Raw genomic sequence first — 487,587 nt, 5'->3', positions numbered from 1 at the left:
CCTCAGCTCACCCTAGATAGCTTCTTCATCTGTAGCTTGGTGTCTGTCCTTACTTCTGAGTGCTGCCATGAGGTCTTAGTGTCCTTTTGGGGTGGCTGGGCTGCAGGTCCCAGGTGGACAAACTCAATAATTCATCAACAAAGCACAAGAGGCTGGGACTGTAGGAGAAAAGGGATGGGGAACCAGCTTTGGCTGTAAAATTCAGCACTGTGCTCATTTTTGGTGGGTGTTTTTGTTTTTTTTTTATTCGATACGGTGGAAAACACATTGTAAAATAAACAGAAAAGAGGGAAAATTGAAAGCAGGCACATGCTGACAACACAGGAGCACAAGGGAAGGTACAGGGTGCTACATGGGCCATCCATGGCACTGGTTCGCAGCCAGTCGGGAGCTGCAAAAGGGCTGGCTGGAGGATGTTCGGAGAGGGCATCTCACCTACCTAAAGGCCTGCACACTTAGCTCTGCATGCTCATCCAGCATTGAGTCTCCTCTGTGGCATTCTTCAAATAAACTTCAAAGAGTCCAAATGTAATTTTAAGACAAAAACTGTGAGAGTTTGGGAACCCTCCAGCAGCCTGCAAAACACTCCTTCTTCTCTTCATAGAATGGTTTGGGTTGGAAGGGACCTTAAACATCTAATTCCAATCCCCCTGCAGGGACACCTCCCACCAGACAAGGCTGCTCGAGACCCCATCCAACCTGGCCTTGAACCCTTCCAGAGATGGGGTATTGAGGTTCTGGAGCATGTCCAGAGAAGAGTAACAAAGCTGGTGAAGGGGGTGGAGAACAGGCCTTATGAAGAGCGGCTGAGGGAACTGGACAAGAGGCTGGGGGCGGCGGGGGGGGGGGGGGGAGGGGGAAGGGGGGAGACCTTATCACTGCCTACAACTACCTGAAAGGAGGTTGTAGAGAGGTGGGTGTTAGTCTCTTCTGGCAAGTGACAGACGACAGGAGAGGGAATGGCCTCAAGCTGTGCCAGGGGAGGTTTCAGATTGGACATTAGGAAAGGGACGTCAGGCATTGGCAGAGGCTGCCCAGGGAGGTGATTGAGTCCCCATCCCTAGAGGAATTTAAAAGATGGGTAGATGAGGTACTTAAGGATATGGTTTAGTGGCAGATATGTATGGTTGGACTCTATGACCTCAGAGGTGTTTTCCAACCTGGTGATTCTATGATCGACAACCTCCCTGGGCAACCTGTGCCTGTGTGTGTCTCACCACCATTATCGCAAAGAATTTTTTCCTAATGTCTAATCTAAATCTTCCTCCCTCCAATTCAAAGCCGTTCCCCCTAGCCCTATCGCTACAAGCCTTTGTGAACAGTCCCTCGCCAGCTTTCCTGTAGCCCCTTTCAGTGCTGGAAGGTCGCTATAAGGTCTCCCCGGAGCCTCCTCTTCTCCAGGCTGAACAAGCAAGCTCTCTCAGCCTGCCCTCGTATGGGAGCTGCTCCAGCCCTCCCATCACCCCAGCAGCCCTCCTCTGGACCCGTTCCAGCAGCTCCACATCCTTCTTACGCTGGTGATGCATGGGTTTGGTGGTTTTTTTAATTTTCCCCCTCGCGCTGCAGACAGCAGGCCTGGCTCCGGGGGGCACGCAGGGAATTTCCCCCCCTTCATCCATCCATCGCCCCCTCCCGCCGCGCGCTGCCGGGGTTGGGGGGGGTGGGGGGGGCCGGGGGCGCGGAGCTCCGCCCGCGCGCGCCGTGCAGCGGCCCCGCCGCCCACTTGCCATGCGCTGCCCGCGGCTCCGCGCGGCGGCGGGTCCCCCCCCCTTCCCCGCCGCGTTTCTCCGCGCTGCGGGGCTTGAGGCGGGCGCGGCGGCGGCGGCGGAGGAGGAGGAGGGCAGGGAAGGCGGGGGGAGAAGGAGGAGCCGCTGCGAGGCGGGCGGGTCGCATCCACACACACACACATACACACGGAGTGTGCGGAGGAGGAGGAGGAAGGCGAGGAGGCTGCCGCCTCGGCGCAGCGCGGCGGGGCCGGCGGCGGCGCCCGCCCCGTGCCCGAGGTAAAGGCGCGGGGAGGTAGGTGGGGGTGGGGGGAGGAGGAGGGCGGGCAGCGCGTCCTCGCCGGGCTCCGCGCGCCCCTCGGCTCCGCGCTCCGGCCTCGGCGCGGAGGGACGGACAGACGGACCCGCGCGGCGCTCAGCCTCGGCGGCCGGCCGGGCGGCGTCCCGCCCCCGCGGTCCGAGGCGGCCGGGTTGTGCCGGGGCTGGGCGCGGTGACACATCTCGCTGTCTACTTCACTACAACTTTCTTGCGCTGACGGCTTATGTGTCTATTTTTTTTTTCTTGTCCCTTTTTTCCTTCTTTCCTCCGCACCCCCCCACCCCGAAGACTTCTTTTTATTTATTTATTTATTTTGCTTGCTTTCTTTTCAGCCGTATTGAAAGGTCTGTCGGTTTACAAGGGCTTGTGTTGCCCCTCTGTGTGTGTCTGTGTCATTTACGCAGCTGGTTTAAATCATTTGCTGGTCATTTTCAAAGCGAGGTGCAAAAACAACGTTTCCATTTTGCCAGCGAGGCTCTGCACCGTGTTTGATGCATGACTTTGAATTATGTACAGTCAGACACCTGTTACTTAATCCTGTTTATCCTTTCCTGTTACGCTCATCCAGTCTTGGACTTCTTTTCTGGAATATCTGAAAATAAGTTCTGGGTACTCTTTTTGTGCCGGCATCTGCTAGGGACTCGGGAAGCTAGTGCATTTGTGAGGTATATAGTGTGTGTTTGCTAGGTAAAACCTTCTCAAAGGGAGGTGATCTGGGAAAGTTATAGAATAATCTTTATCTCTGGGAGACTTTATGTAATGTTAAAGGGTCCATGGGGATGCTTCAGTAAGAAAAGCGGCGGTAGGGGCTACGCAAAATCCAAGTCCTTTACAGTATAAATCTTCAGAAGAGTGTGCATCGTATTCTCTTCATATGTATGTAATATTTGTGCCTTCCAAACTTCACTTGATGTTACGCCACAGAATTTTCTGTTCAATAATTGCAGTTAATGAGGATCCTAGAGAAAATGTGGTATTTCTGATTCTGCAAGAGGATGGGGCAGATTCTTTCGTAACACATTTGTGTTGATGGTTATATTCTGTACTTTACTTGAGCTGTTCTAGCAACCTAATGGTACTACTCGCTTTAGGTTATTTTCCCTAACTTATGAAAGTGTGATGTTGACAGTATTTGCAGGCTTTCTGTGGATCAAGGGTACCCAATAGTGTTGTTTACCACAAAATAATTATTGTTATATAGACCTGAGCACTTTCGTATCGTACAGAGACAATATCTAAATGCGAGTTGGAAAGATTTTTATTCCTCTCTGCAACTGATAACTTTGTGAAGTAATTAAAGATAAATTACAGATTTCAGGGATGAGAATTCTCTTCCACAGCTGTTAATACCACTCTGTCTTCAAACGTCAGTTTTGATTAATCTCTTGCTGATATTGCTAAAAACCAGGTATTAGTGTGAAAGTCAAACCTCTGGTGAAAACGTAACTGCACGTAGCTGTCAAAATAAAATCTTAAGATCTGATTTGATTGCTGCATGTGGATACGTTCTTGGTAGAGTAACAATGCCTTTTATTTTATAGGCATGCACCCACGCACAGGAGCTTTGTTCTAAAACAGTATTTTCTGTCGTGAATTTATGCATAACCTACACTCTCTGCTTTTTCTTAGTATACAGGGAAGAAAGAACCTTGAGGGGGAAGAGAGAATACGTATGAATTTCCCTTACTGACAGAGGAAATACCTCTTTGTTATATATCACCCAAAGAAGTGATTGTATTCTGCTTTCACCTTTTCTAAAATAATGGCAAGTTGTTTGGGCGTGATAGATGCTGCTGACTTCTGTTGCAGACTTTGGCCATTTGCTCCAGTAATATCTGGCTCTGATGATGAACTTGGGACTATGCCATGAGTCTGTCAGGTATTTGTTACAGCTTTGTAGGAACTGATGGCTTTAGTTTTTACCAGGTTTGTGTATACTGCTTTGAAAACTTGTAGGGTTATAATTTCCCTGCATACTGAGTTGACTTATTTTGTAATTTTTTTTAACTTGTCATTTTTTGTGGTCTCTTTGTGATGTTCAGTGGTTTACTTTCTTTGGTGATTTTAACAGCTCAATTGCAGTTGCTTGCTGTTTGGAATTTGCCAAAGACTGAAGTCTGAAACTACTGTTTTAATGTTTTCCTTAAAATTGAATTAATCCCTTTCCCAGGGGGAAGGGAGAAAGGAACGGAGGAATACTTAGGAAAATTCTTAAAGTGAAAACAAAGACTTACTGCAGACGTCTTACCTAAGAGTAGGTAGTAACGAAAACTGATACCTTATCGATTTCAGAGAAGACTGGTTTCCTCTGTAGTTCCAATCATCTGTCCCATTAGATTCGAGGAATTGTTGTAAATTAGTTTAGAAATTAAATTTCTAAATCGTAAAACCTCTGGTTGATTGTTAGTGGAAATGATTATTAAAGGTTGCATAAGCATTATTTGCAGGATGGCTGATCAGTAGGTTGGGCTTAGTTCCATTCTCTTAATAAATAGATGCATTGTGCTACTTCAAAAACTGCAAAATTGATGGCTTGGGTTCATTTACTAATTTTGCAAGATATGTAATGCTTCCAGTTTTGGGAAGATTCTTTGATGTCTGCAGAAGTTGCACACAGTGCAGACATTTATGACCCAGACTGTTAACTCTTCAGAAGTTTTTTTGATTGTACTGTTTAGGGCATCTTTTTCTTATGAAAGATGCATTTTTTTTGAACTTACCACATCAAAATTACCTACGTGCATGCATCAAAGGCTCAAATAAATTTTATTCAGGGGGACTTTCTAGGATCAGGCTTTGTGATCCTGTTGGTGCTACAGGAAAAGTGTGTATTGACTTAACTCTGTTGTGTGATTTTTGGACTTTGTACTCCCAAACATCTGATCTGTAGAGGATTTGAATATATGGGATGGCAATACCAAAAATACTGTGCTTTGACATTAACCAGCCTGTTTTGCTTATGTTCTCACCCTGTGAGCACTAAGCCTGTGACAATCTGTCTTATTGGTACTCACACATCTTATGGTAGTGGTTTCTGGCAATATTGTAAATATATATATAGAGGCTTGTGAAACTCCAAAGACAACAGATTCCCAGCCATTCTGCAATGAAGTAATTAATTAATTGCACACAGTAGTAACTTCCACGTACCAGGAAGACATGCTTATGTATGCGAGTGCTGTACTAGGGTCGCAACATGGGGAAGAGTATCTGAAAAGCCCTTTCACATCTGTCCTTGCAGTGCTAATGCTGGCGCTCTAGTTTTGGTGTGACACAATTGTGGCTTTAGAGAGTCCTCTGCAGCAGACTTCTGGATTGATGACTTGTTGATCTTTTCCCTGAGAGGTTGCCACTGCTGGGATCTTGGAGGAAAATGAATACTTATATCCCCTCCTTTTGAAGACCTACATCATCTTATGTAGGCCAGTGAAGTGCTGTGGTTACTTTTGTCAGTTTGGCTGTACAAGTCATTCTAGATACTTATCCACTCAATGAAGAACTCATTAAAGCCGTACTTGTGCAACAGCGAAACAGTCTTGGTATTTAGAGAAGAATGAAACAAAACTCTCCCTTACCACTGAAGAGCCCAGCCCTTAGGCAGAATGTTAGTAAGTCATGCTGTCCTGTTTGCATTGTTAGTAGACATGGATGAATGGTATTTGTGAGTGGTAATATTTCATTCCACCTTTGGAGGTCTAGGAAGTACCAGTCACTCTTTGTTTGGGAGGGAACTTGTTCTTGGGGAGCAGTGCAGGTGTCATCAAGAGGTTAGGTTGCTTTAATGTAGTGTATTTATTCCTTACGAGGTCTCCAGCTTTTAAGGCCACTTGCCTTTTTCATGGTTTAGGCTTCTTTTGCAGATGAGGCTGTTACTTTGACCTGTCTGTGGCTTCCTGTTGTCTTCTGTTGTCGGTTACTGCTGTTGAGCTCAGTTTTGATCCTGTCCCTCCAATGGCTAATCGCTTATCATGTGACAGATCACAAAGACCATGGATATTGGCATGGAGCAGTCTCACTTGTCCTCCCCCGTTTAATGGCCAACTCATTAAATGAGTAGGTGAATCCATAATCTGACTTTCTGCATGCTGTCTGATAGGAAATCTATTTTATGACCAGGAAGTGCTTTTAGTTCCTGATGTTATGTGTCTCATCTTTCTTTTTATGATAGCAAGAGATCAAAACTTGAGATAAGTAGGTGATTGGCAGCTGTCATACATCTGAAGTTAGGGCCTTGCTTTCCATGTTATATGGAAGCTGTTATCTTACCACCATGCGGCCCTACGCTTCGACAGGTCTGTGTCACTTGCTTGATCTTTTCTCAAAAATAAGAGTTTATTTCTTTAACCAGTAACAATAACTGGGAGCTTTAGGCAAATGAGGTGAGGCAGTCTGTTTGGAATATAGTCTGTAGAGTCTGTTTATGGAATTCTTGAAATTGGTATTGCTGAAAGAAACACCTGTCTCTGCCCCTTCCTTTCTGAAGAAGTTGGCTCTATATAGTTGACTTTGGGGCTCTCAGATTGTAATTTTCTTTGAGTTAACCTTGCAGCTGGCAATTTTAGAAGGCCATGAGGAACTGTATAACGTTATAGATGATAGGTTCAAGAGTGATTCTTCAAATTGAATACTCTACATTGTTCCTTTCTTAGGCTTGGTGTTTGTATTCTGCTGGTTTTATGTGTAATAACATCTGAAAATATGAAGAGAAAAATTTTACAGATGTCATCACCAATAAAATAATTATGTAAAAACATTTTATATCTGCAAGTGGTCTAGCAATATGCCATCTGAGACAATATATATTCAATTTCAGAAATGTTTACGTGCACTTTGGTAAGGAGACAATGGGCATGAAAAGGTTATTAACAAGCAGACTATTTGTTCTTGAAGCAACAGATACAAACTGTTAGAAAAGGAAGTCTGTATTGAACGTGAGCACACATGTTCCTGCAGACTGAAAGTAATCAGTTGGGATGTTAGTGACTAATAAAGGGGGAGAAAAGAGTTAAAAGGTTAATAAGAAGCATCTCTTGGATTGCAGTGATCTAGAATTTCCATGATCCTATGAGCAGTGTGGTTTGGAAAATAACAAGTAACGTCTTGTGAGATGTAAGCTGTGGTTTTGAACAGGATGGGTTGGATGAAAGAGCTTCTCCTAACAAAGTGGTAATTTTCCCTCCTTCATCTTTTGGGCCATTCCAGAACTCTACGGGGTTTTCTGTTCCATTTTTCTTCTTCCTGAACATGTTTATTTCCCATGCCTGAAATTGCCATGTCTCTCATGTTTGCTTTTTGGTTTTCCTTCTGAAGCTTGTGGAGATACTATTGATGCTGCTGTATATGCTATACTTATTGCACGTACAGATGTTCTCTACCCTCCTTATAGCTCAGGCTGCGTTCTGGATTCAGGGTGCTTGCCCCTATCTGGCTTTAGACATCTGTACTGCTGCTGCAGCTGCTAAGAGGAAGCATGGTGAAGAAAGGAGTTGATAATTGTAGTAAGAGCCTGTTTCTTCTGAAATACGCAAATCGGGATAAAAGGTTGTTCTTTAAAAAAAAACTGGATTTTTAATACAGGTACCTTTATGCAAGTTGCTTTTCTTGTTATGTAGACATGGTGAGGACATGTTACTCAAATTCTTACAGAATTCCTCTCATAAAAGAGTGAGTGGGAATGGAGGATGAATGCCTTATTGGGAAGGAGGAAATGGATCCATGGCGTAGTTACTCTAGCTGGGCTAATGTGATCTATTTAGCTAAACAGAATTGGTATAGTCTTTTTTTATGAGGGACCCGGATCAGGGAAGGAAAAGCATTTTGAAGAAAGAGGGTGAGAGACTGATAAATTCATGGTAGATTTCTTTGCAGAGGTGACAGTGAAGCATAACTCTGTTAAAGAAGAGGTTGGGTGGCACAGTGTGATGATGAAATGGACTGTGTATTGGTCCTAAATCTTGACTGCAAGACAGGTGGGAGCTGTTGGAAGATTTTATTTGATTCCATCTCCCCCCCTACCCCCCCCCGCCCCGATACAGATTTTAAGGATTGATGCAGATTAATTTGCCTCTCTGCTGGATTCAGAGATTTGTACTGCATGGCTGACATTAGCAAAGAATAGACTGAGTAATTATTGCTTTCTGGTCTTTCAGTCTGTGTTATTTGTGTGCTGCTTCCCTACAAAATATGCCTATGAATAATTGTCATAGAGTAAATGACAAGTGGAGATGGAATGTGATTGCAGGTATGTCAGAGCAGATTGCAAATTAGGTGCTGCAGTCTGGCATGAGAGCTGTTAGTTGCGGGTAATGTGAATACTTGGGCTTTGCTGCTCTGCTTGTAATTTTCACACTGGAAATCTCCTGAATCCCTGAATGCTGCAGGTGCAGGGAAGCTCTTGGAAATTCCCCTCAGTGTGTCTGCCGTGCCTCACATGATGTGCTTGTCTGCTTTGATTGGTGAATTCCCATGCTGAAGCAGAAGGCAAGGGTTTCGGGGGGGGGTGGGGGGGTGGTGAGGAGGAGAAGAGGGGAGAGATGTGACCTGGAGAATAATTGAGGACACAAACAGGGCGATCTGAGTGGGGAGGAAATTCAAGTGCTGCTTGCCGTCCTGGGTGGGTGGCTCTCCCAGGCATTAGAGCTGGGGCTATGAGACCCTGGCAGGCTCTTCTGCTTGCTGTAAAGCTGGAAGTACCCCTGCTGTACATCGACATTCACACTGTGGAGGAACTGGCAGTCTTGTAATGTCTGCTGCAACTGAACAGATAACAGTGACTGTTTCCAAATCCTGCAAATTTGGCAATATCTAGCAGAGCCTGGCTGTTCCTTCACTGATGCTCTGGTTTTCAGCTATGAAATACCTAGTGGTTTTTCATTGACCCGCGTCTATAGTAGGTATCAGGGAAGAGAAATAACTTCTAATAAGACTGGCCCAGTTCAGAAAAAAGCAGACATAGTTTATTAGTTGTGCAGGTTGCTGCTTCCCTGCATTCGGATATTATTGGTATAATTTTGCTAACCTCAAGCAGATCCTTGTCTACTTGGATGCATCCTAAAGCATTAAGTATGTTTAGTACTGCATGTTTAATTGCTTTTTTCTTCCCCGTCTGAGAAAGTACTGGAATCAGCATATGTGCCTACTGTGGCCAACAGGTATTGATAAGATGGTCTCCTTTGAGGTATCTTAATGAGAGCGTAAGGTTACCTAGTAGAAGTCATATAAAAATGGTTCGTAACTGTGTGCGATTTCCTGTGTCTTTATACAGGAAAATATCTCACAAATAAATTAGCCTTTGCATCAGGTAGTGGAAATATTTCCTGTGCTTTTATAAGAGTGATTGCCATCTCCTCCTGTGTTGAATTAATGAAGACTGACACCTTCGTAGAAGCATCTTCTTAACTGGGCTTGCCCCAGAGAGTTAAGAGGTTGGTGTAGTGCTGGCAAACCCGGTAACTTGTATCAGTACTTGTGTGAATGGGTGTATGGATTGCATGCGTAGTAAGTGAGTACCCAAATGTTTCTTTTGTTAACTTGACTGTTTGTTACCTTTACATTGAGAAGGACAGACAGCTGATGATCACTTAGTTTTCTGGACTGAGCTGGTAGTAAATATGTATGGGTGTTTTGGTGGACAGGAAAAAGAAAAAAACAGTTATCAGTCTTCTGCATTGTACTATTACCTTTCTAGAGAGCTGTGTGGCCATTACTATGGAGAAATGTTAAGTGCTATTGTTCCTATTGCATATTTTTGTTTGGTTGATGTGGAAGGTATAAATCCTCATTTCTGCTACTCTGAGTTCATTGAGAAGTATTCTTACTAATGAAGTCTGTACTGAAAAACTGTGGTCCGTATGTGAATATGTGAATCACAGCTCACTTTATCAGGTAGTCCACATCACATATCAAAACTTAATCACCATTTCTTTGCTGCATATTCTTTTACTGAATTGCAGCCTTGAAAAAAAGAAAAAGTGTTGGTTTTTGTCTATGGTGACAGCCTACCAATTGATTATTCAGATTTTTGTTTGGATTTGTGGGATTTTTTTTTGTGATTGTTGTTTTGGTTTGTGGTTTTGGTTGGGTTTTTTTGTTTGTTTGTTTGTTTTTCAAAGGTACATAAGTGGTGTTACTTTGTAGCAGCTTTACCCTGGTGACCAAAAACGGTTGTGTAACATAACTGCATTTCCAGATGTGGAGGAAATTAAAAGTATATGTTTGCAGTAATTCTTCGCTTTACAAACAGGTATTTCTTTTGTAAATGCTTCTTGTATCTTAAAACACATGAGCTGAAATACTTACATGAGCAGCTGTGAACTGGCATGAACTAGACTACTTTTAAAAAACCATAAGCTTTATTGCTGGAGATTTTTTTTTTTTACAATGATCTTTGTGATATTTCAATTTTCTGAACTAAATCAACTGAATCAGTATGTCAAGAAATACATGCTCAGATTTATATATCTTTGATTTAGTTATGCTTAGTTAAATACAGTACCCTGTAATCTTCACTGATCTCATCCTGCTTTAATTTCTAATTTATCCTTGAAAAGATATTGCTCGCTTTATTATAGGATGAACACCTTCCCTCCCTTCAGCAGAACAACTGAAGATGAATATTGTGACAACGGAGATTATAATCGCAGTTCTCAAATGTTTGATATGTTAAAAACATCTGTTGAATTGATCTGAAATTATGTAGAAAGATATACAAGTAGTTCTTCAGGTAATTTTGAATCACTAGTTAATTGATACAGTTAGTCGTTTTCCATGATTCAGGTGCTGAGCAATGTGGCAATTTACTTTATGGCTTTTGAAAACTGGAAAACAGATTTTGAAATTCACAGGGAGAAATGGGTGTGTTAACTGTTATGTTATGTGGTTTTAAGAAGTTGGCTTCATCTCACTGTAATTTAGTGTCAGAATGTTCTCTGTGTATTTTCATTTAACTTTTTTTTTTTCCAATTGTTTTTCTTTACAGAACACAGTCTTAGTACAGCAAAATATGAGGGATTTTTCTGGTCATGTAAAATTACATTAGCCTTGTTGTGGGCTTAGTTTTTGAATTATTTAATACTAAGGCCTTAGTAAAGGCTGATGATATCTAGTCCAATAATCTCTTCCTCTAGTGGCATTTAAATACTTGTGAACGCCTTCATGAGTAATTTGAAATTTTAACTAAAACTTGGATTGTGAAGGTGTTGCTTTGCCTGGTTCATCTGAAAGATCTGTGGAAGTATTTCTGCAAAGCATTAAAAGTAGTAATTATGAGAGCAAGTTGTCAGTTTTGTCAAAAGCTGTATAACTATATATCTAAAGGCCTAAAACTGCAGACCTGTGGTATTTGTTAGGTGAGGTTCATTTCTGCCTTTAAAAAGCAATTGATAATTTAAATGAAAATTACTTTTCTGGTAATATTGCGTAATTTTGTAAGGCATTACATGGCATCTGTCAATTACTAAGAAGTGCACTCATCCTTTCAGTTAAAAAGTAGGTTCTTCTGTATACATACTACTTTTTGCAGAAGCTGAAGAAAAGGTTATACTTCTCAGCAATTTTAAAGCATGTAAAGGGATTCTTATTTAAAGGTGACTGCAAGTGGATGAATCTTTTTTTTTTGCTTCCACCTCTTCATGCTATCATCATGTCTTGGGTTTTAGAAACTAAAGAATATTGTCTTAAATGCTTCTGCAGGGCATATTTTGCTTAACAGACTAGTCTCCAGTTCAGCTGGTAATTAGCACGTTTCTTAATAATGGAAACATAATTTTAACAAAAGGTGGCTCTTCATGTTCAGCAATGTCTATTGACAAAGTGTGGGTGTTACAAGCGTGTAACCTAAGTCCGTTTGAGCCTTGTATCCCACTCAGAATCTCTTTGTGCCTCATCTAAGGCACCTTTTGGAAGGTGGTTGTAACTTATCCATTTCCTTTTACTGTAATACTATTGTGACTGGGTCTATGCATCTGTAGTTTTATCAAGCTAGATTTATAAGCCAGAATTTTGTGTCCACTTACTAGTATATTCCTTTCATTGTTAAAAGGGATAATAATAATAGAAATGTGAGGAACGCATCACTGGAGATGTGATTTGTTCTGCTTTCAGGGCAGCTCATTCTAAGCAAAGCCCTTAAGATAAGGGTTGGTGAGATGGTGTTCTTTGAAGAATGATGAGAAGCAGGGTATATGAACTTGACTGTTTCTTTCGGTATTTATCTTTTGTTCTTATTTGGGCTTGATATTGTAAGTAGCTTTTATAGATCATATCTAGCTCTGTGCTGCTAGAATTGCTTTCTGATTTTGGCCATGTTTTGGCCTTGCAAAAGCTAGAGCAAGTCACTTAATTTTTCCTTTCCTTGTGGCTTCCCCTCTTTAGAAAGAGTTTTTATTGTCAGCTTCCAAGGTATTAGTAATGCCTGGGTGATGCTTGTCTGCAGTGTATTTTGATATCCTTTATGAGTGGCACTATAGTTGTTGATTACTATTATTTTGTACCAGTCTATTCACTGCCTCTAAGAAGTTGGAAGTTGTTTAATAATGCTCATAAGCAAAACAGAAGATATGGAGGGAGGAGGAAAGAAAATGGCTATTCTGTCTGATAGATGATGGAACAGCTTCTGTTTCATTGGGGTTCTTTAATCTTGGAATTTGACCTGACAAAAGAAAGGTAACGAGAGTCTAAATAGCATAAGGAGTTACTTGGCAGGAGGTATGCCATCTATGAGAAATAAAAATTACGTGATTACAGTGTGTTGCAAGTGCACAAACCCAGCCCTTTAGAGTTTGAGATCTGATTAAACTGATCTGTAGGTTTTGCAGGTGAAATACTTACTTTGGCTTCAGAACTGTGTTTGACAGAATCCTACTGGCTGTACACCCAAGGTGGCTCCAATTATTCCTTCCAAAGTGACGCGTATATCCACAAAGTTGTCTCAAGATGCAAATCTTTCTGACTGTTTCACTAAGTTAACATGTACTTGCTAAAAATGCTCTTTCTCAGGAACAGAAAAAAGCCCTCTGATTTGCTAGATCAGCTGTCTAGGACAATGCTTCTTCAGAATGGAGAGTTGTTTGAATCGTAGATGACTGTATTGAGGCTGATACAATTTCTTGAAAATTAATTTTTAGCTCAGTTTCAGAGGAGCCAGGAGTGGCTGTCAGGAAACATTTGATCCTGTAGTAGGTGTGGTAGTGTTTCTGGGTTAGAATATGTAACCTTTTGTGATATAGCGGGGGGATAGGGGCCCAGCCTGAAAGCTTTCTCTGCTCTTTGATATTGGTTTGGTAATTCCACCATCTAGCCCCCTTCAGCCCTCACTGTATCTTTTGAGCATAAGCATACCTGGCTGTAGTGGACTCTTAAAATTAGATTTCTTTGTTCTAAACCAGGACTCAGATTAAATACAGTAAGACACCCCACCTCCCCCCACCCCATGTTACGCTTACAGTATTTTTTTCAATACCTTTCTTAAACATTATGATAATGCCTGACAGGAAGGCTCATTGTCTAGTGAACAATGAGGTACACAACATCAGAATGATGTGAATACTTCTAGCTTAGCCCTTAAAATATGAACTGACATACAGCACAATGTAAATGTCAGTTCAGGAACGTTAGGTAGGTTCAGTATGATCCCTTAAGGATTCTTTCTTCATGTCCTAAATTGCAAGGTTTCTGGGGCAGGAATTATCCTTGCATTATTTATTTTATTGCTTTTATGACAATGCAGCTTTTTTTTTTTTTTTTTAACCTCCTTGGTGCCCATTTGCTGATACATGGCATGAGAGAATACACCCCAACACAGTGTTTTTAACTAGACTATATACACAACGCTATTTTATGCAAGTTAAAAAGAAATGACATCCATGTTGTTCATTCCACCATGCTGAAGTGTCTAAAGGTATAAAGCAGCTTTCAGAATAATTATGACAACTTTATATCTTTTTATATTCCAATTCTTGAGACCTTTTCTTTTATCCTGATAAGAGGGCTTACAGAAGCCTGCAGCGTATGTGTTAGCAACAGGGATTCTGGTAAATTACTTCTTGACCTTGACTTGCAAATCAAAATGTAACAAATCAGGGGCATGAACATACTATACCAGGACAAAATCCCAGGAGTGCAGCTTAACATATGGAGCAAGGCATTGCTCATACTGCTTAGATTGACATGTCATGCAATATTAGAGGCTCTTGTCTTTAATACATTTGTTAAGGAGCAGGTCCAGTTTTTATTTATAGCGCAGCAGTAGTAAAATTCCCGTCACTTCAGTTTTAGAAGTATAGGCTGATACAGGGTATTTATCAAGCAGTCTTTTTCGTATAATCTTTGACATCCATCTTCCAGAAAAAATGTAAATGTGCTTCTTAGTGTTATTTCTAGGCATGAGGATTCCCTGTGTAAACCTTTAAGTTAGAGCAGAACTTAGGAGTGTGGGATTTTTTTGGCAACTGTGTGGAGATAGTCTGAATCAGCAAAGCTTGTTTAGAGGAACACTCTTGAGTCAAAACCATTTGTATGTATAAAAATTTTTTTCTCAATGAACTGAAGTAGCTGCAGAAGCCAAGCCTACTACTGAACATCCCTGTCAATTTAAAAAGTACTTTATATGGCTTGTGTTGTGTCTGTTTCCTTCCTCTTCTAGTTCTGTGAAAGGCAAGAACAAAATCTGAACAAATCTGACTCCATAGTTGGATGAGAAAAAAAAAAGAAGAGACTGGGCAGGAATTGCAATCTTATATACAGAGCATAGATCTAGAAAAATGTTTGAGCTATGCTAGAAATTGTTTGACACTTTGCAGTCTTAAAACACTCAGATCTAATAGTGGTACTGGAATCTTTTTTTAGGTGTTGTATATACTTATTAAAAATGCTCCTTCCCCCAGGGAATTCATAACATTAGTACAGGAAGAGCTTAGAGCTGAGCAAATAGTATATAGGCAACAGAATGCAAGTGTGAAACCATGCTAATTACATGGCGTAAAGATCAGCCTAAAAAATTCAAGCTACATCTTTTAATAGTTTTTGGTCAAGTGGGCCTTCAAATCATTGATTTCCCTTTGAAGTGTAGGCTTTTATATTAGGCAGCCTAGCACAGACTAGTACTGGCTGCCATCATAAGCGATTTGTTTCAATAAAGCCTGTAGCATTGGACCCAGGATGTTTGCACAATGAAGCTCTGTAAACCTCTTGCAGATGTGTAATGCTTTGATCTGTTTCCTGGACAAATAAAAAGTTAAACCAATGTCTCCCATTTTTTTTGTTTGGGAGAAACTAGTGGACAGGAAATATGGCTAGCCGTATCAGATTTTGCCCCAAGAAATTGCATCAGTTTTGAAAAAGAGGCATTGTACTTGCAGTTTAATGTTTAAACTCATTGTCAAAATGTTATGGCAGAGTAATGCAAACCGATAATGCAAATGGTTTTCTTGGGTGGATTTCAACTCCTGTGCTGGTATCTGGTAGAATATATTTACTTTCTTGCATTGAAAGACCATGCTATTTCCATCACAATGCCACTTTTAGCTAGCTGGTTGCAGCCGGATTCAGAGATATACTTTAAAACAATTTTGATTACTATCTGTTTATTACAGTGCACATTTTCCTTTTATACTTCATATTATTCGATGACTAAACATGTTTACTTTGAATAGTGTGTATGTTCTAGGCGGGTAGAAGCAAAATACAATTGTTTAAGCCAGTTGTAATTTAATTTCAGCTCTGTACATTTTGTTGAGACAAAAAAAGCTGTTGGCATTTAGGCCTTGCCATGCATTATGGAGTGACTACCCGTGAGATTCTCCTATGGAACTAAAATAAATTGGAAAGCAGTGTGAGAAAGAGGAAGAGAGATTTGTATGAATTAAATGTCTATGGCCTGTGGTTTGCCATCCTCTGTTGCTTTTGTTGATAATGTCTGCTTATGTAAACTTCTTCCCACCACTTTCTTCTTGAACTTGCAGCAAAGCAGTTTTGTGGTGGTGTAGCATCTGCTGGTGTAAAAATGGTTGTAAATACACTGCTGCATTTTCACTGTGCAGCCCAGTAGGAAGGAAAAAAAGGTTGGAAGGGAGTCTTCTCTAGAAGCACAGATGGCTTTAGTAATTAATAATGTTTTGTAAAATGTTTTAAAAACCCAAAAGTATAACTTAATATGACTGCCCAAGAAGGGACTGTATAAAAAAACTAGGGTGCATCTATTTGTTACATTTGGAAGAGTTTGCTCTTATTAAACATCACTGGAAGAACATACCTAGTATGATCAGCTATGTACTCTTCTGTGTGTTGCGGGACAAAGAGATTTGGATTAAATGGTATGCCCATTATGTGTTATTTTGTACTATTCAGTGTATGTTGTACTATAACCGATATATAATTATCTGAGTAATTATTCAAGGGGAAAAATAATGTTGCTTAATCCATTTCTCTTGCTGTTACAGAGGATTTGGACAATAAGTGTAGATCAGAACATGCTATGTTGGAGTTGCTGATCTGTGCTTCAAAATGTGAATGACAAGAAGCTAGCTCCCAGTTTCTGGAACATGGGACACATCGCAAAAAGAATGACTGAGCTGTACTAGGATTTCGGTGGTGATGCTGAGAAACCTTGGATGATTGCATTTTATCTTAGTGATTTAAAGTGCTGGCAGCTGGTTGATGCTTGCTCGCCTGAAAGGAGTATCTGTTGTCTTCCCGTATTCGAACTTGTTGCATGTTTCCCAGTGCCTCTTCTAGCTTCTCAGCCTGCTCATTGGAGTCTGGAATTTCCCCTTCACTTGTGCTTTCTTTGGTGATGTGCCCTTAAACATCACTTTTAGTTGGAGTGCAGTTTTTAAAGAAAATAATTCATTTCATTGGCCCAAGCAGAGTAAAAGCATTTACTCATAATTGAGCTGGATTCTTCGTAATGCCATAAGTAAAGTCTTGGACTGTTAATGCTTTCATCAGCTGTGAGTGATATCATAGGTTGAAAAACTATTAAACTGCAGAACAATAATCTTGGTTCCAGAGAATTACTTACTATAGGTGAGGAAAAATTGAGCGCTTTTTCCTGAAAAAAAAAAAAAATCTTAAAACATAGGTAAAGCTATCTGTAGGAAATTTTAGGATAGTATGTAGTTGTTACATCCAAAATACCCTGGAATTCTGCAGCTCAAATTGCAGCTTATGCAATAATAATTATTATTATTATTATTAGGCCTATCATACTTGCATGCTGATCAGAGTTTGTGGTACTGTTTTATATTGCAGAAATGCTTCTACTGTTTATGGCTTGGCTTATGTTATGTGTTTTTATCATAAATATAATTTTTTGATATAGGCAGACATCTGAAAGATTTCATTATTTTAAAATAATTTTGGGAAGTGTACTGTACTGATGGATGTGCTTTTCATAAAGTATAGTTTTGGGGTTCTAAATTATTTGCAGTGTCTGGAAATAGTCTGCCTGTTTGAGGAATTCGTACCAAGAAGTACTTCTACTTTTCAGTACAGCTGTGTGAATCCTGATACTGAGTTGAGAACTCTCTTGACTGGTGATTGCGTGTCTGCAGTCAGATGTAGGACTAGTACTTAAGTGTTTATCGTGTGTGGCACTAGCAGCAGGTTGTATACTTTCTTTGTTTAATAAGTTTCTGACTAAATTCAGTGAAGCTAAATGCAACAGTCCTTAATAAACTCATGTGGTTTATGAATGTGATTTCCATCATGGGATTCCTTTGTCAGAAAAGGATGAAATGTTTGGGGTTTTTTTTTTACTGTTTCTGAACTTATTTACCAGCAATTGTGTTTAACTGTGTATTTAGCTACTTCTTCTGTCTCTGTGAATCATGCTGTCCAGTTTTGATTTGCCTGGGAACAGCCAGCCATATGCCCCCATAGTCAGTGCCATCCAGGTCAGTATCATTGGAGAAAAGGTGCCGAGCTATCTGGTAACTGAAGAGGCTGCTGATCTTGTATGTGAAATGTTCCAGAAAGCTATGCCAGAGGCTCAAATTATGTAATGCTTTGAGCAGGAAGCCACTGAATTGTATGTGGAATGTGTCACCAGCAACAGACTGATGTCCCTGGCAGGGCTCCACACCAGGAAGGAGCTGAGGTTTCTCAAAGGCTTCACATGTGAATGAACAATTTGACAGCGTGGCCCTTGCTAGAACAGCTTGCCCCGTTGAAGGCAGGACCTGGCAGCACACAGCCCTGCTGCCTGCTGTTAGGAGGCAGGGGCCTGACACAGCATTGTTTTGGTAAGTGTGGTTTCCTGCCTATGAGTGTATGCCAGCTGGCATCATTTTATCAAAGACCAAGCCTTAGAATGAGAGCAACTTTTTCAGGTTTTTTGGTTTTTTGTATTGGTGGAGGGGGGTTGGAGGTTCGGTTGTCTTTTTTTTTTTTCTGTTTCCTCAGATCCTGAAAAAAATTTACAAAGAAAGAACCTTTTTAGAAACTACCTGTCCAGATCTCTGTATAGGGATCTTTAGGTCTGCAAAATGTTAAAATTGTGTGTCTAAAAATAATAACCAGGTGAACTGTTTCATATTCCTTTTTGGCATGAGATGAGTGAAGGTTTGCTAGGTGAAGACTATTTCAGGATAGGATATATCACTGGTCTAAAATTGTCATGTTTAAATTAAGATTCTGATGGTCTTTCCTAAATTGGATAATTGTACTTCATGTCTAATTAGAATCAGGCAGAAGATCCTTATTGGAATTCTAAAGTTTCAGTCTCCTAGTGGGTAACTCAAGGAAGGGCTCTTCGTCCCTAGCGAAGTGCCAATAGATGGAAAAGCTCTAGAAGCATGTTCCTGTCAGACGATTCTCCCTAGACATTTCAAAGGTGAAGAAGAAACTTGCATGTTAGGCTTATTAGAGGGTTAAGTCACATGAAGAGAGAGAGAGTGGGGGAAGCGAGTAATTTGATATATTTAAGGTGAAAGGAAAGTCCAGGTGACTAGTCTAGACACAAGCCTTGCCTTACTGAACAGTAGTTAAGAAATCTGTGTTGTGGCCAGTGATAAACACTGGACACTTCGGAATTCAGTGCCTCAAGACCTGGGTAGGGGTTCAGTTGCAACTGAGATCCTGTGGTATCTATCTGGTTATCTGTTCAGGAAGTGATGAAGATAAAATCAATTATTCTCTGCAAAAAGTAGATACCAATGCACTTAAGACCAGCATGTTTACCTCTCTTTAAAACTTTTTTTTTTCTTTTGGAGCAGGAGAAAAATTAAAATTGTAGGCTTTTTCTGTTAGTGGTCAAACAGTGGATAAACCTGAGGCTCCAACTGCTGTCTGTTCAGTGTCAGTAGTTATGTTACTGTGACTTACAGATTACTCAGTGTTTCTGCCTCTGTAGCTGAGACTTGACTATGGCTCTGTTTCCTTCAAAGAATTTACAGTCTTAGTAAAAGGGCCATTGGAGATTTGAACATAAATAAGATTCTGAAGAAATACTTAACTGGTGAAAAGAAAAAGATCTGTGGTATTTGCATAAGTAAAAAGGAACTGATTTTTTTTTCATTTTATTTATGAGATTGTACTCATCTGTTTACATGGAACATGAGAAATTTCAGAGCCCAGTGGCAGTTTTACCCAGAAAGCTGTAAATTATTAAAACCAGTGGAGAAACAGATTCTGTTTGTTATGTGTATTAAGTATGATACAATGCTACTGATTTCAGTGGAGCTGTGCTGGAGTGTACACTGATGTAACTATATTGAAATTTGACCACAATCTGCAAGAGAACAAAAATATCTGAGGTGTATCTCTCATTGCAGACTAAGAGTAGCTTGTGTGCTTGAAAATGTTTTTGTAATGCCTTTGGTTTTCCAACAGAAACATGTTTTGAATAGTGAGTTTATTATAGCATTAAGTTGGCTTTAGTTGACTCCAGAAGTAAGTGTAAGGACAATTTTGCTTGCAGCTATGAGGTGATGGAGATGGTGGAGACCCAGTGATATCCTGTCATGTAATTATGAGTTACTTGAGACCAGCCTGAAAATGCAGTAGCAAAATGAGAGAGTTTGAGGCACTAAAAAAACCCTCAAGACGTGAAAACCAGCCAAAGGCATTGTGTAGTCTTTTACTAGAAGAGCATTCTGTCAATATTTAATGAAAACAAAGTACCTAGCCATAATCCTCTCAGAGTTGCTATTTATGTTTTGGAAAAACTTCTATTTTAATGGAAGGTTTTGACAACTTTGGGAGAATCCAACAGAACAGTAAACTACTTTCTTTAACTGCTCTCATGACTGTAATTGTGATTGCCATGGTTCTCAGTCCCTCTAGTATATTAGTTGGGATGTTTTATGTATCTTGAGTTTTCAAGGCGAATGCTAGACTCAGAACGTGCTCTGTCCTCTCTTGGCTGAGACACTTGTTTTCTAGAACGTCTCTCTTTCTAATTTTGCTGAGGCTTTTTCCTTCCTTCTCCCCCTCCCATTCACTTCTGTACTTCATAAAACTTAAAAGGTATTGGGTCAGATTTAATCCTGATTGTGTGCCTAGTGGATGCTCTCAATTTTAGGCTTCAGTTTATTTTACTTTAAAGGGAAAAAGATAAAGCTTAATGAAAGAGAGAAAATACAGTTCCTGTCCTAATGTGCAGGAGCTCTTCATAGAGGTTCATTTGAAAGGACTACAATATTTTTTTTTTTTTCAGTGCTGAATACACTTAGGGTTTTTTTTTACTTTAAAACATCTTCTCTTATAATACATCAATTTCTAATCTAAATTTGGATTTCACTTCATTTTTGAACACACTTTTTTCCTTTTCATTCTGGTTTCTGTACATCTGCTGCTTTGCTTGCTGAATGGCTGTTGTGTTCATGTCCGTTTTAAGCTCTCATACAAATAACTTGGATATAGAAATCAATTGGGTTTGTGCACTTTAAAAAATAAGGGAAAAAAGTAGAAACAGCAAAGCAGTTGGTATTATCGATAGAGGTGTGATAGCCACAGGATCCGTACAAGTGTCCTTGGGAAGAGGTCAGATTTTCCTTGAAGCACTCAACTTTATGATGCACAGAGTATATTGCAGAAAATGAAAATACTAGAATGTCACCAGGAGTCTGCCGTGACCCTGTTGCTGCCTAAAGTTGTCTGCCACTGAGGGGATAGTATGAACCCCTTTCGCCACATGTGCTGCCCAGAAGCACAGAAGTATCGAGTGCTCCTGTGCTGCCAACCACTTCTCAGCACAAATAGAATGGAAAAAGGCAGAAGTGGACATCAGAGAATTAGTTGATGCTTTTGTCTTTCTAAAGTGTTGGCAAAGCACTGGGGGAAGTATATTTTACCACTAATAATGATGGCGTAATCTACTTTTTACCCAGAACTGGGATGAGAAAGAGACCTGATTATGTACTTCATTATAAACTGCATTTTTTTGCTTTGCTCCTGATGCCATGATCCATTCTTGGTCTCTATTATTGAGGGTTACTTTCTAGTTTAAGTACTTAGAAAATGGATACCACATGCTAGTTTCACCTGCAGCTGTGATGCTTTTGCTTAGATAACAAACAGAATTTCAAAATAAAATTAACTTCAAACAAAAACTCTCGAGTGTGCAATATTTATGCTTGCTGTACTGTATATATTCTGGTCCATAAGGAGAAATAATTTCTGGGGGAAAAATAAGATCTTGGAGTAGTTCACTGTATTTTTATTAGATACTTAAATATTAGTATGCACAATTAATTAAGGTGGGTTTTTTTTTTTGTTTGTTTGTTTTAGGGAAAGAAAGACATTCTCTACAATGCAAGCTTCTACAGAGTAATTTCTGATTTTCAAAAGGTACGTGTGTTTCTGTTAACATTTTTTTTTTCTTGATTATTTACTTTAGGCTTAAAATGTTTCAATGCTGCACTGCCTGTACTGGTAGAATGAGAAATATACTCTGAAAAAGTAACTGCTGGGAATCACAAGAAGAGGGACTTTATTTGAAATTTAGGTCGTAAATCTGCAAATTCTGAGTATGCTGCGCTCTGCTGAAAACCAGATCCCCTGACTCTAAGAAAGAAGTGTCTGTGTGAGGATGATCAGTGACACAGGCAGACGGGGTTATTCTAGGTCCTCACAGCCTAAAGTTCTGGGAAGTATGGGTGAGTAATAAACTGATCTTTTGTTTGACCCCCTTAGGCCTGACTAAACTGCAGCAATAATGTAGAGCCATTCTTAAACATCTGTAAAGACAATTTAAGTTCTTTAGTCTCTGTGATTCCAGCAGATTCTTCTCACCTCAAATTGTGGAAAACAATGTGTTGGGTTTTTTTAGTATGCTGGATTGGGTCACTTGCACAGCAACTTAGTTCACTTCATACGTACTCCTGGTCTGAGTGTACTTTTATATATTCCACTGGCATCAAGGGTTTTCACCTTATTGGCTTTTCCTGTGTGAAAGCTACTTTTCCTCCAGGGACACCAAATTGCCACAAAATTCCACTTGCTTTAGCATTCAGGCCTTGAGGAGGCTCAAAAGGGTTGTTGATGCACATGCTAGTTTCTTGCTAATACTGAGTGAGACCACAACCTTGCCCTGTTGGACATGCCCTTCAGTTTAGCTGAAGTGAGTTCTTTGATGACTGTATAGGAGCAGAGCACTGCATGTGTGCATATAGTGCAGAACTTCATTCACTATCTTTTCTACTGTAATTTTTGTAAAGAGCCATGATGAGAGGTTATATATACTTTCTTGGTTTTGTTCATATGTACAATGTATCTAAAGTCACAACAGAATTCTCTGATATAATCTGAAATAATTTCTCATCTGAGGATTCCAATTGCAGATAGATCTGCTACGGAGGGACCTTTTGCAGGGAAGTTTCAGTGCAGAAAGTCATTGAAACCGAACCGTATGGTTGCATTGATCTCCTAGAACTTTAGAATTAGAAGTAATGGTACAGTGGTTGTAGGCAGTGTTTTATGTATGTGTAATTTTGGTATTGGTCAATAAAATGTTCTTCTGTTTTCCTTGGTTTTGACTTCTTGATGGTTGGCTTATCTGTATGCTGTGCACCACAAGGATGTGGGATTTTCTTGTACTTTGACCTGGTGTTATATCACAATGGTTTGTTTATTTGTAACTGAAAATGTAATTCTCCTGTAGGCATAAGGGTGGATCGCTAAAACTAAAAAGGAAAAAATTAAACCTACGTTGTCCAGAAAGAGCTTTCTTGGAAAATAGGAAGTACTGTAAATATTTTCATAGAGGAAGAGTCTGAAAATACAGATAGTGCTAACTTCTTATCCAGGTGTAAGCAGTAGACCTCTTAATAAAGATTTAGAGTGAAATAACATCCATGACAGAACTGCTGGGGTAATTGGCTTATTTGTTAAAATTGATAAAGACATAGGGGATGAATTATTTTACCTTGAGTAGCTGTTGAATTTGAGCATTTTGCGTGCTTTCAAAACAAAATTCTATGTGATAGAGGAAAAAGCCACTACAGATGGAGTTAGGTGAAGGAAATTGAGGACGTTGCTTTTCATTTTCTACTTGGACCCATTTTTAACCATTTAAACATAGCATACATAAGGTTTTAGACAACATTTTGGAAATCGGAGACTTTAAAAAACTTTTGGAACAAAGGAAAATAAATTCCTGAACTTCTGAATTTCTATCAAGTAAATATGAAGAGAATTTGGCTCGATAACAAAACAAAACAGAAATAGCCCGAGGCAGTCACAATTTGTACCGTCCGTTTTAGGGCCTGTGAGCAGAGTACGGGTTATACTGAGGATGTCTGGGTTTTTTAGGTAGCAAGCATGCTGAAATATCACATTATTAGAGGTTAAGTGGGACCATCATGCATTATTGTCTATCATTACAGTGTGATTCTAGTCAGTATTTTTTTCAGGAGATGAGGTCAGCCACTGTCTTTACAGGTTTATTCTGTTTACGTTGTGGTGGGAGGACAATGGTGTGTAGATGGGAGATATTGCCTTTTTTATAACACATCATTACCTATAATCAGACTCCCTTTAATGCCATCAGGATCTGCAGGAACTTAGACCTCTTTCCTACCCTGAAAGAGATTAAGCTGAAAAGAGAACTAGTTAAAGAATTTTATTATTAATAAACTGTATTTTCCAACACTGTTGGAAAGAAGGAGCGCTGAATCCATTTCAAAGTCTATAAATGTGAAGCCAAGCATAATGTTCACAGCGTAATCCTGACCAGAATAATAATTAAATAATGGACTGATCATCACAGTTACCTCATTGATTTTATTCATCACCACTTTTAGTTGTTTTTTTTATGGAGGTGAAATAAGATCCCTGCAGTAATTTTGCAGGTTAGAATTGCAGATTTTTTTTTTTTTTTAGATTAAAGGACAGAGTGAGATTACTCGGCATGTGTATTTTTGTTGAAGTTATCTGTGCTCTTGAGTGTCACTATTTGTGTGTCACTACATCTCTCAGATGGGTAACTAGAAGCAGCATTCACTTCAACCTCATTATCAACCCCAGAGCGATTCTTGGTTATCACTGTATCTTATGTTTAATAAAAGCCAGTTATGTGTTGCCTGCGTTAATCCTATTTATATGATTGCATACTTTGTCATTAAAAAAAAAAAGTATGTTTTCATGGAAAACATGAGGAAAGATCTTAGTCTCTGGTTTGGGTACAGCTCAGCCTTGTGGAAAAGAGCTGCTAATAATTCTGTTCAGGATTTAGCAGCACACTGGAGTAGTTACCAGTTGACTTGGTTTATCCTGTAGGCAGATAATAGGTGAATTGTATTATGGTGAAGGAACATCAGCGTTTTTCTCAGGCTGCTGTCTGCCTCGCCGTCTGTTTTGAAAAAGTTGAAATGCCTTCCTGACTGCAGGTGAAGGGAGAAATTGAAGTTAGAGCAATCACCAAAGTTCAGTTGGACTCTAAAAGAAGGTAAGGATTTTCACTAATAAAACATTGTCCATTAACTTGGTTTAAAGGTGTCTTTGAATAACTGAATCCCCAGCCTGTAGCTTCTGAGCACCTAATGGTACTGGCTAGAATCACAGAAGAAGGCCAGGAATATTAGGAGATAATGTGTTAGTTATATTTAGCTCTGTGTATGACTTTCTTTTGTTTCTATTACCTGTTTATGTATGTTCTGCAGCTGTGCAGTCTGTAGTCTTCATTTAAAAAAAGTATTTATCTTAATCTTATGGTTACGTTAAGGATAATATCAGAATACTGGCAGATTCATTCAGGGTAGCAATTCTTGTGGCACAGGTAATGAAGCAGACTTGAAGAGAGAGACTCTCTCAACTGTGTTGTCCTTCTAGGGCACATAAATCATGTTTGTCAACCCTGCTGTATATTCCAGCTTGAAACTGGTTTACCCAAGGGTTCTGTGTGCTCTGATGGAGCCTGGCAGGGTGGGGGCGAAGGGCAGAGCAGCTGAAGCTCAGGATTGGTAGAGGGTGGGGATGAAATAATGTAACTTTGTCTTTTATTCAAGATCATTAACTGATGATTTAATCATACCATTGCTGAAGTTATCCTTTCTCTTTGTAATCAGAAAATAGAAGGCTGGCTACCGGCTTTTCTAAAACCTAGGTTCTTAAGAGTATTGAAGTTTAACAGAATGTCTGCTGTGACCATTATAGCTGAACCAACCACTGGTGTTGCGTTAACAGTTGAGAGTACTTGATAAATTTGCATGACTGACTAGTTATATTTCTGGGGCCTCCGAAATAGGGCCATATAGCCACAGATGACATCTTGTAGCTGTGAAAGTACTGCAAGTGCAAGCACAAATGCTGCAAATGTGGTGCTGCTTACAGCAACATACTTGTAAAAATTTTCTAATGTTACTCGGCTTACTTCCTTGACCTGAAAAGACCAGACCCTGATGACCGTCTCTCTATGTGGATATATATGCTACAATCACAGTAGTATTTTGCACTTGTTTTCCTTATGGTAATGTGCATCAGCACTAACTCTATTGTCGTGTGTACTGACCATATTCATGTAAGCACTGACATAACTAAGGATGTGTTTTAGTCCTAAAGTATTTGCTTCCTGGCCATTATATGGGGCATGGTAATGGCTCCCAATATGCAAGTGATGCTTTGTAAGGGAGAATAAAGAAAAGTTGCTTTCTTGTTAGAGATCAGTGCAATTTGCTGGGACTGCTATTCTCAAAGAGGTTAGTAGTCTAGCTCTAGACTGTCTCCACTGGATATTTAATTCATGTTCCTGATAAGCACAGCAATTAAGATACTTTGTGTGAGCATCTTCCATGTGAGCTGATTTGCCCTGTAGCATCTATTTTGGCTATGAATCCTACTACTGTTCTCTTAATCAGGTCCGTTGTATCCTACAGCCTACTTGGTTCTTTATATGTGTTATCTCTGGCTTCTGGAAATTGGGTACTTTTAGGCCTGAAAATGTCTGCTGTTCGTAAGCAACATGCATAACTTACTTAAGTGGAGTATACACTGAGTTTCCCTTCAGATGGGATGATGTTTTCTTTATAAAAATTCTCTTATTCTTAGCACATTTCTAGGTTAGGAACGCTTGAAATATCTTCTGCCATTAGAACTTGGAGTCAACAGTATAAAACAAAAATAGAGAGGCAAAAGAAAAATAAATGAAGCTTAGTACATCCAGATGAAGCCTTGTTTTCCAAACATTCCCTGCTGTTTGTGATCATATAGTTTTGTACTTTGAAAGACTGTTCTGTTTAATTACAGCAAAATCTAGCAATGGGGTAGACGGTTTGTTGAGAAAAGTGAGCATAGAAGGAGCAGAAAGTATATACTGGTGAAGGCCTTGGACTGAGAAGGGTTAGTGGTTCAGAGAGGAGGTAGAGATCTGGGAGATGAAAAGCGAGTGATGACAAAAGCATACAGATAACCTATGGCAGTAGTTACTGTCTCACTTGTCAGGTTCTCTGTAGTTTCACATGCATTTAACTGACACTTCTGATACAGAAAGTAGTCCCCAGTCTCGCTCCCAACCTGTTCTTGTCCTTAGATGCTTGTTCACACCAAAGTCCTGTTTAAGTAACTAGTGAATCAGGGAACTGATCTGGATGAAAAGTAGACCAGCTAAGTAAAATTCTAAATGGTTCATTTCAGTTTGAATCTGTTTTCATTTGGTAGAGCAAAAATTAGTGGGGAAAGGAGTGACTGGTGGACTTCTGGAGAGGTCTTTTGATATTTACCAGACTGTTGTCTCAAAATGTTCGTGTCTTTCTGAGCTGAATGCAGTCCGTCATTTCTGTGGTTTTAAAATATGCCTGAATCTTAAGACATTCTAATGCAGAAAAGGGGAGGAAACAAATCCTGGGTTTTTGGTTGTTTGATATGAGTTGTCTTGGGCTGAGAGAGGTTCTTTTCTTTTATCTGGGTATTTCTTTAAGTGACTGCCTTGTAGATCTTTCCCCACTGCCACTGAAATCAACTGAGGGCAAGCTAATGAAAAGAGAATTGAAGAGTGAAACAATAAGCAGAACAGTCTGGGAGGTATGGGGAGAGCTGCAAAATAAATGAAGCAAGATAGAAAAAGTGGGAAATGTAATAATAAAACTGTCAGGTATAGGCAATAGAAATGTGGTGGGGGAGAAAACAAGAGGTCGCGTTCAGCTGCGTTTGGAGAAAATGTTTTCATCTGACTCTCTTCTCCTGTTGAAACTATCTACAAAGCCTTGCAATTGATACACCATGATTATTTGCCCAGTAGTTCTTTTCTTTTAAACTGATGCGTCGTCTTATGCCACATGAAAATTACTAAATTATTGCCAGAAAATACATTGTATTTGGAAGGGATTTTTTTCTTTCCTTCCAGAATTTTCAGCTTCTCTAAACCCCAGAATTATGGGAAATTTTAGAGGGATTTTTTCTCTAATTACATTTGTGGTCTGATTTAGAGGAGCAATGCTTGGTTGAATGTTTAAGTAAACAGATTATAATCAAAGGCAAACCTCCGCATCATTCTGTGGCTTTCCCAGAACCTGCTTTTCTTTTAGTATTTAAATCTTATCTTATTATATAATTTTGTTGCTTTTAAAGTGAATACTGCATTAGAGAACAGATAGCGTGTATATGCGAGATAGTTATTGAGTCATCACTATAGGCAGCTGTTTACCTAAACAAATCCTTTTTGATCGCAGTACATGTGAAAACTGGAATTTGAGAAGATGGCATGTACTATTCATATCAGAAAGCCTTCTTGCAGGCAATGGAAATATCTGTGCCAAATCAAATTCACATTCAAAACTTCATTTATAATTATTGTAGTGGCTATGTTTCCTCTTTATCTATGTACATCCTCTTAATCTACCAAGTGTGTATTTTCCAAACTCTACAAATTGCATAAGCCAGAAAAGTAGGAAATAACTCCCAAACTGCTGCCAGGTCTTAGAAGCATGTATTAAGTTATTGGATCTGAAACGCTGTGTGTAAGAGTTGCCTTGCCAAGTTTTGAAAGTTACAGTATGTGGAGTGATGAGCCTGCTGTCTAGTTATTTTCTGTAAAACAAAGGGAAAAAATGGAAAAATAGGGAATGGTGTTTATTGCTTAATGAAACACATTCCACTTTTCGTTTGTATATATTTTTAACTGTGGTTTGTTCTTTTCAAAATTAATAAGACTTGTTAAACATTAAAATGAAAAGTACCAAATAAATCTACTTAGGTTTCAAAACTTTATTTTTTGCTGTTTGATTTGTACTAGACTGAAAATCTGGAGTGTAAACAAGATCATTATGATATCTTTTGCAGTCTGGGTTTGCAGTTGTGAGCACATCTTTGGAGAAGCTCTAGATGTTACAAGTAATTCTTGGGCTGATATATAGACTGCTTTTTCCAAGATCTGCAGAGTCCTTTTCTCAGGCGTTTGTACATTTGGAAGACTTTGGCTATTGATACTTGTTCTGCAGTGAGTGTTTTTATAAGCAGCTTGATCATCAGTCTTCTCATACAAAGGATGCAGTGCTTCACTTACCTCATTAAATCAGGTCTTTATGGTCAGATGTGTATATCCAGTTTCTGTTTGTGAGCAAGCAAGTTGCTCAGTTAACAAAAATTTGTTCAGTCATTTTTTTTTCTTGCTGAGCTGTATTTTAGCCTTCAGAAAGCAACCTCGTTTTCATTTCTTTAGAGGCTTTAGGGGAGGTGAAAAGCTGGTTAATCTAGCTATTAAAATATTCGTCACTTGCATTTGGTTTGCGTTCACCTAGGCTGAGCAGTTGGCTTTATGAATTCAGTTGGTCCTTTCCAGCAAGATAGTCTGTTATATCTGCCTCATGTTAATACTTGGCTACTCTATACAACTTATTTCTGTAAGCCAACAGGATGCTGGGTTGTATCAACAAGGCCATCACCAGCAGAGATAAAGAAGTTATTGTTCCATTCTAATCACTACTTGTGAGGGAACACCTGGAATACTGTGTTCAGTTTTGGGCCCTGCTATATAGAAGAGGTGGACAGGCTGGAGAGCATCCAGAGAATGGCCACAAAGATGATGAAAGAACTGGGAAGGCTGCCATATGAGGAAAGACTGAGAGAACTGGCTTTGTTCAACCTTGAGAAAAGAAGGCTTAGGGTACTTACGATGACCTTTTCACCATGTTCCAATACATGAAGTACTACAAAGAAGATGGAGACTCCATTTTTACAAGGAGTCACATGGAAAAGATCAGGGGTAATAGGTACAGGTTACTCCTGGAAAGATTCTGAACAGACATACAAGGAAATTTTTTTGTGATGGGGCCAAGCTGGTGCCTGTTTTTTCCTTTTAAAAAGCAATTCTGTTTGCGTTACATCTGAAAGATTCATATCAAACATTGGCATGGTGTTTGGCTGTGACTATGTTGGAACTAAGCAAGGTGAAATCTTTATTAGATGTAGTGTCTTTTCTCAGACCAGATAACTTAGGTGTATCTTGTGGGGGCAAAAATAAAAAAATGCTTAGGTGTACAAGCTTGTATTCAAGTTACTTGGGTCTATCTGCCTGAAAACATCTTCTTTCTAATTTTTCTATAGTGTTTTCTGTTGTGACATAAAATTTGGAATCAGATTTGTCATTATTGTACTCTACTTTCCTGTGTTAATCTACAGATGTTGTGAAAGTGTAGTCAAATACGTTTGCATTTACTTTAATGTCCATTTCATCTTGTGAAGATTTGCAAATTGGCAGGAGCATAAATGGAAGTCAGGCTCTAAGAATTCAAAAATTATTATGACTAAAGCGAATACATTACAGTTAATGTCTTTTAAATATGAGGTAATATTGCTAAAGTGGCACTATGCATAATAATAATAATAATATAATCATAAGATAATAATAATAATAATATAATCAGAGTCGGAGCCTTTTCTGTGATGTGGGAGCACGTGGTTGTTTCGTGAGTATTCCTTAATGGAGTTTACTTTACTCTTCTGCTCTCTAGTACGATTCTATAGCCTGCCAACTCTTATCTGTTCATCCAGTGAGATCCAGGGAGAGCTTTAAAAAGCCACTGCTACCTGTGAAGAGATGGAATTTACCTTATCTCCCAAGATCGCAGTTTCTAGAAAGCTTCCCTGTTTCTATGTGATATAGTTCATTGCTGTAAAAGATGCTTTGCAAACTAGATGCTTGAGGCTTGTGTTGCTAAAATAGCTCCTACTCTGACATGCCTAATGCACGTGTAGTGCTGCGCACACTGAGTAGTTGAGAGTGTGTAAGAAGGTGGTTGTCTTGTCCTCTGTCAGGTTAACATGTTCAGGAATTCTGGCAGGCTGTTATCCTCTCTGTCCCTTCTTTTCTTAGTGGTGCACATTAGCTAATGAGCCTTGGCAGCAAGTTATACATGACAGTAGGTGACCGAGGAGCAGGAAATGATGATATTGAATCTGCTACTTGTTGCACCTTGTGACCTCAGCAGAATATACTGGAGTCAATATTATAAAACTGAAACACACACTGATTCATAGTTTATTGCTAATCCCTATATGTGATCTTTACTGTGCCTTTTTTTTTTCTTTTTTTTTTTTTTTTTCAAGTCTTGCGTCCAAAATACAAAGGGTTTGTTTCTGGATCTGAGTAGTTTTGCTGACACTTGATGTGGGTTGATGTAGACAGTATGAGCTTAAGTAAAGTGGTTAAATTTTAAAACAGCTTTCCATGTGTTGATTTGCTCCCAAGGATAGGTGAATGTTCAGCATAAATGCTGTATTTAAACACTAATCAGACATACAGTGTCGAATGAATGACTGGGCAAGGATGCAATTGAACTAAAATGTAAAGGTTATATTTCATGGAAGAGAAAAGCTTTATTAATATTTGAAGAATGGCTTTAATTAGTCTGACTGTTGGTAGGTGTGTTCATTTTCTCAGTGTACATCCGGTATAGCATTTTTCACTAACTCTTAATTGGCAGTTTCCCATAGGGAATAATCATTATTGGTATTATAAAAGCACTTTGTATCTATCACATTTGGGAAATGAAAGTTTTGCAAAGGTCAGAATAAAGAGTGCCCCCAATTATGCTAATAACTCATACCACAAATGATCCACTGAAGGTTTAATAGCTTGGTAGTCCTCTTTAGATTTTCTTAGAACAGGAAGAATTAATATTACATTTTGACACTTTACAGAAAGGTGAAGAAAGAAATCTGCCTTCTTTCCAGCTTTTGAAGTTTGTACCTGAATTCTCTTAGTTACTTGAGGATCTTGAAGAATGTTGGGTGGGTTTTTGTTTTGTTTTGGTGGGGGCTTTTTGTGTGTTTTTTTTAAGAATTCTTTTAAAAATAATTTTGTTCCACTGCACTGTAAAGTCAGTATCCTTTTTTAAGGAGCCCAGGTTTGCAAAAGAGACCAGGCTTTAGCATCTGGAAATTTCTGTACCTTTTATTTGGAGTTTAGGGCATAGCCTAATAGACTCTGATTGTTTTGCTCAGTGGAATGTGCTGAAGAAATTTAAAATTATAACCTGTACAAAAAAAATATTAAGTTATTTAAAAAATGTGAACCTAGAATTCTAAAGCAAACTAAATTTTAATTTTGCTTTTTATCTGTCGAACAAAACTTCCCTTGTTTCCTTTGGAGAATATTGCTTATCTGCTCTTCACTGCAAATACTTGGAGTAACTAAACCACCTAGAACTTTTCCAAACACTAGAACAAATCATCAGTATATAATTACTTAGAAATTATTGGGTACTGGATTTTCTCACTTATCTAACATGTCTACCAGACAGATTCCCTTTGAATCAGAACATCTGTGTTTCATAAAATGGCTCTTTCTTTTTGTAATTTTGAGGTTAAAACATTAGTAGAAGGCTAGATGGGATAATTTACTCCTGGAACTGATTATCCTAATATACTCACAGTAACTGTACATCTACTGAGTTGTTAAAGAACCCATTAAGCGGGGAGTCTGAAAGGTAACATTTGCAAATGTCTCTAAATTGGATTATAAATGTCTCTGATAAACAAAATGTTTGCTGCACTCTGTCAGTTCCACTTAAAGATCCGGCCATATCAGGTACATGTATTTTGTAACATAGTTTGAAAAGACAGAAAAGGAAATGAAATAGCTCAGATTTACTCATCTCTTTTAAGTATATAAACATTTTTAACTATACATATTTTAATTTAAAATATTCCATTTTTTTTTAGTGAGGTGTTTTCTGTAAGCTTTACTTCTCAAAGAATGCAGATGGTTTATTAGTCTTTGGATGAGCTGTAAATGAACAATATTGGCATAGATGGAAATTGAAATAGAGGGTTGTTAGAAATTTGCGTACACTGATTTTATGAGCTGCACTAGGAAAGCTACTGGCTTCTGCTTTACTGAAGGTATTGTTTTGCTTCATGCAGCCACCAGGGTTACAGCAAGTGTACCTTCATAAAAGGTATGTTGTAGAACATTTGTTTATGAAAAATATACAAAAAGCAGTACTAGCAAGGCCTTTGCAAGGTCTCCGTTAACTGCTTTCTGGTGCAATTGACCACAGTGTGAATAAAGAGCAGAATGGTAGCAACCTCTTTGTAGGCTTAAAATTGAATCTTGATTGTGTCCTGCTATAAATATTTTTCTGGTTTGGTGTTTCTTGATTTTGTCATTGTCAGTTGTGATACAGGCTTAATACTAAGTGCAGAGACAATTCATCTCTGTTTGCTCTTTATACTGAAGTTCTCTCCCTAGGCAAATTCCTCTTCTTCAGCACAAACACCTCAGTTCTCTGAGGGGACATTATTCACTCCAGTCAGGCCAATCCTGTTTTCACCCAGAAGATTATTTCTATGCAAATACGCATAAACTTGTGGGTAAAGGCAAATTTGTCAAACTTACCTTGTAAAATGCTTACCAACATGATTTGATAAAAGGTTCTGTTTTCTGTAGTCTTAACTATAAATGGTGGTGTACAGTCCAAAACAAATGCCAGGTTTTGAATATTAGACACACAATGGAAGATAAAGTTAGAGTCCAAAAGTAGGTTTATTTAGCATATGTAGTAAAATACATTGCAGTATTTACAGTTGCCTAGACACGGTACTTCTTACTTGAGTATCATTTTCATTGAACTTCCAAAACTTTGTGGATTTTATTTCATAGCTATGTGAACAATTAAATCCTCTGTAATTTTTCGGACTGTCCTAATTATTTTTTTTCATGTGATTCTTGCTAATGCAGGTCTCATCACTGCTCACTCTGCCAATGAGCCAGGTATGTCTCTTGACGGTACTTGTGCTTTTAGACCAATGGGGACAAAGTGATCCAGTTTTTCCTTCCTTCCAGGTGCAATTATGGGTCTCAATATAATAAAAATAAAATGATTTAATATCTGCAGAGGCTCATATGGCATATTTTTCATTTATTTTAAGTTTGGAAACTAAAATATCTTAATTGATATTCCCCATAGGTTTATTTTTTCATGAGCTCTCTTTTCTCTCAGAGGTTCTGTATTTTCAGGGTATTGCTAGTTCTGTAAATTTAGCTATCAGACTATTGTGATTTAAGGCCAAATCCTTCTCAGTTGAAAGAAAAAAAAATCCAATGGTTTTACTGGAGTAGAATAAGATTAAAGGGGTAGAACCTGAATAGTCTTTAATTGTTTTAATCCCTGGACAGCTTTCCAGCCAGGATGCTTCACAGCACTGTAATGTTTTGTGTTGGTTGAATTGTCCCTAATGTGAAATAGAAAGATTTGTTATTCATGAGTTTGCCATATAGTGCACTAAAACCAGTGGGAACAGTTTTTCTAGTTGCATTAATAGGCTTTAAGAGAGAAATATAGATTTTTGTTGTGGCGATTTTGTTGCTTATGTATTTGACCCTCCTCTCATGTTTCACTTCAGTGTATTTAGTTTGGTTGGCAAAAATGTTGGTATGATGGGGTCTTTTCACAAAGTCTTGCAGCTCCTGTGGCAGATTGTGTAACTTGTACAGCTTTTGAAAGCATCAGTGTTTTGGTGGTTGTTCTACAAGTAATACTTATATTTTGGTGCTTAGATATCTCATATATGCGTGTCTCTATCATGCAAGAGACAAACAGGCTTATGTGCTTTTGCTCTCATTTTGCAGATCTAGTGGAGACAGTGTTGACCTGCCATGCAGGAATAGTTCAGTTGGGTTCAGTGACTGATTTTGGATTGTTCATATCACTTTATTATGCCATTTTTCCACTGCTTAAGAACTCTTCAAAGAAATGTGCCCCTCCATGTGTCAGCAGAGCAGTTAGCACAGTGAAGTTAGGATCTTTGCATGATGTGCATGATGTGCTTTTGCATCCTGATATTTCTTGTTGCAGGAACTGCCCTGTTTGAAGTATTCTTGCTCTTAGCTTTCCTGTTTGCATGCCAGTTGCATTAAAAGAAAGCTAGGAAAACAGGGCATTGTAAGAATATTCTGGTGTGATGATCTGTCAGTCAGTTGGTGATTCTCATTGACCAAACAATTAATTTTTTAGGCAAGTAGGAGCTGGTGCTCTCTCTGTAATGGTTATCCTGAACAATTTTCAAGAAGTGGAAAAGATGTGTTTATTGATCAGCAAGCTAATATAAAAGTAAAAAGTATGGTAGAGCATGGTCATAGGCAGAAGACAAATGGGTCAAGGGTTTGTGAATTTTAACATCCCAAATTAATATTTCTCTTTCTCAGGTGATGGGAAGAAATTTATTTCAATCTTATTCTGAATTTAGTGTGGTTGCTGCTAGTCTTGCTGTTTTCTCCGTGTGGGCTGTATGATAAGAAATATTTATAGTCATCTTTTGTTTGACAGCACTCTGGATCTTCTCTGTAACAGAAAACGCTAAAAATTGAGGAGGCTGCATCAGGCCCTTTCATTAGGCAGAAGCTTATGGGCAAAGAGACTGTTGCTTTCTGTGCATGTTCAAGGCAAAGACAAAAAGTTCCTTCCCTGTGGTTTCTTTAATGATTCCTAATACAAAACCTAAGCACGTTAGAAGTTTCTACATGCTATTGAACTAAGCAAACAACATGGCTGCTTATTTTTTCCATATTCTGCTATTACTGAGAGCATGTTTAGAGCGAAGAAGCAAATACCATATTTATTTGCTGCTGCGGCAACGGATGAAAATCTTGATCTTCTTATCGTGAATGGGGACATTGCTCTTCTGGTTTGGGATGCCAGGATTTCACCAGCTTTGCCTATCCTAAGCATACAGGCTGCGGAAATGAAAACTAATTAAAAGTTAATTCTAACCTACCGTTAGGCTAGTGCTACTGGAACTAGTTCCTGGTGTTGTCGTGAATAGTGGGCTTTTCATCACGAATGGGTTCTTTTCTCTTGTTTTCCTGATGACGTGCAATCCATTGTTGCTACGTAAATGATTGTTCAGCCCTTTCTCATTACGCTGCTTTCCCATCGTGTATTTCAAGTGTATAAATTTGCATTCTGCCTGCAAAATGATGGGAAGTGTTAAAAACAGATCCCAGGGGTTCGCTAAACGTTTTTTGGAGTTGATGGGGTAGATATGTTGGACCACAGTAGTCACTGTTCAGAGCTATATTAAAGGACAGCGAAACACAGAATTAGTTCAAAAGTCCAAAGCATCACATAGGTTTGATTCTGGTTTTGTTTCTGAAGACATGAACTATGTATTACAGCCAGAAAAGCATAACAGCAAATGCCAGCTAAATAGTGTAAAAAGGAAACCTGTGTTTCTTACTACTCTTAATTATTTTTGTGTTTATATTAAACGTACAAATGGCTTTAATGTAAAATCTAAAAACTGGCATGTACAATTTTGTATGGTGGGGGGAAATATCACTGTGGGGTGGTTTCTTTTGTGCTAATTACTCATTTATCTTAAAAAAACCTCAAACCCCGAACACATCAAATATAAAATTCAGAGCTTTTTAATCTCAGAGTGATCTAAAGTTCAGTTTTTGTCTTACGGGTAGAACTGCATATATTGATTATGACATGTAAGGGCTGAAAATGAAACTCAAGCATCCTCATTGACAGGAGGAATAAACGCTGGTCTGCGAAGACACTGTCTATCATATGAAGAAAATGTTTTTTGTTTTGTTTTTTTAATGTTAGTTCTCTCTTGTCTGCAGGCTTTTAGAGGCGGTATTAAGGAGAATTTGGGGAACCAGAAGTCATAGTGCTGAATAATTAAAAGCAGAAATCTGTGAAAATTGTAAATAAAGATATTTGAGAAGACCAACAGCGATGCCCCATTGGACAAGAAAACCTTTCTCAGACAAGTAGTGTTCAGGAGTACTATATGGGGAAAATTAAGGTGAGTGGCATGGGCGAGTGAGGAGTTTAGGACAAGTCTGAGACAAAGGTGCTGAGGGGAGAGGGCAGCATGTGAAACTTCAGTCTTCCATTTCAGTGGAAGTGCAGACCAGGTGATTTAGCAGGAGGCAGGAATTATCGTAAAAATGTGTGTTGTTTTGTGTACAGGTGTGCCCTGTGATACACTCTGTGCTTCTGACCAGTAATCTCCTTTCCCGCCCCCCCCCCCCCAAGTCCACAGCATCACAGATGTGTACCGTGTGCTTTTGTATGTGGATAAGAGCCCTGGGGATTATTGTGATGCTCTTACCATCTCCTTTGCCCTTCCTTTCTCTTTGATTCTAACACCAGGGGAAGAATGTCAACTGTTCCTTCTTTCCTCAGTTTCCTCTTTTTCTTTTACAGCAGCAGGAAAGAATAGGATAGACTTTTTTTTGTGGAGGCTCCTCGGATACTGGGAGGCTGAAGGATATTTAGTTATCACAGAGAAAAAGCTGAAAAATTATTCAAAATCATCCTTGGCTAGTGTAAGATAGTTGGTCAGTTGTTACTGTAAAGGGAATTTGAGTAAGTGACTGTTTCTGTAGTATTTCAGTAGTTTCAAGTCTCAAAGGTTTAATTTGGCGTCACTTAAAGTACTCCCTTATAATGCAGGAGAAGGCAAAAGCTTCTTGGACTGTGGCCATAAGGTTAGTTGTACAAATTTAGTTCAGAAAGAAAAGTGAATTTGTCTGACACTATAAAATCAGCTTTGTGTCCTGTATGCCATTTCCTATTTAGTGTATGGAAAATTCTCAATCAGTGGAAGGTAAGGTCAGCATAAACATAGCCCATTCCCTAAATAATTTAATAATGACATGTTGTTTAATTTTGTACTAAACAATGAACAGAGATGGTCCTCTTTTTTGTTTACATAGAGATTTAAAACTAATTATATTGACCTTCATTCTTCTGGGTTTTATTAGAAAAGACAATGAAAACAAATGGAACTGTGACAAAGCTAATCATAGGTCTTTTATGGAATATGATTTTTTTAAAATTTATTTTGCCAAACTACAGCATTTTTATATCCTTGTGGTTTTAGATTGAGTCTTTAAAAGTGGGGAAAAAGGAGGTGCAAAGAATTAATTTAGATTTTGTTTCACTGCATTGATTCAGAGTGGCTCATTGTTTTCTGTGAGCTCCATATATAGTTCTTATTCTATTTATTTATTTAAGAATTGAACTACTACATCTGCTTTCTTATAGTCATGAAATGTATCTAGAGATATGCTGTCCAGCTTACATATTTGCTTTCCTGGTAGCTGTACATGAGTATGTATATGTGCTTCCATGCAATTACTGTTCTAATGTCAGTCATAAAAATGGACTTGGGCTTCCTGTAAATCACAAGACAAAATTAATAGAGACTCAGGAGCAAGAAATGGGTCGCATTGTGCATGCTACTTTAAGCTACCAAGACTGGCTTATTTCCTAGTGGGCGTAATGCTCACACTGCTGTGTATGTTTCTAGATATTTCATATACAAGTACTTGTCTAAGTAATTTTTAAGACAAAGTACTTCTAAGTGCAGGATCGCCACTCTTCTTTTCAAAGCCCCTGCAGTTTTTCTGGCACAAAATGAACATATAGCTCTGTATGAATAATTGAATGCAGCAATTAGAATTGTTATTAGAATAGGAAGCTACTGTGGTTGTATTTCCTGCTCATTGTCTCTGTTCTGTCTGCTCCTCTTATAAGTAGTATGCTTGGCTGACAAAGCTGTGTGTTTCTTGCTTCGTTTTGATTGTTTTATTTTGTCTCACATAGTAGTGACATTTCACAAATTATATTTACTGTAGGTAGAAGTATAGTCTGCAGCAATTCTGTGTTACTCTCGCCACCAAGCAAGCCCTCTGGCCTTGCAGAAGTGGGAATGACAAAGTATTTGTATTCCTTCAGTGCACTGGGGAAATTCTCCACGTGGTGCTTGTTCTTCCCCAGTACACACACCCTTTCTTATTCTAGTCTTCTGTGCTGCTGGTGTGCAGCATTGGGAAGGGGCTGAGGTTTCTGCATGGGCTCTGGGTGGAAAATTCAGTCTTGAAGCTGAGACTAGCAAGGAACTGTGTGCCCTATTGTGTGCAGTTCTCCTGTGCTGGGTGAAAGCATAGCGGGACCATTGTCACAGGCTGGGTTTTGGGCAGTTCTGAGCAGGGGCAAGGAAAAAGTCAGTATTGCCGTGGGGTATTTCAGCTGCTCTCCCTCTATGGGAGAAGACCGTAGTGGAAGAGTACAGGTAGGGCTGTTTGAGACTTTGGCTTCATTGGTCCTTCTCTGCTCACCCCAACTGCCTGACACCTTCCCTAAATTTGGATGGATTTTACCTGTAAAGAAAAGGCACAAGCACTAGTACATCCATCCCCGACAGCTGCAGCTGTTTGGAAACTGGCAGCTCAATCTCCACTGCAGTATGGTTCTGGATTTCCTTGCCTTCCTCCTCTAACGAAGAAGGGATTCACCTTTTCAAATATAGAGCAGTAACCTTCTTCTCCCTCCTCCTACTTTTCTCAATTATCAGGTGTGCACTATATCTAGGAATCTAATTTTAAATTAACTTGTCACCCTTCATCCCATCTGTAGGGGTTTACAATTTTAAACCAATTGCCTTTGAGGTGACTTTATATACTGCTCCATTAACATATACATATCAATTCTAGGGCACCTACAGACTGCAGAACAAAATCCCTTCTTGAGCAAGGCATCTTCAGGGAAAAGAAGTAGTTTGCATTTGATTTGCCGTAGAATGAGAGCTGTGAGATGTCAAAACCTCATGTTGAGTGGGACTGTTGAATGAGTGTACTAATACAAGACGTTTGGGGGCAGTTTTACTCTAGATACCAAGTGTCAGATGGACCTTGTCCTGGTTGTGTTCTGTCATCTGTGGATCTTCTATTACAATGTAGGAGAGAGTGAAACTATTCTTGCCTGCCTTTCTGAATATTTGCATGTTGATCCAAGGTATTGACTTCCTCTTGGAAGGATTTTAACATGAAGTTTATTAGAGAATTACATAAATAAAATGATTGGAGCTTAGATTGTGTGTCTGACTTAAATCAGTGGTTATTGCTGTTATATATCACACTGTTATTAATGATATGATGAAGCGCGAGACTCCTTTGTAATGCTGTCATGCTTACACACTGTCAACTACAGGAAGGGCAACAGTCACACTTAGGCCAGCAGCCAGCTTATGGTCCAGAGCTGCACTCACCTGGGGCAAGAAACAATTTTCTGTGGTTGGAAACAGCAATATTTAGTTTTACGAAGTAATACGTAGTTTGAGCTTTGTTCTTTATCCTGTGGTAAACAGCATTAGGATCATGACACAGAAAAGTAATTTTCCTTTGGAAAAGAGTTTTTTCTTTCCCTTTTATGTCCCTACAGTTGTGTCCCTGCCAGCAAAGATGAAATGATTTGGATTTCCATAGGCTGTGACATAACCAGTAGTTTCTTTTAAAGCAAAAGCGAGACTACCTTGCGCTTCTGTGTCAGAAGAACCGAGACATGAATAACTGGAATACCAAAAATTGGTAGGTCTCTGTCCTTTTCCCATTACCCTGCAGGCATCTAACTCTGCCAGGCTCCCTTTTGAAGAAAAGGCAAGTTAGTGCTGAAGGGTCGCTTGGAAACGGCAGCCTGGGAGTCAGGAGCAGGAACAAAGGCAAAGAGAAGGTGTTTGTAAGGGAAGGCACAGAAGAGATGAAAGAGTGGCAGAGCTGTAGTGTAGAGGCAAGGGAGGATGGCAGCTGTGTTAAATACCTGGATTAGTGAGGTACTAAATTTTTAAAGAGCTTTTAAGTGCAAGGGCAAGGTTTTATTGTTCCATTAAGAAAACAAAACCAAACCTTGAACTGGTCGTGCTTTGGCAGGTGCTAAACAAATCTTACAATGACGACGTAAAAATTCAGTAGGCTCTTTGTCTCTGCTTGTTTTTGCGTACTAGATTGCATATTGTTTATATAGTACACTTGTGATGCATCAGTAGAAAAATACAATTATGTTTTGGAATTGTAGACGGTCAGTTCAGTGTCAGCAAATAAACAAATCAATTGGTAGAATTAAAATGCAAGTTTATATTTGAGTAGCAAGAAAACTGAGGGTAACATACCCTAAAATAGCAACAAGGAACCATGCGCTTAGGATTGCTATTAGGCCACTAATTTGAACATAATTTTCTGGAATTTATTATGCAGGTCTTATTTTCAAAGACAGATGTGCACAAATGCCCTAGTACCGGGTAACAGTAGGTTGTCTCTAAACAGAGTGAAGTATTCTCTCTAAAGAGAGAATGTGCCTCTAATGGAGGACTTGGAGGTGGACGGATGTCCAACTGTGCAATGTACCCAGAGGCAAAATGGCTGAATGAATTAGAGGAAGCTGTTTTGTTCAGTGATGGTGGAATATTTTCCACAGCTGTGCCTTAACAGCTCCTGTGTAGACCTGGTTTTATTTTGTGGAGGAGTAAAAAGACAGTTGAGTGATCATGAGAAGGAACATGGGCTGTGGAAATGAAGCTGAACCGTTTTGTGACTTTCAATATTCTTTTTTTCCCTTTTCTTTCTTTCTTTTTTCTAAATTTCAATATATAAATCCTTTTTTTTTTTTTTCAGTTAATTGCTAACTCTTCTTACAACGTGTATCACACAGCTCTGCATAGTTGCCTATATAATGGCACATGGGTGTAGGTCTAGTAGTCTAGTAAAACTTTGGACCACAGTCGAGCTCTCCTCCCTGCTGTTTCCTACGTGACTAGTGTTCCACAGTCAATAAGGCTTTGTCTGAAAATCCTTCCTTATGCTATTTCTTTGCTTATGGCTTAAGGAAAGTAAAATCTCTAACAAGATGTGCTTCAGATTAATGCTGTGTGTATAGTAAAGGCTACTCAGTGAGTTGGAAGTCTTATATTCTTGATATTTACTTATTTTTAAGTAAACGCATCTATTGAACTGGCATTCACCTCTGTGCTGTGTGTATACAATAAAAAATGTCAACTCTTCCATGACACAAGTGTCCATAATACTCTTTCTTAAAAACAGCCTCCAGAGTTGGTGCTGATCTTTATCCTTAATGTCAACTCTGTTTCAAAAGCATTCTTTAACAATGAAGCACACACTGTACATAGGAAAAAAGTGTCTAGAAAATAAGACCTAAGTTAGACACGTAGTATGCTGTCCTGCTAGACTACAAATTCCTCCTGGAATTCTAGGAGGGGGAAGAAAAAAATACTGTGAATTTTGTATCTTTTTGTATCTGTCTGTCTATGTCTTACCTGTAAATACGCATCTATCCATATGCATACATACAATGTGTAATGTAAATAACACTTGCATCCAAAATATTTATAAAATAGACTTTTAAAAATGCTCTGTAGAAAGAGGAAGAAAACATAAATGAGAGGAACTTGTATGTTGTTATATGCATGCAAATGTAGAGGTACCCCTCTAGAATATATGAAAACCCAGTCTTCAGGGTAGGCGGACTACACCCCACATCCTCCCACTATGGGAGGGCGAGAGGGGAATAAACACAAACAAACAAACCCCAAAAAACCAACCAACCAGCCAGCAAAAAACCCCAAACAAAACGGAAAATAAGTTGTTATTCAGTTTTAGAACAGAACTAGTCTGAGGAGAATGTCATGAAAATAATTCCAGTGTTTATTTTTGGTAGTTTGAAGATCAGATTCTTCAAAGATTCTCAGGGGCTGAGGCGATCTCTCAGCTGTGGCTTCTTTTGAATCCAGCTCCTTTGGGATCCGCAAGATCTGCCTGTCCTAGCCTGAATGGGGCTACTGGAACCAATTAGTGGCTGCTGGAGGACACCAAGCATGTTTGCTTCCTGGGAAATTTGCTAGGCACATAAAGACTATGCCTGAGGGAGCGTTTCCTGACATTGACTTTTTTTCTGTAAAACACTTTAGTTTTTCAGGAATTGTCACATGTCATTGGAAAAACAGGACCTGGTCAGAACATTCTGTGTGATTTCTATTTGTAGTCTTGGTGGCTGGTTTGGCTAAGTGAAGTGTGACCTGGAGAGGGCTTTGCTCAGCTTCAGGAAAACTGTGAAACCTAGAAAGCCAATAATGTTTCACAGGAAACTGTTGAAACACTTCCATTTCTCCTCAGTAATATTTATCGAGTTGTAAGTCACCTTATAACTGGTAGATTTCAGCCTTTATATTTATCCAAAGGTGACCACAAGATAAACAGTTCTTTTTTTTTTCTTCGTTCTTTCCCCAGCTTGTTTTCTTTGTGCATTAGACAGTGCTCTGTAAATTATAGCTCCACTTTTGCTCTTGAATAGTTAATCTGTCAGGTGTGTTCTGTGGAGATCCATCTAAACGTTATTCAGTCCTAGGAGAGATAAGTATGTTTAAAAACCCAGTAAAATGAAATAGTAAAATGAAAGAAATTGTTGGGGGGATCTAAGGAGAGCAGGGTAAATTGGAGTTTCTTGTCTTTGTTTTGTTTAACACACTTGCTTTCAGATTCCTCGTGTTCTTGTTTTGCTCGTGTTCTTGTTTTGCTTGTGTCACTCGCAGCTTCATGTAATGAAAACAACATTTGTGCTGTGTCTAAATGTAAGGAAAATTACTCCTTTACTCACTAAAATAGCAGTTTGGTTGGAAGTGAAAGTCTTCAGTTATTGGGGTGTGAGGTTAATTAAATTGGATATTTGAAACACAATGCCCTCCTGTCTTCGTGTGGTGCATTTTTGTGCCCTATTTTTAAGAGCTTGTTGCTTTCTTGTTCTATCCCTTCTATTCTGTCAGGATATGGAAACAGGAAAGCGATTGAACTGAACCAAGTTTATCTGTGAATACATCTTAGTTTGGCTAGCAAATTGAAAACAAAAGGCCAGAATGGAGGAGTGTCATCTCAGGGTAATGCAAAAAGTTCTATTTATAAAGGTGGGCTTCTCTAGATCATAGAATCATAGAATAACCAGGTTGAAAGAGACCCACCGGATCGTCGAGTCCAACCATAATGCTGGGATGATTATTTGGGCAGATGCCTGAAGTAGCTCAGAGCAAGGAACCAGTAATGCTGTGTATTCTGCATGGCTAAAACATGTTACTCCTCTTGGTGCCAGCTGAAAACTTCAAACTTGTACTGCATTGCAGCTGGGTGATAGGAACTGTCTTAGCATAAGATGATATTGGATACACTCGTAATATGCCCTAAGCACTTCTTTTTTTTTTTTTTTTTTTTCCCCTGTAAGCATAGTTTAAAGCTTTGTAAAGAACAGAAAGTAGGTATGGAAAGAGGAGGGGCATATTCCAGCACAGGAAGATGTTTTGAGGTGTTAGTGGTTATGGAACTACTTACTTCTGGTGCTGCCCTACAGCTATCTGTAATGAGTAGCTGTTTTCGATTTTTCACTATTCAAGTGAAATATAATTCAGGCTTTAAAGGATTTTTTTTCCATTACCTACAACATCTTTTGCTATAAAATGAAAGATTAATCTTGTTTTATTATTTTTTCTTTCCATATTAGTACGTTTAAGTTTTGGAAAGTGGCAAGGCATGGAAGTTTGCCAGTCTTAAAGAGCTACAGATTTTTTTTTATTTTAGTTTGGGAACTTAGCAAAGGCAATTATTGGAAAAATTGTGTTTTGTAAGTATGAATAGTGGCTGTTCTACATTATTTAGATGCTCATTCATTCTATGCAGCTCAAGTAAGTGCTCAAATAACAGAAGTATCAGTAAACTTACAGAGGAAAAATGCTACTTCTAAACATTAATTTTCAATTTTTCATACTGTGTTATAGATTTCTGAGCGTTGCTTAGTATGTATTGGACAAGAAGATCAAGCTTAACATTATATTTACGTGTTTGCATTAATTATACCTTGAGATTTGTGCGAGTTTTTTGTACTAAGTTGTTTCTCTTAAATGTGTCGGCTCTTTTTGTCCTTCTTGAGGAAAAGGTTACCTTTTTTTGATAGCACACTGATAAGTGATTATCTTTTCAATTCATTAAATGTAGTAATGTACACCTTAAATATCTGATAATTTAGGGTTTGAGAGAATATATTTCATTGTTTATGACTGGTATATGCAGATGCTTTTGCTTCTTAAAAACTCTGATTGTATTGTGGTACAAATATTTTATGAATAGTTATTAGGGCATTGGTGAAGTTTGCCCAGCCATATTCCCACACTTCATTTATTTGTAGGCTATATGAAAAGAGTACAAAAAGATCTTTCTCACTACATCAGTATGTGATTAGTGGAGGTATTTCGCTTCACTTGATAAATATTTAGTTTTCAGCTGTTCTGGAAGCAGGATTCTTCTTCCTAGATAAATATTCTCAGTAGTTTGCATGTTTTTCACAATTGGAAAAAAACCAATAAAAATAATAGAAACTAGTAATTAATCTCAATAACAGCAAAAAAAATGAAGCGTTTTTTTTCCACTCAAGTTTTGTAATAAGCCTTTTAATGTGCTTTATTCAACCTGTGCTTTCATAAGGAGAAAATTTGATTTGTTGAATGTCATGTAATGTTATTTGTGGATTGGTTTCATTAATGGCAGTGTGAATAATTGCTTTCCTGAATTTATTTATCAAATTTTAATACGCTTAATAAATGGAAAACTGTCATAAGTCTCATTTTTGTGGCTTCCAGGGGCTGTGTTAAAGAGTCTGTGCTAAAGAGGACAGAGATAAGTCAGTGAGCATTTGGGAGAGGGAGGAATATGTAACAATTTTCAGCTGTTCTTTTAACTATTATCTAAAAGAAGTAGAATAGCTTTTTAAAAGGTTAAAAGCTTTTTCAAAGAATTACTGCAGAGTATGTTTTGTAGACTGTTTTTGTTTTCTCTTGCAGGTATGATTCAATTCCTATTCTGCTTTGTCCTTTATTGTAAGCTTGAATTCCCTGCATTTTTCCACAGGGCAAGCTATTCATTTGTTTTCTTTGGATTGCCCTTGGTGATGAGAGCATAGCTCATCGATAGGGTTTGTTCATCTAAGCTTCCCTGGATATTAGTATGTGAAGCCTGTTTGTATTCCCCTGCTTTTACTGCACTTGAATGTGTTTTGCTTTTGTTTTTTAATATAAAATGCCGTGTGTGGTAGGTTGTGGTTTTTACTTCTACCTCTTTACTTCCTGAAGTGAAGGGATATTCTATTATTTTTTTTAACTTAAGTGATTTTTGTAATTTAAATTCCACCTTAGTTTTTAAAAATAAGCCTATTTCAAGATGTAAGCCTAATGATAACCTGGTAACATATAAATAAACGTGTGTTTGTTAGAAACTGTAAATGCAGTTAGCTTTCTCCAAAATGGGAATAACCACTGGAGAACTGTCACAATCTCTGAGAAACTCGCGCAGCTTTCGACAGTAGGCTTTTCTGAAGGTAAAGAGTGCGTTTTCTGTGACTCGGGTCATTCAGCTGTTCCATTTCAGTGATTAGCTCAGTTCAGTCACTGTTGAGGAAGCAGACTGAGAACTGGAAAAAGTATCTTATTTCGCCTGGTATTAGGAGCCGGTATTAGGAGAGAGTGCTAACACATCTGAAGTTTTGAAGAACATTGTAAACAAGACAGTCTTGTTCTGTTGCGTCACTTAAAATGGTACCTTTTTTCTCAGTGAAATCAGATGAACCAAAAATACAAATTAGAATGTCTGCTGCAAATTCAGATGATCTACCTAAATCAGTGCTTTTGTACACCCTACCCCAAAATAGAGAAGCAAAACCAGAAAAAGTCTTTTTCAGTCTATTCTCAACTTGGGCTTTTTGGGGATGTTCTTACATGTCTGCTTAAGAGGAGGAAGCTCTGTGCAAGGCCCAGGCAAATTTGCTTTTGGTTAATCAGACTGTCCTTGGTGTCGGGACAGCAGCTGTGCAGTGGAACCAACAGAAGGAATTTTTTAAATGCTTTCCTCAAGAATCTCAGTACTGTGAAAAGGAAGGTTACTTCAGCTGTTTTGTGCATGTTTAGTGACAGCAATACTCAAGGAAATATTGTGTGACCAGCCAGGTAGTAGCAGGAGAACACTGTACTATTCTCTTGTTTTTAATGTAGTTGCAAGTCCACAGGTGCTCAACTAGACTGCTGTCATTCCAGAGTAGGTCACTACATAAACCTAAACTGCTTAATTTAATGTAAAATTACAGCCTTCTTGGTCTAAAATAATAATAAAAAATTATTTGCATGATAAGGAGTGCATTCTTTAACATCTGTACTTTTTCCCCCTCTAAAACCAAAAATGGTAGTCCACGTCTTCAGATGCCAGTAACTTCAATAAAATTTCTATATTTCATCAGGCATGCATTTGTTCCCTCCCTTTTTCATAGTTAATAGTATTTACAGGTATTTATTCTAAAAATAAATAGGTAAATTTATAAAAAAATATATTTATTATAAAAATAAATACGTATTTATTCTAAATGTGCTCTCATATAATTACTTTTTCCTGGTATTCACTGGATAGCAACAGCTGGCAGTGTTCTGATCACTTATAATCATAAAACGTTCCACATGAGTTAAATTCTGTAGTTAACTTACATGGTGATTTTGAAGTAGTTTTAAGGCCTTGTGCTGTTTGCCAATTTTGTTTTCATTTGACTTAAGAAATTGTCTTTTCATCTCTAGTACCTTTGGTTGAATTGAAGAATTAGCATATCAAGCCAGTGATGAACATGGTCCTAAGTGCTTAAAAAACCTTGTTCCTGTGCTCTCCTGCCCCTTCTGTATTTCTCTACCCATGTTTTCATACTGAGTCTTCAGAAAAAAAGCTGCCAATGCTCTTCTTTGATGCGAAGGAAGTTCTGAAGTTATTTCATTGCAGAAAGGGAACTTAGGATGCAGTGGATGTTTCCAGATGTTTTAAAAATACTTTTCAGTTAAAGTGAGGTCTCCACAATTTTAAAACCCAAAGCAACCCCTCCACAATTTTAAAACCCAGACTTTCCTGTTTGCAGGAGAAAGCATAAAATTAAAGGTTAGACGGGGCATGAGTTAAGCAGAAAGGAATTGTTAAGTTGCCATACAGAAGAAAGGGCACATAAATTATGATTTTTACATGCACTGAGAAGTGTAGATATAGTATTATGAGATATGTTGTCTAGCTGTTACAGGTAGGATTTATCTCACCCTGCTTTGGCTGCATGAAGCTAGGTATCTATTTAAGCTGTTGTTTTGGCTCCTACTAAAGCTGCTGGAGAGCATAAGGTGCTTTTGGGGGCATGATTCATCTGTCTTACTTTAGACAAATATCCTAGGATGGTATGACTTGTCCTCTAGATGTGTCTAACATTTTGCATTGATTAGAGAGAGCTAGACAGATAATATAGCTTAGGTGCATAGCTCTGAGGCTCCTGAGGTAGTGGGGAGAGATTTCAGCTGTGTTAAGTCATGTTCCAGCCTCTAATTTTCTCTGTAAAGCAAACTCTCCAGTTAAGGTGATCTGTAGTCCTTCATTTTTATAGTTACCACATGTACTGTTGTCCAAGGCCAGTCATTTCTTCCTTGTGTTATTGTTTTAGTTCAAGTAGTTGCTTTTGCAATTGTCAAGTGTGCTAAAAAATTACTCATTTTGAAGTGATGCAGTGTATGATCTGTAACCGATTTCTTTTTCAACATTTTATTATCATGTAAATTAATGCTTTGTCGTTTGTATAATTAACAAAGGGAAATAGTAGGCATTTGTTTTAATGTTAGATTAGCTGAAAAAGGCTGTATTTGGTTTTTTCCAAACAAGCAGATAAAACTTTCACTGAAAACTAAACGGAAGGTACATAATAACACAGCTTTTTTCCCTGCTGACACTACCTTTGAAAATGTCCATTTGGTCTTTATCTTCACACATCAGAATATAATGTGAAAGTACTCACTTGCCTGTGGCCTGCATAAATATTGTAACAATGTGGGGGGATGAGATCTCAGTCATGTTCTTCATAATGCATTAAGAATTTGATCTCACTTTTCTTTTTTTTATGAGAAAGGTTGTGATTACTCACTGTTAAACAGAAAGTCATTCTAAAGGTTACAGAAAAACAACCAACTTTCAGCAATGACACAATCTCTGGCCTTTATATAGTTTGTAATCGTGCATTGCTTATTGACCTTTGCAGATTACATTTTTTTAAGCCTTAAAAATTAGTACATTTGTTATTATGTAAAACTTTCATAAATAGAAGACAGCACAAACATTCTGTTTCTCACATACATCTCTGCCACTGGAGGAAGCTTTCTTTTCACTTCATCTTGCTAGTCAGATGCCAGTTTGTTCTGGTGGGTCTACTGATATCTTTCTCTCTGCCTCAGATGCTGTAGGAAATGGGGCAGAGGGACCTCAGCTCTGCTCCACTCTTAAGTGCTAGACCGAGACTAAACAGCACCTTCATTTCCATCCCATCTTCCTTGCCCTCCTGTCTGCCCTGCCTTATTCCTTCTATTTAGGGTAGCACAATAGAACTGGGAACAGAAAAGGGAAAGCTATCTTCTTCAGTTCTTGCTTATTTTCTCTCCTTGCACCACTTTGAAGAGCTTGGTCCATCTTCTTGATAGGATGACCATAGGTACTAGTGGAGCAGCTGTTGAGTGTGTCCTAAAAGCATTCTTTCTCCGGGGTACACGAGCCCTGGTCCTACGCACTAGTACTTTAGGCCCTGGCGGTCTCCTGGCTTCTGCTGGACTTACTGCAGTTAGGCTTTCCTGTATTAGGGATCCCAAACCTGGATGCTATTCTGGATGTGGTCTAACATGCTGAGTAGAAGGGGACAGTCAGCTCACTTAACCTCTTAGCTGTGCCTAGGATGCCATGTCCTGCCAGGGCATGTTGCTAGCTCATGCTCTTCTTGCTCTTTGCTGCCAGGACCACCAGATCTTTTCTGTGGAGCTGCTGAGCCCAACCACCTATTTGTTTACCCACTCAGTTGACCACCTCTCCAGGCTATAACATCCCAACTGGGATACAACAAGTAGGCCACAACATGTCAGTTAGCTGATCAGTTTTCCATTGTTGTCTCTTACCAGCATTAAATTTGTGCAAGCCTTCTTGTCTAATGGTGCAACCTCATTCTTGGTTATTCATCATTACATTGTAAATGACTGAAGTAAACCTAAGTTATAGGCAATTTGCTGATATTTGTACAACCTTCTGATTACTCTGAGAATACAGTACGTGTGTATGTCCTTTCCATGCCTGTATCCACAGCCTGCTGCAGAGACAGGATCTCCTCTTACTCTTCTGCCAAAGGCAGTTCAACAGCCTTGGTTTTAAGAAAGGAGCTTAGTCTCAGTGTATTCTGGTCATCATATTCCTGTGCAAGAACAGAGTGAAATCAATAAGAATCCTTATCCATTTTGATGATTCTCACTTATTTCTTAAAGGCAATTTTAAAATTAACTAATCTTTCATTCTTTTGTATTTGAGACTTGAAGTGGAAAAGCAGTTGTTTGCATATTGATAGGGTGCAGTATTTAACTATAAATGCACATGGGAAAGAATGAATTGCTGATGATCGCAGCTAACATTTTTAGTTGTGTTCTTGTGTTGAAGGCAGACTATACTTGTAACAAAAAAGCTGAACTGAAAGTAGTTCACTTTCTCCTGAAATATAATACTGAATCGTAAGATCAGCATTTTTTTTTAGTCTTGACATTCTCATTTGGTTTTCTGAAACTTGAGGGACATTTTCAGAACTGGGGGAATTTATTAAACAGAGCATTCTGTACTGAGGTTTTTAGCTGCAGTGCATTTGGAGTGAATTTTCTAATCCATGCATATAGCATATGTATACTCATCTGTGCAAATAAGCAGAGCAGTACCTGAACCATGTGAAGGATTCACTCTATACTGGCTTTGGGCAGGATTTCCCCTGCTAGCCCCACATTTTGAGTTATGGAGAAACAATACTTTAGATGTTCAAGTTGTATAGAGTTGAATGAGGAACGAAAGCAGTGTGCTCTGCAGAGGTATAGTGGAGCCCTATATGTTCTAGAAGCAAAAATATTTTGAGTTCTGTACTTGTATTTACAAATCTTTACCAACAATATTTTTTAGGCAAGAGCTTTGTCAAGAGTATTGAAAGCTCTTAAAATTCTGTCCAGTGCTTTATACAAAAATATTCCTGTTAGCTTTATTGCAGCATTTAGAAGGGGGACTTTATCTGTGTGGGTAAGTCAAATAGACTCCTTTGTCATGGAGTCTGAGGTTTCATTTAAATAATTTGAACAGTCTTTTGTGTGTTTGTATGCAATGGCAGCACAAGTTTTACATAATACAGTCTGGCTTTATTAGCTAGATTTGACTGCTAAGGCCTTATGTTACGAGTATCTACATTATGGATGATACTAACAGATAAATAAGTGCCTTACAGCTGAGAAAATTCAAGTCCTTTGTGAGCATTATTAATTAAACCTCAGAACAGTCCCGTGGGATGGTATTTATCCCTATTTTACAGATGGTAGAAGACAAACGCTAAGTGTAGTGTTCAAGGATAGGTACTCTGGCATTGCCAGATCAGAGATTAAAACCCAGACCTCCTTTTTATAGGGTTATGTTCTAATCCACTTGGTGTTTCTAGTGCAGTGAAATTTGCTGATACTTACTCTGTAAGGCAGCTTTTCCATCTCATTTGATCTTTGCTGCGTGAGATCATCCTTGGGGGAAAACCAGGGCATTGCACCAATATGCTTGCATTGTAAACCTCCAAAAGGGAGTAGATAATAAATTTTGTCCCTTTTGTACTGTCCAGACTAACTTAAGATGTAAGCATATAATTTACTTTCAGAATAAAACATATTACTACTTTGCCTGTAGATAGTAAGAATGAGATTATAGTGCAATGTTTTTTTTCTTTACCATAGTCAGTATGGAGAGAGTGGGAATGGGTATTGCTGATATTCATAAAAAAGATAGCATTAATGGGAGAAGACAGGAAGAGAAGAAGTTTAAGGCAATTCATGAGCTATTCACATAAGTATCACTTTAAGAAACTGTGCTACTTAAAGCTACTACTTATGGTTGTATAAAGAGTTTCTCCTGTTTGAGGTTGAATGATGTTGAAGACTTTGTCTGTTTTGGCACGTGATGTCATACAGCAGCTGAGGCTGTTTTGCTTGTGAGATTTTTCCAAGTGAAGAGGGGAGCACATGTTGCAGTAGGAATTTCAACACTGGCATGTGTTTCCTCTCGGGGTGATGAGGATGTCATGTTGCGTCCGGAAGGCAGTCTGGAATGCTGCCCTTATTGAGTTTCTTTGCAAGACACAGTGAATGAAATCATCTGCTTTCTGTCAAAGGATCTTAAGGGAAGGAAGAAGATTTTTGAGTAACAAAGTACTGCGTGGTAACTGTGTAGTAAACTCATTGACTAAATCCTTATTTCATTTGATGCTTGTTTTAGAAACCTTTCTAAAAACCTTGTCTCTGAAGTAGTCTATGATAGCTTAAAGTGTGAAACTGAACTTGCTGACAACTTCTAGTTTAGTGTATCTACAGAAATATAAATAACACCACCCTTGAGAATTCTGTGGAGTGTGATAAGCAAGTAAGGTCATCTGTGTTTTGATTTTATTTGGAAATAAAAGAAATAAAAGGAATTTGGCAAGTTTCCTTAAGCCTTTGCATTCGATTATTAGCAAATAACCGATAGACTAGTTGAGCTGGTATTTTCTGTTTTAATGTAATAAATAACATTTTGTTATGCATGTCAGTTTTTGCAGTATCTAAAGGAGGCAAACTGGAAAACAGCTGTGGTGAGACTTCACAAAAGCTTTCATATTTCTGTGTGTCGTGTTTGAGATGCCAAGCACACAAAGCAAAGTTCTAAGCAGAAATGTGTGGAGCTACAGCTGATCACAATTTGTTTTCTCTTCAGAAAAAAAAACATTGGGTGGTAGTATCAGTTTGACTGTTCAGCAACTGAATCTCCGAAGAGAATGAGGGTCAGGCAAAATTTAATGTAATCAGTGCATGTTTTGCATAAAATCTCAGTATTGAGTGGAAAAATTTAAACTAGCCCTATTAATAATCTGGGTCAAACTAAGACAAGATAAAGTCAGAAGGACACTATTCGAACAGGAAGTGAATTTAGTTCAGACTTAGTACTGGCTGCTGCCTTTTGTCAGTTTATTACCATTTCAAGGTAGTATTGTGAATGCTGTTGTTTTGAGGAGTGAATAAGTGAAAAAGGTGAACAGCAGAGAAAGAAAGTGCATCAGAGTGTATGATACTAAAATGCTGATGGGATAACACGGACAGATAATGAGATAACAAGGACTTCCTTGAAATATATACAGCTTCCTGGTAGGAACAGGCATGAAACCTGGATTGCTTGCTCTCCCGTGCAAAATTAAAGCAGAGAGAGTTTAGCAGGACATTTCCCATATTGCTGGAAGTGAAAGGTAAACAGCCTGTGTTTACCATTACTTTAATGTTGGTCCCTGCCCTCTCCTTTCTCCTTATTGTAATAATTCTTTTCCTGCGGTAAATCTTTTCCTATGCCAAGACAGGGTGGAAAGCTGGATACAGTAAGTTTTTTTGTCTGGGTCCTGTGCTGTGGAATAGCTTTGTTAGTTCAATTACACACTCCTGTGCTTCAGTGAATTATCTTCCTCTATTTTTAGGTCACAGGTTCTCTTCTACCAGGGAAGGTAGAAGGAGGCATTTCCTCTTACAGAGCAGACTTTAACGGAGGTGGTGAACGAGAGCCTCTGCTGCTGACTGCTTGGGCATCCTAATGGTCCTAACTGCTTGTCACCTATCCTTGCTTATTTTAGAAGATAGCTATTGTATGCTTCCCCCTGTCTCAAGGTGCTCCACAATCTTTTCAGTGTGAGTCTTTCCTGCATGCTGGAATTCTCTACAACCTGCTCCAGCAGAGGTTTCCGTGGGCCACAGCCTCCTGGTCACTCCACCTGGGGTGCTCCATGGGCTGCAGGTGGATATCTGTCAGGACTCCTCGTGGGCTGAGAGGGACAGCCTACTTGACCGCAGTCTGTTCCAGGGGCTGCAAGGGAATCTCTGCTCTGGTATCTGGAGCACCTTTTCCTCCTCCTTCCTCTCTGACATTAGTATTCTCTGCTATGCTGTTTCCTTTGTATCTGATGTCTGCACACTTGCTTCTCATGTCTGCATACTTGCTTTATGTGTGCAGGGCTGTTTCTGCCCTATCTTACTTCTCTCTCGACTGCGAATCTGGACCTTAATGTACTCTGGGAGCCACAAGCAGGGGAATCGGGGGTCATCCCTCCTTCTCTCTGCTGCAGCTTTCTTGCAGTTTTTTTCCCTTCTTAAATATCTTGTCACAGAGGCATTGCCACCATTGCTGATTAGCTTGCAGTTCTGCCCCAGAGTCAGCTGACCCTGGCGTCTGACAGCTTCCCACAGAAGCTGCCCTGTGGCCCTGTCTGCTGCCAAAATCTTGCCACGCAAACCCAGCATCCTCAGGAATTACTGTGGATGTCAGCAGCAGCTTCAGCTTTGCAGGTTGCAAGGTTGCATGTATGTTGTTGCATCTCCCCTACTTTCACTCTCCCACTGCGCTTCCATAACTTCATGTTCTTTATTTCCCCCATCCAACTGTGAGATCTTTCTGCTCTGATCCTGCTCTTTGTGTGCTCTACCTCCTTCACCTTTATACTACACATCTTCCCCCATGTAGCTAGGATCTTACACCCTTAATCTCAATTTTTCCTACTTTACAGTTGCATATTCCTACAGCCTACAGAGTATGGTTCCTGCCTTGAACCAGCACAGTGCCTGGAGCAGAGACAACTGGCTTCACAGAGTTGCAGCTGCCAGCATCCATTTTTGCATAAGGTTGTAGCAAGGGGAGCAGCAGCTCTAGGATTTTGCTTATGTGCAGAATCTAGCAAGAGGCAAGATGTGCTTCGTGATTCCCTGTGAAAGTTTGTATATGGAAAAATCTGGAACATTGCATGTTATCAATGTATCACTTCAAGGAGATTTATATACCAGACTTTACCAAATCACTGTTTGTTAGTCTTAAAAAATAACCTTTTGCTTAAACCTGTCTTAAATGAGCAGCAGAATTAACAGATTTCAAACAGATTGTAATCCTTTTTCTCTTTCATTGTTTTTTGTTTTCAAATGAGTGGGCTTGGTTTTCATGAAGAGGTAAAATTATTGAAATGTTTCAAATCATTGATGCAGGGACTATCATATTGGCCTGACAACAGGGGAAAGCCAATAGTTCACCCTCCAAAACTGCTAATGAATATCCAAGGACACACTAAGAATCCATTTAGTATTACACTTTAAAGTCATGTTCAGTAGAAGATAACTGCTTGCAGTGATTCCTCACGTAAAAAGACTTAGCTATCTGAGACTCTCTGCTGTATGCTTGACTGCCTGTTAAATAACTTGGTTACTTAAAAAAAATGAATTATTATTAATTTCTACCTTTTGTGATACTATATGATAATAAAACCCAGCCATTACCTTTCTGCATTCCCACTAAGAGGACTTAGCATTTTAATCAATAAGCTAATTCTTGTATGACTCGGGCTTTAGAAGCCAAGACATTAGATTTGTCAAAAGTTCTTAACATTTCCCTCATAAATAATTGAGATTTTGAGAAAGTATCAATTCCTGGTTAAACAAGTCCTGTTTGTAGAACCATTCAGTGTCAAACAGCTCAGTCACGTTATTGAATGGTGTGGCAGTGATTTTAACAATTGAGTCATTTAGTTGCTAGCATTCCACAATAGGTATTTAATTCTCTTAACTATTAACAGTCAATGCCTTGTTGTGAAACCAGCCTTTCCTTTTTGTTGTGTAGAATACTTTCTGGAAACAATATATGCAAAACTTCCTGCTTTTTAGCTTAAACATTAATTGCACGTGTTATGAAAGGTAAATAGAATTATCTGTTGCTCTTTTACCTTCTACAGCAAATGGTTTCTTCATATTTTTGCACTTTATTACTAGAATATATTATTATTAAATAAGCAGTTGAGTAGATCGAGTAATAAACACTTTTATATATCTGAAGAAAAACAGTTTTTCCCTAATGCATGTGTGTGCATCAGACTACACAGAATGAACAATGGTTTATTTTGTTATGCTCGGAATATGCATAGTTTCTAAAATTTCATGGATTGTTTTTTTAACCCCATTACACTACTACTCAAATGAAAGTTTCTTGCTCTGTGACAAGTGATAACTTGTATGCGGACAGAAGCAGTAACTTGAGTACAGATAACACTGGATTGTGTAGCTAACAAGACCTGGGGTGGGCTGCATAACCATTTGTCTATTGAGATCTGCAAATCCCAATGAGCAACTTGAATTAGTGATGAAGACCTGAAGAAAAACCCTGTTATTGCAATAATTATGGCTGAAGAGAAACTGTGAAGCTACCCTGAAGCTTGAAATAGTAATAAGCCCAAGCTCCAAAACTCTTCGCTTATGTTAGGTCCTGTTCTACCAGTCAGTTCTTTAAGTTTTCCCCTGGACACTTTCATGGTTAGAAAGCAGGAGGAGAGGTTCCTCTCAAGGTGTTGCTGTTACAGTTGCTGCTGACACCCTGTTCTGCAAAAATATGCATTTGTGCTTCATGTAGGAAAGCCTGCTGCTTTCCCCAGCAGTCTCCAGAATTAATTGTGATTTCAGCCTCTGCTAAAATCTGTGGCAAAATGCCAATCTAGTTTAAGTAAAACCAGGAATTCAAAAGCCATTGTTTTCTACCCTGTTACTCCCTCTTTTCATTCAGTTTAATGAAGTGTTCATTTAGCTGTGGAGAGCCAGACTGAAATGTTGATAGTATCCATTTCTAGTGCCTGTATGTTATTCAGAGGGACTGACTGGTAACAGTCTGAACTGTATTAATGATTCCTATGGATGAGCATGAAAAGTTTGTGAAAGATTAAATGGGTTATTAGTTAACGTGAGGGTTGGTCTGGTTTTTTTCCATTAGTCAAGAGTAGTATATGTAGATCTCTTTATACAAAAATGAATGTGTTCTGTTTACAGACATCCAATAAAGATTTGTATTAAGAAGAAAAAATTGTGTTCTGAGAAGCCAGAAAGATTTAATTAAAAAAGGCTGTGTAAAATTAACATAGTCAGTCTTCAGTTTCTTTGTGGTCTGAATACCTATAAACAAGGGGCTCTGGTTCATTATGTGTGTGGATTCAGGGAATTGGTGTGTTCTGGATGCTTTCTAACTATTGACTTTTTTTTTTTTGATTATGTGTTCAAATACTCTCATGAGAGCTGTTCCCATGCCTGAGGGCTATAAGACTGGATTTTCTTTTTTCTTCTGCTTGCAGTGCCCATTTGGGGTCAAACACACACTTGTTGATAGCATTGAGGGTTTTTTTCAAATTGAGCTTATCTATAAGCACAGCAGTAGACAGAAACATCTCAACTATTTTCAAGGGGGGCTGGTAGTACCCCTTCTCCTCAGTATTGGGGGAGTGGCGTGGTGGGGTGTCACAACTCCAGTTTCCTTGCTATTAGCCTGTGAAAACACTGGGTGACCACAGTTTTATTTATTTTAGTTCAGGACCAGGTCTTCACTTTCCCTGTCAGGGTTTTCATCAATGGGATTTGTGTGATAATGAGTTTTATTATATACTGAGGAAGGTACTTCCAGACTTTTACTAGGAGAACACAGTTGCAACTTCCAAATATATTTGCAAGGCTGTCTGATAGCTTTTATTGCTTTGTTCCTATTTAAAAACTGCGTGTCATTCTGTTTGACAACTCTTTAGTTTCTGCTTGTCACCGAGTACTGTTTGAATGATAAGTGATAGTTCCAAATGTAAGCCTTTCAAATTAATTAGTAGTGTGAAGCAGCAGAATGATTTCTAATATGAATGAAAGTATATCTTGTATTGTCAAGGAGTGATTGAATAAGTAACCTAAACTGTGACTAAAGGTTAAAGTAAGGGGGAGAATTTGTTATGGTCAGTTCACTGTTCAAAAACGAAACTTATCTCAGCCTAATGAACGAATAATACCTTGGATACACCAGCTTCAGTAGCTTTACCTTGCTGATATGCACAGATTACTCCTGATTTAGTTTGTTTTAGGTAATATTTAGAGCTGGTTGAATATATGCGGACAGTATGAAAATTATTTTCACTTTCACCCTCACCCCCCCCAAGCTTAGCTGTCAGTCATGTTCTGTGGTAAATGTCAACTTTTCAGCAGGACAGTGCACTTTAATCTTGGGTTTGCTGTCACCAGAACCTGTTCTTCTGAAAATCTTCTGGTGAACATGAAGTTTATGTACAGTGTGTGCTGATCACCTGTGAAAACTGGGGATTTCTGAGGTGTCTTGTTAGACACATTGATACAAGTCTGCATAGGAAGTTGAATATCTTTTAATTACTGCCTAAAAAAATTGGTCATCTTTAACCATATAATTTCTGGTTTTTTTATGGGATAGGGCTTTTCTTGTACAACTCTCGTCTCATCCCCTTGCCTCACTTTTGTATTATAGCTATTACAAATCCTTTCAAATTGAATTACTGTCCTGATTTTAAACAAATGAAAGCATGTTTTAATATTTGAGTATGATTTATTGAAGTAGATGATTGTCAGCAAGAAATGGAAGTTTGGGGCTTAAGTTAGTGGAAGTTGGCAGACACTACACTCCATTGCAGAACCCGAAAGCTGCAGTAGAGCTAAATATCTGTAGAAAATGTAAATTGATTGTTTGTTACTCTTCCATTACATCAGTAAATATTTAATTATCTTCAGATGAGATTTTATCCATTGGAGTTTTTTAGCAGTGGTTTAAGTAATCAGTCGGGGCTGAAAATAAGATTTTAAACCATTGATGCTATAAGATATTCTAGCCTTCCAGGCACAACATTTAATTATAGCAACCAGAGTTTGCTTTAGCTTTAATGAACAGTTGTGTCTGTGTAGACCAGTTCAGATTAAAGAAGAGAAAAATCACACAACTGCCCCAAACTTGAAGCATACCTTCCATGGAAAAACTCATCAGTCTCTGTGGGCTCCAACTCAATCTGTGACTGAAAAATCAAAGGAATAAGATAGTTCTGTTGTATTGTGAGATGCAACTAGGGATGAGGGCTTGGGAAACAACAACGCTGCTGCTGTCTGCCAGGTGCCATTTAGGACCAGAGCCTTTTGGTGACCTTTGGCAAATCACGTAAACTGGCTGCACCTTGTTGGCTTTGCAAAGAGAATATGCCTTCTTCATGTTTGTGTTTTGAGACCTAATTAAGATTTTTCCAGGCAATTCTAGAACCTCAGATGAAAGTTATGCACGGAAAGCTTTATAATTAACAGGAGCTTATCGGCTGAGTATTGCATTAATAGTTTTATAAATATAAAACTGAAAGCTTTTTTAGAGGCTTTTAACTGCATCCCATCCTTAAAAAGCATTATTTGTAGATATGATATTTTAAGAGTAGCAAGAAAAAATGTGGTTTTTTTCTTGTATTGGGATATTCTTCTGTGTGCATATCAACTTGCATGCCTTATTGTGTTAGGGATCTGGAGGTTTGGGAGTGTGTACATTGCTCTAGGCTATATCCACATAAGGGAAAAAAATGATTAGACTGTGTCTGCAGATACTTTCTCATTTCTCCTATAAACATATGAGTGTTTTTAAATTATTTTCTGTTTTGCAAAGACAAAAAAATGCTGTTAAAAATTAATTGGCTTGACTGCCTTTTCCTGTGCATTTTCCTTCTCTGCGTTTAGCACATTCATGTGTAGCTACTACTGGAAAGTGATTGGACTGATGACCTTTTTCCTTACTCCATTTACATGGCAATCGTAGTAGTGACTGGATCTAAATTAGAGTCAGGAGGGTTGCGTGACCTTTATTGGATCAAAGTTGTGGCTGGCTTGTATTGTACCAAGAGGCTGTTGCCAGTATGTGGTTGTTACAGTTACATAAAAAAAATGGCAAGTAGCACAAGTACCATAGTGCACACTAATGAGTAGTGAATGTTTGTGGAAGAGATGGTCAGCCCTTAGTTACACATGCACTTACTTTAAAAACAGCCGAAGGCCCAGCTCCGGCTCTAGACAGCCTAGAGTTTCATAGGTTGGGGCAAATATTTGATGTCTCTGGAATTTAAACCACAAAAATACTGCTTACAAAGTCGATCTGATCTGCACGTATATTGAGGGAAGGTATAACAGAATTGTGTTTCATAATCTGGGTGGTCTGCTGGGTGAGGCTGTCTTCTATTTGACTATAGAATCTGTGACCAGGCATTCTTCACAGTACTTTGCTGTCTGGTAGGAAATGTATGTCAAGCAGAAACGATATTATCATTCCTTTTGACTTGCCTGTGCTTTTAGTCATAACTTGAAAACAGTCTGTATGGTAGGGCGCTGAAATTGTCACAATGCTTTTATTGTCTTGTCCAGCTACAGCATAGCGTGTGTTCAGATTACTTCCATTTGCAATACAGCACAGGGGATATCTTATTTCATTTCCTAGAAGATGATTTGTGGCAAAATAGAAGGCAAGTAATTAATCATTGCCGTATTTGAGAGGGTAGGGTGTTATTTGTTTTGGGGTTTTTTTTCATCAACCAAATGGGCAAATAATTGCAGAGACGGCATGAGTTAACTTGCATTTTAGGTTAGGTGATGTTACAAAGCAATAGGTAGTGATGATCTAGTGTCATATGATGTCACACTAATGTTCGCAAAATACTTCTGATATAGGATCTCTGCCCTAAACTTAGCACTTTGCATGCAGACTTTATCATAGAATCACCAGGTTGGAAAAGACCTCTTGGATCATTGAGTCCAACCGTTTCTGTCTGCCACTAAACCATGTCCCTGAGCAACTAGTCTACCCGTCTTTTAACCACCTCTAGGGATGGTGACTCAACCACTTCCCTGGGAAGCCTGTTCTATTGCCCGATGACCCGTTCTGTGAAAAATTATTTCCTAATGTCCAGTCTGAACCTCCCCTGGTGGAGCTTGAGGCCATTCCCTCTTGTCCTGTCCCCTGTCACTTGGGAGAAGAGGCCAGCACCCTCCTCTCCACAACCTCCTTTCAGGTAGTTGTAGAGAGCAATGAGGTCTCTCCTCAGCCTCCTCTTCTCCAGGCTAAACAACCCCAGCTTCCTCAGCCGTTCCTCATAAGGCCTGTTCTCTAGCCCCTTCACCAGCTTCGTTGCTCTTCTCTGGACTCGCTCCAGAGCCTCAACATCCTTCTTGTGGTGAGGGGCCCAGAACTGAACACAGGATTCGAGGAGCGGTCTCACCAGTGCCGAGTACAGGGGCAGAATAACCTCCCTGGACCTGCTGGTCACGCTGTTTTTGATAGAAGCCAAGATGCCATTGGCCTTCTTGGCCACCTGGGCACACTGCTGGCTCATGTTCAGTCGGCTATCAACCAACGTCCCCAGGTCCCTCTCCTCCAGGCAGCTTTCTAGACAGATTTCTCCTAGTCTGTAGCACTGCATAGGGTTGTTATGCCCCAAATGCAGGCACTGCTTAGCCTGTCTTTAATGCAGAAACTGTGTCTTGTTAAAGCACTATTAGCTAGCTTAAAAATCTAGAGAGATGTGGAAGGAAGAGGGCTAGCATGATAGAATGGAATGTGTTAACATATCATTTCACAGGTTTGCAGTAAGGGATAAATAGGTGGCAACATGGCAAATATGATGGATAATGAATGCTCTTTGTCTCTGAGGGTCAGCCTCAGCCAAACCACTGACAGGCACTGGATCAATTGGTAGAGTTTCTTCGTAAGAGAGGATAAAGTACTACAGCTGCCTGCATTTGTGCGCGTGGGTGGAAGTATCTGGCTTTAGGGAGGCAGGGAGTAATTAATTTCCCCTCTTTTGCTTCTTTCCTTTCCTCTGTGCTCTGTACAAGTCATTCTGGCTTAATGATTTTGTTATGCCCTGCAGTTCAGTGTGAGACGATTCATTCCTTAGGAGAAGGAATAGGTTTTTCACAGGGAGAAGGGCTGACAGAATAGCACTGTCAGAGTTCAGTTCTTACTGTGGTGATGCTGTGTCTGTCCTGCAGCTAGCTGTGCGAGTGCAGCATCAGGAGTCACCTTTGAAGTGTCTGCCTTGCTTGGATGGGTGCCAGCAGCGATGCAGCAGTGCTAAGAGAGATGTTAGCATCACTGGCTGTGTCTGGGTACCCACGCCAAGAGGCAGCCCTCAGCAGCATATCACGCTGGTGTTGGCAGGCTGAGCACAGGCTGGGCATGGCTGTGCAGGCAGCAATCCCACCTCCACCAGCAGTGTTAGATGTGCCTAGCATTAAAGATTGACAGATCTAACACTGACACATTTTCAGGCTTGTTCTTGCGCCATTTATTTTTCACAGAGAAATTGATGTGTAAAGGGATGGTTAGCAATGGGGTAAACAAACAGATTGACCTTTACTTGTTTAAAGATAAATATGTGTCGATGGATCTGTACTATTACTTTGTGTGATTCAGACTTGTTTGGATAAGAAAAAAATTTTGAATTTTAGTTTCTGTTTTGTTTTGATCAAAGTAATTGAACTCTCACCTGAATTTAAATTATAGGGATTATGGTTTTGCCAGTTAATATTTTAATTTTTTGTTTATTTTTTTCACTGGCTAATGCCCAAGCATGAAAGAAGTCATCTTAGTAAAAATATCTACCCTACAAGAGGATACATATTTCTATTTTAATGGTACAAAACTGATAGAGTTAACATATATTAATCTACCAATGTAGGTTAGGCCTCACTCAGTGGTAAGTACTGTAATGTCTGAGAAATAGAAATGACAAAGGAATATTTAATTTCTTCAAATAAATTCTTTAACTGTTACAAAACCTTTTATTCCTAACACCTGTTGTCAGATACTTTTTGCTTTTTCCAGAATATCTGAAGTATCTTAAAGGTTACTAGTCTTTTCCAATCACTTCTGGACTTATATTAATATGCTGTAATTGAAAGACAGTAAAATACAGATGATTTTTAGCTTGACACCAATTAACACTCTCTTTAACGTTTCCTTTACCCATTTGGTCTGTTAGGGCCTGTGGACATGCCCTTCATGAGCAGTTCCACTGGGTGAAGTCATGCACTTGGTCACTTTCTTTGTTATTTGTAATTTTTTGGTTTATTTGCCTGATTTACTTCTAACTAGAGTTTATTGATGAGAGTGCTAGAGAGTGGAATTATCTTTCACTCGCACAATAGTATGGGAAGAAAAGCATAAGATGCTGGAAAATACTATTATAAAATCACAAAAATTGGCCAGTGGTCTGATAGATTGAAGCTGTAGTGGGGGAACTGTTATTGTTTTATTAGAAATGCATCAGCTTTTAAGTCAATGATATCTTCCTGAATTAACAACACTTCTAATTAAGGGAGAAGTGTTGAATTGTAATCTTCTAGGGGCACGAAGTCAAAAACTTTTTTATGGATGAGTGGAAGATTTGTCTAGTGCGTGGGGAAATGGGTGGTAGGAGTGGATGGCATGGAGCTCCTAGTAGAGAACCGCAGTGGATTACAAATCGATGAAAAGCAAAGGTTCATCGACTTGGAGGCTGCTTGGATACATTACTGTTAAATTATGGTGAGTGTAGTTGGGGCACGCATAAGATGTTTTTCTTTTTTAAAAATAAATCAAATAAACTATGTATCAGTTGAGTTATATTAATCAATTATGAACCATTTGTTTATTCAGTTTTGTTATATGGAACTGAAAATCAGATGGGTACATATACACAATTAAATACAGAACTAGCATAATACACAGTGATTCATATAAAGCACCATTTTAATTCGAAGTTGAAATTGGAAGAAATCTTACACATCAGAAAGCAGCCCATATTTTCTTTTTAACTGGTTGTGCACGTAACTGATTCTGACTTTTGGCAGAGGAACTGTTGGCTTTTTTTTGCCATAGACATGTGCCTATTAGAGCATAGAAAAGTTAGCAATTTAAAATACCAAAGGGTTTAAGAGGCTTTTTAAAATTCCTATTGAAAAAATGCAATAAAACTTTGCAGAGATTCTTGTATGTATTGTAAAATGTACAGAAATATCATTTATTTACTTCAACTTAACCTACAGAATTACACAAATAAAGCAGTCCTCTTAAAGTAAGAAAAAATACCTGTAGAAATGTTATGAAGCATTGCAAGAACAGAAACTTTACATGCAAAATGTGAAGCAGGATTTGCAACAGAATCTGGTAAGGCATATGCCCTTCAAAATTCACTGTTTGTCTGGCTAGACACAAAATTCACAGGTAGTTTTCTGAGAATGGGAACAGATAGCCTAATTACACCTAGTAGGGAGTTAGTTGCATGCAGAAGTTCCATTGACAATCATGATTTTTGACCGTGGTGTAGTTAAGACTATCCCATGTAATCTGTAAATTCAGTTAGGCTACATCTTTTTGGCTGCTAATAGCTCTAGGCTTAAATCTGCAGCTGAACCTAAACAAGCAACAAAGCTGGTGAAGGGGCTGGAGGACAAGTCTTACGAGGAGCGACTGAGAGAGCTGGAGTTGTTTAGCCTGGAGAAGAGGAGGCTGAGGGGAGACCTCATTGCTCTCTACAACTACCTGAAAGGAGGTTGTGGAGAGGAGGGAGCTGGCCTCTTCTCCCAAGTGACAGGGGACAGGACAAGAGGGAATGGCCTCAAGCTCTGCCAGGGGAGGTTCAGGCTGGGCATCAGAAAAACATTTTCACGGAAAGGGTCATTGAGCACTGGAACAGGCTGCTGAGGGAGGTGGTTGAGTCACTTTCCCTGGGTGCGAGAGGTGCTGAGGGGCATGGTTTTGTGATTGATAGGAATGGTTGGACTCAATGATCCAGGAGGTCTTTTCAAACCTGGTGATTCTATGATTCTATGATTCTAAACACTTTGGTGATCTAAGCTACTTATGTGAGGTCTGGTGCAGTAGTTTGTGCCTGCAGTGAGCTAGCTGACTTCCCAGGCGTGGAGAGCCTGGATGTCTGATAGGGGGTGCTCTCATAATGCTGAGGCTCACACCTTGCTCAGTGTACGGCATGGGTGCAGGATCTCTGCAGGCCAGTTTCAAGTACTCTGGCACCTTTGTGGTGTGGTGTTTGATCAAGGAGGCTGTCAGATGAAAGTGTAGTCTCCTTTATTTGGTGTACAGTGCTTGTTATACCTTGTTTCTTTCCAGCCACAAATCTCTTGTATTGATAAAACCCTTAATCTAGTTCTGTCGGCAATTCTCTTTTCTTCTATATTAAAACACTTCTAAATGAATCTTTCATCTCACCAGCCTTGTAGCTAGAAGGGTCTGCCTCTTTCTGTGTGGGTCACTTTAATTATGATCAGATACTTCGAGTCAAGAAGTTCTGTCTTTAAAGTGTCAAGAATTCTCCTCTTTCTATAATTTCCTATCACTCCTTTTCAAGGCAATCAATTAATTTGATAACTTGAAATGAGTCAACTACTGTACTGGTGAAAATCTATACTTGGGAACGTTCCTGTCTTGTGTGTTAGCCTTTTATGCCTTTTAATTATTTTTTTGAAATAAAAGTTTTTTTTGTAGAGACTGGAAAACAAGAAGCTTGAGTCTTTAGTGGACACGTTTTGCAGATATGATGAACCAGGAAGTTCCTTCTGGTTGTTTTAACACTCAGACTATATTTCACATCACAGTATGCATTACAGATAAAGTTAAATAGCATATGGTGACATTCTTTGGGTGAAATCCTAGCTATTCTTAAGTCAGTGGCAGAATCCACATTGATTTCAATATGATGCTTATAGTCTGATTCATAAGCAAAATTCATCAAAAAACTGTATCCTTGGAAGAAATTGTAGTCTGCAAAAGCCAGGAATGCACTGGCTTTGTTACTGTTGTAGAGTCTTGATGAGTCTAGGGGGAAGGAGAGAGTGAACAACTATTGTAAACTGTATTATATGGGGCCATTTTAGAATGGCTAGGAAAAGCTCACAGAACAGTTCTAAAAAGCTGATTTTAGTTCTGCAGCTCATCTGTGATTTTTACAGCGCTCATAATACAGCTTTTTTAGTTAGTAACAAATACGAATTGATTTTCTTTCTGTATTCTTTATGTGTGCCAAATATAAGAGATCAGAGAGAGATTTAGTTGACTTTAAAAAATGAATCTGCTGCAGCTTCATTTGTGATCCTCTTAAACCACGAAGTAACTGTATTGTAAAATATTTCATGCATTTTCTGTATGCTCATTCCATACGGCTTTGTAATTAGGACTGTAAGGGCCAAATGCAGTCCAGATGAAATCACTTGCATTCCACCTGCCTGCAGTGAAGCAGACTTTGGACTATATATAATATGCGGGAGTAAGCGATAAGATCACAATGAATAGTCCTTCTGTTCAGTAATGATCCTGGGGAATTCTAAGAATGCCTAAAGAAAAGCATCTTTCTTTTTGGAAGAATTTATTTGTAGCTTTAGGAGATTCAGGTTGCAAGGAAATTATATAGTGACTATGCAGAGTGTTGCCTGTATTTTTATAAGTAAAGTAAGACCTCAAGCACTTTCAAGTTCAAGTGGAGAATCTCATCAAAATGATAGCAAATGTATTTTGAAAAGTATGTAAGTAAATAGACATAGAAATACTTTAAAACATCATATAAGGGAAAAATAGTCTTTTGCATTTGTCCTTTGGGTCATTTGTACTTTTATTGCTCTTGGGTTTGCTTATTGTTTGATTTTTCTGAAGCACTGCAAAAAACCTTGAATATTGCTCTATACAAGAGCTCCTCTGAATGCACCTCTGTTTCTTGTTCTTGCTTTCATTCAGTTTTCCCATACAATAGATTAACTGATGATTTTGTTCTTTTTGCAAAGAATTCTTTTTAACCTTACTTTTTGCCATGGCAAGCTTCATTGAAGTACGTACATTTATAGGCTTAAATATGTGCAAGATTAAAAGATCAAGGTTGTTCTATATTGGAGTGCAACTTTATACAATTTCCACGCAGTCTTTCTAGAAGCCGTAAGTGATATTACTGTATAAGGCTTTTCTTTGTTGCCTGTTCAGTGTGTTCTTATAAATTCGATACAGGATACCTTGGACCGATATTTTTTTTTTTTTTTTTTTTTCTAATAAGGTAACAGAAGTACTTCACAGTCTAATCTTCATTATTATTTTATTTACTGAGATTGGTAATCATACATGCCAAATGCAGTAGTGGTTTCACGATATTTTCTTCAATATAAAACTTTATGACAAACAGTAATAAACAGCAGTGTTCCATGAAGTTTTTTGTGGTGTTTAACTCGTAACCATTACAAAATGAAACACGGTTAGCATAACATTTGAGTAGGATTTAATTCATACTTTGAAATTTATTGGAGCATTTAGGTGACAAATGACAGTTAATCATTTTAATAGTGAAATTGGGGTCAAAATCTTAGCCAAAATTGCATTATTAAATTAAATGCAAATTTCAACTGTTTACATCATATAGTCCAACCATTTGAATGCTCTTTGCAAGTTTGCGTATTTCCTTTATGCATTTTCCTTTACACCTGTTTGTTTCATCGATATTATAATTTATTCATATCTCTACGGACATCAAACTGAATTTGTCATCATAGCTTAGTTTTTATTGTTGTTCTGGAAATGGTTAACTTAATGTTCTTAGGCATGGAACTTTTTTATTCCAGTCATATATTAAATGTCTGTATATGTGTTTATTTAGTTCTAAACAGGATCACTTGACCATAGTGAGATCATGTATATTTGTGCATATTCATCATTTTTTATTTGGATAAGAAGCTTCCACTGCTGAAATATGACCATTCAAATGATGTGAAAATATTCAGAGCTTATTTGTCGTGTCCTTCTAAAAGGAATGGTTTTTTAAATGGGAAACATAGCAGAAAGCTTAGTGAAATCCACAAGTACCGTGTTGTTGGATGAATCTTGTACTGGCTGACTTAAAAAGAAAACATTACACAGCATTATGTGCTCATACTTGCACAAGTGTGACTAATCCTGGGACTGATGACCCATTAGCTGTTGGGCCAGTTGCAGGCTTGAGTTGACTTCAGTAGTGAAGAAATAGTGTTGTGAATAAACCACTACCATAGCAGTTTCCAGTCTCTGAGCCTCATTCATATGAATAAATCTAGAAATGTAAATACCCAACAACGTCATTGGAATCTTCTGGTATTTCCTTAAGAAATCGACATTTTGTTGCATTAGGAAAGTCTTATTTTCTTCTAATGATTGATATCTGTTGGACTGCTCGTTTCGAAAACTCCTCTCATTGAGACAGCAACATTGTCAGCTCTGCCGCTAGATTTTCCCTGTCACCAAGCAAGGCATAGGAATTGCAAACAAAATTTTGTCACTGTTGTTCATATTTGATGTGAGATTTTTCCAGGAGCCATCACATAATTCCTTGTGCTGATTTGCCAAAGTTTTTTTCATATGTGGGGACAGTAGTGGTGAAAACTACTGTTAACAGACTTTATGTGGTCTTCTTGGGGAGAGAGGTCCTGCTACAGAGCCCAGAGAATGACATTTGAGGTCCATTTCTAAGTGACCTCCATGAACCAACTGTCCAGTCATTGTCAGTGCCCCTGCCTTGTCTCAAGAGGAATGAGTGCATGTAAATGAAGTGCACTTCTCATGTGCTTAATCTTACCACTCCTGATCAAAATAATAGCTCCCCTGTTATTTCTGGTTGAATGGTAAAGAGTGTAATTACTACAGATTCAATTTCAAGAGGGAGTATACATTACAGAGGTAAAATCAGTATCCCTACTTGTGAGCTATGTCCAGGTGACATGCTTGATTAAGACATGGAACATGACATGCAGGATTGAATTCATTCAGGTTAAATGAGCAGAGTCAGAGAAAGGAAAAGATAGAGTAGTAATAGACTTCATTATTAGATGTTAAAATAAAAACTTAGAAAACAATATTGTTACCTTGATGGATGCAGCAGACCGTGTAAAACCTAAAATCTTGATTTTGAGAATGTTTTTATACCTTTGTGAGTATTCACTAAATAAACACTTGAGGCTTTCTGTATTACAGCTGACTTGCTCCACAGCATGGTATACTAGATAGCCAATTATAGATGGCATTGTTGTAGCACACATGTAAATTCCCCTGGGAATCTAGGTCTTGAATAGACAACTAATTACGGAAGGTACATTGTTCACTTGTCAAGGCATTGGCCACAAGGAAGTCAGCGTATGGCCTAACTGTGAAACATTAGTTGAGTGCCATTTGGGATTGAAAATCAGGATATGGCTGCATTGAGGAGAGCTTTGACAATTAGCTCATGTTTCAGATCATTTGATTTCAGACCAGTTGAGTCCCTGTTGAACAAGTGCTGTTCTGTACTGAAGAAATCTGCGTAGTTTGTAAAATGCATATGCTAACGAGCAAAACCAGTGTTCTGGTAAGAGTTTCTATTCAGATGTTGTAAATATTAAGCTAATTTGTTGGGGTTTTGTTGTATATGTTTTCTTTTTTCTTAAAACAACTTTTGTCACTGAACACTATGGTCAGTATCTAGAAAGGAAAAAAATAGCATTATGTAAATATGAAACTGGACCTAAAACTGAAAGTTTAAATATAACACCATTGTGGAAATGTTTCTGGTCAAAAATAGCTCAAATCTCACTTGTGTAAATGATATGTGGGAAATTAACATAGTAATTTAATTTAATGCCTTGGAGACAAACCAAAAGCAAAGAGAGAATAGAAATAATGAAGATAGTATTCCACTGGAAAAAATAAAAATAGTTACTCTGTTATTTCTTTATTTTTCACATAAGAACAACTAGCATTTATAACAATGTTTCTTCACTAAGTAAGTCTCCCTTTATTTCTTTTGGAAAATAAGAAATAACACTAAGCAGAGAGAGAGCGTGTGTGTGTGTACATAAAGTCATGATAGATTCTCTATTTCCATCACCATGAGCTGAGAATGGACACTTAGAACTCTCCAAAATAGCTTTATTATGCTCCAAGCAAGTCATAATGAGAATCACTGTTTTCTTTTTTTTTTTATTCCAACCAGCAGCTAAAGGATATGTAGGAGAAAATGTGGTTTTTACTGAGTTATGTAGAAAAGGAAATAAAATAGACAGAAATACTGAATGTAAAATGTGCTGCTTATTTTATTGAGTTTATATTATTTTGATGTGACTTTATTATGTTGTCACAAGCTTTTTATGCTGTCAAACCGCCACCATATAAAAAACTTTATGAATTATTTTGCAGCCACACTGAGCCTCCTTTTTCTATTTTCAGGTTTAAACTTGAAGAGCATGAAGCAAAAGTTTTGGGAATAGTCCCTTGGTATTTCTGCTTAATTTTTTTCTTTGCAGTCCTTCACAGCATTGTGCTACTCAGAGCACCCAGATCATCGCTAAGTATAAAAAAATTTTTACAGTTGTTTCATTTTCACTGGTTGCAGACTAGCTGAGGAATTTCTATTCCATGTGTATGTTTTCTGCCTTTAAACACAAAATTTGGGTCCATTTACAAGAAATCTTCACCTATTTTGCTGTTTTACCACTTGTTTTTGCCTGGGACTCTGGGAAGGATGTCTCTTGAACATTGCTGCACTTGGGAAACATGGAAGAGGTCTGAGAACCTTATTACTTGCATCTTCTGAGCGTGGAGAAAGAGATGGTCATGTTTTAATCCCTTAGAGTTGGCTGATAGTTTTGGCACAATGATTTCAATGTGGCTGCTATGCAGTGGCAGTTTTGTATCACTCCTGAGTTATTGGTGTAGGAATCGAAGATATCTGTAGTAACAAACAATGGGTTTCATCAAGCTGAATGAGACAGCTAGTGTCACAATCAAAGCATATTTTTTTTTTTTTTTTTAGCTTTTTCTTTCTGTTCCAGCCACAGTCTGTCTTACAGCAGGTTCTTATTTATTTTCTGTGGCAACAGTGGCCTTCTGTTTGACCATTCTGCAAATCCTTGCTGTTGGGGAATGAGTATGTCTTGCTGTTGTTCTTAAAACGGCCTTGTGGTTTTAGTTTATTATTTTATATTTTAAATGTTCTGAAGTGAACAGAGAAAATATAAAAGATTGAGATCAATGCTGAAGGAAAGAGGAGTGATGTGCAACCCTTTATCATTTCAAGACAGAATGAGTTCCTATGCTCCTAAGACTTAACGCTACAGAACAAACTTGTTGCTGGATACTTTGAGTAGGCATATAGATTTAAAACTTGAGTCTTTATGAGGAGTCTTATGATGTGAGGATTTTTATGCCAAAACCATATACTAGAACACTCTCAGAATCCAAGGATCTTCCATGGAATAGTGGGATGTGGCTTGTGGCCCATAGCATTAGTGTTGTGCCAGTCACTGCAGAAAGTAGCTGTAAGAGAAAGATGTAAGCCTCTCCTAACTGCTCCAGGCTCATGCAATTGAAATTCCTTAAGTAAAACAGTAATTTTGAGACTGTGTTTGCTCAGAAAATACTGGTAGCAGACAGTTGGGCAAGTGACTTTGCTGGTACTCACAGCAACATCTGTGTACATATGGGTGCTTACTATGTTCAGATGAGAAGGCTGCATGAAGGTGGATGCCCTGGGACTGCAGCTGAATTCAGTGTGACAGGAGAGTAAGCTAAAACCAGAGCTTTTCCTCTGTTCAGGAAGAGCTGTCTCTCCCTGCCCTTTAAAGGTGTTTTCCTTTGTCCCAGTTGTAGAACCTCTGCTATAGTTTATTGGCATTGGTGCAAGTATCCCCATTGACAAATATGAATCTAGGATTTCAAACTGGGGGTGTTATGGTGGACAGGTCATTGATTGCAATGTGTATGTACACCAGAACTAGCAGGAAGGTAACTGAGTCAAAAGAGAAGCAGCAATTGCATAGTCCAGCGGATACTTGAAGTTTTTGATTCTCCATTTTCCATGTATTGCTCTAGATGTGACATTACTACATGCTGATTCTTACAATTTCATAATTTTGAAAGCTTACTTTCTTCCTCACATCCATCTGGACGTGACTTTTACGGCTCCTGTTATGACCCTCTGTAGAAGTCAGTTTCCTACAGTTGTAAAGCAGCTTGAAATCACAGCCTTTAAATCCTTTAAAACATTAATCCCTAGCTCTAGAATTTTGTAGAATGCCAGCTGGTGTTAGCATGCTGCAATTAAAGCACCTATAAGGCAATGCTGAGGAAAAAGTTGAATGTATTTGGCCTGCAGGAAAAAAAAAAGTAAGAGTGCAGGTCCATGTTATATTGCCCTCAGTGTAAGGCTTTTTCAGTAGTTCCCTGTCCTAACTCAATTTGCTTTTTCTCCTTATTCAACCATTATTTGCTATTTCCTTGATGATGCTCATGCATCAGTTTGTAAATCCAAACCTTAACCCTCATCAGTGAACTGAGTTTAGAAAATAAGGCAGAGAAGGAAAGAGGTATGATTTGGTTGTTTTTTTTTCTCCTAAAATCATTTGAGTTTCACAAACAACTGCACAGGTGCAACCATGAGTAGGATAGCAGCAAAAGCCAGTTTACTCAGTTATGCACAAAAGTTGTATAAAATGTCTTTACCGCTAGGAAATTGTGGTGGTCAGCTTAGGCTGCACCTGGTGAAGTAGTCTCTCCAAAATAAGTACCAATATTCCATATTTAATTCCTATGTTCCTTATGTAATTCGTGTATGTGTTTTGGAGGGCCTTCATAGGAAATTCACATCTGGCTAAAGCAGATCTTTGAACTTGGATGGACAAACTCTCCACTTTTCCTATTTGCTTGCTACAGAGGGGTTATGAATTTTTTTAAAAAATGTGGCTTCTACTAGGAGCCAAAATAAGGCAGATTTGATCAACTTAATCTGGCCAGAAGTACTTTGCTCTCATAAAAGCTATGAAGACCAGTTTTTTTCAAGAGAATAGGACTGCCATTGCTCGCTGTGTTGTTGTGAATGCTGGCCACCTTAATTACCTTCAAATGGTCTAGCAGTCTTTGTATTATGGCAGAAATTACTGCTCTACCTCTAATTCTACTGCAGTGCTTCCAGTCAAAAACTTTTCACTTCAGCAGCAATAAAATATTTCAGCTTTTAGCATACTGTACGGATGACTAGCTACACTGGCAACCAGAAAGATTTTGTATTGTTGGCTTCAGCAGTTGTTAGATCTAAATGTTGCTCCATTATTTTTATTGTGTTACCTTATAGCAATTGAATGTTTGAGTTTTGAGAAACAAATAGCTGAGGCAGCAACCAATGCTCAGGCTGAAGTGAGGAGCTGGGTTGTTAGTGCCATTTGTACCTTTGCTATGGTGCTGATGTGAAAAAGAGATAACATGTAAAAGTGTTTTTAATAACAAAGGGCTTAACCAACCCTACCATGTTGCAATTTACCTCCAACTATTAAGTAGCAAATAATGACCATGTATGTCAGTAGTGAGAACAGTTTGAAGGCTCCCACTGGGTGTGGAAATTTTTGTTGAGTATTGGCATGGGTAGTATGATCAGCAGGTTTCAACGTGGTGACTTATAAATTACACAATGTGATTTAAAGCCTAGCTTCACAAAATAAGAGAAATGGATTGCTTGATGTACAACAGGCCAGCTGTGTGATTGTGGGCCCATTTATGTAATTACAAACTGAAACTTACCCTGTACTTTGTCTGTTATTGTTGATAGAATTAATATGTTTTCATTTATTATCCTGTAGTTATGCACATAATTCCCATTTGACAGTCCATTTGATAGCCTTGGTATGACCCAGACTGCAATTAGTACCATGTGATCTAGTTAGGATCCAGTGCCACCTCCTGTGAATTGTTAGTAAATATTGCCAACCAGGTGCTTATATAGAAAGTATTTGTTTCTTTTTTACCTTGAGAGAAACAAGATAGTTTTTATGAGGCTAACTGATGAGACCAGCAAACAAGCTTTTGGGCACGGACTCTTTTCCAGGTCTCTGAAAAATACCTCTGATAATACTGATAGATCATTTGTGTGTTCTGTCCTCCACACAGATTTGCAGGGATGGTAGTTGCAATTCTACTTTTCTCAAAAAAGGCTGAATGGAGATTACTTGTAAAGTTGGGGGAGGAGTGGGGTTTCCTCATGGAAATAGGGATTAAAGATTATATAAAATTTCCCTTTTGTTGCTATTTCTCACAGGAGCGTTACTGGGATCTGTCTTCAGGGAACACGACTAGAAGCAATTCCACTTTTGTGCCTTAATTTCATATAAGCATGAACTTGCTTCTTCTGTTCACAGAAGAATCAGCTGTCAAAATCTGTCCTAGGAACTGTTGCTGGATACCTGACTAATAAAGCTGTACTTAATGCTTATCAGGCTCACTGTATGTTGCCTAATATAGGAATCCATTTTATGCAGAACCAGGATTGTTGGTTTTTTTCAGGAAAGTTTCACATAAAATTCATGGTTTCATCTGGAATTATTAGAGTTGTCCAACCTTAGTTTGAATCTGATTATGAAGTAGATCCTGTGTTTAAGTCCATTTATAAACCTCCTTATGGTGATAGAATGATACCAGCTGTCTCTGCAGATCTTGTTATGTGTCACTAGTGTTTATTAGCCCTACCTCAAAGTATTACTTCTTCCTTTCCAGAGATTAACAGACTTCTCAAACAGTTCCTTTATTTTTGAGAGAAAATACTTCAAAATTCTTGTCTGTGCTTGTGTGAAAAATTGCAGGTGGTATTGGTATGTAGTGTAGACTGCAGAGCAGGAAGAATGTGAGCAACCCCTCAATATGATTGTTAAATCAGGTCAAGTTTGTGTTTGGCAAGTGCTTGGCTGATCTTGGCGCTTGGTTGACAGCAAGCTGCCTGGGATTTAACCTGCATTAGGCAGGGGCGATGTTTGCTTATCTAAGGGCAGGAAAAAGCATTGACAGATCATTTCAGCTCCTTCTAACATGGTATGGCTGTCATACTCAAACTCAGCTCTTGTGGATTGTGTTTCACGATTTAACGTGAAGGTAGAGTTTTTATGCCTTCATTTTCAGATTTGCTATTTTAAAAGTTCGGGGTTTTTTTTTACTCTTACCTTGCAGCTCCATCTACTGTTGGTGCACTTGGCCATATTTGGTCTCCATCTTCAGTTTTCTCTTAAACTCTCTCAGAAAGCTAAAAGCTGCTTTCACATTTAATGTGCTCTTGCTGTTTGATAACTCCTTTGTCCTCCTTGGTCTCCCCCAGATTTCTCTGCTATTGCCTTCTTGCCCCTGATTTACTTTAAGTGCCGTGAGCATCGCCATAGCACTTCTCTGACTGACAATTTTAGGTGTTACTCAGATCTCTGTGGATCACAGACTGAAGACTGTTGCATGAGGGGATTGCACGCCAGATGCTTAACATTTGTTGGAAAATGGTTTCTTATCTGTGCACACATCTAATTGTTTTCCCAAATTTTTGCTGTGTCACATTCTTCTTACTGTAACAAACTCACCCTCATAGTTGCAGTCTTGCCTCACTTCTAATAATATGAGGTGATTCCACAGGTTTTAGCATATTCCTTTGGTGTCATTGCCCTGCTTGCTTCTATCTCTCCTGGCTTCTTGTACATCAAACATCAAATGCCCTTTTGTACTTTCAAAGTTCTTCACCATGATTCCCAGCGACTGTCACCTCTACTCTGTTTCCCTCAGTAATAAGAAAAATATTCTCACCCTTGATCAGTCCAGGACCCAAGCCTTTGTTGTTCATTTTTTCCATTCTCAACTCAAGACCTTTGTACTTTAATTTTTGCGGCCTCTTGCAGCAAAAGATGCACCATAAAATCTTACAAGCTGCCTTGTTATCCTTCTTCAGTTCCTTATATAAAGTTTATTTTCTATAAAGAAACCACTGTTTTGGGACACTGGTGTAGAAAGAGCTATCTTGTTATTTCCAAGGCCCCTTATACCACTCCAGTTTAGCTATGTGTATTTCTGGCAGCTTTTCCCATGAGCTGTTGGGGACACACAATAACTTTGGTTCTGTTTTGGTACAATGCCAGACAAAACAGCGTGTGGCCTGTGACTGCAGTTCTGAGGTGGTGTGGAAATATGGATGATACTAATATCGCCTTGCTGAACATTTTAGTTGAAATAACTTGTGAGTGAAACCTAGCCAAATGGCAGGTCTGATGTTTAGAAATCTTAGGAATGGATGTGCAGTAGGGTCTTTTTCCTCCTATTCTGTAATTCTTGTGCTCTGCTCCTGTCTTACTAGGCCTGGGTTATTGGAGCTTGTTTGTTACTTGTTCTGAAGTGAAATCTTCCCAACTTTGTTGCTCATCTAAGGAATACATGAAACACAAACAATTAAAATCAGCTAGCATTTATTCTGGGAATATATAAATGTGGCAGCACTGCTCAGCTGCTCCTTTGTGATGGTTATTAATCATTCAGGATGCTTTATGAATGTGAAAAACTGTCCTGGCATGGCACAGTGGGGAATGGCATGCTTTATCCAGAGTTTCTAACACTACCAAACTTTTTAAATGCAAGGTTATATAGCACAATGTTTCCCATTAGCAGTGACTAAATCCTGTTCATCTTGATACTGTACTTTATGGTCTATGGGAGATAGCTTTGCCAATAGGGAGATTTAGCAGATAATACCAGGTTTACACTGATGGTCTTTGTTTTTTCCTTCACAGAAGGAAGAGTTCCTCAGCACATCAGTCTAATTAGACCACTGTTTATCCGTCCAGATCAGAACTGCTTTGTAAGTTACTTGCTCATAAACTAGAAATTACAGTTTAGTAGAATTTAAAAATGTGATGCTAGTGGATTCTATCCCTCTCTCAATATATTCAGTTTAAACTTTTGATCTCCTGTTGTATGACTCAATCAATTTTGTGTGTGTGTATGTATATATATGTATATAGGTATATGACTTGGCCTCACATATATTACCCTGTAATTAGTAAAATGGAACTGAATATCAGAGAACAAAGAGGTTGTTACTTTGGCAAGTAATTTCCAGGTCTTGAATGTTTTACAGCAGTATTGGCTTATGATATTTTAAAATCTCAGCCTCCCACCATCTTTCGCAGGTTTCTGTGAAAATGTCAGACTATGAACCTTACCAGGAGTCAATTCTGTTCTTAACGAACAAAGGAAAGCACACACACACATTTTTTTTTTTTTGTATTGTGGTATAATCACTGCTGGAGTAGCATGTGTATTACAGAGGCGTGAAGAACTCGCTGATATTGGAAGAAAATCAAGGAGCTGGTAGTGTCACTGAAGTCTTTCTTACCTCATCCAGTAGCATAGGATATCCAAGACCCAAAAGAGACAGCTTTATTAATTGAGGAGGCAGCTTGGGAAACAGTGTGGAGCAACTGTAGCATGGAGAGGCACAAGTTGTTGCCACTGGAAGACTAGTGACTGGTAAATTCTGGCATAACTATTAGTAGCATTATTTCCACAATTAGGGCCTGCTCAGTTTATAAGGGAATAGTTGGGGATTATGACATGCAGATGACTATCTTGTGAAGAGAAACTTGTGAAGTAGCATGTAGAAACACAATTCTGTACGGCAGGACTGCCTAGGCAGCTCTCGGGATTCCAGAAACAATCCCAAACTGCAGCCTAATAAAACCATAACAGCTTTTTTGCACTTGCCTAGCTCTTCTTTGGTTCATACTAACCTCAGTAATTGTCATGACAGAACCAAGCCAACAAAAAGATCAGCCCAATATTCCATCTAGTTATTGCTTTCACTAAATGTGAGACATCTTCATGACTGAGTTTTGAACTCTGTTGCCATGAGTGAGTGTCATGCAACTCCAGCAACAGATGAAACTGCTGAGGTGCAAAGCCTGCAGACTAATAGGAAATATTGGATTAGTGGCCTACATTTAGAAGTACTTTTTTTCATCCAGAAAATCCAAAATTTCAAGCCCAAAAGAAAGTAACTATTCCTCCAAACAATTCCTTGTGGTTCAGCTGAATATCTTGATCCTTAACGCATATCTGTGTATTATGGGAGCCCTTTTGCTATGGTCTCTGATTAATCTATTAAATCTTCTGGAGAAATTAGGATGAAGTTCAGTGATAAATTGCATAACAGTCGCTATGGAGTGGCCATTCTGCTTAAATGCTCTCACCTGCTGGACCAGTATCACCAGGGGCTCTGGATCACCCAAATGAAACTCGTAGTGGGCCATGGAGAACGTTTCAGTTTCTTTCTCTGCAATCTGTACTGCGCAGAAAAGTATACACATACCCAGCAGTGAGGGCACAGAGAGTGCTACCTGGTACAAGCATTTTCTGGAATAGCCTTTTTCACCCATGGAATAGGGTTAGGTCCGACCCAAGTGTAACAGAATCATAGAATAACCAGGTTGGAAAAGATCCACTGGATCATCAAGTCCAACCATGCCCCCAGCACCTCATCCACCCACACCTTAAACACCTCCAGGGAAGGTGAATCAACCACCTCCCTGGGGAGCCTGTTCCAGGGCCCAATGACCCTTTCTGTGAAAAATATTTTCCTAATGTCCAGCCTAAACCTCCCCTGGCAGAGCTTGAGGCCATTCCCTCTTGTCCTGTCCCCTGTCACTTGGGAGAAGAGGCCAGCACCCTCCTCTCTACAACCTCCTTTCAGGTAGTTGTAGAGAGCAATGAGGTCTCCCCTCAGCCTCCTCTTCTCCAGGCTAAACAACCCCAGCTCTCTCAGCCGTTCCTCATAAGGCCTGTCCTCCAGCCCCTTCACCAGCTTTGTTGCTCTTCTCTGGACTCGCTCCGGAGCCTCAACATCCTTCTTGTGGTGAGGGGCCCAGAACTGAACACAGGATTCGAGGAGCGGTCTCACCAGTGCCGAGTACAGGGGCAGAATAACCTCCCTGGACCTGCTGGCCACACTGTTTCTGATACAAGCCAAGATGCCATTGGCCTTCTTGGCCACCTGGGCACACTGCTGGCTCATGTTCAGTTGGCTGTCAACCAACACCCCCAGGTCCCTCTCCTCCAGGCAGCTTTCTAGACAGACTTCTCCTAGTCTGTAGCACTGCACAGGGTTGTTGTGCCCCAAGTGCAGGACGCGGCACTTGGCTTTGTTAAACCTCATGCCATTGGACTCTGCCCAGCGGTCCAGCCTGTTCAGGTCCCTTTGCAGAGCCTCCCTGCCCTCCAGCAGATCAACACTTCCACCCAGCTTAGTGTCATCTGCAAACTTGCTAAGGGTGCACTCGATGCCTTCATCCAGGTCATTGATGAAGACATTGAACAGGGCTGGACCCAGCACTGAGCCCTGGGGAACCCCACTTGTCACTGGCCTCCAGCTGGATTTCACACCATTTCACACCACTCTCTGGGCCCGGCCATCCAACCAGTTTTCCACCCAGGAGAGTGTGCGCCTGTCCAGGCCAGAGGCTGACAGTTTCTCAAGCAGAATGCTGTGAGAAACTGTGTCAAAGACTTTACTGAAGTCCAGGAAGACCACATCCACAGCCTTTCCCTCATCCAGCAGCCGAGTCACTTTGTCATAGAAGGCGATCAGATTAGTTTGGCAAGACCTGCCTTCTGTGAACCCGTGTCTTGGCAGTCTCTCGTCTTATATTCTCTGTGCGTATACAAGAGGAGTACTCTGTTTTGGTTTTCCCCTTTGTCATTGCCTGTGATTCAAGTGTTAGCAATAATGCCTAAACTGAATCTGTTTGTTACTATTAAAGCTTAAATTGGTGATAAGAACAGTTGAAAAATGTTACAGTTTTCTTGGAAATACAGCTAGTGCTTGGCAGAGCTTACTGATACAAACTTGAAAAATGGTGGGTGGATGTTGTATTCTCAAGGGGTGAAATAGTTGACAGTAGCATGGCAACTGACAAACAGCAACAGAAGTCTTTTTTGGCGTTCATATGGGGCCAAAGAGAATGCATGCTGTTCAGAAATCAAGTGGATAATGAAGATTTTGACTATGGTGGAACAACAATATCCCAGGTCTGCTGGAGTTCAGAAAACATTTGTATTGTTACTGAGCTGTAGTGGTTGTTTGGTGCATATGGTGCATGCGATTCTGTATATCCTAAATAAAAATGTCTTCAGTGCTTCAAACTTCAAAATTATGGAAGCGATTAAGTTACATTTGGTCTTACATTTAAATTAAAGTGCTCTTTAAGAAGCGTAAAGAAGTATTATTTAAAACTAAAACAGACTTCAGCAGTCCAGTGCTAAGCCTGCAGCAAGATTCTGTGACCCATAAAGGCTCATGTTAACCACGTTGGCATATTGTGATTAAGTCTTATGATGATCTTGCTGCCTTGGAATATTTTATGTGTAGCTTGGAAGGCTGTTTGAACCTTTCTCAGTCAAATAGGTTTTTTGCAGCAATCCTGAAAACAGAATCTTGCACATGAGGTCAGATATTAGAGAAATTCCTTTTATTTAAGTACACAAGACTGCACAGTGGATGGAGATCTGTTTAGCACAGCAGCTTGCTGGCAATACTGGGAATGAGAGGTTAAATTCATTAAGCAATTTTTTAAAAATACAGAGTTTAAAACATTTCACTAGTGCTATTTGTATAATAAAATGACACAGTGACTGCAGCAATTAACAAACTCCTTGATTTGATACACTCTTGGTGCTTCGGTGTGAGTTGCCTAGCGATGTTAGGCTACTGATACAGCCAGAGCTTTTCCTTGAAAGGATATGTATGTTACCTTTCGATCAGATATTACCTCTTTTGTTCCTCAATCTTTCCTAAATGCTTGGAGGCTCAGTTGTCTTTTGTGGATTTTCTTCTTTTCTTTTTCTTTCTGCTGTTTCTTTTTGATACAGTTAATGGTTATAGGACCAGAATGAGACACTTTATTGTGGTGAGGATGAATAGCAAAAGCAACGGGTATGTGTTGTTCCAAAGGCCTTAGTACCCAACTTGTGAAATTTAACATCAGTTGCTACAAAAAATATTACTTGCCCTTTGTTTCTGTTATTCAAGGATGTCATACCCTGATGTTCTATGCTACAGGCAGTGTTTTGTATTCTGTTCACTGAGCTGGTGAAGTCTAAATGTTTGATAAAGGCCTCTTTGGGAGAAGGAAACAAACAATTTCTCCTTCATGTTAGCAGCAGGGTTATTAAGGCTTCATAAGTACTTTCTCTGGCTCGTACCTCAGAGTAAAAGAAGGTGGGCCAAACTTTCAGAATTGGAGAAGAAAAACCCACAAGCAGCAATTTATTGCTGTAGTTCTGATCTAATTTACTGAGTCATTCTTCTGGTTGAAAGATTTTGTATATTCCTGTTGCACTATGGTTCCGTAGTTTTGAGACTGTCATGAAAATTAAGGGAGATCTGGGAGAAAAGATACAGAGGGAGGTGTAGGCGGACGTCCCACTGCTTTATGTCCTTGGACGTCTGTGCCTGGGTTCCAAGGGTGGAATTTCAGTCAGAGTTAGCTGATCAGATTATCTATCTGTTAACTTGGTTCCATTGTTATTTAGAGCTTGTTCTTAGGAATTTAATAAGTTGATTATTCAGACTTGTGAAAGGAGACCTCATCAAGAAAACTGTTTAGCACAAAAATATGGCTCAAAGTTTCTGAGCACCAACTGCAGAAGAATGCTCTGAGAAAAGTGTAGTTACATACTTGGTCTGATCAGGTATGGACCTCTAGGTATCACCTCATGACCATCACTAGCGGTAGAAGCTTTGATCAGGCCCTGTATGTTTATCGTGTTATTGGATGGATACTTCTTTAAGAGTTAAAATCCAGTGCTTTGTTGCTTCTCTTCTTTTTGGGCAGAACTCAAAACTGCTCAGGTGACATTACATTGCTAGCAAGCGTAAGGCACAGCATACACGAAACTACAAAAAGCTCCCAGAGGGAGCAAAAGACATTACTAAGATTCACTTTCCTCTTTTCTCATATTAGACAAGCTCTGCTTGTTGCTGTCCTATTGACTCTATCCCTGTAATCAGTAGTGAGCACGAAGACAGGGAAGTGTATTTGGTTCCTCCACAGTGAGAAAAATGTGAGAGCCTGCTGTTCCCCCTAAAGACACGTGCTTGTAAAACTGGCATCATTCAGTCTCTTTCCCCAGCACTTCAGTAACAGGGGTGCCACCACACAGCTGCCGTATTATTTCTGATTGTTATTTGGAGAATGGACAAAATTAGCGTGTGTAGCTTTGAACACCTCAGTTACTGCCTGAAGGTACCAGTCCAGCATCTTATTAATCGTTATATCTCCTATCTTCTTTTCCCTTTCCCTCATTAAAGAATAGGTATGCAAAGGGCCTGACACTTAGGAAGCAGGGAGAGGGCTTGTCTGGAGACCAGTGCTAGCAAAAACCTAACCAGCCATTCAAAGATGTAGGCTTAAGGCCTGTGATGTATCGGGTTGATTTCTCAAAATACAGCAAAGCTGCTGTTCAGAGGCATGTTTATATCCCCGTATGTATTGATGTAGATTTCTCTACACAGGCACTGTGGGTCTCTAGTGTTTCACTTAGCAGCTTAGTCATTAACAAATGAACTTATAAATTCAACGTAGATGTTAAAGGCATCAAGTCATCAGCCAGTTCTGTATAGTCCACATCTACATGCTGCTGAGATAAAACAAACAAACAAAACCCCAAGACTTGACAGTGTACCTTGGATGTTAGCAATAAGCAGTGTTAGTTGTTAGTGAGCCTGTTAACAACCAGATATTAAGATACTTCTGTTTTACCATAATACCATAGTATCTTAAAAAAACCCAACACAGCCATACAAAGAGCCCCAGGACTTTATTTGGTTTGAAAGTAGATGAATACACTACAAAATCACTTTTCTGCCCAGAATATAAATAAACTGTGATCGGGGAATGACTTGAAAGAGTTAAAGTTGGCAAGATCTAGACTTAAGGAAATAATGTAGGATTGTCGGTTGTTCATTTTTTGAAATGTCAAAGTACTTGAAGCTGTAAGTGGAGGTAACTCCTTTTAGGACTACTGAAAAGAAATAAAATAAGTACAAATGCTTATATACTATTTTTTTCCCCCCTTGATTTCTTTTACCCGTCTTGGCTTTTTTTTTCTTGCATATGTCTCAGAAAAAAATATTATGTGGCGATTTCTGTTAATTATCTCTGGAAATCCATAACAATGACTGACATATTCAAGAAATCAAGTTGTAGTTCAGTGTGATTTGCAACTATGCAAGTCTCAAATCTCCTTAGAATACTTTCTCACTTTTGGTCTATAACAGGTCTAGTATTTTATATATATAATAATATAAAATATAGATAAAATAAAACCGCATATTATGCATATGTATACACCCAGGCAGGATATTTTCCTTGTAGAAACACATTGTGCACATGGCTTCTTGCCGAACAGCCTTCCTGATATTTAGAATATCTCTATGTCTGAGTCTGTCAGTTCAACTCAGCACAAAACTCATTTGCAGAGGACCTGTTTGCTAGGTAAAATGACTGAGTAACTGTTTTGATTCTGTGCTGGGGACATTGGTCATGGAGAGTGGCTGCGTTGGTATGGAGAAGGAGAAAGAAAACCCAACATACAGCAGATTTTTAGGAGCCTGGTCTCCTAACGTTAATCATATTCAGGCATATCTTTGGGGATTTTTTTCAAGTCTAGATCTTACTCTAGAGGTCAATATCTTTGAATCTCTGTATTTTAGCCTCAACTGGAGAAATAATTCACCTTAGTTCTGATTGTTAGGAATGGAAGCTCTATTTCATAGCAGCCATGGGAATTTTGTTTAGCCGTGTCCGTTGGTAAAAGCGTACAGCCAAAAGACGCAAGATAGACGATCTTTTGCTGTACTAATTCTGAGTTTATCTGGGATGACAGAACCTATTCCAGGCCAACAGTGATCCTAAGGTTTCCATGGAGATTAATAATATCAGAGGAGCAACATCTGAGTGAAGTTTGCTAGAAAGCAAGGCTATAATGTTATCATGGAGAAGTGAAGTCTTTGCATTTTTGTTAACTCATAGAATAGTGAAGCACGTTTTTTCAGTGGATTGAAATTTGCTTTTGATTTCTGCTGAACGTGAGGTGAATTAATGCTTTTGCAGTGTGGTGGTTTTCTTGTGGTTTACCTCAGCGCTGTAAGTGATGATTTCAGTACCATTTCATATACCATCTGTTTTAGCTTTGTTGCTGTTCTCTTTACTTGCATATTTTGTGTATTCTTATGTTACCTTACTAAACTCTCTGGCACTTTCTGTCTGCAATCAATTGCCTTATCTTAAAGGTGATGCCCAGGTTTCACTGTGAGTATGTTCACTATGTATGAGCATCAAACTTAGAGTAAGCTGCAGCTCCACTGAGTTTTTTGAAACTTAGGAGCTGCTAGGAAGGGCAGGACACATAAGAGCGGGAAGAAGTGGCAAAGTGAAAAAATATTGAAGCTTAGCAGAGGCATAATTTAAAGCTAAAATTTGACCCTTGAGAATTTGAAAAATGTTAGTATTGCTTGCAGTTTTATAAAGATTAAAATGCCACTCCACTGTAGAGGAATTATCATAGAATCATTTGGTTGGAAAATACCTTTGAGATCATCAAGTCCAATCATACCTATCCACTACTAAACCATATCCCTGAGCACCCCATCTGCCTGTCTTTTAAATACCTCCAGGGATGGTGACTCAACTGCTTCCCTGGGCAGCCTATTCCAGCACCTGATAACCCTTTCGGTGAAGAAATTTTTCCTCATGTCTAATCTGAACCTCCTTTGGTGCAACTTGAAGGTGTTTCCTCCCATCCTGTCACCTGTCACTTGGGAGAAGAGACCAACTCCCAACTCACTCCACCTTCCTTTCAGGGAGTTCCCCAGTTCCCTCAGATGCTCCTTATAAGACTTGTTCTCCAGCCCCTTCACCAGCTTTTTTGCTCTTCTCTGGACACACCCCAGCCACCTCAATGTCCTTCTTGTAGTGAGGTACCCAAAACTGAACACAGTATTTGAGGTGCGACCTCACCAATGCAGAATACAGGGGTGTGATCACTTCCCTGGTTCTGCTGGCCATGCTGTTTCTGATACAAACCAAGATGCTATAGGCCTTCTTGGCCACTTGGGCACACTGCTGGCTCATATTCAGTCAGCTGTGAACCAACATCCCCAGATCCTTCCCTACCAGGAGGTTTTCCAGCCACCCTTCCCCAGGCCTGTAGTGCTGCATGGGGTTGTTTTGTCCTAAGTGCAGGACCCGGCACTTGGCCTTGTTAAACCTCATCCTGTTGGCCTCAGCCCGTCGATCCAGCCTGTTCAGATCATTCTGTAGAACCTCCTACCCTCAAGCAGATTGATACTTTCACCCTGTTTAGTGTTATCCATGAGCTTACCAAGGGTGCACTCAATCCCTTCATCCAGATCATTGATAAAGATATTGAACAGAACTGGACCCAGCACTGAGCCCTGGGGGGCACCACTTGTGACCAGCTTCCAATTGGATTTAACTCCATGTACCATGACTCTTTGGGTCTGGCCATCCAGCCAGTTTTTAACCCAGCAGAGGGTGCGCCTGTCCAGGCCAGCGGCAGCCTGTTTCTCAGGCAGAATGCTGTGGGAAATGGTTTCAAAGGCTTTACAGTACGCTATATCCACAGCCTTTCCCTTGTCCCTTAAGATTACTAATAAGAAGCTGAATGTATTAGAATAAGGTTTTTTTTGCAAAGGAGGCAAGATTAGGAGATTGGAAGGTGTTTTGATTCCACTGAAATTTTGTAGTTATTTTGCGATTGCAAAATGGGAAGCAGGTTCTGCAAGCAGTGCCGTTTCCTATTTTTACCTAATTTTTTTTTTTTTTTCAGTTCAACAGCTGCAATTTTCCAATGCATTATTTGAGGGATTCTTGTAAAGTTAAGTTTACCAAAATAGAAGTCAAGAAGCAGTACTTAAATTTGGCCAGTTTTTCAGGTTTGAACAGAAAGTGAGGAAAAGAAAAAGACTTGTTCAAGGGAAGAAAAGTGCAGAAAGAAGTCTTAAGTTTTTATGCTTAACTTCAGTTTGGTTTTATTACTAAGCCACTTGTTGCTTCTATAACACTGCCTTTAGAAAGGTGCTCATGCCTATATGCACGTATACTGAAGACCAGTCAGAATAGCAATACTGAAGATAAACCAAGTCAAATTTCTGCTTTGCCTGTTTCTCTTAGAAAATTATTAAACAGAGAACAGTCTTTTCTGGAGTACCAACCCTTCTTCAGTCACTGTACTTGGCTCTTGTTTCTTAACTGTAATTGTAACAGAAACATCTTTTGTGTAGAGGGAAGCACCAGACTATGTAAACTTGCTTATGTTACTTGTACAAATTATCAAAATGTACTCATATTTTAGAGAATTTATTTTTTAGAGAGCAAGATGCCAAAACACTTCTGAGCTCAGATCCTTTTATGTCTGAGTTCAGCATAAAAGGGATCCTTTTTACCCCAGGCCAATTTCTAAATTCCTGAAATGCAAAGCTTACACGGCAAGAGAATGGCCTACTCTTGTACAAATCAACTGACAGTTCCTCCTGAAAATCAGTACAAGTTAATACATTCCACATGTTCTCTGCCCCAGTTTCTCAAACTGATTGTTTTGAAAATCTAAGTAAGCCTATCTCTATTTTGCAGGAAATATTTGGTGCCATTAGGCAGCAATGCTGTTGAAAAGAACAAAGCTGGAACAGCTTTTGAGAATATCCTCTGAGAAATGTCCAATTGCTATACAAGAGATATGAACAGGACTGTTTGTTCTCACTGGGTGCTGAGCACTTGAAAATTCATGCACTTCACTAATGAGCCTAAAAACGAATGTAATTCTCTTGAAGTCTTAAATATTGAGCCATTTTGAAAATCTGTCTCTGTATGTGTAATAAAATCTATCTCCATATGTGTAATACAAATATATCCTATATGGCTCTTCTACATAAATGCAGTTGTATGTGTCTGACCATTACCTGGAGGGCTGAAACCTTTCAGTATTAATTAACAAAAGGGTAAAATCTGTTATGGTATTATGTTCTGTCAAGCATTACAGTCTTTATTGCGGGTATGGGCTTAGCAGGTTAGCAAGTTTCGTACTTGGATAGCAGGAGTTATCTCAATGTGGGAAGTTAAGCCTGGGTGAAACAGCTACGGGCTGCAGTCTGATTATTTCCTGTGAGATATTAAGGTTCAATTAAATGTTCTGTATTCCCTCAGAGTGTTGAGGCACCTTTGTGTCCATTAAATGGATGGCAGAAGTGCAAAGTAGAGGAAAATTATGGGGAAATAATATTGTTACATATGTTTTCAAGCACACTCCTTCAGGAGAATAGTTTTTCACATCTACTGAGTTATGTAGATGACTGCATAGTAGATTGACGTTTTATATGCAAGCATCCTCCCATCCATGTAAATTTCTCCCTTCAAACCGTGCCTTTTGACTTGGTTCTGTTACTAGCATACCATGTTTGGCAATGTTTTGATATGCTGAGTTTATTCAACCAAATATAAAGTTTACTTAACCAAATATAAAGTAATGGCCTGACTAATACAGAGATAGGAATCACTAAGCTTGCAGCAGAGCATAGAATATTTTAAAATATTGTTTCTTTTGATGTTTTGCTGTAAAAAAGAACTGTCAGATGTCTGTTTCTACCCTATCTTCTGACCTTTCACCGTTTCTCTTCTCCTTTCCTATCACGCTAGTGGCTTTGGCAATGACAGAGCCTTTTGTACATACTGACCTCTACTGATGGACCATTAGCTAGTGGGCGGCACCACACCTGTTGGGAACAACTGATCTCGGAGAGAAAAAGAAAAGGGGAGAGACCCTCTGCCTTGGCCATACTTAGCAAATCCTTCAATGTTTCTTGTTGGTTTTGAAAACTGATTTACCTTGTCCCCCTAGAAGCAAGAGAAAGCTTGTTGGGTACAGTAACTTCACAAAACTGGTACTGTAAAGGCAGATGCATGAAATGCAAACTAAACAGGAGCATCAGGCCTTAAACTGTAGCTGTGCCAGACCGTGGTTGGCAGGAATAAGGAACAGCTCTTAATTGTATAAGAACGGGAGCTAGAACTTACTGTTGGGTGTCTCACAGTCTGCGGTATAAGGCTCATAATTCATCTTTTACTTTAGAGGCATGAATGTTGTGCCCTTCAAGTCCAGCATTTATACATGGAATTGGATGTTTGTAAGTGCACACTCTGCAAATAGCTGCATGGCTGACTCCTTGTTTACCCTCAGCATGACTTTTGCAGGTGCAGCCAACACACAAACATTTTTTCCCACGCTCCTCAGCCATCCCATCATTTTAGAACAGGACCCTGTAAGCTTATATCTGAGACTCCAAGGGTTTGGGGTTTTTTTAATCAGCTTTGCTATACCACCATAATACTCTGTTATGCTTTTGCAGGGGTAAACCACCAAGAAATAAGTTAAAAAGTTATCTTTTATAGTTTGTTCTGTATTAAGAGCCTTGATGGTGCTCTAAAGTGTGCAGAATGAAAATTTCTGACTCTTACAGTTTGTACTCAATACGGTAGTCAGAGTGGTGTTGAGTCAGTGAAGTCCAGTTCTGCATAGAAAATCATCCAAGTCTGACAAAGTTTTAGACTTTAAAAGACAGCTCCTTGTCATCTTAGAATTTTACACCTAAATTCTCTGAAGATTTTGAATCAGTGAGTGGTGAGCATGCTATGACCTCTCCCTCTGTTTCTTTATGCCCATTGTGCTAATATCGAGGAACGAAAATGATAACCCCGTATTTCAGTTATAGAACTGCCTGGGTCGGCACAGAACCTGCAGTCAAATGGGAAATCGAACCAGGGGTTGACCTGAATCTTGGTAGGCATTGCCTTGTGAAAGCAGCCTCCCTGCCCAATAAGCAGGTTTTAAATGGCTCCTGAAAGATTAAAGAGTGGGAGCAGAAACTGCAGAAAGGAGATAGGGAATGAAAGTACAATAATAAATGAGAGGAATTAGTGAGAGAGGGGTATGAGTCTGGAAAGGGAGGCAAAATGGCTCAAATAACAGTAGATGATCCTCCTGATTCAGTGAAAGAGGGAGCCTGTGCAGAGCTGGGATATGCTGGAACATAGGAGAGAACAAGCAGAAGAGGGAGAGCGTGGAAGGTGCAGAGAGAGCACCAGGAGTTTGTACATGCAGAGAGTGGGAACAGGAGAGGAAACCTGCCTTATCTAGCAGTGTTTGATAATAAGGAATGAAAGCTAGTTTCAGTCAAGTCAAAATTGTGGTTTATCATAGAAGAGTTGCAGCAGTTAAGCCAGTACATTCCTCTGTGCCTCTGTTGTTGTTGCGCTAGAGGATTGCCACCTTCATCCTGAGGACTATGAGATGTGGCTACAAATGTCAGAAAGATAGGCAGCACATCAAGGGCAAAACAAGCTCCATTATAACCTGTGTTTAGCTTCAACTTTGCTATTCTTATTTCAGTCTTAAAAATATGGCTTCAGTGTCCAAATCTTGTCTGTTTTCTTTACAGTTATTCTTAGTTGAAGTTACTGGATATAATCTGTAAACTTCATCTCACTTTAAGTGCTATACTGTCTTTATCAATGTGTCTCATGCAGATAATTTGAAACCTTAAAAACTCAGGAATATGGAGCATTTTTTTCCTTCTGCAAAGTAATATTTTTATTTCTGTGTAGACTTCTCTTTTTTTTTTTTTAAGTTTATGGGAAAACAGTGGAGCCACATGAGGGAATTCCATATTTATTTTTGGCACTTGATTTCCATCAAGAGGAGGTTCCTGTTGACGCAGAACGTTTTCTTTATTTTTTTTTTCCAACTTGCAAATGTTATGGAAGCATTAGAAGTTAGTTCCTTGCTGTTGAGATTCCAAAATAGATCTTTGCATAGTAGATTAGATGTAATATTTGTGTGACTTTGAAAACAGCTTTTGGACTGGTGTTTCATAAGCAGAATGTGAAGCTGTATCATCAGAAAGAGTATTATTTCTGAAATGAATGTTGCGTATACAGAATTGAGCAGCTCATGGACAGATAGCATACCACAGTGATTGAAGAGCTGGGAGCAGAACATTAGTAGTATAAAAACAGAGGTATATGCAGTTATAGCTGTTCTTCACTATGTAAGATGTGGTTCATTGTAGCTGAGGTCTTGTGCTTGACTTATGATTTTACCATTGCAAACCTCAGGAGGAGATGGCCTGAAACTGGAGAATTAGAGCTTGGGAAGATGAAACGTCATGTACAGGAAAGTTAATTGTATTTCAAAATAAAAACCTCACCTGCATCATCTGAAAATCTGTAGAGATGTAATTTACCACCTGTAGGAAATTACTCCAAAATACTGAAGAAAATTGACTGAAGAAATGCTTTGACTTCAACCTCCTATTTCTTTTAAGAGAAAATAGCAAAGCAACAAATAGAGTGTAAGAGGTCCTTTGGATTACAAGTTCACTTTCTTTTTTTCCAGTTGCTCGTTAAGTTAGCAAAGTTGAGCCAAGTGGTGGTGGTGGCGGGAGAGGAGGAAGGATGTTAAAATGCACTATCCTTTTGAATGCAAAACTTCTTGGGGAAGATCTGTTTTGGTGTGAGACCTGGTTGCCATCACTGCAAGCTGAAGGTTCTGCTGCTGAGGCCCAGGCATAGGTGATCACTTTCTTTCTGCTCTGCCTGCAGAGATGCTTTTTTGCTGTTGGGGTGTAAATAAATCCTCCATGAGAATAAGGCTGCAATGACCAAGCAGTACTTGTACCTAATAATTCTGAATTCATCGAATCATAAAATAGTTTGAGTTCAAAGTGACCTTTAAAAGTCATTTAGTCCAGCTCCCCTGCAGTTAGCAGGGGCATCTTCAACTACATCAGGTTGCTTCGAGCCCTGTCCAACCTGATCTTGAACGTTTCCAGGGATGAAATATCTGCCACCTGTCTGGGCAAGCTGTTCCAGTGTTTCACCACTCATAGTAAAAAAACTGTCTTTCTAGCCTGAACCTACCCTCTTTTAGTTCAAAACCATTACCCCTTGTCCCATCACAACAGGCCATACTAAAAAGTCTGTCCCCATCTTTCTTATAAGCCTTCATTAAGAACTGAAAGCCCACAGTAAGGTGTCCCCAGAACCTTCTCTTATCCAGGCTGAACAAACCCAACTCTTTCAGACTTTCCTTACTGGAGAGTTGTTCCATCCCTCCAATTGGTTTTGTGGCCCTAGAATTGTTAAGCTATGTGTTGCTGTTCCTTTATAAATAAGCAGTCTATGGTATTTCCAAGGGTTATCACAACATCCATAGAGGCTATGTGTTTCTCCATAGGCCCTAAAAGAGAGCTCCTCCTGAGTTCAGCTTTGCCTGCCCTGGTACTCTTCATGATCACGATCACAAAGATAGCTGAATAAACTCAAAACCGATGCTTATTTTCCTCTGGGAAAATTGAATTGAAGGTTGGATTTATTGCTTCTCTTGATCCAACTTTTACAGTCCACTTAAATGGGAGGCTGATTAGACTTTTGTGGGGAAATTATGGATTTAATTGTAGGACTAGATGTAGCTGTTTTCAGAAACCTATCCACCCATCCTTGTACAGCTTAAAGTGGCTTGTCTTGCCTCAGAGGGCTAGCCATTCAGGCCAGACTGTCTTGTCCCTTAAAGATTATACAGCTGGAATTCTTTTAAATACTATTCTGCACAGAGTCCATGCAAATTAGCTAATTACCAGCCTCTGCTTAGGCTTCCATGAGTGCTGAATAGTGGAACAGAATGATTTAATTCGTCTAACATAGTCTCCTGATGCTTTTGCATGCAGAATATGTTGCTCTAAAGTATCCCTTGATACTAGATCCTTGACAGTGTTCCAAAAGGAGTTCAAGTTAAAAAACATTCAGCGTAATTCGAAGGTTGGTAAACCTAGACTTGTCACCTTCCCTGTGTCATATAGTTTTACAGTATGTAATGTGGGCTTTCCTTACAGAAGTAGAGAGATGATCTTATTTAAGCACTTAAACTGTGAATCATGAAGTGTAACTGGCACTGGTTATGCATGTGATATTCTCTTGGGAGAGTAATTAAACTGAGGTGAAGTGATCATATGAATCTTAATTTTTGCAGATTCATTATGCATAAAAAAGAGACTATATAGAGTGCTCAGTTACATTAGTAAGTGAGTGTGATTATCTTCATTGTGATTCCATTTTGCACTGTGCTTGCTCTGAAATGCACACTGCTGTCAGGCAGTAGGAGTGTACTTGAATTTCCCATTGAAATTCTTGCAAAAAAGTTTGTATGTAGGGTACAGGAACATTTTTAATGGCTGAGTGTAAATTAAATCACAAAATGTTTTAGGTTGTGGCCAGATTTAAGATAACTGGAGAAGTAGTTTGGTCAAGAGGTTTGGTTTCTCCTCCTTTAACGGTCGCTGCCTTCTTTAGCAGCTGTCTACCATTTAAAAAAAAAAAAAAAAAAGATGCTTTAGGTCTTGAGTGGGAAGGAGCGGTGTCTACTCATTATTTGTAGTAAGACTTGGAAATCAAGAGGAAGTTGTAGATCAGCTAATTATATGTTGTTGGTTGCCTTTCTATCATCTTATTACAATGTTTCGATGACCAGAGCCATCACAATTTCAAATTGAGAACATTGATGTAATTTTCATTGTATTTAATAGTTAAACAAAAATAGTAAACATAGAACAAAAGTATATATTGGAAGTTCAGAAGATCAGTGTATTTTATGTGTTTCTCTGCTTAGTAGAGGTTGCCTTTGTTGTATCTTTAAAAAATCATGGATTACAGCTCCCTTTCAATTTATTTCAACAGCATTAGTCTCATAAATGCCAACATAAGCAGAATACTCCCCCTGAAAAGACAAGAGTACTTGCTAAGTGAAAGTAGCTGTGATGTGTTGCTAACTCTTAGTATTTGTAGATCATAGAATCATAGAATCACCAGGTTGGAAAAGACCCCCAGGATCATCTAGTCCAACCATTCTTATGGTTGGACTTATGGACTTATGGACTTATGGACTTATTTATGGTCCTAAACCACGCCCCTCAGCACCTCGTCTGCCCATCTTTTAGACACCTCTAGGCTCACTTTTTCATATCATAGCATTGACGTCATAGCTGGACCTTGCTGATCCCATCTTTGCTTAGATGGGATTATGTGTAGGTCTGTCGTGAAAAGCTCGTGTGTTCACATTCATTAATTCCTTGCACCTTTTTAATCCAGACTGAAGCTGATAAATCTTATGCGAGTACTAGAATTTATTTCAGTGACTGAGACATAATAGTAAGGATTGTATGGAAAACTGCTGTGTTCCCTACTTTCTTTTTTATTTTAAGCAGCTAAAAGCAGGAGTCTGGCACTAGGCTAGTATTAAGTGCATTTTGCAGCCCCTAAAGAATTATGTTCCCATCTTTTTGGACATCCTTATTTTTATAATAATTAATTTCAAATCAGTTAGACTAAATTTTAAAAGGAAAAGTATTTCAAATTTGTATAAACTGGAAACTATTTAGCAAAAACTTTTACCCTTTTTCTTTCAAGCTTGTCCTGGCTCATTCTTTAAGCAAAATATCCCCTGCCAAGTTACATAAGCTGGGATGCTGGCCTTTCAGGATCACTTCTGTCCACTGGGCCAGCATGTGCTGATATCATGTGCTGAGTCACAGCATGTGTGTTGTGTCATTTCTGATGAAGCCTGCTTATCTGAATTCCTGATTGTAGGTCATACTGGAAATGAGTATTTTTAATTACCACTGGTATTTCGGGAGGGGGAATCATTTAAAGTACCGTGAACTTGCCAGAATTAATACCTGCTGCTGGGTTTTCAAAGAGCCTGAAGGGAACATAGCTTCTCTAGGTATCTTAAAGAAATTGAGACAGGACTTAATGCAAGTCCAGTACTAAAGCTAACAGTCATGCCTGGTTTGTTTTGGGGTTTTCTGGTTTTGTTTTGGATTGTGTTGTTTTGTTGTAGTCCTCCCCATGAGTTCTCAATAAATGGTAATTATTGGAATTTGTATGCTTCCTTATTGATTATGGTAACAAAATCCTAGGAAGGATTTGTTGGATTGCCCAGTGTTAGGCACAGTACCTCAGAAGAAGTGGGGTCTGTCTGGGGACAGAGAGTTGAAAGGAGAGAGTTGGTGTGGTTAGAGTACAAGAAAAAAGGAAAGATTGAATGAACTGGGATTATTTAATTAGAAATAATAAAGCCTTCATATTCAGATTGCCAGTTGGATTTTTGGTTGCATCCAGTCATCAGTTATACAAACTGATAGCAGTTTATCAGGTCTAGTGCCAGTCTTTGTCTGTTAAGATTAACAATGCTTCTGTGTACTCTGAGATTGCTAAGGGACAATATGGATAAAGTAGCAGTAAACATTCACTAAGCAGCTATGTTCCTTGCCTCTTATACATCTACAGTGTGACTCATGTGAGAGGCAGGATCAGCCAGCAGTGCACCTGTTCATAAATGACTTTTAAACAGAAGCTGAAAACCTTAATTGCAAGAGGTTTTGTTTTGTTTTTAAATTTGTCATTAAAAAAAGGCATGGAATTTAAAAAAAAAATTACCAGGCTTTCTGAAAATGGGTTAGTCATTTGCCATTGGATATACTCTTATAAGTGCTGTACCACCTTATTTTGCCCTTTTTTTTTAAAGCTTCCCTTCCTCGAACCTTGCCTCGTAACCATATCCTCAGTAGCCATTAGGTGCAAAACTGTACTAATCCATTGTATATCAGCTTTACACTTGTTTTACTGATGTCCTGTATGGGAGAATGCTCACTCCACGCCAAAAGTGATGTTCTCAATATTATCCTACCTGAGACCTCTCTGAGACATGCTGGTGGTTGCAAGGTGCAGCAGACATATGACATGTATCTGCAAGTGCATACAGAGGGTTTCTAGTTTTGGTACCTCCCGCTGCGCTGTGAGGTAATCTGCAGGTTGCCAGACTTGTCCTGATATCTGTTGTACTTTGGGACAATGCCAGTGGAATCTGCAGGTCTCTCCTGCACATAAATGAAAAAAGCATTCAGACGAATGTTTATGTGTTCCATCTGGAGTTCTTGTAGGCAGACTTGATGAATTGCATCAGACAGGTAAAATTACCTGTTCTTCCATGGACAGTATGGAAGTGTATTCGCAGCATGCCACTTTCTGATTGCCTGCCTGCTTGTCTCCCAGCAAAGATCTGATCTGTGTCTAGAGCTCTAAAGGATTGTTCATTTTTGAATGCTAAGATCTGATAAGATGCCAGCGCTCTACAGCAAAAGCACAGACATGAAAATTAATCCAGTATCTTACCCTGAGCCTTATGAGGTATTGTCTGCTGTGTTTTCGTGCTTTCTGCAATGTACTTCCTAGCTTCCAGCAGTTTTTTGTTGTGTTTTTTTTTTAAATACTATTGTCTTTGTAAGCTATGAGGCAGATGAAGCTGCCTGTCCTTAAACACTGTGTGGAGTAAGCATGTTGTCAGCTGTCTCTCAGTCACCCTTAACATTAGATCATTTTATCAGTTGAATAACTTTTAGACAAGATCACACTCTTAGAAAATGATCATTGGAAAATCGATCATTGACTAGCCATTGATTTTAAATACTTAGTAGATTTCTGCAAAGAGAAAAGGGAAAATCTATGTACCATGGAGTCTAGTGTAAGAAATATGGGAGTCTTTGAAATGAGGATTATTTAAACTAGGAAAAAAATTTCCAAGTTACTGGATAATGAAGCACTTGAATAGGTTGCCCGTGGAGTTTGTGACAGTTGGAGCACTGAAAGTGTTTATGTGAACATTAGTCCTGTTTATCAGAATGGAATGGATTTGGCTCTTCCAAGGGCTGGATGGGTGGAGTAGATGACTTTTCTGAGTCTCCTGAAGTACAAGGACTTAATTTTTTTGTTGTTTGTGTGGCTTTTTTTTGTTTTTAAACGAGGAGGTATTGTAATGAAAACTTTCTTCTCAGGATACATCCAAAAGATGTGCGTTTCCACCAGTTTAGTATTGCAGAATTTACTGGCTTTCTATCTGACAAGGTGCACACACGCCTTTTAAAAACTTCTTTCATCAAGCCAATTACATTATTTAATTTAACAGAAGGCGTTGAAGTTGTTATACATTAACATTCATGCATTACATGGACCACATTTGCCAGCATATTTAGACACATTGTAGTGCAAGTAACGATTCACTGGAGTTTACAGAAGGATGTGAGTTAGCACATTATTATTATTACCATTACTAGCCAGTGCTCTACAACAAATATTCTGATGAAAACTCTGGCAGATAAAATGAATATCATGACACATCCAGTGGATGATAAATAAAATTATTCTCTTAGATCATCTCTTTTTTTCCTGCTGTTTGTAGCCTTTTTCTTGTCTGTGAAAGTGGTCTGTTTTTTGGGGGAGCTTTCTAGCCATTTGATGAACAGTGCTGCATATAGTCAAGTTTGTTACTGTAACTAGAATTTGATTTTTAAATTCTGAAGAGATTTGAAGAGGAATTTTTTCCGTTCTATTTCTTCATCTTCCTTTATTTTTTAAAGGAAGAATTGAATGCATATACAGGATGCTGAAAACTAAGGTAAAAATATAAAATTGTTGTTTTCAGATCATTGATTCCTCTTGCTGTAAGCATAAATTTTAACTTCAAGAAGCTGGTTAAGTGTATGTCAGCATATTATAAAATATAAGATTAACAGTGTGAAAATGGTAAAAGTGTGCCATTTATTATAAGATTTGGTTGGAGAAAATGTCTTTGACTTCACTGAGTTCGATATGTCTTTCAAGATGTTTTCAAGATGGGTAACTTGAATTTAGCAAGCAGACTGCTTATGTCAAAGCATTGCTTGCAAATGCCTTATGGGGTTCTCTTGAGTCCTTCCTAAGAAGTGGTATATAAGCTGAACGTAAATCAGAGTGAGGGGGCGAAAATATGTGCTTTATCACAGCTCAGTTTCCTTTAGTCTCCTGAGCTTCAGTTTCAACTTAATCCTTAAACAAGGGTTTTATTCAAGTAAACTTGCAATTTTAAAGGCTAGAGTACAAACTTAGGGTTTGGATTTCACCCGTATTTTGCTAAAATAATCTTAACTTGTAGTATACCTGCCTTGGGGAGTCTCATAGTTAGAAGACAGAAATCTGAGATCTGCATTTTCAACATCTTGATACGTTACATACGAGCAGGTACTGCTTATACATAGAGAAAATGAGTATTGCAGCAATACTGCCAGTATGGAATAATTTATGGAGGATTTGGTAACAGCAGGCTGTTATTCTGAACAAAGACCAGTGTTTCGGAAGAGTCTTTGAGAATATTACTACCGTCTAGAATCATCTCTGATTGCTTCAAAGATTGCTTTGTGATATTTTAAAGCTTTCAGTAGGCCTGTCGTGAGTGACTGTAAATGTACTGCGACACAGCACGCACACTAGTTCATTGCAGCAGAAGCTATGCTTGCCCTACATACTGTAATGGGTAGAAATCCCCAAGATCCCTGGGCAAGCAATACATGAACTGCAAGCAGTCCAGCATGGAGCTCTGCAGGGCTGAGAAGCAGACTAAATCAACCTGCATAGTGAGGTTGTTTCTAGCACCCTAGAAAGCATGGCAAAACACTGCATACTCACACATCTACATGTTACACTGCACAGCATAAATATGCCCACTGAAGACTTGAATAAAACACCTGTGGTGGCCTGAGCTGCTTTTTCTGTTACCAGTGTGAGTATCAGTTGTACTTGATCTTTAACCAGCATAGCCACAGAGATACCACCTAGTTACGGTTAGACACATCATTTAATTGATGACAGAAGATTTTTGTGTATGAATAAAATGGTGGATTGAGGCATCCTATTCTCTGAGAATAATCTGTATTCTTGATGCAGTACAAAAGACACATCTCTTAATACAAATGTGCAAAACAAAAGAAAAAAGGTCTTCATTTTGATAATTTTGTTTGCTTGTTTAACATTGAAAAATTAAATACATAGCCCACTTTTTTCAGTAATATTTTACAAACAGCATTGAGTAAATTGACCTTATGGTACACCGTCTCTAAAGCAGGTCTGTGGGGGCGTGTCTTGATTTCAGCCACAGGTATGATTACAGAGTGGGAGACTTTGCAGTGTAGCATTGCTGATTACACTTTGTGTTCCTTGAGTTTGATTTGTGGCACATGCCAGAGACCACAACCATAGGGGTTCAGGTGGCATGGCAGGAGCTCTTATTTATAGTTGTTCCTTTTAGTTAGCTTTGGATCTTGTCGTGGATTTCATCCTGGTATATAAACTTGTTTTATATCCTGTCTTCATATTTCTACCCCAAAACAAAGCCACACCTACTAAGAACGGCAGATTTGGGTAGAAATGACATTATTTGGGTAGAAATGGCAGTCCTGGTGCCTGCCAGGACCCTGTCTGAAAGAAAAAGAAGTCAGATTTCTTTGATCGTAACACAGTGCTGTCCATTACAGAAGCTTGAATAGAGCAGCCTTTGTTTCCTAGATCTGATAGTTCTGCCACAATAATGGGTTTGCATAAGTTACTTATTCCTTCTTATCTTGTGTGTGAATTTGGATTTCCGGTGGAAAGTGCACTTTCTCTGCTTATCACATCCAGCACCAGCATGATCTTATATTCAACCTGATTTTCAAGTGTTACCATCTTGAACTTTTAAATCAAGCTCTTCTGTAACCATATCTTTAAAAACAAACCAAGAATAAATTTTGTCTTTGCTCTGCTATCTGTTTCTTGTTTGCACAGGTTTTACTTAAAGAAATATATATATGTAGCTCTTGAAGATATGTTTCAGCTCGCCAGCTATGGTAGAGCTTGCTAGCAGTGGGCTTGGTTTTTTACGTTATAGTAAACAAGTTCTTAAACCCGTCTACTTAAAGCAGAGTTTGCAGTCTGTAAAATTTACAGAAATAGCAAACTTGATCTACTTGTTAGATCAGATTAACAGTCCTGAAAAAACAGACTGAGGAGAATTAATGCTGAGAGAAAGCACACCCGAAGACAACCAGTTTTCAAAATCACAGTGATGTTTCCCAGTAGTATGAGTCCTGCTTGGCTGGCCCACTGTTGGAGTTTGCCACCAAAAAATGTTGGTGCTGCTGCTTCCTCAGCCACACACTGAAAGTCTTTCCTTAATGCTGGTTCTGGACGTGACTCAAGTCCTATGTGACTGGGATACAATGCATGAAGCTAGTAGAAAATAATAAGTGAATAAGCTTTCCACCACCATACAGAGGTGAACTGGCTAAGCTGGGATCACTTGGGGTAGCAGGGAAGGTGGCATCCAACAGGAACCAGAAGTGAGGGAGAGTTGGATTGGCTCCTTTTATCATCTCTGATCGCTCCAGCACTTCTGCTGGCACTCTGAACAAGCACCTGTGTGTTGTGTTTTGCTGGTTTTTATGCACTTAGGTTTCTCTGGTTACCTCTGATAAGTGATTGTCTCCAGCACACAGGGAGTGGTGACAATTAACTTGGGGGCAGTGGTGTCCACTGCTCTGCCTGTTTATAAAGCTAATGGGTATCTGTGTCCTCAGTGTGGTTAATGAAGCATCCTCTGAGGTAGGGACAGTTAGTTCACGCTTTCTTACACACAAATCTTTATGTATGTATGTATGTATGTTTGCATACTGTAGTGAACAATATTATTGGTTAAACCTTAACTAGCACATGCTATCAAGTTTTGGAGAAAACAGTAAAAATGCAGCTTTGGAAGAGAAAACTGTTAACTCTAAAATCTGGGTTTTTTTTCTCCTTCTGTGCCAGCAACTTCTGTTTCAGGAAAAGCAGTAGCCTCTCTGTTCCCTGTACTGTTCTTGTCTTCCATCCAAAAAACACTTGCCAACAAGCTGGTATCTCACTAAGCACAGCCTGAGTGCCTGCCTTCAGCAGGCTTTTGCCAGCTGCTCAGCATAAAAAGCTTGCAGACTGCTCTCAGGGTTACTTGGAATGGCACAGGGCTTTCCAGAGAAACACCAGCTTGGTCTGTTTCATTTTCCCTATATGTGCCATTTCACTCAGATGCCCAAAGGAGAATATATGGAGCAAAGAAGGGATTAATTCAACAGTGTTATGGTTCTGCAAAACAGCCTCTGATGTGGATGGGAGCTGTAAAGAAGCGAAGATTTTTGGGGAGTGTGCTGACAGAAGGAAAGGTTTCTTGATCTAAAACCTATATTAATATTTAAAGAAAACAAGGAAACAAACAAATAAACCCTAAATGTGCAACCTTCCTGCTCAAAGCTTTCAACTTGTATGTGTAGACTCATTTTGGACATTGGCACTTTGCTTGATCTGTTCTCCGTTGTATAATGTGGTTGTATAGTATCTGAGTGCTTTAAAACCAATAAAATTGCCTTCCCTGGTGATGCTGAAAACCCTAATTCTTGCTTTTAACAGAGGGGGATGTTGTGATTTGCTCAGGAAAAACAGTAACTTAATGAGAATGGAAACTAGAAGTTCTTAGTGGTGGGCCAGTGCCTTTACTGTACAGATCTTTCTGACCACAGTCTTTAATGTGGAAAAGCTGTCATTTTATTCCCTTTAAACAGCTTTCCCATAGATATTCCCAAGCCCTGTTGTTCTCCTGTGGAGTTGTCAGTTGTATCTTCTTTGACTCCTCTGACTATCAATGCACTCTGTGGTCTGGTCACAGCCAACAAGAGTTACGGCTTTGGATGAGATCGAAGAGCATTTTAAACAAAAAATTATCCTCAGGATGTTAAGACTGTTCTGGGAACAAGTGGGAAGTAGGACTTTGATATGTGATTTGACAGTCGAGTAGTGACTGTGCTAAACTGATGTTTCTGTCACATCATATTGTTCATTAATTCTTTTGGCAAGTTATATTTCCTATGGGGATCAGCTACAATGAGTGGCGTCCAGGGATAGTGTTTCTTCTTTTTCCATGCTACGCCACTTGGATTCCAACATGTAAGTCACATGTGCTGACAAGAATCAGACACACCTGTTCCTTGACCAGGACCACTACACAGATGCAGATTTATAAAGCCTAAAAAGAAAGGGCTGAAGGGTGTGTACCAGTTGAGCTGGGAAGTTTCACTGCCAGAGATATTTTTAGTATAAATTGTGTAGTGGCGTCTAAGTTTAGAGTGATTGTGAGTATGTCAGAAGTTTTATTATACAAAAATAAGCAGCTACTAAGACTGAGGGCAATGAGGGACTACAAAACACTGAATGCATGATGTGCTACAATTCTTTCTAATGTGCCTATTGGGATTTCTTGCCTAAGCGCTACCTTTGCTGCCTGCTTCAGCAAAACATCTTAACAGAGCTCCCTCAGTTATTTTTTCTGCTTTTCTTGTTCACTGGAGTGTGAGAGGTGCTCTGTCATCTTCTTTTTCTCAACAACATCTGCGCTTTGATTATGAGCTCCGGATTTCTCTTTGCAACGCAACACTATACAGTTTTGTATGTATATTCTTCATATGTCCCTGGGCTCGCCTCTGAAATCTCTAAAGACTATGTTTTTATAAAGATACCAGAAGTACATTTATTGTATGTATGCAGAAAGTGTAGTCGGCAGAACTACAGCTTGCACATTATTGTGCTTACCAAGAAAGGAGAAAAGGGTTTACTAGCCAAGGGCAAAGAACTCTCTTCTTTAAGCTTTCAGTCAAAAACCAGTCTAGACGTTTTTATCACATTAAACAGTCTGGAGGATTTAATAGGTATGTGACAGTAAGAAAAGCAGTCTGAACTAGCTGACCAGTTTTCTTATAGGAAAAGCATATTTGGCCCAAGTCTTTATTCTTTGCAATGGTAATTATTATATTGGAAATGCTTAATGGTGATGCATAAAGCGAAATGGGGTTTAGGCATATAAAAATGTTACCCTCAGTTTCACCATAGTCTGTTGTGTTTGGCGTGTGACGCTGCTCTTGACTTTGGTAGGCTCTATGTTTGATGAGGGTGGGTACCACTTATTACTAAGTTGTAGGAGGCCAGAATGGATAGTGGCAGCATTAGTTAAGCACCACAGTTCAGTGAGTGTAACAAGTTGCATCTGTTGATTTCCATTGCGTCTGATGGCTTCCAGACAGATTCCTCTGCCTTTGACCTCCATGTTCTCATCTAGAACCAGTTCTTTCACCTTCCCAGATGTTTTCCCCAAGTGCCCTTTGGTTTGTCTACAGCACAGGGGAATGCTGAACTCCTTGTCTGTGGGAGACCTGCCATCCCCGCTCCTGAGCTGTCACAATAAATAACCCTACTCTGCTGTTGCCTGAAGTGTTGACACTGTTCTTGCTACTTGTTTCTTTTTTACCTCACACACCTAGACACAGGCATTTTGGTTTTTTAGTGTGTATTCCACCCTGTTCCCTCCTTTCCAGCCTTATTGTGGAAACCCGGCTTCATACTTGGGATAATCTCTAAAAATAGCCTTACTTGTGTTATCCCAAACCATTTCCATTTCAGCTATTCCATACCACCCACTGTTCTTCTCTAGCATTGTGAAAATGCTGCTACCTTCCCTTTTCATTTTAGTTGTATTGGCCTGCTCAGACACTTCATCATGTCAAAGCCCACGTCGCTGTCTGTCATCTCATCCTTGCTTTCTGCATTTTTTTCTGTCGTTAGTTCCCTCTTCCTCTTTCAGTTCTTGAGCTCTTCCCCAAACATCTGTTTCATTTCTTTCTCCTTTAATGGTTGCCCAGAAGCAAGAATGTCTTCAAATTGTAGCATGATGTGCATACTCTCACCTTTCCAGGAGAAAGCACTGCTTATCTTCCTGCTTATGTGAGCATGTTGTGTTATATACCTGTCTTGGCATGAGGGCAAAGACATCTTCCACTCAGACTGCCTTTGTCCCTTTCCACCTCAGCAGAAGTGGCTCCCAGCAGCAGGGGACAATAAAGAGCAGTGATGAGGAGGCTTGGGGAGGTAACAACTCAGCTTCCTCTTTTGTCTCCTGCTGTTCAGCGCTGAACTGCATCTTAACAGTGAGAAATCTAGAGAAAGTCACTCCCCTGACTGTGGTGTCTCCAGTTAGTCCAGAGAAATCTGAATAAATTGGATCTCTCAGCATGCTGTAAAGCCTGTTGTTTATCATGAGATGTCAAATAAGTGTTCAAAATAGGCTTTGTCCGTCAGCACGCCATATCTGTACTTCTGATTGAGAAAGACGGGCCTCCTTTTTGTCTCCATACTGGACAAATAGGTTACATACCAACACTTTTATTTTTATCCCTTTTGGAATACTGTGTCAAGTCATCTGTTTGAGGCAGTATAAAAACTGAAATGCTTTTCCTCCAGAAAAATTCATATATATTATGAATAGTTGAACAAGCCAAAATGCATCCAGCAGGAAGGTTTGGAGAGGCTGCTGGCTTGGAACGTTCTCCCATCCCTCTCTTTAATAGTTTTTGTGCTTGGTTTTGCCCCATTTTTTTAAACACGAGGTGCATTTATATTCAGGAAGACATTTTATGGACGTTGTTCTCAAGTAATGTAAACAACTGAATACCTCAATAATGAATGTATTAGCACTCTCAACTGTTTTATCAGATAAACTTACCTTGCATTTCTCGACCTCATTTTACTATGAAGAGACAACAGCTGTCAATTTGATGATTACTAATGTAACAGGAAACATAGCACAATGTCAAGAGGGTTGTTTCAATATTTGATTAGTAGAAACACCTATTCAGATTGCACTGTTTTTCTGAGGCAGAGAATAGTGAAAGAAACATTGGCACCATGTTTTATGCATTCATCTTTTGTTTATCAACTATGATATTAGTTTACTAAAAAAAATCCTAAAACTAAGGAGAAACTAAAGGATTGGTGACATTTCTTTTTTATCCTTGGTCTCATTACCTGCACAACCCTGGCTACTCTGTCTCCATTGCTTTTAGAGCTTCTGGGCAGTGGCACAACAGCCATTCAAAAGGAAACCTGGCTGAAAGAAATTTTCAAGAAATGCTTACTCTGCCACCTACCTACAATAATGAAGTAACGATAATTTAAAGTTCAGAACCAGTGGCTTGTCCTCTTGAATCTCTAGGAAATGAAAGCTATAAATAGCTGTTAGCCTGGTATGTCTCAAACATGTCTCTGTATTTGGACAGCTGTCCTGCTGAAAGAGGGCTTCTGGATTTCCATGTTATAGGCAACATTTTATTTTTAGCCTTGTCTAATTATGATACATTATGTTTAGAACTGTGGCAATCTTAACTTCAGAAAAATAACCAGTTATCTATTGATGAGTTAATAGTAGATGTTACTGGTGATTAAAAGTGTGTAATACTAATAACTTTTAGCTCTGGGACACGTTGTTGTTAGTGCTTTCAAATTCTCTATATAGATAAATAATTAGCATCACTAAGTGGGTGATTAATACAATTCTTGCTAGCCTCATTTTTTCAGAGGGGGCAAAAAGAAAATGGGAAATGGCAAAGTGTCTATCCAGGATTCCAGAGCAGTCTGGCTAAATGTTAACTGTAACCCAGATCCCTTGACTCCTACAGCTAGCTCAGAGAGGTAGTGTTTTCCCTGAACAAGTGGTGATGAATGTTGATTCTGCACACAACAGGTAGAATGCTTGACGGTGAGGGAAATGGGCAAGTTGAGCCTATACAACGTTGTTTAGGCCAGGCAGTTTATGATTATTTTGTCCCTATCTGTTAAATGTTACTGTGATTCATAGGTCTGCTTTTTGCACAATAATGTTGAAGTGCACATCGTGAGTACTGTGTGTTTCTTTTCCTGCTACTGTCTGGGAGGAATCAGAGAAAGAACCTTTATGAAAGGCAGTTAGTATGTTCTGTTGCTTTCTGGTTTTTTCTGATTTTAACTTGAAACCTTAACAGAAAAATTAAATTAAACCAACTATTCTGAGGGAGCTAGAGTTTCCTTTAGCCAGGTATTAGCTGGGGCAGGTTATAGATGCCTTGCTGTGGCTCTTACTTGAGCTCAAGTTGTGTCACAGAATGGAGGAAGGAAGAAAGGCAGCACCTACAAATCTGTGCTACTCAGGATCTGTATTTACTGCAGCCACTGGGGCTGGGTAGTCAGAAGGATGGTGGATAATTTCCATTACAACCAGATGATAATGCCAAGCCTGCATTCTCTTACCTCCTAGCTGAGACTTTGAGTCAGGGCATGAGCCAGCAGGTGAGTGAGCGGGATAATGGGAAGAATGTTGAGTGCAAGGGAGTAATGAGTGTACTGATCGAATGCAGAGGTGCTAGGTCTACGCTTCTTACTTTTCATTCCATATTATCTTTTCTTGTTTAAAGAAGGGGATGCAAAACTTACTTTCTCTAGGATGTAGGTTGAGTGCTGAGGTGAAATCTGAGCATTGTTATGATTTGCAAGATAGGTACTGAAGTTTTTTGACCAGTGTCACGGGTTAAAGTGCACGATGACAATTACACCTAAAAAGTGTAAAAACCCGTGTGTCTTTGTGGTGGCTGTAGTTTGTAGGCTTTATACAGGCTACCAAGAAATTTGTAATTCTTTTAACACACTCCCAGTTGTCAAATAATAAATGTAGCTTTTTGATGTTAATGCATTTTGGCCCACTGGAATGATTGCCAACATTTACCACCTTTGCTTTGTCTGACATTTTGCCAACAATTTGGATCTCTACTGTTTTCTCAGAAATCATCTAGAAAACTGATCAGAATTGAACCCTGCAAATTAGAATGTCACTTTATTAATTTTAGATTTAAAACTAACATCTACGTTCCTTACAGCTTATTAGTTTTTAAAGTATCTGTATATTTTGAGCAAACTCATATTAAGTCATGTCAAAACTTTAATAAAGTTTGGATTGAACTAAAGTACCGGACCATAGAAGGGGTTATTTCAAACACACAGAGATTTAGAAGTTATTGCAAAAATGTGATCTCGACCTTTCATTAATACAAGGTCTGAGTCTGTGTCATTGTTTGGAAACAGACAACTGTGTTCTCAGGACGTGGTCATGGAGCAGCTGATATTTGTAGTTTGTTTTATTTTCCTTTGAGCTGCTAGCTTGTGCTATTCCTGAAACTTTTCCTTGCACTTAAAAATGAAAGACTGACGATATGAATCTGGTTTGGAAGTTTGTGTTGCTTTTTCTATATTTGTAGTTAATAATTCAGTCTTAGAAATTTGTAGTTGTTTTATGTCCTAGGATCCCTGAACTTTTGCATTCATAATGGCAATGGTGCTCACTTAAGGCTATTTGCTGTTTAGCTGTACTCCCACCTGAATTCTTCTTATAATTTTAATTTCAATCATTTATTTATGTTTTCCTATCTAATTAAAGAACAGGAATCACTTCTGCTTGAGACTTTTTAAGTCTCAAGCCCCGGGAGGAGGGTAAAAGGAAGAAATTGTTGAAATTCTAAATGTGAAAATTGTTCATGATTTGAATTAAAATAATTGACACAAATGCTTTATACAGATGTGCCTAAAAAGGAGAAACACTGTTAACTAACTTACGAGGTGTGTTATCTGTCTGCTATGGATAAACAACAACAGTAGAGATTAAGTATGGTATTAATTGCCCAAAGAGCATATTGAAGACACTATTTTTTAATAAATATGATAAGTCCCTTTACTTTAGGGTTTCACTGCTGTAATTATACAAGGCCAGATTTTGCAAGACAGTAAAGAGAGAATTTGGGCTTAAGTAATTCAGAGAATACTTGATATGTTTTGCAAGTGCTATGTATTTGTTGTTGGTGATTTTGTTCGTAGTACTAGTAGTATTGCATGAAGCAGCCTTTATTTTAACACTGTCTTGAAGTGAAAGCCACAGAGTGAGGTAGTTAAACTTGATAAAAGTCACTGCTGGTTAAGTCAGGATACATTGTATACATACATCACATGCTATAGCAGATCAGAAAAGGTCTTGACAACTATTACACAAACTATTGCTGTCATCAAAATCCAGTTTGTTCTCTATTACTACCTGGGGAGGAGGAGATTTCCAAGAAATGGAACGCTTGACATTATACTCAAGTTAAATCTTGAATGCCTCTACCGCTTATGTTTAAATAAACATAAAACTGTAGCATCTTACACATTCTTAGACAACTGAATTTTATATAGTATTAGTGTTCTTTATTGGAATGAGAAAACAAGGGAAGTTCTAGAGAAAGGTTCATGATATGCTTACTTCATGAAATTAAGTTCACTTGACAGGTCAAAAGCAAAAAAAGTTAATGTTACATGGATACTGAATAATGTGTGTAAATAAAAATTAATTATCATTTATTGTCTCTTTTGATAATCCAGATAGCTAAATTCTCTGTATGTTATGAGCATGTTCCTCTCTGAAACCGTCACTTTGGAAGATCCATGCCTTTTCCCTTGCCTTTTGCCTTTACTGTAACAAAACTGAAAATAGAAAAGCCAAATTTTCCATCACCAGATGGAAAGAACACTAAAAAAAAAATGATTTGGGAAGATGTATGGGTTTGTGTGTCTGATCCTTAATTTTTTAATATTTAAGTTTTTACTACCTTTTAGTTATGATAGCTCTGCATTTTAGCTTACTGTTCAAATCGTACTTTTCCTAGAATGTATATAGATGAGTAGCTTCTAATACTGCTGGAGTTTCCTTGCAGACTATGAGTAAAAACTTACCCTTTTTATTTTAACACTTCATTGTTAAAATTGCCAAGACCCTTTTGTTTTTCTGGGCATCTCAAGGGGCATCTATCTAAAGGCTTGTTTGTTTCAGCAAGTGAAGTTAATAGCATTAGCTTAATATGGTGGCACACAAGGACAGATCCCAGTCCTCTCCGAAGCTGTGTGATGAGTTCAGATGACTTCAGTGATCAATTCAAAAGGAAAAATCTGCTCCAGTGACTCTGTGTTGCTGCTGAGTGTAGAAATAATTTGCCTTCTTGGCACTACAAGATTTGCTCTAAGAATGAGATGGGTTAGTTGTCTTTGTTTTTCAGTAGAGTGATACGCCACCAAACTTTAGTCTCCTTGATGGAATGGAAAGTAAGTCCCTTAATTTAGGTTCAGGTGATTCAGATCCACCGATGGCAGAGTCAACCACAATCAGTAGCATTTCACCAGATGACAAAATTAGATTATTTTGTTGTTACTGGTATTGGTTTGTTTTGATTTTTTTTGAGGAATTTGGTGGTTATCCCATTACATAGAAGCATTTCACATGTTGGATTTTTCTGCTGAAGAATCTAATACTAATACTAACTTTTGTTAGTATTACACTGTCTTCTAACCTTATGATCAGAATTAATGCTTTTTATTTTTTATGTAAAACATAAAAAGCCAAATAGATATTCTATTTCTTGCATTGACTTTATTAAATATGTAATGTCAGTTACATCACATTGATTATTAAGAATTAATAAGCTTTGAGCTTATAGATACTTCTTTGGAAGCCTGTTCTCTTAGAGAATTTCAGAATTTTCTTTTTTTTAATATTCTTGATGCTGCTGTGAACACTTTTTTTTTTTTTTTATGAGCTTTGTATATGTGTGCAGGGTTAAGTTGTTGGTCTGAAATGCATAAGACAACCTGATATGCACTCCTCATTTTTTGCCTCAGTGCCTGTTAGTCAGGTTCACACTGAGTCAGTTAATCTAGGAGTTTGTGAGGAATTAGACCTGAGTGTATCATCTGACTGAGAAGTTTTCTGTAATGGCTTAATTTAAATCTATTTCTAATTGTCAAAACATAGTCTTGTTATACTGTTGCAAAAATACCAGAGTAATTTTATTTTTATACTTAGTACGGCTCCCACTTGTGGAAAAGGGGAATGGGAAGTACTTATGTCAGGTAATGAGAGTTTTAGAATTAATGGGATGGCTGGGAAAAACTGTAGATATTAGCAAACCAGGACAAAAAGAACACCAGCTAAGGTATCAGGGAGGTCATGTTTGGGTCCTTTGGTCTATCTTAGTAACTCAACCTGTTAGTGATAAAGGCTGTCGTTAGCAGTGATGACTGAACCACAGTTCAGACCTTAAGTTAAGGCAGGACTGCCTGCCTTTCAGTACTATGGTGTAAGCATTTCTTGTTTTCTGCTGTCAGCAAGATGCCCTCATTTCTAAGCCTGAAGCAGGGCTTTGCAGTGAGCTGCCTCACCGAACTGAAGAAGGTTAGTTAAGAACAAGCCACTTTTTGTTCTGAGCTAATCTCTCAGCTGCCCCTGCGTGCCAGAGCATTCCAGCAATTAAAACGAAATGGAAAATTAGACAAAACGGAAAATGAGACCATTGCTAGACAGTATGTATTCAAGAGCCTCATCTCTGTTGTATGTCTTTTGTTGCTTCTGGACCTTGTTTTTGGGATAACTGTTTCAAGTTGCTTGCATTAGCTGTGGGAATGTGTTTAAAAATAACATGGAGAAAAAAACCACTCCTTTTAAAATGAAAATAAAAAAACCCCACCCTACCCCCAAACAAACAAACACAACCAAAATTTGACCATGTTAGAGCCTGAAGAACTGTGCTTTACAATATAGTGTGGATACTGCAGAAATAGTAATGTGGCTCTCACTTTTTTCTGTAGGACTCACACTCTAGTGGCTTTTATTTTCTAAAAGTTCTAAACTTACTCCAAATTTTAAGTTCTAAAGTAGAAACCAAAGTTCTGTGTTTAAAAAACACCCCACCTCTGCATTTTGCATATGGTAATGCTGGTACATTTATGACCAAGTGAATTTGATGCTGAGGAGTAAATGTATGAAAATTTGAGTTTTCTTCCTGTAAATCTCTAAAAAGAATTGTAGTATGTGAATATGACAATATTTCAGACCCTTGTTAAAAAATGAAGGGGGCATTTTAATAAGAATTTCAGTGTTGCACTGCCTGCTTACCTTGGATAGCTAGTTTCTCACTGTAGTCCACCACACTGTAGGTAGACTTGCAGAACTGGGATGAACTCCATAAGAAAATCAAAAAGTTATAGAGGACTGCTGATATAGATCTGATTGGCTTCATTATGAGGAATCTTCTTCACCAAATAGTAGTGGTGAAGGATATGTGTACTTCAAGGATAGTAAGAAATACATTAATGTTATTTTTGTTTACATTGCTTCCTTGTATCTGAAATATATGTAAGACTGGGCAAGATTACTAAACTTAGCATGGTTTTCTGTCGGTGCTTATACCTCGCCTTGAAGCCCACGTAGACAGTACCCAAGGCAAGTTTAAGTGGTGTGATTCAAAGAGGTAAGTGGTGAAGTGGCAGACAGTGTGGGGCCTCCTTGCTTTGTACTCAGCAAATAGTGGTTCATTCCAGAGGAACAAATAATAATTACTGAAGAAAAAATATTACCAGTGTTGTTACAATTTTCACAGCTAAGCAAACTACGGAAATTGAGTTACTGTGTTTTAGGCTGGGGGGGAATCAGCTCTAAGGAATACTGCTGTCCTTTCCAGCAGTGTCTCAACATTGGCAGGATGTTTATGGGATCCGTGGAGTATCTTATCCGTCATGCTAGCCAGCCCTGTGGGTTAGTTTAGAATATCACCTCTTTCCCCAAACATTTGTCTGCTTTGTATTAACAGAATCCTTTCCTCCTCCTGTTCAGCCACACCTTGTCCTTCTTTTGCTCAAAGAATGAAAAACCCCAGGTTTTATAGTCCCTTCAACCCCACACCCCAGATTTATCTTAGCTTAGCTTAGCACAGCTAAACTTAAAAAGGAGACTTATGTATTCAATAATGCTATACTGGACATGGTTAGTTTTGTGTCCCGGGTACTCCAAGTGCATCAAAAGGTGCTTTTTTCCTTGTGATCGAAATCTTGTCTTCAGGCATAAATCAGTATTGAAAGAAACACTCATAAAGCATTTAACTCCTGAACTTGAGAGACTGCACTGACTTCTCTCTTGTGGTCATTGATTAAATCTGGAGGTGTGTTTCATACGAGTGTTCTTTCTGCTTTTCTGAAGCATATGTATCCAGAGGCATTTTTATACTCTAAGACTTCTAAATCAGTGAGAAGACTTTAAAGATTGTTTAAAAGTTTTAAAATGATTTTTTTCTCTCTTTAAATTTAGTTCCTGAATCTTCTCTGCCCCAGTTGAATCTTCAAACGTGTCATTGTTATTAAATTTCATTAGAGAGAGTAATTCTTGATTGTCATTGTAGTGTGGATATATGCATGCATATATTTGCAACCATAGGAATGTTAGAATGTTGTGTTTATTTGAGTTTGGTGCATGGGATTGGGTTTGTTTTTTTACTTTCTTTGAACTCCTTAAAAATTGTTAAAGACAAACAGAGCTCCAGAGGTGACAGAGGGTACAGAAGAATAGATTTTTTGAAAGGAGTGTAATAAATGAGAGACTGAGAAGAGCTTTTCTAAAGGCAGAGAGAATTTTCTTCACCTTCTGCACAGCTGCCAAAGCATATGGCTTAAAAATCTTGCTTGTTACAATTCATCTGGCTCCCTGCTATATGTACTCAAGTCATCTTTCCCTCACACTTCATCTGTCTCAGTTCATCTGTAAACTGTATTGACCTGTGAGAGAGCAGATCTAGGGAAGACATTGGCAATATGGTAAATAACAATAAGCTTGAGTCCCTGAGACAGAATTTGATTGCTTGATAAATTATGAGCAATCAAGTGTGTTTTCTTGCAGCTAAATGCCAGGTTATGCAAATAAGGAGAAAGAGTGTAATTCTGGTTTGTGTGACAGAGGGCTGTGCTTGGGCTACTGTGTCCTGGTCCAGACCTCTAACTTCAGAAAGGCAGCTGGAAAAGTGAAGAGGGCTCAGGCTGACTCAAAGATTTGAAAAATGTGCATTGCAGCAGAAACTGAAGAGCTCGATCTATTTAAATTATCAGTGATGAAATAATGAGACAGCTTCTTCATACTGCGTGAGTACACACAGACAAGAAGATATCTGTGAAAAGGAGCTATATTTTTACAGGGCTGTATTTCTGTGACTAGATGATGAACTCAGTAAGGTTCAGATTGGTTGTAAAGTGCATGTTTGTAGTGCTGAAGTAATTAGTCTTTCTGAAAGATAAGTATCTGTTCAAGTCCTCTTTACATCCAGGATTCAGAATGCCAGATGCTGGATGGAATGTTGTGATGTGTCTTGTACAGGAGTTCAGAGCAGATGCAGAGCTTGCAGGTTTAAAACGTATTGCTTGTATGGGGTTCAGAGTCAGTGAAAAAAGGGTAAAGGCCATGTATAGAGGCTAGGGACTGTGGAAGGGTATTCTTCACAGTCTGAAAAATGTCATCACATTTCTTATGTTTTAGCACAGAATGCATATACTTTACCCAGAAGTTGTTCAAGGCAGCATTTGTTGCTGCATAAACTGCCTGTCATATTTAAAGTATAAGATTTCTTCTTGGGGGCATTCTGATAGTAAAAGTTATTTAAACAGATAAAGGAATGGTCAATATGCCATGGACAGTTTATCACTTCAGGTGTGTATGTTTTAAGATTCCTTTAAATCTAAGGGATATTTTTCCAAGTCATTTGAGGATTTGTTTTATAGTTTGTGGGTTCCGGTTTCAACTTTGCCGTAAACAAACCCTGCAAAGTCATAAAACAGCTTTCTGAAGCTGCTTTTTTCTAAATGTAGCTTTGCTCTGAGAACAAGCACTAAGGTTTAAAGGTGTTGTGATTATACTGAGCTCCTGTGTGAAGTCTGTGAGCTGTATAGAACAAGACACCATCACGCTACAGCATGCAGCTTCCTCTGTGGAATGAGGAAAAAAGAAGGTGTATGCTGCTCTAAACTGGAAGAGACCCTGAAATTCTAAGTGTATTTATAAAAAATAATAAAAGTTCAATAATTTGGCACGTTCCCTGACAGAATCTTGAAATATCTCATGGTTCTTGCGTGGAAGATCTTATCACTCTTTTATGGAGTGGTAAGAGCCAAATGCACCAGGCTGGCAAAAAGAAAAGAGAGCTTTTGATAAGATACTAAATGCAGCTTATCACTTCTTGACCCTAGTTCCTTATCCTCTATTTTATTCAAAGCATCTCTTCACTTGGGGGAAAAGGTACAGATGAGTTGTCTTAAAGATTGTTTAGCCTGTTGTTTGGAATTTGAGTGTACAGGTATGTTATTTGAGTTTTCATCCCATTTTTAACAGAAGTGAATGTTTATTGGTGATAAATATGTAACTGTCAATTTGTACTTTTCAAAGTTATGGAGAATTAATTCATTTGTACTATTCTTATGGCTTTGGAAATGTGATTTGTATTTTTGACTTTCCTGTATCAATGACCAAAAAAGGTCAGCAGATACAGTTGGGCAGCTTCAAAATGTGTTTTGCACTCTTTTAGTAGTAAGGATATTTTTTTGGTAGCAAAATATCAAAAGTAACCGTTCTTAAAGCTGCTGTTGGACAGTCTTTTCACAGTATCTTCCGATTTCTTTTGTTCTTTTCTTTTCTTGTTAGAACATTTTTTATATGTGAATGCAAACAAGACAGAGAAGGAGAATACTATAAAATTCGTGATTTTTTTTTAAACATGTGCATTTATTCTGGGTTTAAAGTTCAGTTAAAGTAGACATTTCTGTCTGAGAACGTTGTGGAAGCATCGTTACCTAATTGGTAATATTTTAGTCTGCTCTTCAGAGTTTTGACATCCACAAATACTAGGAAGTTGGTTTGCATAGCATAGATTACACAGACTGACATGCTTTCCCTTGCATTTTATGTATGCTTTTCAGTCTCTCTCACAAAAACTTTGCTTGGTCTGGATGCCTACATTATAACGGAATAAGAGCTGTACTGATAACCGTTAGCCCTGTAAGGTCTTGCTAGAGATGATCAATAGTAGATTAACATTGTCAGGTGTCAAAGGAGGACTAGGGCAAGCAGATAAGAATGGGGTAAGGCATTGTTCACCTGTGAGACAGGCGATAGCGTGGAAGGTCGGGAACTCATGACCATGTGCTGTGTTCATCTTCAATATACCATTTCACAGAATGATTTGCTAACATCTGTGAGTCAGTTATCTTACTGCTGCCAAGTGTATTCCCTTCTCATGCAAGACTTTCTGGGCCAGCATATAAAGGAATAACCAAGATGCTGTGCATCCTAGATGCTTTTAGTAAGCAGGAACAATGCAGATATACTTTATTACAGATAAAACGAGCTTCAGTATTTCAGAGTTGGGACAGTTTCTGGTGTAAAGCAGCATAACTTAGAAGGCACCAAGGTGTTGGAAATGATACTGAAATATCTGATAGTCTTTATTGTAAGGTCCATACGTTATCACTTCTGTATTCTATTATAAATCAACAGTTTTGATCACATTCTTAAACTTGCAGAAATGCACAGCTCTACTAGTTAAATTTATTTAACACCCTGAATCCCTAAGCAGTCTTTTTCACTATGAATTTTGGCGTATCAATATTTTCAGTCCTAAGATACCAGTGAACATACCCAGGACTTTATTAAATATAAGTGGATTTTGAAATACAAAACATGAAAAGTGTGGTTTGCCTAAGTATTATGCAATTTTGAATGTTAAAAATTAAAATCTCTGTAGGATCTGATGTTTTCCTATGAAAAAGAAGCACTCATGTATATTACAGGTTGTGGTATTCTGTTTCATCTAGGGCTGCGTTAATCCCAGCCTCATTTTACTCTACAAGTGATGTAGCAGAAATTTAAGATGAAGTAATGTTACAGTGCAAGTATTTTTTCAAATTATTAAGTTGAGGCATGCATTTTACAAATATTTTTCATTTGAAGCGTGAAGCAAAAATACAATTATGAGGAAGACTCTTGATTTGGAAATTCCCTGTGACCTTCCTTTAATACTTCAGTGTGAAAGGAAAAGCTAAAAGTCACGTTTTTTTCCTGCTTAGACTTTGAAATGCTTCTTTTAAAAGACAGTAATTGAACTTTGCTTTTTTCATTCCATTTCAGGTTTTTCTTCTATAATCATGGCAAAACCTTATGAATTTAACTGGCAGAAGCCAGTTCCCTCCTTTATGCAAGATGGAGCTGTGTTTGATAGATATGAAGAGGTGAGAGGCCGATTGCATTTCATTTGCTATTCTCTTTTAAATATGTAGGTGTTATGGAGTATTTTATGTTTTTCTTTTATTGTACACAAATGAACTTTCAATTAACTCCGGGGGGGGGAGGGGGAGTGGGGGGCTGGGGAGTGGGGTAGGAAATACCAACACACACTTTATTGTTATACAGAATTTTGCTTTTAAACAAAATAACTTTAAAATATATTTAATCCCTCTGATTTGAAATAAGCCCTAAGGAAGAGAAAGGGAGATTTGGATCAAACTATCTGTAACTTGCATAAAGCTCTCATCTCTGCACACCGTATGAAGCACATTACTGTACAAAGGGAATCCCTCAGTTTTTTAGTACATCTGTCAAATGGGGAGAGAGGGGGAGAGAAATGTGGGGTTTTTTATTATATAAGTCGAGCTGCATCTCACAGGGGAAAATAAGAGAACACGAAACATTTATATCATGATTCAAATGCTTCATTTGAGATCTGGATTGGTTCTCTCGAATTTAGAAAATCAACCTGTACTCTAACTGGAATATGATTACTATGATCCAACTTTCAGCTGTGCTTTAATCCAAATCTATTGCAGGAATGCAAACCAGGACATTTTACGTAGGCAGACAAATTAAAGTGCAGAGATGTTTACCTTATACTAAACATTGATATGCCTGTGAGAATAATTTTTATCAGGATCTATTTTTAATCTTTTTTGGACAGGAAATCTCTACAAGTTGAAGGTATCTCAGTAAGTGCCTTCAGGGATACTAGTATTTTTCTCTTATCTTTTGAAATGTAAGTAAAAGGTATTTTTTCATCATGAGGCCTACCAAGATAGGGATAGTTATTTTACCCTGTATTTTCAGTTTGGAGAACACATAAAAGTGGAGATCAAATTCCTTAGAAAGAATGTTTATAAAGGCTTTATTTTTCTTCAGCAAATATTACTCCAAAAACTCAGCCTGTGAGGATCCATGTGAGGGGCTGTGGCCCATGGTTGTTCTCTTGCACCTTAGTTGAGAAATGGAGAAGGGGCAGATACAGGAAAGAGTTTAAGAGCTCGGATTTTGGTGTGAGATCAAGAATGCTTGGTGAGGCACCTGAGAACCTTGACGCCCTGACAGGGAAAACAAGACATCTCAGAAAGTAATACGTTTGGACTCTATGTTGGTGTACACAGCATACATCTGTACTGGGACTAGAAAATGCTGGGCAGGCATGAGGTGAGATGGTAGCACGAACAGTCTTGCTCCTTAGAGCTGATTTTAATGCCTTCTAGAACTCCGCAGAAAGGGATCCTACCTGTCACCTGTGGAGCAAAATATTGTTTGTCTGTCCACATGATATTTTCTAGCTGCATTGGTTGCTGCAAGTTTTGCTACAGTGCGCTGCAAGTTTTGCTACAGTGCACTCCAAATTTGCTCTAGTATAGTTGGAAGCCTGGTTTTTTTCCTCTTGAAGTGGACTAAAAAGTTTTCACTTAGGTAACTAACTGTGTATTTTATCTGCAGTTTTACAGGAATCATCACGAGCTGTAAAAAAACCCGATGACTCAGAAGTTAAATCTGTAGCCTATAAACAGTTAGCACTTGATGGTGTGACTGATATCAGATTTATGATATGCCTAGGCTATTATTTAATTGTGTTGTGGTAATAACCAGATAGCCCACTGTTATTTGGTAAGTGCTATGCAAACACAGCAAGATCCAACCCCTATATTATAGGGCTTGCAGGTTGCAAGAAAAATGTTTCAGATCTTTGCTTCTAATTTTCATGGAAATTCCATACTTAGTTCTCTACACTAATAAAAAGGTCACGTTGTGGAAAAGAAAATGGTGAGGAAACTAAGGTCATACAGCAGATCAGTCAGGAACTGGGGCTCAGGAATTGTGATACAGAGTCTTGGTGATTGGGCAGATCTAGTACAGCATGAGAGGCTAGAAAAATCTGGGTCATTGTCATGTGGAGCATTGTCCTGATCCATCTTTTGCTGATATAGACGAGTCCCTTGATCAGAAGGATAACAAAATTATGGGAGTAATTTTTAACCAAGCGTTATCATGTTTGCTGAAAAATCTGAGTCTAAAACAGGGTTATGTCAGCAGAATATGGGAAATGAAGTTCAGACATGATTAAGAATATTACTAGTCTTGTTGCATATACACGGTGGTCTGGTGGAGGTGCTTTTTTACTGTACAAGAAGACAAATTGTAGAAAAAGTAATTTGATGAATAGAGTCAAGGCTGCAAGGCTGGGGTGGAACATCAACATGAGCACAGTTTACATAGACGCCTTTGTGAAAACAATGTTTTTGGTATATCAGGAGCTTTTTGATAGATGAGGACACAATAAATGACAAAAAATTGGCTGCCTTTTATTGTGTGAGTAATCTTTCTGGGAAATGCAAGAGACACATTTTGATTGGTAGCTTGCTGCATTTTTCTATGAAAAAGGATTCTGAGGGCTGTAAAACTTGTAAATCTGGTGTGTTTGACAACAAGTAGGTTTCATGAGGGATGAGTGCTAGGGTGAAGCTGGAAAAATAGAGTTATGGTGAAGAAAGATGAGCAAATCAGTGCATGCTGGAAACTCATGGATATAGGTGTTGGCTCAGACTGAGCTGCAGCAACTTTATACTTTCTCAGCTCTCCTGCTTGTAGAATTAACATAGTTGTTTGCTACTTGGATGGAAAAGTGTAGTGTGTCAGTCCTTAAAACCTGTTAATCTAATTTGAGGACCTAAAATGTTGTCCAGAAGCAGTAGACACCATTCAGTAATTAATGTGTTCAAGGAAAAGGAACAATTACCCCAAACACAGTGCACCCCTTTGGCTATGCCTGTCTTAGAAGGGCTCAAGGATGTATTGCCTAGTTGTGGATCCAGGAACTTGATTGTCTTCATGCCCAGTATGAAGTTAGGATAAGACCTGACTCTAATATAACCATTCCACGCCCTGCCTAATGACATTGTTCCGAAGCCAAAAAAGGGCACCTTTGGCTGCTCCTTGATGTCCTGCCTCCTGGGTCAGGCTGGGGGCTGCCTCAGAGTAACTCAGTGAGAGCAAACTGTCCTGGCTAGATTTACTGACTTAAAAGCATGCTCCGAGGATTTGAGGACTTTGGAGTTTTTACCTTATTTTGTTACCTAAATTCAAACCATAATGTATGCAAGACACTGAAAACAGCTGTGTGCATTCATGTGCTTGCTGCCCTTGCTATATGCACAGAAGAGGCAATGGAATTTCAAAGGGGTACCCCAGTCTCTAACTTAGAACAAAGCACTGATCTCTGAATCAGTAAGCAGTGCTGTACCCTGTGCTCACACTTTTTGGTTTTCAATTAAGGAAGTCAGGAAGTCCTGGATCCCTTTTTTCTTTAGGAAATGATTGGTTCTGCACAATGTTATCCTGCATTTTAGCTTAATTTATGATCTGTTAATTGAGGCTGGAGGTGTGTGGAGGAAATTTATTTTTTAATTCAGCTAATCTGTTGTTTTGCCTTGTCTAGTCTCTCTGGTATGCCATTTTCTCAAGTCAATATCCTTCAAACTCTGCTTGCCAGGTAATCTGGCTACAAAATGCTTCAGCATGCATACTGTCACAGTTTAACAGAAAAAAGCTTCCCAAATTCTTAATGTTAAAATGAAATGTGGTCATTTGATCCTGTTGATAGATTGGCAGATTACATATATACATATTTTAACCTTATTCCGAGTTTGAGGCATTTTAGTTTTCAATAGTTTTTTGAAGTGCCAATTCATTAAGGTTTTTGGTCACTGCTTTTTTTAAACAAAGCAAATCTTCATAACTGCAAAGAAATAGGAAAATACTAAGTTCATCCCAGTGTCTCAAATGGCAGCAAACCTACAAATCATTAAATGTGATCATTTTTTAAAAGCCTTGCCTCCCTTATTTCTGATTGCTTTGGGAATAGCAGATTCTCCAGGAAGCTATTTGAACAGAAATATAACAGTCCTTTATTTTTGAACAATAAGTAAGTGAATTTATTATATGTGACAAACTCACTAAAATAATGGTCTGTATTTTCTCTTCTATAGGAATCTTTTGTCTTTGAAAGCAACTGTCTCTTCCAAGTGGATGAATTTGGCTTTTTTCTGAGCTGGAAAAGTGAAGGAAAGGTATATTACAATTATGTCAGGAATCTTTTAGATATTATTGCACTTAGTTTATATTCTGCCTAGTTTTTAAAAATCTAAAATACTATATTACTTTATTTACAAAACTGACCTGAGTTTTGTTATTTTAGAATTGACAGAAGTGAAGTATTTAAAAGAGAATTAACTGATATAAAAGGAAAATATACTGTTTAGTGTTAATTAACAGTGTTTGCAAATAAGATTAATTTTTATTGTTTTGCTGCAATTCCTAATGGAACCATGTGTCAACAGATCTTTGAACTTGTATCTTTTTTGCCATTTCAGGAAGGACAGGTATTAGAATGCTCCCTGATCAACAGTGTTCGTTTTGGAGCTGTACCAAAGGTACTCTGTAGTTAGTTTACACTCTTCATTTAAACAAAGAATATGTAACGGAAGGTGAATTGCAGGATGAAGCTCATTTCTTTAAAAAGTACCAGCACACAACTTTTATTTTGTAATCGCAGTCTATAATTTTACGTTTTAAAGTCAAGTATTTTGGTGTCATTGCAGTGGGAAGGTTCTGTCATCTGGTCCTTCTGATACAGTACAGAGCTCAGCTTTTGGTGTGTGGTGAAAGCTGTACAACAGACATTAAGCTGGAGGTCCCGAGTTTTTAATTATTTTGTAACAGTGTATTGTGATACTTGTTCTAAGGATCTGGAAAAAGTGTTTCCTATTCCAGATTTTGTTCTTATCTGTACAAAATTTGTTGTATCTTCTTGCTCCATTGACTTAAAACATAGAAGGTTCTGTTTGCATCCTTCTTTATACAGCTAGATGGTCGGAGGGGACAGTTGGTCACTGCCATTTTGAAGAATATCAACAGAAGCACTATTTAGGAGTTCTGGAGAAATCCAAGACCTAGGAAACCCAAGAATTAGGAAATATTTTCAGTGGTGTTCCTCAGAAGGAATATGTAGAATTTTCTGAAGTGAATTGTGGCCTTTCTCCTCCAGGCCTTTAGTTTAGAAGATCTGTTGTAAAGGAAGATACCTGTTAACATTTCTGCATTTCCACTTTCATATGTTAAGTGTTTCTGTGCTAACTGTAGATAACTGTCTCTTAGTATAATAGTTCTTTTGGGAATCCATAGACTAAAGTCTTTCCCCCATAGAGAAGGGTCATGAGAAGTGGTGGTGCAGAGAACCCCATGCTTCATGTGCTGACAACCATACCAATATGCTTCAGACTTCACCTCAGTCTTTACATAGGTAATTTGCTCTTTATGCCCATTAAATCTGTAGGCCTTGACCTTCAGTAGAGATACCATCTTATACGATGTGTAAATAAGAGACAGCCAAAAACTCACACAGATCATAACTCTCAGTAACTATGGACTTAACTTGATTGGAGTAGTTTACTTAGAGATTAATACTGTTCCTCTATTTCCAGTCCTCAAAGTGATTAAGTCTTTTTCATGATGAAAATATATGTAATTTCTATTTTTGCTTTCTAAAATATGTTTAAAATACTTCATTTACTTTTGAGTTCTCACAAGTGTGTTCCTAATTGTTAGAATGTATTGTTTTTCAGATTTACACACAATAATCCTAAGTGAAAGTACTCATTTAAGATGATTGGTAAAGGTTTAAAGGTCTCAATGAATATGGAGGTGGAATCGCCATCTTATGGTAGTGCATTGCATAACAAAAGCATTGCAAATATAACAAGTTATTTATTCTGTTTAACAGGATCCCAAAATACTAACTGCACTTGAGGCTGTTGGAAAATCAGAAAATGAGTTGGAAGGACGGATAGTCTGTGTTTGCAGTGGCACAGATCTGGTGAACATCAGCTTCACTTTCATGGTAGCGGAAAACACAGAAATAGCCAAGGTATTTCACAATTAAACAGTGTGTGGGAGTTTTTTTTTAAAAAAAAAATAAAAAAAAAGAAGAGTTCCTCAGACATACTCAATTGTTTTTGTGTAAGTCACCTTGCTTGGCTGACTGAAATACCTGTTTTAATGTCTGCTGCCACACTCTGCAAAAGGACAACAAACATCCATTTGGAGCATTCTGTAATATGTCTGTGTGCCATGGTGAAAGGAAATTGTGACTTTATTAGCCTCTATGTGTGTGGTGATTAATTAAAAGTAGACACTGAGAGCATTAAATATAGGACACAACATTCCCTCAGCTGCTTAGTGTCTCTGTGTGGGGCTTGTGTAGCAGACTGTAACCATGATGCAGTGGATGTGTAACACACAGGGCTGCTGAAACTACTTTCATTTTCCTGGTTGGATGGAGTTCAGCTCTCCAAAATTTTGTTCAGCAATAACCTGATTGTACTGTGTGGTTCATATTATTTGAAAAGACAAAAACGGGAAACAAAATTCTCTACAGTTAAGGGGATTCCAGTGTACCCAGCTTCTTTTCTGTTTCCCGTTGACATGGAACAGTCCTAAGAAAAACAATGGTGCTTTTTTTACACATCATCTTTCCCGAGAGCTTTCGATAGCAGTTCACAATGCAATTTCTGTGGCTCCAAGATATGGTACTCAATCTATCTGCCATAAACTGCTCTGAGAAACTTGGTCCAGAGTACTGATAGTATGCTACTAGATTAGGTCCACAGTTTTGAGGGGTTTTGCATTACAGTACATGTTTTTTTTGCTTTTCTGATTGTACTTATGATGTATTATACTCTATTTTACCTGTGAGATAAATACTGAATAGTGATCAGTAACACACACCTGCTAAATCCTCTCCATTAATACTGAGTATCTGTTTGCTGGATGCAGCATCACTAAATCCCTTGGCAGATCTGGTTGATTTTTCATTGCTTTGATCCATATCTCTTCAAAACCTGGCAGTACCAAGTAAACTGCATGGTACTAGCAATACTTGTATAACTTATTTGGGTACACTACATTGATTTTGCTGTGCGTATTCTCATCAGGCTTTCAGGGAAGTAACGTGCCACAGGCAAAAAAAAAAAAAAAAACCCGACAAAGCCCCAAAACATTTAAGAAGCAAAGAAAAGGAGGTGCTGGCAGAATTCAGTTTTTTACTTAATCCAGCAATGTTATTCTGGGAAAAAACAATTGGAATTAAGTTTTTTAGCCATCTTAGATCTCAGTAAACTGTATGAAACTAATTGGTTTGTTAGGAGCATGTTGGCCAGTTGCGTAGGCTGTCAAAACAAGTGAGCTAATTATACCATCTGAAAGATCTACTGCTTCATTGATCACTAAAATGCTTACCAAAACTTGTGTGTAATACTGCAGTCAGCTTGTGAGTAGACTCTGAGAGGCCCACAAATGTGAGTGTCCTGCATTTGGGAGTTTTTCCACCAAAATATACATCCAGAACTTGTTGGCAGTTGTGATCCACTTGATCTGGTATGTTTGAGGCGCAAGGGAGAGGGTAAAGTAGATTTAATCAAAAACAATGTAGAACTTTCTGAGTTGCATCTAAAGCTGTGCCTTTGCTAGAGATATGGGTATATGGGAAGTTGTTTGGCCCATACTGTATCACCTTTTGTATTCGGTGAGTACATCAACTTGCTACTATACTTCTGTGCTAAAGCAAATATTTCTACGAGTTATCTGTGTGTAGAGCTTTTCCTATTTGATCTTCCTATTTTGTTCATGAGAAAGACCTCTTTCTTCTGGGATATAGTATATCTCCTCTACAAGAAGTGAGTCTTTACATGCTGTTAAGTAGCTGTGCAGGTACTACTGCACTTTAAAATAGGCCTTGATTTAATCCACATTCAAATGTGAAATGACAGAGGCAATAGTTTGGAGAAGGGCCAATGGTTGTAGCTTAAGCAGCCCAAATCTGTGTGATGCATCTGTAGTGGTTTCTGCTGTTTCCCCCATTGATATGATTAAGGCAAGCATTACTTGATGTGTAGATCTTTTTGGCACTTCCTCGGGTAAACTAAGGTCAGATTGATCGGCATCTGTGTAGGATACTTCAAAACAATGGAATTTGTTGACAGATCCAAATAGAAAAGCCAGAAGCTTTCAGCCCAGGAGGAGGACAAAAAGGTTTTCTGCTTCTCTAGATAATATTCTACCGTTGGACAAGAAGGAATCATTACTCACTGAAGGCTGGGTTATAATAGGACTTGGTAACTATGACAAAGAAGGAAATTAATTCAGGTTCTTGGCTTCTTCAGGCTGCCCATGTAAGGAGTGGCATTGGTGGGAAGCAGATGCTGCCAGGTGGATAGGATGGGGTGGCAGAGTGTGGGGGTAGTACCTTAGGGGTGCCCAAACTGTGCCAGGTGGGCATTTGCAGAGCTGCTGCCTGCTGTGAGCAGTGGTGAACCCTCCCCTTCAGGCAGGGCTTGTCACAGGCTGTCATCACCTCTGCAAAAGGGCAGCCCTACGTTCCTCTTGTGGCGATGTGCTCAGCAGGTCTGGCCAAGTCATTGCTGAGCTCCAAGTGTAGCTGTTCCAGGAACAAGAGTGTGTTTATTATCTCTCCACTTGCCTCCAAGCTCCAACTCTGGTATTTACATTTTGTCTACTTAAATTTTATTGATGTTTTCAGCTGAGAAATTGGTTTTCATTTCCACTCTTAAAACAAAACAACCACGAAATAGGGTGTACTCTGTCTCTGATTGCAAGCAGCTGTCATGGTCCACTCCTAAAGCAATTCTACGCTGGTAGTAGAAAGTGACTGTAAAAGGTGGAATTTAAAATCTAAAGTTTGGAATACTGATTAAATCAGTTTATATAAATTACTGTGAGCTAAAATTAAATCACGTACACATACATATTAGAGGTGTGAGCATATGTGTATATTTTTTACTTCCCAGGTGGACTTTCTGTGACCTAGTAATCTGATTATCTGCTTTCCTTAATCTAGGACATTTGAATAGACCAGTGAGTATTTTGGGGTGAATTTCCTTAGTGCAGAAGCAATGTACTGCTGATATGAGGCCTTAGTTGGGAAGGACCGTCTCTCCGGTTGATAGTTTATGTCCTTCTGCCAGAAAGTACTGTTCCTACTGCCCTGCTGACAGAGGACTTGCAGTGTACTGTATTAGGGGGATAACGCTTCTAATTCACTTCAAGGAAGAGCCATAGGGTTAAACTCACATTGCCCATTTAGGGGTGAACATACCAGTGTTCAGGGTAACCTGACACACCTCATTCTACTGACAGTAGGTAGGGATGGGAGTAGCCACCAGGAAGACAGTGGGAAGGAGGATGGAATAACTTTTTATACTGGCATAGCTGGATTTGATAGAAGATTTGCATTTTCTGCAGGTGTGTTACTCACTGAGACAATGAATCACGTATTAGTGGCTAACCTGTGAGGCACCAGAACAAACAGCATGTCCTTAAATGCTTTATTACTTGTATGTAATGTAGCGGCAAAATGCAAGCTTTATCATACAGCTAATATTATGGTGTTGAAGATTACTTCAGTTGAAAGCATTTCATTTTGACATTCCTAAACTTCTCGGCTTTTCAGTTGGAATAGTATTTTTCATTTTAAAACTTATTTCAGTTTGTTTAAAATGGTTAAATGGCCCACCATGTTTTTTATGAGATGAAGCACTTCAAGCTGATAATTTTTGTTGATTTTTCTGCTATATGGCTCTTCTTGACTTGCAAAAAAAAAGTTCTGTTTCAGTTGACCCTGATTTTTTTCCCATGAATCAAGCTATTAACTATTTGCTTGAATCATAGTTCTAGGAGGGCAACTAAAAGGCAGCAGAAGACTCCACAGTACTATCCCACAGTCACATTACAGAAAACTTCATAGCTTGGTTTGGTTCAGTGTTTGAAGGCAAAACTTTCCAAGAAACCTGCAGAGTGTACTTGAAGTCTAGAAGCCTGCTGCTGTCCTCTATGTCCCATTATGTTGGTATAGCATTAGTCTCATAGAACACATGATAAACATTTCTGAAGTATGACTGTCTTAAATATATGGCCACTACTTACATGTTCAGGTAGCCCTGTGCCAAGTATGTAATACTAAGTTCTCTAGAGAAGTCTTCCTGTCCTAGCCAGCCTGCAGTTTCTGTGATTCCAATGTACATGGTTTTCTGCTTTTTTGTGTTCTTTTGTGGCTGTACCACTGCGGAATTAGAAGTAAATTGAAAACTTAGCCCTGGTTCTCTGTAGCTAGGAGGTTGATTTCACTGTGTAAAGCTCCCCTGTGTTTCTCTTTGTTCGTATACAAAAGCAGCCAAAAACAGTCTTACAGCTGGTTTCAGGGTAGGCCCCTCCAATGCTGGAAAAGTCATTCCAGGATGGAAAGCTTTTTTGAAGGGGGGTAACAGTCTAAACGTCAGGCAACTCCCAGTACAGAGTGTTTGTGTGAGTCTCAGCTTTTCTGATGAAATACTTGAAAGCTGGAAAGAGTCATTTTTATCTTTGTAACAGGATTTTCATAGCAATATCCTGCAAGTGTGTGCTGCAGTTCGTTAGGTAGTGGATGTATTTTACACCATCACTAGTCTAGCTTCCTTGATCTTGTTGTCTTATGCATTAGAGGCACAGTAATTTTTATAGAACAGAAATTACTTGTGAGACATTGAGAGAAGAGGGACATCTACTGGTCACCACACTGCTGAGTGAGGGAAAGTACCAGGGAATCCTGCCCAGGCCATATCTGTCTTGGTAAGAATTGGGAAACATGGTTCTGTTCTCTGTGGGTTTTCTGAAACGTCCAGCTATAAAGCCCTTGACTGTTACAGCCAATCACAGGCACTGAATAACAGAATAAGAGGGCATTGCCTCCTTGCCTCCACAGATTTCCCCAATGCTTGAATTAAGTAGAATGCAACTGTGGAGAGATGATAATGAAAAAGTGAAGGAAAAGCCTCAAGAGGTCTGGATAATACTGACCTCATCTTTGAAGAAGCCATGAATGACCTTGTCTAGAATTTCATGAGCTGTAGGCTGTAGTGCTTTTTAGCCTTTCATAATTTCTGCCCTTTTTAACCCTTCTAAATGAAAGGTTGATGGCTGAAAGAGAGCTGAGAGGTCAAATTTATCTGTGTGCCCTGCCACTGCTGCCTGTGTTTCATTGGTGAACCCCAGCTAATGCAAGGACACTAAGTGCCTCAGAAGCATTTAAGTGCTACCAAAAAAGCTGAGGTTGATTCTTCGAAATTTTTTTCTTGCACCTCCTCCTCATTGAGATATTTGAACATGTTGGATCTTGTTAGAGAAAAACAACGGTCTGTTTATTCCAAACTGCAGTGTAGATTTTGGCTTCTTGTGTCAATCTAAGGGTCTGTGCTTAAGGCTTGGTTTCGTCTTTTGTTTTCTTTATTTTCATGGTGTTTGTTCCTCTAGGGTTAGATAGCAGGACCCAGATTTTTATATGAATCTGGAATAATTCTTGGTATATAGAATGACATTCAGGAGTTACATTGACAGATTAAAAGTACTGAGCTGTATTTTGAAAACTGGAAAAGGTTTAGCACTAGCATCAGTAAGAATCAAACATATCCTTTATTTCTATCAAAAACATTTTGTAACTCTGCTTTCTATAAAACCCGAGTGAAGCATTTCCCATCTACTTTATTTCAGAATTTCATCTTGTTATATGATTTTCCTTCTTTGGTGAGGTAGTGATTTTGAAGTCCTGAACACAAAAGAAGAAAATTGAGGATCTTCATTGCATCAGACAAGTGTGCATTAAATCTGGGAATGGTTTGTTGTTAGGAAAGCATTATATTGCCAACTTGACATTTGTCAGAGTATCCTGACTCTGGATATTTTGTGAATATCTGTGCCTTAAAAGTAACTATGAAAATAGTTGTTATTTGGAGACTATTCTGGCTCAGAAGGACAAAGAGCTTGAATGTGTCGCACTGAGCCTGTATATTAAATCAATGCATGAGGAAATTTTTTTGCGTTATGTAATTCTGCCTTTACATAGTATGTTTATAATGCAGAAGCAATTGTTTTTTCCCCCTTAGCCCTCTTATTCTTAGTTCATATGGGGCCAGCTGGTAACCATGGGGAATATCTGATGATATCTTCAGAAACTGCTGTGGCCCCAAACTAAAGTACAAGCAGCCAGATGCTGCATTGTATTGCAGCTGTGTGATGTGAAACAGATAGGCAAACGTGTCTCTCAAACTGACATATCTTGCCCAGGGAACAGCATGCCAGTGTAAAGATGGTTCATAGATGGATGGAGGCTCTTAGGTTACTCCCTTACTTGGTGCCAGCAGAGATGTGATGTTTTTGTGGCTTATCTGCATATGTCTGTAGTTCTGTGCTCTTCTGGTGAGAACTGGTGCAGTTTCTGATTTGCCATCTCTATTAGGAAAGGGAATCATCTCCGAAATAAAGTTTAGGGAGTCCTCTAAAATGGGAATCGTAAGGACAATTCCTGTGAAGAGATCACTTGGTAAGTGGTTAGTGTATTGATTTCTATCTCTTCTTGGGTTTTTTGGGTTTTTTTAAGCAGTGTTCCTTTTCAGTAGCTATTCTTGATGTATGGAAGTAGCTTCAGAACTGAGTACTGTGTAACCTTACTTGTAAATGTTAGATTTTGTTATATCTGATGTAGTTGCCATCCGTTGCCTTCAAATCAGAATGGATCTATGTGTATTTATTTCCTTTTGAAGTGATGACATTGCCAGCACTGCAGTAATGTTTTTTAGGAGAAAAAAAAGGGGGAGAGAAATGGGAGGGCAGACTATTAGTGGTGGGTTGTTTTCAAGCACAAAAACACACCAAAAGAAAAAAACCCAAATGCTAGCTTTTCTCCTAAGTCGGATTTCTATTTTCAAATGATTCTCAGATACACACTTATTCTGTGTGTATGGATATGTTATGCAGTACTTCTTAAAAAGGATAACTTGAAAATGGCTGCTTTTCCTAAAGCAAAATAGATTTATAAGGTCCATTTTTAATAAATGTCTGATTAACAATTTATTGGTTAAAAAAGGGTTAGTGATGTGCCTGTAACATGTCATGAGTACAAGGGCCTGCATGAGTGTGTTTGTCTGCTGAATTGACACCTTAGACCTTGATTTAGCCCATAGGGATTTGATGCCTGCAGTTTACAGATGACACCGAAGACCATAGTATTGCTCCAATACAATTGATGATTTTTTTTATCTGTTTCATGGAAGTATAGGACTCATTCATGAAAAGAAAAATATAGTAATCTGCATCTATTTGTAAGTGTCAAATGCTGGATCCTGCCCAAGTGACTTCAAGCTGCATGCACAGAATATTTGGCTGGAAGCAAGAAGCTTATTTATAAGGTTAATGTTAAGTGGTGGACCAAATCCTCTTTCAGTTCCACCATTGTAAATTATCTGTTGAGTAATCCTAATATTACAATGACATAATTGAGATTAAACTTGGCTTGCAGTACTGTCTTGTTGGTTTTTTTTTTCTTCCTATAGCTTTATCCTGCCAGGATTCTTGCAGAAATCAATGGGTGTTCTTGTTAGGGCCTAATCCTTAAGCTATTTCTATGCAATACTGCAAAGTCTAGGTGCAAGCTACAGTAGAAAAATACATCCATAAAAAGGAGTTAGATAAGTAAGTGTTGCAATGCTGCTGTTTGCTGAAAGTCATCCCAGTGATTACTGGGAATGTTTTACTTTTTGAGGATGAAAGCCAGAAAGCAAGAAAGACTTGAATATGTAACAGGGTGTTAGGAGAGATCAGCATCACAGAACAATTGTTTTGATGTGGTTTGCTCTATCTTATTAATATTTTGTTTCATTCCTTTTCTAAAACTAGACCAGTTAAATATGTCGTCGCATCCTTTATAATGTTGCTTAGTAATAGCTGATATTGCCCGGTGCAACTGGAAGGGAGGCATATGTTTATACAGGCTATAAATAGAAGGCATAATATATCAATCAATGAACTGCTTGCCTCTGCTAGAAAGAAACTGTTTTAACAGCACCTCTGATGCTACATGTAGTACTTGGAAGAATGGAAAGCACAATCACTTTGTTTAGTGAAGGATGAAATAGTAATGGGTAACATATGGCTGGATTTTTACATGGTGTTGCAGGCTGTGAAGTGAGCCGTTCCTCTCCTCAACTCAGGTTATTAAAATTATCGAAAGCTGCAGGGAATAAGACCCTCCTCCAATGACAAATTTTCCTACTTTTTCCCTCTTCAGTTTTCTTAATTTGGTGTTTCTGTTTTTTTCATGTTTTTCAGCAATGGGTAGAAGGACTTGGATCCATCATACATAACTTTAGAGCTAACAATGTCAGTCCAATGACATGTCTCAAAAAACAGTAAGTTACTTTCTTTCTTCCCCTTTCTCCTTTATTTTTCTGTCCTTGTATTTTCTTTCTTGGAATTTTTAAAAAGTATGTTTTGTTTTCCATAGTTCAACTTTTGCAATCAGGAAACAGTATATTAAAGAAAATTATGTTAGATTAGTTCAGGGTTTATCTTTCATTGTGACCAGAAAAGGTCACAAGTCTGTATCTGGTACCTGTCCGGAAGAAATTATAAGAGAATTCATAACTGTTCATTTGATTTATTGATGTGGTATGTTTTAATTATTGTCTGGTTTGTTCTTTCATTGCTGTCTTTCATGAGTCTTTCTTGTCTTCACACTTGTGTTAATTGAGACACTGATTCTTAAGGGCTGCTTTTTGCCTTTACAGTTACAGAACTGCTCTGCCTTATGCACTAAAAGGTTACAGAAAAATGTTTTTATTACAGAACAACTATTTGTTTGCACTCATTTCACAGATGCAGCAATAAGCTTAATCCCAATTTTAATAAACAGTGTTATAAAAATATTATATTCTTAATTTCAGCTGGATGAAGCTGGCCTTTCTAACAAATACAAATGGGAAAATTCCAGTTCGGAGGTAAGCACAATTAGGAATTCAAGTTTTCATCAGGTACTGATTGTATAATGTTAATCAAGTTCTGTATTTTAACAATGAAATATAATATCAATGTTATTAGTAATATATATGTAAATATAGGTTCAGAACTAGACATACCTAGCTGAGTTCCATACCTCCTTAGTAAACTAGGCAGGTCTTCTTTTTTCTTAGTCCATTGTAATGAAGATGGAATGCTTGTAATTGCTTTCAAAGTCACTTAGAGCTAAGAGCATTAGTTTTCTCAGCTTAAAACTCCTTAAACTCTGAGATGGATTTTTCAGTTGTAAAACTTTATAAGATACTTATCAAAAGAAGAATAAAAACTTGCAGACCAGTAAAGTCGAAGACAAAAAGGTATGTTTTAAAATGTAGCTCCTAGTAAAAGAGACAGATATAGCTCTGCCAAAAATACTTCTGCATTTATAGGAACCCCCAGGAGGATATTTGGTTTTCTCTACATGGTAAATTAATTTTGGGGTTAGTTGTTGTCAGTAACAGAAAAGCTGAAACGGTGTATTTCTTTCCATGCAGCTATTAACTATTACAAAGTGACTGATTTGCAGTCCTCTCTGGCTAGGCAGTAGTTTTCTCCCCTCGTGGTCGAGAAATTAATTCTTGCTGACGCATTGAACTTTTTTACTTCTAATACAGTATATGAAAACCACAGTTTTGGAGCATGCTGTTTTTTCATAAATAAAAACTATAGAAGGGAGCGAGAAGGAGGCCTTTGTAAGATAAAACTCACAACACTTTTTTTTTTTTTCAAGGAAGAAAGAGGATTTTGCATCTATAGAATCTGCAAAAAGACAAGGGTCCTGCCATGCTGCCTCCCAAGTTTCTTTTGTTTCATGACTCAAGTGACACCTTGGCAGTGTTAAGGCTGCTTCAGTGTATTAGCCGTTCAGCTTTCACATTGCCAAGCACTTGCTTATTTCTCAAACTTGAATTAAACTGCCATGAGGCACCTTCTGTGCAGAAGTCCTATGAGGAATATAAATTGAGGGGTAAAGGTGAGGGAAAAATACTGGGGGAACAAATTAATTTTCAAACTTTAGAGCTTTTTTGCATGTGTTTGAACATAGAGTATTTGTTCCTCAGTAGAAATATATAGTGTGCTAGCTTGTCTGAAACTGTTCCTGCCTTGAAATATTTTACCTCACATTTAGTGAGGCATAAATTCTCTGCATTGTGCTACAGCACACTGATTTACATATTCAGATGAGCCCGTGTATTGCTGAACTGAGTTCAGTCCACTGCTTCCAGTATATAAAATCTTCCTGCCAGATCTGCAGTTTCAATTTTAGAGGACTTAAATGGTCTCTTAAAATTGAATCATTTTTCTTAAAAATGTTTCTAGAGGGTGGCCTTTTTTTCAAATTTTTATTATTTCCAGGCTTGCATAAATTAATCTCTAGCAGCTTAATTTTCAGTATGAATTTCTAAAACTATCTACTATTACATACCGTGCAGAGGGAAGCTGAATCTTCTTTACATCTGGATGCTCCAAGGAATGTGCTGTGTTGGTGCAGGTGAAATGTGGCATCTTCTTGGGGTTTATCTAGGAAGCACTCTATCACCTGCTGAAAGGACTAGGAAAGATGTCAGGGAGAGGCTAGAGGAAAGATATAGAAGAGGATTATGAATGAAAGGGGAAAAAAAATCAATCTGCTCTGTAGACCTGCATTGGAAAAGAGGGTGAATTAGAGCCCTGATGGAGGATGGCAGGATTATGAGAGTAGCCTGATTCAGCAACAGCTGCTTATCACGCGGTGGGACACAGACGCCCAAGTGTGTCAGCACTGGGCAGCCTAGGATCTGGGGGACTTCATTGATTCCCTCCTTCTCCCACAAACACTTAGTGCAGAGAGGAACATGGAGACATAAAACAGTGAATGGAAGGAGGTGGTTGAACAAGGAGAAGGATACATGTATGAGGCAGACAAGCCAGGAAGCAGTGGAAAACGTGGGCAGAATGGCTCTGCTTTGCAAGATGCACCAGATTTCGCATTGTGTTTATCCAAGCCTCTTCTCAGCAGTGCTTTCCGCTGCTTTAAACTGCTGATGTTTTCCCTTCAACTGACCTCCACATTGCTATGGTCAGCCTCTCCCGCATACCTGGTTTTAAGTACAACGTTATCTAGTCAGCCCTGCTTCATCAAACCTCTGCCTCCTCCTGCTGCTCAGGGACCCCTGTAGCAATTGCCATAGCTTTGAGGATACAGGTAGGAAGGTTATTCTCTCAGAAAGAGAACACCTGGCTGATCTATTAAGTTGTAGGAAGGTGTATGACACATGACTTTTAGTTCATTTTTACACAGAAATGCAGTAAAACCCTGAGGAAAAAAAAAACTCCTGGGAAACCAGAGCTCCTTGCATGGAATGTTGGATTTTTACAGCTAGCACATGGCCACAGAGAGTGACGAGCCTTGAGAAGGTGAAACATGTCAGGCTCTTGGTAGTAAATGGCGTAAATATTCATGACTCATTAGTACAGTTAGGGTTGCAGAGTCATGAAGATTCTTTTCAACTACTGTTAGATTTTAATGTACTCTGGGGTGTGTATCTATTACTATCAACTTACTGTGTTTGGGAGGGAAGGAATTCTGGCAGTTAGTAGGGTGAGGTCCTTAGGAGAGCACCAGATTTGTCTTTGGGCTTTATTAAATATAAGCAGTCTGAGTTCAGAACTACATATACAGATCTTACAAGGACAGGGCATTTGGTAAGATCTTTGTACTTTCAGATATTGAAAATGCTGTAAATGATGACTAAGAAGGTCAGTATTTGTTAGAAAAAAAAAGAAAGAAAAAGTCTGCTTGGTTACTGTTGCTTTCTGTTACCTGAAAATGGATTTTCTTCATGTGCAAGTTGTAGTTGTTCAGCTAGAGCCTGATTATAGAAATTAGCTTTGCTCAATCTATGCATATCCCTTGTATAACTACATTTAAAAGGATTTAATCTAATTTAGCTTCTAACTATGAAAATATATGTGTGTGTATATATATAAGCTAAACTATGATAAGTGAGGCTTAAATCTGTTTCCAGTAGTTTAATTAAGTTCATTTGAAATGACACATTTTTAGTAACTGTGTCTTGTATTGATTACTCCTGAGTGCCTGGAAGAAATCTGTTTCAATACTTAGATGATGATGGGAAGTGATAGTTTTAGATGATTTCTTGTGCAGCAGGCAGTGATACTTCCAATTCTAGCCAAACTGATAAATCAGTGGAGCCATGAGAAAAGATTGAGGTTTATGTGTTGACCTGATTTTTGAAGTAAAGGTTGGAAAGTTGTGACTGTCTGAAATAACAGTCATTTGATCCATCAACAAGCATGATAGTTTCATACCCCTCAGTCCCAGATTTGGGAAGTATTTTAAATATTGATGAGGAAGTAAATTGATGTGATACCATAAAAAGCCCCAAATCGCTGTAGAGCCTGAGAAGTAAACACCTGTGAGCGTCTGTTGACCAGTAAGTGCCTGCATTTGAAGTAGCACAGTTTTCTTCCAAGAGTTACAACAAGGTGAATGTAAATCTGCTAGGATGAAGTCTCTTCTGATAGAGGAAAAAGTAGTTTTATTTACAATATCCTTAGCAAAATGAAAATGTCATGCCATATTTTTACAGTCATTTTTTTGATTCATGCAAACTTTTCCAGAATGCTGCTCTCATTACAAATTACTGCTATGTTTGCTGTCATCTTTGGTGAAATAAAAACCGGTTTGGCATCAACAATAAGTTCCCTCAGCCATGGAATCTTGTCTCGCAGTTTCTGATTAATTACATATGCCAACATTACATGTTTTACGTGACATTTATTATTGGGGCCTGATTCATTAGAACAGACATGAAATTTTTTACAGGCCTGGAGATAAGTTGCAAATTGTACAGCTGACATTATTCTGTGTTTTAGAATTAGTAGAAAAATAGACTCCTGAGAATCTTCTAAGAAACAAGTGCCTAAAGTTAAACTCAGACTATGTTTTAATGAAAACATCTCAGTAATTATCAACTTTGGAAAATCAAATAACTTATTTAGGTGCCTAATTAGGGGCATAGAAATCCAACTGTTGTAAGAACCCAGTAAAAAAAAGAAATTGGCCAAGATTTGTTAAAATATTTTTTTATCATTTAGATCTTTCACTTCCTGATCTTCATTTTAATAGTATGTCCTTATTTCTAGTCTAAATCTGCTCCTCTCCAATTTATAGTCATCCCCTCTAGTCCTGTCACTACAAGCCTTTGTAAAAAGTCCCTCCCCAGCTTTCCTGTAGCCCCTTTCAGGTACCGGAAGGTCGCTATAAGATATCCTTGGAGCCTTTTCTTCTCCAGGCTGACCAAGCCCAACTCTCTCAGCCTGTCCTCATATGGAAGGTGCTCCAGCCCTCAGATCATCTTTGTAGCCCTCCTCTGGACCCATTCCAGCAGTTTCACATCCTTATGAGGATTCCAGAACTGGACACAGTACTCCAGATGAGGTCTTACAAGAGAGGAATAGAGGTGCAGAATCACTTCCCTCAACCTGCTGGCCGCGCTTCTTTTGACACAGCCCAGGATACATTTGGCATTATGGGCTGCAAGCATACATTGCCAGCTCACGTTGAGCTTCTCATCATCAAGCACCCCAAGTCCTTCTCTCCAGGGTAGCTCTCAATCACATAATCCCCCATCCTGTATTGAAAGCAGGGATTGCCCCGACCCAAGTGTGAGACCTTGCACTTGGCCTTGTTGAATCCCATGAGGTTCACACAGGCCCATGTCTCCAGCCTGTCCAGATCCCTCTGGATGACATCCTGTCCTTCCGGTGTGGCAACTACACCACTCAGCGTGGTGTCATCTGCTGAGGCTGCACTCAATCTTGCTGTCTGTATCATTGATAAGGGTATTAAACAGCACTGGTCCCAGTACAGACTCCTGAGGGACACCACTTGTCATGGATCTCCATCTGGACTTGGAGCCATTGGCCACTACTCTCTGAATATGACCATCCCACCAATTCCTTATCCACTGAACAGTCCACTCATCAAATCCATATCTCTCTCAATTTAGAGAGAAGGATGTTGTGAGAGACTCTGTCAAAGGCTTTACAGAAGTCCAGATAGATCACATCTGTTTTTTCCCATGTCCACTGCTGTGGTTACCCCATCGTGGAAAGCCACTAGGTTGGTCATACAGGACTTGTCCTTGATGAAGCCGTGCTGGCTGCTACTAATCAGTTTGTCAGTTACATGCATAGTGATATCACCCCTATTTTGTCTGGAATAGGGGTATTCATATTGGTTTAAGGAGAGGGAGCATTCAAAAGGAAGAGTGAGCCCTGCAGCTGTTGAGGGAGCAGTGAGTGAAATTTGGTGCACAGCTGGGAGTCGCTTGCTAGCAACGAGTGCTTGAAAAAGAAGGATAAAGAAAGCTGACATTGGGAATGGTCCATGCCTACCTTGTAGGTCACCTGTGAGGCATAGATTATTGCTTGGAAAGAAAGGAAAGTCACCATAACCAGAAATGGCTGGAGACATGAGTTTTCTCACTTGTAGAATCTGTTACTTTTTAAACACAGTCATTTATCTATGCATAGAGTTTTAAAGAGCCAACAGAATGATGCTTTGCATGGCTCTGTATTCCAGTTATATTGGAAAGAAACCCCTCTTTTGTTCTTCTTGCAGTTCATTATTTTGATATATTTTCTAATGGATAGCTTGCAGGCAGAGCAGTGCTGCTTTGTGAAGCTTAGAGCACTTTTTCAGCTGCACTGTTTCTTGGAAGATTCATGAGTTGAAGCCAAAAGAAAATATTGGCACTAAAAGCAAGAGAGAGAACTGATTGTTTAAAAAGTTACTGACATTTGTCTTTTTTTAACCCTACTCTTTTTTGTTTTAGCATTACCAGAACCTTCGCATCAGGCAAAACGGAAAAAGTGATCTTTCAGGCACTTAAAGAATTAGGTCTTCCCAGTGGAAAGGTATTTAGTGGTTTTGAACAACTTTTTTTTGTGTACTAATAAACTTATGAATCATTCACATTTGTAGCTGTGATCTAAGTCATTTACATCACATAAAAACTGTTGTTCATGACTAATTTATTAATCACTATAGGTTGTTTACTAAATACAGAATGGAATTCAATCTGTATGATATCGTGGTCCTTAAACCTCTTGGAAGAGGCTTCCATTCTTTTCTGTAATGAACTACCTTTCATTCATTTATACAAAGTATATAAGCACAGAACATGTACGTAATACTTTTTTTGTTCCATGCTGTCCTCTCAATTGCTGTCTTTTACTCCTTCTGCTCTTTGCTCCCCAGCACTGGAGAACTGCTGTCTAGGTCTGTCCTGCTGGAAGCAGGAGCCCCTGCCAGCAGCCCCAAGAGAGGTAGCAGCTAGTTACAGTTGCAGCTTGGGTTTTTTCTGCTTTACTACCCAGTGTCCCTTTCATTTTGGAGGCTCCAGCTCTTGGTTCTTAGCCTCTCTGCAGCAAGCACCTGGTGAGACCAATGAGGGGCAGCTCTGCATGCTCAGCAGCTGGTTCCAGCCGGGGAGAGTGGGTGTAGAAAAACATGACTCCTCATCTGTAGCAGTGCCTGGCACTTGAGGTGAAATTTTTCCTCACTGCTGCAGTTCTTATTTTGTTCAGAGGAGAGCATGATACTGAATGTGTTAGCCATGTGTTCCATCCTTCAAGGAAGTTTTACGTGCCCCTGTATGAGAACTGCTTTGCTTTTTGAAAGCGTTGTACTAAACCTGGCATTTTTCTCCATGTTCCCTGGATTTATTATAAGTAACCTGAGGTTTGTACACTATTTTGGACTTTTGGTATTTTTTTAAGCTTCAGAATTAAAATAAAGACTGTTTTGCCGTTCCATGTTTGCATAGAATTAATGGTACTATGAGGTCAGAATATAGGTACATCAAACAGATCTATGATAAAGATGAGTTAAGAGCTGTTTTCAGAAAATACAAAAAAAACTAGGTAATCATATACTAGGCAAAGAGCTAAAAAAGATCTCAGTTGCTTTTTCTGATATAAAATACGCTCTCAAGATAAGGACACATAAGCTGTCTTTTGTTGGATAAATGTATTTTTGCATTTTGTTGCAGAATGATGAAATTGAGCCTGCAGCATTTACTTATGAGAAATTTTATGAGCTCACCCAAAAGATATGTCCCCGAACTGACATAGAGGACCTATTTAAGAAGATGTAAGTTGAAATTTAATGCAATCTTGCTTTAAACTATTTTTGCTGTATTTTTAGACCAGACCTAATAGTGACAGAACACTGTAAAGATTATTTAACCTTGAATCCTAGTAGCATCAGCATTATTTTAAGACAAACTCAAGTGTATGTTTTTTCCCTTCCTTTCCTCTTAGATTGTTAATGTAAAAGTTCACTCTGTATTTTAAAGCAACTTTTACATGAGTTAGAGGAAGCACCTGGAACTTTTTTTTTTTTTGCATTGGCTTTACTAACTACTGTAATTTTAACTTGCTCCTTTAGGTGTTTAACACATTATGTGAACTAACAAAATTAAATAAGAAATTTGAAGTTTAAAGTTTCTTCATTCAATTTATTCTCAGCTGGAGGACTTACATGTTGTTTTATGAAGTAATGTTTGTTAAGTAGTAGGAATTATGGGAGTTATACTGTGCTGAGCACAGACAGTATGTTTTCTGTGACTGTTCATTTTGAGGTTGTAGAGATATTTCAGGTAGAAGAGTAGGTGGGTTTAAAAGTATCAACAATGTCAACATGTAAATCGTACCTACTGTAGCATCATATATGAAAACTTACATTCTCTAATGAATTTTTTTTCAGCAATGGAGACAAAACTGATTATTTAACGGTAGACCAATTAGTGAGCTTTCTAAATGAAGTAAGCTTTTTCATACATTAACTACCATACAAGTCTGTCTGCAGTGGCTTGCTTCTTCCAGTCTTTCCATTGCATGAATCATGTCATTATTTGCTATGCTTTTGAGCTGCTGATCTTTCCATTATGGTAACATCCAGGTGCAAAAATCAGCTCCAACCTTGTATGTTGTGCTTTCTACATGTTGGCTTTGCAGACTGCATCTGTTGATTACTTGCTACTGTGTTGTGTTACATGTGTTTTATACGTTTTATACTGTTACATTCAATTCCATTTCAACTAAAAGACACCCAATGTTTTATAATAAGCAAACACTTTACCTGTAGGCTGTAGCTAAATATATCTGCTAATCCTTCTGAATAATACAAAAAATAAAGTGGGCTTCTATAAACAGTTTTGTATTGTTTTAGCATTTCTTTTTACAGAATTAGAAGCCTTATTCTGTGAGCAGTATTGGATAAAGATACATCTTGACAGTTACATTCACCACAACAAATTTTGCAATTAGAAATCTTGTAGATAGCACTTTAGTTGGTGGCCAGAGCTGGAGCATATTAGTGAAATGGTTTTATAGGGTAGGGTGTTCATTGTAATAACTAAAACTAATGCCTTTGGCTCTGTGCTGGAGGTCTTTTGGTCTCCAAATAGAGTTTGAACTTCTGCTCATGGTTTGAAAGGCACTAAATGACTCAGAATCTCCCTCCTGAAGTGATCATTTCTGTCCCCCTGACAGGTGGCCAGCACTGTAATTAGCAGTGGAGTTTAATGCTGGAAAATATAAAAAGATTATTATCATTAAGTAGGAGAGGGGAGTTACTTGGCAGAGCAATTCTTTGTGAAAGTCTTTAACTTAAATTGTTTGGAATTCAGTAACCTCCAAGGCACGTTGCAGAACCTCTAAGTGTTATGGGATTTTAAGGGAGTATGAGGATACATTACTGGGTATGTGTGGATAGTGAGCTGCTTTCCTGGAGTTTTTCCAGGTCTCTATTTGACTTCTAAATGCTCCTGGCTGACAACTGATTTTATTCTGTATCAGTATTAAAGCTTCTGGGAAGTTTTTAGAAATTTAATTATTGTCAGACAAGGAGTATGTTATCTAGGTCTTCTGTTCTTTAAAGTCGAATTTTGAAAAAAGAAAATGTAGTAGAAAAAGAACTGAGATCACTTCTATTGAGATTTGCTTCTGCCATTCATTTGCAGCAATAAATTAATAAACCCAGTAACTGTCAAAACGGAAATTCAATAGTCTGACCAGGAACGATCCTTTCTCCTGTGAAGGAGGTATGAGGGAATCCTTTTCTTTCCCACTGCTTCCCCTCTTTCCCAGTTCCTTGCTCTTCCTCTGTTCTTTCCTCGCTTCCATTCACTTGTTCTTCCTACCTCCTTCCCACTCTCTCTCTCGCTTTTTCTGTCACCCTCTGTTTTTCACACTACAAAAGGACACAGTTCTCACCACTGCACAGGGCAGATTCAAGAGGCAAAACTGGCTCAAGGACACTGTTAGCTGCTGCACGTCTCATTTTGTACCCACTCAGAGAGGAGACTGGAGGCCAGGTTGGGGTGGCTAAACAGTCTTTCTCTCTTTGCAGAACCATACAGGCATTCCTTCTCCCTGTGCTTTCAGATGGTTTGCCCTCATATGGCTAAGAATGACCTGTCTAATATGGTAAAGAGAACAATCAAATGCAACTTTGTTAGACATACACAGTTAGTCCTGGGCATGTTGTCTTTTCTAGATGCTTTTAGCTTTGGTCAGCTTTTGTGTTATGACTTCCCTGTGCCAGCAAGCTCAGTAGTGCAGAACGTTTCCCCAGGAGACACTCAAAAAGATTCTTCCTTTTTTTTTTAAGTAAAATTTCATTAGCTGTCAATTTTGCTTTATTTTTTTAAACTAAGTAAACATAAAGACGTGCTTTTGTTCAAATGGAAAATCAATAATGAGCAGTGATCATCGCTACAAGAATACTTTGTTCATAGCTCTTTTCAGTAACTCTGGGTTTCTTTCTCAAGAGACTTTTTGCTTTATCGCATTTATTTTCTTTTGTTTGCCTATGACTATGGAAGAGAGAGAGTTGCAAAGAGCACTTTTCTTGAGTTAAGAGTCTTCCCTACTATTTCATACAGTTTTTTTTAAGTGGTGTATTGTCACTAATGATATAAAGCTTGTCCGTTGTCACAGTAGACTGTGCCGTTTGCATGCCAGTGTTGTGTTGCTGTTGTGTGTTGCTTAGCAAGTTATGTCCTGCATCTGTCTGCTCTCATATCATATTTCATCTGATTTTTACTTGAATATCCAGACAGCTGATCTGTAGTGAATGAAACTGCTGTATTTTAGAGGCTGCAGACTGCCAGTAGCATTACTTAATCCCTCCTTAATTGCATGGTTAAATTGGCATTGGTTGTAATTTCTTGGAATTAATTAAGCACATGCACCACTGTAATGATTTTAAGAAAAGTGATCAAGTGCTTCTTTTTTATTGGATATTGCGTTTTTCATGAGAAACTGTCAAAAAATTTACACATAAGGAATTACAGCAAATGCTGATAGTGCTGTGTCAAGCCGTACCAACACCATCCTGCCCACTCCAAGTAATTGATTACCAGTATGGGGGTGGCTTGTTACATTTCTAAATCCTGCTTAAAGTAAAGCTTGAAAACTGTGCACCTACTGGGGTAAAGAGTGTTTCCACAGTCATATTTATTTCCTTGTTTTATTGCATCTGCTTACATGCCACTACTCCTTTCAATTCTGGTTTTAATTTTCTTTTAATGGAGAATCAGGCACACAGTGTGCAGCTCTAATCCAGCATGGAGAGAAATAAAAGTTACATAGCACATTATTAAGTGAAAACTTAAAAACTCTTGAGTTTTAGTAGTACATTAGAATTCACTGCTAAATTTTATCTAAATATTACATGAATTATGAAATCCTAATATTATAAATTACTGTGAAGTGAAGAGATGATACAGTGAAGCTCTAAAGTTGTACATATTTCTTCTGAGAACCTGTGCTGGTTTTTTGAGTAGTTCGTAGCACAATGCTTCCATGATGCACAAATAATCACCAGTAGTTGCATATTTTTAAACTTTGGGTTTAAATTCTATATTTATAGTATAGCTTTATTTTACTTTTAATTTTAATGTTACCGATAGATACTGCTGAAGACATGCATTTTTTGCAGAGGTGATTACAGTGCCGTCAGTCAAGGTACTAGTTTACAAAAGAGACAGGAAGAGAGAGAATTTACAAAGAGAGATTTAGCTGTTTATTGTCAACATTTCATTTGTACATACGCCACGTGCAGTCATTATTTTCATGAACAAGCAAAAGGAAGACTAGTTATACAATTGCACTGGATTGGTTTTACAAAATATTTTTATAATGAAACTGCCTAGGTTTCTTATTAAAGGTAGAGTTAATTTTCTGTCTAAAGCAGAAGTTACTGTTGAATAGTTTGTAAGTTTTAGGGGCTCTTTTTTTTTTTTTTAAATGTTGCTTCTTTCTTTCTCATCTGCAGTAATGAAATGCTCTTGGATGATAGCCATGCACTATATTGTTTTGCTGAATTCCATTGTTTTCTAACCTTAGCATCAACGAGATCCTCGGCTCAATGAAATTTTATTTCCCTTTTATGACACAAAAAGAGCAATGCAGATAATTGAGACATATGAGCCAGATGAAGACTTGAAGAGTAAAGGTAAATGTGGGAGGGAATTCAGTATTCACTGGTTTTAGGCATTTGGGGAATTCATTCCAAATCATCCAAACTTTAAAAAGTGAGCTTACGGTCCTTGTAGTCAGGGGGCAAGCACTTGTTTGGCCAGCCAGGAAACTGATCTGCTGAAAAGTACTTCCCCCTCAAAATCAGTGATTCTTTAGAAGGATTGTTTCCCTTATCCAGGTTACAGCATGGCTACAAACACAGCCCTCCCAGTACAAGATGGGAGAGGCTAGGATTGAGTAATTGAGTAAATACAGAAAAACATGGAGACTCCTTCTAGTAACAGGGCAACATGTATGTGGCTGTGGCCAAGCTCTCAGAGAGACTACAAAGCTGTACAGATATCATGTAAATATGGAAAATAATTTGCCATGTATGCTATTGGATATGCGTCCACCTTCTTATAATACTATCTGTATAATGCTTGAGGGCAGCAGCCTAGCTTTAGGACAGGATATTTTATGTGGTGCATTGAAAAATATTCTCTCTGAGCAAGAAGATTGCAGGAAGCATCTTCAAGCCATTCTTGGATTGCTCATGTTCTGAGCTGCTGTGGACGCTGGAGATGCCAGTGGTTGAACTCAGCTTGCGATTCTTAACACATTATGCTGAAATAGCTGTGTTGAGATCAACTGCAGAAATTAAAAATATTGCTATCCTTATCTGTCCTCCCTGCCCTATTGCTGGAAGTTACTGTCGTCATAGCATGCAGAGGAGGAGACTGCAGCTCTGCAAAGCCCATAGAACTTCAGTCATCTTAACAGGAATCCACTTTGGCAAAACATTCAGGCTAACGTATCAAGCTAACACCGGAGAAGCTGAATAACTTTTGCACACCCGCTAATGCTGCCCCTGCTGATGAAGGATATGCAAAGCAGACAACAGAAGGAGGCAGTATCTTAAATTGCTTCAGTAAATCCTGAGGCAGCTCTTGCCCGCTGCTTGTTGGGTTCCCTTTGTGCCTTTCTGCTTCCTTATGATCACAGGTGTTGACACCAACCATGTCTTCTGCAGGAACAATTGCCCCTTTCACTTTCTCTGGGCTAGTGGTTGAGATGAGGTTATGGTTGTCCTCCTCAGTCTAGAAACTTAAGGAATCTTGCTATAGCTGGATGTGTAGCTTTCACCATTCCTTGTTATGCTTTAGTCCTTTTGACCAAACTGCTAAAGGAAGAGCTTGTACTGTATATGCTACTCCAGATGCTGTGTTTTACACTGAGTTAATAGATTGATCTTTTAGTCCTGTGAAGACATGGACTTTCCAGGAATCACCTGGGAGAGAGAGAAAGATTTCTCTTGCCTGGGACTCATTTATAAACATTATGAGGGTTTTCCACTCACAGGCAACATGGCTTATTTATATTCCTCTCTTCGTGAAGTAGAATTCTCCAAGTATCAATTACTTGATTTTAGTCGACTCTATCCATTTTTATATTTTTTTAAAGGCACTCATCTGTGACTCCTCCTGATGCTAGTGCTTTTTAAATATTTTCCAAAATGAAGAAGGTCTACTGGTGTAGCTGCCACCTGTTTAGGATGGAAGATGTAAAAATATGCTTTATGAATATGGAAATTAATCTAGAACTGGAAAATTATGTTCAGTAATTCCTGAAGAAGAGGATTTTGCAAGCACTAAGCTGTAGCAAGGGAATGATATTGGTTTATTTTTTCAGCCGGTAATTGAATCTTTGCTAACTATTTAGCTTCTTTCTTTGTTTTATATTTCTATGGGTTTAAATAATAAAGAGGGTAAATCTGCTGCAGGGATAGGGTTAGAGAGTAATAACAGAACAATGTCAGTGTCCTTTTACAGTGTTCCTCCACTGATCATATTCACTGATGCAGATTTTATCCAAATGCAATCAATAGGATAGCGAGATGATTTCATGTAACATGTTGAAATGTAGTGTGTAAGGAAGGCAAAAATTTATCTTAGCAGTGACTGTGCTCTGCAGTTCCTTTCCAGTTTTTCTTAGATATAACTTGCAAAATAACAGAGCAAAACAGTGAGGCTCAACTGCTTTTTTTCTGCTAAGTCAGGTAGTTTAAGAAAAAAGGCTGATGTACAACAAGGCAGTAACAATAAAACACTGACTCTTCCTCAGTTACGTTTCAGTAACAGAAGGAAGAAGTAAAGCTGAACAAGTTAACGCTGTGCAGTTTAGTTCCTGCTCAGGAACATTACAAAGGCAAATTCTTCCACCTGGTGAGTGTATTTAAAAAAATAGAAAGTCCAATCTGTTGAGGACATAGAGCTCTGTTAAGTTGCTGAAGTCTCAGCCATGATTTGTATAGAGCACCTGCCCAGCTGTGACTTTTTTCCACTAGATGATGCACTAAAAGTGCATATAATCTGAGATATTTTGTGCTGCTGCTCTTCGGTTCTCAGTGATTAACAAAATAAAAAAATTCTATTAAGTTGAAGATTCCATTTCACCCCCATTTTTTCCCCCTTCCAAACCTCAGAATCAGCTGAGAGGATTTGAATAAGATGTTCCAGTACAGTTCACCTCTGGCTGACACCAAACACAGAAAATTTGAGCTCCAGTAGATGATTTTTTAGAAAGCTAGGTGCAGAATGGAAAAGAGGATTACTGGGGTACTCTGTATAAGAGAAAAGTTGTCTTAAGCAAAATAAAAGTAGGACCGCTGTAACCTGTGCCTTAACAATAGCTGAGTGTTATATGACTTAAGGGAAAGCAGTCTCTGAATTAGTGCTAGACAACTGTTCTTAGCAGTCACTATCAGTAATCCCTTCTTCCCTACCTCAGATAATTTTTTAGACTCTTGGCCACTTTAAAACTGATATTGCAGTAGTGATTATTCTTACTTTATTTTCATTAAAATTTATCCCTTTGTTTATATTTTTTGTACTTTATTAAGCATGTAACAGCAGAGAAATAAGATGTTATGAATTCTGTCATTATACAGGAATAAATCTATATTTGAAACAGTGGACTTGAAGCTATCTTAGATTTTCCTGAGATAATCTAATTCCTTTGCAAATGAACACATGCAGACCATTTCAGGTTCATCTCCACTTGTTTTTGACAGCAGAAAACAGTCTCAGCACATGCTGCAAGCTGATTAACAGTGATTAGCACAGTCAGGACAGGACTAAATATGAAAGAGGGGAGAAATTTACCATAGAAGACAGATACACACAAGCTCACAATTTCTGGTTCACAAAATACCAGACCAAAAAATTGCTGGGAGTATTTTGAGGAGGTGTCTCGACTTATTTACCTTCTTAACATCCCCTGGATGCCTTAGGTCTGCTAATGGTGAGTGGTGAACATAGGATATTGGGCTAGGTGGGCACCTGATGTTTTTCTTCTGTTATCTGGGAACACAGTGGCAGATTTTGCATCAGGGACACAGTTGCTGGTTAGCTTGAAGCACTAAGCTTCGGTTTGCTTGCAGAAGCCTGTGTAAACATAGCTTTTGTGCTAGGGTTCCTGTTCCGTGAGACAGTTTGATTCCTGTCCACTGTACATTTCTAGTAGTAATCTACCATGCTTTCTTCTTCCTTCTAGGTGTCATATCAAGCGATGGGTTTTGCAGATACTTGATGTCAGATGAAAATGCCCCAGTTTTCCTAGACCGTTTGGAATTATATCAAGAAATGGATCATCCTTTGGCTCATTATTTCATCAGTTCCTCTCACAATACATATTTAACAGGCAGGCAGTTTGGTGGCAAGTCTTCGGTGGAGATGTACAGACAAGTGCTTTTGGCTGGATGCAGGTTGGAAGCAGGAGATAACAGCCTTTAGTATTTGTGAATCTAATACTTCGAACCTATGTAGTATACCTTGGTGGTGATATATTGCGTAATTGAACATATATATTAGTGTGGTAAATGAACACATACACAGTCAAGACACTTTTTCTTGAAAAAAAAGTTGAAAGGCAGTAGAATGTAGAAGCTGATGTCAGGGGAGGGTTTTACAACTTAAGTTTGATTTCAGAATAACAGCTGAAGAATTTCGGAGGACTCTGCTTTGTATTTAAGAAGTTTATACGTAAATGAGAATCAGTTAGATTTCCTGCTTTATTTCTTGACATACTGAAATGTGTCACGGTTAACTGAGTAAGATAATGAGTTAGAGATTGTTACAGTGCAAAAAACTTTATTCATATATACATACTATATTGAATGTAGTATACTTAAAGTTATAAAAGCAGTCTGAAATTACACCTGTGCAGCTTTGAAGGAGTTGTATAATGCCTAGAACTGCATTGTAACTCACTGCTCTGAACATCACTTCTCAGAACTTGTTCAGAGTAGCTTGCCCATACTGAGACACTAAGGAAGCTGACATGAATTTTCTTGGGCCCTTAGGTGTGTTGAGCTGGACTGTTGGGATGGCAAAGGTGAAGACCAAGAACCAATAATCACCCATGGAAAAGCAATGTGTACAGATATCCTTTTCAAGGTAAATGGTTGACCTCTACACCTGGCAGTAAGCCCCAGTAGAACCCCTGAACAAAAATCCATGCAGGGTACCCTCACCTCCTCAGCACCCAGATGCTGCTCCCTTGTGACATACTGACAGATCTTAGGGCTCATTCCTGACTTGCATTATACACCCGCTGTTACATCTGCCTTTCCACAGAAACTGCAGGAAGCAGACTTGCTTCTTTTGCCCTATATTTTCACATCCTGCGGCCATTTGACTGCAGAATAAATACGTTCTCCATTCTTCAAGAAGTTCCTTAGCTATAAAAGAAAGCTGAAGATGCAGGAGTTATTCTGGAAGTAGGAATTCTCCATGGTGGGAGAAGATGGCAGCAAATTTAGGGGAAGCATTGATGGGTGCACCATTGAGCACTGAGTCCAAGTTGTTGCAGAATAGAGAGGAACGAGCGTACAGTTTGCTCTAGTTCTGACTTTGTTTGGCACAATTAAGACTCAGCTCTGTGTTTCTCAGGGTGGGGTGGAGAACAACAAAAATTACTTTCGTTATGACTGTAATTTGATCTGTTCTAATTTGAATCCTGTTATTGCATTTTATAGGATGTAATTCAAGCCATTAAGGAAACAGCATTTGTTACATCAGAGTATCCTGTCATTCTTTCATTTGAAAATCACTGCAGGTATATAGTGCCCATTTTATAGTGCAATATGTGAGACAGATGATGCACCTCAAAATACCATGATTTCAATGTACTTGAAAACTGTGTAGGGATATACGAGTATACTGAATGTCACTTGGAAGAGGCTGTACTTAAATATACTGATCAGTCTTTATCTAGCTTAATGATGGCATTTTTTTCATGTGTGGTAAAGCTGTGAAAAATGTTTGGATGTTCCATTAGCTATGTGGGATTCAGTTAATCTAGTTTTTTGGTCTTACTAAATTAATCTGTGTCAGATAATAGAGTTTTATTGACAATATAGTTACAGTAAAGTAATACTTCCCAGTTGAGCGAAAGTGGACAGTATAATTTGGGATGACTGCATTACTTATTATTCTGTTTTGCTGAGTAATAGTGATTTCTTTTTTTATATTTAAAAATCAACCAACATCATCTTTTCCAGCAAATATCAACAGTACAAGATGTCAAAATATTGTGAAGATCTTTTTGGAGATCTCCTGTTGAAGCAGCCTCTAGAGACACATCCAGTATGTTATATTCTGACAGTCTTTTTTATTATTATTTTAGCTGTATTTAAAAGAGATTATGAACTGGGATCATCTCACATATAAAGCTGTTCACTGCCAGTCCTGTGATTTCAAAAATACCTAGTGATTTGGGGTGTCTGTCCTCTCTGGTACAAACTTGTCCTTATCTGATTTGTTTAATCTTTTCTGTACAGGACTCTGGTGAGCAACCTGGGGAAAATCATCCCCTTGATGTGTGACCTGCATCAGTACCTGCATAAAATGTAACACATACAGTGTATTTGCAGGTCACACGTAACTCTCAAATGGCCAGTCACTGCTGAAAACCAATTGATTATGAATTGCATGGTCTTAGCTGAAGAAACCCCTTCTTTCAGCTGCACTTCACATGCTTCATGTTCTAGATCAGGTCCTGCAGTCTAGGTGGCCCCCACTACTGCATTAAGAATTAAATTAAGCACAAAGAGTTCCCTGCAGTCTCACTTGAACTATCAAGTGTGCATTAATCTGGATGCACTTCACGCTCCTACATGGCAGGAGATAATAACAGACACTCCTCCACAAACGCCGTATTTCAGAATTTAATAGCTTGTTGCCCAGTGCTTGCAGCTACTTCTTCAGGCTTTCTTTACTCTCCTAAGCAACGTGCTCACTGTCTGCCAGCAGCCACCCAAAACCTGCAAATGGTCTTTAGTGCTGTGGGGGTCTGTGGCAAAGAGTACTCTGCCTTGCCTTCACCTCCTGTGCACATAACTCCAGTAAAGGAGGCTTCTGGCATTATCATGTCTAGAGCTGTGATTTTCTTGTCTTTCCTTGCATGTTACAGGGACAGCAATGCGTAAGACTTGGTGAATATCAGGTTGTTGACCTGAAAAGATCATCCTAGAGAATTAAATCTGTAGTGTTGCCCTGTAATGTATATAGTACCTTGCTACATCTCTTGCAAATAACAGCTTCCAGCAGCTTTCAGGGAAGCCTAAAGTAGGGATGGCCAAAGGCTGCCATGCTGCTACCTCAGGGCCCAGTATTTAGCCTCAGCTTCCTGTGCTCTATGGCACTACTGAGCCTTCTGCGTTTTGTGTACATTCCCTCTCATGGGTGAATTCAGTCTCCAGCTGCTCACAAATCAGATATTGCAGAGACGGCAAGAGGAGCTTGGTGTATTTTGCAAGTGGTACCTCAACTAGTCTGTGAGGTGAGCAGACTTAAGAGAGACGTGACACATTTGCTTTTTGAGTAAAAGCAAATATTTGTCCAAATAGGCATCAAACTATGTATGTATGTCCTTGCTCAGGCATGCAGACTGGCATCCTGGTAGCTTGGTGATAAAAGAGCTCTGCAGCACTGACATCTAGTGGAATTACAACCCAGGTGCGTTCAGGAACAATTGTGGTTTTCTCTTCATCCAACATACTGAAACTTCTATGACTGATTTAGCCTGGTGGTTGTTAGTAATCATTATCCCCTGCAGAGAGCTTTACACTCACTATTGTGGGATTGGATTAGGTTGATTTGGATTTTTTTGCTGGGTCGTTATTTGTCACCTGTGCCTATTCTATTTTGTTTCAAGTTATGGTGCTTCTTCCATATAGCTCAGAGTTGAATTTATGGATAACAAAACTAAATAATTCTTATAAGAATTTTCACTAGTCCTAGAAGTATGTTCTTCAGCTGTATCACTTATCATTCACTGGAAACCACAGCCCATTGTACCTGCAACTCTCTGCATAATATTCTTAATAAGCCTGAGGTGGAGAGGGTGCTAATTACCATACAGAGATCTCTGTTTCTTAGGGTCAATGACGTGATGATGCTTAAATCACAGGATTTTGTACTTTTTCTGTTTTCTCAATAATACTTTTTTTTTCCTTCCCCAAACTAGAACAAACCTTTCAGTAGTGCTTCCTTGTGTATGTGAAACTTTCCATTTGCCTTTCACAAATACCAAAGATGTGATCCTGTAGCCCTACTGGCAGCAGTAGTCTTTATTACTAGCTAAGGACTAGCTATTAATCTTCATTACTAACTAAGGACTGGGTAGTTTTCCATTCACCAATACCAGCCCATTTCTACTATGTAAGTATCTGAGGGCTGCATTATTGCATTATTACAGCTTGAAGGCACAATAAAAGGTGACTTTATTTAGAGATGAAATGATAATGGGATAAACTGTGACTTGGACTATGTGTGAACCACTGGGAGAGAGGGAAAGTAAGAATTATTCTGATGAAGAGCTGTAGGTTACATCCATACCCAGTCTTAGGTAGAAGGGGAGACATTTTGACCAGTGCATCTGAGAATGGCATAGGCTGGAGACAAATGTGCTGGCTTCAAGCAGAGAGGACAATATGACTGCAGTCACACTGCCTCCCAGGGTTGTGCCTGAGGTGGCACTGCTTGTTCATTGCCCCTTACCATTGCTATCCTGAAGTCAAAATCCCAAATAGGGATGCAGAGAGGCCAAATACTAGTTAGTAAACCTTTTCTTTAAATTATTTTACAGCTTGATCCAGGTAAACCCTTACCTTCTCCTAATGACCTCAAAAGAAAGATTCTCATAAAGAATAAAAGGCTGAAACCTGAAGTAGAAAAAAGTAAGTAAAGCTTTTCAAATATTAAAGTCCAGATAGATGTGAATAGACTGTGTTACCAAATTGCTCGTACTTTAGTGTTAGAAAAATATAAATGACACTTTGTTTGCCCTTGTGTTTTATATGAGTGCCAGAGTCTAGGCCTTGATATCAGTGTGTAGCAGAGGCAAAGGCAGACCTAGAAATGTAATCCTAGGCCTTTTACCTGAGTGCTGGTTGAGCTAAGATTAAATGCAGATAGTATCTCTTGTAAATTCTGCCTACGCTGGTATGTTTGCATTCCTGTGTTTTTCCAGGATAAGCATAAAATTAAATGTGATTTCAAATTGCTGCGCTTGCTATTGTTACCGGTTCTGATACTTATCTTCTTTCAGTAATAATAACATTGCTATATTAGTTTCCAGTATGGCTGTAATGATAAACCCTGGTCCTTTTCCTTTCAAAGATAAGCATGCAGACCTTCCTGTGACTCCAATCATACATGGTTGTGTTCGTACTGTGTAACTGAAATGCATGTGGGTACACAATTGAAAATCCAAGCACTTTGCCCCAGCTTGCATGGATCAAGTACAAAAGCGATAGTTGTCTGTTCATTCTTTGAAGAAGTAATATGCATGCTCCAAAGACTTTGGAAATCTGTGGAAATATTTTTCTTTACTTTAGTGAACTTCGGATACAGCTCTTATTGACCACTTTTCAGATCTAAGAACAGTGTATGTCTAGTGATGCTCTTACTCTGTAAAATTTTATTTCTAACTGAAAACTTAGAAAGCCTATTAAATAAAAGCAGCTCTTGGGATCAGAGAATCATTTATGATTGTCCTCATATATTTCTTTGTGCTACAAACTGTTAATGTCATGACTGATTTATTTTTAATTTTCTTATTAACAGAACAGCTTGATGCTCTGAAAAAGATGATGGAAGCTGGGGAAACCGCTGCTCCTGTAAATATCCTAGAGGATGATAACGAAGAAGAGATAGAGAGTGGTGAGGATTACGTACAGGGGTCTCAAGCATTGCCTGTGGAAAATCAGTAGGCTGGCGGGAGCAGCTAGTATGCACATTACCCACATGCCCATGGCGTGTAGCAACAGCAGGAAATGAGGGCTCAGTGTAGGACAGTTTATGCAGACATCCAGCCTTACCATCTCATCTCACTTACATACCGCAGCCGCTCCTGGCTCTATCAGTTGGTGGTATTAGTGGCAATTTTAACTTCCACTTGCTGTTCAGAAGTCATACTGGAGCAGCAAGCAAGGCAGGTTTTCACACAGTATGTGTGTGTGTGTGTTTGTGAGACTGGGAAGTTGTGAGCTTTCCTTTAAAAACACATTGTGACTATTTTTAGTACTGTTGTCAATATCAGACTGAATTATGGCATTATACTTCATAAGGATAAAATGAGGGATAGAATTTTTCTTGCCATACTTCAGTTATCTTCAGTGTAAACATGTAGATCTGAGCCCATGATATGGAGTGTGTCTGGCCAGCAAATTAAAATAGACATATCTAGGGTGTGATTCACTTTGTCTGTTTTCCATGTCCACCTTCAGAAGAGGTAAATCATGCATTGCCTGCAAGTATCTGTACCAAGGTACTGGCCTGTAACTGTCATACTGAACATCCCAGCTTTAGCCTCCCCTTTGGTCCTCTCCTTGATTGTCTCCTTTTTTAATTTATTTTATTTTACTACCTCAAAGCCACTACTATTGCAGTCAGTAGAGGTCCTCGTAAAAGATATTCCTTGTGATCCAAATCTGGTATCTGTCCTTGCAATGCTAAAAAGGACTGAAATACAACAGTTTTTAGGAGAGGCTTCTCAGTATCTTTCTTCATGTGATCAATGAGCACAAAAGAGATTCTGGATTTTGGCAAACTGATTCCATCAAAATGCTTATTTCTAATAGTGCTCTTACTCTGCTGTATTCTTAATTATGTGCTAGACTACTAAGAGGATCAAATAAGTATTTTCTAAAATTATTGCTTAAATCCATGCGAATAATATGATTAATGATTTTGTGTTTGTTAGAGAAGTTTTTAGATTTTCTGAGTACGCTTGGTTCTAATGGAGAATCACCTTAAAAGCAAATAAAAATGATTCCCTGTAGCAGAGGAGACTATAAGGAGATTCTGAAAATGTATGAGAAGCCTCGACATCAGCAACGTTTTACATTTTTATTTAAAGAACTCTGTCTTCATTTCATGTTATTTCCCCAAGCCTAATGATTTTTTTACATTTTTGATAAGCAAATCAATGATTCCTTCAAAAACATACTAAATAAGATTTCTCTTACTAAGCATCTCAAAGCAGTAAGAATCTGATGCCTTAGCTGTAATTCACTACTGATGCTTGGAAATCTAAACCCCTGTATTTGAATGCCAAAACCAGACCTGTGTATTGGAACTGTCATTTATTTAATGTCTCTCTCAAAAACAGCGGTTCCTGTGGGTTTTGCACTGATCCTTCTTTTTTTTTTCTGTGCAGCTGATCAGGAAGAGGAAGCTCATCCAGAGTACAAATTTGGAAGTGACCTTACAGTAGATGATTACAGTCAAAAAGAAGCTGTTGCCATCAGTGTCAAAAAGGTGGGATTGCTTCTTATATCTATTTTTTTTGTAAAAAAAAACTGGAGCTGGGTGTAAAAGTCTGTTCTGTGGAAGCATCGCAGCACATGTTGTCAGAAGAGTCAAACACAGGATCTTCACCAGATCCCTAAGCTTTAGGTTCATGAGAAGGCAAAATTTTGTTGCTGAAAATACTCTTTGCTTGTTCAGGTAGAATACTCATTGCGGAAACAGAATCAATATGTAGCGAAACAGTATATGAGAAGTGGTGGATTTGCAGTCTTGCTCCTGCCTCTGATGCTTTACTTTTCATCTCAGTTGCAGAGCCCTAATATGAAGTGGAATATCAACTTCCTTGCTCAACAATGCTTTTTGCAAGGCCACATCCTGTGTCTTGGTTATAAGGATTCCCTAGGTCATTTTTTGTCATTAACTCTTAAGGTAGATTCTCCCTTCGACCTGCGCCAATGAAAGCAAAATCATTTTCCAGTGGGGTGGTTTGGCAGTAGGGCTATACCAGAGAGCCAGCTGGCAGATAGGGAAAGATTCCCCTTTATTCCACTCATTTAGTACAGCTTACCAGTCTGTGCTCGGTAACTTGAATATTAGTTGGCAATAATTAAATACAGAAAACTGGAATTCAAAACTAAGGCTCCACTGGCACTGAATGTGTTACTGCTGCTTGCTGCTGAAAAATGCCCACATGTGAGTGCTAAGGGGCCTTATCGGGTCATGCTTCCCTGTCACTTGAGTATTTTGGCCACTTCTCTCGTGCTTTGACTATCTTTGGATCTTACGCCAGGTAGAAAAACAGGTATGGAAAATCTTTCTTAGTACTAGTTGCCCTTGGCAGTACATCTCTTACAATATAACAGAGTCACCAGACCTACCTTCTTGGTATCTCTTCAAGTCTACATCATTGCTTCTTCAGGACTTAGGTGAATCCTCCCATTGAAGCATGGTTTAACTTCTTTGTTCTAGGGTTGGTTTCACTTACATAGTCAGCTTGTCCTTAACTACCTGACTGGTTTGGGGTTTGGTTTCATTTTTGTGGGATTTTTTTTTTCATATTAGTCACTTACCCTCAGCATATGCCCTTGGGTAACTTCTATGCTTCTTTGCTACTTGGTGATTTGATCCTTATTCTTGAGGAATGTACATTTATTGCCAGGTCAACATTTATCTGTTTTATGATTGTCAGTAATGGCAGCTTGTAATTGAAGACAGAAAACAGTGTCCTATTGCAAATAGCATCTTGAAACAGGCCTTTTCCAATCGTGGACATTAAAGCATGGTTAACAGCGGTCTTAGCCCTTAAGTTTTCAAAGCCTGGACAGTTTTCATATTCAGATCAGATGATCTTTTGTTTTGTCTGGGTGTGTCATTCTTTCATTATTCTCTGAAACTTCCTGCCGCTAGCATCTAATGTTAGCACTGGTTTGGGCTTAAGTGTCTGGCATCCTCCTTCCTATCCCCATTGTTAGCCAGCTGTTGAATTTCTTATTTTGTGTACTCAAATTTGAAAGAAACTGCAAAGTTTTGCAAGTGTATGGAACAGATGAGCCACACAGGAAGGTGGAAAAAGGTATACTTTTTGCTAAATGCATTAGCTTTTTGAGGAGGTTTTTTTCTTTCCTTACTGTGAGTGTTTCCTATTGCTTTTTCTTTGGATAATGTATATATATTTTTTTCCCTTAGGCTGTTGAAGATTCTGAGCAGGAAAACAATAAAAAGGTGACACATAGGATGTTATGTAGTTTATTTTATTGCCTTATATATAACATACATATTACTTACCATGCATTCTTAGTGGTTTAACAATTTTATGCTCAGTTTCGTTGCATCTACAGAGTATTTTTGAAAGTGACCCTTCCTCTATTTGGCCTCTAGGGTTTCTTCTGCTGAGCTTTTATACTGAGGTTAGGGCTGCCAGAAAATGTGGGGACAGAGAGGGGTGCACGACAGTTGCCTGCTTAGACGTGTTTGATCTTAGATTCCGATGTCATGCACTGGGAAACAGCTGTTCTTTGAATGGTGTTGAGATATATCATCCCTGCTTCTTTTTTTTTTTCCTCTTCCCTTACCCTGACTGCACTTTGTTTTCCTCTCTCTTTTTCTTCCTTTTGCTTTCCCTCAGGACTTCTGCATTTATCTTCTCCCAGGAATCCCTCTGTAAGACTCTTCCCACCTCCCTCTGCTCTCCTTCTTCTCTTCCCTTCTCTTTTCTCATTGAAGCTTCTCCTGTTCCTAACCACACTTTGTTTCAGTCTGTGTTGTTTTCGAAGTGATTTCTGCTTCTTTTCTTGAGGGCTGGGAAGGTGTAAATAACCCAGAGAGATCAGCTTTCCCCTCTTGTATTCTGTAGCACCTAAAATGGTCATGTGCTGTTGTAACCATTCCTTTGTCTTCAGAGGCTTTAAGAAACATTACCCCTGTCTAATTCATAGTTTTAAAGTTGTGAACACTGCAAAGAGTATAGCTCATTTACTCCAAAAATTATGGGTCTGCAATAAAGAAGATAAAGTCAGTGACTAGTAGATAGTCTTAGAACATTGTCTTACAGCCAGTGTGTCAGCTACACACTCATATAGTCTGCAGGGTACTATTGGCTTGGCACTGAGGCATGCCTAATCCCCTTTGACTTATTTTCACTGTGATGTATTATTAGACATTTATGGATCAAGATAGTAAAATGTAATGAGCAATTCTGAACAGTCAGCTGGATGCACATTGAAGTAGCCTGGTTTCTAGAAGATGGGTGGTCACTTCTTCCTGAATTATTTGCCTTCCAAAAATGAAGACACTACAAAGGACTAGTTCCTTTGAAGAAATTTGGCCTGAATTTGATCTAAACTCTAGTAACAAATATTGACCTAGTAACAGAACAACATCTATGTTCTATAATAAAGGGGTATACTGTTTGGCATATTTAGGGAATAGATCTGTGAGCGCTCAGCATGTGGATTCCTGAAAAGCAGTTACATAGAGTCCTGGTGATCAGCGTTAAAATAGGGTATCAGTTTGATTTCATGGGCCACTAGAAGTTTAATTCAGTCTAAAATGCACATAAAACAGTATGTACCTGGACTCGTTCTGATAACTTGGCTATTCTACACAGTCAGAAAATCAGTATAGTCATAAGACTATAATAGTCTTACTGTGTCAAGGCGTAAATTGTTTCACTTCACATAAAATGCTTTTTTTTTAATGTGTCTGTGCTGTATGGCAGGTAGAGGTACATGCCCATAATACTGGCAAGTAATTTCACATTTCCTTTACTCTTCCATCTCCTGAGTAAATGAGTTGCAGTAGTGTAGGCTCTGTGAGCTGTATTCTTCTTCCATGTGAAAGTGCTTTGCAAAGTGCTTCCTGTTATTGACTATTTCCCAATACAATAATTGAGAACTTTCTGACAAAGTGATGTGCATTCTGAAAATAAAAAGCTATACTCTAAGAATTTTTTCATATACTTAGCACTTCTTTGCAGAAGTTCACTGTTAGCCTGCTGTAGGTTAGACTCCTTGTAAACTGATTCACTGGTAGAGAAGAAGCAAAATTGTTTGGGGGAAAATGGCCATGTACAGTAAGCCTCGTGGTGTTTACTTAGATTGACAGAAAGCTTTCTTTTTCTTTCCTTTCTTTCAGTGAAAAGAATGTTTTAAACTGGTTTAGGGAGAGGGAAAAGTTGGACAGGTAGATCCACATGAGAAGCTCTTCATATTGTGGGTTTCTAGCAGATGAGCTGCTTGTAGAAAACTTTTGAAGTTCTATTATACACATTGTGCATCTTTGTGTGAATGATGGATTCAGATTTTTATCAGTTTAAGTAGCTAGGAATATGAGCTTGGTACTGTTTCTATTGGTCTTGTGGCATCTATTTGTCCAGTGAAGGCTGTAATGCCTGCATTTTGATCTGTTTTTATTAGTAAAGATTAGCAATTGAACTTATTTGTGTTTTGATGTTGAGAAAGTTCTACTCAGTACCAAACATGCATTACTCCACCACAGTTGCTATCAGAAAATGTACATTAAACCACAATTCTTAGGAATTTATTTGACTAAAATAGATCATTATTTCCCACCATTGTTCTCTGTTGTAAGACTTACCTTCTGTTCCAAAGTTATCCTACTAACGTCATGCAGTGTTCAGCCACTGCTTAGCAGCTTTTCTGCCATCAGCCCTCTTGCATGCATCCTGTAACATCCAGAGCATTTGGTGCATATATAAGTGAGAAAATAAATCTTCATTTGTGACATTGAATTTCCACTTTTCTTGTATTAATTTGCACTTTCTTTAACTTTCTGCAGATTTGAGTATAATTTTGTATCACATTTGAAAATTCCAATAATAGTGTTTGCACACACAAACAGTCATTATTCTCTTTACTGTGTTTTCAGGGTTTAGTAACTGTTGAAGATGAACAAGCGTGGATGGCATCTTACAAATATGTAGGTGCCACAACCAATATACATCCATATTTATCAACAATGGTCAACTATGCTCAACCTGTAAAATTTCAAGGTTTCGATGTAGCAGAAGGTAACATAAAAGGTTGAATGAAATAAAAGTATTTGCTTATTCTAGGTAGCTTTTTCATCTCTACATTTCATGAATTTAGAAATCGCGTAAGATTTATGTAGTTTAATGACTGTCAACAGTATATTCTTCAATCTCTGTTTTCTTGAATGTAAGGTTAGCATGTTATTCCCTTGATCTTCCACATGGAGTCACTAAATTACTGGGAGAACATGGAGCTGTTGAGATTGATTATATTCTATAGGCCTTTCCAACTAAAGTAATTCTTTTAGTTCATCTTCCTGGAAAGTAAGGTGAGCGCGATTATCACAGTGGTTAGCAGGTAGCTGATGCTGTCATATTGCACACTAGACCATTTATCATGTTGTTTTGCCTTATCTAACCACACAACACAGGCTCTGCATAACAATTTTGTTCAAAAACAAAAAGGAAAGTTTTGTTCATTTCCCAGGAAGTGAAAGGAAGGCAAGTGAGAAATATTAAGGTATTTCTCTTCAGTATAATTTCATTCTATGAGCAACCAATAATGCAGGAAGAGGTCAGAATTTCCTATGCTCTGCTATTATGTATAGTGCATAATTTTGAATTTTGATTCATTATTAAAGAAGTGTTTTAAAATGTCTTGTCTTTTCTTTCTAGAACGTAATATTCATCATAATATGTCCTCTTTCAATGAATCAGTCGGACTAGGGTATTTGAAGACCCATGCCATTGAGTTTGTGAAGTATCCTTTCACCTCCTCATACCATTTCTCTATTGATGCTACAAATGAATAACCAATATACCTTTACACTTTTACTGTGTTTCACATATGTAAAGGAAGAGGGAAAGTAGCTCATACAATGAGAAATAGTAAGAATTATGTAACAAATACTGAAGATACCAGGATATGACCATATTTTTCTATGATGTTTTTATTTCATTTTCCTTGATGAATTATACAGTTATAATAAACGACAAATGAGTCGGATATACCCAAAGGGAGGCCGCGTAGATTCCAGTAATTACATGCCTCAAATTTTCTGGAACGCTGGCTGCCAGATGGTCTCACTGAACTATCAGACCCCAGGTAGGCAGCAACTACCAGTGAACCTCAATCCTAAAGAATGACTTGGGCAGTAACTCTCAAACAGATGCCATGGATTTGCTTCTGGCAACTTTAACTAAACAGGCATATGGCTAAATAATACAGTGGGGTGGAATTATGGAAGCATAAGACAAGGAGTAATAAAAATGACATACGTAGAAGGAAAATTCAGTCCCCTTCAATAGAAAAATAAGAGTATTGTAGTTCTCATAGAAATGTTTTATTAATAAGGACTATTAATTAATTAGAGAGAAATAGTTGTTTTCGCAAAACACAGCATTGGCAGAGTTGGGTGCATGTCTTCTAAGTAAAGATGAGGGACTGTACAAATTAAGATGGTAAAAAGAAATGACTATGTGCCAAATGCATTTCTATACCAGTTATTGTGAAATGTTAGTCATGTGTTCAGCACTAGAGAACAGGATCTGTCATCCCAGCTTACGGAATGATGCCAGGGAATGTAAATGCCTCTCCACAGCATAAATTGAGAGGAGATGTATTGTTCCTGTTCAATGATGGTGTGAGTAACTAACAGGGTAGGGTTGGGTTTTTTTAATTTATTTGTTTTTAAATTAATAATCATGTACATTACAGTCATACATGTAAGAGAACAGTTTGTCCATTTTCTCCTTCTAGCTGTAATAGTGCTTTTGTGCCTCCCCTGCATGGGTGCATCACCTTATGCCCAACAGTGTGTTTGGTACTGCAGACACTCTTAATTTTCATAGTCTGAGTTCTGTCCTGCAAAGCTTTGCACTGATTTCACTAGCTGAGGAAGTAAGAGAAAGCTGTACTGGGATACACTACTTGTAGAGCACTTCACTGTTTGTGGTTTGGAGGTTGGAGCAGATACACAAGCTTCACTCTTCTCCCAAACTGTCTCTGTCCACTGCATGTCATTTTCAAGCTATTTATATTGTAGAATAAGAGTGTATAATTACACGTGAGCAACTTCCCTATATTAGTCTTCTGTGATCCAGCTGTACTGCCAGGCTGAAGAATGATTGAGGAGATGAAAGTTAAGGCTGCCCAGTAAAGCAAATAGTAACTGATAGGGGCGTATGAGAATCTTGCATTTTCTGTTATGAAGAACATAGAGAAAAGAATTCATTCCCTTTTGAAGGCAGAGTCTGTTGGACAAGAGGATAACTGTGTTATTGCTGAACAAGGGTATTGTATTCTAGTGTAATTGGAAACCTGCAGGAAAAGGTATTTTTTATAAGGATTGGGAGAAGGCTGGAGGGGAATGGGATTATTATGTGCCTGCTATCTTGTCTCTATACAAGTGCCATAATAATGCATTGGATAGAATTCAGATGCTTTAAATGTTGAAATTAAGCAATGAAGCAATGCTGCTGTGATCTTTGTAGTTTCTTTTTGTGGTATTTTATTAAATTACGTCCGTAGAAAACGAATGTGATATTCATCTCACCTTCTTTACGATATTGGGAATACAGAAAGCTTCATCAGAAATAGTTCTCTATGGTCATTGTAGAGAAATACGTTCTTCTAGGATGCCTTGTCTAGTATATTTTATATTCCTGCCTTAGACTGACATATACAAGCACTTTAACAGTGCAGTTACTCTCCGTGATTCAAAGTGGTTCTAATCACTAGCAGAAATGGAGACATCTGTACTGTAGAGACCAAAAGTTAGATGTTGGAGGTCCCATCCCAGGCACTTAACGTGACCACAGTCTGATGCTTCTCTGTCTAATGTGTGTTTTAATTCAGGTAGAGACTTAAGCTGGTTAGTAAAACTGTTACTAACTTGGAAGAAACCTGATGTTTTCCTGTGGCTTCCTTTATTTCTTTTATTTAACCTGATTTTTCTGTACAGTCTCATTTGCTTTTCCAAAAAGGATTGTCCATGGTCTGCATTTTCAGAAGGAAGTTGTAAATTCTTTTACTTTCTTGACAGATTTAGCAATGCAGTTGAATCAAGGAAAATTTGAATATAATGGATCATGCGGGTAAGTGATATGATTTAAACTGTTGTTACTGTGTATCAGAATCCTTTACCACGGTTTTAATAACATTTTGTCACTATTAATTATGTATTATGAAAGAAAAATGAGGTGCTACGTGAAGAGTAGAAATGAGCAGAATGCGGGGAGAATTATCACCTGCAAGGAGGTATCCTGGTGAATGAAGTGACTTTGTGTGCAGATTATGAAGAAGATGGTGAATATCATGCACAGTTATTTAAATACATCTTTAGCTTCTGTTCTCAATCTTTCTTTGAAGATAGGGTTCAGAATGGAAATTCATCACACAGTTTGCAGAATGGCTAAATTTACTTGGACAGGTTGAGTCTTGATACATAGGGAGTGTTTTTAATCTGTATGCTTTACTTGAAGAGTAGATTTCACAGAGGATACAGATGTGTTTCATCTCTCAAGTTCTTGCTCGTGGCTTTTGCATGAAAAAGGATGCTCAAGAGATGTTGATAGATTTGAATTTGAGTTTATACCTTAATAGCATAGGCTGATCATTAACATCAAGAGAAAGGAAAAGTTTGATGACTTATAGGAAATGACAGTCCAGAAGCACATTAAAATCTACAAAATCATCCTGGGGAGAAACAACTCTTCTACTAATGTAATCTATTCAGAAAGAAAAATATGAGTAGATGAAGTTTGGTGAAGTTACTTATCTGCAGGAAGGGCAGTGTAGTGCTTTGCAACTCATGCTTTTATATCAGTTGTGAACTCTCCAGAATAGAGGCTGTTTGATTTGACACAGGTGTAGTATCTGGTCATTTCAGTCAAAATAAGAAAAGTAGAAGAAACTCAGAGGGGTTTTTGTATGGAAGACTGTAGTTCCTTTCTTGTTTGGCCTACTAGCCTAGTACAAGAACACATATTTACTCTTGGCAAATGCTCTGAAGGACAGGTATCATTGTCAACTCAATTATTTGATACTTCTGTGAGTCTTCTGGTATTACAATAATATACAGTGGTATATTTTTATATGCCTTATGAACATGGTGCTGCTTCAATCACAGAAAACATGCAGGGCAATGAAAATAAATTAAAAAATCCTTCTATCTGTACTTCTTTCTTCCTCTAATTTGCAGTTTTCATGCTGGTGAAACAAGGTTGAGTCACTCTTGCTACAATATTTTTTTATTTCTGCAGGCCTAAGTCAGGTGCTAAGGATACTTCTGAGAGTTCCCCTCTGCCCACAACCTACTTAGAATTAAGAAAATATTATGAAATCACACACTTAAAATATAAGAAAAATAAGGGGTATCACTTTCCAAAACAGAAGCCACATTGTCAGAAAAATGGGAGAAAACATTGACATTCTTTCCATTGGAATTCATCCAACATTTTGTAATTATTTCTGAATTCTAGCTGGGTCTTTATAGTGTTGTGTACCAGTGATTCAACAGAGAGACTAATGGTAGATAAAAAGTAATCTAGCAGCTGTTGTCTGTCAGGGCTGCAGAATTAACAAGATGACTCCAGTTACATGTTTCTTCCACCAGTGGAAGAGAACCTGTTTCGTGTAGCGCAGCATTTCTGCAATGAACTGCTATTTCATTTTGATGGCAGAATCCTTGGGGTTTGATTCATCAGAGCACGTATTGGCTTCATTGATATGTTGATCCAGTGCATAGTCCTCAGGGATGTATTGTAAGTGTTATTATGGTAGTACCTTTCATGCTACTATAATTAACAACCTGTCAGCACTGACATTATCAGCTATTTCCCCTAAGGTTTTATAACCATGATGAAAAAAATTAGCTTCAAGATGAAATTTATTGTCTGAGTCTTACTCTATGGAACTGCTTCATTTAACAAAATAAAATTGAATAAGCCTTCTGTATTTTTCCAGAGTGTTAAAGAATTAAAACAAATGGCAGCATCTACTTTTTATCATATAACTCGCTGTATTTTTTAAATGTATTATTAAATTATTTAGAAGTATCCATGATTATATTACATTTATTTTCATCTTGAAATCCAGGGTTAATTTCATCTCTCAGTAGTTCAAAATTAAGATTAACATTTATCTGTATTCTAGACAACAATGATATTTCCTTTAACTGCCTCACACTTTAGCTAGAATGATAGCATATATCTTACAGTGCTGTAGGAGAGTTCACAAAGCTAGAACATCCATTTTATTTGTATTTAATACAATTTTAATTTCCATACAAGAATAATTTTCCTCTTCTTTTTCTTGAAAATAAGGTATCTACTTAAACCAGATTTCATGCGACGACCAGATCGGACGTTTGACCCTTTCTCTGAAACTCCTGTAGATGGTGTAATTGCTGCAACATGTTCTGTACAGGTAAAATGGCAATAGACAAACTTCTGTCATCTTATCACATCCAAAATCACATTTAAATGTCAACAGAAATACGATATTTACAGAAAATGTATTTTGATTGTGTGGATTTCATCAAATAGTTTCCACTGGTTTTTTTTATTTCTGGCTAGGACATCTGTGTTTACTTGATCTGAGTGAAACGTGATAGAATTAGAAGTGATTTGTTATTACCCTTTCTCACTGAATTTTAAAGCCCCTCAAGCTCTTTTTGAATTACTGCAGCTGATACAAATGAATAAATGAGTGAAGTTCATTTCTGTGGACCATATGAAATTATACGAACAATCACTTGTCGCCATAGGGCAAGGAGGAATACGGACACACATGGACAGCATATTTTAAAAATAAATAGAGAAAAATTGTTCATGTGATGGAGGTCCTTAATTTGAAGTTACCTATGAATAACAAAGTCCATAAAACCTCTCTTGTAGTTCTAAAGGATGCTTTTGGGAGGACACTAATACTAAAACCTGTTCTATGACTTGACACTCCTACTCTCTTTGCTCAAATACCCTATATGCAGATTTACAAAAGACCAAAGCTTTCAGTTATCACTTTCTACGTGCAGCATGGAAATTTCAAACTCTTTCTGACCAAGGGTTCATTGTGCATTCTAGGCTTTTATCTGAGTTTTGTTTGCACCTCTAGAAGAACAAAAACTTTTTTCTTAATGTTGTTTTTCTTCAATGTTAAATGTTCGATTAAATATTTTGATTTAAGCACATATTTAAGGCATTCTCACAAAACCTTTCTTAAAGAGGTGCAATTTTAGCACTAAATTTACCATTTTCATATGATGAAATAATTATATCTGTTCTGTATAAAGTATTTTTCAGACTGTTGTCAATTAAAAAGCCATTATTTTGAATATTCATGAAATGCTGTGTACTTTGTATTGCTTTTGCCTACTGGTCTGCTGTTACATTGCAGGTAATATCTGGTCAGTTCTTATCAGACAAAAAAATTGGTACGTATGTAGAAGTGGATATGTATGGCTTACCCACGGACACAATACGTAAAGAATTTCGAACACGCATGGTGATGAACAATGGTTTGAACCCTGTTTACAATGAAGAATCATTTGTATTTCGAAAGGTAGGACATTTGGAAAGTGCAGTTTGTGATTGCCAGCCCTTTTGCATATGACTATCCTTGCTCACTTGAGCTACCCCTCCCTGCTTCAGTCTGACTGCTCGCATGAATAAATACTGCTCCCATAAAAAAGGGTTTGTAGGGTTCCTGTTTACTACAGTAAACAATCTAAAGCTGAAATAAGCTTTCAAGAGGTTTGTTGTTTTTTTTTTTTTAATTTTGCTTTGTTTTTGTAATGGATAACCTCTGTAGCTGTCACATGATTTTTTTTTTTTTGTTTCTGTTTGGCTTTTCCCTCCCCTTTGCTTCCTCCTCCCACTTGGAGGTAGCCACCTCTTCCGTGGCCATGCCTGTGTTCAAGGTATGCAGTCTGCTCAGAATGAGCCCCGCTGGTGGACACCATCATTCCTTGGAGATTTCTTCTTCCCTGCCCTGGCAGTGGCTGCTATCTTGCACTGTTCCTTCAGCCCAGAGGGCAGGTGAGATGCTGCATCCAAAGCTAAGGTCAATGTTATTACATGGAAAAGTTGGAAGGGTGCTGTGTTCCTCAGATGTGTTGCCAGCTCCCTCCTTCAGTAGTCCATGTGCATCATGTACCTTTTTCTTTATTTTTTTTTTTAATAACAGAAGGAAAACAAACCTTTTTTTCTTAGTATGGGGGATTTAAAAAGAGAGATCAGTTGTCCATGTTCAGGTTTTATCTCTCAGTCTTTATATATATGATATACATATATATATATTTTTCTGTCAGCTGGAGTTTCATCCAGACTACGTGTGTTAGCAGTGCCGTCTTCGATAATGTCTGTTTTGCTTACACCTGTTTTGTTGTCATGCAGAATTGTTGCTCTTTTTATTCCAAAATGACAAACTTTACCAAGTGTTGATAACAGTTCACACTTGGGTATATTACACATAATCTGCTTTCTTAACGGTATAAACAGTTTTTAGTAGAAACGTAGTTAATGCAAGAGATTTTTCTAAAATATATTGTGGAATGAATGTGACTTTTAAGTGCTTTTCTCTGTATATGAGGAGGCAGAGGGAAGATGCTTAGATACAATGACAGGCAATCATACTGCGCACGGCTTGCTGGCCATATGGCCAGCATCTGCTGCTTTCTGATTTCTTCAATCAAAAGGCCCATAAATTACAGGGTGCATACAGCTTCAGTCTGAAAGGGGGGTACCTAGGTCTTATGGCATGGGTACAGTAGCTGATGCCAATATCCCTTGGACTTTCTGCTCTACTCTGCAATGAACATTTACATGGTTACACATTCTCTTGAATAACTTCTGCTGTTAGTCAGCCAGGAGACTATTTTCCTTCATCTCAGGCCCCAAATGTATCAGACTTGCCATTGTAATTGAGACACAAGTTGATGACCAAGCAAATGAGTGGCATTAACACAGCAGGAACAGTTCCTCTAATCAGAGGACGTGAAGGCATGGGATACACAGTGCTAAAATGTCTTGAGAGTGGAAGTGCCTATCAGGATACCGTAGAACAAATTAATGGAGAGGGAACAGTAAACTTCTTAGTCCCTGGAAGTTCTGGCTCCCTAGAAAATCTGTGTCTGGGCGCATCATATAATGAAAGGCATGCTGTTCTCTGACCTGTAGAGGAGAGGTCTTACCTTCCCTGTTTGGGTTATAATGTTCTCCTCAAGCTGATGTTTAATCCTACACATTTGCCCTCAGGTAATATGTTTGATTGTTCTTCTCTCATGTTTTCTTGTTTTTATTTTAATTAAAATAAAGCTTCAGTCATTCTAATCCAAGTTCTGTGTTGTCACTTTGTTGTGTAAGGGGGAAAACGGGGTGAGTGCTGGTCGTAACCTGTGCTGGGAGTGCTAAGTTATAATCAAGTAGAAAAGCATATCCATGAATAGCTCAGGTGGGTTTGGAAACCAATAGCAGACTTTACTTTGTGCCCTTTAAGACTGAAAATTATAGTGACGTGGAAAGTCTAAGGGAGGTGTTAGATGCAGTTTACTTAGGTCTTCCCTTTTTTCCCATAAGCGTTGGTGAGTAGAGCCAGGTAGGGAGTGAGTGGGAAGACCTTTCCCAGGGCATAGTCGAGGCAGGCTGGCAGAGGCCACGCCTCTCAGTTAGGCTGTCTTCTCGCTATTCCATGCACAGAGGCAGTGCCTTTGTTCTGGGGAAGGCAGAGAATATTTTTGTTAATGTTTTGGTCACTCCAGATGGGGGCTGACAGATACAGATAGCTGGCAGCATCCCTACCCATCATGCATACCATGTGCACTTCACGTCATGAGTACAGCACACCTACTTCTGCAGGCAGCACACCATTTCAGTAGGTCTGTCAAGCTGTCCTGCACCTCTCTGCCTGCTTCTCCCCTTTGCAGAATGCATAGTTCCACATACATCCCCATAAGCTTGTGCTTGCTTCTTCCATTCTTCGTTGTCCATTTGATTACATCCCAAATCCCATCTTTCTGTCATGGCTCCTCCTATTTGAGCACTGTCTACCCTTCGATTGCCACTGTATCTGTCATTTCCCAGGTGGTATTAGCTGCCTTTTTATTGATGTCGCCAGTCTTCGGTGATGAAAAATAAATATGCGAAATATTTAGGTAGTCTAACTGTAAGATGCAGGATTTGCATATTCTGAAATCTACCCATTATTTAGAGTGAAAAAAGCGCTTTTCTAGGGAAGATTAATCTCAAAATGTGCAGTTTGCAGAGAATTACATTATCTTACAGTGATGATAGCCTGCTTCCGGCATACAAAGTTAGTAGTTCACACATAGGAGGTGGGGAGAGTTGTACTCTATTAGAATCATTGAATTTCTTCATTTTATGGCTTTCCAGGTTATTCTTCCTGATCTTGCTGTCCTAAGAATAGCAGTATATGATGACAATAATAAGTTGATTGGTCAGAGGATCCTGCCCCTGGATGGTCTGCAGGCAGGTTACAGACACATTTCACTTCGGAACGAGGGCAACAAACCACTCTCTCTTCCAACGGTTTTCTGCAACATTGTGCTTAAAACATACGTGCCTGATGGTTTTGGAGGTAAGATATACCTGCATCTCGATAGCTCATAGATCTTGAGTGTTGATGTGGAAGTACTGAAGTATTCTGGTGCCAGTTTGCCAGCTAGAAGCAGATGCAAAAAGCTAGAGGATTGGAAAAATTTAGTATTTCAACTCCATGGAAACCCTGCATGTTCAGTTAAGAAATCAGCTTTCAGACCAAGTGCCTGCCTCAGTGTAAATGATAGTGACATGAATCTGTTAAATGACAAAATAATATGGAAAATAAGCTTATACTAGTTATCTCAATTATGTTTCCTCTGTTCACATTTGAGGAAGATTATTCTTTTGATATTTTTTCTGACGTATGTATCTATAAGGTTAACATGTATTTAGCTATATTGTTTGGCCTGTAGGTATAAACAATCAGTGCAGAATTTAGATGTGTATTTTTTTCAAAGGAAAACAGTGTTCTTGAGAATATTGTCGTATTGCTAAAAATGGGCAGTGAAATAACTTAGCATTCAAAACCTTTCTGCATTTTTCCCTCCCAATATTACATGTTTTTAGTGTGGTTTAATTATTTTGAGGTTGTCAGAAAAGTAATATTTAATGCAAGTCATTTCCATGATCCGCTTGGCAGGGCCATGATCATTTATACTTGAGCAATACCACGTTGCCACACGTGGGTGGAAACAAACACATTAGAATAATCATTACACCACTTAAATCAGTGTAATGGGTAAGTTCACGCTAAGGGTGTACCTCTGGGAAATGTTTTCTTCACTGCAGATGAAATTTGTTTGAAGGCTAAACATTATATAAGCCATTTAAAACTGTAATATAGACATTGCACTAGATGTTAGTGCTCTGACTACAGCAAAATGAAGTTCACCTTAGGGTTGATTCATGAAGCGTTATTGATAAAAAGGTTGCATTGCTCTTTGCAAAAATTATTTCAAACCTGCTGGCCATACAAAGAATTACTGCCTCTTCTCTCAGTGCCATTTCCATAGTACAAACTGGAGAAAGGGAAGGCTTACCTAGTATATTAGTGTATCTCCAAGTCTGTGTGTACTGGTATTTATCCAGGCTTTAAAAAAATGAACAGGCCTATACTTCAGTAACAATACTTCATGGAAAATGTTAAGCATTTACAGAAGCGTTTGTGTTGTGCATATGTGAAATCCTCGTTGCTGGCAAGTCAGCTGGAGTCTTGAAGCACCACTTGAAGCACCACACATGCAGTGTGTTTAGTCTACAGTATTTAACTTCAGGGGTGCTGTTCCAAGGTAAATTTAAGGTTCTGCTTAAACTTAAGATTTTCAAGGCAGTAATTCATCCGTGAACATAAGGGACACGTTTAAGCTTGTGCTATAATTATTTTCTGAACTTAAGCTTTTGACAGTAAATGAATCAATTAAAATATTTTCTAAACTAGGAGAATGTTTCTGTTTTTCTGGATTGTTTTTCTGAATGATATTGCACTTTTTCTAAGAGTAGGATTTAAATCTATCAGAATTTGATGTGGCTCAAGCTGCTGAGTGTGTCAGTCACATAGGGAGAAAATATTTTTTATTTTCTTCTTTAAACTGCATTGTACAAATTCAGAAGCGAAAGACTTGTTTTTCAAACATAATTTGAACACCAATCTAGAATTTGCAAATTGCGTGCACTTCAGCACTGGTTGATCTACTATGTTTTCAGCATTTCTATAGGTGGTTTATCTGGTAGAAGTGAGGACATAGAAAAACATTACTACTCCTAAGTGACAGTATCATTACAGTAAAATGCTACTAGAATGAAAGAACTGGTTCTTTTAGTTAATTGTCACTTTGGGAAAAAACAGACTCCATATTGACATGAATGAAATGAGTTCAATTACTACTTCTGCTCTCCCTTGCCAAAGAGTTTTGATGTGTCTCAAGTCTTTTTCTCATAGAACAGCAGCATGATGAACAACTGGGAAATAACTTTTGACACTTGGATGGAATCATTAGTATTCTGTTTGCGTGTGTTTTTTAATGGCTTACCATCTGCAGTGAACTTCTCATTGTTTTATGAGCTGTCATTAGGATCTCCATGGTTTTTTGACCAAACCTGTAGGACAGTATAGCTCAATTCAGTAGCTGCCTACGTTCTTTTCTATTACTTTTTCTTAACCTGTATGAGTAAGTTTAAAAACTTGCACCAAATAACAGCTAGAATGGGTAATGCAGTATAGGCTTTAAAAGGTGCATAGTTTTATTTTTTCATATAACTCAGTATTTGCATCAGTTTATTTGCATCAGCTACTGTGTTCCAAATAAAATACAATACTGGTGCAAATCAATGCAAATGAAGTAGCATTCTCCAAAGAGGAGCTTCTATAATAGAAGTCTGTAAGCATGGGTTCTTAGGTTAGTGATTAGAGTCCTCTGTAATGTACTCTTCCAGTGATTTTCCTAGTTTTTTATTAAATTGTGATTCTTCTGCAAAATGACATTCCCCACCCCCACCTTACCTCACTGGGGAGAAAGGCAAACGTAAGCAGAGGACAAATGACAATGTGAAAAGCAGTGATGAGTCACATCTCCCTAGTAGAAATGCTGAGCCTTTGGTGATGTGCTTGTTTGGTTAGTAATACAATTTGCAAAGGTCTCACTCTCCCTAACATGTTAGTCATTTTTACCTTGAAAATTGTGATAGTCAGGTTCCATTTTCAAGTGACGCATCACAGTTAGCAGGGTAGTCCTGTAGTGCACGTCAAGGACAAAAAGGCTTGTGCTTACTAGGTCAGGGAAGCAGGGAACAGTTGGTGTTGAGCCACAATGCCATTGTTATGGCTGAAAATAAATTCTACATCATTTTTGTCTATGTTAAGTAAGTTTCAGGAGACATTATTGGATCACGACATTTATTGAAGACAATCTATTTGTGTAGATAAACAGAGCTGTCAAGGGCAATGCTATGTGATACAACTTTTCGTAAGGGTAATACGACTTACGTTGGAATGAGAGCCCTGTGTATGTTTTATTTACTTGAGAAGTGCATCTGGTGACTTAAGAGGAACATTTCATGGAACAACTTAGGTTGGAAGGACAATGATATTGTCCAGCCCCTGGTTTGCACAAGAAGGATAGCAAATTTTTTTCCAAAGGTTTTGATAAGCTGGGTATTTTTACAGACCGGCTTCTGTCTCTTGCATCATTCGTTGTAAGCTAACTTGAAACATGGGCAAAATTCAAATTGTGGTGAAAATCATGAATGTCAGAACTGTAATTGCAGAAATGTTATGCCTGTTATGCTACTGAGACCATCTAGAATATAAGGGTACAAAAGCATTTATCTTTTACTCATAAACGGCCAAAAAATAGGACTTTGCAGCATTCTGCAAAGAAACAGCTTCCTTGCAGGGAAGTGCTGTCCATGGTGCTCCTAGTGGTCGTGATGAAAACCATGAGTTAATTAAATGACCATATTTTGTAGTTAACAATGAGCCCATCAGACTGCAGCATTTAGACTTTGTTTCTTAAGTTAGTGCTCTGACAAGGCAGGCTGATTGACTGAGACCAGTGACCCTTTTCTCCATGATACTGAATGTAAAGTTTCAGAGGGAACATCAAAACAGATCACTGCTGTGGTCTCTGAATGCATTGTTATTGTAAATGCTAGATCGATTAAATTTGTAAAATCATTTCTTGCTGTGGTGGGCATCGTTTGCCATTTGTGAATTCTCTGACTGTTGAAATTAAACATGGAAAGGGTTTATTTAATGTCTTTCTGTAAACCTATGCTTGCAGATTTATTGCTGCATGTGGAAAACAGATTCAATAATCTATATGATATCCAGTTACCGCTAGTGGTATTGTGTCATGTGCAAGATTCAAATATTGGTCATTGTAGTTCATTAAAAAAAAGCCATTTCACAGTCTGTCATGTTCCAGACATGGAACATCACAAAGGCAAGTGAGGACAGATTTCTTGACTACTTTAACTGAAACTGCTGTTTAGCTAGGAAATATGACAGCATTTTCTAGAATTCCCTGCAGTCTCAAGTCAGCCAGCACCCCTTCAAATAATCAATAGATAAAGTTGTTAGTGCTTTGTGGTTCAGGAGATCCCATTCTGGTCTTAAGTTCTGGTGTCATTGAGGAGTAAGTTAAGGTAACTTTGGTCTGATGGAGTTACTCTGTTTTTCCTGAGTAGGGTACAGGATTGATACTGCTTCCTTGGTGCATTATAAACTGATTCATGTACTTAGTGTGTTCAAGTGCTGTGGCAATGAGCACTTTCAGTCCTGTCAAGTTCACAATGCAAAGCTGGAGTATTGTTGCAAGCCATGGCTCATAACAACAAGGGTAGAATAAAGCTCTTATAAAAGATTGATTTCCAGATTACTCTGATGACCATGGAAAATTGGTTGTTTTTTCTTACAGATATCGTGGATGCTTTATCAGATCCAAAGAAATTTTTGTCTATCACAGAAAAAAGAGCAGACCAAATGAGAGCTATGGGTATCGAAACTGTAAGTATGACAAGCAGCTCATTTATGTTCATGCTATGTTCTTTTTTCAAAGTAAACTCTTCCTTCTCCAGTTGATGCATATTACCTTTATCATTTGTCATTTTCAAATACAGGCCTCTTTGTTCTGCTCTGAAATATATCAGATTATGTTAGTTAACGTGCTGAACTACCATTCAGAAACTGACTTTTCGTGAATCATGCTAAGAAGTAGAAATCATCTTAGAAATAGAAATTTTAGGATGAGAAAAGAGACATGTTTTAGTAGGTAGCCATTTAAAATAGTTTACAAATACTTTACTGACTATAATGTTGTTTGAAAGTTTGTTGCAATTTTCTTAATTACATTTAAAGTAGACAAGTTCAGAAATTTCCCATACCCCAACATTTATACTATAGGTAAAACAACAATTAAATTATTGTGATGTGAATTTTTGTTTCAGAGTGATATAGCTGATGTACCAAATGACACTTCAAAGAATGATAGAAAAGGAAAAGCCAATAATGCCAAAGCCAATGTAACGCCTCAGAGTAGCTCTGAACTCCGACCAAGCACCACTGCAGGCTTTGGATCTGGGACTGACGCTAAGAAAGGTAGGCAAAAATCATGTGCCGTTGCCTCGGTTCTGAAGTGATTCAGAAAGTCACAGAGAAGTACATATTACTCAGTTTTAGCTTTGCAGTTCCATTCATTGTTACTCTTTTAGAAGGTAACTTCTTTTTCCATTGAGTGGTGTTTGTCTAATCACAAATACATTTAGTATATTGCTAAAATGGCAGTATAAAGCCAATAGAGCTTTATTTTACCTAGTGACCTCATTGTGTAGCTGTATACCTACTGCCAGTAGTAGTAACCTGCATGACTGGAAGTAGTTTACTAAAGATTTACCAGAGGAATGCCAATAGGAATGACTATTTTCTGGTATAATCCACAGAAGCTCTCCTGCATTTTTTTTTCTCCCTCCACAAATCCCTTGGCGGAGTTGCAGATTTATGTAATTAAAGGTATTTAGAATTGATTGGATTCTGTAGAGATTTCCCAACAATTAGGAATGTTTTCAGTGTGTGGGTTTACTCTGAGTAGTGATAATGGAGATGGCATGTTTATTGTAAAAAAAAGTCCATATTAAATGTACTTATTTATAAATGAATAAGTATTTTTTTCCTCACTATTCACCGTTCACTCTGCAAAATCATCTTATAGAGTCAAATGGGATTATTTGTTTCCCATGTATCCTCACAGGTAATGAAGAGTAAGTGAGAAAACAAATTTGTACAGCTGAATGAAACACAATAAATATTTCTGTTAATAGGCCACAAGAATTAGAATCTAGGTCACTCTTTCATCCACATTGGCCCAAAGGGATTGATAGGAGTGAAAAGGAGCACTGACTGCTCTTGTTCTTAAACTTAATCAGACATGGCTGAATACACATGTGAAGAGATTTATTGAGAAACAAGATGCCATTTCTCTGGAGTCACATTTGGCAATAAAACAGGTCATCTCTGGCACCTGAACTCTTTCAAAGTTCTTCCCTGGTGGAACACCCCCCATTATTTTATGCAGTGAGATGTTTTCATATTTCATGTATCATCACCAAGATGCACAGTATTAGTTTTATTCTGCATTAATTAAGCACAACATTTGCTGGGATTGGCAACTGCTTCCTGGTTGCCATGGGATCAGACCTGGTGAACAAAATAGGTGAGTCTGCGTTTTAAAATAAAATCCTGAGGAAGTTTGTTTAGAGCACAGGACACCTGGTGCTGCCCTGGACTTAAACGGAGATTTCAGTAATTAGACATTCTTCTCTGCAACTATTTTTATCCATATTCATAGATGTTAAAATAGAGCTGTACATTTTTCTATCCCATGTAACGATCCTTATTTTGTGTTGTTATCTCTATCGTTTTTTAAGATCCGAGTAATTCTACCCTTGTTAAAATATATAACTCACCTTGCTGTTAGAAATTACATATCCAGCAAGATAGAGTGGTCTCTAGGGAAAGCTTTCAAGTGAACAGGAATCTTGGAGATTTTTTTGTTCTCTGATTTTCAGAAATAATCAAGTGATTGGTTTTTTTGATAATTTCAGCCCTTATTTGTGCCTATGTCTGTTCTAGTCTCATTTACTGGACTAATGTTAATACCATATATTTTCCAACTAAATTCACCATAAAAGGCAGAAAGTCCTTTTCAAGGCAGGGAGAATCTTATAGTTCACAGACACTATTAAGAGCAGTCAACTATATAGGTTTGTGGTGTACTTAGGCACAGGCAAACATTTTTGTGTAAAAACTTGGGAAAAATGTGTGCATTAGAATTCTCATTGTGTTAACACTTTTATTAATGATTACATGTAGAATGTGATTAGCAGTTTAAAAAAGTCATAATGTGTCACAAAACATTTATTAAAGTGTAAGCATGAGATGAGATTGTGTTTTGTTTGAATTGCAAATAAGGTGATCGAAATGTATTTTCATACATCTAAATGGTACTATTAGTCTTGTATGACAAATTTGCTTGTTGTAGTTTTCATTAGACTTTCCATTTATGTTTTTGTCTTTCTCCTCCATTTTTAACTCTCCTTTAGTTTTGACATGTACTGTTCCTTCTTTTGTCATAGCCTGGTAGTAACCAAAATGCAAATTTTACATTCATTAACGTAAGGCGGCAGGTAAATTTTCACTGGTATGATGTTTGTGTTTTAAATTGAGGAAAAGTAGTATATCCAATGTCAGTTAACCCTTTATATAGTCATGTAGAATCTTACCCAAGAAGCCTCCCACCCAAAATGAGCAATCTCCAACCATGGACCAAGTAGTTTTAATGTAGATAAATGGCTTGCTGTGTTTTCAGGAAAGGAGCTTTTTCAGTTCTTAAATTGCTGTGTTTTGACGCTTCAGTCCAGAACTATAAGACATTGAAATACATACATTGATTTGTTTTATTTTTCACAAGGCAATTGATTAAGAAGTGCATTTGAAATGGAAATTAACTGTATCTTAGCTATATCTTGATTATTTTTTTCATTAACCTGTGATCATTATTATGTGGTGAAAAAAGTAATTGCTGACTTAACCATATGTTTCAAATTTAAAAGTATGAGATATACTAGTAAGTATGAAGTTGTAGATAAACTGTATTAATACTTTCCTAGGTATAGACCTTATTCCTCAAGTGAAGATAGAAGATTTAAAGCAAATGAAGGTGAGTATGCACACAAGCTTTTCAAGATGTGTTCCCAATTATTTGTTTTAAGTAGCCAGGTTTTTATCTGGTTAAAGTCAAATTGACCATAATAAAAATCATGCAACTTCTCCTTTTTTGTAGGCTTATATAAAGCATTTAAAGAAACAGCAGAAAGAGCTGAATGCCTTGAAGAAGAAACATGCAAAGGTATGTTCATTAAGAACTCTCTGAGCAATGCACGCTAATTGAAAAAAAGTTGCAGTGCTCACTAGCACAGACAGCTCCTAATTAAATTGTAGGGAAGAACTAGGGAACAGTGGTTGGGCCACCAAGAAAGGCATATATATTTTAAATGCACTGAAATATGCTCCAGTGAGCAAATTTTCCATTTAACAACCCTTCTTATGTCTCTCTGAGTTTCAGTGCGCATTTGTTTGACCCATATAATAATCCAAAGTTCACCTTTTTCAGGTAATGATTTTATCTAGCTCCATCTTGCATGACATATTGACAGGCAGCTTGGAAAAAAAAAAAAGGCAGTAATGATATGAGAAGGTGCTGCATTGAAGGCAGGGAATGGATAAACTGCAAAATCGCCAAAGGGAACAGCAATGTGTAGCTGAAAAATGAAATACCCTAATCTCCTTGCTTATGTCTGTTAACCACTTTATAGTCAGCTTTTTGCTTGGTACTGTTGGCGGAGATGTTCCAAATACATACAATACTATCACAAATGTACTTTTCATTAGAAAATCACAGCCAATTTTCTCCTGTCCTTTATAACTAAAAAAACATTACTCTTGTTACAGAAAGAGGTATAAAAAGTGAGGAAGGTATCTTAAGTACTGAATTTTCGCAATACTGGCTAATCCATTCTGGGTTTTTGGGGCAGTTATTCCCTTGCTGTCTTTTGCTTGTAGATTTCATTGCAGATCTGAGATAATGTTGTTGCCTAAGCATTTTTAATATCAGTCTTTGTGTTTATTTTCGTGACTGTTCGGACTTTCAGTAATTGGTACTTTTGTGGGGCTCTTAATAGTACAAGAAAATTGAATAATTATAGTTCAGACTCTTTACTAACTCTATGCAGAAAGGAAATTAGTGATTTCTCCATTTTAGTGGTGTGTGCAAAGCCTTGCTTGAGAAGAAGAATCTGTCATCCACAGTTCTGGGCATGGACAGTTTCTGGACCTTCCTAAGACTGGCCTTTAAGGCGGCTTCTTTTTTTAATCACTACTACTGTCTCATTCACTGGACAAGATCCAGCAGTTTGCTATATCAGCTTTTTGCAAATGAAAATGGTACCATGGTTACATAGAGAACAGCCACACACAATGAGCTATGTCGTTGATATTTGTGACCCACAGTAGTGTAGGGATATCATAGCCAAGACTGCACTTGCTAATGTTAAAAAAAATTGATCTGTCTGTTGAGGCTTGCACTTTCTTCCTCTAATCTGAGGGAAAAATTGCCAGCCACAATCTGAAAATGGTGTGCGGTCATGAGGGCTTTCAGCATGAGCTTAACCACAGCTATTTTAGGTCTCAGCCAGCCTGTGTCCTGCTGGTTTTAAGTGCAGAGTACTAGTCTTTCCTAACAAGAAAGTGCCTGTCTAGAGCTTGCCTTGCTAAACATGACAGGAAGGGCAACTTACTGAATTTGGAGAAGAGAGTCTGAGGAGAAAAGTGTGGAAGTGTTAGCTCACAGATGTCTTGGGGAAGTGCTTGGTGTACTCACTGGTTTTAATGCATTTGATAAGCGGGGGTGAAGCAGGAGAGCTATGCAGTTTGTTACCTGTGATCAGCTTGAAGAAGCTTGTATATTAAAGCACACTGAACTTAAAATTTCCAGAGATAGATTGGTTCTAATTTCTGGAGCAGACACTCCAGAGATCTGGAGGAGTAAGTTGTTAAAGGAAAGAAAGTCCAGTATTTTTCCATCTAAAGTTTGCCTTTGAAAATGCATTATGGAAATAAATGCATACAATCGTGGAAGAGAGAGCAGTTTCACAGAATCACTAGATTGGAAAAGACCCCCAGGATCATCAAGTCCAACCAGTCCTATCAATCACTAATCCATGCCCCTCAGCACCTCATCCATCCATCTTTTAAACACCTCCAGGGAAGGTGACTCAACCACCTCCCTGGGCAGCCTGTTCCAGTGTCTAGTGACCCTTTCCATGAAAAATTTTTTCCTGATGTCAAGCCTGAAGCTCTCCTGGTGGAGCTCGAGGCCATTCCCTCTTGTCCTGTCCCCTGACACTTGGGAGAAGAGGCCAGCTCCCTCCTCTCCACAACCTGCTTTCAGGTAGTTGTGGAGAGTTTGAGAGGAAGGAGCTCTGATTTACACAGCCTAAGAGCTAATCTGGGAGTCCCCTTAAAGAATTTAATATGGCCATAGACAGCAACCAGAATTACATAGTTACCACTCAAAAATATGAATCCCAGAATTCATCACCTGATTTCATCTCCTATATTGACATTGAATATATGGACTGTTTGAAATGAAGCCTAGTTAAAAAAGAATCATTGAAAAGATCTCCATTTCACAATGCAAAAGAGGCAGTGCAAAAGACTATGAGACTAATAAACTACAAAATGGATTGTTGGTTTGGAAATTATCGTTTCTTTTTCTTTATTTCCTCATTTTGTGTTCTGTAATGAGAATCCTTCAGACTTCAGTTTTGAGTTGTACACAGGAGTGTTTCTGTTGCTTTAGGGAGATACCAGGCAGCAATAACAGTTTGGATCATAGGAGCTTTCTTTCTCTTAGACTGATTTATTTGCGATTTTTGGTCCCCTTCCTTTCCCCTGGCCAATGGAAATATGTATGATTCTTTACTTTATTCCTATTGATAGGCTTGCTGGGATTTGGGTCTTTTTATATCAGTTGGTGGCCTCTCAGAACCTTTGCTGAACTGTGGCTTCAGTTTGTAATAAAATCATTAAATACAATTTGTGAATATATTAATCTAAAAGGTGTGCAAATTCAAACTGAAAATTCAGTGGACTTGAGGAAATCATGAGAGAGCTACCTGAGGAGAGTTTTACTTGCAAACAGATTATGAATCAATCTAGAACATATTGCCACCTGAAACTTTGCATCTGAAAAACACCATGTACTAAAGGTGTTTTGAGATGCTACGAAACCACTTGCATTTATTAGAATCTTCACAGAAGTTTTGTATGCTGCATCTAGCTGTGATGAATTTCCCCTTGAGCATAGGCAGAAAATCAGACTCACATCGTAACCCATTGTAAATAGTGTTCCAGGGGTTAAAGGTCAAAGAATTCAAGGGACCTCTGATAGGCAGTTGACTCCTAGTACTCTGTGCCTTGTATGTAGAGGTTGTTAGTAGCCCGTCTGCCTCTTCCGGCTTTGTTTGTATTGTGCACAATTAAATGTGTGTTTCATTAACTGGATGGGGAGGAGGATCAGGGAAGGAAATGTGGGAGATACAGTCCACAACATGTATCTGTTGCAGGTGCCAGACAGTGTTGTGTGTGAGTAAGGAGGAGTAGACAGCATTCTGCAAAAGATTAGAGTGGGTTTGTGATAAAGAGAGAAGGCTTAAGTCATGGCTGTCCGGGGGGAGAAACAGGGATTCTAACTCTATGTGATGTGCCCTTCCAGGTTATGCAGAAATGTTACATGAGTATGCAGATGTCTCATGCTGTGGAATGTTCGCGCTTAGTCTTTTTTTTCAAGAATTGTATTGTTCTTTTCACCTAGGGGGGAATGGATAGTTTGGAAGATTCTCTTAGTCACTTCACTTGTTGCTGGCTGCCACTGTCAAGCTTACGTCATTCTTTCCACTGTCCGTTTTTTTTTTCCTACCTGGTTAGTCACTGTAACTACTGCCTGGTAAAGCTGGCATGTTTTAATATTGATGGAGTGTAACTGTTTCCCTTTAAATCCTCTGTAGAACAGAAAATTCAGTTCCCCATTCTAAACACAAAATTTGCAAGCTGTATGCATTTCCCAGGGGGTGCTTAGCAGATGTTGGAGTGCTCAGGTACAGCCTAGGGCTATATTTTTAAAAGCATCACATTTGGTTTAATGTTTTGGTAAAAGTGAATGTAGAAGTCTTTAATTAGTATTTTGAAAGAAAGAAACAATTATAAGGCAAACACAGGTGTATAGAAAATAGTAACAAAAAGCAATGGAATAGCAAGGATAGAATAAATGCAAAACTAGCTATAAGCCAAAATAGAGATGAAGTACTGGAAGAGGCCATTTTAATTAATGTAAGGCTTTCTTCACTATTAGATTAAATGTGGAGCAATTGGATATTAATAAAATAACATAAATTCAAGAATAACACTTGTTCCTATTGTAATGTAAATTCAATATTTAGTGCTCTCCACGATAGTTAAATATTTGCATCATTATGAGCAGCTGTTCTGATAAAGGAGAACACAAAGTCGAGTTAAATAATGAGGTCAACACATAAGCACCAAGTGAAGTGTGTTGTTTCTGGTACAGTCTTGTAATGGAATGGAATTGCTAGAGACAGTCGTGTAACGAGCATTAGTGATTCGTCTGTTCATCATAGGGACAGTTTTTGACTCCCCTTCCATACACAACCTACCCTGCCACTTCACCAATATAAGTCATATAACAACGGTAGTAACAGTGGGTTAGCGTTGATGTGTAATACTCCACAGGTAGCCCTGTATGTCGAGTTTATCAGCAGGTGCTGTTTTGTTTGAGGAGGGGAAAAACAGTGAGTAATGGTTATTTGCAGTCCGTGTGTGTAGTTGAAAGTCATATAGCACAGCTTACTATCGACTACAAAGGCAGGTGCTCTGCAATAAGGTGGAATTTCTAAATCATAAGGTTGCTGCTGTCATTAGGGGTCACAGGTCAGATTTTCAGAACGTCAGTTGTTAATGATTTGATTTTTAGCTAATGTTTGAAATTGGAGCTATTTGATTTGCAGCAGCCAAGGAGCTAGCACTGTATTTAGTGTGAGATAGACTGAGGAAGGGGGGACTGGGTTGAGATGTGTTCACCTCTGCATTCAGAAACTTTCAGTGATACAATTTGAGCTTGTATATCTGATTTTTTACATTGCACTTAAATGGATGTTTATTCAAAGAGATGAAGTTTTTCCCCATCATGCTTTTATTTTAAGGTATACCATATTTTTAAGATCCCCTACAGATTTTCATTTTTCAAACAAAGGAGAAATGTTTTAGTGCTTAAGGTGGAATATCTGGAACCCTTAATACCAGGTGGCTAAGCCAGATTAAATTCCATTGTCAAATTTGCCTGTTTGTACACTGATATTTTTACACTGTAAGAAAACTAAATATTAAAAGTCCAGCAACCTAATTGTAAGGTCCTACTGTTTTCCAGGAACACAGCGCTATGCAGAAGTTGCACTGCACACAAATTGACAAAATAGTGGCACAATATGATAAAGAAAAGGTATCATACGAGAAAATGTTAGAGAAAGCAATCAAGAAGAAGGGGTAAGATATGTTTTAAATTTTTTTTAGACTTAAAATAGATTTTATGCTTTGTGGTCTGGAAGAAAATCATAAAAAGGTCATTCAGAGGAATGAATTGCAGCTTGAACCGGCATCCTGTATCAAACTGAGTATGAGCTGCCTGAAGGCTCTAGCAGCAGTCCATAAACGTTGGACTTGCTTTGCCTTTCTCTAGTTGTCTACCATTAGAGTTTAAAAAGCAAGAGAGAAGAAGTTGCCTCAGATTTTTATTTCTGTGGTCTGATCTGGTCTCATTGCACTCCCCAGGGAATGTCACTGTTGTATTCAGTGAGAGCAGACTAATGTCCTCAATAGGTCTAATGTCCAGGAAGTAGCAATGATTTGATTTGGGGGAAAAAAGCTGGCTTCTATATCCTGAACATTTTAATATACACTTCTGTGTATTGTCAAGTTGAAGGCTTTTTTATCAAAAAAACATTCAGATCCTCTGCTGGAATAAATCAGTATTACTCCTTTGACTTGAGCGAAGCTGGTTTGGTTCGCACTAGCTGATGCCCTGGGACATTTTCTATGCAAGTCTCTTAATTGTCCCAGAAAAGTAACTGGAAGATACTGGTGACTTTAGTAAAATGTTCCTCTTACAGTCCTATTTAGAATTCTGTAGCAGGACCTGCTGTTGCCTTGGTGCTATCATGCAATCTGGCAACAGTTTCTCCTCTCAACCTTTCACCCTATGACTAGCATTTCATTGAGACAGTGATTTATACTGCAATACTGTGACTGAAAGCAGGAATTACTTTATTTAGTTCTTTATGAAGCTGTGCTCACAGTTAGCCTTAATTTTGTATTGTTGTCATCTGGCAACAACAACTGGCAACCAACTTACTGAATACTGAATGTAGCTGCCTCTTTGGCATTGGACTCTTCCACAAATACTTTTTGTTTTGTAAATTGTTTGGAATGGCAGTCATTTTTGTGTGTGCATATTATAAACTTGCTTTGGAACAGAAACAGAACTGTCAGAAGTAAGCAAGGTAAGAAGAATTCTCCTCATTTTGTTAAAAGCTCATGTTGTGGGTTTTTTTGGTTCAAGAAAGGAGAACTGTAAGCACGCAAATTTGTAAGTCAGGTAGTTTCTTCCAGAAAATTACTCCTTTTCCAGACAGAGTGTGAACAACTGAAGGACTAAATAATTTAATGTGGTTTTGATTCCATTTCCTTTGAGTATAACACAGCAGAAGGTTATTGATACAGCTGGATTTATAATTACAGTCAGGGTTCTTACTACAGTGACATTGAACTAAGCCCTGGATGTTGCACCGTAATTATTGTTGGGGGAGAAAGGCTTCCCTGCATTTAAGAATCTCGTATCAGAAGAGTCATGAATTGCTGTTTCTTATAGCCTGAGAAGAAGCCAGTGCCTCTGTCTGTCTGTCTAGGCAAAGCAACAAATGAAGATGTGTCAGAAAGTTAAAGGTGGCAGTGGCTGTCTTTGTGCAGTAACTAGTGGAAAGTGCTTTCCAGAGTAGCCCCAAGTGGGACAAGTGTAAAAGTAGTTGATAATTTGATTTTTGTTTTGAGATAACTTCATTGACTACTTGCAGTATTAATTTTGTAACACTTCTCTCATGGATGCCAAAGCCATTATGATAGTTTTACATCATAAAAAAGTTTGGTTTTTTTTTAAAGTTAGAAATGACTGCTCCAGAAGCAGATACACAGCCAAACACTGTTCCTCACCATGACTTTGTACTTTCCATGCACTCCAGAGCTCTCAGCTACCTGATGGCTCTTCATTGTTAGAAGAATAACCATTGATACCTAATTAACAGCCAAATGAAATCCAGTATCAGCAGAGACTTTCTATGAAAACACTTTTAAATTCTGTATTAAAGTGTTTTAAGGGCTTCCTTCAGGGTCATTATGTATGCAGCCCTGAGAGCCCATTCAGTGAGGTACTTAAGCACACACTTTTCTTCATCCCAACTGTGTAGTATATTTAAGGACATGGTTAAAAGTGAACACAATGATTGAGACTTAAAAGTCTTTATTAAACTGAAATGATCTGATGAATAAAGGGTCCTGAGTTTAGTGAGTACAGGACGTGCTACATTTCCTTGGCTATGAGTTTGGAACTTTTACAAGCATTAAAAGTTGTAAAAGAACATGTAAAATGTGCTTTAAGGCATTCATAGTGAAATTGTCAGATACTTACTGAAGAAAAGGCTTTTTAATAAGTGTATAGAAGACTTTCTGTTCTGATTTTGTTGTGCAATTTTTCATGGTCCATTTCTGCCACATGGTGTGACAAATGTCAACTGCATATTGTTCAGCAAAGTAGAATTTTTTAATCACATGGTAATTCACTGACAGATGGACAGGATTTTGCTCCCTGTGCTATTTCTGTTGTAACTTCAAATGCTTACAAATCTTGCAGAGGCTTACGGGGATACGTATGCTCATGTTCCCACTCTGAAATGGAGTTGAGGGTACATAAAGATCTTTCTGATTTGTCAGCACTCTCCAGAAATTAAAGTTTATGTGTGTGTGGGAACACAGACATGCGACATTGTGTTGGGCTGCTCTTAGGTATTTGTTCTAAACTATGACTTGATGGTTTAACCATGGGCTATGCCACTGCAGCTGGGGACAATTCTTGTTATGTCCAGAGTAGATGAAAGTTGCTTTGAGATATTATGAAAGATGCATTTCCAGAGAAGGGATCAGCTGGTGGTTTTGATATCTGGGCTTCTGAAAAGTCCAATGATTGAACCAATTAGACTAATCTAGGATAAAATGTGTTGGATTTACCTAAGAAGCAGCTTTTTTCATAGTGTATGACAAATCTTCTATGAATTATAGTCAGACTCTGATAACAGTTACCCACATGCTTAATCAAAAATACTTTCTTTCCATCTGTTTGGTGTTTGGTGGGGTTTTTTCAGGCAGAGGTAGCAGTGGTCAGAACCTGCCTCTATGCCTTTACTACTTCCAAAGTGTCAAGTGAGTGTTAGAAATCTCTACCAAAATTCCCTTGCTATGAATAGAAAAATTACTAGTCCTTCTGGTAGCCCTTGGGAATACTAGGCACATCACACTAATATCTTCTGTAAGGGTTTTCCTAGTACTGTTTGATGATAAAATTTTCAGCTGATTTCCATAAGTTTAGCAGTACTTTGATATTAAAATAGGATTTAAACATGTTAAGAGTTTCATAAATCTCATTTTCTAGAGCAAACATGCATTAATGTTACTGCAGTCAAGCAATAGCCATTCTTATTAGGGCCAGCTTCAGATGATAAAATGAATGTGGCTCCATCCACTCAGTAGAGTTAAACTATTTTATATCAGTGGATGATCCGACAGAGAAATATTACAGTGATGTTAAAATAGACTCTTCCTAGGTTGTATTATTCTGGACAAAAAAAAACCCCAGAGACTTTCAGTGTGTGAATTTGTATTCTGTTATAAAAAACCTTCACTGCAAAAAAAGAGAACAATGAGATTGGTAAAGATGGAGCTTGTCAGCCTTCGAAAATGTATTGATTTTGATGAGACAGTAATTGAAATTCCTTTTGTAGCTGCAAAGGAATAGTTTTTTTGTGTACGCATCCCACCCAGTGCGCAGCCCAAGTAGTTTGGTTTAGCAAAGGAAATGCTGTGGGTGAGAAGTCATTCATCTCCTTACCCACAGGCATGTCAGGGGAGCTGCAGCATGGGCATCTGTGGGCATTTTACCAGCCTGTTCCTTAGAATCATGACTTCTGCACCAAACAAACTTTGCAACTTGCATTCAACCCTAGTAACTTTAACTGAACAATTAGTTTTAAAACAGAGGATAAAATCATGGCAAGGCAATGAATATGCCTGTAAGTTTTGAGGCAGAAACTGGTTTCTCTTGGCAGGGTATTTTAAGCCTTCAGAAGGAACTAAGTACAATAAACGGAGATGCTTGACAGAATAATTGCTGGGCCAATCTAGAATTAATCATGTGTTGTTTGAATTGAATGACCATTAATCCAACAATATTTTGTAACTTGTGAATAAATTGCCAGAAGAAATAATTTCATTCCAATACGCTGCAGCACTTCAACTTTGATTAACATTTTAATTAGTGAGAGCTGACTGAATGGGAAGATGTTTAACTTGTGGCACACATTTGCGATTTTGCTTTTTTTAGAGGAAGTAATTGTCTTGAATTGAAGAAAGAAACGGAAATTAAAATTCAGACACTAACATCGGATCACAAATCTAAGGTAAGCAAGCAGCCAATTTTAACACATGCAACATCTGAAAGAGATTTTGAGACTCAAGTGGCAGTTAATTTTCTTGGAAGCATATGAATAATTTTCAGCAATAATAACATGCTCAAAAGAATGGGAATAATCTAGTGTCTAAATGTGTTTCTTAAAAAAAAATTTAAAAACAACATCAATTTCCTGCTCTTTTAAAATTATTGAAGAAACTGCCATATTCATGCCTCATGAAACTAAACTGGTCATTTGTGTTATTTCTAGCTAAAGAAAGAGGCAAATGTATTCTGTATGAAATTTGAATGCTATCTAGTTTCTCAAAATATATACATAAAGTATCTTTTTCTTTTTTTCTCTGACACCACAGACAACACTTGCCGGTCTGTCTCTTGGTGGGGAGTCATCCAAGTTGCTTTTGAACCATATATCTTCTTATTTCTAATTCCTTTTTCCTCCATTGCTTAGTTGCGCTGTTTTCTTTAAGGTGCTGGAGAATAAGTGTTCTGGGACTCAACTTTAGTTCATTCTTCTCCAGCTGTGATTCATGGCTTTCGTTGCATTGCTTTGAGCTGCTTCCTCTATACCCCTATTTCTCTGTACCACTGCCATGTTCACCAGCTTCATATTTCCTTTGAAAATTTGATCTACAGACTGTTGACATGCTTTCAAGTTTCTGAAAGATATCCGGACTAGAGGGTGGCAGCTACACTAGAAGACACGTCAGTGTAGAAAATGATCTGGAGGGAAAAAAGTACAGGTGACTGACCATAGTATAGGAGAGATACTGTAAAAGATGAAACCTATGAAAAGACGCAGGCAAGTATAGAAAATGCAAAGAAAAGTAGCCACATCTTTGAGACTAGAATAAGGCGATTTCCATCTTTTCTTCTTTTAATTTTGTTTTCTGGTGGTTTTATTTCACATGGAGAAGATTCTGGATTTCTAAACAAGGTTTCTTTCTTATTGCTGTCTGTTCAGCCAAAGACATAGGAAAATCCCCAGGAATAAAACCTGGTGTACTGTCTTATCTTTCTGTCTCTTCTCCCATGAAAAGTCCAGAACCATTTCCTTAAGTAAAAGCAAATTTGTTGACAACTGAAAAGAATGATAATTCATTCATTTCTTAGTGAAATAAACTCTCCGAGGAGTGCTAGCTCCCAGTCATCCAGACATAAGTTCTAAAACTCATTTAAAGTTACATTGTGTAGAAGATGCTTTGCTGTGATCTCTGCTTCTCACCTTTGTCATTCACAGTCTGGACTTAAGAGGTGTGATTTGTACACAAGGGGCATCCAAGTGTTCATTAATCTTTCAAATCCAGTAAGTGTGATTCATGCTTGCCCTTTCCACAAATGTACATATCTTCTTAGTTCTGTCCCCTTTAAAATCCTGCTTTCAAACTGGTTCCCTTAAATTTAATCCATACCTGGAAAACAGATTGATTTTTGTCCACTCCTGTGTCGGGTTTTAGGATGACATTTTGAAGGGAGACATAAATGTAAGCTCCTTTCAAATGCCAAGTCTCTGTGTGTTGGGTAATTCCTGAGGAACACTTCTGCAAGTCATCTACCTCTGTGGCTTTCTTTAGGTCAGAGATTTTCAATATCTTGCTCACTGTGGTTCCATAAAAATTGTCCAGATTATGTACTGATTTTAGTACTCTCACAGACTTCTTTTGTTTTGATTGCTGTGTGGGGGCCCTTGAGGTATTCCTGGAGATCATTCAAAGGTTTGCAAGCAGCAGGTTGGAAAACGGTGCTCAAGACCATAGGGAAATTAACTTTTCTCCTAGGTGAAGGTAGGTGCAATTAAACTAGATTAAATTCTGAGATGCTGAATGCATTACACTGATATAGTGGGAGTTCGATTAATTAACAGTTGTTCATTGTTTCTCAGCATTTGGCCCATTAATTTTGATATCAAATTGTACCATAATTCAGCTTTAATTACATCTCATGTCTTCCAGTGCATATATACTTCTAGCACCAAAGAGGCTTTTTCTTCTACAAAAGTCTTCCTGTCACTAGGAAACATATAGCTCAAGTTTGGCATAATATATTTAAACTACATCTGAATGTCCCAATGTGTACTTCACACACAGTTAACCTAGCAGATGCAAATTACTCCTCTGCATTAGAAAAGTAGGTCCAAATATCAGGCAGGCAGAGGATGAAAAGAAAAAAAGGCGATTACTTCAAAGATTATTCCTGCTTGAACTTAGTGACTAAACAAACATCTTGCATATATGCTGCACAAAAGAAAGTTCCTTATCAAAATTTTAATTAGTCTCTTAGGCCCAGTGTAGGAATGGATGAAAGGACAGGAAAGAGAGAAGTTAGCTAATGATTATTTTCTCTGTCCTTTTGGATAAGCAATGCTACCTTAATAGTGGAAAGTAGGACAAGAGCACAGCCCAGTGTAAATGTAATAGTCATTTTAACTCTGATGCTAATAAATTGGAGAAAAGCAGAGGTGTATGTTGAATCTGCTACATCTCAACTTTGAAGTGTATCACAGATCTCCAGCAAAACAGGAGATAAGATGATTTAATGGTCTTGAGTCCTAAAGTTACCTGAATCTGAGTCAAACTGGGTATTTCAAGACTTGTAACTGGTGTTTGACAAATCCCTTACATCCTTCTCATCAGGTTATATCTTGATTTACCTGAAATGAGACTTCAGGCTTGCAGAATACTTGAGGAAGAAAGTCTTCCCTTTCTCTCCCACACTTAGAGAAAAACTTGTTTTATGATGAACTCTACCTGCTTCTTAGACTGCATGCCAATTTTGAAGTTGTTAGCACATCCCTAGCACATCTGTCCATGAACCAAAGCAGTTTTTTAAAGATTCTTACTTCCTGTTTTCCCTGATTAAATGCTTACGTTACTGCCATGCTTAGGTCTCCTTGCAGGTTTCTTCTTTGGGAGTTGGAATTTATTATCCTTATGGGTCCCTTCCAACTCAAGATATTCTATGATTCTTTGGTATCAGTGTACATGAGACAGAGAATACCTGCCTTCATGTTCTTCTGTACTGTATAACACTAACCATTTCAAAACAATTACCATATTATTTATTTGCAGTGAGTCCTTGAGTCTTTGTTTCTCTGCATTTGTTTTGGCTTTGTAAATGCTCTGCAGTTAAGTCACAGAATATTTGCTTTCACCACAGCTTCCATGGCTTATACACTTACTTGTTTCGCTACTTTATTGTCACAATTCCTTTTTGTTTTAATGCAAAGCTTGTTTTGCATCTCCTCTGCAGCGTAAAGAGGCTCTAAGTAAAAGAAAACTCTTTTTTGGTTACTGGAATGCCAGCCTGTCCTTGTAAGGGCAATGTAAGATGTTTTTACTGTGCCTAGGAATCAGATCTGATATGGTAATATCCCCTGCACTTTCTCATACTAAAGATTCATCTGAAACCCAGTTCTGAGTGGCAGAATGTATGGAAGAGTCACACAGCAGTGAGTGATAGAGGAGAATATTTGGCCAGCTCTGTTGCAGATCCTGCTGCAATTTATTGCTGTTTGAAAGCAGGCAGAGCCCCGTCAGAGCATTCTCTGCAGGAAAGGCAATTTGAATCACAACTTTGTGTAAGGAACTGTGTGTTGGCTTCTGTGCCAAGATATGTGGTACATGGGTGTGATTTGCTCCTGGCTCTGCCTGCTTCCTGGGTCATATAATAGCTCTTTTCCTTTTTAAATACTAATACTTTCTAAATAGTGTGACCATAGAAGTTTTCTGAGTATGTGGTCCCTCTTCTGCTATGATCCCAGTTACACTCAGGACTTTGGATATACCCGTACTTTTTTTATGAAATCGTGGATGGAGCTGACTCCATTTGGAAACTCTGCATTGGAAGTAAATAAATTCAGCTGTGACTTAATTTTAGCTCCCCTGAAGTCCACTCTAGGTCTCTCTGAGGTCGATAACCCGAGTGAGATCACTGTTGAAGGGACATTCATGCAACCTAACTGCAGTGTCTAGTTGCTTGAGGCCCTGTAGATATGAGAGGCATCTCCAGGCAGTGTAAAGATGTGATAAATCCTGCTTTGAAACTGCTCACCTTTTTGCATCAGCAATACAAGGAGCTTGGTCCTAACTTAAGTGCCCTAGGTGGGTACCAGAAGTGAGCTGGAGTGTCTGCCCCTCAACCTTTCAAGACCGCTGTCTGAGAAGTGTTTCTTCCTTCCCAACATCCAAGCATTGATTTTGACCTATTTTAAAACTGAATCCTCATTGTTTTCTGGCTCTAGAACAGTATTGCTGTATGAGCACCTTATTAAAGATACTGCTCCCACCAACTGCTCCACACATTTAAGTGTATTTATCACTTCATAGTTGATAGGCTCCGGCTTAGTAGTACACTTGCCTACATGCACAAAAATAAGTATGGCTTGTTTTGCTAGAGATATGCTCACTCTTAAACGCCCCAATGAATTAGGCCTGTATTAGTCATCCAGCCTAAAAATGCTTTTGTTTTTTTCTGACAGCTGGAGAAAGCTCCAGGTAGCGTCCCGTCAATGGCTTCTGCCCCCAGTCCTGTCTGTTTTGCTATGGGACTGCTATTAAGCTATAGTTAAATGTAAATCTGGCTTTCAGGTAGCAGTAGTCACCCTGCTCTGTTACAAACTGTTCACTGTTGGTTTTTTTTATTGGGTGTCCAGCTTTATTACACAACATGAGCTTTGTGTCGGAGGGCCTTCAGAGGAGCATCTCCAGGGCAGAATGGAGGCTGGAGCTGTTAAAGTTCCCTGTCCTTTCACCATCATCAGTGTGTGCAGGAGAAACTATTCTATGTTAAGCAGAGCCCACATGTGGGCCCACATCTAAAACACTGCCATCAGCCTCTCCCTTTCTGAGCAATATGGTGGCAGTTTTTGGTTTGAAGAGTTAGGTTTAGCTTTCATAGAAGATGACCCAGATGCTATTAGTTGCTATAGTAGCAGCTGAAATGACTACCTGAAAATAGGTTTATTGTGAGGCATATTTGTATAACATTTATGAAAGAGTATGGTAGCTTGTCAAAATATCCAAAGATAATTATTAAATGATAAAAAAATATATCTTTCATGTAGCTTCTTTTCTAAATCACTGAGTGCAATATATGCTTTTAATAACAACTCTGGTGATTTAGCCTTCTTCATATTGTCTTTGGGGAACTTTCCAAAACTTTAATCTCATTATTCTTGTGAGTTTTGGGAGATAAGCAAGAGAAGAATTGTCAGATTCCCTGCTGACAAAAACAAAGATACATAGCCCATCTTCAGATTCAGTTTGTATTAAATACAGGATTTCTCTATAAACTGACGGTGTTGGTGAAACTGTCTCCACAAAATCAAAGTCTGTATCTAAGCCCTCAGAGTAATCCTACTCACTAGGTTTTTTCCATTGTTAATTTCAATACTTTTAATATATATTTTTTCTTGGTAACCAAAGATTTAAAACCATTTTATCGTGAGCTAACTCGGTGTTAGAGAAGATTTTAAAATAATAGTAGTACAGTCAAGATCATAAATGCTGCCAGTTTATTCAGGGCACTTTAGATAATAGAGTCCTAATAGTAGGGATTATTTTACATCTGTTTTTGTAGTACGCTATAGTGTCTTCAGTGGCTTTGTTACTCTGTTAAGCAACTTCATTTTTCACAACTTGGCTATATTCTTCATTTTCTATTTTATGATTATTTTCAACAGCAGTAATAGCTGATCTAGACTAGCTGAGAACCTCTAGCAAAGCTGCTGTTAATTCTTTGCAGGTCAAAGAGATTGTGGCACAGCACACTAAAGAGTGGTCTGAGATGATCAATACGCACAGTGCCGAAGAGCAAGAAATCCGTGATTTACACTTGAACCAACAGTGTGAACTACTGAAGAAACTGCTGATTAATGCTCATGAACAACAAACCCAGCAGCTAAAATTTTCACATGACAGGTGAGCAAGGCAGTTTTACCTGATAATAAGAGTTAGTTTATGTCTGATTTGTGTAATGTTTTAAGTTTTTGTGTTGATAGCTTCTGTACTGCTGTCAAGGGTACTGGGCTGTATGCATGACAGAAGTAAAAGAAGTGATCATACAAAGTTTGGGTGGATGCAGGAGTGGTATTCTTAGCTGGTTTAGGTTATCTGAACTTCATTAAAGACAGCAGATGTGATGAAATCGTGGTAGTTTGCACCAACTGTGGATGCTTAGACTTTACCTGGGAACTTCAATTTAGAGGCTGGAAACTGAGAAGCATCAAATATGAAAATATCCTTTGGAGTTGCTAGGAGTTGCAGACGCATGTATTTATAGCATTGGTAATTATAAGGAAGATCCATGAAAAGTAAGGTCATAAAAACAACAAGTAGCAGGATAAGCTACATTAGACAAATGTATTATCCTCATACAATATCCTGCAATAATCACTGGGAATGCAGAAGATATTGCATGACACTACTGTTGCTTTTGTAATTAACCATCCAGCCCATTTGAAATGAAAATAAAATTAAATACACAATGCATTCACAGTGTTAAAAATGTCAGTAAGAACAGGAATAATTTTTTATGCTATGATCTGTTTGGTAAAGCAGCCTAAAAGCATATGAATGCAAAATGTGTGTGTACATATATATATATTCATATGTAATTGCCTTCAGCATCTTTCGCATAAAAGGCATGGAGGAAAAGGAATAAATAAATCACATTTGAAGAAGGAATTGAAATGATTTTTTCAAATTCTTGAGTGAAAAAGCGGCTTATCTTTGCATCAGAGAGAACACATGCAGGGACCTGCAAGCTTTCCATCCAACAGAGAATTGTCCTAGCAAAAGGCTTTTAGTGATCTCATCTTTATGTTAATCTCCCTTAACCCATGTATTCATGCTGTCCTGCAATAAACATCCATTCAAAAGTACAGTCTGAAAATTGTTAAATTAGAATACAAATGCATCATACAAAAAATACTAGCCAGAGGAAGGTGTGGTCCTTATTACTGTATCTTCTAAATCATACCTGACTGCATCAGCTCAGAGAAATCCCATCAGTTTTAAGAGTCCTGTTTTCTGTCATGTTTGAAATTCACTAGAGTGCTTAGGAGATAATTTACTAATATATTGCCTGTTTGTGGAATAAGACTTCTTTCCTCTCATCTTTTTGAAAGTAAGTTTTTATTTTCTTTTCTGTACATATTTTCTTATTCTTGTAACTTCGCCAAAGGCTGCCATTGTTTGCATCCATTATATACAGAACAAAGATTTGGGGTTTTTTTAAGTTTTTTTCTCATAGCTTTTGTCTTTGGATTTAGAGTTTCTGTATCTCTACATTATTTTAACAGCTGTATATCGTTCATTGTAAGTGGTTCTTACATTCTTATTAATGGATCTTGGTATCCTATTAGACATCAGTTGTGGTCAGTCCATGTATTGTTCTATTTTCAGAGCTGCTGAGAACCAGACCTCAAAATCTACATCCTGATAAATACTGAGAATTTCTTCTTCCTAGCTGTCCTAAGAGTAACCACCTTCAAAGTTCTTTCTGCTTTATTCATTGCAGTTAGTGTGTTTCTGCTGATTTGGGAATTTGTATGTAACCCCCAAATGTGCAAAGTGATGGCTTTCCTGTTTAAAACAGATTTAAGATTGTCTAAATCTATGAATATTTCAGATTAATTTGGAATGTGGAGTATTGAGATGTGAATAATAATGCCCCAAAGAGACTTTACATTTAATAATTTGTAAACTTTTTCATAGAATATATTGTGTGTAGGAATATGTATGCATTTATCTGTACAGGTGTATGTAATAGCCAATAGACAACCCCAGTAAGCAGAGCAAAAAAAGGATCTACCTGAGAGCAGTGTGGGAGGTGAACCATGCTCTCAGCATGCTGTTCTTGCTGCTTCCCTCTCTGTGAGCTAAGGTAATGAGTTAGCTATCACAACAGAGGACACAGGACTAGTAGGAAAGATCAGTAATCTAAAATGATGCAGTTATCTGCTGTAGGATAGATAGTTTGTCTCCGTGTGCGGTGCAAAAAGCAATTACTGTTTGTGCTTTGAGCTCATTTAAAAACAAAGCAAAATACAGTGGGTACTACTAAAAATCTGAAGCTTATTGAATTCCAGGAGTGCCTAGCATCCCCCAAGACTGGGTTAGCTTAGAATCACAGAATCATAGAATAACCAGGTTGGAAGAGACCCACCGGATCATCGAGTCCAACCATTCCTATCAAACACTAAACCAAGCCCCTCAGCACCTCATCCACCCGTGCCTTAAACACCTCCAGGGAAGGTGAATCAACCACCTCCCTGGGCAGCCTGTTCCAGTTCCTAATGACCCTTTCTGTGAAAATGTTTTTCCTAATGTCCAGCCTAAATCTCCCCTTGACTGACTTGGGTGTAGTAAGCTTGCAGCATTTTGGAAGCTGGGGATATGAAGCTGTTATTTGCAAGCATTGTGTGCTCCAGATAATATGAGAGAGAGCAAAAAATTATGTGTAGTTTTGTTTGGATTCTTTAATAGAATAAGAGATTTCTAGTCATTTGAATAATACTGATGACATGAAATAACATGTTAATGCACTTTAATGTCATCTAATTATTCCAGAATTACATGCTTGAAGTTAAGTATCCATTTAAAAGACGTGTTTGTATAAATTTTTGAGTTGTAATCAATATCAGTATGATATAGTAGGGAATCAGTTATATCTTGCAATCCACATGGCATGTTTTTTTCAGAACACTTTCTTTCTTTACCATACTGGCTTTTCTCCTTCTTCTAGTTAACTTTGGATACAGGCATCACCACCACTTGTGAGTGAGTGATGAGGGAGTTATGCTACTGGTAGCATAATGCTGCCAGCCAGGGCAGCACAGGCTGAACTTGAGACTCAGTGTGAAGCCCCAAGATTGAGCAGCGAATTGATACTAGAACTTGGGCCCAATCCCTGAGAAACGCTATTTTAGACACAAGGAGTATTCCCTACAAGTGCTTCTTAGTGATTTTAAAAAAGAAGATAAGGTTTTTCATTTCTTCTATTAATAATACTCTTAATTTCTTGCAAGCAGTGAAAACCCAACAACAGTTCAACTCAGAGCTAGATTGTAGTTTGCAGAATAGAGAAACAATTGCATATAGATGTGATGGCTCTTTCAGCCATATCCATGGCCAAAACCTCATTTTGAAATCAGAAGTGATGCACAGTAGTCCTCTAATCCTCTTAACTTCTTTCATTCTAAAATCATATCTGATGCAAATAGGCTAAATCAATTTGAACATCTACACTTAACTTTTTCCTATCCTCGAGTGCAATAATAAAAACAAATTATTTCAGTACTGCTCTTAACATACTGTGTTTGAAAATTACTTGAAATTCAGTGTAGAAAATAAAAGCTTTTGTTTGGAGAAGTAACTGTTGGAATGGAATGTGCTCTCAACACAACATTTTATAGAACCTCGTCTAATTTTTGCTGTGATAGCACTCCTTTTAAATCTGTATTCGGGAAATGTTTCACCTTAAGAACTCTTGGAGGAAAAAAAAAGAAGCACTGCATTTCTTTAATAAAAATTTTAAACTGTGGAAAATGTAACTCATGGAATAAAGTTTCCTTGTGATACTTAATGATTAATGTCTTTTAGAGATGAAAGCAAGCTAAAAAATATGCAGTGACAACATTTCATTAAATTAAGCAATGTTATGTGCCACATCACTTCTTTTCTGTGCATACAAAATACTTAGAATTTTGGGTTAATAAGTACAGTCATTGTTTAGCGCTCTACTTAGGATCATGTCTGGAAAAAGAGACTAAGGCACTGTGTTGGCTTGTGATGGGTAGCTTTTAGATGTTATGCCCTACTGAGGACTTTACAATCCGTTATTCGCTGCCTAATTTCCATATATAATTCCTGTTTAAATAAGCACTTAAAAACAGGAGCTGCAAGTGCTCAAGTGCTAAGCAAGCAGAAAGCAAGAGTTAGCCTTCAGGGTTGGCCTTTTTGGAGCTTGGCTGGCTTACCTAGAGTGATGACAAGCCTTTTGCTCACTCACAGTTCTTAAGCCATTTCTGAAAGACAGCATCTGTTGCTGTTACTTCCAACAAAGAAGCACAATCTCTTTTTCTTTTTATAAATGACAGGATATTTATTTACTTATTTTCTGGTGTTCTACTGCACTGAATGAGACACTAAATATATTTTCCACCACACCACTCAGGACTGCCACCCTCCAGTTAAAGCTATCTTGTTTCACACAAAAGGCTACAAAGTTCACAGGGGCAGAAGGAGAAATCAAACACTAGTCCAACCATGGTCTAATACACAGGCTCTTTTCAGGTGTAAAGTGGAAGTCCTAAAAGGAAGTCTGTCAGCTAATTCATATTGCAGTCATGTTCTGAGTGCAGGATCTGTGATTTTTTTCTTAGGCAGTTTTAAAAGACAATTTCCATTTGCTAAATGGCTGATAGTAGCTTATACTCTGACAACTCTTACGGAGTAGGGAGAAAAGAGAGTATTTTGTACCCTTTTACAACATTTAAAGTGTAGAAATGTTTTAAACTAATCCTTCCAATTATATTCCTTGGAACAAATGGAGATTTCTTAGTGCTTGCTGAAATTGTATAAAGTCTACCCAAAGGAAGGTAATTTTCATGTGGTTTGTTCTTTCCTCTTCCCTAATGCTTCAAGGCCAAAATTGACCACAGTATAGAGTAATATCAGGAAACCAACCTCAACAACAGTTGCATCTTAGGCATTAATGACTTTGTTTGGTTTTGCCTAGGGAGAGCAAGGAAATGCGTGCCAACCAGGCTAAAATATCTATGGAGAACAGCAAAGCCATAAGCCAAGACAAATCTATTAAAAATAAAGCTGAAAGAGAAAGGTAAGTATGAGATCTCCCTTCTTGAGAAGGGAGGAATGCTGTCAAAGGCTGACAAGTGAACTTATGGATCAATTCTATTAAAACTGTGCTTTTAAGTATGGAAACTATGTCTAATGATTGTGCTGAATGTATTTTACATGATTGTTTTAGGGAAAATGTTGCTTTTCTCATATTTACTCTTTTAATAAATATTGTGCCCTAATCTAGGAAATAAAGGAGATTCTTTATGATCATCAGCTGTAACTGACTGGTGTAGATCTAATCACACTATTAGACTGAAACACATCAATAAGACTTAATGATTTTACTTAAAATGCATTATACTTTTTTGCTGTTGCTTTATGAATGAAATGAGGACTACACTGAAAAGGGAGTCTGAGGTTTAGTTCTAGTTGGAGTTAGAATTTCTAACTGGAAAGTCAGCCTCACTAAAACCACAGGAGGTGGTGCCAGTGGAAGGCTTTCTTCATCATCTGCTGATAACATGGAGGAGAGATGGAACAGAAAGAAGGACTGCTAAAAGTGATGATACTCATCAGCAGAGAGGGTGGTGGAAGATAGGAGTGAAGAAGCAGGAGATGGTACGCCACAACAGCACGCATTGCTTCTCCACTCCTGAACTGAACCTCATCTCTCTTCATTGTTATGTGCTGGCATTGGAGACCTCGCCAGCATCCAGTCTCAGCAAACCAAGGGCACTTCTGCACTTGCAAAAGTGGGTTTTTCATAGCACACTTGGGGATGACAGCCTTAATTTACTTAAGAGACTAGAGAGGCACTTGCCAGTACCAGTTACTGAGACTTTTTGGAGGATTGTTCTGGATTATAGCTATTTGAAGTTTCTTCTATTTATCCTAAGCTTCCAAATAAATAGATAAAAGCTGAGTCTACATGATGGTGTCTCATAAGCCTTCAGGGTTTCCCCTTCACTTTGGACTTGCCATCTGGCTCATTCTTTCTTCTTTTACATTTCCTTCTTGGCACTGGGCTATTTTGGTCAAAAGACTTGAACTTGCTCCCACTGAACTAAGTCCCTGGAGTGTTACAGACTTCCAGCTCATCGGCAAGATGAGTTGTTGTAGCCCTTGATAACTGTGCGCTTAGTAAATGCAAGACTTCTACTAATGACTCTTGAGATAAATCTGTTCCCAGATTTGAAAGCAGTCTGAAGGCAGTTTTGGTTTTCAGGCTTTTCAATTAGTCTGGTTCAACTACTTGAACTATTTTTGGTACATTTCATGATGGAAATTTTTAGGAAGAGGTACTTTGCAATTAGGTATTTTGTGTAAATATTAACTATATACTTGTCTTTTTGCTTAAATAACAACAAAGGAACTTATAGCATTGCTAAGCTGCAACTTCACATATGGTCATCAGATGGTTTTTCCATTAGCACTGTTAAGAGCTGCAACACTGTTAGAAATACCAAAATAAATGGAAAGCAGAGTGCAGTAAGTGATACACAAATGCATTAAACATTTTTTTAAGTTCTTTCCACCTCTTTTGAGTAAAGGAAAAAGCAAACTTCATTCACAACTGTCTTGGTCTTTTTCTTTTTTTTTCAAGTCTTCAATTGTAATGTCAATGTACTTGGAAGCCTTTAAGTGTACAGGTACATAGCCAGAGAGGTGCACCGTTGCCACTTGGTGCAGATGATAAGAAACCAAAATATACCTTATGACTTTGTGATTCTCTCTGTTGTATCTTTTGGATTCCTTTTTTCCAATGAATCTTCATGGACAACATTTGCATTTTTTAGGCGAGTCAGAGAACTGAACAGCAGCAACACAAAAAAGTTCCTGGAAGAGAGAAAAAGGGTAACTATGACCTTGACAAAGTTGCTGGGCACAATTTCTGGAGATTTATTTTTATTTCTCTGCGTTGAGAATCCAGCTCTAGTAAACAAATATGTTTGTCCTTGCTTTGTTCTACATACTTGTAGTGTAAAAGACCTGATATCTATGTAAGAGGAAGCTATTTTAAATTAATAAAATTCCTATTCATTGTTGTGTATTTGCTACTTCTATGTAATATATATGTAATATGTATAATATAAAGATATTATTATATTAATAGAATTTCTTAAGATTGAATTTTATAATAGGCCTCCTGTGATGTTTTGTGCCATCCCAGTGGGGCAACACGGTGTATATGTGTATATATTTCAAGTAAGTTTTACTTTACTCATTAATAATAGCTTTACATTCTCCCCCTGTTGTTTTCTTTTGCTTCCAGCTGGCAATGAAGCAGTCGAAGGAAATGGATCAGTTGAAAAAAGTTCAACTTGAGCATTTAGAAGTCCTGGAGAAGCAGAATGAGCAGGTATCTTATTCTAAAGGCTTAAAAGAAAAGCAAGCTAGTGAAAACAGTAACCAGAACCAAGCTGAGTAGAGTGCTTCTGAATGTAAGTCATTACTGAACTTGCGAAAATGACCGTTTGTGGTCACTCGCTTAGCTGGGGAGTTAAAATGAAGAGGTGAGGTGACTTAATGATACAGAACCAGATTTGTTTCAAACAAGCATGTGAAAGCTATACTGCTTAGCCAGAGTCTGTCCTTTCAGCTGTTCAGCCACATTGATAGTCATTAGCTGGATATGACAGTCATAAAAGGCCCAGCATATCCATATTTTCATTTTTTACTCCCCGGAAGTACCTAAAGCACATGTTTCCTTAATTTTGGAACATGTATTTCTAGTGCTGGTTGGAAAATAGAGGTGAAACATGCACAGAACATCTCTGAACTCTAAGAGGCATTTGGTTTGAACTGAATTCCAGAGCTTTATAGTAGCATGGGGAGTTTTATCTGTACTAGTACACCCTTTCCTAATTAAAATACTGTTTCTGCTACTTTATGAGCTTTTTTTTTTTTTTTTTTTTTTGTAATTGAAAAGCTACTTGGCAAGGAAAGGAAAATACTAATCTTATTTCTGGTTAAAGCAACGCTATGTTCTGAACAGTTCCCTTAGTTGAGCCAGCAGAGCATTACATGGACTTGCAGTACTGCACTTACAGAAATGTAAACTGCAAGGGGAATGAATATATGCAGCAGTTCAGTGAGATGAGAGGAGGGGGGTGCATTTAATACCCATTACTTTCAAGGGTTAGGTACTTACTTCTTTGTTCAGAACTTGAGCTGTCTGGCAGACATCACAGTCTGAATTAAAGCCATCTTGCAGAGTGGGAGGGAAGAGAAGAGTACATGCAAATCAAGTATTTCCACTGTCAGGAGAGAGTTCTACAGCCCCAAAAGCAGCAACCTGGGTAACTCCTAGGGAGGTGATAGCACATAGGATTGCAGGCAGCTGCTACCACTGAGCCCCAGCCACCATGGCTCCGTCTTCTGATCACTCCTCCTCCCCCCTTCTGGACAACAACCAAAATTACTAGACTGTTCCCTCACAGGATTTCTGTAGATGCTCTCTGTAACACCCAGCATGAATGGATCTGTCAAGTCAGTCTGCTCCTTAGCAATATCTGCACATAATCAACAGAAAAGGGGAAGCAGGCACCTGGGGAAAGCAGCTAGGCTGCAGCGGATCTGTAGTGTCACTGCAGAAAGCGTGGCAGAGAACTCCCTGTAACTGTGCTGGTTGACGAAAAATGATGGGCTTGATCCAGAAGCAGGAGTTGTCACTGGTTTCTTTCTATTGGCTCTGGATCCATTTTTTAAAAACATAAGGACAAGAGGGAGTAATTATAGTTGTGCTTTTAACCACCATGTGATAAACACCGTATGTATAAGGGAGGGAGGTTGCTGAGAAGTAAGTTTAAGTCATTAAAGGAGTCACCACTTTCAGCAATTAGGTACTTCCTGCACCTGGGGTTACAGTTTCTGCTGCTGAGAGATAGTAACAGCCTACAAGAGTTTATTCATACGCTTTCAGTACAGAGATGAAGCCAGCTTGAACCATCAATGATTAAATGGAGTAAGATCATTCACATGTGGTTATCACTTTTGTGTGGGCATGTGGTGGCCTCCATCACACAGGCAGCCCTTAATAGTTTTTTAACTCACTGTAATTTGGTCCATCAGAGCATTTATTGTCACACCTGCTGTTTCGACCACTTCCTGTTAGCTCCAAAAGTGCATCAGTGCAAACCCCACACTGGGTCTGGTTTTGTTGTTATACACGTTGGTGTATGAAAGCTAGCTGGATCAAGACAAAGGTGGTATTTGCTTAATGAAAATTTCAAAGTGTGATGTTTGGGTTTTTCCTGATCAAACAAGAGAAGAAATTTTTCTTACAAATAAACAGTGTAGGGAAGAATTATGGGTGGAAACAGCCTTCAGTACAAATTGTTATGAATTTAAATTTGTTTTGCTTTATGTATGTTTTTCTTGCATTAATTTTTCAATCTTGCTTTAGTTTTCATTCATTTAATTTGCTTCTTGTTGTATTACTCAATTTTGACATTATTATTTTTGTACAAACAGCTTTTGAAATCCTGTCATGCAGTGTCTCAAACACAAGGTAGGACGGATGTATAATAAGCAAACTATTACTTCAGTGTGCTTTCCTTCTAAATTAGATCATTATGGTTGGAGTCCTCCCTGTAAATGCAACCACTGGGAAGTACCATTGACGTAGTGAACACAGTGTTAATCTTGTTTGCACATAGATATTTGAGCCTGACATAATAGTATTTTGTGCTTTAGCATCCCAGATTCAGATGCGTATGAGCAGTGATGTGCATAGGAAATATTTAGAGATTAACTTGTATTGTACATTACCTGTCATTATTCAAAGATACGCTTAGAGTTCCGAACTGTGTCTGTGAGAAGTGCCTATTGATCTAAGAACGCTACTTCAGTGTTAACATACATATGAGTAACTGCTAATGCTGATAGGGAGACAAAGAATATCCACATATATTAATATGGTAATAAGAAAAGTAATTCCACACTAAGAATAGCAAAACATAGAATAGATGGCTAGAAATACTTTTTGAGTGCCTCGAGAAGAAAGGCTGCCAACACTTTAAAATCCAATACATTGCAAAGTATGGCAATTGTAATTTTAGAGGTCTTTTCCAACCTTAATGATTGTATGATTCTTTACTTGCCACATTGCTGTGCTGCTGTGGCTTCCTAAATAATCGTTACTTACACAAAAATCTCTATTGACCCTTGTCTTATCAAAGGAAATGGCTGTATTAGGTTTGAACATCCAGTTATGCAGGATTGCCTGATCTAAATTATTTTCTTGAATTGATAACATACTTGTATCTTACACCACTGAGTCTGACAGCACGTGCTTTAACAACATTTATTTATAGGCATATAATGAGCGAAAAAGTATCCATTAAGCTGGGGTGGGGGGAAACCCTATGGTTCTTAACCTGTCTGACATCTCACTAGAGAGCAAGCATCTTAAAAGCAGAGTCCATTAGCTGCCACTCGTTTCATGAATTCACTGTGGCCTCAGCACTGCCTTCTGGAAGGCTCGTCTTCAAGTGTTGTGCTTGTGTGTTCATGTCAGAATGCACTGTCTGAACAAGCCTCAGACTAGCAAAAACAGGCATCCTGGTCTTATACTGAAGCATTCTTTGAAAGCAGGTTATCTCTAAAATAATTCTTTACGCTATACATTGGCATGCAGACTATCTAGAGGATAGTATGTGCCTGTAGTTAAGTCATTAGCTTAAAACGTGAAAGGTGTGAGTCACTGAGAAACAACCATGGCATTTTGGTTTATTTCGAATTTCATTTCACACACAGGCAAAATCTAGCCAACATTTCAGAAAAGGTTCATATTGATTTATTTATTATGTTTCCATATTTTCATGTTAAAATTATTTCCTCATTACTTTCAAGCTTTTAACTCATTTAAATGGAGAGCGTTGATTAATTTTTAATCATATTTATGACAATTGCTTTGCTATTATCATAATTACTTTTTCCCCAAGATGATGATTATGAAAGTACAGGGCTAGATTTTTCAAGAAAGCAAGTATATCACATCTACACAAACCCACGTTTACCTTGCAAAATGAATAGCTGTGCATCTCATTACTTCAGATCTACAACTGCCCATTTTCGCATATGCAAATACGTGTTTGCACAACCAAAATAGGTGACTCCTTAAGTAGGAGCTTGTATAGCAAAATTCCCTGTCTAAGCAACATTTACAACTTTTGGGAGAACATAGTTCATGTAAATCAAGTCCAGTAGCCATTATTCCCTGCATGAAAGATACAGAGCGGTTACACCAGAGAAAATATTAGCTTAGTTTGCCTCTTCCTAAACCTGTCCTAGTCCTTGAAAGCTTGATTGTAAACATAGATGGGTTAGCTTGCCCTGTGGGTCAACTTTGGGTTATGGGTTTAAATAACTTCCCAGATTGAGGGCCCTCAGAGAAAATGAAGATACGCTGACTCCCAGTTCCTTTAAAATGCAGAGTTTCAAACCAAATTGCAGCTTCTAATGTGAGCTGCAGGAGGAGTAAGCGTGCGTGCGTGCTCATCTGTGAGAGAGAGTGAAATAAAAGGAGGGAGAGGAAGGGAATTAGAAAAGCTTGCTCTTAGCAGGGGATTCCCAGGCCAGTTACCATTTATATACAATGCTTTAGCTTTGCTTGCAAAGCCTGAGGCATTCACAGTGAGATCTGGCATACATTCATTGTTGTATTTTGCACAACGCATTTGGATACAGTTTCAGGTGGATTCAGTTTGTGTAATCTTGTGGAGCATATAGTCTAATCCTGAGGTGAAAAACACCATGTCTGTAACCGTAAGGATCTCCAGGCCAGACAGAAATTATTTAAAAAAACTTATTATTTAAAAAATCTTGCCTACAGCAAGGAAGATGGATTTCTGTCATTCATTGTCTTTATGAAAGAAACAAGTCCAGATTGCAGAGGAAGTCTCTAAACATTTCAGGAATTAACACATTGCAGTACTCGCACAACAGCAATGAAGCATACATTACCAAAGACATTGCCTATCAGGAGAAGCAGTCAAATCGACATCTGCTCACTTTTGTTCTCTGAAACTGGAGCTTCTGCATTTTACCGTATACTTCTTCAGAAAGTCAACCCACGAGTCTTGGCATAGAATCAAAAATACTCGCCAAGAATTTGTAGACATAAAAATGAACATCTGATTTTGAAAACAGAATTAAATTTGGGAGGGGGCAGACATAATGTTATTACATATATCTTTACTGTGTTTTGCCTGTATTTCACTCAGACACTATGATATAGAACACATGCTTCATTTTGAACAAAAGGTCTAATGCAGTGTTTCATGCGGTTGTTTTGAATTGCAGGCAAAGGAGATGCAGCAGATGGTGAAGCTGGAAGCAGAGATGGATCGCAGGCCAGCAACAGTGGTCTAAAGCCTCAACAAGCAAATTGAAGTTGGAGAACACAGCATCCTTAAAATAAGAGCAAAATTCAAAATAATTTTGCTAAGGTTGAAAAGTGGGCTTTTTTCTTTTTTTTTGTTTTGTTGTGGTTTTTTTTTTAATATAGAAAGTGTAGCTACAGACCACCAAGTCTTAAGGTTTGCATTATTTCTTTTTTAACACTGGGCACTGAATTTCTTTTGTTGGATTTCCATAAGAATTTCCTTTGTTCAGAAAAACACTAATCGGAAGAGGAAGACGGTCTTTTAAAGGCAGTCCTGTATTCCTTTCTGTATCTCAACAGGCAGCTTGCCTGCATCAGAATTCCACAATCAGAGCCTTGAAACCCAACAGAGATTTTTAACATCATCTCGAATGGCAACAAAGCTGTACTGAAGTCATGTTATTTACCATTTGTGTTCTCATGTGTGATACGTTGCATAAAAACCCCCATGCTGCCAGATCCTGACAAGCAACAATTCGTCAGATGCTCAGCACCTGGTGTCATCGAGCCCACTGAACTGGATCTTCTGCTAAGTCATCGTAATAATCAGTATAGTAAGGAATTGAGTTTGGGCAATTTTGAATTATATTTCAAACTACTTTTCAGGCAGCAGACAGTAGGCAGTTGAAATTTTAACTACATAAGTTCAAAAGTACAGTATGTACAAAGTCATCAGCCAAATTCATCAACTGTAACAGTAACTTGACAGGATATTTCTGCAGTCCAGTGATGTCATTCACAAGTGCCATATCGATTCTTACCATGTCTGAAAGAAGATGATATTCTGTAAAAGTTACTGCAATGGTTAGCATGAGGGAAATACAGTGTATTTGTGCCAAAAATTGATCAGTGCTCTAAGGAATTCCGTATTAGGCACTTTAAGAAAAGTTTACATCCTACATTGCTTGTATAGAAATTGCATTTTGATCCTGTTGCTGCAGATTCCAGATACAGTTCATTGTAACTTAAAGATTGTTTAAATGGCTTTTGGCAAAAAGTTTGTAACTGTGAAAATGTAAAAAGTATTTATACACTTCAGAATCACAACATTGTAGAAAATCACATACATGTTGCCACATGATAAACTTAGTAAACAGAAATGCTAAGAGTATGTTTGCATGTGATACAAATGCTACTAAGACTGCAATGCCTCCTGTATGACCGCAGTCATTTTACTAGCTGGTAAATACTGAATAAATGTATGGCACAGAATATTGTTTGATTAATTACAAAGACTTTTAGCATAACAAGGTCTCTCTCTGTATGTGTGTATATTAATTACGTGGGCATTCTTGATACTTGTAGTAAAAGAAAAGTACATAACTAATTTAATTTTACACAGAAGTATTTATGCAGATTTTCAGAATTTCATATCAGGAATAACCTTTTTATGTCCATTAGATATAAAAGCAATTTGCTAATGTGTTAATTTGCATGTTTCCAGAGCTTGCTGTAGTTATATTGCAAAACAATGCATGTAAGCATTCTGCTTGGAATTCGTCCATGCTGCCAGTTCAACAATGACTGCATGGAAAAACGGTAGTTTAGAACAAATCAGATTCCTGATTTCAATGTACTAAGCACCAATTACTTTGTTGTATATGCTTGTACAAACAAATTCTACATATTCCTATAAACAAAATAAATGAAAAGAGATAATTATGTTATTGTCAGTCCTGAGATGAAACTTTCAACTTCTCTAATAAAAACCTTAAAAATTCAAAACCTTTAGTTTTGACTGTAGTGAATTGTAGGGTGGTGGTATTACTACTTACAAGTTCTTAGTAAGTTTTATTTCCTTTAAAAACAGTGCGTAGTGTAAATATATTTCTGTCACAGCTTGTTTATTTGAAGGAGTCATTTCTTTTAAGCGATAGAAAGTTGTGCAGCATGGATCCTTGCAGAACTACCCAAGTACAGCGTAGCAGCACTACCTTGAGAATGCAACTGAGATAGAGGTCAGTGAAGTCTTTAGGTGTTTAAAGCAGGATTTAAACAAACATGTGATGCCTATTCGGAATTCCTGTTCTGATGCCACTTAGCCTAATGAGGCACCTACTGCTCCTTGTGATCTATCATGTTTTAAAGACAAGTTGTGTACGGGAGCTGCTCTCCAAGCTTGGCTTGAGTGCTGGAGTGAGCTGGGAGCAGCAGTGTTTTCAGAGTATGCTGGACAGGATCTAGCATCTCAAACAAGGTAGTGGTTTTATTTATTTGCTTATTTACTTCAATTACGTACGTGCTTTCTAAGACAGCTGCTGGATATAATCCTGTGAGCTGGAATTTTATACTGTTGCCTAATGCAGCAGTTTCTTATCTGTAAGGAGAAGTAAATGACAGACAAGATACGGGGGGAAGGGGATGGTGAAACATTGAATGTTACTAGTTTTCTTAGGCTCACTTACATCCTGGCTGGAAATGACTGTCCTACCTGTTTAAAGAAATAACTGGAAATGGAGAACTTGGGTTCAGCTCACATCCCTCTCAGAGGAAAATCAAACCTGCCTGTCTTAATTCCTTGGTGAGTATCTTATGCACCAGGGCAAACGATGGATTTGGAAGACAAGAAAATACTGTCCACAGCCTCCTTGCCGAGTCTGCTCACTGCTCTGACAGGAGAGAGACATTTATCAAGTCAGAGGGAAAATGTTCTACGAAACTGTGGAGCTGGGTAGCATCAGCTTTCATAGTTAGCCCCTGGAACTGTTACATATTTCATCCGTTGACAATTTAGCATAAAATGCAGGCAGTAATTTGAAATTAAGCGATGAATTTTGTCAGCTAAGTATTTTGAAATACGGTTTAAGTAGTATTTGATTCAAAAAATACTTGAAGTTTGGCCGCTAATGTAATGAGGTGAGAATTTCCATTGAGATTAAATAGGCTAATCAATTTGAACACTGATACTGAGTTAAAGCAGTTTAAAATGTCACTCTCTGCCAGGGTGATGGATTCCGCTTCACTGAAATTTCATGGAGGGAAGCAGCACTCTCCCTCTCTAAATCTCTTCAAATAAATTCAGTGCAGCTGAGATGGGGAGGGTCATGGCACTCTGGCCTCACAGGCAGCCTGCTGCTCTTTCACTCATAGTCATTTGGGGGTTCATCATTAACTTGACTGTTTCCAAGTGGGGGGTCTCTTTAACCTCCACCCCACTCGAGTGCAGTCAGACTGTTGCCAGAGACCCAAATACTCTTGGGGGGCTGATTTCCTTGCAGATTCCACATGCTGTTGCCCATGGGCTGCCTATAAAACTGGCTGCCAGTGGCAGACGCATCCCAGAGCTACTTGGCTCTAAACCCCCACTCCCAGGGATGTACCCAGAGTGGTCCCAGCACAGCAGCCCCGCCGTCACTGGACTGTGTGCTCCCTGCAAGTTCACTGGTAAGAGTTATTGCTGTCTGGAAGTTGAGAGGCAGCGGTGGGGGGAATCCAGCCTTCAGAAATACTCAGGCAGTCCCCACACCTTGGGGGAAGGGTGCATTACACAGCCAACTCCAGGTGATCCAACCTGCGACCATAAATTGGCCTCGATTGCAGCATTTTGGGTCAGCTAGTGCTGCACTGGCTCCTGCGGGTGACACCTTTCTGCTTTGACAATGTTTTGGGGCTTCCTTGGTGCTAGGAAATCTTAGGCCCTTCCCTTTTTTTTTTTGCCACACAGAGTGGGATAAACGGAGCCTTGCAGGCTGGGAGTGAGGATTGTTATTGAAGCCAAACTGCTCTTTTGTTGTGCTCTGCAGCTGGCAGGTGCCAGGAGAGCACAGTTCTGTGCCATGGGGCTCGGGGGACTGTGGGTCAGGCTTGACCGTGTCTCTAACACAGCGGGTCTCTCCCAGCTTCTCCGTGCGCTATCCTCCTGCACAGGCTGGATGCAGGGGCAGCTGCTCAGGGTCATCTATTTCTTTGGAGGCTGAGAAGCTACCTGCAACCTCAAAAAAAAAAAAAAAGGAAATTAAATAGAGGGCTAGAAGAGGAAATAGAGGATAGTTAAATACTGAGGTCATCAGTGGAAGAGCTGAGGAAGCCAGGCATTAAAATCACAGAAGTACAGTCTGTTGCAGTCAGAGCCTCATACAGCAGATTATTCTTTTCCCCTGTATGTAGTCCTCTGAAACTATTATCAGCAGGTTAATCCTGTATCACGGCTGGCACAGGTCTGGCTCTGTTTTGCAGGGGAGGAATGACTCTATCACGAAACGGGAGACAGAGGGCAACAGCCAGAGTAAAATATTTAATACATACAGCAAACAGAAGAGGGAATTTCAACGGAATAGTTACAGAAGGAACATATGAATTTGCGTGTCTGCTTTTATTTTAAAGAGCTGTTTCTCCCCAAGAAGCCCCTCTCTGCAGGCAGGGCGACCCGCCTCGCAATACCTTTCCTCACAAAGCCTTGGGCTGCTCCCTCCAGATTCCTTTTCCCGACCTGGGCACGCGAGTCGCTGCTCGTGGATCCACGTTACCACCCCACGCGCCCAACACTGGCTGTTCTGGGGCTTTTTATGAAAAATAAAAAAAAATTCCCCGTGTAGGGCCCCCCCGAGCCCCGCCGGCCCCTGGGCAGCCCCCGCACCTCCATGAAGAGCCCGAGGGCGCCGGCTCCCCGTGCGGGGCGGGGGCAGCGCGCTCGGGGACCGCGGGAACTCCCTGTAAGAATCATAGAATCACAGAATAACCAGGTTGGAAGAGACCCACCGGATCATCGAGTCCAACCATTCCTATCAAACACTAAACCATATCCCTCAGCACCTCGTCCACCCGTGCCTTAAACACCTCCAGGGAAGGTGAATCAACCACCTCCCTGGGCAGCCTGTTCCAGTGCCCAATGACCCTTTCCGTGAAGAATTTTTTCCTAATGTCCAGCCTAAATCTCCCCTGGCGGAGCGTGAGGCCATTCCCTCTTGTCCTGTCCCCTGTCACTTGGGAGAAGAGGCCAGCACCCTCCTCTCTACAACCTCCTTTCAGGAGAGAGACGGGAACGACGTTTCAGGCCGCCCCTCCCGGCAGAGGGGAAAGCCGAGGTCCCGGGGTGCCCGAGCTCGGCTCCTCCGTCCCGCGTCCCCCCGCCCGGGGCCTGCGAAGCGCCTGCTCCTCCCCGAGATCCCCCGGCCGGGGCCGCTTCGTCCCGCCCGACGGGGCCGGCGCTGCGGGGAATAACGCGGATCTCCCGCCGTCCTTCTTCCCTCGTCCCGGGCACCGACAAACCCTTCCCGGCCCGGCAGCGCCCCGAGGGGGCGACCCCAGGCTCCGGGGGGTCCCGGGCCCCTCCCCGGCGCTGCCGGAGCGTGTCACAGTGTGTCTCTTACGGTGCCCTGCGACGCCTCCGGAGCTCAAAGGCTGCCGAGTTCTGCTTCTGACCTTGCCGAGCGAAAAAAAAAACCCAAAAAAGAAAAAAAAAAAAAAGCTTCACGTTTCTTTCTAAATTAAACCACGGAGCAGCTGTTCTCCCGCACCGACATTACTGCCGCTCCGCGAGCAGCCGGCGCTGGCGCGGATCCCCCTCCCGGAGCCGGGAGCGCAGCCCTTGTTGGGGACCCCGCCGCCCCTCCCCGGGGATCCCGCGGGGCCATCCCGCCCCCGGCATCTCCCCTCCTCCTCCTTCTCCCTCTCCCCCGCCTCCCGCACACCCACGCGCTCTCCCCGTCCCTCCTCCCCGCCAGAGCGCTCCTGCAGCTCCTCCGAAAGGAGCCGCTTCGCGCTTTCTTCCCACACCCCCACCTTTTTTTTTTTTTAAATAATATTTTGTTCTGTTTTGTTTCCCTCTCTTACTCCCCTTCCCCTGCGGAGCGGACCCTGTCGGGGCTGAGCGGGGAGCATGGCCGGGGGGCGCCTCTCGGGGCTGCTTTTCCTCCTTCGTGAGTAGCGCGGGGGGCGACACGGAGCCTGTCGCGACAGGGGCGGCTCGGGGGCCGCGGGGGCTTCCCCCTAGCGCTCCCTTCTCTGCCCCCGCAGACGCCGCGGCTCGCCTGGCCGCCGAGCAAGAAGTGGAAAACCTCTCCGGGCTCTCCCCGAACCCCGAAAGGGACATCTTCGCCGTGCGGGAGAACAGGACGACGTGCCTGATGGCGGAATTCGCCGCCAAGTTCGTCGTCCCCTACGACGTGTGGGCCAGCAACTACGTGGATGTGAGCGGGGGGCGGCGGGGCTCGGGGCGGGGCGGGGGGGGGGCCGAGGCGGGTTCGGGGGCTCCGCGCTGAGCCCCGCTGAGCCCCCCGGCCCGTCCGCAGCTGATCACGGAGCAGGCGGACATCCCGCTGCCGCGGGGCGCCGAGATGAAGGGCAGGTGCGGCTCCAACGAGTCGGAGCTGGAGGTCTCCTGGCTGGAGCGAGCCTACGCCCTCAAGCTCTTCTTCCTCAAGGTGCGGGGGCTGCCCTGGGGGCTTGGGGGGTCGGGGGGGGTGTCGGTGCCGCCGGGGGCCTGACCCGCCCCGTCCCGTCCCGCAGGAGGGGCACAACACGTCCCGGGGGCAGGAGGCTTTCTGGAGGCTCAGCCGCGTCCAGTTCACCTACGACACCTCCGAGCGAACCTACTTCAAGGACGCCGTCAGCCGTGAGCGCCCCGGGGGGCAGCGCGGGGCCCCGGGGAGGGGGGGGGATGCGGTGGGACGCGAGGGGAAAGGAGCCCTGAACCCCCCCTTGAGGCCGGACCGGGTGCCGGTTTCAAACCGAGCGCGAGTTCCAGTCCCGCTTTCGTTAAGGAGGCCTCCCCCTGTCCCCAGGCCTCCCCGAGGGGCTCCCGGGGCCCTCCTCGTCGTCTTCTCTTCTGTGGGCAACGTTTTTTAGGGTTTATTATCTCCTCGGGTCTGGTGGTGGCTGAATAGGTGGGAAAGCGGCAGTTTCCCGAGGTAACGGTGAGATCAACATCAATATCCATACCCTACACACCCCCACACGCAGCAGCCTCCTCTTTTCTTGCTCAGTTTCCTTTCTTTTGCCTTTCATTTTGCTTTTTATTTTGTTTCTGCTCAGAAATGAGGTGTCTCATGTTGCAAATTGAAACCCTGTCATTTGCAAGTTGTTATTCCTTAAGATTTTCAAACTCAAGTGAATGGCACGTTGGGAGTTGGTGGCATAGGACACGCTGGACTTGGAATTATTTTCCCCTGCGGTGTTTCTACCGTTTGTGTCCCCAAAAGATGGTGGTGCCTGTGCCTCATCACCGTCTGCAAAAGCGAAACCCTGATCGCCTTTTTGCCCTCCTGGAGGGGAATAAAGGGCTGCAGAAGAGCATGAAGTAGGAGGCATTCCTCATTCCACCTTACTGAGCTGCATTCAGCCTTCATTTATAAAACAAGCTTGATGTGATGGGAAAGTATTTTGTCGTAATCCATACTTGAACGAAACGGTCATGTTGTGTTTTCAGGAGAGGTGTTATGGCCTATTTTACTTTGTAGCGAGGTCCACAAATTGCATTCCTCTTTCCCATCCAAACTCGGGGTCCAAATGCAGCTGCAGGGATTGCTCTTTTCTCAACACAGGGAGTACAGGCACGGTCTGAGGCTGAAACCTGCCTGTGCGTCAGTAGAAGCCGTTTCTCCAACTTTAGGGACTTCAAGTCCTGTGACAAGAACATAGCTGGCAGTGGCAAACGCAGCTGTCCGCTTCGTGACGACAGGACTGCGCTCTGCCGCCGTTCGTTGGTGTGTGTGGGCAGCCAGCCCCAGTGCGACAACTGCCCTGGCTGTGTGATGCTGCCGTGCCTTAAGCGTGGTTCTGCCCCAGGAGAAAATGCTGCTTTAAGAGCTGTGGAGTGTGCAGCCGCTGTGTTGCACATATGCTTGCGTATCCTTTGTGTTCAATTCCTTAGCTTTGTTAATAAAATCCCATCGGTGCCCCAGAGATGGGACCTGACCTCTGCTGTTTCTGCCCCTTGGTCAGCCGGCAAGCACACGGCCAGTTCACACCGTCTTTCTGCCTTGGTCACCCCGGCTGGGAAGTCCTATGAGTGCCAGGCACTGCAGACCATCTCCCTCATCTCCAGTGACCACCAGAAGTCTGTGCAGCTCTTGCTGTCGGAAGTGCGCATCCAGCCCTTTGACATCACCGCAGATTTTGTCTTCAGTGAAGGTAAGGTGCGGGCTGAAGGCATGTCCTGCATCGCTGAGATTCTGGTGCTACCACAAGCTTTGGGGGTGTCGTACTGAAGGAGTTTGGGTCCCACCTTTATCAGAACACCTTTTCCTCCCTCCGCTGGGTTGTCTGCGCTCCCTGAAATCCCTCCAGCCCTTCCCCTGTTTCCATGGTACCTCAGAAGCCTTTATGAATTCAGCCCAGGGGCTGTTTGGTCAAGACGTGGGCTGTTGTTGCACGTACATTGGCTTCTCTAAGGACTCAGTTAGCTAGGTTGTCAGCAAGATCCAGAACTGCCTGGTGCATGAGGAGCCCTGCACGGCTTAGGAGTCTCCTCTGCAGCACAGAAGGTGCTTTGGTACAGCTCCAGGAGCTTTTTAAGGACACAGCACGCTTCTTTTGCACAGCTTGTGGCTGTGGTGGGAAGCAATCACGATGCACATTACTGACTTCAGTTTGATTAACACTCATTGCGAGGGTGAAGAAGTGTAATGGGGACTTTGGGACTACGGCTCGTGTGCCGCACGCACGGGACACTGTTCCTCCTCTGAGGTTTCTGTAATGTTTATCGTGGGTAAAAGAAAATGTGACCTAACGCATGCTGTTTGTATCAAAGGGTCGTACTGAAGTCAGCAGCAACACTGCCATGGGGCAGAATTCCTGCAGATTTTGCTTTACTTTATCCTGAGGAACCGACCCATGGTGCTCCTCCTTCCCAGCTTCCCTCTGCCTTTTCTATCAATTTGAATGAGGGGGTGTAAACACGTTCACCTGAATTAGGGCTTTGAGACCAGTCGGCTTTTTATAGTGCCATCCTAGCAAATTGGTTAACTGTTATTATAAGGGGATGCAAATAAAATTTGTACCTAGCGAAATATTTTAACAACATGCTAGAAAATAGTGGTGGTATTTTCAAACGCAGCATTAAAAACACTGGGCTTTATCATTTTGCTTGTGGGAAATATTTCAGAACACAGTCAAAAACCGGCGCTGACTACAGAGCCGAGCACTTCCACTCATGACTCACATTCCTCTAGCTGATGTAGTAAATACATGCTATTATGTACGCTGGCTCCAGCAGAGCTCTGCGTGGCTGAATTACTCATGGCAAGGCCAGCGTAGTACAGAACAGGTTTCGTTCCTAGGCACAAATAAATATATATATATATTTCTATTGAAGTAGTACCATATTTTGCACAGGCTACAGGGATAAAAAAAGTAGAATTTCATAGGGTTTTTTATATCATTTTTGCTGGCAGATTTTAATCTTCTCCCTCCTCCTGTGGATCCTACATTTGGGTTTTGGCTAGGCAAATCTTGGATGCTCAGAAAAGCGTATTTAAAATGTGTAAGTCTGGACTCTATTTTAGCTGTTTTGTCTCTGTGATGCCAAACTTGTGAAGTCCCAGAGCTCACAGTTAAAACAACCAAACTCGGGGTTCATTGCCAAAGGGATGAACTTGCCTTTTCCATGGTATGCTCTTTGGTATCAGGTGGTAATTGTGGGTGGGTTTTTTTTCTTTATTGTTGTAGTTTCTTTGTTTTTTGGTTTTTTTTTTTTAAATCCAGGACACAGGGAGACCCACTTGGTTTAAAAATCTTTAAATGTGTGGGAAACTCCTTCTGAGGAAAGCACATTTTCTTTCTTTGCAAAGATTTCTGATTACTTTTTGTTGCTGTTATTGTTCAGTGGCGCTCTTTATTTAATTCCACTGGAAGTTAAATAGCAAAGAGCACCTGGAGAGGATGGTCATTTCTCAGTGAAGCTTTACACAGGGTTCTGCCGCTTCTCCCAGCGGCACGTCCCCACCAGCCTGTCCTCGGCACATGCATGGCAAAACATGATCCTTTGTGGGGTCTGAGAATCACTGCCAATCTTAAATTACAGTAATTAGCCTTCTCCTTTTTGGTTCATTAATTTCCCATTATGTAAAATTCCTATTAATTTTGAACAAGCTACAGAACATTTTAAAATATTTTAGAATAGAAAAAGAGACCCGCTAGGGCAGAGGAGTTGCCGAGACACAGGAGGTTCAGGGCCCTTTTGCCACAAAGAAATGGGGAGAAAGGTTTTGTCATTAGTTGTGACACTGTCCTGTCTGGAATAGATTAAAAAGCTTGTAGGGTGTGATTAGATTGCTTGTTTTATTCTTTTTGAATGCTTAAACTCATGTGACAGAATATAATTTTTTTTTTTTTTTTTTAAATTGGGACATTGCTTCCAACCCTCACAAATACATACATATATAGATTTATGTATATTTATATATAGCTACCTTTTTCAATACAGAAGCAGCAGAATATTTTTTTTCATTCAGAGCTTGGGAAATTTTATTATTTTTCATAGGAGAAATGCGTGTACATTTTTCAGCTTAAATGATCAGTAAAAAAAGAGCTGGATCAAGAGAGTGAGAGGAGAACCTTTAAATTAAAGAAGGAGCCACACAAATTTTTAATTCATTTGATTTTAATGAAAGTAATGAAAAATACTAATACCAAGGGATAAAAAGGCTGAAAATTAGGGACCGGGATCCTGGGAGGTCTCCTCTCCCTCTGACCCACCCCAAGCAAGCGCCACATTTTCTTAAGCGTCCTTGGCACCAAGTAGCTCCTCTTTGCAAGGTATGCGGCCACATTTAAGAAAGCACCCAGCCTTTTTTCTTTTTCTTTCTTTTTTAAGCTAATCACTTATCAACGCCCATCTCAAACTCTCAAAAATCCATCCTGTCGTGCCAGGCACAATTGGGCTGGTTTTCCATCCCTTTGAACAGCCCCTGCACCATTCCTCAGGCTTGCAATCGTGACTGCGGGGAACTGCTGATTTTTTTGCCGTGCTGCTATTTGTTCTGCAGAAGGATGCTGAAATAAGAAAATGGGCCTGTTGGGGGGTTTTGTAGTCTAATACTGAAATTGGACGAGCACTCACCATAGAAACCGTGGCAGTACGTGAGCCTGGGTGCTGCACAGTGTCTGAGGAAGCACGACACAAAAGAACAATGAGAAATGTACCTAAATGCCTTCTTTGTATCAGCCAGCAGCCTTTGTTCGAAAGGACCAGGTCTGTGAGGTGGCACAAGTTGGGCTCAATGCCTCTCCAGCGAAGGGGTGACCCTATGGGATTTGGGATGCAACAAAGCTCCCGACATCACCTGAACTTTTCATATAGTTAAAATTTGCCAGGGACCTCTTTGCTTTTCTGGACTGAGGGGTAGAAAGCATTGATTTAGGGAGATGCTGAGGTCCCTGTGACCTAAAGCAAAATACTTGGGAAAATCTGATGGAAAAGGCTGTTTCCCTGCAGAAGGCATTGATTTAAAATACATAGCGGTTCCCTGTGCAATTGTATTTTGTTTGCCGTGCATCAACCAGCCGCTCTGGTCACACTATGCTTGAAGGGGTCGAGTGTCTGAATTTATTGTCTGTGGACTTCATGCAAACCATTCTCCCCTCCTGCTCTTCCTTTGCTTACAGGACAGGAATGATACCTGTTACTCATCTCCCCACGATGTTGTGAACATGCACACCTATGCACCTATGCAGTGCTTTGAACTCTTGGGGTGAAATACACCATATGGGTATTAAAGTACACTTATAAATGTGAGAATATTTTTATTTGTGGTAAGATGTTGTGTTTAAATTTTATATAAATGTTGAAATACTAAATTCATCCTCCTAGCAGTCAGCATCTGGAGAGCCTTAGTTCCACTGTAAATGTGTTTGGCCTTAGCACTTGCCTGTGTCTCCGTGTTGGCTCCCCCGGCAGCCCTATTCCCATTCCCCCTGTGCTTTCCAAAGAGCCCAGACTTTGGTGACCTGCTCCAAAAGGATAAAATAGATGTTTGGTGCAAAGAATTGTCACTAGGGCTGGAGGGGCTGTGTGCAAAGCTGCCTTCACTGATGGGGCAGAGCGCTTTCTGCCCAGGGAGGTGCAGCAGGGTCCAGCTGGGGAGAGCAGGAGAAATTGTGGATGTGCTGCTGGAGGCTGAAGCCTTGCTTTCATCTTCCTGTGGGCTTCTGGGTTTTTTTTGGTTTTTTTTTTAATTTTAATCCTCTTCAAGAAGCGTCAGGATAGAGAACCACCTTCCTCGGCTGCTGGCAAAAATTGACACTGTTTTGAGTTGTGACTCAGACACTGAAATGTCCATGGACACTGGAGCTTTGGCTGTGTCCTCTGGCACATTTTGTGCTCTGCAACAACTTTGCTGGGGCAAAAGGTGGGATTTCAAGTATTTCAAGCAGATGCTTTAGAGTTGGGTTAGTCCTCTGCATCGCAGCACTGGTGCTTTTAGCTTGGCCTTTTTCACTGGCTGCAGACCACGCGTTCACCCAGTTCTGCAAACGCAGCATCATTCTTGTTTAAGGAAAGGTGCATGGGCAAACCTGCTGTGTTTGAGCACAGGTGAAGGTGCTCAGTTGGGTTTAAAGCAGGCTTGTTTCAATTTTCTGTAGCTAAACCACTTTCAAAGCAAAAATTAGAGCCTGCAGGAGGATATTGCAGCGGCTGAACTAAAACACTGCCAGCGGGCACATCAGCACCTGGCAGCCCACTGGGCTGTTGCAGCTGTGTGGTGTGTGCACAGGAGCTCCTCTAAGGTGGGTCCTTCCCACAGGAGAGGTGCCGCTTCATGCCAGCACACGGGCAGTGGACTGAGTGGGTTGGAGCATCTCTGGACCCGTGGCATTGCTGTGTACGTGCCTTTTCTGGTAGTTGTGTCCAGGGATGCCAGCTTGCCACTGTGTCTCTCTGCCTTGGCACTGGTCAGGCCTTAGCATCCTAAACCAGGAAGAATTTTGTTAAGCTTTAGTAGCCTGATTTTGGGAGCTAAATAATAATTGGGGCTTTTTTTCCCTTTCTCCTTAATACAAACAAACAAAACCCCTGCATTGCAGCAGTTGCTGGATCACCCGTAACACAGTCCTGGTGATTAATCACTCCTCTGGTGAAACAGTGAGCAACTGGAACTGAAAAGGACAATTTTTTTTTCTTTTGGTTTTTTTTTTTTGTTAAACTACATTTCACTTTTGCTTTTCGGTTGGACTTCATTTACAGCTCAAAACATTTCCCAGTGGCATCGCTGCAAGCCTGGTGCTGGGAGGATGGCTCCATGCCAGGAGGCAGCGGAGCTCCCAGAGGTGCCAGCACTGCTGGAGATACCCCCCTGCTGTCACCTCCTGCATGGGCCTGGGGGGTTCTCTAGGTTTTTCCTGGTCTTCGCCACGCGCCATTTGATTTGTAGTGTTTGCTGTTTGTGGTGATCACAGATCTCCGTGTCTTGCAGTCAGCTGCCTGGGGAACCCATCTGGACAGTGATGGGAAGAATTAGTGGTGTCCTTTGTATTTGCTCATCTAACATGCAACCTCTCGTTATTTTTAGTAATGGCTTTTTTTTCCATTGTTTTCAGCACTATTTTATTGCTGTGAAGAAGATGATCCAGTGGCCAGAGCACTGTCTCTCCTGTACCCCATAACCATATCCCTCCCAAGTTGCCATTTTTCTTCTTTTTGGTCTGGCAGCCCTGTCTCAGCAGCGTTGGCTCTGCCTGTCCATCAGCACAGATAAGCAACAGTCCTGCAGGGGAAAAAAAGTAAATCGTGATCCTGCCATTCAGGCCTGCAGTAGACTCTGGAAGCTTAAGGGAGTTGAAGCTGGATTGCCAGCATAACGTGTTTCCTAACCTTGGTGGCCGTGCCTTTGCAAGATAAATAGAGAAGTGTTTTCCCATTGCAGTGCTCATTATTTTCTAATGGTTTATTAGACATGACAGGGACTTATAGACCAGGGAGGGAAACACTGGGTGGGGGGTGGGGGGAAGGCTTGTGTTGTTTCTGCTCATCCTTTGCTGTATTTGACAAGAAACGTGGGGTTCCAGGATGCTGTTTGACCAGAAACACATGTGCTGTGCCAGTGCTAGTGAACTTGCCTTGGGGAGCTCACAGGGAGCAATGCTGTTCGATCTCTGTCAGCTTGCGGGTAGAGGGGGAAAATGATGAGCAGGGTAAGTCTGATGCAGGATTAAAGACTTTCAACTTGATGTTGGGTTCTCATGATATTATATTTATAGCATCTGTAACTAAATGAACAAAGCAGATCTTCAGACGTGGTCAGGAAACTTGGAATTCCACTGTCTTGTTCCCAATAAGGCTATTGCTGTACTGCGTCGACAGAGACCTGAAGAGGAGCGTATGGACACAGAAGTCTTTTTTTTCCCCCACTGTGTAGGCTGGTTTGACAGTGGTTACCTCTCCCTCCAAACCCTGTGTTGTGACTGTGATTTCACTTTCATCCAAAGCAGTTGATTCTCTCCCTGGGACTCTGATGACGGTTGCTGTGTCTCATTGCTGCTGCGGCTTTTTTTTCTGCACAGAGACCCCAGAGTGGAGCTGTGACTCCAGGGAGGTCAATTCACTACTGCAGCAGGAGTTCAGATTTGCAATGTCTCCTTCACTTCTCTATTCCCTTTCCTTTCTTTCCCTGCAGAACACAAGTGCCCAGTGGACCAGAGGGAACAGTTAGAAGAAACCCTGCCTCTGATTTTGGGCCTGATACTGGGATTGGTCATCGTGATAACCCTCTGCGTTTATCATATCCACCACAAGCTGACAGCCAACCAAGTGCAGATTCCTCGGGACAGATCTCAGTACAAACACATGGGATAGGGGACAGGATTGAGGAGCTCAAATATTTATCAGGTAGAGAAAGCAAAAGCACTTTTTTCTAAGAGTGAGGAAAGGTTAGGTGGGGCGAGAGATGGTATTCACAACACCTCATTGCGAGTATTTCCTGGAGACACTCGAGGTTAGGCTTTAGTCAGTGCAGAGGCATAGCCGTCTCTGTAAAAGGACTCAGAGCATCTGATTTTAGGAGGGTGTTTGTGGCAGTAGGTGATCTGAATACCTTCTTAAGCAGCTGGGCTGTTCATCTGGAAACAGAAATGCTTCACATGTCAAAGTTCAACACTGGGGGTAAAATTAGCTGTTTTTCTTCTTTTAATTGTTCCTTCCTCCCCGCTCCCCCTCCCCAAAAAAGGGACTCTTACCTCCCCAGTGTGCTGTCTTCAGCCCTCTCTGTTCACATCTATGCAGGGAGCAGGGCTAGGGAACAGAGCCGTTAAACAGACTGCAGTAAGGTCCTGTAACAAAAGGACTCAAACCACATTCCTGCAGTTTGTATTTATGTTAAAGAAAGCATGAAGGCAATTCAGGTGTGTTTTGGAAACAAAAACACCCAAAAGACCAGAACCTCAAGCTGGTATAAACTGGAATAATTCCAGTGCAGCAGATCACAGCCAGCTGAGAAGCTGACCTTGTGCTTGAGGCTGAGTGAAGAAACTTTGGTTTTGCTTCTTGAGCCACATTTAAATTAAAGCTTAAAAAAAAATAAATAAAAAGGGTATTGATACACAGATGTTCAAGTGCCATGCTACTGCAAGTCAACTGGGAAATGCTTCTGGCTGGACATCCTGCACGTATTGTGATTGTCGTTGAGATGTTACATTGCTACCTGCAACTGATATTTTCACAATGAAACAAAAAAAAAAGAGAACAGATGTGTTAAGTTACTATGCAGATTATTCAGGTATAATCTAATGTAATAGGAAAACTATAAAGGAATCCTTAAACTGTATCCTTAAATGTAGACCATTTTTAAAATTAATTAAAACATGTACATATATATAATACTTGATTTGCCTTCTTATTTTGAAATGATGTAATGCTTTTTACCAACTCCCTGATATCTAATGGAATCTGTGCAAATGCATAGTCTGGATGTGAAATGCAGGATGTATCCTACTAGTATTTTTGATGCACATGATTTGGTGAAGATGTGGTGGCTCAGTATTCTGTAATATACTTCTCATCTCTTGGCCATGTCTTTCTTACATGTTTTGTGGGCAATGGCGTGTTTCACTTTGGTTGTTTCCATTTCCCACAAAACCTTTGACTTCCCTTGGCTCTGGTGTTACAGCAACAAGACTTAGTCCAGACCTCATCTTAGTTTAGGGTATGGAAAATACTTTGCTCTCCTTGAACTGATTTGATCCAAACTGGGACTCATACAAACCATGCCGCTTCAGCTTAAAACAGTGTAATAGGCCAAGAAAAATAGTAAATTCAGTGTTGAGAAGTGGAAGAGGAGAAACTTAACTGCTTTTTAATGCTCCAGCCTCCTTCGAAATTTATGGGGTTTGTTTGATGAAGATGAATGCAGTAAGAGAGTTCCTTTAGTCTTCCCTTATTCCTGGTCTTACATCTGTCATGCTTGCCTTTTTATTTTCTCATTCAGATGTAAGAAGGAAAATTATGGTGGTTAATGATGTTTCTGGTTTTGCCCTTTTATTTTAAAACTCCTGTAAAAATGTTCTGGGCAGGCTTTAGGCCAACCAAGTGACATTGCTACAATGAGCTGATTATTATTTAAAAAAAAAACCAACAAAAACTGGAAAGGTTCTGACAGAAACAGCCAGAAAAAGCCATAGGTAGCAGGAGGTTGACTAAAAGGATAAAAGGCTCATCCTTAAGAGAGGGGTCATAGTTATCAGCTTTGTCTTGCCTTGCTCTTGTCTGCCTTCCATCCAGAAAATCTCTTCAAGCCAGCTCCCATCAGCATGTAGCATCTGCTCCTATATTTGACATCCAAAAAAAAAAATTAAATAAAAAAGGAAGCAAACAGCTGAACTGCAGATGCCAGAGGAGCCCCTCTGCCATTTCTCTTCTGAAGAGAATGTTTTGGCAAGATGAATGCAGGAATGAGCTGTTGGGACGACGTGGTTACACGGATGAGCAGCAGTGGGGCAGGACACAGGGTGGGGATGAAAGTTCACCAAACTGGAGACACTCAGTCCACAAGAGGCTGGTCCCAACCTGGCTGGTTTTCTCCCGGTGAGCTGCAAGTCTTTGGTGTCATTAGGACTATTTTTTGCTAGTTTAGGTGAGTAAAATCAGAGATGTAAAAGAGGTGCAACGTGGTCTGTAAAAAATGGGTGAAGAGAAGGACTTTGGGGTTGGAAACAACAAAGAGGATCCTGGTTTTCCCCTGTGCCATCCGTTTCTCTAGGAGAGCCCATCAGGGCTTTTTTTCTCCCTCTTTTTACATTTATCATCTCCTTTGCCTTGGAAAACTTGAGTTAGTTGAGTATCCTCTTGGATATTTTAACATTAACTAGGTGACATGAAAAAGAAATTCTTTCACTTGCCTTTAGTAGAAGCTTTACAGAGTTAAGGAAATGCAAATTGCAACATTTTTATCCGTGTGTCCAGCCTTGCACTGAGGCCAGTGCATAGCCTGTGGCAGAGGCAGGGAAACTGCAACGTATTCCAAAACACGCAGCCAAGCAAAGTCTTCATGCTCCTTCCTCTTGGCCTCCTGCTTTTCCTTTATGTGATGGCTCCTCACACAAGCCGTTGGTGGCAATCCTGTTTGTACTGTAGTTTCTTACAGAAATCGTACTTACTTTGCGGGTTGGGTTTGGAGGCAGGAAGGGGGTCGACAGATACTTCTCAAAATCAGAGCAGGGCATGGGAAACTCACTGCTCTGCACCCCTGCAACATCTGGCTGGCTTCTTAGCCTGTCTCAGAAGCTACCGTTCAGGGCTTACAGGGAGCTGTTTGAAGGCAACAAAACCTGGGGCTTGGCTTAGCTGCCTTAGTGTTACTCCTAGGAGAGGCAGCGGCTGGTAGATGAAGCTGCTGAATGGATGTATCTCGCTGCTGGTTTTTTGAGCAGCTGTTGTTTGTTGTGTTCAAGTAAAGCTGCTGGTGGTTTTTAGCCCCTTGAAGGTTGTGTTGTTGCTTTGCCATTTGCAGAAAGTGAGCAAGACCTGCCTGGTGTAACAGGGAAAGTTTCTCAAACATTCATATGTATTTGAGATGGAAAAAATGGTAATTTATAGCTGACTTTGCAGACTCCTTTTAATTCAACCTGCAGTAACCCTGTAAGAGCAGTCACAGCAGAGCCACCTGAGGAAAATACTGTCTTCACCACTCATAAGAAGCTGCCCTTGAGCACCAGCCAGTTCAAAGTGGTGGCATTGGCCATCTGGCCAGAGGACAACCCCCAAAAAGCTGATGCAGCTTTTGTGATCCTGTGCCCCTATACCTTAAGAACCTTTGCTGCTTTCCATGACAGGTGATAGAAGTTTGCCTTAGGTAGTCCTCAGCATCACCTTCAGGGTGAGAGTGTCTGCAAGCTGTCAGGAACGTTTGTGTGAATACAGTAATTAATTCCTTGGGTTTGTCTGAATTAAGACAGAAAATAGTTCCTTGTTGGACTGAAATGTTTTTCTTCTCTTTTTTTGGGGAAAGAAAGGAAAGAGAAACAATAATTTCAGCTCAGTGACAGTTTGCATTGTGCTCCAGACTGATGTATCTTATTAAAAGAAAAGGTTAGTTAAGATGTTGAAAGAAAACCTTTTGATTCTTTCCATCCTTGTGCTAACAACTATTTACTGAATTTGATCTGAATTTTCCATTGATTTAAGCTTTCCAAGCCTATTTTTAAAAAAAATTATTAATGAGAGGTTAAAAAAGACATCCGACTTCTCTCCTGCCCAGCAACCTACAATAACATTTTGAGGATTGCAACGCTTTTATTATGATTTTGTTTTACATTCATATTCATTGATGCCTTATGAGGTAGCTGCAAACTTGAACACTTTGCTTTATCGATGTTTATGAACCTGTTAGTAGAAGGTGGGTAACTACAAGGAACTTATCACTCTACTGAGCTCTATAAGGACGTGTAATAATTAAACACTTACTGAATAAGCTGTTAATTACTTACAGAGTATGTATGATTAGAACTTCAATTATCAATTATTGATGTATTGCCAAGGACTTGAGTTGCATAGCCAGTAAATGACCCGGCCTCTGCTACTCAAGTGAAGAGTATTTGTGACTCCTAGAACTGGTGACCTCAGAAAAAAAAACATCGTTCCTCAGTGAGAGGTGGGAATAAATGCATTGGAGTAACTGGTCACGCGCAGAGCTCAGCCTTGGTGGTGCAGCAGATAAAGGCATCTTCAGGGTGAATGGATGCTCCTAGCATCTCATATCTTAAAAAAATAAAACTAAAGAGAGTGTGTTTTGGTTTTTTGTTTTTTTTTTTTCTGAGATGCCCAAGAAGGGCAAGACCACTCGACCCATGAGGTGATAGTGATGGAGGAAACAGCTTCTGCAGAGCAGATGCTGAAGGGACCACTATAAGGGCTCAAGAGTCATCAGGTCGCAGGAGGTGAGACCTGGGAAGATCCTACAGAGGTTACCCAAAAACTTCACAGAAAGGGTGATTGATGAACATGTTAACTGTGTGGTTGAAAGTAACAGGCTGTGGTTATTCCCTGCTTTTTTTTTGCCTGGCTCTGACTTTATTTGAAGTTCTGTGGGTGACACAGGCAAAATAAAGCTTTTTTTTTTTGTTTTGTTTTTTTAATAAGTGATGGCTGAGGCATTTTGAAACATTCACTGATGTCAACAACAGAAAGTAATATAAAACCTCATTTATAAGAGTTCAAGATGCTTAAGGGAGCAAATAACATTGTAGACTCATTAGCTGACTAATGATGCTACTGGGGAGCCTGGGAGGAATGTTTTCACTAGGCATGAGAGCTGAATGGTTATGAGCCAAAAATTAAGGACAAGTAAGGGGGAAAAAGAAAGGGATTTTTTTTTTTTTTTAGGAGACAAGTAAAGAAAGGTGGAAATGTTTCAACATAGACAGGCTTTCTGGAGCACTTCAGATGTGGAGCTGTGTGTGTGTGTGTATGTGTGCACGTGTGCTTTTTATGACTTGAAATTTTCTGTGCTATGTGACTGACCACAATGGGATGTCTGTGTTTCACGTGATCGTGCTGCCAACTCAGGCTGAGAGATGAGGGTTGGTTTTTTTCCCCCCTGTGCATATAGGAGAAACTGTGTATTTTTCTAATATATGTGTGCATGCCCGTGTACATGTGTCTGTGGTTGGAGGGCTCGGAATGGCTAACTCACAGTATCTTGGGTTGAACTGTATAGGTCTCTAATATTTCTCATAACTGCATCATTTATAGAATCATAAAATAACCAGGTTGGAAGAGACCCACCAGATCATCGAGTCCAACCATTCCAAGCCACACAAGCAATTTCTGCTGTGGGGCAGTTTCTTTTCTGTGCAAAGAGAAGAGGGGAGGCTTGTGCATGACAAACAGATGCTCTTGGCATGATCAAGACTGGCCTTTTTTGGGGGTGGGAAGGTCCCAGGGAGAATCAAAGTAAGTCTCCCATGTCAAGGTTTTTGCAGAGGTAGATGATATAGATTTGAATGATTGTTTCCCTCTTATTTTTACCCCTCACATTTTTTTGTTTGGGTGCTCTATTTTCTTGCACTTGTAGAGATACTGACCCCTGGCTGGGCTTCAACTAGCTGCCGGCTGGGCACAGGTTTTATTTGGGCTTTCTCAATTGCAAGCCCTCGAAGTCCTGATGCTCAGCCCCATGACCTGCCCTGAGGCTGGTGCTCCCCAGGAACCCTCCACCTGGGAGTCAGGACATGGCTGCCGTGAACACCAAGGGACCAGAGCTGAGCAGTTGCCTTTCAATGCAGACACAACCACTGATACTTTAAAATTACTAGAGACACCTCTAGAAGTCACCACATACGTACAATAACATACATTATATATATACACACACAAGGCCTCTCTTGTTTTCCTTGCCATTAGCTTGGTCCACTACTGACAGAGTTGAAGTGAAAACAGAAAAAGGCATGGGGGAAAAACACCACACTGAAATGAAAGTGTTGTTTATTAATTAATTTATTTAACTTGCATGTGCATCTGTCTCACCAGTAGCTGGTGTTCACAAAAAGAAAACCCTTTGAAACTGACAAAACTTTCAGTAAACTTGATGAATACTTTTAAAAGTATCTAATGATAAGAAAGTTGCAGAAAATTCTTTACTTGCACAGCCTAAAATATTGAATATTGAAGAAAAAAAAAACCACCCCCTTTTTTATTCAAAGATGGTTAAAAAAGTTTTGTGGCTAATACGACGGTTTCACCTGTGTGTCGTTGCCTTTATTGGTGCAGCCTGTTTTCCTGAGTTGTCAAGACTACAAAATAGAAAGAGCTTAGAACGGCGGGGATGCTGCGCTGTCAGGTTTCTGCAGGTGGGCACCGGGAGTGGGTTTGCAGCGGGGTGGCGGGAGCCAAGCACATTTGCTTTACGAGTCTTCTTCAAATGTGCAAACAGGGTTAAGAGAGAAAGCAGCAGGGAGTAAGACACACGGATGTAAGAACATTTATTCAGTGTTCGAGTTCGTATTTTATCTCCTCTTCTCTTCTTTTTGATTGCTTCTCTCCCTTCAAATATTCTTTAACTTTTTAAGGGCAGTACTAAAGGAGCTGCTTTACTGTTGGCAACTCACTTTTAACCAGAGGAAGATCTTTATGCAACAGCTCCTGCCAGGTTTAGATATTTGTTTATAATTTACTACAATAAATAACAATTAATTTATTTGCTATGAAATTCCATAATAACAAAGAAGCTGTGTTTTCACAAAATTTGCTTTGTGTTTCTTAATGAGATCATAAAATGAGGTCAGTAAGAAAAAAAACCAAAACCCTTGAAAAAACATGGCTTTTGTATTATACAAAATTAAAAAGAACTCATCATTAATAAATAAAATTCATTTATCTTTGAAATAATTATGAAGCACTTCTAAAAATTGTAAAGGCAAATCTATTCAGGCCTACAGTTAACATGCAAAGTCATCCAACAAATAACACAAAATTGTACCGTAGTAGTCAACTGTTGCATCAACATTCAAAAAGGTCTAGACAGCAGCACAACTTCTATATGGCAAACATCTCGGAATGCATCACAAGGGCCTGTTTGAGCTCTGGGGGGGTACCCGCTGGGTGGGCAGATGCCAGCTGTCCCTTTCCACTTCCATGGCAGGACAGAAATAACAGAGGGTTTTGTGATCTGAGCGTGCAGTGGTGTAAAACGAAGGGACAGCCACGGTGTGAGAAGAGGACCCTTGATCAAAGGTACAGGTACACCAGTTGCATTAACTCCCACCACTGAAGAAATGGGGAGAAGAGGGAGACCCTGATGACTGTTAACATTCAGCAGCAGCTCTGACTGATCACCTCTGTGTCACTGGTACTGCAGGCTCCCAGCTCTTCGGGCTGCCGTGATCCTACTGACTCCAATGGAAAAACCTGCAAAACTTTCTAACTTCCTAAAAGTTGGGATTTTTTTTTTGGTTTTTTGTTTTTTTTCTTTCCCCTGTTTTCAAAAGGGTTAAAAAAGTAGGAAACCTTTTTTATGTATGTTCTCAAATTCTTGCTAAGTTACACTTATTAACTAACACAACAGCTACATGACAAAGTACTGCAATTATCAAAACGTACTGTACAGAAAATTACAAATTCATTGCAAAATACAGTGCGCTGCTCTGACTGAGATAAAAAGTGCTTTTTTCGTCAGAAAAGTGTTCTTCTGAAACAGAAGTACCATAGCCTGCGATAAAATTCTGGTGGTTCACTCTGGCTAGGCTGTCCTCTATTACCTTTACAACCTTGTTGGTGTTTGGCGCCTTCTGCCTGGACAGCTGAGACGACGACAGTCCAGGGGAGTGATGGTCCATGACAGAGTGTGGCCACCCAGCTAGTGGCCATGGTCATCCACCCCAGTCCCTCACAGCCCCAGAAACCACCTCCTTGGGTTTTTATTCACCGCATTATTTCCACGGGGGCAGGTTTGCTTATGTAAGGTTTGCTCGTCTCTGCCTGTGGTTCCCACACAACTGCTGTGATTCCTGTGCAGCTGTTATCTGGACTCTGCATCAACCTCCTCCTGAAAAGCCGCCAGCTTCACCGGTGCCTGTGCTGCCTCATGAGGGGCACGATGCAAGAAGGAGGCCCAGCCAGTTTGAGAAATGGGTGTCTCAACAGTTCCTGTGCCGTGGCTCTCTGCGAGGGCTCCCGCACCAGCATCGAGTCCAAGAAACCCCGGAGGACAGAGGAGACCTGCAACATCACATCGGTGTTAGGGGTGGACAAGCCCATACATTTTTAGCCTGTGCTGGGTCTTTGCACACAACTTTCTTGGGAAGACAAGGGATACACTGAGCTTTCCTGTGGCAACAGATGTGCTGAGCTGAAGGGCCATGTATTAATACAGAATGTACTGGGGTACCACTGCGGTGCAGAAGAGCAGACCATACATAGCTTTTCGTGTGATGGGGGGAGAAAAGCATTGAGGGCTCAGGGCTAACTTCTTCTAGAAGCATATCCGAAGTAGGATATACCCTAAAGCTTTGGCACCCACAGGCAGCAGGGCTCTTGTGCCAACTCCTCAGACAAGGTGGGAAGCGCAGGGAGCATGAGATTCTGCTCAGCTCCCTTCTTCGCCACTAGCTGCAAAATCAAAGCCAGGGCAGGGCACAAAAAAAGGCTTTGGCCTCCCATCTACCCCACAGGAGTCCTCTTTGGGACCCACTGCTCAAGGTGGTACCTTAAAGAGTAATTTATCCTTCGGACATGCAAGTGTGTGGCTGTGATTTTACTACAGCTTTGTATGTGTGAGGCCCTCATTACCTATGGGGAATCTGACCTTGTGCATGTCTTTCACCCGGGGTGGTAAGTTATCCCGGATTCGGCGCATGGCCTGCAGTGGTGGCTCATTGAAGTAGGGAGGTTCACCATCTATCATCTCTATCACCATGATGCCCAGGGACCAGATATCCACCTGTAACACACAGTCCCATCAAAAACATTGCTGGTAGTGCAGGGAGGGGTAAAAGGGTCAACGTGCGGGTTCATCCAAACTTCCAAGATGTCTGTCTCCAGTCACAACGGTTCTGGGGAGCCACTGCCATAATTTTTTTAGCCTGCTGACAATTTGCTTCTGACCAGTAGGAACAACTTACAAATCTGGTTCTGCGGACGGTTTAGGTGATGTTGCCAGGAAGTACTGGTTGTTGCAGAGGCTGGCTGCACCCCACTGTGCTGCATTTCAACTGCACTAATATGCAACCAATGAATAACCACCCCAGGCTGGCTCGGCAATGCTGCAGATAGGAGCAGCTAGTGGAAGAGCAGAGTACAATTCAGCTGCTGTGAAACATTACTCTATTTCTCCTGAATGTTTAAGATCACAGGAACTCCATCAGAGACCTCAAGGCAAATGGGCAAATGCAAGCATTCACTACACCCAGGCCATTTCCAGTGGTCACAGTTAACTTTGGAAAGTGATTCAGCTCCAGATTAAAACAAAAACACAATTTTTTTTTTAATTTTTTTTTTTTTTGGTCTTGGTCTTCTGCAAGGTTTCTTCTCCAGAAGCCCAGTCCTCTGATGACTGTAATTCCTGTCATTTGCCAGCCCAACTGCAGCAAAGGGCAGTTCATACTGCTTTTTCTCTTTTGCCAACACTATCCTTCAGCTTAAATCCTCTTTATTTTTTTCTCTGTCCCTTCTGATGGGAAACCTAATGTAGCTGTAAGTTCAGCCACTTCATAATCCCTTCAGTGTTACTGATGGGCTAATAATAGCTGATGTTATTATCCCTGAAATGTCTCTTATGATGGCACATGTCCTGGGTGAATGCTGGTGCCTGCAGGGTGCTCTTGCTCTTGGCCAGGTGCACTCCCTGCCTGCACCAGACCCATCCCTACTGCATGATGTGAAGGTGCAGCATCTCCCATCTCAGGCTGCAGCTCATTTCCCCCTTTGTGTGCATGTGCCTTTATATCTGTACGATATGTGTGTGTGTAAATATATATACCCATCCCTTTATATGTGTATGCACCTATTGATCTATCTGGCTTGCAGGTTTGCTCTCTGCAGCTGTTACTATAGGACCTATCAAGCAGAAGATGACTCCCATCACCACGTAGAAGAGAAAAATGCAGTCGTGGCTCTGCTGGGGAGGCATGAGTCACTGTCACGCCTGAGCGCAGAAGAGGGGATTGCTCTTCCCAGGATGGCAATGCAGAAGTGCTGTGACTCACAGCTTACTAACGGAGAGCGTACGGTACTGCAGAGCTGCTGGGTCCCCACCTTTCTAGTCTCATCTGAAGAGCTCCAATAAAAACATGTGAATTGCCTTTTTCAGACCATTTGGCAGTGCTTAAAATAGTTCCAACAGATACATCTCCCCCGCCCTGTCTCTCAGCTAATGAGAGCAATGACTGCAGGGAATGAGCTGAATGCTACAACAGAGGGTAGCAATCCAACCCACTCAGCCGGCTCCCATGTTTAGGACCCTAAAGGACCGTGCCTGTGCCCTTGCTAGCACTCCTCTGGAGGAAGGGGGTCTCAGGCCTTACCTGGATGAAAGCAGAGTGGATCTCTGCAGGCAGGTCTGTGCAAATACTGATGTGACCTGTCTGTGCAGTACAGGCATGTGATTTGCCTGCTGGTTTGGCATGTGCAGATGTAGACACCTGTAACTGCAGCTCCAGCTTGCAGGCTTGATACTAAAGATCACCAAAAGGTCTTTCATGATGTGAAAACGATGTCAAGTTTCCTTTAATACAGCACTCTATGCTAAAATATGTAAAGGCATTCCATTGTTTAGTGTGCTAAATGGAGTCGGTATTTAATGACTTTCTCTTGGAGACACACTTTAAAACAAGGCATGATGCAGCACTCTGGGGCAAACATAATTGCTGCTGTTTAGCATATCGACATAAATGCATTTGAACAGCACGGTTCTGACAGGGCTTGTTGGGGTCAACAAAGACACCAGGCAGAGAGAACACAGTCACTCTGGGGGCGCGTGGTGCTCCACTGTGCTCACCTCGGTGCCATAGGGCAGGCGGGATATCACCTCTGGAGCCATCCAATACGGCGTCCCAACTAGTGACTTTCTCCTGGGGACCTCCTTTGACACTTGGGCGCAGAATCCGAAGTCAGACAGTTTTATCTGAAAAGTGAAGGAAAATAAAAAGCCCTTCATGAATAACAAGGCAAATACCTCCAAGATGACACATGTATCCAGCTGCACCTGGGGCGACAGGGATGGAGCTGCAGCATTCGCCTGCAACAGGAGAGCAGCGCAGTTTTGGAAGCGTGGCTGGAGAGGGCAACAAAGCCCAGGGAAGGCGCAGCTCATTAAAATGAAGGGAAGGGAAGAAGTAGGAGCGAGTAGCAGTGATGCTTATTACTAAGATTGCCTGTCAAAGCTCATTGCCTCTCCACCAGCAAAAGATGCAGAGGTGATAAATGGCTTAAAATATTTAAAAAACAGAAGGAAAGAAAAAAACAATCCGAAGCAATAATGTTTTATAATGAATCTACTGCTACATATATACAAACCCTATGTTTGTAGTCTATGTATGCAGACTCAGTAACATATATATTTCAAGGAATACACACTGCTATTATTTGTATCAGGTTGATGATCTGTGAGTTTGCCAGAAAACAGATGAAATAAGTGGTATTCACCTCGTTTTCTTTTACCACAGAGAGGATGATCTAACACTTACAGAGAGCAATACCCCTGCCAGTGATTTCTCATGACCAGGACCTCACACTGTGGACTATCACTAAAAATACCTCCTTTATGAAGTAGGGGAGGTCATTTGGTGAAGGCAGGACAGGACACAAAGCTGTTACAAAATGGTTGTAAGAGTTAAGGGGACCTGCTCCTTTTGCTTGGGAACTTGGAAATTAAAGAGAGTACCGTCCTTGAGTAGCTGTGGCAGTGACCTGAAACAAAAATAACGGGATACACAAGCATTCCGGAGAGCAGCTCCTGCTGCATCATGTGCCTGCTCATACTTTTATGCCAGGTTGTTTTTACACCAAAAATTATTGCCTCCCTCTCCGTGCAGCTGCACAATGCCAAGGTGAAAATTCCTCCATATGCCACCCAAAACAAATGGTGCCGGTGGCATCATCCCTTCCAGAAACAGCTTGTTCCTTAAGGCTGAAGTTTGGGGTTTTGTTTTTTTTTTTTTTCTCTCAAGTATGGGAGACCTGGAAGCTATCATAAGGTTTTTCCTGGACATCAGGCTGTCCCACATCACACGGTGCAACAGTGACCCATGTCCCAAGTCCATAAACTGTGTAACTGGTTACATACTCGACTCCTGGGGATATGAAGTGAGGTCAAACAGCTCCAGGACAACTGAAGTGGGAAGTTCTGTAAATTCCTGCATTGTATAGGCTAGCATTTCATTATAAGCACTGATCTGTTTTCTTTTGGATTCAGTACAGACATTACTTTTTTAAAAACTAAAGCAATTATTTTTAACAGAATTACAAAATGATTGTTAGTATTTCTAAAACAAAGCCAATAGCCAAGTTCTCTGTGCTAAATGCATTTTCAGTTTACAGGATGAAGAATGGAAGAAATAATGCATATTTTTGAAGCAGAGCCCAATCTTCTTTTGTAGGAGCACAAGAGGTTTTGCATATCTATTGCTCACTCGAGTACATAAAAGAAGAAGATTTTCTAAAAAAAGTTAATGGCACAACACAGCCACAAAGAAATCTGCAATGCAGATAATAAGTACTGGAGTAATGAGTATAATGAGGCACTGTATGCAGATCCCGAGAGCAGATCAGATGCTATTTCAGCAACATGGATTGAAATCACAACTGAAAAACTCCTACACATGTGGAATTTTCTTCCCCCAACAGGATTAACAGGAGCAGCCTGCAACAGCTGTAGGAAGAAAATCCCACTCCCTTGGTGAAGTGGGAATCAAATTATAAAGACAAGTCTTTGATTAGTGAATCAGACCATGCCTCGAAAGCCAGGAGATTTACCTTCTGAAGAAGATCCAGGTTTGGTTCCAGACCCACCAAGTGCTCTTGGGCTCAGTCCAGCCTGCCAAGTCGTGCTTTAGATAGGTGTGTAATGCCAGTATAGAGACCCTTAAAGCCCTGCTAAGGGGACTCATCACTGGCCACGAGTGCTATAGCTTTTTTTAATTTTTTTTTTTTTACTCAAATTATCCCAGTGGGGCCGGAAATGCAAACTAGTGTCTGACTCAAGCAGAAATTAGGGCGCTATGAGTGATTTGCTGTCCTTCACCTAAGCCTTTGGATGTCTTGAATTTTAGGTGCCTCATATTTTACTGCTGCCCAGAAATGCCACAGTACGAACTCACCTTTCTCCTTGTAAGGAAATAACAATTTCTTTAGGACCAAAAACAGCTGATGTAATATTCTCTTTGTGTGCAAACTTTATTTTGCTTATTGAGCAGGTCATGTGCAGCATTTTCTCTCGCCCTCTCCCTATTCGTTAACATCATTAAGACCAATTCACTGACGGCAGCATCCCATCCAAGTAAATGGAGATGTGGGATAGGTATTATCTAGTATTTTGTAAGTGTACCTATGGTAAAGGCCACTATCACAACCAGAGAGTGTTTCAGCAGTAATGCAGATTACTTCCTACTGATGTTAGCCTTGTAACTAGCATGGGAAAACAGAGCAAATGTATAAAAACTTGTTAACTACAGGATAAGTACATGTAGTAAAAAGAAAATATTTCTGAGAAGCATCAGAGTAGAAGTGGTGCAGCATAAAACAAGATTCCCCATCACATAAGCATCACCCACGTAGCATAATTTCTTCTACCACTGCCTTTTGATGGCTCCAATCCCCCCTCAGCAAACCTGCATGCAGTGCAGATGTCAATCACTGGCCTGGTGAGGCCTGTGTTTTTCTGATTCAGCTCTCTAACAAGTTATTCACAGGCCGCATCACTTAGTTTCATGTGCCTGCCTTATATTTTTAAGTTAGGGTCACTTCGAATGTGCACAGCTATTTTCATGCCAGCCCCAAGAGACAGCAGGGGAAATGTCAGGCACTCACCCTTCCGTCACTTGTGAGAAGGATAGAGTCACTTTTGATGTCGCGGTGGATGACACCTTGGTTGTGCAGGTAGGACAGAGCTCTCAGGACAGACAGGCAGACAGTCGCTATCTGCTCCTCATTCATCCTGAAACAGTGAGGTGGAACAATGAGCTGAGCATTAATGAAGACAGTGGGAAAGGGGAGTTGAAGCGAAGAGGTACAAGTCCCTGTTCACACCAGCATACAGAACAGCCAGGATATCCTTTAGGCACCGGCTCTGTGGAGTGACACTTCAGTCCTATATCTGTTGAAAAAGGGGTGAGGAACAACTCTGAAATGAGGTGTGGATACATCTCCCTGCAGCACTAACAAAAGTAGAGTGTATTACATGATACCACCAGTTATGGTGAGCCTGCTTCCCTCTGGGAAATAACAGAAATGAATAATAGAAATGAATAATAGAAATGCCTTATTTAGAGTAAACTTACTGCTTGCCAAGGAGGGTAAATCACTGCTGGGATGGAAACAGGCATGGAATAAATGTGAGGAAAAAAAACATCTTAATTGCGCAGACAAAACATCAGGGCCTGCGTACGCTTCCAGAGCTCTCCCTTTGCTTTTATGCCTTCTATAAAAATATTCGGGGTATTTCACAGAAACATAAACATGAGTCCTCATTTCTGTGCACGTGTGCAAAATCTATTCTGGAGGAAGTCATCTGCCACAGCAGGATGGCAATGGCTGGTATGGATGGTGTACCCTGACCCCACTGCCCCATTGCATGATGACCCCAGCACCTCTATTACACCATCAGAAAAATACCCGTGGATATTCCTGCTTAAACTTTGTGTGCAGTTTGCAGTACTTCAGCAAAACCTTTGAGGGAAGGTCATACAATGTGAAAAAAAACCCAGAAGATTAAGGAAAGACTATTTTGAGTAAAAAATAGATGACAGGTCTTAAGAAGTGGTGTCTTGGGAACATCTGTTTGCTGTTAAGCTCCTGTCAGAAATATCTAAGATAAAGCTTTTAATGTTTGGGGGAGCAACAGTTAACAAATGACTTGTGATACTGTCATTTATTTCAGCACATCAGCTAAGGAAACACTAAAAAATAAAATACCCGTGTTACAACTCTGCTTTTGGTAGGACCTAGGAGCATCATTAAACCATGAAAGAAAAGAAATTTTCTAATTTACTCTTCCTTTCTTTTCTTCTTGCTCACAAAATACCTTTCCCCTAGTTTGGTGTGGAAATTTTGATTTGTTTTTATTCAAGAAGAAGAAATTAAAGAAAGAATTCCTCTTCCCTACCTCATTTTACCCTGCTTATCAGGAAAAGATGAGTGAAGAGCAGATTTAAAGAGGGCTGTAAAATCTAATGTTTCCACTCAGAAGAGCAAGAGCAGTTCCATATACTACAGCTTTTGTGCTGGCAAATCACCTTCTTTAAAGGTACGTACGATATTAACTGAAATATGGGAACAAGCTCTACCGTTAGCACAGATATTCTGATATAAAAATACTTTTTCCATTACGTTTTAGGCTTGCTTTGCATTTAGCATTTCTGACAGCATGGTTATGTGGGTTATGAGTACAGAGGGATATCACCCTTAGAAGTGACATAGTGGTGACAGTAAAAACAACAATACAGATCACCAAACAGGGAAAAGATGATATTTTCTGCCATTTCAGGAAGTACTGGATAGAACTACCTCCTAAAGCACTGGCAAATTCCTCTCTACCAGCAAGCCCTTTCAGGTATTTCTTTCCCTTCTATTTAAAAAATGCTGATACTGACTGGAATTCATCCGCAGTGGCTTATTAATGCTGGTAAAGTGAACATGCTACAGTCTGTCTATATGTGTATAAATATTTAAGTATACGTATGTATATGCACATATAGCTATACACATACACACGTATGTATACTTTTACATATATATATATATATATATTACATGTGTATATATTGTCTTCATGTATGTCTTTTTCATAGAATAGAATCATAGAATCACCAGGTTGGAAGAGACCCACTGGATCATTGAGTCCAACCATTCCCACCAATCTCTAAACCATGCCCCTCAGTACCTCATCCACCCGCACCTTAAACACCTTCAGGGAAGGTGAGTCAACCACTTCCCTGGGCAGACTGTTCCATTGCCTAATGACCCTTTCAGTGAAGAATTTTTTCCTTATGTCGAGCCTGAACCTCCCCTGGCGGAGCTTGAGGCCATTCCATCTTGTCTTGTTATGCTTGTATATGTGTACTTTGTATGTATATACAAACATACATATAAATAAATGTATAAAAATGTATAAAAATGTGTCCAGGAGGTACCCAGCCTCCCTCAGCATGAGGTGAGGTCTGGAGGGCACAGTCTGGAGGCATCCATGGAGGAAAGCCGTGTCCTGTCCCTCCTGCCCAGCTTACACTGTAGGCTTTACACTGCTGGTCCCTGGCACAGCACACCCAACCCACCTCGTGTGAGTCACTATATCTGTCAAAGCGCCGCCCTCCAGAAACTCCATCACAACCCAGAGCTCATCTCCAACAAGGTAACTGTTGTACATGTCAACCACATTTTCGTGATGGTAATCTCTCATGATTACAACCTGTGAGGAAGAAAAAGACAATGTGTGAATTGCTACAAGTATTATCTGACACGATTGGACCTTCTTTTTCTCTGTGCTTTTCTCTTTGTGCTTAGTAAAGGTTCTGCTGTGAATCACATCCTCTCTAATCCTTATGCCAATGCAGAAACAAAATCAATATATTTACATAAAAATAACAGTCATTGTAAATGCATTAGGAAGAAGGAAGACTCTTCAGTTGCTAAACTGTAAGTGAGAGGTAATTTGGGCTTTCTCAGACTGCAGGAACAGGACTGTTTTGTTCATTGTTTTTTTATCACCAGTTGCTTTCAGTACAACTAAGATGGTTTTTTTGGACCCCATCAATTGTTCATCAGTCTTCATCATGCATTGAACTGCACTTTGCAGAGAATTTCATCACAATGCTAGTAATATAGAGGATATTCATAAAATGACTGAAATTCCACATCTAAAAGGATCGTACAGAACTGAGACCACATTAACAGCAGCCCAGACAAGGCGGTAACCATGACCATGACTGCATGGTACTGAGGGATGTCACAAAGGCGATCAGGAGAGAAAACAGCCAGGGAAGGCTTCATTATAGACAGAGGAATTTCAGCACCACTAAAAAGAAATTTGCTGGTGACACAAGTGACTGGAGCATGTCAGGGAAACAGCTTGGTCCTGCACAGCGTGTAGGACTTGCTTCAAGATGTTACCATTCAAGAGACGCTCAGTTAGAGCTACTACCACAATGCAATTCAGTGTAGTCTTCCAGCAGAGGCAAAATGAAGCCAAAATACCATTACAGCCTAGACTGTGCAAAGGAGAACTGTGTGAAGTTTGTTAAAAACCAGTATTTTTGTTAAGTTTTTAAAGGTTTGAAAGAAACCAGTCTGTTATGTGCTGAGGGAAAAACCTCTTGTACTTGAAACACAGGAAACAAACGGTAGAATCAAAAGGTTAGTTCTCTCAAGAGAACTGGGGACCTGCAGCATTTTGGGCATTGGTCAGCATATTCACAAGTGATCTTGAGAATGGAATGGGAAACATGCTTCTTCAAGGGAGTAAGAAGCTGAAAAACTCCTTGACTTGCAGAAGGAACTCTCACCACCAAACAACAGGGTGAAAAAACAACAAGCAAAACCCAGTGTTCTTAAATTTAAAATAATGTATGTGGGGGAAACGACATTCCATAAGCAGTTGTGGGTTCCAAACTGGCTGCAACCATTCAGGAAAGGATTTGTGGGAATTCACACACATGCTTCCATGAAAAAGGGACAGTCAGCTCTTCGCTTAGTAATCATCAAGAAAGTAAAGGGACTGCTAATGGTCAGCAGAGCAAGAAGGGAAAACCAAAAAGCATGTATATGCCAAAATACAGTGGTTCGTTTGGGTTCTCCATCTCGGAAGAATAAACTAAACCAGCAAATTGTCAGAAAAAGGAAGCTGGGCTACATCTGTGCACTTGAGACATTGCACAGACCAGCTGATAGATTTGTTAGCTGTTTATTGTGACTTCCCACCATGCTACAGCTTTAAGGCCAGGAGTAGATGTAGCTCTTTTGAAACTGATCCGGTTATACGATTTCAATACTGTAAAGATGCAGGTGGGACTCAGCACCTCTTTTAGAATGATATTCATTTGGCTCTTGAGGTTGCCAGTTGGCCTACACCTCCTGTTGAACCTTCCGCCTGCAAAACCCATCACACTACCCAAAACAAGGTACCTCATTAAAGAGCAGCTCCCTTCTTTGCTGTTTCCTGAGATCCATCTTCTTCACGGCAACTTGCTTTCCTGTATGCTTCTCAGTGGCGATGCAGACAATCCCTGTGGAGCCCTCCCCGATCTTGATGAAGTTGTCCAAGTACTCTCGGGGGTCGCCAGGGCTGACCACAAGCTGCAGGGCAGCTCTGAACTGTTCGTGAGACACCCTGGAAGGCTGCTGGTCTGAGGATGATCCCCAGCTGGGTGGAGGATAAGCACTTGATGTGATACTTGGAGAGCTGGGGTAGGAAGCTGTGGAAATATAGGGAGAGCTAGGCTGGATTGATGGCTGGTGATAGTGGGACACTTTGTGGTAGACCAGCGGGTACTGGTAGCTGCTGCTTGAATAGCTGACTTTGCTCTGACTTTGAGGTAGCTTTACTGGGCCCCTGGGGTAAGTGTCCGATCCAGAGAGTGGTGGGCTAACCACCAGTTGTGCTCGATCATAATCCACCTGCAATGCAAACACAGATGAGTGACTGTGGGTGGACAGTTTTCTTGCTGTCCATCCACCTGGCTTATTTTTGGCACCCCCCGAGGTCCTCAGCAGGTGCCAGAACATGCTCCTGCGTAACAATCTGTTCTTTGCAACATGACACTGCTGCCTTGTATCTGAAAAGAGATTTTTAGACCATTGAGTTGTTGTGCTGTCATCAGAACCAAAATGAGACCAGGGAAGACCAGCAGGTATTTTGTGCAGTTCAGATCCATTTTTCTGTCCAGGAACCTGTTTGTAACTACAATAATCTTTATTTAACGAAAGAGTATGCTCCAAAAAGTGGCTTTGCTCTCTATTTGAAGTGCACTGCAGGCTCTTGGAGCCACTTCCTCCAAGAATTCAGCCCTTACACAACCAGCAGCCCTTTAGCAAATTGCGATTTACATCTTTCCTCTCAAATACCAGTTCCTGGGTTTTGACTCTCAGCCCTTAGCCTTTTCTCATGCTTTTCTCCAGCAATTCAGGGATGACCCAACCTCTTCTTGTAGAGGCGGTGATACACTGAAATCCCCGCCACCTCCTGTGCTGCCCTGCTACCGGCTGCTGTTTCAGAAACTACATACACAAGTATGATGAGGAGCCTAATTCAATTTACCATTTCTTAAATCATTTTCCAGAGCAACACCCTACTTAACTGCAGTGTCACGAAACCACTAATTTTCATCTGAAATCAGAGACAATAGCAGAGGAAATTATCCCAACGGGACGCCTTGTTCATTTGCAGGTTCTTTTCTTTCTATTTTCCAAGCTTTTCTAGGCTTCTGACACTGAAAGCAAATGAATACTCCACATTCCCAAATGTAATAGTTTGCTTCTATCCAAACTGAAAAAAAAAAAAGACGTAAGACAAAAAAAACCCACCCAAAAGAATAATACATTTTTTTTTTCCCTTGGAAAAGAGCATCTCCACAATACAATACAACATATGTGACTCCTGGCGACATGTGGATTATCTTGGGGCAGGGGGGGTTGGTTAGACACAGGCTCATGTTGTAGCACAATTATGAATAATTACGGCAATGAGTTCATTTAATCAATCAATTTCAGTGGCGGTGCATAGGGGTGGACAGAGCAGCAAACTCTACACAGCTCAGGGTTGCTACTATTACTGCTGGCTGCCGGCCAGGAGTCCCTGATCCATGTTAGTTAAATGCACATTAATCTGAATTTGGCAGTGTAATCAAGGACCCAACTGAACTGTGAAATTGAATTCTGCAGTGGAACATCATTTGACCATTTTATGCTAAGACTGCAAAAAAAAAAAAAAGGTAAAAAAAAAATCTGCCGCAGCATCAATTTATCACTGTAGGCTGCTGCACAGCGAGGAGGAGTTTCAAGCTGGAGTCACCCCGGTGAAGGGAGAAAAGCCTTCGAGTTCAATATTATATCAGTGCTTCCCACCGCATGTGTGAGTCAGGCATGCCCGTCTCTCTATTTCGCGAGAGGTTTAGCAGGGAAGAGGGAACACCTTTCCAGAGGGGCTGCTCAGAGATTTCCCTTGGAAACCTGAAGCTGGAGCCTGCTTCTGTCTGAGACTCATATGCTGACGGCTACCAGCCATATGGAGCATCCGCCAAGCATGTAATGGTGTTGTACAGCCACCTCCTAGGATGCTGGTTTGGTTTAAGCAAAACATCCATGTGATTAAAGCCATTATTTCACTTATGGTGTCAGGCAGGGGTAGCCATAAAATAGAAGGGGGTCAGAGACATCATGAATTTTGTGACGGACATTACATCTGCCAAACTAATTAACATGGAAGAATGCTCAGATGGTTTGGTAGAGGGAGGGGAACTCAATCTAGCCCTGTCCTATATATCCATGTACACAGGGACACATAAATCATCGCTTTGGCTGTACATACACTATTTTCTTTTAACTGTTGAGATGGGGGAAGCTTTGTCTAGAAATTCAATCTGGATAAATCCAGGCTAATGAATTAAGTTGAGGCTTCACCCATGCCTGATATTTCTGAACACATCCTTAGCCTAAGGCATTGGCAAAAGTAAATTCTGCAGTGAAATTTTCAAATGAAAATTCAGGGGTTCAGTGTGCTTGCCAAGAATCTTTGAAAGCTTTTTGAGGTGAGCATTGCAGTATAATGTAAATCTATCCATGTTCCGAGTCCCATGGAATCTTACAAAAAGTCATGAGCTATAATGAGTAAGTCAGCTGAACCTCTCCTCCAAGGCTGTGTCCTGACGCAGTGCTTCACATCACAGCAAAACTGAACGTACTTTACGCTGCTAAAAATTCTATTTTGGCTATTGAATGTGATTACCTACTAAAAGGAAATTTCTTAACTACAACAAAGGAAAGATGGAACAAGCCCTGCTCTCATTCAGGATCAGATCAAGAGAGCACCCAAAGCTCTGACACGACATCCATCACGGCACCACAGTGTGAGGCGATACTCTGCTGCTGCCGGCTGGGTCACCTCAGCTGGCTCGCATCATCACCTGCAGCTGCACACAGCCATGTCGGCAACTGGGTCTTTTCACTGGTAAAAGGTGGATGTAACACTGTGTTTAAACTCATTTTAGTTTCCGCTCTGATGACTGCGATGCCCATTTTGCATTGCATGCAGTGAAAACACCTTGCTTGTTTGTAAGGGGTATGTACCTTCCCTGCAAGGCAGGCTGCTCGAAAAGCCTCTCAGCCGAGCGGCTGTCCCCACACACTCTGCAGTCAGAGTGCATCAGTGGTGGCAGCCACAGCCCTGCAGCCGCAGCCCATACCCTCCTGGGGGAGTAACAACCCCTTGCGAAATGACCTCGCCTTTCAGTAAAGGTGAAACAGATGTCAGTTTGACTAGGTTTCAGATTGCCAAAGTAAAAAATGTGGAAGGGATGACTGCAATGGAGTCGGGAATGGTCACTCTGGTGCTTCACTGGGGGAGATCTCTGAGAAGCTACGTGTGGCGGTGACAGGCAGTGTTTGTGGAAAGTGAATGGCACGAGAATGAGAAAATGGGCAAAAAGAGGGTTTCTGACAGTAAAGACTTGGCTCTGTATTCATCAGGCTGGAAATATCCTCCTGGCACAGAGTGCCTGCGAAGTGCACAGCAGGAAAACAGTGGTGCTGAGCAGCAGCCAGGTGAGACAGAGCCCTCTGCTGTGTTACAGCAGTACAAGGCAAGGAAGGGCAAAGCAGAAACCTGGGACTCTTGGAAGAGGGACAGGAGAGGGTCATGGAGAATTGCTACCAAAAATGACAGGGAAAGCAGCTTTGTAATAATAGGACCTGCTGCAAATCTAATTAAGTGGGCTGCCCATAATGAAGAGGAGGGTAAAAAGAAAACAAGCTTTACAGTGTCCAACAATAAGCAGACCTAGTGGGATGAATTTGGTATCACATGGCAGTATTGAGAAGACTCCATTGAACGCAGTGGGATGTAATCTCTGTGTCATGAGGATAACACAGCAGACACTGCAACCCCATGCAGGTGTGACTGGAGTTAGTCTGCAGGGATAGGACAGCAACATGGGGGTGGTCTGGTGGGAACCAAATCTGAGTCTCAAGCTTCCTACACCTCCATGGTCCCACTGCATGACTGGCCAAGCCCAGTGCAGTGGAAGTCTTCTGACATAACATCTATAGAATCACCGATGATGAAACAGGGCAGACATTTGATTTATCTGAAATCTGTCACCTGCAAATAATACCAAAGTAAGTCTGCACTTCACATTTACAAGCCAAAATGAACATCTTTGTTAAATGCATTTTGAAGCCATACATTTGTGCCTGCAAACTTTTTCACTGCTTTTTTCCCCCTTTTTAATTGTACTTTAAAGCCAATCTCATTTGTAAAATATCTGATTCAAGACCTGATTCTCATTTAGTAAGCCCATTTGATGAACCATTATCTTACTAATGCCTCCTTGAAAAGAAGATTCTTCAGCAATCATCCAAGACAAGAAACTGCTATTTACTTCCAGGAGCTGTGGACAGGTTTGGGAATCAAAACTGATGCATTTAACTGTGAATCATCAAGTTTCAATACACCAAGGCTGTAGGAGTGTTTTTGATGCTAGGAACAGCTCACAATGAATCTTGCATGGAGGCATCTGTTTCTTTTTTTTTTTAAATAAAAGTTGTTACTGCATTTTAATGGGATATTTTTCAAAGTGTCTGGAGTCCTGTAAAATATGCCTCTGTCCTCTGCCCTACTGAATGCTGTAATACTGGAAGGAGCAAGTGCAAGAGAGTCTATGAATCACTGGACTCATCCTTCTCCTTTCTAAACCTCGGCAAAATGATTGCTTTAAATGAAGGAAATGCCAGACAGCCCATGCCAGGCTTTCCGCAAAACTTCCAGGACCCATATTTAACGCCACTTCTTGCACATAGTTTAACTCCCCCCATGTATCCCTCTCACCACACGGCAGAGACCTTGCAACTTTTCTACTCCCCTTGAGAATTAGCCTCAGCCTTCAAAGCCCAGCTCTGCTTTAACACAGTGTGGAATAAAACCAATGTCACTCTACCATGGGGCACTGATTCTAACTCTGCAGCCCAGGATCAGCAAAGCAGCCAAAACCTGAGCAAGAAAGACACAGGTATGCCTCTGGCATAGGGCTCTCATGGATTTGCAGAGTCCAGGGACGACTTCTGGGTCTGCGGTTGGACAGGACCACATTTTCTGTGCACTGTTCAGATCAACATTAAACAGCAGAGTGGATCTCACCACCTGACAAGATACCCACCTCAGTACATCTGGTAAGTCACGGCAACTCAAGACTGTTTCAGCCCTGAAAAACTGAGCTATCATCTTGGTGCCCGTTGCTAGGGGAAGTCAATAACGTTCAATGCAATCTACACACGAGAAAAAACATCTCTTGCAGAATACGAGATATTTAAGCAGGTCATCATTGTAGCTATGTGACTAGATGTGTAAGAAAAGTGTTATTCTCTTAACTGAACAAACAGTTACAGCAAACTATTGCAAGTAGAGTAGCATCACTTGTATGGGTAGTATTCCCCATGTGACTTTGGAAAGACAGAGCAGACCACAAAGAGGAGGAGGAGCTGCTTGTAGATATCATAGTTGAAAAGGTTTTTTGTACCCTAATTCTTTTTTTTCAACTAAGTCTAATACATCTTAGGTGAGATAAGCAAAATGTCTTATGTAAGATAAGCAAAATGTATTAGGTGAGATAAGCTGCTTTGATTTAATTTCACTGCTTAAAAACAAAGCAGAGTAGGGTAAAACCCTACTCTCTCATTAGTGGCAAAGGGCTGATAAACCTTGTAATATAAATACAGCACAAATACAATATAAATATTAAACCACAGAGGTTTCTGCCTTGTACAGTAACAATTCAGATACAGAAGTATCTGATATACAAACTAGACCAGCTTCTCATCCCAGCCTGAGATCTGCACAGATGTACAAACTCCTAATGCTACAAAAACTGCCAAAGAACTTGGGGTTATTTGGAATAGCAAGTAAAACGCCTAGAAGCTGGCCATCTCCAAACTTACCTTTTACTAAATATCTTAAACCCACTGGTCCCTGACATCCGTTTTCAGATACCTGAGTAAAGCGGGTGGATTTTCACACCCACCAAGCACAACCATGCAGCTCCCAGGGACATTACCAGCTGCACTCAGCACTGTGTGCCCAAGCATGGCTCCTTGCTCTTGATTTTTCACATATGCTTAATTTTCTGCACTCTCATTTTGGAGACATTGATTTGTGCCCTAGCAGCACTGTCACCAGGAATGTCACATTACCTTGGGGATGCCTGCTGCGGTTTCAGACAACCGGGGGTAGGTGTAGGAGCTGTAGGAGTGTCCTTGCTGGTGTGCTTTAAAAGCACTTGCTCCGTAGGGCATGGCTGGCTCCTGCAGACCAGAGCCCGACCTGGATCTCTGCCTCATTGCTGGCTGAGGGCTCGCTGGGTCCACATAGGATGACTTTGGCCTCTTGTCATAATCGTCTTTGCCCAGGCCATGTCCCCAGTCACTGTCGCTGTATTCCAGCCTCTCCTTGGGACACTCGCTCTGCACCGATGCTCGGGATGGGGTGTAAGGAAAGGGATCTCTATAGTCCAGGGAGGATCCGCTGGAGATACGCTGATACTCCAGCTTTAGGCCACCGTATTCCAGCGGTTTGGGCTTTGTCTCCAGGTGTGCGTGGTAATCCGGAAGGAACCTGGACAGGTCTGACTGCAAAGGCATCACTTCTGAATAATAGATGTCTCGGGAAGTCACCTTCATCATGTGCCCATTCTGCTTGGTAGCATAGTTCCCTTTGTAATACCTATCTAACTCTTCCCCATAGACAGTCTTATCTCGATACTTTTCTACAACATAGTCTGTTGTAGTGTCTGACTCGCTGGAGTACTGCGAATATGTGATGTAGCCGTTTTCCTCCTGGTGCCTTGGTACATGGTTTGCATTTCCTTGGTGGTGAGTGGGAGGACTTTCCTTCCGCAGGGAATTGGATCGTGTCACTGAGATATTGTCAAACTCTTCCAGCAGGCCATTGATTGAAGTATCTTTTTGAGGCTTATTTCCTCTAACAATAGTCTGGGAATAAAAAATTGCTTTGATTAAATACTGATTTTCCTTTAGTGTCTGACCAAGAAGAGCACTGAAAGTAAGAAGTCTACAATTCACTCAAAAAAACCTGCAGCAACGTGTTATGTTCTTCAGTCATGTACCTCAGTATAATCCACTGCTAGAAAAAAAAAAAACCCTCAATAAATACTTAAAATAAGACATGGAAAAACGAATAAACAAAGAGGGGTTAAATTTGGTGTACATCACAAGCTGAGATTTGGTGTACAGCACCAAGATGCTCTTAAAAAGCCCAGTCTATGAGGGGGGTTTTCAGCAATGAACACCAGAGATGTTTAGAACCACTACCTACTTTTTACTGGTTATTATTCAGTTGTCTACATCAAGCCAAACTGGTAGGCTGAATCTGATTTACACAGTATGGATAAGCTAAACAAACTCATTGAGTGGTTACTTCTACATGTTATTTTAAGAAACTATTGGAAAGTAGCATATAGATTAGGCACTGGGTTTGGTTATTTTACAGAATAGTATAGCATGCTCCCGGGTAGTAGAATTACCATTGGGGGTTCCCTTAGTTAGCTTAGCATAAGAGACACTTGGAGAAGAGGGGAAAATAATACCTCTCCTTCTTAAAGTATACAGCATCCAGAAAACTACTGTGCACAACCATGGCTTTGGGACATCCACATCACAGATGCCATGTGGTGGCAGTGGTGATGGCCCTATTAATGTCTGAATATGGCAAAGTCCCCCCCAGCCCTAGAGGATAAGTGCACTGCAGACATGAATTTGCTCCCACAGACTGCCCACAGACTCCTGCCCATCCCTACTCATTTCAGTCCAAAACACTGGCGCTCCTAGTAGGTTGGGAAACGAGCAGTGCTTGATCACAAGTCTAATTCAGGAAAGACGATTTTTTATCTAGTACTACCTGAAGACTGTAACACATGGTTGCACCCATTTTTCAGCAGCTGACTCCCACTGAGAGCCACTTCATGTTTATAAACATCCCCAAGAATAAGATGTACAGATTAAAGGCTGGGGCCATAAATCAACATGGCTTTACTGAAAACACATTTGCTTTGCTGATTCACTTTGGCTAAGTACCTATGACAGTATGTTATTTAACTTCTCCAGTTTTTAAACAGAGTCAATGTGGTCAACCCAAGGAGATATCCTTCTACGAGCTGCAGCCTGTCTGCACTATAGGCCAGCTGTGGCCTACTGGACACCAACTGGAGCATACTGGACACTGACCATGGCACATCAGACACTGACCATGGCATATCGGATGCCAACTGCAATGTCCAGCCTAGCCACTGGCCTTTCACTCACTGCAATATCGACAGAGTGCCGTGCCAGGCATGGTGGGGCTTTTCAATCCATGCTAGAAATCATGCAGGGACACGAACTTCATAAAAATGTGTGTTTCTTCTCAAATAAAATCACTTTTTCACAAAATCAACAGCAATGTACTTCTCTGTTATTCAGCAAATGGCTGCAGAGGAAAGTCAGGCTGCAGGCAAAGCAGTTCTGACCTCACACTGATCCCTGCTCTGATTTATGTCTGTAATTACTTGCCTAGTTTGCTATTTTAAAGCTAGTGATACCAAAACAATAGGACAGCAAAAATAAGGGACAGCAAATAGATGGCTGCTTTTGCCTCTGAAGCCATTCAGCAAGACAAGAGGAATTGGTGTCATTCAGCTACAGCCTCTTTGGCAGGATGACTGTGGGATCAATCATATTTAATTATCACATAATAAACCAGCCACATTTGACAATGAAATGCTTCTAATTGAAAACAAGATTGAAATACCCAACTGCTATCCCGCTTCCCCTGTGCAAATGCATGCCAAGGAGTAAAAAGCCAATTTAATACTCTCCGTGGGACCGGCCTGCACAACAGAGAGGTTTCTTGGAACAATCTGTGTTGTGCCCGCACAAAAGGGCTTCAGAGCCAGAGGGAGCCCCTGGGAGCAGAGTGGTCTCTTTTGTTAGAGGATAGAGTAGTTTACTCTTTGCTCCTCCAAGCAGATGCACTCTTGAAGAAGGATTTTTTTGATACCTTCAGAAAGAAGCTTTAGAAGAATGCAGTTGAGGCTTTATGTGTTAGTGAAATCATCAATGACAAAACCTTGCAGTTTAGGGATTTTCTGCAAACAGGTACATGCTTGGAAGCCACCTTTTCGACTATGAGGATTTAAAATAAGTACTAAGAGTAAAGTGGTCTTGTAAGCAACTCTGATTTTCAAAAAAAAACCAGTTGCCACCAAAGCCCCAGTCTGATGAAGCAGTCTTGGCTAGCTCTCGGACCTCAGTGCTGCCCCATCCTGACTGATGAAATTAAGGGGATTAAGACCTAAAACCTTTTTGTTTTCTCCCAGCACTTTGAGGATGGCCACTGGCAAACACTGACTTGCAAGGGTGATGACTGCTATTTTGGTTTGCTTCAGGCTCCTCTCTATGAGTCAATAAGAATGGACAGCACAAAGGCAGCACAAAACACACCTATCCCAAGGGCACATCTTCTACAGAATAGTCAGTGCTTTATTACTTTTAATAACAAAAATATCATTAATTATTGTAATTATTTATTATTAATAGCAACAACAACTACATTTGTTGTTTTTTTTAAATTCAGTATTTCCCTTAGGTGAAAGGACATACATCTTGCTGAAACGCCTCTCTGGCTCTATCTGCCTATACAAGCTTGACTTCTTCCAAGGAAACATCCAGCATTATTTCTATCAAAAGAACAGTAGTATCCATCAAGCAGATATTTTAGGAATTATTTCACGGAGACCCTCTGAAATACACTACATTATTGAGTATTTTGCTATTTGAATATATATTGAATATATTGCTATTTGGGGTTAATCTCTAGATCGATGCCTCTCGTTCTTGTGGGAGACTTCAATCTTCCTGATATCTGCTGAAAGTACAATAGAGCAGAAAGGAAGCAGTCTAGGAGGTTCCTGGAGTGCGTGGAAGACAACTTCCTTGCACAGCTAGTGAATGAACCAACAAGGGAGGGTGCCCTCCTGGACCTGCTGTTTGTGAACAGAGAGAAGGCCTTGTGGGGGATGTGGCAGTAGGTGGACGCCTAGGACAAAGTGATCATGAGATGATAGGGTTTTCTGTTCTAGGTGAAGTGAAGAGGGTGGTTAGTAGGACAGTAGCATTAAATTTCCAGAGGGCAGACTTTGAACTCTTCAGAAGGCTGGTTGGCAAAGTCTCATGGGAGACAGTCCTTAAGGGCAAGGGAGCCCATGAGGGCTGGGAGCTCTTCAAAAAGGAAATCCTAGCAGCTCAGGAGAAAGCCATCCCCATGTTCCGGAAAAAAAAGCCGGCAGGGGAGAAAACCAGCTTGGTTGAACAGAGAGATCTTGAGTGATATCAAGAAGAAGAGAAACGTTTATGGGCTCTGGAAGAGGGGACAGACCTCTTGGGTGGACTACAGGAGGGAAGTGAGATTGTGTAGAGAAAAAATCAGAAGGGCTAAGGCTCAACTAGAAATCAGATAGGCAAAGTCTGTGAAAGATAACAAAAAATCCTTCTATAAATATATAAATAATAAAAGGAGGACTAGGGAGACCATACAGTCCCTATTGGACGCAGAAGGAACAACAGTGACAGGGGATGAGGAAAAAGCTGAGGTACTTAATGCCTTCTTTGCCTCAGTCTTTAATTGTGAAGAAAGTCATTCCATCTGTGTACAAACCCAGGAGCTAGAGGAGCATAATGAGGCTCCCGTGATCCAAGAGGAGGTGGTCAGAGTCTTGCTAGCCCGACTAGACAGCCACAAGTCTATGGGGCCGGATGGGATTCATCCAAGGGTATTGAAGGAGCTGGCGGATGTGCTGGCCAAACCCCTTTCCATCATCTTCCAACAGTCCTGGAAGACTGGGGAAGTCCCACTGGACTGGAGGCTGGCTGATGTTGTGCCCATCTACAAGAAGGGTTGCAGGGAGGACCCAGGGAACTACAGGCCTGTCAGTCTGACCTCAGTGCCAGGGAAAGTCATGGAGCAGGTGATCTTGAGTGCTATCATGAAGCACATGCAAGAGAACCGGGTGATCAGGCCCAGTCGACACGGGTTCACAAAAGGCAGGTCTTGCCAAACTAACCTGATCGCATTCTATGACAAAGCGACTCGGCTGCTGGATGAGGGAAAGGCTGTGGACGTGGTCTTCCTGGACTTCAGTAAAGCCTTTGACACAGTTTCTCACAGCATTCTGCTTAGGAAACTGTCAGCCTCTGGCCTGGACAGGCACACTCTCTCCTGGGTGGAAAACCGGTTGGATGGCCAGGCCCAGAGAGTGGTGGTAAATGGTGTGAAATCCAGCTGGAGGCCAGTGACAAGTGGGGTTCCCCAGGGCTCAGTGCTGGGTCCAGCCCTGTTCAATGTCTTTATCAATGACCTGGATGAAGGCATTGAGTGCACCCTTAGCAAGTTTGCGGAAGACACTAAGCTGGGTGGAAGTGTTGAGCTGCTGGAGGGTAGGGAGGCTCTGCAAAGGGATCTGAACAGGCTGGACCGCTGGGCAGAGTCAAATGGCATGAGGTTTAACAAGGCCAAATGTCAGGTCCTGCACTTGGGGCACAACAACCCCATGCAGTGCTACAGACTAGGAGAAGTCTGGCTAGAAAGCTGCCTGGAGGAGAGGGACCTGGGGGTGTTGGTTGACAGCCGACTGAACATGAGCCAGCAGTATGCCCAGGTGGCCAAGAAGGCCAATGGCATCTTGGCTTGTATCAGAAACGGCGTGACCAGCAGGTCCAGGGAGGTTATTCTCCCTCTGTACTCGGCACTGGTGAGGCCGCTCCTTGAATCCTGTGTTCAGTTCTGGGCCCCTCACCACAAGAAGGATGTTGAGGCTCTGGAGCGAGTCCAGAGAAGAGCAACGAAGCTGGTGAAGGGGGTGGAGAACGAGTCTTACAAGGAGCGGCTGAGAGAGCTGGGGTTGTTTAGCCTGGAGAAGAGGAGGCTGAGGGGAGACCTCATTGCTCTCTACAACTACCTGAAAGGAGGTTGTAGAGAGGAGGATGCTGGCCTCTTCTCCCAAGTGACGGGGGACAGGACAAGAGGGAATGGCCTCAAGCTCCGCCAGGGGAGATTTAGGCTGGACATTAGGAAAAAATTCTTCACAGAAAGGGTCATTGGGCACTGGAACAGGCTGCCCAGGGAGGTGGTTGAGTCACCTTCCCTGGAGGTGTTTAAGGCACGAGTGGACGAGGTGCTAAGGGGCATGGTTTAGTGATTGATAGGAATGGTTGGACTCGATGATCCGGTGGGTCTCTTCCAACCTGGTTATTTTATGATTCTATGATTCTATGAATAGAACTTAAGACATTTATACACAAATATGAAGTACAGTGGGTGCCTCCTTGGTGGGCAGAGTCAATTCAGCACGATTTACTAGGCTTAAAAACCAAAGTAAAATCCCAAGGCAGGCATTATTCTATCAGAGTAATACAAGTAAGTACTGTGTAAGGACACCCAGAGAGCATCAAAAATAAAAAAAATAAAATCAAAGAAGATGTTTATAAAGAACATTTTGTGCCACATTAACCTGCCCTGAAGTAATTTACTACAGAGAAGGCATGTGCCAGGGGCTCGCCGACACCCATAGCTTCCCTGTGAAATTCAATATTTGCCCAAAGAAGCTAGAGATTGAAAACTGCCATAACCATGGCCCAAATTTCCAAACCCAAAAGCCTCATGTACCCAGGTTCAAAGGTTTGACTTCAGTGGAAATTGCTGACGTGAGAGTCTCAGTTTGGGAACATAGACTCCAATTACAGCATCATCAGACTGCGCACTGCAGAGGGTCAACCTCTGAAATACAACTGCGGGAATCAGAAAAGATGGAAAATTCTACCTCTAACTTAAAAAGCAAAACAAACCAAATGAAAGAAAATGTAAGAGAAAAGCAGGCAACATCAACAGTGACATAAACACAATCATCCTGATAATCAGTTTCATAGTAATTAGACTGTTTTTTCCAATTTTAAAGGCTTTATAAACTGAAAAAAACTACTCATGTTTCCACATACAGAGGGAATTATATTTTTCCTCATCTGAATTGATACTGGTCCCCAAATGTTTGAAGTTGCTGCAGGTAAAGTAGATAGCGAAAAGCAAAGCGATATCTGCAAAGATCGATGGTCTAAGATTTATGAAGCCTTTGTTTCTACTGAGATCATGTAATAGAAACCTGTACAACACCCCGGCATGCATGAAATACAGAGATTGAGCCCTACTGCTTTCGCTGGTTTTGCCACAGAAAGATGAGATTTGCTATAGTCAATACCCCATGTTTATTAAAAGACGTTTTTCAATGCATTGTGCAATTTAGGAGGGATCAATGTTACAACAGATGAAGGAGTGCCGGTGAATTTTATACTACCATTACCGTCATGCATTAAAATCAATGGAGCACAATCTCTGTGAATTAAATCGTGGTACTCTGAATCTGTAGCTCTCATTTCATTTCCATTGCTCTCTGGACAGGTTTGGCGTTTGCTCTGGAGCCCAGTGACAGCACACATCCTTCATGTTGTTTCAGTAGTGGTCTGTCCTCCGGTGATAAGCTATAATGGATCTGTCTGTAAGAAATGCTGTCTTGCCTTGTTTCCAAAAGGAGATGAAAAACAGCTTCTGTGCTCAAATACTGTATTAACCTTGACAATAATGAAGTGGGTAATTAATAGGTTTGCCCTAATACGACCTTGCATTTATTGTATTTAAAACTACTATATTTTACACACTCGTTAAGAATATATCATCCTTTGTCCTCCTGGTGCTGTGTTTTCAGAAGACAATGAGGATTTAAAATCACTGTGATATGCAGGGAAAAAAAAAAAAAGCAATGAAATGTCTTTTAAGGAAATGTTGCCCTTATAAACAGCAAATCTAAACTTTGATTTCGCTTTTTGCTAGTTTATCCCTTCATTTGCATTATGTATAAACTAAAAGAACAGCCTCTGTATATCTAAAAATCAATTTTTTCTTATGAAAAGGTGCATGGTCAAAGTAAATATGAGTGATGGATGTGTCAGTAATTTATCTTCTTGTGTATTCAAAGTATTTGAAGCTGTGTTCATGACATCACATTTTACTCCTTGGTGTAAGCAAATGTGAACAGTGCTACCTTGGGAAGAAAAAACTGATCCTTGTCACCACATCAGAAGGAAAACACCAGCTTTCCCTATAAGAAACAAGAGTTTTATAGCTGCAGGCAAGGGTGTAAGAGGTGTCCGGGATATACAGTTGATCCATTCTCACCAGAAGAAGAGGCTGTGAGATCTCAGACGAAGAAAAGTCCTTAGAAGAGCTCAAAATAGCAAGAGATCCTCAAAACTACATTAGATAAAAGAACAGTGTTTAAAATAAAGTGCACAAGTCCTGACTATTTAGACAAAAGAGGTTTGGAGACAAAATAAAGGACTAGGTCGAGGCTGAAGTCACATCCCTCTTCTCTCCATTTTCCTCCACCTAGTATAGGTGCAGATGTCTTGGGGAACTCATTTGTACATCGTGCTTCCCAAAAGCCTCAAGGTTAGGAAGTTGGCACCTTGTCCCCTAGGTCTTGGCAGAATGGCTTTAACGTTGGGTGAACTCTCCATGTTGCTGGCTGGCCTGCTCCTCACTGTCTGCCAACCCAGAGCTCTAGCTGTTTGGCTGCCATCGCCAGTGCAGCATCCTCTTCATAACCATGTCTATGGGCGTGGAGCAGAGCTGGAAAATATTTAAGAATGCTTTCTATAAAGCACAAGAGCACTCAGTCCCCGTATGTAGAAAATCAGGTAGGGCAGGGGAGAAACTGGCATGGCTGAGTCAAGACCTGCCAGTTAAACTAAAGAAGAGGGAACAGGCAGTGCAAGCAGGGACAGGCACCCTGGGACATGTATAGGGACTCTGCCCAGTTGTGTAGGGAGGTCAGGAAGGCCAAGGCACAGTTGCAGTTAAACTTGGCAAGAGAAATAAAGACTAACAAGAGGGGCTTCTACAGGTATGTCAATAAGAAGAGGAAGGTCAAAGAGAACATAACCTCACTGATGGTTGGAAATGGCGATCACGTACCAACAGATGAGGAGAAGGCTGAGGTACATTACAATTTTTTTGTCTCAGTCTTCACCGATAACTGCATTTCTCACCCCTCCTGGGTCATGAGACAGCAAGATGGTGACCAGGGGGATAAACCCCCTCCCACTGTACAGGAGGATCAGGTTCATGACCACATGAGGAAACTGAACATTTTTAAGTCTATGGGACCTGATGAGATGCATCCCAGAGTACTGAGGGAATTGGCAGATGTCATGGACAAGCCACTCTCCATGATATTTCAAAAGTCATGGCAATCAGGAGAAGTCCCCAGTGACTGGAAGAAGGGTAACATTGTGCCCATTTTTAAAAAGGGCAGAAAAGACAACCCTGAGAACTACCGACCTGTCAGCCTCTCCTCTGTACCTGGGAAGATCATGGAACAGATCCTCCTAGAAGCCATGATAAAGCACATGGAGGACAGGGAGGTGATTAATGGCAGCCAGCATGGCTTCACCAGGGGCAAATCCTATATGACCAACTTAGTAGCTTTCTATGATGGGGTAACCGCAGCAGTGGACACAGGCAAACCAACGGATGTGATCTGTCCAGAATTCTGTAAAGCCTTTGACACAGTCCCCTACAACATCCTCCTCTCTGAATTGGAGAGATATGGATTTGATGGGTGGACAGTTTGGTGGATAAGAAACTGGTTGGATGGTCATATTCAGAGAGTAGTGGTCAATGGCTCGAAGTCCAGATGGAGATCTGTGACAAGTGGTGTCTCTCAGGGGTCCATAACTGGGAACAGTGCTGTTTAATATCTTCATCAATGATATTCACAGTGAGATTGAGTGCACCCTCAGCAAGTTTGTTGATGACACCAAGCTGGGTGGTGCAGAGGACACACCGGAAGAGCGGGATGTCATCCAGAGGGACCTGGACAGGCTGGAAAAGTGGGCCTGTGAGAACCTCATGAGGTTAAACAGGGCCAAGTGCAAGGTCCTGCACCTGGGTCAGGGCAATCTCCATTTTCAGTACATGACGAGGGATGGCATGATTGAGAGCTGCCCTGCAGAGAAGGACTTGGGGGTGCTGGTCAATGAGAACCTCAAAATGAGCTGGCAGTGTGCGCTCGCAGACCAGAAGGCTAACTGTATCCTGGGCTGCATCAACAGAAGTGTAGCCAGCAGGTTGAGGGAAGTAATTCTGCTCCTCTATTCCTCTCTCTTACGAGACCTCATCTGGAATACTGTGTCCAGTTCTGGAATCCACAATGTAAGAAGGATGTGGAACTGTTGGAACAGGTCCAGAGGAGGGCTACAAAGACGATCAGAGGGCTGGAGCACCTCCCATACAAGGACAGGCTGAGAGAGTTGGGCTTGTTCAGCCTGAAGAAGAGAAGGCTCCGACGAGATCTTATAGCAACCTTCCAGTACCTGAAAGGGGCTACAGGAAAGCTGGGGAGGACTGTTCACAAAGGCTAGTGGTGATAGGACTAGTGTCAATGGGTATAAACTGGACAGGGGCAGATTTAGACTTGATATAAGGAAGAATTTCTTCAGCATGAGAGTGGTGAGGCACTGGCACAGGTTGCCAAGGGAAGCTGTGAATGCCCCATCCCTGGAGGTGTTCAAGGCCAGGTTGGATGGGGCCCTGGGCAGCCTGATGTAGTGGGATGTCCCTGCCCACGGTAGGGGGGTTGGAACTAGATGATCTTTGAGGTCCCTTCCAACCCCAAGTATTCTAAGATTCTATGATTGTATAGTATGTCTGTATGGCTGTACTGAGAGGGAGGTAATTGGATTGAACTCTGAGACTTGGGTCACACCAAACACCACCTTGTGGCTGTGGGAACATCCAACTTCATTGAGTCAGAATCAGAGATGTTAGAAATTGTGCAACCCACTTATTTTACGTTGCTGCATTTGGGCAGCTGTCTCCTAACCTCGGCAGGCAAAGAGCAGCTTCAGGCAGATGGATGGGTTAGCACCAAACCAACCCATCTCCCCTGGTAATACAAACATTGAACTAAGTGGGAAGTTTAGGGAGCTTGATTATTACAGCATTACCCTGGAAACACGTATTTTGCTACAGAAACTCATCAGATTCATGCTGAGAAATGGTGCCAGATGGGAAGAGATGTCATTTATCACTCTGCAGCCTCCAGTAGTGTCCTACAGGATTTGCTCCAGTTTTGATCTACAGCCTGTCTACAAAATGGCTATAACTCAGAGTTAGTCACAAGGCATATACAACAGACAGAAAAGTATGTCAGAACATTTCTTCCTGAAACCTGTAATTTAGAGCTTGGTTTACACCTGGAAAACTCAGAGTTTATACCACTTCTATTATGAATTCTTTCCCAATGCTATATATTCTCATTCTCCTCATAAAAATAATAATTAAAAATGTTATAGTTTCTGTTATCCCACAGATCCCTCCTGAGGGAAAGAGTTCTGCAAATTTTCCAGAGTTGGATGCCTCAACTGGGTGAGGAGGATCTCTGTTCCTCAACTTTACACCACAAAGTCACAATAGGAGCACAAGACCATGTCACCTGTCCCTTGCCATGAAGTGTTTAATCATGTGAGCCATCATCCTGTCTCATAAACTTCTATAGTCCCTTTCTAGGAGATCCAGAAATTCCTGTTTGGGACAGTGCTTAGACAGGACCTTTCCCACGCACAAGAGAAATTAAATATAAATTAACCACCTCCCAACCCCCCCAAAGGAACACTCAGCCAAGTCCACCTCTGTGCTTTCGCTAGCTGGGAAGGTGGAAGCCCCCAGACAGAGCCCAGGGGTGCTGCTGGATGTGCCATGACTGGAATGTGCTCATTACCAGAGCTGACTCCACATCAGTGGATACAAAAAAGTAGGTTTTACTCTGCCCATCCAGTATGATTTGACAAATTATTCACCCCCAACAGATGTTAATAGCGGCAGAGTGTATTTTTTTGCATTATGATAGAGGACGGGACTGATACTGGTACCAACACCTTGCCGCAGATAACGCCATGCTTTCCAAGGGGAGAAGGTCACTGCAGGTAACATCAGTCCAGAAATACCTCACTTAGAGAGGCTGATGACCATTCTATATGAAGTCATCCCCAACATTCAGGTTTTGTTAAAACTGGACTAGAGCTTGGGGGAGCATATTACTGAAATATCCAATGACTGTGTTACGCCAGGACTGTGCCCTTGTCTCTCGCTAGTAAATTCAATAGAGTAAAAAAGTAAATAACTCTCACCACTTCTCCTTTGGAGGAGGGATGGGTCCCAGAGACTCGTTCCCACGCATTCACCTGTACAAAATATCTCCCACTTGCTTCTGCAAGCACTACATGACAAAATGCTGTGATTGCCCTGGGCTGAGCTCCGCAATGTATTTTGGTGGGGCTTCTCCATAGAGGACGGACTGAACAAGTCAGATGAGACATCACATCCAAACAAACCAGCTACAAACTAGTTCTGCAAACCAGCTACATGGAGACCCATGAAATACACTCTTCTGAGCACACATCAGCATCACCAAAACTTTTTGCTGCCACACAGCAAAGTAACTGCACAGGTGAGAATTGAACTTGGTTACAGGCAGCCTGTAGATGCATACATCCAATCCTATCACGTTAATTAACCTGATTTTTGCAACTGCACATGATAGGAAAGAAGCTGGGAAAACGGTAGCATGGCTGCATGCTAATTAACAAAAGACGCAGATGATGGTGATGATTACACACATTGATGATACAGAAATGTTTACTCAGCTTGAAAAATACATATTACTCAATGGATCAAAACAAAGGTATAGCTAAAGGTTGGAGAGAAGTGTAATATGCTTAACCTAACACAAGTGTCAGCTGTTTAAAATTTGTCAAAAGTCAAATGATGGAAAGCTATAAAAAAAAGCTAATCAAAACAGCACTGTGTAATTTGTCACCCTTCACAGTAGTTTTAAAAGTTAGTTGCCATAACAACAAGAGCAACATTTTATTATGTTCACATTCATTGGTAATTCTTGTGACATTTTAAAATATAGTAACTTTAACAAATCCTTTAGTTTTAGAATTCCACTAAAATACCAAAATTCTAGTAACTTTTCCTCCTTATTTCTTTAAATACACAAACATGGTTGTTATATGTAATTTGAAATGCTATTAGAGAATGTTAAACATCAAAAATAATTATTCTGGGTCTACCCAAAACACTTCAGGGACATGCAATTCTATATACAATATGTACACACAGATTTCTCAGACTTGCAACAAGAGTGAAATGTGACTTAACAAGTTTCAGTTTGAGTGAGAAAGTGAGTGTACTTACTACTGATGAGTCATACAGGCACCTCACAGGGAAAGGAATGGAGAAATCTCAAACCCACAGAACTTCTATTTCATAGGACATAGGACACTTCAACATTTTCTTTTATCTCAAGATGGAATGAAAAAGCAAAATATCCCACAAGATGAAATTCCTCAAAAATATTAACTGTGGGAGTTTTAACTGCCCTCTAAGGACTGTTTTATTTTCCCAAGGCTGATGGCAATCGTTTCAGCACAAAAGTGCACAGAGTGGACCTACTAAGCCAAAAAGCTGTACCAAAACCACAACGAAGACTGTAGGGGTTTGCCCATATTTTGTATAAAATCAGTTCATCAATGTAAAACTTTACTATTCTGTCAAATCAACATTTTCTGGCAGAAGAAGCTCACTGACTTTGAAAGCCTGTGGCCAGCCCTGTTGATGAACATCAGCAGGAATAGGCATCTTAATTCTATACCTTTAAAAACCACATCATCTGCTAGTGCCTCTGTGTTAGTGGAATGTTCTTTTTTTTCCTCAAGAAAGCTATAAAGCAAATTCAATAAGATTTATGGAGATACAGCTGTGGGCCAGCAACCGCTGGTGTGGTTTCTGCACCATGCACCATCCTGTGGCATTTACGGGGGAATCTTGCAGCAGCACCCCAGAACTTTCCAACTAGGCTGACTTCAGAGGCAGCTAAAAAACACAAACCAAAGGTGAGTACATTTGGGCCAGATGACAGAAATCCTTTTTAAGAAGCAAATCCCTGGTTTTTAATTTCATAATACCAAGACAGAAACAGACTGGACACTCATGACATGTCACAGCTCCATGACCAAAGTGTACCACAGGCAAGGTTGTGTGTGCCTTAAACAGGTTTCTGTCCAAATAAAAATGACAGAATTAATGGCACTTAATATAAAGCAATGAAGCTTCAGTGTCTTTTAACTGGTACCTCAGAAATCTGGGCTTGGGAACTGGTTTGTGCCTGGATTACTGATGTGCTATGGAAGAGATGTGAGAATGATGCCTTCTGCACTGCAGCTCTTCTTCCTCAGCCATGGTGCAGGTGCAGGGACCAGGGGATGAAACAAGGGGTAGCGGCAATCCTGATGCCTCTTTCAGTTCTGGCATCAACGTTTTCTAAGCAACATGCATTGCAAAACCTTATCTTAAACCAGCTGCGAACTGACTACTGTCCACCACGGTGAACATGGTGTAAGTGCTTACATCAGTGGAGAGATGAGAGAGGCTGAGAGGACCCTACCGGGCCTTAGAGCCCAATTGGCGATAGTTTTCTGAACACCTCTTTGCAGTCATCATACTTAATGCTGTATCCGCCAGTTGTCCTTATATCTAATATTTGCAACCTAGACTGTTATTTTTTCTGGGTTTTCATGCGGGGGAGGTGTGAGGAAAATAAAACCCAGCTTTTCTCCACAAAGGCATGAAAAATCGCAAGAAGTAAACAAACACTCCACTCCCCAAATACTCCTGCTTTGAGAACCTACTGCTACGCATCATGAGAGCTGTGGGTCTTCCACACAGTGCTGATGCTGAGGCACCTGCCAACACTGCTTCTAAGGCACAGAGTCAGTACATCTATAATCTATACACAATTAATGCAGGGAACTGGTGGGGCAGAACTGGCGGGGCACATCGTGTGAGTCTTCCCAGGGCTGGTATATTCTTATAAAAAACTTGCTACAACCAAGGCAGGTGGCACCATTGCAGATTATATTCTAGGGCCCAGAAAGGCATTGGTGTCAGATTTTCATGGTGAGAGGAGCCTGACAGTAAGGTGGGTGGCATAAAAGACAGTGCCCTATCCTTTCGGTCTCACCACCATGTATGTTTATTATGATGACCACGGCAGTATGGAGGTACCAACTGCCACCGTGGAGGATACAGTTTGCTCTTGACCAACAAAGCCAATTAAAAAACCCTGAAGAGAAGGATAGTCTGTAATTCATAAAGGTGCAGAGTAAACTGTCTTTGTAGCTCAGATGACATTTCACCAGATAAGGTTCCCCTCCTGCCCTAAACATGCCCATTAACAAACACAAGGTTGATGGAGCATTAACCCAATTAATGATCCTGGCACTTTTTTCTCAGTGAAAGATTTCTGGCTGGGGTTTGATTGAGTTTTCTGAAATACTTAAGTAAATTCTAGCATGATAAAATTTTATGCGAGGAAAGTAATTGCCTTCATCTGACAGCTCTGGCAGTGGGGTGCTTCCTTAGGAGGGCAGAGGCTCTTGGGTCACTCTGCTGTGGTCACAGTCATCTCCCTGCTTTTAATTAAAATGAGGATTTTGACAGTCTGCTAATTTAGAAGAAACAGTTTAAACTGTATTACTTTTTGCTGTGATTTATCACAGCAAAGAGGCTTTATATATGGCAGATGCTTGAAGACAAAGTTAACATTTTTGTTTCAGAGTGTACAGAGGCCAGCCCGAGAAGCTCCTTGTGCTCTGCAAGCCATGGTGCAGGGCTGTGAATTACCTTCCCACTTCATAAATCATCAGGCAATGGCAGTGAGCGGAAGAAGATGCTGATGAGTGCCTCAGTCCCAAGCACTGCACAGTCGGTATTTCGCTGATCGATGGGGCTCATCTCCCACAAGCCCAGCAAAGCGCTGCTGAGGGCTGAGATGGTCACTGCAATCACAGCCCTGTGTATTGGGATTATGACAGTGAGGAAGGGTGGGATGTTATGTGCGGTGCACTGGACACACTAGCAAAGAAGGGACTATCAAGGTACAGCAGGAGAAACCACCCTGCGGCCCGTGCCACGCTGAAAAGTGCCTCAGTCCCATGGTCTTAAAAACAGTGAGAAAGTTTCAAGGTACTTCACTAAAATTGTGTGTTCCTGGCCACAGACATATAAGGTGTGCTTTTCAATCCGATGGATGTCTCTAAATATTATGGGCTCCTTCATCTTCTCCTGAAAGCTCATTCTTTGATTTCAGGGAATTTGGGAATTTGCATTAGCAAAATAAAAAAACAAAATCATTTCAGATGCATGGTAAATCACAGGATTTTTTCTATCAAGGAAGAAATGCCTGCCTTCCTTCTCAAGGATGGTTATTATTAAATGGGAAGTGCAGGAATGTCTAAATAAGTGGTACTAAATCTTCCTGAGTGACTTTCACCTGCAAACATGGAAATGGAGCAAAGAGTGCTCCTTTGCAGATATCTAACGGTCAGGTCAAATTTACCAGGTGGGTGAGAGGAAAGACATGAGGAGCTTCCTGAGCTAGTGTTTTAATTATTCACTCTTGTAAACGACGAGTGCAAACCAAACACCTTCTCAACAGGAAAAAAATGAGGCAGGTATTTCAGAGGACTCTCCGCAGCGGAGTAACTCATAGGCACGGTGCTCGGCACCGCAGTGGAGTAACTCATAGGCACGGTGCTCGGCACAGCACTACAATATCTCATTTACAGGAAACTGCTGAAACATTTCTAGAGTAATCTCGATTTGATTCGATTTGCTGGGCTTTGCCACTGCCAAGTGCTCTCTGTTCTCAGCGGCAGATTGGTCCTGACACACTTAATAAATTAATCTGCTCAACAAAGTGCTGCTCCATCCCCCTCCTCCAACACCCCAGACAGCACGGAAAGTGAGGGAGAAGAAGGGCCACGCAGCTGCTGCTGATAAGAGAGAAAGGGGGCTGCCCTTTTTTCCTTGCACAGTTCATCCCACAGACAACAGAAAAGGCACTTAAAAGTCTCTGCAGGCAAGTCAGTGTTGTTCCCTGTAATTCACAGCACTTGTTTAGTGTAATTGGATCCCATGTGAAGAGGAAGACAAGAAAGAAAGAGCAGCAAAGCCTTTTCAGATTCCTAGACAGCCGCCAAAGCCCAGACCTAATCATGTCAGAACAGGAGATAGAAACCTCCCCACATTTATACCTGGAGCTTTGGCTCCACAGGTAAATGAGATGCTTGGCAATGTATTTCCCTCCTACTTACTAGTCTTTATGAACTGAAGTCTGCTGCGATTGAATAAACTTGGCTGGTTATAATATAGAATATAATTTAATGGGACTATAACCAGTATCATTTCTGTTTTGGAACACAATGGACCAAAACAGTTCCTTGGTAGATCTAGAAACAAGTGCATCATGGAGACATGCAGAATCTGTAGTTGCTGAACAATTATTGTCATTACATGGTTAAATGGAAATGGAAGTAGCAAACACTGCCCTAATGCGAATGTGGAGTGCAAATGCTGTGTGACCAATTTTATAGGAAATCCCCTCCACAGGCCTGTTACAAAGTAGGGTAAAACGTCTACCTTGAACAAATGCCATCAGGATGCTCAAGCAAGTTTCTCGTTACTTCTGTATTCTGTGTCCACTTTTGACAAGCAGGGAGATGAATTTCAGAGATTCCTTGCTGCCACCTAGTGTTTCCCACTGCCAGCCACCGATGAAATAAGCAAAGATTTTCTAACATGAACACAACTTCATATTCAAGTGACTTCAGCAGCACTGCTGGGGTTTGGCCGGTCCATGGAAATACAAAATCTCCCGGGGTGTTTTACTCCATCAGCTTTCTCAGTAGAGCCAAAGCAAGAGTATGCTGGGCTGTGACTGAAGCCTGGTATAAAAGACATTCACTCTTCCCACATGTTTACTAGGGAAAGCATTTACTGCTTACACCTTACTGTTTATTTTCCACTCTTTGCACTGGGGGATCTCTGCCAGAAGGATCCTACCACTGCAGCAGCCATCCTGAAGCACCACTCTGCCTGCCCCAAATCCTGCTTTGGGGCCCAGAGATCTCACAGGTCAGTGCAAGGAAAGTTTGGGAGGCAAAAAGCCTGGCTAAACAAAGAAGGAAACAACAGCCATGGCAGCAACGATGGAGCCAGAGACATCCACCTCCAGGCAGCAAGCTGAGCACATGGTTGATTTATTAGAACAGGCAAACAAGCGATAAGAGTTACTGGAACAGCTTCCTATAGATCTGTCTTCAGGGTCTAACTTCCATGTTAAAAAAAGAACCTGATTACCAGTGTCCTTGCTCAGGATCTAATTCCTGGCTTGTCTCAGGCTATGCAGCGCTGTCTGAAGAATATTCCCAGAGGAGACCTGATTCAATTTCTGGAACACTGACACCAGTGAGTTTGCCCTTTATTTGTGCAGACCTACAGGTTAACATGTTTCTTGAACATCCTAGTCTGCCTCAGCAGATGTAGACCACAAACCCTTATGTTTACTTTCAATCTTTACTCAGTGTAAGCCCTGCTCACCTATGCAAGTTTTCATTAATGTAACTGAAGCTTCCTTCCAACACTAACATTACTCCAAAACTAATATTACTGCAGCCATGTGCACTCGCAGCCCAGAAGGCCAACCGTATGCTGGGCTGCATCAACAGAAGTGTTGCGAGTAGGTTGAGGGAAGTGACTCTGCTCCTCTATTCTTCTCTCTTACGAGACCTCATCTGGAATACTGTGTCCAGTTCTGGAATCCACAATGTAAGAAGGATGTGGAACTGTTGGAACCGATCCAAAGGAGGGCTACAAAGACGATCAGAGGGCTGGAGCACCTCCCATATGAGGACAGGCTGAGAGAGTTGGGCTTTATCAGCTTGGAGAAGAAAAGGCTCTGAGGAGATCTTACAGCAACCTTCCAGTACCTGAAAGGGGCTACAGGAAAGCTGGGGAGGACTGTTCACAAAGGCTAGTGGTGATAGGACTAGTGTCAATGGGTATAAACTGGACAGGGGCAGATTTAGACTTGATATAAGGAAGAATTTCTTCAGCATGAGAGTGGTGAGACACCGGAATAGGTTGCCAAGGGAAGTTGTAGATGCCCCATCCCTGGAGGTGTTCAAGGCCAGGTTGGATGGGGCCCTGGGCAGCCTGATGTAGTGGGATGTCCCTGCCCACAGTAGGGGGGTTGGAACTAGATGATCTTTGAGGTCCCTTCCAACCCTGACTATTCTATGATTCTATCATTCTAAAATCACAATGCTGATACAAACACTTAAAAACATTCATTTGCTGATTATATCAGAGAAAATTACCTTTACTCACAGAACTCTGTAATCAATATTATTATCTATTTTTGCTGCAGCCGCAGGTAAAGTAAATCCTTTCTCATGTGTGCAGACTAATTCAAATCAATGCCAACTGCTGCATAAATAAAGCTTACTCAGATGATGAAGGATTTCTGAACAACATCCTAAGATATCCACCCTGCAGACAGCAGACTCGATGGTACTCCAGGAAGAGCTCAGCAAGACCACGCAGGTGCAGGCAAGCTGCTTCCAAGTGTCTGCAGAACGGTACTGGTACTGCAAACTCCTTTGGGGATGTCAGAGACATTTTAAATGAAGGACATGATCAGTAGGTAACTGATTATCACTCCCCAAGGTAGAGGGGCAAAATGACGCACTTTAAGCCTTACTGCAGTGCTAAACTTGTCTACGTTTTCCAATGTGGACTAAAGCGCTATCTGTGTTAGCATGGGGGACCACCTCTGAAAACTACATTTCTGCAGGCATTACTCCTCGGCCATTTGAGCACATTTAAAGGACAGAAATAAGACAAAATATGAAAAATTTGTTCTGCCACTTCCAGTATTTATCCTGCGTGGTGGAAGAGGGTATTTTACTGGCAATCTCAGTATTTCTCTAGGATGGACACATCTCACTCCAACTCAGCTACAGACAGATCCTCCAAAACATACCTGGCTGAACCTGAGGGGTTTGTTATGAGGGACAAATATCTTGGTCAGAAAAATTATGTGAATAACTGATTTTCCGGTTCATTAGTTAAACTGAAAAACTGAGGAACATTTTGTGGTTTGAGTCAACCTGGAATGGTAACAAGGATGTTTCTTCTTCTCCAAATGAAGCCCTACAAGAAGAATTCAAGTCAGAATGGATAAAGTGCTTCAATAGTGTGAAATGCAACAGCATGAAAATGAAAGAAGTACTGCTAAAGAGCTCCTCAAGAACCGTGTTGTTCAGAGGGCCAGAAACTCAACACTACGAAGAAGAACTGAGAATGCATCAGTTAAAAGCACCATGAGAAGAGGTGCTTCCTTCATTTTATGATGACACTGTAGTGAATAAATCCATGCATCAGTTAGTATACTTTTGACAGAGATGAAGATGTATTAATGTCACTGAATGTACTTGGATATAGGTATAGAGAAGACCCAAAGCAGGTGCAAGGAAAGGAGAAGTTAGTATTACTGGCGCAATGGCACTGCCCTCCCTCAACTTTTGTCCTCAGGCAATTTTTCACTGCACCTGACCTCCCTGCCCAGGGTACATCAGGGGAGAGGGATGAGCAGCTCCTGCCACACTGAGTGCCAAAAGACAAGTCACTGTAACAGCCCTGCTCTGGGCTGCTTCCTGGGACACTTCACATCCAAGACTGCTTTGATCTTTGAAACAAGAATATTTAGATATTTTTACAGAAAAATCTGAAACAAACCATTTCTGATCTCCAAAATCTCTTCCAGGTAAAACTCTTTAAAGTGAAACGGCATTTTCCATAAAACGAACTACTCATCTGAAAAATTCCTTCCCACACTTCTATTACTTTCTCTCTTGTTGAGCTCAACTTCACAGGCAACAGCAATGGTCTTCTGGAGGACCTGGGTAAAAACCTGCAATTTTCTGAACTCTGACAATCAAAAATAAAACTAATCTTCCTCTGTACTATGTAGTATGTATGAGAACATGTTAACCTGGTGATATTAAAAAAAACCTCCCGAGCTTTGTACTTCTTGCATTTATTCCTACAGTGGCTGATTTTTATTTGTACAGAGATAGATTTCCTGCAAGATCACAAAATATTGCCAACTTGGCTCTTCTCACACCAAAAGAATGTCACAGTAAGACACATCCATGAACACTAGGTGGCATATTTGTATTATATTTCTACACTGGGGTATGGAGATTAACTTAAGCATTATTGCCACTTAAAAACGTGGGAAATCAGGAGTGAAGCATTATCCCTTTCAAAGAAAAAGGTTCTACTAAAGATGTTGCTGTAGTTTCTTCTGGCACCACACAGCATCAAATGTATTCATGTCTAGTGACCAAAATAAATTGAAAGTGGGGCTGTGTTACAGGACAATTGCAATTCTGACTACCTGTAGATGAAGATAATCATAGAAGAACTGAGGCTGGAAGAGACATCTGCAGGTCACCCAGTCCAAACTCCTGCTCAGAGCAGGGCTAACATCAAAGTCCAGTTGATCTGCTGAGGGCACTGTCCATCAAATCTTGCCCACTCCAAAGGCTGAGATCCCACAGTCCCTTCACGATGCTGTCCTGCTTCTCAACCATTCTTGCTGGCAAAACATCCTCCTTTCACCCAGAATTTCCTATGCTGCAGGGGATCCTGCCCTTTTTGGATACACCCCCTCCACCTTCTCTCCTTCCAGCTAAGCACGTGCCAGGCTCAGTATGTGACTGCTAAGTGTATAATTAGGAAATGTGAATTATTAACAGTGAATTCTCATGATGTGGTTACAAGGAAGGCCCACAAGATGTCAGCAGCCTTCCAGATTCTGTCCCAGTAAGATCAGCGCCACCGTTCCACCGCATCCCAGTAGGATGGGACCCAACCTTCTTCAAGCAAGAACCTCAGACTGTCACATCTGCAGAGGTATCACAGGAGAAGTAAGCGAAAATAAGGAGCTATCAAAGGAGAGGTCAGGGCAATCATCATTTTGTCCATCTGCCTATAGGCAGCGAGCAAAGCCTCTTTTATTTCTAAATCCCTCTAGTTCCTGGTCAGGCATTTCCCACATGCAATTCCTGCATGGAAAGAGAGGGTTATGGGTTATCAAGCTAATGAGAGCTGGACATTTCTGAACACTTAAGCCCAGACAAGGACCCCTGCTTAGCCCCCCTCTTTGAGGCATTTGGCCACACAGCACTGCTGTGCACAGCTCTGCAAATGCTCACTGTCTTCCAATTAAGGAAGAAAAACATGTAAATGTAGGGAGAAAAAAAATGACACCTTAAATGATGCTGGAATTTCATTGCTGGAAATACCTTATGGGGCCAAATAGGACAGGAAAGAGACAGAGCCGCTTTTCCTTTTGTCAACAAGCACAGTAAGTAGAAGCTTTAGTTTTCATGTCAGACCTATTAGAAGGTCCATGACCAATAACTAATTTTCTGTCAGTTTTTCTCCCATGTAATACAGGCTGAAATACAGCAGTAGAAACTTAGAAACATTTTAAAGATCAGAGGATTTTGCTCTGCCTTTGCTGGCTGAACACCAACCTCTCTGCACTACCAAGATGCATAACGCTCATCTTGGTGCGTGTCAGACACCACAGGGCTGCAAGTGTCCTCATCCCCTTCTGCCATGTGTTTTAGAGGGAAGAAAACTGGGAATAAAATTCAGGAAACCTGAAATTCCACCACATGAGCATCGTTGAATTCCCTGCAGTGTGCTCAGGGGAGAAGGAAATGTGGACATCCCAGCAGGAAGGATTCAGTACTCTTGATGCCGTTTGGCCACCTAAATACTCACAGCCACCTCCCTCCTTACTCAACGACAACCCCACCACCAAGCCAGTGTCAAGATGGGTACCTTGGCTTGCTGAAAGCATGGATAGGTGAGACTAACCAAAGCATCAAGAAAAGCAAAATGATGGAGACTTCACACATGTACCAGCACAGACAAGAGAAGAATAACCCCAGTGTGGGTGTTCTTCAGAAACAAATGGCATTTGTTCCTCCAGTAACTGACAGACGCGAGGACGCTCAGCTGTTTGCTGCACTGGAAAATAGAAGAACGAATTGTTAACAAGTCTTCAGGGCTGTTCTGAGGTCAGAGCCTTGCTAGCCCAACTAGACATCCACAAGTCTATGGGGCCGGATGGGATTCACCCTAGGGTACTGAAGGAGCCGGCGGATGTGCTGGCCAAACCCTTTTCCTTCATCTTCCAACAGTCCTGGAAGACTGGGGAAATCCCACTGGACTGGAGGCTGGCTGATGTTGTGCCCATCTACAAGAAGGGTCGCAGGGAGGACCCAGGGAACTACAGGCCTCTGACCTCAGTGCCAGGGAAAGTCATGGAGCAGGTGATCTTGAGTGCTATCATGAAGCACATGCAAGAGAACCGGGTGATCAGGCCCAGTCAACATGGGTTCACAAAAGGCAGGTCTTGCCAAACTAACCTGATCGCATTCTATGACAAAGCGACTCGGCTGCTGGATGAGGGAAAGGCTGTGGATGTGGTCTTCCTGGACTTCAGTAAAGCCTTTGACACAGTTTCTCACAGCATTCTGCTTAGGAAACTGTCAGCCTCTGGCCTGGACAGGCGCACACTCTCCTGGGTGGAAAACTGGTTGGATGGCCGGGCCCAGAGAGTGGTGGTAAATGGTGTGAAATCCAGCTGGAGGCCAGTGACAAGTGGGGTTCCCCAGGGCTCAGTGCTGGGTCCAGCCCTGTTCAATGTCTTTATCAATGACCTGGATGAAGGCATTGAGTGCACCCTTAGCAAGTTTGCGGACGACACTAAGCTGGGTGGAAGTGTTGAGCTGCTGGAGGGTAGGGAGGCTCTGCAAAGGGATCTGAACAGGCTGGACCGCTGGGCAGAGTCCAATGGCATGAGGTTTAACAAGGCCAAATGCCGGGTCCTGCACTTGGGGCACAACAACCCTATGCAGTGCTACAGACTGGGAGAAGTCTGTCTAGAAAGCTGACTGGAGGAGAGGGACCTGGGGGTGTTGGTTGACAACCGACTGAATATGAGCCAGCAGTGTGCCCAGGTGGCCAAGAAGGCCAATGGCATCTTGGCTTGTATCAGAAACGGCGTGACCAGCAGGTCCAGGGAGGTTATTCTCCCTCTGTACTCGGCACTGAACTTGAATCCTGTGTTCAGTTCTGGGCCCCTCACCACAAGAAGGATGTTGAGGCCCTGGAGCGAGTCCAGAGAAGAGCAACGAAGCTGGTGAAGGGGGTGGAGAATGAGTCTTACGAGGAGCGGCTGAGAGAGCTGGGGTTGTTTAGCCTGGAGAAGAGGAGGCTGAGGGGAGACCTCATTGCTCTCTACAACTACCTGAAAGGAGGTCGTAGAGAGGAGGATGCTGGCCTCTTCTCCCAAGTGACGGGGGACAGGACAAGAGGGAATGGCCTCAAGCTCTGCCAGGGGAGATTTAGGCTGGACATTAGGAAAAAATTTTTCACAGAAAGCGTCACTGGGCACTGGAACAGGCTACCCAGGGAGGTGGTTGAGTCCCCGTCCCTGGAGGTGTTTAAGGTGTTTAAGGTGTTTAAGGTGTTTAAGCAGCAGACATTCAAGTATCTTAAGAGAGCATCTTTACAAAGCCAATACTAAACTCTTGGCAAAAATCCCCCAAATAAGGGTTCTGGTGTTTGTTTTCCTAATATTTTGAGCAGAGTGGAGAACCATGAATAATTAGTTTTGCTGCCTAAAAAATGCATTTGCTTAGTTATTGATTCTGAAGCTTTCAAAAAAATCAAAGGGTGGCAACAAACTGAGGCTCCTGTGCAGAATAACGGTGATGACAGGCCAAGCACATTGTGTGCGGAGGGCAAACATGCAAACCACGAGCTCCAGGTACACATGGGACAACTACAAAGTACTGAAGCAAGAGGATCAAGAGGCCTGGCACCAGGATCTCACACTTCATGAAGCCTCTTTTAAGTACAGAAAGACACAGACAGTTCACATTTTTCTACAGAGATGTTTTCAGTGAAAAATATCAGTCTATTTTAAAACTGCCTCTCTCTACACCCCAAATCTATCAAGATCATTCTCACTTTCTATTTTTCATGAAATTTTCTGCCATATTTTACTGACTCCTGTTAGCATCTCAAGCACACAATACTCTGCTGATATCTGGGTCATTCACACCAAGAAGGGGAATCCCATTATTGTCTCTACTCGTACTTAAAATGAAGGAATTTGTACAGTCAGCTCAGGTTTGGATAAATAATGCTAATATTACCACGACAAGCTGCTGCTACCCGCGTGCAAAAGCGCTACAAGCCTTTCATCCCAGCCAATGCAGAGGCAAGATGATGACATCCCCCAGGATATTTGGGAGCCCAGGGTGCTCCCTCTTCACCATTGATGCTGCTGCCTTTGAATACAGATAGAGCAGTGAGAATACTTACTATTTATTGGTTTTACCCAAAGGGATACTCAATGTACCATCAAATCCTATCTGCCTTGCAGACTGAGAAACAAGCAAACACCACTAACAGGGAAACCTGCAAAACCTACAGAAGTCAAGAAAAATTCTTTCCCTTCCTCTGCTTCAGCAAACATCAGTTCTGTCTGAAAAAACAGAAATTGTGCTCTCAAAGTCTATTCTTCAGTTGCAAAAGAACACCGATTAGCAGAACACTTCTGCCTCACACCTTACAGGTATAGTCAATACCGAAGTAATTGAATAGACTAAATTTAGGAGTGCAGAATAGCAGAGTTAGAGAGCTGCTGTACAACCCAAAGCCATGGCACAGACTAGCTCTGGCCAAGTGCCTCAGCCTGACTTAATACCATGACTCAGGACACAATTATGAATTCTGATACACCTCAGTGAATTCACAAGTGTGCTAATTAAACTATCAGCTGCTGGGTGGAATAGAGAAAAGTCTTAAACAATATTGAGAGCTTGGAGCCTTTGGTTCCTGTCTTCCCAAACTGCCACTAACTATCTTCAGTTCTATTAAATCCTCAGTGCCTAAATCACCTTTCAACGGGTCTAAAGGTGTTGGTGCATGTGCACCCATAAAAAAATCATCTAAAGTAAATGTTTATGGTGAATTAGTTCAGTAATATTAAATAGTCATAGTTTTAAAGTGGCTAGAAGTCAGCTTTTCTCCATAAGTTAATTTATATCAAAACAAGGCATGTTAATTCTTAGTAAATATGCAGTAAAATGGTATCTTACAATAGAGTTAAAAGCAAATTTTCAGATGACAGTCAATGCCTCTTAGCTGCTACTAAAACTAACCTGTTGGTTTTTCCAGGCACAACTATAGAGGCCCATTTCAATAGGCTGTAAGTGATTCTCAGGTATGGAAAGTATCTGGAGGGTGAACACACAATTTCTCGAACTCTTCAGCCTTAACCCCAATTCCTCATCTAACTACACCTTTGGAGCGGTGGCATGCAGTTAACAGCAATTTGGGTCACCTGCTTCCAAATCCACATCTTTCACCTACACAGATGGAAGGGTCCTGCTGCACACTGGCTCTGCCCCACAGCCGCTGCCAAGATGCGTATCAGGTTGCAGGCGTCCTGTCCCTCACACAGATCCTGGGAAGATGTAGTGGGATGCACAGCCACATTAAGGGCCACCATGGCCCAAGGACACACTGGAAGAATGAGTTTGGCTTGGGAGCTGCAATTTGGTTCCCAGCCCCAGCCCAGACCTTTCCTGGCCCAGGATGGTTTAGTTCAGAAGTGTTTCCCTGGTATATGCATACCCCTGACATACAGATATATGTAGACATTGATATACAGACAGAAAAGCATGAACCGACAATTTCTTGGAAATAACTGGCAATGACTTTCGCCACTTCAAAATGCAGCAATTACTCATCTGGGGCTTAATCTTTCACATCCTGCAGTGTGTATTGATTCAATGAGACTCTGCACATGAACCAACCTATACACACATTGGGTTTGAGACCCAATATTGTATTGCCTGTATGGTCCAGAGAAAGTGAATACATTTAAAAACTTTTCAAGCTGATGGATTTCTGGATCCAAAACCACAGAAAAGAGATAGTTCTGCTGCAAGACAGTAAACTGGTTTTTTTTTAATCTTGAAACATCTTCGCACATTCATGTCAAACTATCCAAGGATATTTTGGGGTTAAGAAAGGCTGTGGAACAAAGTTGCTCTCCTCCCCTATCAGGAAAAGGTTTGTCTACTTTTTTCGTCATTATTCTTGGCCTCTATTATGCAGTAAGATATTTTATAACAGAAAAATAATCATAACTTTGGCTTTATCCCTCTTGTCTTGTAGCAATGCCAGCAGTCCTGATCAGCAAGTGACGGATGTTCTTCAGGAACAGGCACTAAATGTAGATTTAGCAAAGAGCACTTATCATATATAAATACAGAGTCTGTGCTCTCACGATTATCTGATTTTCTCTTGCAGCAGAAAAATCCATGTGAAAATGAAATCCTAGATTTATTTTGCAGCTGCATGACAGTGAAATGTACATGGCCAGCATGGTAGAGGCCACCACCAGCACACAGGTGTGACTACTGCCATGTTGGGATGTGCAGTCCCAGAAATGCTGCTAAATCAAGGCAAATTTGTCTACCAGAATCCCAAGATCCCAGAGCCATGCTGGTGTCCTATCCAGTGCTGCTCTACCCTCTCAGCCCAAAATTTTCCCCATCTGTTCAGCCTGAACTTCCCAAGCCACAATCTAGGGTTGTTTTCCCTCATTTTACAACCCAGAGAGAAGCTCAGCTCCACCACCTGCGTTAATGCCTCCAGGCAGTGGTGGGTAGCAATGAGATTCCTCCTTGAGCTGCTTGCCCATCTTAACAAGCAATTTAATATTTTTCCTTTGGTGTACTTTTCCTTCGCTCCCCTGCTCCAAACTGCCTTTGCCTAAAGCACTGTTCTTAAATTAATTATCATGGAGCTTTATGCTGCAGAGCAGCATCATTTTGGGCTTCCTCTGGGACTTGTGGTTTTTCCTTCTGCAGCCCAGGAGTGGAAAGACACGGCCCCTGCAAAACCCATGACATGCTCTTCAGGGACATTTGTACAAGTTTTATACATATAACAATTTTTCTTTGCAAGCTTTACTATTAGATATTTGGATTTGCAGCTCTGCTGTACTCACACACTACCCAGCTGTGCCTGCTTCCTGGGACAGTTGTTCTTTGTGACACAGATAAATATTTTCTGTTTGTTGGTGCTTGGTGGCCAAGCCCAACACATCACCCACTCTGGCCTCCTTTACATTTCAAGCAATACACGCAGAAGTATACAGAAGTGGTTATGTCAGAGTAATCAGATAATCTTTCACCAAGTTGCATTTGTATACAGAATTTGGGAAAAAAAGGTGCCTAACAGTGGCCCCCATCCCACAGAGGGCACCTTTCGGGTGCAGAAGCAGGGATTCTTGGGCTGAGACCAAGTGCAACTTCAACTCTGGTAGGCGGCGTGCTATTACTTCGTTAACGTTACACACAATTGAAGGTAGGTCAGAAAATATAAAGGAGACTTTGCACAATACCTTCATAGGCGCGAGCTGGATTGGAGTGATGCATGAGGGATCGACCATAGGCTTTGGCCTGTTTGCCGTGTCTGCCAGCAAGCTGTGCCACTGCTGAGGTAGTCCCGTGAACTTCTGCTCCCGGTGGTCAAAGCCAGTGTGAACCCGATGCTCGAAGTTAGAGGGCCCAGAAATTTCAAGCCTTTTCTTCTTCTTTCCAAACATGGTGGAAAAATCTGGAGAAGGCATAGGGAAACAGGAAAGAAACATATTTATGCTTTGTTGCAACCTGCAGCCATTGTCTATACCATATGGATAACTTAATAGACTTTATTAGCCAAATACCCACATGAATCTTTCTTCACACATGCCACCTTTGAGATCTATGCAAGGCAAGCACTTATTTGACCTCCTCTGAGATTTTAAGAAAGCAACCCAGTTTTTAATCTATGTATCTTCATAACACCTTATGAAACAAGAAAAGCCTCTGTTCCTAGGAGACAAAGCCCAGGTCCTACTTCCTACTCCTCTCTTTGCTGATCTGCTAGTGCTGCAAGGTGCATTCAATGAAAGCTCACAGCTCCAAGCTCTCCCAGCTGCAGCAGCATAGAGCTTTGCTCAGAGGATGGTACATGGTGCAAGAGGTGAGCTATATCACGACATGCCATGAGAGCAAACACACACACAGAGCTTTGCATCTTAAATCTATATGCCAGATCTTGAGAAAAGACAACCCACCCCAGCAAAGGGTCTGGCCCTGCTACATTCATACTTAGATCTCACCCAGTAGCAGTGAAGGGGGGATTTATTCATATGCCATGTGATACAAGTAGATGGAGAGCTGAGAACTAATTCCAGCCTGGTCTAAGGGCCATCATCTGCATATGTTCTGCTTAAAAACAGTGTCAGCTATTAGCTGCTATAATCATCATTTTCACACGGTGTGACTCCTCCCTCCAGAGAGCAATAGTTTGCTGTGAGAGAGCCACATGCCTGAAGCACCTGGCTTTAAGGCCAGGTGGGTGTAGCTCGATGCCTTCTGGCCACAGAGTCCAGTGGAATTTATTATAGTGATAGCCAGACTCCTTTTAAGGTTCAGGAGGCAGGATCAGCTCCTTTGGTCTTAGTGCAGGTAGTGTGGAGAAGAGAAAGGATTCTCTCTAATGCTGCACGAGCAAAGAACTGGAGGCTGTTGGAGGCAATGTGACCTTCCCAGCTCATATATTGCTGGAGAGACCTGGGTCAATCTGGCTGCGCAGTAAAGCTAATTGTTACAGAATTTACTCTACAGAAAGTGAACTTTTTGGTCAACCATATTAGCTGCTATTTCCTGGTAAGAATGGATTTGTTTGACTTCCTCCCATCTCCTTTCCTCCGCCTATAGAGTCTTGGAAAGGTTCACAGGGCACACAGGAGGAGGCAGCCAGAGCAAAATAGGTTTCAAAGGCAAAGTGGAAGGAGGCATGAACTGCAAACTGAAAGGGATAAAGGTAGTTGCTTACTCTATTGGCATGGAAATAGCTAGTACACTCACAATGTGGATTAACTCTTGGTTTGGTGGGTCTTACCTTACAACAAAGTGGAGCCCAATAGTTACACTGAAGCAAGTTCAGAACTGACTTTCCCGAGAATTCCAGAAACCTGGTATGTAAGGCAAGGAGAAATTCCTAGTCCCAGGGAAACAGATAGAGGTTCTGTTGCTTTTCCTGTCCTGAAAAAATCCTCTGCCTTCTTTCTGCTGTCTCAAAACACTCCACTACCTTGGCCTCACGGCTCTTTCAAGCAGGGCTTGGTAAGCCCTTGATCAGCATCCACCTGAAATAGCAGCCAGATGAGGAGGGCGGCAGCTCTATAAAACCTCTTCTATTACAAGAAAGACTCAGCTGTAAAGGTACTGCCCTGACTTTATGATTCATGAGGTGGAGAGGAGGCGCTCAGGGAAGAAAATACAGTTGTGTAGCTGCTGCAGCAAAAAAAGATGGGATGATAAATCAGGTATTTATTCCACCCTCATTCCCTTTTACTAGTTCAATTAAACATCAGGTCCATTATTTGAAAATTGATTGCTGGATGCTTCATAAGTCCCTTCTGTGTGTTTGCAGGTGATTACATCTCCTTTGTGCTCATTTTCTTCAGACAGAGCAGATCTGCTCCTGGTGGCCTTTCTTCACAGGTCTCATCTTCCACACTTCCCCCTGACTTTCTCCCCTGCTCTGAACTCCCTCCAAATCTCCTGCCCTTTTCATGGTCTCTTTGCCCAGTTTGTTTCCATCCCTTTTAATTCCACTGTCGTCTTCACCTTCCTCTACTGAAACCTCTTATGACTGCCTTGCTGTCTAGCCTTTCTTCCATTCCCAGCATTGTGATCTTTCTATTTTAACGTTAAGGGCATGTTGGGTACCTTACAGCACTTGCAGAGGTGTTTTGACCCTAACCAAATGCCATCATGGTTGGTCTTTGTTCAGATTATTTATTTTCAAGGCTCGAACAGAATTAGCCAGTAGTTCAGGTAGTAGCTTGTATTCACCGCTCATCCATGGGGCTCCACAAATCACAGCCGGCTGCAGATCAATGGCACTGGATTGATTTCAATCACCCTCTAGGATATGGATCTATGAGGCTTATTTGAGTTGCATTTTAAACCATCAGCTCTAGACATGTACTACTTCATCTTCAATTCCAGTACTTGCAAGGTTTCCCACTGGACTTGCACCCAAATGCAGCTGTTGGATGCCTGAAGTCCTCTAGAGCCCTAAATAACATCAGATAAATAAAAGCACATCAGCTGGCATACTATATGTTGCCTTCTTAAAAATATACAGCAGACTCACTCAACAGCATATTGCACTTTTGTTTTTAAATTGCTCTTTGATACATTGCACTCTGTTGTTTTAATATCAATGCAGCCAGAAGCAAATGTGAATTTGGCCCAGGAGAACCTTTACTTTCTCAGGAGAATAGTTTAGTCTTGAACCTGATGCCAAGGCCACCTTTTTGCATGGGGATCGTGTCTGAGACCTGGGCAATGAGCTTTGCTCCCTCTTTCTGAAGCTACATTAGAAGAGACAGGGATTAATTCTGGCACCTCCTCGCATGACAAGGGATGGATTCAGCCATGCAGGCAAATGCACAAATGTTATGTATCTTTCTGGCCAAAGGACATCCCTCATGGGGCTGTGCCTGTGAAAGGTGACCAGGAAACCTGGCTGATGCTGGTCTCAGCCCCACAGAAGTAGTATAAGACTTTCCCGACGGCCACCTGGCCTGGCTCTGCAAGAAGTCTCTTAGTGCCACTGAAAGGAGCAAAGCCTTAACTGGTTCTTAAGAGTATCAATAATAAATGCTGTGCAATACTGCCCCGCTTCAACAGACAGTAAGTTCTCTCTTTCACTGCAAAGCAAAGCTGACCTTTCCTTACCATGGGCCCTCTAAATATCTGTAATTTATACACAGAGCACTTGCAAGGAAACTTAATTTCCCCCTATTTCCCCAAAAAAAGAGGAATAATGCTTGTTTTCCTTAGCTGTCTGAGGATGTGAGTTTGGGGCTGTCAAGCCAGTGAAACCTACTGCTCCTGGCTCCTAAGAGCCTTGGTTCAATCCCTAACAAGGTACTTCCCCTTAGACCTTGAAAAGGAGAGATGCTTTAATCTCTTTGCCATAAGTTTATTGATACAAATAAAAAAAACCCAAACACTTAGTAATTTAATCAGGCATAGAAGTAGAAAACATCCTGGAATAAATGAGAAAGGTACCTCCTACTCCTAAAACAATTTGATAAGCCTTGGAGAGCTAAGTGCTTTGAAGAGAAAGGATGGACCTCTCCAGTTCTCCAGGATGCCAGATATATGCATACAACATAAATGTTACGACATTTCTACCAAGAGCACAAAATAAATTTTATTTAAAAAGTCCATTCAGGAACCTATCCACTCCCTCATACAAAACACTAAGCCTCTCCCAGTCATTAAGAAACTCTAATTTCTTATGGGATTAGTTAGGAAAACATTCCACAGACAATGGGGCAATCCTGCATTTAGTGGAGGCAAAGGGAGGTAAGTGACTGCAGGGCAACAATGAGGGGCTGCCTATGTGGCATCCTCACCTGATCCTCTCCATGCCAAGGCGCTCACACTTCACTTAATTCCTCCTGACAGCCCCCAGCATGCGCCTGATCATGCCAAGTCTCTCAGCAAATGCCATATCTTAGTTCAGTTCCTACTGCACTCACCCCCCACAGAATGAAAGGAAATGAGGTGTTGTACTGCTCATTTGTTTCTATTTTTTGTGGGGATGAGCACAACCACGATGCTCATCCTCTACTTGCGTGTGCTTTGCCAATAAATGAGCAGCGGGCTTGAGCTAGTGCCAGTGGAAAGGAAAAACAGGAGTAACCATTATGTGGCTTCAATGGGGTATTTCTGTAGAAAGACTTCACTTACCCTTATAGTGAAATGATGTAGCACATTCATTTTGTGTTTATAAATGGGAGGTTTGAAGGAGGTAGTCCTTCAGTTGCAACAAACAAAGAGTTTAGTTAAGTGTGATGGCATGAGACCAAAAGCAAGTCTGTTCTTAACCAGGGGAGCCAGGAGAGAAGTCTGCATCCAGCTCAGGGCTGTGATGCTGAAGGGCTCCTCCAAACCATGGTCCAACTGTGGCACAAGAATAAAGACAAGTGACTTTTTTTACCAAAGTCGTGATGGAAAAAATATGGGCATGACATTTACTAGAGGAAAACACAATACTGGTGGGGGAAACCAGACTATCATACTACCTCTTGCCTGGCCGAATAGACACTCACAAGTCTATGGGGCCAGATGGGATCGACCTGAGGGTATTAAGGGAGCTGTCAGACGTGCTTTGCCAAACCCCTTTCTATCATCTACCAGCAGTCCTGGCTGACTGGAGAAGTTCCACTGGACTGGAGGCTGGCTGATGTTGTGCCCATCTACAAGAAGGGTTGGAGGTAGGATCCATGAAACTACAGGCCTGTCAGTCTGACCTCAGTGCCAGGGAAAGTCATGGAACAGGTGATCTTGAGTGCTATCATGAAGCACATGCAAGAGAACCGGGTGATCAGGCCCAGTCAACATGGGTTCACAAAAGGCAGGTCTTGCCAGACTAACCTGATTGCCTTCTACGACAAAGTGACTCGACTATTGGATAAGGGAAAGGCTGTGGATGTGGTCTTCCTGGATTTCAGTAAAGCCTTTGACACAGTTTCTCACAGCATTCTGCCTGAGAAACTGTCAGCCTCTGGCCTGGACAGGCACACACTCTCCTGGGTGGAAAACTGGTTGGATGGCCAGGCCCAGAGAGTGGTGGGAAATAGAATCAATTCCAGCTGGTCACAAGCGGTGTCCCCCATGAATCAGTGCTGGGTTCAGTCCTGTTCAATATCTTTATCAATGACCTGGATGAAGGAATTGAGTATACCCTTAGTAAGTGTGCAGACAATGCTAAGCTGGGAGGCAGTTTTAATCTGCTGGAGAGCAAGGAGGCTCTCCAAAGGGATCTGAACAGGCTGGACCGCTAGGCTAAGACCAGTGGCATAAGATTCAACAAGGCCAAATGTCAGGTCCTGCACTTGGGGCACAACAACCCCATGCAGTGCTACAGACTAGGAGAAGTCTGTCTAGAAAGCTGCCTGGAGGAGAGGGACCTGGGGGTGTTGGTTGACAGCTGACTGAATATGAGCCAGCAGTGTGCCCAGGTGGCCAAGAAGGCCAATGGCTTCTTGGCTTGTATCAGAAACGGCGTGACCAGCAGGTCCAGGGAGGTTATTCTCCCTCTGTACTTGGCACTGGTGAGACCGCTCCTCGAATCCTGTGTTCAGTTCTGGGCCCCTCACCACAAGAAGGATGTTGAGGCCCTGGAGCGAGTCCAGAGAAGAGCAACGAAGCTGGTGAGAGGGCTGGAGAACAAGTCTTACAAGGAGGGGCTGAGGTTGTTTAGCCTGGAGAAGAGGAGGCTGAGGAGAGACCTTATTGCTGTCTACAACTACCTGAAAGGAGGTTGTAGAGAGGAGGCAGCTGGCCCCTTCTCCCAAGTGACAAGGGACAGGACGAGTGGGAATGGCCTCAAGCTCTGCCAGGGGAGGTTCAGGCTGGACATTGGGATAGGGTTTTTCATAGAGGGGGTCATTGGGCACTGGAACAGGCTACCTGGGGAGGTGGTTGAGTCGCCATCCCTGGAGGTGTTTAAAAGACAAGTAGACGAGGTGCTCAGGGACATTGTTTAGTGACAGATAGGAATGGCTGGACTCGATCCAAAAGGTCTTTTCCAACCTGGTGATTCTATGATTCTCTCCTGTTCATGGTGGATGAGTAACCTCCAGCAGTGCTGGTCCCAGCTGTAACAATGGGGAAGGAGTATGGCTTGCAGGAGAAATGTGAGCTGTGCTCTGTGGATATAGCCACACAAATTCTTTTATAATGGCTGTTATTTGTCTTATTCAAGCTTTTGCCTGAGAAAGGAGTACCACCAGTTTTGCTGGTGCTTGCTGAACAGTCACAACACAGCTCCAATCCAGCTGCTACAATAAACAAGGTAAGGCTGAAAAGGTGCTGTCAGGAGCAATCACTGCCCCTTGCACTTAATGCTCTTTATTGTGGTGCCTAAGAAATCAAATTACATGTTAATAAGCACACCCTGCCTGTTAGATCTATGCCAGGCTTGGTTCCTTTTCTTTTCACTCCTTTCTATGCACAGAAATAATTCACTGAGCATCAGAGTGCCATGGACTCCTGTAATGGTCCAAATTTCATGCATGACTTCCAACAGATCAGGTCCACACACAGAGAGAAAATTCCCTGTGTCCAAGATAATGCCCAGGCAAGGTGTGAGAGACAGACCAGCAAAGCAAGTTCACTGTCAGCTGCTACACCATTGTTGTGCTGCCTCCCAGGACAAATGAAGGTATTTTTTCCAGCTAGAAGTACCCTAGAGACCTACCCCTGGAGTAAAAGGCTGTTGGGGGAGCCCATTCAGGTCCTCCCATGAGGGTGTGTGTCTATGCTCAGGGCAGGACATCCAGCAACAGCTCTCCCAGGAAAAGTCAAAGCCCTGCCCAGCTCCTGAGCTCATGTTCAGAGGTGACAGGCTTTTCTGTTTGTTCAGTCTCATACACTTGGCCCTATCCTGCAGTTTTGATGGGCTGCCCCTCCCATGTACATGAGATCGGGGACACTGAGGGGTACTGATAAACTGAAAAGCTGAAAGTCCACGTCTATGTAAAGAACCTCAAAGAACAATTTTTTTTGCACTTACAGTATGTAAAACCAGACTAACAATGAGCAAAGGTCTGTGAAATTTTGCCATGCGTAAGAACATACAATAACCTTGTAAAGTTAGTATCTAGAATAACAAAGTGAGACAGATATTTTTACTTAAAACCAGATCTTTGTATGATTGCATACCATAGCTAAACAAACTCTTCTTTTTTTTTTTTGTTATAGTATTTCAGCAACTAGATGCTGTGCTAGACTAAGCCAAGGAAAACATCTGTGCCTAGCAGCAGCACCTGCAGGTAACCCTGAGCCACCCTGGGAAGCCTGAAAGCATGTCATGCACACTTTTCTGCTGCTCAAGCGCATCACTGGACTGTAAATATCCCCTCAGGAAGGGCTCAGTGTTCATCACCTGCCTGAGCCCAGCAATACAGTTGCTTTTCAAACAACCAGCAATAGTTTATTTTCAATTATGAAGTGCACACTGCATTAAGTCAGGCAGCCTGCATTTTTTCTGCAGGGATTCCCTGTTGTTCCCCTGCTGAGCAAGCAGCAGCAGAGCTTTTTCCGCTCTGGGACAGGCAGGCTATTAGCATCTGAAAATTGCCTTCATGCAAACTGATTATCATCTGCGAGCCCAGAGAGAGGGGCAAGAGTGAAAGCTCAAACTTCCCCCATGCCCTGCAAAAAGGCACATTTTTCCCCAAGGCAGCCACACAGCCCAAAATCCTGGTTACAGCCAGGGTGCATTAATAAAATACATCATTTTTAAAAAGTTTTAAGAAAACTGCCACAAACACAGATTGCAAGATGGGAGATGGGTGTGGGTTGCTTTCCTTAGGTAATTTTTACTTACTAATAATAGTTTTCTGTAGCACCAGGACCTCAATTATGCAAACAAAACGCAGTAATACATCATTAGCTTTGCCAGCTTCTGTTCCTGTGCTCTGATTAATTGTAACCTTTCCTGATATTTGATCGTAAATGAAAGCGTATGAATTGAGAAGCACAAATTAAATTAACGTGTCAAGCCAGCTTGCATAGCCAATACTCCAGATAAATGTGAGCTGGGCTGATATTCAATCCCAAGGAGAAAGCAAATGTCTAATATGGACTGATGGCAGCATAAATTGCTAAGAAATACTCTGTAAGTGAGCGGTAAAAGTCATGTTGGTTTTCCTTCATCTCACACTGCTGCAACTGCCCACTGCTGAGGCAAGCAGAAGGAGACTGACGCTTATCTGTGTATCTATATAGCCAGAAAAATCAGGAAAATTATGTATTTTTAAAAAATAAGGAATAGCAACAGCAAGAGCTTTCTTTTTATTTCCCTTTAGTTTGGTTTAAGGATGGTTCTAAGCTTCTCGGTGGGGTGCCATCAGAACATGAATTGCCTTTGTGAAATAAAAATTCTTCTTTTTAGAAGAATTAACCTGTAATTTTTATTTTTAACTAGAAAAAAGAAGCAAGGGAAAAGCAGGGTGGACTGAACAAGAAGCCAATGGAGTTAACAGAAAGGCTCTTGAATACCCTACTGGTTTCAGGTCAGGCCTGACACACCACTAGGACTTTGGCACAGAGAATAACTAAGATACTCCTAAACACTTCCCTAAGTCCCAGAGGATCAGTCTGGAGGTGTGGGATGGAAATGAACAGGGGGCACCAGGAGACCAGGGGGCAGCTGCCTGCAGAGCGCACTCACACCACAGCTAGGAGGGTCCTGCGGTCATGTATTTATTCATTCATTTACTGGCCTTATTTAGAGACAGATCTGATTACTTCTTTAGAAACAAGGTAGTTTCACACTTCCTGAAAGGATATAGTTTATTTAATCATGTGGATGGACAACACCAAATGCAGGAGAATACCAGATTGGTTCATCTCTCTAACTGGAGACTTCATTTCCAGTGATCCTTGCTGAATCCTCTGCTCTTCTCAATTATGATTTGAACATTTCAATTTGGGAACAATAAAATAAACCCTTAAACAATATTCTAAAGAGTCAAGATGATGTTTTTAAACGCCAGCTCTCTGGCAGCAACAAAAAGGATCTATAAATCCTGAATGAACTAAGTCAGCTGGAATTTTGAGAGACTTCTACCATACTGCTACAATAGTATCACTGATGAAAAATTAATCACCTGTGACCATACATTTTTTCCAGACCAATGGTATCTTTTTTAATTCAAAGGAAGTACAGAAATACCATTTCCAATGCATGTCCATATGAGTTTTAGGCACAAAAAGCCTGATGGTCAGTAGGAATTGATTTATTCCCATGAATTTTCAAGGAGCCTTATATTTTTTGAGATGGGTCAGCCTCCTTAGTCATTTAAAGACTATTAAATACTATTAAAACACATGCTTTAATCATGTAAAAGTATATACTGATGGACTAGACCACACCCAATAAGCATAAAAATGCCATCCTTCCCGAAGGCCCTTATTTACCCTACAGCATTCTGCTCACTTCAACCTTAGGTCAAATCAACCATTTTTTCAGAGTTCCCATGTCACCGCACAACATAATAAAAATCTATTTAAACAATTACAAGCAGTCCAGGACTTGTCATTGTCCACATTTCTTTTCAATCCCACACTACCTTATTTTCGGTTGAAAATGCCTTCATTCGTCACAGCACAGTAGGGTGTCTCTTGATAGCTGGCCCATGAGACATATCTAATAGAAATGCACAATGGAACAAAACACAGGGAAAAATAATAACAAAAGGCAATGCATGTGTCTAGAGAAATACTAAAAGCCAGTACAGAGTGGCCAAACTAGGATTGATGTTCTCCAGGGAACAATACTCATTCTTCTTATTGAAAGCTACTCTTGTACTAGGACTCATTTCCACACACTGACTGACATGTGCTTTCCTAATTTAGAAGTCTTGTGATTCCCAGTGGATTTTAATGCTCAGTAATTTTCAGATGAGTAGCTTAAACGCATATATTGTAGTCAGTCACTCTCTATTATCTTATACACATGCACACATATATAGCAACATGCAGAGAGAGGTTCTTGCAGTCAATCAGCCTGCAACAGCTCTGGGCAGATTAATGAGCAAAAAAACCCTCCAAACTCCACCAATCCCTGGAGGTAACTCAAATTGTTTCTGTCCCTAGCAGCTGAAAAGATTCTAGATTTGCAGAAAGAAACAGTCCTTTGGGTGCTCAGTTTGAGATAATTAATGGTGGACACCCACAGGGAGGGGGCATTAAATAAAGCACCCATTAACTGAGACACCCAAATCTCAAGCTATTTCTGAAACTTCAAAGCCATAGCAATATTTTTTCTTGAGCTGATATTAATATTTTTCAAATACAGAGCTATATATTATAAAGGATGTAGATACTCTATTTCTATGTCTTGAATTAGGAAAATAATATTTAGTAAAAGTAAATAGCACTAATAATGAACGTGATGATATATGGTAGAGAATAAAGACTGAGTAGAGAGATCAGGAAAGCCTGCAGGAAATATCAAAACCTGAGCTGTGAAACAATATTACTTAATTCTGAATATTAGTAAATACCAATATTTCTATAGAAATCATAGAATCACTGGAGTTGGAAGAGACCTCTAAGATCATGAAGTCCAACCGTCAGCCCAACACCACCATGCCTACTAAACCATGGCGATATCTACATGCTTTTTTAACACCTCCAGAGACGGTGTTTTCAACACTTCCCTGGGCAGCCTGCTTCAATGCTTCACCACTCTCTTGGTAAAGGAATTCTTTCCGATAGCCAATCTAAACCTCCCCCGGCACAACTTCAGGCCATTTCCTCCTGTCCTATTGCTAGTTACGTGGGAGAGGAGACCAACATCCTCCTCACTCCAACCTTCTTTCAGGTGGCTGTAGATGGTGATAAGGTCTCCCCTCAGTCTCCTCCAGGTTAAACAATCCCAGTTTCCTCAGGTGATCCTCATAAGAATTGTTCTACAGACCATGTTGGGGTGACTATAGATGAGAACTGCAGCGATACAAAATCATACATCTGTCAAGAGAAAGAACTTAGAAAAACGGTTGAAAAGCCCTCAAAAAATTCCTCTTATCGATCATGCAACAGGTTATGCTGTCTCCACATTTTGGGCCACCTCCTCAGTGGGCTCAACTGGCAAAGCCCCAGCGAAATAGATGGACTGGCACCAACCTGCAGCACAGCAAAGCCAGTAAAATTTTTGGTGTTGTTCTTGCATGTAAAGCTTTAGTTTTAATCCTCTGAAACTGAGCTTCCTCCCCAACATTTGATATGGTTGCAAAGCTGTCATTACAAGCATACCAGTGACCAAAGCCTGTAAGGCTGTGGTAGGGCTTTTTTACAACTCCCAGGAAAGACTAATCATGAGGTCACACTGCTCCTCAGAAATGCCCTGTATTTACTATTGGTGTATCCTTATAATTCGTAACAGCTTTTACTCTAAAAAAAGGATGCAAAATGGTTTCTACTTCTCAAAATCTATTTTTTGCTGATTGCACCCATGAACATACCAAAATCGCATTGAGGAGGGGCTTTAGTAGGGTGCCTGCTCCAGCACAGGTTATTTTACAGCACCCAGTAAGTTCCACAGAGCAGGTGGTGATGATCATGAGCAGGACTGGAAGGGGACACAGGCCTGCAACAGTACCATGTGCCACTGTGGCATATTAATAAGATGAGGTCTCTGGAGCTGGTCTCCTGCCATAAATCCTCACCGGTCTGTTCACATTCAAACCACCTTTTTTCTACAATAATATTCATTGCATTTGTTATTTTACTTCTAAAACAATACAGGCTGTGCTGGCTCTCAGGAATTGCTCTATTATCACAGCATTTGTAATAAACATTGCTTTCCAATGAATGATCAGCAGAAACAAAGGCTTCCGAATACATTATTAATGGCAAGCCTCTGATAAGAATATTCTTTAGGATGAAACAGATCTTCTGACCTGTAAATGTTTACCGAGAAACAGAACAAAATCAGATTATTTGAGATGTCAGAGTATCTTTAAAATGGAAACATGCCTATAGATTATTGTAGCCACAGAAAGTGCCCAGAAGATGAAAATCAAACCTGTTGTTTTCACTGTTGGTTTCCTGCCTTAGTCAGGTTTTGCTCTGTACCAGTCTAACATACAACTGGAAGGAAAAATATTTCTGTAGCCTACAATAAATCACAAATGCATAGATTCGACTTCAAATTTTTATTCTTTACATAGTTTCTTGTCTTATTCTTACACGGCATTGTGCTGAGAAACTGGTTTGAAAGTCAATTCTTATTATCTACTGAATTGCGGTCATACAGTACTTGGTCTCCATATAAAAACTGAGAACTGATCTCTTCAAGGGTTCGCTAGACCTTACTTTTTAATACCTCCTTTAGAAAGTTTACCATAAGCTCTTTATACAGAACACTGATTCTGTATAAATTGATGCCTGCATAGTCCTCCTCCCTTTGAATCATCCACAACAATCGGTAATGGCAACTGAATAATTCCTCAATGTTGATTTTTTCAGAGCTAAGCAAGCTTGCCATGCAGACTCTGTATTTTGCAGTCTTCAGACATCAGTTCAGAGGCAATGAATCTTACCTGTTCTCTTTTTAACTGGGAGATAAAGGTTGTGTAGGGGAGACCTTTATGCTGTATCTCTGAAACCAATGTGGAAGACCAACCACAGAAAAGCCAACAAAAATACAATACAATGTAAACTGAATGGAAAAACCCACACATTTTTATCTCTGGGCAATCAGTGCACATCCAGAAGGATGAATGTTACTCCGAGTTTTTTATTGTTTTTCAGCTTTTAAATTACTAAAACAGAAATGTTTTTTTGACTGCAGGTAGGTTTCTGGCACATTGAGATGTTACTGCATCTCAGATGGACACCACTGCCACCTCCTGAGAGATGATGCTGCAACAGAAAGCAGCTAAGATTTCTTCCTTAGGAAGATGGATGCATACACAGGAATCACTGCATGTGCTGTCCCTATCCATATGCTGTTTCTGGGAAGATCATATTTTGCCTCTTCAGGACTAAGAGTTTCACCTGAAATGGTCCAAAAGGACACTTCCAGCCTCTCAAAAAAAACAAGAAAAGGAGGTTGCCTATTGACTCTTTGATCAGCTGAGATGACTCCCAGAAACCGCGGTCTGGAAACACCAAGAGAAACTGCCGTGTATGTGTGTATGAGCTGGTTCAGCTTTGAAACTTCTAGACAATTAGGTCAAAATGCCACTTCTACTTGAGAAGAAATGCTTGAACAACATGGTATCAACCCTCCCTAGCCCACAGCCTAGACAGACTGATTTTGCAAGCAGCTCCAAAGGAGGTTGTTTTGTAACAAGGAGTCTGCAAGAGAAAGTAAAATCTAGAAGTATTTTCTGAGAAATCTTACTTATCACAGAGGGGAAAATACCAAGCCTATGCAGAGGTCAAGAACTGGGCCACCATCTCTCGGGAATTAGTGACTCATGGCACCCATCCTGCCAGGGAAATGGTGCTGGTAGCATACCAGACCCTGGGCCTTCTTTTTATATTCCAAGAAAACACAAATTTAGCATATTTGCAACTGTGATAACAGGTCTTTCTTAAAGTCTCAGCAGCAAAACTACACCATCAATTAGATAAAGATAATTAAAAAAAAAATCCCTGCTTGCCAACTCTGGTTGCATTCATTGCTCTTTCCAAGGTCAAGGAGGTTCGTTCATTCATTCATTCATTCCTTACTTTGTTAAGGAACAACTCCAACATAGCTGCTGATACAACTGCAAAATCAAAAGATGAGCTGGGAAAGCGACTGCAAAACAATGCTTTAAGGAAATGTGCAGTAATGGCAGGTGGTGGGGGCCAGAGTTAGCTCTGCAAGTTCTCTGCCTGAGATAAGAACTAAGAGTGCAGAAGGAATTCAGATCCTAACGGAAATCTTTTCTAACCAGAACAAAATTATCGTTTCTGGTCAAATGAAATATGCTTTCCAACCAAACCTTTCATTTAATTTTCACTATTTTCCTTCTATTCTTACATATAAGAATTCAATACATTCCCTGGTATTTTTTGTTTCAGCTCATCTGAAAATTGTCTGCACTCTGGGTGGGAATCAGAGATGATTTAGCGTGTGTTTCATGGGGCAACATAAAGTTAGAAGGCTGATTTTAAGATGGCCATGATACTCAAATTATTGGAGACATCGCAAGTGAACAACAATAACATCTTTACAATACTGCCCTGTAAATAAGTCTCGGTACTCCACATGTGCTACTAGCTCAGCCTTCGGCTGCACCCTGTGCACCTGCCCTGGTGTGTTTAATGGCATGCAGTGCCCAGCCTGGCATCCAGCCATGCTGACAAACAAACCTGGTTTCCTAAATTACCTCCAGCTTAGTTTCTTCAGGACAAAGGCAAGAAGAAATTATGAATGGCTTTTAAAATGGCTATGTAAAGCATAGTGACCTGTATAATACCTTTTCCAGTAAAATCCCCCTTTTACTGCTCTAAAGGTAATGAACTGTGTTATTATAACTGTTACTTCTTCTTATTACATATGTATAGGCTTGGTGTTTTAAATGGAAATAACATCATCTCAGCTCTCCATGTTTCTTACTTGTGGCGTGTCTGTGAAAGTAACCAATGCTCAGGATGCCAAAAGCTGAAGGCTCAGCTCACCCACATATGAGATGTGATATGAAAAAATCAGTGCAAAGTCCATGCAAGCTTCTTCTCTCTCACTAGCAGGGGCTTGGGCTGGAAAAGCTGTTATCTGCAGTGAGGCTGCCACACAGCCTTTAACTACCCATGGAGCCATCTAAAAACATTAGATCATTTAGTATATTGATTCATTTTTTTAAATTCCAAATATGCATCTTGGTATTTGGAAAGAAATGAAAAAAAAAGTACATTTATTACAGTAGCATAATTGTTTCTTTTACAGAGTTTGACTTACGAGCAAGGAATTTCAAAACTCAAAGGAAATTCCAAAAAAGACCTTCAAGCTTCATTAAAGTGCCACTATCTGAGTTGTTAGGGCAAATCTTGTTCCTGCATACCTGATGAGAGCAGAGCTGAATACCCGCTGCTGTGTGGTCTGTACCTCCCTAAAAGGCATCTTCAAACGGCGTCTGTGCTCTGCTGCAGAGCTGTCTCGGGCTTTCTGGGAGACCATTTCGGTCCTGATTCAACTGTTGTTGTCTTCAGTGGGAAGACTGACCCTAGAAATAGCCACTTTCTTCTCTACTTATCTCTACTGATAGCATGATGGGAAAACCCTAAGTGGTGACAGCACAGTCAAAAGCAGAGAGGGCGAGCACAGCAGACTTATAGAATCATAGAATAACCAGGTTGGAAGAGACCCACCGGATCATCGAGTCCAACCATTCCCATCAAACACTAAACCATGCTCCTCAGCACCTCGTCCACCCGTGCCTTAAACACCTCCAGGGAAGGGGACTCAACCACCTCCCTGGGCAGCCTGTTCCAGTGCCCAATGACCCTTTCTGTGAAGAATTTTTCCCTAATGTCCAGACTAAACCTCCCCTGGTGGAGCTTGAGGCCATCCCCTCTTGTCCTGTCCCCCGTCACTTGGGAGAAGAGGCCAGCACCCTCCTCTCTACAACCTCCTTTCAGGTAGTTGTAGAGAGCAATGAGGTCACCCCTCAGCCTCCTCTTCTCCAGGCTAAACAACCCCAGCTCCCTCAGCCGTTCCTCATAAGGCCTGCTCTCCAGCCCCTTCACCAGCTTCGTTGCTCTTCTCTGGACTCGCTCCAGAGCCTCAACACCCTCCTTGTGGTGAGGGGCCCAGAACTGAACACAGGATTCAAGGAGCGGTCTCACCAGTGCCAAGTACAGAGGGAGAACAACCTCCCTGGACCTGATGGTCACGCCGTTTCTGATACAAGCCAAGATGCCACTGGCCTTCTTGGCCACCTGGGCACACTGCTGGCTCATGTTCAGTCGCTCTCAACCAACACCCCCAGGTCCCTCTCCTCCAGTCAGCTTTCTAGACAGACTTCTCCTGGTCTGTAGCACTGCATAGGGTTGTTGTGCCCCAAGTGCAGGACCCGGCACTTGGCCTTGTTAAACCTCATGTCATTTGACTCAGCCCAGGAATTCATTTGAATTCCTTATTGTCTTTCCTTGTAACAGAGGCTAGAGGAGGCAGTTGCTTCCTTCCTCCCCTTTTGCTGTCACTATCTCCCACCTCTCAAGAGAAACCCAAGCCTTAGCAACTTAAACCATGCCCTTTCACCAGTGCTTTGTGAGCCAACACTTTATAAAACTGGACAAAGGCTGAACTGTACATTATCTGCTCTGAATCCAGCAAAGTTTCTGTTCATGAGAAAAGGATAGATAACAATATCTTGGAAAATCTCCGAGTCAGTATTTGAAAATAAAGTCTAATTGAATTACCAAACATGTATTTTTCAGCTGTCCAATACTGAAAGGGCACACTTCTGCTGGGATGAAGCAATCCTACTACTAACAAAATCACTACTTGCCTATCAGCTTATTAATAGGTAATTTACTAATTCAGAGGAAAGGCGAGTTACAGGTAAAGAAGAGCAATATTCCGAACACAAGCATCTGAAATGCTCCACTAAACTCTGCTCCAGGAAACATAAGAAAAGATGTTTTTCTCCCCCACCCTGCATGACAGTTTTCAAGTGCCACTGGTATCCATCACATGTGCAGAGGCAAATGCTCCCACACTTGGTAATAATCAGAGCAAGGAAATTATGGATCAAGAGGAGGAGGAATTACGTTTTTTTTCTGTTGGCTAAAGGCACACTTAAATCTGGAAACTGCACGATGGTAACTCAGCAGTAGCTTCCTCCTCCATTTCCACTTTCCAAGTAGAGCCAAGACTCCCTGAAGCTCTTCCATGTCACCCGCTTTCCCGCAGCTCTCAGTTTCACCGTGCTCCTGCTCCCTGCAGTGAGCTGGGGCTGGATCCCAAAGGACTACCACCACCAGCCCCTACCTGTCCTTTCCTGCACTGCTCTTCCACTGCCTATTTATGCAAAATAGTCTTCTAAACTCTCTCAAAACTTCATCTCAAACCCAACTCAACTGCCATCTATTACTTTGTCCCTACCCTCACTGTCACTTTAGGTTATCAACAGCAACGTTACTCCCCTCTCCCTTTTTGACTCCCAATGGTTGCTGCAAAATAATACGAGACCAAAGATCTGCCCTTAGCAGAAAGAGCTTCTCATGGTAGCACATAAAAAGGATTTTCCCTAACGTCATCATGCACTGAAATAAGTAAATACATGACAAGGCAACACAGAGGCAAACTTGGGCACTGAAGGGACTGCAGGAAGTATATACAAATTATGGTTTCAAGGACACAGAGTAAAAGCAAAAATGAATGTAAAAGATACTACCGGATACCTAAAATCAGGACAGAATATCAATAAATTATTAACATGGCAGGTTTTGTACACAAATCAGCTTTCAAAAGTTTAAGACATTAAGGCTTAATGAATCAGTGTGCATTGTATGAGATACCACCAGTCATTTAAATTGCAAGAATAAAAGTGCTGGTTTAATTCAAGCTTCTCTAGGAAAGAGATTTGTTTGAATGAGGTCAATTAAGCCTTTCCACTCAAGTTAATCTCTTCTGTTTATTTAAAAAAAAAAAAGTCTGGAATGAAGAAAAAATGACATCAGGCCAGCTAGGCAAAATTTTCCTAGGGATGCACCAAACCAAAAACTCGCAGGTCAGCTTGCTTTCAGCTGGGAGAAACACATGCAGAAATTGCAATCAGTCTGCAATTCATATTGATGAACCATGTGGAGATGATTCAGACCGAATTTCTCTTCAAGTTAGCCTAATGAAACACTCTCCTCTGAGGAAGGCAGCAGTACCTGAATGGGTTTTGTCAGAAATTTAAATATTAACTTAGAGGTCTGGGTTGGAGAGAGTCTCTGTGGTCGGAGCAGAAGAGAGTGGACCCTCAAAGAAACTATTTCCATTACTTGCATTTTTCTCCAGAAACAGGAGCTGCTCATCTAAACCTTCACTGCCTGCTTCCCCCCGCCTCTCCCACACCCCCATGCCCTCCAACCGTGAATGGCACCATCACCACTTGCGTATGTTGCCTTTAAGCTTTTGAGTCATCAGCGGTCATTTAGGTCAATACATTTGTTTCTTCTGCTCTTCTGAATGCTGATGGGTTTCAGCAGGTTTTTTCCATCTTTCTTCGGTCCCACTGTAACTCACTTCGGAGCTTCCTCTAGCAAAGCAGCAAATGCCAGGCTAAGCGCATACTGTGATGTCCATCTGCTGCCTTCCTCTTCACTCCGTGTTGCATCCGCTCAGTTAAGTATGCAATCTTTGTGGCAAGATTTTCTGTATGTTAAGATTACCTATCCTGTTGAATGAGAAAACAGGAAGAGCAGCATTTTCCCTTACCAGAGCCATTGCTGTAGAGTTTTCTTCAGCGCTAACTGGCAACAAGCTCTTTTGCCCAACATAAAACGCTAGCAAAATTGGCAGAACATTTTCAGAATTAAACTGTTCATCGGACAGGTGAGGATCCACCACGGCACTCTAATACCCACAACCAGCAAACCCATCAGTTCACATTTATTTGCCATGCCATCCATTGCACTGGAGGACGCACCCAGCACTGCTGTACGTGCCTGTAGTATGGATGCAAGGAACACCTCCTATATGGAAACCATTCACAGGTTAATGGGGTGGTAGGGAAGGAAGGGTTCTGCAATGTGCAATGCAGGAGCAATTAGGGCAGGGCAGTACACACCAAAACAGAACTCACGTTGTGTTTCTCTGGGAAGATGGAAACAGCACAGAGGCAACGACGTGAACAGCTGGAAAAGGAGTGGGAGGCTGAGCCAGAGGGGACAGAAGCAATAGAAAAATTGAGTAAGGGAGCAGAGGCCAGGTGAGAAGGAGCTGAATTAATCCAGTAGCCTTGACTTGATCCAGTAGTGAAGGGGAATGCCAGCCGAGTGGCTCTTGCAGGGCAGGAAAGGCAATTTGATCAGCCATGCTTTACACAGGGTGAAGTGATGGCAACAGAATTAACTCAGTATCACGTAGCGGCTGCTGCGGTTTCCCTCTACTGCGACTGCACTGTGTAGTTCTCCCAGCATCCTGATCACTCAGAACTGACTTAATTAGACACAGACCCAGCCTCAGCAGCTCCCTTCCCCCAACAGGAGCACTTCACAAATCCATAAAACTCCTTTGGGCTCAGCTCTTCATCCGTCTCGCTCTTCTCTGGGAGCAAGACTTTCTGAGGTCACTAACACCCCATCTCCATCCGTGGCCCCAGGAACATCAGAAGCCGCTCTCCACACATAGGTAATCCCTGGCTCTCTGCAAAAATGTGATTCCAACCGGTTTCCAGGAAATTCATTTATGTAGGAGCGACTAACGGGAGATTACCTTCTGCAGAGATTTATCAGTATCAGCACACTGACAGGGTTTTTCTGTCAGGGTTTTTTGAAGAACTTTATTAATTTGGAGTACATGTACTTTGTCCCAGCTCTGCCTTTCTTTAAAGGAAAAAATCTGCTTTCACAGCTGCCTCCATGGAAACAGCAACTCCATGGTGTTGGCAATGCTCCAGGCTCGATGGGCTTGGTTCAAACATGGAAATCTGCATTTCTTCATTGCAGAGTGACGAAACCTCAAGCCAGGACCCAAAACCCAGCCAGTTGTTCTCCTCTGGTTTGTTCACCACCACCAGCAAAGTTTCTGTGGGTCAAATCTCTCATGTGGCAACATTTGTGCAACCATATTGCTGAGGAATGGGCTGAGTCAGGCCTGAGTGATACTTTAGAAAGTGGAGGGACTAAACAAAGCTTTTAACTCATACACTTCATTAACTCTGGTAGCACTAATGCAGTTCCTGGACTACCAAAGTAGCTAATGCAGATGAAAGTAAGTGTTCAGTTTCTCTCCTGTAATGAGCTTTGAGACCAAACATCCAGTTAATTTAAATGAAATTAAAAAACATTTTCTCTGATTTTCATTTTAAAGAGCTTGCTTCCACTTGCATTCTGCTGGATTTGTGCCTCCCTGCTCCTAATCCCCCCATATCTCCAGCACGGTCACGGCTGGTGGGAAACAGCAGAAAAACCTACGCAATTCCTGTGCTCATCTTCCAAAGGATAAATGATTCCTTTGGCCTCTCAAAGCACCCCCTAATCTGCAGCTTCAGACTACCAAAGAGATTGCATGGCAGCTGCACAACCACCGCGCAGGTAAAGAAGAGGGGATTTGCCCTCTGGCTTGGGAAAATTGATCCCAGTGTAATAAAATGCGTAGCTCTTCTATAATCATTTGTTCAGCTCCATAAATCCCAGGGCATAAATTAGGCTGCCAGGGACAGCAGCTGTGTAGGAATCTCTGCAGGAGGAGAAAAAGCGCCACAACCACCTACAGCATCACAGCATGCCGCTGGGAAACCGTACCGGGTGCTAATCCCAGTGCTCCTCTGGTTTCAGATCGATTTACTGCCACCGAATTCCAAGGAACCGTTCAGTCCAGAGTACTATAAGTACCAGCAGAATAAGGCTTAGTGGCAGCTTGTGATGAATACTAGGGAAATGTAAAATTCAACAATTCCTAATTGTTCTTCAGTCAACAGTACCTGCCTGAATTACTGTTATTACGGCAAAGATATTGAAATTGCTAACATAAACAAAACCCAGGCTTGGAGATGCTATGGCTTTCTACCAGTAAATGTTTTACTTGCTGCTAAACATTCTCCCTTTTAATATATAAATGTTAGTTACAGTGGTAGATACTCAGCAATCAGGGCAGCTCAGAGATTTGCAGGAGGGTGCCCTGTGAGCAAGGAGAAAGCTTGCAAAAAAAAAAGCAAAGTAGAAGAAAGGAAGAGAAAAGCAACAAAGCTGGGAAAGGGTCTGAATAAATCTTATGAGGAGCAGGAACTGGGGTTGTTCAGTCCAGAGGAAAGGAGGCTAAGGGGAGACCTTATTCTCCACAACTATCTGAAAGGAGGTTGTAGCGAGGTGGGTGTAGGTCTCTTCTCCCAAATAACAAGCAATAGGACAAGAGGAAATGGCCTCAAGTTGTGCCAGGGGAAGTTTAACTGGATATTAGGAAAAAATTCTTCACGGAAAGGGTTGTCAAGCACTAGAACAGGTTGCCCAGGGAAGTGGTTGAGTCACTATGCTTGGAAGTATTTAAAAGATGGGACATGGCTTAGTGGTGGAGTTGCCACTGTTAGGTTTACGGTTGACCAATGAAAGGTCTTTTCCAACCTAAATGATTCTGTGATTCTGCAATTAAGTACATGACGAAAGCCCCACAGAGCCCACAAAGGAAAGGCTGAGCAGGAACCCACGTCAGGGCTGAGCTAACTGGGAGGTCTCATCCTATGGCACTGAAACTCACGGGACCTGCCCATGCCAGGGCTCATGGCTGCTGCAGGCTGAAGAAACATCTAAGAGGGCAATTGCTCAACCATTGGGAAAGCATTCATCCTGACAGTACAATTAAAAACAGTTATGGAAAAGATGTCATGAAGATCTCTTTGTTTTTTTTTTTAAAATTGGACACAGCATATTTATCAAAAATACTGTTTTGAAGGATTCTAAGTTAGTCCCGGACATAGGATGAATCCAGGACACAGGGTCAGCTATCTTATGCCTCAGAAATACAGACATTGCTCATGAAACTACTGTGGAGCAGGAAAGGTGACACTGCTCCTATGCTGAAAGGCTATGCAGTTACACATCTCAGTTGGAGTGGAAGATACAGGTCCAGATGTCTTCAGGGTCTTATTCAAAGCAGAGATTTAACAGAGGATCTTCAGAAGAAGCCTCCTCACAACCACCTCTACACGTTCTGGTATTGGTGTCTCTCAGTGTCTTCTCAAAACAGTGAGACGTGCACTCAGACTGATGATGGGACACAGCTTAGCCACCCGCCAGCAGCACAACTTCAGTTTGTTTTTCCTTCTCTGCCAAGAATGCTGTCAATTCTTCCCAGGTTTGCTGCTCAGAATCCCAGACCCAGGAATGGTGAGGCACGTTTCACAGCTGCCAAAGCCAACAAAAAGGAGAGGCATCTCTGGCAGGATCAAACCCAACAGGTGCCACACCGTTGGCCAGAGCAAGGTTCAAGACACCTCACCAGCACCAACCACCACTGCAGGGTACTAGGAGACCTCTCCTCACCTTGCAGGATGAGGCCCTATTGCTTATACCTCAGCATCCTATCTTGGAGAGTTACACAGATGAGTCAGTCACTGAAAAGCAACAACAAATTCAACAAGCAATGGTATATCCACACACAGGGAAAAACTCTGGATGGGTGGCAAAAACACTGCCTGTGCAGACAGGGAAAAGATCTCAAGTCGACGAGATGATTTGCACATCACTGAAGCCCAAGTAACGGCAAAATTTGGCCTAGAATATGACTCGGCATACTCAGTTACGTGCTTGCATCACAGTTATTTTTTAAAAATACATTCCTAAACCAGGTGTCTCAGCACCCATGCCCTCAGCTCCGCCAAGGAATGATGCTATTTAACTCCACTGAGGCGCTTTGTCTGAACTTAACTTAATTGCTGTCAAAGAGCCAAACTCATCCCAATTACTGTGAAGACTTTAGGTGCTGCTACCGGGTGAGAGCTGCATCTGCTGCGCATATGACACAGTCCCTAGCCTGGGAGGCTCACTGCCTACATGGAAACAGCAGAGCAGAAAAAAAAAAAAGAGTGGGACAAATCCTATTTGACTGTACAGTGAAGTAAATTAATTCATCTGCATTACCCCAGGAGCTTGAGTTTGACTTCAGACTTTGAGTCCATCTCTTCTCACGTTAAGTGTTTCCCTGGGAAATCACAAGCTCAGAGGCACAGATCAGGTCTGATGGTGAGAGGGGGTTAACCTCTGATACTACCCATACACAGGCCTAACTTTATTCCTGCTGTTAGGTCTTACAAGGATTAACAAGACTATTCCTGTGCTCAAAGAGATGAAAGTATCAAAAGTCACAGGACCAAGGTCTGATTTTGTTCTCTGAGGCAAAAAGGGGCTTAATTTGCTGTTTGTTTTCTCTGGAAGGTAATGGTCTTTTGGGGGTTGCTCTTTGCCATAGGTTCTGACTATTCTGAATGGTTTCAAAATGCCGTCTATAAAATGAATATTAAAAATTATTTAGTGCATATTTCATAGCCTCCAGAAACCATTTCTTATTTGACTGGCAAACCAACCAGTCATGCATTTTACATCACTTTCTCATTTTCTTAGAAGTGATGTGCTACCTGAGGAACAACGTTATCTGTGCTGCACATGTAAGTCAGACAACGCACAGCTCTCTAGCAGGCACCTTAACGTTAACTTAAAACCAGTGTGGTCACCTGGGACGGAACGCAGCCATTCATGATCTCACACAGGAGGGAAATCGGAGAGTTAAAACAGATATACAATCAGGCTGAATCATATCAAGGGAGGAATCTCTGTTAGATCTGTCCATGTACAAAATGCTCGACTTAATCTTTGTATTTGTCTCATTAGCCTGAGAATTTAATGGCAGCAATGTTTGAAAAGCAGTGAATTTTATGCAAGCAGTAGAGAAAACACTTGGGAAGCTCAAGATCCAGTACCAGAGAAACCTCGTGCAATACATAGCTATGGATAAAACTGCTCATAAACACCCTAGAAATTCAGCACCCTGGCACCTAGATCTTACTCCAGATGAGCCGTGTTTTGCAGTGTTGCTGGTGGGAGGATGGCTGATCCTGCTGGCTGGGGCTGGCACTGAAGAGCCCCCACCAGTGTAACAAAAAGCTTTGCTGGTTCAGGTACAGGGGCTGCAGACCTGGATGTTTGGGATTTTTTTGCGCTACTGTCCTAATGGAACAAGCACCAAAAAGGCAGTGTTACGCCCACCAGAATGACTTGGGGCACATCCAGTCAGTGCAAGCACTCACTTTTGCAGTTTTCTTTTAAATCACAGATTTGCAAACATGGAGCAAAACTGCCCCTTTCCAATGAGTTTCATTGTTTTTTTTCTGCTAAGAGCAAATCCACAGCCCAGCTTAGTCAAAGGGCTCCAATTCCCCAGGTCTTGTAGCTTTATTCATAGGTTAAATTCTTTCATCAAGCTAGACTAATTGCTACACGTTCAGTCCAATAAAGATGGATCATTCAATTAAAGTAATTAAATTTATGTAGGAAATCAGGAAGGAAACGGAAGAGACCAGCGTGGCTAAGTTGAGACCTACTGGTCAAACGCAAGAACAAGAGAGAATTGTACAGGCAGTACAGTCAGGGACAGGTAACCTGGGACGTGTATAGGGACTCTGTCTGGTTGTGTAGGGATGAAGTCAGGAAGGCCAAGGTGCAGCTGAAGCAGAACTTGGCAAGGGAAGTGAAGATCAACAAGAAGGGCTTCTACAGGTATGTCAATGAGAAGAGGAAGGTTAAAGAGAACACAACCCCACTGGTGGTTGAAAATGGTGACGCTGTATCAACAGACCAGGAGGAGGCTGAGATACTTAACAACTTCTTTTGCCTCAGTCTTCACTGACAACTGCTCTCCTCATCCCTCCTGGGCCATGAGGCAACAAGATGGTGACCAGGGGGATAAACCCCCTCCCACTGTACAGGAGGACCACATGAGGAAACTGAACATTTATAAGTCTATGGGACCTGATGAGACGCATCCCAGAGTACTGAGGGAATTGGCAGATGTCATGGACAAGCCACTCTCCATGATATTTCAAAAGTCATGGCAATCAGGAGAAGTCCCTGGTGACTGGAAGAAGGGTAACATTGTGCCCATTTTTAAAAAGGGCAGAAATGACAACCCTGAGAACTACCGACCTGTCAGCCTCCCCTCTGTACCTGGGAAGATCATGGAAAGGATCCTCCTAGAAGACGTGCTAAAAGCATATGGAGGACACAGAGGTGATTAATGGCAGCCAGCATGCCTTCACCAGGGGCAAATTCTGTATGACCAGCTTAGTGGCTTTCTATGATGGGGTAACTGCAGCAGCGGACACAGGCAAACCAACGGATGTGATCTATCCAGAATTCTGTAAAGCCTTTGACACAGTCCCCTACAACAACATTCTCTCTAAATTGGAGAGATAAGGATTTGATGGGTGGACAGTTTGGTGGATAAGAAACTGTTTGGATTGTCGTATTCAGAGAGTAGTGGTCAACGGCTCAAAGTCCAAATGGAGATCCGTGACAAGTGGTGTCCCTCAGGGGTCCATACTGGGACCAGTGCTGTTTAATATCTTCAGCAATGATTAGACAGTGAGATTGAGTGCACCCTCAGCAAGTTTGCCGATGACATCAAGCTGAGTGGTGCAGATGACACACCAGAAGGATGGGATGTCATCCAGAAGGACATGGACAGGCTGGAGAAGTGGGCCTGTGAGAATGTCATGAGGTTCAACAAGGAGAGTGGTCCTACACCTGGGTCAGGGCAATATGCAGTTTCAATACAGGATGGGGAATGATGTGATGTAGAGGAGCCCCGTGGAGAAGGACTTGGGGGTGCTGGCTGACGAGAAGCTCAACATGAGCTGGCTGTGTGCGCTCGCAGCCCAGAAGACCAGCTGTATCCTGGGCTGCATCAAAAGAAGCGTGGCCAGTAGGTCGAGGGAGGTGATTCTGTCCCTCTATTCCTCTCTTGTGAGACCTCATCTAGAGTACTGTGTCCAGTTCTGGAATCCACAACATAAGAAGGATATGGAAGGATATGGAACTGTTGGAACGGGTCCAAAGATGATCAGAGGGGTGGAGCACCATCCATAGGAGGACAGATGGAGAGAGCTGGGCTTGTTCAGCCTGAAGAAGAGAAGGCTCCGAGGAGATCTTACAGCAACCTTCCAGTACCTGAAAGGGGCTACAGGAAAGCTGGGGAGGGACTGTTCACAAAGGCTTGTGGTGATAGGACTAGTGGCAGTGGGTATAAACTGCAGAGGGGCAGATTTAGGCCTGATAGAAGGAAGAATTTCTTCACAATGAGAGTGGTGAGGCACTGGCACAGGTTACCAAGGGAGGTTGTAGATGCCCCATCCCTGGAGGTGTTCAAGACCAGGTTGGATGGTGCCTTGGGCAGCCTGACCTAGTGGAAGCGTCCCTGCCCACGGTAGGGGGGTTGGAACTAGATGATCTTTAAGGTCCCTTCCAACCCAAAGTATTGAATGATTCTATGAAATTACAGTACTAAAGAGTTGAAGTATGTTACAAGAACTGCCTACAATATGGCATATAGGAAGGTACGTAAATAAAATAAACAACATATGAAAATCTAAGAAACAATTGTTCAATCGATTCAAAATAAATCTAGAACAGCACTACATTTTAGGCTAAATTAAATATGCCTGAGTTGATATTCATTAAGAGCCAGCTTTGAAGTCCCTGGTTAAAATAAGATGGACTATCATTTCAAAATACTGGTTTAGACAGCCCATCTTACCTAATCTGTGATTTATACCACACTCAAGGGAAAGGTCTCACACACTTAGTGTGAGATGATTCAAAGAAGATTTAATCAGAACCCAGAATTCCTAACTAGGAAGACTATTCTTTAAAAAAAAAGAAAGAAATTAAAAGAAGAAGAAGAAAGAAAGTAATAAATCCTGTTTACAAGCTTTTATTATGGCAAAGAACTGCCCAGAGTATAAGACAGGGCATGTCTCCACCATCTCAAGCTCGAACATTAGGCCTTAGCAACATTCATCTCAAGAAATCCATGAGATCTACCTTTCATTCAGTTTTAAACAGCTTAGCAGATACTCCTAATGTAGGTTATACTGAAAAGGCAATATTGTAATTCCTTCTCAAGAGATCTGAAGAATGGAGACTTACAGTGGCTTAATTAAGGTTAAATAATCAAGTCCAACTTCATATAATTAAATTTAACCACCTCTCAGAGTTAATAGGCCAAAAATAATAAACTGCATTAAAAGAATGAGAAAACAGTCCAAAAGGTCCCAGAGTCAACAGAATGGTTATTAAAGTACTGAGGTCTGGCATACGTGTTGATAGGGAAACAGACTACTGGAAGACCCATGCCCATCCAAGCAAAAGGCTGCAAGGAAAAGTGTAGGAAAATTAAGGCTGCAGGAATTCATGCTTCAAAGATTTTTGAAGCAGAAAAACATCTAACTTTGGCATTTTTTATTTTTCAATTAGTTACATGAAATTGAATAGTAAAGATTGAAAATAAGATTCATGATCTAGAAAGGAAGTATTTAGGAAGCCAAAAATGCTCACATAACAAAAGGCAAAAAGAGAGATGTTAAAGACTTTACTGGAGGATCCTTTCAGTAGCCTTTCTCCTAAATGACATTCAGATGAGTCATGCATGTCCTTGTGACTACTGCAATGACAGGTCATCATAAAGAGGCTGGTCAAAATGTATCAGAGAAGCACATGGACAGAACTACAACTCTTAGCTCAAAGACACCAAAAAATACAAGAACCTAAAAGTAATGGAGGAATGGAGGAGATGACAAGAACGAGACACTTGAGAGTTTTGCTTGCTGCCTTTTTGCTGATGTCACACACCATATCTTTTAGAATATTTTAATTCTTGCTAAGAAAAGTAGTGATTTAGATTGTCAGAAAATACTGTGTTTACAATGGGCTCGGAGCCATGCCCTAGAAATCAGGAGTAGAAAGTTTTAGTCCTGGTTGTGAAAGGTTAATTTGCCTTCTATTCCATAATACCATTACAATTACACGTTGATATTAGACAATTAGACAAACACTGCTTTGAAACAGATATACAGCTTATTCCCATCAAAAACATGATATATGTATAAACACAAAACTTAAAGAAATAAGAAAAAAAGCTTTTTCAGACTAGTGCATAAACATTTTCAACTCCACCTTCTGGTCTCAAATGCAATAAATTTTTGAGCAGAAACAGATTTATCATTCTCAGCAGCCTGCAGTACCACCTCCTCTTCTAAATAACTGTGCTTGCCTCAAAGCTCCATGCAGAATACAGCCCTAAGACCAAACCTAAGCAGCTGCAGTGGGGTGTACCTCCCTGTACCTGCACATGAGCCAGCAGTGACAGCAGCCACCGGTACAGCCATTGTCAATTCTTCTTTTGCCATTGCAGATGTAATCTCCTGCCCACCTGGTCCCCTGCCCTTCCCCAGGATGTTATGGTGGCAGAGCTGCTTTCCACCCTCTCTGCAGGTGGCTGACTGACAGATGCACTGTGGGGACACTGAGCCTCTTGGTATCATTATCTTTTGCTCCCCAAGAAGGATTTAATTCATTGAGGTTGTTGCTGAAAGAGACTTCAGTTTCCACAAGCTTTTTGCTCATGAGACATAAACTGGTGGGTGTGTTTCTGTTTCACTCACATGAGGCAAGACCACAGGGAATCATTCATGTGTTCGCAGGAAAAAGGTGCAAAGCCTGAATAAGCTCACGGGTCTAGGATCTCAACAAGGTCCAGTACTTCAGACCTACCTGCCTGTCCCCCAGGATGAGACTCCATAGGAGTTTTTATTCTCAAGGTCAAGAATAAAAATGACTAATCTCCCTCTACTGTTAGAATGGCTCGAAATACATGGTATTGCCCCGTAGGTGCCTATGTATACATATATACACAGATATATACACATACGTACGTGTGTAAATGCACAGATCAATAAACATACACACACACGCGGATGACTAGGTGCAGCTTTAATCAAATTTCTCGTGCCTGAACCTGTGGGCTCGGCTTCATTCAATATTTCCTCTGGCATCAGTAGCGTGGGAAAGTTATTCTGAAAACGAGATATCTGAGGTTCTCCATCACTTCAAGACACAGAGCTTTGAAAAAAACCCCAAGTTATCGTGCTCCTCATGATCTCCCTGTATGATTCCAACACAAAAAAATCAGACAAAGATTTGTCGTTTCTTCCATTTTTTTCCAATTTTTGTAACACTGCAGAAAGCCTGTTCACTGTCCTGATGTGTCCTTTAGTACTTGCAGCTTGCTATTTACAGCCAAACAGCCTCTCATGTGGCCAAGCTTCATGAAACCAGGAATGGGGGAGCCTTGCGAGCCTCAATGCCGCAAGGCACTCCAGCAGCAGGACCTGCTGGGGCTCTGGAAAAACAAAAGCATGCCTGGGTATCTGTAAGCCTCTCCCTCAGACGTTATGTCTGATCAGCCACGAGATGACGCAGAAACACTTTTCTTCAGTGTCACTGCTTTATCTAGCTCCAAAATAACTTGCAGCCTTACTACCATCAACACCTTCAGCTGATAAATTTGGCTGATCTGGGCCTACGGGTTCAAAAGTTCTCAAAGGCAGGGATGAAGATATAAACAGAGCATGATCACATAAGCCTCCTTAGGAAGTCGGGCTAAAAAGAGATTTGACTTTCTAAAGTGCCATGATACAGCATATTAGGACAGCTTCAAGACACATGCCCAGGGCGGAATGGGGACCCGTACCTCTGTTTGGGCAACAACAAATAAACCCTCTGTATTACATGTCCTGCAGGCAGTTTTCATGGGAACACAACTATTGCACAGTTTAAGCTGTGGGGTAAGTTGCTGGCCTAGGCTGGTGGAGATCTCAACTACCTATGTGCTCCAAATAAAGCAGGTTTAAAGCTAGCAAAGGGTGGAAAAAGTCTTCCTCACACTCCCATGTAAAGAGAAACTTTTCTTGCAAAATATCAACCGAACTAAAGCAAATTCTCCAAAATGTTTCTGCTTTGGAGTTTTCCTCTGGGAAAGAAACCAAATCAAACCAAACGGTCCAAATCAGAACCACACTAAAGATGCTCAGTCAGGAAGAAGTCTGGTAGGTGCCAGGGAAAGCAGCCGCTGCTCACGAGCGATGTGCCCCCACAGGCTGCCAAGGAAGAGATGGTTTAGGAAAAAAATGCATTTTCAGAAGTTTCCAGCTCTGGGGAAAGCTGGACTCTAAGTGATTCCCTTTTCCTTGCAGGAGCATACTTATAACGGGGGTAACGCTTCCAGCACCTCCTGCTGAGACAAGCATAGGATCATCTCAATGGAATTGATTTTTTATTAGCTAAGTCAGTGAAGCAGTAATTATTATAGCCCTCCTGGGCTGATAGCTACCAGGCAATTACAGGGCAGCAGGGAGATAAATACAGCACTTATATGTACATACAATAATTTTACTTCTGTATTAAATATTAATTTCCAAAGGGTTTCCCAGCACGCCCAGGGGTTGCAAAATCATTGTGCAGCAACCACCTCCCAGTGCCCACTTCACCACTGGCTCAGGTGCTCCTGGTCGCTGTGATGTCTGCAGAGTAGGCTGCTCGCCAACACATGCCTTTGGCTTCACCCAGTGCTTCACACTCTGCTCGCTGCTGCCTTGCTTAGCTTCAAAAAATAATTATTTTTATTATTCTTACCCTGTATTTCCCCTTCTACTCACACAGCATACCTATTGGTGCCACTATCTTGCATTTCTTTACCCTAAATATCAAAAAGTTTTGACGTTATTCTGGCTTTTTCTCGGGTTGTCGCATTCTCATCCCCATGTTTTTTTGGCTCTTGCCTTCCCAAGACCTCCCAGGATCAGTAATAGATGCCTGAAGAACGATTGCCACTCACTAATGATCACATTTGTGCTCTTATTGGGAATCCAGGGTACAGCATCACATCCACACCAGCAGGGAACATCCTTTAATTCCTGGAATGCCAGCAGATGCCACCAGATGTCCTATAGTGAGATGTCACAAGTCTTAACGAGGAGTGGCTGAGGTAGCTGGGGTTGTTTAGCCTGGGAAACTATCTCTCTGTGCGAAGAAAAGGCTGAGGGGAGACTTTATTGCTCTCTACAAACACCTGAAAGGAGGTTGTGGAGAGGAGGGAGCTGGCCTCTTCTCCCAAGTGACAGGGAACAGGATGAGAGGGAATGGCCTCAAGCTCCACCAGGGAAGATTCAGGCTGGACATCAGAAAAACATTTTTCACTGGAAGGGTCATTGGGCACTGGAACAGGCTGCCCAGGGAGGTGGTTGAGTCACCATCCCTGGAGGTGTTTAAAAGAAGGGTGGATGAGGTGCTGAGGGGCATGGTTTAATGGTTGATAGGAATGGCTGGGCTCCATGATCCTGGGGGTCTTTTCCAACCTGGTGATTCTGTGATTCCATGCTATCTTAGAAATCACATTTCACCCAAAAACTGCTCTGATCCTTTTTTCTCTTTTTCAGAGAAACAAATGCAAACTTGTAGTTGTAACTTACACAATTACTTTGGTCTAAATTAACTAAGTGGGAATTAGACACAACTTCCAAGAACAAATACGAATTTGGAGAGCATTGCTAATCCAAACATAAAGGCATTATTATTATAATAACAAGCCTCTCCAAAGCATAGGAGTCCACGCAGCCCTCGCCCCAGCATTTTGCAGCAGCTGGTTTTGCAGGGATAAATAAGGCCTCGTGGGCAGTTCCATCTGCTGGCCTACCAGAAATGGCAACATTGAGAAAAACTCAGAAAAACTCCCCAAATCTATGTTTTACTCCAGTGATGACACATTCGTCCTCCCAGCTGGCTTCTAAGCCAGTCTCTCAGATTTATGTGGAAAGGTACTTAAAAATACTTCTTACCATTAGCTGGAGGGAGAGAGGGGATGAGACAGCAAGAGAAGAAAAAGACTACTGATAAGCTCAAAGCTTATTGCAAAGGGCTGTAAAGAAACCTAGCCAGGTTATACAGAAGAAAATCCTGATAGCTTGAGAAGGGTATTTTACACAAGAAGTCTCCTTCTGTGAAGACAGGCACAGGACAAACAGCAGGTCACCACAAATGCTGAAGTCCCTGGATAGGAAATGGCTTCAGATGAATCCAAGCTACGTTTGTTATGGGTTTTACACCAATGACTGACAAAGCCCACAACAACACCTGTCTCATACTTTTACAGGACCCACGAGACTAAAGCACCCCACAACCTTTACAGATGATGTCCGTTGATGTACTAACGCACAAGCCCCTCTTTTCCCCTCCCACAGACAGAAAAATAACCAGAAATGAGATTTTGAAGAAAAGAAGTGCTGTTTCTGGGATGTAGTGAAATCAAAACAAACAAACAAAACCAACCCCAAAACTCCCACATATGTGTATATTTGGGTTCCATGGAAATGTCACTTTTGCTTTCAATGGCTCTGGGGCAAGGCACAGTCTGTGCAAACTAAAGTTTCTGCAACTGGCAAAAAGGAAGTTTCTAGCACTGCTTGGGGGGAAGACACTGAGCTCTGTCCTCTGGAGCTGTGGCTTGGCTGCGAAACACGAAAACACGCACGTGTAACTCCCCATATGCTTATCTTAATAAGCAAATACCTACTTGCAGTTACTGCCAAAACCACTGAAGATGACTCTGCTAAAAGCACAAAATCACTCATCAGATGCTGGAACAGTTCAGATTGTTGGGTTTTCTATACTTGCTGTCCTTCTCCAATGAAAGTTATAAACTCTCCCTTAATTGAATTTGACAATTGAATAGTAGAGAGGTTTAAAATAACAAATGGTTCCCTGGCTTGCCCTGCAGCAAAGTTAGAGACACTTAATTGAACTTTGGCTTAGCTGCCAAACCAGAAAACCAGCAAATAAGAAAGCGTTGGGAATATCTGCGTTTATTAAGGTAGTAACTCATCTTTATCCAGAAACAGCTCTGCATTGTCAAATACTTTTCTTCTTGTAATCGCTGCAAAAAAACAATCAAAAGAGAAAACTACTAGGCACCACAAGGAGCTACCTACAAAACTGGCCACAGCAGCTGGTAACAACACACCTCTAAAAATACTCAGAGGTCCAGAGGACAATCTCCCCATGTTACAGGGCTTATTCCACTTAATCCACATCCACATAAAATAGAAATGCAACACATGCAAGCTGGGAGGCAATTTCACCCCTGACACATCGCAGTTGATGAGATGGATTCTGGAACAGCTTTGGGGTCAACCTTGGCAAGAGGATGTTGAAAAACTGTAAAGTATAGAGGAGACAGCCATAAAAATTACTAGATGGGAGAAAAATGTCTTATAATGAGAAACCTGGAGAAATCTGTTCTGCCTGTCTAGAGAATACTGAGAGGCAAGTTGATTATTGTGTAAAACCCCTTCACAAAGGAACACAGAGCGCAAAAAAAAAAAGGGTTTTGTTATCTCTGCAATACAGAATAAAAGGAATCACTGGCTAGAAGCTGAAGGCAAGGAAGAGCCAACAAGGAAAGTGTTTTTATTCTATGAATCATTAAACTCTTAAATGGGCTATCAAATGGAGCAGCAAGCATTTAATTTCTTGGAGATACCATGTAAGGCCTAGACATCTTCCTGTACAGGAAGGTGTAGTCAGACACAGCGTGCCCTGTGCCAAGATGAGCAGGTGGAAACAGAGCAGCTCACAAAATGCCTGAGAAAGAACAGAGATGATTCAACAGTCCCTTCTGGATTGACTTTCTGAATCTAAACCAAGTGATGAACTCAGCATCTCACATGGATAGGGAGCAGCACAGTATGTACTATAACATGCTCAGCCATTTAAAAATCTTCCTTGCAAAAGTCAGTTTCTATGAAATTTGGAAATATGGGTAGCATCCTTACGTTCTGCTTTTATTTGAGACTTCCAATGTAATTGAAATTTTAATAGATAATAAAGAAACAAGTGCTTTTAATTGTCCTGAGGTACCACTAACCACTGCACCCTCGAAAACCTCTTTTTGCTGCTGCTGGGAACCAGTTCATGCTTCATTGGCTCAGTTGGGCTTTCATGGAGGCAATGTTATGGGCAGTTGATTGCAGTAATTTCCCTTCTTTGCTTTCCTACTTGCAAAGTAATTATTGAGGAATATAATAGAGCACACAATGTAAAAACCATTTATGCTACCTTTTTTCTCCTCCAAGAATCAGTCAATGTTTTCCTACACAGTATCAAAAAGAGCATCTCTCATCCTACTTATTAATGTTTAAACATGTTTATTTCAACCAGCAGTCAGTGCTCTTTGATAAGTAATGATCCAGGTAAAATAAAAATAGCTAACAAAGGAAAACAAGATTGTTTGGCTGCTCTTCTGTCAAGCTGTTCTCACAAGTCCAACAGTTACAGGAGAACATATCCATGTGGGAAAAGCTCAGTGAAGCAGGAGAAATAACAGTTATGAGTTAAGAAACCCTTGGAGCTACACCCTGCCCCGACCTTGGTACATGTGTTGGTTGGTAATCTGGCCAGCAGGTTTGCTATCAATGTCTGGCTGAGTTCGAACCCTTGGACACAGATCTGACGAGCCTTTCTTGAGGATGGCAGGGATACACTTTGCACTCCAATACAGCAGCGCAGCAACAAGATCTATGTTTAGAGATTCATTTTATGAGCTCATTTCACAAAATACCTGCTCATTATCACTAACTAATCGGTGATTAAATAATCACATAGTTTAATCTCGGATACTACACAGCTTCCTTTGCCTGGTCTCTGAATTGAAGAGAGAAATTTTCCCATATTGGGGAGCAGCTCTATGAGGACCAAGAAATCACGTAAGTCTCCTGGCTAGCTCTCACAATACACTGAAATATATTTCTATCCTTCCCCAGTAAATCTCAACTTTAAAAGGTAGGTGGCTAGAAGGTAACAGTTAGACAGTTTACCCAGTGTAGTTAATCCAAATTTCATGACAGAGATACAGAGCACTTTGCAGAGGTGGTTTAAAGATATGGATGCCTGCACTGAAATCAATGTTTGCAGTTATACAAAACAATTTAATGACACATCTGCTTTGGGTTTATATTTCTCTGAGCATTGGGATGTTAGAGAAGTGAGTGTATCAGCTTCCTCTTCTATTCCGAGCCCCACTTCACAATTTCTATGCTGAGGGCACACTTTACCCTATAGAGGCATGGGATGGATGGAGGCTCTTTAACTTGCTCGCTGTACTCAGTGCAACAAGTTTGTGGGAAGTCTAGCAGCGCAAACAACATGTACCGTTGATGACAACGACCAAGGAGGGGAAAAAATTCCTATATTAAGGTGGGGATTTCCAGAAAGCCCTACAGGAATGAGATCAACCTGAACTAAATTTCAATAGTAGCTGAAAGTCACAGCCTAAAGATCCTGCTGCTTCTGCCAGCACCACGTTGGTTCCCTTATGGATGTAAAACAGGGACCTGATCCCCCACACAGCAAAGGCAGAGATTCCAGCAGTGGAGCAACAGTTTAAGAAGAGGATTACACAAAGGTTTTGTCTGCAGCTAACTCCAGTACCGAGCAACCCAGGAAGGTTTTGTGGAGCACCTCGTCTTCTTCCCTGGCTATATAGGGAACCTGTGTCCTAATACAGCTCCCCAACACACGTTTAAGCTTTGTGCCCATAGTAAGCTGTGTTAGTCCTACCTAGATATTGCAGAGGTCTGTGTTCATTTAAGCCCCAATAAAGCCTTCAAACAAGGCTTGAAATGCCGTTACCGCAGTGCACAGGATTAATGCCAGTCCTTCTGCAGAGGGGTGAATGTCATTTGCAGAACTGTGTTAATTCCCGATTTGAATTTAGATGATGTTTTTAAATAAGAAACAAGCTCAGAACATCCGCTGGGAATCTGTGACTTGGATAGACCTTAATAAGTCACTAAATAACCAGTAACTACGGGAAAAGCACTTGAATTGCAAAGCTGGCTGTATAAAAATAACAATAATACTAATTTTAAAAAAGAAAGATAACTTCTAGACAATAATGACTTCAGACTATGTATTATGGGCACGGGTGATGTATTCAGAACAGTAAGACAGCACTAATGAGCTCAAGATCAGCAAGCTCAATCTACAAATATGCTCTCATGAAGAAAAAGAAGAGAAATAGGAAAGGAAGATGCTTTACTTGGAGTTTTCCTCAAAAAGGCATTTTTCTCCAAGGAAAGCAGCAGGAATTGGGAGAGGGAAGTCCCCAGGGCAGATGGGATTGGGATAACAGGGGCAATGAGACAGCAAAATCCTGGGGCTATTCCAGCCAAACTCTCCCAGTGCTGATACGTCCTTGACACTTCTTCCTGCAGTCAACAGCTGGTAACAAAGCTCAGGTAACACTAGACTCCTCAGAATCTCAGCATACCTAATATACCAGCATCTTAAGATTAACCCATTCTGCAGAGTGATTGTCCAGCTCCAAATAAGTGGTAGCTGGAGCAGTAAGTCTTGAGAAATATGCAAATGTGACAAGCAACTAACAGGAGCATCCCACCACGGGATGCCTGCTGCCCTATCAACACCATGCTAACATGCTCCAGCAGTACCATTAGTACCACAAGCCTCTTTCACAGGTCCTAGATTGTTTTGGCTTGTTTTTAAATGCAGGCATTACTAGATATTTATACTGCAGGATTAAAAAAAGAAATGAGCTAATCCGATGCCATCTTATACCGATATATCTATTCTAAAATAACATGAAACCTTCACATTCATGCTTTTCCCTGAACAAGTAGTTCTTAGATGATGGATCTTCAACAGATCTCCCCAAACCGGTGGTGCGCTGAAATAAAAGACAGTCCTACATTTATCTAGAAGGTGATTCTGGGAAAATATTCCTTGAGTGGAAAGGAAGTTTGGCATCTTAGACTGGATTAGCAAACAGGCCACATCCTTACATCGCTCAAAGCACAAGAAAGGCTTTCCAGGGAAAGAAAGCAACAGTGGCACTGAATAATTAAATTTAAAATAAATTCACTTTCAAAGTGTGCAAAAATTGTCTCTTAACTTCTAATCTTTCATATTGTGGACCTCAGTAAAAAGGATGTTCTTTTCTTTTAAAAAGTCATGCAATTTAATGCGATGCTTCCGAGCAGGCTGCATCTGTTTTAAATGTTCACATTCAAAATGTGAAACACTCCATCCTCCCCCTTAATTTTATCTACAATTACGAATACTCCATTTGCTTAAACATATCCTGAGCAGATGAGCCTCAGAAAACCACAACAGCCTTAATCTGGGACAATCTTCTGTATCCTTTGGGATACATCACATTTGGGAAATGCTGTGGAGGGACTTGCCAGCTGCAGTTCACCATGGTACCAGCAGCATAAAGGAGGGAGAGAAGCCTGCAGGCAGAAACTGGGGTGATGTGTAATTTGGGCCATTTTCTGTGTTTCTGGATGAAACAGCACTGTAAAATCTTCTGAAATGTTCAAAACATGGATGAATAAACAGTTCTGGAAGAGGTTCAGAGCAATGGGGAGTCAGACAGACTCCTGGAGCAGGTCGAGCCTTACCAAGGAAAGGGCAGCATCCCCTAAGCAAACCAGTGCCAAGCTCTGGAAAACCAAAATGATTACAGGGATGTGTTAAGAACCGACATGAGGGAAAACTGAAAAGCATATCTCAGGATAACACTTCCTCTATGAGTGAATGCCATAAAATTCTCCAATTTCAAAGAGGGTCGGAAATTGGTAACATTTGTCAAGAGACAAACAGTCTTTAGCAAATCCCACTGAAGGGGGGTATATAAAAATAGGGAAGCAGGTAAAGCTCGAATAAATGCATATTTTTAGACAGATGGTAGACCGCCCAAAACCCAAATGGTGATCAGAAATGGTGAAAAGCAGCTATGGATAAATACATACTGCACAACTTCTTAGGGAAAAGATTAAAAATATGTTGGAAATGATACAGGGATGATAGAGCAGGACAGTGCTGGATGTCAAAAGAAGCTCAAAGCTGCAGAGGTGAGTGAGCAGCATGACCCCAGCAAGCCATGCCCAATTCCAGCAGCACAGCTGACTGAGCAGTGCCTGCAATTTGATCCTTTAGCTCTTCTGTTCTTCCTTCATAGACAATAGGAAGTAATTTGGATTTTTCCACTCTAAGTTGACTGGGCAATCATCTTGATGGCCTGTGGCTGTAGAGACTGAACTTACCAATACTAGAAGTGACTGCTTCTCAGTCAAAAATACTTTTAAAATGTCAAATTAAATTCAGCACTGGGAAACACAAAGCAGCTCACAGGGCAGGGGTAGCAACCTTCACTTTGCATGTCCAGCATCAGCCTCTCAATTAACTTGAAGATCAGGAAAGAAATCTTGAAAGCCTTATGATCAGTTTCCTATAAATATCAACCTGATGTTCAGCAATAATTAAGCTGAAATATTAAGTCAAGAACTCTCGGGACACAGAGAAGGGGAACAAAATTAGCAAATAACTTGATAAGATGGTATGCACTGAGGCACTGACTCTGCCAAGGGTCAGGCTCTGGCTGCACCTGCCTGGGGCTTTGCTGCAGCTTGTTTTGCTGTACCAGCAATTCTTCTACTGACCAGGTGACTTATCTTTGTAGGTAACCATAATGCTTGTACAGAGAGTAGTAACAGGCAGGTATTCTGAAAAGAATGAAATATTGATGATCCCAGCGCAATCAGGTGCTGCAGAAGAGTGATACAGTGGCACCGTATGACATGGCAGAGCACTCACAGGCAGCGGCATGGGATGCCACGCAGAGGGGTGCAGGTGTGGGAAGGCAAGAGAAGGGTCACAGAATGGTACTGCACCCTGTAGGCAACACTGCCTAAGCCCCGTATAGATCTCACTAACAGTCAAAGAAATGCAGACCTTGGCAAAATCAGGTTTTGGGGCAGCAAGGAGAATAAGGAACAAATATTCCATGTGTTTACGACCCTCTGTATATAGTAAACATGGACATAACATGGGGATGCAGACTCCACGAAAGCGCATGCAAAAGCATGCTGGGAAAGAAATACATTTATTATCCCAAGTGGATTCTAGAGTCTAGTGGAAGAAGCCACCAACCTCTACCTTCCGCTTCTCCCAGCAAGGAAGAGTAAATGCCGCTACCAGCATCATGCTCCTCCCAGTAGCACCACTGGACGCTAATGACTCATTGCCTTTCTTTTTTTTTTTCTAATATTAAGAGTACTTTGGCTTAGAAGCAGAAATGCTTTATTGGAGAAGAGCCATTTTGAGTCTAGGGAAAGGTTGGTAAGGCTACAAGCCCTTAAAAGACAGCAATTTCAACCTACAAAAATTGGTCTGTTTGGCTAAATTTGAATCAAACCTCTGCTTCTGCTGGTTGTCTCTCAATTTTTGGGTGCATTTTGCTGTACAGCACAGAAAGCCAGACATGCCTACAGGGGCACCAAGAAAAGAAGTCAAAAAACCCCACAAACCTCAACCTTACTTCTGGGCTACCCGACTTGTTCCCAGGGAGCAGTGAAATAATGAGCAGAGAATGGCACAGATGCTAGGAAATGTGTGTACAGCAATATTTAACTTATTAGTAGGACTTCTTCCGTCATGAATTTCAATTTTCTTTTTCGGTAATAAGTAGAGTTGGATTAATAATAACCATTCCATGAGAGGGTTAAGATTTCAATCATACTAAAAATACATTCTTGGCTTTGCATTATATTTTGCTCACAACAAGATTTCAAGCACAACACTGCGTTAGTTACAGTGACTTGCAAAATTTAAAGTGAAAATTTAAACTCAGAATTGGTTTTGAACCAGGATACACCAAACAACTCCATGCTAATAAACCAAGACATCTGCAAATGGACACCCCTCCCTGGCAGCAAAGCCCATTGACATTCAGATTCCTTCAGACCCTCCAACTTGATGGCCTCAAGGACAATGGTCAGAGTGCCAGAAGAACAGTAAGTCAGGAGATTTCCTCATTTTTCTACGCAGGACACAAACCTCATTCCCTGTGCCTCACTTTCATTAGTCACAGAAGAGGAGGATAAAAAGAGCAGTGAATGCAAGAAGAGCTACAGAGACAAAAGAGAAAATAATTTCTTAAACCCTAAACCATCACTGTGACAAAAGAGAGAGCAGTCAGGGATGAGAAGCAAGCTGCCAGTGTACTAAGAATGCAGTTACCTTTCAGGAGGGTATTTGCAACTGCACTCAAGGACTGAAACTGGGAGATTAGTTAGCTATTTTATGAAAGAAAGACTGCTTGAATAATCAGTTTTTATAATGTTGCCATGTCTTTTCATTTGTTAGTGTGGAGCATAATTGCTTCTTGTAAAGCTGAATGACTTTAAATTAGATGGAAAGATGGCCATTGCAAAGATAATTCTGAACATTCCCATTCAAAGTTGTAGGTTTATAAATATGAGTTGAAATGAGATGGAATAATTAATCTGGCAGCAGTCACTTCATTTGTCCCTTTTCTTTTGTCTGTTCCTTGCTACACGCTTTTAAGCTACACCAGTATGTACATCCGTGGGAAATGAAAAGCTGGAAAATAAACACATTTATCTCGATCAACCTTCTTTGCTGGAGCTGGAAGCCTTCAGTACAGTCAACACCAGCGATTAAACACGGATTACATTAAAACAAATTTGCCATGTCACTCCTAATGCTTCTGTTTGGCACTAACCCAAATGTTACTGTTTGTTCTCATCCCCTCTCCAAACACCAACCAACAAATCACAGACTCACCCTGGCTGGAGGGGCCCCTGTTGCCCCCCGTTTGCAGCAGGACTAAGGCAGGTTCCTTGGGGCTTTGCCCAACCACAGCTTGAGAATCTCCAGGAGGAGAGAGACAGGATCAGTTGATCCTCCACCTGCAAACCTTCTTCACGTAAGAGCTATTCATAATACTGAAAATCACAACTTGATTACTGCAGCAGTTAAAATGACTATTTCTCAACAGCCAATTCAACTGAGCTTCATCATCGTGCATTTTTCCTCTCCCTGTTTTACCCATCTTTCCAAAATTCCTTGTTCTTCTATTTCTTTTCTCCCTACCAAAGAGATACCCATATTCCTGAATCCACCTACCACCCTGACTGCAGGAATTCTGCAGTCGCTATTTATATACTGGGGTACTTGGCCGTGCCTTTTATCTGGAAAAGCAAAGCCACTCTTGTTTCAGTGCAGAACTCCTGCAGAGCCCATGGGGTAAGTCCCAGCATCCAAAGCAGGGAGAAAGTGCTGTCAGATAAAGGATGGAGGAAGCAAAGAGCACCGCCTTTGATAGACAAACAACTTCCAGTGACTTGAAAACTTATGGAGGATTTGGGGTTGGTTCTTCTTCCTCGAGTGTGCTCTGCTCTGCTCTCAGCCTGCAGATGATGAAAGCGCTGCTGACAAAGATGACGCATGAGAGGAGATTTTAGTAACTGGGGCGGAGGAGAAGAGGCAGCAAGTGGGGGAGGAAAAGGAGTCTATATAAAGAAGCAAAATTCAGAAACAGTCAATGCTTTCTTAGAAAAGAGAAACATAGGAGGGAGAGAGCAAAGTTCAGGGAATTTTAAAACTGCCAGATACATTATAAAAGCAAGCTGAGATCCAGACACTTCTTGCAACGGCACTCAGCCCATGGCTCAAACTCGAAACCACAGTACATCCATACCGTCATCTTTCTCACTTGTATAAGGAAATTTTCAGGCCCTGATCCCACCCTACCACAAAAGGCAGGAATGTGGTGACCTCCTGAGATCTGAAATTCAAGAGAAGCGCTTGCAGAATTATTGCATTGAGATCGAAGCTTTACTGGGCAGAGGCACTGGGATCAGTAAAGCCAGGTAAGGTACCAGGCATCCTCAGCAAAGCAACAAAACCTCACTACAGCTTCTGCTTTTCAAAATGCACCAAATGATCTAAAACATCACCACATCTTCCAGTACCACCTCTGGATATGTGAAATTAGGGAATGAAAGCTGCAGGAGCAGAAGGATGCAGGAGCCCACCTGGTTGTGTGTTTCGTCTCATAAAAGCCTGTGCTGCTCTGTGGGTTTGGAGATGCCTGCCTCGCTCAGGCAAGGCGCTGGAAGTTTCCATCAGCAGGTACCAAAATACAATAAATGAAGAAAATACTGCTGCACCATCCTTTTGGCAGGTCTCCCTTTCCCACTTGGCAACCTTACAATGTCTTTGGTAACAACGAAGACAACAGTCTTGATCACTGAACAGCTGTTTTTTGTAAACAAGTGTGTGTGTACATCAGATAAACCATCCCATACCTACTGTACATTTAATCTCTCTGTGACTGTGCTAAGAATTTACCCAAGTCGTGTACAGCCCTCAACTCCTGCAGTTCAACCTGCAACCCACCCACCCTTAAAGCCTGCTACACATTGGTTCATCATTCATGTTGGTGGCTTGTTTCATCATCATCCATTCACACAATGTGCTTCTGAGGCTGGGTTTTATCAGCACAGATGCCCAAACTGGCTTCCTGAGCACATACAGCACTGCTAGGAAAGCCATCATGATAGATAGTAGTGCTTTTATGCCACGTACTATTCATCTTTAACTTACCTTTTCTTTATCTCCAAGTTTTCTGCCATTTTGAAATATAACTAACCACATGCTCCTGATGTCCGTCTTTAAGAGGCAGGGGAGTGAGGGGAATCTCTCCTTGATTCATTAAGGCCCTAATGTACACACCTCTGTTTAAAGTGTAGTAGTCCAATTTAATTCAATTTGACTATTTATGCTAAAAGAGCTCAAGGAATCAATTACTTGTTTAGTCTTTGGACTGAAATCTTCGACCACACAATAGGAAAACCAGCATATTCCCCCACTGACCACGCTTGGCCAGTGTTAGCTGTAGGAAGCACCCATCATTACTGGGCTCTCCAGCTCACGGGACGGCTCTGCCCTGTCCTGCCACGGCACATAGTCCAAATCACAGCAACACAGCCCTGGCAATAGCTGAACAAGTAAGGTTTCCTAGACAGGCTCTTCCTTTGATGGGTTACCTTCTTACTTGTCCCAAATTCAACTCTTCTGGCTGTTGCAAAGTCAACTCTATATTAGTTCTTTGTTTCCACTGTCATCATTTTGCAGTAAAGCCCCCTAGAAGCTACACCGCCCATCCCAAACTTCAGTCCAACACAGATATCCTCAGTTCAAGCACAACTTACTTCACATGGAACTTCCTGAGAATCCCTTTCACTGAAGCAGTACAGTACAAGTACAATATTCTACAATTCTTTAAGAAGAAAAAAAAAAAAGTGCTACTTTGAACTGTTAATTAGCCCAAAACACTCAAGGTCCAAATTCCCTCCTCCCAGGCTCCCCTCATCCATTCCTCTGCACACACCAAAAACCTGCTGCTCAGTTGCAAATTCAGAACCATCAGATTTTACAGCAATCTGACCTGAACTAAGCCTTGTCTGAATAGGAGACTGAGAGCAATTTTAAAAAACACGTGACTGCAAATGCCACTAACCAGCTGATTCCCATTTCCTACAGAATAACTGGGGAAAAAAGGGCATGGCTGTTACACGCCCTCACTACAGGTGGTAGCAAAGATTTACTAGCAAGGGGCAGCAGTGAAGTCTCCTACTCTTAAACTTTTATTACTATTACGCAATATGCTGCCATACATTTACTAGCATGCTAAGAAGCGCTGTCATAAATATTTAAACCGCAATGGCAAAGTAAGCAAGCTGTCGGTCACTTCTGTGTTTCAGTTTTTTGCTGCTTGCTCTCTTGGGCCCCTGGTGAAGAAAGCATTGCTGTACAGAAAATAGAAGCGCTATGCATGAACCAAGCAGGATGCACACACCTGACTTCAAATAAAGGAAAAGGAACTTAATCTTGTTATTAAAAGGTCTTTCTAAACTGGGGCCTCTTATGGGCGTTATCATCAAGCTTGTCATCAGCAAGGCTCCCCTCCCTGAACACTTGCCTGACTGCATTAGTTATTACACTTGATAGCTTTATAGCATTATTTGAAGCTTGCTATTTACCTAGTTACACAAGATGCATCAGCTTAGAGCCCACTCTCTTTGCCTGGGCTGCAAATCTCAGCAACTACCTCCAAAATAGCCCAGATTTTATGACCCATTAAGCTTTATGATAAACCCTTGGTTTTATGTTCCAGGATAGTGACCAATGCGAGATCAAGGGCTAAGCTTTGATTTATCTGCGGGCCAAGGGAGATGGTTATTTCTATATTCTCATTTTTCTCGTCATTTGTGGTGATGACTGCAATGCTTTGCTGTGACATCATGGCAATCTTTACTATTATTTACATCAAAATCAATACCACACTTGGACCTTTCAAAGAGTTGGCGCTGGTATTTCCTCTCCCAGCAGGACAGAAGCATTGTCAGAGCAGCTTTCAAACCTCTGCCCAGACTTAGCAGCAAATCCTGCTACAGACATGCTAACTCCAGATCTTCTCAGTGGCAGGTAAGATGATGCTTTTCAATTTACAAATACAATTGGAAGTGGGGCAATGATCAGGGAAGCAAGGCTGTTCTGCTGTGCACCAGTTTTGTACATCTGTGGTGTTTTACTTGCAATGCCAGTGTGCCTGGAGTTGAGATAAAGTCTGTTTCATCATGCTTCAAACACAGAACCATGAAAAGATCAGCTGGTACACTACCCAGCATGGCCCAGTGTCTGCTTTTATAACAAATCTCACTGTTTTAACAGCCTCTCTGACAAATCCATGCCTCTAGAATCAGGGGATTGTGAGAAAATCTCCAATTCTCTCTTCAAATTTACTTTAAAAGAAAAGAAAGAGAAAATTAAATGCCCTGTGCTATAGGCAAAAGTCACGAGAAATGGTCCCTAAGGACCACAATTTTTCAACCAACTCAGTTTCACACTTGCCTGGCTTTAAAACATGCCATAAAGCCTGACTTTACATTTTAAAGCCTGACCCAAGGCTTTTTGACACTGGCTTCAGCAAGGGCAGGGTGAAAGACTGGAAAAATGTTAAAGAATACCATGATATTACAAAGCTAACCGCACTTTAAAATTATTTTCTTCAAAGATTATTACATCTATCTGACTACACCGCACAGATGTACTAATACTAATGCAGTAATACTGAGAAAGGATGAAAAAAGTAAATATTAAAGGGCAAACCTTGAGTAGCTCAAATTTACAGAGCAAAGTAGATGCCTTATACAATAAACTGAATTTGTCAGGGGAATGATGCATTACCCAATCATTGTCTTGGCTGACAGCTTGACAGTCTTTGATATGTATTTTATAAGGTATTTAAAAGGCACCAGTTAGCATTTGTCACCAATTTTCCCATTAAGTCCATGAAAAAATAGTTGCAGCTTAATTTCTAACTAAATCAAGGCACTTGATTATTTGTCTTTCTTACAAAATATTAAAAACCAAAGAGAAATATCACGATACTGTTACATCAGAGCGAGATATCAGAGCAAAGTAAATGGGAAATGTGTATTAGAATAAAAATGGCAAAAGTAATAGAAAGAAAATACCCAGAAACCCTATAACTCTCCATTTAAGTTCTCTCACAAGTAACATCAGGTTGCCACACAACGTCCTACCAAATGCCAAGGAAACAGTCAAAATGCTTCTTCAAGCAGAAGTTTGTAACACACGTAAGTCACAGGGGAATCAGGTTTCTCTGGTTACACACAGTCCCAGGGGTCTGTTGCACTGGTGATGTTCAAACTCACAATGGATTGCCCAAGAAGAAAGAAGCCCTGATTTTAACCTGAGTTCATTACAGCAAACCTTTCTCTTGGAAGGAAGCAGCCCTGCTGACTGGTGGCACATTTCTCACTGCTCTCCCCAAAAAGAGTTAAAAAAACCCAAAACACTTATTGTTAGCTTGTTAAGAGATGGGAAGTCACTTTTCAGTCGGCAATGCTCTGCATCAGTGTTTAAATTATTCACCCTATCCCTTGTACTTCCTAAGTATTTGAAAAAGCCCTATTTATTCTCCCTGTGAATCCTGACAGCGTTAAGAGCTGGTCCTCAAACAGACTGGGTACGGAAAGCACAGATGTGGGATGGATATTGCATTTTTGGTAATTTTGGTATTATATCTCTAATGTAATGAAAAATGAGGGACACACTGGTGTTGCTCATAAAAGCCTCATCTCAGTAAAGCATTTCTCTTGCTTCCCAGGACCAGGACCCAACTGTCATCTCCATCCAAGTGAAGCTTTCTTCTGTCTCACCCCTATCCTCTGTGGGATACAAGACACGTGGTTTTGCACATGTTTCCCCAGAGAGGTCTCCAGGTTATGTATTACACCATCTGCTTTAAGCTGAGCCCTATCATCAATACTCAGTTTTGGCATGAGAGCTCTTGGCAATAACTACTTTAATTCATTGCAAACCCCTCCCTGACCTCCAGTAGGATGGGTCTCTTTCCATCGAGCCACACAAATGCAATTGGAGATATCCACACATGGCATTTCTGTAATTTGTTTGCTTTTGTACTTTGCATCCTTCATTTACTGTCCTAAATATGTCAAAACAGAGAGGAAGAACTTAAAAGGCAATCACCACCTGCAATCACTGTAGCAACACTAAACTATTTCGGCAGCCAGGCCTCTCTCAACACTTGCTCACAGGGCCTATAGCCCTTGTGCGGGGAAGAGGCAATGTATTCCCTGCCTTTAGCTTGCATGATTTCAAGCTCCTGCATAAAACATGGGAGCACCCAGAGACTTCCAAGAGCAGTTGATGGCTTAGATTACACCCACTGCCTTGGCACTGGAGCACTTTCCAGCACCATAGTTAACTTTGTTTCCAACACAAAATTCCCAGTTATTTCCTTTCCCCTGACCCCACAGGGATGGTGCCGCCCAACCAGCTGCCTCACTAACACCACGTATTCCACAAACAATAACTTTTTCATCACTGCCTTGGTCTCAGCTCCAATTTGGCCACTGGGATTTCTGTCCCTTGATTCATCTTTTTTTCCCGTGACACAAAGCACAAATACGAGGAAGTTTTGCTATTTGGAAAAGTGGAGTTCTGTGCATACAACTGAGAATGACAAATTCATGTACCATTGTTCTTTTGTGCATTCTTCAAAATCTGTGATAGAAGCACAGCTCAGGGCACATTTACTTTGTGCTCACCTTGCTCTTATGAAAGTCTGTCTACTTTTTCAGCCTAGAAAATCATCCTTTTCTATAAAACACAAAACCAAACACCCTCAAAAGCCTATGAGAAACGCAGCAAGTCTGTTGCCTTTGGGGTCTTTACACTCAAGGTGTGTAAGTTTAATAGATGGAAACCCAGGTTTCTGTGGAGGAGGCAGGATTTGGTTTAAAAAATAAGCCATTTAAGAATTTTGACATTTTACTTACATTTCATTAAATGTTCAATAATAACCCTTTTGAACTCACTTCTATGTCCTTCACTTGTATCCAAGAGCCCTTCTGTGAGCAGTACATAGAAGATTAATGAAAAATACTTTAAACACATTTATTTACGTGGCCTAAACAGCCAAATGAGGCATTAAAAATTGTTTTTATAACCCTGCAAGGTACCAAAAGCCTCCTGGGACAGACCAAGCCTCTTCAGCTCAGGACTGGATAGTTCCATACATTCTAAAAAAATAAAACTGAATACCTGAAAGTGCTTTTCAGAAGCAATTACCATAATCCCTTTTATTACCCTGAGGGAAGCAATGGCACGCAAAGGTTAAGTAACTTTTCAGAGGTGGCTCAGAGAGCAGCACAGCCTGGATTAGAGTGGCAGTGCCTCCTGACTTTCAGCTCTACACTCAGCCCAATGCCTTAAATAGCCGTAGTGCAAGTAATTAGCTCTGTCCTCTGTGCAAGCATCTAATGTAGGGAATGGGAAACCTGGAGTTTAACTTAACGGTGCCAAAATTCCTACGGAGAACGCCAGGAGAGAAATCTTAAGTTTTAACAACCATCACCTACACAGCCTGCATGAAGGCGGATGGGAAAGCTGCTGCGTAGATTTTACTGCCTCCAGTTTGGGAAGAGTGAATTATCAATTATCCTCATGCAGCAGAGCACATCACAATAAAAGGTCCAAAGCAGTATCACCAGGATCATTTTTGTGGCATTTGTTCATTCTGGTTTTTGTTTGTTGGCACTTGTTTTGTTTTGTTTGTTGTCCTCTCCTTTGTCACCAAGGATGTCTCCCCATCCTCCCCTTTCTGAGGTAACTTAACTGCTAGGAAAACAACAAAACTTTAGCTAAGAGAGTTTTGTACACTGCACTAAATTCAAATTACATTGTTATTTTCCATTACTGTGTATTTCTACAGGGGTATGTGACACATGGTCTTCCTTCAGCAGAGGTGACTGCTTATGTCTATTTACACTATTCAGCTGTGGTATATCTTTTTCAGCTGCCTCTAGCAGGCAACAATAAATCTAAAACACAGTTGGAAAAAGGAAAATCTCTGTTGCTATTTTTGGCGTCCAAGTTCTTTGGCTTAACCTATTCTTGGAAGAGCACCTTTGCTCAGCAGACTCAAAACTCCCACCCCTGTGACACTGGAGCAGCATGCCCTGCTGCAAGCAGAGCCATTTGCTAGCAGCAAACTCTTAACAGCAGAGCTGGCACGCAGAGCAAAGCCAAGACAGCCCAGAAGTAAAACGACAGGAGCTGGGATTTCACTTTAGCTCTCCACTGGTGCATGCTCGTGAGCAAGTCACGACACTCCTCTCCTGCATGCTTTGGCTCTCCTCACCTGAGCATACACCACATTTTGAGCTGAAGAAGGGGAGATACAGACTAGATATTAGGAAGAAATTTTTTACCGTGGTTGTGGTGAGGCACTGGCACAGGTTGTCCAGAGAAGTCCTGAATGCCTAATCCCTGGAGGGGTTCATGGCCAGGTTGGATAAGGCTTTGAACAACCTGATCCAGTGGAAGATGTCCCTACCCATGGCAGGGAAGTTGGAACTAGGTGATTTTTAAGGTCCCTTCCAACTAAAGCTATTTTATGATTCTATGATATGCACAAACAGGATGTGTCCACGTTAGTAAGCTCCCCAGGGTGAAAACAGGTCTTACTACACGTTCTTAGATCCTCCAGCTCCCTGGGAGCTCAGTTGTGGTGGCTTCCGAGATATAATTATTAGTTGGTATACACAACTCAGGTTTTATTAAAAGCTTTGCTTAGGGGATAAGAAAGGTCAGAAACAAGGAACAGCAGCACAGCCCGTAAAATCATAGAATCACCAGGTTGGAAAAGACCTGTTGGATCATCGCGTCAAACCATTCCTATCTGCCACTAAACCATGTACCTGAGCAGGAGAAAAGCCAAACTTAATTCATGCATTTTTGGTTTTGTTGGTTTGATTTTAAATAAGATTCAAGCTCTGTCTGCTCTGAGACATAGCTATCTTCATACATCCACCAGATGCACCTTCCAAAAAGCATTAGCACTCTTATGTGGCCCTGAAAAAAAATAATACAAAAAGATGCAAAATAGTCATCTTCATATGTCATGGCTGGCTCTGCACAATGCAACGGGTATGTACACATCTCACATCACTGCCCTCCCAGGCACTACTTGGAAAGGGATAATCCTTGAATCTTTAAGGCACAAGACTTGGCTCAAAGCTGACATTTTGTGCCAGGGCTGCAAGGCTGGCGCTTTCAACAGGCACAGCTGAAACATGAGAACCATACACTGCAGCAGGTCTTAGCCCCAGAGACACAGTGCTTACCTCTGGGGAAAAGGGGAAAAGGGAAATCTAAACATTCACTGCAGCAGAAAACATCTTCTTGGTTGTGGGGCATTTGGGTTGCCAGACATGCTGGGCTTGGTGACAGGCAGGTTTAAACACCAACAATCACAGCAAGTCCCAAGTGATCTGCGTGGCCTAATGGATTAAGGCTTAATTAGAGTTACCTGAACGTTAAATATCATTAGAGTGCACTGAATTGCTCTAAGCGTTTGTGGGGGGCTTTTAAATGGCCTCGAAACTAACTAGGTTTTGGTGCACAATTGTTGAAGTATTTGAAACTTCCCAGTTTTCAGCTATCTTCCCTTGAGAAGGAAGCTAGTACAGTTATGCTGTGCATCGGGCAATGTTCCGACATGCCTCATTGCCAGCCAAAGCTGAATTTAATGGGGTAGGGGCAAATTGTCTCAAAAATATCCAAGCTTTGTATCTGCAGTGAAGGAAGATAACTCTATGAAGCTCCTACCAAGCAGGAGACAAACCCATAGCAAACACCTGAGAAGCCACAAGTGAGAACACCACAGGAATTAAGGTTCTACTGGCCATGCCATCCACTTTTTCAGCAGATAGTTGTACAAAACACCTCTCACACTTCAAATTGCTATCAAGAGTAGTGAGATTGTATGGAAATGTTTAATAGGCTAGAATTAACAGAAGAAAATAATGGAGCACCATTGGAAGATGGTAAAGACCGTATGCCCTCCAGCCATGAGGGATATCAACCATGTGACATTTCCATCCTGGTGTTCCTTGTTTTACATGACTGCAGTCACCAACCATCCCACCATCATGGCAGAGGGTTCACCTGGCTTTCCACAAAAACCGGGGAAACCTAGCCAAGCCCTGCAGCAGACCAATTCCACTGACTTCAGCAAGAAACCAAGCACAGACAGCCCCAGGAACCCCACCAGGAGGCCAAACAGCAACACGAGTCAGACATGCTAACAAGCAGGAGCATAACATCCTGATGAGGTATTTTAGTAAGAGGTCTTTTATTTCAGCTTTATGCATATTTCAGAAACTCTTCCACCAGTGGTACCCACAAGTACCATTTAACAGTTTCAATGTATGCCACATGGTAGACTTCTGTTTGTAGCTTTTGCAAAGTAAACCAGTAAGACTGGAGTGAGTTTATGTATTAGAACAAGTAAATGCCAAACGCTTCAGATTCTTAACTGGAGCAGCTTCAAAGCAATAACTGGATTTCATTGTCAAACATAAGGGTGATCAGAGAGGAGAAGCAGAGATGCAGGCACTCTTCTGCTCCGTTTTTCCTCTTCTTTTTTTCCACACCTCCCTGAAACAGCACAGTACCCATGTCAGATCTGTGCCAGTGTCACCTCTTGGGCTTCAGCCACATGAGCTCGAGTTCTCCTTGAACTCAGCCCTAAATCCAAATTACGTGCTGCAACTGATATCAACAGTTTGCCACCCCTATTTCAGTACCAAACCTGGTGCGGGAGATGCTGATGAGGTAAGGCAAAACTTGTAACTGTTGTTAACTAGCACTATGAGAAATTTGTCCTTGGTCCAATTGACAACGCTAACAAGCAAGTTTCTTGCAAAGCATTTCCCAAATATTAGTTTTCAAATTAATTGTTTCCAAAATAAGTGTTGCTTCAGCAAATAATGGCTTGGAAATTAAATGCTTTGCAAGAACCTTGCTTGTTACACATTTTCATTTTAGAATCAGCCATCAGGATGCTGAGATGTCACTGAAAGCCAAACATTCACCTACTGTGAGTATCGTGATTGACAAAGATGTCCAGAAAAAAGAAGCAGCCGAGTAGCAAACAGGGGTGCCAAAGTAACAAAGGAATCAAACCAGCAATGGGATTTACTAGGTACGGCTCTGCAGAGGGCCATCAAATGCAACTTGATGATGACTTGTAACAGGGTTCTCCACAATAGGACTGCCACGGTCTCCTCTCCATGCTACCGCTTCTCTGCACAGAAGCGACTGCTCCGAGTTAAGCAATCTCTGTTAAGTACGGTTCAACAGTCGCTACAACTGAACAACAGTCGCTACAACTGAACAACACGCGTTCACACAGTGACTGCATAGCCCTCATTTCTTAGAATTAGGTTAAAAAAACTGCAGAAGTGACTAATAGTATTCAAAGTTTCTGCACAAAGGGGAGGCAGGACTATGACAGATTGGTCCAAAATCTTCTGATGAAAATGAGTCTCCACTAGAAAGTGCGGCTTCACCTGAATCAAAACCATTTGTACAAATGTTTGATGCAGGAGAAAGCAGCAAGTTTAGCTTCAGCACTTGCAACACGAAAACGAGTCTTTCTCTCAATTCAAACCATGTATTTCCTCAATTTATCTCCAATTGATACGTATAATAGCACAAAAATGTACTTCCACAGTGAACAAAGACCTTCCACCAACCTGAAACAAACTACAACCAAAAAAACCGCGACTAAGCACTGAAACAGACGGTAAGGAAAACCACAACTAGTAACTCTCAAAGCTTTACCCTTCCCCAGCAGCAGCAGCTCCGAAGCCAGCACTCTGCCCTGCGCTGCCCGGGTCCCTCCATCCCCACCAGCAAATCCCCAGGAGAGGAGCCGCTCACTGTGAGAGTATCAACGTGCTCTTCATCGCCGCTCAGCTCGAACAGCAACGCTTCAGCAGGAAGAATCAAGCAGCGCAAAGGGCCATTTTGTGAACCCCAAATCGGAACAGAAAAGCTTCTACAGCTTCTGCTCGACCTCACCTCCCGGGGTGCTGAAGCCCCGCAAGTGACACTAAACTCAGTCACCGCGTCGGAAGGATTAACCTCAGGAGACAGCACGGAGCAATTCCCCAGCGCCTCCAGAGGCATCCTCCACGCAACAAGAGGTCCACGTCCACCGGTGGCAGCGATGCTCGCAGCCGCCAGCACCAGCTTTCGGGCAGGGCAGGGGAGTTATTTAAAGTTTCACGTTATACTAAAGGCAATAAATCGGCAACGACGGTTCCCCAGGCGCTGCCTTGGCGGCGGGGAGCACGGAGACCCACCTCAACACAGGTACCGACCCTCTTCCTTCATTTCACGAATGTTAAAGCATATACAGAAAGAACTCTAAAACGAAGGGAAAGGCTACCGAGCGGGGTGGTCTCGCCGAGACAGGGTGGTCTCTCGAGTCGGTGGGAGTTTTATCCTTAACGGCAACGACAGCCCGTTCGGTCTAACACGGGAAGGGAAAAAAACCCCAAAATAACAAATCCCATTGTTTCTTCACGGTGGCGTGTAACAAAGAGGAGGGAAGGCAGCCTGCGTGCGGCGGGCGGGGTGCAATTCCGCGGCAGCGAGCCCTGCCGGCGGGCGCGGGGGGACCGGGGGCAGGGCGAGAGGCAGCGACAGGGACGGCGTCCCCCGCCGCGACCCTGGGGGGCCCCGCGGGAAGTTGGGAGCGACTTCGAGGGCGGGGGGGGAATAAAACAAAAACCGCAACGGAGGCGTCGCCGCGGGGAGCCCCGCGCCGGGCTGCCCTCGCCCCTACCTCGGCCGCCGCCGTCACGCCGCGCCCAGCGCCATGTTCCCGCGCCGGCTACATCCGGGACGCGGCCCCGCGCAGCCCCGCGCAGGTGCCGCGCGCCCCCCGGCCCCGCGCGCGCGGAGGGGAGGGGAGGGGCGGGGCGGGGCGGCCCCGCGCAGGCCACGCCCCCCGGCGGATGGGGGAGCCGCGCGGGGCACCTGGGCACCCACAGACCCATACATGCACCTGCCACTGCACCTAAGCACCCACCCAGCCATGCATGCACCTGCCGAGGCACCCGCATATCCGTTCCCGCACCAGCCCATGCACCCACATACCCATTCCTGCACCTGCCAATGCACCTAGACACCCACCCAGCCATGCATGCACCTGCCAAGGCACCCACATACCCATTCCTGCACCTGCCAGTCATAGAATAACCAGGTTGGAAGAGACCCACCGGATCATCGAGTCCAACCATTCCTATCAAACACTAAACCGTTCTCCTCAGCACCTCATCCACCCGTGCCTTAAACACCTCCAGGGAAGGGGGCTCAACCACCTCCCTGGGCAGCCTGTTCCAGTGCCCAATGACCCTTTCTGTGAAGAATATTTCCTAATGTCCAGCCTAAATCTCCCCTGGTGGAGCTTGAGGCCATTCCCTCTTGTCCTGTGCCCTGTCACTTGGGAGAAGAGGCCAGCATCCTCCTCTCTACAACCTCCTTTCAGGTAGTTGTAGAGAGCAATGAGGTCTCCCCTCAGCCTCCTCTTCTCCAGGCTAAACAACCCCAGCTCTCTCAGCTGCTCCTCATAAGGCCTGTTCTCCAGACCCTTCACCAGCTTTGTTGCTCTTCTCTGGACTCGCTCCAGAGCCTCAACATCCTTCTTGTGGTGAGGGGCCCAGATCTGAACACACCCACCCAGCCATGCATGCATCAACCCAACCGACCAGCCATGCCTGCACCAACCCATGCACCCACCTGTGCACCAGCCCATGCACCTGCATACCAATTCCTACACCATCCAATGCACCTAGACACCCATCAACCCATTTCTGCACCAGCCAATGCACCTAGACACCCACACAACCAATCAATGCACCCATGCCCTCACCATGTCTGCACCAACCCGTGCATCCACCCAGCCATGCATGGACCAACTCATTCAACCATCCACCCATTCCTGTACCAGCCACTGCATTTGGGCGCCCACCCAGCCACGCGTGCACTGATTCGTGCACCCATTCCTGCACCAGCCAGTGCACCTAGGCACCTGCCCATCCACGTATGCACCAACTTCTGCACCAACCCATGCTCCCATATATCTGGCCACCCACACTCCAGTTTGTGCACCCATCCACAACACGTTCACTCATGCACCAATCCACGCTCCCATCCCCATTCATCCACACTCCAGCTCAGCAACCATCCACCCACTCACTTCCTTCTGCACTTGGACCTCATTCATTATACGTATATACGTATGTACATACATACATACATATATAGATATATATACATATGTGTGTATATATAATGCAAACAACTGTGCTGATATGTTTTTTTACTTGTTAGCTCTCCCCAGGCAATGGCCAGGTGCTGGGAACAGATCAGGTTACAGCAAGCAATGGAAGGAAGCAATAGGAGAAGTACACCAGCCAAACCCTATTCATCCCATATAATTGAGGTATATTACCACCAGCAATTTCTGCCTGCCTCCAAAATCTGCTCTGAGCCTACATTTTTAAATAATGTTCCATAAGAAAGATTAAGATTGCCTTTAATAAAGGTACATGTTGGCCCTTCCACATGCTAAATCAAGAGGGAGATGATGCTGCATGTTCGTATATGACCATAAACCACCCTTGCCAGGAAACACTGAACACAGACAGCAAGGTGCTTATTGGAGGCACCTGCAACAGAGATCCCTGGGAAGAAAAGACCTGAAGCTTATTTGATTTATACAGCCCTGAAAGGGAGAGGGGCAATCTCATACTTAATGATATCAAATTATATGTCATTTCCAGTTTCTTTGATGCATGTTTGCATTAAAATGCACCCTGTGTGGCAGGAACAGAGAGGACACAACAGGAATGGCTTGAATATAAGGGTCTGCATTAGAGCAGCATGGGGTGGCCAGGCTGGGACGAGCAGAGGGAGGTCCAAAGGCTGAGGCTTTCACGGCACTGAGCTGGTAGTCCGAGGTCTAAACAGTTTTCTGTGTGTACACCCCCCCCCCATATTAACAAAGAGAACAAAAGAATCCATCAGAAATATGCTCTTCTATTACCTGTAATATTTGCTTCTACATTATTTTCTTTACTTTCACCTCAAGCACTGCTCTACCTAATGCTGTGAGACGAATTGAGCTCCCTTTAGTCTTGACAGTACATGGTGTTCGGTGTTTGTTGGGGTGGCGAAGTACCCGCTCCAGGCTCAGACTCCAGGCACAGCAGCAGTGGGCAGCACCAGCAGGAGAAGGGCCCTCTTCTTGCTAGGAAGGAGGTTGGGCACAGACAAAATCAATCTAAAATACAGCATAAAGCTATTCAGAAGCCCTGGAGCATAATGAGTGGGTGCCACTGTTGAAGTTGCTCTCTTGCTCCTGGGTTCCATTGGTTTGCAGTGGGTTTTGCAGCCAGAAGCATCATTTGAAATCAACAGCCACTGAGGGATTTTCAGGCTTCTGGAAAGAAAACCCAAACCACCAGCAGTGCTCCCCCCCACCCTCCAAAGAAAAAAATCCCAAGCCATGCTAAAACTTTAACTTAAAACAAAACAAAACCACTTGAGTTAAACCTCATCACAAAGCTGAAGCCTTTCCCTGGGGCATCAGACTAGAAATAATGTGGGATGAAGTAGTGAAGGTTTCCCTGCTCTGAGTCAGCATGAATGACGTGTCTGTAAGGCAAGGTGTTACGTGTCATATCTTGGCATGGTACATATGGCTTCTGGCAGGGGCAAGAAAGAAATCAAGCCTTTGGTGTTTTATCTTTAATCTCATGTGTGTTTTGGGAGAAATTGCCTCAGCGAATTGGCAAAAAGGGCTGATGACTGCCAAACTGCAGCACTAGCAGAGAGGCACTTGCACCTTTGCAAGAGCATTGAGGGAGGGAGGTAGCAACAACTCTCCCGCACCCCATGTGATGCTGGGAGTAGGGGTGGAAGAGGTTCAGTGCCGTGAACCTGCTGCAACTCACGCTGAAAAGGGGTGGATGTGTCCATCCGTGTCGGAAAACCCCCATCCTGTGTATCCCCAGAGAGCTCTGGACTCTATGTCATGACAGCTGAAGACAACAAGAAACCAGATCTCTAACTTGGACATTAATTTATCCAATAAAGAAAACTGAACTACCTGAAGGATCAACTTGACTATTTAATCCTTCCAGTCTGAAAATTGGATGTATGTATGGATATACAGACCCCACAGCCCAAAGCTTTTCTAAAAAAGGTTCATCATGCTTTCAGTTTATTCTTACACACCATGGTATGAATGAGAAATACAAATACTCCACTCATTGCAGCTGTGCTGAGCTAGAGTTTATGCAAGTGAAAGGAAAATGAAAAGCACAAAGCATTCTTTTCCCAGAAATATCAGAGCATAGGATTATTAATTTTTTAAACTTATGTACATTATGCATATAAAAATCAATAATTTTAAACCAAAACTGAATCAATGGCACTTAATATTATGGCCTAAGTTTCACTGTAATATTATAATAAATAGAAATAAACCCCTACACATTTTAAATGAAGATAAGCCACCACAGTAACTAAAGTAGTTGCTGAACAATCTGGATCAGGAGGTTGTTGAGACTCTAAGTCTGTAACGTACATCCTTGGCATACACAGAAAGATGTTCTTCCCTTCAGTTCACTCAAATTAGAGTAAACCATTGGGAATCGAAACCAGAGATTTAAACATGCCGATTCTTAAATAAATATAGTAATAGCTTATCCTGATGGTAAGTTTAAAAAAGAGCACTAGGCTCCAGTGAGGAAGTATCAGTTGTTCCATTGGAAAATAATTAAAAAGTACAAATGAAGAACAAGATTAATTTAAGTAATCCATTTTGTGTTTCCTGCTAGCTGATTAAAATCATGATGAAAATTGTTGATTAAAGCCCCTCATTTAAATCACTGCCCCTAAATGAGAGTGCAAGCCTATGAATGTAAGCCCATAGTAGTAACAAAAGACACTTCAGAGAAGAAATAGCTTTCCTAAGAAAACTTTGAGGGCTGGAAGATCGTCCTTCCTTTGCAAAAGGAATTACATCTCATCAAGCAATTTTTCTCCCCTAAGCTCTTAACCCTGTAAAAAGAGCACGAATAGGGCAATAAGTCATAGGATATTCACAGCCACATTATGTAAGTATGACTGAACTTGTGATCCTCTTTCCTAGCTGTTGGAGAGGAAGATGATGTATTGCTGGAATAATAATTTAAAAGATGGGTTTGAATTCCCTAAATATTGCAGACAGATGTCCTGTCTGGCTAATTTTTCTTAGCAGCCATCAGCCTTTCGAGGGCTGCAAGCTGTGGTGCGGGAAGGGCAGACGAAGGATACTGGGAGTGCAGGACTGCGCTACCCCAAGCACGATGGTGGTCCTGGGCTCTTTCCAAAATGCCATTTAAGTGCAGCACCTATGGTATCAGACCAGTTACTCTCTAAGTCCCACCTCAAATCTCCTCTAAACTTACAGTGTCTTTGTTTTTCTTGACAGTCAAGTTCAGAGCACAGAAATATTCATAATGAATTTATAACAAATGTAGAAAACTGCACTTCTCTGAGGGTTGTATGCTTATCTTCTGGCTGTACAGGTATTTACATGTCCACCATCCACTGGAATGGGTTCTTTCATGTGATCCTATAATCTACATTGCCTTCTTGTCCTCCGAACTTCAGGGAATTTGGGATCAGTCCCTGCAGGGAGTGCATGGGTACAGCCCCATGGCCTCTCTATTTACTACATGGAGGCAGTAACCTCTATGTCTGTGCTGCCTGATGCTCCTCCTGCATTCCCACCTCCTGGGCTCAAGTTGTGCATCTCCCAGATGGAGATTTCTGCCCTTTCTGGGAGCATACAAAAAGTCAAGGCTTGAAGGTGCAACTTTCACTGCACCAAGATCAGTCATCAGAAGACAGACAAAGAGTACAGATACCAAACCTCATAAAGGCAGTTTTAAAGCTATTGTATATTTTGGGGGCATAATTTCTGGAATGCCTGGTATTGCTACTGCCAATATCCCTTTTGTTCAACCATCAAAAGATATACAAAGATCTATAATTAGGGATGTTTCTTTTAGATTTACACAGACTCATCCTCACACAAATATGATTCTTTCCCTAGAACTCATAGAACCATAGAATCATTAGGTTGGAAAGGACCCACTGGATCATCGAGTCCAACCATTCCCATCAATCACTAAACCATGTCCCTTAAACACCTCTAGGGAAGGTGACTCAACCACCTCCCTGGGCAGCCTGTGCCAGTGCCCAGTGACTCTTTCCGTGAAATATTTTTTCCTGATATCTAGCCTGATGTAAGGTTATAATTTTATAATCATATTTCCAAGGGCAGCAATAGGTCCTAATCCTGCAATGCAGAGCATGATACACCCTGTGGCTTGCATCCTTTCAGGATGCTGGTTGCAGGACATTGCTTCTCCAGCTCCAGGGATAACCCTGGGATGTGCATAGGCTCCAGATCGGCAATGTGCCCTGAGCCTGATCCTGTCCTGACCGAAATGACAGTGATGCCAGGGCTGTATCAAGCTGTAATCCCTGTTGCTACCCGGCAAGACACAGAGACTGCAGGTCCCAGCACCTGCACAAAGGGGCAGTGCTGTGTCTTATCAGTGGGTGCTAAGCAGATTGTTTCAGGGACTTCTTGGTCTCTATGATAAAGCTACAGGGATCCAAGAACATGTTTATTTCCTCCTTTTCTTCCCCCAGCAATTTGAAAAGCAGTATTACACCTTTGTGTCATGCTGCACTGCAAATCTGCTTCCAAAAAGCCATCCCGTTTCTTCAAAAGCATTTAGAAGGCTTAGCAAGATTTCTGAGAGCCATTGATTTTGCAGCTGGCAAAGTTTACAACATGTTTACAATACTCTGCATAATTTGGCTATGAGATAATATACAGTGTAGTCCTTCAGCGGTACACAGTGCGAGAAGAACAAGTGAAAAAAAAAAAAAGGTGATGGAAAGCCAAGAAAAACAGATGGCAGCAAGCTCTCCAAGGGGCAAGAATGAATAAATAACTGCAGTTTTTTTTTCCCAAGGAAAAATATATTGTCAAATCAATAACACAGTTTCTAGGAAATGCAAACTAGATCAAATGTGCATTTTTCCAGTATTAAACAATGGCACTTCATCACGCCCGATGGCCTGTACTGCATGTGTTTGCCTAAATGAAATAGAGAGAGAAGTAAAAATAGCATCGCTCCAAAAATTCTTGTTTGACCTCAAGGTTTAATTTCACACTTCCTCAGAAGTTCTGCTATAGATAATATGCCAAATATTTCAGGTGTGATCCAAAGTGCCCCAGAAGTTACCATGCTGTTTAGCAGTGCTATATCTTTGACAATTTAAGTCAGGGCTGTGATTCTTAAGAGAATAGAACTCTTCAGTTTTCATGGGAACTTTCCTGTGCCTGCTATTAGGACCACAGGAAATGATATTTACTTAATACATTCTGTGCATGTTTCTAAAATGAGTAATCAATACCTTTTTTTTTAATGACCACATCAGCTCAAGGTAGAGGGGGAAGAAAGAGATGCCTAAAAATAACCAAGTGTATAAATGCTCTTACTCTCTTCCAGCAAAAAGGGCTTTTTTTCCTCTTTTTAAGTCACCTAGAGGAAGCCAAGTAACATATGGGATGCATGAAAGTTGTTCTCTGCAAATCCATCAATCCTTTTTAGCAAGGCTATGCATCAACTCCAACTCTGCTATTAACACGGGCCTCCTTGTGCAGGGGCTGCCAACTGGCCTGAAGTCAGCTATTCGCCTTGAGACAAACCATCTCCTGCTACAGTGATCTACGGGCCCGAAGAGCAAAAAGCTGCAAGCCATCAAATCTCATGTGCTCTTGCTCTGTATCCATGGTGCAAAAACAATGTCTGCAACATCACTAATGCTTACCTGGTCACCTGCTGATGGTGGTGGGTTAGAGAGCAGAAGGCATCACGGGCTGGAAGGAGCAGCAGCCTCTTATTGTGGTGAATAACCTCTTGACCCAACAGATGTGGAAAAGGGCTATGTGCTCAAGCCTTCCAGACTGGGTCTGAGATGGTGGGTTTGGGGACTAACACAGACTGAACCCTGTGATTGTGAAAATCTTCTGGTGAAGCTCCCTGAGGAGTTATATCTGCTCCAGCCCTTTGGGCAGAGGCAGCCACAGCCCCAAAGCAGAAAATAAGCAACCATCAGATCTGAAGTCCTGGGGCAGAATCACAAAACAGCGCTTTGAAAATATAGGTCCTTCCTCACAGACATGAAACAGGGAGGCTCCCTTCTCTTTCAGAGGATCTGGACCCAAAGAGTTGGCTGACTGTAAAACTTAACTGCCTTTTCCCAGCACGTCAATAAATCAAATTGCTCAGGGTAGTTCTTGGAAGCAAGAAGCCAGCAGAGGTGATGGGAAGGAAGGGTCACCTCTTCATCTTACTGCTTTTCTGAAGGCAGAGAACACTCAGTTATCCCCACAACATTGATGACAGTATTTTCATCCAAGCTCCATTTTCTATTCTGCCCATGCAAATTCAAACAGCAGTCACAGCTATTACGCTAGTTTTTAACTCTCTGCTGAGAACAGAACCTGAGCACTTCTTCAGAACCACATATTCCTACATTCTGTCACTGATTGTTCTCACTATATAAAGGGAATCGTCTCCTTAAAAATTGCAAGTCTTTATTATGAAACAATGAGCCTACAGGCAAGCCTCCCAGCTGCCAGGAGCCCTAGCTCCCCACCTAGCAGCTATCAAGTACTCCTCCCTCTATTAGCAACTCCAAAAGAAAACTAGACCCAGAATTTACAGTGGTACAGTTGGGTTCATACATCTGTGTGAGCTGCTACAAAGTCGGCAGGGTCAGAGGCAGCTCCTTTAGAAACTGGACAGATTTCAGAGGGATGGGAGCTGTCAGAAGAGGCAATCACTGGGAACGCCTCCAGCTCCAGCCCCAAGCTGCAAATTAAAGTACTTCCTTTTGTTAGAGCATATGGCCAAATCCTGAGTCCTACATGTGTTTTAATGCCAAGAGTGACTATTAGTTTGGCATCCTACACAGCAAAGAAGCCAGCAGGAGTTTTGCCCAATGGAGAATAGGGGTGAAAGCAAGCCGTTTATCCCACTGCCATTTTGGCTTGTTCTGCATTTCCTGGCCACCATCGTGTCCCTGGATTAGTCCAGCTCTTGCTATTCATGGCTCTCACCAGTCACTTCATCTGCGAAAAGGTGTATCTGTGCCTCACCCTTATATTGCAGGCTACAAAAGACTTCATTCAAAGTACCTTGTAACCCGAAGTGTTTTTCAATTATGAGCAATTCTTTGCAGCAAAGCCTAGGCAGGTTGATATTGTAGAGTGATGTAATTGCAATCACCTGGTAGAAAATTTCTCTATAGTTCCTTTATGAGTATCAGTACCTGGCCTGTATTCTCTTGCTTAAGCCTCCAAAATTATACTGATCAAAGCAACCTGCATTTATATACAGATGTGCTCTTGCATTTAAGAGATTTTACAAGTGCTAAATACGAGGTTTCTCACTATAGTAAAAATTAAATTCAAATTTCAGCTGCCTCTCTGCTAATATGCAGCAAAGGTTTAGCAGTACAAAGCCGTATTTGTAGAATCAGACACCAAAGATGATTAAATTAAACTGAAAGGGGAATTGGTGTAATACAAGCCTAAAATTAGTTTGCTGAGGATACCAGTGTTCTATTTCTTTCTCTGACAGATGGAGAAACCTCACGACCTTTAGCAACCAGACCTAACAGGATCATGACTTTGCCAAGACTGCCCTCCTCTTCTTTCCCAACAGTGTGCTGACTTAAAAATCAGCTTCTGCCTATGCTGACTGTGGCGGGGGAACAGCAGGATGCTCAAACCAGTGCTGCTTGTTCACAAAGACTGCCTACACAGTCAATGATCCATCTCCTCCCTCTCAGCAGGGCATCCTCCTGCAGAGCAGGCACCTGTTGGGACCTGAATAACAACTCTTGTATTTTTTTTCTGTGGCCTGTTTACAAACAAAAGGACTGCCCACTCTCTGGGAAGAGACACTGATTTGATCAAGGTGGAAAAACAAGGAAGGTGCCCACAATTGGCAAGGTACATTGATGAGGTCTTATGTGTGGGCAGGAGCACAAATACATTCTAAGGACAGGTAGGTGTCCTTCCTTGGCGTTACTAATCTGGGTCTTCTAAAGCATCACTAAATTTCCCAATGTAAGGCAATTCCTGACTGCAACTATAGCAAGAGAGAGAGGAAGGGATTTAACGCATATGGTGATGGGTGGTTACAGACCAGAGGTCATTTAATGAGCACCCCAAGCACTGAGCAGCTCATGTTAAATGAAATAAAGGCACCTTAGCATAAGGCCTCACAGCTTTGCACGTATGCGGGGTGTACACAGGCTTAAGGTTTCTCTTTGTAACATTAGGGAGTTGTTCTGCCTTGTACTCCTCTCATTTCTCATGGGTAACTTTCCTCGGTAGTCCTTGATGTGTTACTTTGTAGTCTATCAATTTGTAGACCAGAATGCTCACATAGCTGTTTTCCATGGGAAAGTATAATAGTGTAATGATTGCTTGTTGCTAAAGGAGAATTGTCCAATCAGCTTGTTACACAATAGCTTGTTTCAGCTAAGTTAGGTATAAAAATGTGTTATGAACTTTGATTAAACGGCTTCACTTTGATCACATTGATCACTGCGTGTTGTCCCATTTCTTCCATCGTGACAATATGGCAGCAAAAAAAAGTTGTTTGTCATCTCTCCCCCACTCTCCCCTGCTAGCTGTTACTTGGGCATTATTTCCTCTGAGTAACATGTATGCTACAATTACACTGATAGCCACATGCGAGAGATGGAAAACAACCTGCTGCAAGCAGTGATTTCTCTTGGCTGTTGTGACTACATGCACGGGTTTGCCATGACACCTTGTTTTCTCCCTGTAGCCCTTCTGCTGATACTGTTCTGGGTCATCTCTGAGGACAGATGGAGAATAGCACCAGGCTGTTTGCTGCTCTTGCCTTACTAATGTCAGCTGATCTGATTTAGAAACTAGACTGAGACCATTGTTCCGATTTGTACAAACCAGTGCTGGTCCTCAGGAATTTGCATGCAATCAGTTTTCAAGAACAGAAAGGATTCTCACCCTTTAAAAGGCTAGGGTTAACATGGCTCCTTAACAACAATTAAATTGAAAGGACAAATTGTAGGAACACACATTCCAGGGCAGCGGCACAGACTCTGGCAAAAAAAGCCTCTATCCAAATCCAATTCAATACAACAAGGCCCAGGAGGAAGGGAAAAGAGGCCCGTAATCCCACAGTCACGCAGGCCTGCTGACATCGAACATGTGGCACATCAGCCCAGTGGCATCTAAGCCTAGGAAAGGGTGTCCTGGTGATGGGACATCCTCTGCCAGATGGTACTTGAAGTATCCCTCTGCTGTGCCTCACAGGTAGATGTGCTCACGCTGCTTTGGCAGAGCAGAGTCCTTGAGCATGGGAATTGATTGCACGATAACAGAAATCACCCTCTGCATCACTGTTGGTGAGCAGGTGCAATGGAGGGAGAGGAGATAACGCCAACCCTCAATTTAGCAATGAATATTAAAGGAAGAGTTCAAGGACCAGATCCCTGGAGGTGTTCACGGCCAGGCTGGATGAGGCTATGAGCAACCTGATCTAGTGCGAGGCATCCCTGCCCATGGCAGGGGGGGTGGAACTGGAAGATCTTTAAGGTCCTTTCCAACCCAAACCATTCTATGATTCTATGATCTTCAAAAGTATTTATTCAATTCCTTTTGAAATTAGGCAAGAAATGCCTTAAAGAGGATCTGGGATGAAAGAGTTTGTCCAGTGCAAAGTCATACTAGAAGTTATTAGAAAATCAGGATAGCTCTCTACTGTTCTGCAGTCTGTTTCAGTGAGTTAAGCAAAAGGGCATCAGACTCTCTCTAGCTCTAATATTTCATAGCTTTCCTTTACACCTGGCTGTTACTTGTATTTCATTACTGATATCTCTCAGATGGTGAACTCATATAGAAGTAGGAGACGGCTTTAAACAGAACGTTCTTAGCCAGGAGAGCATCATAGGGACAACAAAGATCTGCAAGGGGAGGATCCAGGTCAGAAAACTGAAATCAAAGGCCCTGTGCAGATGGGGCTGATTTGACTGTAGGAAATCATCACGTTGGACTTGAAAGGCAAGAAAGACTGATGAGCTGCACTTGCAAGGCTGGGATAGATCAGCACCAGCCTCATCACAGGGTAGTGTGCCAAGAGAAGCTTCAATATTGCCCAAAGGGAACTTTTAAAGAGAGCAACCTAGAAGGCAACGTGCAGCAGGGCCTTAAGTTCCAGTTCCCAAGCCTGAGATGGGTCAGCTGGCACTTGCCTGCATCTGCCGATCTCACCACCCAGGTCAGCAGAGCCCAGCCACTGCCATGGGGCACAGGGTATGCTCTGGGGAGCATCAAGCATGCTTTTTAAATGCCGTTTTAAATTTGAAATGGTGAACAAGTTGGGGAGCTGATCCTCACCTGGTTTGAGGCAAATGCCTCCTTCCAGATAAGCACAAGCACCACTGAGCTCCTGTGCTGCTGCAGCAATACTAGAGGCCAGATAAAAATGCCAGTACAGTCCACTTCCCCTGAGGGATCTCCCAGGGAGAACATGCCTTGACTGGGATAAACGCTTCACTTGTACTGTATCTGTACAGAAATCCCATGGTTCAGGGACTGGGTTTCAAATAAATAAACAAGGAAGAAGTCACATTTTGCTGAAAATACTGGGTTTGCAATACCTGGGGAAAAGCAGGGCAAGGTCCTTCTCCCTGATGGCGTGAGCTAGATTAAGTAAAAAATGAGGACCACACCACCACAAACTCTGGTTTCAAGGCTTCTTACGTAAAGGAGGGAATAACTATGGGTCTTCTAACATGGCTGAAGGCCAACGTGCCTCTGGGCAGCATGAGGATAGCCCTACACCAGCTAGTTTATATTTATGAGCATGTCCTCCTTTTCTTCTTCTGGCTGAAGGATGACTCAGTTTGTTATGGCAGGAGCCCTGCAAAAGCACTATTAAAGGCACTTGTGAAAAACAAACAAAACAACGCTCTCATCATTTGCCACCTGCTCCAGCTGTGTTTTACAACTTTCTCACTCGCAGGAAACCACCCGCGACTTGAATAAGGAAATGTTCTTTTTAATGTCTTCCTTTCTGTGGATTTTGTGTTTTCACATGTCTGAGTACATCTAAGACACAGGCCCAGGAAAAGGAGCTGCGAACAAGGGTGAGGACCAATCTCAGGGTTGGCAATGCCACGCTGCTCTTTCCTGCCGGGTTCCCTAGCAGATGCTAATCTCACTCACTGTGATTACTCTCTCTAGGATCTTCAAATCCAGGCTTTGAGGATTAAGGAGAACCCCCTTCCTGAATAAGGGAATCCTTCCTTAATCCAATCCTGCTGGTACAATAACATCAGGGAAAAATCAGGATTTTCTGGGGAGCATGGTCCTAGCTCTTTGTATTTCAAGGCCTCTTGGGAACACCATGTCCAACTGTCTGTAGCTTGAGAGTCCTTCATCATCATGTCAGATTCTGGTTGCAGATCACACCTTTTCACTGAAACTCCTTTCATGTTCCACTCACTGCTGTCACAGGGTTATCTTGTGTTTCCCATGCCAGGGACAAGCACTATCAGCCCTTCTTAGCCTCACTGTCCCAGGTGCTCTGGGAATATCCCCTCTAGAAAAGATAGAGCCTTTAGGGTTTATTATCACTGCTTAGTGTTTGAAGCGAACAGAAATGAGAACTGAGGAAAAGTGCTAAAACACAGTTAATTAATCTTTAACCAGCACAAGGAAAATATGGTCTTACTTGCCCTTAATCTCTATTCACATCTTGGAGGTTTTCACCATTTTTAACCTGCATTTCAATGGCAGCCAAACCCTGCATAAAGCAAGAATGTTTCTTTCTGTATTTGCAATCTTCCCACTCCTTCCCATTCTCTAGTGCCCTGCTGCTTTCCCACCCCTGTTTGCAATGACCCCCCACCCCTCAGCTCCCAGGGTCACGTGGCTCCAAGAAAGTCAGAATCTGTATATGAAAAGTTAAAAAAAAATGTTTAAGACCTATATAAGACTGTTCATAGAATCACTAGGTTGGAAAAGACCCACCGGATCATCGAGTCCAACCATTCCTATCAACCACTAAACCATGCCCCTTAGCACCTCATTTACCAATAGTTTAAACACCTCCAGGGAAGGAGACAAAACCACCTCCCTGGGTTGCCTGTTCCAGTGCCCAATGACCTTTTCAGTGAAAAATGTTTTTCTGATGTCCAGCCTGAATCTTCCCTGGTGGAGCTTGAGACCATTCCCTCTTGTCCTGGCCCCTGTCACTTGGGAGAAGAGGCCAGCACCCTCCTCTCTGCAACCTCCTTTCAGGCAGTTGTAGAGAGCAATGAGGTCACCCCTCAGCCTCCTCTTCTCCAGGCTAAACAACCCCAGCTCTCTCAGCTGCTCCTCATAAGACTTGCTCTCCAGCCCCCTCACCAGCTTCATTGCTCTTCTCTGGACTCGCTCCAGAGCCTCAACATCCTTCTTGTGGTGAGGGGCCCAGAACTGAACACAGTATTCGAGGAGCGGTCTCACCAGTGCCAAGTACAGAGGGGGAATAACCTCTCTGGACCTGCTGGCCACACCACTTCTGATACAAGCCAAGATGCCATAGGTTCATAACCTATATAAGCCTTATTTACCCTAACTCTTTGTAGATCTGAAACCTAAAATGAAACAGCCTGTCTTACAACACTGGCGGTTAAAAGCATCCTGAAATACAACATTTTTTCATCATTTTGGGGTCTGACTAGTGAGGGCTGGACCACGACGCAGCACTTTTGTCATCTCAGGAGCTCCCTCCAGTGTGGTGAGAGGCAGTTTTGACTTGTCCAGCACTTCTGGACTCTCACACTCACAGCAGATTTGGTCCCTTCTTGGCCTATTGGTGTTATGGGTGCAGGAGGCAGAGGAGGGCTCAGTGGATACCCCAGGTTCTCCTTCACCATTTTGATTTAAGCCCCTCGTTAGCAGTGACAAGCACCAGCCATGGGACAGAGCATCCTCCATCTCCCTGATTTATACCCTCTTCATCTGCTGCTGTAAAGATGATTTTTCTTTTTAATCCGTTTTTGTTTTGGCGTGCTCCAGCTTAGCGCAAGCTTTGCTGGGGGAAGGGAGGCTTGATTTGATTTGCACAGGAGCTGGGAACAAAGAGGCAGAAAGCAATCACTCTCCCCACGGCTCAAAGCCGGAGACAGGAAGGGAATACAGCACTGCCTGTCTTTTTCCCCCTTGCCCTTTAATTTTCCCAAGGCTTTGCCCAGCTCTGTTTGCATGTGGCACTAATAAGCTTTGAGAGGCAGCAGCATTGCTCTAAGCTTTGAATGGGCGTTCACAGAGAGAAATGTTCATCCCAACAGGCTCATTGTCATGGTAACAAGAGATACCCCCTCTTATAAGGGTACCGCTGCTGGTGAGGCAATGCATGATGTGGTTCATCCCAGGGGGGCTTGTCCCTGCTGAAGGCAGGTATTCTAGCAGCCTGTGGTGCAAGGCAGATGGAGGCAACCAGAGAAGCCAGTTCCCTGGAGAGCACCTCTGGGGCAAGACATCTCTGTTGTGCCACACACCCGAAGAGACGATGGGGACAGCTGAAGTTTTGTTAGCTCTGACATTGGGACATAGCAAAGGTGGGGGTGATGGCTGTTACACCTTTGGATAGTCCTAGATAACACCTGCTGGCTTTAAAAGTGGCTTGGATTTATAGCATTTTTTTCTGAATTAGATTCTGGTCTAGCCTATTGTGTCCAGGCATAGCATCACTTACACACCCTGGTACAGGGTAAACCCTGTGCTAGATCTCAGCAGCTACAGAAAATGAACATGTTTTCTCTTCCAGCCAGCAGTGCAGAACCAAGGCAGAGCCAATTTGGTTATTTAGCTTGCACAGAAAGCCTCTGGAGCCATGTAGGGGTTGCAGGTTGCAAAGGTGCAATTTTACAAAGGTAAAATTTTGGAGAGCTCAAACATTTCTGTCTACTAAGAGGCTATTTGCTAGGACTTTCCCCCCTCCTCCCCCATGCTATTACAATAATCAAACAAATGTGATTATCACCTTCAATATCAAGTGCTTCTGCCTTCCACCACATGCTGAGGTATTCATCAGAGCAACCTGAACCTGAATGGTCATGAGTATGAAAAGCATTACGGAAGAATTTGAGCACTGGTTCCCACCACAAATGCTGCCCACTGACCCAGGCAATGCTCAAGAGAACCCCAAAGTGCATCTTTTAAAGATGCTGGTGATATTATTTTTTAATTCTTCAGTACCTGGAGGACTTGCCCCTCCAACGCGCAGGATGACAAGGCTACAATTTTGTTGATTTACAGTGTCAAGCAGGTATTCTTGAGAAGCTCATGAGATCATATAGGAAATGTGAGTAAAGCCATCATATAGAGGATTTACAGACATTAATTTTTGCTCTTGGGAACTTCCAGCTCAAAATTAGGATAATTTTCACAAGGAAGCCAGAAGTAACCTATGTGCAAGTTGGGAGCAAAAGCTACAGAACTGTTCTGTCTGGAAAACACTGCTAACACAGGAAAACACACAAGCACCCCAGACAATACAAAACATTAAATTGAATTGGTCACAAGTTTAAGTCGGCCATGGCCAGGTCTAAATAAGACCCACGGAGAACTTAAAGCAAGAGGCATCTACTTCCTTGATCTAGTCCTCTTGGCAAAGAGTAAATTTTTCCAGACAACCAGCTTTCAGCTGGACCAGGATTTCCCATTCCCAGTGCTGCTCAAGCCTAGCAGTCAACAGGTAAGACCCAAGGTGACAAATCCTAGATGAATTAGAGAAAAGCCATCATTTGCTACAGGTGCTACATTAATTTTGGACAGCAGAAGCTCACCTGACACAATATAGGCCTAACATGTCCATTTCTTTTGGAAAACCAATGTCATCTTCTTTAGCAGACAGGCTGCTGTTTTCTGCTCTTCATTGCGGAGATCCTTGCAAAGCCACTTCTATGCCAATAATAGGAAAGGAAGAGCTACATGTTCTCCTTTTGGCTTGTTTTCTATCACAACATGTATCATCAAACAATTGCTGAAATGCTGCCTATATCACACAGAATTATTGTCTGTAGTAAGATTTCAGTAATTGCAAATAAGAGCAGAATTTGTCCCATACAGTACAGGTAATTGAAAATTAAGCTCACATCAGCTGGTCTACTCACAGTATTACAAAATAATTAGGCTGGCACAATATATCTTAGTCTGTATGAATTAAATATCCCAGAAACAATTTAAAGTCTTTCTGGCTTTACCTGCTTTGTGAAATGCTGTGTTTCTCCTGTGATTCAGTGCTAATGCAATGACAATTTAGCAAAATCCAGTGAAGTATACACTGCATGCTAAAATACATTTTTTCTGTTTGCTTCCCAGGTGAATAGTTTTCAGGTTTAGACCAGTTCTTTTTCCATATAGCTCTTCAGATTTACTTTCCTGAAGAATTGTTATTCATCCTTTGAAAAGTCATTAAGATACTGCAAGCATGAGGGGAAGCTCTGAGGAATACTAAAGAGAAGTTTTCAGGAACACTTAAAGCATCACAGAAAGTTAACATAAGTTTCCTTGGTCTCCACTCCAAGGCTATTAAATACAGTGTCACTGTGAATGGTTAACCTTTACTGAATGTATCTGATTTCTGCCTTTATAAAGCCAGCCCTTAAGAATACCAGCTCAAGCAGGAAAAAATAAAGAGGCATCTGATAAGCGTCAGGCACTGGAGCTTGCTGAAGCACAAGGAACTTGCAGCAGATACAGCATCTTTTTACTTTACTGTTTTAGCTTTGAATGAACAAGTTAATCTGGAGCTGGAAAAACAAGACACTTATTTCTAGTAAATAAAATGAGAGACAAGGCAGAGAGCTGCTGGTTATAAAATTAGAATCATAGAATCACCAGGTTGGAAGAGACCCCCAGGATCATCGAGTCCAAGCATTCCTATCAAACACTAAACCATGCCCCTCAGCACCTCATCCACCCGTGCCTTAAACACCTCCAGGGAAGGCGAGTCAACCACCTCCCTGGGCAGACCGTTCCAGTGCCTAATGACCCTTTCAGTGAAGAATTTTTCCTTATGTCCAGCCTGAACCTCCCCTGGTGGAGCTTGAGGCCATTCCCTCTTGTCCTGTTCCCTGTCACTTGGGAGAAGAGGCCAGCATCCTCCTCTCTACAACCTCCTTTCAGGCAGTTGTAGAGAGCAATAAGGTCTCCCCTCAGCCTCCTCTTCTCCAGGCTAAACAACCCCAGCTCTCTCAGTCGCTCCTTGTAAGACTTGTTCTCCAGCCCCTTAGAAGAACATGGAGACCAGTTCAATTTGCTGCCTTCAGGTAACATTTCCTTTGCTTGCTGTACCACCACTGAATGCAAAGCGTTCTCTGATAAGTCTGTTTTTTTGCTTATGTATCCAGCACACTTAATGTTATTTCATTTAACTAGCACTTCTTTGCACGTTTCATTGCATTATTGTTTCCATGAAAAAGCTATTTGACTCAAGTTGCCAGGAAAAAAACCCAAAATGCCCAACCCAAGTAAATCTTATATTTAGAGCATCAGATAATGAAAAGTGAGCATGAATAAATATATATGCAGCTCTAATTGCTTACATTTATGTGGTATGTCCTAATATGTAGTGGAAAAGCTATTTTTAATTACAGAGGGACACATTTAAAAGTTAGAAATGAAAACCAGCTTTTTCATTAAATAAACGGCAAATTCAGTCAAAGAATCTTGGTTCAATTTCACCAGCAGTCAAATAAGTCCCCCCATGAAGAACACTTGCTTACAAATCCATTGACAAAACTGAGCCTTTTGCAGCTAGGTCATTTTGCGAAGCTTCCCAAGGCCGCTGTTCAAAAATTAACAAATGGTGGAATTTTTTGAATTACATGTAAAGCAGAGTGTATCCACCGGTTAAATCCTGGGCAAAGGGCTGGGAAAGACAGTGTAGTGATTTTGTCTGGTTTTCAGGTACAAATATCATATTATCAAGAAATTTTGGATCATGCCTAAAAAAATCTTTAGGGAGCATGAGAAAGGGTAGAAGAAGAGCCAAAAGAGCCCGGTCACTTCCTTGGCTCTGCTCACATTTGGTACATGTTACTAAGACTGGCCTCAACAAGTTTGCACTTATTTAATGGCTCCTCTGTGAGCAAGTGTAATTATCTACTTTTGCTGATGCTCAGCTCAATACTAGCTGAGCTAAATAGGAAAGGTACAAGTTAACAGATAAGTACTTATTAAAACAAGGGCTTGGAGAGCAACTGAGAATTAACTGGGGATAGAGCCTGAATTCAGTTTCCCTCTCCACACTATGCCTAAGGCCAAGGGCTGAGATATGTGGGCATGTGGAGAAGCTTCCCTTATTGTCACCTCCACAGTGTTACGAAGTACATACACAGCCTGGTCTGGGCCACGTCACCTTGCTAAAGCAAAGCCCTGCTGCCAGGAAGGGCAAACAGGAGGATGGGAGAAGGACTTACGCCTTCCTAGCTCTGGCTCCCTAAATGCCCTGACACCCACCCCTTCCCTGACACAGCTGCTGCAGCTTGTGCTACCAGAGCCTCAAGCTTCCTCCTGAAATTGCTGCAGCTAAAGTATCCCATTGCAGACCGTATGGGCTGCAGCACTTCGGGAGCCTCTTGCACTTGAGGTGACTTGCTCCCAGCCCAGCTAAATCAGTCCTCTCTAATATTGGCATAGAACCTCAGCCCCCACCTTTGCTGGGGAAGTGAAGTGGCTGGTGCTTTCTCTAAAATCCTTGATGTATGCCAGGTCTAATACCTTTTGATATCAATAGGAGCCCATCCACTGACTTCTACGTACCTCAGATTAAATGCTGTGTATATAGCTTTTTTAATTAGGGCAACTAAGGGCTTGGGTATTCTGTGCTTATTAACACTGATGGGATTTGGGCATCCAGATCATTTGGGTAGCTTTGCAAATGCCAGCCATAAAGCCCAATATACTCATGTACAGCATATGTGTCCTTTTCTTTGCTGGGATATAGCAGGAGTTATTCATGCTTATAAGAAAACAGTTATTGGTCAAAACAGCCCACACCCCAAAGCAATGATGAGACAGTGGAATTTATTCCATCGCATAGACCTGTTGATTAAAACCATAATTCATATCACTGAAAAATGAACTGCCATAGAAACAAACTACCCTGCAGCTTGCTCTTTCATTCTATAGTAATCATTTCACACAACATAATTATCTTGAAAAGTTGCTGATGACAAGGCTAAAATACAAAAATATTCAAGAGTACCTCCATGAGCAGCTTATTGATGTGCTTGCTAAATTTTCAGCACATACAGAGGTTGGGAGAGGTCTTTGTCTGCTTGCCTACATTAGCATTTGCATTTGCTGTTCATAAGAAAATATGGGCTTGATCGTGTTAATTGCAGCTCTTTCATCTTTCTGCTTCAAGCTGTATTATAACTGACCTAGCTTAAATATGCAATGCTAAAGGGATCCAGAAACAGAGGGATACAAATGCCATAATCCCTACTACTATCATACGTGATGTTCCACAAGACACCCTCCAATTTAGGCTGCAAGGCAGTTAAGACACTGGTTTCCAAGCTAACCTATTTAAAGGAAACACTGGGTTAGCTCTAGTAACCTGGGAAGAAAATGGACATGGGGACAGATTTTAGTGTCATTCTCCTGTGAATGGCACACTTTCATATGTAGAGCAAAGCTTGTGTTAGATTCTGAAAATGCTCACGTATTTTGTAACACAGCTGCATGTTTGCAGCAGTTAAGGTCTGAATCATGGATGCAGCTACTGTGGTTTACAGTTCCCGGCATAATATTGTGGCATAACAGCATGGACTGTTTGAATAGTCAGGCCAGGGAAGGTTTGCTTTGAAAGAATGTCAAGTAACAGAGAAGTCAAGCTACTCATTCTGGCTGCAGTGTAATGAAAGACATTCAGGGAATGACCCAGCTCAATCTCCATTGGGCATAAGGTGCAAAAGTTCAAACTTTTACACACTGTGTGCTAGGGAAGTTAATAAAGTGAAGCATGCACCGGTGATTACAAGGCAGGATAGCTGGATGAACATGCCTGGGATGTTGCAGGGGAAGAGGAACTGCGGCTGTCTCTGATGGCCCCAGCCTGGAGTCAGCTACGGCATTAGGCAGAAGTGCGAGTTGAGCAAAACCCGTTGGCTGTACACTGTGGCGTGCAGATTCTCCTCTGGGAGTGTGCTGAATGCTGCACCTTCCCAGGCAGTCATGTGAACTCTGAAAACATGGTGAGAGAGGCAGAATCGTACAGATAAATGGCTGACAAGAGCTGCATCCTTATAAAAACGTGAAGGACAGATAGAGACTGCTTTAGAAGTGCTTCGCCTGGGAGCAGACCCACAGAGGAGCAAAGGATGGCGGAATCAGTGTGATTAAAGTCTTCTCAGTGTGTTCTGCTTTACACTTCACCCCTTCTCTCAGATGGATACCAGCAACAGAGGAAGGCAGGTAAAGAGGCCTTATTTCTGACAATGGATCCTGAAAGCCTGGCTTTGCAGAAGCTCAGGAGATGCATGCCAGGCAGGAGTGGGATTTGTACTCCCTGCAAGAAGGAGGCAATGCAGCAATATGTTTTCAGACAGAAAGCACAAAACCAAAAAGGAAATACAGAAGCATTTGTAACTTATCTAAGACTACGAGCTGTATCTTGCGGATTCAGGAAGGCAGCTTGGCTGAGTCTCTTGGAGGTGCCAAACCCTGACTGGGAGCTGGGCCAGAAAACCGGGCACTTGGGAAAACACTGCTGGAAGATGACAATTCATCCATACAGGAGCAATTAGGATTTTCCAAGTGAAGTAATTAAGTGCAGACAAGTATATATGGAAAATACACAGTGCCCTGATGCTTTCTGGAGGAGGTTGACAGGCTGGAGTGATGCCAGCAGAGGGCATTGGATGGTTGGGGGCACTGCCCTGTCACGCTGGGGCAACAGCCCACAGGAATGGGAGCATCTCTATCCTTGGGATACTAAGGATGAGGATTTAAATATAACCAAGCCCTTACAAACACCATCTTCACTAAACTCTGACTGGGTGCTGCCAGACTGGTTGCCAAAAATGACACCTTTGGTGTTGTTCATTAACTTGCCCAGAATGCTTCAGGAGGAGAGACAAGAAATGAAATTCATTCAGGTAAAACAGACACCTAGCACACTCACACACATGGCTGTTGTTATAAAAAGGGATTTGATTTTGTATGGAAGAATCCTCTTTAACAGCTTATACAAAGCAGAGTGTTTATTTTACCTGCTCAGTTCACTGCAGGATGCTTCCTTCGTTTTCCTGCACAGACAAACCACGGTAACGCAGACCACTAAATATTTCTGATACACACTGGCACATATAACTAGAAAATGTGTTGACAGGCAGAAGCAATTTAATTTCAGTCAGGTTTCATTTTTAAATCCTCAGCCTCTGACCTTCAAGAAAAGCTCGGCTATGGTGAGTGCAGAAAGCACATCTGTCATCGTTCTGGGGAAAAAAATGGGAAGCCAGAAACCAGAGCATGTCCATTTTGAAAATTAGCTGCTTGTATTTTTTGCTCTGCATTAAATAAGTTTCTGATTAAAGAAGATTTTCAGGGTTTCCTAAACACGGTTTCTTCTCGAGCTTAATTTGGTATCTGTACACTCAAGAAAAGCCAATGTATTTAAGTCGGAAAATCTGCATTAATATTAATGTCAACTAGGAAAAGAATTTTGGAGTTGAACTATTTGGCAGTTTTAAGAAGTATATTTAAATGTGTGCTTAACCCAAGAGATAACCCTTTACTGCCATCATCCAGCAATTTCAAAGGGCAAAAAGAAGTGATCCTACCAGCTATTTCCAGTGTGGGAAGGATGCAGCAAACACTGGGACCCGGCTGATTATCCTGGGGCTCCTCCACTCTAATTGTCACTCCATCACAGCATTCCCTGGTGACCTCTATCAAGTCATTTCTCCTGTTTGACCTAATTTTCTCTGCTACAGAATTAGGATAATACTGACTCATACAGGATTTACGATGGGAAAAGGATTTATTTTATCTTATAAAACATGACAGAGATGCTAGTTGTAGTTAAAGGCCCAGTGTGCATAGCAGCAAAGAAACACGGGATCTCTTGCATTAGGAGCTTGCTGTATAATTTGCTGGGACTGACCAGGCGAGGGAAAGCAGTGCTTGCATTTCTAAATGGGAAATAGCTGTTCTGATGAATATTCTGTACTTGTATTTACATTTTATCTAAATATTTAATTTTAGTTTTCCATTCATCCAACTGAAAGTCCATTGAATAACTGGTGAATCTGTAAAATGAACAATTCATATGATGAATTTTGTACTTTTTTTTCCCTTTTAAGTACACCCATTTTATTCCACTCTGTAAACTAGCAGTTGCTGACAGGTTTACATAAAATTTTGAAAATGTTTATGGCAGGGACTTCTTCTACTGCTCAAGTTTCCTAAACAAGATATGCCAGATGTGGAAGAGCAACTGGCTGTAGCATTCCTGCTGCTCTCAATACCTGTGTGGAAACTGGTGTTCTACAGAGAATCATTAATGATTTCATCTCAACTGAAACTTAATAAATCTCCACTGGGGGTCTCTGTTCTTCAGAGTTTTCAGTTTTAATGCCAGCTCAATGACCTGAGACTGACTGGAGGTTCTTGAACAGGAAGGAGCCCTGACAACCTCCGTGAAGTGCAGGAGGGCTGTAGATAAAACCTGTGCCGACTACCCAAAGGGAGGTCCTAACCAGCCATCCAAGTCAGGTGATTCACAGAGAGCACTGGAAAGCATACTTTATAATATATAATACAGTGGGGGATTATTTAGGAAAATTTAATAGCTTTCCAGTGCTATTTAATTTTTCCAAATAATCCCCCTCTGTATTATTTCCAACAATCAAAAAGGAATTCTTTCACTCACATGCAGAAAATAGTTGATATCCATGAACATGATCCTTAAAGAATCACAGAATGCTTGAGGTTGGAAAAGACCCCTTGAGATTATCTAGTCCAACCTGTCTGGTCAAATACAGTCCGCCAGAGCAGGCTACCCAGGCCTGTGTCCAGTTGGGTTTTGAATATCTTAACAGATGGGAGTTTTCTGAGACCCATAGCATTGCCACTGCAGTAAATTCCCTGCAAAACTCCCAGATACTTGGGACCAGCTCTGAGCAAGAGATTGGACTAGATGCCCACCAAAGGTTCCTTACAGCCCAAATTATTTTATAAGACCATGACAGCTGGGATCATCATTGAGGCAACATGTCTTCTGTTTTAGAAGAGCCTTTGCAGCTGTAAGGAAACACTTGAAACATTGGCTCCTTGGCCCATGGATCAGCCTAGAGCTGGAGTTCAGAGAAAGGGGAAAAGGCAGATCTGCATGTCACTAGGGAGCTCCAGAGGTTGCTTCAGAGGAAGCTAGAGGTGGATATCAGAACACAGAAGGCATATTGAATCTCTGGATGGAAAGAGTCCCCTAGAGTATGGATCAAGACTATGGCTCCTTCCTGAGGAGTTCTCCATCTATTATAGAGAGGGCTTTGGAGGCCAGTGTAATCCTAAACTAGGCATTCATGTCAGGGTACAGGTCAGGGCTGAAACAATAAGAAAGGCCAGAGCTACAGCCAGGTTGTGAGAATGCCAGGAATCAACAGATACCATTTCTGCAAGCAAACGTGTTTCAGGAGTAGCTAACTTTTTAAAGGATTTAAGATCCAATTCAGAGAAGCATTTAAGGAAAGAAACCAATGGGTAAGACCCACCATTAAAATGTTACTACAAGTCCTCAGTGGCTAGGAAACACACTGCCAACATCTGACAGAAGACAAAAGTTTTCTGCTGCTGGCAATCTATTAGTGAAGTCAATTAACACAGGACTTTGTTTTGACTTAAGGATACCCAACTGGCATATAGTGCTTGTGAAGGTTTCAAGAACTTCCACATCATGCTTTTTTTTAACCTTAAGAAATTATATGCATTTAAGACAAAAGAATATTTTTAACTGAAAAGGTCAATGCTTACAAGTTAACAAATGAATAATTCAATGTTTTCTGTGGAATATAAGTTTGACTCCATGATACAAATGCCCTGTAACTATGTTCTCACGCACTGGTTTTCAGATATTGAGGGCTATGTGTCCTTAAACTTCTGTTAGTGCAGCCGTGTGTGTGACACAGACATACTGTCCATACATTATAGCTTGCTCCTGCACCGCTTATTATTAGTTGCCTTTTTCATTTTCTCCTCTCTGCTACCACTCAACTCAATTACCCAGCTATGACTGAATGATATTTAACAGTGAGCAAGAAGCCTCAAGTAGTAGTCAGGAAATTTGCCTTTAGAAAAGAAAAACAGGAAGAGTACTGGAGCATCTAATGAGATATACAAATAAATAGGTCAGTATTTTATTGACTCACAATGGAACATCTAGGATGTAAGTATCTGCCCAAGCTGATAGTTTTCTTCTTTAGAGTCATGACCAGAGTAGCAAAGTGGTGTCAAACATCAGAGGACATTTTGATGCCTCCATTAATAAGCAACTAGAACCTTTTGTAGAAGTTGGATAAGACTAAGCTGCCAGATAAGAAGTGAAGGAATTATTTTATTACCATCAACTATAACTACTGGTGCCAAACTGAAAAAGAAAATGCATTAACTTATCATTGCTTTCACTTTGCTTTAGGAAGCCTGAAGAATGGAGTAAAACTCACATCAGAACACTGGAAGAGATACTAATATTTGCATATAGCTTCATTACTTAATGTGTGAGTTCTCCATACTTACTGAAGTGGGATCAAAAGAACATCCTAACATTTCTAGCCATAAAAATTTTCAAGAAAGGAACTGAAAGAAATAGCAACTTTTATTCTCTCCCCTTCCTATTATTTCCATCTTTCTATTTTTCCCTCTTCATGTTGCAATTGGAAAAGACAGAAAGGAGGAAAAAGCAAACACGAAGGGAATAAAGCAAAAATTAAACTCTGTTCCTGTGCTCAGGAACAAAACAATGTTTTGTGACTTTAAACAACAATTTTCACTCATTGAGGAACTGAACTTAATTTTAATCTGGTGAAAACTGAATTTCTTAGTTATCTTTCATGCAGGTATAACACTTTGCAGTAAGGATTTCAATCAAAAACAAGGGGAAAAAAAGAAGCAACTTCTATAAGAGTTGTTTCCTTACAGCTCTCATGGGCCATTGGAGTGCCTGCATAAAGCTGCTGACCACCAAAGGGACTCTCACGGCTCTTACTGCACTTGCCTTTTAGCTCTCACATCTCTGAAACTCTCCCGAGAGCAGTCCATATCACAAAAACTGAATTTGGACTCCTACTTCCTCATCAGAATAAACTCAAAATATAGGGAAACCACTTTAAAACAAAATTAAAAAATTAACATTATTGCGCTTATTTAATTTATACAATTAAAGTGTCTTTTCTACTTGAGTATTCCCTTTTCAAAGAGAGAAAAATACGCCAAGCCCAGCATGGAGCATGTCTCAACAAACGCTCATAGCAAGCAGCAGAATAAGCCTGCCCTAACATTCCAGGGTTATGAGGATGATTAGCCCCTCAACTCATGTTTTTCAGCTCCTTTTTCTCCTGCTTTGAGAAGCCCATCATTTTGTCCACAGTGATGTGGGCAGCAGAGAGAAGACCAAACGAAGACAGCACTGGCCTGAAACCACAGCCCTCAAGCAAGTGAGTCGAAGCCCTGCAGTGCCACTGTAATTTTTCAAAGAGAGAGTTTCCAAGGAGATCTAACTTAAGGATTTAATTTTTAGGAAAAAAAATCACTTTTTATTGCATGGTTAATAGTGTCAGGAACTCAATAGTGGTATTGATCAGAAAATAAATAGAGCTTTAGTATCCGCTTGAAAGAAGTTTAAGGTAAGTCTCTTTAATTATACACAGTTTAACTGTGCTCTCAAGATATTAAAAAATATCTAGCTCCCTATAAGAGGCATTTTGAACCACACAGCCAAATCAAGCCACAGCTGGCAGTCAGTGAACCTCCACAAAAGTATTGTCCCCTTTGTTGGCAAGACCCCTCAAAAGGCTAATCTAAGCTTTCTAAAAGATCACTGTTTATATTCTTAGAGAAGCATCAAGCCCAGCAGCAACAGCAGATCTCTCTTCTCCCATAATAATTATTTCTAATCATCCTGCAAGGAGAGAGAGCAGAAGTTGATTTTCAGCTGGTGACCTTCTGCAAAGTGAAGAGCCTACCTTGCATCAGAGCCTCCCTCCCTGCAGCTCTCCCAGTGTCGTGGCTGCCCGGACACCAGCAACCCCTTGTCCAGCACCGGTAGAAAGGCCAAGTTGGTGGCACAGTGGAGTGCAACAGCGGCAACGTTGCTCAAAATCCCTGCTCCTCTGCGTGGCTCTCCCATTCCTTCTCAAGCAGCTGCCATTGAATTCACCTGACAGATCGTTTGGTTGACTTTCCTTCTGCCTCTTGTAACACAACAGCTTGTGGTGGAAGCTGTAATCAGACCTGCTCCAGCACACTGTGAGGTCTCCAGCACGCAACCTCCCCTGCCCCGGTGAAAATCCCAAATCACGCTGCTGAAAGTAACCAGATAGCTTCTCGGAGAGGAACAGCGATCCTGAGGGAATGACTTAATAGCTTAGCCTGCATTACAGAAGTGTTCATTTAAACCTTTCGCTTAACACGAGAAAACAGCGAGCCCCGTGCAGAAGAAAAGCATTAATCATTAATTTCTTGAACAGGCCTGAAAACAGCTATCTGCCGAGTTAAATGATGTAGCATCCCAAGGGTTAATGCCATTTAGGAAAGGCTGCAGCGGAAACCCTTGGAGGAGTTAGCTCAGTAACTATAGCGCAAACCCCAAGCTGGGCGGCAGCCAGCAGCGGAGCTGGCAGAGATGTCACTGCTGTCCCACGGGTCACCTACCGGCAAAATAACTTTATGCTTATGAATACGGTCAGATAAACGCGGGGCAGACCTGAGGTCGTCACCGTTCCCGGATTTACAGCACCGGGGGGGAGAAAACACTGCTGCTTCTGAAGCGTTTCCCTGAACCACAGAAGAGCCTCTCATTTTAGTGTTTGTTCATTAACTAAAAAGAACCACTGAACAGGGAAATTATCCCTCGGGAGGCAAAAAAAAAAAAAGAAGGTTTTAGCAGCGGCTCTGGATAGCTGGCGGTTTGCATCCTTGCAAACCAGGGAACTGAATTCCTGCGAAGGACCTCGAGGGTTAACCCAGAAGGAGGACGGGAATTGTCACCCCCCCCACCTCGGGAGCGGCTGCGGGAGGAACCGGCCCTGCCCGCCCCCCGCGCGGCCGCCAGGGGGCGACATCGCGCCACGCGCGGGGCCCTCCCGGGGCCGGGGCCGCCCTGGCGGGAGCGCTCGGCGATACCGGGCACTGGGAAAAACATCAGCTTTTTAAAAATGGCTTTCTTTCAAACAAAGACCAAGCACCGCAAGAGCCGCTTCATGGGCACAGAGAGGATCACAGAATTACTAGGTTGGAAAAGACCCCCAGGATCATCGAGCCCACTAAACCATGTCCCTCAGCACCTCGTCCACCCGTGCCTTAAACACCTCCAGGGAAGGGGGCTCAACCACCTCCCTGGGCAGCCTGTGCCAGTGCCCAATGACCCTTTCCGTGAAAAATGTTTTCCTAATGTCCAGCCTAAATCTCCCCTGGTGGAGCTTGAGGCCATTCCCTCTTGTCCTGTCCCCTGTCACTTGGGAGAAGAGGCCAGCTCCCTCCTCTCCACAACCTCCTTTCAGGCAGTTGTAGAGAGCAATGAGGTCTCCCCTCAGCCTCCTCTTCTCCAGGCTAAACAACCCCAGCTCTCTCAGCTGCTCCTCATAAGGCCTGTTCTCCAGCCCCTTCACTCGCCCTTCTCTGAACACGTCCAGAGCCCCAGCATCCTTCTTTTAGCGAGGGGCCCACACAGCTTTGCCCAGCTCTGAAGCAAATCCTCACCCTCCGAGAGGGTTCTGTTTGGAGACCAGGAATCACCCTGCACCCAAAGGATTACACTGCCACACGTCCATCGCTTTTGAAGCGAAGCAAGGAAATCCTAAACCGGGCTTCACCAGCAGATGAAAGTTGAAGATGCCCATGGGCCAGTGAAGGGCGGTCGGAGCCTGCCTCTTCAGCCGCACAGCACTGCCCTGCCCTCCTCCAATATTTTGAGGAACATGGAGGCTTTTCACACTCAGTCGGTACACCTAGCAAGGAGGGGATGTAAACTCATCTCTGGTGGAAGCAATGTTTTGGTTATTTTTTTTTTTTCCTTTTTGGCAGCAAAGGGCCCAAAACTTTTTCTGGCCAAGACTGCAAGGATACAGGAGTTGCCGGCTACCAGCTCAAAGCCTGGCCATTATCTCCCCACCGAGCTGCAGGCCAGGAGCTTGCCCTGCTTGTGCCTCGAGCTGGCGAGACACACACCAGCCTGGCCAGGGGCACCTGCTCCTGCCAACCCACTGGTGGTGAACACCAGTGCCCACCCTCTGGTGCGGCACCCAGGCTGTGGCACCCACAGCTACTTTTGTACAAGCAGGCGGCTGCTGTGCTTTGCCACCTGCTATCCCTGCCGAGCCCTGCAGCAGAGCCTGGGCTGTGCCGTCCTCACCAATAGGGAGGGACCTCGTGTGATTTCGTGGCTCAGAATATGCCTCCTGTCAAGCACAGGGGTTTGCAGTCATGGTTCCCGTGCCAGGAATAGTGATGGCACCTTACTTTCTGCTAAATAAGCTGTGCAGGTAGTCCTCTTACAGGACTGTTTGCAGGCCACATCCTGGCCTGGTTTTCAGGCATGGAGGGCTTGGAGAGCTTTAAGAGCACTTTGTAATGATGAGCCTTCAAATACGCGCAGCCTCGCTGCCTCTCACTGCTTATGAACCATTTAAAGGCAAACTGGGTGCCTGTATCCCTTTGTCTGCTTCAAATAAACCTCTGTGTGTTTATGCACATGCTGGGAAAGGTGTGCAGGGTGGTTTTGGGGTGCAGCTTGCAGCAACTCCATCCCAAAAGCACCTGGGGCTGGATTTCTGTGATAGTACAGTGCTACCAATACGTGAGATGGGACCTGTACGCTTGCATGGAGCACGAACAAGAAATACCAGTAAAATGTGTGTGGGTTGTGCTGACAGCCTGTCCCATTCCCCCACCTGCAACACAACATCCGCAGCTGAACATGCCTTCCTGAGGGGACCCTTTTCATGGAACCATATTAAAAAAAAAATTAAAAAAAAGGAAGATATTATTTAAAGAGCAGGTTCTGACATTGAAATTTTAGAGGTGATCAGCAGCACTTCCAACTTGCCCAAGAAGGGAAAGGTCTTCCTCCCACCTCAGTTGCTGCTTCAGAGAAAGCAGTAAAAGCTGGCATCCGGGAAGCTGTGAGCTTATGCAGGGTTTACCTATTCTGATCTTGTTCCTAAGTCTACTGGGCTCTCTCCGATTCTGCAGAGGCTTCAGCTGTAGCATGGAGCCCCACTGTGCCCCATGTGCAAAGGGCAATTCTATAGTTAGGGATAAATATACCCTTTGCCATGGCACTGTCCTCTTGCCACACTTCTGGCCTGAGAAATAGCAAGACACAAAAAGGAATCCTTGAATTCCAACCTCGCAGAGCACCCAAGTGCACAGCAAGGCAAAGCAAAGCACAGCACTGCTCTCTCCTGAAAGTGTACGTGGTTTGAAAATCTCTGTTGTTGCTCTCTTCCAGATAATGATTCATTTTTCCCATGAGGTTCTGACTTGCCTCCACACGTTTTGCAATGCTGCGTGGCTTTATAACACTGTGGTTGCACACAGTGACTCCTAGTAGATTTCTCAGCTTGCTTGCAAGCGAGGAGGTGGCGGCAGCTAATCCTTCCAACAATGATTTTTCTCTTGCAGCATTTCTTCTTGTTGGCCATGGACTTAGTACTTGCAGCGAGCCTTTCCTGCTTCTTTTATGCCTTTATATGCATTGCCATCGCATTTTTAGCCTGCTTCATTATCATCTTCTCCTTTGGCATTATGGAGAGGAATACTGATGCGAAAGGGAGAGCAGTTTTAATTCTCGTGTCTAACAGCTCCATCGGGAGGATGTTTGCCAGGAACTTGGATAAAGCAGGTTTCAGGGTGTCAGCTGCACACTGGCCTCCTCAGGAGGAGGGGACATGTACAGAAGAAGAATGCTCTTCAAGCACAGAGGTAGCCCAGCTCCACATGACTGAAGATGAGTACCAGAAGACAGTGAAAACCTTCATAGAAAGCCACTTATCTCTGAAAGGTAACTATTAGGGCAAACTTGTGGGTTGTGCCTACAGCAGAAACAAATATGACCAAGATTGTGAGATCTTTGTAGCTTGCCAGCAAATATGGGAGGCAAGAATGCTTTAGGAAATGGGTTACAACACACTAAGTGCATTGCATTTTGTTGCACAAAACAGAAAATCTGCTTTTTCCAGGGGAAAGAGCATGCTCCGGTGGCTGTGAAAGGCCCCAGTAGACCCTAGCCCCTGGTGGAAGGCAAGGTAGGCCAAGGAACAAGGGGGAGAAGGTCCCACCAAGGCACAGAGGGCTGAGCTCATTCTGGGGAGAAAACACAGGGATGAACAAAGGGTAGCAGAGGCTCAGACAATGACCTGAGATGAAGTGATGTGTCTCATTTTTAATCTCTTCTGGATTAAAAAAGCTGATGTCCATCTTGGCTTCTTGCCTGCTGTGCGATTCAAGAGAAACAACTGGGTGCTTTGGCTGGCACATTGGGACTGTCTTTCTGAACCACACTGCCGTCATGTCTGTAGGGATATTGGTCAGAAAGCAACATGCAGAGCTCACCAGGGATAGCACAAGGCAAGTGTGCTACTGAGGGGATGGCTGTAAGCACTTCTGCTGAGGAATCGGCCCATTTATTTCTAGGTGTAAGATGAAGGGTGCCAATGAGCAGGCCGGCTTACGCCCTAGCTAAATTAGCTCTGCTATCGAGGAGTCTCTGTCTTCAGAGCCATCATTTTAACCTCTTGGGAGTGACAGAAAATTCAGCCTCAGACATTACAGCCATAAACTCATTGCCCACAGCACTGCAGGCTTAGGAGAGAAGAGGCAAACTCTTCTCCGCTGTGAACCTTACTAAGGCACATCTAAGCAGGGAAGCTCTCACTGCTTCCCCATGCAGCCTCCTTTCTTCTCCAGCTTTCCATCCCACTCCTCCTTGCTCTTCTGTCTCTGGTTTCTCTGACGCTCCCATTGAGGTCTTCCTGGGGCAGCCTTTCTGCTTCCTTACACTGATCTGAGATCTCTGAGAAGCATCCGCGTCTCACCATGAAAAATAAAGAGACCCTTCACACTGCTGCCCAGCACTGAAAGTTTTCATTGTGCTCAAAGGCTTTGCAGAGGAAGGGAAATCAGAGCATGCACCACAAAGTCTCCCCTACCGCAGACACCCTTCAGACAGGTAGTAGGAAATCCTAGCCAATACCTGCAGGTAGCTGCAGCTATTCAGGTCCCAACAGCACAGGTTTGCACGTTGCTTTTCTTCTCAGAAGCATCCAGCAGACCATAAATACCTGTGGTCAGGTCCTGTGCAACTCCAAATGGTGTGGGATACATCCCCCAGTCATGTCTGTAGGGATATTGGTCAGAAAGCAACATGCAGAGCTCACCTGGGATAGCACAAGGCAAGTGTGCTACTGAGGGGATGGCTGTAAGCACTTCTGCTGAGGAATCGGCCCATTTATTTCTAGGTGTAAGATGAAGGGTGCCAATGAGCAGGCCGGCTTACGCCCTAGCTAAATTAGCTCTGCTATCGAGGAGTCTCTGTCTTCAGAGCCATCATTTTAACCTCTTGGGAGTGACAGCCTGCAGGCTCAAGGACCAGGAGCCCTGCACACTGACAGAGGGTTTCTGAAATTAACGTTTAGGCTTATTTATGCTGGAAAAATTATTCTGGTAAAACTCACCTGCATGGAGAAGGGCAAAGCTCCCAAACATGAGTATCAGCATACTCCTGCTCTGGAAACTAAAAGGAGAGACTTTCTGAACAAGTAATGCTATGTGAGAGCTGGTGACTTCCATGAGCCTATGCTGTTTTAATTAAATGAGGATCTGGGCCAGTGATTCCTCTCTTTTTTGCTTTTGATAACTTTGATCATGGTGCAGGTTAACTAGGCTTTTGCAGGTCTTTTTTTTTTTTGACAGGGTACTCAATTGTAGGATCTGTGAGGTTTTACATTTAAGATCTTCAGCATACTATTCACATCACAGATGGGGATGCTAAAATATATTTCCTGAGTGCTGACCCAATTGCATAGCAGATCAAAGCACTATGTTGGGGCAGGGGATGAGAGAAAAAGGAAAAAAAGAAACCTCACTGTTTTCTTGAATTTCTTTGTTAGCAGTTTTGACTCAGTGGTGGTATTTATTCTGCCAGATTTGCTGTAATATTTTTGGCATGGGTTGTGTGAACGTGAACACCTGCTACCAAGAGACTCTTAATCAAACAATTTAAACCAAATCAAAAGACTATGTTGGTAGGTCCCCACATGCAACATACAGTTTGGTCAGGAGGGTTTAAACAAAGAGAAGACAGTTTGTGCTGTAGGGACAAGGCATGGCAGAACCATTATAGAACTTTCTCCATTTAAAAACTGCTCTTACACACTTTATATGTATACAATTCTTGGCTTTCAAAGAAAGGAACTTTTATGTTTGTTTTTTATGATTCTTTTAATAAATTGTCCCCATAGGAAATTTTTACCACTCTAACTTCTAATGTAAGTAAAAAACACCTGTTTGATATAAACACAGCTTTTGAAATGCAAAGACAATCCCCGAAACACTTTTCCTTCTACAATTAAAAGACTTACAATAACTAAAATAATCTATTTGTTTTTCCAGTACAGGCCCATAGACCTAAATTTTCAAGTAGGCTAACGTGTTTATTTTGTGGTGGCAGTACAAATAAGTGAGGTAGCTATTAGGTCTAAAGAGACAATAACACAAAGATACAGAGAGATGCAAGTCATCTCCCTTTCAAGCTTATAATGTATGTCTTGTTATAGCTTAACTTGGTTCATAAAGCATCTTGGGTTTTTCTGACTTTTAGGTTTTGGTGCCTTTTGATTAGATGTTTAAGTTTGCTCTGTGACCAGGAGTTCAAAGAGATGGGTGTGAGGGGAAAGACGAGAGGACTCTTAATTACTCACCTTCAGTAGCTGAGCTTGTACTGTCAAATATTGCAAGAGCTCTTGGCATTGTGTCCAAGTGCTCTGGGATGGAGCTGCTTGAGAAATTGCTGCACTGTGTTGCTCTTTGGGCATGTTGCCTGGAAATGCTGGCAATTGCTTCATGATTTTCAGGATTGACTACAGGAAGGGTGGGGCAGGGCACAGAGTTAAGAATGTGGAGACATAGACACTCAATAGAAAGCAACCTGACCTGACTCAAGAAGAGTTCAGACAACCAGAGTGCTGGTCTGATTAATTGCTCTAGCCTTTGTTACTACAGTACCTTGGGGTTCACCTTATCATACACACAAGCACAATGGACACAGGGCTAAGAGAAATCATGCTCCATGCCCAAAGACTAGCTGCCTCAGGCTTTTCCAAGAAGAGCAAGCCCCTAAAAGCTGGCAAGTGACTCTGCCTTGCCAATCTGAAGAGAGTTGAGCTCCCAAAATTCATCTGTTGGGTCAAGACAGAATGGAGAAACCACTGTTTCACATCTGATCTCAGCCTTTCTCATGATTTAGAGATTATTCTGTTAAACTGTGTTTTTTCTTTAGCTGCATCCAAAATACCTCTAGCCTCTTTTGGTGTCTTCAAAGTCCCTCAGGGTCTTTCTGCACTCCAGGCTGAGGTCTGCCAAACTTTATAATGTCTGTGGGTGCGCAGATCATCACTGAAGCGTGTAGAGCAGCCACGATGGCAGAGCACTCTGGGGGACCTGCCACCCTTCTTTCCTAACCTTATTCCAGGAACCAAAGGTTTTCCATTACATTGTCACACTGTTCTCCACTCTTTCTCTCCCACTTCTCATAGTATGTCACACTGGGCAACCATCCATCACCCATCCCAGTCATTTCCACCTACCTTCTTTCCTTGTTTTTCTTCCATTCGTCTATAATGCCTCAGCTTTCTGCAAGGGAGATGATACTTATGTGAGGAGTGCTTCTGTTGCACAGCACAGCCTCCCTCGGTTTATTCAGGTCTCTGCTATGATGAAGTTTCTTGCAAGAGTCCTGCTGATTTTCATAGGGCCAGGACTTCATTCCTTGCACCTGAACCTCAGCTAAAACATGACCACTGCTGGATTTTTCAGTACTTTATCAGCTTCCTTTTCTTCCTATCTGTAAGACAGGACGGACAATACCTTTTTCACAAGTAGAGAAATAACTCATGGAAATCAATAATCTTGTTTTCTAAATAATCTTATGTTCCCCTATCTGAAATACTCCTTATAACCCTGCACTTCACCATGATGTTTCAGACCAGTAGGAAATTCTCAGAACTTTGTTTTGAGGACTCCAAAGGGTCTGGAGAAAGCTACCTGTGCAGACAGATAGACCCATGGGAGATAACAGACTGTCATCCTTGGCCATCTGTTCTCATCCTTATGATGCTACTGCCAGAGTGGTTTTTATGACTGCTTCTTAAGTCAGTCCAGGCAAGACTGCCTGGATCATTTAATCAGGTGAATTTAATTAATCCAGCTGATTGCTTTCTTTTATATATCAGGAGATACCCATGCAAACTGTTTGAGCAGAGCTATGAGGGCACTAACACCAGGAGTGGCAAGTATAGCTAATCCTGGGGCAAGGATAGATGCGCACACCTACAGTTGCTTGCTCAAGGCTGTGCACTGAGATGCTGGATGAACTACAGAGAGCACAGAAGTGCCTAGGCTTCTGGAAGCTCCACAGCCTTTTGGGTAGTCTCCATCTCTTCTAAGGATCAAGCTGGTTTTGTTCTCCTGGTACTTTCATTTGCCTTGCACCTCTCCTTCAACAATCATCTGCTTTGGTTAGTCATCCAGTTTAGTCCATGGATGCATTTTTGTGACCAAGGGATCCAGGAGACCAGAGACAGACACATTGGAACTGCTCCCCTGTGCAGTGGATGCACTGTAGAAATTCTTTTGCTTCCTAAGGATGCTAATGTGGTCAATCAAATTATTTTATTAGAGTGTAACTCTTCCTCACTCACTTTTCTGTGCTACAGTCACCCCAAGATAAAAGGCTAGGCCATATACTTATTCTGAAACTCAACAGAGGGAAAGCTAAGCTTTCTTTTGCAACAGTATAGCTTAGTGCATGGCATGAGCAAGGAAGAATCCTAACAACCTACTCTTCCCGCTCACTTCAGAGACAGATCGAACAGCTGCAATAATCATTGATTGCAATAAACTACAAAGGAGTAGGAATTATGAATGACTAAAGTAAATGAAATCATATACTCATGCAATTTTAAAGAGTACTGCATTATTTAACTTCACTCAGCTACAACAACTGCAAGCCTCCTTGCATAAATCAGGCCATTTTCCAGGCTGCAAATAACTGTGCTTGGAGTTGTGAGTCAAATGATTAAGTTTTGTAGCTATACTTTTGTGCCTTTAATATGCATTATCCAGAAGTTCTTGAAAAACTGGCTTGCAACTATATTGCCTTCCTGCCTCTTGGGGATTTATCAAAACTAAAGAAGCACTTTGATACAGCTGCCATTGGGGCTATGTAACAACTCAGAGAAAATAGGTCTCACTGAAACTATTGGTGGGGAGGAGCTATTTATTTTAGGATGAAGGGGAGTTTCCCATTCAAGCTTCTCTTTTTGAAATTAAGAATTGTTGATGTTCTTTTTTTCTTTTTGCAAAAGAAGCTATGCATCAATACTTCTGGGCATTGTATGGGAGGTCAGTTTTCACTCCCCTGAAGTGCTTTTGCAATTCTCTTGTTTTGACAACTTCTCTGCCAAGAGCTGGGCACCCTGGACTTACACATAAACACACATGATTAAAAAGAATTACACAATCCAGAGAAGCTGCAGCAACACTTCTCCTCTTCCTCCATCCTTGTCCTTTGCTCATGGCCAGTGGGCAGAGCCCATTTAGGTTTGAAACCACATTGCCGCTGCTGGACCAAAGGGAAAGGTTGTGTGCTGGAAGGGGCTCGCACTTCAGGTCCTGTGAAGAACCCTCAGGACTCCCATGTGGTCATAGTTTTTAATTCTGGCAGGGATCAGTCCGGTCAGCTCACCTGACCTGTATTTTATAGGCCAGAGAACTTCATCAAGTTTTCAAAACAACAAACCATGCAGCCAACCATGTGGAAATACATAGGCAGGCAAAGCAGGAGCTGAGCTGTAAACAGTGAGTTCAGTTTGTTGTAAGATGCAGCAGGGACCTCTGAGCCCTGTTGTGCACATCAGCACTTAGTTTATTTGTTTGTTGTTGGCTGGAGGATTTCTGTTTGCAAACCAAGTTCTTTGAGCAATAATTAAGAATGCTTACTGGTCTGCCATGTATTAAAGATTAGGTTATTTTATTTGCATGCATTTGGAACGTGTTGCCATGTGCACCACTAGTAGCATCTCTGCTTACAATCATAGAATCATAGAATCATAGAATCTTAGAATAGTTTGGGTTGCAAGGGACCTTAAAGATCATCCAGTTCCAACCCTTCTGCCGTGGACCAGAAGGACACCTCCCACCAGACCAGGCTGCCCAAGGCCCCATCCAACCTGGCCTTGAACACCCCCAGGGATGAGGCAGCCACAGCTCCCCTGGGCAACCTATGCCAGTGTCTCACCACTCTCATGGTACTATGGAAAGAGAAAGAAGTGAAAGAGCCATATGCTGCCATGGCTTATTTTAGGTTTCCTCCAAATCTTATGTTTGCAGACAACATGAACAGAAATGGATCGTTTATCAAAAAGAAATCAAACAAAGCTCAGGAAGTTGGATACTTATGTTATGCTAGCTCCTAAATTTTGCCAGAAGCCTTCCTTAGCACCTTAAAGCAATATCCTGCTCACACTGCCCCCACTTAGCTCATATGAATTTTACTCCTGTGGTATAAGTTTATCTGACAACAAACACCAGACATGAGTTTCATTTCCAGGCTTCATCAATCATTAAACCATGCAAGACTGAAGAGTATTTTTAAAGATCACCAGATGGATATCTATATTTATGACATGTTCTTGAAACAAATGATCAATGCATTTTCATGCAATTCCAGTGGCAGTATTAGAGATGCAAGGTAAAATAAAAATAAAATCATCAGGGAAATTATTTATCACTCATGCATGATGCTAAACTAATTTCTTAGTCTGTAAATTATTAGAAATAGTCACAGATGTAACATAAAATTTACACAAATTTAAAAAAATGTCCCAAACAAGAGCTTAACTTTGTAGCTGACAACTCCTAGATAAAACAGAAAAACTGTTGTGGCATTTTCAGTAGGAAAAGGCGCGTCTCCTATAGAGTTGTTTTTGCTACAGCATAGAGCACTTGTCCAGGCCTGTGGTCAGCTCAGCCCCAGGATCTCTAGTGTTGGTGTTAAACTTTTCCTCTGGTTCCCTGGGGAGGCTCTGGGAGGAAAAGTTTGGCAAGTACTGTCTGTGGTACCAAAGCTCTTGAAAATCCCAGCGCAGAGCTGAATTTTGCCCCAGAGGAGTCTGATTTAGTAATATTGCCTTCAAAAATATGTTAGCAGTTTAGACCAGGCAACAGCCTGCCAGCAGAGTTTTAAAGGAAAGAAAAAAATCAACCTGTTTTTCAGGACTCTGGATTAAAAATGTGTACGGCAAAAACATTGTAAATTCGATGCTTAGTTATAGTTAGTCTAATGACTTGTTATGAAGAAATTGTCCAAAAACCAGAACCTTCCTTTTGTTCTTGGGCCATTTTCCTTAGTTTCTAGGTCTGTATTTATTATTAAGTATGCACTGCCCCGGTTTGGTCAAATGATTAGAACTCTATGAGCTGTCTGACCCGAAACTATCCTGATACATAGCTGCACCATGTAGCATTCATTTCTAACACCAGACTAGGTAGAGTTAACTTTTTAAAACAATGAACTGCTGAATAATGAACAGTTAATTTTCAATAACTGAACAGCATTTGTGTTTTCTCCTGTAAAAAGTTTGTCATCTGAGAACCATTCCCAGCTGTTAAGAGAGACTGTATGCCTGGCTGGTACTACACCTAACTTCTTTCCCCACAGGTCTTAGTGGTGTTCAAGTTCCATTTTGACTTGCCCTAAAGGTGGACACAACAAATGCACTGTACAAGCCCATTTAAGCCTTGGATCTGTGCCAAAATGTAATAACACCAAAAGTTTTGATTTTTCTAGTCCCTCCAAATGTGTTTTGCATTTAGACTTCCCTTCTACTGTAAAAGACCAAATGCCTCTCCTCCAGTAGAGTCTTGTTTATCCCACTCCCATTTTAAGTGGTCATCATTAAATTAACTGAGATGTCATCAATATAAAGCTATAATTCCTTTCAGGTTACTTACCTTCTACTCCTTTTCTGTGGTCACCTTTGCAGTTTCATATTTATATATATTAAAAATGCATTTTCTCTCTTTTCTTTCTACTTGAGACTTGTACTGAATCAGGAAAGCTTCTAGTTCTTGCCAGCAATTAGAATTTCCATCCTGCTTTCAGTTTATGGAGACCACATTTTCCAATGAGTAAACATACCGACAGAAAATTCCCAAGCAGTTCTAATAACCACACATACAGTGTTGACTAATTTACCAGGTAGCAAAGGAACAGACCATTCCCTTCTTCTCCATTCATTCACGAACAGCAGACTTAAGTGTTACTTATGTAAGGTCCAGAAAATAAAAATACAGGCAAAAATATGAGAAGAAATTACAGCCTTAAAAAAAAAAAATCTAAAATACAACAGAAGTGATGTCCCCAAATGTTTGCATGCTGGAAAGCAAGTTGGCAAGAGGAATGCTACTATCATCTGTTTGCTTTCTGCATCTCTCATTAGACCTTTCTAGCAGATTTTTATTCATGTCATCAGCTCCAGTGTACAGGTCATTTCTGTCTGTGCCAGTCACGGATTCACTCTATCTGATGCAAAATAAGACAATGCAACTAAAACATGGGAACAAGTAAAAGGACTAGGTCTTACTGCAGTTTTCTGAGAAGCAGCAAGGCAAAATGCTGGAACAGAGGAGACTGGGGACAAGGCAAGACTTCTTGTCTTTTCCCAGAGGGACGTGCCATGAACCATGGTTAGCCCAGCATAGTTAACATACATCTGGCACAACACTCTATTAATCAGATATAATAAATGAGATATGTGATAAATATCTGGCATATGAGAGTGACATAATGAGTTAAACCATTAGACAGTCTGGTCCAGGATATATGTGAATCAGAGGCTCAGCCTAAAACACTTCTCTCAGGGCCAGCATTACAGATATGAATGGACAGATAACAGGAGCTGAGCACCACCTTCAGTGCCTTTGGTTCCAGCCATCTTTACAGCTCTTGGCAAACAGCACAGAGAGGCGTGATTCTTGGCCAGAAAAAATAACCCAGAGCTTTGCTTAGGCTGCCCTTAGGACACTAAGGAGGTATTTTCTTCAATACCTTATTCCAGCTCTCTTTCCCTAAAGCAAGGCAGGTCACTTCTTGGCTCAAGCAGGAGTCACCTCCTTCTCAACCAGCAGCCACCCCCTCCCCTCTGCCGCCCATGCACTGCCTGGAGACAACTTGGAGCCACCTCCAGGTTTGAAGGAAGTACAGTCCCCTGAGTAGACACTCAATTTTTACAGGACAGATCCCGTTGGCAACCTGTTTTGAAGCTAGGTAAGCAACCAGATAAAAATCCCCTCTCTAAGATTATTCACTACACCACAGACAAACAGGCCCCAGTTCTAATTAATTTCCCCTACAGAGCACAAAACTTTTTAAACCTGAGTTTGTCCCTGTATGATAGATGCAATGGCTTACTGTTACAAAAGGAATAAGTGCTTAAAAGAGAACAAATCCCACTGAATGGTGGTTTCTAATAAATGCCATTTGATTTTTCTTGGAAAATAATTTGTTTGCTTTGCTTCTAAGAAAAGTAATTTGCTAATGTTTGGCTGATCATAAAATTGATTGGACTTTCTGCAAATAATCTGACATCACAGTGTGCTGCTGAGCCTTTTGAAGTGCATGAGGTTGTTCATAGAGAAGGGCTCTCTCCCATTCATTCTCTATTGCCTCTTTGTGTAACTCATAAAAATGTTTCCAAAAGTTTCATAAAAATAACTTTTAGGAACTGTTAAAAAACCAAAGACTTGAAATTCCAGTGGAATAGGTAACAAAAAATTTCGATGGGCACGGAAAGGAAAAACTGTCTTTCAATCAGCTCTACTTCTAGTGCTCCAAGTCCTGCAAACTACAGGCTCCCTTATCCCGTGTGGATGGCAGCTATAGAGCTCATTATGTTCAAGTTTTTAATTAGAAGTAGTTGCAAATGGCAATATTTCATCTGTACCCATTATGTCTCTGGAGAAAAATCATGGTGTAATTCGAGAATGAGCTGTACGAGTTAATTTAGTTCACACCTTGTTAATTTGGCAGGCATGCATGGTCTGATGAAGACACCATCAATCTTGATATGGGAAGAAGAGGAAGAACCACACACACACGTATTACCTGAGAAAAAAAACTCTTGCAAATGGAAGAAGGTTTTCAAGGCTCCAGGTAGGAACCACTTGTAGCAGTCAAGTACAATTGACTATATAGCATTTCTCTGGCAGTGTCTAGGTGAGGGGGAAAATGTCTTAAAAATGTTGCAGGCTCATCTTATAATTTAGACCACTTGGGTAGTACAGAGCCAATGTGTTCTGAACCAGCTCTGCAAAGCCTCCACTGTCCCAGGGACCACCAGAGGCCCCTCCTTCTGGCATGGAAAAAGTAAAAACCCATTGCTCCCATCAACAAAATATGATTCAATAGCCAGCAGCACTGGGCCATTATCAGGCAGCAAAAATTCTTCTCCTGGTTAGCTCTTCACACAGAACTGCTGCCTTAGTATTCACAGAGAGGTTTGTTGTTAGGGCTAGGTGTTAATAGGAAGGAAGACTTCCTGATTAGAAATAACCTGCTAATTAAAGCATGACTTTATTTAATTACATGTTATATTCATTTATAGTTACTTATTTACATCATAAATTTGTTTGCCTTACAAACAATATTATTTAGTCACCTGCTAAGTCTCGTCTGCAAGACTTGTCACCATTTGAAGGTGTTCTTCAGGCTTGTAAGAGCATTAATACTAGAGGCAGACTCTGGCCTTGGAGAGGTGACGACTCGCGCTGCAAAGCCCTGGTGCACTTTCCTTTCTTAGTAGAGTGAGGAATGACAAAAAAGCTGTAAGAGCAGGCAGCTAAGCACTCCTACATGAAATAGCAGAAAAAATAGGTATCTTCTCCTTTCCCAGGTGATAGATATTAGATGTGTAGTATATCACTAAAGCAGATGGGTAAATAAACAATGAATCTGCCACCTATCTCCCTGACTCGCCAGCTCTACCATCGCTCTCAAGCCCTGCTCCAGTTCCCAGACAGTCAGCACTGGATGGATTCAATGTTTGTGGCCACCCTTCTAGATACCCACTGCTGGCTACCATTGCTTCATTTGCATTTGAGGGGTAGAGTGCTCACTCGCACAGCATGGAGGGAGCTCAGTTTTTGGGCAGACCCTTGCTGGCCCAAGCCCTCCTGCCGTCCCCACAGCCCCTGTGCAAATGAGATGGAGTAAGAATAGGATGGAGGAGCAGTGCCTCTGTCATCTAAAGCCCATAAAGGCTGTGCTGAAGATGTACTTGATTTTTTTTTTGGACATATTAATGTTCTCTTTTACTATCAGGTTAGTGGTTGAAACAGCAGCACTTTCTGTTTGCAGCCCTCTGTGTTGCCATCCTCTTTTGCCCACTGAACCATGCCCTGACTTTCCTGAAGAGAAGCCTGCAGCCTCTTGTGCCTTTGCCAAAATTCAAAAACTGAGAGGTGAGGCAGCATGCTTACAATATAGTTACATGCACCTAACAGAGCTAACCAGCTGGGACAAGGAAGGGTGGTCCAGCTGGCAGGAAGAGGGCTGTGGAGGGCCAGGAAAGCAGCCCCGGAGGAGCCTCGTGCCCCCTCCAGCACACTGACACCTGAAGGATTCTGCCTTTCTGCACCAACCTGGCCCCAAGGAGTCCAGCCCGGAGCACAGCCACATGCAACCTGTCACCTGAGGGGCAAAGACAAGCCAAATTCAGCTTGCATTCTCCTAGCTGGTAAATGTTGCCCTGTACTATCTTAACCAAATGTAAAACCAGCTATCAATGCTGGTGCTCGTACACATATATACAAATCTCTCATCAGATCAAGTGATGTGACTCAAATGTGCATTAAATAACTAATGCAAATACTGACACAAAACCTTCTGTAAGGTCTGTTATTGGCTTTGGTGGGATGCACTTACCCAGAGCTCAGTTCTGTCCTTGTAGGCACTGCCTCCAAAATCACTGGGTTAGAAAAGGAACAGGCTCTCCCAGCAAGGAGACACGGCTGGTGCTGTAGAGCCTGCTGCTGTGCGAGTACATCTTCCTCTGAGCTCCGCAGCCAGAGCTGCAGCAGATTCAAATTGGTAGCAAACACAGGACCAACCTGCTCAGTCTGCAACACTGAAGCAGAGCATTATCTGCTCTCTGGCGTCTTGCTGTAATTTAAGAGGCATGGTAGTTGCTTTTGAAGGGCAAAACCAAAAGATGTCCTGTAGCTGGTTCATTGCTGGATCACGGCATGGTTCACTCCCCAGCTCCTGTTTTCTCCCTGCTGCAAGCTCTAACAGCTTTTGAATTACATTTACTCCAGCACGCAGTTAGGAGAACTGAAATGGTGTATTCCCCAACATCCCAGCTTCAGAAAAAGCACCCAGAGCCTGCAGTGACTCATCCCTTTTATTGATCCAGGCTTTAGGACAGGGGGAAAAAAAAGGAGTAGGATAGCAAATAAAATGGATCCCCAGGTGTCCCCACTGGTTGGTCTGATCTTTTTTTTTGCCAAAGGGGAGAGGGGGCCTGGCTCTGGCAGTCTTTCCTTGGGTGTCTAGTTCTCAACAGTATCTTCACTTGGACCTTTCCTGGTTTCATATCAGGGCTATAAAGCACGCTGTAGGTGCTATGTTGAACACAGGGGTGGAAATGAAGTCTGTTCCCCCAGTGCAATGTGCTCACCAGCGGCTGCTGTAGCAGCAGTGATACAGTGCAGGTGTGAGGAGGGAATGCAGCAAAATGAAGGAGTCTAAATGAAGGCAGTTGAAATGATTGGACAGCACTGAAAAGCTAAAACTCTCCTGATGTCTTTCAGCCAGGAAGAAAACCCATGGAATGCTACATGTTAATACTATCATGCCACAATGAAAAGATGCTACGGGAAGGAGCACAGCTGAAGTGACAAACTCCTGGCAGGGGAGGACTGAGTAGTGACTTCAATCGCAGGACAAGGAAAAATTGCAGGTGAAGACAGAAAGCACCTCCTGAAACATGAGATGGGTCTCCAACTCCCTTGGCAAGTCCAATCTGTAAGGAAAAGGACTCCCAGACACTGAAATCTTGGGTTGTACAGTGCTGTACACACAGGGATATGCACATACAGAGAAAAAACAAATCTGACGTGAGAGGAAATAAAAGAAGAACTCTGCTGGGAAGAAAAGTGCTAGGGCTTGGTTTTCATTATCTAAAGTCACAACTCAGAACTGTCCGACTGATGATAAGAGATGTGTCACCCACCCAGGGAGCTGGATCCAGAGAGAAAAAGGAAAGCTTTCAAAAGAGCTTCTATAAGACATTAAACCAGCTTAATACCAAGCCAGACTGCAAACAAACATTTTAATTCCAGAATATCAAAGTACTAGGAGAGAACATGCTAAAGCAGAAAATTCCAGGGTGAAAAGCTTGGGCTTTTAGTCTTGATCTATTTGGCAAGTAACTCATTATGTGAATAATGCCAAATCTGCAGAAAGTCCCAGGAAAGGTTTCCTTTAGCCAGAACCCCATTTTGAGCAAGACTTGTCAACTCCTTTGGTGCATAATCCCATTCTGTGCAAATAACCTTGTGCAATTTCAGCTGATAACTATCATTTTCTCCTCTGAACTATTGTGGGCTGCTACACGCTATTGCTTTTTCCCCCGAAGTGACCTTCACTCAAAGGATGATGCCTACTTATCTATACAGTAGCATTCATGGTCTGAAATTAGAGACATTATGTGAACAAAGCTTATGAAAACTTCAGTGGAAGTTTGGCTTGCCTGAGGACTTCGGAAGGGCCTACGTTTGTTTCCAGTCCATTGGGATACAGAGAAATACTGCACACAAGCATAAAATTATGACTGTGAGGCAATACCACCATGTGATAAATTGTAACTGTATTTAAAAGTATGTTTAACACAAATTAGCTGTATCAAACCAACACTGAAGTTTCAGACTGCTGAAGCTGACTAAGGGATCTGAATGCCCAGTTGCTTTTAATTTGAGTGCGAACGAGGGATTTGAATTCCTTAAATAGCCCTGTATATTTCATCAGTAATGTATAATAAAAAAAATTAAAGTAACTTGCTCTTAAAGCCTTCAAACCTATCCAAAAGGTTTTACCAAGATCTTTTGGGACATCCCCCTCCCAACTGCCATTAAACTCAGGGATTTTCAGAAATCCTTGAAAAAGCCAAGTTTTGATGAAAATTTTCAGAAAAAACCAATTCCCACAAATGTGGATTTTTTTTCAATAGATCACTTTGAGTCATTTGAAGAAATGTAATTTGGCTATAAGTCTATTAAAAGAAAACAAACCTTTAGCTCCACTCTGTCCTACAACTCTGGACAGCAACAACTGAGGACCAAAGACCTGCTCTTTCTCCCTGATCCCAACTGCAAAAATTCAAATTTTTTTAACTTTTTTAAGGGAACACAGAATTAAACTTCAAATCTAACAGTTCTTCCTGCTTAATATGGTAAAATAATTTCCCGATGGAACCAAAATGTTAGTGGTGATGGCAAAACAGAAGGAAGCTGGTTACATGAACCCATCATTTCGCCATTTGAAAAAGTGTTAATAATGAATCTACAAGCTGATGCTATTCCTTCCTGGATGTCTGCATGCCTGTCAAAGGATACTAAGTCAGCATACTCCAAGGTTAAATGCTTCTCAGCACTGTCATTCTCTTACTAGCAATCTCTCTTCATTTGGGGGGGCACTTTTCCCCAAATTTTCCTCTCCTGAGCAGAGGTTATCCACACAGACAGCTCTGTTCCCCTCCCCAGCAAATGCCCAGGAGGTGTTTCAGACAGCCAGGCCCCAGGCGGTGAGAAATTTCCTTCTATGCGTTTACTGTATTCTAGGAAAAACATTCAGGGGAGGAGAGGGCAGGAAAGCGATATAATAATGATTAGTGTAATGGGATTTGCTATTCTTGTTAATAGTTTAATCAATATAAACATTTACTGAACCCTCTTATGTGCTTGCCATGATCAAGTTGCTTTATATTTAGCTTAACACTCGTAAGCTCCGGTTAGCGCCATCTGCATCTCTGCTACACACTTACTTCTGCAATAACAACAACAAAAAAGCAAGTTGAAGTTTGGTACTGGGACTGCCCAATGCCTAAGAACCGAGCCATGCACAGGTAACCTCCTCAGCCACATGCCACGTTGTGCCCCCTGGTTGTGCTGGAAACACCAGACACATGATAGGGACTTGATGGGTTTCAGGATACGTGAGACTTGCTCTACACGAGATGACCCAACACTTCTAAATCTCTGCAGATCACACAGAGCTGAATCCTGTGCTTCCCAAATGGTCTTTCCTTGACAGAATGACTTATTAGCAGCCCCTGCTTTGAGAGTTCATTAATTAGATACTGAAGATACATAAAAGATATAAAAGCATGCACATGTGGAGGGTCAGGACCAGTCCCACAGAGCTCACTGCAGTGAGGTTGGTGGTACCACAGTGGCTTTGCCCTAGAGCAGTTGTATCTCCCATTTCATATCATGTCATTTATGATACAATATTGGTATCATACCATAGGACATAGCGTATGTTCTAAGGAGGCACAGGCCTTTCATACAATCCTTATTCTTTAGCTTGATTTTAGGCAGAGAGAAATATCGCCTTAAGTTTTGCTTTCATCTCTCTAAACAGACAGTGCTAAGAGCATGTAAAGACATCCTATTGGTGTATCAGTATAAAGCTAATTTAGAAGTCTTAAAACTGGCTGTGAAACAAACTGGGAGAATCTCCAAATTGACAAATGCAAGGGGGGAGTGTGGGGCGAGAAATATCTAAAGGCAGACTTCCCTGCAGAACATCCCTCCCCACTGCAGGGCTCAAGGCTGGGGAGGGAGGGCACTTTTCCTCCATCCCAAAGCCTGTCCCCATGACCTCGCAGCAGGGGAAGTTGTGCCATTTATAGACACTCGTCTGAAAGCAGACACGCGTTGCTGTAACAGCGAATGCCATAGGCAGTATCTGTCCAAGGAGCACAGATACCATGATGTTCCAGAACAGAGGAACTCTGAAATGTGTAGTCACAAGGTTAGTTTGTTATAATGTGGCTAATTTACTTTGGCATTTCCTAGGGACAAAAAAAAAAAAAAGGCAAAAGAAACAACTACAGGCAATGCTGTTTTATCAGCTCTGAGAAGCACAGAAAAACACAACTGCGAGAAATGTCTTATGGTGAGTGGGGTTTTTTTGGCTTGCTTTTTTTTTTTAATAAGAAGCAAGCCACAGCTTCACAACTTGTGCCACTTTGATGAACTTTTCACTGCACAGTATCATGGGCCAACTCATGCCCAAGGTAAAGCCAGCAATATAATTTCTCACTGGAACTGCAAGATTGTCACTACACAGATATATTCAAACAGATGCAAATATTGATAATTCAGCAATATAGAAGAAATTGTATGCTTCTAGCTAGGCTTTGATAAGAACTATCCGATCCTGCCTAGGGCCACATTGGAGCAGTAAATCTCAAACACTGATCAAAATCTTAAATACCCATTGCTATGGCTGAATCTTTGGCTTGGGAGTAGAGGTCTCCTACTTTTTTGCCTCTTTTCCAACTGATGTGAGAACATGTCTCACTTCATATACAGCACAGTTAAACTGATTAGGGACACTGCAGAGTGTGCCGCAGGGAAAAGAGAAATCTCAAGTGTCCTGGGAGCCATTTATGTGCCAGACAAACTTGGGGTAGCTTAGCTGACTTATCATGTCACAATATTTAACATCTCTATCAAGGCTTACACATAGGCCTGCACCTTTTCAAGAGTCCAGCTGAATTTGGATTTATAAAATTGAGATCAAACCCATCAGATCTGGGTAATTGCATTGCTTAGTTATCCTAGTGAGGAAGATTCAGTGGAACTTCTTTCTTGGGAATTTAACCATAAAGTGAGTCAAGAAGCTGAGCAAAAAGTCATTTATCTTTGTTATTCCATATCTGTAATACTCCTCTGTTTGAATGAAAGGATGCACTTTCGTAGTCAAATAAAGGAATGAAGCAAGAAGTAGCTGACTTAAAATGTCCTGGTCAATTTTAATATCTGTTTTCTTAAGAATAAACAAGAGACCAGATGAAGAAAATTACCAATTCCTGCAGGTAACAAGAATGGAGCTTTCAAAGACGACACAACCACAATGATAACAATATCATATGTGAAGTGAAACATCACCTACTGGTCTCCTACTTGCCTGTTTAATGTAGCTGTTATATGCAGACATCTGTGAGGAAGAAATTACCTTTGACTGAAGATAAAAGGGGAGCTTGAGGATCCAGAATGTAAGTACAGGGGGGAAAAATTATGTAAAACATTAAGAAGAAGAAATGTAGATGAAAGGAAGAAGAGCCCAACATGACAGCAACACTAATAGCTCTTGGTAGACTATTAAATGCTGAAAGTAGCTGTACAGTCAACTTCTCTGCAGTATATAAGGCTGTCATCTTCTGCTGTTTGGAGACCTGCAAGCAGCTGTCCTCTTTCCTGCAGCCACCAATATTTAGGGGCTGAAGCAAAGTGGGATGAAATCAATAACTTTTAACTAACACTAATTATCAAGTGAATTTCAAGTTAGAGATTGTGATTTATTAGTTGTTTTGTGCACTCTCCTACCCTGCTCCTCTCTGTCCTTGCACATTTAATACTTCTTAGTGCCAAAGTGGAAAAACTCTGCATATCCATAACTATATTGCCAAGAAGACAAGATTCCCTTTCCATCAATACCAGATTATTGGCACTGATTTAGTTAAATTAACCTGGATTTATGCTGGTAGATTAGTGTAAATTAACCCTAGCAGAACCAGAGGTCTAGAAGGGATTTTCAGAGTTCTTTTAGTCCATCCACCCTTGTCAGGGAGGACTTGCATAGGTCATTCCTGACAGACTCACCTCTCCCAGGCAATCTGCTCCAGTCCTTCACGCTCCCTTAGTATCAGATTAATTACTAAAAATAAAGTGCCCTAATTATCCCTTGAAGTAGTTTAGCCCACAGCTTCTTGTCTTAACTGCCAAGGTGAGGAAGACCAATCACTCCCCTTTTCCTTTGCAGCTGTTGACAATATTGTGGAATGGATTTAGTCTCCCCCTTCAGCCTGCCTCTCCTGAGGATGAGCCCCCCTCAATCTTTCCTGGCAGATCAAATCTTCTAAACCTCTGATCAATATTACTGCTTCCCTTTTCATGCTCAACTGTTGTCCAGCTCAGTCTTCAAGAATGCTGGCCTACAGCGAGCCCAGTGCCCCTGCTTGTTTGCACAGAGCTGACTGCGAGGACCATGACATTCACCTCAGTGGCAACAGTCCCGCTCATACATTTGATGTGCCTTTTCTGCAGCAGCACAGCACTGTTTATTCAGAATCAGCTAGTGAGCCATCACAATCTTTCATCCTTATTGACAAACCAACTACATGCTGTTGTTGTTCCCCAACCTGTTATAACTGTAACAACTTATAATAAGAGTTTATTGCACTACATAAATCTATATTCACAGAGGGCCTATGTGCTGCTCCAACTGAATGGCAAGCTGGTTTCGGTTTTTCACCACATCTCTAACTTACAAAGATGATACTGAATTCTAATACAGCCTGGTGAACTCACAGCCTTTTCCAGTGTGGTGCACTGCATACTCTCTCTGCCATCAGGCAGATCACATATGGGAACAAAAAGACACAGATACAAAACAAAAACCTCCCTTCTATCAGTTTTCCAACCAGTTCTGAATGCAGGTATTTTTATTTGTGCCATCTGTATATGAGTGCTTGTAAAACAGCTTCAAAATTTAAACCAATCTCAGGGTGTTGCCCATTTTAGTGGGAAAATAGAATCATAGAATCATAGAATAACCAGGTTGGAAGAGACCCACCGGATCATCGAGTCCAACCATTCCTATCAAACACTAAACCATTCCCCTTAGCTCCTCGTCCACCCGTGCCTTAAACACCTCCAGGGAAGGGGACTCAACCACCTCCCTAGAATCTCTCTGGTTTGAATCTCTCGCATCTCAAAAAAAATACAAAATTTTGCCTGTTCCTCATCCCCTCATTTTCTTCTAGGTGCTCACAAGTAGTTTGTTTGGTTATTTGTCTCAGTGTTTTTCCAGAAACTGAAGCTAAGCTGACAGGTCTATAATTCTAGACCTGCACATTAGACCAACTTTGTACAGATGAGCTCAAACCTGCACACAGTATCCCTGGGCTCTGTTCCAACAGACCACTTTAGCACTTATTTAATTGCAAGAATGAGAGACATTTGTGGCTGTAGGGGGGATGAGTCACATGGTTAGTGTTAACTCTGTGCTTGGATGTTTTTCTAGTTCCCAAGAATGGATATATTAAAAAAACCAAAACAACTCCACACCAAACCCAAGCAAAACAAAGATGTGTTTTTATACAACACTTATAACTTCAGGAATGCAAATGCCAAGAAATATTAAACATCAGTCTCCACGGATGAGCAAAAAGCAGGAATCATTCTGTTAACGTGTGATCATCTCTGCTACGATAACTTCTTTTGCTACTGTGCTGCATTATTGCTCAGTTTTGTTATATCTTTCTCAAACCTCCCTTTATACCTGTTACATTATGCCTCCAGCAAGTTTTTTAGCCTTATTACTCCTTTCCTCTAGAGAATTAATTAATTGATTAGATGCCACTTAGTCTGTTATGAACTGCTATTGACACCTCTCATAGCAGCTTTCTGTGCATTTCAAGTGTTTTTCTATGCTTCTGAAAGACAGAGCACTGACAGCTCTGGTGGACTAATCTCACTCCTAGGTCAACTCTGACTAGATCAGTTCAAACCAACAAAGCTATTAAACCCTACACTACATTTCCCAACTTTAGAATTACCTGTAGCAATATCCTAGTGGGAAGCAGCATATTGAAAATGGTCATACATTCAATGAGGTCAGCACACAATGGTGGGGCTCAGCAGGAGTCCTCTGCTCTCCATCCTCTTCTCCAACTTCAGGAAGCCTTCCCTGATCTCCATAGACCAGGCATTTAGCATGAACACAATCCCACATCTGACTGATGCTTGTTTATCAAATGAACCATTTACACCTGTTGCCTTTACCCTCCACACTGGAGGTCACTTGATTCTACTCCATGGGATTGCCAGTCCAGTGGCTAATTGCGATTTGAAGAGTCACCTGGATAATCAGATGCTGAGTGCCAGAACCTAACTTTCATCTGTGCTTTGCTCTGCTAGGTTTTCCCTGTTTCTGTCACTGCTTTTTGCTTGCTTCTGAGCCCAGGACGGATGTGGTCAGTCAGGCTTTCTTCCACACCTCTCCTAGCTAATTCCTTCATTCTCTCCACAGAAACCATTTCCCCAGACCAGCAAAGATAACTCAAAGCATACTGCTTATCCCAGACGAAACTTATCTTATGCATGCAGAACTGGGGAGGAATTCCAGCTTCCAGAGCTCTCTTGCAAGCTAATTATTCTTCAAAGAAGTTTTAGGCAGTCCCAGGGAGCATCTAGCTATTGATTTTCTACTCTGTATAATTTCCCTGCAAAATGTAATCATTCTCCTCCTGTCTCGCTGTGTCGCTTGCCTCCCAGAACAACCTGGGAACAATAGAAGAATGAAATAGGGGACACCAAGAAGGGCACCATCCAAAAACCCCCTCTGTACAAGCAGAGTCTGTAAAAGCAAACCCAAGAAATGTATGTACACCTTGTTTAACATTCCTCAGCCAGTGTACTGTATAACTGAAACCCAAATGTAACTGTTAGAAAAATTCAGGCTAGAAGGAAATCAAATGGAAACAGCATTCTAAGGACTTTTACATGTCACAGTTTCTCATTTTCTGGATTTCTAGCATAAATGTACCACAGGGGGAAATGTTACTGGATATATTGGTTGCTTACAAATGGCTATACTTATGTATAAATTCACCTTTTAAAAATAAAAAAAAAAAAGAGAAAAGGAGTTGGCAATAAGAGACTCTAAGGAATGCGACTAATATAAATCCTGTTGCTAACCATGATTTTATGGAACAACAAAGTGAAATTGGAATTGAGACCAGCAAATCTAAAAAACTCATTCTGCAATGTTAAACTGTTGTTTTCTTCCACAGGTCCCTGTGCAACAAAGTGCTTGATGCATTATTAACTTCACAAACACTAAGGATGCCTTTTGACTTAAAAAAAAATTAGCACCTTTATTTTTACCTGTATTCTGAACACTGAGTATTTAAGTATATGCTGACTTCCGTGCTGGTGGTTGATTCCTCTGTGTTCGCTATGAAATCCAGCCTACTCAAGAAAAGGACCACTGTAAAATTCTTCCACTCTGCCTAGTGAATCTCCCTGGTGAAGGATGAGCAGTCTCCAGAGGGGCCAAACCCACTTTTCTTATAACCACAGGACGCAGCGAAGATAAGTGCTTGTTAGGAGAGAACAGGGAGAGCAGGCTGGGCATAGGGCAGCACTGCTTTGCCCACATGCATGCTGACAGAACTCTGTGATGTAAGTTAAAGCCGCTCCCTGAGTGGTTTTGATCAGGAGAGGGCTGAAAAAAAAGCCAGTTCAAGAAGCTGTATTTGGATCTCTCTGGCCCTCTGCCAATTCCCTGCTCTTCTTTTGTAGTATGGGCACTAAAAGGCAAATAACTGATTTTGATTTCTTCCATGCCGTGGTTTAAAACCCTGCAGGACTAGGGATAAATGTTGGTTTTGAGGCAGTACTGCCCAAACTTGAGCTTGACTTAATCAGGTTTTGCTAGACTTCTTTCCTTTAGATGTCAAATGACAGTTGAAGAGCGGAAATGAAATGCTTTGGAAAGTAGAACACACAATTACAGTCCATGGAAGGATTTTTTTCTCATTTTCTTCAGAATTTTTCAAGTCCTTCCTATTTCCCTTAGGAAAACAAATTCTTATCAGAAACTATTTAATGAAAGAAAAGAGAAAGCTATTATTGACCTAAAGAAAAAAAAGTAGCTGAGCAAATTTAGGTAAACCGTCTCCTGCTGCTGCTGCCAGGCAGAGAAGTTGATGCTCAGAAGACAGCTTCTTTTGTATGTCAACACTGAGCTATGTATCCTGGCATTCATTATTTAACAGCCTCCATGTGACACGTAGCTTTCAGAAACACAATATTCTTTAGCAACCCAGATAAGAATTGAGCTTTGAAATGCTCCCATTGCTAACTGAGCAACGGCTTTGATTCTCACGGATTGGAAAAAAAACTGTGTGGACATCCCCATGCACTGTTAGAGCGATGCCAGTGGGCTCTGCTGGAAGGGTAGCTGGTTTCAGAGGTAGAAACATTATCACAGAACTGAGCTGCTCTGTGGCACGCTGTCTGAATTTGAGACAATTTCATGTCCCCCGTTCTTCTGGCACCATTGGAAATCTTCCAAAAATAATAAAAAAAAAATGCCAGAGTGGTCAAAATCCAGATGCAAAGTTTATAATGAAATCCTTAAATCTGAACTTCCAAATGCAAGTGTTCAAAGTTATGCTCTGAGCTCCCCATGAGAAGCATTAAAAATGACCTGGTTTAGAGTGACTCTGAGCAGCTGGAGTCCTGGCAGTAGGTCTTGAACATTCCCTGTGTTTCTCCAAAGCATCTCACTTTCATTTCGGGACCCATTCAAAAAGTGGGCAATTTCATGATGGCAAGAACAAATCAGAAGGACCTTAGCAAAACCCAGCGCCACAGGATTTAAAATACATCTATGTTTCACTTTCTCAGCAATAACAGAAGCACTTTTTTCTACTTTTTTCTTCAGGCACCTGCATGCCAAGTGATAAAGGGCAAGATGCACAGATGCTGCAAGCCAAAGAAGATGACAAGCTGGGAAAGATCCAAGCATCACCCAGGAGCAGAATGACATTTCAGTACGTAATGCCTGGGAGAGTACCAGTCCAAATGATCTCCTACGCACTGCCTAGGCTGGAAAAATCAGCCCCTGTATTTCTGTAATAGTGCAGTTGCAATTTCTTACCAGTGATGCAACTGTTTGAGGAGGCAAAGATCCTGAGTCAAGGAAGCTGCTCAACGGAGGGCTATGGTTAAAGGCACAGCTGCTGAAAAATGGGTCCTGTATTTTCTCATAAAATTAGGACTGTAAGAGGGAGTAGAGAGAAGGGATTAGAAACTGCCCTGAAGAATAATATTTACACCCTATAATGTACAAAAGACCTCATTCTACCAACCATGTGCTCAGAGCCCTGAAACTGGCCTTATGGGCTGTCTCACTTACTGAAGGGCCAAGAAGGTAATTCTATGCAGTTGCTCAGAATGCTTGACAGCACTCCTGGAAGCTGGAGATTGAGCTGTACCAGAGAAGCGTTTATTTTCTGTGGGTTTTCATAACCCAGGAGGAAACTAGACCTAGTGATTAATTCCTTCTGCATAATGTAAGTGAGGTTTGGTACCAGGTGCAGGTGGGTGAGTAGTAGCTGGTACTGAAGCATTATCTGCAGGGCTCAAATTGTATCACTGGGTTTAGCAGCAAATTTCATTATCTCTGTTTCTTCTGTTATAAACCCCTCCACTGTCTACAATACTTCTCCTTCTCTTGCACCTCTCTAACTCTACTATGGAGTTGTCTTTTGACGTCTGTTTAAAAAAAAGCACAAACCTTCCCGTATTTCCATCATATGGGACTTTCCTTTCTTTTTGGGGGTGTGGAAGGAAGAGGGTGGTATTAAGCTTGTCCTGTAAATGTGGCGAGTCAGCCTTGTAAGTAAGGAAAATGGGCTTCTCTATCACAGTTGGTCTCTGATTTTCTCTGTGCCCTTAGGCCACTTCTCCACTTCCTTACCCCTCCTTGTGCTCTCACTACTAAATGGCACCCTGCTAAGGAGAGGCAAATGATACTCAATAAAAAATTGTAATTTCCATAGAGCTATTTCTAGCACGAATTGGTGCCTAGACTCCTCCAATTTGTACCAGCTGGCAAAATACGTGCCACATTCTGGATTGTCTTTGAACAACCAAGCACAAGGCAAGGGGCCTTTAAACCGCCATCCCTCTCGCTTCTACCCTTAACTAGTGAGGGATGACAGTAAAATTACGCACACCCTCATCTGTACCAGCAACCCATTTTGCAGGGTGACAGACCTGCTGGGTGGGTGCTTATCCAGCAGACTGATGGCTGTGGATACTTATCACCAAAAGCACAATTAGCCCTTCATGTGAATGTTACCTTACTGGAGAAAGGTGTGCCCAACTGGAGTTATTCCACTGCTAGCCTCACCTACGCCTTTGTCCATGATGAACGAACACATGTCCTGAAGCCTGTAAGTCCACGGCATGAAGGAGCAGAGCAGAGAGCTACAGTTTTATGCAAAGTCAGAGAAGGAACAGCACCCTCCTGTGCTTATATTTATCTATTGCACTGTAAGCTCGGAGCTCTCTTTCTGCTGATCATCACGAAGTATTTTTTGTCTGTCTGCCTCTGAGGTCTCTTTCGTTGCATCGCCCCTCCAGCCTCTGTGTTTTCGGGGATGTAACTTTCCTGCTATCCCTCTAAAACATCCCAGCTTGTCTGGTTTCTCTGTGGCACTTCCATGCTTCTAGGTACGTCTCACCTGCTTCCCACCTGTTAGATCCTGTGGTGCAGGTGGGAGATTGTCCATCTTCATGGCTTGATCTGAATGCTTAAACACTGCACAGCCCATGCTGGCCAGGACTGCAGAGCTGAGGCCACATTGGGCTGCAGACAGAAGGTGGCACATGTGCAGCGTAATTCTATTTTCCTGCAGGTATAATCAAGTCCTATTTTATTACTGCACAGGCTGCCATCTCGTGGGCATTGTCCAGCACATGCATTTTCCTAGAAATAACAACTCCCAAGTGCAAATAACATGGTACTGTCACTATGCAGCTCTGCTGATCTAAGCAGCCTGCAAACTTTCGGGTCCCTGGCTTCAGAAGATTATAGACATGCAGAGAAGATGGAGTTTTTCAGCTTGTAATGTGGTTGTTGGGATAGATTTTTCATACTAATAACAGCTTTAACAGGCAAAACTATAGGAGCCGGTGTGGAAAACCAAGGTCAGAAACAGGAAGCTTAGCATACACCGTGCACAAAAGCTAAAACCCTGTTGCCTTTGTCACCGTATGAGCTCCAGGCTACTGTTGTTTTGTCACAGCATTGATACAGTGCAATCAGGCATCTAAAAGTAATGGAAATCCCTGTATTGACTTCAGAAAGTTTTGGCTCCAGTTCAAGTATGAGACAGTCACAGCTAGCTTAAGAATTTCTAATGGACTTGGCTTTAATGAGCACCCTGTCCTGACAGGGGTAATCTATGCCCTCAGAAAGGAGGGAGGGTCCTGGTATTTCTCTACCGATCTTTTAGGACACAGCAACTTGAGGCAGATTTCATGTTTCCACCTCTTGCATCATGAAAATTGGCAGTCAAATCAATGTAAATGTGTCCTCTGCTTTTTCAGGCAGTTATTACGCAACATTAATCAAAATAATTGAAATCTGGGCAGATTTGGAGTGGGATATTTAGGGCTTGGGTACAATTATTTTAAAATTTACTGATGCTTATGTTGGATCAGTTTCTCACCATTGATTTTGTATCTGCTCTGATACCACTGGAATTTCCCAACACTCCAAAAGTGTAAGGCATTTTCATCATATGGAGATGCTTGGGAAGAGCCACTGTATTAAAACACATCAAACTGAATTAACTTTCAAACAGAGATAAAGCCTAATCTTGTAATGTTGTGCCTGTCTTTCAGTAATCTTCAGGCTCAAAATAGTTTTGCTTGTTGAATCTAAGTATGTCTGCACTGCATGGCTGAAATGAAAATATATGCTGGGGGAAACCACTTTGATTCCAGCCTTTTCTAGCTCTGCTCACCAGGAAGAGAATGAAACTTGATCTCCCCTCATCCTTATCCTCCGCCTCCACTTGAAGCTCTCAATTTGCTACATTGCAGTAATCCTTTCATGGGATTTCATAGGAAAAGGGTATTAGTCCACATGGAGAAGCAATCTAAGCATTTTTACTTCCTCTGGGTCATTTTTCAGTAGCGTTTTTAAGTAAGAATCATCCAACATTTGTCTGGCAATTTAGAAATGTTTGTTTCTAGAATATCATAATTGAAAGGTAGAGGGTGTCTTTTCACTTTCCATACTGCCCATGCACAAGGATACACCAGCTGAACCATGACATATCTGTCCCTGACCAAGGGATGTTCCAGTTTAAAGAGGATCAGTCACTTCAGGTTAGAGGAGAAGGTGTATTTTCCTGCTTTGAAGAGAATTCCCATCTCCCTTTCTTTGTTTGCTACTACTCCAATACTGTCAGAAAGGACTTAATCCTAGGGAGTTCATAAAATAACTTCTGACAAATGGAAGACTTCATCTCTGAAATAGATACCACACTAAGGTATTCGAAAATATTTCACAGATAGAGATATTCCTGCTTTGCCCTTTAAAAGGAAGCCATCTCCCTTTTACAACACACTGAGCAATACACGTGGCATCCTAAATCTGTTTTTGTCAACTAAGCCTAGGGTTTTTAAAAATGTGCAATAAGATTTTAATACAGCTCATCACATTATACAGAACCAGACATCCTGCTTAGTCTTCAAAGACTTGATATTCCCCATGCACAGCCCACATGCAACTGCTCCTATCTAATTACATGCAATAACAACCTTCAATTGGCTCCCTTTCTTTGACACCACAGCAGAGCATTCACTGGCTGAGTCCTGAACTAGGACAAACAGCCTGCCAGCTCTAAAAACTGCAGGCTTTTCTGTTCAGAATGTCTTTGGCTGTCTAACTGCACCAAAAATACTCTATTTTAATTTTCTTCCTGGAAAGCTAGTTTTCCTAGTCCTGAACTGCTTGCCTGCAGAAGCAGATTTGACTTCAGTTTTGGATAGCTACAGAAGCAGTGTCATTTGTGTTAGCATTAGAAGGCAGGAGTGTATTTTGCTAAATTTCTGTCCTGGCGGGCTGGTCAAGATGAGTTTCATGTTTCTTTCAGTTAGGTAAGCGTAATTTTCACTGTACTCGTATCAAAAAGGCCCAGCTAAAGTGAGCAGTATGCTATGCTATTCACTGTACAATAGCAACAGGCAAGCTAAACAGTCTGGGGTCTGAGCTGACAAGACACAATGGATGGTAAAGAGAAGAGTCGCATTCACGGTGAAGTTAGTATAACACATCCAGATCCTACAGGTCAGAAATCCTGATCCTGCACCCCAGGAATCATGAAAACGGTTTCAAAAGATTTAAAGGTATTAAACAAAAGGTGTGTTTATTGTTTCCTAGGTTTGCTTGGTTATTTGGAGTTTTTAGGAGACACTCTGTCACATTCTCAGCATTTTTCTAAAGCTTTGACAAAGAGACAGATTCATAGAATCGTTTAGTTTGGAAAGGGCCTTTAAGATCATCAAGTCCAAACATAAACCTAGCACTGCCAAGCCATCACTAAACCATGTCCCTAAACACCACATCTACACATACTTTAAATACCTCCAAGAATGGTGACTCCACCACTCTTCTGGGCAGCCTGTTCCAATGCTTGACAACCCTTTCCATGAAGTAATATTTCCTAATAACTAGTTTAAACTCACCTCGCTACAACCTCCCTTCAGGCAGTCGTAGAGAGCGATAAGGTCTCCCCTCAGCCTCCTCTTCTCCAGACTAAACAACCTCAGTTCCCTCAGCCGCTCCTCATAAGACTTGTTCTTCAGACTCTTCACTACGATGATTTGCCTTTCTGGGGACACGCTCCAGTAACTCAATGTCTTTCTTGTAAGTGATGGGCCCAAAACTGAACACAGGATTCGAGAACAATCAGTCTTACCATTGGAGGCTGAGGGAAAGAAGTCATTAAGTACCTCAGCCTTTTCCTCATCCTTTGTCAGTATGTTTCCTTTCACATCCAGTAATGTATGGAGATTCTGCATAGCCCTCCTTTTGTTGCTAATGTATTTTAAGAAACATTTTTTGTTGCCCTTTATGGCAGTAGCTGGGTTAAGTTCTAGCAGGGCTTTGGCCCTTCTAATTTTCCTCCTGCATAACCTCATAACATCCTTGTAGTTCTCTTGAGTCACTTGCACCTTCCTTCAAAGGCCATAAACTCTCCTTTTTCCCCGCCCTGAGCTCCAGCCAAAGCTGTCTGTTGAGCCAGGCTGGTCTTATTCCCTGCTGGCGCATCTTTCAGCACATGGGGACAGCCTGCTTCTGCGCATTTAAGATTTCCTTCTTGAAGAATGTCCAGCCTCCCTGGACTCCTTTGCCCTTCAGGGCTGCTTCCCAAGTGACTCTGTCAACCAGGCTCCCCAACAGGCCAAAGTCTGCCCTGTGGAAGTCCAAGGGAGCAGTTCTGCTACCCCCCCTCCCTACTTCTTGGAGAATCGAATACTCTTTATCATTTCATGATCGCTATGCCCAAGATGGCCTCCAAACATCACATCACCCACAAGCCCTTCTTTGTTCACAAACAACAGTTCCAAATGGGGCTCCTTCCCTAGTTCACTCCCTCACCAGCTGCATCAGGAAATTCTCTTCCACACACTCCAGGATCCTTCTGGACTGTTTCCTCTCTGCTGTATTATATTTCCAACAGATGTTTAAGTCCCCCAGGAGGACAAGGGCTAGTGATCTTGGGACCTCTCCCAGCTCTTACAGAATATTTTGTCTGCCTGTTCACCCTGGCTGGGTGATCTGTAGCAGACTCCCTCCATATCTTCTCGGTTGACTTTCCACCTGGTTCTTATGCATAAACACTCGACCCTCTTGTCACAACTGTCAAGCTCTAGGCACTCAAAACACTCCCTAACACAGAGGGTTACCCCACCATCTCTCCTTTTTTGCCTATCCCTTCTGAAGAGTTTATAGCCATCCATTGCAGGACTCCAGTTGTTTGAGTCACCCCACCATGTTTCTGAGTTGGCAACTAAACCATAGTTTTCCTGCTGCACGATGAATTCCAGCTCCTCGTGTTTGTTTCCCACACTGTGTGCATTGGTGTAGATACATTTCACTTGGGATATTGATCCCACCACCTTTCTGTGGGGAGAAGGTCCTGCTGTTCCCCTCAGGAGAGGGTTTCCTATGATAATGACTCATACAGTGGAGCACTAAACCAGGCAGCCTCCAGTGGTCCTTTCTTAGCCACTTAATTCTTCATCGCCATGCTACACCATCCACCGTATCAAACAGATGCAGGGTCTGTAACCTGCAGTCATTAAAAGTCATTCTGCACTTGTCCAGAAAAGAGTCCAACTCTTCAGACTTGCTTCATATACCATGATGTTTGTTTTCTTTATGGAAGTGGTTTTGACACATGGTGCAGATTGACTTAACTTATGTGACACCTCCAAGCTAGATAAGGCATCATCCTTTTCACTGTTTGGTTCCACTTGCAGAGCCTCATATCTATTATACATAGGCACCTGGGAAGGTGAGGTAGTCACGGAGATGCGGCTTCTGTGCTGTGTAGAAACTTGCTGCCATTGCCCCCTATCCCTTGAGTCACTGTGTTCAGCCAGGGGGAGAAATGATAGGGAATCCCCTGTACTATGCATCCTCCCTGCCTGCTGGGCCTGTCCCAGGGAAGGGAGGAGGCAATTGCAATAATCTGTCTCTCTCTTGGACTCTCTGACACTAAGAAGAGGAGTTCCACTACCTGGGCACACCTCCCACAGGTGTGTTCACTGCTGCCCTCCGGTACTGGCATAAAAAGTAGGGAATACCCTGCAGCCTAACACCTGGATGGCAGCATGTTCCCACTGGAGCGCTGCATCAGTCATGGTGACTGCAGAGCTTAGAGAAGACATAGCCTTCTGCTGGCTGGATACCAGTGCTCCCCTGTTGCAGAGCTTTGCACCAAAAGTGACTCCTGTGAAACCAAGGAGGACTCTATAGTCACCTGAAAAGTAAGAGTTTCATCTTTGCTTCAGAAAATAAAAATAATAATGACTTCCACATGATACTGGAGAGTTAAGTCTATAAAAAAGACATCAACTATGATTACTCCTCCTAGCTGCTACTGAGAGTGGTACCACTGGGCATGACAGATGGTGAAGTTTGAGAGAGCTCCAGTTTGCAGTAAGACTGCCAGAAAGGGTAGAGGGCTGAGGGGCTGAGGGAAGACGAACAAGAGAATGGGTAAAATAAACAGAGGTAAGTAGACATGAGAAAAGACAAAAAGGTAAGAAGGAGATTAAAGGCAGAGAAAAGCTACACTGCCTCCTCCCCTCTTTTGTATCTTGATTTCTACCAGAGTTATGCTGGACAAAGACCTGTGCATGTTATTTAAGTGTCCCGTAGTGAGCCCTGCTCCTCATAGCCATAAACCCTCTGGTCAGAAACTAGATAAAAAGCAGATCTTTCACCCCTGAAGTCAATCTTGAAGTCCTGGGGTGCACTGGAGGAGCACAGCCCATCTCAGCTCTCCTTCATCATGGTCCTTTCCAGCCACGCCCTAAGAACAAACTGACAGTCCTTTAGAAATGGGCTCTGAGGGTAGGGACAACAAGGCAACAATTCCCTGCTCATCAAAAAGGGTATAATGTAGTTTTTTTCCAGCTAATTTGCTTTGGAGCAATAACTAATGGAGTTAGTAACATCCAAGCAGTACTTTTTTTCCCCGAGAGGAATCCAGTCAGTGCCTTAAATCCACAGTTTGGCACTTCTGGAAATAACTTGATTCTCCAAGATGTGGAAAAACTGCAGACACTGTGGTCCTTGTGAAGGCAGCATTGTTGAATATTTGCTAATCTAATCACCTAAGGAAGGATTGTGATGCCTCTGGAAAGCTTGTTCTTCAGTTTTTAACTGTAGCAACTTGTTATTTCACACTGCCAAACCTATACGAAAACTTAAGCACAAACTTAACAGGTTGCCATTGTCAGAAAGGCTCTCAGGAGAAGTGGAAAATCCCAGAGCACGTTCTAGGCACAGACTTGTTCAGATCCTCATCAGTATCAGCCTCCTGACCTCTTTCCTCAAAATCCAGACCTTTGCTTAAACTTGCTACAGAAAAAAACAAACTGCAGCTGACTTGAATTACGTATGAAGTAGAACAAATTAAGACAGAGATAAAAAGTTTTTACTTAATATTAGTTCCAAAGATGAAACAGAGATTTTAGAAATAAGAAAAATATAGAATCATAAATTCAATATCAATATTAACATGCATGCATCTGTGTGTGCACACATATACATTAGGCACAGAATAATATAAAACCAGAGGAAAATAATTCCAACAAATAGAGAAATTCTCCTGCATGCAGTGTTCGCTGTACACCTAAATGGCCTCATTTCCTGGACTAGGTAGTCATGAAGTTGTTTCTGACTGTGAAGGAGACAGTTCTAATCCATAACTTCCACACTATTTTTTTCTGTTGCTGTGACAGCACACTGCTCCTGTTCTCAGGTGGGAGCCTGCTGTATTTGTGCACTGCGTTTTTTACTATCTTTTGAAGTTGATTTAGAATAGAAACAGAATGAGATTCAGAGGTTTGTTAAGTCACCTTTTATATTTTGGGAGAATGGTTTTGTCACTGCCTGTGATCTTTGTGTAATTAATGGGACACGAAAGCTGAGAGAGTGGAGACTGGCAGATGCAGAGGAGAGGTGGGTAGGAGGCATGGAGAAGGAGAATTGGGAAGCCCTCCTCATCTTTTTATGCTGGAGAGAATCAGGCAGGGAAGCTGGCTGGAGGACAGGTTGTTACTAACTCTCATGATTTTGAGGGTTGCATAATATTTTTTAAATGTAGAAACAAAGCATTGTGACTCATGTAGTCACAGAAGACTGAGCGATCTTTCAAAGGCTTAAAAAGGGCAGCCTCTTCCAGTGTGATGGAGCACGATCTAATAAATCCTGCTGCGGATAGATATCTGGATAACTTCTTTTGGGTTTAACCATTCCCCTTCCTACTTTGTTTCCCAGCAGCAAAGCATAACCTCCTTTTCCGAGCCACTTGAGGCTTTATGTCCTATTATGTCCTATTATTTAAGTCCTATTATAAGCCTACAGGAGACCTGAGCACTGCAGAAGAGAGAGTACTGAACAATTAAAAAGTAAAGTAAATCTAGACAGATGGGCAGCCAATGAGAGTAAAGACATATGAATGCCCCAGCCCATGGAAAAGAGATTTTAACAACAACTGTTCACTTTCTCCTTAGAATGACATTCAAACACCCTACGTCAGTGCAAAGGGATCTCCATGCAAGCATGACACACAGCTGACTGCAGGGACCAGTGCCATTTACAGAAGCTCATGAAGAGTAGGGCACCACCAGTTCTGAAACCCCTTTGCCACCACCTGATACAGTGGGTATTTAAGGCAAACTACGTAAAGTGAACAAGGCTGACTGTGGAGCTGTGGCGATGTAAACAAAGCAAATATTTAGGACGATCTATAACTGTCTGAGTAAATCGAGCTGCTTCCTCTGCTGCCATGTATGCCAATGAATGACTCTAGCCCCTTTGTATTTTTCACATGCCAACTTTAAATTGCAATTAATAAAAGCATCTGCTTCTGTCAACTATTTCATTTTACTCAGAGGAGGCAGATAGAACATACCATCCACTCCAATAGCTGCTTAGAGAGTTTCTCAGATGAAAGAAAGGGCAGAGAAAACCCTGCCTAATCAAATTTCTCCTTAGCTTTCGAGGATCTTTGTTCAGCAATGTAAAACTGTCATTTTAGCTTATAAGAAATAGACTTTTTCCTCCATCGAAGAGTGTTCATAGGCACCCTTGATATAACATAGCAGACATAGATCTGGGCCATGAAGAACTGACATCAATTTAATCCTAACATAGCGTACAACAACTATAACATAATAAGGCAGCTGTATTAGAAATCCCAATTTCACGGATCTAGAAATACTCCTGATGCATTCATATCACACCCTAGGGCTTGGCTGTTGTGATGGGGCTGTGTAAAACTACAATGAACGAAGACTTGGAACTGTTGATGGTAACTTCAGCCCTGGATTTCAGCACAAACCAGCTCCCTTTTGCCTGCATGGGTCCAGCTGACAAGACTATGCTTATAGCCTGTGCTATTTTCACTAAACAAGCCACGAGAGGGACAGGAGGAGAAGAATGGTAATAGAACACATAGAATTGTTAAGGTTGGAAAAGACTTCTAAGATTATAGAATCATAAAATAGTTTGGGTTGGAAAGGACCTTAAAGATTATCTGGGCACGGACACCCTGCTAGACCAGGCTGCTCAAGGCCCCATCCAGCCTGGCCTTAAACTCCTCCAGTAATGGAGCATCCACAAATTCCCTTGGCAGCCTGTGCCAGTGTCTCACCGCTCTCACGGTGAAGAAATTCTTCCTTATGTCTAGCCTAAATCTGCATCTCGCTAGTTTATAACTGTTCCCCCTAGTCCTATCGCTACAAGCCTTTGTGAACAGTCCCTCCCCAGCTTTCCTGTAGCCCCTTTCACGTACTGGAAGGTCACTATAAGGTCTCCCCGGAGCCTTCTCTCCTCCAGGCTGAACAAGCACAACTCTCTCAGCCTGTCACTGGATCATCAAGTCCAATCATCAATACAAAACCAACAGTCTCTGGGGCTCTGGAGCGAGTCCAGAGAAGAGCAACAAAGCTGGTGAAGGGGCTGGAGAACAAGTCTTACGAGGAGCAGCTGAGGGAGCTGGGGTTGTTTAGCCTTGAGAAGAGGAGGCTGAGGGGAGACCTCATTGCTCTCTACAACTACCTGAAAGGAGGTTGTGGAGAGGAGGGTGCTGGCCTCTTCTCCCAAGTGACAGGGGACAGGACAAAGGGGAATGGCTTCAAGCTCCACCAGGGGAGGTTCAGGCTTGACATCAGGAAAACATTTTTCATGGAAAGGGTCATTGGGCACTGGTAGATGCTGCCCAGGGAGATGGTTGAGTCACCATCCCTGGAGGTGTTTAAAGGACGGGCGGATGAGGTGCTGAGGGGCATGGATTAGTGATTGATGGGGATGGTTGGACTCGATGATCCAGTGAGTCCTTTCCAACCTGGTGATTCTATGATTCTATGTCTACTAAACCACGTCCCGTAGCGCCACATCTACACGGTGTTTGAACATCCCCGAGGACAGCGCCTCCACTGCTTCCCTGAGCAGCCTGTCCCAGCGCTTGACTACTCTTTCCATTGAATTTTCCTAATATCCAGTCTAACCCTCCCCCGCTGCCACTCGAGGCCGCATCCTCCGGCTTGTTCCTTGGCAGAACCTCCTTTTACGTAGTGGCGGAGGGCGAGGCGGCGTCTCCTCGTCTCCAGCCCGGCCCTGGAGACAAGTTCAGGGAGGGTGTTGGGGCGAGGGCGGAGCGGGGGATGCCCGAGATCACGGGCAGCATGTGGCCAGCGACCCTTCTCCTCCTCCTCCTCCTCCTCCTCCTGCTGCTGCGGTGGCGGCGCGGGGAGGCTCGGCTGGAGCCGTCCGGGCGAGCCGTGCTCATCACAGGCTGCGACAGCGGCTTTGGGCACCTGCTGGCGCTGCGGCTGCACCGTCTCGGCTTCACCGTGTTCGCCGGCTGCCTCTGCCCCGACGGCCCCGGAGCGCAGCGGCTGCAGCGGGAGGCGGCGGCGGGCGGCCGCCTGCTCGTCCTGCCCCTCGATGTCACCCGCGACCGCGACGTGCGCCGCGCCAAGGAGATGGTGCTCGCACACCTGCCCGAGCGAGGTGAGGAACGCGGGGGAGGCGAGAAGGTGACCTCCCGGGGCTCGGAGGATGGATGTTCTGGATGCCCGGGACGCTCGCTGCAGCCTCCCGGCTGCAGCGAGCGTCCCGGGCATCCAGAACATCCAGAAAGTGGGGTTGGGAGCGAACACCCCCAGAGGGGCGGCTGGCATCCCGGGCATCCCGAGAGGAGGACAGGGAGCGAGCATCCTGAGCATCCCTAGAGAAAGACTGGGAGCGAGCATCTCGAGCTTCCCGAGCATTCCAAGCATCCCGAGCATCCCGAGAGAAAGACAGGGCGCGGGCATCCCGAGCATCCGAGAGGGGAGGCTGGGAGCGAGCATGCCGAGCATCTCTAGAGAAAGACTGGGAGCCAGCATCCCGAGCATCCCGAGAGAGGGACAAGGAGCGAGCATCCCGAGAGGGGGACAAGGAGCGAGCATCCCGAGAGGGGGACAGGGAGCGAGCATCCCGAGCATCCCGAGAGAAAGTCTGGGAGCGGGCATCCCGAGAGAAAGACTGGGAGCGAGAATCCCTAGAGAGTAACAGGGAGCGGGCATCCCGAGCATCCCTAGCATCCCGAGCGTCCCGAGAGGGGGACAAGGAGCGAGCATCCCGAGAGGGGGACAGGGAGAAAGAATCCCTAGAGAGTGACAGGGAGCGGGCATCCCGAGCATCCCGAGACGGGGACAGGGAGTGAGCATCCCGAGCATTCCAAGCATCCCGAGCATCCCGAGAGAAAGACTGGGAGCGGGCATCCCGAGCATCCCTAGAGAAAGACTGGGATCGGGCATCCCTAGCACCCCGAGCATCCCGAGAGGGGAGCTGGGAGTGAGCATCCCGAGCGTCTGTAGCATCCCGAGCATCCCGAGCATCCCGAGCATCCTGAGAGACAGACGGATCAAGCATCCCGAGAGGGGGACAGGGAGCGAGCACCATGAGCATCCTGAGAGAGACAGTGGGATCGAGCATCCTGAGAGGAGGACTGGGAGCGAGCATCCCCAGAGGGGTGGCTGGAGCAAGCATCCTGAGCATCCTGAGAGGGAGACTGGGAGCAAACACCCTGAGAGGAGAGGCTGGAGCCAGCATCCTCAGAGAGGCAGCTGGGAGCAAGCAGCTGCAGAGGGGTGGCTGGAGCGCCTGTAGTGACCGCCACCAGTGACAAAGGTGGTGTTTGATGTTCAAAACACCTTGTGCTGAGCTAAGCCTGTCTGAATGTGCCGACAGTGGAAAGTGGGTGCGCTCTTCAGTGTGCCTCGAATGGGGAATGCCTTCCTACCAGGAGGGGAAATCCCCAGGATCCCTTTGCAGGTATCCAACAGCGGGGAACCACGGCCAACAGGTGTGCATGCATAGGAGGCAGTGGGAATCATAGAATGCGTTGGGTTGGAAGGAACCTTAAAGCCCATCCAGTTCCAAATCCCCTGCCATGGGCAGGGACACCTCCCACCAGCCCAGGCTGCCCAAGGCCCCATCCAACCTGGCCTTGAACACCTCCAGGGATGGGGCAGCCACAGCTTCCCTGGGCAGCCTGTGCCAGGGCCTCGCCACTGTCACGGTGATGAGGTGATGAGAAGATGATGTATTCCTGGGCATGACTTGTGAAAGGGGGAATAAGTAGAGGAAATGCAGAGAGGGCAGCTGCTGTGCCATGCCAAACCAGCTGCTTCTTGGTACAACTCAATATTTGTCAAGCCAGGCCCTGGAAGAGACTTAAAAGGAAATCTGTCAATTTTAAACTCTGCGGGGAGAGTACACCCAGGGGAATGGATAGACCGTAGCTTGTGGAATAATTGCAGACAACCTAAATCCTGGGTTATCCGCTCGCAGCACGTGGCAGGATGTGGGTAACAGGGCCACAGTTACCTCCTTTCCTGCTTAGACTGCAGGGCGAGTGTCACACAGTTTAATACTGGGAGATACACATGGCACAGAGCAGGCTTGCTCAGGCTCAGAAGAGTCCCCCAGAATTAGACAGGAAATACAAGCAGAGAATAAAGCATGCAGAATGATAATGAAATGCAAGTTCTCTGCCTGCCTGGTTCTTTAGCACATTGGGAAGGGGGTGAAACGAAAAGTAAAATGGACGCAGCTCATTAAGTACGTGTATTTATGGTTGAGCTTGACCTTATCTGATTAAGAGGCAGAGCCTTCCCTTCAGGCTCTTTCCCAAGCTGCAGAGACAACCCAGATGACTCACAAAAGCCCTTATAGGCTTGATGTGGACCAGGTCACGTGAAACTCTGGGTTACAGATAATTTATCCTGTAGTTCTGACAGCTTATGCAGCAATGGTGTTCACGCTGTCGTGTAAACTCTGGAGTCCACATTTCAGCACTAACCTGCTTCTTGTCCTTGCTGCTCATAGGCATATGGACACCTTCAGGTCAAGGCAAATTACACTAAAGACATCAGGGTTTGCTGGAGGGGCCAGGGGCAGAGCTGGTGTTGAAATCCAGCATGCGCATGGCGTGTGCACAGACAGTGTTTCTCCTGGGTTGTTCTTTAAACAGGTAACACAGGGCTGGGCTTGCATGGACAGAGCACACCTTTCATGGAACTTTTTCCACCAGCTGGTCAGCTTTTCTGCTGCAGCATTTTGAGGGTATGCTTCAAAGGCAGGAACACAAATTGAATTTTATAGACACAGATAGCACATATGCCATTTGGGAAAACTCCCAATTATCAAGTAATCTTCCTCCTAAGCTTATTAAATACAAAGGAGCAAAGGCTTTTGTTCAATATCTGATGTTAACGGACTAAATGCCACAAGTCTTCTTCATAATTTATAAAATATAGAAGAATAAATATTTTTCTCTCAAATGTAAACAAACTGTGAGGATATTCTACTTATGTAGAGTCTTTAAGCAAAAGACTTCAGTAGGAGTGTTCCTTCTTGGAAGGAATTCCTTCGCCTCTTGTAAAAAGATATGTGGTGTTTTCTTTTGTATTTTAACTTCATAAAAACAGCTTTAATTTCATGATTCTACTGAAGGTTAGCTCTCATATCAATCAATTTATTTGTTAAAGATAGGAATTGTGATTTTTTACACTTAGGTCAAAGATTTTTTAATGAAATTATTTTTCATTAGGAAAGAGAATTCTGAACCATCTGCAGTTGCTAATTTATGTTCTGAAAGCACCTAGAAAATGAAAAGAGTATGTGGCTGCACAGAACATTTTATCTGCTACCAGAGGTTTCCAAAGGGTGGGCAGTGGAGTGTGTGCCTCAATGTCCCACCAGTTAAAGAAGTCTCTGCAATGAAACCTTAGGGCATTTTCCAGAGGACAAGAGCATCCAGGGCCTACAGCAGAGGACTAACTAAACTGAAATTCAAGTACATGCAGGGTATTTGTAGTAAGAAGAACAAAGAACAGGTGGTGAGTCCAGTAGACTGTTTTAAATAAGCATCGGACAGATAGAAAACCTGTTTTTGGCTTTTGCACAAACAATTCAAACTGATGTAGGAGTCTAGTTAGTTGTTCTGAAGGTTATAGTAGATTGTAGATTACCTTAAAAGCTGTGAAAAAAAATCTACCTTTGAAATAGTTACTGGCAGTGTTCTGGATGTCCTTTTTTGCATGTAAGACAGTTCTGTCTCTCGTTTTCTACCCCCACCACGAATGGGATAAATCTATTCAGCAGCTCCCTGTAGAAACTGAAAAGAGACCACTGTCTCTGGGCATCACTAGGTGTTCGCTTAAGGATTGTTCCCTCTCTTCTCTTTTACCATTTTTACTATGATCAGTTTCACTCGGGTACCAAAGGTTTTAAATGTGCTGGACTTATAAATTCAGATCACTGAAACACACCATATAATTAAATAAATGGTCAACAAGAAGCCACATCAGCAGACTCCAGGTTTAATGGTAAGTATGCAAAGGCTGTGCGTTCCAAATCGAAATCTCAGAAGATGTACCCAAGCAAGGAGAAAGCAGTTAAACAATGGTTGCTTTTTGCACGCTTTGTTTAAATAGCTCAGAGTAAATCCTGATGAAGATTAAATATTTATTGTTGATGATTACAGTATCATCCTTTCCCTGGACTGTGCAGCTCAGACAAGTATAAATATTTTGAATGTTAAACATTGGCAGATATGCAGTCTTCCAAGTCATCCTAATCTGATTGATAAGCCAATTTTTTCCTTCATCTTAAATCCTTCCTCGTAGTTGATGAAAATACATGTTTTGTCATCTTTATTAAGTCTCTATACACCACTTTCCTCCTACAAAACTTGCAGAATACACTTGTTTCTTCTTGTATTTCCATAAAGCATATTGATCCTAGTCAGCATCACGTACTCTTGTTCTAGACCCTGGCATATGGACAAAGAGAGTCCCTGTCCTGAAGAGTGTAAAGTCTACAGTGGAGGGCTCTCCAGACAAGAAGCTGGCAATGAACAGAGACTCAGAGCTCAAGTCCCTCCTGAATCTTGTTCTTTGGCAAATTTGAGCTCCTGCAAACCTAGACCCAAGTTGAGGCTGCAGTTCAACACTGCAAAGCCCATTTTTTTCTGCCTAGGGTCTAAACAAAAAAAATAACCACATAATTGTGGACTCCACTGGATTCAAGAGTCATGCCCTCCCACTGACTCAGTTCACTGCATGAAAAAGCATGAGAAGTCCCTGGTTCTGGGAAGAATTAGTCCAAGAAGCCTCACTGACCAGTTGCTGGTGGCAATGGAATTCATGTAGGATACTGCGCTCTGGCATTTTCCTAGGCCCAGGATAAGTAGACTTATAAAAGACTAAAAAGACTTTCTGCTTTAAGTAGATTATTCAATATAAAATGCACAAAACTTGTTTAAAATCTCAGGAATGAAACACAGTACTCCCTACACCTTCTGGTTATGCTGTAACCATGAGATAATTATTTCCCAAAGTCCACCTTGTCTTCTCTCTCTCACCGTTATGCAAGAGTAGAAGTCCACACTTCTGGCAACATATCTAGTTGGACATTCTACCACTTCATAATTTGTTTCCTTATAAATATTTATTCTATTCTAGACTGTGAAATTATGTCAGTCTGAAAAGGATGGCAAATTAATTTCCACGATGCATAGTTTGTTCTCTAGGGCTAACTAACTGTCCCTCCATGAAAATCTTCTCACTCTGATGCCTTTCTTTTTCTTTATTTTTTTTATGGCTTGCATGCCCATTAAGATGGCTTTCTGAAATATTTAGAGTCCTTTCTTGTTAAGGAAGAGAAACATTTTGCACTTGCACATTAAAGCCAATATGAAGTAGGCTGGGACTTCGGAGCATGGTTGCTTTTGCAACTCTCTGTGACTCTGCAGCAAATCTCAGTATTTTTCTGATTTTCTTCTGTCTAAACCAGGAATTTCTCGTCCTTTCCTTGCCTGTTGTGAGTAGGTGACATGTAGCTAACTAGAAGGAAGGGATATTAATTTTAGTCCTACTTCCTACTTCAAGGTTATTAAATACCCTCCTCCACTTCAGTAAGACTTCCTCTTCATGGAATCTACCCAGGAGGCCAAGGTACCATTTCCTATGCAAATAGACGCATCTTCGCAACAAAAACATCCACAGCATGATATTCCGAGCAAAGGATGGTACCTATCTGAAACCCAGGAGTCTCAGATGACCTGTTACCATGGATGTCCTGCAAGGTCACAGATTGGTTTGTTCCCTCTCTTCATTTCTTCCATACAAATACAGCAAATGACACTGTCCTTCCTTTGAATTGTTTCCTTTAGTATTGGATTGGAATCTTTCAGGGAAGAGCGTGTCATTTTTGCATGGGAACAGGTTGAGATGAGAAACTCCAAAGATCAGTGATAACAAGAATACACGTTTGAATTCAGAAAATCTGGCTAAATTCAGATATGATCTGTGTAGACACCTAGATAGAAACAGCCTTAATTTTCACAGGGTTTTGCAAGCGTATAGCTTGCTTGACTTGAATAGGAAAAGGACTTATAAGAGTTTTTGAAAAAAACATCAGGCATCTTTTGGGCCCAAATAAGGACTTTGGATATGTGCCCTTTGGTCAACATATCTTGAAGCAGAAATCATCTGGGAGGTTATGTAAGAGCTAGTGTTCTTCTCCTGAAAGCCTCATTAATCTTAACTTAGGTTTCCTAAAGTGATTCCTTAGATCCCCTACTATATCTCTTAATCTTTGTCCTCAGGATCCATTTTCCCAATACAGAGATCAGTGAAAATCTCTTTCATGTCCAGTTCTGCTCTCCAGTATATTTATTCCCTGCCTGCTGTAGCATAGTCAAACACCCCTCTTCCTAAACTGTGCTTGGACTGAGTTCCGGGCAGATTGTTTTTCAGGAGGTAGCAAATTTTCTGAGAAAGTGGCATAAGGGAATAATGTTCATCATTAAAGTTAATTATTTGGGTAGAATTCTGTGAGTTGATTCAATTGAACAAAGTGGTAGAAAAATTTGTGGAAAATATCAATAAATTTCCCATTCATGAATGCCAAAATGTTCTGAGAAACAACATGTTTCACCTGAGGGCAAACAAAATGTTTTGAGCTCACCCCGAGCAAAATCTCTTATGTTTTACTTAATCTTCTCTTCAGAAATATCTGGTTTGGTTTAACTCAAGCCAGTTTTTCTCCTCTTGACTTTTGATTTGGCCAGAGAAGAAGGAGCAGTTATCCTATGAATTCTGCCTGTTCACACACGCAGGCTGGCCTCACCACCGATCACCTGGAGTCTTTAAAGGGAAAGATGGCAAAAGGCTGGAGATAAAACTTTAGACTTGCAAGATAAATTCTACATTTCACAGTTTAGAGAAAGGGAAGCAAACAAATTGTTTGAAGTTCAATAGATGCATTTCTGAAGCACTGATGAATTCAGGGGTACACAGAACAAACATTCTTGCTGTGCTGTGCTGAATGCAGTGGCTGAAGCAAAATGACATTTTTTTTAATTAGGAAAGGTAAAGCTGACAAGATCAGGGAACAGCTTTTGCAGTCATGCCAGGCTTTAGTTTGTGTTGTGTTAAGAGTTAGGTTATGTAAAAATAAACCTGAATACAGAGACATCCAGCCTTAAGTAGAAACAGATGGGGTATGCAGCTAGTCAGTCCATCTGGAGATCAAATCATGTGCAAGTAACAAAATTGGTAATTAGCATTTTCCAAGGGCTCTCTAACGCATTGATCTTGAAGGATTTTACAAGGAGGTCAGTCCCATGGGCTAGTTCCAATTTAAGACAGGGAAATAAAGCTACAGAATGATGGAAAGGCCTAGAACAGCAAGGCAGTAGTAGGGGGAAGAAGGAAGTTGAGGATGCCCAATTCCAGTGGTCATTTTTTTGGTTCTTTTCCTCTCCTCTGTCCTCTGTCTGGGGCTGTGGAAAAGAGGTAAGTACACAGGAAACTGCTGCATTACTAGGACAGCAGTCGGTCTGTATCTGGACTGACAAGAGATGTCCATTGTCAAGGAGTGTTGTGTGATAAGACTGCTGAATAATGATTTATTCTCTTTGAAGGATGTTAAAAGTTTTGGGTGGTAAATTCCTGATTTTAAGTGTTTGGCTCTGCAAACGAGACATTCACTAAAATAACTTTGTTTCTTTCTCTGTTTAAACACCAGTTTCATTACATAACACAAATGTAGTGTAACTGCATGAGGAAAGCTTACAGAGGTCTGCTAATTAAAAAAATTGTCTGCTTCAGCTTATATTGTTGTTGTGCAAGAAATAATATGTTAGCAGTTCTTGGCAGGGTTCTGGAAGGGCCATGATACCGTGAAATCATCGCAGTACCTGTGTCAGAGAAGGTCAGAAAGAAGAGTTCAGCCCAAGGGCTTCTGCAGCACCTTCACTGTGGTGGCCAAAGATACCCTGACACTCTCTTTGCCACCATGGGTACAGGAGGCTACAGATGTGTTGGCATCACAAACATGCCCCGGACCCAGTGTCCAGAAGATTGAAGACTGGCACTGTTACCCACTGTGCCTCACTAGAAACCTAGGTGTGGAGGTCCTGTGGAAAGCGTGACAAAACAATCATTTGCCTCAGACACATACAAGGTTTTAAAAATACATGCGTTAGAAAAATTTTTGAGGCTGCAGATACAAGCTGCAAACCTTGCTGTTTCAGTGCAAGTTAGTGCTCTGTGTACTTCTTAGTTACAATGCTGGTCACCCTAGAAATACCCTCAGGTATTTGAGAACAGAAGCAGGAATGTTTTCCAAAGCACCATGTCACTCACTGCCTCACCATACACCTACAGATATGTGCTCAGAAGGCAAGAACAAGTCAGCAAGGCTTAATCAGGGTTTAGTCAGCACATCAGCGCCAAACTGCCAGCACTCTACACTTCTGCGAAAAAGCATTTCCAACAGTCGAGGTGATTAGCACTGCACAGTGCTCACACAAACCGTTCTGTGGCTCTGGGCTAAAGGGCTTGCACTTTCTAGCATAGAGTTGTGTCAGAACAAGCTTTGGTGCTGCTAAGTTTCTGCTTGTAAACACTGGAATGTTCCTGTATTTCAGGCAGCTGTGCTTCTTAGAGCCAAGCCCCATTGTTACGTGGATTGTTATGTGGGCAACAGAGTTGTCCAGGAGTACAAAATCAAGAAGATCCCTTAGCCACAAACCTTACTCAGCTAATTTACCCAATGCTGCACCTTTGTAGCTGATTCTGGCTGGTTTCAGAAGGAATTTAAGCTCAAAATCCTGGAAAAGGAGCCAAGACTTAGGCTCCTAAATTAGTCAGGCTCTTTGAAAATATTACCCTTTAGCCTTTAGACCGATTAATATAATTTTCACAAAGCTTTTCATAGCACACAGTGGGATTAAAGTAATTAAAATATCATGGTACACTGCATTGGCAGTAAGATGTAGTCTCCTAGACCATGTTATTCATAAATAACGTAAGATGACTATAAAATGAGTGATTATTAAATAGCACTGAGATTCATATGGTCCAGATAATGGTCACAATTACATTCCTTCATTAAACAAAACATGCCTGTGCTTCTAAGTAGAAAAGACAAAAAGATAACACAAAAAGTTGTTTCCAAGGGTTCAAATAACTAGTGTTTTGTCACCTAATGGTGACTGTTTTGCAATGAAAAATGCTTGCTGAGACATTTCTCTTTCATAGGTTTCTGGGGGCTCGTCAACAACGCAGGAATATCAACGTTTGGTGAGACAGGGTGGCTGCCTATGGAGAAATATGAAAAGTTTGCAGATGTGAATCTCCTTGGGAGCATCAGGACAACCCTGGCATTTCTTCCCCTTCTAAGGAAATACAAGGGTAATGCTAATCCACCGTTATTTAGAGTTGTAGAATAATTAGCTTACTATAATCAGGGCAATGTAGCATCTATAAAAGAAGCCTTAATTGTATCTCACTGAACTGAAATGACAGCCTCCTTCTGTGTGGCCTGAAAGAGCAACTTGATCCTGAAAAGAGGGTAAAGCTGTAAGGGGAAAAATATATCCTTAAAGTCTGTGACTTTACAATACATAGAAAAAAAGTTTTTACAAATAATGAATGATTTCAGTGTTTGACTCAAAGAGAGAAAAAACGCTTACAATGGATCATTAAGCCCAGGCAAGACTTTGCAAGCACTGACAACCAGAAAACACAAATATCCAATAAACTCCTTCTTAAGTTTATTATTTGGGTTTTACTGTTTTGGCAATTAGGAAAGGAAGGATGATCCTGTGAGGAGAACTAGGGACATCCTCTCTGTGACCTAGGGTGGGAAACTTCATGTGTGTAAAAGAGTGCCATACAGAGAAGCATGGGTATTGAATGGGATAGATGTATTTGCATGGACCTCCATACACATGGGCTTTACCCTTTCTTCTGAGAAGAAATGGTTCAAACAGCTTTCTACAGCATTGCAGCACATCTCAGTTGCTTTGCAGTTTGTCCCCTACCTGTCCCCCTCTGTATTTGGGAAAACAGGATACCCTTTTCCTTTCTCTCCCTTTTGCTTAGCCTATTTAAGTTGTAATCGCTTTAAGGTCAGGATTTGTTCTGTGTGTATACAACATCAAGCAGAGTGAGGGCTGGGCTTCACCTGGAAGCCCCAGATGCCACTGTTACACAAAATATTGGCAAAGTAAAAGCATCTCCTTTTTGGCTACTCTGCTTGGTTGCCTTTTGTTGACCATATTCTGATGCAAGAAAAAAAAAAGACACCTTTAAATATTGCAAGTTGGATATATTTTTGTAAAAGAACGTGCTATTGCACATATCCACTGAGCGTGTTATGTGGCCATAACACGTAGAAACATCACTTTTTTTCTGTGATGTCCTACTTACTGCTTCAGCTTCATGATGCTGATCTACCAGTGGCAATTCATGAATTGCATGGGTTACTTTGAAGTGAACGGGACTGATCGTGTGTACATGCCCAGACTTTTGGAAGATTTGGGTCTAGATGGCTGCACATACATAGTACCTTATCTTAAAAGAGCACCCTGCACCTCACTCCTGGCTTTCAATGTTGCCTTTATGAACTGCCTGCACTCCATTTCAAGTCACATCTATGTAGAAGAGGAGGTTAGGGCACTTCTAGGAAGAATCCTAGGTTTCTCGTCTCCTTCCTTGCAAGAACAGCCAGGACAGCTAAAGCTCATGTTTGGGGGCAGCAGGTGACCTCTCCAAATGAAAGACTTGACTTCTAGGTGTTAAAGCCTTCTCCTGGGAAAGCTGGGTTTTGGTTACCTTAGGCTAAAAGAGAAGTTAAATGATATGTCCCACATCCTGAGCAACAGGATAAAGGAGGCAGAGGTCATCCTGTGACCCTACGACACAGCAGCTGTGTTCTGAAGGAAGGGGCTGGCTGCCATTTTGGGATGGGCACCTGTTCCAAGAAAAGCTTCAAGATTATTAATACCTGTAAGGGGAGGTATTGCCCTCCAGCCTGGAATTAAACATCCTACTCTGAGAAAAGCAACGTTTCTCCATAACATTTCCAGATGGTCAGGCCAGCTGATGCAGCATCTTGATCAGCAAGCTGGTAGTTGTTCTGTTATTTTATGTAAGATTTATTCCTGATGCTGTGTAGGAAGGCAGAGAAACTAATTCAGAACGAGAAGTTTCACTTCATTCCCATGATATCCTTTTGATGTCACTCAAGTCTATACCATTTGGTCAGATTGGGGATGAAACATCATCTGCATGTGTAACAACAGAAATGCAACTATGTTCTCTCTATTGTTAGTGATAATGCCATTTTCTCTCTCACCTCCCGTATTTATATATCCATATTCACATATTTTTTACTCTAGGCGATAAAAGTTTAAAAGTAATCCATTGAAAAGAAACACAGCCCAAGGCCTCAAGCTGGAAATCTCTGCTACTTTAGTACATGCCTGCACTTGGCAAGAGTGACAAAGGATAAAAAAGCAGCACAGATCAGGGAAATCACAGCAAAGCAGCATAAGGCTGTACAGATTTTGTCAAGTCACCTTTCTCTGGTGCAGCTTATCACTGTGCAGTCTGACTTCCACTTTATATGCACAGTTTTAAGCCAGCTCTCAGTGCAGAGACATCTTTAGCGCAGAAAAAAAAAATGGGTATATATCCACTGCAGGGAAAATCATCTACTCCTCTCCTCTGCAGTCCTTCTCCTCTTAATACCATAGTCTTTTACTACTACTTTTCAGTCTAAAGTTTTTAGAGGACTGCTTTGTTTCCATCTCCTGCATCCTGTCTCAGACTCAGAAGGAATAAGCAGCAAGTTGGGAATATGTTAAACTTTGTCTAGTCCAGCATATGCTGTTAGATGGAAGGAAGATTTTTGTGTGAATTTGAGCTGAATGCACTTCTGTGCTGGGACCGCACATGTACGCAGCCCAGATTTGGCATAGTATGTAGTAAAACAGCATCATGCTAAATACCACGTAATTAGTAGTTCAGAAGACTCGGGTAAATAAATTCTATGTTAAAGATTGAGAGTGAAATTATTTTATTTGCACTATTTTCTTTCCAGGACGTATTGTTTTCATGTCCAGTATTATTGCCTATTTTACTCTGGGAAACGGCATTTATTCTATGACTAAAGCAGCAATTGAAAAGTTTTGTGATGCTCTAAGACTGGAAATGAAGAAGTTTGGTGTTCAGGTAAGTAATGTAAGAAGTAGCTGTTGTGTGACGCTCCCTGCTATTTCTAATGTTGATTTTCATATGAGAAAGAGAGAAGTTTCACTCCTGAAACTTCCTACAGAGCTGTGATGCTCTTTCTGTTAGGATTAAAAGCAAGTGACTTGCACAAAGAATACCAGACAATGGTGTGGGAGTGGAAATGTTGGCCAAGGGAACAAGAACAAGCATATGGAAAATAATACCTAATCTTGTGCAAAGCAAGCTCCACGTATCCGAATGACAAAGATAAAGATCAGAGCTGAATCCATGGGTGCAGCTTCCCTTTGGAAGGAGGTATTTTATCAGTGAGCTGGGAATCACTGAGAACAGCAGACCTGGGTGATGTTTGCAGTTATGAGAAGCTGTGGGATAGCGTTCCTCCTTTTTGTGCCAACACTCAAACTTCCACCCTTTCTCCACACCTTCTGCAGTGCAGAAACTTTCTGAGTCAGGCCTGCCTGTGTAGTGTCCGACTCTGTGAAGAGGTCCTAACAGCACCAGGTAACTGGAGCTTTCTCTGGGATGGCTGCGGGAGCAAACAGCCCAGACGTTTAGTGCTGCACAGCAAGAAGGAAGCCTTATCACCTCCCTGAAGAGTCTCGCAACACCAATGTGTAAAACTTCCTTCCTTTTTTTGTTGGAACAGCTGCACCACAAGAGGTAGTATTGTGCAGAGTAATTATGTTTTTATTCTCTTAACCTAAGAGGCTCTAAGAGTGCTCTTACTGTCCTGTCTAAGCAACGCTAATAGTCAAACCTGAAGCTTAGATCACTAAGTAGCATCACTAGGCTTTTTTGTTGGAGTCACTCCACTGCTGAAACACTTTTCTCAAACACTAAAAGTCTTCCCTAGAAGATTTACGTTGGTGAACTTTTTATGTACACAGATTTACAGCATTGTTCATAAGATGTATGTTGGAAGAAATTACTGCTATGCATCTATTAACTACCCCTCTTGGATAAATATAAAATGCTATAAAATGCAAGTGATTTTACACATCCTAATACCACACAGCATGATGTGGATTTGAACCGATTAGCTGAGGATAATCTCAAATGCATGGAAGAGCTTAGTTTAACAGGTAGCTGCTCTGGTAGTTTTGGGATTTTTACTGTTTCCCCTACCCCCAGAATAGCCTCAGCACATAATATAGTGAGCCAGGCTGATGATCATTTCTGGAATATCTATGAGAGTTATTTTTCTGTTTCTCACTGTAAGCAAGAGACTGGCCAGCATTTGCCTCAGAACCTACCCTGTAGAGAGCCTGCAGAATCCACAGGCCCTCTTCTCTCTGCTCCCCTTGCCTGCTTTGTCGGTCCCTTTGTCCTTTCAGGAGAAGGTTGCCCAGAGGTGGCAAGGAACAGATGGAGCTATGACTCCGTCCCACTGAACTCTGGCCAGGCAAGCTGGCTGCCCACAGGAAGCAAAGTATGTGTCTTTCACTAGAAAGAAGGCTATAGAAAACGAAGGAAGGGGGAAAAGTATTATCTCTCAGATGCCTAGCCAACTCCAAAAATCTCCAAAACAGAGTTTTCAAAACTGCTTTGTTTAAAATCCATGTGGAAGTTTCCTATTGGCATTATTTTGGCTAATACTGAACGCGTCTGAAAATGGCACCCAGAAGTAGAGCTCCAAAAGATACCCCATGACAAACCTATCTGATGCAGCATAAAACACCTCCAGCTATGCACACTGTCTCTTTGCTGGAGCTTACCTGCATCCCTTCATGCTCCTCACATACAACATCCACACCTCAACCCCTCTGGTGCGCATGTGCCAGTTGCCGTGCAGGCCAAGAGGCGGGCATGTGCAGGTACTGACAGACAGGGTAGATGGGCTGGGTAGCAGACTGGAGACATTAAGACTTTATATTATATTTATATTATATATTTATATTTTGTGTTAACCACAGGCTTTCCAGATCCCCAGCTCAGCACCATTTTTCCTCACCTTGTGTTGTAGTCTTTAGAAATCAGGTCAGTTAAATGCCATGGAGTTTTTAATGTTGCATATCTACAAATAGCTTTAACATGCATACTGTGAGTACTGAGCCTGCACAGAAATTCCCCCGGAGACTCAGAAGTTAGAACAGCAACGACACATGCAAAGAAAACAGGCGGAGCAGTATAGTATTCATTTTAAATCTACATGCACAGAAATCTATGGAAATTTGCTAATGACTTCAGGGAGAGCTAAACCAGGACCTTTGCTCCCCTCTGTACTTGGCTGGAAAGGCCTATTTTCCTTTTAGTTACATCTGCCTGGGGAAAACAGCACTTCTTTTCCCGGAACCTTCAAATTTTCTTTAACATCTCCCTTTATTCCAAATTGGAGCAAAAAATTATCCCTTGCTGGATTCACCGAGTGAAAAATCCAAAGTACTCCACTTTGGATACACCAAAGTCATATTGAAATGCTTTGTCTCAGTATTGTCAAAACATTTACACCATTAAGCATTTCCTAAAAATCAAAGATGCACTACTGCATTCTGTGTAGGTATGCTGCATAGTCAAAACAAGAACATTAAAATCAGAGCAAAATGAGAAAGTCAGAATAAAGCACTTCTGCAATCTTAAACATTTCATGGGAATGTATTTGATTTCAGTCAAGTTTTCAAGGTTAAAATTTCAACAAAGCAGCATTTTCTGGAAATCTGTCTGCAGAAAGCTTTTGATCTGTTTTACTGACCATAGTATTTAATTGAATTCAGAATGACTGATTGCATCTTGGTAAGTTTTACATCTTGCTTTTAGGTCTGTATTATTCAGCCAGGAAATTATGCACGCTCTACAAAAATTCAGCCACCACTCAGTGCCGAAGAGATCTGGAATGAACTCAGTGAAGAGGAAAAGGCGGTTTACAATAAGGAGTATGTTCAAGAGCGGGCAAACTTTTTCAACAGCATACTCAGTGAAGGAAGCACTAACAGCAATGAAGTTGTAGATGCTATGCTGGATGCTTTAATGTCTCCTGCACCCAAGGCACGTTACATGGTAGCAAAGCTGAAGGAAAAAGCACTGGTGTTTGTGTGCGCCTTATGCCCAACTGCTGTGATGGATTGCGTTTTGTCTTATGCACTGAGTAAAGTAAAACTTGCATAGTCTACGTTGGTACTGTTCAGTGACTCGAGCTGTGGAGTTTTTTAACATGTGAAAACCAGGGCTCAGTCTAATGCCTCCAGAAATACCAAGTTACTGTGTTAGAGACGTGATGGAGACAAAAATAGAGGATATCCTATAGGGCAATTGCACACCTGAAATCATTACAGCAGAGATAAAAATACCTTATTTGTAGGAATCTGGGTAGTATTTTATTAGGAGTGATGGGAAGGGGTTAATGGAAAAGTTAGAAATGAGCGACAGACCTTGAAATACTTTGAATAGAGTCACATGGCTGTAGAAAGTTAGGAAGAGTTGAATAATAAACTTGTAACATGGAAATAGTGTATTGGCTAACTACAGTTCAGTACTTTTTCAGATGTTCTGGATAAATCTGTAACAAAGACAGTATATCATGAACTTTGGAAAATAAGTAACATATTCCATTTAGAAATGAGTATTAAATCCTAAATAAACTATATTTTATCTAATGTCTGGATTAATCAATACATTAACCTAAAGTGTAGTCAGAGAGCTAAACACGAAGGTGACAGGTACTCATATGCAGTAGCAACCTGTTGCTTCAGAAGAACATATTCAGCCTGGAGCTCTGGTTTTATTATAGGGAATAAGGTCTGAAGAAAAAAGTATATATTAACATGAGCAGGAAAACTTTAGTAACATGTCTATGACAATAATTGAGCACAGTGGCTTTGTTAGTAGTCTCCTATTAACTGTTGTGGAAGAGAAAGCTGGTTTACACATACAGAGTTTTATATTTGGCTTGGTTGTGGCACGACACAAAATTCAAGAACTCTGGGACCAAAAGATCCCAGAATAGCTGGAATCAGCTGTGATGACACTGGCAGATACAGGGCAGCATCATGGAGCACTAGCCTTCCCCATGCCAGGTTTCCCATATCAAACTCAAGACTCTGCTGTAAGTTGACCTAGTTACCTTTTTGGTATGAACCAGAAATCCCATCCTATGTCTGCCAAGTCTTTCTTAATATATTTCATTAATTACTGAGAAAAGTTACTTTCAGTTGTGGTGGGTAGCTGGGCAATCTGAGTCAGAAACATAGTCGAGATAAGCAAACAGACTAACTATTCCAGGTCCTCTCTTGATACACTCGGCAGTGGAACAGCCATCTTACTGCACCTTTTTAACCTTCTGGAACTTCTTACTTCTCCGCTCAAATGCTGGACACATCTCTGGAGCTGGCATTGTTAAGAGGGCAAGCCAAGGCTCCCACCTGTTCCCCTGCCCATCAATGGCAAGATTATCAGATGATTATCATCCACTCTCCTCATTTAACCACAACTGAGCAAGGCCAAGCAAGCGAATAGGAACAAGGATTATTCCAACTGAACTGATTGATTTCTTGTATAGGAATTCCCCCTGCTTGACCTCAGGGATTTCAGCAGTGTTACACAGCTTTGGAAGAGTTACTTTCATGCTCTTAGCTGGTTTTTGTGCAGATTACCCTTCCTTACAGTAAGTAGCACTGAACTCAGCAAGCAGCTTTGACACCCAGATGTTTCTCCATCAGGCCCAGGGATACACGTGTTTCTCTTTGCTTCAAAGACAATGTCTCTTTCCATCACGTGGTCTCCTTTCTATCTGCATTTCTAAAAGCTACTGCAGTAAATATTTGCTAAAAGCCAGGACCACCAGAAGAGCTGCCTCCCAGATATTAACGTGAAACAGTTCCAATTGAAAATTCCTTCTTTGTCTGCTGTGTATGTGGTGAAGCTCGTGATCAATAAATATTTCAGTGGTCTCATGTAACATCACGTGAGGAACACTCCAGAACACTTATTCCTTCATCTTGAAAACTAAGAACTTGCAGTGCGTAGTATCTCACAGGGGGTACAGGGACAGGCTGGATCAGAACAGATGGGACAAATGAAGACAGTTTGTATTTTCATTGCTGTCTAACCTGTCAGTGTGGAAGCTAACTGAAAACCAGCTACAGAATTATTATCTTTTGTCTTCCCCTTCAGCTTTTTAATATTATGATCTGCATATAAAGAGCTAATCAAGAGAGAGTCGGAGCTTCAGTTATTAACAGGCCTGATGCCTCCCACTGAAAGTCATCTGGAATCCTCCCACCGAGTTACATGTGTTCCAAGGCACAGCATTAGACACGTACAAGTGAAAAAAAAAAGTAGCAGGAATGATTTCAGAGTCCCTGGCCTTAATAGGAAAGAGACCCTTGTAAGAAATTATGATGAAAGAGGTGCGGCACTCCTTCCTCCACAGGTCTTCTAGGGTACAGAGGCTGCAGAACTAGTAACAGAAGCTTTTAGTGAACAAACACTGCTAACCAAGTCAGTGACAAACTCCAAAGATCTCCCAGAGCTGTCAGTTCTTCAGCTGAACTCTTGCCCACCGATGCATCACTGGAAACCCCACCCAGCTCTCAGGATCCCAATCCTTATCCTGGCATACAGAGTACCTGGCAAGCACATGCTGGGAAGCGTACAGCTGCTGGAATGCCCCACCATCCCTTGAGTTACTTTGCCACATTGTCGGGTGAGAAGTGCCTCCCTCTTACCCAGTAATGCTGAAATGACCTTTATCTCAGGTCAAGTTAAAGTGCAGATGCATAGAAGAACCTTGTATTTACAGCATCAAAAATAACCAACAGTTACAGTGTTGTAGGAAAAAAACAGATGACAAAAATGAAAGAAAAAAAATACTCTATTGACACTACTCTTAAATCTGAAATACTCCTCTCAAAATACCCAGCTAACCTGCTGTGGATTCTTTCCTGGGATTGTTTATCTATAGAGCATTCAGTTCAGACCGCATTCAACAGAGAACTCCTTGGCAGAATACATTAGCTTTTATCACTACTCATCTTTTACAAACCCTGCTGACAGTTTGGGAAAAATTTAATTTTTCCCTTGAAAACAACCACCACAAAAAAAAAGACACATCTTTCCTCCCAACTCTCTTCTCCACGAACAGTGTCTCAGGAACTTAACAAAGTACATAAGCAGATATGACCCCACTGTGGGTTATGAAGCGCTCTGCTAGCCGTATGAACATCCACACAGATCTCACAGAGGTTTGGTCAGGAGGTAAATTCCAGCCATGCTGGGGCTTTCTTACTAAGCACTTGTATCAGTTATTTAATGGATTTTTCTCTCCTATGCAAGGACTTATTCCAAAGAGTGCACAGTAACTGGCAAAAAGAATGAGCTTTGTTTTTTGACAGTAAGAAATTAAAGAGAGAGTATAAAGGAGCACTGAAAAGTTAAAACTAATCAGCTTAGTAAGTTTCGATTGATCCGAGTAATATTAATAGCTTTGTACAGCATCGTCAAAAAAATCACAGAGCAGAGCCCAGGAAATAGACATAGAATCAGTAGCAGGGTATCACCTACCAGCACAATTTGGACGTACTTGTGGTGCTGCATGGAAAAAAGATCGTCTCCAGAATTTCATTGTTCTTTCCAGAAAAAGACTGTTCCCCTAACCTGAGAGGGTGCAGTTTAAGAATCTCTCCTGTAACAGCTCTCCAGGTGGGTCTGCAGGCTGCCCTGGCAGGTAAAAGAGCTCTACTTCTGTGCTCTCGGCCAGCGTTTCTGTGGGCATCAGCACCAGGTACACACACACATGCTGAGCAGCTGCAACAGCGCTTTGTTCACACTGCAGTGTTTTGGATGGCTAGGCAGAGAGTTTTATTGACACTCAGCAATATTAACACTCTGATTTGATGTCATGCTCCCTCAGCGTAACTCACAGCTAGCTGAAACAGTCCAGACAACCTTCAGAACCAGCCAATATTCTAAGTTTGTGCCATTCACCCAAGCTGGCAAACCTGAACAAGGAGATTTTGGGTGTAATGCACCGTGCAGCAGATTTTTTTGCAGTAGCACCAGAATCCAGGGAGATCAGTAACAGTAGTAATTACCTGTGCAGTACAAGGCTTAGGCAAAACCCATGCAGTTTCCAAGCACACCTTTGAGCTGAAGTCCGGCTGCCATCTAGCTCAGCTCCCACTGATGTCCTGCTCCCAAGCAGGACACAACCTGCATGAGTCCTTATCCTATACAGACTCCTCCCAGGGGTCGGCTGTGGGACATTTATAGCATCACTTGTGCTTTTACATAAACTGATAAAACCCAGCACAATGCAAAGACAGCAAGCGACACTGAGGATTACAGCTATATTATCCCACTTGTTCCATGCAGGAGCTGTGCTGTCAGTCTGGCACCTTCTGTTAGCACAGAACAAAACTTCACAGCCTTTGTATTTCAAACACTTTGAAGCACCTGTTCAGCACTGAAATCTTTTCACGTGTAATTAGACTGTTCTGGAGCTGTAAAGTGAGCATATTGGTAACGGAGACTTTACCTATCATGATGAAGCATGTATGTTGTAGGAGCAATTGAGGTTAATTTTAAGAGTGTGTAAAACAAGGGGAAAACATACATGCTCCTCAGTAATGTTCCTTGGAATAATTCTGGTAAGGAAATAATTTACTACTGATTATCTCATTATCAGATGCTGACACAGTAGGTAAAACCTATTGGCTCCATTGATTGCATTCATCAAGATACTCATGAAGTCAGTGGAACATCCCTTGGACTGCCCTGGGAGTGGATATTTCTCCCTCCTTACTGTGAGCCACTAGAGATGTCCCTGTGTGAGAGGTGAGGGTATGTGCTTAAAGTATCCACGACAGAGCAGACTCAAGGCCACGCTAATTTATACCACAACAAACACAGACAGCACTGCCCTTAGATGAAGACTCAGGTGGTGTACAGACATCCTGGTCCATACCAGGTTTGGCACTGGGAGCTGTAATCTCCAGTTACAAGGCTCTAGGGTATGTTCAAACCTTTGAGCAGTTTACACCTTCCTTTCCTTAGTGCAGTCAGTTCCATTTTTACCACCACCATCCCGCCTGTATTCCTGCATTAGCTTGGAACTCCTCCAAAACTGAGCTGTCAGCCAAAAAGAGCCCAACAGCTTGAGGCCTCAGACCTTGGAATAAGTTTTATTTATCTCTAAAAGACAGGGAACACTGTAAGTTTCTCTAAGAGGATTTTGATCCTATTTATTTTGGAGTTGCTGCCATACCCTAATACCAAAGCAGCAGCCAGCAAGGCAGAGATGTTATGCTCTTCAAGCCATAGTGCTTTGAAACATCCAGTATGATGTTCAGCTCTTGAAAAAAAGATGTTTTCCTTCTTGAATCACGAGCCCTTGTTACCACTCTCAAAAATCTCACGGAAAGATCATCACAGTGAGAAAATAAATAAAGCTTAAAAATCCAAATATCCCTCCCTAAACACTCATGCACTTATACACGCTCAGGGTGAAATACTAAGTATAAATACTTGTTATGGTCTGGTCACAGAGATTCCACAATTTCTAGAGTGAAGTCATGCAAGTGTTTCAGATAGGACCTCCAGTTATTGTTGTACTAGACTAAATTTCAAAACACATGCACTAGCTTTTCTAATGTGCATTTAATGCATGCTGCACTACAAAGTAAAAAAAGGATAATTCCCCTGAGGCTTAGGCCAAGGCACGTGTCTTCTTGCATGTGGCAACAGCAAAACCAAAATATTTTAAACATTACATTAAAAAGGCAGGGAAACATCATCTGCTATGCCATGTCTGCAGCATCTATTGAGCGCAACCAGAATGAGGAGAAGGGCATGCACAATTTATTTTCCAAAGAGAAAAGAAATCAACCAAAACAGAACAGTGCAAGATTTATAATCCAGCCAACCCACACTACAAAGTGCTAGCACGAAGTAGCTCCTGCACAAATGGCAGTCCTTGCAGGGGAAATAATGAAATGCCTTACACTGAAATAGACATTATCTGTTGCTGTGGCTCTCCACACAGTTCCATGCTTTGTGCCACTTGCCTTTACATGATGTTGGACATGCATCCAGCTGTGCAACATCACTTCCCTGGCAAAAGATATTTTATGTCAAAAAGACAACTTTGCCCTTGAACTCCCTAATACTGGATTAGTTTTGCAAATAATTCAACAGCCAGTCTTGGCTAGGTACAAGACAAACAGTCCCACTCCAGCAGCCAGCCCCTGTCATCATCCCATACATGATTTCTGAGTCCAACAGGAACACCAAGGGACAGTTGGTTCCATAGAATCATCGAATCTCTTAGATTGGAAAGGACCTTTAAGATCATCAAGACCAGCCCTTAAACTAGCACTGCCAAGCCATCACTAAACCATGTCCTTATGCACCACATCTACACATTGTTTAAATACCTCCAGGGAAAGTGACTCCACCGCTTCCCTAGGCAGCCTATTCCAGTGCTTGACAACCCTTTCCATGAAGTAATATTTCTTAATATCCAGTCTAAATCTTCCCTGGTGTAACCTGAGGTCATTTCCTCTTGTCCTATCATTTTTTATTTGGGAGAAGAGACCAACACCATCCTCGCTACAATCACCTCTCAGGCAGTTGTAAAGAAGGATAAGGTCTCCCCTCAGGCAGGGACACCTCACACCAGAACAAGCTGCCCAAGGCCCCATCCAACCTGGCCTTGAACACCCCCAGGGATGGGGCATCCACAGCTTCCCTGGGCAACCTGTGCCAGTGCCTCACCACCGTCATTGTGAAGAATTTCTTCCTAATGTCTAATCTAAATCTCCCCTGTTCCAATTTAAAGCCATTCCTCCTCATGCTGTCCACACGTGCCCTTGTAAAGAGTTCCTCCCCAGCTTTCCTGTAGCCCTTTTCAGGTACTGGAAGGTCGCTTTAAGGTCTCCCTGGAGTCTTCTCTTCTCCAGGCTGAACAACCTCAACTGTCTCAGCCTGTCCTCATATGGGAGGTGCTCCAGCCCTCTCATCATCCTTGTAGCCCTCCTCTGGACCCATTCCAACAGTTCCATTTCCTTCTTATGTTGAGGATTCCAGAATTTGACACAATACTCCAGGTAGGGTCTCACAAGAGCAGAGCAGAGGGTCAGAATCACCTCCTTTGACCTGCTGGCCACGTTTCTTTTGATGCAGCCCAGGATACGGTTGGCCTTCTGGGCTGCGAGCGCACATTGCTGACTCATAGGATCATAGAATCACTAGGTTGGAAAAGACCTCTTAGACCATAGAGTCCAACCATTCCTACCTGCCACTAAACCATGTCCCTAAGCACCTTGTCTACGTGTCTTTTAAACGCCTCTAAAGGATGGTGACTCAACCACCTCCCTGCGCAAGCTCTGCCAGTGTCTGATGACTCCTTCTGTGAAAAATTTTTTCAGATATCCAGTCTGAAGCTCCTCTGGCGGAGCTTGAGGCCATTCCCCCTTGTCCTGTCCCCTGTCACTTGGGAGAAGAGGCCGGCTTCCTCCTCGCTACAACCTCCTTTCAGGTAGTTGTAGAGAGCAAGAAGGTCTCCCCTCAGCCTCCTCTTCTTGAGGCTAAACAACCCCAGCTCTCTCAGCCGTTCCTCATTGACCAGCACCCCAAAGTCCTTCTCTGCAGAGCCGCTCTCAATCACACCATCCCCTGTTGTGTACTGAAAACGGGGATTGCCCCGATCCAGGTGCAGGACCTTGCATTTGGCCTCGTTGAACCACATGAAGTTCACACAGCCCCAGTTCTCCAGCTCGTCCAGATCCCTCTGGATGACATCCTCCTCATCCTGTGATCCCACTGGGCAGCCTGATCCAGTGGGATGTCCCTGCCCACGGCAGTGGGGTGGGGGGGGTTGGAACTAGATGATCTTTAAGGTCCCTTCCAACCCAAGCCATTCTATGATTCTACGACCCCCGGGGCGGGGATTTAGCGGTGAAACAACCGCTCTGCAGCGCTCCTCACGGGAGGAGGAGGCTTGGGAGGCAGGTGAATCCACGCCACGTCGAGGCGGAGCTTCCCCCCCCCTCACCCCGCCGGTTGCCGGGAGGCGGCGGGGGCGGCGCCGCGGGGGGGCGGGACCGGGACCGCGGGGGCCCAGGTGAGCGGAGTGGGGGGGGCGGTGGGGGGACACGGGCCTGCGGGGTTTGTAGAAGAAACGAGCCCGCCCCGGGCACCGCGGAATCGTTCCGGTTGGAACGGAGGTTTAAGGACACCGAGTCCGGCCCGTAACCCAGCGCTGAGCCGCGTCCCCGAGCGCCGCGCGCCCGCCTCCTGAACGGGGACGGGGCCTCGGCCGCTCGGCAACCGTTTCCGTGAAGAATTCTTTCGTAATAGCCAATCTAAATCTCCCTTGGGACGGCCTAAGGCCGTACGCTCTTGTTTTATCGCTTGTTTCTTGGGAGAAGAGACCAGCGCCCACCTCCCTACAACCCCCTTTCAGGCAGTTGTAGAGAGCAATAATGCCTCCCCCCAGCCTCTTCTCCAGACTGAACAGACCCAGGTCATAGAATCATAGAATCATAGAATCATGGAATGGTTTGGGTTGGAAGCGACCTTTAAGCCCACCCAGTTCCAGCCCCGTGCCGTGGGCAGGGACACGTCCCACCAGACCAGGTCCCCATCCATCCCAAGCACCCCCAGGGATGGGGCATCCACAGCTTCCCTGGGCAGCCTGTTCCAGTGTCTCACCACTCTCATTGTGAAGAAAGTCTTCCTTATGTCGAACCTAAGTCTTCCTCTCTCCAGTTTTTACCCATTGCCCCTAGTCCTATCACTACAAGCCTTTGTTAACAGTTCCTCCCCAGCTTTCTTGTAGCTTCAGGTATTGCAATGTCCCTCAGCTGCTCCTTATAATCCCTGTGCTCCAGACCCTTCCCCACCTTCGTTGCTCTTCTCTGGACACACTCCAGCACTTCAACGTCCTCCTTCTAGTGAGAGACCCAAAACAACACAGCATTAGAGGTGCAGCGTCACCAGCACTGAGTACAGGAGGACAATCACTTCCCTGCTCCTGCTGGTCACAGCATTTCTGACATTTCTGTTCAGCATCCCCTTATGCCTGGTACTCTTCTCAGTGGAGGGTGGACTGGAAATTATCTATTTGTCTTCCTGCACCATTAGGCAAGCAAGTCCTTACTGCTTAAGTACAGCGTGGGTCAATGCCTGCTCCTCAAAATAGCCCCTTTCCAGCAATTTCATAGAATCATAGAATAACCAGGTTGGAAGAGACCCACCGGACCATCGAGTCCAACCATTCCTATCAAACACTAAACCATGCCTCTTAGCACCTCGTCCACCCATGCCTTAGATACCTCCAGGGAAGGTGACTCAACCACCTCCCTGGGCAGCCTGTGCCAGTGCCCAATGACCCTTTCTGTGAAGAATTTTTTCCTGATGTCCAGCCTGAATCTCCCCTGGCGGAGCTTGAGGCCATTCCCTCTTGTCCTGTCCCCTGTCACTTGGGAGAAGAGGCCAGCACCCTCCTCTCTACAACCTCCTTTCAGGTAGTTATAGAGAGCAATGAGGTCTCCCCTCAACCTCCTCTTCTCCAGGCTAAACAACCCCAGCTCCCTCAGCCTCTCCTTGTAAGGCCTGTTCTCCAGCCCCCTCACCAGCTTTGTTGCTCTTCTCTGGACTCGCTCCAGAGCCTCAACATCGCTCCAGAGCCTCAACATTTCTCTCCCTTTAAGGCCAGTCGCCTGTCCAGGCCACCCATTCCTCTGAGTTGCAACCCAAGGAAAATCAACTAACATTAGCTTTATCCTTCACCTAGCACCCTTGGCACTTCAGGCCCTGTGAGTGTGGTTGCACACCCTGCTCTTGCTCCTGGGTGCAGCAGCACCTCATCACCAGCTCCCAGAAGGCCAGAGGCTTGCAGATAGCCCCAGCTCGCCTAGCTGAGGAGCAGCCCCCACTCAGCCCCCGTCCGCAGCAGATGTGGCTCCCGCAGCCCATTGCCAGGTGCTGGCTGACCCCCGGGGTGGCCTCCCCTCCCTGAAGCACACTGGCCACTTCTTTGACATTCCACTTTGGATGAACACTAAAGCGACTGTAAGCTACAAGGCAAACTGAACACACAGAATGTGCATTTTCTGAGCCCATCCAGCCATAATGCCAGGACAATCCTTACGGTGCTCAGGACTGGGCTCAGTTCCCAGAGGGCTGCGTTTGGCATGAGATTGAAGCCTCTCAGTTCAGCCAGGGAGTGCCAGGTAAGTGAGTGACCATAACTTAGTACTAAACTATGCCTCAGCCCAAGGCAAATCATTTCTTGAGAGTTAACACCAAGGTCTCAAAGAGAAAATCCAGCATTATAGGCTATCCATTATACTGGAATTCAGTTTTAGGAAGATTTTGCTGCATCACTCCTATTAAACATTAGTCACAGCCAAAAATCCAGTGCAATTATTTGTATAAAGCTATAAATATAGTGTGACACTGTTATCATTATGGTTTCCTTTATCCCAGCATATAGGGCTCATGCTTATCTCTATGGGCAGCATGCGAAGGGATTAAATTTAGAAAGTGCTAAGCTATTTTCTCTCACTAAAGATGAAACACATGAAAATTTTGTTTACTTGTTTGTGAATAGCAATAATTAAAGGGATATTTCCAACTTGAGTGTTGAAACTGGAAAATGTTGAAAACTTTAAAAAAGGCCACAAGTGCTTCCAACAGCAGTTAGGCATCAGGCTTTGACAGAGAGTTGGGGAATGAGTATTGGCCACCAGACCTTCTCTATCAATGTGCCTCAGCCATAGCTTGGAGAGCTTTGTGAGAAAACAATAATCTGATTAAAATTGTTTTCCTAATACTAGGTGAACAGGGAAAAGGATTAATCTGAATTTGAAATGAGTTCATGCTCTTAACCAAAATGATGATACAAACTGACAGAATGAAGGTAGCAATACTGTTGATGTTTGTCAACAGATAAAGTTGTTGCTAAGCAGATGTTACAGGTTTGAGATTTATGGTTATAGCTTCATGAAGCTCTCCCGAGAGCATGACTGTCTCAAAGCCACCTTAACAAGTCATCACTTTCCATTAAAAGATGTGTTACAGGTTAAATGATAAAAACTCTGTGAAGTACATGTGGTTGGTAGTATTTACCCAATGAAAATTTGCAAGATGCTGTAGTTATTTTCATTCTAGAAGCCTATTTCACTTACTTGTAACTTTACCTGACTCTGGGTAGAGTGTTCTGTCTGACTTTGATCCTGTTACTGTAGAAACTTCTGATGAAACTTGATCCAGTCACTTTAAAGAAACACTGCAAAAACGTATTAACTGTCTGAGTTATAATGTTATGGTTGTTTTCATGTAAATTGTTGGTTCTTAAGGCTTTGAAGCAAAGACTTTAAACTTGGTAGGATCTCACTGGTTGTTGAACTGTGATAACAACATACTTCTTCATTGTGATGAAAACCGTTTCATTTATGTTTATGGAAATAATTTTATTACTGTGTATGAAGTATTATAAGAATACCATGATAAGAACCTCAAAAATAGCAAGAAAACGTCATCAGGCTGAGTTGTGGCTAGGATTGTGAGGGAGTGTAACATAATATCCTGTGAGCAAAAAGGAAAGTATGCAGTAAGGGTAAGGTGTGCTGTCAGTCTCATGTCCTGCATGAGGCAAAGGTTGTAGGAAGCCAGTAACACCTAATTATGTAGTTAAAATGATGCTGTGGGCGCTGGTGGGAACAGGAACATCAGTGAGGGCAGGCGTTTACTTACAACCAGTAGTTGCTTGAGTGTACAAGATACACCTTAAGTTCAGACCTGCTTTGCAAGTGCATCATCTTCCCCACTGAAACATATGGCACTCTGGGACATGCTGATTCTGAATGCTTGTACTTCAGAAACTGAGTATAATGTTTGTGCAAGAAGTAGCACTAGCATTGTTCTGAATCTCCAGGAAAATCCATAAGTCCAAATCCATATTCATTGAATGTTATATCCATTTGTGCCTTCGTTGAATGTTACTAACGGATTTTTACCAACTGCAATGCTGCTCATGTTCTGTAGTTTTACTAACCTATTTCCATGGAGAATGCCATTTCTTCAGCATTTGCAGCTTCAAGGGGGAGAAAGAAGTGAAGAAAAGGCAAGTTTTGATCCTAAATGAGTTCCTGAAATAATGCTGTGCAAAATCCAGGTGCAAATAATGAATAACAATGGGAAGAAAGGATCCAGTTCTTAGAAGTAAACCCAAGTTCCTTACTGGTGCACGGTGATGGGAAATGGAATAAGAGTATGAGAACATTTAAGCTTGTCAGATGCTTCTAAGTATCTTTAAAAACATTTCTTTTGCTGAACTTCAGTGGTGTAAGTACTGTAAGAGCCTTCTCTGCAGTACCTTCTTGCTGCTCCCTGCCACAGCCCCTGTAGAGCTTACACCACTTCTTTCCCTGTGCTCAGAAGCCAGGAAAAACTTCCTGTATTGAGGATTTGATCAGAAATTACTTCCTAATGTTTCAGATTTTAAAAGGGAGACTCCACAGGGAACTCTAGTTTGTGCTTTTACCAGGGCATTACCTAGAAGTAGCCTTATTTCTGAACTCAAAACTTTAGGACTAGAGTTCTGTTGCAGTTGTAACCTCTGGCAGTAGGGGAAAAAAACTCCAAACTCTCTGCGTTTATTTCATTTCACAGGAAGATATGCCAGAAGCACAATGTGTAGGGATGAGAATAAACAAGCCACAGGTGACAGATTTAAGTTATTGCTACTTAATGATTTAATTGTGCAATGTAAGAATATACTTTGTTTATGATCAAAAAGAGAGTTGTGTAAGACCTACACAGAAAAGAATTTAGCTTTTAACCAATGTGTATTTAAATGGAGAAAGCTTCCAGACTCTGGGAGCAGCTGAGGTAGTCTGAACAGCTCTCATTACAAAAAGAAAGTCTTTGCATTTTAGTGTCCACTTAAACACTTATGCAAGGGAGCATCTTCTAATAATAACACCTATCAAATAAAACATGGCATAGAGCTGGTCAAAATTGTTACAACAACAGTTTTTCTAGCAAAACATGAACATTGTACAATATTTTTGCAATGCTCCATAGACTAGAAAGGGCAGCTGTTAAGGGGCTCCAGTTATTATATGGACCTTCCCTTCTTTTTTCTCACTTCTCTCCCGAAACACCTCTGCTATAATATTTTAGCTCTGTTATGGGGGAGGAGCAAGCAGCTGCAGTTGGATGTGTCAGGTGGTGTAATGGGGTTGTTTTACACATAGGGCCTAACTTGGGGCTGTGAATGTCTTTATGCAGCATGGCCAGGTGCACAGGGAGAATGCCAAGTAGCTTGTATAGTGGAGGAAAACACAAGAGAGAGAGTTCTCAGAAGTCTTTGAACAGTAAACTTGATCCCTGTCTTTACTGCTCCAAAGCCAGGCTGGCCATAGAACTTCAAATGAAGTGAAAGACGGTAATTACAGAAATGAAAATTCTTGTACCTGTGATACAATAGTTATTGCTCTATCCATTCCCTGGTTATGCCTGATTAATTTTTTTCTACTTTTCCTGCAGTTCTTGTTTCGGCTTCCTTCCCAGAAATGAAGGTGTTGCCTCAGAAGGTCTGTTGGAGTTCTGCATCCTTCTACAGCTGAGTCTTAAAACTCACCTGTTCTTGGGTGTTCCACAAAGCAGTAGCCAGGTGGACTGCTGAGTGGTCCTGTTTACAGGCTACATTGCTAATAAAAAAACCAAACAACCACCCAAACCCCCAAATATTCCCTGACAGGACCCTGTTCCTCCACATTTTTTATTGTGCATCCTGTAAGTGCACTGTCATTTTTGGAGGACAGGCTGACTGAAGACTTGCTGAAGCTGATATGAAGTTTCTCATCCATTTAAGCAGGCTTCAGAAGTGCTCCTTACAATGTCTCACCCTTGCTTGGCCCTACAGCCACAAGTGCTGAGACTAGCTAAAAGAGGCTAAAAGAGAAAAATCAGAACTGAGCCAAATGCAAAGCTGGTTTCCTGAACCATGCTTTTCTCAAGAAACATGCATTATATCTTCTTCCAGGTCGGCACCCCACTGTCTGCAATTTTTTTCCCCAAGGGTTTTGCTGCAGAGAAATGCAATTTAACCTCTTACGTACATATCCCACAGGAAGTTCATGCATGAGCATGAAGAAAACAGTGCTCAGGTACTGATGAAGTGATACTAGTATCAATTTTATGTTGCAGCAAGTGAAGAGGTCACTGCACTTTTTTTCCCCCTTTGAAACATTAAAATGACAGATGATCAGCCTCCCCTTAGGCTTCCAAGTAATTGTAGATTATAAGAGTTCCTTGAATGAGAAGCAGTTACCTTACAGTTTCTTAACTTAATTTTCACCTCAAATGAGGCTTCTTCACTGCAGTTTGAAGATTATAAAGGACAATTTTGCAGGGTGCTACATGTGTTTATATAGTCCCTATATGTGCTATATATACTAAATGAAATAAATTCATTCAAGTTTAGTGCTTTGTCAAGTTAAAGTGGGTATTTTCATGTCTTGAACATAGTTTGATTCCTGTTGTTACTGGCATGTAATTATAATCTCATCTCTGAGTTTAAATGTCTTCTTCTTTCCTCATGCAGAAATTAATTCCTTAAAAGAAGCAATTTTTCTTAATCCAGGATGTTACCAGCAGATAAGAGACTTCTAAACTTACAGATCTACAAACTTCTTCAATGCATTCACCAGAAAGACAAGAAGCAAATAGAAAAGCTGGTCCAGAATGGAATCCCAAATCTCATTAATTTCACAGAGCCTATGGAAGGATATAGTGCCCTTCATTTGGCCTGCATGAAAAATGACGTTGATATGTGCAGATTCTTGCTGGAACAAGGAGCTCATCCAGATGTCCAGGACAAAATGGGACGTACTCCAGCAATGAAGGCAGCTGAGCTGGGCTATGAGTTGGTTTTGGATTTATTAGCAAAAGCTAAAGCAGACATGACTGCTGTGGATAATGAAGGGAAAGGCAAGTAAAAGGGAACCTTATCAGACCAGAAATACCATAACATGACCCCTTAGTACATTAGACACTTGCTACGGATGTTATGTCCAACCTGTAGAGAGGACCCATGGTTGAAGGGAATCCTTACAGCTCCGCAGAAGTCATTGGCCATAAGAGCTTTATGAAAATGAAAATAATTCTCACTGAGTATTCTAGGTCCCTCCAGTACCTGGCTGAAAGATAATTTGCAACTGAAAATCGTGTTCCTCTCATGACCTGTAAAATATTAAATTCTGCTTTTCTCCCTGGGTTCAAAGGCCCTAAACTACAAGTCTTATTTTGCATGTGTATACCCTAAGAGAAGTTAATGGGTCTTTTTGAAGGTGTTTTTCCATTTGGCTGTGAAGCTTGGAGCCTTTCTAATTATTTAGTATTGGACCATAATCTCTGCTGTTTTTCTTTGCAGGTGTTTTGTTTTACTGCATTTTACCTACAAGGCGGCACTACAACTGCATGCAAATTGCCTTGGATTATGGTGCAGATGTTAACAACTGTACCACTGTTGGGAAGCCTGTATTTCTACAAGCCTGTGAGCAAGCTCATGATATTAAAGAAATATGTCTGAATTTATTGGAAAGAGGAGCAAATCCCAGTGCAAGAAACCCAGTATGAATATTTCTGTAACTAAGAGCATATATACAGGAGTATAGAATAGTTACCAGATGACTAGAGTATATGACCATAAATGCTCACATTAAGAGGATAAAGCAGTGACAAGTGCTTAACTCTACGGCCATGCCTGTTCCCCTCTTCTCTATTACCATGTTTTGCAGGAGCAGGGATTTAAATCTGCTTGAACCATGTATCCTGATTTAGATTTTTGTACATTAGACTGCAAATATTTCACAAAACCAAAAGTGTAACTGAGTCAGCTTGAAGGAGTTGCAGTTCACTGTACTTCAGTGGAGCAATGCTGATTCGTACTTTGCTTGGATGTGCCCTAAGATTTTCAGGGTTGAAGTAATGTACACTGAAATGTGAGCCCAGCACGAAAAATCTGATGGGGAATCTAGGCAGGGACAAGACATAAGGAACTCTACTCCCTTTTGCCAGGTTGCTCTGCCTTTCCTCTAGCACTTCTCCAGCCATAGGTCTTTATAGTCTTTCATGATAAAGGTGATATTATGTAAACATGCATAACAGCGTGCATGGAGGATAAAGAATTCTTTAACTAAGGAATTGATTTTCATGGGGACTACCAAAGGGACTTAAGTTACTAACGTGCTTGAGTTGCTGAGATCTGACTACACATATTTTAGCAGCATTATGACTGGATTCTTAAAGTTTACCAACCAGTGTCTTAGAAATTATTAGACTTGTCTCCTTCTTTTGGTAATACCTAAAAAGGAGACCTTCAGTTTTATGCTACCTTGGAACAATCAGATCATATTGTTCCAGCCTAAATTAGCATACACAACAAATTCTGAATTGTTTTCTTTCTACCTTGCAGGCTACAGGTCGCACAGCCTTAATGGAAGCCGCAAGAGAAGGCGTTCTTGAGCTGGTGCGTGGTCTACTTGAGAAAGGAGTCGAAGTTGACCAATCTGACTTTGAAAGACACAGTGCTGCACATTTTGCAGCCAAAGGAGGCTTTTTTGAGGTATCATCATTTGTGGCGTTAAAGCACTGCTGCAAAGCCAGACCTGGGGTGGTTTTTTTGTTTGTTTTTTTTCGGGGGTCCAGTATCTCAACTGATCAAAGCATAATAATCAGCAATCAAAAGCAGCTTCTTTTTAAGTGTTGAAGGGAATCCAGCAGTGATAAAATCTCTGTTGTAATTCCAGAGGGTTTTTTGCCAAGGTACTTCCAAGTATGTGTGCTAGTGTGTCTCTTGGGTGTGCACAGCTCCATTGGAGAGCTTGTTTCTCTCAACGTGTCACAGCTGTATAATGAGCGAAACATTACCCTTATAAGAAGGGCAGATGCAAACAGGTGCAAGTAGGTGCTTTGTCCTTATCCCCATATCATATTCAAAGTACATAAAATTATGCTGTTTTGATTGAACATGCAATGTCAGAGTTACTTTAAGACAGTGGCCTGCAGGGCTGAAAGGAATGAAGGTTGTTCTTGACATTTACAACTGAACAAAGTTTCTATTTTCTGAGTTAAGTAAGCACAGTACTATAGAAAAATTGAACATTATGTGCACATTGATCAGCTGGGCATGGGAGAGAAGTTCACTGCATAAAGTGGGAATATATGGTGTTGCGTTTATTTGTAAATCATTCTCACACTTCTCAGTCTTAAGAACAGACAAGATTTTTGGTGGCACTCTCTTTGTTTTTCTAGATTTTGAGAATTATTTCAGCTTATGATGGAGACTTGGGCCTGATTGCTATGAATGGTAACACGCCACTTCATTACGCTGCGGAGGGAGGATTTGCAAATTGCTGCAAATTTATAGGACAAAGAGGTACATTAAGTTACTTTGCAGCTATCATGCATATTCTTTTTCAGTGCTAAAGGGAAGATCTTACATGGCATTTATATCAAATTTGACTCTCTAGGGTGTCATGTGGCAAATGTAGTTCTCATTAAAAAGTGCCTAGCCTAGGCTGTTATGACTTAGTTCTACTAAAGTGGCCAAGATGAGATAAAACAGTTCTCAAAGAAAGGAATAGAAACAGCATGGGTTTGTATAACTTATAAGTGGCCTGCATGAAGTGGTTCTGGTTTTGGAAGTATTGCATTGAAACTTTGAATAGAAAATTAATTTTTGTTTTGCTTATAATTTATAAAAAATTATCTTAGCGTAGACATGGAAAAAACTTGCTGCTCCTGGATACTGAAACATTCTCCAAAGCAGCTATGACCATTTTCTAACTTAATGAGATGATCATAGCATTTCAACCTTTCATTCCATGGGACCATGCAAAATCCTACATTCTGTTCTTGTGATTCAGACATTTAACTAATGATCCATCACCACATTGCAAGGTTAGCATATAGAACAGTGAGTGGTATTTTAATCTTAGTCTGTTTCTTCTTAACCTTGCTTGCTACTTAAAGTAAAAATGTAAAGTTTCTACTGAACGTCTGCCTTTCTATACATATTTATGAATGGACAAGTAAGTGGAGTATGGGTTGCATACAGACACATAGCTAACCTTCCAGTCTGGGATCAAGGACATGGTTCCATCTACTATTGCTGTTGATAGTTAAGACTACAAACTTGTAAAATCTGTGGCAATTAGTTGTATGTATATTACAAGTCTTTTATATTACATAGTTAGTAATTACTAATTCCACTGCATTATCAGTGAAATTGTGTTCATATTTTCAGGCTGTGATCCTACCTGGAGAAACTTATTAACAAAGACCCCAAGAGCTGTTGCCAAGGAGTGTGGTTTTGAAGCAGCAGCAGCAGAATTGCGTAGAGTTGAAAAAACCTATATAAAACAGTCCAAGCCTGGAGCTAAGGAAGACAACCCCCGCTGGGCACTGAGGCTATATGACTGGTCCTTAGAGCACCAGGCTGCTCTTCACAAGGCGTTTGAGGCTGTTGACCAAGGAGATGGCACGGTAGCTAAAGAAGATTTTATATCAATTGTTCAGAAGCAGTGCACCTTTGTGGATGTTGAACAAATACAAACTATAGCTGAAATCCATGAACAGCCTCACCCTGGGGAAATCAACATTGAAGAATTTTTTAAAGGCTCTAAATACTTGCAGAAAAAGTGTCTTTTAACGTCTTTTGGACCCAAAGGGAAGAAGGGGAAGAAAGGGAAGAAACGAAGAGGAAAAAAAGGTACTGCCATCCCTGTGCCAATCTGTGTTGTTCCAGAGAGTGCATATCAACTTAGGGAAGATGGCATCCCTGTGTACATGATAGAGGCTGTTCAGAGCGTTGCTGATAGTGACCTTCTTAACCGAGACCACCCATCTGCCCATCCTGTGCATGATGACCATGCCTGGTATATGGAAGAGCCAAGGAAAATGTACATGAATATTAACTACCTTGTCAGAGCAGGAGACATTCTGTCTCTGCAGAAAGCATTTGAGGAAGGCGTGCCAGTAGACATAAAAGATAAATATTACAAAACACCTTTGATGACTGCATGTGCAAGTGGGAACATAGATGTTGTGAAGTATCTTCTGGAAAAAGGGTAAGATCATTTCAGAGATTTTTTTTTTTTTTAAGTCGCTGTTTTGGAGCCCAAATTTCCAGTAAAAAAATTGGATGCAATGGACTATGGTTTGTTTTTCGTTTATGTAATGTTAGTTCAGTAAGATCCTGAGTTATGGAGGGTTACTTTAGTATTTTTCACATGGGTAAGGTCCCTCGGTCTGAAAGTTTTGATGGCTGCGCTGTTGACGTTTTGTTCAGTTGCAGAGTACTTGCAAATCCAGTGTATTGGAACTGCACTTAGTTCATAACCACATTTCAAATGGTGCATCCTCAAAACTGAACTCTCAAAAAATCAAATGAATGATTTTGGGGCAATCTGACTTGCCTGAAATCAAGACGATCCTGGACTTCTCTGTTTGTGTGCCAGGGACTTTGCATGCAGATGTTTTATGGAGATAAGCATTATAATCACTTTCCTTTGCAGCCTCAGCAGGCTGAGGCAGCAGGATTTACACCAGAAGTAAATGCTGCCATTTAGTCCATTCCTTACTTTAGAAGTGCTTCAGCTATTTTGTAACCTACAGACACACTTGTAAAGTCTCAATGATAGGTTAAAAATGAAAGCAGTTTAAGAAAGATTCAGTCATACTTGTGTAATAGTGTAATCTCTTTTCTATTGTCAGACTATGGTTTTCCTATACTCATTCAGATAAATGCTTAAATGAACATTTTTCAAAGATATTTCCATTAGCTTTGTTATCTACCTATAGTTAGAATTCATTTTAACATTCGTTTTTAAGGATAAGTGGGTATAGCTATTGCTCCAGTTACTGCAAAGGCTTAACAGGACATGGATCTTTACATACTCTGGTAATTACACTGTATGGAAAGTTGTGTAAATATGTATATTCAGGCCTTCCAAAGATAAGGGTGTTAAGAGTTAGTGAATAAATATAGAAAAATAATCTCCCCTTTTCTTGTCAAGCCGCACTAGGCAGTAGTAAAGTGACACATCATCATATTTAACAGCTAGACCTAGAAATGTAATAACTTAGTTTAAAAAAAATGGTACCAATTTTGACATTTCTAAATTGATAGAAATCAGGAAATGGAGGAGGGAAGTTATCAGTACAGTGTTTAGCTTTGCATCTTTCAATGGTGTGGACTTGCAGATACTTTCAGTTTGGCATAGGAGTTCAAATACTTTTTACAATATAATCTTTTCACTATGGTATCATGAATCCATATTGAATAGAAAACAAAACACTTATCCAGAGCTACAGAAAATGCTGAGTGTTAAACATGAATTGGTGTATCTACTTTCTGTATCTTCCCAGAAAGACTCAGAAGTAAATTAAATTTGGGCTTAAGGCAAATTCAACGCTTGATCAGGAGAAAATACTGAAGAATTTTTAACTCAGTACTGTTTTGTCCCTGCTCTGTTTGATTGGTTTGTTTCTCCTGGAATGAAGTTAGCAAAAAAGATTCAGGTGAAGGGGGAGTATCAGTATAGGCATGCAGGCTTGGTTGAGAGAGGCAGTGGATTAACCGGAACTGCTTATTTTAATAAGAAATATAAAGAAAATTACAACTGCGCATGAATAAACCATAATGGCTAAGCAACTGAAAGGTAGCAAAGGTAAAACTGGTAGGTCTGGGGAATTTACCACGTTAAGATCTCACCAAACTTAGAATTCTGAAAAAGATTAAAATTTAAACAAGTAAAGATGAACAGATTAATCTGCTTTTTTGATCTAGAGTTAAAGATTAACCATCTGACCAAAAGAGGAAAAAAGCTCTCCCTGCAAGCAGCTTTCTTCCTATTTTTTCCTTCCTTCCCCTTCCTTCCATCTCTTTTGGGAAGACATCAGTTCTTTGTCCCTGGAGTAAATGGGAGAGTGACCCTATTTCAGTTCAGAACCTCTAAGCTGTCCTAAATACAAGGGAAAGCAATTCACTACTGGGGACTCCCCTCAGGAGGTTTTGACTGTGTCTAAACCCACACATGGCACATATAGGAGATCATGGATCTGGGCATGGTCACGATACCATGACTGTGCTTTCTTCAAACAAATGGGGGAACAACACTTCTTCCCCTTTAACACCTTTAAGGGGCTCTAGTTCCCCAAGCCTTCCTTTTGCATGACTCTAGCCTGAAAGCTCCCAAGGCAGCCAGGTGCTGCTTGATACTGATACTGCTTTTCTCCTCAGCTTCATCCAAAGGCAGCATATTGCAGATGCTTTCTCCAAAGTAGCCCTCGCATCCATGCCAGTTTTAATCTGGGAGAAGAAACAGATCTAGTCCAGTGGGACAGTGGTTGAAAAAGCTTTAAATGCTCAGAGACAGACCTTCTCTAACTCATTTGTAAAGGGACAGTGGGCAATTTTGTCACATGCTTGAGAGCACCTAACTTTGGCCAAAAGGCGTTCTTTTTTTTAATTCCTTAACCTGTTTTTTTTGCCATTCTCAGTGAGGCTGGAGCACAAATGTTAGTAGCATTTTACAGGACTAAGTTGTTTGAATGCCTGTTTTTCTATGTACCTGTGAAAACCTCCATGTAGCAGACATTATGTTGGCTTAGAGGGGAATATGATCATCACCTAGGCACGCTCTTACAATTCGTATTCCATGACTGTATATTGGACACTAAAAGTGTTCCAGAGTAGCAATACCAATATGAAAATATTTTTTTTACATTGAATATGCCATTGCAGTGGGCAGTTAACATTGATTGTACTTGGAGCTGTGGATGTTGCTGTATCTATTAGCTAGCTGCATCTGCTACAACTTCTCTTGTTCTTTTGCAGAGCTGATGTAAACGCAACAGACAATTTCATGTGGACTCCTCTCCATCATGCTTGCTCTAATGGACACATAGATATTGCTGAACTGATAGTAAAGGCTGGAGCAGCAGTAGATGCACCTTCAATAGGCGACGCAACCCCGTTAATGAGCGCTGTTGAGATTGGCAGATTGGATTTAGTCTATTTTTTAATCAGTGCAGGTGCTGACATCCAAACTACAAACAGCAATGGTAAATATCAATGTCTGAGCAGAAGACAGTTCCTAGTGTGTATACATGTTTTATTTAAAACAAACAAACAAACAAAAACCCACTAAGTTCTTGGAACACTTTGAGAAGTGCTCTGAATTTATAATTGTTATCAGGACTGGGATGAAGGTAAGTTTAATTAGTTTTCTACAGTAACAAGCTACTATTCTAAGTAGTCAGCTTCCTGGGATTTATGTATCTAAAAAATAAAGTAACATGATTAATTACAAAATTAAGGAGGCTACTGCTCTTCACAGAATGTATTCAGAGTCAGAAGTGGCTTTAATGAAAAAAAATATAGCTAGCTATTAATACTATTTGATGTAAAATTAGATTTTATTTGTGGCTAGCATGTACTCTACCACCCATTCAAATCACTTATTTTTATGCACAGGCAGAACTGGTTAAAATAATTTCTTGCTGCTTAGCATGTGAATATTACTTCCCAAGGGAAAAAAAAAGTGATTTATCCGAAAAACAAATCTTAACTGATATTGAGGTATTACCTTCTTGCACCAGATTCGTCAATTCAGTAGTATTTTCTCTACTTTTTTGAGTAATTTAAGCAGTTGACATTTATTATATTTTAAGCTCTTGCTCTAACATTGGAAGGAACACTGCTGCATAATGAGAATTTCCTTCCCGAAACAGCTAGTAGGTGAAACCCTTCTTGTTGAAAGGATGTGGATTCTCCGTTTGTTACCATGTGAAGTTCTAATTCACCCAGCAGTTTAGTCTCACAATTACTTTACAACTACAGGCTCTCATCTCATAAGATCCAAGAGAATTTTTCCTTTACTAAGCACTGAAGATCTTCCACCCCATTTTAACCCTGGGGCTTTCCCTTGAATGCTTGCCAGCCACAGAGCAAGCACTGGAAGAGGTAGATACCTACAATAACTTGGTGGACGTTCCTAACCCTGCACTATGCTGGCCATCTCCTACTGCTAAATGCTCTCAGCTCTCAAAGATCAAAATTAAAACCTGCAGGGCCAGTATATTAAGCTGCAAATGTCAGAATATTAACAGCAAAGCAACTATTGCAAGAATTCCTGCACTATTTTTTTTTCAAGGCTTGTTTCTGCAAGCTCTTGTTTCTCTAAGCAGTGCTGATGACTGCCAGTCCTCACACCAATGTCAGACACATGGCATGGTTAATAAAATAGAGGCCTAACTAAATTCAGCTGACTGTAGTGTTGTAATCCAGTTGCAATAACAAGCACCAAGGTCCCTTTTCATGGCTTATACAGGTATTTGTGGGTTTTTTTAAACTACAGGAAAGAATGCTCTTGATATTGCTAAAGAATTTGCAGATTCCAGAATAATTGCTTTGCTTGAAAATGAAGTGGAAAAATTACCAGAAGTTCCAGAAAAAAAAGAAGCAGAGAAAGGAAAAGTTGTGAATGCAAAGCCACCTTCTACACAGATGCCTGTAGAGGTACAGGCTGTGAAAACAGAGGTATGAGAGATTGTAGCAATGGATTGATTTACTAGCACTTGGTAGAGTGCTTCATTCTTTCATTAATTTGTCATCAGTGTCTCTCTAAAGCACTAAATCCATCAGTTTTGTTAGAGTGTTTTCAGAAGCCAGTACTTGTTTTGGCCAGTACTGGTACTTATTCATTGGTTGGAATTTTGACTCGTTATTTGTATGAACTTCATGTCTTTCCCCTGTCCTACTGAAGAATTATGTCCTGCATCACTGAAAAGACACAGAAAGGTATTTCCTTTTCTTTTCCCCTTCTTCCTGACATTTATGATCATCCAGCTCTGTTGTGGTAAATATTGAACAACTGGTAATAGTAATTTCTTAAAGGAAGCACCTGTTTCTTCACAGGATAAGTCCAAGGCCCTTCAAATTAGTAGGATGGTCTTTTTATTCTGCTATTGAACACACTGAGGTGATTTCAGGCTTGTTGACTTCTCATTTCTCATCTTGTCTTGTATCCTTCCACTTCTAACATTGACCCAATTCCCATTTCTCAAATCCCACACTGATATCCGGCTGTTGTACTTCTGAATGCCTCTCCTGCAACCCTGGGGAGCCTTGAGTACCTTACCATTGCCCTAGTTCCCAAGCTGGTATCAGCCTCCTTGGCCATATCCTGGCTATCTTATTGTGGATAACGTCTTCCTGTTTTACCAATATTACTTGTTAGTCAGATTGCAGATACTATTCATACTGGCATTGCTGGAAGTATCCTTTGGCATCCTGTTTGAACTGTGTGGTAAATGTGTGTCAGTAGCCAAAGGTTGTTTTCCCCCTTCCAAAAAATCATTGAATTTGTCAGGGATAGTGTAGGAATTTTATAGGCAGGAGGATGACAACTTTAGGTGCTTATTTATCACCATGCACAGGATGGGACTGACAGTGGTACTAGGCGATTGTCTTATGAGTCTTAAAGAGCAGCTAATGTTTTTGTGTCCAAGAAGGGGAGTCATCACTTAGCTTTTAAAGGATTTCCCTCACAAGTTTTGGTTATTAAAAAAAAAATCATCAGATTTAAGAAAACCAGATTCTGAACATATTAAGAAAAATGCACATGTAGTTAAACAGATAGCAAAAGGAGTATCAGAAGGTGCAGGCTGTGTGCCTTTCTTCCAGATGCGATATACTTGTATAACTTCTAACCTCTTCAAGTCTCCACAGGTATCTCTGCCAGATGTAGAAAAATCCATTCATGAAAAGACAACACATTCCCTTAAGGACAGTGTTAGTTATCTGAACAATGCAATAACCAGTGGTGCTACCAAGAAAGACGACATCACATTCAAACCCAGACAAGTACGTATGGTAGCAAAATGTGAGCACAATTTCGCATTAGTTTAAAGGTGGACCTTGCTGTAGATCAAAAACGAGAACAGTCTGGTGAAATGACTTCAACAATTCAACTAGCTTATAGCTGATGTGACACAGGCTGGAGAGACTGCCAACAAAACCACAGTAAGAGAGTTCATATGTACATGTATATGTATTATACACAAATGCATATTTTCATAAAACAAATTATCGTGGGAATTAAGTTCTTATGAGGTGTTAAAACAGAGTTAAAATGGACACACAGTAGCATATAAATGCAACTACATTCATGGTATGGATTTTTATGTGCCTACTCTCACAGGTTAAGAAACCTTGTGCATGGGACCAGCACCAGCTTTTAACTTGCCTTCTCAATTAGTTATCCCATGATTACTTATGTCAGTGACAGTTACTGAACTAAATGGATCACAGTATCCTAAATATTTACCTCCTAGAGTTAGATTACTGGAAATATAATTTTTGTATCAGAGACTTAATAGTCATTCACAAGCAACTAAGAAAAAGAAGGTCAGAGAAATGTAATTTTTAATTATATATTTTTTTTTGTCCTTAAAAAGGAAAGAAGTGCCACTGCTGGCTGAGAGGTTGTATTTTGTTTGTTTAGCATTTCCCTAACCCCCAAAATTTGTGCTAATTTCTGCAGTGGTCTCAGGAGACTAAGTCTACTTTGTCAGCACCTGTGTAGCTAATTACTATTTTCCACTCTGAGGATCTTGGGCCCTACTTAGTCATTCTAAACAATTAGCATTGGAGCTTCTTTTCCAGATTATCCCTAATCTCAGCCTATCGCATGTTACAGATTGAAAGTGACAACAAGAGAATGCTATGCTTATATATACACAAATTGTTGAGGTATCTTCTGGTAGGAGGTTACATTAGTTTTCTTGTATGTTTCAGGATGGACAGGAATGCTAAGAACAATGCTCTGTTTGGCTAACAGTATCTCCATAATGCGTCAGTTGCAGAAGTCATGTCCAAATTAACTACAAATACCTTTATCTTCTAGACTTGGGTCCCCAACGCTGCAACAGAAGAGCTAGTGAGAAAGCAAGAATTGCTCCGTGAACGCTTTACTCTTGATGGCCACTCAGAAAGCTCCACGACCCCCTTTAACAGAAAAGTTATGTAATAAGCACAGCAGCTAGAAGAAACTACATCAGCATTTATTCTGTGGGGACAGAAATCTAAAAGGCTACTCCCTTCTAAGGAAGGAATCATGCAGTGCTCAGTAAATGTATTTCAGTTCTGATTTTAAAAAAACATAGCAACTTTTTCCTCTGTAGATTTTGTTGCTTACACACAATATTTTGTTAATGACTTAGTCTGGGAAAAAGTGTTGTTCTGTGATTCTAAGTCTTGGAGCTGGCTCAACATACTTCTTGGAACAGCCACTACTGTGACACACACGTCCTTTTTCTTTGTAAAGTTACGGTGTTATGAGCCTTTTTTTCACCCCAAGGTAGAAGTCCATCCAGGAAGATATGTTACCCTTTCTACTAAAAGGCTGTTAAACAAAGATATGAAGATTCGTGTGTTAGGATCAGGCTGAGTCCTTACATGTGTTCTGCAGAGGGACTCGACACCTCTTGGATTCTGTTGAGTATGTCTGCAAAGTAGTTTGCAGCACAAAAGTGATCCCAATTTGGAGCTTCAAAAAGGCAGCAACAGGTGATAAGTTTTGGGTAAGCAGAGGCTGGAAATAGTGGGAATGTTTAGCTTAGAGAGGAAAGAAGTGGGAGGGAATGCCATAAAAATATATCTAAAAAAGTAAAAAGCGTGGAGAAGTGAACTGAAACCTCCTATCTATTCTTTCACAGGATATGAGAACATTCAGCCCACAGAAAAAAGAGGAAGCAGCACACATAAAATACTCTACAGTGTACAAATAGGCTGTGAAATCCTCTAGCCCAATTATCCTTGGAAACTTAAGAAAATAACCACTTACATAGATTGTGAGAAAAGCCTCATTAACTTATGCATAAAGGATGAGAATGCCTTGAGTTTGAGGATCTCAGCTAATTCTTGGTGGCACATGATAGAGAAATCTTTCCAGGAATGCAGTTCCCCCGCAATTGTCCAGCACAATATTGTGTGTGCTCCTTAGGGGAAAAGACAACACCAGCCTACACAAACACAGTAAATTAGTTTCTGGTTTGATAGTACCCATTCTCAAAATTCAGAGACTTCGAGACCTGTCTGCCCCAAAAGCACAGCTATTTCTGAAAATTAGTTTGCAAACATACTCTCTTATAACTGCAAGCCTTGAGCTGTGGAAACCAAGTTTTAAACTGAGTTCTTTCCTTCTGGTCTATTCTTTATTATAATAAGAACCAAGTTTTACCCTTGTTGATGTGTACAATATAACATTTCCATGCCTGGATTTTTCCTAAGTATGAAGAGAGCAGTTGCAGAAAACCTAAGCTGTCACATTCTTAAAGTTATCACCACTGCCTGCATGAAGCAATCTTTTTTAACTCTAGGTGCACATCCAAATGCAAATGTGATATTTAGTAGATAACAAAGATAAATGCAAAGCAAGTAGATCTCTCTAGTGAAATACTATTTTTAAATACCACTGCTGAACATACTATGTGTACGAACATGTGTCACAAACGAGTTTCTAGATAAAACTCCTATTTAAATTTAAGTGTGACTTAACAGAGTTTGATGATAAGGTCACGCTGTTACTTATTGCATGGATGAAATATATAAGAGAAAATTGGGTTGTATGTGTTGATAGCAAGCCTCATATAGCCCAAGGATTAAACGTACGCACCCTATTCCTTGTATCACTTTGCTAAGATTTCAAAGTGTCATCTTGCATCTCCACCATAATCATCTTCCCTATGGACACTGCTGACTGCTGCCAGATGTCAGTTCACTCCTACATCTGGATTCAAGGCTTCACAAAGCAGAATCTTGAGTATCAGATTTCCTATGACAATTCAATGGAGGGGCACAGCAGCATAGTCCACTCCACAGAGAAAGACTGACATAATCCAAGAAACCCCTGGGCAATTATATCCTTACAGAGAATTTACCCACCCCCTCACACAATGGTTCAATCTTGGTCTTGCCACACTAACCTGATCGCCTTCTATGACAAAGTGACTCGGCTGCTGGATGAGGGAAAGGCTGTGGATGTATCTTCCTGGACTTCAGTAAAGCCTTTGACACAGTTTCTCACAACATTCTGCTTGAGAAGCTGTCAGCCTCTGGCCTGGACAGGCGCACACTCTCCTGGGTGGAAAACTGGTTGGATGGCCGGGCCCAGAGAGTGGTGGTAAATGGTGTGAAATCCAGCTGGAGGCCAGTTACAAGTGGGGTTCCCCAGGGCTCAGTGCTGGGTCCAGCCCTGTTCAATGTCTTTATCAATGACCTGGATGAAGGTATCGAGTGCACCCTTAGCAAGTTTGCGGATGACGCTAAGCTGGGTGGAAGTGTTGATCTGCTGGAGGGTAGAGAAGCTCTGCAAAGGGATCTGGACAGGCTGGACTGCTGGGCTGAGTCAAATGGCATGAGGTTTAACAAGGCCAAATGCCAGGTCCTGCACTTGGGGCACAACAACCCTATGCAGTGCTACAGACTAGGAGAAGTCTGTCTAGAAAGCTGCCTGGAGGAGAGGGACCTGGGGGTGTTGGTTGACAGCCGACTGAATATGAGCCAGCAGTGTGCCCAGGTGGCCAAGAAGGCCAATGGCATCTTGGCTTGTATCAGAAACGGCGTGACCAGCAGGTCCAGGGAGGTTATCCTCCCTCTGTACTCAGCACTGGTGAGACCGCTCCTCGAATACTGTGTTCAGTTCTGGGCCCCTCACCACAAGAAGGATGTTGAGGCTCTGGAACGAGTCCAGGGAAGAGCAACAAAGCTGGTGAAGGGGCTGGAGAACAGGCCTTATGAGGAGCAGCTGAGGGAGCTGGGGTTGTTTAGCCTGGAGAAGAGGAGGCTGAGGGGAGACCTCATTGCTCTCTACAACTACCTGAAAGGAGGTTGTAGAGAGGAGGGTGCTGGCCTCTTCTCCCAAGTGACAGGGGCCAGGACAAGAGGAAATGGCCTCAAGCTCCACCAGGGGAGATTTAGGCTGGACATTAGGAAAAAATTCTTCACAGAAAGGGTCATTGGGCACTGGAACAGGCTGCTCAGGGAGGTGGTTGAGTCACCCTCTCTGGAGGTGTTTAAGGCACGGGTGGACGAGGTGCTGAGGGATATGGTTTAGTGTTTGATAGGAACAGTTGGACTCGATGATCCAGTGGGTCTCTTCCAACCTGGTTATTCTGTGAATCGAGTAGTAGTTTTGGGGTCTGGGATCCTCTCATTCCTCATTGGATTTGTTCGCTGTCTTTCAGACAGGTTGTTATCTTTTCTTGATGCCGTTGGTGTTGATGGTTTGCATCTCTGAAGCCTCTGTACGCTCCTGTTTTACATTGACTCTGGAGGCCTCGTGTTGGCTGGACAAGTTGTATGTGCTGGGAAAGCTTTTAACTGGAAATTCCCAGCTTGTAGCCTAGCGCTTCAGAGCAAGTCTTGCTACTCATGGTAAGAAAGCTAAGCAAACCACATGCTAAATTGCACCAAATTAGAATTCTAGAATGGTATTTAAAACAATATTGTAACTCTAAATTATTTATTCTATTTAAAATGCTACTTATTTAAGCTAACCAACTAATCCTTGTTGAGGAGAATTGCCTAGCCACGTGGTCCAGCTCTTCGTCCAGGGAGGATTCAAATGGGGCTCACTAGAAAACTGTCATTGGTAAAAGATCTCACTGCTTTGAGGATACCCTTCAGAGGCATCCCAGCACACTGGGAGATCATTACCATGTGGCTACACTGCCCAGCAGGGCGACCTCAAAGGAGGCTCACTTAAGGCAGTCATATTCATGGGATAAAAGGGGTTGACTTGTAGCCAAATTATCAGTGTTCATTGTGTTGCCCAGCTGCAGGTCTTTACCCCCTCTGAAGCCCAGACCAAACAGCTGCTGGTTTGGTGGAGGGGGGTGGTTGTGCACAAGTAGTTTATGACAAGCTGCGTACACTGAGAAAACATCCTGATATGTTTAGCATTCTAATAGTTGGGTATAAAGACAGACTTTACAGGCAAGTGAGACACCATTTCAAATATCAGCTGTCTTGGAAGTCTTAATATCAGCATATCATCTTTCCTGTCAGCATAAAACTTCCACTGGCTGCAGATGGTTGTAAATAAAATAAAAAAAAATAGCTTTAAAATTAGAAATAGAAGGCAGCACAGGGAAGGAGCAGTATGCCCCTGAACAGCTCTGAGTAATACTGCATCTCTAAAGGAGGACAGGCATGGAGTCAGTTTTCTAAACAGTCGCCATCAAAGTAAAAATCATGAAGCACAGTTAGAAACTCATCCTGTAAGGTAAAACTGTCTTTCCATCAGAGTTATGGCACAGAGATCAGCTGGCAATGCTCTCTGCTGTTAGAGCTGGCTGCTCACTCTCCTCTCTGGAAGAACTCCTCATTGGGTCGTTACTGACACGGTAACACCTGGACTGCTTTCTGCTGACTGGATGCATGAGGGCAACTGTCAGTAGGTAGAAGAGAACTTTAATGCAAAGGGAACAAGCTAACCTGACCAGCAGAAAGGGGCATTTCCTGCTCAGATCATGTTGTGGAATTAGGCTTGATAGCGAGTAGCCTCCAAAAATGTTGTTTGGAAAAGAGAGCACTGAGTGGGCCATTTTCTGTTCCCATAGGAAATCCTAATGCGCATCATCCTTGTGCTTTTTCATCCCAGCCAGAATAGGCTGCAGACTTTCACAGTCTTTACATGTTGTCCCACAAATAAAAAAAAAAGGGAAGAGCTGTGCCTTAGCTGGACAAAACAGGATGACAGAGCAGAAATAAATATTTGTGCTCCTTCAGCCCCCTGACTCCTACGTAGCTCCCTGATCTTCTCCATAGCAGGCAGCCCAAAGAGTTGGCAGACTTGGCTCACAGGCTACCGCTTCATCTCTCAACCAGCCCTCAGCTTGGCCTTTTCTTTCTGCAGGAGCACAACACAGAACAGCAGGCAGCAAGATGAAGCCTCACTGCATGTGACAGAGTTTGCAACTCAATTGCGTGCAGTTGTGAAGACAACTCATTTTGTGCAAGACATTACACAGAACTCACTGTTGCAGGGATTTCTATCCCCACCCCCAACTGTTCTCTCATGCTAGTTTGGTCAATGCTTTTTCTGCTGTTATGGGACAATGCGGTTGCTTAGTGCTTTTGAAGTCCGCCCCTTGTCAAGATCTTCTCAACTGTGTGGCCTCAGTGCTGTCCATTGAAGGCATCAAATAACAAGCAGTGTCACTACTTCATGTCTGAGCCTTCCCTACAGCTCCTCTATTCATTTTAATAAATGTATTTGTGTATTTATTTACATATTGAAAAAAACACCTTGTGACATTTTCAGAGAATTGAGTAAAATAAGTATCTAACACCAACTTTAACGTTGTTTTTATATTTAACACCCAATCAAAAAATCCAGTATTCAGAAAATTTGCATAAATAATCAATTCATTCTGTTCCCATTGGCATAGGAGCAGATATAAGGGCAAACCAAGGAGTTTAGCTGGAGTCAAGAAGCACTTTTCAGGATTCTCCTTCTCAAGTGTGGTGATGAGGATGTGTTTAGAGTCCCCTCGCTTGTACACTACAAGTGGAGTAAGAGGGCCTGCAACAGCAACATAGGAAGCTTTTAGAGACTTTTGTGCAGACACCACAAGGGGACTTGTGGGATAAAACTTCAGAGCTTAGCACTGACATCAGCAGAAGGAAAGCTAAAGAGTTAAGAGTCAGGAACAAGCTGCGAGGGAAGGAAAGACTGTGTTAATGGACTGGTCATGGAAAAGCTGAGTGATGATTTAGTGGACATTGTTAAAGGGTACCAAGGGATAGTCAGAGACAGACCTTGGTAATAGAGAGCAAAGCACCACTCTCCCAAGTGGGAGCACTTTCTAGAAGGCTGAATCAGCCGTATGTCAGAAAATGTTCTGAGAACAGGAAGTTTGCAGGTGGGAGTTCAAACAGATAGTGACTGTGACTCAGTCTCTTGAGACAGGTAGCACAAATGAAAAATAAATCAAAGGGAGAAACCAATGCAGAAGAATTAAGCAGGCAGAGTACAGCAACACTGAAAGGAACAGGGAAGATGAACTCTGCACATCAATGCAACTCAAGACTGGATGAGCCGTACAATAGCTTTGGTTCACAATCAGGCTGTACTCTAACCTTAGTCACCCTTTGTGATCTGCCTTTAAATGTCAAGACACTGGTGATGACTCCAGGTTTGTTTCAAACTGAAAAGAGTACCTCAGGCTAGCTGCCGTCAGCACCCCGGAGTGCTTTGTGTACCACTCCATTGCAGAACATAGGCAGTTAACTGTCCTCATGCCTTGGCTTCCAACAAGTGCTATTTTAAGTTCACTTGCAAAACACATTAAATTGGTTAGGGCTGGGTATTTGTGTTGTGGGTACCATTGGCACGCTTCTATGGGGTCAAAACTCAGTTCTTCAGCTCTGGAGTGTTTTTTAAAGGCTCCTCATATAAGAAGTCCCAGTGCTGAATAACAGACTCCAAATTCACCATATACTACAAGATCCAATACTAACTATGCACCAAGGGATACTTCACCGACAAGACCTCAAAGAATGATCAAACGCTTCAGGTCTGTCTTGAACAGATTTTAATTTTCATGTTTGCTTAGGCCAAAAGAGCCCAACACCTCACCATTATGCTCCTTTCTTCTTGCATACAAGAATGGATTAAGAGTTGCCCTGAAGTATTTGGGAGTGCTGGGGGATGAGAAGCTCAACATGAACTGCTAACGTGCCACAGGTTGCCCAGAGAAGTTGTGGATGCCCCATCACTGTTCAAGGCCAGGTTGGATGGGGCTTTGAGCAACATGGTCTAGTGGGAGGTGTCCCTGCCCAAGGCTGTGTGTGTAACAAGATGACCTTTAAGGTCCTCTCTGACCCAAATTATGACTCTATGACAGCTGGGTTCATACATGCCCAATTCCCCATTTCATCCACACACCTCACCTCAGCAACTCACATTTCTACTCAAAATACAGACATGCACAAGCTGTCCTTTTGTGTAGTTCCTCTGTTTCTGAGGCTTTTCTAAGCCACTGTATAGTTTCACCAGCTTGCCTCTACTATTACTGTTAATCTAGGAAGAAGACATGATCAGTTATCTTAGGCTAAGCAAAGAGTACAACAAATCATCACTTTGATATGATGACATTAATAGAGCTTCATCAAAAGCCACAATATAAGATGCATTTGACAAGAAGTCCTTTTGTTTCTGTTCTCAGATTATCTTACTGGCCTCCTTCATCCAGTACGTGTATTTTCCCCCACTTTATCATGTTTCATGAAGTTAATATTTATGACTGAAATAAGAACATGCTTTTCCTCCTCACTTTTAACATCTTCACCATTCACAAATTACTTTTTTTTAAGACAAATTGCAACACAAACATTGTGCTGGTCACAGCAGTCTAGGTTCTTATGCTGAAGTAAAATAGACAATACAAAGAGAAATTCTTGAGCTACTATAAGTACAGTGAAGTCAATAAATATGGTTACAGCTTAGGACCTGTGAATGGTTCCTGAATAGCCCAGCTTATCAATTATTTGAGACTGAATCCCAGGAAATTTAATTTAGCCTTATTACTGTCACAAATCCCTTGCCATAGCTCCAAGGAACATCTCACCTACAATAACAAATCAAGGAAGAGTTCCAGCAAGATGAATTGAATTGGCTTTAAAAGGCTGGAGGACAGAGGATTTCCTCATTCTAAAGTAAGGGCTCCACTTCCTCACTCCCCAAATGGGCTTGACAAGGCTAAGTCATAGCATGCTGTCATTACAAGCCTTGCAGACTGCCAGGAAGAAAAAGAAAGAGATAGGAAAGTACATCAGAGTAGTGCCAAGTGTGATCTTACTGAAAGGGTGGGGCAGGTAAGTTCTCTCCTACTACCAGCAGTGCTTGTACAACCCAACAGCTCTTTGGTGGCACAGGGCTTGCAAGGAAATCAAATGGAGCTACCATACCTGCCAAATAGCTACAGCCTATAACCTGCTTCTTATATAGGAGACAGGAAGTCCAGGTACCGCAAAAAGAAGATATAGGAGAGCTGTAGGAAGATAAAGAGTAGAGCACAAAAATGGGAACCCGCTAGTTTTGTGCAATCCAGCTTCTACCTGGTGACTGAAAAAGGCAAAAACGGCTTACCACATCACAGGAAATTACTGTTGAGCTGTACAACCATTAGAGAGGAACAACCAGAAACATTCACAATAGCCAAAAGTAGTTTCAAATTGCCTACTAATTCTGTATGCCTGTCAGCAGTTATTATCTGATGGGCCAGAGCAACCTAGCAACTATTAAAGAGAAAAAGACGATATCAAAAAACCATTACTTAAAAGAAACACCTAGATAGCCTGCCCCCTCAGGACTTTTAGCCCCACTTCACAATACCTTCTTCCTTCTCGTAGCACTTCCCTCCAAGCTTGCAAGAGCCACCTCTCCCCTCACTTCCCCACCTTTTTCTCCTTTCCCAGCTGTGGGGATCACAGATATAAAGGTGCAGGGCCCTCCCTCTCCCAGCTGACTTCAATTGGCTATTAAATGCCTGCAGCTGAGGTTTTCCCTGACCAGCCTTGTAGTTCAATGGTTTCTTGTAGTAACTGTGTGACTTTTAAAGCCTGCCTGGGCAAGCAGATTTTAATTTCTCAGCAGATAAGGAGTATCCAGCTTCTGACAGTCAAACCTCTGTATATTGAAAGGCACCATCTGCATTTGAAAGATGGATTTGCATCTTTTTAAAAATGAATTTGCTGAGGCCAGGCTCCTAACCTTGTGCAGTGTGCTTTCAGTGAACAACTGTAGGAGGGATTTTTTCCCGAATATAAAAAATATTCAGTGAAAATGAATTTCAGAGATGCATGTTGCTTTGCTTACAGAAACTGATTTTAAAATGAGCCTTGAGCATTCACAGCAAGATCTGCTGTGGGAACACTGAAAAAATAGAATCATAGAATCACCAGGTTGGAAAAGACCCATCAGATTATCGAGTCCAACCATTCCTATCAAATACTAAACCATGCCCCTCAGCACCTCGTCCGCCTGTCCCTTAAACACCTCCAGGGAAGGTGAATCAACCACCTCCTTGGGCAGCCTGTTCCAGTGCTCAATGACCCTTTCTGTGAAAAATTTTTTCCTAATGTTCAGCCTAAATCTCCCCTGGTGGAGCTCAAGGCCATTCCCTCTTGTCCTGTCCCCTGTCACTTGGGAGAAGACGCCAGCACCCAGAAGAGTGTGCGCCTGTCCGGGACAGAGGCTGACGGTTTCTCAAGCAGAATGCTGTGAGAAACTGTGTCAAAGGCTTTACTGAAGTCCAGGAAGACCACGTCCACAGCCTTTCCCTCATCCAGTAGTCGATTCACTTTGTCATAGAATGCGATCAGGTTAGTTTGGCAAGACCTGCCTTTTGTGAACCCGTGTTGACTGGGCCTGATCACCCGGTTCTCTTGCATGTGCTTCATGATAGCACTCAAGATCACCTGCTCCATGACTTTCCCTGGCACTGAGGTCAGACTGACAGGCCTGTAGATCCCTGGATCCTCCCTGCGACCCTTCTTGTAGATGGGCACGACATCAGCCAGCCTCCAGTCCAGTGGAACTTCCCCAGTCAGCCAGGACTGCTGGAAGATGATGGAAAGAGGTTTGGCAAGCACATTCGCCAGCTCCTTCAATACCCTTGGGTGGATCCCATCCGACCCCATAGACTTGTGGGTGTCTAGTTGGGCAAGCAAGTCTCTAACCACCTCCTCTTGGATCATGGGAGCCTCGTTCTGCTCCTCTAACTCCTGAGTTTGTACAGAGGGAACAACTTTCTTCACAATTAAAGACTGAGGCTAAGAAGGCATTAAGTACCTGAAATATGTTGATGAAGCTTGTAATCAAAACTACAAAACTGACCGTTCTCCTTCAAGCTCCAGATAGGATTGTAAAATAAAGAAAAAAAGAAAAGGAGCTCTATCCTTAATGTCCTTGTTCTAACAAGATTCTAACAATTCTTTTCAGAATTGCCATTAATAGTTTTCACTAAAATAAATAACAAAAAATCTGTAGGCTTTGGATGGTTCTGTTTACTTGAATCTATTTGCATGCTTATCCAGTCAGGGAAGACAAACAATTGCTCATGACATGCCTGACCCATCACCGTTTGATGCCTCAGTTGCAAGGTTGAATGTTAACTATTGACTGTTTACAGGAAGTGTTTGCAGCAGTCTTGAGTGTCTGGGAGAGGTCAGATCTCTCCCAGCAATGACTGAGCCCTCGGCAGAAGAGTGTGTTTATGTGTAATACTGCACTGATGGACTCTATTGGTTTTGGTCCTGGTGTAAGCTGCAGAGCATTGGTGTATAATTCCACCACTTACATGCACTGGAAGAGGTGTAAAACAAGATCCTTGCCAGATTCCTAGATTTAAAAACCTGCCCCAAATAATAATAATAAAAAATGTCAGTAAGCACAATTCAACCCCCTGTATTCCCTGTCTAGTGGAGCAGGTGATTTATCTCATGCACTGCACCTCAGGGCCCAGCTAGGTATCATGTACAGAGCATGCCTGAAAAATTCTCAAGTGCCCCAGCCTTCAGTATAACTCAAGCCACCAGCATTTTCAGTCTGAGACTCATCTGCAGCAAGAAACTGCGGTACAGATAGTGCTAAAGCTACTTTATGTATGGAAGTCCATATCCAGAGTCTGTCCGTGAATCTTGCATTAGAGGCATTAAGTAAAAAATAAAAAAAGACCTTAATAATCACGCAGGCAAGGATATGGACCACACCAGCATGCATTAGCACTGACTTTCTTCATGCTTCCCATGGCCACCCATCCCCTTCCCACATAAAGTACATTCTTTCTAATCAGGACCAGTGCAAAGTCCTGGTAAGCGTGGCAGAAGGAGGAGGAAGGATGCTTACCCTGGTACACACCATCACAGTGCAGCAAGGAACAAACACTCTGCTCCTTCCTTTTGTAGTAAAAAATGCCTTATAATTTAAAAAAGCTTATGCTGCAGCAGCTGAGACATCAATACTTATTCTCTGGGTTTTCTGCCTGGGGTACTGACAACAGTCAGATATTTGCCTGCAAGCAAGAATCTAAGCCAAAAAAAAAGCACAAGTGAAAGGCACAATCAAAAGTCAAATCTGAACAGGCACGACACCGTGCCAAAGCAGTCAGCAGACCCGTGGATATTTTAGACTGTTTAATCCTTCAAATATATGCCAAATATATTCCTGCAAGTCCTCAGCAGATAGCTGTGCTTTGCTGCATGGCTTATGCTGAAGAAAAGCAAATGTTGGTGCCTTCTTTCTGCTGGAGCTTCTAATAATAGTAATAATTATAATAATAGCAAATTATACTTATTTAAGTTAACAGAAAGAATTGCAATACAACACAAATAACTGGATCCCTAATAATCTTGTTTTGGGGAACCATGGTCCAGCAAGTAGCTTTCCCCATCTGTAAAGCTGAATCACCCTGTGAGGCAACCCCATGTGTTTGAGGTAGCAGACAGTGGGCAGAGTGGAGCCTGAAGCAATCTCTATCCAGACCCTTCACTTTGGTTCTGGTAAAATTGGGACTATTCTGCTGGGCCATGTCCCCAGAAAGCAATACACAGAGTCCACTTCTCCACAGGAGCCTGAGAAATAGGATGATGGTGATGTGCTTTGGCACTCACTGTTGCTACATGTTTAACCCTGCTGTGAAAATTTGGCCCTCCACTGCAAATTTGCCCACTAATCTTAGATTAATCTAAGGAGGCCAAGTAAAAGTTCCTGGCACTATCTCAGTCAGGTGTTTACCGCTGATGTTAACCCCTGGGTAGGCAAGAAAGCATGGGGCCAGGATTTGGCAGGAACCTGGTGTGTGAGTGGGCTCACTGGATCTATAAATGGTTCTATAAACTTTAATCATGGAGTGAAGGCAGGAAGAGAGTGAGGGGTGAAGGGAGGAAGCTGCTGTAATGTCAGAGGCAGAAGGACAGGTCTGCTAGCATAAGGGAAGCAAAGGTCTGCTCCCGGGGGCTTGGGGCACGGCAGTGACTGCAGCATAAAGAGGAAAAGGGGCAGCTTGCTGACGTGCCATGAATAAAAGTCACTGTCAGTGGAAAGGTCCCTACATGAAGCTTTTGCCTCTACTGGGCAGGAGGGACTGAGTATTTTGCATGCTCTATTTTCTTCACAGCCCAGAGCAAGACCTGGAGCTTAGATGTTATTCTTAACTGCTTTCCCCCTTCATTGCAAATATTTAACCACTGAATTTTCCTTCTGCCAGCCAGCTGACAGAAGTGATATCCTGGTGCAAAGCACAGGCCAGAAAGACAGAAATAATGTTTGCATTCCTTCAAACTGTGTCAGTGGCGCAGGGGCAAGCCCTCGCTGGCATTTCTTTGCTGGTGAGGGACCAGGAGGATGCACACCTGCCTCTGCCCCTACCTAGTGAACACAGGTTGCTCATGTGAATATACAGAGGAATATTTTTCTCCCACTTTCTGGACACTGCTGCAGGGTTTTCGTAGCAATGTTTTCTCCAATCTCTGCTGCCCTCTGCTGATGCAAAGCCAAGGCAGAGAGGGGCCCTTGCAAAAAGGCAAAGCCTCATTTTTTTTCTGCAAAAGCTCACCCTCATCCTCATTGAAACATCAGCATAGGCACAGCCTGTGATTTCTTCTTTGTCCCTGACACAAACTCTGAAGCCATAAGGCTCATCACTCTGCACAGGATTTCTTGTTTAATTACACAACAATCATTTAAGAGGCGTTCATTCATGCTCACTACCTCACATCACGTAAATACTGGTTCAATCAACTTACAGGCTTCAATATTAAAAGAAACGTGTAAAATAGGGGTTGAAAGCTATGGCTTGAAACTGGGTCCCTACACACAGGATTTTCCACTTGAATTTCTCCCTGCACCAGGAGTTGTTCTAGCCCTGAACCACTCATCGCTACTTACAACCCCACTTTAGATCAGGCTTCTGTTTTCTATTAGCAACCCAGGCGAGAGACTGTGTGTTGTAGTAGCTGGCCTGGACCCTGTGCGGGGCTCTGGGGGAAAAGTGGAGTGGGGTGGGGGTAGACATTCTCTAATTCCTGCCTGATGTGCTTTTAAAATAAGTTAAGACAAAAGCTGTCTTTTTATTGAGATACATGCCATTAAAAGCAAGCAGGGACAGAGTCAGACTGCTGCATTTGTATAATGCATAATTTTTTCCTGAGCTTTGCTGTTCCCATCACCAGCTGCAAAACCTATCTGTAAACCATGCATAGACTGTTCTGCTTCTCCTGCATGCACAGAGACCAGTTTAGAGGACAAAAAACCCATTAGGCAGGCTCCTGGCTGAAAAGGCAGACCATGAGTCCTGTGTCAAACCTGCTTTGGTGCCGCTCAGCATCATCCTGGCTGTTCTTCACAGCCCAGTGCTGTTCAGCAGGGCCCAGAGGGAAGTGCTTCCCTAAGGCACCTGATGGAGAGTCAAAAAATAGCAGCGGGTTATTCCCACATCAATTGTTTGGTCACGAGAGGGAGGCAATGTAGCCCTGTAGATAAAACATCAGCCCAAAAATACAGACATTTTTTTTCTCTCCTGCATCTCTAGGAATAACCACGTCATTCCTTGATGCTTGAATTTCCTCCTCTGCAAAGCAAGGGCATCAATTCCACCATAAAGGAGCTTGAGAGCTGTTGGTAACAAGATTTATGGTTATTGAGAAGTTATTTAGTACAGCTTTTAGATCCGGCTCCATTTACTATAGTTTGCAGACTCTTTGGCTCCTGCTGCTATTACTGGTTAACTAACACCAGCCCTTCAGTAGCTTCTGGATGTTGTCTTTTTGGAGCAGGACTCTGGTGCTCAGAGCTGTGTGGGGAGAGGAGCATCAGCCACAAACACCAGAGGATATACAGGCTAAATTGGATCTTGAATATAAGCTTGTCTTTTTCTTTTTGTATTATTCCCTTGGACTAGCACTTGTAACTAGTAAAAAAGACACCCACCAGTCACGCAATACTGAAGAGGATGAAACATCCTTTTCTGACAAGCTCTGTGAAAAGTAACAGGTCATTGTAGCCCCTAAAGCAGGTTATTTCTCATCAGCCCTGGTGCTTGTATGTCTTGCTGCCAGTAACATCCCTTGCCAAGCTCTGCTGCCCTATGGTCGCCACAAAAGGGTTTATGGATGGTGTAGTGGAGAGTTTCTCTGAGCTGATGAAAATTTTGATCCTTAAGAAGGAGTCATGTTATTAATCTGGACTGCAGGGCAGATAGAGTTGTCTTGTTTGGGTTATGGTATTACGTTTTAGCAGAGGAGGTGAGTTAGTAGCTGGTAAACGCAACTTCTGACTCCATGACTTTATTAGGTTGCATTACTTGGATAACAACAAGCGATTTTCTCCTTCAGGAAAATCTGTACCATTTGGCTTAGCGGGATTAATAACAAATAATAAAAAGAAAGCAGGTTTGCTACAAGCAGATTGCCTGAACATCCTTTCTCTGTGCATGTTTCTGAGCATATGAAGGACAAGAGCCTGAGTCATTGAAGAGAAAGATCTCAGGAAGCTCAGATAAAACATCAAACCATTCAGCAGCATTTTGGCTTTGTTTATGCAGTTGTCATTTGGTCACAGTCACAAAACCAAGTTTACCTTCAAGTAACCGAGCTCCAGTTCACAATCTGGTATGAAACAGCACTATTCCAGGTTCAGCATTGTCTGTGCCTTTTCTCCCTGATCCCCCATATCTGAATTAAGCTGGTTAGGATGGGAAGGCAATGCTGCTGGATTCTTACCTTTCCTTAGCCCAGCAGAGCTGGCAAGCTGCCCCCAAACACATAATCCTACCCTATGGTTGCTTTAAAACCCAAATCAAATCCCAAACAGAAGCTCAGCAATCCACCCAAAAGTTTGGTTTTCATTCAAGCACATTTGTTTGACTTGGAATCCCATTCACGAAGCGACGCTGGACAGTCGGTGTCTGCAGACAGGAGACACGAAAATGCCCTCACTGTGATGGAAGTTTGTGTACACTACAGCATCTCAGCAGCAGTGCCAGGCCCTTTGCTCTTCTGGATGCAAGAAATCATCATTGAGCTGCACTGGCAGATTTTGATTTTTCTGTAGTGGAAGAGAATGGTCAATTCTTAATAAGGTAATTAAAGCTGCTCTTTAATAAACCAGCACAAAATGTTTTATGACTCCCAGCTAGTGCCCAGTATAACCGAAGTTCAGATAAACACATTGCCAAAGAAACATCCATTTCATCTAATGTTTATTGACCAGATTCAAAAAGCAGTAGCTGTTGCAGGAATTCTCCAGAGAGCACACTGCTGCAGCTCCCCTGGGGGTTGTCTCCATGTTTTGGCTCGCTCTGCTTTGCCTGCAGGCAGAGAGCACCTTTACAGCCTCCTGACTCTCCACCAAGAGCCTGGATCTGCTCCAGTTTTCCAGCATCCACTTCTATCCCTTATGGCGACAGTGGCTAAAAGTTCAGCATGAGGCAACCTGCCTTGAAATAAACAGAAAGGCTTGGCTTATCACTGCTGAAACATGATTCTCTGCATTCCTTGTTAGGGTGGCTGTGCTAATTAATATATCAGAGAGGGCCGTTGGAAGCACGTGCTGATTTACTGTGAGCCCAGGAGAGAGAGGCTGGGTGGAAGTTTGATGCCAGAGCCGGTTTCTTTATTTAACTCCAGATTTCTTTGCTTCCCTACAGCAGCAGTTTTATGCCTGCACTTCTCTAACAGTCTCTCTGTCACTGCCCGAGGCATCACAACAACTTTGATTTCTTAAAGACAGACACGACTATATTTGTATTGGATTATTTTTACTCATAAATACCACAGATGCGAAGACAGTACAGAAGTGAGAGAGTCTTAAGAAAACCAGCTTCCCCCACTCAGCCCCAATCTTTCAAGATGCTTATGAATAATCTGGAGATTTCAGGTCAAGCAAGAGACTGTTAAATTACATCCATGAGTATCTCTTTCTGAATTGCCTGGCATAGCTGGATGGCAAAAGCACAGTGGCCTACTCCTGCTGTAATTATTGCTGTAGAACAGACTTTCTCTGTTTCTGCTTTTATCATTCCTTTTGCATTGCTTTATCCCTTCTACCCCATTGCAACATCTGAAACCCACTGGGCCTGCCTTGTTTCACCTCTGTGTTGCATCCATTCCTTTCCCATTTCCTGGGCTACACCTCCTGCTGGTTTCCCCTTCCCTTTCTGGGACAGCTATCCTTCTGGTTTTCTCCTCTGCTCTCAGCAGTGTTTCCCCTACATCACTTCCAGTGCCATACACTTCGCCCTCTTACATCTGCCTCTTCCTCCCCCTTCCTTTTTTGTCCCTCCTTTCACTAAAACAGGCAGCCAGCTGGTATTCCTACAGTGGAGGAGGAGTGCTCAGTGCAGTTCTTGGGTACGGTTTTGAATTCCCGTTGATGACAGGCAGTCTCTTTCAGTTACCCAAAAGGGAGCTCAGCAGACAAGTTTCCAGCTGCCAGCTAGCAAGTATCCTCAGGAGTATTCTCTATTTCTGTTGATATCTTCTCCATTGCTACCATTACATACCAAGATCCTATATCCTAGTATTTTTCCATGGGAAAAGACAAATCAGCCAGAATCCCCTTACTTTCAAAAAGCATTTATTGATTATCTCTCACAGTTGCAACCAGGAGTGTCTTGAGGAAACATGTACTTTTGAATATACCAGGGCACATGCAAAGATTCTTCTCATTGGCAGGGTTACAATTTACATTTGTGCTGCCAAAATTCAAATACCACTGTGGGCCAGCTGAAAACATACCAGTAACTCCAACTCTTTAGATAATCCATATGTGTGGTTGATGTTGCCTACTTCATACATTGTAATAGGAACCTGTTGGGTTCTCATCTTCAGATCAGATGGATGTACCTGGAGGCTGTGTCAACACCAACCAACCCAAAGCAACAAATCCCCGTGGGCTGGATTCAGGGAACGCTTCCGGGGCTGCCCAATTCTCTGCCAGGGTGGTGAGAGCAGGTGTGAGCGGGACAAGCAGCACAAGAGACTCTGCAGACACATCCCTACTACAGCTGTCACCCCGCCCTCATGGATAAGATATCCCTGTATTCTGCCTACATGCCCTGCTCCAAGGTTGCAGGATAGCCCTGGGTGCTTGCCTCCAGCTTTGTGGAGACCTGCCCACGGCGCTCTGGTTGCAGCGTTCAGCCAGTCTCCAGTGTTCGCTTTCTGCTTCACCATCTGATTCTTAATTTCTTCTGTCAACACAGTATTTTGAAGGGGCTGTTGGTGCATGAAAGGAATCGCCACCATGCTGTATTTCTGAAAAGTCAACTACTACGTACCGCATTGGTGAGTTTAAGTGCTCTGACCTTTACAACTCCACAAATTGTTGCGAGGCAGGGAAAGGAAAGCATGGAGAGCAACAAAACCACCTGCTGCTGCTTCTGCCAGTGTTACACCTGATGTGCTTCAGGCAGTTCCTCCCTCCCGCTCTAGGTTTGACCACGCTCTGCATACATGCTGGATGCACAGTGCTCCAAGGCCAAACCCTGAGGTCGTACCCCCAGGGGTAGTGGAGAAGTCAGTAGGAGTGAGATGATCATGATCTCCTCCTTCCAAGGAAATTCAGTACTCTATTCTTAGTGGGGTGGTGGATTCCCAAGGTCCAAAGTCACCAGGGCCAGGCCTGCTCCATGGCAGATCTCAAAGCTGGCCAGATTTGCCCTCTCCTGCTCTCACCGAGTGGCATTGCCAACATCTGTCTCCACTCTGTCCCCACGAAAAGAGGGCAGGCAGCTCTGGGAGCCCAAGTGACCCACATGGCCAGCAAGGCATAGTTGAGAAGCTGGGGTGGGCAACTCTCTTTGCCTTGTGACACTGAGAAAGCAGAGTATGGCGAACTGCACACAAGGACTTGGCAAGACACAAAAGCGAGTAGCTTTAGCTGGAAAGTGCAACACTCCATTACAATGGAGAATATATGCCACATGCATTTATCAGAGTCCTGGATCTCTGCATTCTTCTACGATAACACCCTTTCCAGTATGTGCTATAAAGTAAATGTTATAGATGAAGATGCATCTCTGCAATCACCATCCATATGCTTGAGCTTCACCTCTCTTTAGTGAAGGTGTGATCCAAAGGATGACAAATATAACAAATATCTCAAAACTGCCTGGGTTAGATCAGGCTTTGTTTGTCCAGCTACACATCATAAAAAAGTAAAAAGAAAATCCCTTCTCAAGACTGTCTGTAAACTGCCATATACGTAAACTACATTTACATACAGGTATGCAAGCTTTATGTATATATGTATAACTATATTTACATATCTACACAAGTTAAAGCCTTTAGTAGGGTTGAATGATCCCTGCAGTCTGAGCTATTTGAATTTCTCAAGATAAGACCTAGGCACCTATTTTATTTGCTGCACTGGAAACATTAATCTAAGATATTTGTATGAAAAAACTCATATTTTTCAATAGCTGAAATTATTAAGGCCTTAATCAGGTTAGAGGGATTTAGAAGCTAGTCTGAGATCTGCATCACCTGGGCAATAGAATTGCTTTTTTCCTAACTGCCTACAATAATGATTTTAAAAGGAAAGAAGATCCTACCATTTCAGCAGACTTCTCCAAGTCCACACAAGACAAGCTTTGGCAGCCAGGTACCACCCTTCTGGTTTCCAAGAGCTCTGTAGCATTTCAAGGCAGTTACTGCAGAAAACATGTATTTTTATGGTAATCATTTTAACACCTTTGACATTGTTTTGTAACTACCTTGGATCTTGCTACGCTTCACAAAGCTGCAGAAAGAGATGAAGGCTGACAAGTCTAAATTTAAGGAGCAGAGAAGACCTGACTCATTTTCTGGCATAGCCACTGGCTCTCTGCATGAGTGGGTAAATCACCCAGTTTCTCTGCAACACCTCAGATTTGCCCAGGAGCCCTTCTTGCTTCAACCATGGATTTCAGAAGAAATTTTCAGGGTGTAGGTCAGAATGAGAAAGTCTATAGCATCCAGGCAAGTCTTCATCACAGGCTGCAGTGTGTCATCTAGACTACACCAACCCTCTGTGCCATGTGAGAAGCTATGGATGGTCAGTGCTAATAGAAGATCAGTGTAGTAATATGTTGTGTGGGCAGGCCAAGCCTAAACTTTGTGCTTTGCTTTGGGCAACTATTTTTAAACAATAATGAAAACTAACCCTTCAGAACAAACAAATGGCCTTTTCAACAAAAATTAAAAATCTTGTGGTATTTTTAGTTTCTGTTCCAAGTATTCTGCATTTCTAATGGGAAACTAGGAAGGAGAGGGAGATGATAAATATGCCTGGGTATTGATAAGCAAGTTGTATTTAGTTGTCAGAGATCCATATATTGTTTGAGCTTTGAAAATGTGTTGTTATAAAAAACAGAAATATTTTGCAAAAAAAGAAAAATTTAAAAGGCCATGAGAAATCTAAAGAGAGGCCCTTCCCTCAGCTGGCACAATCCCCTGGCTGCCTTCAATCACCTGCACCTCTATACTGGCCCATGAGAGCTGTGGACCATCACTCTGCAAACAGCTGCAAAAGCCTCTGGGTCAATGCATGCCTCAATGACCGCGTTTGCATTTCACAAATTCTCTGCTTATAAGATCCACATATTACACTCTTATGCTACAAACATTAATCAGAGAGGCCTTTCTGGAGGGAGGAAATTGATAGTGAGTTGAGGATAACATCTGCAATGTGATTTTGCTGCTAACGTTTCTGCACTGTGACTTCTACCACATCCAATGTCAGCAGTGCTCCGTGGAAGCTGCTTCCTCCAAAGCCATCTGCTTGTGCGGGTGATACCAAAATGAGCAGAAATCTACTACTGCTCCCCTTCCCCCTGTCCAACAACCCAGAGCCAATAAAGGCTAAGCCAAGCTAGGGAAATAAATATCAGGCTAGAATACCAAAGTCCTCGCTCCCCTGAAACAGAAGGTAAATATCTCTAGTATTTACAGTACCAAAGCGATATTGGAGATCACTCCCACAGAGACGCTGACTGAAAGGGAAGCATTACTGGGGTTTCAGCTGGCATATGAATTTAAGTTCAGCTGCAAAGCATGTGGCCATCTCCTCAGGACGGGAGGGCCTCGGTCAGCCAGGGTCGTGCAGCCCGCAGCCACCTGAATGAGAAGCAGCAGAGCATTACTAAGACCTGGGGAAAAGAATAAATGATAAAGACAGGAGGGGAAGACAAGGATTTACCTATGCCTTCAGTCCTCTGCTACCATGTTTTGCTGCTTCAGACTCTCTGGTGGCTTAAATCCCCGTGGACTACTATGGAGCTGCAGGCACTTGCTGCAGCATCAGATCAGTGTTGCCCAGCGTGCTCCTGACTCGGTCTTGGGGTGCAGCACATAGCAGAGAGGGGCTAGCATGCCCAGCTCTCCAAGCTGCTTTCCCTAGGAAGCTTTTCCTAAACTACGTGATTCACGAATCCCCTCAAATAATCACATTTCAAGAGGAAGGAGAGAAAAAGTAACACCTTACAAGATTCACTTTGTTTCTGGGGAAATAAAAGACAGCAAGGCACCAACAAGATAAACATCCTCAGTATTAGCACAGAGCAGCTGCTTTGCACACAGCATCCTTCCATAACACTGCTTATCCTCAGTGAATTGCACTGAGCAACCAAGGACACGCAACCCCCTCCCCAGAGTCCAATTTCTCTTTCTCTCACAGAGAAAGCCTCCTGCCCTCCACAGCTTCTCAGTCTTAGCCTTTTCTTTCATCCACTTACAGTGTATCTGGGTGGTTTCAGTTGCCTGTTTTGCTGCCTCTTTGCTCATAGCTCTACAAGTCCATTGTCCTTTAGGTAGAAATTGCCCACTGTTGCCAGCACTGTATCTACAATTTCTGGATCTTGGCTTTGGAAGGGCACAGGGCAGTCTGAGCAGTGACCCAAGGGAGTCCCCCCCAAAAAACTGGGAACAGCAGCAAACCCTAAACCCTGGTTGTAGACCCAGTTCCCACCTCTGGAGCAGGAAGCTTGGAGACCCAGCCCTCCTCCATCCCAATTTGTCTTAGTGATGCTGGACAGGGCTGCAGGGTGGCGGTAAAGTAGCACAGCCAGGGTAGGTCCTCAGGACACTCACTAGACTAGCATTTCCACAAGTATAGCCAGAGAAAGAAAATAAAAATATCTATTTTCATTCTGATGTAAAAGCTAAACCTTCCTAGATTTATTACTTCTTGACTCGTTTTATGCCTCAGACCCAATCTAGCACTTTCAACCTGTCTTTGAGAGTCAGAGTCCAGCTCAAACTACCTGCAATATCCTTCATTTTTATATGGTTTCTAGTCATAACCGAGCTACAAGTTCATCCCACAATGGATGAAAATCAACAGATCCCTTGACGCACTTCTGCTCCCACTCTGCTTTCCCCTTCTGCTACTCAGCACATCTGGTCAGCAAAGGAACCTTTTGAGTTTCCCAACTTGGTGGTTTGATTTGTGTCTCATTTTGCTGCAGAAATTAGAGTAGGTGTGTTCTCATTGACAGCCACCCCCCCAGCCCTCCTGAGAGGGCACTCATGTTCCCTGAACTTACCCTTTGGAGTGAATCCTCAGATGATACTGGCAGTCTGAGCATTTATCGCTAACAACATGATTTCCTGGTGAGTGGAGAGGGAAGGTAACCCAGGCCACTGTACGAACAAACATTAATCTGAAATGATGAATAAGAAAAACATGTGCTCATTAACTACGTCAGATCTCATGGTAACAACCTCCTTTAAACCAAAAAACCCCACTCTTGAAACATTCCTCTCCATCCGTGGAGAACAGAAGAGCCTACAAGTACTGACCAGGGCTGGATTCAGAGGAACTGTAGGATTTGTCCTAAAAAGGGCAGATTTTCCAGTCTTCATGCACATTTTAGCCTATGCTATTTTGGCCCAGAGCTGGCTGCCCACCAGGATAGTTGCAGTGTCTGAATGTGTGCTCCCTTCCCCAGGATGCACACACACATCATGCAGTAGGAGATGCTGAAGCGACAGCAGCGGCAGCAAAAGCAGAAAGGTTGTACTGGTTAAAACTCATCCAACTTACAAAAAACAACTTACCAAAAGTAGCTAAACTGTGGCAAAAAAGTTCATCTCCCTTGCTTTTCTGTAAGCATAGCAGTTAGTAACTGTATTTGATTATTTTTTTAATTGCTCCCAATCTGAAACCCCACTTTAAATTCCAGCCCAGATCAAGCTTTTGCTGCTGCATTATGAACCCTGAAATTGGACACAGAGATGTACGTGACTGCAATTGAAACAGTGGCACTGCTTTAACTCAAAAGGGACAAGATCACAGCTTATAAATATCTTCAAGGTGACAGTACATGAGAAGGCTGGGAATTATTCATAATTTCAACAGATAGCAGAAGAGAGCACATTCACTAACAGATAGTAAGGGAGGAAAATATCTATAGCAGGGGATAGTTCTTGGTAGGAATGGGGTAACACTGGGAAGAGCTCCACAACGAGAGAAACTCTGCCAGGTGCAGCACTGCACTGTTGGGTCTGTTCCCCCTCACTCAGCTGATGCAGGGGATGCCGGTGGGCAATGAGACCAGATCTCTTATGGCCACACCAGAGCTCAGACTTAGAACCCAGCAGAGCAAAGGTACGTAAGAAGAGCAGACCACAACCTGCTACAGTGTCAACACAAATACTGTTAACTTTGTGCAGCTTCTGACAAAAGGTAACCAGCCCATATGACCCGTGAAAGCTTGCTTTTTCTCCTCTGTATAGAGTAGCAAAATGCATCTCTAGCCATTTCCAACACATAAAGAAATTGAAGGTGTCGGACACTGAAGGTCCATGTCTGCCGCTAATTTATTAAGTCAAGTAAACAGCATCCCAAGTAGGCAGTCTGCCCTCATGTTTTCAGGCTGAAGAAGGAATACAAAAATAAGGGCAATGTCTTGGGGTGTGGATTATCAACACATTTCCTTGATAAGTTCCACAACGCCTCATTGCTGCTGTTGAAAATTTCAACCTAGGCAAAACTTCTGCAACATATGTGCCTTCAGTGTGTGCTCGCACATAAACACGTGACCCACACTTGTGTGTTTTGCATAAGTTGCAGGGTGCTGGCGCTTCACACCCTCTAGGAAAACATTGGAAAAGGATCACATTTTCTTTTAGTGACTTAACAGGTACTTTGTATTTCTTTGCAGCCTTTTCAGCTTACAACTGTAACACAAAAGCCTTTGGCAGCAGCACAACAGCCTCCAGGTCCAGTCCAAATCTACAATTTCCTTCAAAATTTTCCACATCAATGCTTATGCTGTCAGTTTATGTCTGCACTCCCATCATGATGCGACGAGCAGGAGAGAATTGCTGGGGCAATATTTCTAGCTGCCCTTAGCTTCTCAAGAAGCTGCAAGACCACTTATTTCACTACTGCTTCAATATTTCTCTCCTGTTTGAGAGTCTCAGCACATGATGCTCTACTTTGGTTAATTAATTTTTAAAGAAGCTGTGTATATTAATGCAAATTCTATTAGTGAGGCCTCTTGGCAGCCCATGTATTAAATACAATGCCAGTAGCATGACAACACTTGACAGTCTGCACAGTGGTAAATTATATATATTATTATTTTATGCCCTTTTAATGCTTTTAAGACTCATCCTTAAAAAAAAGGCTGGAATTGTTAGTGTGCTTGTACTAAAGCACAAAAATATTCCTTCTTAATTTAGTAAAGCGTATGTTCCTATTAGAGATATAGATGCCAGATAAAGACCAGCACACACCATGTGTGGTGTGAAATGGCGAAGCTGTGTTGCCTTCAGTGGGTTTGCAGAGATGGATATCAACGGAGGCTCTGACTTGCTATTCCTTTGCAAGCACAACCTGATATCCCACACTGAATGATTATCATCAAGGGGCAGTCGCAACATTTGATAGCCAGCCTATCTACTCTGCAAACTGCTTTTGTGATACAAATTCATAAATCTCTGATCATGTACTAGAGAGGGACAAAAGGAGATATTTTGCAAGTGCAAATCACTGCTTGGGAGAGTTTTAGTGCAAAGTTTAATGGCAGTACTGTCTGCATTAGATTCAGTCTTTTCCTGTTAAAGGAGAAAAATCTGCTGACAATTTATATTACACAGTAAATAAATTATGCTGACTGCTCATGATCCAGCAGAAGTTGGACATGGGAAGGGCATTGTGCAAGATTCAGGCACAGATGCTCAGAAGCATGAGGCATTATGGAGGGAAAAAGAAAACTAAACAGGGCCACATTCATGAGATGAGCAGGACTGAAAGCCTGAGATGGGGCAAACAGCAAGAGGAGAAAGGAAAGGAAGGTGGAAAAGGAACAGTCCTGTAATGGACAGGGACACAGCTGCCCCCAGAGTGATTAGATATGAGAGAACTTCTAACCTGCAGGATCACAGTAGATCTTGGAGTGGATACAGTGGCTAGAAAAAAATATCACCATAAAGCCACAAAATATACTGATAAAGACTCTGCTGTTGCATGCCTGGCCCAGGTATTCAATATTTTACTCTTCTGCTAGTCCATAAAATCAAGTAAAGCTAATCAAAAGATCTCAGGTCCCTGTGAGTGTTAAACACAATGCCACACAATGACCCTTATTGATTTCTGGTTCCCTGTCATACTTTTTTTTTTCCTTTTTCTTTCTTTCTTTTTTTTTTTTTTTTAAAGAAGTACATAAAGAAGACACAGAAACCTAGCAGTTAGGGTCTCAGAAGCTACAATGCACCAGAAGCAAGGCTGCATGGGTAACCTTAACTCAGCCTCTTAACATTATAACAAAACCTTGTGTTGTAGAGTTGCACCCTTGCCATTGTAGCAGCTTCTGGGTTCACTTCACTGTGCAGGAGGAACAAGGTGGGAGCTGTTTTCCATCTCCTACCTTTGACTCAATAACCTTAACATTCTTCAGATAAAAGGAGAAGATCCACCGATAAGGTCAAGCTGCTCTCTGCCCTAAGGTATTTACTGCTGCTCAGATGAGTTCACCTGAGTAGACTGTGTAGCAGAAGGGAAAAAGGGCTGGCTGACAAAACCCAGTCAAAAGACATCAAGTGCCCTCGTGAAAATAATTTATGACTGGTTAGCATTTTGCCTATGTCAGGAGCCAGCAAGGTAAAATAGGTCAGCTTAGCTTTATGGCCGAATCCTGCTACACAGGTGAAACCTTCCGAAGATGCTGCTGCCTGCAGACATTTTTATTTTTTTTGCACATAATATTTTGGTTCCCTCTGCAGTGCATCAGCTGTGACAAATAATATTTGCAAACACCACAATGCACCAGCTAGTGCATGCATATTGTGCCACCTCAGAGGTAGTTGATTTTGCTGTGGGCAAGCTGCCAGGAATAGCCACTTCTGCCCATCTTCATCTGCATCTTTCACCACGCTCTTCTTCATTGAGAAAGTAAAACAAAACACATCCTTTGACATGTAACTACATGGCAACACAGCATGCCCTTCTTTCAAGTTGACTCACAGAAGATGAGCCCCAAGAGGCCTAGTCACTGTTTGGTAGATCACATCCTTGAAAAGTCCTAATATTCCCTCAAAGTTACGCCAGTGACTCGTCTTCTATGAGCTATGCAAGAGGTACTGTGGAGTAAATCTAACACAGAACCACCAGCGCTGCAGTGATGTTGGAAAAGGCCTGTAGCTTCAGGCAGCTATCTGTGCTCCCCTTACATAAAGATCTTTTCAAAACCTTATTTCCATGAACTAAAGACTCGAAGCTACTTAGGGATGCAAGTGGCAGCCAAGGAAAGGATGGGGAAAGCGCAGGGGAACCAATCATAATGTAGGGCTTGTGAATGGCTCTCCCAATTTCTTTAAGCCTTAGTTCCCCATTTTGTAAATCCAGGTATTTTGTTTCTGGTCAGGTGTCTTGTCCAACCTGAAAGAGCTTTTCTCAAATCCGCCATCACCCATGCCTTTGTTCATGCAGAAAACAGAAGGAAAGGAGGAGAAAAAAATGCATTGGCACAGCTCTGTCTTGGACTACCATATGGTGCTCTGGATCTCTTCTCTTGTCCTCTGAATAACCAATTTCTGTTCTCTGCTCTCTCTCAGGCAATGATCAAAATACTGGAGGAAAATGACCATATTTTTCTCACCCATGACATCTGACATTTCAAACGCCAACACCCTGGCCTTCCCTCACCCTGCCAGTTTTGAAGCAGATCATGTTTCTTTCCCACTTACTGAGATCTGATTGGTGGCAAAAGAGGCTTTGACAAAACATCCTATTCTGAAGCACATGGCACATATGAGATATCAATGGCAATCATCCCATCCATAATGTCAGAACCTAAAGAGAGATTTTATCCTATGGTATTTCGCAAGAACAAGTTTCCTTTTTTTAATTTGACTTTAGTACCTCCTGTAACTGAAATAATGATCTTCAAAGTATATTTCCCTGTTGGAAGGGAAGTTTTGCTGTATAAAACATACAGCAATGCCTCAAAGTAGTTCTTATCTACCTCCTAGGAACAAAAGGTCACCACAAGAAAAAGTGCAGGAAGAACTCGCATATTGCAAGGATCAAATGAAGGTCAAGCCTGGCCTCCTTTGATTTTTTTTTTCCTCTGCACTGAACAAAGAGGTCAATTCCACCCCAGGCCAGACTACTCTGGGAGGGAGAGTGGCTCTCCTCCACCTCTAGGGTTCTTCCTAGGCTGCAGTTCCAAGAACTTGCATTCAGCAGAGAAACATGACTATTAAAAGGTCTCAGCCTAAACAGGCTTTTCCTTATCTAAGGAAGTGTTGCTGTTTATTTTTAGGATGCAGGGTAGGTTTATCCTAGATAATAGTACCACCATACTCATACTTTAACTGGAGCTAACTGGGATGCCAGACTTCTGATTACAGCCTGCACGTTACACTGCAAGATGGTGCAGATATCAGTTCCCCTTGAGTCCCAGCAAAACCAGCTCTAACATCAGGTCAGTGAACTTGCCTCCTGAAGACTCTGCTCTATTCCTGTGATGAACTAAGCCTTTGACACTGCAGCAATGGGCCTTGGGGACTCACTGAAGGCAGCTCCTGCATCTCCACACAGACAGACTGAGACTTTAGCAGCTGCAGCGAGGAATGCTTGCCAACAGTTCATTCCCAAAGACCAAGAAATAGGGGAAAAGCATCCATCAGTATTGAAGTAAGCTGGTGCCAACTCTGGCTTGGTAAAAACAGGTGAGCCTAGAAGGCTTGGAAGTCGTGTGTGGGAGAAGAGCCTCCAACAGCTCTGAGCCAATCCTCCAGTTTCTGAAAGCATCTTGCACAAAGAGAGCTCATAAAACCGCAACTCCAATGGTGCAGGGGAAAGCTATTTTTTCTTTAACAGAAGGCAGAGAAAGAGAGGAAAGTTCCTGTGAAATAACGAAGAGAGAGGGAAAGAACATAAGATTTCAACAAACCCAGAGAGTTACAGGAAACTGCTCGGAAAACAAACAAATAAAAACAACAACAAAGAAAAAAGCAACTTTCTTGTATGGCAGTCGTGACTTCAGGACAGGATGACTCACAAATTTCCAGAAAGATTTTGCCCAGGTGGGATAGTTCCAAGGACAAGACAAACCTACGTGACAGCTCACCCTGCCTTCAGTTACACCTTCCAGGTGTCTAACATCCTCTGTTACAGTTAACATTGGTGCCAAGTAACTCCAGGGGGATGAGCCTGTTGCTGCTATCCCTCAGCTGACTGCATTATCATCAGGAAGTCAGAGATGTTCTCCACGCACCACATTCATTACCAGAGATGATACAAGAGGCAGAGAGGAAGCAACTTATTCTTCAGGTCAAAGCTCGACTACATTAAGGCAAAATTATCTACTAACTTGTTAAATGAGGAAATTTAAGAATAGGACTCACTAACAACCAAGCAAAGCTTGGGGAAGCCTGTGTCACCAAGGTATTTTTCCATGTGCCATCCCCTGATATCCCATTTAACACACTTGTGGTGGCCTATGCTTGCCATGGCTACCAGCTATCCTGCAAGAGATAGCCCCTGTTTCTCCTGCAGTCATTCCTTTTAGTTTACTTCTTCCCAAACACCCCAAATATAAACCACAGACAATGGTGGCTCAGTGCAGCAGCAGAACCACTCACCCTCAGAGTGCTGATAACCAGACAGGGAAAACCCATCTACTTTAGACCCCTCCTCCAGTTGCTTTTAATTTAATGCATCAAGGAAGATGAGGCAAGTTTCCTCATTCTGCCAGTACCCTCTTTCCTCAATCCTTGCTGAGCCTTCCTGAGTGTCTGTCAGCAGATGAGGAAATATTTCTTGAAGTGAAGCTTACAGATTGCTGCACAAAAATAGTTTATTTGCTTACAGTGCCAGGGATGCAGCATTACAAATGCTATCAAGTCATTCGAAGTATAGGATAACTACGATACAAGCTACTGGAGCAGAAAGCCTGGAAGGGGGAAGGGAAACACAGGAAAAAAATAGTTTTTCCAGGCTGTCTTTAATACTATAAGTTTTGCTTTTTTTTTTTCTCCCTCTTTCTTAATGTGACACAGTAAGCTGCTTAAGGAGCACAGAGTAACAAATGGTTCCTGTGTAGATCACTTCATAAAGAAGTATTGATAAAGCCAAAATTCAAACTGCATTTATAATGCTTAAATAATAAATGCTTCTTTGCATTTATAGAGCAACCTTAAGCCCAAAGACCTTTCATGACTGTCTTTGTCATTTGCAAAATGGAAGTGAGGAAGGTTCTGGATATTCTGTGAAGCCCCAGATGATCACAAATTAGGGCTGCCTACATCACATAATTATGCTCATCAACTGAGTCAGCACTGGAACAAGATTAGCATTAACAAAACTTGATAGACAATAACAAGACGAATTTAAGGTATCACAAAGATTTTATTACAATGCAGATGTACTATGCAATGGTTGCCACTACAAAAACTACTACAGTGTGTAGTTGATAGCTAATTTTCAAAAATGTGTTTTGCAACAACTTTGAACACTCAAATGAGAAGTGGGTGTTGAGAAGTGAAAGGGTTCCAAGCCAGATTTTGCTCATAACTAGGTGTGTTACTGCAGCTCCTAATGAGATTTGGTCTTATAGCCAAGAATTAGAGCAGTACCATGCAATTATTTATTTTTTTAACTGAAATAATGTTGATTCAGAGCTTGGTGGAGGAGTCTAGTTATATAAAGAGTTTTACAATTTTATTTTTTTAAGCTGTATCTTTGCAGCTGTGAAGCTTTTATAAACTAAAACTCAGAGGTCAAATTCAGCAGTACCTCTTTCCCTAAGTGACCCACTACATCGCTACCTCCTGCATTAGCTATTCGGCCTCCTTTCTCCAAACCTCTTCTGTGCTGTGGTAGCGTTTCACTCACATTTTAACCACATCCTACATGGCCACTGAGAATCAGTTCCCCAGACTTCCCCTGGCAGAGCTGAATATGTTGATGCTACAGGAGAAGCAGCACCATATGGCAATCGTTTGATCTCTAAGCAGGAGCTACAGTTTCTTGAAAACTGAAAACTGATGAGCTCCACCTGTCTAGAAAGTTTCCTTTCCCTCCCAAACACTGCAAACTTTGTGCATTGCACATATCCCCAGCATCCAGGATAAGGACACTTCGGAGATCTGGTCTGGATTATCACTGATTCCTGACCCAGAATCTGCAGTGTCACTATTTTCTTGAAAGATGATCAGGGATTTTATTTTCCCTACCAGGAACACTACCAATATTTGATACTTGGAGACAGCAGCTGATGGGATTTTCCTGTCCGTTTCAAGGGGCGTTGACTGCAACTACAGCCCCTATATTTGCGCATAACCCAGGATGCACATAACATGGCTCAACATCCAATTACATGAGCCTGATGTATCTTATTAACAGTCAGCTTTTAAGAATCTCTGACATTATCTTGGACTAATTCTCCAGGCCAATAATTCTTATTCAACATATTTATGACATTTTTATCTACATTAAAATCACTTCTGGACATGAGAAGGGTTCAGCCTTTCATGGAACACACCACACTGAAGCGTTCACTTCAACCTGCCACACAGTGCCAACAAGAGAGGAAGAGTAAGCATGATTTCCCCGTGGAAGATGCTGGCTCTGCTTTTTTCTAAGGGAAATAACTTCATCAAGATGACCCACTTCCTTTGAGAAATTACTCTTCAAATGCTGATTCTCCAACTGGTGCACAACTCCAGATTTTAATGTATTTAGAGACCTAGATCCCAACAATTTCAAATAGACTTCTGACATGTTTTAAAAATTAAATTCCTCTGCGTCTACCTGTAACAATACACAAGTTTAACCCTTGATTTTTAGGCTGTGGAAAAAGAACTATAAGAGTAATTTGAGAAAATCAGACAGACTTGACCTTGAAATGAGATGCAAATCTAGATGTGAAAGGGAGGTTATTGAGCACATCCATGTCTCACTTGACAGTAACAACCATGTGTTACACCAAAAAGTTTACTGGTTTGTAATAGGTTCTCAAGTGTGAAAGCAAAAAAAAAAGTTAGTTTCTTCATGTGACATGTACTTCAGTAAAGAGTTTACTCAGATAAACTCACTTGCCACTAACATCTGGCTGCCAGGAAGCTTGGCAGGGAGTGCTGCAGGAGGTGCCTACTTCCACGCTATCTAACCAATGTTTGCTTTATGGAGTAGAAATGGTAAACAGCCTCAGTAAGGAATTTTTTCCTATAGGAAATTGCCTGTCAAAGCTCCAGAGACACAGCTATTATGTCATGGGGATCAGGCATAGCACCATGTGTGTGTGGCAGAAAGGACTATACAGACAGCACTCTGATCCTCACCAAGGCTCCTAGACCTCCAGCACTCATCACTTTCACTTCAGTCCCTGGTAAATCCACATGTCACAGCTTAGGAAGATGCCTTTATGGTAAACAGTCCCTTTGATAAGGCTGAGCTGCTACCTACTTGCATATTTTCTTCTTGTCAATAACTTGAAAATATCGCACTTTTACTATAGGAGCTCTAAGAGTTCATTTTTTTCTGGACCGTTAATTTTTAAATTTGCCTTTTTTTATCCATACATTTTCACACTCACACCATACTATATAAATGGTCTCATTTTTATAGAATCCTTCATATTCTATACTTTGAAGAAAGTTGTTTTAAAGACAGTCTAAAAAGGAAACCCTTCTTGAGTCATCTATCCATAAAGAGCTTTCACTATCATGAGGACTCCAAAGGAGAATAAGCCAAAAATGAACAGCTATCCTAAAAAACCTTTGAGACATAAGCAAAAATTGAAGAGCAACCTGCAAGAATCTTTCAGGTTTAGGAAGAAATGCTGTATGACTTATTTGAAATGTGAGCTAAGCTCCCTAGAGGTGAAGGTCCCAAACAGCTTTCTTGTTTTTCAAATACAGCCTAAACTAAGACGTCATAGCAAAGATACTTAATGCATTTAACACGTGTAACAAGTCACTAAGTCAGTCACATTCTACTTTTCTGTCACAATGTGATCTTCCAGAAAATTGGAATCTTGCGGCAAAACCTTGTTCAGTCTTTCATTTCTCATTGCAGTTCCAACAAATTGCCGTGGACCTGATGTGTGTCTGTTGTAAATTCTCTGTTGAAGTCAATGGCATCACATGAACTCAAAGGAACTGCAATTAGAGCCCATCTTTCACCCTCTTTTGAAAAATTAATGTTTGCCACACCACCAAGTTTTCTTCTTAGATACAAAGGTCTAAAAATTTTCCTTCAAGAAACAATTAGCTCTTCCATTCATTCTGTGATCTGTTCATCCAGAAACCAAATGACTGTGCTCCCTGTCACTCAAAATTCATGCTCTCATACCTCAGGACAGCACTCTGTAGCAGGCTGAAGAACCAATTAAGGTGATATTTTCATTACTTCCAGAGTTCATTAAATAAGAATATTTCATATTTGTTTTCTTCATAGCTTTGTATTTTTTGCCACAATTGGGTCCAAATCAGCTAACTCCTGGGTCTCAGTGGAAAAGAAAAGGGATGCCAATTACTTCAACATACAGCCTGTGTGCTTCAGGAATTTATAGAACAGAGTGTTTCTGCTCCTGAAAGACCCACAAAACACCCAGTGTGTTCAGCAGCCACTGCCTGCAGTCCATAAGAGCAGACAGTTTGGGAAGGACTCCGACGGCCCTCATCGGCACTTTTGCAAGAGTGAAGCATAACCCAGATTTTCCCCTTGGAAACAGGTATTCAGGGAAGAAAATTAGCAGCAGGCAATGGCCACCCTTAGGGAAGCAAATACTCTGTCCCAGGGGAAACCATCACCAGAGGACGAAAAGTGCAACTTCAGTCATAAGCACCAGGAAGAGGACGTCTTCTTGCTGAGGACAAGGATGCAGTAGAGAAATGATTGACGGGGACAACCCGGTGAGAAGAACCGCTGCCATGGGGAATAGCCAACAGAGACTCAGGTTAAAACTATATCCTTATTCTCATTGATTTTTCAGTCACAAAGAGAACCCTAGTCTTTTCCTCATGTCCACTTCCTTCACCATACAAGTGTTTCTCTTGGCCTTTCCAGGTTTGCAAAATAAATCTCCTCTACACTGGCATTTGAAAGGAAGTTTCCAACCAAACTGAAGCCTACTGACTACTGCACAAGCTGCTTTCACACTGCAGTCCTGAGTCATTCATAAAGCCATTGGATCTGTTGCCTTAATCCCTGGGGTCTAATAAGCAGCATTAGTGGTCTGAGGGACCACCACACGTTTTTTTGCAGAAGCACAGCTGTTCTTAAACCACTACAACCTTCCATGATAGGCTTAGGTTATGTCAAACAGTAGAGACTCACAGCTGACAGCAGGACAATGCCGCAGGAAAAGTAGCCTTGACTTTGACAAGGTGGAAGGCAAGAGAGATTGGGCTGAGGCTCTGGTGAACCACGCTGTGCAGCTGGCCTCAAAACACCTTCACATGTGTCAGTGCCTCAGTGGCCATTGATATCTGCAAGGATTAGCTTCTTCCTGAGAAAATGCTGTGCTTTCGAATGAATAAGAAAATCCCTAAGGAAAGGCAGCAATCCTGTGGGGCCTCTCCCAGAAACGCCACACCTCTCCCCATATCTGGTGTCTAAGGCAAGCTCTTCCTCCCCCTGTGGTTGCTTTCCTCCAGCTGCCCTTCTTTTCCTCAACACTAGAAAAAAAAAATTGCATCATGTGCCTGCTGCTGAACGCTCTGCTGGAGCAAAGGAAAGACAGGGAAAAGAAGTGCTGTGCCAAGCCAGGGCTGCAGAAAAGCAAAGCTAACACGTGATGGCAATGCATTGATCCCAGTGCTGTGTGGGTTTCCCCCTCATAGCAGCACTAGTTTTACTGGTATGCATTTGTTTTTTTTTCACGGGGCTCTGGTTAGTACGGCTTTAAATATTTTTCTTCCTTCTTAACATGATTGCTCAGCGTGAGGCAGTTGCAAGGAAACACAGAGGTCCTGGATGTATTGATTCAGACAAGTTATTTTGTTAGCAGGATACTTGCTCCTCTCATCAGTTGCCTCCCACCTCCTTTTCCTTCCCCCACATGACATCACCCATTGTTTAGGCACTAATGAAGACAGCAAAATGGTTATAGGCCTCTAGGGATCACTTATCAGAAATTCTATATCTATTATAAAGGCCTGTTTCATTCACAAATGTAAAGATTTCTCTCCTAAGGATGCTCCTCAGTAACCAATTCATTTGAGAGAAAAGGGATGCAATTCAGGTGAAAAGTAGAGAAATGTCTCTTTGCTGAATTACTACAAAGAAAGATGATCAATATTTACCAGTGTACTTTCTCACCACCCTACAGGACAGCTGCTCCAGCACACGGGAAGAGATGAGTAAAGGTGCAAAAGAAGGAAAAAAATCTCTGCTCTCAAGCCTTTACAGGGCAAATACAGCTATTAAAAAGGCAAAAGAGTTCACTTGTAGCCTGATGCTTTCCCCTGCCACTCATGATTTACCTGTACCTAGCTGTGTAGCACAAGGCACACTGCTAAGTTCCATCCTCAAATTACGTGGAACAGGATGAATTGCTTTTGGTAAGGCCTCCTGTAGCCCTCTTAAGGAATTTAATACCAGAGTAGCCTTTAGTACTCTGCTTTCTTCAGGACACTCAAGGTCTTATAATTTGGATAACTTCAGAAGAGGGGACATCAGCTGCCTTCACACGCATGTACCAACATTTGTAGATTCTCTACCAAGCTAGACACAAGAATATATTTGGCCAGTTTGAAGGTTTAAACCTCTAGGCTGATAGGAAAGCTCACCCTCACTGGCCTGCCATGCCCAGGTATTTGTGTTGCTTCGGGTCCAGGCTAGCTCTAGCTTTATCAATCTTTTCCTCCAAAATGGATAAATGTCAAACTTTGATACTATCATGGTGCTGATAGCCAAGACTGGTTTTGGTCTTCCAGATGATCCAGCCTATAAGTTGAGATCTGGCTTAGCAAAAGGAGACTCGGCCAGTTCAGCTAACCAATAAGCAAGCAAATACACAACCCTGGTACCCTACACAGCACTGAGGCTTGCAACACAAACAAGGAGCCAATCCACCAATCCCTTCCCTCAGAATGTGCAACATAGTCCGCTTCCAATGCCACCTGTGGAGTCTCTTCTGAGCCAGAGAAACTATGCTACCATAGTCATTCTTGTTTAGTAGGACTATAACGTTGAATGCAGTTGTAATATGGGGTGCACTGTAAAGGAAACAACAGTTGAAGGAAGCTGATAATGGGACTGGGATTTTTCACCTGTGGCAACACTGTCCAAGTTCACTAACATTTATTCAGTAATTGATGAAATCACCTGGAAATAATCAAGACAAAAGACATTCGCACCACGGAAACATTCAATACCAGCCTCGGCCACCTCCTTGGTTCTCTACAGGAGACACCAAATGCTAAATGGATGTAAGAAGGGAAGTCTTCTCACTTTATGGATTGAGAAGAAGGAGGATAAGACACATTGGCAGAGAGGCATGACAAAGAAACCAGTATCACATTCCTCCTTGAAGACTATTCCCTTCCTGGGCACCTTTTTGCCAGTCTGTCTATATACCATACCTCATCAATACTGTGTGCATTGGGCTATATTCTGAAAGATTAAAGGACTTATTTCACTCTAAGAGGGAACAAAGCAATAGGCTTGTTCAAGCCATGCTGCTTTTGAGGTTTCTTCAAGTGAAGTAATCTGTGTGATCTGTTCTACTGAACCACAAGGAACACAAACACCTCTTAAGTAGACTGAGAACACTTCAGAGACAAAGACAAGCCAGTGGAAAACTTCAAAAATTAGGGCTCATAGAAATAAGTGCTGCCATGATGGATTTTCCCCCGAAAATAAGCTGAACAGTAATCCTGCCCCAACAACAGTTAGCGACTCTCAGTGGTTTTTTGTGAAAGCTCATTTAAACTGTTTCCAGCAGATCTTTACACAACTGTTGTGGGTACAAGGAGAGTATGAAGCTCTTTTTTCACTTCGCATCACCCTCCTACAGCTGGTGTGGGATTACAGCTAAGAGCTGCAAAGCCCTTAATAAAAGAGACAGAAGACAGAGACATATATGCAGCACCCCAGTCTCCTATAGCCAGCCCAGCCAATGTAGTTGGGTTTGCACACAGCAAGCAGCCATACAACCCTCATTAAAAGACTTAGCTAGCCGCCACGACTGCAATGAACTGACATTACAAACTGGTGCCAGTACTGGTGCTTTTCCCTTCACAGCTAAATAATGACAGCAGTCCCCTTCATACTAGATTGAAACCTACAATTAAGAATTTGTTCATGATCAGATCTCTAACTGACTTCTCCCAGGGGAAGGGGAAAGTCAGCAACATGTTGTGTATACAGAGAACCAAAGAGGACTCCAGAAAAATGCTGTAGGAAGAGTCATTTGGGTTCTTTCCTGTTGAGGCAGGAAGTGCAAGGGAAGGGGAAGACAAAGAGGAAAAAATATATGCTCCATCATCAGATCATAGAATCATAGAATCACTAGGTTGGAAGAGACCCACCGGATCATCGAGTCCAACCATTCCTATCAAACACTAAACCATGCCCCTCAGCACCTCGTCCACCCGTGCCTTAAACACCTGAGGGAAGGTGACTCAACCACCTCCCTGGGCAGCCTGTTCCAGGGATATATTAAAAGTTTTTCACTGAAAATGGACTTGTTTAATTTTTTGAAATTGTTGTCTTTTCCTCTAAATACTTTCAAGACTTAATAAAAATAGAGTCCTGAAGCAGCCAGCTGCTGCCTGCCATCTCCCCCACACCTATACAAAATCAATACAGAGAGTGGGCTAAGTTACTGCAGCATCTTCCCTTGCTTTGTGGGTTTTCTTGTTTTATTTTTAGCTCTATGTCTTCCTCCAGCTCTCAGAAATACTACTGCACATCCCTGTCATTTCAGACTCATTTCCTCCAGTGGATTTCAGATTCTTATATTTCAAGTATCCTCAGATGAAAAGGTTGGGACAGATTATTTTGGTTTTCTTTATTTCAATAGCCCTTCTTATTATTTGTTTTCACCAGGCTTCTGAAAGCACTTCTTTTCTGAAGAAAATGACAAAGACAGCAGTACACATTGTACACACTGTCTTGTTTCTTCTGACTGGAGTTTTGATGCTGGTTAGGCCATGTTGCTACAGCACAGGTTACAGTAAAGCCAATACCTTCCTTCAGCATAAGTCAATAAACCAGTCTTGGACTGTGTACTCCAAGAACAGCATGCAACGCACTGGGACTTCTACCAGCAGATAAATTACACCTTGGAAGTGAAGAAAGGATAATTGGACAAGTTCAAATTTTGTTTAGTTCATTTCCACCTCTGATTTCTACCCTGTTATGTACAGTTGGTATCATTTCTCATTAGATCACCCTTGTATCTCCTGAAGAAGTCAGCATGTTCCCCGCAGCAGGCTTCAGGATATTTTCAATCTAATGGTCCTAGTTGCTTTTGGTTCATGGAAGAGTGAACTACACCTGAAAACAAGAAAACAGCAGCCACTAAGCAACCTCTGTCTTGCAACAACCTGTTGTCTCTCACACTTTTGACTGAAGCACTGCAGGAAATATGCTATAGTCCCTGTCAAACACAATTCATCAAAGTCATGGCAAGACAACAGCAATACCCACAAATACCAGGCTATGAAATCTTTAGCTTGTTAGCTATACTGTGTCTCACAGTAGAGGACAGTTGTAACAACTCACCACAAGTACAACCTTGTGATTTCCTCCAGCCTCCCACCAAGGTAAGCAGAGACCATTATCCTACAACTTCTTTTCAAGGGGTACATTGAAACCTCCACCCAAGCAGGACAGTCCTCATCACTGTGTGGCCTGCTAGGGCAGCTCTTCTAGCTCCCAGGCCTCTTGCTGGCTTCTCTCAGTCTCGAAGTTTCATTAAACTGCTGGAAGATGAAGGCTCAAGTTAATCCCAGATTGCACTCAAGGTAGCTAGTCCAGATGGCACAAACCCACCCTTAATGGTTACTGCCTTCCTCTAGAGGCCAAAGCAGTGATTTTTACCTACTTTTTAATGTACCACCAAGCAAAACTAACAGCCATGTGTCCTAGCTGATCTCTGCCTCCACCTTTAAGTGATAACATTCAAGGACTCCCCCATACACTGAAGCCTTTCCCTCTACGCACGCATCCTTGGTGTTTTTTTCTTAGATCCGAGGATGATTCCACAATCTCATGACAAACTTGTGTTCCAGCTCCTTTGTTCTCTCCCCACCACCCCAGTATTTTCCTGTACAAAAATAACCATTGAGGTGATCATCCAGCGTCATACACTGAGAAACTAAAGGATGCTGTCCCATATGTGACTAGCTTTCCCCACACAGAATTTCATCTTCTGTGACACATTTGATCTCTGCCCTGCTTTATCCTGCCTAATATCCTGGAATATCCTCAAGAGCCCGCAGCTTTCACTGCACAAACCAGAAACTGAACAAGCAGAGAAACTCGCTCAACCTTTTTAAAAATTAAAGACAAAATAATTACTATGGCTACTAAGTCATAACAAGTAGTCCTGGGAGAGCAAAATGGGGAACTTCACAGTACATAGGTGGGTCCCCCAAAATAGAATTTCATCTTCCAGTCGAGATCCACAGCATGATGAAAGCTATAACTTCAGATGTCAAGAGAATTCTAATCCCACTTATCAGATGACGAAAGATAATTCACAGGTAGACAGATTTTCCTGCAAAACTTATTGCAGCAGAACAGAAATATCATCATCTTCCTCCTGTTCCCTCACAGCTTCCACAGAGAACAAAAATAGTTTTGAACCCAATCTTGACCTGACACACTGTCCCAAGAAGGGAGTCACCAGAAGAATTTGCACTTTTCTGGACTTGATAAGCATTCAGAATTCAGGGTCTCATTGACATTGTTTGTCTACTAATACCTAAGTAGGCTCATGTGAAAAATGCCAGGCCTAATATAAAGAAAAAGCATTTTAAGATTAGAAAATACTGTTACATTAATAAATAACAGGCTTTGCCCTGCCAAATCAGATTCCTCCAGAGAGTTTGAGAACTGTGAATAAAGTTCATGCCTTTAGGAGCAGGGGCTTTTGCTTCATAAAGGGCTTGCCTAGTTTTCATATTCTTTCCTTTCTTCTCCTCATTTATTATAAACTATTGGCACTTCACTAGCACACCCACATTGACAGAGAGCCAAATCCCAATGGTCCACGTAAGCAGTTTTTTATAGTGCCAAAGTTAATTGAAAAAAAACCTCTTGGACCAGGTCTCCAAGTCCACATATTGGCTCAGAGATGCCTCAGCAAAGTACTGGCACTCCTAGGTTCAGGTCCTAAAGCCATTGGCTCAGTCTTCCTTACATCTGACATTTTAAGTTCAATGACTTTTGGGAGTTTTCCCAATGTTTCTGAGCACTTTGCAAGGGAGTCGTCAGGTGTTCATCATATGGTCTGAATTAGCATCCAGCACAAAACCTCTTCTGACACGAGGAGTTTTGCAATTTGAAGTCTTATTTTTACATGCAGTTGCATTTTGCATAGAATATACAGATTGCAACGAGATGCAAGGAACCTACTGGATACCAGGTGAGCATCTGTACCCAGCAGGGTGCCTGGTTTCTTGTTTCTGTTTGCGTGGCTGTTCAGCAATGCAATGACTCTACTTTTGTACCTAGCATTTCTATGCTGTCTATACAGTCTGTAGAAACTGTAATGAGGCGACACGATGAACTGGTTTATCTTCCCATCATCTCCCCAGTTAGGCAGTTACAAGACTACCTCTGGAAAAAAACCAAAAAAAACAAACCAAACCCCAAATAAATGAGATCAGGAAGCAATTTCTTCCTCAGAGAAAGTTTGAGTTATGACCTGAAGCATAACAGTTTAAATACCTCCCAGGCCTCTTGGGTTAAAACTAATAACCATTACCTTGTATAGCCCTGGAGTTCTCAGCATACAAGGAAAGTCTACTACTGAAAGCAGAAAAGTATAGACCAGAAATGGCTATTTACTACTGTCTTTTGCCAGTCTTACCTGTTTTAGACTGCAAGCTCATTGGGGCATGCAGTAGCTCAGTCACTGTATTTGTACATGGCACAGAAGAAGTTATGCTTAGCCTTGCTTTACACACTACTGTTATGTTAATTATTTATAATAGCAGTGTTATGTTAAAATTGTTATGCACCCACCCCTCCCAAAAGCCTCAATGCTGCCCGTTTTGGTAAATGCCATGTACTAGGAAAGAAAAATATAAGACTTCTTTAGTGATTTAAAAAAAATTGGCTTATAAAACTCAATAGCTGAACTGTAACTGTGAGAGATCCAGACTGCCAAGTGCTCCTGCACTGAAAGAGATAGCTGTTTCACATGCTGTTTTTCTGTTAGTCTTCAGATGCTGTCCCAGAACCACTTACTGTTGCAAAACTACAGTTTAGCTCTATAGGATGGTTTGCAACAAAAAACCCCTCTCTGCTTGAAGCCTCTCATTCTTCCCTGCATTCTGATCTGCAGGCAGGTGGAGCTGAAGGCTCCAGCCAGCACTCAGCATTTCATTGGCTAAGGGTGCAGCAGTCTACACTGTGATGTTCAACCTGCTAGCAACCCTCTCTGTGTACTCTGGTTTTTAAAGATCTTTAATACAACCAAAATGATAGAATTCATTTACCCAGAAAAGACAGGAAAGATCTTTCACAGTAATATCAATAAAAACTCTTTCAATCTCAACCCCCCCCAATGCCCGTTGCAAATTTAACAGTGATTTATTATTAGCTGGCTGAGATTAGGAATTAAAATAGAACATTAGAAGATACTTAGGTGAATTCAGTACCTTGTGTGGATATGTGGTAATAAATCTGTTCTCTGGCAGCGTGTGGGAGAATTCCTTCCTACTGTGGATTCATACTCAGTACCAGGCAAGGCTCCTCTAGCTTACTGCCAAATAAGCAGTGGGACTGGTGCATAGGATGGCTGCAGTCCCAGTCTATGCAGAAAGAAAGCAGTGCCAGTGCTAATTCTCCACACAGGTAAAACTGGAGTCATCTCCTTTTCTACAAGGAAATATCATGCCAGGTATTAACACACACAGGCTGCTTCTCCCTTCAGCCAATGCTATGTTGTTTTGTTTGTTATGGGTGAAGATAAAACCAGCACATTTTACAGAGCCTTAGCTCTCCCTCACAAATGAAACCAATTGATAATACCAAGCAGATCAATTTGAAGAGTCAGGTTCCAATACCTTTGCTCACACCCAGAGGTTCCTCCAACTTTTAGTATGAATAAGGAATGATGACTTATACAACAGAGTTGTAACAGTTGGACATTTTGGATAGCCCCTGGGGCAACACAAGAGGGCACAGCAATGCTCCCCTCTCCGTGCAGGGGTCACATCCTGGATCCTGTTAGAAGCACAGTTATGTGGAGAGGAGGGAAAGAAATGCAGAAGTCAAGAAAAATTCCTGGGAGGAGTCCACAAAGCTAATCAAGCAGAACACCTAGTATTTGATCCATCTCCCCCGACAGAGTAGGGCAGCTCCTACTCTGGCAAGCTCCGTACTGTTGCAATCTTTGGTCCATTTTCTACCCCCTGTGGCTGGAGGTGCAAGTGCTGGAAGCGCAAGTGCTGGAAGCACAGCTTTTAAATAGCTGAAGGCTAGAAAGCAAATAGAATGTGCTCCAAAGGGATCATTTTTAATTTCTTTGAGTACTGCATGTTTGGGGCTGGACTCCCAATGAATTCAAATAGCTGAGATCACTAACGAGCCAAGTGCTACTAAAGTCTCCCAAATGAATGATTTCTGCCTTGAAAGGACCTTGGCTCCGGCACAAAGCTATTTCTGCCTTAGCATGATCGATTCTGCAAACCTACTGTTTTTGTGCAGAAGATCTCAGAGCAGCTGAAGGGTACGTTCTGCAGAGAGACTCCAGTGCTGAGACAGAAAGTAATGCATGTAGCAAGGCAGTGGGGCCATATGCCAGGTGACTCATGGGAAAAAGGGACACTCAAACCAAATAAAAGAGTTTAATTACTCTGCCTGGGCCTTCCCTGCAGAACTTTCATACTCAGGGAAGATTCACTGCCTTCAAAGGGTCCTGCACGCTGGGAACAAAAGCAGCTCAACTCTCTGCTGCAACAGAACAGCCACAGTCCTGCTGGACCCAGGAGCTCTGCACCACACTGGGGCATAGCCGGAAAGGCAGGAGAAGCACCCTGGCATAGGAGGGGAGAAAAGACAAGCTGTAACAAATATATCTTCATGTCTGTTTTTTCTTCTTGCAGAAAAGCAGAGATATGACTTTGGGCACTGCTCAGCTGAATGTCTCACCCTCTTTGGGTACAGGCAGAAGCTTCTACTGTTCACCTCCTGAAACTATCACAGACAAGAGACATAAACCTCCTCATATCTTGATCTTGTTTACACAGGTGCTGTGTGATGGAAGACTCCCACAGGAATAAATCACTGCCACAAATAATTCACTTTGGATCTCCCAATGGGTAAGTGCTCACAGTTTGCGTCAAGGACAAGACAAAAGCCACTACTGAAGCATGCCAGGTATTGAGAGGCAGTTCCATGATGGACTGTAGGCAGTTCTAGAGAAGTGAAGGCAGCATTACCACTCCAGGGTTAAGCCCCTGAGCAGACAATGCCCCATCCCCTACACCCCTCACCCCCTGTGCCATTGCAAAGACAAAAGCAATTTGTTTCTCATTGGCTGTCATTTTACAATCAGACAGAGCTCACAGCTTCAGCTCAGTTGCTTGTTTAGCACACTCTTCCATCCTCTATTCTTCATCTCTTCATGCCTTTCTTAAATGCTCCTCTGCACACCAAATCCCACTCTCTACCTGTTGCGCTGTGTGGACAAGTCACAGGCAGCACAGAGAGGCAGTCTGTCACCCAGCAGCTAAGAGTCAGCCTCTACGTGAAACACTTCATTTTTGGCCTTCCTTCAAGGGTGGAAAAATAACTGGTCGACAGACATACCATGAAGATTTAACCTCCACCCTCCAGATGTAGAAAAAGTCAAGCAGCAAACCATAAATCTAGATCATGATCAAGTTGAGTGTGGGAAAGAAGCTGCTCTGCAGCTCACTATGTACTAGAGGTGCTCCAAGGCCCACAACTTATCTCACTTTCTGGGTGACAACCAAAGGGCCACAATCTCTTTGCTAAGCAAGCTACCACAGAGGGGATATCAGCTCTGTTTACCTTGTGCCTTATCTCCCACCAAAACTCATGTTGCCTGCAGAAGCACATGAGGTGTCCCCATCTCCTCCACTCAGCTGCAGAGTAAAAATAATAGGCTAACTCTAACAGAACAGTCCCCAATCTAGAGCATTCCTTGAGCCTATAACAGCAAGCAAAGTGTCAGAGGTGATGGCCTATCATGATGTCCCTATTATTTGGATCACCCTGGCCAAAAGGAACATACTACTCATGAGCTACAGCTTAGGAACTGTTTGTTCAGCTGCAGTAGCAATACTAAAGTAACAAGGCAAATATGTAATTAAAATACATCATTATTTCTCTAATCACCTCTTAACTCCATCCCTTTACTTTAGAAACATTCTAGGAGATGAGTGATGAAGCCCGAGTCTCTGGACATTTTCACATACATTTTTTACACAACTGGGAGACAGAAAAGCCACAGACCTGCTCCAACACCAACAGTAGGAGAGGCAGCACTGCTGTAGGCACCGATGGGAACTGGAAAGGCAGCTGGGCCTGATAAGAGCTGTAATGGGCTTAATAGGAGTCACATGGTAGGCATCATGTTCACCTAAGGGTGTTCATTTGTGATCTGTGCAGGCTATGAGAGGCTCCTCTTACAAAGGGTCTTTTCTTGGCAACTGTGAGAGCTACAGTCTGACTTGTGGGTGGTTGCTCAGACAGACTTGAAGTAATGAGGATTTTTCCTGCTTAGGAAACAATCTCTAAGAAACTATTTTTAAGTGATCCAACAGCAATCCTTATCATCCTTATCTCGGTCCAAAGCTGTCCACAAACCTGTGTTGAAGTTGACAGGAGAACTTTGGATTTTGGATCACATCTCCACTTTCTCCAGTCCTTTCTTGTTCCCTTATGCTGCAGGAGCACAGCTTGATCAGGTGACATGAAAGCTTTCTCCTGAGCATGCTAACAAATCCAAGTCTGACTTTTAACTCCCCTGGCCAAGCCAGGACTGGCCTTTGCAGTAGCGCGGGTCATTGAATGCTATCACACTCAAGTGTTGGTGCTTGCATGAGAAACGTAGAAGAGATAGTAAACTGATGTACTCAGATTCACCTTCATAGTATTCATGGAGGAGCAAGGCTTAATAATTGCTCAAAGGATTCCTTGTTGTTCATAGTGTAGTAACAGGCAGGTCAGAGAACACTCCTTAATACACCTTAAAAATACCAGGGGCAAGAATTAGGTTCAGAGAAGTAGAGTTTTGCTCAGCTGAGCTCTGTTTCCTCAAAACATTTTGCACATTCATTAGCTTTTTAAAGGAGAAGAGGAGAAAAATGTTCCTTCTTCAGAAGTTGGGGAGTTCTTGACAAGTTACCTTCCCTCACTTTTAATTTTCAGCAAGCTGCTGCTTCATTATGAAAAAAAAAAAAACAAACAGCCCAAACCCAATAGTTATTTGCAGAACACTACGAGGGAGTAGGGGAAATTGAAACAAATCTCAGGAAGTTTCAAGGACAGTTTTCACTCCCATTTAAGAACTATATTAAGACATTGACACATGAATCCAGAGATAGTCTTCCCGTTAGAATGGTGATGCATAGGATTACTTTTTTTGCCTCAAACTAGGCTGAGGAATACTGCCAGGACTAATTTTAAACCTACTGCTACATATCTGGAAACTGAGGAACACAAGGGTTAATACTTTAGGCTAAATATCTAGCTGGTGCATCTTAAAACTCAGTCCTTCTATTGTACAGAGTAAACCTGGCCTCCTTTGAGCCACACAAATTATTCCAGATGCACATCCACGTGATGGAAAGTTGACATCATGACACAGAGGAGCACCTGCCATTTCTCCTTGAGTAGGTTCCCCATCTGATGTAGTCACCTTTCAGAGAGAGATTAAACAGTCACATCGGGCTTTCTCAAGAGCGCTTGGTGACAGAAACAGTTCTCGGTTCTCCAAAGGGATCAGATTACGTCTTCCCTTCACATAATGAACTGAAATCTCCTCTCCAGGAAGTTGCCCTGCTGCCTTTCCAGGCTCTCCTTGGAGAGGTAAATTAGAGTCAGCACCAAGTCCCACTGGGCTGAGCACTGGGCAGATATATAGTAAACAATAGGTGAGAATGAAAATATTTACAACCTTAAGTGGGGGAGGGAGAAAGCAAACAGAACAGAATCTGAGATGGCCTCAGTTTAAATAGGGAAGAAAAAACATGCAGCTGCATCAGTGCAGTATATTCTGTAAAACACCATCAAGGGCCGTGCCAGCCAGTGTTTTCAGGGAGCCTTGCACTTTTGTACCTGAGCCCCAAGCACTAATTTTCAAGGCGGAAGTGACTTTTTTCAGAACTGTACAGCTGTTCAATAACCAGGCCAGTAACAAAACCCAAGTCACTGCCCTTCTTCTAGACCTTGGTCGCTTACATCACTCTGCACAACAGATAGCAAGAGAATTTGAAAAGGGAAAGAACTATTTTTTGCACGGAACAGTGAAAGTTGGAGCAAGAAAATTTACCTGAAAACCACAACTAAGTATGCGTAATAAGCTTGTTCTGACAGACAGTAAACACTTATAGGGTCTATAAGGATCAGTAAACCAGCCTGCCTGACATATATAACAGAACTAACTAGTCTGGAGTAACAGCTAATGGTGAGCAGTACAGTCCTAGGAAGTCATCACCCTCAGCTTTTGAATCTCCTAACCCTGGAAGTCCTCTAATACTACACCTAGAGCAAGAGTACAACTCTCTCTTTAGAGAGAAACTTGGATTAACATCGAGTTTTTCACTGAAAGCAGCAGATAATAGCAGAGATGACCCTGAGAAAGCGAGCCCTCAGGGGCAAAAGAATTCCTGGAACTGTGCCTGCATTAAGAAACCACACTTTTGTGTTTGGCCGGACTGCACATCTCTCTTGTTGTTTGGTCTAACTGAGGATGATATAAAGGTCCTGCCATGTGACAAACAGCTCTCAGATAAAGACTGTCAATAAGCAAGAAAGTATTTCCTTCTTTTTCTGGATCATTTCTATGAGTGCCTGAGATTATTGCAAACTATTGCATCAATACTGAATCACTTCCTCCTTTACATATCTAAGTACAACCCATTTCCTTTGCAAGATTTTGTCATTCCATTGAACAACAACAACAAAAAAAAAAAACAAGAGGAAAAAAATCATCCAACATTCTTACTTTCAGCTTACTTAGCCTTGACTTGAATCTTAACTACACAATCAGACAGCAGCACTGGATGTTACATCAGAGGCTTGGAAGCAAAGGGAAAGGAGGAGGTGAAGCAAGCCCGTGAAACAGCCAAGAAAAAAACATCTTTAAAGCTTCCCTGAATTGGTGACACTCACCTGTTTGTTCTGTTTCACGCCTCTAGCATTCTCTGAAATAGAGAAGAGCAATTACGAAGTGACCCACTTTCCTCCTGTTTAGCGTAAGGAGGAAACAGGGGAAGGGGAAGAAGGGAAGGAGAAGAAGAGCTGCAGAAGGGTAATATCAATGGGGAGAGAGAAGGAAAAAAAAACTTACAAAAGATAGGAGAGTAAATTATGATAACCTAGTTTAAAGAGAGAGCAAGAACTAGACCTACTAACAGTCAACGCCTTCCTACACACTCTAAGGAAAGGAAACAGCAAGGGATGGGAACAAACTCACACTCACAGCACTTCTCTGGGCTACAAACTCATTCCTCCAAGACAAAATTGTATAAGAGAAACTTCTCAACAGAAGATGGTACCTCTCCCATCAGCCCTTTCATCTATGTAAGGGAAGTGCAGAACAGCAGAAAACATCCTGGTCGGTGTAGAGCAAATCAGGGGCAGGTGCTAAAACTGAAGCTCAAAAGATCTCAGGCAGTTTGCATTAGCTGATGCTCCCTCACAGGTGAGGGGTAGGAGCCACATCGAGGCCACAGGGAAATGGATGATCGTTCTCCTTGTAAAAGGCCCAACAAGTGGCATCACATGTGCTAACTTCAGAGGAAATCACTGGACCTGATGGCTTGATCTGACATGGCAGCTCTAGCCTTTGTACTGCTTTGGGCCAGCATCTGCGGGAGATCTTAATGCGCTGCAGCTTTCACCGTTTGTTGTGACAACTGATGGCCCTAAACTGATAACTGTGTAGGGGAGCCCAAGGGCTGTCTGTCTTCTAGACAGAAACCCCAGATCAGGGAGGAGAAAGGGTGTTCTGGTTTGCTTTACATTTTCATCTTTTGCTTCAGGATTCATGAAGTTTCTGTTTCCTTCCTTTAATCATATTTACCTCATCTGGTATAATCAGGCACAACTCAAATAAAGTTAACACTCCTGCACCACTTCACACCATTCAGAAATAGTGAAATAAATAATGTAATAAATACATGCACTATGTGGGTGGCAATTAGAACCATAAAGGGAGGAGTAGCCATAACCTCTTCTCTAGGTGTGGGATTATTAAGAATCAGAAGCCAGTTTATTTAACTTCTCACAGCTCCGATTCCAAAGCCTGCAAACAGAGAGAGTTGCAGTTCTTGGTTGCAAAAGTCTGCTCACAGTTTTAAATTGCCTGTGCTTCCTGTAAGCAAACAATATCCCCCAAAAGCATAACCTCATTCTAAATGTGGATTAAACTAGCATGTTAATTTTCATTCACTTAAAGCTTCATGGTCAGAGTATATTGCCAAAATTATATGGGGAACCGCAAATATATTACATTGTGTGTCAATATATTGATGTGCGCTACTGTGTTCTCATGCTTACAGAAATATTAAACAATAGAAACTGAAGTGGGGGCTGCAGCACCAGACGATGGTTGATTTAACTCAGTACACTGTAAAATGTAAGTGATGGAACATTGGAGAAGTCTTAAGAGGACAAATTTGAAGATGCATTTTTCAAACTATTATCCCACATCTTTGTTGTTATTCCTACAGCCAGGAAATGCCTGCAACATTCCTTTCTGGAGCATCATTTGTACAAGAGATGCTGACTTGCTGCAGGAAGGAGCTTGGAGGTCCCAGCTCCAGCCACCTCCTTGGCCACAGTGGAGCTACCTGAGTTTGAGAGCCTGGCTCTGCAGCTCATGACTTTACCCAAATAAGCCTTACCTGGCCAGTGCCAGCAACACCCAGAAATGCAACTGAAAGAGCACTGGGTACTTTGAGATCAAACAGAAGTGCCTAGAACCTTTAGGTGCCTTTAGGTTTGCACAGCACCCAGGAGCACTTTTGCACACAATTTAATGTTTATACTTCTCAGTTCAGCCTGTGTTCTGTTTTGTGGGACTTCTGTCCTTTCTTCAGTTCAGCTTTTAGACATGTTTTTGGAATGGTTCTTATGTTAAGGTCACACTCAATTAAAATCTGATGGTGTTTATTTTATTAAAGCAGAGATTGCTTTCAATGAAAAATGAAGTTTAACCCTTACCTGCTTATTCTGTCACAGGCATAAAGACATACCTATATCTATATTCCTCTTCCTCCATAAAATACAGCCTAAATGGTCCTATTCCTCCTTCTTCTGTGTCCAATACCTTTGTGACTCTCTGTGTGCCTAGCTGGACTTGTGCAGAGCCTCCTTCTCATGATGGTTGAACTTAGCCTAAAAGTCCTGTTTCCAAGGCTCCTGGAGACTTCCAACCACTTGCAACTCCAGGTCAGATTATAATCTGTAGAGATCTAATTATATTGTGACTATGTCTCCTTTACACATTGGGTAACAGATGTTGGAATCTGTCGTCACTGGAAATGATGCAGTCAAACTGGACTGCATAATTGTGGGAAGGCACCCAGTGAAGGCAGGGGAGGTGGAGTCAGCAGCAGAGACCGGGATCCACTGAATATTAAAGTCCTAGTTGCTCTTTAAGCAGCTAGTTTGGAATCAGGTACCAAAACACCTTTGGGGATCTGGCTTTGCAAATCTAAGAGAGTAATCAGGAAATTGGTGGGGACCTATCTCTGAGGGTTTACATTAAAATTGTACCTTAAATTGCTCTGGTTTTGAACGTAAGCCTCACAGGAATCTTGGCTTGGCTTGAATTGGAGCACCCTATCATAGATAGATCCTTAAAAAAGCCTACAGCTTATGAAATGCAGGGAAAAAAATGAAGCTTAGGCCTAGCCATTTCCTCAAATTTAATCAGAAGCAGCCTGGGGCACATAGATGCAAATGCTGCTGATGGCCAAAATTCAGTAGTTATATAAACAGCCATGAATGACACAAAATAATTAGGAGTTCAGCATAAAGGGCTCGATCCTCTAATTGTTCTGATTGCACAGCCCTTAACAGACTGGGACATGCCTCGGCATCTAAGCATGGGAAAATGCAGAAATCGGAGGGATTGTGAAATATTCTGTGCCCAAGCAGGTACATTTTTCCTTTCTTTTTTAGCTCTCTCTGCCCTAGTTCAATTTATTTCCCAGTCACATACTTGAAGCACAGATGAGCAGCACTTGGATAAACAAGGTGTTTCCCACTTTTTGGAAAAAAAAATAATATATACATATATATAAAAATAGAAATGTCTGAGGAAGGTGAAGGGAATTGAGGTGCTCTTTATGCTACAACCAGCTCCAGGGGAACACAGGAATTAACATCCAGGACCCAGTAGCACTGCTCAGTGTTTTGGCGTTTCATTCACTTAACTGCCTCACAGCTCAGATTTGCAGCATGCAGGCATGAGTGTTGGAGGCTGAAGGTGATTCTGTGAGCAGCTAGAAAGCTTCCACTGCCAGCGATCAGACCTCGAACAGTGGACAAAACAAGGTCTGTCGTTTCCTCCCTGTTGACATGCTGCAGGCTCTGCCTGCTCTGCCCTTCGCCAGTCCCTGGCTGGTAACATGGGAACCCACATCATTCCACTCACATAGAGGAAAGCACGTTCCCTGTCTCATTATTCATGGGCTGTGCCCACAGGTACTGGTTATTCAGCTTTCTGAATATTTGCCTGAATAATTAGGAGGGAGCTGAATCATTCTTAGACCAAATTCCGGTTTCCTCTCTCCTCCTACTTCATTTTTAGGCTTCACTTCTCACAGCTCTCCTGTACACAGTGTGAAATGAGTGTTTAAATACTATCAGATAGAGTCAATAAACTCCTCATGTGCTTTTTTTTCTTTAAAAAAAAAAACATCCTCAAAAGATGCTAGAAAATCAGCTAAAATTGCTTAGTAGTACTTATTGTGACAGAAATCCTAGTGCTGCAGTGCAAAAGGCTGCCCCCCTCTGCATCTCCCGGGGATAGAGGCGTCCACCTTCCTAAAAAACACAAAACATATCCCTTCCCTTATTAATTTTAAGAATAACTGCAGGAAAGGTAGTTGCTCCTACTAAGCTTAATGGGCAATGTTCATGATCTATTTCTCTCTGCCCTATGTTGTTTTACTAAAATACATGATTTCTGCTGCGGCAGATCTTGAAAATGAATCTTAAATTGAATCCAGTTTTCTCACTGGTAACCTACCTTTCATCCTCCTTCTACCCCCTCCAACTTCTCTCTTCCTTTTACCATCCCTTATCCCTCTTTCCCTAAATTATGCTGCATTTTACCTTGCCTTCACTGCATTTTCCTCCCTGGCTTTTGATACAAGGAGCCAATTTCATCCCTGCTGGTATCCAATGGACTGAAATTCTTCTCAAAGGCGTTCTTGGGCAGAATCCAAACCCAGCCAGGATTTTGCAGTGCTGGTGGCTTAGTCAAAACAACAGTTTATAATTTCTCTTTTGCTTCCCGTATCTACCGTTAATATGAATTATTAATAAGCACTAGTATTGCTCTCCTGAAAATCATACTTCATTTCAAAACTACCTATCAGACAAGCTGTCTGAAAATTTCTTTTTAACTTTCTGTGTGTGCTACGAACTTGCAAAGCACAATTCATGCGCACAGACAGCCTGGGTTTCAGACCAAGACTCACTCTGGGATTCCTCTTGACATCTGCAGTGCATACCTAACTGAAGTGCTGGGTACTATTAACCCATGCGTGAGCTGGCCAGAAAAGGTTTGCTTTCCCAAACTGCCATTTATGATGCTAAATCTGCTTCCTAATCAGGCTGCTATTCCAGATACCTCACCGGGGAAAGGGAGGTGTCTGCACAGTGTTAATCTTACATCGCTAGTCTGTATTTACAACCCTTAAACCTGACAGCCTCCCTCCTTCCCTGCGGTTTTCATGTGCACAGCTCAGTAGATACTCTAATGCAGCAGGGAGCCCCTCTTGCTTGAGAATTCCTTTGTCATATATTTAGCAAACTTTTGACTGCTTCCTTCCAAATAAGACTGAAGGACATATTTTTGTAGGAGAGGGTGAGAATCGCAAAGCACGATCTACAGTCACGTTTTTCTGTGGGGAACTACAGAGCAGAGGAGGAGGAATCACCCGCAGTTCTCTCTCCTTCTCCCCCGCGCCTTCCCTCCCCTCCCCCACCCCCATACAACCATAACACGAGATGAATGCACTCTAAAATACAGCTGCATAGCCTTCCCTCTCTTTCGGTTTTCTCCGCTGTGGCAAAAGGTTAAAAAAAATACAATGAAGGTAGAATTATCACTAATGTGGGACTGATGTTTTGACTCTGTCATTCACAGACTATTTAGAAAAGCCTGTACGCACGGTGTCAAAGTTAAATGTAACCAGTGCTCAGTTACTGCTCAGGAGAGAGGCTCAGAAAAGGAAAAGGGAGGCATCGCAGCTTGTCCGTAGGTCTGGATGGTTCCATAAATGAATGCGTGAAGGATTGTGGAATGAAAAGGAAAGGATGACTGAGGATATGAAAGTGAGCAGCATGCTTCAGATGCAGTCCCCATCCTTCATTAAAACCCCCATTAAGAGATAAATTTTACAAAAATGCAACATTTTGTATGAAATGAAAGGATTTCCTCCCCATTAGAAGTCACACCAGAGACAGCTCCATTTGCTCCAAATTAGGTACGCTCTGAATGAATATTTTACTTAATCCATGATAAATGAGCCAGGCTCTTTCCTGGAAGAGAGTTACCGCTTTCCTCCTCAACAGCAGTGGGATGTGCTGCGTGTACGCATGTATGTGCCCAGGGTTCTGTTTGTTTTTAATTTCCCCCTTCTTTTTTGAACCTGTCCCTCAAACTATTGGTTACAACATGTCCTTAACCGTGGATTTTCGTGTGTTTGGCTGCTCTTACCTAGGCGGGGAGGGAGGGGAATGGAGGGAAGGGGTCGGGGGAGGAGATGGGGGGGAACAGCCCCCCGGCAGGACGTTCTGAGGAATAAAAAAGAGTGAGAGGAGGAATAATTCACACATAGCAAGCCCACGTAGACTGGCCATATATGGAGTACCGGGGACTTCAGAGGGATACCCTCTTCGGACCAACCCTCCGGCGGAGGGAAGCGCTGCAGCAGGAGCCCCCATTCCCCGCTCCCCGGGCGGCTCCCCCCGGGCTCAGCCCCCGCCGCGGTTGGCGGCTGCGGAGCGGTGCGGAGCGGTGCGGAGCGGTGCGGCGACGCTGATGACTCAAGCCCGCCCGGCCCGCTCTGCCCCCCGCCCCCCCGCCCCGGGGAGGGCTATTAAAAGCTGCTGACGTAGGAGCGGACGGCCATCTTTGATGAGGGCACGGCTCCCGGTCCATTGAAGAAGGAGACCCGGGGAGGTCAGCAGCCGCTGTCCTTGCCTCCCAGCTGCGGCACCGTCCCGCCGGCCCCGCGGTCCTGCCTAGCTCTCTGCCAACCCAGGTAAGGGTGAGAGACTACCCGGGGTAGCGGGGGGATCGGCTGAGCAGGGGAGAGCGGGCAGTATCAACAAAAATGAAACAGAAAAAAAGAAAGGATATATTTAAAGAGGGACCTGCTTGGCTTTTTGTCTCCAGCCTCTGGGATGCTAAGAGGGTGGAGGGAGGTAGCGAGAGGGGTGTAATGTCGCCGGCAGCCTCATCACCGGCTGGACCCCGGAGCGAGGCGCGGGGGGAGGGGTGAGTAGCCGGGCTCTGCTTCTCCACCGTGCCAGGCTCGCTTGCAGGAGGCCGGAGGAGAAGGAAAGCCCGGGGGAGGTCAGAAGAGAAGGGGAACCGGCGTCATTCCCCCTCGGAGCGGGAAGAGTGGTCTGCAGGTTCCCTGCCCTGCTCTGCCGGACGAGGCTGCTGCCGCCCGGGGCACCGCAGCGCCCTTCCCTTCCCTCCCCGCGCCGCAGCGCGCCGGGCTGCAGCGGCGCTTCAGCACCGCGGACAGCGGCGTGCGGCTCGGGGTCTGGGGGGGAGCGTCAGCACCCGGTCTGAGAGAAAACACGGGGAGGGGTTCAGCACCGCGGAGAGCGCCGCGGGGAGCTGGATATAGAGGGGTGTGTGCCTGTAACCGCGGGGAGAGAACCGCGGGAGGGGTTCAGCACCGCAGAGAGCGCCACGGGGAACGCGGGGTGCGTGTGAGGGGGGTGTTGGTCAGCACCGCGGAGAGCGCTACGCGGGAGGCGGGTCAGCACCGCGCGGAAAAGGGCTTCTCGGGGGTTCAGCACCGCGGAGAGCGCCCCGGGGATGGGTTCAGCACCGCGGAGAGCGCCCCGGGGAGGGGTTGAGCCCCGCGGCGCCCCCCGCGCGGCGCCTCCCGCCCGCCGGCAGCGCGGAGGAGGACGTGCTGCAGCGCCCTGCGGCTCCGCGCCTCCCCCCGGGCTGCCCGCCCCGCCATGGCGCCCTCCCGGACTCGGAAGCGGCAGCGCTTCTTGCTCCTTCCAGGACAGGACCGCAGGCAGAGGCGGCTGCGGTTGAACGGGGTCCCCCGGCAGCTCTGAATGCGGAGGGAGAGAAATTGCAAAAAAAAAAAAAAAAAAAAAAAAGCGGACCCCCCCACCTCCAAAAAGCAAAAAGCTTTCCTTCCTGAAATTAATCGGCGTTTAGCACTTTGACCTCTCTCCCTGCCCTTTTGCGGGTGGAGAGGTATTTGTATAAGCGAAACGGGGCGTTACGCAACGCGCAGCCCACGGGTCCCCTCCGGGCATCGTCCCCGGGGACAAGCGGCTGCTCCTTGGGGCTTCCCCGCGGCCGCTGAGGCTCCGCGCTCCGTTGCGCATCCCGTCCCGCGGAGCACGCCTCTGCACCTCCCACGCCTCGGGCGCAGCACGCCGGGGGCTCCGGGACCGGGGGGACGGGGGCTTCCCGATGTGTGAGGTGCGGGAGCTGAGCTCCGCTCTGCTCCGTCCCCGCTACCCGCGGTTGTGCTGCAGAGCAGCGCAGGGCCCGCCGCCTTGTGTAACGCACCACGGGGGCTGCCCCGCCACAGCCGGGCTGCGGGGGCGAGGAGGCAAAGCCCCCACCCACCCCTGTTAGCCCTTCCTCTGGTCGTTCTTCCAGCTCCCTGGCACCCCAGTCCCTCCAAACCCCTCGGTGCAGCTCGCTGTCGGCAAAGTTGGTAACTTCTCTGCTTTCTGCGGAGCAAATAAACAAGGGGGGAATCGAGCTGCGTGTCCAGACACTGTGCTGCGTAGCTGCGTCAAAAGAGGACCGCGGGATCTGCCAGATTTACGTGCTTGGCTTGAATAATTGCTGCTGTTTTCCTTCCGAGCTGAAAAGGGGAGGAGGGAAGGGGGGAGAGTGAGGGGGACTGATCTGCAGCACAGCCTGGGGGCTGCTCTGCAGCCCCCAAACCCATGCCTGGCTGCTGCCAGCCCTGGCCTCAGTTTCTGCAAGGACATGCCTGCCTCACACCCCTACCCCATTCTAGCTCTGGGCGTGGAACAACTTTCCCATTGACCGTGGCAACACAAGGATGGTGTGGGGCAGCCATCCTTGTGGGTGACAAAGAAAGCGATAGGCCCATCTGGGACATGAGTGCTCTGGGGGGTACAGCTGAGGAAGCAGCTCTCTCCCGGGCACCCCATCTCCCTGCATGTCCCTGCATCATGGGCAAAGACACCAGTCTAGGGAAAAGCAGCAGTGATTTTCCTTTGCTTCTGCATAGTGCGGAAGGGGTCAGCCAAGAGGTGATCACTGGAGAGTTTGGTACCTCTGATGGCTGCCAAAAAGACAAGAGAGGTGACCAAAGCAAAGGTGCAAGCAGGCCTGATTTGCAAAAGCAGGAGATTGAGGCTGCCTCTGAAGTCAAGAGGAGCTGCAGAAACTCAGAATGTTACGAAACAAAATGCAGCTAAAGAGCAACCCTCAAATAAATACAGCTTAACTTTCTTTCTACAACTAACCAGATAATTAGAGTGGCATTTCCAAGAGCATTCAGGACTAGGCTCTCTGTCCACTGAACTCATGGGGACAGTGAAAGGAAGAACAGCAGAATCCTGTCAGTACCAAACCCTCAAAATAGATCTAACGAGGCACAGTTCCAATTTGCAGATTTATTGCACTAACAGTAGGAACTGCTTTTCAGGTCAGTGGAAAGCTTTTGGTTTGTCTCTGTATGCTTTAGGTATGGCAACAAGCAGCAAGATTAAAGTGCTAAGGCAAAGAAAGCATGGTCTCTACCTAATGCTGGCACTGCCTTAACTGAGTGAGGCAACGAAACAAAATACTTTCCTGTCGTTATGAACAACTTCAGCCATTTTTATGTCTGTGTGTCATAAGGCTCCAGCTTCTGCATATGTAGCAACCCTCAGGGGAAAATAGAAAGTACATGGCATAGTGTAGGGCTCACTTTGTTAATTATTTCTTCTCTCATGAATGTAGTGAAGCCTAGGAAGAGAAGAAAGTGATCTACCTTTACCTTGGCTTGCTACAGAACTATTTTTTTTTTTCTGGTATTTTTTTCCTGAACCTCTGTCATAACGCTTCATCAGCACAGTACTTTAATCTGTACATATGTATATGCACACAAACACACCCTTTTCAGAGAGATCCTGGATTGTAAGCTAGGTAAAACCACAACAAATGTATGCTGACTTTGCAGTCTTCCATTGAGAAGAGTGTTTTTCTGTCTGTCTGTGAATTTCCATCCATCACTACCAATGCAGTCACCTTTGGGCTGGATGAGTGTCAGGTAATCTGTAACAATACACTTGTTGAAGAATTTTAGAGCATCTAACAGATTGATCTAATGTGTTGCTTGAGATCTGTAGCAGGATGCAGATCTCAGGCAGGTCATGATCACCTCTAAGAAGCTGTATTTTGGCGTGGGCACCAGGGCTTATGTACCTACTCCTGGAAGTGCTGGTTGTGGTTTCTCAAGGCCATCAGTTGTCAAAGAAAAGTCTGTTTCTTTTTAGCTCATTGTTTTTGAGCATTAACTGATATTTGTGCATTTAGCTTCAATAAAGCCTGGCTTTCTTCCCTACTGAGCTTGCAGATTTATCTTGCTGCATCGTATTGCAATGAGCACTTCTCCAAAACACACAAGTTACATTCCTCATTCTTGTCTATCACCCCTTTGTTACTCCCTCCACAAATACTTGGATACACACTCCCACCAGCAAAATCTGTCTCTCCGCAGATGACAGTTTTCAATATGCTGTCCCACATCCCACTGAAATCTCTAGGACTTTCCTTTCCACCAAGCACAAAGACAAGTCAACTTCATATGCTCAAAATTGTTCTTTCCTGCTGCATGTTGGCCCTGTGGCTGACATTGTGAGACTCAAAAATGGGTTTGAATGGCCTAGAGGAAATATTTGAACGGCCTAGAGGAAATGTTTGAACCACTTGCCTTGTTATTTTAGAAGGATTTTTAACTTTGCCTTTACATCGTTCATTGTTTTTTTGCTTGTTGTTCCCTTATCACTTCCCTCATCTTCATGCTCACCTACAGTCCTCTTTTGACAACTGTTGAGGAGCACCATGATGAAAGAAACTGAAACTTGGGCAAAGTTTTAGGACCCTGATGTGAAGGGTGATGATGGTGGATTTCTGGTTTTGAATATTCCAAGGAGTCTAATACTTCCACTTGTGAGGCAGACTTTTCATGAAGCTCTGAATAAGCTCACCAGTCAGGCTGTGTGCTGCAAGAGGTGAGTGGAGAGTATGGAAAGCTTTCCTCTACCAGAAATGGGTGTGTGTTGATCAACCCTGCAGACCAAGGGGAAACCCTGCACATCATTTTGTGGGACTTCTAACAAAGAGAATCTTCAGCAGTCTAGGTTTTTCAAAGGGCAACAATTGCTGTGTACGTATTCTGTCTGAAATATACTGGCATTCTAAAAAGAATCCAATTATGGCAGTATAAGCTTTTTCTTTTCTCTCTTTCTTTCTTTTTTTTTTAAATAATGAGATGTATCTTATCTTGCCCACTGGAGAGAGCTGAATTCTAATAGAAGCATAGGGAGGAGAAGGAAATACTAAGCAATTAATCATGGATATTCCTGGCCTTTGACAGCTGAAAGTTAATACTGACCAATCTATGTTCTGTTCGGCTATTTAAAAGAAAAGGATTTTTTATTTCTTTTTGTTTGGTTGGTTTTTTTTTTTAAAGCTAATGTTCTATTTTGCTTTTAAAATGGGATTTAACTTATTATTGGGCAACATCATCAATTGGTGTGAATTAACATAAGCCAGTGCTGTGCTACAATACAGGCTGATGAGTTCCCAAGCTCTCAGGCTAGGGCTCATCATTCATGTTTCAAAACAGGAATGTGTATACTTTCTGAAAAAGCAGGTTTTTCTATAAATAGAAATAACTAGAAATGCCACTGCCCTCCTGCCCCCGCCCCAATTTTTTTACCAGCCTGGTTTCATTGTCATGGATTCTCACACACAAGGTTCATGCAGTTAGTCTGCCTCAGAAATGGTGACAGTAAGCAGTGATGAAGCAGCGGAGGAGGAATACTGCACATTATGGCTGTATTTCAGCTTGGGTTCTGCTGCACTCTGCTGGTACTTTACATCAGCAGAACTTTTTACATGGTGTAAAACCCAGGAACACAGTTAAGTTTTCACAGAGGCATATTTGTATGAAGGAAGAGTCAGAACTGTATAAATAGATAAGTAACAAAATGAAACCCACATTTCCAAGCACAGTTCGATTTCACAGTGTGCACTTTCTAGCAGTAGTCATTCATTTTTCCTCCAAACTGGGAAGCAGCGAAAGTAGCATTCCAGTAAACGTTTACAGGGGGAAATTATGTTTCTTCCACCAAGATTTTTAAGGCAATATTTTGAATATTTGACTACTCAGCCATATTACTGGTAAAGCAGGCAAAAGAACAGAGGCCAAGTCAAGTGTCACTGTAAACATTTCTAACACAGAAAGAGAGGAACTGTTCTTATACATTTTTACTATTATTTCCTCATGCTTTTAGTATGATAAATTTATTGTGCAAGAATTTACTGGTAGAATACATGAGCAAAATGATAATTATCATAACTGTGTCACTGTTAATTACCAAAATGCATATCCTAGACTATGATTGAAAAAGGATGCTTCGTATAGATGATTTTTGAAATTGATGCAAGATTTGCTATTTCTCACTTGAAACCTAACAGTTAGTAGTAAGGTGCACATACAAAGGCACTACAAAGCACTTGATAGGGCACATTTGTAATTTTATACTGATTTTTTCTGTCTCCCGCATTTTCTCAGTAGCATATCCTTACTGAAAATCCCAGGCACTATATCTCCAAAGGCTTCCACAGTCACCAGCCTGTTGAAGAGCCCAGAAGACTAGTGAGGAGTGTGTTGAAAATTAAAGGCTCTGGTCACATCACATCACAGCTATAGTGTTTGTCACGATGTATTTATTTGTTATAATTATTCTCCTCCCAAAGGAGAGAAAATCTGTTTCTGGGTTGCAATGCAGTTGTACCAGAAGTAATTTTTTACTTTTTTTCCCCTTCACGTTAAGCAGTTAATTGGAAGATATGCCAACTGTTCATCTGGTTCCTT

At 41.6% G+C, this 487,587-nt stretch overlaps 6 protein-coding genes across 16 annotated transcripts; 5 read left to right on the top strand and 1 right to left on the bottom strand.

Annotated features, from left to right (window-relative positions):
• The first annotated feature begins 1,822 nt into the window (after positions 1 to 1,822).
• PLCB4 (phospholipase C beta 4) lies at positions 1,823 to 203,252 on the top strand. Of its 7 annotated transcripts, XM_069850174.1 has the most exons (39): positions 1,824 to 2,006; positions 21,772 to 21,831; positions 114,440 to 114,540; positions 118,600 to 118,680; positions 118,984 to 119,043; positions 120,393 to 120,536; positions 128,822 to 128,901; positions 129,436 to 129,489; positions 135,391 to 135,472; positions 136,609 to 136,709; positions 137,325 to 137,382; positions 140,972 to 141,080; positions 144,641 to 144,851; positions 145,449 to 145,542; positions 146,124 to 146,203; positions 146,649 to 146,733; positions 149,237 to 149,327; positions 150,217 to 150,312; positions 151,811 to 151,911; positions 153,589 to 153,624; positions 156,289 to 156,430; positions 157,067 to 157,151; positions 157,372 to 157,496; positions 159,436 to 159,487; positions 161,717 to 161,819; positions 162,789 to 162,953; positions 165,782 to 165,986; positions 170,365 to 170,453; positions 170,894 to 171,044; positions 173,612 to 173,661; positions 173,785 to 173,850; positions 179,005 to 179,120; positions 183,280 to 183,355; positions 189,109 to 189,284; positions 194,107 to 194,208; positions 195,968 to 196,025; positions 196,444 to 196,530; positions 198,645 to 198,681; positions 201,477 to 203,252. In XM_069850174.1, exons 3-39 carry the CDS (start codon positions 114,457 to 114,459, stop codon positions 201,563 to 201,565), a joined length of 3,621 nt encoding a protein of 1,206 aa, XP_069706275.1. In that variant the 5' UTR covers positions 1,824 to 2,006; positions 21,772 to 21,831; positions 114,440 to 114,456; the 3' UTR covers positions 201,566 to 203,252. The 7 variants fall into 7 exon arrangements, with proteins under 7 accessions (XP_069706279.1, XP_069706281.1, XP_069706275.1 ...); XM_069850178.1 differs by lacking the exon at positions 198,645 to 198,681 and having other exon boundaries at positions 1,823 to 2,006; XM_069850177.1 differs by lacking the exon at positions 153,589 to 153,624.
• A 4,091-nt stretch (positions 203,253 to 207,343) lies between these two features.
• LAMP5 (lysosomal associated membrane protein family member 5) lies at positions 207,344 to 217,311 on the top strand. Its single transcript, XM_069850195.1, has 6 exons — positions 207,344 to 207,416; positions 207,514 to 207,686; positions 207,789 to 207,920; positions 208,006 to 208,111; positions 209,440 to 209,628; positions 216,111 to 217,311. The coding sequence occupies exons 1-6, from the start codon at positions 207,377 to 207,379 to the stop codon at positions 216,287 to 216,289; spliced, it is 819 nt and encodes a 272-aa protein (XP_069706296.1). The 5' UTR covers positions 207,344 to 207,376; the 3' UTR covers positions 216,290 to 217,311.
• Positions 217,312 to 222,413: 5,102 nt separating this feature from the next.
• PAK5 (p21 (RAC1) activated kinase 5) lies at positions 222,414 to 322,608 on the bottom strand. Its single transcript, XM_069850183.1, has 9 exons — positions 322,488 to 322,608; positions 269,413 to 269,627; positions 241,028 to 241,825; positions 234,755 to 235,246; positions 232,909 to 233,042; positions 230,447 to 230,573; positions 227,418 to 227,543; positions 225,228 to 225,362; positions 222,414 to 224,641 (listed from the first exon to the last, which is right to left on the bottom strand). Exons 2-9 carry the CDS (start codon positions 269,614 to 269,616, stop codon positions 224,486 to 224,488), a joined length of 2,172 nt encoding a protein of 723 aa, XP_069706284.1. The 5' UTR covers positions 269,617 to 269,627; positions 322,488 to 322,608; the 3' UTR covers positions 222,414 to 224,485.
• Positions 322,609 to 352,446: 29,838 nt separating this feature from the next.
• On the top strand, positions 352,447 to 366,992 carry LOC138717017 (dehydrogenase/reductase SDR family member 9-like). Of its 4 annotated transcripts, none has more exons than XR_011336802.1 (4): positions 352,447 to 353,121; positions 363,427 to 363,549; positions 364,753 to 364,856; positions 366,211 to 366,992. XR_011336802.1 is itself a non-coding variant. In XM_069850197.1 (4 exons), the coding sequence occupies exons 1-3, from the start codon at positions 352,725 to 352,727 to the stop codon at positions 364,719 to 364,721; spliced, it is 525 nt and encodes a 174-aa protein (XP_069706298.1). In that variant the 5' UTR covers positions 352,447 to 352,724; the 3' UTR covers positions 364,722 to 364,856; positions 366,207 to 366,992. The 4 variants fall into 4 exon arrangements, 1 of the variants encoding a protein (XP_069706298.1); XR_011336801.1 differs by having other exon boundaries at positions 366,207 to 366,992; XM_069850197.1 differs by having other exon boundaries at positions 364,717 to 364,856; positions 366,207 to 366,992.
• Positions 366,993 to 387,701: 20,709 nt separating this feature from the next.
• On the top strand, positions 387,702 to 405,423 carry LOC138717001 (D-beta-hydroxybutyrate dehydrogenase, mitochondrial-like). 2 transcript variants are annotated; one of them, XR_011336799.1, is made up of 5 exons: positions 387,702 to 388,029; positions 397,119 to 397,271; positions 399,967 to 400,097; positions 402,873 to 403,409; positions 403,469 to 405,423. XR_011336799.1 is itself a non-coding variant. In XM_069850164.1 (4 exons), the coding sequence occupies exons 1-4, from the start codon at positions 387,702 to 387,704 to the stop codon at positions 403,218 to 403,220; spliced, it is 960 nt and encodes a 319-aa protein (XP_069706265.1). In that variant the 3' UTR covers positions 403,221 to 403,418. The 2 variants fall into 2 exon arrangements, 1 of the variants encoding a protein (XP_069706265.1); XM_069850164.1 differs by lacking the exon at positions 403,469 to 405,423 and having other exon boundaries at positions 402,873 to 403,418.
• Positions 405,424 to 413,160: 7,737 nt separating this feature from the next.
• On the top strand, positions 413,161 to 429,288 carry ANKEF1 (ankyrin repeat and EF-hand domain containing 1). The gene is made up of 10 exons (XM_069850182.1): positions 413,161 to 413,284; positions 417,706 to 418,052; positions 418,495 to 418,694; positions 419,539 to 419,688; positions 420,378 to 420,501; positions 421,372 to 422,194; positions 424,966 to 425,192; positions 426,488 to 426,669; positions 427,852 to 427,995; positions 429,038 to 429,288. Exons 2-10 carry the CDS (start codon positions 417,707 to 417,709, stop codon positions 429,158 to 429,160), a joined length of 2,319 nt encoding a protein of 772 aa, XP_069706283.1. The 5' UTR covers positions 413,161 to 413,284; position 417,706; the 3' UTR covers positions 429,161 to 429,288.
• Positions 429,289 to 487,587: the final 58,299 nt, after the last annotated feature.

The sequence above is a fragment of the Phaenicophaeus curvirostris genome, chromosome 2, assembly GCF_032191515.1.
Source record: "Phaenicophaeus curvirostris isolate KB17595 chromosome 2, BPBGC_Pcur_1.0, whole genome shotgun sequence".
NCBI lineage: Eukaryota > Metazoa > Chordata > Aves > Cuculiformes > Cuculidae > Phaenicophaeus > Phaenicophaeus curvirostris.
The sequence above is the reverse complement of the archived record's forward strand: the minus strand, read 5'-3'. Positions and strand labels throughout refer to the sequence as shown.

Coding starts and splice junctions, on each gene's coding strand:
- PLCB4 (XM_069850174.1), top strand. CDS start 114,457: ATGGCAAAACCTTATGAATTTAACTGGCAGAAGCCAGTTCCCTCCTTT. Junction 150,313..151,810: donor CGAAGAAGAGATAGAGAGTG/GTGAGGATTACG, acceptor TTTTCTGTGCAG/CTGATCAGGAAGAGGAAGCT. Junction 153,625..156,288: donor AGCAGGAAAACAATAAAAAG/GTGACACATAGG, acceptor CTGTGTTTTCAG/GGTTTAGTAACTGTTGAAGA.
- LAMP5 (XM_069850195.1), top strand. CDS start 207,377: ATGGCCGGGGGGCGCCTCTCGGGGCTGCTTTTCCTCCTTC. Junction 207,921..208,005: donor TCAAGCTCTTCTTCCTCAAG/GTGCGGGGGCTG, acceptor CCCGTCCCGCAG/GAGGGGCACAACACGTCCCG. Junction 208,112..209,439: donor CTTCAAGGACGCCGTCAGCC/GTGAGCGCCCCG, acceptor CCCCTTGGTCAG/CCGGCAAGCACACGGCCAGT.
- PAK5 (XM_069850183.1), bottom strand. CDS start 269,616: ATGTTTGGAAAGAAGAAGAAAAGGCTTGAAATTTCTGGGCCCTCTAAC. Junction 227,544..230,446: donor TTCTCACAAGTGACGGAAGG/GTGAGTGCCTGA, acceptor TTCACTTTTCAG/ATAAAACTGTCTGACTTCGG. Junction 224,642..225,227: donor GGGTGAAAGACATGCACAAG/GTCAGATTCCCC, acceptor GTGATGTTGCAG/GTCTCCTCTGTCCTCCGGGG.
- LOC138717017 (XM_069850197.1), top strand. CDS start 352,725: ATGATTTTTCTCTTGCAGCATTTCTTCTTGTTGGCCATGGACTTAGTA. Junction 353,122..363,426: donor AAGCCACTTATCTCTGAAAG/GTAACTATTAGG, acceptor TTAATTTGGCAG/GCATGCATGGTCTGATGAAG.
- LOC138717001 (XM_069850164.1), top strand. CDS start 387,702: ATGTGGCCAGCGACCCTTCTCCTCCTCCTCCTCCTCCTCCTCCTGCTG. Junction 388,030..397,118: donor CGCACACCTGCCCGAGCGAG/GTGAGGAACGCG, acceptor TCTCTTTCATAG/GTTTCTGGGGGCTCGTCAAC. Junction 400,098..402,872: donor TGAAGAAGTTTGGTGTTCAG/GTAAGTAATGTA, acceptor TCTTGCTTTTAG/GTCTGTATTATTCAGCCAGG.
- ANKEF1 (XM_069850182.1), top strand. CDS start 417,707: ATGTTACCAGCAGATAAGAGACTTCTAAACTTACAGATCTACAAACTT. Junction 426,670..427,851: donor TACAGGCTGTGAAAACAGAG/GTATGAGAGATT, acceptor AACCTCTTCAAG/TCTCCACAGGTATCTCTGCC. Junction 427,996..429,037: donor TCACATTCAAACCCAGACAA/GTACGTATGGTA, acceptor TTTATCTTCTAG/ACTTGGGTCCCCAACGCTGC.